This window comes from Peromyscus maniculatus, chromosome 7, assembly GCF_049852395.1.
Source record: "Peromyscus maniculatus bairdii isolate BWxNUB_F1_BW_parent chromosome 7, HU_Pman_BW_mat_3.1, whole genome shotgun sequence".
Classification (NCBI taxonomy): domain Eukaryota; kingdom Metazoa; phylum Chordata; class Mammalia; order Rodentia; family Cricetidae; genus Peromyscus; species Peromyscus maniculatus.
In genome coordinates, this window is record NC_134858.1 from 77,677,351 (window position 1) to 78,254,066 (window position 576,716).

A 576,716-nucleotide genomic window follows, 5' to 3' on the forward strand; every position below is an offset into this window, starting at 1 on the left:
GCTTCCACCATTTAGAGATATTTTCAAGTACTTAAATAGAAAACATCCTGTGTTAGAGAAAAATAATTAAAAGCATATTTTAAAATGAGACTTCATGTTGCGAATTGCTGAAATGCAGTCTACTTTTTTCATAGTTTAGATGTTGTGATTTTCTAACATCTTTTCTTGTCTATTCACTGTCCCCTCAAACTCATGTCTGTGTGCTGATAACCCAGCCTGAAGTTCAGTATATGGTGAGTGTTCAGCAAACATTCTGAATGTACTTTGAATATATTAAGGGATAAATGAACGTACTGGAGGTCAGACTAAGGACCTCAGTTATGCTAAACAAGCGCTTTACCGAGGAGCCACACCGCCAGCCTCTGCCTTTAGCATTCTTTTTGTGATTTATTTTATGCACTAAGTGTTTGCCTGCATAGATGTATGTGTGTACTGCATGCAGGGTGAGAGGAGCTGGAGTTACAGAAGCTGTAAGCCACACCACTTGGGCCTTAAGAACTGAACTTGGGTCCTCTGAACTGCTAAGCTATCTCTTCAGCGCCTATTTTTAACATTCTTAACATTATCAATTATGTACAGAGTGGCATTGCAAACCTCAGCTTCTTACAAGGTAAGTGAAGGCAAAGGAGTTTTTGCTGTTTGTTTTTCTTAATCTATGCACTTTTTTTGTTACTTTTTTGGCAATAAAATCTAGTTTTACAAACAAAAAGAGTGAGAAGTTTGCTGTTCTTGTCAACATGTGGGAAATAGGTTCTGAGTCTTTTTTGGAAGTGCATGTGGATGTACAAAATAGTTCCTTGGGCTGCTAACCACTAAAGATGACTGGAACTGGAACTGTCATAGGGAAAGTAAACATACAAGTAAAATATATGAAATTTACCTATCCTGGAGGTTTTTGGTTTTTTTTAACCCTTTGTAGTGTTTGCTTAGAGGAAGAGGTCATATGCTCTGTGTGGGTTATTCTGTATCAGTGTTCCTGGCTAAAGACCTTAAGTCCCAGAAACAGGAATGGACAAGTAACATCTCTGAATTTATGTCATAACAGCTTCATTATACTGGCTGTTTTATTTTGTTTCCCCTTAAGCATCTCCGAGGTCTGCTGTTAAACTGTTTTTGGCTCACACAAAGCGCCCCAATTGTGAAGCGCCTCCTCTAATTTAGGAGAGTGAGCTTCGTAAAGTACACCTTCTTCTCAGATGTTATGAGATTAATTATTTATGGGTTATAAAATTCACAATGAAAGGTGTGCTTAAAGGCAAGGCATGTTTTTGAAGAACTCTGCGATGCTAATATAATGCTCTCTATAAAATAACTGATTCTATCCAGTGTTAAAACTAGGCCAAGGCAACTTTTGTATTCAAGCATAGCCCAGAAGCTATCGCTGTCCTTACTGATAGGTCAAGTAAAATAAATAGAAACGAAGACAACAGTCTGTTTATTGGTATAATGGCACAACCCACACACCGTCCTGCAGTGTCAAGGTGAAGACCTACTGTCTACTTAACTGGAAAGGGACCGCGGAAAGCTTTGGTGTCTAAAGGCTGCTTTGTTGTTGTTTTGGTTTTTTGTTTTTTGTTTTTTAAATCAGATATTCCTTTATGGCAGGGTGGGATCGGACCACTTCTCCAGTCCTTGAATCTTGAAGTATACATATCAATAAGACAACCACAGGCTTTCAATCCTGGCAAGACCTTATATTCTGGCCCTCTCTCATCCAAGCAGAAACCATAAGTCTTGCAAAATCGACATCTTGGTTTCCAGAACACTCAGGAAAATTGTCCTTAAGCTCAGGAGGACTGTGCCCTGGACCCGTGCACTCTTAACACCTTTCCTCTGATCACACTCAGATTTAAAAAAAAACAAAAACAAAAACCAAAAACCTCCCCTTAGATACTGGGCGAGGAGTCGCTCTCTCGCCCAGTGAGTGCCATCGAGGCCTGGGCTCTTTCTGGGTGCAAGTTCATCCCCTGCTGCAGCAGCAGGCCCCGGGGGCATGGCTGGCATCCAGGACGGTGGGGTTAGGGGAGGACAGTGGACCGCGCGGGGGAAGCCAGGCCCGCCCCTGCTCACCCGTCGGGGCCCCGGGTGGCCCGCTCGCCCGCTCGCCCGCCTGCCAGCCCCGCCGGCGCCCCGCCCCCGCCCCCTCGCACGGCGGCTCGGCCGATGCCGCCGCCGTGACTCAGCGCTTCTCGCGGGCCGCCCGGCCGCGGCGGCGGCGGCGGCGGCGGCGGCTTAGGCGCGGGCTCCTCCCGCCTCGCCACCCCCTCTCGCCACCCCCGCCCGCCCGCCCCCGGCCGCGGGGCCTTCCCTCGCGCGGCCGCCGCCCGCCGCACTCACTCCGCGCCCGCCCCGCCACCGTGCCCACGGCCATGGAGCCCCGAACCCCCCGCCGCCGCCACACCCACCAGCGCGGCTACCTGCTGACGCGGGACCCGCATCTCAACAAGGTGAGCCCGCCGCCCCGCCGGAGAGTCCGTCGTCCTCCCCCCCCCCCGGGCCGGTGCCCCCCATCGCCCGCCCCTGGGCCGCGGGGACCCGCGTCCCACCGAGGGGACGTCCCCGGAGGCCACGGCGGAGCCGGCGCCCGCGCCCCTCAGCATCCAGTCCGGGGGCCACCGGGCAAGATGGAACTTGTGCCCGCCCGCCCGCTCGCCCGCCCGCCCGCCCGGGACTTTTCTTTGTCTGCCCGTCTCCCGAGAACCAGGAGCCTACCCCGGGGAGGGACGTGTGGACCGGTGCGGGAACCGAGCGGTGCCCGTGAGGGTGGCAGGCAGGCAAGAGGGCGGGCGGGCGGCCAGGGCAGCCGCGACGACGTGCCCTCCTTGTCCAGGTGACAGGACCTGGCAGTGACCGGAGGCTGCTCTGGATGGAGACAAGTGACACCCTACTGGTCCCTACTGAACAGAGATGGGCTCTGAGCGCCTGGGATCCCCACCGAGGATGTTGGGGGTCCAGGGCCTCTTGGGTTTCTGGGGCCACACGGTTAAGAGCCTAAGGATGCATGGGTGGGTGGCTGCTGTTGCACCTTGCATGCATGCCTTGGTGGGAAAAATTTACAGGAGCCTGTAGTAAAGCCATTTATTGTATTTATTATTTTCTTTCTGAATTTTAGCTTTGGGGAAGTTATTTTTTTTTTAACCTGTCCTCTTATTTATTTTTTTTTAATTGAAAGGAAATGCAGTGTATGCCCTAATCGGAGTTCATTTTTTCACAAGCTGTGACATATCTCCTCCCACCCTATCCCCAAGATCTCCCCTAAATCCTGAAGATCCTGTAGAAACAATCATTTTGCTTTTGTAAATAACTAGGTCTTATTTTACAGCGTGGTTTTAGATTGGGGTCCCCCCCCCCTGTGTTTCTAACATTTCCTATTTATTCAGTACATGGAACATGACATGAGTGTCAGCATGGATGCCTGTTTAGTCGTTTGGGTTATCACTTTAGTGAACCCCCTTTTTCATTAAGAAATGGATCTCATCATTCCCCTCCAGTTGTGTGGTTGATGACTTGTTGATCATTATTATTAACTTAAAGATGTCTGATTATTTCATACATTATAGCCAGTTTGAGTTTCCTTTTTTTTATGGTGACTTTTGCAAATCTTTGATTATTTACTATGTATAGTTAAATAGTATAAAAATTTTAAAGTTTTTCTACTTATTTTTCCCTCAAAATAAGTTTAATTGCCAGTTGAATTTTTCTTCTCTTCCTTTATTATTCTGTAGGTCCTGGTCTCTTTTCACTAGAACAAAGGTAAACTTCGGTGTGACAAAACCATTTGCTAGTTTCACGTGTTACCTGCCTGCCCTAATTTGTGATGAAATTATGGGCTGCCTTGACAAGATCACATGAGTAGTATAACCTGTTTGATTTTCTTAAGTCAAGGTTCAAATGTTTGTTAAGAGTGGGTAGACAGGTCAGACCATCCCTTAGCAAAGGTGTACTTCATTCTGTTTGGAATCTCCCGTCCTGTAACAGCTGGCACCAACTTTAGGATAGATAACACCGTCACAGAGATCTTGCACTAAAGGCAGAAACGTGTAGTATTAATATGTTTACACATTTTTTCTGTATTGTATGAAATTGGATTAAAAATCTGGGTCATCCTGGGGCAATCAATAAAGTGAATTTTACTTATTCAGCCTTAGGACCAGTACTGTGCCTCATGGAAGTAACATCATTGAAAGCAGGGCTTTTCCTCATCTGCCATACACTCAAGACTCCTCTGTCTTCATTAGCAGGATAGGATTTTTAATTTAATTCAGTTTTTATTTTTTTATTTTGAGATGATTTGACTCCAAAGGGATGCCAATCTTAACTCTCTAAATATCTCCTCATAGCCTGGCTTGGCCTGTCACCTGGTTGTAGAAAGACTCCTTTAACCACATTAAAGAAGAATTGTATGACCTTCCCTTTGGGTGACTAAGGCACACTTTGTTAGCACTATTTCCTTACATATGGGTATGGATGACAACTTCTCGTAGGGCTGGGGAAATGGCTCAGTGGTTAAGAGTGCTTGCTGTTCTTGCAGGGGACCTGAGTTCAGTTCCCAGAACCCCATCAGGTACTTACCACTAGAGGCAGACAAACACACACACACACACACACACACACACACACACACACACACACACACACACACCATCGCCATTAGTTAGCATTTTATTCACTTGCCCCTTCTGTTATTCAAGTATTTATGCTGTTATTTCCTGTTATGTTAAAGTACAATTATCGTTTCGCTATGTATCCCAGATTCGTCTAATTAACTCCCAAACTTAGCCTTTAGCTTAAAATATATTTGATGATTTTCTTCTTTCCATTTTTGTTGTGTAATTCATAGAATTAAAATAATATTAATTGACTCAGTAATCATTTCCCTAGGGACGCCTTTCCTAATTATCTCATTCCCACTGTCATTATTTAATGCTTACACTTATGCACTCAGTTTTCCCACATTATTTTGTATTTATTACTTTGTCATTATTTATTTAGTGAAAGTCTGATTGTGTACTTTGTCTGGTCTGGATAGAATTTACTATGCAGACTAGGTTGACCTTGAAGTCATCGAGATCTGCCTGCCTCTGCCTCCTAAGTGCTCAGATTAAAGGCATCAGCCACCACCCCATCAATTGCAGGTAGCTTCCAAAGTTAGTTCTGGCATTATCCTAAGACAATATACTCACACATGTAGCTGTCTAATTAATTAATATCTAAGTAATGCACATTTACACTGAAGTCCAAAGTTCATTTGAGTCTGTTATTGTATTATAGAAGACAGTCAGAAATGTTAGAATTTGGCTTAAACTTTACAATCTGTGAAATTGTAACTACTTGTGGGTAATCGAGTTAAAAATTGGTGAAATCAAAATTAATAGTTAGACATGAAGTGAAAAAAAAAAAACAATCAGAGAGACAAGATCTTCAGAATTCTAAACCTTATTCAAACATGTATCACTTCAGACTGTTTTCATCATAGCTGTTTGGGAAGTACATCAGCCTCAAACTAAGGGGATTTGCTGTCTTTATGAACAACTCTCTCTCTCTCTCTCTCTCTCTCTCTCTCTCTCTCTCTCTCTCACACACACACACACACACACACACACACACACACATATACACATATACACACACACTTTTTTTGAGGCAGGATCTCTCGTGGTATATCCCAGGCTGGCCTTGAACTCAAAGCAATCCTCCTGCCTCAGCCTTTTGAGTGCTACAGTTGCAGGTGTGAACCGTCATACCCTGCAGCCTGAACTATTTTAAGATGCTTATCCATGCCTATCACACACACACACACACACACACACACACACACACACACACACACACACATATATATATATATATATGTCTAATTTAAAATTTATTATTTCCAGGAATTTATGTTTTCCAGGATTGCTTCTGATTTAGATGGCTTGTGTTTCTATGTTTTCAGAAATTTTATGTGGCTAATAATCATGTTTTATAAACTGCTGTACAAAAATTAAAATTGCATGTACAATAAAATAATTCTTCTTATTTCTCACTTTGTTTATGCAGTGGTTGGAAAACACTAATTAATAACTTTGTTAAATGTAATTGTTCCTACGAGTCTCCAAATGCTACCCCTTTTAGATGTTTTAGGCATTTTGTTCCAGTTGTAGCTAGTGATGATTTCTCATAAAAATACAATTTGGACTGCATTATTAACTCTGAAATTTAAAAGGTGAATTTCTGAGAAATGCTTCATTGCTGTTTGCTTCCCAGCTTATCAAGACCTACTTTGGTGTGTTATAAGGAAAAGAGAGAGAGAAACACATCTTATGATTAGGAGCAGAAAGCACTGTGGTTTAAGACAAATGGTAATTGTTTTCAATATTAGAGAGACTATAAGAGGTCACCATTTTTCCTGAGGCTGTGGAGGTGGACTTGTAATACATCTAAGTCAACCACCCACCCTCCTGTTTGCGGACACCCGGAACCTTTGCCTTTGAAGACAGAAGACAGCTTATCTTTAGTCCTCAGCAGGCTCAGCTCTCCTTTTCCATTGTTTTAATATTTATAATTGTATTTTAGTCTATTTAAAAGTCTTATGATCATACTCTTTGCATAGTCATTTTCTTTTATCAGTTCTGAAATAATGAATGCTCTTTTATAGTCTACGTAACATTAAGATTTTATAACTCATTTGGAATGTGCCACTATTACTGTCTTGTGGGTCTCATTACATTTCTCTGTTACCACTGTATTTGTATTATTCCATCAGTTCACATCTTTATATATGATGCAGAAGATAAAATGTTACATCCTTTTAAACTCCCATACATATTTTGAAGATTTTAGGAGGGAGAGGAGACTGATACAGTTTCCAGATATTTACAGCTTCTGTTTTTTTGATTGCTGATGCCCCAAATTGTCCTCAGGAGATAGAGCTGTAAATTTTCTCAGGTCCCACCTGGCCCCACAGTCCCTCAGCTACTTATAAAATAATCATTCAGAGGCTTAATATTAATTATCAACTGTATGGTCTTTGGCAGGCCTCTTGCTATTTCTTATAGTTTAACTCAACCCATAACTATTCATCTATGTATCGCCATGCGTCCCACGGCTTTACCTGCGTCCCATTACATGTTGCTCCTAGGATGGCAGCCTGGTATCTTCCTCACTCCATCTTTCTCTTTCCTGTTTCTCTCCTTGGATTTCCTGCCTGCCTCTAAGCTGCCTTGTCATAGGCCAAAGCGGCTTATTTATTAACCAATGGGAACAACATATATTCACAGTGTACAAAAAGACATCCCCCAGCACTTCCCCTCTGCTATCTAATTAAAAAGGAAGGTTTTAGCTTTAATATAGTAAAATTATATATAACAAACAGTTATCAAGCAAGAATTACAGTTACAATATCTAGTCTATTTGTATTTGGCAAAATTAAAGAAAATATTTTGTCATTATCCTATATTTGTGAGTCTAAAGTTTCTTATTTATCTTTTATCAAAACCAAGGAAATTATAATTATAACTATCTAGACTTCAACTACCTCAAAGACCCCAGAAGGATATAATATTACCTAAGTAAACAGGAAGAGCGGAAGAGCATTGTAAGCAACTTCTAAAAAGCTGGAATGACAGAGACAGCTGGCTGCCTGGATAGTCACCCAAAGTTCCTCTGCAATGTTGGGGCATCCATCTTCAGCCTATAGACCTAGAGTTTCTCTGTTGCTTCTCCTTGTGTCCTGCAGAATGTCTGGCAGTCTCCTCTGCAAAGCAGGAACCTGAAGGACCACCTTGCCTTGTTTTGGCAAAATTTACTGGTCATTTTTTCCATAGGTCTTGCATGCTCAGTCGATACAACATTTTGTCAAGCAGTCCAGGCAAGAACAGTTTTTTTTTTTGCCCAAATGGTTAACTTTTCCCATAAGGAAAGCAAACTCCATATGGATTTTCTTCAATGCCCATCATATTCTTTGAAATAAATTGGGATTAATCCACAGAGTCTATTTAATGATCAAAGGAATTTATTTGGGGGTAAACTCACAACCACAGGAGATTTATCATAGGGCCCAGGAAAGCTGAGCTCTGTCCCACACTGAATGGCTTGGTCCAAGATTTCATCATCCAGAACCATGAGGTAGCCAAGAAGAGGGCCAGTGTACATGTATCCCAGGCCTTAAGGGTCCCTGGTGGTGATGCCCCAGAGGCCAGTAACTCAAGGTCATAGGCAGCTGTACCAGCTACAGCTGCCTCACCAGGGCGGTGCTTCAGGGCATGGCTCAGACAGCTACCCACTACCAGGGGACATTTTCCTTCCATCTCAAGATTTTTTTTTTTTTTTTTTGGACTAGGTCTGCAGGAGACCAGCTATCTTGGTTTTCCTTTCTTTGGGGATGTCCTTATTTCACTTTGATTTCGAAGCATATTTTCACTGGGTATGGAATTATCTGTTACCAGTTCTCTTCCTCAGTATTTACAAGCATTGTCCCCTTCCTCCTGGTCTACCCTGACTCTGATGAGAAAGCTGTAGTTGCTGTGTAATTATGTGTATGTATATCACTTTTCTTTGGATGTCTTAATGGTGGTGCTTGTTTTTTCATTTTCAAAATCTTGAATATAAATGCTTTTGCAATTAGAATTTGTGTTACTGTTCTTAGCTTTGTTAAACTTCGTGATTGTGTAACCTTACATCTTTTTGCAACATTTTTTATAAATTTTGGAATATTTTTCAAGTCTTTTTTCCTTTCTCCTCTTTTTGGTGTGTATATCTGTGTGCACTTGCACACACGCGGATGTGGAGAGGCCAGACAGCTATGGTGGATGTCTTCTTCATCGGCTCTTCATTTTGTTCTCTGAGTAGAGTCGATCTTTGAGCCTGGAGATCACTGGCTAGTTAGGCTGATCAGTGAACTCCAGGGATGCCTGCCTCTACCTCCCCAGAGTGAGGATTAAAGAATCCTGACACCATACCTGGCTTTTGCTTGAGTGCTGGGGTTGTGAAATGAGTCTCTTTGACTTACATGACAAGCACTGTTGTCAGCTGAGCCAACTCCAGCATTCTCTCCTTTTTAGACTGATGATGTAAATGCTAAATGCAGAATAAAAGGCCTGCTAGTGTTTTATTTCATAATTTTGTCAGGTTGGTTCATTTGGAATGATCCATCACGAGCATCCCTGACTTTCCCTCTCTATTTCATTTCCGTTCTTGAACCCATCCAGTGAAAATTTTCAGTTATTGTGTTATTCAGTTCTAGTACTTGTTTTTAATCATTTGTAGTGGCTGATCTTGGTTGTCAATTTGACACACCTGAGAGAGCCTCAGGTGGGGGAATTGCCTCCATCAGGCTGGGGAATGTCTGTGGGACATCATAGAGGCCCTGTCCCTGGATAGGAGGGTCTGGGATCTAGAAGGTAACTGATAAGCCCAGGAAGCAAACCCATAAACAGTGTTCCTGAATGGATTCTTCTTCAGTTCCTGCCCCAGGCTCTTACCTTGAGTTCCTGCCTTGGCCATTGGATGGAAGATTAAGATAAAATTGTCCTTCCCAAGTTGCTTATGGTCATGGTACTTTATCCCAGCAGCAAAATGTGACTGACACGGGAACCATAAGCATGAATTCGATGTAACTTGTTGGAAAATATTAGCTGAGAGTGACAGTTAACTTTTTGTATCACAGGGGTGCCCATACATTTGGTCAGTCAGTGTTCTTAGTAGTGCCTTAGAGGGTGTTTCTGGATGAGATTAGCCTTTGAATTGAGTAAAGCAGATTCTTCTTTCTGGCGTGGGTGAGCCTCATTTAATCAGTTGAAGGCCTGACTAGAATAAAAACACCAAGTAGGGAGGTTCTCCTCCTGCCTGTTTTGGAGCTGGGACATCAGGTGGTTTTTGTTTTTTTCTTTTCCCATAAACTCACAACCAAAAGATTACTACTTCAGGATCTTGCACTTAGGGCTTTTCAGGCCTGATATCACAGCACTGACTCCCCTGGGTCTACAGCTTGCTAGAGGTAGCACTGTGGCTTTTCTGACCCCACAGTCGAGTGAGTCAATTATAGTTCTCTTATAATTAATAAATCTCTTATATATGTGTCTATACAAATGTGTATATGCATTGCATTTCTGAGGAATTCTGACCAATGCAGCAAGCTCCACAAGCTCAATAAAGTAGCAAACTTAAGTCAGAAAACATCTCTACACATGTCAGGGGTGGCCTGGTAGAGGAAGCTGCCCATGAAATTTCTGGGTTTATGTCAGAGGTACATGGGCCTTAAAATCTGAAGCATAGTTCTCTTTAGCAGTTCTTGGCATGTTTTATGCCAAAGGCCCCTTTACAGTTTGTTGAAGTGCATATACCTTAAAACCACCATTTAAACACTGTACGTGATACTACCAACAACACTGATTATATGGAATGTATTAAAAATGTGTGATATAAGATATGTTGGACCCATTGGACCAAGACAGTATCTTAAGATGCTGACACTTGTGTGCAGCTTAAAGTAAGTCTTTATTTGCTTGTTTTTAGATACTTTACTGTTTGGAGGTGTCGGTGTGTATGACTAGGCCTGGCTCAAGATTTTATTTGTGTGTGTGTGTGTGTGTGTGTGTGTGTGTGTGTGTGTGTGTGTGTGTGCGCGCGTGCGCGCGCGTGTATATGGAGGCCAGAGGACAACTTCAGGTGTTGTCCCTCAGGAGCCATCCACCTCTTTTTGAGACACAGCCTCTCATTGATCTGGAACTTGCTGGTTAGGCTAGACTTTACCTTAAAAGATTTATGCAAAATTTTTTTTCTTTTTTTGAGATCAAGTCTGTGTAGTTCAGACTGGCTTTGAACATTTTTCATTTTTTTTTTTTTTTTTTTTTTTGGTTTTCCGAGACAGGGTTTCTCTTGTGTAGCTTTGCGCCTTTCCTGGATCTCACTTGGTAGCCCAGGCTGGCCTCGAACTCACAGAGATCCGCCTGGCTCTGCCTCCCGAGTGCTGGGATTAAAGGCGTGCGCCACCACCGCCCGGCCCCATTTTTCATTTTTATTTATTTTTTTAAGGCAGAATATCACTATGTGTCCCTACTTGGACTAAACAGAACTCACTGTGTAGACCAGGCTGACCTTGAAGTCACAGAGATCCACCTTCCTCTGCCTGGAAAGTCACACACTGCCACACCTGGGTCTGCCCTTGAACTCCACTCTACTCTGTGGAGTGCTGGAATTATAGGTACATGTCACCGTGCCTGGGCTCTAAATCCTTAATCAGTACCCCCAAAAATTAAAAAATGAGGCAGGGGAGGTGTTGAACCAAGTGCCCACTGTACAAGTCTGAAATGGTAAGTTTGATCCCAGCACCCATGTGACATGGTGAGCAGAGTGGGGCGTGTCTAAGCCCAGGACTGGTTCAAGTGGAGACAGGAGATCTCTGGAGCTCATTGGCCAGGCAGCCTAGCTGACTTGATGAGTTCCAGGTTCACTGAGAGACCCTGTCTCAGTAAGGCAGAGAGCAACTAACATAGTTGGTGTGGGCCTCTGTTCATCATGCACATGCCTATACACACACACACACACACACACACACACACACACACACACACACACCAACGTAGAGACACGAGAAATAAAATGGTGTACCACTAGGAAGATATAAAAAATACTATGTTTTAATTATAAAAACAGGTTATTTAAGGTGGGCGAGAGGGGGAGAACAGGGGATTCTGTGGCTATTATGTTGAACTGAATGGTGTTGTAAAATAATAATAATAATAATAATAATAATAAAAAAACCAAAAAAAAAAAAAACAGGTTATTTAAATAATAATTTTGGGCACTCTAAAAACTGTGCAGAAAAGAATGCCTCTCTTTTTGTAGATGTAAAATATGTATATAACTACATTGACAAATTCAAAATATGACAAAAATTCAAGCTCAATTTAACCTTTTTAAAAAATGTATACTTGTATTGAGACAGAGTCTTGTTATGTAGCTTCAGCAAGCCTTGGCCTTACAATCAGCTTCCCTCATGCTGAAATTACAGGCACACAGCTAGCTTCAGCTTTATTTATTTGATTTAGAATAATATAAGTTTCCCTCTTATATATGTATGGCAATAAAATTTTCCAAAATTCTAAAATATTTTAAATACAAAGAAATATTTTTAAAGATTAATTTGTCAAATTATTTGCAGTAACATTAAATCATTTATATAGATTTAACTTATTTAAAGTTTAAACAATAGACTATGAAAAAGGACATCTCATTTAGACAAAAATGATACTTTAAAATTGGAATGTGAAATACATCAATAATGTGCTTTTAGTCCTTTTTACTATGTTTGACAACATAAACAAACTTTTAGTCCATTTTACTGTATTTCTTCATTTTAACTAAGAAGATTATCTGCCGAATTGACGAGAGCCTAAGGGAATTTGGTATAGTGAACATTTTGTGCATTCTTTTGGTGACTAGTTCTATTGGTTCTTGTCAGTGTCCAGTGCTATGCAATCAGCACCAAAACATTCTCTGTCTCTCCATGTGGGCCCTGCTTTTCCAGAGCGTCCTGTGAATAGAGTCTGGTTTCTTTCACTTGACCTGATGCATCTGAGGTTAATTTGCACTCATGTGTCAGCAGCTGTCTCCCTTGTAGCAATGAGTGTGTAGCGAGTACTCGAGTGAACAGAAACACTCTACCTGTCTTCGTGAGTGTGTGATGGACACGCAGGGTGTGGCGGCATCTTGTCCTCGTGAGTGTGTGAGGAGTACTGTGGGGTATGGAGGCACCTCCTGGTCTTCTCTGTTGAGCGCTTGAAATACTGTTAGGTTATCAGTTCCTTTGTGATCGTTGCCTTTCACTTGCTTTTGTGGTTTGTAATATTTCTTCTCCGTGAAAGTAAAAATAGTGTCTAGTTACAGAAAATAGTTGAGTTAATTCTCAATTTGTGGATTACCCATTAAGTGTCAAGTAGTATTCTGGACACTAGATAAACAAACATAACCATTTCTGCCCTCTTATTTCAGTTGTCTTAAACATATCAATAAGTCTGTTGTCACAGTTAGCATCTGGTGTAGGTTATCTGGCTCAAGATGTCTAGTGAGTTACAATTTTTTGCAATTGCTTGGTTTAGTTTTAGTTATAATTCTGAGACAAGTGAATCCAAACCACACGAGTTTCTCTGGGAACATTAAAGATGGTCATTGAAGAGAATAAAATGTGTTTGTTTTCTGATAAGTTTCTGCTGAATCCACGAATCCCTCCCGCAGTTCCCGAGTGGTTGGTTTGCATATAGACTTCTAACACAAGCCCCTCGTGCTGGCAATCCACTTCTGACTTCTGCATGAGAGCTTTGTTTTCTCAGGAAGCTAGGTGGAGTTCAGAAGTAGAGTAGTCGAGTTGTTTGGTGTGCTGCCCTTTGCAGTGGAACAGAGTGCCCTTCTGCTGTCCAGAAGTCGAGTGCAAGAGTCTTAGGGTGTAAGGAAAAAAAGAACAAGGAAGGGGTGAAACTCAGATTGGATTTAGAATGTGAGGGACCTCTGGGGGGCCCGCATTGCAGGTGTCTGGAAACCCGATCTGTGTATGGACCTTTAACCCTCTCAACTCCATGACAAGTCTGACAGAAGTCAAATGCAAGTCAGACCCTGGATGTGCACTCCGAAGCCGTCAGTTTTGTGCAGGCCATGCAGGGTGACATGAATAGACAACTTCTTTGAAACACCTTACTGCCAGGTTTTGGACAGGGCTGACTTGTTTATCAGTTTCTATAAAATTGTCTAAAACGATGTCTCTAGTAATATGGTAAATAAAAGCTATGGTTAAATAAAATCGTGTATTATCCTAAGAGTTTCAGGGATTCTAAGATTTAAGTTTTCTTAGTCACTGATTTTTTTCCCCCCACCTCTTAAAGGGCCATGAAATGATATGAAATCAATAATGGGACCCTTTTTTTCCCCTTTTAAACTTGGCTCATTTCCCCAGATTTCTAAGCCCTAATTATTAGTTTTTTAAAAAGATGAGTTGGTGCTTTAGTGTGTCTGCGAATATTTGGCGAACAGTGTAGGAGTCTGCAGTTACTAAACATCAAAGACTGTGGAGAGACTTCCAGATGGCATTCCCATTCACGTGGGGTAAGGGACACTGCATAGAGGTCTGTTCGATCAGACCAGACGGGGGGAAACAGGTAAAAGGCCTGGCTGTCTGAGTGAAGACGGCGAAGTGCCACTGTTACTTGGACGAAGGAGCGTATGTTAGAGCTTCTGACCATAAGCTGTGTCCTCAGAAGACCGTATTTGGTTGGTATTTTTGCAGGCACGTGGTCACAGTGTATAACATCTAGTGCTCCACTGTTTCTCTATAACATTTGTATTCATTTGAGATTTTTTTTTGCCTAACATTTTTTTCGTTTCTTTTCCTCCCTCCCTTTCTTCTTCCCTCCCTCCCTCCCTCCCTCCCTCCCTCCCTCCCTCCCTCCCTCCCTCCCTCCTCTCCCTCCCTCCTTTCTTCCTTCCCTTCCTCTCTTTCTTTCATTTTCAAGTTTGAAAGAGTCCAAGTTTCTCTTCTACTTCACACACACACACACACACACACACACACACACACACACACATGAATATACACAATTGAAAATCTATTGAATTATCTCTTCCGTCTTATAGATGATTCTTGCACTAATGTCCCTTTTTGACTGCTTTAAGTTTAAAAATAATTTTACCAGAATGAATATTCTAATCAGTTTTCTAAATAGCATTTTATAGTTGTAAAAAAACGTTAGTGTTTCTAAAATTAAATATGTAAAATGTCTGTTTTGTGTATGCAATAAACTGAGGTCTTGCTATGGCAGGATTCAAGAGTCATTATTCCTCATTGTATGAACATCCAGGGACAGGGGAATGGCTGCAGAGCCGTTCATGTCTTTAGTGAATGCGTTCCTGTCCATCTGGACTGTCAAGAAACAGTAGCATCACAAGGTACAAACCTTACTTAGTTTTTGGGGCTATAATGGTAAAATGCCATGGACTGGGTTTTTAAAATACAAGGTATGTGCTTTTGCATTTCTGAAGGCTGCTGGGAAGCCCCACGTCAACACACTGTAGTCAGTATCTGGTGGGGAATCCAATTCCTGCTTCATAGACAGCCATCTTCTGTCCTCACATGGCAGAAGGACCATACAGGCTCTCTGAGGTTTCTTTTATTCTAGTCTAATGGTTGGCTGTCATACTGTTCATAAGGGCAGACAGCCAACCATCCATCATGCCATGTCAACACTTAATAATGGGCCCAAAGAAACAGCAGCCCAGTCTTGGAATAGAAGCTTCTTAGGATTCAGTATCTCCATCAGGAATCTTCTAGAGAGGATTCCTCATCCTTGTCTACCAGGGCATTCTCGTTATTGATGACTGCTGGGCCTCTTTGCTTTGACTTCCTGTAGTGTAGTCCAACAAATCTTTTAGGTCCATTCTGTATCGACTCCTTAGTTCTATTTTATTTGCTTAGTCTTGAGTTCTTTTACAATTACTATTGCTTTATAAGCCTATGTTTATGTAAACAGATCATTTAACATGAGAATAATAGCAGAGGTGATGAGTCTAGAAACGCTTTAGAGAGGATCAAGCACTTGGGGTCAGTCTTGAAAGGAGAAGCAGGTAAAAAGGACTTCCTCTTTTTTTTTTTTTTTGAGGGGGGGTTTGTTTGTTTGCTTGTTTTGTTTTTTTAAATATCAGTTTCTCTTTGTAATAGTCCTGGCTGTGCTGGAACACTTTCTGTAGACCAGGCTGGCCTTGAACTCACAGAGATCTGCCTGCCCTTGCCGCCTGAGTGCTGGGATTAAAGGCCTATGCCACCACTGCCCAGCCAGAAGGACATTTTCTAAAAGTTAGAACGTAATTACACAAATTACCCCCTTCTCATCCTTCCCTTGTTCCCTCTCAGAATTATGACCTTTTTAAAAATTGTGTGTGTGTGTGTCTGTCTGTCTCTCCTCTACTCTATACCCCTGCTTAAATATATAAATACAACCTGCTCAGTCCATTTAGCGTTACTTGTATCTGTATGATTTCAGGGCTGACCATTTGGTATTGGATAACCAGTTAGGGGTCTCATCCCTGGGGAAGAGTATTTCTCTTCCTCTCAACATTCCTTGGGTGCCTATAGTTCTTTGTTTATGGGTGGAGCCTTGTGAGATTTCCCCTTCTACATTAGCGTATCTGTTGGTGGTATACTTCTTCACTTCTTGTTTAGGCAGGCATAGGGCAGTTGAGGTATCATGAATGAAACTTCCTTGTCATTTTAAGAGACAAAAATCTCACAGCCGATTTCCTGGTCCCCTGGCTCTTACCATCTTTCCTCCCTGTTTCCCATGGTTCTCTGGACCTTAGGTGCAGGAGTTGGATTATACACGTGTCCGTTGGGCCTGGGCACTCTGTAATCACTTGTTCCCTGCATTTTGACTGGTTTCTGTAAAGGTCTCCTTCTGTTACAGAGCAGAGTGTCTGACAGATGGTAAGAAGTACACTTATCTGTGGGTAGAAGGACAAACATTAAGAATGCAATTAGAAAGTTCTGTGTTTTAGCAGAGTGGCAGTTACAGGTTCTAGAAGATCCATGACCTTACTAGCCCTGGTAGTTGTCTTGATTTCTAGTGTCAGGAGTGATCTCCCTTCAGTCAAGTGAGGCTTACATCCAGTTCCAGAGCTGTTGGTTACTGACAAGGTATGTGAGCCACTTCTGCACCCTTAGCGATAACTTGCCATGATGGTGTCACTGTTGTGATTTGTAAGTGTTACAGCTGGGTAGGACTGTTGGTTGCTCCCTCTCTTGGAAGCTTGCATGGTGTCTTCCAATACGATAAAAGCTAGTCCTCAGGTAGGAGGCTTTCAAGTCAGATCAAGCTTGAGTCCACTAGGTTTTATGTCCGAAGTGTGTGGTGTCAAGAAGAACATTCTTGATAAAGATGCCTGCATGAAGAATAAAATGTGCTGCATTTGGGCTTGGGAAGAAATGAGTGTGACCAGGACTGCATAAGGACAGTAGGAGATAACCTGAGAATGGAGGCTTGGAACAGCTCCCTGGGCATCCTGCAGTTTATTTCCTGACCTAGTTCACAGTTGGAAGCACGACAGGTGTCAGCTGACCCAATTCTCGTCACATTTAAAATAGGGAACTGTTCATTTCTATATTTTCTGACGTTAATGATTGTATCTTTCATTTTTTGTGTACACATGTATATGCTGTATATATCGTATGTGCATGTGTGTAGGTGGATTTATGTGCACATGTGTGTACATGCAAATGTGGAGGCTAGAGATAGACCAGGTATCTTTCTCGATCACTTTCAACCTTATTTTTTGACATGGGGTCGCTCACTGACATTGGAGCTCACTGATTGGCTAGCCAGCCGGAGGTCCACATGTCTCCCCTCCCCCAGTGCCAGGGTTCCAGACACGTGGGCCTCGCAGCTCATTTCCTCGTGTTTGCACAGCAGACACTTCACTGGCTGAGCTCTGTCTCTCAGGCCTCTCATGTTTGTGCTTTTCGGCAGTTTCTTCCTGGCCGTTCTCTGCTCCCACCTTCGCATCTGTAGCTAAGGAAGCAGATGGGTGGTGCACGGTTGGCTGGCTGTGCTCCAGCAGCTAGACCCTGCCCTCCAGAGTCCGTGTGTGTATGCACTATTTGTCTTGTCCTCTGCAAATCATCGTTTCCCTTTTCTTCCTAGGACTTGGCGTTTACTCTGGAGGAGAGACAACAGCTAAACATTCATGGGTTGCTGCCGCCTTCCTTCGTCAGTCAGGAGATCCAGGTCCTTAGAGTAGTTAAGAATTTCGAGCGTCTGAATTCTGACTTTGACAGGTAACACATTTATGAACATATTTCTCTTAGGAAACACTCTTCCCTGTTGCTTTTTTTGTAAAAGAAAGTTGAGCTATTTACATGATTTGGAATGGATAGTTAACTTTAGGAGAATTTGTTCACAAATGCAGTGATTTTTTTTTTTAAGCATTTACTATCTTTAGGAACATTTGAGTGAAATATTTTTATAATCTATTCTCAGTTTACCTTTCTCAAGATATTTTTCTATGAGAAATGATATCTGCCCATTCTTATTTAATATATTATCTATTTATATGTAAACATGAATATTCTTAACAAAAGAAGGAAGAAATGTCCAAGAAAATTTCTGCCCTCATTTCTAAAATTGATCATTGGTGGTTACTGGTGTTTATAACTGCCTTCTTCTGGGAGAGTGACGAAGATTTTCAGTCCTGAACAATCTGGGCCTTGGTAGTGCTTCCTAGCTTGGCATGAGTTTCTGTCTACAGTACAGCAGGACAGTATCTGATGGCAGGAAGGGGCGGCCATCTTATCAAGTACGTTTTCTTTGAAGGAAATGCTCACGGGAACTATGTTAGTCCCTTCTGAGGACAGTTTTCCCAGTGACCTGCCTTCTGCTAATGTCACCTCTTGAATTCCCCAGCGCTGTTCTGGTTGGCACATTGGAGACTGAGCTTTCTGCACACAATCACACACTTAAGTGATCTCTAAACCACACCAGAGATCAGTGTGCATAGGGCCTTGCTATGTTAGTGAACACAGATTTTCAGGACTTTTCAGTTGTACGAAGCAGTTTGAATTTTATTGAAGTTATTGGTAATGCAAAAAGGGTTATATTCATAGAGAGATAACTAGACAAGAAATGCCTTTACACAGAGAAAGGCCACTAAAAGCTGGGTGTGGTGGTGCATTTGTTTAATCCCAGCATTCAGGAGGCAGAGGCAGGTGGAACTCTGTAAGTTCTGTGTCAGCCTGGTCTATATAGTGAGTTCTAGGCCCCCCAGGACTGCATAATGAGACTGTCTAAAGAAAGAAAGGAAGGGAAGAGAAGGAAGCAAAGAAGGGCTGTTAGTTTGCTTAAGTTAGTGGTTAAACTATATTGTGATATTTTCATCTCTTTAATTATAAAATAGAGACTACCTCTGTCCATGTACTGAGCAAAATTATGTTATTTCACAATAGTAGTAATGTTTAAATGGTAGCAACCCAATTTGGGTTTCCTCATTCTTTGAGATGTTGAGGTTTTTTTGTATGTATACATTTGTGTCTGTGTGCACCTGTGTGTGTGTGTGCATGCACATGCTTGAACTTGTAAAAGTTAGGAGTTGATGATGAATATTTTTCTCTCTAGTATTCCACCTTATTTTTTGAGACAGTATGTCTCACTGAACCCAGAGCACACCGATTGACTAACCTGGCTGGCTAGTGAGATCTGGGGATCTTTGTGTCTGCAACCCCAGCACCAGGTTATAGATATTGGACCACTGAACCCAGGTTTTGCTCTGATGTCAGAGATCCAAACTCAGGTCCTCCTGTTTGCACCTCAGATACTTCCCCACCCAGCCATCTCCCCAGCCCCTTGAAGGATATTTCTGAAAACGGTCGCTATTGTTTTTTAAACACAGGGTCTCACTGTGTAACTCAAGCTGTCCTCATACTTGGTCCTGCCTGAGTTGCCCAAGTATTAGGATTAGAGGTGCATGCCACCATGCCTGGCTTGATTATGTGTGGGAATGTTATTTTAAGATGTGTTACTTTTGTTTATGTTGCATTTGTTTTACTCTATGAAGCTGTGTTACTTTGCCTGTCTAGAACACCTGATGGTCTAATAAAGAACTGAATAGCCAATAGCAAGGCAGGAGAAAGGACAGGCAGGGCTGGCAGGCAGAGAGAATATATATATATGAGAAAAAAGAAGTAGCCAGAGAAGGAGGAGGACTCCAGGGGCCAGCCATCCAGCTGCACAGCAAGCCATGGAATAAGAATAAGATTTACAAAAGTAAGAGAATGGGAAAAGCCCAGAGGCAAAAGATAGATGGGATGATTTAAGTTAAAGAAAGCTAGCTACAAACAAGCCAAGCTAAGTCCAGGCATTTATAATTAAGAATAAGCCTCTGTGTGATTTATTTGGGAGCTGGGTGGCGGGCCCCCCAAAAGAGTAAAAAAAAAAATTATGCGTGTTTTCTATTTGACTAAAGATGTACTTTATACTTGCTTGTAATTAGAATTCTAATAGCCATATTTACTATTGGATTTTGACTGTTGTATGTAGATCTAATTGTGTCCAATTTCCACAGGTATCTTCTGTTGATGGATCTGCAAGATAGAAATGAGAAGCTCTTTTATAGTGTGCTGATGTCTGATATTGAAAAATTCATGCCTATCGTTTATACCCCCACTGTGGGTCTCGCATGCCAGCAATACAGTTTGGCATTTCGGAAGCCAAGGTATGTAAACTTTTATTTTGGATACAAATTTGTATTTTATCTTTTTGTAATTTTTTTATTTTGTAATTGACATGAGTTGTATTAGTTTATCATGCAGAAAATGGAGAAATCAGGAAATGGCTAAATGGAGCGAATTCATGTTTACATTATAAATTCTATTTGGCAATTATTCAAGCTAACTAAAATATATATTATCAGTGATTTTTGACAAGAACACTGAAACCAGTCTCCTAGAAAATTCAAGAATATAACATCTTGGAGAATGGAGAGCTGGCTCAGTGGGGAATGGCTCATACTGCCGTTGTAAAGGACCTGGGTTTGAGTTCAGTTCCCAGCACCCACACTGGGCAGCTCACAGCTGTCCCTTACTTCAGTTCTTGGGATTCAACACTCTCTTCTGGCTTCTTTGGGCAAGGCAACTGCATTTATGTTCATATATACACTCATGCTTAAATCTTAAGTATTTAAGTAGTGAAAAAATACGTTTTCACTGGTACACAGCAGGTCTCTAAGCAGGTCTCCTTATCTAATTGAAATTCTGCATTATTGGACAAGCCTCTCCTAATCTTGCACCAAATCTTGTAGCCCATGTGTAGCGGGAATCTTAGAGAGTCTTATTAATAAAATCAAACCTGAGCCAGGTATTGGGGTGAATGCTGGTAGATCAGATGCAGAACAAGCCACAGCTATCTCACCTTGCCAATTCCTTAGCTGGTCTTGTTTCCTCAGACTGGAGGCCTCTGAGTCCTCATCCAGAATGGGTCTCAGCTGAATTGCTGCTCAAAAGCCTGAAAGCTTAACCAGCCAAATGCTTAACCAGGTCAAATGCTTCTAGTTTCTGGTCCTCACGCCTTATATACCTTTCTGCTTTCTACCACCACTCCCTGGGATTAAAGGCTCACTTCTGAGATTAAAGGCGTGAGTCACCATGCTTGGCTCTATCCTTGAACACATGGATTTCTGCCTCTGGAATGTTAGGATTAGGGGCAGGTGCTACCACTGCCTATCCTTTATGTATAATATTGTGGCTGTTCTGTCTCTGACCCCAGATAAGTTTATTAGCATGCACAATATTTGGGGAAATACAATACCACACCCATGGTAAGCTAAATCAACAGCCACCCTTTTATGAAAAGAATGGCTGTTGATTTAGCTTATGTAGTATGTAGGTCACCAACTTCTGTTCCCTTTTTTTGGAGTTCCATTGGCTGAGCTCTAACAAGCGTGTCAGTTAGAATGGCACGTGAAAAAAAAAAAAAAAGACTTACCTTTCTATGTTTGGCTGTTTCATGTAACACATTGTCCTCCACATAAAAACCTAGGGTTTTTACAGTGACGGGGTACCTTCCTTCTTTAAGGCCAAATGGTGTCCTGTTGTGTGTGTATCTTCATTCATTCATTTATTACAGACATTGAGTTTGATTCTGTATCTTGTGTATTCTGAATCTGTTTGACAGACTTACAGTGATACCTATTTGACAGAGTGATGTCATTTTTCTTTGGATCCATAATTAGTAGTGAGATTGGTAGAAGTTTTGTTTTAAAATTTGAGACACCTTCACACTGTTTTCTGTACTGGCTGTATTAATTTCCCTTGCTTCCATCATTGGGTAATTTTCTTTTCATTCATACCCCAGACAGAATGTCTCTCATCATTTCAAGGATATCCATTTTCACACATGTCAAATGATAGTTGACTGTGGGTTTAATTTGCATTTCATCGATGATTAGTAATGTTGAATACATATTCATACACTTCTTGTCATTTATCTGCCTTAGATAATTTTTTAGAGATTCATTTGTTCTATTTTATATGTATATGTTTTGCCTGTATGTGGCATATGCATCACACGCATGCCTGATGCCCTGGGAATTTGAGGAGGGCATAGGCTTCTTTTGCTTCCACTTTCTGGGATTGCAGGTGTATGCCACCACACCTGGTTTATGGGGTGCTAATCAGAGCTGTGTGTTTGCTAGGCAAGCGCTCTGCCAGATAAGCTGTGTCCCCAGCTTCCCAGATCAATTCTTATATTAATAATTTTATTCCTAAGGATTGCTAAGGGAAAACGCTGCAATATGCATTTATGGGTTTCATGAGGAATTTTTTTCTCTTTGGCATGGATACTTTGTGTTGGATTTCAGGATGTCATGGATAATCATTTTTCAGAATGTTGTTGGGGTTGATTAAGCCGTCTTATTTCCATATGCCCATAGCACTTCAATTCCTATAGAATTCTGCATATTTGGTGTTTCTGTCTGCTTATCACAGCACACTTAATTGTGGCTAACCTTTACGCAGATGGCAGAGACAGCTCTCTGTGTCTCTGAGCTCCCTGTGGTACCTGAATTACTTACTAATGTATCTTATGAAACGTTTCAGAAAGCATCACACAAATTAATAATACAAGTGTATAAAGCAGACTTAAAAAGTTTCTTTGGAAGTATTCCTACTTACTATATATTTTAAACTTAAAAATGTTAGATATTGATTTTATATGTATGAGTGTTTTGATGGCATGCACATAAGTGCACCACATGCATGCCAGGTGCCTGTGGAGGTCAGAGAGAGCATCAGAGCCTCTGGAAAGAGAGTTACAGATGGCTGTGAGAAGTCCTGTGGGTGCTAGGAACCAAAGTGGGTCCTCTGCACGAGCAGCCAGTGCTCTTAAGCACCGTGCCCGAGCCATCTCTTCAGTCCCTGCCTCCTGTATTTTCAAAATCCATTCCCCCCAAAAACTCAGTCGTTTTTAGTACTTTTTAGCTACATCTCATTATACTATATTTTTGATAACCATGTTCTTACCTTTGATATTTTTAATGTTCTGTCAAGGTTATTTTGATCCCTTTTGCTAATACCCTAATATTTGTTTAGTCATAACCAGGTTATAAGGTTCTAGAGAGGGAAATGTTTTTTGAGACAGGGGCTCGCTGTATATCCCAGTCCAGCCTTTGTTTCCATGTGTAGATGAAGGTACTGTCAAATTCACAATGCTCCTGCCTCCAGCTGTGGAGCTGGGGTTCTAGGCATGCACCACCACACTGGGCCCGAAAGATCATTATTACAAGTTATTCTTGCAGTCCTGCTGAGTAGGTCTAGTTCCTGGCTGGCTCGTTTAATGTGCCCTTTGTGCTATCTCATTGAAACAGTAACTTAGGACTATCCTGTTCATGTGCTCTTAGAGAAAATGTTAAGTAATGATGATCCATCATTCCTTAATATGTTTATGCATATTATTTTAACAGATGGATCCTTGTAAATAATTGATCCTGAAGGAAGTGCAGCTCTAACAAATCAATCTATGAGAACAAAGAATTTTGACTGGGTGTAGACAGCCTGAATGCATGCCTTTTCCACTGCTCATCTTTAGGTGGCGAATCATTGATCTGATTTTGGCAAACAGGTGGAGCTAATACAGATTATTGAAAACAGTTTAAAAAGCACAACAAGCATTTCCCAAGATGAGCAGACTAGTACTGCTGGGTCACCAAAAGTCAGGGTGGAAACAATGGTCAGTGCTCAAATTAGGTGGAGAAACTGCAATCAAATAGAATTCTTGGCTTCGTAGTTCCTTAGAATAATACCTATTTTGTGAGTTTTGGAAGGGTAGGAGTTGGGCATAATACAAACGATATAGCTGGAATAATCTTCAACACAGCGCAGCGGCTCCTCAGCGGTGGTTATTGTCAACAATATTATAACAACTCCCAAGAGTTTGTGGGTTTTTGGGTTTTTTTGATTTTTCGAGACAGGGTTTCTCTGTGTAGCTTTGCGCCTTTTTCCTGGAACTCACTCTGTAGACCAGGCTGGCCTCAAACTCACAGAGATCTGCCTGGCTCTGCCTCCCAAGTGCTGGAATTAAAGGTGTGTGCCACCACTGTCAAGCTACTCCCAGGATTTTTGATGTCTAAATCGATGGAGGGTATTATTCACCAGCTTTATAATAGTAGCATATGTTTGCAAAAGAGAAAGAAGTTTCAAGGGTCTTTTGGACAGATCCAAATAGACAGATCTAGAAGTCAGTTAAATGTATGGACTGGGAACTTAGTAGATGCTATATTCAAAGATTCTAATGTTTTTATTATAATTTGTCTTTATTTCTGAGAATTTCACATGTGTATATAATGAAATATAATCAGCTTCTTGAACTTTCTTACTCCTTCCATCTCCCTCCAAATTTCATGACCCTCCAACTTTTGATAATCCAGTTAATGCTGTCCAGTTGTACACGGGTGTGACATTGTACCTAGGGAGATATGAATCAATGTCTACTCACCCCAGATAGGGAACTCATGACACACTGAAGTTCAGATGCCACCAGAGTCCAACTTCCTGGACCAGTGAATTGGATTGGGATTACTTACAGGAACAGGAATGACTCAAAGGTGCCTGCATCACCAAACCAACCGAGCATGGGTGACAAAGCATGGAAGCTGGAAACCTGTGGTGTAGGCAGCTTAGCAGGTCGGGGAGTATCCTTTCCAGGTAGTTTAGTTTGTCTCTGCTTCTTCCAGGCAGCTTGGCTTGGCTGAGCAAGTCTCTCAGCAGTCCTTACTGCTTACCTATGCTTGGGCAGGGAGTGCCCTAGTGAATCTGGTCAGTTTGGGGGACTTCCTGAAGCCATTGTGTTTGTTCACTTACTGTAGGATGGAATGTTTCAACTCCCTTAGCACGTCTTGTTTCATCTCCCCAGTTAACATCCAGTGTCTTAAGAAACTTCTTTCCAGAATGGGAGGTTTAATTCTCAGGAAGCAGGTACATGACACTCCTCCAGTAGCTGTCAACTGCTGATAGCTTCCAAGGAAGGGATGGGTGTTCTCTGGAACGCCTCCTCAATCTATTGCTTTCCTTTTTTTTTAATAGAATTTTGACTGTAAAGCTTCTAATGTTTTAGTTTGAACATTATATATACTACACAGATTATATCTGTTTTAATTTTGACAATGATAAAGAGTATCAAGGCTGATTGTTGAAGAGATTCAGTTAGTAAGATTTCTAAGTTTTGCTTTATTTTTGCCTAGAAAAATCTTTTTTTTTTCTTTTCAGTACTGAAGGTTGAACCCAGGGTCTTGCATATGCTAAACAAAGTGCCCTTCCACCTTCACCTCCCCCTGGAAAATTCCTGTGGGGAAGTGTCGCAGGTGTTGAGACGGTCTGTGTAGCTCTGGCTATCCCAGAACTCTGTAGAATAAGCTAGCCTGGAACTTAGAGAAATCCATCTGCCTCTACCTCCAGAGTGCTGTGATTAAAGACATGTGACAACATGCCTGGCCTTCTGGAAAGTTCTTAAATGTATTTAAGGAACTCTTTTTTTTTTTTTTTTTTTGGTTTTTCAAGACAGGGTTTCTCTATGTAGCTTTGCGCCTTTCCTGGAACTCACTTGGTAGCCCAGGCTGGCCTCGAACTCACAGAGATCCGCCTGCCTCTGCCTCCCAAGTGCTGGGATTAAAGGCGTGCGCCACCAACGCCCGGCTATTTAAGGAACTCTTAAGATGAACCACAGTGAAATATCAAAATGCCCTTTGCTACTTTTAATGTTTATATACCTGTTTCCTTCAGGATCCCCAAATGTCTTGGAGTAGTCATTAATTAATAATAACTGCACTTTCTTAATTTGATATGAGGAAGTATATCTGGTAGATACAGACACCACTATGACCTGAGTTTGAAACAGAGATATTTACATTTATGAATCTAAAGGTTGTTTCCTTAAGTGAAAATACACTCTGAATGTCCAGAATCTCAAGAAAAGAGTGTCAGCTTTAATTAAAACTTGATTTGTGAAATAGCAGTAAGAAAAGAAGCTAAAGCCAGTGGTGGCACACACCTTTAATCCCAGTGCTTGGGAGGCTGAGGCAGGGGGATCTCTGAATTTGAGGACAGCCTGGGCTACAGAGTGAGATCCAGGATAACCAGGGCTACACAAAGAAACCCTGCCTTGGAAAAAAACAAAAACAAAAAACGTCCCTGTAGTTGGTTCTAGCTGACTCTTGGTCCCTGAAAGGCAAGCCTAAGCCTAAAGCTTGCAGCCTGGTTGAAGGTAGGTGAGCAAGAACTGCATTCAATGCCCTAGATCTGGAATGCCAGTGCCCTGCACTGTGGCAGGCGTTTTTTTACTTCGGTTTTTATTTTGTTTGTTTGTTTCTATTTAGAGGGCTGTTTAAGTGCTCTGCTGTAAGGCAGAGATTCTTAAAGGAGCCGGGTTTTTGTTTGTTTGTTTGTTTTAGCTTTCTCATGCTCTACCTAGGTGGATAGTCTAGCTTCACATAGTATGTAGTTGGGTTTTTTTGTTTGTTTGTTTGGTTGGTTGGTTTTTCTTTTTTTTACTCCTTACTCTTTGGGGGCCTGCCACCGAGCTCCCAAATAAATACACAGAGACTCAGTCTTAGTTATGAACACCTGGCCTTAGCTTGGCTTATTTCTAGCCAGCATTTCTTAATTTAAATTATCCTGTCTACCTTTGCCTCTAGGCTTTTACCTTTCTCTATTCTAGAAACCTTTCTTTTCTTCCTACTCCATGGCTGGCTGGGTGGCTGGGTAACTGGGTGGCTGGCCCCTGGTGCCCTCTTCTCCTTCTTCTTTTCTCCCTCCTCCCCCTTCTTCTTTATTTATTTACATATTTATTCTCTCTGCCTGGCAGCCCCACCTGTTTCTGTCTCCTGCCTAGCTACTGACCACTCAGCTCTTTATTAGACCAATCAGGTATTTTAGACAGGCACAGTAACACAGCTTCACAGAGTTAAACAAATGCAACATAAAAGAATGCAACACATCTTTGCATCATTAAACAAATATTCCATATCATAAATATTCATCTTCAACTAATATTCCAAAACACACCCCTGAGGCTAACATTTCTTCAAACAAATAATGCTTCTGTTCCATAGTGGATTAACTGTATTAACCATGAAATGAATAGTTAATTGAGTAGGAATTTTCATATTGTTTAAATGATGTACCATATAGGTGTATGATACTAATTTTACTTAAGTTAGAACTTTTTAGTATCTCATTAGCTGATTATAAATAAAGTAAAGTAAACACGTATTGTTTATGGAAAGGTACATATGGTTTCCTGGCCGATTTGAATAATTTGCCAGCTACATGCCCAATCTTTGAAATAACTCCTTGATATTGTCCTAGTCAAATCAGATGCTGTAACAAACTGTAAATGGAGTAACCTGTTTATAAGAGAGGCTTATTTTTCCTACTCCTGGAGTCTGGGGAGCCTGAGCTCAGGGTCAGCGGTTGAGTTCTGGAAAGGGCTGTTTTCTGGGCTGTGGATCACGATCTGGTTGCTTATTATGTCTTCATGCCATAAAGCACTCTGAGAACCTTTTCATATAGACACCTACAGGTACTAATGCTGGTCCTATGGGCTCCATGACCCGATCACATCTGAAAGCTCTGCCTCTTCATGCCATAACGTTGGGATTGAGATGTAAGCAGTTACATTTAGCGAGTGCATGGACCTCAGTGTCTTGCAGCCATTTTAGTTTAACACCATTCTACTTATTACTGAGACATCAAAATGCAAGCCTCCAGGCAATCCAGTGCCCAAAGGTCCTGGGGTGCCTGTCAGAGGCAGGTGGAGCTGGCTTTTAGAAATTGGGCCAGGTGGGTATTGGGGGGGGGATCATTCTGGATTCAGACACTGCTGGCTAGCAGAGCTGCCCAGGTGAGCTCAGGCTGAGCTTATTTGATTTGGTTTTCTTGTGTTAGTCCACACTAGAATTGTCAGACACAAGCTGGCTGTGGTGGCGCACACCTTTAATCCCAGCACTCAGGAGACAGAGGCAGCCGATCTCTGAGTTTGAATTCAGCCTGGTCTACACAGTGAGTTATAGGACAGTAAGAATTGTAACACGAATCTTAAATGGTCTTATTAATAAAAACAAACCTGGAGCCAGGTATCAGGGTGAATGCTGAAAGATGAGAGAAGCAGAACAAGCCACATCTAACCTCACCTCACTAATTCCTCAGCTGATCTTGTTTCCTCAAACTGGAAGCCTCTGAGTCCTCATCCAAATGGGTCTCAGCTGAACTGCTGCTAAAAGCCTAAAAGCTTAACAAGAACTTGGTTCCTGGTCCTCATGCCTTATATCCCTTTCTGCTTTCTGCCATCACTTCCTGGGATTAAAGGTGTGAGTCACTATGCCTGGCTGTTTCCAGTGTGGCTTTGAACTCACAGAGATCTGGATGGATTTCTGTCTCCGGAATGCTAGGATTAAAGGTGTGTGTGCCACCATTTTCTGGCCTCTGTGTCTGTCTAGTGACTGCTCTGTTCTCTGACCCCATATAAGTTTATTAGGGTGCACAATACTTTGGGGGACACCATACCACCACAAAGAATGACATAGTGAGGGCCTGTCTCAAAAAAAATTAGACATATTAAGGTGACTTTTTAGAACCAGGAAGTATAATAACTTTACACCTCACACTTAGTCTGTAAACTTTAGAAATTCTTTTAAACACCAAATCACTGATTATATTTTTAATGCTTTCAGAAGAGTGAGTTATTGCTAGATGTTAATAAACTTTTGCCATTCACTTGTAGTAATACCTTGGAGTTTTATTTCTACAGGTTCTACAGTTTAGTGCTCTCATTCGTTTGTTTCATCGCCTTTAAAATAAGCTCAGAATTGGCACTGATGGTGTTTTAAGGTTTTAAGAAAGAGAGCATCACAGTGGATGTTCTTTAAAGCTATGAAACAAATGAGAATGTCTGAGCTTGGTTGTTCCTAACTGTCACTTCGGTGGATTTGGGGACAATTACTTAGAAAAAGCTGATTGTTATTGACACTGGAGATGGAGGTGGTGATGATCTCTGGAATTATAAGTTCAAATTATTCTTTTCCTAAGTAGGACAAATGCTGCATTTATGAAAATGTACCTGTGATTTGTACTAAATAGGAGTGAGGTTGAGTCTTCTGTATCATAAGTACCAGGAATTCAGTGTGTGCCCATAGGAGTTTAGAATTCCAAAGTATTTTCTTTCTTAAGCATTGCCTTAATTAGGAAAAATGTGGAGAATGGAAAAAATGTAGACATGATTCAAGCATCAGTTCTTTACATCAAGATCTAAGGGTCGGCCAAATTTATGCATAGACATATAAATCTCTCTGGCAAGGCAGTGAAACTTATCTTCTACTGTAAAAGCCTTTAGAAATATAGAGTAACAGCTCATTGAGCCCCTACCCATCTAGAGACTTCACATGTGGAAAACTTGAGTGGAAATACACGTTTCAGATCCAAAAATAATTTTTCTACAGCCTGTGTGGTACTTCCAGGTGTTTGGGTTTCAGTTTACATTTGACATATGGAGAACTCAGAAATAGTTTGCCAGGTTTTGTCTCAGGTGGTACGCATGAAAATATACACATTTAGTTACTTTCCCATTTACAGGAATGCATGTATTTTAAATGAGAATTATAAACCTTAGTCTTCATTACTAAAAGTAAAAAATGAAAAGAAATATTTATTCTTAGATCATTTTATAGCACATTCTCATGCCTGGAATACTACATTTATTGGATAACTATGTTTGATGGGTCTCTGGCAGATTGGGCTGTGTCCAGAGAAGTCACTCCAGCAGGAACAGTTTTTGAAACTGCTCGTCTGAGAGTGAACTGGCCGATAGAGAGATGCAAGCCTACAGGGCCTAAGTGAAGTCCTACTCCTGCCTTTTGTGTAGAAGACAGCAAGCACACTTTTCATAGGAGGGCCGTAGAATGGAGAACTGCAGTTGCTGGATGGAAGTTCCCGCAGAGATCCAGTACTTTCCAGAGCTTTTCTAACTGACATTGGAATAGCCTTCCTTCACTTTCAAAACTGGAAATAGTTTGAGTGGTTTGGGTAATCTTTGGTGGTACCTGCTCTAAATGAGATTCTAGAAGTGGGTTTATTATGAACCATTTGAATTCTAAGGTCACTTTGGTTTTTGTTTGTTTGTTTTATGTTGAGTTTATTTTCATGCTCTAAGGTTTTGTTTCTTCAGTTTCTTCTGAATGCCCTGTTCTTCTGTGCTGCCTACTCTTCTGGCTTAGGCAGTTTGTGTTCCTGCTCAATGACAATCATGTCAATGTGGCAGGGAGCTCATGGGTGGGTTAATCCACCCAGAGCTCTGGAAGTTCAGTGTGCACTTTGTGTGACTTGGTCACCTGGAGATGGGCAGTGACTGGAGAATTTACATCTGGACCCTTAAGCTCAGCATTGCTCTCTGCATGTGCCAACAGTGCAGCTTTCTGTTTTGTCTAGCCTCAGTGTCTAGCCTGGGCACACACAGTGACTCCTCCACTGTACACCTGTATAGCACACATGGCTTCATTGAAGTGACATTTTTTTGTTGTTGTTGTTTTGTTTTCGAGACAGGGTTTCTCTATAGCTTTGTGCCTTTCCTGGAACTCACTTGGTAGCCCAGGCTGGCCTCGAACTCACAGAGATCCGCCTGGCTCTGCCTCCCAAGTGCTGGGATTAAAGGCGTACGCCGCCACCGCCGCCGCCGCCGCCGCCACCACCACCACCTGGCTCTGAAGTCACATCTTTCAGACAGCTTGTCAGCTTGTTAAATGTGCATACCTTGGTGGCCTGGGCATTTTCACAGATGTTCTTAAAGTGAATGCAAAGGTTGCACCTCTTGATGATTTCGTGGGGTTTTTCTGTGTCAAAAGAGTGAGGAACTGTTCTCACAGATCACCTCAGGCCATTTTCAGGAAGAGAGCGGGTCACTTTTGGTTTAAAATTCTGTGCATGTTTTAAAATGTAGCTTACAAATCAGTACTTTGAGGGATTTGGAACCTCTTGTAAAGTAACCTAACCCATCAGTTTAGATAACTGAAGGAGTTCAGTTGTAACTTTCATTGCAGATTTGAGATTTATCAGAATAAATCTATTTATTTAGTATACTTTCAAACACAAGGAATTCATAAGTATTTAATGACCTGACTCATTAAAATCCTCACTGTATCCCCTAACAGCATGCGACTACAACAAGCATGTGACTTTATTTAGTTGTGTCCTGACTCCAATGCTTGAATGACTAAAGCCGGATGTTGGTATTTTCTCACTTGGTATACATAAATTGTACTCTGGATCTGAGGTTTGTGTGCTCTTTCAGGCTCTTTGTTCTTAGCATGCTTTCCTCTTGTTATGTGTTCTCCCTAATGGTAGTTGTCCAGCTGCAGAAGCAGCAGGGAGCACCTTCCCAGACAGTGCTACTCCATCCACATGGCCCTGTACCAGAGTCAGCAGCGGGAAGGACAGAGCAGGGTCTGCACTTGCTGTAACCATCTTGGCCAACTTCCTGCTTGCTGCCCATCTCTGCTTCTCGAGATCTAGATGCTGTGTGGCAAAATAATCTATATTTAATATTGTCAGAGAGATTGTCCATCTTCCAAAATATGACTGTGAATGTTCAGAATCAATAGCATAAAGTGAACTTAATTTTAGCTCAGTACTGTTTTATTCTGTATTTCATTAATATTTTATATTCGAGCCTGGCAGCAGTGGTGCACACCTTTAATCCCAGCATTCGGAAGGCAGAGCCAGGCAGATCTCTGTGAGTTCGAGGCCAGCCTTGTCTACAGAGCAAGATCCAGAACAGGCACCAAAACTACATGGAGAAACCCTGTCTTAAAAATATATATATATATATATATATATATATATATATATATATATATATATATATTCGTATTAGTAAAGTTTGTAAGATCATTGACAAGATTCCAAATTATATAGTTATCTATTTAATTTATAAGTTCCTGAATGTTCTATCTTTTTAACTAAAGAAGTTCTCCTTTTAACAGTGTAACTCACAGTCTTAAATATGATTGGCAGATGAATAAATGGTGTGTACAATAATTTGAAATGCACCATATTTTATATATTTAAAAATAATGTGGCTATGTGAATTAAAACATTTGCACTGTAAAATGAAGTAATTTGTTTTAAAATGTCAAAGATACATATACACACACACAAATTCAAAAGAAGTTTTTTTAATTACTTAAGTTAATTAAGTTAATTTTTTAAATAACTCCTTTATTCAAAGAAGTTAATCTTACTGACATTTGCCAAATGTATGTGTGTGTATGATGAGGTCATTCTTACCATAGGATTCTGTGCAGTTGCTTAGACCATGGGAGCTATGCTGGAGTTCATCAGAACAGTCTATTTATAGTTAATTAGGTGGGCACATACCCTATTTCTAAAATGAGTATGAAGAAGGAATGTAAAATCATTTTATATATACTTTGAGTCAATATTTATTTGAAAATAATATTTATGTAGAAATAGTGATATTATTTTTTTTTATTTTTTTTATTTGTATTATAAATTGAAAACAATCATTCCTATGAAAGTATCACCAAGGTGTTAAGGGCTAGAGTTGAGAGAGAGAGAGAGACAGAGACAGAGAGAGACAGAGAGACAGAATATGATTAAGTGAGAATGAACATTGAGACTAGAAGGAAAGACTTCCTTAGGAAACTGGTCCTGTGAGGCAGTGGCTGAGCCAGAGCTCCTGGTCCAGGCTGAAAAGCCAGGAAAGGGCAGGTCCTACAGCAGTGTGAAGCCTGAAATCATCCTGTGGCAGAAGTTTCTCCTCCTCAAGGGCAGTAGTTCTTTTCCAGCAGGACTTTAACCCCCTTTAAATGACCCAATATTTTGGGGAGTAATTTAAAACCTACATGGGAAATGTGAATCTTACTTAAAAATGACTGTCATAGCTGATAGTGCACACTTTAATCCAGCAGATGGATCTCTGTGAGTTCAAGGCCAGTCTGGTCTACATAATGAGTTCTAAGATAGCCAGGTTTATGTAGAGAGACCCTGTCTCAAAAACAAACAAACAAACAAACAAACAAACAAACAAACAAACGGCCTCTGTACAAACATCTAGAATGGTGCTAACCAAGTTGACACATGAAATTAGCTATTATATGCTCCCCAAACAATGTTGAACCTCTGCTTTTGGACAGTGTTCTACCTTGGGTCTGAGTTCTTCAGAGAAGCTTTTGGAAATTTCCTTAACTACCAGTTTTCAAAAGTTAAAACCATGCATGTGTTAATAAACCTTATTCTGTGAAATACAGTGTTTATTATAGTTGCCTCCCCAAAGAGAGTAATTCTAGTAGGCATTTCACGAGAGTGTCGCTCTACTATGACTTCTTTAATTTTTTACATTTATTTATTGTGTGGCGTGTGTGTGTGTGTGTGTGTGTGTGTGTATGTGTGTGTGTGTGTGTGTGTTTGGAGCATGCACATGCACACATGTGCCACTGTGTGTATGGGCACCAGAGGACGACATGGATGAGTTGGTTCTCTCCTTTCACACGTGGATCTGGGGATGGAACTCAGGTTGTCAGCCCGCAATGAGAACCTTTGCCCACTGTGCCGTTTCCCCAGCCCTGATTCAGGGTCTAACATTTCTAACTTTTAATGACAGTAATTTGATATTCAAACCCAGTTTAATGAATTGTGATAGAACCTTATCTATCACTCAGTTCCTGCAGAAGTTCTTACTGTTTCTTCCCAGCTCCTCCACTACTTCAGAAACTTTTTGTGGGTCCTGGGTTCATTATTTCTTCTCTCCTTTCCTGTACCAGAAATTCTATGAGCCTTCACATTAGGCACTTTACTAAGCATTAAGTACATAAAGATATTTTACATATAATACAAGAATTTACACATAATACTCGTGAGAACAAGGATGCACACGAGTGCAGGGTGTGTTACAAAGGCAGTGAACGGGACCGTGACAGCAACAAGGGGATTCCCTTGTATGATGTAGCTAGGGCTGTGTCTCTGAGGCGGTATTTGAGTTTATGCATGCAGCATAAGGTGATAGTTTGTAAAATACGAAAGCAAACAAGAGGGTCTGAGGCTGAGCAAATTGTATCATCAGGAGTTCTAGTATGGGACAGGGTGGCATGGTGAGAAATGAGGCAAAGGCCGGTTGTCGTATACTTTCTTTGTAGTTCTGTCCATTCGAAGCTACTGAGCTACTGGAAAGGGGACGATAGCCCCTGATTTCAGATGATTACTCTGCCTCCCAGATGGACAGAAGGCTGGGGTAGACTAGAAAGACCAGTGAGGTTTGCAGAGCTGACTCCCTTTCATCATGGCCTAATCACTTTGAATGGACTTAATCCGCTTAGGCTCTGGAGTAAGGAAATCGGGCAAGACTACAAACTGGCACAGTTGCCAACATTGGCATTTTGTTGACAGTCGTTAGTTCTATTGTAGTGGCCGATAAGTAGGTAAGATGACCGGATGTATGGCACTAGTGTGTTATACTCTGAGTGCATCACTGCAGGTAAGAGGCTGTGCTGGACTGAAGAAGTTGGAGCTTGCAGGCTTAGTACAGCTCATTGGGTTTGCAACTCAAGTCCCTCCCCTTGTGGTCTTGTCCTTTCTGCACCACACACACCATCCCGAGCCAACCCTTCCTCCCCACCCTCCCCACCAAGGGAGAGTCCGCTAGTCCATGTGTTATCCTGACACTAAATCTTTTTCACTTCATTTCTGTGCACCTATTTTTAAATTCAAATATTATTAATATGGGTGTGGAACACTGTAGCCGTCTTCTGAACCTTCTGCTGTGTTTTTGGCTCCAGCTGTGTTTTTGGCTCACAAAATCCTGTGGTTATAAGAATGTAAATACTGTAGCCTTATCCTCTGCATCTCACATATTCCTCTCCATGTCCCTTATGAATTAAGTGGCTCAACATTTTATTTCCATGAGCTGAATCTAATATATGTCCCATGCCCATAAAATATATTTCTTTCTTAATCCATACAACTATGTCTGTGATCCACTCCACCTACTAAAATGTCAGGGCAGTGTTCTGCAGGTTTTTATTCAGGGTCATGGTTTCTGTTCTGTACATTCTCTTACTGACTTGTAACCTGAGAACTTCCAAGTCAGCGTCTCTGCGCCATCCCTTCCTATGATTCCTGCTCACATTTCCGGCTGCTAAGTAGCTCCTCTTTCATGGCACACAGTGACCTACAGCTACCCACCCCAACCCAACATCCCTAAGCTGAGCAACTCAGAGGTCCTAATTGTCTTCGTGGTCCCCTCAACACCGGAAGCCGTCCTATCTCCCCACCCTTTTCTGTTCTGTATCTTGTCAAGTTTGTCTCTTGTCTGTGGCATCAGTCTCATCACCCCTGTCACCAGTCTTTTAAATTAGGCCCTTTTCATTTCTTCTCTGACTCACTGCATCTTCATCCTATCAAAGTGCGTAATTTCCTCCAAAAGGAATAGCTACCTGTTATTCCCTCGACTGAAATTACTGAATGACCGACTCTCTATGCCCCACGACAAAAAGCCAAGCTCCTTAGTGTGACTTTGAAGGGTTTCTGTCATCTGGACCCCTCGGCCTACCTTTCTGTTGTTGTTATGATCCCCCACCCCCATTCTCCACACCAAGATGAGCGCCACCCCAAACAACCTGGGGACTTCCCGGTCTGCATAACATGACCTGTGGTAGCTGGATGTTTTTTGTTGTTGTTGCTGTTGTTTGTTTTCTCTTGTCAATCTGTGTGTTGACCTTTCTGTCTCGGTGGTAGTTGCTCATCCTTCCCCTGTGCCCTTGAGTGCACCGGAACTAGCACTGCCTTCATGTAGTGGGTAGAACATGAGGAAATATTACCAAATGCTGTGTGCTTTAGACCTGAAGAGACGTGGCTTGAGACCCTGCTGTGCTTCTTATTAGCTCAGTGATCTTGGGTTTCTTATACCACAGATCCCTGGTCTTCAGTTTCCTCTCCTGTAAAATGAGTGTTGTTACTGTTTACATAAAAGAATCCTCTTGAAGCTGCCTTTCCATGGGAGGTGTGTTACAGAACTTAGAAAATTATTTACCTGAAGTTCAGATAAACCTACAGTTGCCAAATATCAAATCTTTTTTCTTTTCTTTTCTTTTTTTTTTCTTTTGGGTTTTTCCAGACAGGGTTTCTTTGTGTAGTTTTGTGCCTTTCCTGGATCTCACTCTGTAGTCCAGGCTGGCCTCGAACTCACAGAGATCCACCTGGCTCTGCCTCCCAGTGCTGGGATTAAAGGCGTGTGCCACCACCGCCCGGCCAAATCTTATAACTAAACAGAATTTACTTTTCTAAGTATTGAATCTTAGTTTAGCACTGTGACAATAGCAGTTATAACTGGAGCATAATTACTTGTGATGATAAAATATAGTTAGTAAAATGTAAGAAAATAGGAGCATCATGAACTGTCAGCTAGAATTAAATTGTATTTTTAGGACCAGAAGGCATTTAAAAACTATTCAAATACAAATTATATTTTATAAACTTCATTATTGGGCTGGAGGGATGGCTCAGCCACACAAGCCTGACATTTTGGACCCCAGAACTCATGTAAAGGCCACACTCTATACAGAGAGCACTAGTGTACACACAGAGAGCACTAGTGTATACAGAAGCACTAGTGTACACACAGAGCACCAGTGTATACAGAGAGCACTAGTGTATACAGAGAGCACTAGTGTACACACAGAGCACCAGTGTATACAGAGAGCACTAGTGTATCCAGAGAGCACTAGTGTATAGAGAGAGCACTAGTGTACACTTGTAGCACTAGTGTATGGAATCTGAGTGCACCCCCACGGGGAGATGGCAGGCTGAGGCAGAAGAATTACCAGAAGTTCCTGTGTCCTAGCCTGGCTTAAGCATCGGGAAAAACACTTTATCTTGAGCAAGGTGGAAAGCTGAGGACCCACTCCTGAAGGTCCCCTGACCTCTACATGTACGCTGTGTGCTGGCAGCTCCCCCAACAGTGAGCGTGCACATGGGTGTGTATACACACATACAATGCCCCCACACACACTCTTACCTCTCTATCTCCCTCCCCCCCACAGACTCACACACACTCACACACTCACACACTTATCTCTCTTTCCTTCCCCCTGCCTCTCTCGCACACTCTTACCCCCTCCCCTTCCTCCCTTCCTCCTCCCTCCCTCACTCTACACACTCTTACCTCTCTCCCCCCACTCCCTGTTCCCCTCATATACACACTCCCTTACTTCTCTCTCTCCCTCCCCCTAACTCCCTTACCTCTCTCCCCCTCCCCCCACTCCCTTACCTCTCTCTCCCTCCCCCCCACTCCCTTACCTCTCTCCCCTCCCCTCACTCTCACCTCTCTCCGTCTCCCTCCTTCTAGTCCCCTTCTCACACGCATAGTCATTATAGAAAACATTCCCAAGATACTAGTAAAGCCGTAGGTGTTTTTAGAGAGGAAAGGTAGTATGAAGTATGCACTTAGTACTTCCAAGATAATACAGTTGCTGCTGCCATGTTGAGGGCAGCTAGAGACACTACCCAGACTCAGACTCATGTAGGAGACGTAACCCACTTTCAAAATTGTTACATTCTCTGTTTGACAATTTCACACACACACAGTACATTCTGATTGTCACCTCACACTCTCTCATCTCCCTCTCACCCTTTTACACCCCCCACTCCAAATCCTTTCCCATATTAACATAACATGTCTTTTGGTTTTGTTCTGTGACCACTGAGTTTAACCAGGTTCATCTCTGTGAGGTGGGTTTGGAGTTATCTGTATGGTGGACTCCTCAGAGGTCTATTCTCACTTCGACTGTACTTAAAACAAAAACAAAAGACTGCTGATGGATTCCTAGTGACAGTATGGATTTGAACTTTTGAAGGAGTAACCTGACTCTGAGCAAGGATGGTTAGTTGGTTTATGGAGTGGGATTAGAGTGGCCAGTCAACAATAGCAATGACCCTCAGAAATCCTTTGGAAAAGTAGCCTCACCGCAGAAGGCTATCAAGTCTGTTCATGTAATTCATGTTTAATATATTGCTGGGCTCCTTACCTCCTTTTTTCTACAGATGAAATTTATTTTCTCTAAAAAGGAAAATACAGAAACAAAAAAACAAACAAAATGCAACTAAAACCAAACCAAGGCTTTTCCATTTGGGTTAATAAAGGCCTGTCTCCATAATTATGGATTTCTGTCATGTCTCCATTATGTACATAGACTTCCGTCAGTTGTCTAAAACACTAGAAAGGGAAGCGAGACTTACTGACGGGATGGTTTGATCATTTAGTGTTGGGCTTAGATCAGCTATCTGAGGAACACAGTCACAAAGCAAAGACCAGCAGAAGGAAAATTTTAAAGAAAGGTCCAGAGGTAACACTGTTGGTTTACGTCCTTCTAGAATGTGAAAGGACCCTGAAAACAAAGCTTCAGCTCTGAAGCACTTGCTCTCTGAGGATTCTGTTTGTCTTAGGAATGAGAATGTAAGTGCAGAGTAAACGTAGGCAGCTTATAGCAGGGCATATGACTAATGAAAGTTGCTGCATTTGTTTTCGAGATTCCCTGAAGATTTGGAACTTAAAGCCGCCGGCCAGTGTGGCTAGGTTTCATGGGAACATTGGGCAAATCCTAAGAGTAATAAGTAAAGAGCTCTAGCTCAAATGTAACCAAATTCTACTGTGGCCTTTTCTCCCTGTCCTTTCTTATCTGGAGAGCCTTTGGTTTTTTTGCATACGAGTCAGTGGCAATACTGTGATGGAAACCGCCTCACTTCTATCATTGAGTGTCTCTGTGACTTCCTGTCTTGTTCCCAGTTCAGAGTTTATATTGGCCGTCCATAGGACTCGCATTCCACAGCCATCAAGTAACTGAAAGATTGTTGTTTTATTTTTGCATTGCCAACAAATGTTAGATAGGATGTATGTACTTTCCCTTGAAAGTGAGAGTTACTTTTTTTTTTCTCTATTTCCTTATTACTTGCAATTTTTGGAAGGAAACCTAAGCTATCAGCCTCATGGTGGGACTAAGTAATTATGCTATTTTGGTAGATTTGGGGACTCAAACAGGAAGTGAAGAGTGGGTGATTTACAAGTAGTCGGTGCTTATACAATTGTTTTTTGTGTAGGTGTCTACCATATGTAGCTATTTCTCGATTTTTTTTCTTGTCTCATTTTTAGCTACTGCCTGATAGCTGTGGGTATTTTTAATTTTTTTTAACCATACTGTCATACTTGAGAATTTTCAGTGTGTGTTTTTAATGGACCTGTTTTTATGTGTATTAGGTGTTTTGTCTGCATGTATGTAAGTGTACTGTGTACATACGGTGGAGATCAGGAGTATCAGATCTAGAACTGCAGTTATAGACAGTTGTGAGCCACTAGGTGGGTGCTGGGAACTGACCCTCTGCAAGAGCAGCAAGTGCTCTGATCCCCAAAGCCATCTCTCCAGCCCCATATTTCAGTGTGCCTTACTAGATACTGCTAGGGCCTTGGCCACTGCCAGTTGTACTGGAAAGGAGTTCCGAGGCATCACAGTGTTAGTTACCCAGTGGACTGAATGCAAAGTGAGTACTGACTGTTTTTCTTCTGCAGAGTTCAAACTCTATTGTGCCTTTCCTCTCACCATACAGAGTGTAAGAACAGACCTAGAACCAGCTGGAGAAGACATGGATATGTTAGTTGCTTCCTTAATTACAGTGTTACAGGAAGGCACAAACACACCTTCCTCAATTTATCCATTCTAACAACTAGCAGGTTTTCCAAATGCAAGCCTAAGTTACTTATATTTTATCTAAGTTTTTTTTCTTGAATGATACTTTAAGAATAATGGTTCTATCTATCCATGCTTACTTAATGCTGTATCAGTAAAGAAGCATTCTGACTGCTAGTCAGTCTGGCTGCAAGATTCTCACCACCACTACAAAAAAAATTTAAAAAAAAAAAGGAATAATGGTTCTAGCTAGTCCTGGTCTTGTAGGATATTAGAGCAAGGCAGATTTCCTATTGCCTCCATTACCTATTTCCAAACATCAGTTCTCTTTTAAAATAAGTAGCATCTTGATAATGCGAGTGTTTCCTTTGTTGCTTTGAGTTGTTTTCTTTTGTTTCGTTTAAGATGAGGTCTTGCATGTCACCCTGACTGTACTCAAACTCATGGTAATCATCCTACCTCTCAAGTGCCGAGATTAGAGATATGTACCACTGTACCTGGACAAAAGTGATTTTTAAGAAAATGGTTTGTTATTCTATAGGTGCTTTTGTTTCTTTTCTATTCCTGTGAAGAGACACCAAGACCAAGGCAGCTGATAAAAGCAAGTATTTAATTGGAGGGTTGCTTACAGTGTAAGAGGGTCAGTCCATCATCATGGTGGGAAACATGGCAACAGGCAGGTAGTCATGGTGCTGGAGTAGTAGCTGAGAGCATATATCTGATCCACAAGTTCTCGGAGGCAGAGGAAGAGACTAGGCCTGGCTTTTGAAACCTCAAGGCCTGCCTCAGTAACACGCCTTTCCAGCCTTGTCTCCTTTATTCTCTCCATTATCCAATTTCTTTTCTTTTCTTTTTGTAAGAAACACAAAATGACTGACTTGTAGAGTTTTGTAGTCTGGTTGGAGAACGTGCTAGGAAGTGAACATTTTTGTGAGAGTGTGTTAGGTACTATAGCAGAGAAACAGCGGGTTTCTATGGAATTGCACTGGTATTCTAAACTCAGCTTGAGAATGTGAGTCAGAAAATGTTTGCAAGAGCAGCTGACACTTGCACTGCCTGTGATGAGCGACTGGGAGCTGGTCTGGCCGTCAGGAGGAACTGGAGGTCCTGGAAGGCTGCCCACATGGATCCTTGAAAAATCACCAAAAGTTGGAAAGTATGTGGTTCTCAGGCTGAATCTGTTGATCGAATGCCAAGAGCAAGGATGAGACCCGAACTGGGAGATAAAGCCAGAGGCGAAGCATCTGAAGTAGCAGAAGCTCAGATAAAGTGAGCTGTGAAAGAGAGTCCAAGGGCTGGAGCAAAGCAAGGATTCCCGAGGCCTTAGCTTTTCATCAGCGGGAAAGAAGCGTGAGGCATTTGAGGGTGAGCAGGACCAAAGGAGACCGAGGAAGACTGTGGGTAGCAAGGGGGATGGCATCAGGCTAATGGGACTGGAGGACAGAGACATGGACACTTGCTAGTACTATAATAAAATAATAGGCTCAGCTTGAAGGACATTTGCCAGGGCTAGGACGGTAAAGTCCCTGTTTCTGTTTGAACTAAGTGCATGCTGTATGCTAATCTAATGAAATGATAGAGAAGGGAGGGGCAGAGATAAACAGTGGCTTCTGTGGGGGGGTCCAAGAGCCACTGGAGGCGCTTGAAGAAGGCAGGTGGAGTTGTGAGACTTTGGGGATAGTAGAGACCAGAGGTGTAGGTAAAATACATGGGTGAGTATTTTTGTGAAACAAAGCTGTGCAGGACAGGAAAAGAGTGAACGGATGGCTTGATATGAATTTTGAGGTTTTCAGAAAGGGTATAATGGAAAGAGAAATAGAAAGAGTTAAGGATTGATGGCAGAGAGCCATGAACTCAAGAACAGTCTGAGCAATACAGATAGCGATACCTCATCTCAACAACATTCTCCACCCTAAAAAATGGACCTAGAAGCCAAATTGAATACTCCCACTAGACACGTCTGGGAACATTTCGGCATTGAATGTATTATATTTATAACAAGTTCAACCCTACTGAATAAATACTAAACAGTGAGCCCATATGGACAAGAATAAATTACTAATTGAATAAAGAAAAAGCAAATTTATAATTTCAAAGAGTTAGTTCACTAAATGCATGTTATTTACCAAAAGAAAAAGGAGTGATTCTGGGGTAAAACAACCCAAATAATTTCACATTAATCAAGTGATCAGAATGAGTATTCTTGGTAATGACAAATTGAGAATGGTGCCACTGATCATAAAAAGCCACACGTTTCTATGATGGTCTCTGAAGATGTGTGAATTCAGAATCTAGTCACAGTGTAGCATCACACAATCTCAGGACAGGGCACATGTTATAAGAGCACACTTGTGATGATGGACTGAGCCAGACAAGGAGATCCACACTCAGGTCTGGGACTGTCTTCCCCAGGCTCCAAGGAGAAAACACAGGCCGGCCCGGTGCCTTGTGGTGCCAAGCAGTCAGACACTATCATGGTGAGCAAAAGTATGGTGTGGTATGGGAGAGAGGAAGAGAGAGACAGAAAGGTTCATGTCCTGTGGACAGAGGCATATCTGAGGAGGGGAAAGCAGGAGCGGGCTGGGGTGGGTGATTTGATTGCCACCCGGGGCCATGTGATGTCTGGGCCCAAGCTGCTGTCGGGGCCATGTCTGGGTTCATGGCCCTGATGCAGCTGTGGTCTGTGTTGATATCCATGGCTCCTGATACCACCTGAGGCTGAGAGGATAGGGCTGTACAGAGTTGGCTGCCCCTCATTGGCTGCAACACTTGGGAGAGCAGGTTGTACATCTCACCTGGGCAGCACAATAGAGCTGGCCCTGAGGGGGTGAGAATGGGAAAGCTGTTGTGCCCCTCTATTCTGCCATGTAGTGACATGGGTGAGGAAAAGATGTTGTCCTCTCCTCGTCCCTCATCACCTATGGCAGGTGGGGGACCTGAGCCACACTCACCTGCTGCAGCACTCAGGAAAGTGGGCCCTGCTCCCCTCCTGGGCAGCACAGTAGAGCTGACCCTATTGACTGGGGTGCGGGTGAACTGCCCGGAGAATATAAGTGTGGGAGATCTGGCTCTGCTCCTCATCTGCCTTACGGTGGCATGGGCAGCAGAGAGATGCCTTCCCCCACCCTCCTTGCTGCCTGTGGCAGGTAGGGAAGCAGGCCCTGAGGTCATAAGAGTGGGAGAGCCGTCCCTGACCCTCACCAGCTGTAGTACTCAGAAGAGTGGACCCTGCACCTTGCCGGGCAATGCAGTAGAGCTGACCCTCATGGTGTAGATGTGGGAGATCCAACCCTGAGGGTGTGAAAGCAGCAGAACCAGCCCCGCCCCTTGCTCACTGCTGCAAGGGGTAAACTAGTCAGGGCAATGCTGGAGAGCTCACCCTGGAGGATGGAGGAGAGCTGGTCGGCTGACCATCACTATAACCACCCAGGCCCAGAACCAGGGTTATGAGTTGGCCCATCCTAACATCTACCACATCTGTGATCTGCTGGAGCATGTAAAGGGGCCAGTCCTGCAGATCCAAAGCTGCAGAATCTCCAGGACATGGGGCAACAACAGAGTATCCAAGAGAAGTTCCAGTGAAGGCCCGTCATTGATAGTGTAGCAGAAACCAGAGGCCTCAGACTAATGAGTCTTTGTAATAAACATTTGCAAGTAAAGATGTATGGATAAAAGGGCTTATCCTTGATTCTTTGTAGTATACTTTAAATTATCCATGACTCACTGTGTCATACTACAGCTTCCATAACGAGATTTTTCCTTTTTTTCCCCCTATTTCCTTTTTTATTCTTTTTTTCCTCTTAAATTTTATTTTATTTTATTTGGGTTTCGGGGGAGGTTGCAAAGGCAGATATGAAGAGATGGGGAAACAAATGGGATGGAGATGCATGATGTGAAAGACACAAAGAATAAAATAAAAAGAGAGTTAAAAAAACCACTTTTGTAGGGTTGCAGAGATGGTTTAGCAGTTAAAAATGAGTACTACTCTTCCTGAGGACCCAAGTTTGGTTCATTACCCACTCAGGAGGCTCACAGCTGCTTGGAATTCCAGCTCCAGGGGGATCCAGCACCTCTGGCCTCCATAGGCACCATACTCATATGGACATATTTACCCTCAGACATGCACATGCACGTAATTAAAAACTCACTTGGAACTTGGAAAGATTAAGACTAGGAAAGTGAAGCAAAAACTAAGGAAGGGCCCAGGTGGAGACAAAAGAGACACAGATGTTACACTGGATTTTGAAGTGGGCTCTTTTCATTTTTGGGATAGTTAGTGAAATGCTGATATCTGAAGACCAAGTGGCAGTGATCAATCAGTACTGATTTTCTAAATGTGGTTTTGAAGAATGTTTTCTTTGTTGGAAACACATTAACTAATTGGTAGTGATGAAGCACTATTTTGGTGTGGTTCAGGAAAAAAAAAAATGATTCTTTGTAGTATACTTTAAATTCTCGAAACATTTACTTTGAGATAGGATTGTATTGGTCATACCTTCTCAATGTTTTCCTCTTGATGTCATCTTTTTTAAAAGGTGGTTTTGAGACAGGGTCTCATGTTGTGGCTTTTGCTATGTAGCCCAGGCTCCCCTTGAACTCATGACAAGCTGTCTGTCTGGTTGTCGTTGTGTGTCACCATGCCCAGTTTTCCTTTGAATTTTCTCTAGCTTCAGTTGTGTTGGCTAGGCTGCCTATAAGACCACTATATTCATGAAGACTCCTCTTAATCACCCCAGTCTTTTCCTGTGTGGTGCTAATTTTTAATGCTTTTTCCTTGGCCTTCTCTTCTTTGTCATTCAATCATTTCTTCTAGTACTTTCAACTCTAGACTTTTGGCTTTGCATCTTTATCCTGTTGTATCTCTTTGATTTTTATAGGCCTACATTTTATCCAAACTTAGCTTTCTTAAGTATGAATGATCCTCAATGATTTAGCCCTGCTAAATCCATCTTAAGTTTAAAGTGATAAGTGAAAAAATGCGTTCATGGCAAGGAGGATGTGGCTCGGTGATAGAATGCTTACTAGCGCATACGAGGCCCTGGGGCCAACTCCAGCATTCAGAAAGAGGAAGATGCATTTAGTGAACCTAACCTTTGGGCGTCCTTGCTTAGCCACACAGCGCACAGTAGCATATTGCTTGGGAAACTGTGGCTGACTGGGAGCAATGGCTGTACAGCTGCCCAGCTCATCAGAGAGTTGTTCCATCATATGTCACTAGTCCAGGGATCAGGCAGAGGTCCGGTTTAGAGTGGGGTGCGTGATGAGTGTGTACTGCCTCCCCAAAACGGTAACAAACCACTGCAGATCTAGACAGTCTGTACTGCTCTCTCCATCAACCGAGGGCCTGTTGTATGTCTCAACCTTGGTTAACTCTCAAGGCTTACTAGTGTTTGTTCACATTTTGTGGAAGTGGAGTATAACTTTATTATTTATAGAAATAACAATGCAAGAAGGTATTATAATAGAAAATTGGAGAATCGTTGCCTCCTCCATTGGCTCAGGAACAGGCTTATAAACTTGTTTCCAGAAGAAAATGTAAGTCTTGTTAAAATAGAAAGTTGCGTGTTATGAAGTGAATTCCAGTTTGGTATGCAGTTCCATGGGGATATCAGCCAACAACATGGAGAATATTATCTTGTCTTCCAAATGTGTTGAGCGTAGAATATGTAGTGTTAGAGGTTATGAAAAATTATCTTCATTTTAAAATTGCCTAAGTTCTGACATGAACTAGTTACCGGACTCTGAGTATCTTCAGTTGGCCTGTTTAGCTTCGAACAGAACTCTGATTTTTAACAGATTGGTCAGTAAGAATAGAGATAGCAAGAGTTTAAGGCTGGGATGTAGCTCAGGCATAGGGAGTTAGCATAGCATTCATAAGGCTCTGGTTTAATTCCCAGAAAAAGTTTCCCATTTCAATTGTATTCATTTTAAAATGTAGATAAACATATTTCTTATCTAAACTTTCATCATATAACTTCTCTCCCTCTCTTCTCTCCCCGCCCCCCCTCCCCGTAGGATTAATGTTTCATATTCAAATTGTATGCCAGGCAGTATGAGTTACTGATGTGCAGAAATCCTTTTGGATATCTCAGATTTCTAATCATGGGAACATTCCAGGAAGGATTACAAATAACTCCTAAAATGCTTGGCTTTGGTGGGACATTACAGACTTTTGGCTTACTGAGCTCCTTCCTAGAGGAAGCATTTTTGCTGTGAATGAATCTCTCTGCATAGTGCAATAGATCATGGGGAGCCAAATGGCTCTTCCATAGTGGTTGAATACAGATCTGTGCATAATAAATCTTGATATTTAATTGGTGTTAATTTTAATATCATTCTTTTTCTTTGTTTTAAATGATTCTGTTTCAGGAGAACATTATTATTTGAAAAATCTTGGCCAGCAGACAGTCTCCAAAGAAATATAATTTAATGGTATATTGCCAAGAACATCTTATACAATTTAATACAAATTTCTTACTTAGGCCCAAATAGCTCATTTTATTTTCCCAGTTCTTTATTGATACCCTTTCTGCTGATTGCATTGGGTCAGTCAGATCTAAAAATGCATGTAGCTTATTAGGAGCTTCTTACCATTTAGGGACACAGCAACTTCACATGAGACAGTAAGAAAACCAGGAAAGGATATAATTTGGTATAAACTTAACTTTTTTATTCTTTGAAAATTTCATGCACATGTATAGTATATTTTAATTAATATTTTTAGCCAATCATGTTATAATTTTTGGTTACTTAGTAAATCAGTCTAATATATGTCTGAATTTGTTTTATGATTTCTGTGATTAAAAAAATGGTTGTAGGGTGTGGGGGAAATAACTCTGTTAGTAAAATGTTAGCTGTGTAAGCACTAAGGCCTGAGTTTGAGCCTTAGTACCCAGATAGGCCAGACATGGTGGCATGTGCCTGTGGTCCTAGTAATGCTGGGGTATCCGTGTCCACTGGCCAGCCAAACTACCCTATTTTGTAGGCTGGTAAGAGAGCCTGTCTTAAAAAAAAAAAGTGGTTAGTATGTAAGGCAAGGTGCCTGAGGTTGTCTTCTGGCTTCCATACGCACACCACACCTAAATATTTGTTTACCTGTACCTGCATGTCCATGTACGCATCTGCACCCACATGTATGTACATGTGCGCACGCACACACACACACATAACCTTTATAAATTAATTCAAAAGTAAACAGTACCATAAAAGCCAAGAGGACAGTTGCATTTAGGGGGAAAGTGTGTGTGTGTGTGTGTGTGTGTGTGTGAGAAAACAGATGACTTCTAGATAGCTGGCAAGATTCTCAATGTGTAAATAGACGTATGTAGGACGATGCTTTCCTTGGTCATTAAGTTGTACTTGTGTATGGTTCTCTGTTTTGAGTTATTCTAATTATAATTCTAAAGCAAAAACATTTAAATGACAACAAAGCATCTCCCCATTTTAGTATTTTAATGTGTGAAGCTGTTGAAGCTACTTGTTAAACTTTCACAGGAAGTTCAGTGAGGTGGATGTTTTTAAGGCTCCAGTTGGGTTGAGAGAGCAGAGGTACAAACAGCAAAGAGATGGTCAGGTGAGCACTACAGGGACAAGCGTGCAGCCTTAGTCACTTCAGCCTCTGGTGCATCTTCTCATCCTCACGTCGTGGGGAGAAGTGAGTGGAGCGCACTGTGTCCTTTTGTCATTTTGCCAGACTCTTCCATGTTCTGAGTTTAGTTAAAGACTAACTGGATTTGTGAGTGGTACAGAAACTTCTAAGTTCTCTTTTTCTGTTTTAATTATATGTTTGTCCATGTGTCTGTGTCTGAGAATGTGCACATGAGTGCAGGTGCTTTCAGAGGCCAGAAGAGGGCACAATATCCCCTTGGAGCTGGAGTTACAGGCAGTTGTGAGTTGCCTGACATGGGTGCTGGGAACTGAATGTGGGTCCCCTGCGTGAATAGTACATGCTCTAACTACTGAGCCATCTCTCCATACTAAAATGGTGTTTTTATTAGTGTGTTGTATGTATATTTTTGTTTGGGTGTGTGCACACTTATACGTGTGCACACGTCTGCACGTGCTTCCTCAGCCCAGAGGTCCACTTTGGCAATCTTCCTTAATTAAAGAAGAGTCTTTCATTGAGTCTAAAGCTCACCGATTTGGCTAGGGTGACTAGCCAATGAGCTTCAAGGATCCATCTGTTTCTACCCCCCTGCCCTGGTCCTTCAGTGCCATGTCCAGCTTTGTGCGGTGTTCGAGATCAAGCCCAGGGCTTCATGCATGACAAACAGGAACTCTGCCAATCGAGCTACGTCCCCAGCCTCCTACTTAGAGGATTTCTGCCATTATTTAAGGAAATGCTTTCTCAGTAATGTAATAAAAATGGAGGTATAGTTATAGATTGAAGTTTTTACTAATGTTCATGGTCATTTGACAGTTTTGAAGTAAATTAAAACTTTTTTTTTTCATTCCAGAGGCCTCTTTATCAGTATCCATGACAAAGGGCATATTGCTTCAGTTCTTAATGCATGGCCAGAAGATGTTGTCAAGGTAAGTTATTGGTGACTGCACTGAGGTAGTTTGCTCTCTTTCCTGTCCCATGACACATGTCATAGTCACGTTCTCATTGCTGTGAGCATCATTATCAGTGACTATCACCAACTAATCCTCTGGTTTTTCTGCAGTATTTAATTTTATTATAAAGCTATTAAGATACTGTTTTCCTGTCATTTCTAATTTCTTAGTGTTTTATTCTTTATAAAGTCATTATATGTATATAAACATATACATATACATGTGTTGAACATGTAGGGCATATTTTTTTAAAGCAAACTTCTTTATTGTATTTTTTGTGTTTAATGATCTAACAAGTTCAAGGTAGGTATAAGAAATCTATTAAATCAATCCTTTTATCCTTATGACCTTAAGAGGCTGTGAGTTAATTAAATTTAAAGTAATAATTTTTGAGGGTGTATATGTGCGTGTGGATGTGTGTATGCATGTGTGTGTGCGTGCATGTGTATGTGCGTGTGTGCGTGTGTGTGTGTGTGCGCGCGCACGTGTGTGTGTGTGTGTGTGTGTGTGTGTGTGTGTGTGTGTGTGTGTGATGTAAGTGTGGGTGCATTCATTCCATAACCTTGGTTATGGGATCTGAACTCTGGTCAGGCTTCTGTGGCCAGTGCTTACCAGCAGAGTCATTTCCCTGGCTTGATATTTACCATGACCAGAAATTTGGAGAGGATTTTAAGAATTAACAAGGTGGTTCACAAAATAGTTCTGGAGCGGAGTTCTAATCAGTGCTTTGTCATCGTACCAGCCAGGCTGTAGATAGTCGCCCTGCTTCCTGCTCTTCATCAGCACTAGCTGATCTCTGTGGTTGACTTTGTTAATAGTCTACCTTTATCCATGGACCCTCAAAGCCCTGTGTCCCTTTAAAAGCTTAGTATAGTGTTTGGCACAAGACACTAAAAAAGTCAGTGCTTGATTGGGATAGCATACCGAAGAGTAAGATATGATCTCTACCGTGGAGTTGAACACATGTAAGAGAGGCGGTTCTTAGATACAATGTAAAGTGCATGGTAGGATAGATGCTCTTTCTCAAGATATTTGATCACAGATTTTTTTTGCCCTGTTAGGACTCTTGAATGTTGAAATATTTCCAGTAAGGCATAAACTAACCTAAGATATAAATATCTCAAAATTTAAAAAAGATTTTCAATATATGATTATAATTATAACTTTGTAGATATATGCCTTCATAATTAGGTAATGGTATAGATGGGAGAGGAGCCTAGGGAATAAAAGTTAAGTATAACAACAGCAAAATGCTTTTAAAAAACATTTAAATCTTCATATTTAAAACATACTTCATTTAACATAGATGTTCCATCAAGTAAATGACAGTGTATACTATTTAAAACCTCCTTTTCAAAAAATTGAAACTGTTGAAAATTATACAGTTTTAGTGCTTTTAATGACCTGGAAAGCATTACTTGGATTATAGATAGTTTATATGATAAAATTACTATCTTTATAGAATACCCCACTAAAACACTTCTAAGTATAGGCAGGCCAGCTGGGTTCCCCCTGTTGAGAACTTCATTCATGAGCATTTGTATCATCAGCTGTGCATACAAGTCCCTCCGCCTAACACTATGACAGCACATTAAATAAAACAAGGTCTGTTAAATACACACCAGAATTATTTGGGCACTGAGAAATGGCCGTAAACTTAAAAAGGTTACAGTGCTCAATAATAGCATATGTATTACTGTAAATTAGAACTGCATTGAACTAATGGTGTGTGATTACGTTCTCTGTAAGAGCATGAATATATTGACCAATTGCATTTAGGGGAAATTGTGACTCCTTGCAATTTCACAGGGAAAAGTTTTTGAAGATGGAGTGTATGGAATATGCAAAAGAAATTTCACCTCTCCTTTAATGTATTTACTTTAACACAATTTTCCAATAGGTGTATTTTACAGTACACAAAAAAATTAAAGCAGCAGGTCTCAACAGTACATTTTAAAGCCCATCTGACCTTACAGTGTTGTAGAAAGAGCTCAGTGCTGAGGGCAGATCCAGGTTCTGGTTCCTTGGGACTGCCTAGGGGGCTCATCTATGCAAGGTAGTTTACTTTTCTGATTTTCCATTTCATGATCTATAAAGTAGGAGAAGGGGAAGGAGCATGATCTAGGCCCCCATTAAAACACTATGACTTTCTGAGGATAGGAATGGTAGCTACTTTTTTTTTTTAGAATTTGAAATATAAGTGCCGTAGTAAGTTCTTTCTTTATATATCATGATTTCACTTTATATACCCGTGGATATGTCTAGATTACTACTATTTATTAGCTGTTTACTGAGTCCTAAATGTTCTATCAGATGCTGGGATTACAGTAGTGAGCAAACAGAGCCACTCTGAAAAGCACATGTGTTAGTTTATTTTTAAACTAAGAAAGAGGGGCTGGATTGAGGCTCAGCAGTTATAAGCACTGGCTGCTCTTCTTGACCCCAGGCTGATTCCTAGCGCCCACCAAATCCAGTCCAAGGGAACCCAGTGCCCTTTTCTGCCCTCTGTGGGCATCAAGCATGTCTGATACACAGGCATACAAGCAGGCAAAACACCCAAACACATACAATAAGTGAATTCAAAATAAAATAAGAAATAGAAGCTTAAGTTCATTGCTATTCCATGGATAGTTTGAGTGAAGAATTTTAAATTTTCTAATAAATTACATTTAACTTATATTGTGGCCATGAATCATAGAATGAAGGCATTGGATGCATAAATTTTAATGATATTAAATTCTGTAAAGTAAGTCCTCCACATGAGTAACATATATGGTTCATTAATCTAAGTAAGTAGAAATAAGCTAAGCAGAATTCATCAGTTCTAGGAAAGGTCACCAGGTAATTAGTGTAGCAGACTGGACTGTGCTGCTCCGGGGATAACAGTACGGTGTCAGGTACTTCTGGGAGTAAGAGGTCAGAGCCTCTTGGAGCAGAGGTATGGCTTCCCCATCTACCTGGCACTTCTGCAATGCCTCATTATGGACGCCCCTGTCATTGCAGTGAGGGGCACTGGCTAGCCTGACAGGCGCCCTGTGTGTTTGGTTTGCATGTGAGCTCTAACTTCCCATCTTCCCTCTCGATTGAAGAGTAAGTATTTGGGTTGTTTGAATTTCTATCTCACACCTTCTCTTCTTTTTACAGTAATATAATTAATCATACATGTAACTATATAATGCTCAACACATATAGATCAAACCTGCTTCTTCTCTCCATTCTTCCCTAATGACTATGATTACATACAGTTTTTGTATATTTGATTTAGATTTGCTTGTAGCTCAGTGTCTCATTGCAGGGCATTCATTACCTTCAGGACTAGAGATCAGGAAAGAAGATGAACTTTTCATCTTTTTCTTTCTTCTAGGCTATCGTGGTGACTGATGGAGAACGTATTCTTGGCTTGGGAGACCTTGGTTGTAATGGGATGGGCATCCCTGTGGGTAAACTGGCCCTGTACACAGCGTGTGGAGGGGTGAATCCACAGCAGTGTTTACCTGTCATTTTGGATGTGGGAACAGAAAATGAGGTAAATGTTGAGTATATAAAGCAGCTAGCTGTTTTAAAAAGTGGTGCCAAATTCTGCATTTTGAGATTGTATTGTATTTCATGAACTTCATAAAATTCACTCATTTTTTCTAGGTTACCCCACTCCCCTAGACTCTGCCCCCAATTTTATAAGGAAATTACTTTCCTCATCTCTATATGGTTTATTTGCCTTAGAGGTCTCAAATTCTTTGATAAGTATTGATGCCATTATTATTTGAAGCACACGAATTACTCTAAGATACCATAATTTCTTTCTAATTATTATCTTTACATTGTACAGGAAATAATTCCATAAGTCTTATTAAATTGAATCAGCTTGCAACCTTACTATTCTGAAAGTCTGTATTGAATCTGTGGTAGATGATTTGGAGTTCAACTTTTCTTACTTCCACATTAATATTTTAGAAGAATTCCATCAGTAATTTAAACATCTCTTACATTTCTTATCATGTACAAGTAAAATCATATTTGGCTCCTATGCATGAATGCTTATTTAACCTTTATCCAAGGAAATATTTTGATTTAAAATGTGGCTTCTATTTTCTTTTTCAGTACTAATAGAAATGACTTAGTTATTAAAGCTAACCTGTTTTAACATAAAATTCTGTGTATGAATTAATATTAAGATTTCATTTTAATTTTTGTATATTTTAAAACAAGCTGAGATGGTATAAGGAAGTCAGTAAAACCTACAAGATCTATGGTGTATCTTGAAAATTCTAGGAGTTATTGAAGAGGAATGGAAACTATGAAATAAGTATATAATAATTTAAACAGTTTTAAACCTGGGCTTTTATTTATTTTTATTCATTTGTATGAATATTTTGTTTGCACGAATGTGTTTGCACCACATACATGCCTGACGTCCATGATGTTAGAAGTAGGTGTCAGATCCCCTGGAACTGGAGTTAGAGATGGTTGTGAGCCATGTGGGTTCTGGGAACTGACCCAGGTCCTCTGCAAGAACAGCCAGTGCTCTTAGACAAAGGACTGCTCTTAACCTCCAGTCTCCACCTGGACCTTTTTGCAAGGCTCTCCATATCATGTGGACATAGAGAAACTTGATCCCTGGGATCTACAATAGAGAGTCTTGCATTGATAGATTGCACAAGTTCTCAGAAACAAATGATTCATGAAAGTGGGTCTTAGAATTGTCAAGTTGACTGGTTGCCTTGGATTTTTCATATTATCTGTTCTTATCACATTATATTGGAGAAATTTGCCTGCTATTTATTTTTCAATATTTACTTCCATATATGTCCTTCAGTGTTAAAAGTAGTGTTGTTGTATTCTTATTTTTTTTGCATGAGTATATGGGTGTGATGTGCATGTGTGTATCTGGTTTTTGTGTGTGTGAGCATCTGTGTGTAGGTGCCCATGTGTGTGTGTGTGAGCATATGTGTGTAGGTGCCCGTGCATGTGTGTGTGAGATGTGTGTAGCCACCCATGTGTGTGTTGGAGGGATCATATGTGTGTAGGTGCCCGTGTGTGTGTGGATGTGGAAATCAGAGGTTAATTGGGTGGCTAGTCACAAAAAGGTTTTCACAATAACATTATTCTTGTTGCTTCCTTTTGTGACAGCCTATAAACTAGAATAATATTCAATTCCTTCCTTTTTCTCCTGTTTTGTTTCGGTGAGAATACAAAGTAATAGGGTCCATCACCGTGTCCTCATACGTGTCTGACATTGTAACTTGCTCGCACTTGTCCCCCCACCACTGTCCTCCCACATCCCCCTCCTCCCCTGGCTGGTTCCTTTTTAAATTGCATTTTGTATATATTAATTTTTGACATTCAAATCTCTAAAAATGTACTCCTTTTTCAAGTATATCTTAATTTTCTTAATTAAATTTTTATGATAAAAAGAACAAACTATTTCTGACAAGTACTTTATTATAATTGAAGAATTACATAGCATTCTAATTTATTTCAAAAACTGTCATTTTCATACATCTTAAGATCAACTATTATAATTATTTTTCTCTTTTTTTGCATTTATTTGTGTGTGTCTCTGTGTGTGTACATGTCTGTGTGCGTGTCTGTGTGCGTGTCTGTGTGTGTGTCTGTGTGCGTGTCTGTGTGTGTGTGTGTGTGTGTATGTGTGTGTGTGTGTGCACGTGTCTGTGTGCGTATATAAGACAGAGTGGACAGACTGTGGGAGTTTGCTCTTTCCTTCTACTCTGTGAGTTCTGGAATTGAACCCAGGACATCTGGCTTAGTGGAAAATGCCCTTGCCCACGGAGCAGCCTCAATTACACTTCTTTATGTTATGTATTTCAATTATCAGTGTGGGAAAGAATAGGAGAAAAGCGAAGGGATGCATTTTTCCTCAACTGTTTTTCTTTCTCTTTTTTTTTCTAAATCTCATATTAGAGGCTAAATATATTCCAGACTTGGAGAAAGTATTTTAATATTGGCAGCCATTAGTAGTACATTGGCAGTTTAACCTCGGCTGCCCACAAGCCTGCCAGTGGGTTGTTTAAAGAGTTTTTATGCCTTAAGGAACAGCTGAGCTTTACAACAGTCCTGGGTTTCAGGCTCTTTATTTTACATTTATGTCATTTAACATGTTAGCTTCCAGTGAGCAAAAACCTTAACTACTTGTTAAGCAGTACATTGCGGGTAAGATGTATTGGTCAAACCAAGGGGATTTCACAATGAGAAAGAGTGCTATTAATAATTATACCAGGATAACAGGCGTGCACTTGGCTGTGGTTTCTATTGGCTTTAAGTAAACCCTACTTCAGAAGATTCAAATAATTGAACCATCTTAATATCACCACACCTGAAAGAATGTATTTGTCTATAACAAAGTGTTTCCAAACCCAGTGGCTTAAGATCATTACTGTTTTATTAATGCTTATGACCCTGTGAACTTTAGTTTGGTCTGGATGGATAGGAAAATTTAGATGGCTAGGACAAGTGTGCTTTTTCTCCATCTAAATTCTCACTCATAAATTATTTACATTTTGCATACACAATATGAGGATTTCCATCTCACTCTATCAGGCTTTCATCTCAGTAACAGGGATGGATCTGAAGTTAGGGTCTTCTCATCCAGATCAGTTCTAGGTGAGGCTTGGGGTTGGCTTCTTAACTGTGGCTCTTTTCATGTGTTCTCACACCAGACTGACAGTGATGAGTCAGGGACAGAATAATGGCCAGCATTGCTGATAAAAGCTGGAAAATAGGAGTCCTATGGTTCTAGAAGGTCCACAGCCAGTAAAACCCCCTGGACATCAAGCCCCCTTTGTAGGGCCCAGTTTTGTCTCCTCAGAGTGAGTTTCTGTAGCTCACTGTTTTCAGGTTTTTGCTTTTGCCCTCCTGTGAGTTCTTATTCTGCCCTCTGAAATATCCTTTCCTTTTCCTAAGAAAACCATTTAACACCATTTAGAGGTTTTCAAAATCAGTGCTTTATAGTTTCCAGTGTTCAAGTCTTACACATCTGTTGATAAATATTTCTCTGTGAATTTTGTGGTTTGGATTACTGTTGTAAAATAGAGTTATAATTTGTTTTTCAACTGTCCACTACAAATATGATAAGATACATTTATTTCTGCATATTGTTCTTATATCCTATGACTATATTAAGTTAATATACATTTTGGATTTGATGATTACTGCTATTTTCTATTTTCATAATTATATGTATACAAATACAGAGTGCTAGTTCTTCCCTTTCCAGTCTGCATGCTTGTCTTTTTCTTACCTTATTGTAATGGCTAGCATCTCTAGTGTAATGATGAAGAAAAGTCATAAGGACAGATTGAAGCATGATCCTAATTAGTCTTAACTATAAAAACCTGGAGTCAGATATTAGGGTGAAAGCTGAAAGATCAGAGAGGCAGAGCAGCCAGCCACTAGAGACTTCTTACCTCCACAAATTATCAGACCATATGGGGGCAAGATCCTGTCTCCACCTGCCTTAAACTCCTGTCTCCTCCTTCCTAGTGCTGGGATCAAAAGCTTGAGCCTCTCAAATGCTTCAATCAAAGTCATGAGCCTCCCAGGTGCTGGGATTCAAGGTGTGATCCACCACTGCCTGGCTCTGTTTCTTTTTTAGACGGGCTCAATCTCATGTAGTCCAGGATGGCCTTGAACTTCTGATCTTCCTGTTTCCTTCTTCCAAGTGCTAGGATTAGAGGTATGTGCCACCACTGCCTGGCCTCTGTGGTTAACTAGTGACTAGCTCTACCCCCTGATTTCCAGGCAAGCTTTATTTGTCAGAACACAAAATATTATACAACAGATACTTTTGCATTGCTCTGAATCTGAAAATAATTAGCTATGTTTTTCATAGATATTCTTAATTTACTAAGAGTTTTTGCTACTAATGGGCATGTTTTATGCTATCTATATTATATCTCAGTTTAACAATTGACTTGAAATGTTAAGGATTGCTTATGACAATACTTGAACAGAATAATGCTGTCTCGGGTCCTTCAGTTTAAAAACAACTTAGTCAAGGCTAAAAATATTCTCTCTTCAGTAAGTCAGTAGTCCTATAACAAGTGTTATAGGACTCAAAATGCTTGAAGATTTCAGTTTTTGGAAATGGAAATAAATCTATGAAGAGAAAGAGAATTGTTATCTTTCCATCCATAAAGCTGTTGTAAATCTTTAAAACTTACAATTATTTCTGTGTGTGATAAATTTCACCTATAAAAGCTGAATGGAACTTTTTAAATAAGCACCACTGGCATGTTTTAATTACTTTTCTTTTCCCCAGACTAACCCAGAATGTTTTAACATTTAGTAATTATCTTTCTTGTTTTGGATATGGACAGTATGGGCTCTGTGAAGCATTAAGTAGGTAGTGACGGTGGGCTAATTATGAATCAGTTTGCCGAGATTTAATTTTTGTTTCTACTTCTTATAGAGATGACAAAACAGGCTAAAGAAAAGTCAGTGACTTTCTCATTGCTAATTCTTTTGATGGCAACTGTTTTCTTCACACTAGGAGTTACTTAAAGATCCGTTGTACATTGGGCTGCGGCAGAGGAGAGTGAGAGGTTCTGAATATGACAAGTTTTTGGATGAATTCATGGAGGCAGTTTCTTCCAAGTATGTATAATCTTTATTTTATCTGTATTTGAGTTGAATTTCCAAAGTCTGAAACCAAACTGCATAACTATTAAAATCTCCCAAGTTTGATTGAGTGTGGTTTAATAAATAGATTTGATATGAATGAAAGAAAACTACCTCCCCCACCTCCCGGCCCCATAACGTTTCCTGGCTAAGAGGTAGCATCATGTATCTGTCCTCCAAAGCTATCTCTGTTTATAGCTGTGAAGGAGCCTTGTCTTTAGACGTATTCTTTGTTGCTATGGAAATACACGATGGTCTCCGGGTGTACTACACTGAACTCACACATCACTTCTGAAATGCATGCTGATGGGAAGTAGGGATCTGGCCAATGACAGTAAATACAAGAAGGAAACCTTTCCCCTTTTTACATTTTTGGCAGTCTACTTCTTTCTGGCTGCTGGTAAAATCTGCTCTTCATTCATGTTTGTGGCTGATATTGGACCCTTTTGTGGTAGGAGAAGGAAGAGGTGGGACTGAGTGTGAGCTATCCAACCCCAGAGCCTGTAATGGAGGGAGAACCAGGCCATCCATCATATTTATGCATCTCTGCTTAAATCTACAGGATTTGATTAAATATACTACTGTATTTTCACCTAATGTAGTATATAATGTAGCATTTGATTGCAAGCCTATGGAACTCTAAGACTTTCAGACTTTTTCCTTGAGAAAGAGATTCTGCGATAATTTTACTAATATCTTCAGGAATTTTTCATGCCAGCCAACAGTCATTCATTTTGTTAGTGTGCATCCATAAAACCATTATTGTTTAAAAATACATATGTACTTGGTGATTTGTTTGTAAATAACTTTATCACTGGGATCCCATGTGACTAGAGTTGTCCTTTTGTTTCTTGTAATTTAAAGTTGTAACCAACAGAAGAAAACACTTTTTCATCAGCCTGCACAGTATTAAATACATTGAATTGTTCGTTATGGCATTCAATGCAGAGTATACTTTCAAGTTGGTATGGAGTACTTTTAAAAGTTTGATGGTTTGTTACTTTCCTACTTCGACATTAAGCTATGTTTATGCATAGAAATAGTTGAGAAACTTTAAGATCAAAAATATGTAATACCATTCATTTCTACTTAATATTCACATGTAATTTTAAATGTTTTATCCTAAAATCTTACATAAGGTTGTGATTATCAACTTTCTAAATAACAGCATAATCCAGAGATTGTTTAGGTAGTGCCATGAAGTCACTAAAGAAAGGAAATGAAACTTGCAACATATTTGCCTCACCCTCAGTTTGTGAAATTAAAATCTACCTAAAGAAGATAAGTTCATTATATTTCCAGGGAACTTATTGCACAAGTTGTAAGCTCTTAAATGTTGATGCATAGAGGAAGACTGTGTGGGAACAATGGAAAGCTTTCTGGAGAAACTGGCATAGGAACCAAGTTGCAATGATCTTTTTCAGTGCAGGATCAGATTTAAAAAAACCTTACATTTTTAATATTAAAATGGGGGATTACAGGGCTGGAAAGATGGCTCAGTGGTTAAGAGCACTGGCTGCTCTTCCAGAGGATCTGAGTTCAATTCCCAGTAGCCATATGGTGACTCACAACTGTCTGTAACTCCAGTTCCAGGGGGATCTGACACCCTTACACAGTCATATACACAGGCGAAACACTAATGCACATAAAATAAAATCATTAAAAAATTATTTAAGATATATGGAAAGAAAATGGGGATTAATAGGCTCAACACTAATTTTTAATGCAGAAAACATCTATAGTCAGGCATGCTTGCTCATCAGTATAATCCTAGGAATTTGGAAACTGAAGCAGGAGGATTGCTTTGAGTTCCAGTTCATCCTACACTATATAATGAGACTGCTCAAAGCAAAAATGGGGAAAAGGATAATATATCTGGAGGAAGTTGGGAGGTGTACTTCTGAGCCCTTCCCAGAGAAAAGTAACAGAGACTTAAAAAATATCACTTTGATATTATCCCTTCACAAGCTGTCTAGAAGTGAAACCAAGCATTATCCAATTAGGGCAACGAAGATAAGTTCAATTTACAAGGAAACATAACGGAAATTCACAGTTGGGGTGTAACTGTTGCAGCTGGAGTTACAGGACCCCAGACTTCGATGGGATGTATTGAGTGCTTTTGGGACCAATGCCTGTAGGAGGGAGAAGGAAGAACAGACATGAAGTAAGGGAGAAGCTTTGCTGCAGCGCAGACCCCACACACCTGGGGTCCAGCATTTGGGGCCACCCTGTGTGCTGCTGAGATTGCTAGCAGCCACTAGTTTTGCTGTGTCCCCAGCACCAAAACCATTCTGGCTTCTTAACTTACTATGTTAGCAGTCATGGGTGGGTAGAGTGGAATCAAATCATCTTTGTTTGCTCTGTGGGAGCTCTTGCCATATAGGTCAAGGACTTGTAGATAGTGTGACACACTTATGAAGCATGAAATCAGAACATCTCAGTTGAGAAATCCTTCACAGGATAGACTTATGGTCTCATTCCAGCTTTTCTGAGTGCCTGGTTGGGGCTCCATTTATTACTGACCTTCATATTGCTTCTGAGAAGGGAAGGGAGTGGGAGCGTCTCCAGATATCACTGTAGACTCTGGCCAAAGTCCTCAAGGCGTCTCTGCACTTTCCCCCAGTGGAGCTACCTGAGTAAGCATCCTAGATCCCTCTGAAGAACTGGGGTATGACTGCCGTGTATTCTTGCCAAAGTATTGCGAAGTCTTGCCTTCTGGAAACTAGGCCTCTTCTGCCCATGACTTCTGGGTAAAAGATTAGCTCAAGTTTGGAAATTGCACAAGCAATTGCAACTTTATTGTGTTAACGGCCTTCAGTTGTGTAGCTGTTTGCCTTTGATTCTTTTGATGGCAAGCACTGAGTGGCAGACTCTGGGAAAGCTGTTCCGTTGGCTCTCATAACTGCATCATTCTCACGTCCACACTGTTGTTGCCCCCTGAATCACAGCTGCACCCATCGGGCTTCTTCCTGGAGTGCTATCATCCTTCTCACTGCTTATCAGTAAGCCTAGTTATATACCAGCTTTGTTTTCTGTCCATTCTGGCCTCCTGAGGGCCAGGAAGAAACTTTTCAGTAATTTGGAGACTTCTCATCAGCAAATTCCATGTGGCTTTGGTACTTGGTATTTTTTTTTGTCATTGTTATAGAACATAGTCATCAGTTTTGTGTGTGTGTGTGTGTGTGTGTGTGTAGTTTGTACATTCCAGAATGTCTTTCTCTGAACCTAAATCCCCGCTTCTGCCATCCATGGCAATTTTTCTGGCATCTCAGCCTCATTCAGTATGAGCCATTGGTTTGGGTAGGCATCTAGAAGTCATCTTAGTAGTCACTTTGTGTCATCTCTAGGAATTCTTGCCAGCTGTTAAATTCTGCATCTCAGGAAACTGTCTGAAAAATCACTACCTAACATTAGGGTTCAGTATCTGATAAAATACCCCCAGAATTAAACTCAATTGCAGTCTTCCTGGCTAATACAAGCTATCTAAATCTGTTCCTCTGGAATACAGTTGCTCTCTTCCTTTCTGAGTCCCGGCATGCCCTGCATGGTGTCTGATGTGATATGATGCTCTTACAGGCCTGAGAGGGTTCTGGGGGAGATTCAGGAATTGATGGGGGTTAGAGGGGTGCATACTGTCTCCTGGAGGGAAAGCCTCTGTCTTCAAATGACAATGAGGAGAAAGAAGAAGACTGCTCTTGTGAGGTCATAAAATGGTGTTGACTCTGAGAGTCAAGATTTGGGGAGATCAAGCCTCCCCATGCAGTAAGAGCCCATTCACTCTACTAAGACTCAGGGGTAGCAGATTTGCCTGTGTGGGAATCTTGGATGCTCACTGCTGGCTAAGCACCCTGTTCTTGTCATCAGGGTCTTCTCCTAAGGAACCACAGGATCTGAAAGTCTCTTTGTCTTTGGCCCTCATGTTGACAGTTACTTGCCCTCAAGTCTTGTGTTTTTTCCTATTATCCTTTGAGTGTGATTTCTCAGAAACTCTTAAGTAACATTCCAGTTAACATTCTCTTGTCCTGATATACTGAGCAGGTCACCTCAGGAGAGCATTTTAACAGTTGGACTGCCACCTTGTGCTGTGGATTATTTATTACCGGTGACAGGATCCTTATGGCCATCAAAGGCTGACATAGGTCAGAGGACCCATCTTCTCACCTGCTTTTCCAGACCAGTCCTGGTACCAGATGTCATAGACTAGGTTACCTGGGAGGCATATTCTGAAATGAAACTCAGTGTTTAAGGATTTTGCAAGAAGTGCCTTTGAGGTTAACTCCCGGGGAAGGAAGACAAAGGGCATGGCTTTGAGCAGGAGAGGCTGAGTGGTTCTGCAGGTACAGCAGCCTCCGCTCCCTGCCCACAGAGAGTGGCACTGGCTGCGTTGCTGCTCTGTGGCTGCACTGGCCTAGCCTGTGTGCTTCTGTGTCAGTGAGTAATTGGGTGTAGGTCATCCTGGGAAAGAACAGGCCGTGCTTGGTCATGAAGTGGCTCTCTGTGGCTAAGGTGATCCCTGGCATCACAGTGGGTAATCTGGGTACCATTTCGTGTGTCTAGTACAGTGACTGAATCAAGAAGTGTTAAGTGGCCTCAGTATTAACTAAAACCTTTAGTAGTGTAGTCCATAGTATTCCTTAGTACTTTCTACTTGTGGCTGGAGAGATGGCTCAGTGGTTAAGAGCACAGGCTGCTTTTCCAGAGGACCGGGATTCAATCCCCAGCACCCACAGGGCAGCTCACAACTATCTGTAACTCCAGTTCCAGGGGATCCTACAGCCTCACACAGACATACATGCAGACAAAAATACCAATGCACATGAAATAAAAATAAATAGTTTAAAAAATTTGTCTGTTCAACAGTTTTATTTCCTGACCTTAGTAATTCCATGCCTGAGATTATAAATAAAAAAACTTACTCAGAATATAGATAAAGACTTTAATCTCTAGACTGTTCACTGAGCATCTTTGTGACAGAAGTTCTTCACTTTCCTCTGTGATTTCATACCCTCCTCACCTCTTACCAAGCGCTCTTTTGGACTTTTCTTGGCTTTTTCCTTTTCTTTCTCCTGAAACCTTAATATAAACTGTTTGTCTCTGCTTCTTGGTGATCTCATTTAATCAGAGATCTTTTTGTTTGTCACTCTTAAAGTCTGGATTTCTAGCTTGGACATCTCTCAGTTCTAGAATGTGTAGTGAGCCTCCTTACTGACATTCCTGCTTGCATCTGTAGTGGAGCAAGCATATATAACGAGTCTGATTTTGGACACCTGCTCTTGCACCACCCAGAAGCCAGCTTCTGCCTCACCCTTTCCATCTCACTACATGACAGCCATTCTTCCTCTTCCTCAGAATAAGAATTCCACTCCATACAAAGCCTGTCTGCAAAGCTTTTGCAACTTCAGCATATCCAGGATTTAACCATGTTTTCATTGCCTGTTACTTCGCCTCTCTTCTTGGGATTATTGTGGTTTCCTAACTGGTTTCCCCACCTCTCCACTTGTTGCTCTCCAGAGGCCAAGGTGGGTCTATGTTGAGTAATTTCTTTGCTCAGAACTTGGCAAGCCTTACCATTGCCTTCAGGATGAGAAGGGGCTTTGTACTAACGCAAAAGATCCTGTGCCACCTGGCTTCCTGGTGCCTTCCTGCCGTTGTTATGTTTTCCCTTGCCTTTGTTAATACGGCCTGCTCTTCTCTTTAGCTGAAGTGAGGTCAAGGAGTGTTGTGTCATCTGCTTGGAATTCTACCATCATCTGTGTCTCTGCCTGGTTTCCCACTAGGCTAACTGTTCCACCTTTGAAATTTGCAGAGATTAAATGAGATCATCAGTGAAGCTTGCTTTGACCAATTTGCTTAAAATGTTACTCTTAACTCATTTTTTTCATTCTCTGCACCAATCAATGCTAGATTTGTTTATATACAATCTCTTGTGTTCAGTGTAGATCCATACACCATGAAAACAGAGCACCTCCTCTTCCCTTCACGGCCACACCCATAGTTTCTTAGATGTCACCTGGTGTGCCGTAAGTACTCAGTTTGTGAGATAGATGATAGAATTTGATGTATTTCATATATATAACTTAAAATAGAGGTATGAATAGAGAAATTCTGACATGTTAAAAAAAAGCCTTTTCATGTGACTTAACTTTAAGAAATAGTAAAGTGCTCTCCTACATATTATATTTAGTACACACTGCTAGTATAGTGTACACACTGCTAAGGTTATATTAAAATTAACACAATATGAGGCTGTCTGTGGTTGAGTTTGTCTTGTGACTGTACTACTTATCATGTCTCTCTTTTCCCAGAATAGTTAGAAAAGTAGTGACAGCTTCTATGGCGTTCTCTATATGGGAATTTTTCTGAAGATTGTTAATTAAATGAGTAAAAATAATCCTCAGCTCTCAACCACCTACTTCCTGGATTATGTGGGATTATGATGTTCAGCTACTAAATTTTAAAAATAATAATTAAAAAAGAACTGTTCACCAAGGATTGTTTTTTAAAAAGTTGTCCTCTAAGTGTTTAAAATTAAAAGTCACTGGGAAGCATTGGGAATGACTACAAAGACACTTAGAATATTTAGAAAACTTTCTGCACTCTTGGCTGCCTCGTGGGTTTCATTTAATTTGTTGTATAACGTTTAGGAGAAATAATCTTTGTCTGAAGCCATGCTACCTGCACCTGCTGCAAGGTATGATGATGGAGCTGTTATAGGCTGTCACTTTCTTTGTTGGGTCACCGTTGAACTAAAGCCTTTACTGTGTACATAAAGCATAGCAGATACTGCAGAGCATCTACTAAGTTGCCCACAATTCTTAAAGATCACATACCGGGTTTCAGAGAAACAAAGTACATAGCCCTCGAGTTAGCATGAACATTTCTACCAAATGTATTTTTAATTATTGTTGTTAATACCCTCTTTTTTTCTAAATTCTCCATTTGTAAACCTACGTGTTCCTCATCCTCACACAGGACTGTTGCAGTGTGTGAATGTGTGCTTGTGTGCTCAGACATGCAATGTATAGGTCTGACTCTTAGAACAGGAATGTTAGAAATGCAATTTTTTTCAGCTTCTAGAGCCCATGTCTCAAGACATGTGAGAGGAGATACCTGGGCTTCTAAATCAGTGCTTAGGTCCATCTACTACATTTGTAGTCTAAGGAAATTATTTGCCTTCCTTGAAGCTTGGTTTCTTGCCCCATAAATTTTAGGAAAATAGTATGCAGGAAAATTGTGGTGGTTGAGATAGCAGTACAGATACAGTTACCTTTATTAAGTGCTGGAAATAGCAACTGTGATTTTTAATTCTTAGGAAGGATGGCCGAAAACTTTAGTTTAATATGGATGGAACATTCGATACTTGAAATGATCTAAACCATGATAGTGATAAAATCACTCTGGTTGTTATGCTCTGTGGCCACTCCATCACTCACTCCATGGAAAGATGAGGGTACAGTGATGAGGGAAGAGGGATTGGAACTCAACATTTCTGTGTTCCAACTTGGGCTGCAGCGGAAGCACTAACACTGCATAGCTTTTGATACTCTGAGAAGCAGTGCCACAGCCTTTGACGCATTAGTGAGTCAGTTGAAAGTGTTCGTTTCCGCATTGTATAGTTGGACTTAGAATAATTCTCATTCGGCATGTTAAACTGTTTTTCGTATAAATGTCAGCTTTCCCTTGCTGCTTGACGTTTTTCACTGAGCGCAGGAGTCAAGTTTGGCAGAACACCTGACCCAGGAGGGAGAACTTCGTAAGCTTTGCCTTGCATTCCTTTGTTGTTGTTTTAGTAACATATTTTTGTTTTTATATCCCAATCATAATTTCCCCTTCCTCCTCTCTTCCCTCCTATTCCCATCCTCATTTCCCCTTCCAGGCTCCTCCTTCTTCCACTGGCAATGTTCATTCTATTTCCCCTTCACAGTGAGATTCATGTACCTGCCTCTCCCTGCTTCTGACCCGCACCCCCACCCTACCCCCGGCTCAGCCCTCCTTGTTACGTAGCTTCTCTGGGTCTGTGGGTTGTAGCATAGTTCTCCTTTACTTGATGGCTAATAATTCACTTATAAGTGAATATACACGTTTGTCATTCTGGGTCTGGGTTACCTCACTAAGGATGATCTTTTCTAGTTCCATCCATTTGCCTGCAAATTTCATGACGTTACTGTTTTTAACAGCTGGGTAATGCTCCACTGTGTATATGTACCACATTTTCTTTATCCATTCTTTTGTTGAGGAACATCTAGGTTGTTTCCGGGTTCTGGCTATTATGAATAAAGCTGCACTGCACATAGTTGTGCAAGTGTCCTCATGGCACCATGGAGGATCCTTTGGGTAAATGCTCAGGAGTGGTACAGCTGGGTCTTGAGGTAGATCGATTTTCAGTTTTCTGAGAATCTGCCCACAGTGATTTTCAGAGGCTGTACAAGTTTTCACTCCCACTAGCAATGCAGACGTGTTCCCCTTACTCCACGTCCTCTCCAGCATGAGCTGTCCTCAGTGTTTTTAATCTTAGCCCTTCTGACGGGTATAGCATAGAATTCCAAAGTTCTTTGGATTTGCAGTTCCCTGGTGGCTGAGATGCTGAACGTTTCTGTAAGTGGCTCTTAGTTAGCCATTGGAGTTTCCTCTGTTGGCAGTTCTCTGTCTAGAACAGTACCCCATTTTTAATTGATTGATTTGTTTGTTTTTTAGTGTCATGTTTCTTGAGTTCTTTATATACCTTGGATATTAGCCATCTGTCAGATGTGGGTTTGGTGAAGATCTTTTCTTCTCTGGGCTGTCACTCTATCCTTTTGACAGTGTCCTTTGCCTTACATAAGCTTTTCAGTTTCAGGTTCAGTTTGTTAATTGTTGATCTTTTTATTAATTAAATTTTTTTCATTTATTTTATATCCCAACTGCAGTTTCCCTCCCTTCTCTCCTCCTGTTCTCTCTCCTCTGCCATTTCCCCTGGGTGCCCCCATCTGCTCCTCCTCTGTTTCTGATCAGTAAGGAGCAGGCTTCTCATGGGTGTCAACACAGTATGACATATCAGGTTGAGGAAGGACTAAGCTCCTCCCCTTGTATTAAGACTGGGAGAGGCAACCCAGTATGGGGAACAGGTTCCCAAGAGCTAGCTCAAGCATTAGGGACAGGCCCTCATCCCACTGCTAGGAGTCAGTCCCACAAATAGACCAAGCTATACAACTTTCACACACACCTAGAGGGCCTAGGTGGGTCCTATGCAGGCTCCCTTAGCTGTTGTCCAGAGTCTGTGAGTTCCTATGAGCCAAGGTTAGTTGTCTCTGTGGGTTCTCTTGTGATGACCTGACCCCCCTGGCTTGTAAAATCTTTCCTGCCTCCCTTCAACAGGATTCCCAGAGCTTGGCGCAGTGCTTGACTGTAGATCTCTGCTTTTGTTTCCATCAGTTACTAGATGAAGGCTCTGTGATGACAATTAGGGTAGTCACCAATCTGATTACAGGAGAAGGCCAGTTCAGGCACCATCTCCACTATTGCTAGGAGATGACTGGAGTCATCTTTGTGGGTTCCTGGGAGTTTACCTGGCACCAGGCTTCTCCCTAAATGCCTAAAATGTCCCTCCCCCCACATCAAGACATCTCTTTCATTACTCTCCCCCTCTGTCCCGCCCCCAGTTTACCCAGGAGATTCTCTTCTTTTCCCCTTCCCAGGGAAATCCATGTTGATCTTAGTGCCTGTGAGATTGGTATTCTGTTCAGGAAGTTGTCTCCTGTGCCAATGTGTTCAAGGCACAGGAGACAAGGCATTCGCCACCATCTCTTATATCCGGTTCAGTGTATCTGGTTTCATGTTGAAGTCTTTGATCCACTTGGACTTGAGTTTTGTGCATGGTGATAGATACGGATCTATTTGTATTCTTCTACATGCCAACACCCAGTTTGACCAGCACCATTTGTTAAAGATGCTTTCTTTTTTTCCATTGTATAATTTTGGCTTCTTTGTACATCTCATACTATTTCCTTTGTATGTTTTATTTTTCTGTACATTATAGATTACCCATATTATGTCAATAATTTACTTTTTATATCACACATAAATATAACAAAAATCCTGTAAAGGATTTTTTGCCTGTTTTATTACCATTGTATCATTTTTGTTGAATATATTTGGTTTATCTGTGGTGTATAGTCAACTATGGTTAAAGCTTTGAAACCCCCAAACAAGTCTAGGTAAACTATGGGAAAGAAAGGCAAGAAAGTTAATTGGGGTAAAGAGAAATAAATAACATAAATTCATTTTCTCTCATGTTTTAGCCTACCAATTATAACTTTCCTTAAGAAAATGTTCTGTGGCTGCCCCAGGAGTTGGCAATAAATAGCGAATTTACACAAAGCTATTTTAGACTACTTCCAAATAACACAGAATGGCTCTGTAGGCAGTCCAGGTGTCCTGTAACTTCATTCCTAATTCTTCCCAACTGTTCCTTATCCAATTATTTCTCTTATTCACAACATACATTGCTGTTATTTTGAACAAACTTCATGATTTGGCCAACTGAAGAAAAGAAAAAGATTTTATTTTACCTTTACTTACCCCCTTTCCAGTTCTCTTCCTTTTTTTATATCAGTGGTTCTCAGCCTTCCTAATGCTGTGACCCCTTATTACAGTTCCTCATGTTGTGCTGACCCCCAACCATAAAATTAGTTTGTTGCTACTTGTTTAATTTAACTTTGCTACTGTTATGAATCGTAATGTAAGTATCTTATATGTGACCCCTGTGAATGGGTTGTTTGACCCCCTGCCTCCATGGCCCACAGGTTGAGAACCACTGCTTTATAGTTTCACTATCTTAAATCTTCTACTTATTTGTTTTCCTTCTTCTTAAACGCTCTTAACATTTCAGTAAATTTCATCAAGTTTTCTGTGTCTAAGATAGTTTGTATTTATGCTGTGCTTTTGAAAGATAATTGCATTAACTATTATTGTTGAATAGTGGATGTTTTCTCTTATCACTTAAATATCTTTATTCTCTTGCTTACATGATTTCAGAAAAGAGGTCCAATGTAACCTCGGTCCTTCTTCCTGTGTGGGAAGATGGGGTTCCTCTACAGCTTCTTTCAAGATTTGTTCTTTGTCTTTAATCTTCTGCAGCTTGACTTTAGTATGGCTACCTAAGAGTTTAAAAGCTGTGTCCTGATTTTTCTATATTTCCTGCACTTGTTGGATCTGTGGATTGGTGCTTGTCATTAATTTCATAAGATTCCCAGCGTTGTTGCTTCAGATACTCTGTTCCTTTTTTCTTTTCTGTCTTCCCATGTGCAAACACCCCACCTCTGTGATTGCCCCACAGTTCTTGACTATTCTCCTCTTTTATTTCTTGCCTTTTCTCTTCGTGTTCCACTTTCCGGAGCATCTACTGGCAGGTTTTCAGGCTTACTTATTCTTTCCTCTGCTGTGTCTGGTCTACTGATGAGCCCATCAAAGGCAATTTTCAGCACTATGACTTTGATTTCCAGAATTTCCTTTTGAATCTTAGAGTTTCAGTGTCTGCTGATGTTACCCATATGTTCCTGCATGGTGTTGAGTTTTTCAAATTGAGCTCTTCATAACTGAGTCATAATCATTTTAAGTTCACGGTCTGATTGTTTCAAAATTGCTGAACATCTAGATGTAGTTCTTTTGTTTTGCTTTGTCTCGTGTGACTGTATGTCTCGTATCTTTTTTTTTTTGTGATTTGTTGAAAGCTGGACATGGGGTTTGGGGTGTCAGGAGTTGCAGTACATCTGATCTTGAGTGGACAGTTTTGCCTATCTGGCTTGGTTAGGTTATGTACTGTCCCCCAGTACCCTTCTTTTTGTCTCACTTACTGTCTGCTTTTGGGTTTTCCTTGAGATTTCTTGTATAGAGTTTGAGACTTGCAGGCCATTGAGCTATTATTTCCTAGTATCCTGGAGCCCTGTTGAGATGCTGAGCATGGCCAGTGTAGTTTAGCTCTCCCTATATCAGGTCTTGGTCTTTTAGTAGACTTAAGCTGGGTACTTCCTTGCCCATGTTATGAGCTAGAGGAAGCTACAGTTGAATATTTCTCTCCCCCGAGGTTGCTTAGGTTTTGATAAAGTCTCAGTAAATAGTCTTGGATGAGTAGAAGTCTCCCCAGGGGAGTCCTTATGGAAACAATGTTCTAGCATTTTCAGCATGGATACTTCCCACTTCCTCTCCTGGAGGTGCCAGGGGATCTTCACAGTAAACATCTAATTCATGGAAGTGTGGCTGAAGGCACATCCACTGGTGACATTTAACTCTCTGCTGCAGTTCAGTAGGAGTCAGAAGTGCTCCCACCATTTGGCCCCTGCAATGGGGCTCTGCTCCTAACTTCCTGTGTGCTTACCTTTCCTTCCGGTTTAGACAGTGCGGTGGGCCATGAGCTAGGGAAGAGCTAGCTGTTAATCCTGAGTGTTTGGGGTTTTCTGTATGACAGGCAATGACTTTCAAGGATTTTGCCTGTCAGAACTGGCAACCCTGGCCCTAGATTCAGGAGTCTGGAATTCATGAAGATTGAGAAGTCTGCTGGTGTCCTGAGTTAAATTCGAAATCTTATATTTGTTCCAAGCTTTAGTTTCATCATCCAAACTATGCCTTGTTGTGGTGTTGTGTCGTGTCAGACCATGTGATACTCGACGATTCTGCCGTAACCCAGATATGCCTATGGTTGTCACGGCCTATGACTACCCTCATACCCCTCCACGAGCGGAAGACTTAAAATGGACACGTGGGTACTGCTTTTCTGGGGTCACTTCTTTAATCGTGCAATTATTAGTTAGTTCTGATTAAGCAGGAGGCTGAAGCCAGGATGGCTAGGGAGATTCAGGAGACAGAAAGTTCTTTGTAGTATACAAAACAATTGTAGTTCAGGGTCAGTATTATACAGAGTGCCTTAATGTAACCAAATATGAACATAAAAGCATAAATAGTGTTACAGAAAGGTTAGTATAATATATATGTAGGTGGCTTGGCTTATTTTACTTATTTGGTTAAATTTTCTTAAAAATTATCTCTTAAGTAACAAGTGTGGCGTATTTTCTTGTGAATGAATGTTCTCTTATACAGTCATCTCATTGGATATCAGTTTTAGCCTCACAGGAGGAAGAAGCTAGATTCTGGAAAGGTGGCAGTGAAGATGAAGTTAATTTCCTTATTAGAGGATCAACAGCCCCACCGCCACTCCACCTCCACATAGCAGTGCATCAGGCAAGCTAAGGATTGAAGTTTCCATTGGCTCAGTGAGGTGGCTCATTTGGTAACAGCCCTTGCCACCAAACCTGATGACCTGACGGTGATCCCCAGGACCCACACAGTAGAAACAGAAAACCAACCCACAGGTGCCATGACAGATGCCCTCTCCTTTAAATAAATAAATCTAAGAAGTGTAAAGTAAGTCTCCATTGTAACTAGGTATGTCATTATAAAAAATTGAATTCTTGATTCCGAGAGGTTCACAGACATTTACCAAGTAACTGAAAAGGTACTGGGCACACATATTAGACTGTGGGAAAAGGCACAACAGAGGAAGGAGCTACCAGGAGCAGCCTAGATGGTACCATATGCCTTTCACATGATGACACATGACCTGAATAGGTTCATGTCATCTGATTTGAAGGGTCTTTTCCAAGTGGCTTACTTATATGGCACTATAAAAATCATTAATCTAGATTTTTATTAGGATAATTTCATGTCAAGAGTCCAAGGGAAAAAAAGCCAGCTTTTTCCATTTCAGAAATAATGCCTCATAAGGTGGTGGTGGCCTACGCCTTTAATTCCAGTACTCAGGAGGCAGAGGCAGGTAGGTCTCTGTGAGTTCGAGGCCAGCCTGGTCTACAAATCGAGTTCCAGGACAGCCATGACTATTACACAGAGAAACCCTGTCTCGAAAAACAAACAAACAAACAACCACCTCCAAAACAAACACCCCACCCCACCCCCCGCAAATAAACCATCAGGCTTGGCATGTTTCCTCACTCTTTATCTTCTTGGCTTTACAGAAGACACTGACTGTATTTTGTGTGTCCATAAAAGGGATGCTTTGAAGCTCTCACTTTAGAGGCTAACTTATACTTAATATCTGGCCTTTGTTCTGAGGAGCTATTCATTGCTTTTATAGAATTGGCTTATGTATAGAGATTACTTTTATAAGTATATGTATACAAAGACAACATGAATTGATTTTCTGTAAGCATGTAAAAATGATGTGCACATACACCCGAGATGCCATCTTCTACGACAGGACATTGGTGCGGTTTCAGATGAAGGCTTGTCTTGCGTTCATTGTTTGAATGTGGGCCTTGGACACAGAGGGAGTGGCTTGGTGCATTGCCACTCTTGTCACCTCTACAAATGCAAGTGCAAGCACAGCTTCTGTCCTTCGCAGTACCATGGGGCACTGGAAAGCATAATGCCTGTCTCCTCAGCCTCAGTGCCAATAACCGTGTTTCGTTTTCTGTTTCAGATAGTTTCTTAAGAGTCTGCCGTGTGTAAAGTTTAAAGGCACAATAGATTATATTTATATCAAACTAAAACATATATAAATTGTTTTCTAAATACTTGTAAGTGATCCCATTTCAAAGTTAATAACTGTAAAATCAAAATTCAAAATAGCATATTGTATTTCAGAAAAAAATACTATCGTCTGTTAGGATCCCATGGCAAGGCTAATGCTGTTCTTTGCCTGTTATTTTGAAGTAAATGTTTATAGATTTTCTTATTTATTTGGTAGTTTTATCAAGGGTATCACATATTTTGGATCTTTTAGTGTGTCAAGTTGACTTACTGATGTCCATGTTTTTATATACGTTTAACCTTCTCCATTCTCTAGATTGTCTTTGCATTGCTTGATATGTGGAGAATATGGAATGTTTCATATTTTGACATGTGACCTGGATCATGATGAATGCTCTTTCATTGCCAAGTTCCTTCTTAAGGTGGGGCTTGAAAGTATAAATCTTCCCCTTCTTCCTGGGCCACAGAGTCCACAGAATGGCACTGCTATCCGCTCAAGTAACCAACACAGTTGTTGTGAGGGAAGAGTGAGATTCTAGGCTTCGAATATGCTGCTGACTGCGGCGCTGCTGACCTGCAGGAGACACAGTGCAGCCCCATGCAACTAGGCTGTCCCAGAGTTTCCCTCCCTTTCTGTTGGGGGGGGGCTGTCTCCAGGACAAGGCAGACTGGTTCACTTACTATGCTGTCTTCTGGCTTCAGTAAAATAGATAGATGGATAGATAGATAGATAGATAGATGAATAGATAAATAAATAAAGATCAAAGATGACAAGAACAATAATTACCCATTTCTGAATTTCGTGAAGCACTGTGGCATTACTGTGTAATAAGTCTAGCATTGATAAAAGAGCTGTAGCTATAAAGAGAATTCTGAGGTGAGACTGTCTCCAAGTCAGGGCCATTCCTTCTTGAGATCTTATTTTGTATTAAGATTAAGAAGCCCTTTGTTGGAATTGTAGTTGGCTTCCAGGTTCCATTCCCTTTATTTTAAACTCCTGAACAATTTAGAACTTAGGCTCTGTTTTAACAGTTGCCTAGTTGGGGTCTTGTCAGCTCTTTTGGGGCTTGAAAGATACTTTCTAAAGAAGAATGAGACCTTGCACATATTATTCTTCCCCTTCTCATGTTTAGATTAGCATGTGAAAAGTTCTGAGGGGAGAATTGTGTTTCTTTTTGCTTAGAGTTTCAAATATCATTTGGTCAGTATTGCTTGTGTTTGCAGAATCCTCCTTAATGTATGGTAGCATGCAGTACCTTCTGGGGACCCACTTCCTCAGGTATTTCTAATCATTGAATGATAGAGAGATCACTTTGACCAGGGAACAATAATAGAATAGAATTTGCCTTTCATAAATGTCAAGCTTTTGCTTATTTCTAAGAGCTCTTAGGGAAAAGAGATCTTGAGATACACAGATCATTTATTTAATCACAAGGCTGGGGCTGCTGTGTTCCAGCCTGTTCTCTAGTTGACAGCTCCGAGAAGGAATGAAGGACAGTGGTCAGGACGCATCGTAAGTAAAAGCAGATGAGCCCACTTGAGGAATGTGTTCTAAAATAGGCGGTTTCTGTGCTCTGAGCTGATGTGTGGTGGCAGCTCGCTGGACTTGGACTTGGAAGACAGGACGGGGTTCAAGTTTTTTCTCTTCCCACCACTTGTTGCAGACTGAATTTTTTTTTTTTTCCGAGACAGTGTTTCTCTGTGTAGTTTTGGTGCCTGTCCTGGATCTCACTCTGTAGACCAGGCTGGCCTTCAACTCACAGAGATCTGTCTGGCTCTGCCTGGGATTAAAGGCGTGTGCCTCCACTGCCTGGTGCACAGATTGAAATCTTTATGTGTGCTAAACTACATGAGGCATTTCCCTAAAGCCTCCAGAGAACTTTCTCAAGTGTTACAGTGAAGATTCTTTAACATATGTATAGAATTCTATGTATAGACTTATAAACAAAGCCCCAAGAAAACACAGACCATAGAGACACAACATTTTACAGTACATGCTGATTAGCAACTGAAAAGTAATCACACTGGAACAGTTTATTATCACTGAGTATTGTATTTGGTATCTTACCTTTTCTAGAAGGAAATGGCCGGTAAACATGACAGGTCACTCAATCACGGTTTCAAATATTATCGCACTTAATCACAACTCGCGTGATAAATAACAGGATCACACTGGTCAAGCAATAACTAATATTTATGTGTCATAGGTGTTTGAATCTCTCAAGCCTGTGGTGCAGTACTAATAGTTTCGCTTTAGAGATGAAATTGAAGGATAGGGAAATTGACTCACTCCCATTGTTGTCAAGCTGAAGAGCTGGGATACCAACCAAAGCACTTCCAACAGCAGAGTTTAAACTGCAACAGAGCCGCTGGTGATCTCAATGTATGTTTTCATCAAACCTGCTGAGAGTATCCCTTAAGAGATACACTCGTGGTAACTGCTGTGAAACAAACAGCAAGTATGGGTTGACTAGGGAAGGCCTTCCACACATTTGGGGAAGAGAACTGGGCAGGGGAAGGCCTCGGATATGTATATTTGCGGTAAGATTTCAGTCAGCAGAGCAGAGATTTGTTGACCAAAAAGATTCTTCTTAGATGAGTTCCACAATGGGTAGGAATGACTGGCTCTGTTTCCACTGCTGAGCGTAGCAACTGCCTGAAGGCTCCTCAGGCAGGTGGCTGGGGCTGGAATACTACAGTGGATCTTACATGCAGCATGACATGAGAAATGGAGGCAACGAGGGTCAATTCAAGGTCATTCTTGCTGTGTAATGAGTTTGAGATCAAAACACATAGCACCCTGTCTCAAACCAAACCAAACACAGGGATACTTTTTGCTAGAAACAAGGGTCTGATACTCTCCACCTAAGTTACCTGATGAAGGGCACACTGAAGGGCACATCTACAGGGCTGCCCAGCGTCTTACTGCCGCATCACAGACAGCGCATACCATTCATATCCACCAGACTGCCAGGACAGTGAAGGCAGACAGTGGCAGATGCTGAGGATGCCAAAGCCAGTTGTACACAGTGCCTTGAGGAAGATTTGTCCATGAATCACTGCGGGACTGTGGTGAGGTTACCAGCACAGCACAGGGAACCTCCTCTGTAAGGAGACATGATGAACAGACATTGCGCAGCAGCTTTGTTTATAGAATGAAAAGCTGGAAACAGTCTAAATTGAAATGAACAGGCAACTGGAGTGAATATGTTGTCCCATATTTGCAGCATGTGATATTAGAGCACAAAGGTGGTGCTTCATGTATTCCCTTGGATACATCTAAGACTCAGGATTGAGGAAAACAGTTCAAAAAGACACCATCTCACTGCTCATCCCAAGCTCTTAATAATAAATAGCACCATAAGAATTAGAGTCAGCCAGGTAGTAATGGTGCATGCCTTTAATCCTAGCACTCAGGAGACAGAGTCAAGTCAAACAGATCTCTGAGTTTGAGGCCAGCCTGGTCCACAGAGTGAGTTCCAGGACAGCCAGGACTACACAGAGAAACCCTGTCTCAAAAAAACAAAATAAAATAAAACAAAACAAAACAAAAGACCCCAACTAAGGCTGGAGAGATGGCTCAGCAGTTAAGAGCACTGGCTGCTCTTCCAGAGGACCCGGGTTCAATTCCCAGCAACCACATGGCAGCTCACAACTGTCTAACTCCAGTTCCAGGGGGATCTGACACCTTCACACCAATGTACATCAAGTGAAAGTTAAATAAATTAAAAAAAAAAACTAAACTAAAAAAAGAATTAGATGTCATTCAATATCCATCATATTTGTGTAAATTACCCATATATAGAGAGCTTAAAAGCAATGCTATCCTGCTTTGGGATATAGAATAGCCTGCATATATGAGCTGCTGGGTGATAAGGTGCAAGAGATAGCTCTGGCCTTGCTTGTTCTTAACATCTTCATCTCTAGACCAATGATAGCACGCTTCTTCAGACACCCCCTCATGGCTAGATCATGAACTGCACCATCATCTGGCTGCTCTTGCTCTGAAACAACTCTGAACTCATACATCCTAACCTCTCATACAGTTTGTTTTGCTCCCATATCTCTATGGTTGCTTAAAACAACATATTCAAAGCTGAGTTCATGAACTTTCATACCATGCCTCCTTTTCTACCTGAGGCTTTGCGCTTTGTGCATGCGTGTGTGCATGCGTGCATGCGTGTGTGCATGTGCAGGCACTTACGCATGTGTGCAAGGTGCATGTGGAGACTAGAGTCCAGCCTCAGGAATCACTTCTCACGAGCCATCTACCTTGTGTCTGAGGCAGGGTGTCCTGGTGGTTGGGTCTCACTAATTAGACCTAACTGCTGACATGGAAGCCCCAGGCAGCCACCACCCGTGTTTGTGACCCCAGTGCAGGGATTACAAACACATGCCATCAACCCGGAGTTTTTAAAGGAGGTTGTGAGGATCAACCTTGGGTTGTCAGGCCTGTATAGCAAGCTCTCTACCAACTGAGCTCTCTTCCCATCAGGCTCCCTTTCTCTTTACATACCTGCTTCCTGTCTCTTCACATTCCTGCTTTCATCTCTTTACATACCTGTTTCCTGTCTTTGTATTCCTGCTTCCTGTCTCTTTACATACCTGCTTCCTGTCTTCACATTCCTGTTTCCTGTCTTTTGCTTTTACCTATTACACTGTGGGCTGGAAATTTGGAATTTGTTCTTGATTTCTTCTTCCTCATTGTCTACTTCTTTTCACCCCATGTTGTCCATTTTGTCTTCTGTATTTCTCTCTGTCACATTCTCATTTCCAGATGGAAGCTTGGAATTTTGCAACCACCTCCTGAGTGAACTCCCTGCATCTACTCTTGCCTCCTCCAATCCACATATTCCCTCATTATGATGCCCTAGTGTAGACACTAATTGATTGTGTCACATTTCTGCTTTCCTTCTTCCTTTGGGGACCAAGTGTGAACTTTAACACAGATTAAAGCCTCAACAAAATCCAGTCCTGTTTACCTCTCTATTCTTAAATCTTGCTTTGTTTCCTTCCAAATCCTATGCTTTTAGTCCTCTTTAATTGACTTCACTTTCTAGACTGTGCTGTAGATTTAGTTAATTCTAACATTGAACATGTTTGCTCTGCTCTGGAATTCTTCTCCCTTTCTTACCAAACCCCCCTTCTCAGTCATTTGCCCCGCTCTGTGCCGGGGTGCCCCATTTCACATGGAAACTCTCTATCACTGTGTGCTCTAAGAGGGGAAGCTGTTTAGGGGGCAACTGACAAGTAAGGAAAGGAAGGAGGGTTTCTTTGGGGGAATAACAGGAGCTAGTTCGATGAGGTCTCATTGCACCTAGGGCCTGCACTCGGTTGAGATTTAATGTAACACACTTTCAGTGGGGAAGGAAAACATTTCATTCCATTCCATTTCCGAATCCTTGAGAGGAGCTACATTGATGAGTAGAAGTGGGTGCAAGAAGTACTGAATGGCTAACTCAATTTAGTCTTTATAATGTAATAGTCACAGAGAAAAATCAAGCGATACCAGTATAATATAGTTGAAAGAATGCTAAGGAAAGTGGCAGGAATACCTACTTGTGAAACAATACCGATACAAGGGAGCTGGAAATAGAAGCATTTCATAGTGTATTTGCTAGGAAGTGAACAGGGCTCTGTTCTTACATACTAGGGTGTATTGGATGTGAAGGGTACATAGTCAGAATTTGAGTAAGATTACCTGTGCTAGCGCTCAAGGTTACTCATGATCTGAAACTTAACTTTATTACATCTTGCTTATTTATTTCTTATTTGGGGAGGGGCGCACATGTGTCACAGCGTATATGTAGAGGTCAGTGGACAACTTGCAAGTATCAGTTCTTTTCATGCCAGTTCTAGGGATTGAACTCAGGTCATCGGGCTTAGTGGCAAGTGTCTTTATCTGCTGAGCCATGCCATTGGACCTGTTATAATATGAAATAAAACAAGCATTGTTCATCTTCTGAAGTTCTTCAACATGATGTTATTAGCATCTCCTAGTACAGACTCTGGGACTCCCTGATTTATTCTTCTTTCACTTCTTGAGTCCTCACCAGAGTCAAACCTAAGTCTCCACTACTTAAAGCTGTTACTGGTCTCTGTGTGCCACTGAGTGTGATTTGATTTGGAGTTTTGTGGTGCTGGTGATTAAACCCAGGACCCTGTGCATGCTAAGGAAACTCTCTGCACTGAGCTTCTCAGCCCCACCAGTGCTTTTAATCTAAACCTCTTTTAAGATTGTTTGATTGTATGCTTTGTCCTCCTAAGAAGTTTGTTTCCCAGTTAGCATGTTAAGGGCAAAATTGCTGCTAAATTCATTAAGTATCTTCAAACCTCAATTCATTATCAAAATGAATCATTTGGAATAAATCCTCCCTGAGCGATTCATTCATTATGAAGTACTGTAGGTCTTGGACACTGTGTGGTGGCATGCACATAACACATCCTAAAACATGATTTTTACCCCACCTCTCAGGAAAATCCAAGCATGCATGGTCAAGTTGGTTACATGAACTCTTAATATATTTTTTTTTTGAAGGTTCACCAAAGTCATTTAATCTGTCAGTTTCTCATTCATTTTTATGTCTTAATAATATTCTATTGTATGAATAAGCCACATTTTATTTCTCTCCAGTATTTGATAGCTATTTCAGTTGTTTTAACTTTTTTACTATTAGCAACACACTGCTGTAAACCTTCATGTACATGTTTCATAGGTGCACATTTTCAGTAGTTTGAGGATATATTCCTAAGGGTAGAATTGTTGAGTAACAGGAACTCTTAATATTTTAAGAACAAAGAAAGACTACTGTTTTCACCAATATTTGTCCATGTACACCTAGTCACAGGGTACAAGGTGTGTTGAATGCACACAAGTGGCACCTTGCTGGTGTGATGATAGAGTTTTGACACCCAGGGTCAGAGGTGTGGTGAGATGTGGCTCAGTGTCAGAGTGCTTGCTTAGCACATGAGTGTTGTTGGTTGTTTTATCACTCTTTACTCTTTTGGGGGCCTTCCACCCAACTCTCACATAAATCACTCACAGAGGCTTATTCTTAATTGTGAATGTCTGGCCTTAGCTTGGCTTGTTGCTAGCCAGGTTTCCTTAACTTTAAATTATCTTGTCAAGCTTTTGCCTTTGGGCTTTTATCTTTTTCTATTCCTGTATACCTTTCTTTGTTTCTTAGTCCGTGGCTTGCTGTGTAGCTGGGAGGCTGGCCCCTGGTGACCTTGTCCTTCCTTTTCTTCCAGATTTCTCCTTCTGTTAATTCTCTCTGCCTGCCAGTCCTTCCTATTCTTTCTCCTCCCTCACAATTGGACATTCAGCTCTTTATTAGACCATGAGGTGTTTTAGACAGGCACAGTAACACAGCTTCACAGAGTTAAACAAATGCAACATAAACAAAAGTAACACACTTTAAAATAATACTCTACAACACATGAGTCCCATGACCTGCGGTCAGCCCATACCTTACCACTCCGAGCAGTATGAGATCACTAAATGCTCAGTCCTTAGTCATGAAGAACTCCAGTGTCTTCATCTGTAAAATGCATAATGACAGTGCCTTCCTTGCTGAATTGCTGAGAGAATTAAATTAGACAGCCCCTCTGAAATGTGGACCATACTGTCTGGCGCTTAGTCAGTTCTGGCCACAGCCATTAGTCACTGCAGTAAGGTGGTTTCCAGACTCAACACAGCCACAGAGAACGCAAGCTCCAGAACGTTTACATGTCAGTTTTAGAGTATTTTTGTTAGCTTTTAAAACTATTTATACCTGCCATTTCATGCCAAATCTTGATTGTAAAATAGTAGATTCTTTTCACAGTTATATAGAGGTGAACGAGCTAACTCTTGAGGGTTCTGTCACTTCTGGTTTCATAGTGACAAGGCTGCTTTAAGCTAGAACAAAGTATCCCTTCCATGACTTTCTTTTTATTACATGGTACAAGATGCATGTATCACAAGATGAATTCAGAAAACCTCTTTTTAACTTTCTAGGAGTGAAATCAGAGCTAACTACCAGTCAGGAAAAGTCACAAAATTAAAACGGGTGTGTAACATCTTCCAGAGGATGATTCTAAAACAGGCACATGAAAATGATAAGGTGTCCTGTGTACCGATTTACTACCTAGGACCATTCCCAGATTGCACCGTGGAAACATTGTAGATTTATAGCTTCATACACTGTGTCCTGAACACTGAAGGCAAACCACACTGGAGAGACTTCATTTCAACCACAGAGAAATTGTAACAAGCCCCAGACCACCAAACCAAGTAACTAGTAGATCCGGGAATAGACTTGAGAAGGCTCTGATACCTCCTCACAGACCACAGGCTGCTTCTTCTGAACATAATGACAGAGCATCTGCTGCTGTTCGTCCCCCAGAATATGACGCACCAGGAGCAAGCCGTAGGAGGGCATTGCCCAAATGACACACAGTTTTTGGTTTCTGAAGGCTCCTTAGAAACCAGAGAATTAGAAAGTAGCCATCACAAACATCAGTGACTGCTGGCTGATATTTGTGTTTGGAGTACTTAGTTGCTACCACAGAGTTGACTTCTCTGCTGACATTCTCAAAAGTGACAATTTATAACTATGGAAATGCTTCTTTTCGGTTCTTTACAACGCTTTCTGATTTTATGGAGAGCTTCCTCGGAACCTGAAGAATGGCCCCGTATGTACATGTACAGTTGTTTTCCCTGTGTCTCATCCCCGCGCTCCCAATCTCCTCTCAACCCTGCTCCTCTTTCTACCCTCAGTAGATCCGACAGCACCGAAACCGTTGCTCTAAGAGCTTGACTGCTGTGAGGATCCAGTCCGCCAGCCTCACGGCCTCGGGCTGCGGGGACTTCTGTCACCACTGTGCCGTCCGACAAAATGTGCTTGTATTTATCTACATCTCACCGTTTTCTTAAGCTGTAAAATGACTTTATTACTTGGATTATTTTCTTTGGAAAAACAGTCTCTGAAGTTCCTTCAGTAGCTTCGTCTACGCTGTCTTGACTTAGCCTTCTTCCTGAAGAGTGATTTTCAAACTGTCCTGTGCAGGATGGAGGTGATTTTCTCTTAGTCTTTGAGGACGTTATCTCACATTTAGTAGTTACTTGTTGCTGGTCATTGAACTGAACACATATTTATCATTTCAGACAACCCCCACTACAAATCTGTGAAAGACGTGGCCAATATTTGTGTCTTTCTTTTTCTTTCTTAAAATTTTTTAATTTTTAATTTTTGTGTGTGTGTGTGTGTGTGTGTGTGTGTGTCTTTCTTGATAGGAAAATATAGGCACAAAAAAGTTGAAGATACATAGTATGCAAGGATGCCAGTTCAACGTGGGAGCTCTGACTCTATAGTCTATGGCCCAGAATTTACCATTGTAGCAGCCAAATTCAAAAAAGAACAAAGGGGCCACCAGCCATATTCAGTATTAAAGTTATTTGAGAACAAAATTGATACCCGCGAGGAGGCATTGTTCATGGATACACACAGCAGCAGACTGTTACTGTTCAGGTGTCATTGTTCTACTGTGTCACCCTGTGGGCCTATGTCCACATGTGGAAGATGACAGTAACAGTGGCAGCCCGTGCTGTGCTTGTGAAGAATAACTGCGTGTCTTCCATGCTATCAAGGGGCAGAACATTGGCTGTCGGTAGCAGCAGTATAGAGAAACAGAAACAGAAGCCAGCTCTCCTCTGTATCAAACATGGTGCAGGGGTGAAGGAACAGGATGGAGTACGAAATAAATGGTGTTAGTGTAACTGAGGAAAGAGTGTAGAAAATAGGGATTAAAAATGTATGGCCTAGTAGTAAAAGTAGTATCAGATTTTAAAGTTAGCCATTTCCTAAATCCACAATGGTATTAGAAGAAAGTGTGGATTATAAATAAATGCACGTGTGAGGGCTGTCATAGGCATGCTATCCAAAAGTGAGTCCATACGAAAAAACATCAAGTAATCTGATTCTGTAAACACCTGAAATTTCTGTAGAAAAATCAACAGAAACACTATTCTAGTTTCATTTTTGTTGCTGTGATTCCGTTATCAGAGGAGTCAAGGCAGGAATTGAAGGCAGGTCTACTTGCTATTCCACACAGCATCATCTCTGACAAGGGAACTCATTTCACAGCCAAAGAAGTAGGGAAGGAACCGTTGAGGATGCTGGTTGCTGGCTCCCAGAGAAACATCCTCAGCCAGCTTTCATACACAGTTCATATCAGCTGGCTAGAGCTACAGCTGCCCACAGTGAGCTGTGCTGTCCTACATCATTAACCGTCAAGACAATCCCCCACAGACATGTCCACAGGCCACTAATCCAGGCAATTCCTCAATTGAGATTCTTCTCTCAGATGGTCTTACACCATATCTAGTTGACAGTCAAAGCTGTCTAGGACAAACACCATCTAAGGGCTTAATGGCACAGTGTAGGAGATTGGGAAAGCCATCTGCAGTGTCTATAATAGAAGACACTGTTCTTAAAATATAGAAACTTCTTATTAGGATAACAAATGAAGAGACAACAATAAAAATGAACCAAAGAACAGTTTCCCAGAAAGAATTAAAATGACCAAGAAGATATGAAAAGAAACAGAAAACAATGTTAAGTTTCATTAGTAATTGAAAATGAGACAGAACCCACCAGTCTCCTACCACAGCAGCCATTGAAGAACAACAGACAGGTCTTTGTGCCATCCCATGACCAGGGTCTTCACAAGGCCACAGGTGACCAAGACCCGGCCAGTACAGCCACTGTAGTGGACATCTCACCAAACATGTTAATTAGGATGCAATGAGATCTGAGCGGTGAGGTATGATGGGGACCTACTCAAGATCTCCAAAGCAGTCTTGAGTTCATCAGTACATGGGTGAGCACATACATCCTCTCAGGGGTCAAGAGGAGCCCAGTGGTGTCCTGCCTGCCTTGAGGACAGTCAGTCTCAGAAAGGTCCCTTCCCTCCTCTGTACATGACAAAAACTTTACAGAGAAAGGGAGGGAGGAAAGATTGATTTAGTCCCAATTTCACCTGTGAATGTTACAGTGTTTTTTAAGAGGTAGACCATTAAGGACAAATATATGATATAGTATATGAGTAAATGTAATGGATGAAAACAATGGAATGATGGACTTGTAGTCATGGTGGTAGGGAGAGATAAATCAAGACAGAGCTCCGACACTGTGGTGTTGGAGAGTTTGCAACTATCCTCATTGTGGAAGAAGTGGGAAATGAGGACAAAGTTCAGTACTCTGTAGTGAGAAATTTGTCACTGCCGATGAAAGAAGTCACAGCGTTATGGAGTATGGTCCAGAAAGAATAGGCATCAAGAAGAAAGCTATTTCTTAGCAAGGTGTGGAGACTGGTAAGGGGTTGAGCACTTGTAGACAGGTGTGGTGAAGCTGTCTTATCTGAATGTTTGTGTCCGCCAAAATCCATACACTAGAACTAAACCTCAGCGTGGAACTCTGAAGAGGAGGGCCTTTTGAGGGCCAGCCATCATGACGGATTGGTGCCCATGTGAAACAGGCTAAAGGAAGGGAATGTGCTTGCCGCCTCTGCCATGCAAGTGTACAACAAGGAGATGCTCTCCGTTAGGAGACAGTCCTTCCCTGACAGTGTCTGCAGCCTCCTTAACCCTGGGCTCGAGCCTCCAGAACTGTGAGCTCTATGTTTACATGTGATGCAGGGCAAAGAATTTTTCTTTAATAGCACTAAGAACGAGACCTTTGGGTTTGTGTTAATGTCCACACAAACATGAAAACAAATACTCAGGACTTCTCTGATCCTGGCCAAGCCTTATAGCTCGATTTATCTGCTGTCTTGCTAGAGTACGGTGGTATTCAGGGTCAGAAGAAGCAAAGGCATGAGGGAGTCCAGAGGGTTATCCCATAGACTGTTGTGATAACTGCTTTTGGCATGCCTGAATGGAGGGGACCATCTGAGTTAGTGGGTTCAGGAGGACCAGGAGGAGGTTAGGCCTCACACACGCTGCACTGCAGCCCATTAGTGAGTGTGACATTTTCCCAACAGGGTTGTTTTCTTTTCACCTTTCTTTTATTTTCCTTCTACTTTCCCTTGTTTTATAAACTCTGCATCTCAGCTTTGAAAATAATAGTCAATTAAAGCTTCATTTATGTGTCAGTTGGCTTCTAAGTCTAGCTAGAAGCACTGTTTTCTTAATAAGTATAATCCTTTGTTTATACATAGCTTTTATATTACATTTTGCATACCTTTCATTTAACTCAGAAGATTTTGTTTCTACTGAGTTTTAAATTCCTTGAGGCTATGGATCATGTTTTGGACTGACTTTTTGTCATCTGGTATGATTCCACAGTACCAACCCACTCCCTTTTTTGTGGTAAGTGTGATGTCAGTCCTTGCTGATAATGTGTTATACATTTGTGCTAAGAATGTAGATAGGGCTTTTAAAAGACATTGGTGTGCCTTTTCTATGGGCTAGATTTAAATGTCTACTTAAAATGTTATTTCATTAACTTCTAAAATGCATGTTTTTGCCTCATAGATATGGCATGAATTGCCTTATTCAGTTTGAAGATTTTGCCAATCTGAATGCATTTCGTCTCCTGAACAAGTATCGAAACAAGTATTGCACATTTAACGATGATATTCAAGGTAATCACATTTCACTATGTATGGATCAAGAATAACAACTGGTAGTCTCCAGTCAGACAAGAGAGAGATGCAATGACCTGTGTGAGCAAAGGTAGGAAGGGACACAGAGGAAGATGTCTAGAAAGATCATGTCATAAAGTGATTTGGACATGCAAGACACACAGAGCTCGGTGTAGATGTAACTAACCGTCTTATTAAATAAGAAACACAGAAACAGTGTAAAAGAGAAAGCCGAGAGGTCAGAGCTCAGAGCTAAAATCTCACCCTTCCGCCTGCGGTGTCCCAGCTTCCCGAAAAGACCTATTTCCTGTCTGTTCGTCTATTTATAGTATTTTGTTCTGCCTTCTCATTGATTGTAAACCCAAACACGTGACTGCCTCGTCACTGTCTGAATGTACAGCCCCCTAGAGATCTATGGGATTAAAGGCGTGTGCCACCACTGCCACACTCTTGCTATGGCTCTAATAGCTCTGACCCCCGGGCAACTTTATTTATTAACATACATTCAAAATCACATTTCAGTACAATTAGATTACCACCACAGCTCGGCATGCAGCTCCAGGGTGTTTGTCCCCCCCCCCCCATCCACATCAGAAAAGGAGGAACAAGGTCAAAACCTGCATCCACACTTCAGGTGACTACTCTAAAAACACCGAGAATAAACTGAAGGACCGACGTCGCAGGTGGTGAGAACATTATCACAGGGATCCAACGGGACAAGTGTGTGCAGTGAAGCATTATGAGAAGGAGAGAAACTGAGCTGAGAAGGCACATGGTAGGGATGCGATAGGGGACAGACAATACACTGTCATTCACATCAGAAACTTCCGTAGTTTCACAACTTTGGGAGGTCAGTAACTTTCAAAATTAATTTGCTATTCTGACAGTTTTGTAATCTCTGGAGAGCTGTCACAGGTGGTGAGAAAATTCATGCTTTAACTCTCATCTGCACTAAACAGTTTCTACTGTGAGCTATAAATTCTTTATAATAAAACAACAGATTAAAGCCTAAACAGTATCATTGTATTATTTTAATGAAATTATAGAATTATGTACCTATGCATATATAAAAGGTACATATACAGAAATCCAACGAAATAAACAGATGAAAAATAATATCTGAAATTAATTCACAGCTTCTTATTCAGATCCCGTAGATATTAGGTACCTGTTTAAAAAAAAAACAAACAGGATTTTTGTTGGATGATGGTAGTCATAATTTCTGGTTCTCTTTCACATTTGAGAAAGCATCCTAAAATGTACTATATTATATATACATGAGCTCCCAGAAGTCTGATAAAATCTCCAGCTATTATGACTTAATAAAGAACGAAATTTGTGAAAATAGACTGCATGTTATTTGAGGATATAAATACCTATATTCTTTAGCCATGGTCTCTAAGCCTCACTCCTGTAAGTACTGTCTGTTTTTTGGACAAGGTCTCGCTCTGTACAGATGGACCTCAAACTCACAGCATCCTGTTGGCTGAGATCACACGAGCCACCTGCCAGGCATATGAATAGTGTGCTGCCTTCTCGTTGATATTTCAGGCACATGCTTGGCTGTGGCCCTTTGTCTAAGCTGTGTGTGGTTCTCTATTCAAGCTCCTGTTTTCTGTCCCTCGCTGTCCTCCCCCCTCACCATCTAGGCCTTCTAGGAAAGTCTTGGAACCTGTTTCATTATGACTAACCGAAAGGACAGACAGGTCGAGGGTGTTCCTTAGTTCTAGCACCTCGAGGACCCTGACGGTTTCCCTCCCACTGCTGTGCATGTTTGTCAGTTTCGTCCTGATGTCTCTGTAGCACTCAGACTGTCGCTGCCTTTCTGGGGCTGCTCTTGTCTGCTGCCCCATCACGCACCTGCGGACTTCTTCCTCCTGCTTTACTGCTCACTCTCCCCTCTGCTAGCCCGTGACAGAGCACTTCAGGCCTTTCCTTTTGCTTAGTACTATTCTCTTAACTCATACTCCATTTTCTGACATTCAGCTCGAAGGGTTATTTCTGCATTTAGGATTTCTTTGAACTCCAGGGCGGTATGTTCGTCTGTTTATTAACAGCTCATCTTGGATATCTCAGAGTTACCTCATTCTGAAACCATTCCAGAGCAAACCCATTTCCTCCCCAACTCGGCCTTCTTTCCCTCTGGTCTCCTTCTCAGGGAATTTCAGCCAAGTGCTTCCCGTCACTAAGGCCCCTGATGTCAGACCATACAGAATGGAGTCTTCCAGTGATTGGTTGTTGCTGATGTTTTCTAAGAACCTCATCCTTGTGCACTCGCTTCCTTGTCGTGCATAGTTCCTAGATAGTCACTTTACAGACAGCTGCAGGTTTCTTGGAATAGAGTAGTTAGAGGATTTCAGAAGCAAGTCCAGAATTTCCAGGTACTAAGAAGTGTACATGTGAGCTATAGAAAGGAAGTCTGGTTTTAATGTGTCGCAGCCCTGACTCTAGGGTACCCTGTGTAATGGCAGAGTGGCTTTAATGCACACACATACTGCACTTTGCAGTGCAGGCTGATATCTGAAAGTCGCTCATCAGTTCATTTTGAGGTAGTCTCTAGCAGCCTCCAGTGAACAGTTGAACAAGCCTTTTAAGGGCTGGGGGGATGTATATCAGTGGTGGACACTTGGCTAGCATGTACAATGCCCTGGGTCTATCTCCAGCACTTCAAAATCAACAGAACAAACCCATGTCTTCTTCTCCTATAGTGTGTTATACCTTTGCATTTTGTGGTTCTCCAGAAATATGTATAAGGATGCTAAGACCAGCACTACATGATTGAGAACCATTAGACAGAATTAATGGGAATCAGAGTTCAGTTTAAAAAGGTTAAAATTACCAAACAAAACAGGAATTTGAGTGACAATTTCTGTCTATCAGGACCAGCACTTAAGGTTAGGGCCTGGGGCACATCAGAAGTAAAGCCTAGAAATTAATGCAGGAGTCAAGTCAAGGCCAGAGAAGTGTGTGAGGCATGCTGAAGATGCTGGAGAACACTCCAGGCTTGCCAGCGTGGAGGCAGTAAACTCAATGGCTTTCCACCCTAGCTGCCTGTACACACAATGCTTGCTTATTTTCTCACAGGGATTTCAGAATACTACTACCCTTAGGAAGGAAAACAGGGTTGAGAAACATTCATCTAATTCCTTAGTAGAGAAAGCCTACAGAAAGCCTTCCGTTTGACTAGAGATGGGCAAACCACCCTGAGCATTTCTCCAGAGTCGAGTCCCTGTGACGACGGGGCTTCTCCTCAGTTTTCCCTTGTCTCTTTTGAACCCTGTGCTTTTCCCGTTATGCCCATGGATGTTGTCAATGAAAACAATTATGCAACTGTTTCAGCCCTGCAATGCAGATAAGTGCTTTTGCATCCTGTCCTTGAAGGGACTTTTTTTTTTTTTTTTTTTTTTTTTTTTTTTTTTGAAACAGATGTGTTATTTAAAGATACTGTTTTATGAAAAGTATTTGATTTAAGGAAAACATAACTAACTATACTAGTAATTTAAAATAATCTTAAATGACATCGGGTTTGCTTTCAAGTCATTTTATGCTTTAGGCCATCTCCTCCAGGGAGTTTCCTGTCCTGTCTTTGTAGCTGTTCTCTGACTCTGCTGAGATTCTGGTCTGTTGCTGTCTGCTGGCATTTGCTTGCTGTTAGTATCCCTGGAGTTAGGAAGATTGCATGTGTGTGGTCCTCCATGTCAAGTAAATAGATGCCACTTAGTTGTTCTCGGTATAGCATTATTCCCTGCCCGCCACCACTGTGCCTGGTGCTTTCTAGTCCTACCTCTGTTTGTTTGTTTTTAAATCTTCGTTTCTGTTGCTTTAGTGCAGTTTGTAGGGAAGAGGAATACTAGTTGTGAGCACGTTCTGCCGTTTTCCACAGGGAACCATCCCTGCCTTCCCGTCCTGCGCATGCTCTGCTGCTCTGTGTGCCCTTGCAGCAAGGCTGTGGGCATCTCCCATGCCCTGCGCTGCTGCTGCTGCTGCATGCTCTGACCTTGAGCTCGGCCTGTGTCAACCCACCGTCCTCCTCAATACTTCTAGTGGCGTCTGTTCTATTAATAGCGCATGAGGATTATAGTTATTTCATTACAAATTGGCCTTGTTAATTATATAATGTAATTTTTAGTTTTAATTAGATTTAACAAATTACTGTGCCAGTGTAAAGATCTGATTTTATTGTTGTTTTTGAGACAGGCTGGCCTTGAACTTTACATCATCCAGCTATAAACTGAGATTAGCCAGCAGTTGAGGTCATTCTTTGGTAAAAGATCAGAGAGAGTTACAGCCACAGCAAAACTTCTGTGAATATTAAAGACATAGTACTTGCAAATTTATGCTGGGATAGAGTAGCTCTTGTCCACAGTATTTGGTAGCAGGAGCATTTTGAATTTCGTATTTTTTCCTGATTTTAGAATGTGTGTGTGCATAGATATAATGAGACATTTTGAGGCTGGGATCCAAATCCAAACACAAGCTTCCTTTGTGTCCAGGGTGTACCATGTACATGTAAGTCACAGTGACATCATACAGCATTTCAGCACTTGCACTTTAGCTACAACTCCTAAGATCAGGTGCGAGACATCCGCTGTCATGTCAGGGCTCAAAACACTCAGAGCCTGGGGGCTGGAGAGATGGCTCAGTCAGAAACATTTACTGCTCTTACATAGGACCAGAGTTCAAATCCCAGCACCCACACTGGACACTGCAGCACCATCTTCTGGCTGCTGTAGGCACCTGTACTCAGCTGTACACACATACACATGCACATTCATACAGTTAAAAAATCATTTTAAAAAATTTGAGAGTCTGAAAGAATGGGAATTTCCTACTAGAGACACACAACCTGTAGAACTTTGTAAAAATTTAAAAGAAAGCCCGTCTCTTTAGTATTGTGTTAACAGTATTAGGTCCTCTTTACAGCAGCAGTCCAAGAACAGGCCTTCCCTCTGTCTGATTTAAGTTTAATATAAGATTTAAAACAATTATGGATTTATTTTACAAACATGTTTGTATAAAATTTTAATTTCCTGCACTTGCTTTTCTACAAAGAAATTTAAAGTAGCTGCAAACTGTGTACAAGTATCGTGTTCACGGGTTGAAGAGACGGCTCAGTGGTTAAGAGCCCTGACTGCTCTTCCAGAGGCCCTGAGTTCAACTCCCAGTACCCACATGTTGACTCACAACCATCTATGGTGGGATCTGATGCCCTCTTCTGGAATAAAGACATACATGCAGATGGAACACTCATATACATAAAAAATGAAAAAAAAATCTTAAAAAGAAAATAGTCATTTTCACATTAAATTTTTGGTAGTTCTAAACTATGTTTCTGATCTTACCAACTGATGCTATGACAAAAAGACTAGACATTCCATTATGTCACTAGGAAATGCCATGGAATATGAATATATATATATATTTTAATGACTTAGTATCCAGTACAGTGAGAGGAGACTCATCCTGCCTGTTTATCCATGTCTGCAGTAAAGCATTTTGAATTTTATTAGAATGAACTGGCATCATCACAGGACAAGGGCACATTTTAATTAGACAACAAAACCTCATCTGTCTGTCTCCAAGTGTCCAGTTCCATGAAAAACAAAATAAAAACCAGAATAACACCAAGTAGTGATGCTGGTAATGTTCCAACATTGACTTTCCAGCTGGTTAAATCTTGTGACAATTAGTAGATATCTTGGAATTATATGATCCCAGAGTTGGGAGTGAACTTAGAATTCCTCACATCTAACTTTGGACTGATTTTCATCAGAAGAACCCAAGAAAAGCTAATTTGTGATGCTGCTTGTGAGTAATTACTTAATATGGTAACTGGATGTCTATTCCTCCCTCATTTCATCTGTTAACAGTTCTCATGAGCGTGTCTTGGTGTACAAGGCAGACATCGTGGCATATTTCCTATATAAATCAGCTGTATTTTGTACAGGATTTCTTTTGTTGTGGTTTTGGGGGGTTTAACTCAGGCCTTCTGTGCACTAGACAAACGTTCTGCCCTGAGTCACATCGTCAGCTCTTTAGACTCCACTTTACACTACGTACAAAACAATGGTTTGCGCAGTGTATGCCTTGCCACAGCTCATAAACACTGCAGTGGTCTTATTTGCATCTTGTCAGATCTAGATTTGACCAAGTAAAGGTATTCAAACTTTGTCTAGACTTTGCTGCTCACCTGAGCGATACTGAAAAAGTAGAATGTTATCTTGAAGGTGTAAAATGTTCATGAAGCTGGAAGGCATTGCAAGAAACTGCAGTTCTGTCTCAGGAGTGAACCATGAAGAGATTGAGCTGTGTAGTCATGTTTAGAGCCAGAGTGCTAGTGCCTGCTCTGGGCTGTGGTGAAGTCTGTGATTAGACTGGTGCCACCTCGTAGCTGTGGTGGAATGAGAACGACCTCACCCTACTTCACATGCATTCAGTTAGACCTAGGGGTCTCATGGGAATTATAGGTAGAAAGACAAAGATTGCAATGAAACCAGATTTCAATCGCTATTAGTGGACAATTTTCAAATTTAAACATTAAATTCTAAATATATCTGAAACACCATTGCCACTTCCCCATTAGAGCAAGCATTTACTGTGTACCTCCTTTGTGTGAGGAACCAACAATGGATTTCAAAGCCTTGAGAACATTTAGGTGGGAAAAATGCTCTTCTGTGTCATACAATAATACCATTTTACAAATGAGTAAAACAGATCACAAAGTTATTTCTCTAAATTCTTCTAGCTAGTAAGCAGGGTGAACTGAAATCCACATCATATCCAAACTCTAGCAAGGCATGGTGCTATATTCCTGTAATCCCAATATTTAGGAGGCTGAAGCAGGATGATTGCAAGTTTGAGGCTATCCTGGGCACATGCAGAGTTTAAGTCCTGCCAGGGCTACATGAGACCCTACCTTAAAAATTTAAAAACAAAAATGGGAACCAAACAGAACCCAGGCCCATGCTGTTACCCACCATCAAAGCAAGTCCCAGGGTCCCCTTTTGGGGGAGATTTCAAAGATTTAAGCTACTGTCTTAAAATACTAATGTCCCTAGCCTATTAATCTTGCCTCATAGGCCGGCGTGGAGACAGACACACGGTTCTCTTTCTGTCTCTGTTAACCTGTCAGTCATGTGGTGATTTAGAGTTGGGGATAAAAGCTTAGACGCCAGCAGGATCCATCTGAGGATTGCTCAAGGATATTTATCACTTGTTTTAGGAACAGCGTCCGTTGCGGTTGCGGGTCTCCTTGCAGCTCTTCGAATAACCAAGAACAAGCTCTCTGATCAGACAGTGCTGTTCCAGGGAGCTGGAGAGGTACCTAACTGTGTAGTGCTTACTGCGTCTCGCTAACGTGTGGCTAGCTTTAGCTCAGTGCTTAAGGTCCTGAGTGCTCTCGTAGTGGTCTAGTACAGCTGTAGACGGAAGATTCTACAGGTTTTAAGGCATCTTGCATCATTATAGGAGATTTGGGAAGTGTAAATCATTTTAACAGTTTAAATTTGTGAAGTTATCAAATATTACCCTAGAGTTTGTTATGCATGTTTAAGGCTTGATACAGAATCAAGTCACCAATGTGTGTTGCATATGGCAACCTCAATGAATTGAAGTTAGTATACTTATCGTCCACTGTCATAGTCATAAGTATTCCCAGCCCCACACACAGTCCAACCTGTACATACATAACTGTAATTGTTTTTAACAAAATAATTTTATATTAAAGATACATAGTACATCAAAAATATTCAACATTATAACCAAGACATTTGAAATCATTGGAAAAAATTGTGTAAGACCAAATTACATAGTTTATTGAAATCATTGCCAGTACTCATTTAAGAGAAAAAAGTTAATTCACCTCCCAAACAGAATAAAAATGTTAATTTTCTTATGAGAAAAATTTCAAATCTCTCAGAATTCAAAAATGAGAAAATACAATGGCTAGATAGTCATTTTGAGAAAAAAAATTAAACTTAATATGACTATAAAGAAAACAAGTTGTTACATGGGTGGAAATGTGTACATGATGTGTTTTCATTTTGCTTATTTTGAAATTAAACATATGAGCTAGAGCTAAAGTGAGTACATGAAACATTCCTTTCAAACTGAAATTACAATCCAACATACCTAACAGCCCCGACATGTTAGCTCTATTCTGGTAAGCCCCTCTGTAGTTCCACAAGTTTCTGGTGAATGACACAGGTCAATTCTTGATTCTCAACGGGAAAAACAATATTCCTGGTTGGATGACTTGTGGACCCTGGTTTGTTCCTGAAAAGGTGAGGTCTGTGGCATGTCACAGATTATCACAGACTTCATCAAATTCCAAATAAGATGGTTTCGTTAATATTGGGAGAGATTTCGCAGTGCTCTCTTTGAGTAAATTAAGAGAGTGAATAAACACTGGGCAACACATATTTCCTTTCGGTTTTATGCTGTCAAGATCTTGTCAAATGAGCTCGCTTCTGTATTCAAGCTCAGTTGGAGGATGTCTTCCTGACAGTAAGCCATATGGTCCAGTGAGCCAGGCTGGCAGTCGATTGTGTTAAATGTAGTGTTTTCGTGTTGTGTCGGTCCTGGTTGTGTAACTAGAGTCAGATATACCGACAATCAGGGTGTCACTGGCATGTCTGTGCTGACGAGCCAGCTGTTCGCAGTGGTTGTGTATGGAGTAAATAGCGGTCATTTTGCACACCCAAATGTGACGAAACTGCTGAGCTCCTCATTCGAATCAGTGACTAAAGCTCTGAAACTCAGTGGCAGAGTGTTTTAAAATTCCTTACTAATGGACAAAATGATAAGTTTGTTACCCTCAAGAAGACTGTGGGACAAGTGTAGAAATCTTTATTTTTATACTTTCTTTTCAGGCTGCCCTGGGGATCGCTCACCTGATTGTTATGGCCATGGAGAAAGAAGGTTTATCAAAGGAGAAAGCCAAAAAAAAGATATGGCTGGTTGACTCAAAAGGATTAATCGTTAAGGTAAGAAAGGACCACTTCGTGTGCCTGTCCTAGTGACCATTTGAAAGCTGGCTCATTGTTCTCGGTGCCCCTTTAAGAAGCTGTTCTGAAAGGTTAGCATTTATGGGTGAGGGAGGTCAGTCGTCGAAGTACTGACCACCATTCAAGCACAAGAACTTGAGATCAGTCCCCAAAACCGACATTTCAAAGAGCCAAGCACAGTGGCACAAGCGTGTAATCCAGTGTGAGGAAGCCCAGACAGGTGGGTCCCTGGAGCTTGTGGGCCAGCTCATATAACCTACTGGGTAAGTTCTAGGTCAGTGAGGGAGCCTGTCTGGGGTAAAGAAGTGGGAGATGGCAGGTAAACAGCTGTGCGTGGAGTTACATACATGTGCACCTATACACCCAAGACTGTATGTACACACACACACACACACGCACACGCACACGCACACGCACACACACAGACGATCATGCCATTCAGATGTACTGATCTGCTCCTTAATGAAGAGGAGAACTGTCTCGGGAATGGCTTCCATTGTGAGTGAACCCTCACAACTCTGGATCATCAGTCTTCTAGAATTAGCTCAGTTTTCCACTGAGGCAGCTGGATGCAGGCACAGATGACACCTCTGCTCACACTTTGGGAAGAGCTCTGTCGCACACAGCCGGTTAGGAAAGAAGGAGGGAGTGAGAGAACCACCCACATATCTGCTGCCTTGCCGCAGTTCTTGAAGTTGAAGGGATCGTGAGGAGAAGGACTTAGGAGATGGGCTGTCGGAATGAGCCCCGGTTTTTCCTTTACAGTGACAGAGGCCTCCTTTGTGCGGTTATTGTGAAAACCTAGTAGTGACAGCTATGGGACCTGGCTGCTCATGACTTCTGTCACCGGGGCATCACTCTTAAACTTGTATAAAATACACACAAACCTCCTTTTGTGAAGAATGATCAGTGATAAGCTGTGTCTTCTGCAGCATGGCATGGAAATGATCTGAATGTAACTTTTAGGAAGGTCCACCTACATGTATCCAGAGCTTTTGGAAGTTGATATTGCCGAGCCAATTGTCTCCATTCTTGGAAATCTGTCCTAGAATTAGTATGTTTATATTGTTTTAGGTGTGAGGGTATTACTAAGACAGTATTTGCAATACGTTAATTGTAATGGTGATCTGTTACATTCCAAAACATAATAGTCATATAGATTGTGGAAAAGCTGCAAGTATGATAAATACATTTCAAACTGTTTTCAAAGAGCAGTAAATGACTTGTTAAATGAATCAGTGGGAAAAAAAGAAAACGCATGTTTTATATAGTACTTGATTTAAGTATATGATGTCTGAAAGGTACAGAAGACAAACATCAACTGTATTTAACTTTATAAGGTTATTATTACAGTTGTTAGAATGCTGGAGTCCAACCCCAGGGCTTTGCACATCCTAGGCAAATGCTACACCACTGAACTATAGCCCTTGTTCCTAGAACTTAGTTCGTTGGATCTTTTTGTATATTCCAAGTTCTTAGCAATTATAATTCTTTTTTTTTTTTTTTTTTTTTTTTTTTTTTTTTTTTTTTTTTTTTTGGTTTTTCGAGACAGGGTTTCTCTGTGTAGCTTTGCGCCTTTCCTGGGACTCACTTGATAGCCCAGGCTGGCCTCGAACTCACAGAGATCCGCCTGGCTCTGCCTCCCGAGTGCTGGGATTAAAGGCGTGCGCCACCACCGCCCGGCTAGCAATTATAATTCTTAAAAGCTAGAAAAAATGTTTAAAATGGTCATACATTGACAATTTTTGCCTTAAAAGGAGAGAAAGTCTATGTATAGCTATTAATTTAAAAGTGTTGAATGTTGCTTTCTTTTTTGAGATAGGGTTTCACTCTGTAGCCCTGGATGACCTGAACCTCACTCTGTAGACCAGGCTAGCCCCAAACTCACAAAGATCTGCCTGCCTCTGCCCCCTGAGTGCTGGGATTAAAAGTGTGTACCACCACCACCTGGCAACCAGCAAGTATAGCCTTGACGTAAAGACTTGTTGCTTTCAAGAATCAGAGTGACTGTAAACAACCGTGCGCTGTGGTCACATCACATTTATTGTAGTCAGGAAATACTGTTCGCCGAATGAAATTTTCCATTCATCAGGCATTGTTCTGGATTCCAGTAAGTGTACAATAAGGCCCTTGATTTCAGGATGCTCACAGCATGAGGGAGAAAAATCAAATTACCAGTTACAGAACAATAGGAGTGCTGTTAGAGAAGTGTTGTCACGGCATCGTTGTACATAGGGGACACTTGTCACTGCTGTGGAGAAGAGGGAAGGAAGACTGAGGCTCCCCAAAGCATGGGCGTCTCTAAGGCTAGATGGAAAAGAAAGAGTCCGGAGTTACTGTGGAGTCTCCACGGAGATCTGAAATCCCAGTAAATGAAACTACAGGGGAAGCATGGTGACAGGTCCTGGAGAGCCCTGACGGAAGGGTCTTCACAGTCACGTATGGAGCTAGTCCACACCTGGGACCAGATGAGGGGCGGATGAGGGGCTCTGGTGGAAGACCGGGCATGTGCTAAGAACATGCTCTGCTGTAAGAGACTGAGTGTAGAGTGGAAGGGAACACAGGGCAGGTGACAGGTGACACAGGGCACGTGAGTGCTGAGAGAGGAAGCAGGAAGGCTTTCCTTTTCAGTCGTCCTGACGGCATTGTGGGGGTGGTTTGAAAGAAGGTACAGTGAGAAAAAGAAACAATTATCAGAGGTTTGAGAGAGGGGGGATATATGTCTAAGAGGAATTTCGTCTGCGTACTGAGAGCTTCAGAAATGTGAAGGAGGAATAGGGTAGCTGGACTCCCAAGACATCTAGGTGTAAAAAGAACTAGGAGAAGGCAGGTGGAAGGGGAAAGAGTGAGATGCGTTGACACAAAGCAAGCTCAGGATGCCTGTGGAGTCTACGGGGGGAAATGTCCCTTCAGTGGCTGGAGACCCAGGACTGACATTAGGGTAAGATCTGAGCTGGAGAGAGGAATGAGGGACCCTTTACACACATGCTAGATGCCACATAAAACAACTCCATAAATCATCTTGTCCCAGGAATGTATGACATTCAAGAACCCACCTAGAGGGAATCCATGACTCTAGTTTCTTGTCACTTTACGATGTGAACCCACACAAGCATGCATAGCTGGTAGCATAGTTTTAACACAGGTCTGCAGAGCGGAGACTCTAGGTCCCATGGATCACAGTATTCGGAATGACTGTAGTTGTTGGCTAGACCCAGCTGGCAACTTTGATTGCATGTCCTTTACCTGCCAAAATTAAGAGCTACATACATTGTGCTTGCTAAGATGAAATTAGGTCTTAAAAGGCTTTGTACACTTAATAGCCTGTACACTAAGACATACTAAGTTTCAGTTAATCAATGCTTCATGCCATTAAACAGCTTAAAATACTGTATTGATTTTTATTGTGAAACTAATAAATTGTAGACAAGCTAGAAAATTAGCTTAGTTCTGCTTTCAAATTTACACAATTCTTTTGTGTGCTGGTTTTCATCTTTAGTTATCCTTACATATCTTCTGAGAGTCAATAATAATTTTGCTCATAATATATTAAAGAATCATAAAATTTAAAGTAGAACATTTTCTTGGCAAAACTCCTTCACACTTTAAAGACTTAAAAAAACCCAAAGCTAAAGACTAAGGCATGGCGACTTGTATTTGGAGGGTTACCGTAATTCGACTAAATAGTTTTTATTGTAGGATGTTTTCTATTTACACTTTTTATGTCCTGGCTGTAGCCCTTCCTACCATTTGCCTATAGCCACATGTCCAGTAGGAGTTTTGCTATAGATTGTCAGTAATATAATATAATATATAATATAATATAATATAATATAATATAATATAATATAACATATACATCAGTACTAGTATAGTTGGGATCAGTTATTTGGTTACTGATGATACCCTATGTAGTATTTTATAGCAAGAAATAATTGATATCAATTTAGTCACCTAAGTTAATACATTTTAGTATAAATAAGCCAATACTTGCTAAAAATGCATCTAAAAGTCTTCTCAGATAACCAGAGAGAACAGTGTGAGAGACAGGATTGCCAGCTGAGTCATCTCTCACAGTGACGCCTGCCAAGTGTTGCCAGAGAGGACAGGAAGCCACATCTTAGACGGGGCCATACTCGGCCTCTTGCTTAAGTGGCCTTTGCTAATAAGCCAATTCAGTGCTTAGAGAGAGTATGGTAAGAACTTACATTCGTGTACCAGAGGCTGGTCAAAAGATGATTTTTACCTCAGTTTTATTTTCTTCTGTTCCAAGTAGTTTTCTTCTTTTTTTTCCCCCCCTTTGGTTTACAGTTAACTACTTAGATCCAGTGGAAAGAGATAGTGAAAAAAGGCATGCTATGTGCTATAATGACAGTTGGGATAATATTTTCTTTATGAAAAGAAATGTCTAAGGCTTGAAACTCTAGGCTGTGTGATGTTCTCTTTTCCTCTGTTGCTTTGTGAAAATCTGAGAGTGATGGTGTACCACTTCAACAATGGTTAACATTTTATAACTGCTCTGATCGAGAGCAAACATCTACCTGCATGCCAGGCGGTGGTAGCACACACTTTTAATCCCAGCACTTGTGAGGCAGAGGCAGGTGGATCTCTGTGAGTTTGAAGCCAGTCTACTTTACAGATTGAGTTCTAGGCCAGCCAGGACTGCACAGAGAAACCCTGTCTTGAAACCCCACGCCACTTCCAATCTCTCTGCTGTGAGATATAGTAGCTTGGAAACAAGTACCCAGTTTGATTACTTTCTTCCTTTCCAATTCAAATAGAAGATGGCCTGTGCATTTGTAGGTATTCAGAAGAACAGCAGTCTTTGATTATATGCATGGTTTTTTTAAACAGGAAATAATGAGTATTGAACTTCATTTCCTGCTATCTTAAATCTTAGGTGCCTTTGAAAAAGCATGTTCAGTGTTGTTGCGTCTTCTTGTATTAAGAAGCAACACAAAATAAGAAGGGAACAAAGATTAAAGAGGCTACCTAACAAAGAAATGTCTAGCTATCCCTAATCTGTGTGGCACAGAGACGGAAGGAAGAAAGGGAGAGAGGAGGGACACAGGAATCGGGGAGGAAAGGAAGGCGGCAGGCTACCAAATTTGGGGTTTCTGGGTAAACAGATGCCCACAGTTTGCTAAGAGAAGGCAAAGAGCAAGGGTTCCTGGTAGCGGAGAACGTGATTGTGGTAAGAAAAGTAGGGCACGAGGCCATGTGTGCATGTGTGCGTGTGTGAAAGGTTAGCATGTGAAAGCACATGGCAACAGGGTCAAAGACTGGAAACCCCTCCCACCAAATGTGACATGTAATAGCATGTACAGAAAAATGCCCACATATGTGTATATGTATGTATGTATGTTTGTATATATGTACATGTATACACACACACACACACACACACACACACACACACACACACACACACAGTGCCTAGCTCTCCAGCCCAATTCCTTGCTGGGAAGTGCCATCTTTCCTAATCAACTGTCTTATTTCTACCATGTCTGTGTGTCCTTAATCCAATTCCTTGTACACAGAACCTGGAAAGCCCATATGGGCCCCTCCAGACTCCACTCTCTGCCTAAAGCAAAGGAAAAAAGGAAAAAGAGACTATTTCCATCTACAGCTTAAGTGACTAGCACAGGAGTATGTCCAAATTAGTTTGCTTTTGGGGGTGGGGTGATGAGCCACAACTTTAGAAGAATAAAAGTAGACAGTAACAGGCACCAGCTACAGCATCAGCAGATGTAGCCAAGGCTGCCCCATTCCGGTCGTTTCTTCCTAAGCGTGGAGAATACTTGGCAGACTATTTTTCTGTCTCTTGGTTCTGCTTGTGTCCTGCAGCGCCCTTCAGCAATGCTAATGTACTGTTCCATGGTTCCTGGCTGTCTTTCAGTGTTCACTCAGCATTTGTAAGTCACACCAGGAAAAAAATCTGTGGGGACTGGGCTGTGGGAGATTTATGCTTCTTACTAGTTGGAGTGTATTCTGCCAAGTTTGGGCTTCCATGGCCAAGACCTGCCAGTGGTTACTGTGATTAATAAAGCAAGATGTCTGCAATAAAACACACACCTTTCCATTTTCATGGAGATAAGTGACAAATTTATTTAAAACTATATGCTGGAGGAGCTTGGGGGATGTTCAGCACAGTGTTTATGACTCTTTAGGATTTGCTTCACATTCTTGGGAATTTAGAAGGTCTAGGTACATACATGTTTTTCATTAATCTCGGGTTGTTTTCTCCACAGTATTATCAGAAATCTGTGATTACAGTTATGTGTTCATTTCTCCTTGTCAGATGCGTCATTTATAGTTGTCTGAAACCATATGCCTTTAAAAAGCGTATCTGTAGGGTTGTAATAGATGGCTTAAAACAGTTATTCCCCAAACCGGTTAGTCATTTCTCATCACCTAGGGGGAACCTGAGGCAGGATAGAAGACACGGGAAATCGGGAAATCGTGGGGACAGAGGGAGAGAAGTCCCTCCCCCAGGCATCCAGCTGAGGCCTCTCCCAGTGGAGAAGCAAGAATGTTAGCACAGTGAATGGCTGCTCATGGCCTTGTCCCAACTGTAAACTAGTTTTCTAGGAATCTTACAAAAACCAGAAACCCTTTTTATGGGAAAAAGACATGTACTAAACACCATATTCAACCCAAGCACCTGCCGATTTTACCTTATCAGATTATCATTCTGTCCAAGGCAACTGTAACCACTCCAGAATCTCATTATCAAAGGAGAGAGAAGATGAGAAATGAGAGCCACCAAAAGGGTATAAATGCTTAATGGTAGTACAATTGTGACTGTACTGTAAGGAGCCATACTGACACTTGGGTGTCTGATTTCTCTTGGAGAAGCCCACATCATGTGTTTTTTCTCCAAGCCCCTCTCTTTCTTCCAACACTCATGCTTAAGCTCATAAAATATCTTCACTAACATCTCCAACTACGGGCCAGTGAGATAGCTCAGCAGATAAGGCCACTTGCAATACAAGCCTGGTGACCCCAGTTCAATCCCCAGAATGCGTGTAACAGTAGAAGGAGAGAACCAATTCTCACAAGTTGTTCTTTGGCTTCCACAAATATAATGTAGCTAGCACACACATTACTCCCCCACTAATAATAATAATAATAATAATACCCCATTGTGATAGCTGGAGCTCATTGGAATCTGTTTCCTCTATTAGAGAAGGTAGTGCAGCTAGACAGGTTCCCTCAACTGTCGAGTCAGCTTGAAGAGCAAATCCCTGGCCTGCAGGCTCACTTGGAGCTTTGGGGAACAGTTTTCATGATGCAGCTTTGTATTAGGGAAGGCTGCTCTCTCTGCTGCCATGGCCAGGAGTCTGTTTCACTGCAAACAGGAGAGCTGGCCATACCGTGGTTGCTGCCTGTTCCTCAGCACCCGCCTGTTGCTTGTCGCCCAGGCTCTAAAGCCTGCTGCGTCCACCTAGGCCAGATTAATATGACCACACGTTTCCAGAAGAGCCGTGTGACTGCCACTGCGTTATCCTCATTCCTCATTTTCTTTCCGTGTATAGTGAGAGTGCATCCATTTAGTGACTGCTGAGTTTAATGCAGAAACTGAACAGACTCTGAGAGCTGAGGAAAGTGGTGGACACAGCTTAGTGTTTGACCTTGAACATGGAGGAGGTTATGCTAGAAGCAGTGTGGAGCCCTCCAGCACTTGGCTTCTAGGGCCTTGAGAGCATAGGCTGGGATCTCACTTCTACAGTTGCAGCTGTATGCGTTTCTATGGAGAGTAGTAAGCCAAAATTGTATCGTGTTTTGTTTAGAATGCTTGCAGCTGAAAGTTACTGTTCCCAGGAAATATGCCTTTCCAAGCCAGAATTTATCTGGTATCTCTACTGGAAATTTCACTATGTAAGACTCAAACTAACCATGAATTTTAGCTCAGACTGCTTCCAGAAATTGTTCAGAAATAGTTTAGATATTAAAAACTGTAACTGTTAATGATTCCAAAAATTTTTCCATGACCAGAATTTCTTTTTTCTTTCTAATAAGGCAAGATGATATTTGCCAACTACCAATAAGGGAACTGAGTGGGCAGAGAGATTGCAAAAGCATTCATTTTCTTAAACCATTTCCAGGAGAGGCGCCATTAACTCCTAAAGTCATTAGGACTAATGTCGGGTTAAAACAGGCACATACAGCCAGTACTGAAACTGCTCTGGTGGTGGCCCAGTCTGTGTTGTCACATCTTGAGGACACACAAGCAGTGGTTTCTTTTCATTCATCAAAGTGGACAGCACTGTTGATGTTTGGCCCGTGGCTCTACACTTCCTTCAGGTTGGGCCCACATCTGCCCCTTACTGCTCCGTGTGGGTGGGTCCAGCGGCAGACTCCAAGCAATGTCAGTGGTACAAGGGGACAGGTGGATAGATGTATCAATCAGTTCTGAAGACTGACACAGGAACTGTCATCCCAGCCCACATTTTAGTAACCAGGGCAAGCCATATGTTCCAGTCCAAAAACCCAGGCAAGGGAGAAACAGAAACCCCCAACTTGGTGTTTCCATTTAGGATCTTCCAACACTCAGATGTGGAATGGTACTCACACAACCACTCTGTTTCCCACTGTTCGATGTTTGATGTTGCATTTGTTATAAGGTAGACTTTGTGCTCAGATTCTGAGCGTATTTAATGCAGGCTGGGATAAGCTCTGCTGTTGCAGTTAGGTTTAATAGGTGCCTTTTTTAAACTGGGGGTGGGTTCGTTGAACAGCCCCCCCCCCATGGTGAGCATGGTGAGCAGAAAGCATCTGTGCAGTCTGCTTTTGGTGGATGGACCTGCAGAGCTCCTTAGCAGAGAGCACACACGCAGGACGGAAGGACAGAGAACAGTTGGATTTTTTTATCTCTAACTCATTTGTGAGAAATTCTTTGATATGCCAAAAGCCTATTTTCTTCCTGTTTATAACTAAAACCTTATGATTAGGCCCACTCATTCTTTCCATGCAAAGTGCTGCCTAGTGTTTGTTATGGATCTATGCAAATGAAGTAAATTCCCTGCCTGTGATGTTAACAGGTCAGCATGAGAGCACTCAATAAGATTGCCCCTTAGGACCCCAGATTATGTAAGAACTGTGAAATTTTCAGTATTATCATAGTTTTTAAGTTATTAAAAGGCAATTAATATCTTGCTGCAAACACAAAAGAAACTAGTCTGTGTATATACTTGCTATTAATCAGTTTAAAATTAATTTATGGGGGCTGGAGGTAGAATGCAACAGTGTTGCTAAAATTTTCTTGCTTTATTGTAAGGGAAAGCAGTCTGTTCATGAGAGGAATAAAGATTTGGAATCACTTGACAGTTACAGTTTTTAGTATCTAAACCATTTCCTCACATGTGTGAAGGTAGGACTCAGACTCCAATACCAAAGAAGTTTCTGTCAAATGAGTTCTCTGAGATTTAGGATTAATCACAAAACACAAGTGAACAATTTGGTATTTCCTGATTAAAGTAGAACTCAGAATAGTTTTTCAGGTAAACATGACTAATGAGATTATGGGCCGAGATACCCAGCTTACTATTGCTAGTATCCTCTACTGCCTGCGTGTGGAATGGAAGCTTGGGATTTGATCGTAATGAATGAAGGGGCTTGTTTTCATGGTGTCTCAGATGTAGTGTATGCTGATGCATGGAGCAGAAAGAATGGGGAAAACTTCATGTAATACAGCAGTGACCAATGGTGCACTCTCTCTTTTGGAAGCCACCCAATCCAATGTCACATCTATAATGCAAAGCTGTGGTACACAAATAGCAATTTGTAGCAGACTAGGATAAAATGTTTCAAAATTATAAGGGGCTGGAAATATGTTCCTTTCCCTTTAACAGAAGTTTTGTTGTTGTTGTTGTTGTTTTATCATAGCTGATAGTGGTCCAAGTGCTTCCCGTGTTCCCATCATTTCTTTAACCCCCAGTGACCTGCTGAGACACAAGTTCCTGCTTTACTTGTTTACAGAGAAGGAAACAAATAGAAAGGGTTCACATGTTTTAGATTTTCCAGGATTCTGTATATTGTTTTTAAAAGCAAATAAATCTGGGCCGAAGAGATGATTCACTGGGTAAAGTGGTTCCCACACAGTCATGAGGATCTGAGTTCAAACCCCAAAACCCACATAAAGTACATGGCTGTAAATCCAGCAACTGATAGGATAATGTGGCAAGTGGAGACAGGAGATATCCTGGGAACTTGCAGCTCAGTTAATGGGGTACACAATGATGAAGAAGGACTCTGTCTCCAACAAGATAGAAGGTGAAGACCAGCAGCCAAGATTGTATCTGACCTCCCCATGTGCTCTGTGCCTGAACTCATACACATGACCTGGTGTGCACGCGTGTGCGCACACACACTTTAAAGCAAGGAGATTGGACCAACTTCAGGCCTGACCATTAGCATTCAGTCTGGCATCCAGCATTTGGAGAGCTATCCAGGGCAGTTCTGTGCTGTAGTGCAAAGGCAGTCCCAGTTACAAATGCCTGTTGTAAGTTGTAGTCACTTACAATCTCTGAACCTGTGTCCTCGTGTGTAAAATAACAGTGACTATACTTGGCCTGTGTCTCAAAGCTCTTCTTTGATTTGTTTTGCTCACTACTGTGTCACCATTGTCTGGAACACTGTCTGCCATGGAAATATTTGTCGATGGGACAAGTGAAGTACTAGAGTGACCTATAGAGAGCCTCAAGAGTAGATGCCATGGGTAGGACACCAGATGCTAAGCAGGAGTGCTAGCAGTGTGGAATATTTGATGTGCCTCTGACCCAAGCACTTGCAATACTTTTACTTCTCATTTGCATTACTTAGGGACGTGCTTCTCTCACAGAAGAGAAAGAGGTATTTGCCCATGAACATGAAGAAATGAAGAACCTAGAAGCCATTGTTCAAAAGATAAAACCAACTGCCCTAATAGGTAAATTTTTTTTCTTCCTTTTCCTTTAATTTGGCCTGTTTAGCACTATTTTGCTTTTTAAAAATTCTAACCTTTGGAATCCAGAAAGAAAATGGACTCACTCAGGTAGCGGGGTCTTCACAGGTACTGAGATGTAATTCAGTTCTGCTTTTCTAGTATTCCTGATTTGAACTGAAGTGTGGCCTTTGTGCAGTCAGCCCTTTTCCAGGCTTCACTACTCCAGGTAGACAGTCCTTCTTGAACGTGCTGGAAACCCACCCCCAGAGCACTAGTCTGTGCCTAGAGATGGATTTCAGTTGTCATCAATGTGAAGGGAATGTGGAGGGAGAAAGGAAAGGAAAGGCCACCTGACATCCAGTGGGTAGAGGTCAGTAGTGTTGGCAAAATGTCCTGTGGTGCACAGGGCAGCCTTGCATGAGGAACCATGCCCGCAATATAATAGTTATGCCGAGAGGAACCATGCCCACAATAGTCAGTCAGTCACGCTGAGATCGGGAGCTCTGAATGAGATCCCTAGAAGGCAGCTTGCACCCCACCTATCATTACAATCTTCCTCAGGTACTCCAACACTGTGTGTGCACAGTGCAGTGTGGCGTGTGCAGCTGGGCATGCTGTGTATCCCTACCATCCCATCCCAGCTTTGGGAAGTGGACACAGGAAGACAGGACAGGAGCTCAGCCTGAGCTCTATGAGACCTGCTTTGAAATCCATAGACAAAGTGCTTAGTATGTTCAAATTCTGTGCTTAAAATCTCCAAAGAAGTTGTAATAGTTTGTTCCTAGTCCCATGTCTGTCTGTCTACTTTCAACCATAGTCTGTTCTTAGAAGTGCGTTTGCAGTAGTTGATAATACTGCGGGTGATGATCGGGAATCAAAGAACTTTATCAAGCTTTCAGTGTGTCTTACACAGTGCATTCTTCAGCTTACTCCTTTTCACCTTCATTAGCTGCTTTATTCTGCCTTCAGCAAGTGGTTATTTCAGTTTCACAATAGAATGAGATGATTATTACCGTTGCCTATAAAGACACAATTACCACAGTCTACTCAAAATTGCTTAAAGAGAATGTATTAGATTAATACATTCATGGTTTAATTTCCTGATACAAATGCTTGGAACCAGAGTTCCTAATGATGGACTAGGAACTCTGTATTGTGAGTCTGTTGTCATACCTGTGACTTATAAAGGCACTTGTTGGTTTAACCCTGAAGACGATTGGCCTTGAGCAACACTGTTTCATCTCTAGACTTCAGTGTGAACATTCTGTACTTTGTTGCTGCCCTATCTCATTGTCTGGGGGCCTGCGCCTCTTGGATGAACTAACCAAGGACAGTCCTACTCCCCCATTTCTTTTCCTTTTTAGGAGTCGCTGCAATTGGTGGTGCTTTCACAGAACAAATTCTCAAAGATATGGCTGCCTTCAACGAACGGCCCATCATTTTTGCTTTGAGTAACCCAACCAGCAAAGCAGAGTGCTCTGCGGAGCAGTGCTACAGAATGACCAAGGTGAGCAGTCGGGTGGTGGGCAGTTCCAGGAAGCCTAGGATGCCCGAGGGGCTGATCACACCTCCTGGACGTCACACTTACTCCATCCGAACCGGAAGATGCATGGACACACCCAAGGTGTGACTGCCTCCTCTCCCTCAGTGTGAATCACTCTTCTCAGCGTCAGTAAATAAATCAACTGTGTATGTGTGTGTGATAACTTTCCTTGAGTGATTTGCAAAGTAAGACTTAACTATAAAAAGGAAAGGGAAAGGACTTAGCTTGGATGGCCTGAAGCTCTCTTTAACTAGCTGTTTCTGAGCATCGAAGCATACAAGATGAAACCACAGTTTAGTTTTTGCTTAGCTAAATTTTGGGTTTGGATTTTGATGCCATGGGTGGAGGATCTGGGCAGCTATGCTGATACCCAGCCAGGCTGGCATGGAATCCTCAGGGCTCAATACTTCACTGTTTTAAAAATAAAAAGTTAATTTTATATTGTGTTTGTACTACCATATATTTGACTGATAGGTTGGCCACATGCCTTTTACTCTCTTCAAAGACCTGAGACTATCATTATAACAAAAATGAAGTTAGTTTTATGCATCTGAATCCTTTATTTACGTATAATAGAGAAGGTAAACACAACACAAAGGGCTGGTAGTGTACAAGCCAGAGCTTGCCGGCTCGACTTTGTGAGCACTGTGTCGAGAGCTCATCACTGCAGCGAACATGTTTTTAACAAGGAGCCACTCCGCTTTCTCTCTCTTATCGGGATGGCATCAGTATCCTGAGTAATCTGAATCTTCATTTCATGGACAGATCGAGTTTTCTTTGCATTCTTCAGTAGCTTTGAATCCTCAAGGGAAGAAAAGAACCTTTTGCACAGAATTGTAGTGTAGTGCCTTGCACATAGGAGGCCCCTCATAAGTAGGTGTGTAATGAATTATTTTGTCTTTGTGTGTCACACCAGTCCTTGTTAGTGTAGAGGCTCCTGCCATACACATGCATGTTAGTTCAGTCTTATAGTTCTGTTTGAAACTCTCAGTGTGTCAGAGCTAGATGAGCTCAGCGCTTTCTTAAGATCTTGCCTAATGCTCTGTATTGTAAAACATTGACAGTTACCTTGAGGCTGCACATTAAGTTCTAACCTCACATACCATTTCCAGTGCTCTAGAGACCGGTTGATTTTATCTTCAGAAGTCTAGTTAGAAGCCTCTGTAATGTGGTTGTTGGGCCTGTGGTTGGACAGGCCCACACTGCAGAGAACAGAGTGGTAGCCTTAGGGAATGGTGTGCTTTGCCCACTCAGGACAGATTACTACAGAGGACAGTGACAAGCACCCCCTCCTGACCCATCGGCAGCACCGGGGCCCACCAGGAGTTAAGCGCCAACCACCCTTAGACTGCCGCCTGCGGACGGCTCTGTCACGGCACCGCGGTTCTCAGGTGCTCAGCTCGCTCGTCCTCAGGACCGTGTGTCTGTCTGTCTGTGTTGCAGGGTCGCGCCATCTTCGCCAGCGGCAGTCCTTTTGATCCAGTCACGCTTCCAGAGGGACGGACTCTCTTTCCTGGCCAAGGCAACAACTCCTACGTGTTCCCTGGAGTCGCTCTTGGGGTGGTGGCCTGTGGGCTGAGACACATCACTGACAAGGTCTTCCTCACCACTGCCGAGGTACGGTGAAGCTGGTGGGTGCTGAGGCAGCATTTGCTCCGCTCAATGTTCTATGTACGTATCGTCACAGCTGTCTACAAGGGTGAAGAACTCTTAGTAGAGAATTTGGAGTTGGGGAGCAGGTTCATGTGAGTCGCTAGTGAGATTTCTCTCAGTAGTTGTTAGGTTTTGTTCATAGAAAGGGCCTTTTATTGCCCATAGATACTGATGGACTCTAGGACGTCAGTGAAACAAGCGTCTTTCCCAAATGGTGACAAGTACCATTTCTCCACAGTGAGCCTTCCTGAGGACTGGCATTTTAAAGTCCACATAGTGTAGTGGAAGTGGCTGTCATCAATGTTCCAGGACAGGAAATAGAAGCCACACTAGTGTTTAAGCAGAAATGAAATTACAACAGGGCATTATGTGTTCATATGATCAGGAAAAGGGCTGCTGAGATGGTTCCATGGGTACAGATGCTTGCTGCCAATGCTGAGAGCCTGAATTCAGTGTTCAGGACTTACATGGTAAGAAGAACCAGCTCTTGCAGCTTGGATTCACTTCCACATGTGTGTTGTGGCATGCACTGCCTCCCCCCCCCCCTAATGAGGATATTTTTAGGAAACTACTGACAGGAGATGTTGGTTCTCTCCTGGGATTTCAGGAAAGACCCCAGGCTGTCACAGAGCCCAGGGAATCGAGTACAGTTGAGAACTGACTTTATCCAACTGCAGGCTGACGAGGTAGCCATAGTTTCACAGACACTGGCAGAGAACACGGAGCCCCAGCTCAGAGACAGAGAGCTTTATCATCCGGGTGAGAAGATCCTGTGAGTCTTGTGCTGCCGTCAGCTTCCTCAGCATCCCAGCCTCAGCGGGATGGTGACAGTGGGTGGCCGTATATGTGTAAGCCATGAAGGGCTTATCCTGCTGTAACTGGGTTTCGGATTTGGTCAGAATACAACTCATGAGTGAGAAACTTGTCGATTTCTCTCAAATTAAACATTGTATAACACGATAGCTGAGCTGAACCACATGAAACCTGACTGGTTTAAAGCACGTACCCAGCAAGCATGCTGCTCTCTGCACTGTGAAGGAACCCCAAGGACGGGGGGGGGGGAGGGGGGCGGGGAAAGGGGGGGATCCAGAGTCACCGTGTGATCAAAGAGCACATCTACCTCCCTCCAGGACAGATGCCTAGCAGCTGGAGCATTTCTTCTTCAGGCTTTCTGCAGCGTTAAAAGTATGACAGCTGATGTGTCTGGATGGTTTCTTTTTAATTCAAAAGTATTGTTAAATTCAAATAGATGTCTAATTGCTAAGAGCATTTTAAGGTTTTACATAAAGAAAAATAATCACCCTTTCTTTTAGGACAAAACAAGTGTGAGCTCGAGTCGCCTTAGCTGTTTCCTTCCTTTAGCTCTAGCACCCTCTAGTGGCAATGTCAAGTAAATCCTTTTTATTTCTCATTCACTAATAATGATCACTGCTAAAGGCTCATGCTTTAATCCCAAGTGGATCTCTGTGAGTTCAACAAGAGTCGGGTCTGCATAGCAAGTTTCAGGCCAGCCAGAGTTACGTGGTGACACCCTGAGCCCTGCATTCCAAATTTTTTTTCGGGGGGGGGGGGGAGAGAAAAAAAGTTAATTGGGTGTGGTGGCTCACTTGGGAGGCCTAGGTGTAAGATTTCGAGCTTCAGGTCAGACTTGGCTACACAGAGAGCTCCATGTCAGCCTGCACTATATATGAAACACCAAACCCAAACAGAGGAAGAGAACACAGGGCTGTGCACAGCTGAGCTCTCCTCACTGCAAGGTTTCTCTCAGCTGCATCGTGGGCCTCCGGAATTCACACTTCACACGACACTCCCCTGCTTGTTTTCCTTGTCTCTTCATCTCTCTTTTAATTAAGACTCTGTGTGTGTGCGTGTGTGCACATGCACTCACCCACACGTGCTCACACATGCCCACACCCATACGATTTAGGGTGTTTTCTACCTAGTTGTGTAAGACAGGTCTCTCACTGAACCTGGGGCTTGTGATTTGGGTGGGCTGGCTGACCAGCATGTCTCCCCGTCTCTCCCTCCTGAGCACTGGGGGGATCCTAAGTGTATGCTGCAGAGCCTTGCCCTCCATCCTGCAGGTGCTGAGATCTACCTCAGGTCCTCCGCGTATGAGCGTCTGCACACTGGGCCATCTCCCAGCCCCAAGGCAATCCTTATTTAAACACGCTGACACTGTTCTCCTCCTGCTTGGTGTTTGCTCTTGAGAATTTTGGATTTTAAAACATCATGTGACCTCTGAGACTAAAGAGGTCACTCCCCTTCAGCTGTTCTTCAGAATGCCAGTAACAGCGAGCGCAGTGCTGGCACGGAGCAGAAGCATCACATGCACACTGTTGAGTGCAGCAGCACCAGCCACAGCGTGGCGGCGGGAAGAACAGATGTGGTGCTGTGGATGCTCACCGCCAGAGGGCCTAGAAGGCTGTCTGGATTGTCTGGTTCAGCTAGCCAGCTAACTGAAGTAACAGCTGGACTTGCTTTATTTGACAAGCCCAGGTCGAATCACCTTTAGTATTATAGCAAAACCAAAAATAAAACCAAAAACCAAAACCAAACCAAAAAACAACTGGTTTGAGGGTTTTGGAGAGATGGCTTGGTGGTTGAGAGCACTGGCCGCTCTTGCAGAGGGCCTGGGTTCAATTTCCAGCCCACGTGGTACCTCACAACCATCTGTAACTCCAGTTCTGACATCTTCTGTCTTCTAAGGACACCAGGCATGGACACATGTGGTGCATAGACATGCATGTGGGTAAAACACCCATATATAAAATATAAAATAATAACAATTTAAATACTAGTTTGGTCACATATGAAGCCAGAAATCTCATGGATTGGACTAAATATGAAAGATTATTTCTGGACACGTAAAAAAATTGTTTTATGTGTGAGTAGTGTATGTATATGTACTTACGCAGGTGTGAGTACATGTGTGAGCTGTGCTCCGACTCTCAGGATTGGGCAAGCAACATTTTACTAACTAAGTCATCTCTCCAGTCTCTGTTCCTGATCTTCTTTTTGAGTATAAAGAGATTTTTAACTCTTGTAGTGCTGGTAACCAACAGTGTGGCTCAATTCGGCATCTGCAGCTTGTATAGTATGCAGCAATACGTCAGTAGTGTTTGTAATGACATGTATTTGACTTGGGTGGGCAGGAGCCTCTTGCTCGCTTCAAATATTTGAAAATTCCACTGTAACATATGGTGATATTTTATTTGTACTGAAATGTGATTTTATTTATATGTTAATAAATAAAGTTGCCTGGGGGTCAGGCTAATAGCAAGCCGTAGCAGAAGCCGGGCGGTGGTTGCGCACACCTTTAATCCCAGCACTTGGTAGGCAGAGCTAGGCAGATCTCTGTGTGTTCAAGGATACATCCAGCATTGGAGACACATGCCTTTAATCTCAATACCAACCATAGAAGACCTGGAGGTCTGTACAGACAGGCAGTGTCGAGGCAGTCATGTGGTTGGGTTTACAACCAATGAGAAGGCAGAACAGAAAGTCTATATAAAGACAGACACATAGGAAGTAGCGTACTTTCTGAGGACAGCAGCGGCAGTGAAGGGTAAGGTTTTTAGCTCCTAGCTATCGCTCTGGCCTCTTGGCTTTCATCTCTGCATTGGTTCTGTGTTTCTTATTTAACAAGACGGTTACATCTACAGTAACATAACAGAGCTAAGTTCTATCCAAGACTTTCATCTTGGAAATGAATGTAGAGTTAACATAACACAGAGTTGTATCACTGTGCACAACACAGGGCCCGGCAGTTGTACTTTTCACATGGTGTGTCAAGTGTTGTCACTAGTGTGGGTGAGCCACACCTCACCTCTGCTTCTGTCTCCTGTGTAGGATAGCACCTATGTCCGTAGTAATTTAGATTATTTTTTTTAAAGATTTTTTTTTTCATTTTCTGTGTTTGAGTGTTTTCCTTGCATGTATGTAAGTATGCTGTGTATGTGCTGTGTGCTCATGAACCAGAAGAGGGTGTCAGATCCCCTGAACTGGAATCACAGACTGTTGTGAGCTTCCATGTGGGTGTTAGGGATCGAACCCGGCCCTCTAAAAGAGCAGCCAGAGCGTTTCATCACTGAGCCATCTCTGTAGTCTGAAGCAGGTTTTCTGCTTCTTTGCTGTTCGTTTGTTTGGTTTCTTGTTGTTTCTGAGGCAGGGCTACTGGCTGGCCCGTAACTCACTATGCAGACCAGGCTGGCTTCAAACCCACAGATTGCCTGCCTCTGACTCCTGAGTGCTGGGTAAAGGTGTGTGCCAGCACACCCAGCTTGATTCTTATTTCGTCTGTAGATTGGGAGTTACCTTACTTTCCTCACTAGTCCTTAAATCCGTAAACGAGGAAAACTACACATCCCTTGAGCTGTCCCTCAAGTGGGAGTGGCTGGTTCTTCCCCCTGCTCTGTTTGTGGGAAATGGTGCACCCACTTGGGTGGTAGGACATTTACTGCCTCTGTGTTTAAAGTTTGGGACCCTGGTCACCATCTCTGGGGTGAGGGGAAACTTGGGTTTACTACTATGTAACAAAAGCAAGAAATTAATTAGTTAAATGAGTTTATTATATAATCAGAGTTAATATTCTCTAAGTCTAGGTGTTTTAGACACTATGACCGTGACCAAGGCAAAAAAAAAAAAAAAACAACATTCAATTGGGAGCTTGCTTACAGTTTCAGAGGGCTAGTCTATTTATCTTCATGGTGGGGAGCATGGAGGTACTCAGGTAGGCATGTGCTGGAAACATAGCTGAGAGCTACTTCCTGATCTGCGGGCAGGCAGGCGGGCAGGCGGGCAGGCGGGCAGGCGGGCAGGCGGGCAGGCGGTGGTGGTGGTGTGGAACTGGGCCTGGTGGCATGGGCTTTTGAAATCTCAAAGCCCATTTCCAGTGACATACCTCCTCCCACTCCTCCAATAGGTCCACTTCCTAATCTCCAGACAATTCTTTAGCTGGGGACCAAATGTGGAACTATTTGAGCCTATGGGGGTCATCCTTACTCAGACCATCACACTAGCTTATTATTTTTTTATATGACAATGTTGCACTAATCCAATAGTAGCTGTGCTGTTGATTACTGCTTCTCCCCATCCTGGCTCTGTCTAGTTGTTGGTGGTCACAAGTTCTTAGCCACCCACAGTGCCAGTGTATTCCATTCCTCTTTTCTCTGCAGAGGCTCTCCACCCCCCAAGTTCGGGGAGGGTTGTCTCAGCATCCACTTCACATGTGTGTGTGTGTGGGGGGGTCTCCATGCTATCTGCAGCACCTGCCCTGTGCATATGACTCCTCATTTCTTCTCAGTCCCTCAGTCAAGTCCGCCTCACTGGCCTCACCTTGAGCCTATCACTGTGGCTTGATTAGCTCGTATTTCTCCTGCAGCCAGGCTGTGACCTCTCGTATCTCCTTTGGTTCTGTGAGTTACCTCCCTGCCCTAGAGACTTCTGTAGGTGGACCCACGCCTGTGCGCAGTCTATTGGCGTGCTGATGGAACCCAAACATATCTTTGAAATAACTGCATCAAGCAGAGACAGGTGGATCTCCATGAGTTCAAGATCAGCCTGGTCTACCTCTCTAGTTGCAGACCAGCCAGAGCCACACAGTGAGGCCCCCATCTCAAAGAGAGTGTCTGCTCAGTCACTGGGATTATAGGATGAAGGTTTCCCAATCCCAGAGTCAGAAGCATAGGGGTTAAGACACATCCAGATTTGTCGCTGATTCCTGTTTTTCCCAAGTTTATAATAGTAATCTGGATAAGTAATGAAAAGTATGTGAAAATAAAGAATAGGTAAGATCCTGACAAAGCTGGGCATGTAGCTCAGTGGTAGAGTATTTGCCTAGTATGCACAAAGCCCTGGGTTTGACCCAGAGAGACAGAGACTGACTGACTGACTCTGACTGACTATTGATTGCTCAAAATGTTGCCAGTGAAGGTTTTCTGTGTCAGCTCTGCCCCAGCGTTTCTGTTGAAGGCCCAGCTATGAGCTGACCTAGACCCGCCTTGTGCAGTGACTTAACTGTCTGGAGCTAGGGGGGGCTTAGGGGGAGAAACGGGGTGGTTGGTCAGGTGAGCTGACAACCAAGGGTCTGGGTAAACTCGAGTCCTTTCTTAGCTCACTGCTGTCCTCCCTCATGAGTTTGGAGTGAGGAGTAAGAGCAGGTCTGCCTTGGCTGGCTGCCCTCCCTGTTTTCAGGGTCCCTTCCATGACTTCTTCATCCCCCTTTTCTTTGCCCCTCTTCCATTGGTTTATGGTTTAGTGTGAAGGAACTGAACCAAAAGGGCACCTGGGTTCTGTCCTCTCACTCCTGGTGTGATCTCAGCAGTTGCCCTGGCTTAGCTTTTCTGTTGATGAAGGGGCATTAGTCCGTCATTGTCATGTGGGAGTTTCCATAGGCGGCCATTCCCTTAGTTGTCTCCTTATTTCCCACACCGAATCACGCATGTGCTGTATAAACATTTCTGTCCCTTTCTCGTTTAAAGGTCATATCTCAGCAGGTGTCTGATAAACACCTAGAAGAGGGCCGGCTCTATCCTCCTTTGAATACAATTCGAGATGTTTCCTTGAAAATCGCAGTGAAGGTAAAAACCATGTAGCCTCATTATTTTTTCCATCCTTCCCTCGCTAAATATGTATTGTTACCATTTTCCATGCTTGCTTGGCGTGTATGTTCATTTTCTAGGACTTGAGGAACTGAGACTTGGTGACGGAGCACTGAGGGAGCTAGCTGCGTTTTATCCTCAGAGATTGGGGGAAACATGGAGGCTGCTTGTAGATTTCTCCATCCGTTTAGTCGGGCTTCTCCCAATTCACCTTATTGCAGTTGTTCTATAGAGCTGTTTATATAGTTCCCCCAGACTGACTAGAGTGACGTTTACACCGGGAACCTCCTGCTACATTCCTGTCTGTGATTAGTAGGTCTCCACTTTACTAATGCTGCGACCCTTTAATACAGTTCCTCATGATGTCGTGACCCCAACCATAAAATGATTTTTGTTGCTACGTCATAACTGTAATTTTGCTACTGTTATGAATTGTAATATAAATATCAGAGTTTTCTGATGGTATCCCTTCAAACCTCAAAGGGGTCGCAACCCACATGTTGAGAACCACTGGCTTAGAACATCTTGAAAGACTGAAGACCCAGGTGATAGTGTCAGAGGCAAGTTATTAGTCCTGTAGATAAAAGAATTCAAACTCTGAATTAAAAGGGAACTTAAGGGCAGCTTCATTGGGGTTTGAGGAAAAGACAACTGGACCAAGCTGGGGGTCCCAGTGGCTGCTGGGAGGCGGGGGCAGGATGAGAGAGCAGAGTATGTCTTCTAAGGGAGGGTCAAGAAAGCAGGCAAGCTCAGCAATGGGCGCTGGTGAACAATTACATGGTATGTGTGTGTACTGGAGGTGTACTCAGAGAGGAGGGAGAAAGAGAGGCGGGGGGGGGGGAGAGAGAGAGAGAGAGAGAGAGAGAGAGAGAGAGAGAGAGAAGAGTGGGGGCGAGCCCAGAGTGTCAGGCCAAAGGAAAAGGTTCCACTTCCCAGTCAGATCTCAGCGTAGGCAGCCTGGCAGGGGATCCGTAAGCAGCTGCAGTGGGGGAGGGGCTCCTGGGGTAAGTCCTGATTCCTTGCCTCACTAAGGGATCATTAGCCTCACGTCTAACAGGTCTTCACTCAGGTGTGTTGTGTTTCTTTTCACCTTCTGGCTTCATGATGTTCTTTGTTCTTTCAGATTTAGTGTTTTGGGGTTCAGGAATGAATCAAGTCTTGAAAACTCAAAGCCTGCTTAATGACACATCTCCTCTAACAATGCCATTCTTCTTAATCCTTCCCAAACAGTTCTGTAGATGAATTGCTAAGTGGTCTTATTAAATAAAAAAACCCGGAGCCAGATATTGGGGTTAAAACCTGAGAGATCAGAGGAATAGGAACAGCCACAAACCAACCTCACCTTACCGATCCTCAGCTTCCAAAAGAGACCTACTTTCTGTATACCCACACCTATATGCCTTTCTGTTCTGCTATATCATTTGCTCTCTCCATCCAGCTACATCACTTCCTCTTCCTGTGCAGCTCTGTCACTTCCTGTCTGTCTGTACAGACCTCCATACCTCCATGGTTAACTAGTGTTGGAGTTTAAGGCATGTGCCACCATGCCTGGCTCTGTTCCCAGTGTGGCCTTGAACTCACAGAGATCCAGACAGATCCCTGCCCCAAGTGACAGGAACCTTTGGGGACCACTCTCCTTCACACCACCACACATGGTTTTTCACCTAAGGAGGGTGATTCTGGTATTTTTCCTCTTCCTTACCAGGGCAGTAGGAGGTGGGGCTTAAAGCTGGTCATGAAGGTAGTGTCCATCTCCAATAACCTCCAAGCTGCTAATGTCTTATTAGCTACCTAACAGGAAAAACAGTGAGGACAAAGAACTCAAGAGCAGCTATGGGGATGATGAGCAACAGGAGGACTTGGCCAAGAGCGAGCGAGCGAGCGAGCTATCTATCTGTCTGTCTGTCTATCTATCTATCTATCTATCTATCATCTATCCATCCATCATCCATCCATCCATCCATCCATCCATCCATCCATCCATCCATCCATCTATCTTGTGTGGAGGCTGCACACCCAAGGTCAAGATGTCAGGAAGTTTGGCTTCTTCTCAGGTCTGTGTCTCTGACTTGGTGGCCGCCTTCTTGCTGTGTTTTCTCTGTATATGCTCATCTTTGGTGTTTTTGCTGTCCAGTTTTCTTTCTTTTAAGAACAGAAGTGAAGTGGACTAGGGACATCCCGAAAGCCACATTTTAGCTTCTGAAGTACTGCTGGTGAGGACACCAGCATGTAAGCTTATATGTGGGGGACACAAACTTGTCCCCTAGCCGTTTTCTTGAAACTGGGGTTAGTTGGCATTTTTAGCCTCTGGCCACTAGGGGTCGGTAGCAACTGCACAGTTTCAACAGTCAAAAGGTAGCCAGACATTAAGTCTTATGTATACCAAACATCAGTGGTTTACACTATTCCAAATTTATATAAATAGCACTGTTTAAGATTCACATGTTGTTATTTATCTTATTGATTGAAGGTATATTCTACAAAATCAGTACTTCAAAAAACTTCAACTAATAGTGTGTGAGTGTCTGTCTTTCAGGGAAAAACAGCCTCATATTTTGTTCTGGTCGGTATCAGTTTTTAGTTTCCATTATTTATGTACTGTACAGCATGTTATCATTTTAGGTTTATTTTGATAATTTAAATGAAGAGAAAGTGAGAAAGCCGGGGCAGGAGAGGGAATAAAGAGGCCTTGGATCCCGAATCTGTACTTAGAACACGGTGCAGTCTTCTACACAGAAACTGAGAACTCGGGGTGAAGAGCCGCTTTCAGGAAGGAAGCTGCCATACGGGGATGCAGGTTTGAGGTCCCCCGTGTATCCAGAGGTCTACTTCTGTCGTGGAGATGGAGAAGACAGAAACATAGAGTGACTAGACAGAAAGATCTAGTTGTCATCTATGTGTGGGGAGTGGAGCAGTTGGTGTGGTTGCACTTGCTGAGAGAGTAGTGTGCAGAGGGAAGGGAGGCAGAAGATCTTTCTTACTGCGACCAGACGACGGAAGCGAGCTCCCCAGAGACGCGGGCGTTCAGTCCAAGTTAACCAGCAGCAAGGCCCGTCAAGACTGCCTGAGAAAAATGACTCTGGCCACACTTTAGTCTCTACTACTGAGACTCTCCCTGGATGCCAGCGTCGTCCCCCCCTGCTATATCTGATTTATAGTTGCATTTTCATTTTTCATCTGCTGTGTTTTGTATGTGGCTTTTACTCTAGTACAAACTATACATTAATTTTTAAAATGGATAAAAACTTGATTTGTGTTTTATATCGCCTTCTCATTATTAAAATAATGACTTGCCTCCCTTGTTTCTAGATTGTGACAGATGCGTACAGAGAAAGGACGGCCACTGTTTATCCTGAACCCCAAAACAAAGAAGAATTTGTCTGCTCCCAGATGTACAGCACTAATTATGACCAGATCCTACCTGATTGCTATTCTTGGCCTGAAGAAGTCCAGAAAGTCCAGACCAAAGTTAGTCAGTAAACACAACAGCTAGACTTTTTAACCTTACCAGTAAGATCTCGAAGTTCTCATGATTTCTAAGGGATGGAATCTTTTATGATGATTCATAGTGTGCTTAGAATAAGGTGATTTTAGTTTAACAATCAAACCCATGGAAGTATATTAATATAAATTAGGATAAACTTCACACTGGACAGGTTTGTTTCACTTACTCTGGTTATTTATGTTTTCTGTTTTAATTATTCTCTTTATAAATTCTGTTTAAAAACTGTTGTACCTGCTGCTGAGAAACTCATCACTGATAATGTAGGAAGCTAAAGGAAGACCCAAACTAGTAATAAATTAATATAGTGTAACTTGATCACGTTAATGCCTACAGTTCTTTCTTGATCATTTTGTTAAAATCTTTAAAAAGTGAAGATAAACACACACTTAGGTATAGCTGAACTTTTACTAAACAGAAGCACTGCTTGGCTGCCTGGAGACAATCCTTCTCAGGCCTTGTGTTCCAGGCCTCGGTTCGCCTTGTTCCTTTTGCACAACTGAACTCTTGAACGCCTCTCCGAAAGCTCACTGCTGTTTACAAAACCTTGTGCAGCCTTAGATCTTAATCCTCCTTTGTCATTGTTCCAGCCCGGAGAGCAGAGCTCTCTTGCTTCGGTTCTGAGTCCCAGACTCTCCACAGAAGCTCTTTTCCTCAGCCCTGACCAAACCTTTTCCCAGCTCCTGGCCCCGCTGAGAGACTGGGAGGTTTGGTTAGCACAGCCGGGCAGTGAGAAGGCTTCGAGGAGAGTCCTTGCGAAGGGACCCCCTGAGGAGCCCACCTCCACCACAAGGGTGTCAGAAGCAAGACCATGGTTCCCAGACAAGCTAGGGGCCCCTGAGAGTCACTTGCCCTAATGTCCCTGTGGTTAGCTCAGGTGACCGACAACTCATAGCGTGAGTGACCACATCTCCCATGCCTAGCTTTCCATCGGATACTAAAATGTATTGATTTCAGAACCATTCTATGGGAAGGAATAACCATTTCCCCAGGCTGTATTAATTTACTGGACAAGTTGGTGATGCAATGGATAGAAACAACTTTAAATTCCTAAGCTTGGGTTCGAAAACATTCTGTATTTCTAGAGACACTTCTGCTTTTGAAGTAATGCTTTAAAGCATGGATGGTGTTTAAGCAGGGCTTCTCTATAAAGTGACCCCCTTGAAGGTGAAGACCACAGATTCTGTCAGGTGTGAGTTAAGAGTGGAGACTTCAAATGGCAACTTTGGTTAAGAGTTTCCTTTGTGTAGTTATTGGGAAAGATTCAGAATTCCTATCTATTTCTTGTCTGTTTCCATGTTGTCAAATAGTTTTAACTGAATGTATTTACCTATGCAAAACATTTATTAAAGCATAGAAAATATGAATAACATTGTAAATAATTGTCATTTTTATTAAGATATTGCTGCCATTTACAATGATAATGCTGGGTTTTAGGAAATAATATGAAAAATTATTAAGATTTTGGTTTGTTTTTTTTTTTTTTTTTTTGAGACAGGATTTTTCTGTGTGTAAACCTGGCTGTCCTGAAACTCACTCTGTAGACCAGGCTGTCCTATCATTCACAGAGATTCATCTTCCTCTGCCTCCCAAGTACTGGGATTAAAGGTGTGTGCCAACACCGCCCGGCTGGCTTATGCATTTTAAAAAGAAGATTTAGTTTTTATTTTATTTGTGTATGTGTGTGTGTGTGTGCGCGCGTGTGTGTGTGTGCATGTGCTTTGGCCCTTGTTTTCTCTGATGTCCACAGAGGCTAGAAGAGGGTATCAGATCCCTTGAAGCTAGAGTTACAGGTGGTTGTGACACCTCCCCCTCCATGTGGGGCCGGGAACTGAACTGGCGTCCTCTGGAAGAGCAGCAAATACTTGTAACCTCTGATCCATGTCTAGAACGCTGAGGTAATACGAAGTTTTAAAATGCTCTAGTAATTGCTTATTCCTGTATGACCTTCATTTACTATGAAGTGAGCACATGAGCTGGGTGCTGTAAGTGACTTCTCCCTGTTCCTAGGGACAATGGTGAAGCAGGTGTTAGTCAGTCACATGTCAAGCATTTCAGTGTCATCTCATCCATGCTACCCTGTGGTTTCCTCATGAGGTTGACAGTTGAAGTCACTTGTCAAGCCCACAGAACTCTAAGCAATGGAGGCGGGGTCTGCTGAGTCCTCGTTTGCCTGTCCTTGTGTTCTCTCTCCTACTCTCTCTCCTAGTCTACTGCAGTCTAGACAGAACTGCCGCAAGTGTATGCCTCAGTTTCCTAGCAGCTTCATAAAGAATGGGAATTCATGTTAACATTATTCTATTAAACCAATACATCTAAACATTAGTTCAAAGTATAATTAATATGAAAATTATTGAGGTCTTTGGTTGGGTTGATACCAGATGTTTCCAAGGCAGTACTTCCCACGTGACCTTGATCAGTCAGTTCCCACAGCCCCAGGCTGACCTTTACTCAGGAACCTCCTTCTGGCTGCGTCAGCCGCCCAGCCTGAGACTAGACTCTTCTTTGGGGTGCCTTAGTTCAGAGTTATCCTGTGTGGGTGAGGCTGTGCTGATTGTAAGGCTCACACTGTAAACGTGGTCTGCTACCTTCCACTTCCTGCTCTCAGGAGAGAGCCATTTCATTTTATAGTGCTGCCGTCTTTATCTTGTGGCTTCCAGAGTCACCGAAAGGACAAGAAAACATGGAGATTAATGCGGGGACTTCTCCTGCATTGTGCTGGCTGGCACTCAGCCGCATGGCTGCAGCATAGAAGCATGCTGTCTCTTTTTTTGGCCCAGGGCTGCAAAAGGAAACAGATAAGATGGACATGTAGCCTTGACTTTGCCACAAACCCAGTTTTTGTTTGTGTTTCTAAGGAAGTGAGTAAATGCATTCTAGTATATGCAGGGAAAAGGCCACTTCAGTCACACGCAAGACAAACTCTGCTTTTAAAGCAGTGCCTGGACTAGCTGAAGTTGTACCCCAACCCCGACCCAGTGTGAATCCTATGTAAATTTCACAACCTCCCACCCCAACTCCGTAAGAAATGACGTGAAGTACTCATGTTAAGAAGAAAAATACTCCATTCTCTTTGGAAACAAATGTTCAGTGTACAACTACAAAGAAAAATTATACAGAGAAAAGCATAAAGGTATGATCCTGAATGAGAAGGGAAGACTTGGCATAGTTTGATGGATCTGCCTTATGTTTTATCACACAAGGCTTTGAAAATAACTGTTATAATAATGTGATTAAAATTCAGGAGAAAAACAAGAACAGGTTTCATCTAAACACAGTATAAAGAATTAAATGGCTCAGGGCAGACAAAATGCTAGTGTGAATGGAGAAGGTGGTTACGGAGTCCCACCCTAGTGGAGGACCCCGTTGGCACTGGAAGATCCTGGGAGAGGGAGAGAGTTTTCTTCAATGGTGTGACCCTGGGAGGTGGGCCACTCTCCAGAGCGGGCTCCACACCCAGGAGTCTTTGGGCAGCACCAGTGGGACTCAGGAGGTCTGGATGGGTAGGGAGGTGGTGGTGAGTGTAGGAGGGGTTGAGGGAGGGGAGTGAACATGAAAAAGCTATTTTGTATGAAATCCTTAAGAAAGAAATGAAAGTATCATTTAAAAAAGAAATACATCTAAGAATTCATTGGAGGCTTCACATCATCTAGTAGAAGAAAGATCAATAACCTGAAAGGGTGGCCATTAGGAATTGCCCAAATGGGCGCTGGGGTTGTAACTCGATGGTAGAGCACTAGTCTTGTCTGTACAAGGTCCTGGCTGCAGTCCCCTGCCAATACTGCCAGGACAAACAAACACAAAAGCCAAAAAACAAGCCCCAAATGACTTCACGTCAGCATTTTGCAGCAGTTAGTGGGGGACAGGTGCAAATAGTTACCAATACAAGCTGGCCCAGGGCAGTGAGGCCAGCTTGGCCTGTAGGAAGTTTTGCAGGCCCTGAATTGATGTTTGAAAGTTAACACATACACCACATGGCTGCTCCCTGAGAAAATGGCTGCGTCGGGAGTCATTTCCAGCTGAGCACAGCCCAGCATAAGACCATAACTACGGGAAACCCACAGGAATGCCTTGACATGGACAGTAGCAGTGGACCCCAGAAGTGTCACACACAGAGAGGAAAGTTTCTTTTGTTAGTCTACTTTAATCACTGTGACAAAATTTGGAAGCAAATCCAAGGGGAAATAATTATTTGGTTTACGGTTTTAAGGGGAGTCAGCCCAGGGCCAATGGGCTGCTTTCCTCACTGTGGTGAGAGAAAACCCTGTGATTGCGGAGTATCGGTGAGAAGGGGGAGACTGCTCATCCCCTGCAGGTCAGAAAGCAGACAGAGGGAAGGTTTGAGGACAAGATATGTTCTTCGAAGGTGTCATGTCCCAGTTATCAGCAATCTGAGTTCAAGGATAGCCTGAGCCGCATAATGAGTTCCTATCTCAAAAACAGTCAAAGGGACACATCCCCAATTAACCACTTCATTAACAGCCCAGTCAATACAGATTAATACATGGATTGGTCCTCTGATGAAATCTAGCATTCTTATGATCCAATCACCTGTCAATATTGCCACCAGCTTACAACTAAGCCTTTAGCACCAGGACCTTTAGGGTGGGATGGGTAGGTAGGTGGGGTCAGGGACATAAACACAAGATGAACCAGGTAGCACTGTTATAAATATGTTTCCAGAATATTTTTTCAGGCTTGCATTTACTAGGACAGTGTGCTGCAGACATGCAGTGACTAGGCCAGCGGCTCTTAGTACGGGCGCTGGGGTCTCTGACATCACTGGGTTCTGTTGAACAGTACTGACGTACCTGCCCTCTGATTATTTTTCCAACAAGAAGTTAGTTTTTAAATTACTTTGTTAGACCTATTTTATTGTTAAATTTTGTGTATGTGTATGTGTGTAGGTATGTGCATGTGAGTACAGATGCCTGCTGAAGCCAGAGAGAGTTTGGGATCCCCAGGAGCTGCAGTTATATGCAGTTGTAAACCATCTAACGTGTGGGTGCTGGGAACCAAACTTGGGTCCTCTGGAAGAGTAATATATACTCCCGATCACTGAGCCTACCCTCTAATCGCCTTAAATTATTTTGAAACACAAAATTGTATGTGTTCTATCATTTAGGAATGGAAATCTTTGTATTCCATAACAATAGTCCCACATTGGATCTCTGATCCATAATAAATACAAGGTACCAAGAGATCTGCAGAGATAGATTCCAGCTCCCCCTCCCTCGCCCCCACCCGAGACAGGGTTTCTCTGTGTTAATAGTGTTGGCTTTCCTGGAACTTGCTTTATAGACCAGGCTGGCCTCAAACTCACAGAGGTCATCTTACCTCTGTCTCCCTAGTGCCAGGATTCAAGGTATTCACCACCACACCAGGCTTAGATTTCAGCTTTTAACAGTTTTAAAGGAAACACGGATATTATCCTTAGATCTTCATTCAGCACAATCATTGGCATATGAAGGAGGCAGACCGGTCTCTCAGAATGACAGTATGTTTTTGAACATTTAGCTAATCAGTAGATGGCCATTAATTTAGCCAGTGTGTCTGCCCCTTACTGTAGTAGGAGAGAACAGCTGGTCAGTTTGCCTTATCTCAGTAAGCAGTACAGATCGTCTACTTCAGGGCCACATTAACCCTGACTGTATCAGGACACCATTCCGTGCTGGGCCTTTACCATCTCACCATTGGACAGCAGTGGTCCCATACATGACGATGATGTGCTGACGGGACCTCAAATACCGGAATCATTAGTATGATTCTCTGGATGCCTGGTATAAGATACAGCATTGCCAGAGTGGGAAAAATAGATCCCCTGAAAACACAACGATCTGGTACACTCGGGGACAGTAAGGATGTCTACTTCATAGTGAAGGACAATTGTGTACTTTGTTCCTCTGTCTAGAAAAGAGGGCCCTTGGTGTTTGGTGGACTCTTTTGACAGCATTTGGCCATGTAGCTCAGGCTGGCCTCAAATCTGAATCCTTCCGTCTTGGCCTGTGTCTTCCATATGCTGGGATTATAGACCTGTACCACCATATTTGGCTATTTGATGAACTTGAGAAAAATTTGTGCACATTGCTTAAATATGGATTGATCCAGATGCCTCCAGCTTTAACTGGGCGTGACAGAGGGGGGGTCTCTTAGGTGACAGTTTGCTGCAGTGAAGTGAGTTCTTCCACATGGGCCTAACGAAGGTGAGGTAATAGCTTTGGTTTCTGTGACAGATCGGGATTCTGCATAAAACCTGGGTTTGGGAGCCAAACGATGCCCCTGCAGGATGTAACTATTCTTTAGATTTACTAATAAGGCACTTACAGTAAGAGCAAATGAAAAAAAAATCCAAAGTGCTCCTTGAATTCCTCGACGAGGCATCCTAAGAGCACCTCTGAGTTTTGTGAGCAGAATAGCGGCACATACATAGTTAGATGAGACCTTCCTCTCACAGGTAACATGCTTGTCATCATGGTCTGTCAGCTGAGGTGCCCCCCGCCACTCCCCCAAGTGTCTTCAGCTCTTAGGTGAAGATTTAATATATCAATAAAGAATGAAAGGCAAAAACACTTCAGGAAATGCTTAACTCAGTAAACTTCAGAGATCTTAATTGTTAGGAACAACCACTCTTCCCAGATAGTCATTTAAAGGTTTAAATTAGAGTGTCATTAGTAGCCAAGTCTGCCTTCATAAGCAAAGGAAGATGATCAGCAGCACAGAGGAGGTGCTGAGAAGCTGGACATTTAGGGGGCCAGAGATGGTTCTGGTGTCAGGAACTCAAGAGGGCCTTTGCCCAGGGCTGGCTGATTCCAGTTACTTCCTCTGAACCCTACAGAAGGGGCTGTTCCCCAAAGCCATGTGTCCATGAGGGAGGGTGGTTTGTGTTCCCATTGGGCTGGGCAAACACAACAACAATGTGCTGAGTGAGTGTTGAATGAGATCCTATGGATGTATATGTATGTATATTCGAATGTGCAAACAGACATTTTGATATAAAATCTGAACCTCTAATGACTGTCTGTGGTAACATATACCTAAAAGTCCTGTTCAGTGCTAATACTGGGCATGTTAAAGCAGAGTACTGAAAAAATTCTTAGAAGTAACTCCAGAGGTAGTTATGAGTTCATAGACTTGAATGTATTCTGCTCATGGAATTATATAATAATCTAGTTTTGTTCTATATTTTACTCCTTAAGGTATTTATATTTCAGAAGCCATTTTTGCTAACTTAACCATAGGAAAAATCCTCTATGGGTCAACTGTATAGCACATAGTCTCATTTCAAAGGACAAAGGGTTAACGGATTTAAATAGGGCCTAATAATTGTGAATGTTGGTTTAATGATGGTTAGTTTAGGGGATATGTATGAAGGTGATTCCTATGCCATATTGTTTTCAGTCTTGGCAAACATGGAGAGCTTGTTTGGTGGTGTTAAGTCCTGCTTCTTCTCCTTATATGTAGGTAAGATGTGAGGCCGCAGCTTGGGTTCCATTGGCATAAAAAAAGGATTGAAACATGAGTTGGGGAGCTAAGGTCTTTCCATCACCGAGAGCTTTCACAGACTGACTTGTGCCTTGAGAACACTCCCACTGAGCGAGCTACAATGGAGCCAGTTGTACAGCCTCATGGGCACAGGGGAGCCTGAGGAGGCCGTGGAGTGCTCTCCCTAGCCCAAGGGCATGTGCTTCCATCCCAGACAGGCAGCAGGCATGAAGATACTGGTTCATCATTTTTTATTTTATGTATATGAGTGTTTGCCCCATGTGTATGACTGGTATCCTTAGAGGTCAAAGAGGGCACCAGATCCCCTGGAACTGGAGTTACAGACAGCAGTGAGTAGGAATTGAACCCAGGTCCTCTGGAAGAGCAGCCAGTGCTCTTGGTCACTGAGCCATCTCTCCAGCCCCTTGTTAGGGGGTTAAAACAAATTGAGCTCTTTGTGAAAAGGGCTGGTGGAACTTTAGACTTAGCACTGAAAGTACAGTTTGACTTTTCCCCAAAGGTGGTGGGGTACCCTCCTCAGTGATCCTCAGCTTTCTCTTGCTATGTTTCAGAGTGCATACTTGTGCCCGGGCAGAGGTTGGAAACCCCCAGGGAATGTTTTCTAGCTAAGAACTGTGGGGTAGAAAAAAGCCACACGCTTTCTGTGAATAGGACTAAGAATGTTTCTACCATTGCCAGTGGTATTTTTAACCCAATGGTAGGGGAATAAGAGCTGTTACCTTCATTGTTTAAGAAAGACTTTTAATGTGTTTATCTGTGTACGCGCATATGAAGGTGGGCAACTCCTGAGACTTTACAGTGATCACTGTTGCTGTTAGAATCTAGTTTTACTAAAACTCTTCAGATAGGGGTTTTAAAGTAAGAAATGTACCAAACAAGTGCTCTTTATTCTCAGTTTATCTGTGATTTAGAATTCATTTCCAGTGATGAGCTGGTGGGCCATCTATGCGCTGGTGTTATGAAACTGAGATATGCCTCTCATATTTGTGAATCTATATCTGCAGTCTGGTTTTTGACATTGTGGGGCTTGGGACTTCACTTATTCATTTATTTGTGTGTGTGGGTATGGGTTTTCCTGCATGTGTCTATGCACCACATGTGAGGCCAGTGCCCGAGGCGGCCAGAGGAGGGTGTGGGATCCACTGGAACTGGAGTTACAGATGACAGTGAGCCGCTCTGTGTGTGTGTGTGTCCTCTGGAAGAGCGGCCAGGGCTCTTACCTTCTAAGTCTGGCTTTGGACATGTTGAGCCAAGTTTCTCTGGTTAAATATACTGTTTTATTAATTTATAATGAAATGATAACCAAGTGTGACCTTACATAGCAACCTGGAAACATCACAGTTAGACTGATAGGAAGTTAAAAGGCCTGTTTGCTTCATTAGCAGTCAGAAAATTCTAGACCAGGTTTTCAAATCCAGAATTCTATATAGTCGTTGGCCTTTTTATTTTGGTTTTATTAACATAAATACTTAGTATAATTACAAGCATAGATATTTTAATAGAGTCCTAGGACTCTGAACTTTTGCTTTCAATACCAAATAGTATCTGAAAAACATGCTCACTTTTGTGTTTTCGGAGAAACTCTAGGAACTGGCCCAGGTTCATGTGATAGTCATTCCTCAGTCCGTAGTCACCGTGGGCCTCGAGGAGCAACTCTTCGAAGGAATGGAAGAGGCGCAAGTCTTCACCGCTGCCTTCCGTCTCCACGCTCTCGGCGTGCTTGCAGGAAATGTGTTTCCAGTTGGGGTATCTGATTGTGTGCCAGAATTCCTCACAGTGATCCTTGAAGCCCTCCACACAGATTATACCAGGCTTTCCTGTCATGCAAAATCCAGTCACATCTAACCTCTTCCCCACTTCCAAAATCTTTTTCCTGAGGTCCTGCTGATATATGTGGTGGCTGTAGATCCACATTCTGAGGAATGTGTTCTTGACGGGCTTTGCCTGTGTGGACGGCTCCTCCGACAGCTTTCTGTTGAGGAAGTAGGACGCGCTGTTGTCCTGCAGCCACTGGATTGCTGCGCACACACACAGCTCACCCGGGTCAAAAGTCCCCAGATAAGCAGTGAGACCTTGGTTGAGAAGAAGCTGCTGTTGTCTGTCAAGCTCAGGTGACCGCCCAAACAGCTGCAAAGCCACGTACGGGTAGCTGTGAGGCATGGTAACTTGCAAATCAATTGTCACCTTAAAATAAAAAAAAAACCACACATTTAAATGACCACAAAACCACACGAGCCAGTTTATCATGGCAACTGTATGAGTATGATAGGAACAGTCATGTAGACTATCAAGTGCCAGCTGCAGACCAATCACTGCTGACCTACGTGTGCCTGGTGGGTGACCCGTGCTGGATAAGGGAGGGACGAAGTCAGACACGATTTCTGCCTTAGAATAGAGCCTAGTGAAGGAGACACACATTAAACAGTGACCACACATAGGAAGAGTTTAATTTTGAGAAGCAGCATTTACCATGGGAGAAGTTCAGGGTTCCACTGAAGTGTGTAATCAGTGAGATAAAAATCAAGTCTGGGGAAGCAGTCCAGCTGCTCTGAAGGAATGGTAATTGAAGGATGAGTCGGCGAGAGTGAGAGCCAACATTAGTTCTCAAGTGCCCCGTCCACATGGTGCCTACACTATGCTTTGCTAATATTCCTAGGAGCAAAGGGAACTGAAGATGGGAGTCCGTTTATAGTTAACATTATATTTTGTATTTGTAGTTACTATCCACAGTCAGTGCCATGGAAACAAAATCCTAAGCATTCATTGACTTCAGGGAAGCCCCTCTGTAGCAGGCAGCTTTCAGGTTTGTGAAAACCATGGTGTATGTAGAAGGCGCATTCTAACAGTTGGGTCGGTAAGAAACTGGATGAGAGGATGGAATAACAACGATAAGACTGCAAGGTATTTCCACTGAAATCAGTCGGCACGTCTGTTAAAAGGGGATGTGCGTTTATGTAAAAGTCAGGATAGTTAAGAGAACTTAAGGAGCATCTCGTGTTTGGAACCTTTTCCTTCCCAACAAGTAATGGGATATGTATTTGGGATTGTCTATTTGTCTCCTGGATAGGAAGCTTATGCACTGGGTTTTTCTGTTAAAAACTGGGCACTTGGGGGGTGGAGATGGCTCAGCCGTCCAGAGCACTGGCTGCTCTTCTAGAGGGCACAGGTTCGATTCCAAGTACTCACAAGGTGTCTCACAAATTTCTGTACCTCCAGGTCTGCCCTCCTCTGGCCTCTGAAGGCACTGCATGCACAAGGTTCACAGGCGTACAAAACACTCATACACATTAAAATACAAAAAAAGTGGGTACCCAGAAACACTTAGAACAAATAAAAGCACCCACCTTGGGCTCCTCAATTTGGAGCGTGATCACAAATTCGATGTTGTGTGGGAGCGCCTCCCTAGTGCCTTCCAGGTACCGCTTTATGTTAGTTAGGGCGTTTACGTCTTCAAGTTTTACTTCTCCTTGGTTAGGAAACATAGAAAACAGCATTTCCATCTCCAGCAGCTGAAGCTGAAGGCTTTCTTTTACCGACGCTGACATGTCTCCAAATCAACCTGCTTGGAAACCTGGAAAGGCCCATAAACAGTGGGTTTGTTAATGACATCTGGTGTCCAGGAAATTTTCCCAAGGTCCCTTTTCTAGGAGGCATTTCCACCGTTTGCTGAGAGCTAGGGGCACACACACACAGACACTTAAACTGTTTAGATTTATCTCCTGAGCCCCAAATCTAGTATGCACAACATTCTTTTAAAATGCTCCGTCAAAAACCTAGATTTCCTAGTCTCTCTTCCGCACCCTGACCGGCCGGCCATTCAGGAGTCTGAGCTTTCAACAAGTGTTTGGGAGACACGTTCCGCGGCAGGCAGGTGGTTGCAAACACCTGTACCTCCCCGGCCAGGCCAGCCTCAATCCCGAGAAAAGCAGGGGCCGGCCCTGGAATCCCACTCGGATCTCAGGCCTGCACAGAGCTGGAGGCGGCGAGGAGGGATGCCTGCGGAACGGAGAGGAGGGCTCTGGGTCGCCCCTGCCGCCAGCCGCCAGCCCTCCTCCGCAGACCCCTTGGAGGACAGCCTCCCCGGACTGCAGTGGCGTGCTGCATCTCGCGCAGGTGCATAAGGCCGCCTCGGCCTAGCCAGGGAGCTGGGGGAGGGGTCTGTCACTTAATAAAATGACGCCTAGGGTCGAGGGGGGTGAGGACCCACGGGGATGGTGCTGCCCTCGCCTTCCAGAGGCTGGGCTGGGAGGTGACCTCGGTGGTCGGAGGGACATCAGTGCGCCCCCCCTCTGGGGACCCCGGCCTCCCGAGGTCCAGGCTGGGAGGCGCAGCTGCCCACCCCGGGTGCTAACCCTCGGCCCGCCTGGGCCGCCGCGGCCTCACCCTTCCAGCTCATTCAAAGCCAAGCAGCCCCCGACCCCGCTTCGAACCGCAGCCGCAGTTCCGCGGGCGCGAGCAGCGCGCGGACGGCCAGGGGCGGGGCTTGGCGCATGGGGCGGGGCCAGAACATCCTATCCGCTGCGATTGGCTGCGGCGGGGGCCGGGAACAGGGGCGGGGACATCTTGGCCGAGGGGCGGGGCGTCGGGCCGGAAGCCAGGCTGGGCCACGTCTTCAAGCTTTGAGTGAGCTCGTTTGGTACGCACTGCACGGTGGCTGGCTGCTCTGCTGTGGAGAGGACGTTCCAGCTCCAGAACTAGGTGAGCGGGTTTGTAGGCTGTGGGGCCGTTGTGGGTGGGGGATCCTCGGCAGCCGTGGCTGGGCATGGCCGCCAGACACACCTACCCACCGCTCAGTGCGGCCCAGGTCCTTGCAGACCTCACACTGGAGTGCGGGGGAAGCCGCGGGTAATCGGGAGCTGGGAGCAGAATATACCACCGGAGGAAAGGAAGAAGCGGGCTACGCTGTTTCACTTTTGAAGAGAGAAAGCTGTTGGGACTTTTAATAAGCATTCCCATACCCATTGAAATTAGTTCTAGAACTCCCGACGCATTAAAGGGTGGAAGCGTGCTGTTATATGACTGTTATTTTCCTTTCAGACAGTTTGGGATCTCATAGGAGTGGTTGACACCCTTATGAATAATCGTGATACATTTCCTACTGGTCAGTTTTTACAAAAATATATTCGTCGTTATAAACAAAAGTTTACTTTGGAGCGAACTAAGTTATCTTGGGAATAACCGATTTTTACAAATTGGACAAAAGCAAACATTTTCCTGAATTGAATCAAGGAAGGACAATAAAACAAGGAGGTGTGGCTGTTAGCTGAAGGACAGCTGCTTCTCTCTGGGCTAGCTAGGATAGAATTGACCCAGGAAGTTCACAACCTATGGCTCTGCAAGGACCTTGCTGGCTGAGGCAGAAAATCTCGAATTGAATTAATTGGAGGTGCCCCAGAGTACTAGGGGGATTAGGGTTCACGAAGGCAGCGTTATGCAGATGTGAGTAGGTTTAGACATGAATTTAGAAAACTACTGTCTTCTTGTCTTTGTGAATAAATTGGAGTCTTCTGTGAGATGCCCTAGCTGATCTGGGAGGTCTTAGACAGGAGGAAATGACTGTGATTTGCTTTTCCTTTGGGACTTACTGTTTCTCTCTAGTGAATGAGTCCCATGCATTTCCCAGGTATTTGGTGGTACTCAGCTTTTAGTGGATCTGACCTTCAGCTCAGTCTTTCACTGGCCTCACCCCAGACTTTATTAACTAGGGCCTACACCTAAGTTGACCCCTTTGTAAGATAAGATGATCTTTGATCTTCTAGGAGTCTCTGAATAGAGATGTGAGGTCATTATTTAAGGAAAGTTCATCCTGGAGGCCAAGTGGGAAAGAAGTGGACCAGCTGGTTTCTGTCTTGACTCTGCTCTGGAGTACACAGTTTAGGCAGGAGCCTCTAGTTAATTCTAACTCTGGGAGTTCCTCTCTCCCTCCCTCCCTCTCTCTCTGTCTTTCTCCCTCTCCCCCTCTTCCCCCCCCCCTCTCTCTTTCTCTCGAGACAGGGTTTCCCTATGAAACAGTCCTGGCTGTCCTGGAACTCAAGCTGTAGACCTGCTTGCCTCTGCCTCCAGAGTGCTGGGATTAAAGGCATAGGCCACCACTGCTGGACTACCTTTTTCTCTTCTTTGTTCCCTTCTCCCACCCCCCCTCCCCCCACACCCATGATTCTTTGGAGAGGGTCCCAGTGAAATAAATGTGTTATGTTGAGGTGGCAGTTTGGAAGCAAATGGTCCTTGAAAGCTTTTTCTTTCTATTTCTTACTTTTGCAGACATGGATCTGGAGGCTGTTTCTAAACGCTCAGCATTCCATGCCAAGCCCCAGGGGCTCATTCTCCAGTATGGGACTGCTGGATTTCGGACAAACGCCCAACATCTCGATCATATCATGTTTCGAATGGGATTACTAGCCGTCCTGAGGTCAAAGCAGACAAGAGCCACCATTGGAGTCATGGTTACGGCCTCACACAATCCCGAGGTAACAAGTTGGTGCCCTTATTTACAAGGCTAATCTCTAGTGTCTGAGCACTTTGAGCCGAAGTCCACATTCCAATGCTGGGAGCGTGCCTCCTTATTTGTGTGCTCCTTGTTTGGAACAACTCTTGGAACAGCCGTCCAGCTGAGCTGGGTGTGGAGGGAATGAAATGAGGCTGTGTTTTGGTGAGTGTCCAGATTAGAGAAATAACAGACCATCCTTCCCAGTTTGGATGGAGACATTATCAGTATTGATCGTGTCACAAGGAACAGAAGAGGTAATGCAAGGGAAACAGCGGCCGGTGCCTGGCATTGGTGCCAGTGGTACCCAGGGCAGCTGCTCAGCCATCAGTCGGAGGAGTGAAGTAAAGGTTCTTCCTCCAGTCACCTCCATTGTGTGCTCCCCTTAAGGCTTGTTTCTCTTTTAGGAAGACAACGGCGTGAAATTGATTGATCCGTTGGGGGAAATGTTGGCCCCTTCCTGGGAGGAGCATGCTACCTGTCTGGCCAGTGCTGAGGAGCAGGAGATGCCTAGAGTGCTTGCCGCCATCATGGAGAAAGAAGCTGTGGATCCGCAGCAGGCTGCCTTCGTAGTTATTGGTAGAGACACCAGGTGAGGATCAGAGTTGCCTGTGCAAGGGCAGATAACTGTGAGGGATCGTACCTGTTTTCATGCCCAAGGCCAGTGGGCAGGAGTAAGAGAGGCTTAGTCCACACCCCGCTGACTTTTGGCCTTTTTAAGTGGCACATGGTGACTAAGTCTGGGTTTGGAGTCACCCCCTGTAGCATGAATCTTAAAAGTTCTTATTAATAAAATCAAACCCGAGGCCAGTTATTGGGGTGAATACTGGAAGGTCAGAGAGACAGAACAAGCCACAGCTATCTCACCTTGCCAGTTCCTCAGCTGGTCCTGTTTCCTCAGACTGGAAGCCTCTGAGTCCTCATCCAGAATGAATCTCAGCTGAACTGTGTTGCTCCAAAGCCTGAAAGCTTAACCAGCCAAATGCTTAACCAGCCAAAATCTTCTAGTTTCTGGTCCTCACGCCTTATATATCTTTCTGCTTTCTACCATCACTCCCTGGGATTAAAGGCTGGCTTTCTGGGATTAAAGGCGTATGTCACCATGCTTGGCTATTTCCAATGTGGCCTTGAACTCACAGAGATCCAGAGGGATTTCTGTCTCTGGAATGCTAGGATCAAAGGCGTGTGCTATCACTGCCTAACTAGTGGCTTGTCTGTTCTCTGACCCCAGGTAAGTTTATTAAGGTACACAATATTTTGGGGAACACAATACCACCACAACCCCCATTTTAGCTTTTATATAATCTGAGCAGGTTTCACAGTCTTTGGCAGCTTCCATCTCAGGGCTGATGATAAAACAGCATTTTTGTGAGAGTTACATGAAATAATAGGTACAAAATCAATGTTTCCTTGCATGTTTGCAGCATTTATTTATTGTGACACTTTGTAGGTTATTTGCCCCATGCAGAGTCAGAGCACATAATTTTTTAACAAACTATACTTAGAGATTTGGTTTCTAATTTGTTACTGGTTCAGATGTTCTGTCATTTCTTCATTCTGGAATTTACTGGAAACAGCATTTTATAGTCTATGTGTTTGTCCTGTTCAGCAGCTTTCGCCTCTACAAAAGCCTCCTTTTCTGCAGTGTTGGGTTAAATGTGTACTTTGAAACAGTAGTTGTTGTAGACTATTATTTTAACCGGGCAAAGATGTGTTACATTTGTTTATGCTGCAGAATATTACTTTAACTGAGTGAGGATGTGTTACTTTTGTTTATGCTGCATTTGTTTCTCTTTGCCTGCCTAAGGCAGCTGATTGGTTTAATGAAGAGCCGAGCGACCAATAGCTAGGCAGAGAAAGGATAGGCAGGGCTGTCAGAGAGAATAAATAGGAGGAGGAATCTAGGCTGGGAAGAGAAGGAAGGAACGAGAAAAAGAAGGAGAAGGAGAGGAGGAGGAGAGAAGGAGGACCACCCCTGGGGGAAGAAGCCAGACCTAGAGAAGCAGTCAAAGTAAGATATATAGAAGGAAGGTAAACAGCCCCGAGGCAAGGGTAGATAAAGGAGAAACAGGTTAAGTTAAAAGGGCTAGTCAGAAAAGAGCTAAGCTGAGGTCCAGCATTCATAACTATTGATAAGTCTCTGTGTCATGATCTGGGAGTTGGTTGGTGGCTCCCTAAAGAAAAAGCCTGGTACAAGTGGTCATTTTCTCTTTTATGCAAGTTCCGGCTTCATCTAAGTCTTCGTTCTAAGATACACCCTCTCATTCTCTGGAGAGCTTGGGCTTTGTTTTTACCCTGTGCCGTGTTACTAGGTTTTGCAAAAACTACTTACTCATAGGCAGCAGAAATAGCTAATTGATTTATGCCCTCAAGTCAGTTACTATCCCATTGCTGTGTTTGGCGCTTACCTGTGGTTATGTGATGGTTCACTTACTTCTCAGATAGATGGGTAATTGGTTCTGATTTTATAAAAGGAAAACTAGGATCTGTGCTCTCAGTAATTTCAGACCCCCCTCTCCCACACCACTGTGTGCGTTCAGTATTGATTGTGGCTGTTATTAACTAAGGTACATACTGCTGTAGTCAAACTAGGAAATGTTTTAGCTCTAAGTTAGGGTATCTTTTATAACTTTAAAAATATTATTGCTTGTGTGTGTGTGTGTGTGTGTGTGTGTGTGTGTGTGTGTGTGTGTGTGTTTGAGAAGGTTGGGGGGTATCTGATCTCCTTGAGCTGGAGTTACAGGCAGTTGTGAGCTGCCTGTGTTGGGAATTGAACTCAGGTCCTCTGCAAGAACAATATACACTTTTAACTACTTTATATCCCTTCCCACTTTTGCCTTTTCTTTCTTTTTTTTTTTTTTTCAGTACAGGATATTGAACCCAGGGCTTTGTGTATATTAGGAAAACACACTTGTACTGAGCTACAGTCCTAGTTCCCTTTTTAATTCTGATATAGTCGCACACATTTACCCAGGCTGGCCTTGAACTCACTCTGTGCAGGCATTGAATCTAGTGATCCTCCTGCCTCAGCTTCTCAAGTGGGTGGGAGGAATTAGCAAACCTGGCTCTTTGTATCTAGTTTGTAAATTTAAAAGCCCAGATTTTCTAAGAAGTCACCTGTGCAAAGGATCCTGGGAAAATGATTGTAATTTATCCTGTGTTTTTTTTTTTTGCCAAGAGTTGATAGCTTTCAGGTTCATTGAACGTGTTATTTTGAAATTGTAGGCACGCACTCCTCCATTTGCTTTCCCGTTCACTAACTCTCCTTTCTTTCTTTTCTCTCACAGGCCCAGTAGTGAGAAACTTTCACAGTCTGTAATAGACGGTGTGACTGTTTTAGGAGGTCAACTTCATGGTATGTTGTTTCAAGTTAATCTTCAAGAAATTGTTATTTAAATTTAAAAAGTAACACATAAAATTGGAAAATAACAAACAATAAAAGTTAAAAAATTGGGCTGGAGAAATGGCTTAGAGGTTAAGAGCACCGACTGCTCTTCCAGAGGTCCTGAGTTCAATTCCCAGCAACCACATGGTGGTTCACAACCATCTGTAATAAGGTCTGGTGCCCTCTTCTGGTCATACATGCTGTATACATAATAAATAAATAAATCTTAAAAAACAAAACAAAACAAAAAACAACAAAAAAAAACCAGCCCAAACCAGTTATTTAAAAAAAAAAGTTAAAAAATTAATTTCTAGATAAACTTTTAAAATATTGCAGGTTTTTAAAATATTGCAGCTTTTTCAGGCAAGGCATCTGAGTTTACCCATGGGGCAGAGCCTATTAAATCTTTTCTGCTTGTGACCCCATTTGCCTGATAAATTTTCCACAGCACCTGTTATACAGGTATCTAAAATCACAAGTCCAGTGTTTGCTGATCATAAATCATAAAGAAATTTATTATAAAATAATTCTTATTTATACATACAGTTTTACCATTTTTAAAGGATGAAAGCAAATTTACATACTAATTAGATGGGTATGCTTATTTTTTGACACAGAGTTCAATCTTGGCTGAGTATTTGACACTGTATGACATGGGTCACTGCCAACATTTTCCAGACTTTATAAGTGTTTTTATTATATAACTGTCAGCGCTGAGAATGCTGCTTGGCCTTAATGCATAGCAGGCATATATTTAGGCCCGGTTCCGAAATGGTTGTAACTCGTGGTCTGATTGGAGATGTGATTGCTCTCTGATTGCTCACCTGGCTGTCCTTAGCCTGCTCCAGGTGGGTCTCTTGATGTTTGTTCAGGGTGCTGTCTCCTCTGCTCACCTGAATTCAGATTGCTGGACCCTCTGGCTAGATCGAGATCCTGCAGTGTTGGGTTAAGCTGCAGAGAGCCCGAGGCTTTTGTGGTGCAGTGTGTATTGCAATCGTGTATTGACAATCTTTTTGATTTTGTGCGTGCGTGTGTCTGTGCACACACATGCAAGTGTGTATGCTTGTGTGCAAGTCTGTGGGCGTGTGTGGAGGCCAGAAGTCAGTGCTGGGTGTCTTCCTTGATCCCTACCTTATGTGCTGAGGTAGGAAGTCCTACTTGAACCCAGAGCTCACTGTTTCAGCCAGTCCTTTCTCAGGCCTTTAGCTAAGGGCGGTGTGGCTAGTCTTGCTAGCCAGCTTGTCCTGGGGAACCCTCTTCACTTCCTGAGTGCTGTTTTCTCGTTTGTCGTGAGTGTTTTCTTTGGGTATACTTTAAATTCATGCATGAGAGGGAAGAGACCTGCAGCAGACTAGGGCTTGAGGTGGGCCCCCACACCTGCCCAGCAGTTGTCTGGGTGTCTCTCTGGGTGCTGGGGGTCCTGCTCTAGCCCTCCTGCTGGCTACCTGTGCTTCTGAGCCCCTTGACAGTCATGGTCTGTGACCGAAACACAGGAACTTGGTTGGATTCAGTGCTTCTCACCATAGGTTATGCCCTCACAGCTCTCCGATCTCAGACAGTTCTCTTTACCCTTCTGCTTGCTCAGACACGTTCGTTCCTTCTTGGTCGTCTCTGCTGCTTGTTTTCGGTCCCTTTTGCTAAGGGCTCCTCAGCCGGTCCTCTCTTTGATCTACATCATGACTGAATGGTTGTCTCTCCGGCCTCCTTCGTTCATGCATGCATTCACTCATCAAACATTTCTGGTTATCTGCTCTGTGGTGTCTGTTTCATGCGTGTCCTAGTTCCCAGTGAGATACCCACATTCTATCATGATGTGCACGTAGATAATGTGGATGCCCATCCCAGTCAGCGGTGCTTCATACAAGCAAGCAGCCATCTGTGCCATTGACGTGATGTGCAGTGATGGGAACTGTCTTTCACCAAGTTGGTTCCCTGGCCCCACTACTGGGCCTGTTCTTACCCAGTGTACAAATTCACTTCAAGCCTTGACCCAGTTTGCCTTCACATCGCCAGACCCATCTTTCTATCATCCCTCCCAGAGTGGTTGATCTTTCTCTAATCGGGTCTGTTTCTAAATGAATCACTTCTAGTTTATTAAATATAAAAAATTTGAGTGTTTTTTTTTTTTTTTTAAATACCTTGCTTATCTCCCTTCAGCTGTTTTAATGGAATTGCCACTTAGGGTGGGCAGTAAGACTAGGGAGATAAGCAGGGGCCAAATAACTTCAAAAATGAGGATTTGGATTGTGTCCCATGTGCAATGGGGCCCAATTAAGGGATTTTATGCACAAGTATAATGGACCATTTTTACTTTAAGCCACCACTTTTTTTTTTTTTTTTTTTTTTCTTTTCGAGACAGGGTTTCTCTGTGTAGCTTTGCGCCTTTCCTGGGACTCACTTAGTAGCCCAGGCTGGCCTCGAACTCACAGAGATCCCCTGGCTTTGCCTCCCAAGTGCTGGGATTAAAGGCGTGTGCCACCACCGCCCAGCCAAGCCACCACTTCTTAAAGAGAAGGGAGTTGGGGGAAAAAGAGATCAGGGCGTGTGCAGTGGGCTTTGTGTAGGAGTGTTTAAAGACACCGGCAGTGGAAAATCCTGGAGCTTTTCTTGAATTCAAAGGATTTGGGGACTTGGTTAAGGTTAGTGCTATGAAAAATAACTTTTAGGTTTCAGAGAGGGGATGGGACGGTGCTTTTCTTTGAGTGTGTGTAACAGTTACATAGTGTGCCCATTAGTCTTTGTCACCTGAGAAGAGGGAAGGAACTTCACTGGAGAACTACCTCCATCAGATTGGCCCATGGCCATGTCTGCAGGGCATTTTCTTGACTGCTGATCAGTATGGGAGAGGCCCAGCCCATTGTGGGCTACCATTCTAGTGCAGGTAGGCCTGGGCTGTGTAAAAAAGGCAGCTGAGAAAGCCATGGAGAGCAGTCTGGAGCAAGCAGCATTCCTCCATGGTCTCTGCTTCAGTTCCTGCCTGGAGCTCCTGCCCTGGCCTCCCTCCCTGGCGCATCCTTTTCTCCCCAAGTTGCTTTGGTCATGGTGTTTGTTATAGCAACAGAAAGCAAAGGAGTACACTCAGTATTTGGTAATTTCAGTATTGCTCTCAAAATCCTTGTTTTCCCCTTTAGCATGTCTTTTAGAATAATTTATTTTATTTTGGACCATTTCCATTTAATTAATGTAGGTGATTATCCACATTTTTCCACGCCTCCTCTCAAATCCTTTCACCGGAGCGACTGGCCTCTGGAGGCGTTCTGTTGTGTGGCTGACGACCCAGGACCTTTACAAGTTCCTATGCCTCCTTGCAAACTCTTCCTTTGAGTTTTCATCTAACTCAGTAGTTCTCAACCTTTGGGAAGCACGTATCAGATATCCTGCATATCAGATATTTACATTACAATTCATAACAGTGGCAAAATTAGTTATGACGTAGCAGCGAAATAATTTTATGGTTGGGGGTCACCATAACACAAGGGAACTATATTAAAGGGCTGCAGCGTTAAGAAGGTTGAGAACCATTGGTCTAGCTCATGCCTGGCGTTCATTTCTCTTGCTTCTTGCTCCTGCTGTTCCGTGTCCAGCTGTGTCTGAAAGGAAGCTGTTTCCTTGGGAAGTTACTGGTGGCACATTTATTAAGATGCCTGACAAACATACTCTTTTGGCAAAGTTTCGTGTTCTCCCAGGCCCCTTGGCCACTGCCTGATCGAGTCTGCTTTAGTTTGTTAGTGACGGGGGTCTTTCGGATTCTGTGCTGATGCACAGTGGGACAGCAGTGCCAGACAGGGCATTGTGTGTCTCCATACGTTGTGCTGGTGGAGACAGCCCCCGAGGGCTTCCTGCAGGTCTCCTCACTGCTCAGACACTGCAGGGAGGGCAGACTCGGGGCGACCCAGCCCTGATGCACCCTTAGAACGTGAGTGAGGCTTCAACATTGTGAAGGGCTGTTCTTCCCCTGGGTCCCTCATCTTAGCCCAGTGTAGACTTGTTTTCCTGCTTAAAGCCCCAGGTCTACTTCTGCTTAGAGCGATGTCTTCAAGGATGCTTTCAGCCCTGCTCCTGGGAGTCACATAGACGTAGGTTTGATGATTCCTCTCAAGTGATGAGGAATTCCTTTCAAAGAGAGTGTCCCCTCTTCCCCTCTCCCTTGTCTATTTATTTATGTGTTTATTTTTTATTTCAAGACTCAAACTCAAAGATCCACCAGGTGCTGGGATTAAAGGTGTGTGTTGCCACACTGGGCTGAGATTTTTCTCTTGTTCTATAATTTTGGTGGTTTTCAGGATGGTTCATTTGAATTTTATCTGTAACCTGTTTTAAATCATTAACCTTTTGCTATTATTAGTAGTTTACAGTTCTTTTAGAATTATGCAACATGTCCTTATAATGATACTGTTATGGCACTGGGGTTGTTCAGAGATATACCAGACTGACCATGAATAAATTTTAAGCAAAGAAGAGGCTTTATTCAGATGCTGGCACCAGATCTGTGCCTGAGACTCAGGACTTCTAAGGTGTAGCACCCAGTTACATTAGTCAGGGGCTTATAAAGGCAACACTCAGAAGGCTGTACACTTCACACCTCCAAACATCCTGATGCACTTCCTGCCCAAGTGTAATCAGGTATGCAGCCTGTCTATATGCAGTCAGGGCAAGCAGACTTGTTTACACATGTAGTTTGTTGTCATACATGTACAACATTTTCCTAAAAATTGTTCAAGACTGGGACCTGGAGAAATGGCTCAGAGGTCCTGAGTTCAATTCCTAGCAACCACATGGTAGCTTACAACCATCTATAATGAGATCTGGTTCCCTCTTCTGGTGTGCAGGCATGCATGCAGGCAGAACACTGTATAATAAATAAATAAATAAATAAATAAATAAATAAATAAATAAATAATAAAGAATTGTTCAAGACCAGGCATGCATACAGGCAGAACACTGTATAATAAATAAATAAATAAATAAATAAATAAATAAATAAATAAATAAATAAATAAATAAATAAATAAATAATAAAGAATTGTTCAAGACCAGGCAATTACAAGAACATCCCCCAGCACTCTGGGAAGTTAGTCTATCCTTGGGAAAGTGGAGCTTACAGGTTAGAGGCATTTTTGTTTTATAGATCGCTTAAGAACAGTAATTAAAACTTAAAATATAATGTTAGCCATCATAAATGCCAGTGGATGTTTGTGCATTTGGATATTTTGAAAGTTTTATGTTCATATTTTCTGAGATTCTGGGATAAGTCACCAAACTAGACCACCCATGGGTAGAAACAAAGATTTATTGGTGATTAAACTGCCAAGGCTCTCTCTCTGGGTGTTTGTGGGGGGAGGGCAGAAAGAGGAGCAAAATGTGGAAAAACAAGCAGATTTATGTCACAGTCAGCAGGGTGGGGACCTGAGCTGGTACTGAGGCAGAGACAGATGGATCTCTGTGAATTGGAGGCCAGCCTGATCTACAAAGTGAGTTCCAGGACAGCCAGGGCTGTTATACAGAGAAAACCTGTCTCCAAGAAACAAAACCAACCAAGTAGTCTTTCTGTTTATCAGGTCAGAGTCCTTCTGTTCAGGACAATGTCACCAGTACTGCTATCTTTTTTCTGGGGGGAGTGGCCGGTTTGGATCTAACACTCTTAAGGCATGAATTCATGTGAGCTTCTTTTGTTAATAAGTGAGCTGAACTGACTTTTGTGTTTGTTTGGCAGACTATGGCCTGTTGACCACACCTCAGCTACACTACATGGTGTATTGTCGGAATTCCGGAGACCGGTATGGAAAGGCCACCATAGAAGGCTACTGTCAGAAACTCTCCAAGGCTTTTGTAGACCTTACCAAACAGGTGAGACGTTTTTCCATTGTGATTAGAACTTCAACAGGTGAATATAGTAATACAGTCAACAACCTAACTGCCATAGCTCACCACTGGCCTCCTTCTTTTCTCCAAATGTGACTTGGCTCCAGTTTCTCCCAGGCTCTGTTCTGTGTGTGATGGTGAGTATATAATGGCAAGGTGCATTCTGGGAAACCTCATGATGTCTTTGCTTGTGGTTATCAGTAGTCACTGGGATGACTTTGATTATAATGTAGATGCTACGGGCTTGAGAAGGTACTGCTAGGAGGGAATGTCTTTTAGGTAGACTCCATTGTTTAATCTGGAGACCTATGCAGGGCGTGATTCACCTGATCGTGCTTGTTCTCAAAGAATTCAGATTTTGATGTGGGGACTGGTGAAAGACTGATAATGATAAAACAAACAAAAAATCCCCAAGCCCGCAATGTGCCTGGTGATAATACATGCCTTGCAGAGAATGCTCGTGTTAGTCAGACACCCGTGTGCTCATCTGCACATTTAGATGACTGTCAGGAAGCGAGGCCTGGTACTTTAATGGGCCATGCTCTGTCGGGGCTCAGTTCTGATGCAGCTGCCTCTCTGTGGCTTGTTCATCCCATGGCCCCACTGCTGTGTTGCTCAGGTTGACTTTGCTGGTTTGTAATTCCTCTGACGGTGTGCAGGTTTTCTGTGTTAAATTGGACATGTACATGGAAATAAGAGGACCTTTTCATGTATACATGCATGCATGCGTACATGCATGCATGCATGCTTGGTGATCCACTCTGGTGACTTGTTTTCCTTCCCTGTCTTTTTCCTTTGAAGGTTTCCTGCAGTGGAGATGAAAACAGATCGGTTAAGGTCGACTGCGCCAACGGCATCGGGGCCTTGAAGCTGAAAGAAATGGAGCACTACTTCTCCCAGGGGCTGTTGGTTCAGCTGTTTAACGATGGGACTGAAGGGCGTCTCAATCACCTGTGTGGTGCTGACTTCGTGAAAAGTCACCAGAAACCCCCACAGGGTGGGTACGTCCCAGCAGCAGCGGCTACCTACGCTGCCTCCGAGGGAACAGCCACACCACGCGTCCTGGCTCTGCCACCTTTGGGTCCTTAGAAATCTTCCCACTCCTAAGTGCCATTCAAAACCTGGTCAGGTCCCGCTGAAAGCTCAGACAGACAGGAAACAGCCCATTAGCACGACAGCTCTCAGAATTGAGATCCTGTCGGAGTTGAAGTGTCTCGTCAGCACACAGGTGGCCCCGCTCCTTTCTCGTTCAGTCTGTCGAGGGAGGGTGGGATGCCCTTAGGTTGGAAATTCCTTGTCCTGTTAGGTTGCCAGGCTTTGCTGGTGGCTCAGCACACCGGTGGTGAGCACACTGAGAATCGCTGTTCCAAAGGCAGCGGTCGTCAGCAGCTCCGTCTTCATGGTGTCTGCACTAGACTGGCTGGAAAGGGAATGGAAGGCTGCCTTTAAAGCATCAGTGTATTTATTCACTGTTCCCCACGTGGGAAGATTAGGGAGGAGCCTGGTCAGGTTTTAATGTGTTATACCCAGATCACAACCCCAAAGAGACCACCGAAGACCGAGGTGTCCAGAATGTAACAGCAAGGTTTATTCTGTAGATACAAGTCTAGACAGGGAACTCATTCCTACACCCAATACAGTGAGGCAGGGAGGAGTTCCTCTTTCTTTGTGAGGCTAGCTATTTAAAGGTAAAAACTGCAAGCCCTTCAGGGTGGTTGGGGGGCGGGGTTGGGGGTTTGGCACGGGTGCAACTCGGATTGGTTTATTTTTATCTCTGTTCTCTTTTAATTGGGTGAGGGTATGTAACCTTTGAATTTACTAGTTGGGGGTTACAATTATCACTTTGGGGGCAGTCCAGGACAAGTCCCAGGCTTTGTCCTTGAACTGCCATGGGGGCTGGCTGGCCTAGCACATACTGACTGTGGGGGCTGGCTCAGTGGTCCAGACTCTGTCCTTGAGCCGCCATGGGGGCTAAGTTGGTGAGGGGTCCCAGACAGTAAACATCTGGCTGAACTTTGAGCAGTCAGAGTATGTGCAGAAAGGGGGCTACTGCAAGGACTATGTCTTTTGTTCATGGCCCTCTCAGAGACTGCTTGCTCAGTCTCAGGAAACTGGAATTGAGGCCTGATCTCTGAGAGAAGACTAAGCAGCCTGTTATGGCATCTGCTTGGTCCTTTCAAATGGTATAGTAAAGAGGTATTCTAGGTGCTCTCTTACAGACCCTAGGATGCTGTCTGCTAACCTTGCCTGGCTTGCAGATGTATTGTTTGGACTGCTGAGTGTTTGCCTGTGCTCAGTTGCATTTTATTTCACCGTTGAATAATTCTGATTTCTCTATCAAAATCATCAAATCTCCATCTCCTCACATTACAAATCAGCTGCCCCCACTCCACAGCTGTCTTGCATTTGCCTCGCTTGTTTGGACTGCTCTGCCGCACTGTAGTAAGCCTTTATAGTTTTAACTTACCCAGCCTTTTCACTGTAGCACTTGTTTTGGTATTACTTTACCTGTCCTTCGGGTCTAGACCTCCATCTGTCTGTCTGCCTGTCTGATTGCTGCATTGGCTGCCTCTGTGTTCTAAAGAGACCCAACCCCCCACTCCTCCAGGCTGTTTTTTTTTTTTTTTTTTTTTTTTTGACCTACAGGCAGCAAGGCTAACAGTCTGGCTTTGTCTGCTGCCATCCTTGTTAAGGGACAGCAAGGTTCTGTAATAAATCTGATGTAACAGTTGCTGAAGTTTCAATGACTTTATGGAAATTCTCATTGAGTTCTTGAAAGTTATAATTCTGTGCTCTTGATTACATTTCTTATTACTGTTAGTATAAGTAGATAAAATACTTATATTAGAATTAAAGCACATATCTACTGCTGATTTTTATTTTTAATATATAAAGGATAGCATGGTACTTTTAGAAATCTTACATTTAGAAATCTCTTAAGTTTTAAAAAATTATATGGGAAACTTGCCTAGCCAAACCAACTGGTTAATAAAATTTTATTTTAGTATAATAGCACATTTCAGCATGAATAGATTTTGAGGGCCTTTTTTTTTTTTAGTTTGCTTTGCAAGAATTTAACCTGCAAGGAAAGTACCAGCAGCTGGGAGTGTGGTACACACCTTTAACCCCAGCCCTCAGAGGAAGGTGACTCTTAAATTGGAGGCCAGCCTGGACTACATAGTGAGAGCCTGTCTTCAAAAAGAGCACCAGGAGACACTAGTGTTTAAAACTGGAGACATTGGTTTGTATTTGGGAAGAATCTTTTAAAATATCTCTTGAAAAATTTATAGTGGATGTGCTGTACTGTAGCATATAATGCTAATTTTGATCTGCTATATTGAAAAAATAATTGTGTGTGTGTCAGAGAAAAATCTAATATTTTGTATAGTGAGTTTTATTCCTATTTCTTAGTCTAAAATGCACTTTAAATCCTCCTGTGTGCTAGGAATGGAAATGAAGTCCAATGAAAGATGCTGCTCTTTTGATGGAGATGCAGACAGAATTGTGTATTACTACTGTGATGCAGATGGTCACTTTCATCTCATAGACGGAGACAAGATAGCAACATTAATTAGCAGTTTCCTTAAAGAGCTACTGTTGGAGGTAAGGTGGGGCTGGGGAGCAACCAGCCTTACTAGGGAGCACTTCCACATCAGAGTCTTTTGAGTGTTTCAGCGCTACGGTGTATGTGGAGTTCCTGATATTTGTGGCCCGAAACAAAACTAAGTGGAAGTTGCAGCCATTTCAGCATAGGGACTTTGGTCTTAGTAAAGATGGTATTCTAGATAACTGTGTATGCTGCTTTTCTTTATACTGGTTTGACTTTATCTGCAGCTTCGTGCAGTTTTGGTTTCTTTAAAATTGATGGTGCATGCATTACTGAGAATTCCATCATTACTGCAAAGCATCCAATTCTAAGAACAAATAATACCTGAGATAATTATTACTGTGATTATGATAAGTTTAGTAATTGATTTTTTTCCTCTTTTGGAAAATCCCTGAATCTAGTATATAGTTGGAAATTGCAATAATCTGGAAAAGGTTTATTAATAATTTGTAGAGATCACACATTGTCTTAAAGAGGGTTTACTATAAAACTGTACTTGCAAGTATTTTAGACCTTTTTCTTTGTAGTGTATGCTTTCTTTTAGAATACCATTTATTGCTTAAAGCAAGCTAGGACAAAACTGGCTGATTCTGCTTGCCTTTATGACTCTCACTTGTGTCAAAGGCTCCTGTGCATTTGATGGTGAGTTCAGTGTGTCATTGTTTCCTTCTAGATTGGAGAAAGTCTGAATATTGGTGTCGTACAGACTGCATATGCAAATGGAAGTTCCACAAGATACCTTGAAGAAGTTATGAAGGTATCACATTGTCTTCAGTTTTGGGTCATTTCTGAATAGCGTGGTAAGATAATTCTGTGAGGAAAATAATGTTACTACAAAGTGAACAGGGAACAAAGCTGAGCCAATGTCCAGGTGATGGTGACTAGGATCAGAAGTCTCACATGTCCCTGGTGTAAAAGGGAGGGAGGCTTTCACCTTGGAGCATATAAAAACCTGAATTCTGTCATCTTATAATGAATGCAAATCTTTTTAAAGGCTAATTGAGCCACATTTGCAATCATGACTACTTAGGGGCCTGAAGATGCCTCTTTCAAACAGGAACCATAAGGTAATATTGCACCTGTATCTTTTCATTGATGTGATCAAAGACCTGGAAAACAACTTGGGCAAGGAAGGGCTTATTTTGCCTCAGTGTGAAGGCATACAGCATATTGTGGGAAAGGTATCGGAGGAGTGTGAGGCACTTGGACACACTGGGTCATTCCGGAAGTAAGGATAGAAAAGTAGGTCTGACCGACTTCTTTCAGCTAAGCCCCTCACCTCTAGGCACACTTGAGAGATGGCCAAGAATAGTATCTGGTTGTGCTTTGGTGAGCCTGGCATTAGGTAGCGAGAGAATCTTTACTAGTAATCATCTGTTGTGTTGGGAGTATGTATGAAATGGAATGTGTTTGCTTGGCTCTTGGAGTAGGTGAGTGAGGTTATTTCCTGTCCTTGCTGTGCTCTCTTTAGCACACTACCTGTGATGTGTTCATCATGATCTGGCTTCACAGACTTAATACACACCAGAAACTGTTACTTGTCAACCCATTTTTCCTTTGGTTAAGTATTTTGGCCTTTGCCATCCTATGGTTAAGTCCAATAAATGCTGCCCTTACGGGATGTTTCTCTTGTAGTTTTGTTTCTGTCAGTGTTTCCTAAATCTGTTAGACCCACCTTTGATAGACTGGTGGTCTATCTGCTGCTGGTCTAGTTAGGGTTATTTATTACTATATGTGATCAGTCTTGAAAGTCTAACTGCCTTTCTGTTATTGTTACGTTCATTTTTCAAGACAGGGTTTCTCTGTGTAGCCCTGGCTGTCTTGGAACCACTCTACAGAACAGCTGTCCTGTCTCTCCAGTGCTAGGATTAAAGGTGTGTGCCACCACACCCATCCCTAATTGGCCTTTCTTAACTTTCTAAGCCAATAGTTAGCAAGAAATAGTCAGGGGACTCGATCTAGCATGTCACTCTTTATAAGAGTTCTATTGGAATATCGAGCATCCTGCACATTTGTTTAGGTGAAGTCTGTGGCTGCCTCCAAATACTACAGAATGATTGTGGGAGACTATATAGCCTGCATAGTGTATATTTTCCTATAAAGAAGGATTGGCCTTAATTGAAAAAGCATGCAGACCTTTGTCCTCCATTCTCCATACTGCAGCTCAGGCAACCCTCTGAAGGCAGAGAATGCCACCTACTTGCAGTCATTCCTTGTGTGGGTGTTTTAAGCCTTTATTGTCTTTCGCACCAGAGGGAGGTCCCCGATTTTGTTCCTTGTTTTATTTCTGGAATAGCAGATATCTAACTCTTGACACTCTATTGATTAACTGTTGCTGTTTTTCTTTAATGTGTTGTAGGTGCCTGTTTATTGCACCAAAACTGGTGTCAAACATTTGCATCACAAGGCCCAAGAGTTTGACATTGGAGTTTATTTTGAAGCAAATGGGCATGGCACAGTAAGTTAATAATAGATTTCTGTTGTAGTTTGTTCAGTGACTAGGTAGTAGGAAATGATATGATCAACATATACCTTTAGATACTATCAAATGTCTATTTTAAAGACTCTAGTGATCCTCTGTGAAGAAGTGTACCAATTTGTTCTTTAAATGGGCTGAGGAGAGTTTAGTTGGGTAACCAGGCATGAGGTCTTGAGTTTGATCAGTACTGGGGAGGCAGAGACAGGTGCATCCCTGGGGATCACTGACCAACCAACCGAGCCTAATTAGTGAGCCCTTCAAATGCAAGACTTTGTCTCACAAGACAAGGTGGACAGCACTTGAGGAATACCCGAGGAGTCAATCCTGGCCTCAACATGTGTGCATACACACCCCCCCCAGAAAACCCCAATAAATTATTTTAAATGTACTGTTCATTTTCTTAAAATATTCCACTTCTTACAGAGATTAGTTCAGTAGCTATAATAAAGTGTTATTGGGTTTAATGTATATACAAGCATAGTTTTTTTTTTTTTTGGTTTTGGTGGTGTTTGTTTCATGGTTTCCTTAGAAGGACTATTGTGGAAAAAAGTCATACATACTTCACCATAAAAGTCACTATTTTAAAGGGTATAACTTTTTTTTTAAGATTTTTTTTTTTTAAGTTCAGATATGGTGGTATTTTATTTGTACTGAAATGTGATTTTCATTGTATGTTAATAAATAAAGTTGCCCGGGGGTCAGAGCTGTTAGAGCCATAGCAAGAGTGTGGTGGTGGCGGCGGCGGTGGCGGCGGCGGCGGCGGCGACGGCGGCGCACGCCTTTAATCCCAGCACTTGGTAGAAGAGCTAGGTAGATCTCTATGTGTTCAGGGATACAGCCAGCATTGGAGACATACGCCTTTAAGACCTGGAGGGCGGTATTTACAGGCAGTGACTAGGCAGTCATGTGTTTGGGTTTATAACCAATGACAAGGCAGAACAGAAAGACTATTTAAAGACAGACACACAGGAAGTAGCTCTCTCTTTTGGGGAAGCTAGGAGCACTGCAGGAGATAATATTTTAGCTCTGAGCTCTGACCTCTTGGCTTTCTCTTTTACGTTGGTTCTGTGTTTTTTATTTTAATAAGACAGTTGGTTACATCTACATTCAGATTTTGTTTAAAAATGTCTTTGTACATCACCTCATTTCATGAATGGATTCGAGGTAGATATGAGCATATTTGAATGTAGTTTAAATCATTCTCTTCACTAATTTCAATTTGGCTTTTGGAAGAGCCATGAATATAAGGAGAAGGAGAATATGTTTCTACAAAATGCAACTAAAATATAACTTCAGTGATCTAAGCTTTTAAGGTGAAGTCCATTGTTGTGGAATATTCCTTAATACTATGTGAAGATGTGTCACTGTGATTGGTTCAATAAAAAGCTAAATGGTCAATAGCCAGTCAAGGGAACATAGGCAGGGTGACCAGACTAAGAATGCTGGGGAGAGGAAGGACGGAGTCAGAGGAGTCACCAGCCAGATGCAGAGGAAGCAAGATGAGAATGCCCTACCTGAGACAAGGTACCAAGCCATGTGGCTAAACATGGATAAGAATTATAGGTTAATTTAAATGTAAGAGCTAGTTAGTAATAAGCCTGAGCTACCAGCTGAGCATTTGTAATTTATATTAAGCCTCTGAATCAATTATTTGGGAAGTGGCTGCTGGGTATTTAGGAGTTGGTGAGACAGAAACCTCCACTTACAGTCCATAAGGTCTGTGTTGAATCTGCTCAACTTTACTTATAGAAAAAAAATGGTATGTCTGTTCAGTAAAAATTTACAAAAACCAGGTGACCACCTTGTATCTTATTTTGCCAAGATGTGCCCATTTCCTCAAGTGATTGAGCACTGTGTGCTAACGTCAATACTGGCCTCTTTAGGGCTATAAAAGGATGGGTAGGTACTTCGAAACAAAGGAATGTATATGGTAAAAGTATCTGACGCTATCTGTCATACTAGTGAGTGCAATGAATTTTCTGATGTTGCCTATCACATCCTTTAACAGTACCTACTGCACAGAGTTAAAAAACTGAGCTGGAGAACAGTGAGCTCATATGTATTTAGTTTTTGTCAAACTGCTATTTTTTTTACTATTTTTATAATCCACAAACTTTTTCCTTAGTAATACTTTGTGCTGTGATTTGATCTTAACATTAATGGCAGACATCAAGCTACCATCATTTTTCTATTCAGTTTCTCCGGATTCTAGGACTGAAAGGTGATCTGGAGTTTGTGACTGACTTCATATGCTTCTGCTGCAGGCACTGTTCAGTGAAGCAGTTGAAGTGAAGATAAAGAGACTAGCACAAGAAGCAGAAGATGAGAAAGGAAAAGCTGCCAAGATGCTTGCAAGCATCATCGACTTGTTCAACCAGGTTAGGACTGGTGAGGTGGAGGCCCTGAGTTACCCTAACATCGGTCACAACATGGAACAAAGAATTACATAAAAAGTGGAGACGTCCTGGCTTGGTGGCTTGCTTCTAACAGTGGTGCCCACAGTGGAGACTTGCACTAGAAATGGAACATTTTTTATATGCTTCCTTCCTTCATATTTTATCAGGAAAATGTTGAAGTGTTCAAGTATGCTAACTTTTCAAAGGCAGTGTTGGGAAAATACTGTAACATTTACATGTTTGAGCAAGGTACGTGTGAGTCCTACAGTGGAAGGTGCAGTACAGCTATGGAAGAGCAACAACCAAGTCAGGAAAGGCAGGGGATCCAAGTGTCTGATGTGGATCAGACATTTTATTCACCTTTCTTTATAATCACAGCAGTAATGCAGGAGACAAGGTTATAATTTCCATTTTACAAATGAAATGCAAGCTTAGAGTTTGGCTCTAACTTCAAGTGTATCTCGAACCAAAGCTTATTTTCTTTACTAGTATCACCATATCTAAGAGGAGATCTAGTGAAAGAATTTGAGTTATAGGATGTCAGGGCCAAGTCTTTATTCAGTCTAGATGTTTCTCCTGAATTGGTTTAATCAACTTGGGATACAGGTCATTGTTATCTTCCATGGTTATGTGCACCTCCTTAGTGTTCATGTTATGTATTCACTCTCTGGTTAATGATGCATGGGCAGGGCAGCTTGATTTTCTGAGATGGACAGCATTCATGTGGGACTTCTGTAAGGGTAGCTTATATGCTGTTTCCTTCCCCAATCTTGCAGGCAGCTGGAGATGCTATCTCTGACATGCTGGTGATTGAGGCTATCCTGGCTCTGAAGGGTCTGACTGTGCAGCAGTGGGATGCTATTTATGTTGATCTTCCTAACAGACAACTCAAAGTTAAGGTGAAGAGAGCATGAAACCACCTTTCAGAATGTAGCTGGTTCTTCTAAGTGTTCCCTGAGTGGGTTTTATTTCAGTCTGTATGTACACTCTACTTAGAAGGCCTTATGCTAACTGCTTTACTCACACTTTAAAAAAATAACATTCTGTACTTCCACTTTTATGACAAAGGATGGTATTGTATGAATATGCACCATTTAAAAAATATGAACAACAAAACGACAAAAATTATGTAACTAGCTTAAACAGGATTCTGCTTTCCTGCTCATTTTTCACAGCTCAGCCCATATTATTTTGAAGCAAAACCGAGACTGATAATTTTATTAACTGAAAATGTTGCTTCAGAATTCTTTTAGTTCACATAATACTTAAATTTTTTCATTCTTTTTTTGAGACGTAAGCCTCACAGTTTTTACCCGCCTGGCGAGTCCCCTAATGACAGACCACAGTGCTTTCCAGAGCTAGATGTAAACCGTAGTCTCTGGACTCACAGGGAGAGAATTCTCCAAAAGCATTTCACATGAATGACTATTTGATTTGTATCAGTCCACACATTCTCCAGTAGAATTCGTTGAAAGTTAATTAGGAATTTAAAGCCAGAGTTCGCAGAAATGGCTGCAAGTATCTGGATTTGCTCTTGGCATATTTACAAGACTCTTACCTCAGCTCTCTCATATAATAGCTTGCCACAATTTGATCAGTAACTACTGGGGTCAGACAATAGTTATTGACCATTGTTTTATTGGGAGCTCTGTGACAATGTGTGGAAATGTTCTGTTTGGCTAAAGGTAAATTTTTGTATACCGAAGAATTTTTTTTAATTAGTATAAATGTTAAAAATGTTACATGGCTTTAGCTAAATAAAACAGGAAATGTAATTGCAGTTTCTCCTCACTACTCTGCTGCTTCACTGATGCACACCATTACTCTGTGGGCGGGACTATTTTGAACAGAGAGTCCAACATGATAACAGATAGGAAATGTCTGTGCTCAGGTTGCAGACAGGAGAGTTATTAACACCACTGATGCTGAAAGACAAGCAGTCACTCCTCCAGGACTCCAAGAAGCAATCAATGACCTGGTGAAGAAGTACAAGCTTGCCCGAGCTTTTGTCCGACCCTCTGGAACGGAAGACATTGTCCGAGTATATGCAGAAGCAGACTCACAAGTAAGCTGGGACCAGGGGAGGAGAAATCACTGTTTAGTTGTGTTTGGAATCTCACTTTGACATTAAGATTGAATGCACTGGGAGGTATATAGTTAAAGAGTTTCACACCCCCTTTAATTTGTTCCCAAATAGTTCTTTATTGTGGATTTTTTTTTTTAAAGATTTATTTATTTATTATGTATACAATGTTCTGCCTGCGTGTACACCTGCAGGCCAGAAGAGGGCACCAGATGTCATTATGGATGGTTGTGAGCCACCACGTGGTTGCTGGGAATTGAACTCAGGACCTCAGAAAGAACAGCCACTGCTCTTATCCTCTGAGCCATCTCTCCAGCCCAATATTGTGGATTCTTAAGGGTGTGATGTTCTGGCTGTGCAGGAGTATCTAATAAATCCTTTGACACATGCTGATTTTAATGTATTATAGATTATTTTCCCTTTAAAACTGCAGTCCCATAAGTGAGTTTGTGGAATCAGCCACTTTTACTATTTCCAAAGCAACTGGTAATGCTTGCTTTTCTTTCTAGACTTTTGAATTGCTTTTAAAGTTTTTCTTTAAATGACATTCTTATTCTACCTATATTTTCTGCAGTTTTATCATTTGCCCTTTATACATATTGTGGTTGAATGGGGACCCTGGAAACATCACCAGTTACTTTTTTACTTGAGAATGGGTATCTCTGATGGAAATCCTAAGAATTACTTATTCTCAGCAGTTGTAACCTTAAAGGGGCTTGGTTACTTACTTGATTTTGGAAAAATTTTATAAACTGAATTGAAAACTTACCTTATTTAGAAGAATCCAACTCACTACTTATGGGCTTTGGAACTTATTACTGACAGATAAAGAAGGTTATTTGACTACCTCTGAAACAATCAGAAGCATCCGCCCCTAGACTAGCCAGGATGAATGGCAGGTGCTGTCTCTCACCTAATCTCTTATTGTGATTTGCAGGAAAGTGCAGATAGGCTTGCATATGAAGTGAGTTTGGTGGTGTTTCAGCTGGCTGGAGGCATTGGAGAAAGGCCACAACCATCTTTCTGAAGATAACTTTTATATTGTTGAAAAATGGACTTTTATGCAACTATTGACAATACTGTCAGTACTAAGGCATTTGTAATCCTAACATTACAAAAGCACTCTAATGGAATTAGATCTGTTTTTTTTAAAAATACTACCAGGAAAAACAAAACAAAACTGTTTAGAGGCTGGTAAATCTTAAGACTTGTTAATGAAGCTCATCTCTGATTTTAATCTATATTAAGTTCTAATAGTTTGAGTGTCATTAATTTTACAGTGTATGTAGGGCATTGGGAAATTAAATTTTATTACTTATTAACTCCTTGCAATGCCTTGTGATTACTTACCTAAAGCAAGATGTTTTGCAGCATTGACCTACCTGATTCAGATGGGGAAGAGTGGAGACTTTATATAAACCAATTTTCCATGGCAGACTTGTTTGTGTAGCAGCATCAGAACTGGCAGGCGGCCCATCTTTCTTTGCATTGACAGAGGCCTGTGCTGTACCTACTTAGGATGTATGGTCCAGGTTTCAGCTACTCTTGAGTGCTCAGGGAAGGGATGTGAAGGGACAGCTCCATCTAATACATGAAGGCTTTGACAGCAAAGTGACCATTCTGATACGAGGATGTTGTTTGCCACAGAAAGGAGGAAAAAACCCAATTTAAATTAAATGAGACTTGAAACCATCAGGGGAAAACAAAAAACATGGTGTATATTTTGCAGGTTTAAGACAACCCAAGCCAGTGAAACCATGGACTGTATATGCATATATAGACCTCTCGTAGGCACCATCATCAGTATGAGCCAACTATATTTAAACTTGATTCAGGCCACATTCAGACATAAGCTCTTATTTACAAATATTTAAATTAAATACAACCTGAAGAGTGTTTTGTTACATATATATATAAAAGGAAAAGAAACTATACAACTCAGAGAGCCGTGTGTTTTAAATAATTACATTTCCATTGAGACTCTGGGGAATCACTGGTGGTGGTCAAGTTTTTATGACTCCTTCCAGAAAATCCTTTTCTATCATCTCTTCGATTTTTTGCCTGGCTTTACTGGAAAATGCTTTATGGTTCTCCAGTTTCATGTCCTTGTTTGGAAAGGAGTTGGAGTAGAGGACAGGGCTCCCAGAGTGTCCCCCACACCGGCTTGTGACTTTGCTGTTGAAGACTTGGCTGAGGACGTTGAAGAAGGGCAGAAGCTGCTCCATGCTGCGCATGGTGCAGAGAGTGAGTAGCAAGTGCCCCGGTTCCCAGCCCAGTGTCCTCCCCGAGCTGTCTTCCTCTGGATTCTTCTGCAGAAACAAAAAGGGAGTTGTTACTACCAGGTGAAGTCTGTTCGGCTGAAAGGGATAGAAACGCCAGCATCAAGTCTGACTTGATGAAAACCACTGCTGCTGAAGCCTTTTCTTGCCATTAGCTAGTTTCCTATCACTTCACTACCCTTTTGTAGTAGTTTGCAACTCGATTGCAAGGTAGTCACCTTTTTTTAATTTAAATGGTCTGTATGTAACAAAAGCTGAGGAGTTCCCGATTCAGAGCTTTTCATACACTTTCTGCTGATAAATTAATCAATTTATGGCCCAAATTTGCCATAGGTGGTTATTGAGAGCTGCTGGTAGCAAAAGACCATGGAAGTATACAGCAGGTGACAACTAGAGTTCAGGTCAACCTATCAGAACCAAGAGTTTTGTTGGAGGAAACCATCACGCAAAGCGTTATGGAATTACTGCCTTTTGTATGAATTGGCTGTTTCTTGTTGTAAACTTCTTATTCAATAACAGCTATGATATCTCCCCATTTACCGTGCATCTCCATGCTAGTTGTACATGTAATCTCATGACTGCAACTCACTCTATGGGCACACGTAATCGTGGATAGTCTAGAAGATGGTTTCTTATTTAACTGTACAATTTTTATGAATGGAAACATACTAAAATATGCTTCATACTAGGTCAATTGTTCATGTGGACTGTAGACACTTAGAGGTCTCGTTCTCCATCCTTAGCCACTCACAAGGTAAATATTGGCCAGACAAAGTGTCCTCATAGGACTCTCACAGAGCAGAATTGCAGGTGCCTGGCCTTGTTGGATCAAAACAGAAGAATTACAATGAACTGGAAGTGACAGTGCAGGTGTCTGGCCTTGGTGTATCTTAGTGCTTCAAGAGATCAACAGCACCTATGTTGCCCTAAGCTTCCTCCACCATCACCTCCCAACTCTGACTCAAAAACAATTAACACTTTGTTTTTATTTCTACACCAGTTTTTAATGCAAGATTGTAGGCTCAGTAGTCTAATTATGTATAGGTCCTGAGATTCAGGTGATTAACAGAAAAAGGCTGTTAACTAACCATGTCTGGATATTATTAATCACATTAAATAGTACATGTATTCTTTACCTTTTCCTTAAATCTCTCATTGGTTTAGTTTCTTCCTTTGTAGCTATCCCTTTAAGAGACAGCGAGAACTTTTTACAACCTACAGCTATTGTCAGTCACCAATTAGCTGACCAAGTCTTTGCCAAGTGTGACACTTATCAGAATACTTGTCCCTGAGAGTTTGTAGTTTTTGCTAACAAGTTGTTAATGGAGATATATATATATTTATATATGCTTGGAGGAACAAAGATGAGAACAAGATGAGAAGAACTAGGTAGAAGAGCACAAGGGACAGAGAGGAGCTAAGTATGAGTACAGAAAAGAAGCTGTGTAGATAGAATTGATTTAAAAGAATAGAGTGAATGGACTAAAGAACTCAGTGTGCTTAGATTCTTTCAGTATCACTAAGTTTAGATCCTCAGCTGGTTGTTAGGTTCTTCCACAGACCCTGGGAGAAAACAAATAGGGGCTGGACCTCATTTGTTTTTGATAGGTGGTTACAGGGTTCCAAAGTGAAGAATTCCACAGAGAAACGAGGGGTTGGACTAGACACAGGAGGGAAGCTGGACCCTGGAGAGAGGATCCGGGCTAGTCCACTTCTGCCTTTCACTTACTATGCTGCACCTGTGCAAGACACACAGCGTTCTTGCTGATGATATGGCAAACTTTTCTTCTGCAGCCAGAAAGTCAACTGAGAATGTATGTAAAAACTGTTCACTAAATACCAACACCCAATAATTTCTATATATTAAGATACAGAGCTACTTTAAGTTGGATGGGGCAACACATGCTTATAATCTTAGCAACCTGGGAAGACTGAGTTCAAGATATAAAATCCTGTCTCAAAAGCTGCAATAAATGATAGTGGTTTCTTGGCTACTTCATGAACTCAACAGCTACAAGTAGTCTACCCACAGAAAGGGCTGAGTGAACTGAAGGCGTTAGCACTTGCAAAATCACATATATTACAGCACAAAGAGAAAAAAGTGAAAATAGGAAAACAGGAAGGACAATTAAGTGGGTCATTCACAAATTGTGTTCTCTCTTCTAAGTTTGAATGTTACTAAGAAAGTGACTTTGGTATTTTGTTGCTTCCTAATGTGATCCCAAGGACATTTATTTATTATGTTAGGGATAAAATTCTAGGCCTTGGGATGTTAAAAGCATTTTGCTACCAAGCTACACCATCAGCCCTATTTGCTTTGAAACCTGAAAGAAAACAGATATGTTACAGTAGAAAATGCAATGTGAGCCGGGCGTGGTGGCGCACGCCTTTAATCCCAGCACTCGGGAGGCAGAGCCAGGCGGATCTCTGTGAGTTCGAGGCCAGCCTGGGCTACCAAGTGAGCTCCAGGAAAGGCGCAAAGCTACACAGAGAAACCTTGTCTCGAAAAAAAAAACCAAAAAAAAAAAAAAAACCAAAAAAAAAAAAAAAAAAGAAAAAAAAAAGAAAATGCAATGTGTAAGAAATAGCTGTCATCTAGTTTATTAGCAATGATTTAGCATCTAATCTGGATTAAAGGATCAACAGGGACTTTCATATCACTAAATGTCATCACACAGTTCCTGGCTTACCATATAGCCTCTAGTCCCCTAAAAAATCAAACAGCAATTAAATGTCAAGCAAAGGGTGGATAAAGACAAATTTATCCTCAAGGGAAGTAAATGTTGCTTATACCCTCTATACCTCATTTTGGAATATAAGAGAATCATGGTATAGTTATTTTTTTATATCTCTATTGAGATTTTCCTTAAAAGAAGGATCCCCTGTGCCCTGGCCCCAAGCTCTTAACCAAGAAAAGCACACACGTTTCAGCATTTTTTTTTTCTGTTCTCAGGTACCTGTCCTCAATACTAAATAACCAAACATCTCCAGACCAACTTTTTTCTTTTGACTTCACAAGTCTACACATGGAGTGCAGCTTCCTTCCTGTTTACCTCTCTTGTAGCTTTTGCTGCCATATCACAAGCATCAATAGCCACCCTCACCTGATGCTTGGCCATCTCCATTCCCTCCAAAATCTTAAAGTCCTCCTCGTCCTGTGGAAGGAAAGAGAACTCATAGCCTTTGTTCCAGTTAAAAAATGTGTTTGGCCATGAAGGCCTTGTTTAAAGCATCTGGATGGGAAGACACTTTCCAGTGCAAAGAGCTGTCTTATCTGTGGGTCCATTTCTGGGCAAAGGGTGATTTCTCATTACTAATGATATGTGGATGGCCAAGGGCATGGGCCTAGAGTCCCATAAATGTTCACTGCATTCAGATTCATGATTTCCCCCAACATTCTGTGATAGAAAAGTGAAAGTTCTGTTCTTAAATCCTGGTTCAGACTTTGGTCCACAACTTTGTCCTTTTATTTTATTTATCCTAAAGAAGCAAGTTCCTCATATCCTGCAAGTAAAGCTTCTAATCACTTTCTTCCCTTTTGCTGTGTAGATAATCAAATACAATTTCATTGCTGGAAGACAAAATAGGTGAGCACATGCAGACTGGTCTCACAGTCCACCCGATCAACCTCCAGACTATATGTACTGGAAGATTCTGAAGCAAAACGATGACAGATATGATTAACAAAGTCCCAATGATGAACAAGCTATTTCATTACCTTTCTGCTTCAGGGCAGAGACTGGCAGGTTAGCCTGATGCTTAGTTAGAAAGGACGCAGGCCATGCTCTAAACCATAGCATTTATCTTCCTACACCTTGTTAATGGGACAGGTTTCTGGTAATTCTCATTTTCTCCTTGATTTCCACCACATATATGGTTTTAAAAATGTTTTTGAACATTTGTATATTTTTGAGTCCCTTCATTACCTTTCTGATAGTCACACTTTAGTAGACTTAATTCCCAGCAGTGGTTTTAAACCTGCAGGGAGTGGGGTGGATATACAAAATCGAGACCTGGCATAACAAGAGCCATAGAAAGGAAATAATATTAAAGGTTAAATACTGTTGTGGAAAAATCTTGATTCAGTTAAGAGTGGTGCTGTGTCAGGTCATGGGACGTATCTCTAGGTTATAATGTAGAAAAGTAAAAAATACCCGCTTAGCCATATTTCAGCATGTATACTTTATGTTACATGGACAAAGAATGGTTCTGTGCTTGTGAATCCCCTTATTCTGACTGCAGTCTATCTAGCTAATTCGGTTTTGATGAGACAGTCCTGTCAAGTTTATTAGAATATAAAATGTGTGAACTTTTCATTCTGATTGTCCTTTTGAGACCAGCCTGACAGATGGGTTCTCTACCCCTTTAGTGCTGGGCTCTCCATCAGCTCACACCTCATTTCCTCATGCCAACTCAACTACCCTGGACACAGTCAGCTCTCAGCTTTGTCACAGGAACTTTCAGGACTTCTTTCAAGCACTGGTTCCAGTGTCTTCACACATTTTGAAAAGAAGAAATTCATAAGTAATGCTTGAAAGATTTCCTCTACTAAAAATGAACATGATAAACAGATGTTGCTTAAAAACAAAAGATGTTTTTAAAAGTTCATCAATCTTTAAAACTAAGAACTTATTTTCCAAATATTTCAATTTGATAACGCCCTTGGTTTTCCAAGAAACACTTGGTAGATGACTCAAGAATGCACTTAATATAGCACAGTTCAAGAATATACAATAAAACACAGACTATACAATAACATAGTAAGAACCCTCCTAAACTCTAGTACCTTTGCCCTTTTCCGAAGAAGTTTTGCAAGTCGAACTACATACGGCTTAAATTCTCGCTGATGTATGCCCTGCCTTCTGACCTCCAAGCCTGAGTCATCTGAAGCTTCAGGTATAAAGGCCCATCGGTACCTACCAGAAGGAAGGACACTGGTATTAGTAAGACAAACCCTGTGCCATTGAAGATAAGCCATGTAATTTAGTACAAAGAACATGGCCCCAACACATGCAAACTCAAGTGACAGCTAAGTCAAAGCTGGAAGCATTTCATTTATGTAGTTTGTGTTATCAGTAAAAGTAGAATCCAGCATTTCAAGTTGGCTAACCCCTTTAATTCCAGCATTTGGAAGGCAGAAGCAGGTGGATCTCTGAGTTAGAGGCCAGCCTGGTGTACAGAGTGAGTTCCTGGGCTATACAGAGAAACCCTGTCTCAAAAAACCAGAAGAAAAAAAAATTATCACCATTTCAGAGCCATAAGATACTAGGACAGCTTGCAAAGTGCTCAGAACTGTTTTATTCCTGAGCAAACTTAGTGTTAAAAAATGTTTTCTCTTTACCTAATAGACAAAGTTTTTTTCAGCAGTAACTGCCTCAATCCTGCAATCCTCCCACCTCAGCCTCCTGCTAACTGGTAGGCAGAAAGCTCAAAAGAAAACTGCTTTTGTATAGTTGTTTGTATGTTAACAAAGTCTAACTTGATTATTGCAACATTTAAAGAATACCAAAAGGACGACTTTCCATCATAGGAACCATCAATGTAGCTAGACTCTTGTCCTGTATCCTATAGAGTTCATGCATAGAAAAGTGCGTGTTCACATACTCAACCCTCTCCCTTTAAAAAAAGAAACAATAACTACCAAAATCACATAAGGACTGTGGATGCAACAGCTTAGGGGTAGAGTGCTTGCCTAGCATAAAGAACCTGGACTCCATCCCCAGCACTAAGACAGCCCCACCAAAAATAAAAGCAGGCACAACTGCTGTTTAAACAGTCTTGGAGCTTTTCACATTTTTGACTTGTTAAAAAATGATGCTTGCTTTCTTGAGTGTACACTACACAGCCAAAATAAACATCCTAAATACAAGCCTAATGTCACTTAATCCATTAAAAGCTTCAGTGGCGTCATATTATTCTAGGTCACATCTCTACTCTTTATTTACAGTGCTTTACATAGTTGAGTCCCTTTCTAGCCTCTTCTCTCAACACCTCAGACAGGTCAGCTCCGGTTCTGCCATTGTCATAGTGAGCCTCTCTAATACCAAACTGCCTCCATTCTAAATTCCTTTCTGGGCCTGCTCTGAACCTCAAAGCTGGCAGCAGTCTCTGCTGTATGGCATAGAGAAATTCCTACAAGTGCTATCGTAACAGTCTTCAAGTGCTGGGCTCTGTCCCCTCCAGCCAACATGTAGCTTCTGGGTCTGCACCCCACTGCTCTGCATCCAGGGGGTACACTGGTTTGAGTGAGTAGTCTGGGGACATAGCCACAGCAATCACTTAGTGCTAGTAACTGTGTTGCCCCGCTCCTTCCAGTGTAGTACAGTTTTAGCCAAAGTTATGAATACTTCAACCTACACAAAGAACTTTAGTGTTGGACGTTCGTGACCAAAGCAAACGTATTTCCGAAAATATCCACTTACTATTCTTGCTTTTACTTACATCTGAAACTGAGGAAGATTTTCAGAGGGCAATGCGAGAGCCAAATCCAAAAACTTGCAAGCAGAGAGATAGAGGTTTAACCACCTCTGGCTGTTATAGGACGTGGAGAAGCCATTACCTCCGGTATAGGTTGTCTCCAGACCAGCGGCAGACGGCCCTGATGTCCTGCAAGCAGACAATGCAGTCAGCAGCAGGGCCTTTGGCTCCCAGGGCTCCCGGAAAGACTAAAGCACCAGCTTGTCTCTCCCACAGCCACACTGACGAACAGTGATTACAACAATCACAACCGGATCGCTTTGTCTACTTCCTTAGAGTGGATTGCGAGTGCACTGTACCACTCCCACCCTTTTCTGCTTTCACTTTCTGTGTGTGAGTGTTTGCCTGCATGTATGTATAGACACCATATGCATTTTTGGTGTTTGCCCGAGTCAAAAGAGGGCATTGGATTCCCTGGAACTGGAGTTACAGATGGTTGCAAGCTGCCATGTAGGTGCTGGGAACTGAACCCTGGTCTTCTATAAAAGCAGCAAGAGTTCTTAACTGCTCACTCATCTTTCCAGCTCCCACACCTAGACTTTTTACTTGTGTTCTGGGATAAACCTCACACTCTCATACTCAACATGGTAAGCATTACATACTGAGCTAGCTACCAAGATGAAGACATGATTCCTAAAGGAAAGTTGTAATTTATAAAATTGAGCAATAATTCTTATAGAATTAAAAATGTATTATTCATTTTAGTAAACTACTTTTAAAAAGAATAAAACTATTATATACTTGCTGGGAACATTCTGTAAGATTTAGATAAATTGATTACCTTGGTTACAGGTTACCTGCCATACTGGTTTTGTTATTTATTCCAAGTTTCAGGAACTAGATCTGAACTACCAAAACTAATATGTAGTTGAAACAATAGTGAATTGTATTAAGTGGAATCTTTGTGGAGAGGCTGAAGGCCATGAATGCTGATAATTTAGTCTGTCATGCCTCTTGACTAAATAAAATTATATTCAAACATAAATAATGGGACTATTCATTTTTAAAAGATTTTTTATTTTGTAAGTATGGGAATTTTGCCTGAATTTCTTCTACCTGTGCACCATGTGTCACAGCCCTTGGAACTGGAGGTACAGACAGTTGTGAGCTGCCGTGTGAGTGATGGGAATTGAACCCAGGTCCTTTGAAAGAGTTGCCAGTGCTCTTCACCAATGACTCATCTCCCTAGCCCCAAATATTGGAAATGTTTAGATAAAGGTTTAGATAGTATCGTATCTGAACTCTCCTGAGTAACCTGACGTGTCCTGAGGAACATTCGGAAACAGAAGCACACATACCGTGAAATGTCTTCATCAGCAGTGAGTTCCTGCTCCATCAGTAAGAACACCTGCACCTGGAGAGCACAAAGGAAATGCTCACTTTCAAGTAGACAAATGTTATTTTCAACATTCTCTTTGGTGGAAGTGGGGCTTGGGAGGGTTTACTTAGGAAGTCTTCACCACAGTCTTGGAAGCAGGTTTAACTGGGATGACCACTATGCCGGAAGAGTGATACACCAGTGCCTAATACTCCAGTTCAACTGTGTCTCACTAGAGGTCTCCCTGTGGGGGCAGGACACTGGACCTGTTGGCTATGACAAAGCCAACAACGTGTCAAAGAGACGGAGCATTAAACCAGATGAGATAAATAGGGGCTCAAAGGCAGCTGGCTATTGGCACTGTACAATTTTAGGCTTAAGCTACTTAACAGCAAAAGCTACTTTTACTATTTTCAACTTTAAAAATTGCCATGAACTGGTAAAATTGAGTTTAGTCCTTAATATTAGTTTTCACCTAAAAAACATGGAGAAATTAATCACACTGTTTTACAGTTTATATTTGTAACTTTATAAATTAAAATTAACTCACAAGTTCTGTGATCATAGTAGGCCAGAGAGAGGTAAGGTGTTGTGGAGACATTCTTAAAAGTAATACTCTGAAAAACAGGAACACTTGAGAGTGAAGAGTCGGCACCTGGGGCAAACGGAGACTCTCAACCAATCTCTCTGAAAGAAAAGCAGTATATTTTCAATGCCCAAGTAACTCCAATCATAAAACTTAATATCTTGTCTAGAAGGAAAAAATTCTGTTGTAGACTGCTGCACTTTTAAGAAGGTGGTTAAGAAGTGACATGGAATGTATATAAAAATCGAGTTTTTTCTTATTAGTTAGAAGTGGTAGATTCTATCATATAGCAACTAAAAGTTTCAAACTTTCTATGGACAGGATAAGAAAGTAGTACTGGTCCATGAACTACATTTTGAGTCAAGATTAATGTAGACATGAAGGAGCCAGGCATGGAATCCCAGCACTTGGGAGGTGGATGCAGCAAGATCATGAGTTGGAAAAATAAATCCAGTGTCAAACCAACCCACTCAGCAAACAACCAACTCAAGGACTCACAAAAGAGTGTAACTGTTCTGTATTTGAAATTAGGTATACAAGGCTAAGGGACAGAATTGCTTTCATGTGAGCTCTTGAGGTTAGAGGCTGCACAGCACTCCCAGAGTTGGGCAGCCAATAGTTTGGTTATAGGTAAAGCCTGGAAAGGTAAATATTTTTATTAAAACAGACACTTATTAGTAGTTGTATTAAGAATATTTCCTTTGAAAAGTGTTTCTGCCAAAACTTGTCCATGAACTTACAGAATGCCTTGTCTACTGTCTTGGTTTTCTATACAGCATTACTTCTGACCAGTGAGCTCATGGCGCAGTCAAAGGAGGTGGTGGGCGCACCTTCATGGATTGGGAGAATGGTAGAATGACCATTTGAAGATTTAGTTACAGTGCCAACTGGGAGACAGTAGGCTGGAGAATGGGGCAGGTTTCTCCTAATATATGTTCTGAATCAGTGTCCAACACATGCTACTGTTTTCTACATAGCCAGGATTCATGAGTCAAGGGTAGAAATGGAAATACTGAGAATCATGCCTTGTCACTCACTAGCAAAACTTTTGATTTCTCCTCCCACCCCTGATCTTATGCTGTTGGCCCAGAAGTATTGCTTCCTAATGGAGAAGTGCTTCTAAATGGAGGTACAACCATTGCACTGAACAGAATACTAAGACTTCCTCATGGTTACTTTTTCATGCCGCTGAGTCAACAGACTAAGAAAGGAGTTATATTTGTAGCAGGAATGACTGATCTAGACTATTAAAGAGAATTTGGACTGCTTCTCCAAAATCGAGGTAAGGAAGGACATTTCTGGACTGCAAGTGATCCAACAGGGTATCTCAGAATCTTACCTGGCCCTACTATTAAAGTCAATGGGAAACTATAACAACCCAATCTAGGCAGAATGATAAATATGCCAGACTGAAGCTGTGGGTAGAGAACCAAGGCCTGATGAGGTGCTTGCAGGGAGTGGAAAAATATTGATTAAATAGAAGGTAGTTGTAAATACTAGTTATGGCTACGTGATTAGTTTTAGAAAGATCGTAATAGTTATGGGTGTTTTTCCTATTTTGTTAAGAATGTTTATGCATGTACACACACACACACACAACAGAGAAAGAGAGAGAAAGAGAGAGAGAGAGAGCAAGATTTTTCCCGTCTTCTACTCTGTAATATAACATTGATTGAGTCACTATTTAAGAGCTGTAAAAAACTCTGTATTATCATTTTAAGTTCTGCGATGTTAAAAGATCAAACATCGCTCAAGAGATTTACCCACTTACACTATGGAAAGAATCTAGGTGTTTTCAGTTGTTTGTGTAAGAGTTATATTAGGAGAAATCATGACTTTGTAGTTCATATTATTTGGAAATTTAAGCATGTCAGGAGATGTGTTGGGTGTTGACAAGAGATGGACTGATGATGGTTATTTCTGACTGTCAACTTGAATGGAGTAAAGGATGCCTAGAGCTGTGTATCTGTGAATGTGTAAAATAAATTATATGATCATGTGCTGTTTGCATTTGTTGAAAATGGATACTGAGGGCAAGGAGGGCTTGCTTCCCAGACTCCAGCATGTATATTTCAAGTTTCCTCCAAAATTTCCCTGTCCTGGGGCAACTATACAACACAGAGAAAAGAGAATAGCAGATAGCAAAGGGGTTTAAATAACGATGTGCCCGTGGGCAGAGCTAGAAGGTAGACTATTTCCAATACAAGTTACTGTTGTTTACCCCATTGTATAAAATGCCTGTGTTAGGAATGAGAAACTGGAAGCTCAGCCATGAAAAGTTAGTTCTTGGTCTCAAATTTTTCAATTGGAAACTGCAGCATGGCTTCCCTAGTCATTTCTGAAGGATGCTGCAGTTTCCTGATTTGATGATGTTACTGTTGCTTGTTCACCCTGTTGGGCTATCCAATGGCTCTGCTTGATGTTGCAAAGGTCCAATTTTATGATGTTTTGCTGTCTTTGTCTGCTGTGTTTATCTATAGCTTGCTATTTGCTTACTTTTCTTCACTGGATACTTACTAAACTCACTCATTTGAAAATCAAAGTACAGCAGCTACTGTAGATCATTCTCCAGAAAGAACAGAGTGGACTACCCAGAAAGGATGACAAGTGGGTCAATGACTAGACTAGGAGGGAGAGATCTGTTCTCAATGTTCTGTTGTTTTTCCCACAGTGAAAAAGCAGTGTGTGTTGTGCCTGCCTGCCTTCCTTTCTTTTTCTTTCATCATGTACATCTACTACTGCTGTTGCAATTTTCTAACATTACATTCTGGCTTCTTTGGTCTTTCAGTGAGGACTCAATACCAGGGCACTCTCCAGGGAACCTGGAGACCTACAATTATATTGTAATTGTGGAGGCATCCATCTTTTTAGAGCAGCTATTGTGTTCTCTGCTTCTCCAGTATGCAGATGACCATTGTTGGACTACTCAGCTCCTACTGTGTAAACCAATCTAATACAGTCCTCTTCTAGAGAACCTTGTCTATTATAGCCCCAACACAGTTCCAAATAAGACATACAAATGTTACTGCAAGCCACAAATTCCTTGCTCTCCTTTATTTCGTCCTCTGTGAAGGATGTATTTCCTGACCTGTTTGTTGTCCACAACTAAAACATAGTAATATACTTGCTTAGAGTGAAATAGTGACTACCTGACTCTGCATATGAATTCCTCTGATATTTTAACCAAACCATAAATCATAGATAATGTTTACTTTAAGTCTTTCATATTCAGTGTTGATTTCTTTTACACAACGAAGCTAAAACATTTGTTATGTAATACTGTCCATCAACCCACACTTGTGGTTTATCTCAACCCAAATTAAAATTTAGCAAAGATATTTTCTAAGATACAACAACAGAACAGCAAAACGAATAAAACCACTAAAACCAGAATAAATGCACCCCCAAGTCCCTGTAATTCCAAAGAGAGAAGATAAAATGCTTTAATTCCTTACCTTGTATATCTGGAAGATATTTCTGGTACTGGTCAATCTCACTGCTAAAAATAGCAAAGGCCAATCTTTTGAGAAGCATGGCTCTCTGTTCTAGCTCCACATCCCGATTTGCAAAAAGATTGAGAGAACTGCTCTGGGCCACAGCTACTCGAGCTAGAAAAGGAGAGGAAGTGGAAGGCCATCTAGCCATCTGAAAATGACATTCCTTATTTAAAAGGAGTGACTACCTCATGTCATACACACTGAGAGGAATACAGCAGAGGACCTGCACCTTTCTCTGGTGCAGAAAAGCTGGCAGACAGTTTGGGCATACACGTGCCTGAAGGTCAAATGGCAGGATTTGGATGTGGACAGACAAGAACCCTTAGAACTGCGGGTTTTAGAAGGGAAATGTCCAATAACACCATTCTATAAATCCTATCTGCTTAAATATTTCATTAAATCTGTGGTATTACTTTAAAAATAATTTGTGGAGAAACCTAGCTTGGTCTGATTTCCTGTTCTTCACATTAGCTCCTGCTCCGGACTTTCTCGGCTACATCCATAATGTCTTGCTGGTTATGACATAAACTCACCAAGTGTGCTCCCACCCCAAGACCTTTGCAATTTTTGTTCCTTATGCAAGGAATTCCATTTCTAGGAAGGGTTGGCTCCCTCAGTTTCACATCAAATATGATGTGAATAAAAATAAAATAAAAAACAATAAATAAATTCTGTTGTTATTTAAAATTTGTCATATAGTGCCCTATTTTATTTCCTTTACAATCTCATTTCCTAATTTAAAAAAAAATTATAAATGTTAGCATTTATATACCTGGTCCACTGTCATCTTCCAATAAATATTTGATGAATACATAAATTTGAAACTTAAAACAGCTTGAAGAAAATGAGAGAAGAGGTAGCATGGCACCCTTTCTCCAGATAAGAAACTAGTTGGGATACACAACTGTATAAAAACTTGCAGACTCAGAATTCCAGCGATTACAGTTCAGTTTAGTACCACTCTTTTTTTCTCTCCTTTCCCCTTTTCCCCATTCTCTGTCCTGGAGATCTACAGCCACAGAGATTAAAAGTAGATTGTTCCAGAGGTTAGATCCAATTGCCTACCTTCTTCTTTCTCCCCTGCTTTCATCTCAGTCTTTTTATCTAGTCAGTAGTTATCTAGTGCCTATTATATGCTGGTACCTAGGCTGTGTGATGGGAAAGTGAAGGGTAATTTACTTACCACCAAGTTATCCTTGGTAATATTTTTATTGTTAGCACATACTCATTGTATAAGATGAGAGATCTCCCCAGGCACCCCACACACTTCTATCACATGCTTCACTCTTACTCATGCTGCATTCATTACTCGCTCTAATCCCCACAAATTCATCACTTCTCTTCTTTTCCTACATAGCCTCATTTTACTTCTGTATCTTGGGTTTTGTTTGTTGTCTGTTATCCGAGTCTTGCTATATACATATATGCTAGGCTAGTTTGGAACTTGTGATCTTCCTGTCTTTGTCTCCTAGGGGCTGGGGATATAGGTGTCCATTCCCACACTGTCCCTTGTCTCTTGTAACTTTTGTTTTTTAATCTGTATTTTTCATATAAGGGGAAACATGGGATGTTTGTCTATTATATTCCCATAGGATACTATGTTTAACTTGACAAAGAGCTAATTCAGTAGTTTTCAAAAGAGAATAGTACATGCTAATAATGAATCATGCACAAGAAAAATACTGCCCGGGCTGTCACAATACTCACTCATCAAATCTCTGAATGTTGTCTTATCATGTGTCATCAGGTTGTCCATAATTGCTCTCCAGCTGAAAGACACAGGATTATCATATGTCATTGAGATTTTACTCTTATTAAGGCCTTCTACCTTTGCTAGACAGTGGCTGATGCCAGCAAACTATGATGAGTGAAAGTGAGAAGAGGAATACTTACTGATTAACACAGGAAGCATCCATCTGAAAGAAACTGGGATCCATGAAAAGGTCAAAGGCTTCTTTTTTCCAGGCTCTCCGTGTATACTGATACCCACTAAGACTGCTGAGCAGTTGGACACAGGCTCGGTAACTAGCGGCATTATGTGCACTAGACAGAAAACACACATTAAAGCACATTATGCTTCATGTTGAATTTGTATTTTCACATTTACCTCAGATACTAAAATGGAAACATGAGACAGAAGGAACCATAAGAAAAATGAGATGCAAATAAAAATTTAGCCTTTATAAATGAGTCAAGGTAAGAATAACATCATTTTGTAGTTGAGGCCACAAACAGCAATAAGGGTACAGACTTTGTAGCTAAGTGTGACTTAGCTGAAATCTACTGGAATCATATGGTACCTGTGATTTCGGAGGTAGGGTACAACATAATGCATAATGTTTACAAGTAAAGGGATAACACGCTCTTTTTCATCACTGTAGAAAACCATATCCAGAAGATGAGCCAACACCTACAAAACAGAGAGGAAACAAATTCATCTATATGCTGAAACTGGGGTCAGAGGTGGGTATTGATTTTCAACTTGGAAGAAAACCAAAACTACTTAAAATGAAGAAAATTTACACTGAGATAGAGAGGTATAAAAACAGTCCAGGGCCCTTCTATGTGACAGTGAGTGAAAACTGAACCTGCAAGTCAAACCTCCGTATTCTCTTCCCCAGACTTAAACAGAAGCTTAAGAAAACCCCAAAGCTAATCAGGCTGGGCTCCTCAAGTCCTAGTTGAGTCAATCAACAGCCATACAGTGTCAGCCATGTTTTCTAACCTCTGTAAAGACCAGCATCCACATCTATAAGGGGCAAAAAGTGACCTGTATGGTCATAGAATGGGTTTGTTTGCTGTATATGCTTTATACCTAACCACGGCCACCCTTCCACACCATAATCAGATACAAAGCATTTTTATTTCTTAAAATATATACTTTGAAAAATGGGGGTTGGGAGATAAGATATACTTTATTCTGAGCCAAATCTGAATAACCAAGGACCAGAAATATGGATCCTGGATGTCCTGAATTACATGTTATTATGGGCATTTTCATGAATTTTTATAGTTATATCACAAAAAGCCATAAATCAAAGGCAATTATCACATACGTTAGTGGTGGTGGTGGGGAAATAGGTAGGCAGGTTACATACACAGTGGAAAACTCTAGAATTCTGAGATGTCATCTGAAGATATTTTGAGCTTTGGGTTTGGTGGATGCTAGAGGTGTGTTCAGTGTAATACATTCCAAGAAGTTTTATGTGACAGTTACAAGGATGTTAGGACAGACACATAGGTGGGAAATGAGTGGTTACTAAATGGTCTAAAGATAGCCCAAAATAATATGGTTCTGGAGCTGCAACATTTCTACTCTTCATAATGAGAAGTTCGAATCATTCCAGCTGCCCTGTAGCGTCCTCAATGTGTGTCCACCATGCCAAAACTCAGTTCACAGTTCATTTTTCACTCTGACAATTTTTGAACCTCTATCCCTATTGAATTCCTTTTTCTCTTTTTAAATTTAGTATATATTACATGTAGGAAATAATGGGTTTCATTACGGCACTTCCACACATGCATACAATGTACTTTGATTATATTTACCCCATTACCTTTATCCTGTTCCTCCCTTTCCTTTTCCACATTCTTTTAATTTATTGTTATGTTTTTTAACCCTAAAATCCCATGAGACAAAACATATGGCATCTGTCTTTCTAAGAATGGCTTAGTAGACTCAACACAATAATCTCTAGTGCCATCCATTTTTAAAGACAAATGACATTATTTCCATTCTTCATTTCTGAAAAAAACTCCTTGTGTATCTATACAACATTTTCTTTATCCATTCATCCACTTTATGGGCACTTAGGCTAATTCTATAGTTTGGCTGTTGTGAATGTGTGGCAATAATTGTCATGAGGGTACTCAGTAGTGACTTTCTGTTGTATATGCCTAGATGTGGTATACAGAAATCATATGATATGGAATTTACCTGAAGAACTTCCAGCTAACACAGATACTTGCACAACTGACAGTAGCAAAGTTATGGAACCAACCTAGGTGTCTAACACAAAGGAACAACAACAAAAAAAAGAAAATGTGGCCTCTATGTACAACAGACTGTTTTTCAGCTTTTAAAAAGCAATGAAGTTATGCCATTCCAGGAAAACAGATGCAATTAGAGATAATCATATTAAGCATTTAAGCCACTATTAGGAAGACAAATTATATCTGTAGTCCTTGACTTTATATAAATACATAAAATCATGACTGTATGACAAGGAAGTAGAAGCAACTCCCCTGCCTCGCAAGCAAAACCAAAGTGCTGTGAAAGGGGAAGGTGGGAAGAGGGGAGAGTGGAGGAAACAGTCTCACAGCACAATACGGACTCATCTGAAATGTTCTTAGATAACACAGTACCATGTACAATGGAAAATCTAAACACTGCGTTAAAAACACAAATACCACAAACTTAGGCATAAACTTAACCAAAGGTATCAAGGACCTCTACAACAAAAACTCTGAGCATTAAATGAGACATTAGAAAATGGAAAGACCACTTGTGCTCATGGATTGGCAGAGTTAATACTGTAAAAATGGTCACAATATTCAAAGTAATCTACAGATTAGATGCAATCTCTATCAAACTATCAAGATCATTCTTCACAAAAACAAACAAACAAAAATCATAGATTCAAAGTAAAACAGAAGATTCAGAATTCTGAGCAGAAAGAGTGATATTGAAGATATCAGAACACTTGACTTCAAACAGAAGTACAGAGCCATGGTAACAAAACAGTATGATAATGGTGCAGGAACAGACAGGCCAATGGAATAGAAAACTGATTAACAAGTCCAGATGTCTAGAGCAGTCTGATTCTTGAAAAAGGTGCCAAAAGTGAAAACAGGGACATGCTTTTTTTTTTTTTTTCCTGACCTCTAATTCACAGAGATCTGCCTGCCTCTGCCTCCCGAGTGCTGGGATTAAAGGCATTAGCATCACCACTGCCTGGCAAGGGCCATGCTTTTTAACAGGTAGAACTGGGGAAATTCCATACCCAAACATAGGTTTCACAGAAGACTGAAACCAGATCAATTCAAAATGGAAAGGCCTCAGTGTTAAAGCTGAAATGCTAAATGGCTGAAAGAAAACAGAGAAGAAACATCAAGAACTAGACATAGTAACTGCTTTCTAAATAGGACTTCAATAGCTTAGCAAATAACTGGGATAATTGACAAATAGGATTCTGTAGCAAATTAAAAGCTTCTGCACAGCAAAAGAAACAATTACCAAAGGGGCAGCATACAGAAAGGTCTGTGAAAACTACTGGTAGGCAAATGAACTGGAGACTTTTCAAATGAATACATACAAGTGACCTATAAACACATGATAAAATGCCTAGCACACCTAGCCATTAGAAGAATGCAAATCCGGCTGGGCATGGTGGTAAATGCATTTCATCTCAGCCCTCCAGAGGCAGTGGCAGGTAGATCTCTAAGTTCAAGGCCAACCTGGTCTACCTAGTGAATTAGACCCCGTCTCAAAAAACAAAAACAAACAAAAAACAAACCAGAAACAAAACCCAAAATTAAAAAAAGGAAAAATATGTAAATCAAAAGTACCCAGAGATTCCACTTTATGACAGTCATGAATGACTACTATCGAGAAATCAAAGACCAAATGTCTGCAAGGATGCAGGGTGTGATGTGATAGACATTTAATAGAACACAAACCCTTTTATGAAATGGTCAGAACATAAACTAGTCCACTGTTATGGAAACTGGTATGGAGTCCTCAAAACATTCAAACTATCTGGGACAGGAGAGCAGTATCTTAAGGTCACTATATAAAATGGTCCAGCTCAAAGCCCTGTGTCTGGAGCTGGAGAGAAGGCTCAATGGGTCCAGTTCTTGCTGTACAAGCACGAGGGCCTCAGTTTGGATTGTCAGCACCGTCACACAAGGTGGGACTGGCAGAATGTATCTATAACCCCAATATCGGCAAGGCAGAGACAGATGGATCCCCAAAGCTCTCTGGCCACCATGCTCCAGTTTCAGGGAAGAGAAGAGACTGTTTGAAACAAAAGGTGGAGAGTGACAGTGGAGACACCTGACACAAACCTCTGGCTTCAACATGCAAAGATGTATGTGCAAGTATGCATACATGTGTTGTTGTTTGGTTTTTACTCCTTAGGGGGGCCCTCCAACCAGCTCCCAAATAAGTCACACATGGGGGCTTATTATTACTTATAAATGCCTGGCCTTAGTTTGGCTTCTTTCTTGCCGGCTTTTCTTCACTTAAATTAGCCCATCTACCTTTTGCCTCTGGGCTTTTCCTTTTCTTACTCCTGTAACCTTACTTTCACTCTTACTCTGTGGCTTGCTGTGAAGCTGGTTGGCTGGCCCCTAGAGTCTTCCTCTTCCTCTGGCTACTTCTTTTTTATCTTCCTCTCCTCCCAGATTTCTCCTTCTATATATTCTCTCTGCCTACCAGCCCCACCTGTTTCTTTCTCCTGCCTTGCTATTGGCTGTTCAGCTCTTTATTAGACCATCAGGAATTCTAGACAGGCACAGTAGCACAGCTTCACAGAGTTAAACAAATGTAACATAAACAAAAGCAACACACCTTAAAATAATATTCTACAACACACAGGTGCACACACATACATGAACATATACACATGCATTACTCCGACACTGTCCTATACTTGGTAATTATATAAACCAGTGATTTCTAGAAGCACAAAATGATTTTTGAAATTACAAACTTCTCTATGAGAATGTCTTTCTTCTTTCTTTTTCGAAACAGGGTTTCTCTGTGTTACCCTGGTTGTCCTGGAACTCACTCTGTAGATGAGAGAATTTCTTACTGATATATACTATTCAAATGTTCACTTAAGTGTGCAGGTAAAAACACTTGATAATGTTTACCTCAGAAAGCAATGTCAGTGCATGGACACTATATACAGAGGGAGTTATGTTTGAGGTTTCCATTGCAGGTGATAGCATATCTAAATAAGAAAAGAGACAGGTAAAGATAATGATTAGTATTTTCTGACTAATAAAAGCTAATAACAAAAAAAAAGAATGAGCTTTTATATTTTTATATATTTTATAGGGCTAAATAAAACACTGCTTAGCAAATATATGCCAAGAGAGTAAGAGTAAAGGAAAGCAGTACCTTCAACATCAGATTCCAAATTGGTTCCATCTACCATTATTTTGGGAGAAGGCTTGACTTCAAGGTTCCGTCGGAGCCATGTTGTCTGTTCTAGAGAGGAACCAGCAATTGCACCAATAGCATCCACTACTTTGTGTGTCACATCCTAGAGAAACAAGGAAGAACCATGTTTGTGCACACAAACACAAATGAGTTATGGGCTTTTGAAGTATTTTATTCTCTGACAATAGATTTTATATAATACATATTCTTCACCCATCCCTCACTGTGTCCAGAAATGATCTTGTGTATGGAGTTTAGGCTGGCCTCAATCAAATTCAATGTATATTGTAGATACTGGCCTTAGAATCCTGATTCTTCCACCTCTATCACATGAGCCAACACCTGATACTATTTTTATATATCGACAATCTTGACTTTTATAGAATAGTTAGAAGGAACATCATAGATTATCTTATATGACTCCTGATTTTAACTTTTAATTTATGTAGCAACCTTGAATTCAGAAAGCCTTACCTGAAGGTCTCTTTGGTCTTTTTTATTTTCCAAACTAGGATTTTTCATAATAAACTCATTCAGAACCCTATAAGAGCCATTTTTAAAAAGAAAAAAGTTATCAGTCCAAAGCAAATGAAAGTGATGCCATGTAATCATGCCTTGTAGTATATATTTTCCAATCCTTAACGTTTACGTATGAAACGATACAATGATGCTAAGAGCAGCATTATTTGTAAGAACCCTCAACTGGAAGGTGTGGTGATATATATTGTGTACCCTAATAAAATCTGCCTGAAGATCGAGAACAGAACAAGCCACTACATTAAACACAGAAGCCAGGCAGTGGTGGCACACACCTTTAATCCTAGCACTTGGGAGGCAGAGATCCGTCTGGATCTCTGCGAGTTCAAAGTCACCCTGGACTACATGAGATTGACTCAGTCTAGGAGAGAAACAGAGCCAGGCAGTGGGAGCACACACCTTTAATTCCAGCACTTGAGATCTCATGCTTTTGCTTGGGAAGCACACATGCCTTTAATCCCAGCACTAGGAAGAAAATGGTATCACTGGGTAGAGAAAGGTATATAAGGCGTGAGGGGACAGGAACTAAAGCCTGTTTGTCTACAGGAAAGCTTTTCAGGCTGAGGAGCCTTAGAGGTAAGAGGTGGCTTGTTCCTTTGTCTCTCTGATCTTTCAGCATTCACCACAATGACAGGCTCCGTTTTTCTTTTCTTTCTTTCCTTTTTTTTTTTTTTTTTTTTTTAATAAAAAGACCATTTATCAATTAGTGTTACAGGAAGGGGTCCAGATGTCTTGCAACAACAGCAGGACAATCTGTGGCTAAGATACTAAACAGTAATGATAATGAATCGTACTTGCTATTTCCTGTTGTTCAGCTCCCATCCCAGTATCTCTTGAATCTGGTGCTATAAATGACTCTCCCCTCATGTCTGGAATGTTTAGTGAATCACTATCGACTTCAATGACATGTATTAAATGCTAGGCACTGTTCTAAGAATTTAATAAATATTAACCTTTTAATCCTCTTAACAAGTGTATGAGATAAGCACCATCACTGTTTCCATTTTACCAAGGAAAGGTTAAATGATCTACCCCCCCAAAGGTCGCCTATTTAAGTAAAGGAGCTAAGAGCTGAGCACAGGTAGGGTACAACGTCTGAGCCTGTTTACTCAACATCCTTATGCATTTCTTAGCATTAAATGTCATCTTCTAAATACACTTCCTTCTACCTCTTTTTCATTTCTCTTACTTTTCTTGTGATCAAGTATCTTTGAAAAAAAAAATCCCCTTCCTTCTCCACTCCATCTACACTTGCAACTGTTCTATGCTTACTTCTTGTTACTAAATCTCAATGCTCCTCTAATCTCCAACCCCTTCTCTTACCATTCCTCAACACTACAACTTCTTCCAAAAGGTACTACCTCTCTCTTAACCTTTTCTGTGTGTGCATTTGCACGCCCAGATGTGTTTTCCATGATGAGCATGTAGAGTTCATGTGGAGGACAAGCTTAGCTGTAGGTTCTTATCCTCTACCATGCTTGGAGCATTGTTCACTGTGTAGACCACACTAGCTGGCCGCTGAGCTTCAGGAAGTCTCTTCTCTGCCTCCATCTCACTGTAGCAGCACAGGGATTAGAAACACACTCAACTGCACTGGACTTCATGTAGGTTCTGTGGATCCGAACTCAGATTCTCTTGCTTTCACTGCAAGTGCTCTCTTCTCTGAGTCAACTCCTTCCTCAGCATCTTAACCTTCCTTTACAGATGCCACACAAACTACACCTGGCTTTTTATATTTTCGGAGAACTCCCTTTCTAGCTCCTTTTCCTTCTACTTCCTGTTTTCTAAATGCCAACATCACAGTCACTCACACCTTCTCACCTCCCACTGAAATAAATTCCTCGCCCTGATCATAAGGAGCACCATCCTGTCCTTACAATCTGCACTCATGCCAATCTCTCAATTACCAATATTAGCCAATGAAATTCAAGTTTCTTCTCAAGCAGCTCCCATCTCCTGTTACCCACCCTAATTTCTTATTATTTCTCTGCCTGTGATACACCATCACCAAACCAGACAATGTAGCTTGTCTCAGTATATCCTTTTCTTCACTGTCTTTAATCAAGGCTTTTACTCTTACCATTGTGATTCACTTAACAGATTTTTGTTGTAGAACTGTTATGCATTCCCAAACCTGACACTACTCAGGGTGATGCTTACTGTTAGTGAGGCAAGGGTGACTGGCATTTACCAAATAATAAAACAATCTGTATCTATTAGCTTAGATCTAGAAATGCCAAGACACAAAAAGAAAGACTTTTACAAGACTATGTGCATGATTCAGTGCTCCCCTCTCTTCTGTGAAGTTCCTTTTAGCATGGTGCACACTCGCCTGTATTTTCCCCACAGTGCTTCCCTACTGATCCCAAATGATGACTGGTTCTAATATTTGTGTATTAAGTGTTCTACATCTTGTATATGTCTAAACACACTGTATTTCTTCCTATCTCCTCCCACTTACAGACCTTATATGTCTGGATCTGCACCTCAAGATGCTTGTGAACAGATAGACAGATGACATGCCACACTAAACATGTTCTTCAGCCATCAGGATAGTGAGGTCTATGCCTTTATTAAAATTATATGTATGCATGTGTATGTATGTACACATATGTATACATATGTATTTGTGTGCATGCTGCTGGAGACCGAACTCAGGTTACTTTGCATAATAAACATTTGCTCTTCTACTGAGCTACATTTCTAACCCTTCAAAATCATACACTCTTAAGAGAGATTACTTACCCAAGTATAAGAAACTGCCCTGGGGCTGGAAGACTCAGTTGTATAGAATCTTTCAGAAGGACCAATAGTGATGTCCAACTGTCCACTAAATTGGGCACTGGGATTCTGAAAGATAAACCCATTTGACAACAACCACAGTAAACTTTAATTTTCTCATGTTTTCTTACAATTCTTAACACATGTTCTAAATTATCTGAAGCATTTAAACTTTTATAGACTATTAAAGAACAGAATTTCTAAAATCCTTTACTTTCTACTAAGAAAAGGAAGCACATTTAAAATACTTGATGTGATTTCTTAATTTGCAACAGAGATCTCTTATCACATATACTCTCAGAAACAAAATATAACTGCATTAATTCTTTTAAACTCTAGTCCAGCTGCACTGCACACCAGTGTTCCAACAGATAGAGAAATGAGCATGACCTCTGCTTCAGTCCAATCTTTACCTCACCTGCACCTAAACAGAGACTTTATGCAGTTCTTGCTCTCAGTCACCATCCATGTAAATACACCAAAACCCCAACTTATCAATGTTAGGCACAAATTAATGCAGTTGCTCCATTAGGGAAGATTAAGATTCAGGTTCTTAAGGAAGAATTGTATTAGAATACTGCCTCTGTTCAGGGTCAGCTAATAGCAAAAGTGAACACCAAACATGAAGATATTTTCAACTATTTATTTACTTATTTATTCATATATTTATTCATTCATTTATTTATAAATAGTCTCTGGCTCTTCTGAGTCCTGAAATTCAATATGTAGACTAGATTGGCCTCAAGCTCATAGAGTTCTGCCTGCTTCTGCCTCTAAGTGCTGGGATTAAAGTCATGCAACACCATGTCCAGACCCATTTTTTTTTTCTTTTTCAAAAAGACAATCAAAGTGGATTGCTATACATTCACCTCTATCAATCAAAATGGTAATCAGTTTAGAGGCAGCGAACATAATTTCAAGAGAAAGTTGTCTATGGTGATATTTTATTTGTGCTGAAATGTGATTTTATTTGTATGTTAATAAATAAAGTTGCCTGGGGGTCAGAGCTAATAGCAAGCCATTTAGCAGAAGTCTGGCAGTGGTAGCACACACCCTTAATCCGATCACAAGGCAGGCAAAGTCTCTGTGTGTTCAAGGATACAGCCAGCATAGAGACACACACCTTTAATCCCAGTACCAACCACAGAGACCTGGAGGTCTGTATAGACAGGTAGTGACGAGGAAGTCATATGGTTGGGTTTAGAACCAAGGAGAACAGAAAGGCAATAAAAAGACAGGTCACACAGGAGAAGGTCTCTCTCTCAGGGGAAGGATGGCAGCGACTGGTAAGCTAAAGGCTATTCACTAGTGCTCTGACTTCTTGGGCTTTTAACTCTTTATTTGGCTCTGTGTTTCTTATTTAATAAGACTGTTTAGAATTTCATCTACAGGCTGTCAGTTTCCTGCAGTTCACTATTTAATATCCATGTGTTATGCACATCTTCGGAGTGTGGGGTCTGCCCTCCTCCCTCAGTAGCCTGCCCATGAGTCCCATTAACAGCCACAACATTTTTGCTGTACAGCTTCTTCCTTTCCCTTCAGAGGAAACAACAGTAACAAGAGCAAACGCACTACTTTTGGAAAGAACTCCAGTGCTTTTCTTTATAGCTTCATAAGCTTTACAGGTGGTAACTGAGTATGGAAAGGTCTACATCAGCATCTTACCTCTGTATATAAGCATAGAAAAACTGAAGCATGCAGACTTCCAGAGAAAGATGTTTCTATAAACAAAAGAAATTAGTTTTACCGTGAAGCAAAATGATGACTATGCTTTTCCATTGTTGCAAATACTGACTTGTCCTATTGGTTTTTAATAAAAAAATAAAATAAAATACTGGTTTGTCATTTAAAAAATCATGCAGTTCCCCGTTCTTAGTAAAGAAAATTTATAATACAAGAGCTATTGAAAATACAGAAAATAGACAAACTGACATGGCTATTAAAATGACTCATAGATTATCAATTTCTGAGATGTGGGAAGAAAGTTGAAGAGGTTTATATTATCAAAATAATTCGTCCAGTCATTTTTAAATGGTCATTCATTCCAAAACCATCACAGCTATATCAGTTTTAATCAGCTTAGTTGGTGCCATCAAAATTAGGTTGAGAATTTTAGATTAGATATGTATATAAGCCTATTTTAGTGCACTGTTAAATCAGCATAGTTAGATTAAGATTAATTCCTTTTAAAACTTTTTAAAACAACTAACATCTTTTAAAAAAGATTTATGTTTTAAATTTTTAGCTTATGTATATGTGTGAGTGCCTAAGTGTATGTATGTTCACCACATGCATGCAGGTGCCTCTGGAGACCAAAAGTGGACATTGTATCCCCTGAAGTTTGAGTTAGAGGTGGTTGTGAGCTGCCATGTATGTTCTGGGAACCTAACTCAAGGTCCTCTACAAGAGTAACAAGTGTTCTTAACCACTGAGCCACTTCTCCAGTCTAAAATTAGTTAAGTCTTAATCACCTAAAATATAATCATTAAAGATAGCTTTGTATTTCTGTATGAAATTCTTAATAAAGAAAAATTAATATTAAAAAGATAGTGTTGAATAAATTCTAAAACCTACTGTACCTGCCTTTGAAAGTCAGTAAAAGCAAAAAGTAAATCAAAAGGAATTGATGCTCACTGACATTTGCCAATGTACTTTTTGTTTTGTTCCGACTGTCTCCTCAAACAGTTCCTTTTCACCACACAAAGAAAAGTGCGGCACTAACACACTTAGTAAGGTGTTGTGGAATACTATTTTAAGATGTGTTACATTTGTTTATGCTGTGGAACATTTGTTTAATGATGTAAAGATGTGTTGCATTCTTTATGTTGCAATTATTTTAATTCTGTGATGCTGTGCTACTCTGTCTGTCTAAAAAATGTGATTGGTTTAATAAAGAGCTGAACGGCCAATAGCTGGACAGGAAAAAGGATAGGTGGGGCTGTCAGGCAGAGAGAGAGAATAAACAGAAGGAGAAATCAGGATGAAGCAAAAGAGAGCAAGAAGCAAGGGAACAAGGAGAGGAGGACTCCGGCGGCCAGCCGCACAACTAGCCATGGAGTAAGAGTGAAAGTAAGATCACAGAAGTAAGAAAAGGAAAAAGACCAGAGGCAAAAGGTAGATGGGATAATTTATGTTAAGAAAAGCTGGTTAAGGCTGAGTGGCAGTGGCGCATGCCTTTAATCCCAGTACTTGGGAGGCAGAGCTAGGCAGATCTCTGTGAGGTCAAGGCCAGCCTGGTCTACAGAGCAAGATCCAGGACAGGCACCAAAACTACAAAGAGAAACCCTGTCTCAAAAAACCAGAAGAAAAAAAAAAAAAAAAAGAAAAGAAAAGCTGGTTAAAAATATGGCAAGCTAAGGCCAGGCACTCATAAATAAGAATAAGCCTCCATGTATTTATTTGGGAGCTGGGTGGCAGGTCTCCCAAAGAAGTAAAGAGTAAAACAACCAACTACAGTAAAAAGCAGCACTGGTCTGGAGAGGTTTAATTTCTGTATTCTTGGCCCTCATGTGTATGAAGCCCATTATCTACCTCAAATGACTACACAGAATCAAGCTTTCACATGCAAACTAAAAATCTCAAGAAAGATGCTCCAGAGGTGCTTTCTGAATAGGTAACTATTGAAATAGTTTATAAGGGAACTGGGGATATATCTCAGTGTCAGAGCATTTGGCTAACTTGCATGAGGCCCTGAGTCTGATCCCTTAGCACCACAACAAAGGTAGTAAAATCACTCACTATTGACAAACATACCTTTTCTTTGGACAATTCAAGAAGAACAAAAGAATCAAATATTTTCAAATATATGTAATAATCCCTAAAGATATGATTATATTGTTTGGCATGGTTCAAAGTCTCATGTTTATGGTTGGTAAATCTACAAAATTAAGAACTTGTAGCACTGCTTGGATAAATCAGAAAAAGCAGAGCCGTTCCTCACTTCCTATACATAGACCTGTTCCCAGCTAGAGACTAGCAATGTGAGTGGAGAGATGGTCACATCTACTTCCTGTGGTGCTCTCAGAGAACGAAGGCTGCAGTGAGGTTTAGATACCATGGCACTGATATATCAGATAATGACAGCTGACACTGGATGTCAGGGAACCCAGGATAAGCAGTGATGTAAAATTTGTTATAGAAACACTTTTTTGTCAAAATGCCATATTTGTGTTAATTTTGTATAAACTACCCTTGTGATCAGAGTGTTCTTACCTGAATGTGCCCACTGGACTGTGTATGCTTACTTGTGTGTCAGCCTATGTGTGGGGGAGCATGTGTCATGTGCCTGCCTATTGGGCTGTACACCAAAAAATATAAGTACGCTGCATTTGTCTACTGCTCATCACATTTTCTTTACCCTCCCAGCATCCTGATGCCTCCCTTCCCTGGCTCTGGAGCAAGGACCTCACAATCACAAAGTATAATTTTATATAGGGTCAAGAAATGATGTCTGGAACAGTGATTATGGCAAAATTTTGGGAGTTTACAGAATTGAAACTCACTGGAAAAGAAGCCTCAAGGAAGCTGTAAAACCTAGAAAGTATATTTTAGGCTGAGGCTCCTGTGTTTTTCTAATGGACAGAAAATCCTTACCAGGAATCTAGTCCCACAGTTCCTGATGTACATATGGAGACAAAAACAGTTAACTGTTCACCACTGGCTGCGGGAATGATTAGACTAGCAAGGAACTCGAAGTTTTTTATAAGAGTGCTGTGCAATAACCATAATGAAATTACAAAAAAATTCTTACTCATCAGCTCCATTTCTGAAACTGAATTCTAAACAAAAGCAAAGCTTTCTTACCTTGTCCTTGGCTATGGCTGGAGGCTGCTTTAAAACTTCTTTCACAGTCTGGATAACAGTTTCTGCTCTCATGACACTGATGGAGCGAACCAGTTCTACTAGTAAAAGCTGTTCTTCACTGGCTGCAGGAATCACCTGGAGAACACATCACACAGTCAAGTATTTATGCAGGGGTGTATATATAAATATATAATTTATATAAATATATAAATCTTTTAAGGGAAGTCACAGAAGGACTATTTTATGGACTTTCTTAATATAAAGATGTCCCTTGACTACTTGTAATTAAATTTAATTTTTAAAATTAATACATGAATCTTACCTCATAAAAACAAAAATCAGGTTTAGCAGGATGACACAATGCATAAAGGTAGTTGCCATCAAGCTGACCACAGGAGTTCAATCCCCAGGATTCACAATAGTGGAAAGAGTTAATTCTTGTAGCTTGTCCTCTGACCATGCACATGTGTACCATGGCATGTGCACATCCACACACAAATAAATAAATCCAAACCAAATAGAACAAGTTGTTGTTTGTTTGTTTTTGCTCTTTACTCTTTTGGGGGGACTCACCACTCAGCTCAAATAAATCACACACAGAGGCTTATTCTTAATTATAAATGTCCATCCTTAGCCTGGCTTGTTGCTAGCCAGCTTTACTTAAATTATTCCATCTAGCTTTTGCCTTTGGGCTTTTACCTTTCTCTATTCTGTAAACTTTATTATTTCTTACTCCGTGGCTTGCTGTGTAGCTGGCCCCTAATGTCCTTTTCCTTCTCTTGATCTTAGATCTCTCCCCAGGCTTCTCCTATTTATTCTCTCTGCCTGCAGCCCCTCCTATACTTTCTTCTGCCTTGCTATTGGCCATTCAGCACTTTATTAAACCATTAGGTGTTCTAGACAGGCACAGTAACACAGCTTCACAGAGTTAAACAAGTACAACATAAGCAAAAGTAACACACCTTAAAATAATGTCCCCCAAAAAGTCTTATAACAAAACAAAACAATATATCAGGACCTGCTCTATTTACCATGGACCTTAAAGGAGCCAGCTCCATTCTGCTAGTTACTTTCTATTATCCTGGAGTGCTATTTTTTGCTCTTTCATGCTTTTTCTTTTTCCAGATTCAATATTAAAAATGAAACCTCAGTCAGAAGACAAAGATTTAACTGTTTTAGAGAGTTTTCCTTATCCTTTAGAGTAATTATCAGATCTCACTTACATCAGTACCCAGGTTCAAAAGAATACTCAAGACTATGACAATGATTATGCTATGGATGTTTCCTTCTTGTACTATGTTGATTCCCCCCAGAGGTACTACAAAGCTGTTTTGGTATGGTTCATTTTTTTTTTTTTTGGTTTTTCGAGACAGGGCTTCTCTGTGTAGCTTTGCGCCTTTCCTGGATCTCGCTCTGTAGACCAGGCTGGCCTCGAACTCACAGAGATTTGCCTGTCTCTGCCTCCCAAGTGCTGGGATTAAAGGCATGCACCACCACTGCCCAGCCGGCATGGTTCATTTTTTTTTTTTAATCAAAACTTCATTTGTGAGGTTGTCTGCTGGCTTCCACATGCACAGACATGTAACATACTTGTGCAAACACAGGTGTGCACGTACACACGAGAGCACACACACACACACACACACACACACACACACACACACACACACACAAAAAAAAAAAAAAAATCATCCCTAAAAGCTCTGACAATGGGCTGGAGAGATAGCTCAGCGGCAAGGAACACTGACAGTTCTTCTAGGACCGAGGTTCAATTCCCAGCACCCACATGGGGGCTCACAGCTGTCAGTAACAACAGTTCCACATGACTGGACACCCTTACACAGGCAAAGCACCAATGCACGTAAAAATAAATAAATTAAAAGAAACAAAAAGCTCTGACAATGATGAATTTCCTATAATCACATATAATCCTCTCAGTTTTTCCCCCTGCTTAAGACACTCTTGCTAGGGTGTCTCTTGGCTCTGCCTGGGCCTGAAACTCTAGGGTTGTTATCCAAGGCTGAAGTGATGTCTCCTCGTCAGCTTGAATAAACAGTGAACCTTGCATACTAGTGGCACAGCACATGGCTGAAAAAGCCTCTAGTAAGAGTTTGGCTGGCTATGGAATTGTGTGTTCAGACTAATTTTACATAAAAGTTTCCAGTGTTGTTCCCCTGCTTTTAAGATTCTAGCATCTTCTCTTTACCCCCAATGTTTCTGAAAGGCCATACTGAATTTTATGTAGGTATCTTTTAAGTGATGAGCATGGCCTGTAGATGTAACCAACTGTCTTATTAAATAAGAAACACAGAACCAATGCAAAGAAGAAAGCCAAGAAGTCAGTGCTAAGAGCTAAAACCTTACCCTTCCTCCTGCGGTGGTCCTACCTCTCCAAAAGAGAGCTACTTCCTGTGTTAAAGTCTTCATATAGACTTTCTGTTCTGCCTTCTCATTGGTTGTAAACCCAACCACATGACTGCCTCATCACTGCCTGTCTGTATAGACCTCCAGGTCTTCTATGGTTGATATTGAGATTAAAGGCGTGTGTATCCAATGCTGACTGTATCCCTGAACACACAGAGACTTACCTAGCTCTTCCTATCAAGTGCTGGGATTACAAGCGTACACCACCACTGCCCGGCTTTCCTATGGCTTGCTAATAGCTCTGACCCCCGGGCAACTTTGTTTATTAACATACAAATAACATTTTAGTACAAAATAAAATATCACCATAATGGCCTGAAAATTTATTTCTTTCATTGTTAAGGAATTTCTTGTACTATTTCTATAATATTTTTCTCCTCCTATGATTTTGTTCTTTATTTCTGCAAGAAGATATTAAGTATCCAGTATCATGCCCTAACTTACTCCTCTTTTCCACTATATTCCTTATCTTTAAGCTTACATTCCATTTCAGGTATTTACTTCTTTGTTTTTGTTACAGAACTAAAATACAATGTTTCTTTTTCTTACTTCAGGAATGTCAATACATATGTAATGTGTAATGTGAAAGAAACCACAAGTCAAAGACTTGTAGGTGCACCAATCATGTATTTTGTATGAGAGAAAATGATTTCATAGCATTACTAGTCTAATATACTATGATTTATTTCCAATATAAAACACCTTTTCTAGATTTCAAACTCACAAAGTAAACAAAATTTTCACTCATACAATCCAGTCAAAACCAACATAGAAATTACATTTAGAGACAGTTAACAACTTAAAAGACATCAGATAATGAAAAACAATAACAGATGAAAACTCTCTCCAATCTTTGCTTTGTACCCCAAGTCACTAGATTAAAAAGTACACATTATAATTGCTACCTGAAATATAGTGACAAATTTGATAATATAGCTGATTTCTGTCTCACTAACACCTTTTTTTTTTTCATTGCTGAGGTTGAACTTATGGCCTTGTGCATGCAAGACCAGTGCTCCAGCACTAAGCTAGTTTTCTAGTCCTAAAATACAGTCTTTCACACTCTATACCAAGTTTTAATAAAACTTTAGGCAATAAGTCATTATCAAGAGCTGTAGATAAGCTTTTATTTTTCCAATGTAACCCATGGAGAATTTAAAAATCAGTACATACAAAATGAAATAAATAAGCATGGCTTTACCAAGTAAAAAGAGTATCACATGTTTAATTATGAATATCATACCTTGGTCCGGGAAGGGGTTTTATTTTGTCTTCTTTCATTCCATACAAATGCAATGGCAGCCATGAAATGAACACCATGATTCATTGAAATGGGTCCCAATAATTCCAGGATTTGTTGTCTTAAGTTCTAAAACAAGTTAAGCATTTCACAAGTAAAATAAAACACATGAACATTAATAACTAGATGAAACATTTAATTCAGCAATAGTAGAGAAACCTTGAAACATGTTAATAGCTGTCACTGGACATGGTAGTGCATACTCAGCATTCTACAGTCTGAGGCAGAAGGATCAGTTCAAAGCAAGCCTGGGCTATTTATATAATAAGACCCTGCCTCAAAACAGGAGTTACAATCATGAATATTTTAATTTTACAAGGAAACAAAACTTAAAAGAAAAACAAAACAAAACAAATTAGTTGTCCATTAAATTGACAACTTATTACCATGATTAGATACTAGAAAAATACAGTATGAACCTAAGTTTTACCTAGTTTGAAAATTTTATCCCCTACTTTAGTTACCACTTAGGGGCTTCCTTGCCATTGATGCTGCAATACCCACTGTGCATAACTTTACTTTAGAAGGTATTTCTAAATTAGTTTATTAAGTCTAAGACTATGAAACTTTGAGAAAGTACTTTACTATGTAACACAGGCTGTCCTCAGACATTCCAGGTAGCTCAAGTGTGCTTCAAACATAGATTCTCTTACTGTGAGTCTAGAATTACTGGCATATGCCACTATATCAGTCTTGACTATAAAATTTTGGATTCTTTGAACACATTGCTGAACTATTTTCTTGGAAGGGGGGGCAGTGGGTAGTAAGATGTCAGTTTAAAATGTATTAAAAGAGGGAGAAATTATAACATGTAAGAATAAACTTCAAAAACATCAAATGAAAGATGCCAGACACAGAAAACCAATTATGTATTAACTCACTTCTTTGTAATGTCCAGAAAAATCAAACACATGTGGAGAGAAAACGGAGTGACGTTGATTATGGTTTGGGGATGGAAAAGTGAGCAAGCGCAAGCACACACAGAACTGTTCTGTAATAAAAGACATAACTGAAAACTGAACTGTGAAAGTTTCACAACTTTATAGATTTGCCTAAAGAACCTACTTGTTTGCATCCCTTAAAATGGTTAACACAGCTATTTACTACTCAGTGTGCATGGGGTGTCACATCCACTACCTAAGTTCGTCACACGTTCTGAAGAGAGTCCTCCAATAGATACATGTGCTCTACTCATGAAGTGTACATCTCACCTTTGTGGCTCCCAGATTGATTGTAGTAACTGATGCAGATGCAGCAACCGTCATCTTTTCTGAAGCATCAGCCTGGTGCAGTATGCTCCAGAGCAGAGTTACAGAGGACATAATCATGTGAAGGATTGAGAGGATTCCACTGCGAGCTTCAAACAAGTGTTTCTGGTCTACATTGACCAAAAGCTATGAAGCAGAGAAAAACAGTTACTTACTAAGTGTGGCTGGTCTTTAAGAAGACTGCAAATGTCTATGAAGTCTTACTTGATGATACTGGGTAGTCGGATCCAACAAGCAATAATGGATAATGGCTGTGATCCCTTCCAAAAGAGTAAGTATCATATCTGGTGGAATAACTGATGCTATCCACAAAGGCCTGAAAACAATATATGAAACAGAGGGTCTGTGAAAGCATACTTTATAATTTGCCACTAGTAAATGCCCAGTATATGCCAGATACACAGCAGGCACTCAACAAACATGAATAACAGTAAAAGAATATAGTAGGGGCTTATTATTTCCTCTCTGTAAGTGAGCTGATCTAACTGCACCAGAGTTCTTTTTGGCTAAACAACAATATATAAAGTAAACAAATATAGCCACTATGAACCTCCCCCACCGGAGAATGCCAGGCACATCAGCTGAGGTTTTCCTAGAGGAAAACCAGATACCAGTCTACTAAACATTTGCCTAACTATTCACAGATCAATTTTGAATATGGCTGAGACACAGTTTACCACCATACCTGGGAAACTTATAACAAAATTAGAGGGGGAAAAATACTTTAAAACATAAATTAACTTCAGCTACAAATTAACTTGTGTTTAGGTAATATACTGGATAAGGACTGGGGAAAAATGTTTTTTGCCAGTTGAGCAAAAAGAACATCTAATTCAATTTGATCCTTGAAAGAAAAAGTTTCTCTTCATCTCTATTCTAGATCTCTTTTATTGATACTCAATAAAATACTAGAGCTGAACTTCCTTATTTTTAAAAATGGCATACTATTTACAACATACTCACAACCACTACTTCATTTCCTACTAGTTGGTTTTTGGTTTTGTCTCTTTGTGGTGGTGCTAGGGATCAAACTGCGGGTCTTATACAGCTTAATACCCACTCTCCCAGAGCTATACCCTATATGCCACTCAAATTGCGACATCTAAGGAGACATGACAGATGTATGAAAACTGTCACTAACGACAAAGCTAAAATCAATCATTACCTACTGTCAGATAATCCTGTTTCGTATTTGTACTGCTGAATTAGATTGTCCAAGTTCCTGCACAGCTGCAGTGTCACAGAAACCACAACTCTCTGCAGAACTTTTCCCATGTAAGGCAGAGTAGATGTGATCAAGCCAATCCACTGTGGATGCATCTTACATGCACAGTGCTGATGCAAAGCTCTGATCACTGCACAGAGGAACATGCCTTGACACGTGATTGGCTGAGCGTGCAAATACTGAAGAGAAGTCATAGGCTGATGGGGACTGATGTGTTCCAGATCAGACACAACAAAATCAAAACCTGCTTCATTCTCTTCAGGAATAGTCATCACCCGGTGTTCTAGAACAATTAGCCTCTGAAGTACCCTAAGAAGCTGTGACTGGAGTGTGCTGCCATTGTCTAACTCATCCTCTGAGAAATTGATGAGGCTGTCTTCTGAGAAGCCTTCTTCCACGGCAACCATGTTCTTACCTGCTATTTTTTCACTGTGCCATTTCTGTACACTGAAGATAGATGACAGCAAACAATGAAGAATTACCTTCTGAACTTTGCACTTAGACAGCATATCAGAGATAAAACTAGGGAAACCCTTTGCAGAGCTTTCTATTACTTTTGCTAGCTCTGTAAAGAGGAGAGTCAAGATTTCTATACTCATCATTTGCATGTTTCGATTGCCTATTAGGTCTTGGGTAGTGACCTTGACATGAGTTGGGTAATGGCTACGCATATAGTATAAGCAGAGAGAAATAAGAATTTCAATGTACATGGAACTCCGGAAGTTATGATTTGAATCTACTGGAATGTGACTATAGAAGTCTTTGCCCATCACAGAGATTCGGTGTCTGGCCAATAGATTCTGAAGTAGTGACAGCTGAGGAGTGTAAGCATTATTTACACTTGTCGTTGAAATGGCATTTACAAAAGCAACGGGGTTAGTTTTCAAGATGGATTTGATGGCAGAAAAAGCATACAGAGTCCTCGATGAATCATACAACTGCAGATACAGGAGCACATGTTGGTAGAGAGGATGGATGTTGAAATTGGGAGATTTCCGTGATCCTGGAGAACCCATGTCACTCTCAATTTCAGAAATTTCACCCTCACCACAGCTATACCAGTTCTCTAAGTCCAGGCCATCACTGAAGAATACATTTGTTTGTTTCATTTTCTCACCTGCAGCTTTTTTTTTGTCCTCATCCTTTTTTCTGGCAAGCTTTACCTTGGGTTTTGCACCTGGTTGTTTACCTGATTCTTTAACAATTGTTTCTTTCTCTGACACTTTTTCTGATAATTTTTCTTTGAAGCTAAATTGAATACTACTGTGACTCCTTTGTCTAGATTTGGTTTCTGTGGAAACAGAAGAATCATTGAGAGTCTGCGCTGTTCCTGAAATGCAAGGTGAGGAGCTATTTCTGGAGATCCCATTGGCCAAGCACTCACAGCCTTCCTCTACAGACACAGAGAGAAACTGAGGGCTGTCATCACTCAGCAGAGCATGCTGACTGTGTTGAGGGGCTTGATCTTCACTTTTAGTAGCCTCTATACCTGCATCTAAATCACTACTCTTCGGCAGCAGAGATTCTATTTCTAACTCAGATGTAACTGATGCAGATTCTGCTTCCAGGCCACTCACAACTTTACATATCAGGTCAAAGACCACTTGCTGAACGTCATCATCTGGGGAGCTTGCCTTTGCCATGAGAGAATCCTCATGAGCATTCACATTTTCAGGATCAACTTCATAACTAAAGTTGTCTCCGGCAGAAGACTGAGAACACCCAGAGTCAGAGCTCTGAAGTATTTCCATCTGCTGATCTGGGAGGTCAAAGTCAGATACAACCATTGGAATCGTCTCACTGCTGGTGCTGAGGAGAGAAAGTCTGTCACTCAATGGATTAACAGTGAGGCTGAAGTTCTCTATTTCATCCATAGTCAGAGGCTTTTCACCGTTTCCTTTTGATGCAATGAGGTGTACTTGGTTTACTGGCAAATGACATAAACAGTAAAGGAGGAAAAACAGAAAAGAGATTAAGATAACTAAAATACAGAAAGTAGATCAAATTAAAAAACTGTCATTATTTTCATCAACTACTTATATCTTTAAAATTACAGTCTACTATTATCTTAGAACTTTTAAATAAGATGACCATGTAGATGACTATTAGAATTTGTAACTTAATGACAAAAGCACACTTAACAGACAGAACATAATATTTTACCTTTTTCTCTAAAATAAGACATTCTTTAAAATTACAGCTTAAAATTACTTTTTCCTCCTCATATGATACTTCCCTTTATTTTTACTGGTCTAAAAATTTATATATAATATATAGTTTAAAGCATCAATAACTTCCTTGGTTTTAGTGCAAATTCAACAAATATTTATGAACTATCTAGCATGTGTCAGATTGGAAACCAAGAGGAGCTTAAAATGAGTAGGGGACCACAAACACATTTCTTCATTGCACACCATGTAAGGCAGAACTATGTTACATTTCAGAAAAGGTATTTGAAGCTTTGAGTTTTGGTACTGTATGCATAGTAAAGCAAAATGCTACCAAAGTCCTGGTACCTCAGGTGAAGTCTGAGACTGATCCCAGAGGAGAATTCAGCAATAGAGATTGGCCAGCAGAGTGCTACCACCTGAGTGTTTTGGCAATAAGCAGGGTAGTGCAAGTTCTTAGAATACCCACAGGAAGCAGTATAAAAGCTAAACAGAGGACCTAGGACTTGGTCTGCCACACTAGAAATGGAATAGAAGCATGATCGTTTGGAGCTTCACCATTTACCATCTGTGGGACTGAAAGTCACAGCCTTCTGAACATCAACAGAATGACTGGTAAAATAAGCTGACCCCATAAGGAGATTTGTCTATAAAAGATGAGGAAAATGACTTACGACTTATCACACATAAAGTGTGTGTTACAGGTCTCCCCATGAAATATCTACTGAGCATTTACAGGATCTGAATTGCTTCATAAATTCTAAAGTATTTCATAAAATATTGAGTGTCTCTGACCACAGCTGTGGCCGATTCCTCTAATGAGAAATCAACTTATTATCAAGATCTAAGAACTCAAAGATAGTTACTGATAAAGCATATTTTGACCAATCTAGATGGACTCTAAGAAGAAGAAGGGAAAAAATAATGGAAACCCCCCCCACACACAATTCTCTTGTCAATCACTGTGTGGTCACATCTTACTTATACTGAATAACTTAAGTCTAATTAGAGGGATACTTTGTGACCTTTACCATTGTTGCAGGTAAAATTTTGCATGAAATGCTTGTCATTTTCCTCTCCTGGATAATAGGAGGTCTTACTCCAGTAACGTTCTGCTTGCACACGCTGCACTGAAACCCTCTGAGTTTTTGGATGAAGCAGGAGCAGTAATAATGGTTCCAGCACTCTTGCAATGTCATGTCTTTGTAGCACCTGGTTCAGCCAGGCTTGTCCCACAGAGCTAGTAGAACCATCAAGACTATTAAGGCTATCTAACATGATGAACAGTGACCTAAAATAAACACCAGCAATTAAAACAAAGAAAAAAAAACACATTTAATTATGAATTTTTCTGAAGTTAACATTTTTAGTATTTTTTCTAGTTAAGAAAACATTTCTCTTTTTATATATTTATATTTAAAAATATTACAAGTGTATATTGCTTTTACAAGACAAGTTTTACTTAGTCTTGTTTAGTAACATATTTCACTGATATCATCATGCACTAAAGTTTCTGCAATTTAATGCTATTTTCATGATGGTGAGGGCCACTCTGCTCTCAATTCTCTTCAGGAGTCAAAAGAATGCACTTAATTCAAGTAATGACATTCCATAAAAGGTCTGGGCCATAGTTTGAAATCAGAAAACCCAAGATCCAAATCCCTTGTAGAGTCTTGGGTGAGCAAGTTAACTTTAGTGGACCTCAAGTACATTCGCCATCAGATTAGGGCAGGTGGTTGCCAAATTAGAAACTTATCTGTAAGGCAATTGGCTCAAGGCCTAGTTCATTATATAGGTTGACCAGATGGTTCAATAGAAAATCCTTTAAAAGTTGTGCTGCTGGCTGAAAAGTACTGGTTAATCCAAAGTTGGGTTGTAATCACAATTAGATTTATGGCCACTTCTATAAGACCTGAAGATAAGGTATCTTCTGATACCTTATGAATGTACCCTGGAATCAAGGCAAATCTAGTATCTGAAGCATGAGTAACTCTATTTGCTTTTAGGTCTATATGTGCACCAGCATCTCTGGAGACCAATATTCTCAAATCCACTGGAGGGGTTTGGCAGTGCTTTCAGTTAAGGAAGAGGATTGAGAATGACTGACTGACTAGTCTTTCAACAGTGTGACTATAGATTCGGGAAGGCTGGGTGCACTCTGTACTCCTGTCATCATACAATGGTGCTTGGCACATAACAGGGGTTTGATGATCAGTGGTCCAATGTAAGAAAGGAAGGGCACTTGGTTCTCTAGAGATTACAAATAAAAATCTGCTGGCTAGGTGACACAACCAAGGAATTTAAAATAACTTAGATTTTCTAAAGAACTAGTAAATTCCCATCTCCTGTTCTAGCCAAGCTTGAAAGAGAATTCAAGAAGAGACAACAAATAAGACATCCAATTATAAAATATGAATATGAAATGTAACCAACCTGTCAAAGGAACGTGCAAAAGATGACTTATTTATGTGGAGATCCCTTGTTAGATGCCAAAGTACTGCAAACTTTGCATGTGCTTCCATCCTTATTTTCTGAGAAAAGTGGGAAATTCAATTATTTTCTTCTCAACTGAAGATATTAAGTGATTTCAATAAAATCAGTATAACTGTTTACAAGTACCATGTTTAATGGCCACAGTACTCAAGTACACACTGCAATAAACTTTTAGTACATTTCTAACTTGGAAGTAGAACCAAACAAAATATTTGCATATAGACAAAAATATTTAACCTAAAGGGTCATCTTACCTGTGCTGGTTAGTTTTTATTGTAACTTGATACAGCCCTGAGTTATCAGGGAAGAGAGAACCTCAAATAAGGCACTGCCTACATCAGACTGGCTTAAGGACACATCTAAGAGACACTATCTTGATAGCTAATTGATCTTGGAGGGTCCAGCCCCATTGTGGAAGCATCCCTTGGCAGGTTGTTGTGGGCTACAGAAAAAAACTAGCTAAAGGTGGGTGTAGTGGCACACACCTGTAATCCCAGCACTCTGGAGGCAGAAGCTGGTGGATTTCTGTGAGTTCCAGGCCAGTCAGGGCTATAGAGAGAGAACCTATCTCAAAAAAAGAAAGAAGAAAGGAAGATGCAAGCATGTAAGCAAGTCAGCTAGTTAGCTAAGCATGTGCCTGTGAGTAGCCAGAGAGCAAGCTATAGCAATGTTCGTCCATAGTTTCTTGTTCATGGTTCTGACTTCTCTCAATGATAGTGGGATCTGGAAGTATAAGGCAAATAAATAAACCCTTTCCTCTCCTAAGCTGCTCTTCATCATTATGTTTTATTACAGCAACAGAAATCAAACTAGAACATCACCTTAACTCAAAAATTACTTTAGACTTTCATCAATGTGATTACTGTATAAAGGAACACAGACAGCTAAAAACATGCATGCCATTACATCATGCATATGCAAGGCATTTCTCTCTCTTTTAAGTATAAACATTTAGTTTAAAAATTATATTTTTCTCCCACAAAAATAATTATATTCAATGAATTTCTAAAAAAAACCATGTATTTTAAATTCAGTGAAAATATGGTGTCAGTTTTACACTTGTTCTCTGATATTTATATAACCCTTCAAGCAAAGTTCCAACAAATAATACTTATTGTTAAAAAAAATCTACATGGGGTAGGTTAGAAGAGTGCTTGCTTTATCTATGGGCTTAATACATGGTTTTCCTATGATGCTTGTATTTATACATCAACCAATAGAAATATATAAAAATCAATCACTACTGTTTGAACTTTTTCCTGGGTGTGTATCTTTACTCAGAACTTATAACAAGTATTTTAAAAAGATATTGTTGTATGTTAAAAATAACAGGTATACCATTTATTCTAGATTTATACATAATGTAAAATAGAAAATAAAACACAAGATTTGATTTAAAATTTGATTTCTGAACAATTTTGAAAGAATATGATGAGCCACAAATTAGAATTTAAAATTTTTTTAAGAAAACAAACACTATTACTTTCATTTACCATTATGTTCTTTATTACTGATTATTCAGATGTCAGGTATAACAATTTTCCTAGAGAGGTTCCTTAATTTATCTTTTGGCATTATGAGCTTGAGTGTGTGCATGTGTGTGCATGTATGTGTGTGTAAGTGTGCACACGTGCAGGATGAAAAGGACTTACCTTATCTTTATGGGTTAACTGCTGACTTATAACATCCTCACAGATGCTAGAAGAAGGAACCAAATTATGTAACTGATAAAACAGTTCCACACTCTTCTGATGGTGCTGAGGTGTCCCATCTCCCAGCTGGTCCCATAATGTCAAGGCTACATGCTACAGAAAAAGATGTGAAAGTGACTGCATTATACAATGTTTATAAAAGCCAAACTTTTATAAAGTTGCTGCTCACTTTCTGGCTAACTGAACATTAGAATCTTTTAAAATACATTAAACAATTTTCTTTTAGACTTATTTCACATGGGTGAGTGTTTTGCTTGCATGTATGTAAGTGCACCACATGTGTGCCTGGTGCCCATAAAAGTGAGAAGTGGTTGTTGCATCCCTTGGAACTGGAGTTACAGTTTTGAACACCATTCAGTGCTAGGAATTGAACTTGGGTTCACTCCAAGAGCAACAAGTGCTCTTAACCACTGAGCCAACTCTCCAGGCTGATGCTTGTTTAATATTTCTTTTACAATCAGCAATGTAACAGGCAGTTTCTGCATGGCTTACATAAGAACTCTTGATTACTTTACTGATATTTAATAAAGTAGCACCAGAATACATTGATACATTCTCACATGAAATTTAGAAATGTGTATTACAGACTAACACTCTTATCTAATGCCTCATGCATGCTAGGCAAGCGTGCTATCACTCAGCACATCCCAAGCCCATGGAGTTTTATGAAGTCAGATTTGAGCTATATGTGCTATCATATACCAGTCTTTGATCTAGGCCATTGGTAAGAAGGCAAGTCTTCAGGGTTTACCGTGATAGTATAGAACCTACTCAACTCTATCAAGAGGAAGTGTCAGGTGGGGGCAATTACTTGAAATGGAGTCTAAAAACTCCCAAATGTAAAAGAATCCCCCTGTAGGAGGCACTGAACTCAAAGCCACTCCATGTTCTCTGTGAAGGAATCACCTATACCACTATGTAAATCAGACTGTGCCTGAAGGACCTCATACACCAAAGGTAATCAAACAACATGAAGTCAGAACAACCTGTCACGGAGTTTTAGAAAAACAGGGGTCTACTCTAAAAAAAAAAAAAAAGTATCACATCCACTTACTACAGAAATATCTATTGTATAAATGGGCTTTCTTCTTGGTTAGTTGAAACTCTTTCCTCCCTTACTTCAGTGCCCCAAGTCAAGCATCATACATACATTCTTAGCCATATATAACCTGGGTTTCTTGGAATTTACCTTGAAAAATTCAGTCTTCTCAGCTATGTACCTCAGATTGCCCTGTGTGAGGGGAGGTCTGATAACTACAGCTACTCTTCCTTGGTTTGGACTTAAGGGCTGAGCAGGCTCCATGCTGTTGATACTTTCCCCAGTGACCATGGCAACAGACTGAGTCAGTCCCACCAGGTCCATGACTAGAGACACAGCAACACTCTGAACACTGAAATCACTTGCTTGGCTACAAGCACTCATCAGAGTCTGGAGCCATTGTGGAGGGTGTGCATGTTCACAGTCTGAAACACAAGAGCATGAAACAGTTACTTAGCTTTAAGTTAATTTCAAAATGACAAACAATGCCACTTCAGGCCTTCATCTTTAAACCATGGTTTCTCAAATAGTCTTTAGAACTTTGAAAAATAAGGCACTAATAAGAATTTCATAAACTTTTAAAAATATATACTTTCATGTCCCATTTAATATAATCTATTTTCCTATCCTTAGAAGCACTTTATCAACAAATATTATCTAATGCCTACTGTCCTACAGAAACACACATGATGTCATAAGAGAAAAAAGTAGTGAAATTAATGTTACTCCAGGACTTTCACTTTTAAAATGTGAAAGCCATGCAAATCACATAATCTCTTATCAACAACTTCCCCATAATGACTGGATTTCATTCAGGCTGGAGAGATGGCTCAGAGAAAAGGCACTTGCCACCAAGCCTGATAACTTGAGTGCAATCCCTAGAACCTACATGGTGGAAGGAAACCAACTCCCAAGGGGTTGCTCACTCACACACAGGCATGCACAGTGCATAAAATACTGAAAGGTAAATGGCAGAAACAACCTCACCAGTGTCAAGTTTTTCAGAATGTAACTCTGAGGTATGGTTTCCCTCTGCAATGTAGACTGGAAAACTTGAGCACTCTAAGAAGAGCTGACAGGCAGCAAGGAAGGCAGAAAGGTATTCTTTTGAAGTTTTTGGTGTATGTATGCTTCTTTCTTTTGCATCCCCTTGGGAATCCCTGTCCCATTTTGAAGTTTCTCTTTGCAGTCGACGGAGATCTCCCTGGTGGTCTGCAGCCAAAGGCTGAGAAAGGGAGTCACTGTGAATGATGTAGAGGTTGATGAGTCTGGAGAGGAACTGCTGGACATACTCCACGCAGCACTGCATTGTAGTCTTTTGTGCTGCCTTCCCACTCCGGGCTGCTGGTCCCTGAGTGAAGGTGGAAGGCGGCTGGATGACAGTTTCTTCAGATCCCACTGTGGATGCTGTCTCTGTCTCCGAAGACGTGCTGCCAATGGGGATGGGAGCTGTCCCCTGTCCATTGAGCTCTCTGTCAAGATCATCAGTTCGGTCTGCTTGATACTGTATAAACTCAGTGAAGCCACTTTCTGATGATCGACTACTTGGTGGGTTTTCTCCATCTTCAAATACTTCAGTAGGATTTTCCATAGAAACTGAAGATACCTGATGATTTTAAACAAAGTGAAAGGCTGAGTAGGAACATAGATGCTAGGGACTAGAAAGGGTGGTCTTTTCACAAAAAGTTGTAAACTACTTACAGATAGCTTAATTTTACACTGGAATCAAAGCAGTTCCCACATTGACTAATATGTTGCTTACTATAATCAACAGTAAACAGTAACAGGGTTCCAATAAATACACGAAGATAAACTCATTCACCAAGTACTTATCATTCATTGTGTCATAAAATAAGGTTGGCTTTATTTAATGACTTGATTTTTCAGATAAGGTCTTGTCATGTACCCAGGCTCAATTCTAACTCAAATTCTCTTGCCTCAACCTCTTAAGTGTCAGGAGTAGAGGCATGTGCCACCACACTTGTTAGGTTTCTGAAGTTAAAAAAAAAACCACATGCATGTACAAATCTTTAGAATCTGTTTCCTTGTTTCAAATAAATATTTCACCTTTTTCATGAAACAACCTTTCTTAATGTCTAAACAATGTAAAGAATGAGAAATACAAGATTAAAAATCTTGCATTTTAAGTATTAAAAATAAAATCTAATAGAAGATGTGTCTGGGACCACATGAATGTGACTCTCTTGAAGTATGAAAGTACCATCATATACCCTTACACCCACGTTCCTTCAGTGGAGAGTTACTCAGCTCATATCTCCTTCAGATTATGGACTAGGTGGTAGGACCTGAGGGAACAGTTTAGAATCAATGGTAATACAGACAAATGACCATTTCTGGAGTAGGGATAGAATCAAGTATTGTCTGGTTTTGTTTAAAAAATAAAAAGTTGTGCATTCCATGAATGTGTTCAATGACTGTGACAGAGGATAAGAATAGTTTGTACTTTCTCTTAGCCTTCCCTTTCCAACTTGCCTTCTACCCACATCAATATGGCGGCTAAAGGTGTGAGCTCTAAGTCAGCTAGATATGTGCCATGAACTTGATAGTTGCCAAACCTCAGGTTCCTAATTTGTACACAGCAGTGACCCTGTATCCACTGTGTGTGTGTGTGTGTGTGTGTGTGTGTGTGTGTGTGTGTGTCTGTGAGTGTGTAACCCAAGTGGATGCCTGAAACTATGGTTAGTACTAAAAACTTAATAACTGACATTTTCCTGTACATACAGACCAGTGGTTTTCAACATGTGGGTCATGACTCCCACAGGAGTTGCACATCAGATATCCTGCATATCAGATATTTATATTATGATCCATAACAGTAGCAACATTAGTTATGAAGTGGCAACAAAATAATTTTATGGTTGGGAGTTACCACAACATAAAGAACTATTTTAAAGGACTGCAGCATTAGGAAAGTTGAGAACCACTGATATAGACCAACAGACCGATGATAAAGCATCACAGGAAGAGATTAACAACAGTAATCATACAGAGCAAGTCTAGTAGAATAAGACTAACATGAATGTGGACTCTCCCAAAATATCTTATTATAGCACAATCATTTTTCTTAAGATGATGTAACAGTATGATGAGAAGTGAGATGAATGATACAGGCACTTTATTAACAGAGCTATTTCATAAGGGTTGCTTGAAGAAGCACACAGACAATACATCTGATAACTAAAAAAGGGGGTTGTATAGATATCAGATTACCTATGCCAGATAAAGGGATGCTTCACATGCTCAAGAGGACAGTGCATGATTCCATCATGCTACAAACAACAGTAGCACACAATTTAGAACTTGTAAATTATTACCAGAATTTTCCATGTAACACATTAGGTCCACCATTGACTACTCACTGGCAACTGAAATTACGGAAATGGGAAAGTTCATAAGAAGGACTACTGTAACAAAAATTTCTACATTTTACAGTTAGTTTAAGTATTAAATAATAGTATATACAGGGAACCTGGCACAGTGCCTAGTGCTCGGCAAGCACACGATGTTAGTGTTCACTCATTATCCCTACCTATCTTATCACTAGTGTCTTTTAAATTTTGTTCTAAATATACTGCTCCATTTTCACATGTCTTGTTACCCGACTGAACACTACCTCTCACCTGCACTACTGCAGGTCTCCCCACATCCACTTTTGTTTCTCAGATCCATACTCCACTCTGTGCCAGAGTAAGTTTCTAAAACATGTATCCTATTTTGGCACTGGCCTTTCCCCCTTCTTTGTCTTCCCATTGCTCCCAAGACAAAGAATAAAAGCCTTAGTATAGCAAACAAGGCTCTGTTAACCTGGCCCCTGCCTCTCTTATAATTGCATCAACAAGTGCATAGAGTTCCTTTCTGTCTTAGGGCCTTTGCTAGTGTTTCTTCCTGTCACGAGCTTTCTTTTTTAACACTTTACCCCAACAATTCCTCTAGGGTTACACTTCAAGAAAGCAGTCCCTGACCTACATCCTACACTCCTACTTCCAATTTGATCCTACACTAATCATTCTATATACATTAATTTAACTGTAATTAAAAGTGTAATCACTAGTTTAATTCATCTCTTAGCTTGAAGGAAAGAAAGGGTTGAGAAGTGCAGAGACTGTACAGTTAGTTCCTAAAAGCTATTGAATGAATCAAGTAATTTCTCTATTTCAAAGACAGAAAACTGAAGTGCAACCTGGGCATGGTGGCACACGCCTCAGGTGGATCTCTGTGAGTTCAAGGCCAGCCTGGTCTACTAAGTGAGTTCCAGGACAGCCAAGGCTGTTACACAGAGAAACCCTGTCTTGAAAAACAAAAAACAACATAAACAAAACTGAATTTCGGGGAGATTAAAATAAACATGCCCAAGGTTGCAGTAGAAAAGTTAAGTAGTCAACACAGGAGTTTTGGAGAGGGTGATTTTTCAATTCTGTGGGATTTTTTTGTTGTTGTTGTTTTGTTTTTTTAAAACATGATTATAGTTTTACTAGGTTCAGCACTACTCTTCATATTATAGTGTTAAAGTCTACAGTGGCTAGAAGATTGAACTTATTTTTCTCTTTGAAAGGTTATTCACCATCTAAAATGATGTACTTTATACAAAATAAGCCTTATTTCAATAAAAATCTATCATTAGCTTATTCCTATTTATTTTTTATTAATACAAAGTATGATACCAAGGTAATTGACTTTAATCTATAAATCCAATTAAGCTTGCATACATAATATTTATTGGTTTAGACTATATTATGTAGCTATATAGTTATTTTAGATGTCCAATACAATGATATTATAAAAGATACTAAGTGCCATGAGGTCAAACTAGGCTCACAATTGTTAAAAGATGCTGCCCTTCACATACATATCAAAAATATAGCCCCAGCTTGAAAATATTATCAACTTCCATATATCTAAGATTAAAATATTGTACTTCAGGAAAAAATAGGACAAACATATATGGTTAGAAGCATGAAAGGGGAAGGAAGGATGAATGGAAAGATAGATGGATATGGGAGTCATATTCAATGTTAACAAGTCATTATAATTTAGACTGTATTATGCTGGATTAACTTGAACACAGTCTCATTTACCTTACCAATGATAATCAATAAAGGCCTTCAGATAAACATGTAAATTTTCACATATTAAATATGTTACTGAAAAAATGGTTAAGGTGTGTGTCTTCTCCAACTCCCAAAAGTCTCATTCAGCTGCAATATCAGTTAAATGCTTTTTAGTTTTATTTCTAAGAAAAATCTCAGAGCACAATGTAAGGACAGTCCAATGAAAGAACTTTCCCACTCATGGTAGAAACAAAATATATTATACATACATGACAAGCAGGTTGGAAAGGACTAAAGAAATGGTTCCAGTTTATGTAGAATAACCCTAAATATATTTAAAATGAGTTAATTTAATTTCATTATGAAGGATATAGAATGAGAAAAATGTTTCCGGATTAACAGCTGGCAGGAAAGGTTGTACATACCACCCTCAAATTCTATGTTTCAGGGAGGAAAAGTAGATTATTCAAAGAAAAGGGGCAATTATACAACCACAGGATTATAGACAACAAACCTGATTCTCCAGGAACTTTCAAATACTTACATTAACATAGTACCAATGTGACTGTTTCACATAATTAACATGTAATTCAACTGAACATCTTCATTCATACTTCACTAGATTGATTTTTTTTTTCATTTATTTACTGTGTATATGTGTTTGTGTGGGTGTGTATATGGACATCAGAGCACAATCCTTGGGAGTCAGTTCTTCCTTTTTACACGTGGGATCTGAGGACTGAACTCAGGTCATCAGGCTGAAGAGCAAATGCCTTTACTCAATGAGTCATTTTACTGGCCCTTACTAGATATTTTAATGTAAGTCTGAAAGGAATTAAATCACTGATTTTTCTATAAGGATTTCGCTGGTATTAAAGTATGTTATTGGTATGACATTAAAATTATATATTACATGTTTAGATATTATAGATATGTGTCTGTATAAAAACAAAGGTTTTACTTTTACTCAGTTTCACGAAGAAAATATTGAGTATATAGGTGCTTGAAAATAAAAAAAATGATGATAGATTTCAGGAAAATCATGCTAAAACTTTGGTGTAGTAATAGAATAAATAAAATTTATATATAGGCTTGTTACCCACATAATAGGAAATGCCTTTTGTGTTTATCTGATACTTACCATGTAGCTAATGTGACTGGGGCATTCAATTTTTTAAATTAAAATAAAAAAGGATAACAAAGCTATTATCAAACTAAGCATGTTTGTAACAACTTGGATATGACTGTAAATTTTCATATATAAATTTTACAAACCAATATGTATCAAGAATTCCTGCTAAAAATTAGATAGTTGTATAAAGATGCACTCTAAAAATAAAATGTTCAGTATATTTTGAAGACAGTACAAAAAAATAAAGGATCAAATTCATTTTCATGACATCAATTTTGTATATATTACATACTGAAATGATAATGTATTTGTTATACTTGGCTAAGTAAAACAATGTCATCTGTTTCTTTTTAATGTGACAACAGAACATTTTGAATTTCTAAAGTCAGGTGTCTTATGTATTTTACTTCTACCATAAAGTACTGACATAGACAATCAAACTATAAAGTGACCAAAGTTAACAAGATTCTATTGCCAAAGCACTTTGACCTCAGAAAGATAGTGAAATGATTTAACTCAACAAATGTTCTGCACTGAAAACCTTAACTGATCTGGTACCAAGATCCCAGCGAACATTACCTTTTTGTCTTCCCATTCCTTGACTGTGCTCTTCTGCCCACTTGGAAACTGTACCACACCTCCAGTGCCAGCAGATAACAGTGGGGGCTGAACCTTGCTAAGGATCTTTGAGCAGAGCCTTAGAGAATCTGTGAGCTCAGACAAGCGTAACGTCTGGAGATGGCTTGTCAAGGCAGAAATCATCCTTAGCAGTAACTGGGGCAGGTGTTCTGTCTGGATTTCAATATAAGTTTCCTGAAAATAAAAGAAAGTTGAAAAACAGTGATGTATAATATGAAAGTCATAGCTATTTTAGTTTAATCCACACATTTTTGCTCATGTTTCATAGGTATCATGCTCCTAGCAGTTCATAGGCATTTTAATACTAACGACTCCTAAAATCTGCATGAAATGTCTGTGGTTGGATCAGTGGGTAAAGTGCTTGCTATGCAAGCATGGAGACCTGAGTTCGGATCCCTAGCACCCACATTAAAGCCGGGTGAGGTGGTGCATATCTGTAACCCCAGTGCTAGGGGACAGAGAGACAGGCAGGTTCCTGAGGGCCAGTAGTCAACCAGTCTAGTCTAATTGGCAAGCTCCAGGGACCCCATCAAGAAGTAAGGTGGAGAGTGATTCAGGAAGACACCCAATGTCAACTTCTGGCCTCCACAGGCACAGATATCACCCACAGGACAAATACATTGTCACAAACCCCCCACCCCCATAATCTCAATCCAAGTACTTTAAACATTATATAACTAAATACCCCAGTTTTACGAGCTTTATTAATGAGATTCTAACAGAAGTGAATAAAATCAGTTAAAATAAAAACAGGCTGAATGCCATACCTGACACAGCACCCTCATACTTCTAGTAGGCTTCAAATGAGAAAGCAAAGAGTTGAGGAGAGAAAACACAAGGGAAAACATTTCCAATAGTCTTCATGTAATAGAAAGCATGGTTAACAAATATAAATGCAGCATCAGAATTCCACCCACTAAACATAAGATTTTACAACATGCAATCAGGAAGTAGATTCCATGTATTCTATATATACATGCCAAGAAGACAAAAATGTTTGGAAAATGTTATGGAAAAAAGGTATGCCAAAGGAAAAACCTTTAGTTTTAAAGATGGAACTTATCAGAAGATGACATTTAAATTATACATGAAATATAGAAACTATGCTCTTAAGATTCCTTGCTTTTCTTTTTATCAAGATAGTCTTACCAAAGAGACAATATCCAACAAAAAATCCACCAGTAAGCAGAAATTGGTCAGCTGTAACTCAGATGAGTCACTACTGTCTCCAGGCCCAACCTGAAGTCTGGCATGCAGTGTTCTCCTAGGAGGGAAAAAAGTTGACTTTATCAAACACACTCACATAATATGAAGACACGTGACTACATCACTGAATAAGGCCCAAGTCAAGACCGGGACACATAGTGATGCTCATTCCTGTTGCCCCAGAACACTAACTACCACACTGCGTTCATGAAAAATTCTCCAAGTGAGGTCGGTCCCTGGGAGTCCTGCCCCGTGACTCTAAGTGTTCTGGATAGAACACATTTGCTGAGGTTTGGACTGCTTTCACCACGCTATGTCTCATAGTAGAAATGAATGTTTTTTAATTGATTTCTAAACTAAGACACTTGGTTCACAATGTATTCGCTGTGTTGCTGTTATACTAGCTTATGTTCCTCATATCTGGAATGCAACTCTCTGTCAAGGTCTGAGATCAAATACGTTTTAGAGGAAGTCTTTTTTGATCTAAGACAAGACACAAGAAACACTGATATTACCAATATTAATTCTATTTGATCAAAAATTGCCCTATACTCTCAAGATATAATTATATAGTACTTGATCATCAAGAAACATAAACAGGTAGAGAAATAAATAAAACCAATGGAAAGTATGGGGATAGCAGATTCTGATGTGGGATTTGAGAGAGTCAAGGCTACTGTAAGTTAAGTGACCCCTCTATAGGACCATTCCAGAAGAACACAGGAAGTAGGATATGTTAAGAATAGCACAGAGAAGGCTCAGCAGCACAAAAGGTGGTAAATGTTTAAGAAACATTTCAGGTTAGTGTAAGAAGCATGGATGTGTGTTGGGAATTTAGAATATTTAGCACAGACGGGTGAGTATATGTGTAGAAAACAAAGTATAGTAAGATGAGGAAAAGATACTCATAATTTCTTTCCATCCTTACACCTTAACCTATGAGGCATTTTCAATTTCTAATTTATTTCTGGGGCAAACATGTGCACATCTTACTTGTCCCACTCTAGAGTCCCTGAGGTCAGGGACTATGTAATATGTCTAGCACAATGTTTTTCAATTGGGTGCTCAACATCTGCCAACCGGACAAGCAAGTAAACCCCCAAGTCATGAAAGGAGTCTTCATACACTTTTACGTTTTTAAATGCTTCTAGACTCAAGATTGGACATGCCTCCTTTTTGACTCTATGGTAATTAGAGTGTGGAGTCCAGATAGAGATGTCCCTCTGCTTCACTAGCACTCTAGGGATTTCAGATGGTGTTTCAGGCTTTCTATCCTAAAGTATGATGTATTTACTATTGCTCATCAATTGCCATATGGGATGCTTCTAAGTCTCTGAAAACAAAGTGGTCCTATTAATAAATGGGATGCAGACTGCTATCTTCTCTGCAGTCAAGCATAGTGTGGCTGCTGCAGGCCAGACACATGAATACTTGATCTATGTTGGTGAGTGGATACTCACCTCTAAGTTCCTTTCCAATTCTAAGATTATATGACCAAAAATTTTTATATGCTGGATTGACAAGGTAAATTTAGATTATGGGTAAATAATGAACAGTTTCAGTAGGAGTAAAACATATAAAAGAACATTTTAAAAGCTAAAAGTTCGTTTTGAATGTTATTACACCATAACAAATGAAGCAGTTAACCTACCGACAACATTCTTCAAACCAGCGTGCAATGTAATCCCACATATAATAAGGTTCAAAGGAATTAAAGAGGAGATTCGCAGTTTTAATCAGCTCAGCTGTTTTCTTGTTTTCCCTTAATTTACTGAAAAAGAAAAGAAATCAAACAACTAAAAATACTGATACTTCTTTCAAAACGGAGTGCAGTGTTACTAAGGTAGTCCACACTGCTCCACTCTGCTAGAATACTGTCTAGAAGGAGGAAGACTGCAATAGTGACATACTCTATCCCACTCTTGAAGCCAAGTGCCTTTCTTTACCCAGAGTCATCTCATCAGCCCAACTATTCACCTTGATTTCCCAAACCGATATGATTAGAACCAATCAAGAAATCAAGTGGTGATTGTTGTCATTTCAAGTACCTGCCTGAACAATGAGTGCAATTAATTATGATACTATATACTATGAAAGTGACAATTTTATTTATCATAATATAAACTTTAGAGTAAGATTACTAGCCACTACTAACAATCACATTGTAGGAATTCATATACTAAGATCTATTAGGCCATCTTTATGTCATACTTAATTTTTAGTAATTTACCTGCTTAACTGAGCATGGTCCTTGCTGAAGGGTGGTTCCATCTGAAGATCCAATTCTGCTTTGCATTGAGAATACAATGTTCTAAATACCTCAATTAGAACATCTTCTAAAATGACAGGTCCTAAAATTAATATACAACAAATTATATGCAGTGATGACTAGGGCTAGCAAATCATGATGACCTGAAGAATGGTCCAATTAAAGCTTGCTCTGAAAACAGCACTTTATGAAGAGATTTTTTTTTTTCTCCCCAGAAGCTAAACTTTTGAACCGTGGTCCAATAAAAAGTAATGGGATAAATGTCTATTTCAAGAACAGAGTCACATTAATAGAAGCGACAAAATCAGGAAAATTCGCTTGGTTAAGTCTGTTACCTTGGACAGGCTCTTCAGGTTTTGAGTCTTAGTTTCCTCATCCCAAATGAGGAGAATATCACCAGCCTTACAGGACAGTTTTAAAGATTTAGAGAAACATCTACAAGGTACACCATGCAGCTCTTAGAACAACTGTCCAGCAGATGTTGCCACATCAATACCATTACTAAATAACTCAAACTCAAAAGGGATAAATTTGACTGCTTCACAGTTACTACAATTCTTAAAAAAATCCTCTCAGCTTCATCACCATCACAGAATACTTCAAAATGATCCTGTTGAAGTTCTTGACACAACTTACTACTTTCATATTTATAAATTTCACTTTTGAAAGTTGGCTAATTATAGCATGTGCCAAAAATACCTGAATTACAAAATTTACATACTTTATAAGATTAAGATAATTGCTTTTTTTAGTTTGTGTTAAGTATTACAGTTAATTTTCTAGTAGATCTGACATAGAATAAACACACAATGAAAAAAACTACAGAAAGCAACAGCAACAAGAAGACTATGAAGCAAAGATATAACTCATATTTTTGTTCCATTCCTCAAATTCTATTTTAGTTATGTCAGATCAAAAATATTTCCATTTCAGTGAATAATGATTAAAAGGAGTTTCGATGACATCTTTAAAAACAAAATGACTTTGCTGCCTAACACAGTATAAGGCATAAGTCTGATGCTAACATAAAGGCCAGCTACATACACACCTTTAACTTCAGCTAAGAAACTGTTAAGAATGTGTACTTAAAAGCATATAGTGGTACATTAAACCAAAGCTAGCGGAGTACAAAACAAAGACTGTCTATTGCATAGTAAATAAAATAATGTACCACTGCTTTCCTTTGTCTTTCTGTTACACTTTTGATTTATTTATAACATATGTTGTGCCATTTTGATTTTTCTTTTGTTTGGTTAGTTGAATAAATTTTCGACACTCAGAACATTTGAGATGATAGTAAAAAAAGTGACAGTATTTGATCCAGTCCCATCACAGCTGTGTTATACCTGAACATTTTAGATGTTTATCAAAGGTCTTTTATGGGGAAGAAAGTAAAATGTGTAAAACAATAGATGTGTGACGTTTATGAGTAATGCTAGCTCTGATGAAACTTTTAAACTTAGTTGACAATGTTTTGTGTCAACTGAAAAAGCATGACTTTTGGAATCTCTGAGCGCCTTGGTTCTCAGTATTATCACTCTATTGAATTTTTTCTTATTCATGTATGCAGTTTTTAGGACTTTTTTCCTGACAATATTATGTAATTTTTTAGTGTGGGTAGATGGGAATGTCGCTGACATGTATTTTTTGTCTCTTCTTTATTATTTTAGTAGTTTCATGCTACGTATGTACCATAACCAACCTGCCTATGAGAAACATGTAAGATAATGTACAGCCACTGTTACAAGTTTACAAGGTATTTTTCTATCTTGTTTTATATGTATGTTATATAACATTCAAAAGAATTTTTTTCTTGATTGAGAAAAGGATATAAAATGCAAAATCCACAATTTTTTGTTTTGTTTTGTTTTTCAAGATAGGGTTTCTCTGTGTAGTTTTGGTGCCTGTCCTGGATCTTGCTCTGTAGACCAGGATGGCCTCGAACTCACAGAGATCCACCTGGCTCTGCTTCCTGAGTGCTGGGATTAAAGGCGTGTGCCACTGCTGCCTGGCTAAAATCCACAATTTCCATAACTGAAAATTGCCAATTGTTTTGCAGTAGTTTATTATATTGGGTGTCTTGTCTTTCTTGAACTTTTAGTTAGCTGATGAATTAATACATTAGATACTTCTGGGTTTCAGTTTGGATTTTACATAGCTTGCATTTTTAAGTTTTTGGTTCTTTGCTGTTTCTATTAACCCATAGCATTATTTTAATAAATGTTATAATACAAAACTAAGAAATAATAAAAAAAAAGCATACAGTAATTTCCCCAATGTCTTCATCTTACTTTTATCATGAAATACAAAAAACGCATGTCATCTTATGCTTTGGAACAGTAGCATATATTACCTAGCTCAGGTTTGTCCAATAAACTGATTAAAATCCGAAAAGGTTTTAGATCCTGCATGAGTGTGCTTTCTTCTCCAAATCCATTCACTTGTAAGATTCCCACCATGGCCTTTAAAAGAGGAAAGCATACTAATGATTTAGTAGTATCTTTAATAGAAAAAATATTTTTAACTATATCCATGAAATGTAGATTCACATCCCCTGTGCTATTCTGATTGATGTCTTCTTTCTTTGCCAGGAAGAAAGATGCCAGACTCATCTATCTAGAGAAAGCAACATACTTAAATTATAAGTATTAGTTTGTTGTTTATTTTTGAGACAAGGCCTCACTATAAAGATTGGTTGACAACAAACCCACCGCCCTCCTGCTTCAGTTCTTTGAGTGCTGGGGCTATAAGTGCATACCATCAATCTAGAACATAAATTTTCATCAAAAAAGCAGAGTCAAGAGAAGTATACTGAGAATTTGAGTATTGGCCCTCTAGATGAAGATGTTTGTTTAGGACATGTATTTCATCTATGCCATCTTATTACTGAGGGGTATAGTATGTAATTAATTTCTTAGTTATTTAAAATTCAGTGTATAATTTTCTTCATTTAAAAATGCTTCAAGCTGGGCTTATGGTACACACCTATAATCTTAGCACTTCAGAAACTGAAGCAGGCAGATCTTGAGTTCAAGACCAACTGAGCTGCACAGCTATATCCCCTCTCAAAATCAAATAAGTAAATAAAGAAAAATACTTGAGCAAGAATTTGTTTTCTTAATACATTTTCTTAGAACATTTTGAGGTATCTTAAATAAATATAATAGGAAATAAATAGATAATTTTAATGTTTCTATGTGCGTGGCAGTCTTATCACATCTAGCCTGCAAAAGACCAATCCACCCAAGGTTTTACAGGAAACATGAGTCTTGGGCACTTTCTGTGCTTTCACATGGCAGACAGGTGAAAAGCTGTCCTCTTGTGGGAGTTCAGCTATGATCACCATTTTGCTGTAGCTATATGCCTATTACAGTCATTCTTTGGAAGTTTTTGAGTGTTGTCTTGACTTCTTCAATTATGAATTCAATTAAAACAGTCTTAAGCTTTTTCAACAGGGGGTAAGCAAAGAATAATGAAAACAGCCATTACCTGGACTAATAATTCTTTTGAAAAGGTTGTAAAATAGTAAGTGGCATGTTCTTCAGGATTACTGTGTCTTGTGCTCCTGGGTCCTATGATAGCACCGTTGTTATCAAAACCTCCATGGGAATAAATCACAAAAGTAATTAAAATGGAAGCCTTAAAACTGTTGTTCACTAAATGCTAAAATATCTCAAAAAACGACACTAAACACTTACCCAATTAGTAGCCCATTCAGTGTCAGCAAGAGAGACCATTTTAGATAGTTTAATAAAGGGAAACCAATTCAGTAGATGAGTCTAATAGTATCCTTCCAGAATTATCTTATTTTACCCCAAACCTTACAGTGAAATAATTAAGGATTTACAATATCTAAGGTAAGTTATCAAATGTCCTTCACTCTAGTAAGAGGTTGTGAGGACAGGCAAAACAGTCATACAAAGGTTGAAGAAGACATGTATATAATGCTCTATGGCCTAAACACAGTGTCTCACACTGATGTCATCTGTGAGACAGTGGTAATTATTACTTATGGTTCCTTGATGACTTGAAAGTGTTTGGAATTTTGTTATTATTTTGTCTATTCACTTATTCTTTTTAATATACTAACATTAAGTATAATCATAGCAATTTATAACAGGAAAGACATCTTGTTAAAGTGAATATGACTTTAAGGATTCAATTAGCCCCTTCAGTTAAGAGACTTCTGAAATTGGCTCAAAAATGTCATCATTAATAGTCCTCCAACCTGGGATTGATTGATTTTTAGTGTGTGTATGTGTGTGTATGCTATATGAGTGCATGTGCCAGGAAAGGGCACTGGATCCCCTGGAGCTGGAGTTACAGGTGGTTCTGAGCCACCTGATGCAGGTGCTGGCAAGTAAGCCCTGGTCCTTTAGAAGAGCAGCAGATGTTCTTAACTACAGAGCCATCTTTCTGGCATGGTTTTTATTTTTTATTGTTCATTTACACATAAATATTTAGTTCTTCATACAATTTGAGAATACTTATGCATGGCAGTCTTATTTCTTTTATCAATTATAAGCATATTCATTAAATACCTACCAAGAAGCCATGCATAAAGTCTTCGGTTCAGGGACATATCCCTCCTTAGTACTACATGAAGGGCTGCTGACAAGATCCTGATCATATCTGGTCGGGTGGCCTGAAAAAGGAATGTAGTTATACTTAACAGAAGTATGCTACTGTTTTTACTCTTTAAAAAAAAGGAATGCCATGAAGTTGGCTTAGAATATTAGAGTGTGTCAAGTGTTTTTATATAACATTGCTTCATCTAACCTTTCAAATACAGGAGCTATAATTTCTAATTCACATGTGAGGAAACAGGAAACAGGAAGAAAGGTACCATGACTCAGTTTCTTTTTGGGTAGTCTCACAGAGCTTACAAGTCTGTTCTCAAACTCCCTTAGCAGCAAAGGATGGTCCTGAACTTCCACTCTGACTTTCTGTTCTTCCTTCCTGTCTCTACCTCCCAAGTCAATGTGTGTCACTATGCTCAGCTGCCCAACTACCACTTTAGTTTTATAGCTGGAACTATAACTCACTTACTCTAGCATCACATTTAAAGCTCGCTTTAGCTCTCCATCAAGAGGAAAATCTGACACAAGGATTATAAAGAGGACAAACAGTAGGAAGCCACAGCTGTTAGTTGTTCAAGAACATCAATGCACTTTAAAGTGTTCGGGAAGCCTTTAGCATCAATTCAGTCCTATTTTTGTTTTTTAGTTCTATTTGTAGTATCTTCAACATGGAAAACACCCACAAATAAACAAAATCAAATCCAAAATTGTTCTAACAAATAGCTTTAACGTTTTTCCTTCAGATTTTTCCCCTCTAGCTTTAATTTGATGTTTAAAAATGACTGATGATCCTATTTCAATCAAAAGAGGTAAAGTTAAAAGAAAAGATGGGCGATAGCTAATAAATTTGTTGTTAACATTAAGGATACATTGGGGGATTCAGTGGGTTAAAGTTCACGTCATGCAAACCTGAAGACCTGAGCTCCAGCCTAGGATTCTGAGGTGGAAGGAAAGAACTGACTCCTAACAGTTGTTCTGTATGTGCAACTGAAGCACACATAAGACAAACATCAATTTTAAAAGAACATCACTAGGTAATCACTGAAATAAAGAATCTTGGAATCTTAAAATCCCATCCCGGAAACTGACCAATTGAAAACTACTCTGTAAAAAAGCACCTGGCAGCTATCAATTGCCAGTAGCTCCGTAACTAGGGCTGGTACTCTGTGCCCACCTCCCCGTCCATGCTGGAGCTGTGAGCTATTCCGTTTCTGGGAAAGAGGAGTCAGTTTTCTTTAAAGGAATGGCGTGGAAGGTCAACCCTGCTTCAGTGCAAGGCTACACACTTAGGAGTACATGTGTCGCACAAACTGGACTGAATGTGCTCAGTAAAAACACAAAAGACACAATGATGGTGCGTGGCGAGGGAGGGGTAGATCTGGGAGGAGTTGGAGGCATGAATATGATCAAAAATATTTTCTAAAATTCTCAAAGAACTAATAAAAAAATTAAAAACAACAAAAAGCACCTGGGCCTCTTAAGGCCTGAAAGCACAATCAAAAATAAGATGTTTGGGTAGTACTGCAGAGCTGACCTTTCCTTAATCACAGTGAACCCTCTCTATACAATTTTCCTGACATAGAAAGGGAGTCATCCCCAGAATTAGCAATAGCTGAGATGCTACACAGGTCATCCACAGGTGACAAATTATGCCTATTCTTTACAGATAGTGCCAGCAAACTAGAAAACTTGTCAAGTGTGGTCCCTGGGTGCTCTTCCTGGAGTCCTACAGGGTGAAAACCAGCTACATAACATACACAAAGCAAACACCGTAGCCATATCTCAATGGATTTGCTCTTTCTTCTGCTGTGTTGTCATTTCCCCACTCGGGAAGAAGCAAGCTAAACAAGGTGGCACATCCCTATGAAAGGCAGTTGAGTCGAGGCATCCGCTGTACTTACAGTCTTTGCATTTTTGCTGCCATGTTCTTGGAGGAAAATAGAAAGAACAGCAAAAAGGTTAAGCAGTTAATGGTATAGCTCAGTGGTAGATGAGTTTGCAGGAGACCCTGGGTTCAATTCCAGTACACAGAAGGAAAGGAAAGAAGGAAAACTAGCCAGTTCACAGTTCTTTTAAAAGAATGTTATTGAAACCTGAGCTTGTCACTTTTCAGTTTATGACTTTTTTTTTTTATTTTTTTTTATTTTTTTATTTTTTCGAGACAGGGTTTCTCTGTGTAGCTTTGCGCCTTTCCTGGAGCTCACTTGGTAGCCCAGGCTGGCCTCGAACTCACAGAGATCCACCTGGCTCTGCCTCCCGAGTGCTGGGATTAAAGGCGTGCGCCACCAACGCCTGGCTCAAGTTTATGACTTTTTACTGTGTATATACTGAAAATTGTATATGTAGGATGGTTGTCTTAGTTCCAATTTAGAACTGAAAAGCTTAAAAAAAAAAAAAACCAGAATATCATTTTTGCCAAACTATAGTCTTTCTTTATAACATGTTGAGTTATATCTAATATAAAATATGATCTTTTAGATTTTGACATTTAGTAGTCATTCCTCAAGCAAAGTGATATTGTCACTTAAATGGAAACAATATTCATATAGGTAATAATATTGGCAATTCCAAAAGGAAATTAAATTGTGGAAGACTTTGTATGCTGAAGTTATACTGCTTCCAGACACTGAGCTAAAAACCTTTTCAATACCTATTTTTTTAAAGCTTCATATATATGAACTGTATTTTACATCATTTCTACCTTTCTCTCTTCCCTCCAAGTCCCACCTCATCCTTCTACAACTCATAGCTTCTTTACCTTTAGCTGTTATAAATGAATAAATATATAAGTACACTTTCTGAGTTAGTGTTACATGTATGTATGCTTTGAGCGCTGACTATTCAGTACTGGAAAACCAACTGGTGGCTCATTCCTGGGAAAAACTGATTCTCCCTCTCTCAACAGTCATTAATTGCCGGTAGCTCTTCATCTAGTGGCAGGGTCTTGTGAGATTCCCACCATTTACGTAGGCATGTCAACTGGAGTTATTACTGTTCAGGTCTTGTTTAGGCAAGCATGTTGTTGGAGTTTCATGGGTACAGCTTCCCTGCCATATTTAGAAGACACAATCTAGAAACAGATGTCCTGATTCTCAAGCTCTTATAATCCTTCCATTGCCTCTTTCATGACGTTCCATGGGCCTTAGATGTAGGGGTTATATTATATCTGTATCAGTTAGGGCCAGGTACCCATGATCAGTTTGTTCTTTGTATTTTGACCAGTTGTGAGCTACACTTCAGGGTACCACTTATGCACATCCTGAAGGCTGAAGATGTTGCAGGCACATTAGATTCCAGTGACTCACCAAGCTTTACCCATGTCCAGATGTGGGTTCTGGGTTAGGACAGACTGGATCTGGCATAGGATGAACACCTGGGGTAAAGCCCAGAGGTTGGATGTTCCATGGGTGGGTTGAAGTCAGGCAGGCTGACCAGACTGGACTGGTATACAAGATGTGCAGTCTGGATTAAGCCTTGGGGTTGGGAACAGTGCAGGGATGATGGATCAGACTGGGCCTCAACAAAGGATGGGCAACTAGGACTAAGCCTGGAGGGTTCAGTTCCTAATTTTTTTTTACTAACAAAGTGCTATTGTTTAGGGCTGCTGAGATGGCTCAACAGGTAAAGGTGGCCACTGCCAACGCTGATAACATGAGCTCAATCCTCAGATTCTACATGAGCTCAATCTTCAGATTCTACATGAATGTTGACGAAGAAAACTGAATTCTGCAAATTGTCCTCAGACCTTCTCATCAGTGCTATGGGCTCTCTCTCTCTCTCTCTCTCTCTGTCTCTGTCTCTGTCTCTGTCTCTCTCTCTCTCTCTCTCTCTCTCTCACACACACACACACACACACACACACATCATAATAAGACCAGAAACACCTGCCTTCGGGCTCCTGTTCCACTTTGGGGGACTTCAGGAGGTGGAGTCGAGCAGGTGGAGGTGGGAGAGTGGCAGCTGGACTTTGAATGCACAGCTGCTGCAGCAAGCTCCTGCTGCCATGGACTCAGCTCCTTTTGCTGCCACCCCTTTCCTGTTACAATGACTGAAATCTCTGTGAAAGAGTAAGCTAAAATAATCCTTTCCTCCTTTAAGATGTTTCACGTCAGATAAGTGATGAGAAAAAGTTATATATCTAAGTAGTAATAGCAACATATGTGATTGTTTAGTTTAAAATGGTGGCAGTGGGTCTATATATGGAAAATCTGCCCAACTCAGTATACCAACATTTTCTTGTTGTGGATATCGCTCTATATAAATAAAACACTGATGGCCAGTGACCAGACAGGAAGTATAGGCGGGACAAGGAGAGAGGAGAATTGGGGAAACAGGAAGAAGGAGGGGAGTCACGGCCAGCCACCGCCAGGACAAGCAACATGTAAAGACACCAGTAAGCCACAAGCCGCGTGGCAAGGTATAGATTTATAGAAATGGGTTAATTTAAGATATAAGAACAGTTAGCAAGAAGCCTGCCATGGCCATACAGTTTATAAGTAATATAAGTGTCTGAGTGATTATTTTATACGTGGATTGTGGGACTGCGGGGCTTGGTGGAACCTGGAGAGAAGCCCCCCCAGCAACATTTTCTAAATAACCAAACTTGATGATGCAAAATCACACGAGGAAAAAGCTTCAATAGAAGCACCAACTGGACTAGCAGACTATAACAGAACAGAATACTAAAGGTTGGTTTATGTTTACATATTGCAATGAGCTGTTCAACAGTAGATCTAACTTTGGGACAGTATCAAAGAGTGTATATTTAGTAACAGAAAATATTAAAGATTCCTTGAATTTCCAACTGCATATCAATGTGAGAGGGTTTTTTTTTTTTTATACACACCAACTAAAAGTAGCAGGTATGGGCTTTCAGTTTTGTGTTTTTAGGTCAGTTATTAAAGAGATTGAGAAAAAGTATGAAACTCTGCTTCTCACTTTTATAAATGTTATTCATGCTGGTAAGATAACTCAACATTTTCAAATAAATCAGTAGACTTTTAAAAATTATATGACAAAATGGATAGCACTAACTTATATCAAAAAAAAAATGTTGAGATCCTCAATTTTTTAAGCATGCAATAGCATCCTGCAAGCAAAAGTTTGAGAACTCCCATGCTATCTCCTTACTAGCAGACACATAGAGGATAGGCACTGTCCCACAATCTTGGAAGCACCAATGTCTCACCATCTTACCTGAGGAGAAAACTCAACTAGGAAAGAACGGAAGAAATGGTAAAGGCTATAAAAACTTCAGTTTCAGGAGGAATGTTTCAGAAATCTATTGTACCATGGTAACCATAGTTAAAATGTGTTGTACTGAAAGTTAAGAAAGTATTCTCACTGGAGAAAATAAGTATGTGAAGTAATATATGAGTTAGCTTAATTCAGCCATGCCAAAATGTTTCTCTCTCCTTCTCTCTATACATACATTTGAAAGCATCAAGTAAAAATAAAAACCCACAATTTTTGTCAACTACTAGTAAATAAAAAGTCCACATAGTTCGATGTTACAGATTGAACTCAGGGCCTGATGCATTTACCACTGAGCTATTCCCCAGATAAGAAGCCATTTTGTTTCCTTTTTCTTTTTAGACACAAAGTCTATTGAATTAGCTTCCTCAATGCCGTAACTACAGACATGTGCCACCAACACCAAATGCATGGCTAAGAAGCCATTCTTAAATATTACTGACATCAACACATATTTTGCAATATGTAAAAGATCACTATAATCTGAACTAACATTTAATAGTAGATACTCAGGTCAGCTTTACCTGAAATAAGTTAAAGAAGTCTACCAGTCCACCCACAGCATAACAGCAATCATGTTTTTGAGGTAGATAGTGAAGGCTCTGTTAAGTTACAATTAAAATCAATACTTGCGAAGAACGTATTACATACAAATCATGAAAAAGGTCAAGTGGGGAGTAAAGCTGACTACAGCAGCCTCGGAGCCTTATCTAACATGGCACAGCAATGGAGGATTAGAACTGCAACAGCAGCAGAGAGGTGGGCACCAAAAGACTACTTAACACAACACTGCTTTCCTGAAATAGCATCGGAGGGCAGGTAGAATTTTGACTGGCAGGACTAGAGAGAAAGCAGAGTAGGAAAGTATGGGGACGGTTTAGTTTTAATCACTGATCTAGTGATATTACAAATTACAAATCAATTTAAGCCTAAAACTTAATTCCTGGATGCTGTGGAGGAACCTCACAGTGGAGGGATTCTTAATATGGAACATTTCAACAGGAAGAAAGATCAAAATCAAAGGTCACTGATGCTCTTCCTATGTGTACATATTTAGGCTGTTACCCACATTTCTTTGTCTCATTTTCTGTTTTCTTTTATAAGACTTTGAAAAAGTTCCTATGTTATGGTCCATTTGGCCACCCCTAAGCTACAGCTTTGGCAAGCTCAGTCTACACTCAATTTTCCCAATAGGGAAAAATGTGAAAATCCAGAAGACAGAAAAAAGGCCAATGGTTAAAAGTGAGAGTCTCAAAATAGAAACTAGAAGTAGTTTATATCTCAACTACTGATAATTTACTCAATGAACTATTAAAACTTCAATTATTATTTATTCAAATTAAATGAAGTAATAAGTGAGTAAAGTAGTTAACAAAACTCAGCCAGTTATAACGAGAAACTGCTGAGCTTTCTCTGAACTAGCAGCCATTATGAAAACACCAAAGTCCATCCTATTTTAGAAATAAAATTTCTTTTATTTTTTTGAGACAGGATTTCATTATGTAGCTCTGACTGTCCTGGAATTCATTATGTAAACCAGGCTTTCATGGAACTCACAGAGATTCACCTGCCCCTTCCTCCTGAGTGCTGAGATTAAAGGCATGTGCTACTATACCTGGTATAAATTTAATTTTCAAAGCAGAAAATCTCTGCATCTTACTACTTACGCATTTGGTTCCACCATTCTGAATGCATATGTTCTGGTGTTTCAAGTCTCATTTTTCATTCAAGTTTAGTATTTTAAAAGACTGACATCATTTTGTTTAAATTAAGGATATTGATTAAATTAAATTTCAGTAATGAAACTCTTTATTTAGGATTTGTTAAGTCATTTGCTTGTATCTGTAGTGAAATCTGTAGCGAATGGCCCAGGCACTAAATATTTGGTTCTCAAACATTGGCTAACTCCCCTAATGTTCTGGTATGTATGGTGGAGTCACCAAAGCAAGATAAGATAACAACAGACTGAAGGCCTTGGCCTCAAGACTGCTTATTTAGTGTTAGCAATGAGTACTTCCTGCTTTTTAAAATTTAGAAAATTTTTGAAATGTATAAAATAATCTGCTTCAGTTACTATATTCTTATTAAACAGTTTAGTATTTTTCTTTAAAGTACTCACAATTTCTACTTCATTGAGAAAGAATTTGTTTTGTATATACTTATGAAGAATACAGTACCTTTAAAATGACTACACATCACAGATCTATGATTCTCAAAGAATGTCTTTGTTGACAACAGTAGCATTAAAGTTTTACCTGACTCATATGGAATGGAAAACAGAAGAGGATGAGGTCCAGTGTGCTTCTCTGTACAAGTACACTTGAGTCTTGCACTGAAGTACTTACTGCTTCTACCTGAAATAAGAAAGCTTTTAGCATGCTTGGAAATGGTTGCCACAGTTACTTTTCATTTATCTAAGAAAGAGAAAATATATCTGTGCTAATCAGAGAGCGCTACAACATACAAATGTTAATGTCAGTTTCAATGACTTTTTACCTAGTATCCCATTACACATCTGCATAGCATGTTTGTGCAAATGTTGCACAGCAGCTTTATCATGCTTGTCCCAAGTGGGACACAAGTCAAATGTTCACTGACTGATGAAGGAGTAATCACACTGCAGTACTATCAACAAGAGAATATGGAGCAACATAAGCAACAAACAAAAAACACACAGAAGATGAATTAATCTCAACTGTGTTAAAAATTGTGAATAAATTACACTCACAGGCCATAAGTAGTATGACTCAACTTACATAAACAGTCTGGATGGGGTGAAACTAAAACCAGAAAACAGACCAACATTTTCAAGGATCTGAAAACAGAAAAGGGGTGGATACAAAGGGTCTAGCGCTTTTGGGGATGATACAATTTTCTTAGTCTTTATAGCAGTGGTTAGGAGACTGTATGTATGAGTAATTTTAGTGAATGCAAGTAATACTTGACTAAATCGAATTATGGTAGTTTGAATGTAACTGGCCGCCATAATCTCATAGGGAGTGGTTCTATTTGGAGGTATGGCTTTGTTGGAGTGGATATGGCCTTGTTGGAGGCTTTGAGGTTTCCTATGCTCAGGATACTGCCCAGGGTCTCAGTTGACTTCCTGCTCCCTGCAAGATGTAGGACTCTCAGCTACTCCTCCAGCACTATGTTTGGCTGCATGTCACCATGCTCTATGCCATGATGATAAAGGATTGAACCTCTGAAACTGTAAGTGAGACCCCTAAATTAAATGTCTTCGTTATAAGAGTTGCTGTGTTGTTGTGCTGTGGTGGTCCATGCCTTTAATCCCAGCACTTGGGAGACAGAGGCAGGTGGATCTCTGTGAATTCAAGACCAGCCTGGTTTACAGAATGAGTTTCAGGAAAGTTAGGGCTACACAGAGAAACCCTGTCTTGAAAAACAAACAAAAGAGTTGCTATGGTCATGGTGTCTCTTTACACCAATAGAAACACTAAAGAAACACTAGACACTAAATAAAGTTGTACATTGAATATCAGTCATATCATTACATGGGAAATAAGATTAATCAAAAAACATTTAAGAACTTTTGAAAATAAATCCTCCCCCCATTTTAAGACTACAACATCCTATAAAGATTTCCTTCTGTTACCAATCTTGGAAAGTAAGAATGTCAGCACACAGTCAGTATGCATTCTCTTTTTCACAGTTTGCTTTGGTTTACATCCTCTTTCTCAAACTTTATGTAGAATTCAGCTACATCATTTTGTCTAAAATTCATCTTTCTTATAAAGAAAAGTAAGACTGAAAGTTCACTTTGGGATATTATAATAAATGTAGCTATGGTAACAATGATCTATTAGTAAGCAAGATGGGAATAATAAAAATCATGAATTTGCTTGGATAAAAGGCATAAGTAATATCCCTTACATGAAAAATTTATCTTTTAAAACATCAACAAATATTCAGTATTTTGGCTGTTAGTTTTCTTTGATGAAAAATGTTGAGCTCCATGAAAACAAGCATGTTGCCTATGGCATGATCCTCAGAACAGTCTGTAATGCCTGGCTCTAGAGAAACACTTGTGACTTGACAACCTACCATGAGCTCGATGTCACTGCCAATTATATACAGTTGATCTTCCATTGAAAGCTTCCTGTTCAGATGGGCCAGAACATATGTGATTCCGGGCAAGCGCACAGCGGGGCTGGTGAGCAGACTGCCCCAGAGGGCACTGTAGAATGCTGACTGCTCTACCGCAGCAGCAACCTTTTCTAGCAGTGTGTTTGTTCTGGGGTACACAACAGAAGGATGTAAGAATGAGACATTCAGTGTCAGATAAAAGAAATCATTAATTATTCTCTTCCAAAACAAATGACAGCATCCACAGCACAGTCATGTGCTCCCCTCTGGAAACAAGTGAGCTACTCTGGAAGAACACACTTCGTAAGTCAGAGGAGGGGGTGCAAGTCATGATTCCACTGTGTATTAGCTGGATAAAGCTAATCATTTCAATTCAGTCTCCATCTGTAAGATGCAGAGAACAGCACTGCAGCACCTGTCTACTTCAACAGGTTGTTAACTTACTATAAGCAATAACGCCACATATATAAAATTAGTTAATCAATCTTGGCATACCTATGCTGACTTCCTACAAAACCTAAAAAGACATTTCCTAATGCCTCTTTCTTTTTGCAAATACAATATAGTGTTCACAATAATATAAGTGAATTAGACATATGACAAAAATTAAACCAAGGACATTAGTAATTGACTTGCTTTAAACAAAATAATTCAATATATAGAAGTCTATTACATTATAGTAGTCAGATGACTCTGGTTGGTGATTTAATAGTAACATTAATCTCTGGCTTCAATGTATCTATGCATTAAAATAACACACATTTATAAACCCTTTTATAGTACTCATGTGGAATACTTAGCAAAACATAAATCATAGGACACTATAATCAGAAAGAGGATTAATCTCTTTTTTAAATTTTAATTTAGTAGAGTTAAATGGCACCGATTCTGTACTTCCCTTAAGAGAATAATTTAAAACTTACTTCTAAACTAAATGAACTACTTTCACTTTATACTTCAAGAAATATATAACCTATAGAAAGAAAAGCAGACTTCCATCCTGGAAGCCACATGAAGGTAGGAGAGAGCCAACTGCACAACTGTCCCCTGACCTCCGCATGCACCAGGCACACAGACATATGATAATAATGACAGCAGAGAGAATTCTTAAAAGCAAAAGAAGCTATTAAGTTTTGACCATATTTTCTTTTCTTTTCAATGTAGCCTATAAGGAATATACAGTATTTTCAGGATTAGATTCTTACGGTATTGTTGAAATACACTAGAGCAGTCAGTGTACTTGATTAAATTATTTACGTTTCGACCATGACATCTACTCACAACCTAAACTTAGGATTTCCTATTTTTGTCACCTAAACTCAGTTTCTTTCTTTCTCACTTTTTCTGGTAACGACACAAGGGCATCATGCACTGTCTGTAGCTATTAGCTCTTAAAAACAATAGGCTCGCTGGACGGTGGTGGCATAGCGCACACACCTTTAATCCCAGCACTTGGAGGCAGACGTAGGTGGATCTCTGAGTTTGAGGCCAGCCTGGTCTACAGAGTGAGTTCCAGGACAACTAAGGCTACACAGAGAAACCCTGTCTCAAAAAACCAAAAACCAAACCAACCAAATAAAAAGAAAACAAACCCAAAAACAATAAGCTCCAAAACAGAACGGATCCTTTTCTTTAAGGTAAGTATGGAGTATCACGGCAAGAGCCAGTGAGAAGCAGTGTACTGGTGCTAGGCTATTTTCTCCCGTTAGCAGTTTAAACAAGGCTGGTATAGGGCCACACTTCATACTCTTCATTATTTGTTAATCTACTTGTTGTATCATTATTTTAAATATGGGTCATAATTTTTGAGTGACTTACATGTGCAAAGCACTGGACTGGTTTCATTACTACAGTAACACAGAGACAGGTATTATGCTTCATTTACAGATGAGGAAATGGAACACAATAAGAAAATATTAAAAAGTGTTCCTAAGCTCAAATGAGATACTTTATAACAATTTTTATTGCTATTGAGATCTTATTTTATATGTATGACGGTTTCACCCGAATGTGTATCTGTGTACCATTATGCCTGCCTAGTGCCTGTGAAAGCTAGAAAATGATGCCAAATCTCCTGAAACGAGTTTCAGATAAATGTGAACCTCCAAGTAGGTGTTGGAACTTGAACCTAGGTTCTGGAAGAGCAGCAAGTGCTCTTAAACCCTGAGCCATCTCTCTAGCTCCAATAATTTTTTTCTTAATTTTTATTTTTTATGTGTGTATGCTTTGCCAGCATAGATGCACACTATATGAATGCTTGGTACCCAGGGAGTCCAGAAGAGAGCATCAGAGTCTATAGAACAGGAGTTATAGATAGTTTCCTGCTAGGAATCCAACCCAAGCCCTGTGCAAGAGTAGCCAGTGCTCTCAACTGCTGAGCCATCTTTCCAGGCCCGCTATTGAAATCTTAATGTGTTATGTTGATGCATCAATAAAAATTAATTTTGTGATGCTATAACACAGCTGAGGAGGGTTGCTGACTAATCCATGATTTGTAGTATCAAGGTGGACCAAATATAGTGTTACCTCTCATAATACTCTGATCCTTCTTCTAAGCCAGGAAGAATACCAGTCAGCAATCCCTGAAGGCCAGGTTTCAGAGTTTTTCCCAAAGGCAGGTAATATATCTCATACAAGCTGAGCAGTGCTGGTTTCACAGACATAGCAGCATTGGCAAGTAGAGGAAATAACCCAGAACTGTCAAAAAGTAAAAGATGTAAATTAGCACCAACATTAATTCATATGCAATTACACTATATCTTTTATTTTTGATGAAACACACTACAGCAAATAATTAGAATAGTCTATTAATGAATTCTACATCAATTAAACTAAACGAGTTCTCTCACTTATGAGTTTCATACACATAAACCCTGCAGCTTTCTCCCTGTTTCAGTCTTTATCTTCTACATCCCCAAACAAGTATTCTCATTTTTCCAGAACCTTGCCCTTTCTCCTCTGCAACTAGCATTTTAAAATATGGCATCCTTGTTATTGACTGGCCAAAAGTCTCTGAGTGATGTTTCCCCCACTATAAAAAATGTCTTCTCCAAGCACCAGTGCTTGGTGGTACACACCTTTAATCCCTGCACTCAGGAAGCAGAGGCAGGTGGATCTCTGTGAGTTCAAGGCTAGCCTGGTCTACAGAGTGAGTTCCAGGACAGACAGTGCCATGTAAAGAGATTCCGTCTTTAAAAAAAAAACCTCCTCTAACCATTACTGGCCATGTTCTCTTCAGGTTTCCCTTCTAGATAATCCTTCTAGATAATCACTTCTAGTAAATTCTTCCTCTATCTGTGTAAATACCTAGCAGAGACTGCCGTATCTTTATCACCTTGTCTTTTTTCTTTCCCTCTCTTCCCTCCTCCCGCGCCCTCCTCCACCCATCACCTCACCCCTTATTCCCTTCTCTGAAAGGTAAGGCCTCCCATGGGGAGTCAGCAAAACCTGGTACATTCAGTTGAGGCAGGTCCAAGCCCCTCCCCCTGCATCAAGGCCCACAAGTAATGGGCTCCAAAAAGGCCAGCTCATTCACCAGGGATGGATCGTGATCCTACTGCCAGGGGGCCCCTTAAGCAGACTAAGCTAATATCTGGCGCCCAACGTGGGGCACGAACCCACGACCCTGAGATTAAGAGTCTCATGCTCTACCGACTGAGCTAGCCGGGCTGATATTGGAGAAATTATTTTGGCCACTCCACGTAGTTAAAAGGATATTTATTTAATGGCGTAACTCACAAATTAAGTAATGGGTAGGTCGCAGGGTCTGGGGAAGGTGTAATGCAGTCTAGCGGTGTTCTCCGGAGCTCTGCACAGTCAATCTGCACCGGTCAGCGTTCCGGCACCGAGAGAGCGCCCAGAGCGAGCGCTGGCCCATCCAGCTCTCGGGTCCCCAGGTGCCTCCCCTCGCCCCGCCTCGTAGGCGTGACAGTTGCCAGAGTCTCAATGGGGGTTGGAACTTCCAGAACCAAGCTGGAATGGCTACCCACTACACCCTACCCTTTATTGCCCCCCCCCTCGCAGTTTACTCATTGAGATCTCATCTGTTTCTTCTTCCCAGGGCGATCTATGCATCCCTTGTTAGCTAGCTTCTCCGGAGCTGTGGGTTGCATCTGGATATCCTTTGCTTTACATCTAGTATCTACTTATGAGTTAGTACATAACATACTTGTCTTTCTGAGTCTGGGTTACCTCACTGAGGATGATATTTTCTAGTTCTATCCATTTGCCTGCAAATTTCATGATGTCATTGTTTTTTACTGCTGAGTAGTACTCTCATTGTGTATATGTACCACATTTTCTTTATCCATTCTTTAGTTGGGGGGCAACTAGTTGTTTCCAGGTTCTGGCTATTACAAATAACAGTGCTATGAACATAGTTGAACATGTGTCCTTGTGGTATGATTGAACAATCCTTGGGTATATGCCCAAGAATGGTATAGGTGGGTCTTGAGGTAGATTGATTCCCAATTTTCTGAGAAACTGCTATATTGATTTCCAAAGTGGCTGTAAGACTTTGCACTCCCACCAACAGTAGAGGAGTGTTCACCTTGCTCTACATTCTCTCCAACATAAACTGTCATCAGTGTTTTTGATCTTAGCCATTCTGACAGGTGTTAAGATGGTATCTCAGAGCTGTTTCGATTTGCATTTCCCTGATGACTAAGGATGTTGAGCAATTTCTTAAAAGTCTTTTGGCTTTTTGAGATTTTTCTGTTGAGAATTCTGTTTAGCTCTGTAGCTCATTTTTTAATTGGGTTGTTCAGTATTTTGATGTCTAGTTTCGTGAATTCTTTATATATTTTGGAGATCAACCCTCTGTCAGATGTGGGGTTGGTGAAGATCTGTAGTGGGTAGCTGTTCCAGCTTTGACCTTGAAACACTGCCCCTAGAGTGACAGCAGGTAACTGCCATGCCTGCCTATGACCTGTCCCTGGGGGGTGGCTGAGTAGGAGCCCCTTAAGACTTGAGGTGCGCACATGTTTGGTCCTTCTGGATACCTTGTGGTCCTGGAAGCTGGATGGGACACAAAGCCAAAGTTCTCTGCTGGATGGTACCTCATCTCTCCCAGATCCTGTAACCAACCTTACTATTGGCTGTAAGTTATCCCAGAAATAAACTTCTTTTGATTACCAGATAAATTACGTGTAATTGCCTCGTTAATTACAGTAATAGTTAATTACTGTAATAAAGATCTTTTCCCATTCTGTATGCTGTCATTTTGTTTTATTTACTGTGTCCTTTGCCTTACAGAAGCTTCTCAGTTTCAAGAGGTCCCATTTAACTTATTGTTGCTCTCAGTGTCTGTGCTACTGGTATTATATTAAGAAGTGGTCTCCTATGCCAATGCGCTCAAGGTTACTTCCTACTTTCTCTTCTGTCAGGTTCAGTGTAACTGGATTTATGTTGAGATCTTTGATCCACTTGGACTTGAGTTTTGTGCAGGGTGATAGATATCGATCTATTTGCATTCTTCTACATGTTGACATCCATTGTGCCAGCACCATTTGGTGAAGATGCTTTCTTTTTTCCATTGACAGTTTTGGCTTCTTTGTCAAAAATTAGGTGTTCATAGGTGTGCAGATCAATTGTTAGGGTCTTCAATTCGATTCCATGGGTCCACATGTTGGTTTTTATGTGTTTATTACTATTGCTCTGTAGTAGGGTTTGAGGTCAGGGATGGTCATCACCTTGTCTTGACAGGTAGAATTCAAAACTGTCCTGAAGCCACTACTTTCAGTCGAAACCACTCATGGACTTCCTGCTGCCAACACGGTTTGAACAGTTTTCAGATCTGGTTACCGCACATGCTGTACAGTCCGTGTGCACTCACCCTCTTCATTCCTGTACTGCCGACTCAGCCGTTCTGAAGCGCTCCCTGCTGGTTCCTTTGAGAACCTTCCATGCTTTCTATAGGGTCCCGGTCTTTGTCCATCACAAAGACACAATACCTACTCTCTTACTTATATCCTTACATACACTGGAGGGTCCTTAAACATTCAGCTCTCAGTTTATGTCAGTTCCTCAATGAAACTTATCTGCTAATTAGACTAGGATAGCACCCTTATTTGATTTTCATAACTCACTAGAGTATTTATTACTAGATCTGAACTATTTGTGAGTATCAGGAATAAGAGATCAGAACTGCCAGTATTTCTGTATTTAAGTCCCTTGCATCATGCTCTGCACTCAGGTAATGATTTGAAGATAAATAAAGACTCTCAATTACTCCTAGTTTTACATGGGAAGTAGAAGTCATATTCAACTGACCAGTTTTCTGCCTGCAATTTTAGGAACAGTGTGTCCTGAAGATACAGTCATACTCTGTCTTTGTGCAATTGCCTTCTATGTGCCTGGGGTTGTATCCTGCCTTTGTTATGGGCTAGCCTCACTGACAACTCTATCTCCTCAATTTCTGTCTTTCTCTGCTGACATCTTTGCTTCTAACCCAAAGTACTCAAATACTCCTCCATGACTCTAAGAAAGATAAACAGACCGCAACAATCAAAACTCAAAATCCCAACTTTAACTAGCTCTTAGCTTGAAGCCATCATTCTGTATCAATGTTTAAGAGTATGGAGTGAACATACTTGATTATCGTGTTATAACCAAATATATGTGTGTATATATTCCTTCCTTCCTTCCTTCCTTCCTTCCTTCCTTCCTTCCTTCCTTCCTTCCTTCCTTCCTTCCTTCCTTCCTCCCTCTGTCCCTCCTTCCCTATCTATCTATCTATCTATCTATCTATCTATCTATCTATCTATCTATCTACCTACTTACCTACCTACCTACTACACACATACATATATGACCTCCATTTTATATTTTACCATCTCCCCCATACTCAACAACTGTGATCCTTCTACATGTGATATGATGTAAATTTTGTGATATATAAACTATGGCTATCATTTATAGTTTCTAGTTCTCACTTTCACAGTCCTTATTACTTACTAAGTAACTACAGCAAAAGAGTACCTTTTTAAAAAAACAGAAAATAAAATAGAAAAAATTTGGTCTTCTTTCTCTAGTGTAAAGCAATGAAGATGAAGGACAGTCTTGTTTTGTTATGGCATTTTAGGATTCAGAAATCAGTTTCTCTTTTTTATCCCAAAGCTAGTCATAAAAACTAGACTTTCTTTTTACAAAGGTAGATCACAGAAACGAAGGTGGTCAGACAGACCCTGCTGGCTTCCCTATTCAGTGTGTCAGCAATTAGCACTAGAGCACACTATTTTTTGTCTAATCATTTATCTATAGGGTTGTTCATGCTTTAATCTTGCCTGTGTAATTAAGTATCCATACAAACCTCAAAGGATAGAGGGTTCATAGTTTCTGAACAGTGACTATGTAGAGGCATGCAGGAAGGTAATCAGAAACTCATCCACATCCTGGGAGACTGTGTACCTTAGCTCCAAATAAGGAAGGGAAACTCCTGTGCTAAGGACCTTTATTTTGCTGTGTATCTCTGTCCTTTAAAATACCTTTCATGATAATCAATGAATATGTTTCTCTGAAGTCTATGAGTTACTCTAGCAAATTAACTGAACCTAAAGAGGGAGTTTTATAGATGACAACTTGCAAATAGTTGGTTACAAGCTCTGGAGGCCTGGACTTGTTCCTGGTGTTAGAATAGGAAGCAGTCTCATTGGGTCCTCAACCTATGAGATCTAGGAAGACAGTGTAAGAACTAAGCTGGACTAGAGGATGCTCAGTTGAAGTCCTCTGAAGAGCTTGTTTGCTTGCCAAAGAAGAAGAATCCCCACACAATTAAGAATCACACAGATGATCTATGTTGTGAATTGGATAATCTTTGTTTGTTTGTTTTTAACCTGGTAAATGAAATCTTAGAAGCCTTATGACATCATTTGTTTAATGTATTTTAAAAGGATCATTCTAATTCTGTGTGAAGAACCGAGTATAAGAAGCTAAGGACAGCCGGGCGGTGGTGGCGCACGCCTTTAATCCCAGCACTCGGGAGGCAGAGCCAGGTGGATCTCTGTGAGTTCGAGGCCAGCCTGGATTACCAAGTGAGTCCCAGGAAAGGCGCAAAGCTACACAGAGAAACCCTGTCTCGAAAAACCAAAAAAAAAAAAAAAAAAAAAAGAAGCTAAGGACAGAGGCTGTGTCAGTAGGCCAGTGACAAAGCCCAGGATAAAGATGATGCTCACTTGGACTGGCAACTGCCAGTGAGGTAGACAGATGCATTGAAAACACATCAGAGTAATATGCACACTGTTCTAAGTACTTTCTGCATATGAATTCTCAATTATACTAACAATCCTATGAGACTAGAGGTATCATTTCCATTTTTGTACATGAAAGCACAAAGAGGTTAAAAAAAGAAAAGTGGCCCAAGAGCATAGAATTAGTTTTGACACTCTCACTCTTAACCATTCTGAGACAGAACTTCCAGGGAGACTGCACAGAAGGTAGGAGAATATGGGCAGGGTTAACAAACAGTGCAACTCACATTTTACACTTATGAAAAGGGAATGACGCTCCATACAGACCTTCAGTACAATGCAGGAAGGGCAAGTGAAGGAAGGGTAGATTTATTTTTAAACAGGTAATTGTTTAAAAGGCTTTTAAAGATACACACACATGTGATGACTAAGCCTGGAGTTTAAAGCTAGGGCCAGCACTTGAGACATCAATTTGGGGTCACTACATAAAAAACCATGGCTATGAGGCATGGGAGGAAGTAGGAACACAAAGCAGCAGATGAGCAACAAGAAAGGACTGTGTGATGAGAGACACATGAATCTACTTCATTAGAGTATATATCTCATGTCATCTCATTACACACCTCAAATACACATGGTAAGATAAAGTTGATAAACATGGGTGTGGATATGCTTGCTCAACAAGAATATATAAAGTGAGAACATAAGAAGGCCTGTTTGAACCAAGGAAGCCCTAAGAAATGGCAGATACTGAATTAGGGTAGAAAAGGAAAGGGTGATAAACAACAGTGAAAAAAATAAAAGAAAATGCCATTTCACAGAAGCCAAAGGAAAAGATGGTAAAAGGATGGTTAATAATGTTAAAGCTACTGAGAAATTAAGGTATTTTATTTTCCCCAGACTAGCTTCCAACTTAAAAAAAAAACAAAAAAAAACAGAATACCTTATTAGTGTCAACAATTTTGAATGACAACTTTTATGAATAATATCTAAGAATAAAAATAACTTGAAAAATACTTTATTTTTTATTTTCTAAATCACTAAAGTCAAATATTTAACCTTTATATAAAAAACAATTTTTTTTCAAAATTTCAATTTTATTGTAGAAAGGCTGAATAGTTTAGCCATGTATACATACATATATTTGGAGACAGGGTCTTACTATGTAGACTTGGCTGGTCTGGAACTTGCTATGTAGACCAGACTGGCCTTGAACTCATAGAGATCTGCCTGGCTCTGCCTCCCAAGTGCTGAGATTAAAAGCATGTATCACTACGCTTATCTAGAAATATACTTTTATACTGCACATAATTAATAAAATTACTCTTACCTATATAAAAAAAGATCTTTGGCAAGTCGCTTAGGTCCAATGATTTTGAAGATGATTTCATATGTTTCAAGTGCTTTCCGATGAACTCCACCTGGCAATGCTGGATGCAGACATTGAGCTAGGCGTTTGCCTATGGTCAGTTTTTTGGGTACTACCTGGTACTTGGCATTATTTTGTAAAACCTTGAATAAAATAATTTTAGAGCAAATGAGAAAAATGTCTCATTTTATTTCTATATTCTTATAAAAACTATCACAGAAAGTTTTTGAAAGTTTTATTTATCCGTACACATTTGGAGTTAAAATTAGACAAAATTAAAAAGAATTGCATTGTTAAAACACACCAATGGTAAGTTAACATTTTTTATTAAGGTATCTTATGTGATTTTTAATGAAAGAACATTTTGTACAAAATGTAAAGAATAAAGGCACAGATTTTTTGCAGAGCTTCTCTATCTGTCATGAGACAGAAAATCATAGTTGCCTATCCCTGCCTTCCCGCCCAGCCCTGGGGGGAGGAGGTATGGAATGAAAGAAAGTGACTGTTAAAGGCAATATAGTAGAAAAGTCAGCACTACAGTTGCCAGTCATTAACTTTATACTGAAATATGTTTTGACTACATAAACAAATCTTTCTCTCTCTGCATGTGTGTCTCTGTGTGTCTACATGTGCACATAAAGGTATGCCTATAAAAATCCCTGGGTTGTCCTACCATGTTTTACCTTAGTTGCATCTATAATCTTAGTATCTTACTTTTTTTATTTAGATACGGTATTTATTTTCACAAATACTGATTAATGAATAAGAAGCTAATTATGTTCTTAGTCTACATACTCATAATTCAATGAATTGCTTTTAAAAATAGTTCCCAAGCAACCTTTAAAATGGAACTTGGAGCAGTTTTTCAACAAAGAACCTAACTTCCTGTAAGCGAAGTCATACTATGGAATAATTTCTATGAATGTCATAATGTGCAACACAGAAACTTGCATGTCCCCATTACAATGTAAACCCTGAGCACAGTGAAAATGAAAGCTTTTTTTCTTGTACTATCTGGATGATGATCTGTAGAATAAAACATCTTGCAATCTATTGTCCTTGCTATGCATATTAAGATTTTTTCCCTAATAACTGTATGTGAAGCTGTTTGATGTTAAAATAGTTATTGTAAAATTCTTTTCCTATCCAGCCTCTTTCAATATTTAGAAACATCCCTAATCACTAAGAACAATAATCATTTAAAATTATGTGTGTGAAGTAAGAAAAGTTTGACTGAAATTACAAAACAAAACTGGGTCAAAACAGAAAGCTGAGCGTTGGTCAGTGGCCCTTCTACTGTGGCTTGCCTAAAACCAGACCTATGGAAGAAGGCTCATTCCAAGTCAAGTTCCAAGGCCTAGGGACTATATTTAAAACTGCCTTTGTAAAAAGTGCTGACTTGTAACTAGGCTTGCTTAGGCATAAAGTGATTCTTGCTGCTGCACTCATACCATTTGGAAAGGATACTGCAGTTATTACTTTCCATTGACAGCTTTTCATTCTGGTGCCAGAACTCCAGTTTTATCTGATGTTCAATTACAGAATACTTACCCTCACAGTAATATACATGCTTCATAGTCTCGTGCTATTACAGGTACCAATAATGATAATAACTATCTTTTAAGTGCTGTTGTTTTTTTGAACGAGAACTGCTAAAGTGTTAGTAATATGTCTGACTACACAAACATGAACTCATGAAGTAAAATGCCATTTATATAGCTGAAGTTTGGTTTCACTTTATATTCTTTACTTCAAGATTTAGATAAAACTTGTGTAAAGAAGTATAAACAGAGATCTGAGTTTTACTCCTTTTACTAAATAGATGAAACAAGCATACCTTGTTGAGTTTTCCAAGTGCTGATATCAAATCTGCCCATTCACTGGAGTATTCAAAATTCTTCAGTGCTTTGTCAATTGCAGCTACATAGTTTCTGTATTTGGAGTCACTCAATAACTCCAGCTCTTCTGTGTTCATCCTCCCACCGGGTCCCGCTAGAGACCAGTTCCAAAGTCATGCAAAATCATTCCCTATAAGAGATTCCAGGGAAACCAAGGTTACAAAGTAAAGTATAGAAGTGTGTTCACCGAGTCTCATTATAAAACAAATGACTAATTTTACAGTTTCTTTAACAGAAGCACTCAAAATTCTAGGCAGCTAGTGTACAAGGTGATAAATAATATTCAAAGTGGAAAACTGGGATCATTTAGGAATATAAAAAGAAAACTTATGATTATTTCTGCCACATTTATTGATGAAATATTTCTGATATACATCCTCTTCTATTTTGATAGCAAAATCTAGTAAAATTGGTTATACTGGGTACATCAAGGACATAGGAGACAAAAAAAAAAAGAAAAAGAAAAAGAAAAAACAAAGGAGAAAAATCTCTATTTTGAAGATACATTGTATTAACTAATAATGGGCATCTAGTATGAGGGACCATCAGCTATTTGCAATCAAACTGACTTTGGGTATAAAGGACAAAAATATATAGTAGTTTAAATGCAGCCACAAATTCCTTGTTATTCCTTTTTAAGAGTAAGTATATATAGTCTCCAGTCCCTCAGTTTAGGCTCAATTTTAGTGAAAACAATAAGGCCGAAGAGATAATGGCAGAAGCCAATAGGTCACAAAAGCACTTCAGCTTCTAAAGCCTCTTAGGTAACTTAGATATGGGGCAAGGCAGCTGTCATATTATGAAGAAACCTCAAGCAGCTATCTGGAGTTGAATCGAGAATGAAGAACTGAGGCTTTGTGTCACAGCAATAATAGTGAGTCATTTTGAATAGATCATCAGCTAAGTCTAGATTTGAGTGTGTACCCAAATGACACTTAGAATAACACTATAAGAGATTCCCAAATCAGTAATACACATAGCTAAGACTCTCAAATTCATTCAGACATGAGCAACAGAACATTTTCTCCCATTGGGAATGGGTTTGAAAAATTTTTAATAACACAATAATTAATTGAATAACAAGAATTTAATTGAGGTGAATATGAGTTCTCTTCCATTTTTTACATTTTCCCCTTAACTTCTCTCCACATCTTTCCCTACCAGCTGGATTCCTGCCTCTAGGAAGTTCTAAGAATAGTCTCCAGAGGCTGCCAAAACAGTTTGATGAAGAATAATCTTTTCAATAATCTTCTTTTAAAGATAACACATACACACTCATAAAACTGAATTTTGAAGCAGGTTCTTTTAGACCTCCAGCCCCCAAATCATGACACAGAGACTTATTAATTATGAAAGCTTTCATTAGCTAGGCTTGTCATACTAGCTCTTAAAACTTAAATTAACCCATTTATTTTAATCTGCATTCTGTCACATGGCATGTTACTTCATCTTTCTATACTGTTTATGCTGCTTTCTCTGAGTCTAGCTGGCGACCCTGCCTTTCTTCATCTGCGTCCTCTCTGTCCTCAGAAGTCCCACCTAACCTCTTCCTGCCTAGCTGATGGCCATTCAGCTCTTTATTAATCTAATCACAGTGACACATCTTCATACAGTGCAAAGGAATATTCCACAACAGAATGACTCCTTCCTCAAACTTGTACAAAAATTAACTTAAAAAGGTTACAGATTTAAATGTGACGTGTAGAATTATAGGAAAACATAGGAGTAAATCTGCATGACAAAAGGTAAGCAATCTTCTAGGAAATAACATGAAAAAGCAACCAAAGGAAAATGTCCCACTCTATCAATATTTAAAATTTTTTGTTGCAAGAGATACCATTTTTTTGTTGCAAGAGAATGAAGAGAGCAGGAGAATGCTTATTTTCAGTTTATCTGAACATGTACTTGAACTGGTATATAAAAAACTCCCCTCACTAAAAGAACACAAAGTCTTAAAATGGACAAAATATCTGAAGAGACATATCCAAAAGAAAATATGCACATGTATAATATAAAACTGTAATAATGAGACTCACTGAATTTCATAATAATAATGAATTTCATCCAAAGTGGTGTGCTAGCTAAAAGTAGAAATAAGTGAAATGTAATGCAAGCTGTTTTATTGTCAAACTATGGTTTCTATACCCTCTCAGTACTGATAGAGCCTGGGCCTCCCTGTAACATTCTAACACTGAGATGCATCCTCAGTCTTTTTTAAGTTTTATACTGAGACAGGGCCTTGCTATGTTGCCCAGAATGGCCTCAAACTTGTGACCCTCTTGCTTCATTCTGCCAAGCAGCTGAGATTACAGGCATGTTCCATTTAACATCTTTAAAAACTTAACGATAAGCATACACAAACCAATATGCTTTAGACAAAAAAAAAAAAAAAAAAGAAGAAGCAAGACATATGAAAACAAAGCTATAACTTTGGATAATAAAATCTCTAAAACCTGAAGGATATTCATGGAATGAACACAACTAAAACACTTCAAGTTTTGTTTCCCAAGTATTAGATTTCCTAAAGACACACGTACATAACATAATAAATTCTAATAAGTAAATCTAAAAATGTCCAATATTAGCAGTAAAGTGAGTAAATAAAGCACATGAATAAGTTTTGCTGATAGGGACAATTTCTTTCCTTGGCAAGATTCCCAGCTCAAGTTAGAGCACATTCATTTTGAAGATACACAATCAATATTCAGTGTATGTAGGAGGTTAACCTGAGAAGCAATTTAGTAGCAACTCCTATTCATGAAAATAGGGATCATTTATCAATAAGCAGAGGGACAATATAATTTTTAAACAATACCTCAATAGACATGTTCTTCAGACAAAATTTAATGTGTTATTAAATAAGCTAATAATTAATAACCAGCTAAATTTGTGGAGCTTGTAACTAACACATTTGCCTCACTGTAAGGTTGAGTCAAGTTAAAAAACAATCTAGGGTCTGGGGAGATGGCTCAGTTGGTAAAGTGCTTGCCTTGCAAGAATGAGGACCCGAGATTCCCAGAACCCATGCCAAAAAGCCAGGCAATGGGCTATAGTGATGGCTCAGTGAAGAAAGTGCTTGCTATGTAACAAAAGAGTTTGGAGCCTCAGGATTTATGTAAAAAGTGGTCATGGTGGAGTGTGCCTATGACCCCAGTACTGGGTAAGGGTGGTCACATGCTAGCCAGCTATTCTAGCTGAAACTTCAAGCACTAGGTTCAAAGAGAGCCCCTGTCTCAAAAATATAAGAGAAGCAATTGAGCAAGACATTTCACTGTCAACCTGACCTCTACACAACCATACATACCCATATGCTACTCGCACACCAACACATAATTTTAAAATTTAAAAAGCCTGGTATGGCATTATGTGTTTTTAATTCCAGCACTGAGAAAGTGGAGAGAGATGAATTCTTGGGGCTCACTGATCAGCTTGTCTTGACTAGTTGGCAGGTTCTAGGCTACTGAAGGTCTCTGTCTCAACAACAACAAACCAAAACAAAAAATAAATAATATAATTTTTAAAAAGGACAGTGCTGAGAAATAATACCTTACCTGAAACAAAACCAAAACCAAAGCCATTAGTAACCATTTTCAGTCCCAGGCTCTGACTACCTTTTAAAATTTTTCAATTTTGGATTTATTTATTTATTGGGGTGTTTGTGGAGTCTATCTTTCCATATTAAAATATCTGTAAATATTTTACAGTTTTGCTTATAAAGTGTCAACAAAATAATGTTTTCATAAGAATTTGCCTCTAGAGTTCTCATACGATTGCTTTTAAAATGAGTGAAAATGTGTATCATGAACCATATGATGGTATGAATTTTTAAATCATATTTAATATATTCTAACATTTCTCAATTCAACCATAAATATACACAAAGCAGCGTGCTTTGGATAAAAATGTGGCATACTAAAACAGAGCCATGACTCTGAATAACTAATAATATATTTATAAACTGATAGAGGAGACGTTCATGGACTAAAGGTTGGAAGAATGAAAGGCTGGAAAGATAGCGGCACAGCAGTTAAGAGAGCACTCTCTGCCCTTGCAGAGGACCTGAGTTCAGTTGCCAACACCTGTATCAGGCTGCTCACAGCTGTCTCTAACTCCAGAAGATCTGACACAATCTGACCTACACTGGTACCTACGGGCACATGCACACACATAAATAAAAAAGAATCTTAAAGAAAATCCAGATGTGTTTTATTTAGTGCAGGTTGGGGGAATACATGTATGTGTAGATGCTCATATATGTGTGTGCATGTGGAGGCCAGAGAATAACCTTGGGACCCCATTCTGTGTAGGCCAGGATGCTTTCTCACTCACAGCAACTCTCCTGCCTTAGCCTCTTTCATATTGGAATTATAGATATGAATGAGCCACTAGGTCCAGTTTCCTCAGTAAGCTAACTGCAAAATTAATCATATATCAGAACACAAAAAGTATGCCACTTTTCAATTTTTTAACATAAAAAGTAATACAAATTCTAGTTCTCAGTAATTTTTCTCCATATTTTATGGTAAGATAGCTTAAGTCAATATCTTTCATGCTATCTGCAGTTAAGGACTAGGTTTCCCCCCCAATTTACCATCTAGGGATACAATCATGCAGTTGGTTGTTGTAACATAGTTAAATTGTCATAAAGATTTTGAAGTGTTTACTTCATCATATTCTATTAAGAGAGTATGTTCCCACAAAGCACAACACCATGTGCAAATGTAACACTTCCCATATTGTGTCAAGAAAACCTATGGCAAGCCTCTTCCTAAGGAAGGTTGTGGTACACAGAAGCAAAACAAAATGCTACACCAAATATTCAGTACAAGAGTCAGGCATGGTAGACAAGCCATTAATCCTAGTAGGTGGATCTTTGAGTTCAAGGCCAGCCCAATCTATATAATGAGTTCTAGGCCAGCCAAGGCTACCCAGGGAGCAAGACCCTGTCAAAGAACCAAACAAATTAAACAACCCCAAAAGTACTTTATAAAAGGACATTTTATAGAAATACAGAGCATAAAAGGCAATAAAAATTGAGCCTCAGCAGTAGGATCAGAATATATCCCTGGTACATGAGTTGGCTTTCTGAAGCGTATGGTGGGACACCTTACACAGCCTTGAGGCAGGGGGAAGGGCTTGGACCTGCCTCTACTGAATGTACCAGGCTCTGCTGACCAACCCCCATGGGAGGCCTTACCTTCTTGTAGGAGGGAATGGGGGTGAGTTGGGAGAGGGAAGGTTGGAGGGGTGGGAGGAGGGAAGAGGGGGATCTGTGATTGGTATGTAAAAGAATAAATAAATAAATAAATAATATATTTTAAATTTGAAAAAAAAAAATAGAGCCTCAGAACATGAGATTAGTCAAGACATCCTGAGTACAAAATTTAGATAAGGTTCTTACCAGATGAATGACTTGAACCAATCACTTTGTTTTCTCAAGTCTGAATTTCTTCATCTATGAAAGAGAGACAAGACCTAGTTCAAAGCTTGTCAAAACTAAATATGTAATATATTTAAGCTATTAGAATACTTGCGACAGAAAATGCTAAAAGTAATCTAGTTTTTGCTTTCACCACTCCCTATTCAATCAACACAAATACTAGGAAATATACCCATGATGGGTGAATACATAAAAATTAAGCATTGGTTGTGACTCTGAATTGTTGGCAACAAAGTATAAAGCTCACTATCCTATCATGAATGATTTTGTGAACACAAATTAAAATGTAGCTCTTTTTAAAATGTGCTTGTTTATGACTTTATTAGCTTGAACATATTTATATAGTCAAGCTCTATGAGTTTCTTAACAATGAATTCAAGCAATGACCCGATGGAAACATTAAGGAAAGAAAATGCATCTGTATTTATTCACTTATTTCCTTCCTTCCTTCCTTTTTTTTATTTTCTGGAGAGGGGTGGCGGTCCTGGGATCTGAACACAGAGTCTTTTTCATGCTAACATGCACTCCACCACCAAGTTATACCATCAGTCCTTTATGGACTGCTTTTCATTTCAATATTAACTTTTCCAATGTCAACATCCACTAATTGATATGGTATAAGGACAATTTTAACAGTATTTATATTATATTAATGATTTTAAGTACCTTGAAATGATTAAAAAGTATATAGGAGGATGTGTTTCGGCTATTTGTAAATATAACATAATCATACAGGAGAAGCTTAAGTCAGTGCAGTTTTAGTATGGGTAGGACTGAGGCTCTGGAAACTGCTCCCTTGGGGAGAATGGACAATGGCTGAACTTAACACATCTATTTGATGATCTGAGTGATGGGTACATCCATACTTAGAATCAAGACCACTATCAAGATCCTCACCACAACTAAGATACAGAACATTTTCATCCATCTTAAACTGACCACCATATGACCACTTCTATCTCTTCCAAAAATAACTCTTAAAAAATCCCAATCTTCCCATGAAACCATTAGGAAACAAATTACTTCATATAAGTTGGTACTATGTTCCCATCACAATTCATGTTGAAATTCAATTCCTAATAGTAACTATTAAGAGGTGCAATCATTAGGTCATTAAGTCATTGGGGCTATTTCTTCATTCATGATTAATGCACAATTAATGAGTAAAATTATCAAGAGGTTTCCTGGTTTATTCCAAGACTGAGTCTGTTATAAGAACCAGTTTGGCTGGCTTTCATGATTTCCTCAACCCATGTGAATACAGCCTCAGGACTGTACCATGAGTTCCCACCAGCATGAAAGACCTCACCAGATATGATGCCTTAACCCTGGGCCTCCAAAGGCCACCAAGATTCATGCACTGAACAAAATTTTCTTCCATAAATTATTTAGTATACAGCATTCTGTTATAGCATCAGGCATGAGACCCTTGAAATAACTAAAAAAAAAAAAAAAATCTGATTTTTTTTTTCTTAAAGTGAAACAAGCAAATCATAATGGCATTTGAAATCTTTCAGGAGTCACTGAACAGTTTTTTGATTTGATCATTTGAAAATTTAGCTAGTTCTTTCAGACTGTCAACTCAGACAAATTGGACCGGAACTGCTATAAACCATGATTAGTGTGGTATTAGTTCTTTCAAAAAAATTAAAAAGGAAGCAACATAGCTGTCTATAAAAAAATTAAATAAAAGCCAAAGATTCTCTGGGTAAATTAGGCCCTGTGAAAACAGGTATTACAGATTTATTTATACTTTATGGTATAAAAAGAGAAAATTTAATGGATTAAATTCTGCATAAGAGCACCTACATTTTTTAAAGTTTCATTTAAATGGTCATAAATAGTAAGTAGAACTCCTAAACAGTCATCCAAAGATGTTCTGCTCAGTTTAATGCTGGCTGCACTCTTTCTTTGCACTCTTCTTTGCAAAGGAAGAAACAGGAAGGCTGAAGAGAAATATCCTCTACTTACTTGCTTCTTTTAGAGATTTATTACTGACTATGTGCATGCATATCTCTCTGTGTGGCATATATATGTGGTCTTCTGGAGGCCAGAGGTAGTGTCAGATCTCCTAGTGTTGCACATACTAGCAGCTTGTGAGCCACCTGCGAGACTGCTAGGAACCAACTCGGGCCCTCTATTTGTAAGAGCAGCAAATACTCTTGACAACTCAGCTATCTCTCCGGCCCAATTACGCCTTTCTACTAATATACCTGAGGGCTGTTGTATCACAGTGCCAAGTATATAAATGAATTCTGACAAACACCAAGTCCTGGTTGGCCATGAAAGGAAAAACAAAAGTTATATATTAATTACATGTTCTTACCAAATGATTTTGGCTAAATGAAGATTTATCATTCAGTAATTGCTATCATCTGGAAATTTAATGTAATAATTAGTATATTTATTTCACTTTGGTTAAAAGTTCTGAGTTCCAATACTGATGTGACAGTAAATAATCTTTAATTATTCAGTTAACAAACTCATAAAACTAGGCACTCCCGAGAATTGGAAGTTGATAGAAGAAAACAATTTTAAAGATTTTTAATAATCAAGAGAGTGATAGAAAGCCAAACATACTAGGAATTCACAAATATAGGCTATGCCTTATATCCTTAGTATATGATTCAACCATTCATATGTTTACTGTGATCTCAAACTCCAGACAAATGTATGTCTTCCAGTCTCAATCATCTTACAAAGATAAGACCTTTCCAGATGCAGCAGAAGTAGCAGCATCTGAGACAACCTTACGGTGCATTTACTAACTGCTAGGTACTGTTTGTTTATGTGCTTTGTGTATTCATTTCATCTTGACACAGATACTATTAGCATTCTCATTTACAGATAGGAAACCGAAGCATAAAAATATAGGTCAGGGCTGGGTGGTGGTGGCGCACACCTTTAATCCCAGCACTTGGGAGACAGAGCCAGGCGGATCTCTGTGAGTTCGAGGCCAGCCTGGACTACCAAGTGAGTTCCAGGAAAAGGCGCAAAGCTACACAGAGAAACCCTGTCTCAAAAAACATATATATATACATATATATATATATATATGTATATATATGGAGAGGGGGGGGTCAGGAAATAGCAAAGTTGGATATTTAAACTCAACCAGTTTGGCTAACCCACTATTCACTCTCATGAAACTTTTCCTTCTCCTAAACACCTTCCTCAGAGTTCACAACAGAAGAGCCTCCCTTACTCCTACCAAGGACTTCAACCCTGCTTCTGCTCATCTGCTTTTTTAAATGCATGAGCCGGAATAATGCTGGAGAAAAATCATCTAGCATAGTTGGCTGGCTGTATCACTATCCTAACCTAGTGATTTTCCTTGGTAAATTTCTCATCTTGGCACAACTAGTTTATATTTTCTCTTTGCCAAAATTCTTAACAATATCTTCTCTCTTCCGTACCAAAGATCTACCTCAAATATAATGAAGAGAGTGGAGTATGGTAGCAGAGGCTTGTGGTGTCAGCTACTCAGGAGGCTGAGGCAGAGGACAGCTTAAATCTAGAAAACTGGGCAGGAAAGCAAGACCACATATCCAAAAAATAAACAAATAAAAATCAAAACAAGATGTAATTAATTAAAAAGAAGAAGAAGAAACATGAGAAATGCTTCTAGTTCCTCTCCATCAAGCCTATACCAGTGTTGTCCTACACCCATATGCTCCGCTTTCCCTGTTAGGAAAAGACTTTTCCACTAAAGGTCCACCTCTTTGCTGTGGTCTAGATTTCATTTTCTGTATGCTCAGAGTCCTTATTATTTCACTCCCCTTCAATACCAGCTTCTATACAGAACCATTCTCTATCCATCTCTAAGTATGAAGTCAAAATTCATTACTTTCCTGGACTTCCACAGGTCCTCTGGCTGACAATCAGTTTCTCTGTTTTCTCTTCCAGCAAAAGTTTATGAAAGGTTTTCCTACACTCAATATTTCATTTCCTTATCCTCAGTTTACAATTTAGCCAGCTCAAATATGTCCTATGACACAGTCCTTCCTGGAAACAAACCATATGTCAGCAGGTCAACAGCCACCTGTCTAGCCATTCATCTTATTCTCAGTAATAAACACTTGGTTTTTGGCTTCCGGAACTCTACTCAGGGTGTGTTCCTATGTCTTAGCCACCCATTTCTGTCTAGGTTGGCTTCTGTCTTTTATTCATTCTTCACTGTGGAAGTTCTTCAAGACTCATTCTATAATCCTCATTCCTCCAGGTTATTTCTTCTAGTCCCATAGCTTTAAGCAGATCTACACTGATACACCCTCAGTGTACAGCTATCACTCTCCTCTTCTATTATGGCTAACCAGTTAGAGATGACGACTGAACCCACTTGTATTCCCAAGTCTCTGATTCATCTTCCACAGAGAAGCCAGGGATCACTTAAAAACATGTTGTTTCTTTGCTGAAAATCTGCCAATGGTTTCTCTGACGTTAGAATAATATCCTATGTTCATCAAAATACCTTATTTTGTACTGGAGGCATTTTGTATTTGCTACCCCTCTGAAAAAACTTCTGCTCCTCCAGTTATAGAAAATATCAGAAAAACCTGATTAGTATAGGCCACCTGCCCCAAGGCTCATACTCTTCATTGTACCTAAAACAGCACATTATTCCTTAGCCAATACTTCTTATAATCTGAAATTGTCCTGTTTGCTTTTCCTGTCTATCACATCTTGAAAGAGGTTGGGAACTTTGACTAGTTCATTTCTGCATCAGTTCTGTAAGTGGCCTAGAGTAGGCCCTCAAATATTTAGAATAAATAATCCACTGAAGCCAATACAGTCTGCAAAGCATTTTTTTCTCTTGGGTAAAAACTCTGTTAAAAACAACACAACAAAAAGGCAGGAGAACAACCACCATGTTCCACTTCTTTACTTAGCTCAGCTAGACCATTCCCTAAATACAGACTACATTTGTGTGGTCACAAGTAGTCTAAAAAAACCTCCCGTAGGAACATCCATAAAATGTGGTGTACCTAATTACTTAAAAGCTTATTATAATCAACTTTATTGTGCATAATTGTGTAAAAATGGAGTAAGAAAATAATGTTTTATATTCTCAGCGATCAAATATATTAAAATTAATCAGATACAGATCTAGTTGGAGGAAACATTAAAATCTTACTGTACTTTAGTATATTTCTATTTGTAAATGATACATGACTGTAAATGCTTTTCTTGACTTCTATGAAATTAATTTTTCACTTCTACATATAAGCAAGTATGTACTACTTTGTCTTTCATGTAATATTCTTTAGGTTTATATTGGAGCAAATGAAGGAATTTCACTTTCATGGTTAAGTAATATTCAAGTGTGTAAATAGATCTCATTTTTTAAAATCTATTCTTCTGTTGATGTACACCTAGGTTGATTCCATATTTAGCCAGTATGAATAATGCCTCAATAAATATTCAAGTGCAGGGACTTCTTCAACATAGTGATTTCCTTTTCTTTGGATACAGTCCCAGGAGTGGGGTTACTAAATCAGATGATGGATATACTTTCAGTTTCCTCAGGAATCTCAATACTGTTTTTATAATGGGTATATCAGTTCACATTTCCAGTGTGATGATTAATCTTGCCAATTTCATTGGATCTAGAATCAACTAAAAGGTAAGTCTCTGTGTTGGTCTGTGAGAATACTTCCAAGAAGGATTAACTGTGGGGAGAAGACCTTCCATCAGAGTGGGTGGCACCTTCTAATGATAGTCCAGATACAGAGGTTCAAGGAAAAAGCAATGTTACTTGCCTGCCCCTTCTTCCACTTCTTGCTACTAAGTGTACCTATCCCATTGTTATTATCGATGCCATCAGAACCCATCCGATGTGGATTGAAGTGAAGTATTTCTCCAGGAATCTCTAGGCTTTCAGTGTTAGGTTGGCACTGCTCAGGGGGCACCAGCATTATGGACTGAGCAGCTACCAGTTTCTCAACCTCTCTTGCATGCAGACAGCCACTATTGGACTGTGTAAGCAATGTAATAAATCACCCTTTATAATATATATCAATATTATCTGTTCTGTTCATCCAGAGCAACAGTTCTCAACTTGTGGGTTGTAACACCTTTGGCAAATCTCTCTCCCAAAATATTTACATTATGATTCATAGCAGTAGGAAAATTACAGTTATGAAGCAGCAACAAAAATGACTTTATGGTTAGGGTCACCACAACATGAGGAACTGTATTACAGGATCACAGCATTAGGAAGGCTGAGAATCTGAGAATCACTGTTCTAGAGAACCCTGGCCAATACATCTAATACCTACTTCTCTTTTGTGTGTGTGTGTGTGTGTGTGTGTGTGTGTGTGTGTGTGTGTGTGTGTGTGTGTATGGCGGGGGAGTTGAGACAGGGTTTCTCTGTGTAACAGCCCTGGCTGTCCAGGAACTCACTTTGTAGACCAGGCTGGCCTCGAAATCAGAGGCTGGCCTGCTTCTGCCTCCCAAGTACTGGGACTAAAGGTGTGTGCCACCACCACTCAGCTCTATTTCTCATATTTTTACATCCTTGCCAGCACTTCTGTTCCATGTCTTAAATGGCTACTCTGATTTAGGTGAGATGATGTTATCCTGTGGTTTTAATTTGCATCTTCTTGATTATTATTAGTAATGTTGAATATTTTTCAAATGTTTATTAATAATTTGCATATCTTACATTGATAAATGTATATTTTTAAGGCTGGAGAGATGGTTCAGTTAATAAAATGTTTGCCTTGCAAGTACGAGAATCTGATGCTGATCTTCAGAATCCATATAGTTGGCATGTTTATATTCTAACTACTAGGAAGAGAAGAAGATGCTGGCCAATCTGACTAGCCTAGTTGCAGAGTTTCTGATCAGTGAGAAACTCTGACTCAAAACAAACACAAAACAAAAAAAGGATGTACAATGCCTGAGGAATGACCACTGATGTCCTCTGGCCTCCATATGGACAAGTACACTTGCACTCATAACCAAATACTATAGATCTTTTTTAGATAATGCAACAATTTCTTTTCCTGTATGTTTACCTTTTTAAAAAAAGGAAAATGAAATTATGCTTTCCTTTTTAATCATTCTTCCTAAAACTCTGATTTAAGAATAAAGACCATCAGCACTTGGGAGGCAGAGCCAGGTGGATCTCTGTGAGTTTGAAGCCAGCCTGATCTACAGAGCGAGATCCAGGACAGACATAACTATACAGAGAAACCTTGTCTCCAAAAAACCAAAAACAAAAACAAAACAAAAAAAAAACCAAAAAACCAAAAACAAACAAATAAACAAAAAAGGAACTGAGGGACAGGGACCATAAGTCAACTCCAAATAACATAAATACCTCACTGTTTGTCTTGCTTATTATTAGTTTCCACCCTCCCCCCACCCCATCCCCCAGAGCTTGACACAAGGTAGGGTCATTTAGGAAAAAGGATCCTCAAGGAGAAGATGTCTGCCACCAGACTGGCCTGTGAGCAAGCCTGTAAGGCAATTTCTTAATTAATGATTGATACAGGAAGATCAAGTCCATTCTAGGTAGAGACACCTTGGGTAGGTGGTCCTGAATTGTATAAGAAAATCAGGCTGAGCAAGCCATGAGGGGCAAGTCAGTAAGCAGCTTTCTTCCATTTCAGCTCCTTTAGGTTCCTGCCTTGAGTTCCTGCCCTGAATTCTCTCAGTGATGGGAATATGACCAGAGAGCTATAAGATGAAATAAACCCTTTCCTTTCAAAGTTGATTTTGGTCATGGTATTTGATCACAGCAATAGAAACTCAACTAAGCCACTGTTCAATACTGATAGTGCTTCCAGTAAACAAGTTTATTAGGCAAAATGATTATAAATTAGGATAGGGAAGGGGTTTGGTTTGTGATTTTTATAAAACATTAATTCTAATTCTCTAAGTGGCATGGTGGCAGAGGAACTATGTTCAGTATACATAAAATGACAATCTACTGGTTGGCCAGGCATGGTGGTGCATGCCTTTAATCCCAGCACTAAGTAGGCAGAGGCAGGCATTCACCTCTGTGAGTTCGAGGCCAGTCTGATCTACAGCAATTGTTCCAGGACAACCAGGACTACAAAGAGACTTTGTTTCAAAAACAAAACAAAATAAACAAAAAGACAATCTAATATGCTGAGAAAATAATCCTGAAGTGAAATTACATTCCCCAGTGGAATGAAATCCTCTAGTGATGCAGCAAGTTGGGCTGTGAATCTAAACCAGAGTGATAGGTATGGCTGTTCCCAAACCTAAGTGTATGTCCAGGGCACATGTGTGGGCTCCTGCTGGGATGCAGGATGCACACTAATACACATCAAATGGATGGTTTTTAAAACTAAAAGGCTTAAAAAATGTTGGCAAGAATATATGTAATTCACCAGAGGGTTCATTATGAGATGACAAAATATTTTAGAAAAGAAATATTTTAAGGAAGTTTCCACATTTTGGGGAATTCTGTGAACAACACTGATAGCTTAATTGCATTGTCTAGTTTAAGTCATATATCTTTGTATTAACCACACTTGTACAAACTAGTAACGTGTATTACTTACAACTGGAACCCAAACGATTCCAGCTTTGGGATGTGGCATGCTTTTTAAAAACATGTATTTCATCTAGGCAGTGGGGGTGCACACCTTTAATCCCAGCACTTAGAAGCCAGAGGCAAGCAGACTTCTGTAAGTTTGAGGCCAACCTGGTCTACAGTGCAAATTCCAGGTCAGTCAGAGCTACATAGACAAACTGTCTCAAAACACCCCCTCATATGTATGTGTGTGTGTGTGTGTGTGTGTGTGTGTGTGTGTGTGTGTGTGTGTGTGTATGTGTATGTGTATGTATGTATGTATGTATACACACATGTGTATATATACATGCATTTCAGACAGCATCTTCAACAAATGGTGCTGGTCACACTGTATGTAAAAGACTGAAAATAGATCCATATCCATCACCCTACACAAAACTCAGCTCCAAATAGATCAAGGACTTCAACACAAGACCAGATATACTGAATGTGATAGAAAGGGAATTAGGGAGTAGGCTTGAACTCAAAAGCACAGGAAAAGTTCTAAACAGAACACCTACAGCACAGGTATTAAGATCAGACTTAATAAATGGAACCTCTGTACAGCAGAGGGCATCATTTGACGTAAACAGCAGCCTACAGAATAGGGGAGTAGGGAACGTTAATCAATTATATATGATAGAGGGTTGGTATCTAGGATATAGAAAAATAAATAAATAAATAAAAACAACAACAAAAAACCTGAACATCAAGAAAATAACTCAATTTTTAAAATGGGGTATAGAACAAACAGAGTTCTCTAAAGATGAAATACAAATGACTGAGAAACATTTAAAGAAATGTTCAACATGCTTAGTCATCAGGAAAATGCAAATCAAAAAACTACTTTGAGATTTTATCTTGCCCCAGTCAGAATGGCAAGATCAATAAAACAGGCTACAGCACATGCTGGGGAGGATGTTGGGAAATGGGAACACTTATTCATTGCTGATGGGAGTGCAACTGTGGAAATCAGTATAGAGGTTGCTCAAAAGCTTAAACTTAATCTACCACAAGATCCAGCTATCTCACTCTCAAGCATATATTCAAAGGACACTACTTTTTACTACAGAGATACTTCTTCATCCATGGTCATTGCTGTTGCATTCTTATTAGTCAGAAATTGGAAAGAGCTTAGATGTCCATCCATCAACTGATAGATAATGAAAATGTGGTACATTTACACAATAGAATTTAATGAAATTTGAAGGTAAATGGATAGAGCTAAAAATAAACATTGTAAAGTAAGCTAGATGTGTTTTCTCTTATATGTATGTTGTGGAATATTATTTTAAGATATGTTACATTTGTTTATGCTGTGAAACATTTGTTTAATGATGCAAAAATGTGTTGCACTCTTGTATGTTGCATTTATTTAACTCTGTGAGGCTGTGTTATTTTGCTTGTCTATCACACCTGATTGGTATAATAAAGAGCTGAATGGCCAATAGTTAGGCAGGAGAGGGATAGGCAGGGCTGCCAGGCAGAGAGAATAAACAGAAGAAATCTGGGAAGAAGATTGAGGAGCAAGAAAAGGAGAAGGAGAGGAGGACATCAGGGGCCAGCCACCCAGCTACACTACCAGCAACAGCGAAAGAAAGAAAGAAAGAAAGAAAGAAAGAAAGGAAGGAAGGAAGGAAGGAAGGAAGGAAGGAAGGAAGGAAGGAAGGAAAGAAGGAAGGAAAGGCATATAAAATAGAAAAAGATAAAAGCCCAGAGGCAAAAGGTAGATGGGATAATTTAAGAAAAGTTGGCTAGAAACAAGCCAAGCTAAGACCAGGCATTCATAAGAAAGAATAAGTCTCCATGTGATTATTTGGGAGCTGGGAGGCAGGTCAGTGTAAGAGCCAAAGAGTTAAAAATAACCAACATATGTGGATGTTAGTTTTTAAGCTTTAGGTATGTATGTTTCAATCAGAATAATCACAGAGGTTAGGTAGCTGGTAAAGGACCAGAGAGGGGAAGGGAGCTCTTCTGACAAAGTGAAAATAGAACATAGTGTTGTAAAGAGATAAAGGGGAAACTAGGAGGGCAAATTAACCAGAGAAGGGGATAGGAGGGCAGGGTCAAAAAGGGAATATGGGGAGGGGCAACTAACACTAAAGGCTTTTTAAAAAGCTATATAGAATAGAGCCTAAATATATACACATGTCAAAGGAATTTAAATGAAGTCACTATATAATGGGAGAGACAATGCTGAAACTAGATATCTTATGCCACAAAGTAAAAACCTTACATCTTGTTGAGTCACTGGCCAAGAAGGTCTACAGATCCCTAACCATCACAGGCTATTGTCAAGATTATTGGTTACTCTATAGAACCCGATAGTAAGACCCTCTGGTGTCCTACTAGAAGATTCACCTTTACTGACTAGCATTCGTGGTACTGGAAGGTACTTTACATACCACCAGAGGAGACAAAGTAATCATCATTATCACCCAACTCCAAACCCTGTGATGAACAAAAACAATCTGCCTGCAAGATAAACTGGCAATAGTGGCCAAATGGTATGGGAGTAACCAACCACTTTTTGATTGGATATAAGGCTTACTCCATGAGATAGAACCCATACCAGACACTGTTAAAATGTCTGTAAACCTGAAACTAGATAGGTCGTGAGCCCTAGAGGAAAACCTACTACTATTATACTGCTAAAGGAACATAACAATTTAATTCCTAACAACGTATTGTTATATATCAGTGCTTTGCTGGGCCCTGATCAGAGAGAGAAGCTTCTTCTTGGAGAACATGGAAATTAATACAGAGACCCACAACTGGACAATGTGCAGAGTGAGACTTTGGAGTACTCAGTCATAAATGGGACATCTGTCTCATACTGCTCACCTCTTGGCTCAGGGATCTACATGGAAAATGAAGAAGAAAGATTAAAGAGCCAGAAGTAGTGGATGACTCCAAAGAAACAACATTTTCCAGATACAACAAGGCTAATGCACATATGAACTCATAGAGACTGTGACAACATCACAAGTTCAAACAAGCAAAAATCCCAGCATGACAAAGGGGAGGTAGACACAAAATTCCATCCCTAACTAAGAACTTTTTGCAATTGGTACCTGATAAGAAAAGGAAAATCAGTTTTCTCCAATGGAGTGTCACTGGTTATGTCAACCACACTCTGGGGCAGGCCCAATGCCCAGTAGTTGTCCAACACAAAAAGAATTACCCCCCTCCTTTTTTTTTTTTTGTTGCTTTTTGTTTTTTTTTGTTTTTGAGACAGACAGACAGACAGACAGACTGACTGGGAGAGCAAGCCTGAGTGTGAAAAAGTGCTAGCAAGCACAAAAGTGCATGATGAGCATATGAACATGAAGTTGGGTGGATAAGGAGGTGGTAAGAATTGGTAGAGTTGGGAAGGAGATAGAATCTGATCAAAATATATTGTATGAAAATAATTTCAATAGAAGAAAAAAATCCCATTTTTCTTACAGTTACCATTTGCTTGTATTAAAATGTCTTATTTTCTTGTACGTAGGAAGAAATGACAAGATACTCTGAGAATATTAGAATAGTACATTCATAAAAATCAAATTATCTACATGGACCAAATTCAATGACTGTGCATGTAAATGACTGGATACAATATTACACAAGAATGCACTGGCATATTAGTGGAGTAACTGCCCATACAGAGGTAAAATAAAATCCACATTGCACATAGCATATGTCTCTATACATCATCCACTCAAAGGAATGGAGAATATGTGGGGAAATGTCTTGCACCAGTTCTGTGAAGCAAGCAGAACTGTTAATAGCACCACTACCTCCTCCCCAGCTGTACAAGCAGGCGTTTTGGTGATCAGAAAGATCAACTTTAGGAAGTTTTAATAATGTGCACAAACGTGCCTCTCTTTCAGAATGAATATCTACCCATCATCCTGAATGTTTTACATTTAAATTACAGCAGATTCCTGTTTTCATTACATTATGTACTCCAAGAGCCAATTACTTTTACAAGTAAAAAGCAGAGAACATTACTGCTCCCTCAGGAAGTTCAGAAAGGTAAGTCTGATAAAGCACCTGAAGCATTATTAGTTTTCTTACCATGTAAGAAATGTAACTGTGACATTTAATTCTTGGGAAGTGAAACACAAGTTCACAGCCTTGACTACAAGTCCTTTTTAGTAATGGGACCCATATATTTAATCCTATCATTTGTACTTATCTCCCTGCAAGCAAGATCTCAGCTACTGTCCACTGTTTAAGACTTCCTCTCTTTCCCTTGTTTCCTTTTTTGGGCTATGTCTTCTGCTTCTTTTTGTCACCTGAAGGTTTACTATCAGGATTACTTCAAGCCTCTGAATGATACATTATGAGTCATTTCCTGACTTGGCTCATTTGTTAATCACTACCTTTTCAATATTAGAAACATGGTTTAAATTATACTATAGTATTTTAGATGAACATATGCTTTGTTTTCTAAAGGCTTGTCATCTTTTAAAATTGTAAAGCAACCTAAAATTTACCATCTCATTAACTGAGTGCGTATTTCAGTAGTAATAAATAAGCACATGCAATTGTAGACTCTTCTATGACTCTCATCTTGCAAGCCTCCCTCTGTCTACTAAACAATCTCCACTTCCTCTCCCTGCCCCACCTCTGGCAACCACCATTCTGGTTTCTGTTTATATGGGTCTGACTACTACAGCTACTTCCCATTAGCAAAACCATACAGCATTTGTCTTTTCACTACACTAGGCCAAGTTTATTTAGCATAATGTCTTCAACATTTATTCACACTGTAGCATCTGTCAGACTATCCTTTTCAAGGCTGAATAATATTCTCTTATAGGGAATATTGTATTGTTTTACCAATTTGTAAATGCATATTTAGGCTATTTTCACCTCTCAGCTACCCCAAATGGTAGTGCTATAAACATGCAAGCATCTCTTTTAGACTCTACTTTGAATTTATATTTACTACGTATTCAAAAAGCGGGATTCCTAGACTACAGAGTTAATTTTATCTTCATCTGTGTGGTGTGTGTGTGTGTGTGTGTGTGTGTGTGTGTGTGTGTGTGTGTGTAGGTGCACATATACATATGTGTATATATGAAGGTTAGAGGCTGACAGGCTTCCTCAACTGCTCTCCCCCTTATTCATTGAGATAGAGTCTCTCAACTGAACCCACCTATGTGGGCTAGTCTAGCTGGCCAGCCTGCTCTGTGGGAACCCCTCTCTACCTTCCAAGTAGAATCGCAGGCAGCCCACCAGGCCCATCCAGCGTTTAGTGGATGCTGGAGAACCAAACTGCAGTGCTTGTGTTGTGTGGCAAGTGCTTTATCTCCCCACCGTGTTTTAACGCTTTGAGGAACTATCATATTTTTTTCCAGTGTGGTCATCTACTGCACACAAGGATTCTATTTTTTCTATAGATGCACTAATCTTACTTTCTGGGTAATGTTTTATTTTGGAACTAGCCACCCTAAGGGGTGTGAGCAGTATTTCACTGCAGCTTTCATTTGCATTGTAACATTGAGCTTCTTTTCATGTTTCTTGGCCATTGAGATCTTTGGAGAAATGTCTTTTCATATCTTTTAATTGGGATGTGTGTAGTTCAGTTCTTTATGTACTCTGGATTCGTATTTTCTCCTGCCCCATGGGCTGCTTTCTCACTCTGCTCTGTCTTGATTGCCTGTGCTTTTAATGTGTTATCTGAGACTCAATGCCATACAAAATGGAGCTTTTCTCCTATGCTTTTTTTCTAGGACAAGTCTTTATAGTTTCATGTTTTACATTTAGGTCTTTAGTTGTTGACAGTTTTTCCAACACCATTTGTTGAAGAGATTACCCTTTACATGCTGGGCAATCCTGGCACTTTCATGAAATAATATTTGACTATACATACTGAGATTTATATTATGCCTTTCCACTTTATTCCAAGGTCTCTATGTACGATCTTTTGATGACTGTGGCCAGTTTTGTATTTCTTCTGTCTGAAATATTAAATCCCAACTCAGTCTTCAGGTCTCAGATGTTATGTAGTTTGAGAAGTCTTGACCATCCCACCCTCTCTCATTTCATTTCCCCAACCCTCAACTTCATTTATATATTATTCTTCTATCATAGCGCTCACCTTGTTTTCCTGTAATTGACTTGTGACTCCCAGGGTCACAATCTCAATGACAAAAGGGGCTCATCTGTAATTTTAGCTTTGACATCCGCTCCTAGCAAATGCTTTACAACAGTGCATAATCAATAAACATCAATATTGGATCACAGTGTGTGTGTGCTTTTTTTTTTTAAGCATGCTCAGCTGGTAAAAAGAATGAATAAACTCTATGTATTGATTTAGAAAATGCTTCCAAGATATATAAACTAAAAAAAAAAAAAGTCAAGATGCAGAAGTGCTTATAAAGTTATAACTTATATAAGGTATATAATATATCAATTTGTGTGTCTATGATACCTCTCAAAAATAAAGTAGATTATCTTCTGGGGATAGATGGAAATCAGGTAAATGAAGGATGGGAAAAAGAGTTTTCATTATATACTTCAAAATTATATGAAATTTTCCTTATTATGACAATGATTAAAAAATTTAAAACAGAATGACTATATAATGTCCCTAAAGAACATCAAATAGAGGCTGAAGATATAGTTCAGGGCCTAGCACATATAAGGCCCTGGGTCTGATCACTGTGTTGTGTTCCTAAGAGAGACAGATGGGGGAGGTGAATATAAACAAAGTAACAGCAATGTAGGATTTCCTTCCTCTTTCATCTCATAACAAAAAAAAATCACAACTAATAAGATCTAGATCTTAAATGCTTCTTGAGAACTCAGTTACATCCCTGGCCAGGGCTAGAAAATGGAAGTTCCTACCTTGATGTTTCTTGGATTACTCATTCTGGAACTACTATCTTTGTCATAAGGATAATCAGGCAACCCTGCAGAGCAGTGGTTCTCAACCTGTGGGTCGCCTAAGACCATCAGAAAACATTGATATTTACGTTACAATTCATAACAGTAGCAAAGTTACAGTTAGAAGTAGCAATGAAAATAATTTTATGGCTGGGGGTCAGCACAGCATGAGAGTGTATTAAAGGGCTGAAGCATTAGGAAGGTTGAGAACCAGTGCTGTAGAGACTCACTTAGAGAGGAACTTTCCCCAACAGGCAGGAAAAAAAAAATGCTAGTCATATGAGTAAGCAAGCCACCTTAAAAGTGGATCCACCACCTAAATTAAACCTTCAGATGTTTGCAGCTGTGGCCAACAAGCAACTGTAATATCACAAGGGGTGGAGGTGAGGGTAGTATTTCATAGCCAAGCTCCTCTATCCTTTTTGAAAAACAAAAACAAAAAAGCAAAACCAAAACACTGAATTGTGACAGGTAGTGTTTGAAGTCAGTACAGTGCGAGATGATTTGGATAACGGTTAAACTTCACTGGCAGCTTGCTGGATTTAGAATCAACTCTAAAATACACTTCAAGCCTTGTCTGGGATTTTACAAAAAGAGTCCACTGAAGGGAGAGAAAGAACCACTATGCCAGTGACATCACCTCATGGAGTGAGGTCCTCGACTGAAAAAAGGAAAAGTGGAGGAAAGCAGGTGAGCATGCTAGTCATCTGTGCGTCCCAACTGTGGACACAGTGGGAGCAGCCGCCTCACTCTCCTGTGTCTTCCTTCCCCACGATGGACTGCACCCTTAAGCCCTAAGCCAACTCCGACCTTTCCTCCTTTAATTTGCCTCTGGTCAGGCATTGGTCGCAGCAGCAAGAAAAAAGGAACCAATACATTTTTCATGCAGCAATACCCAACTGGGTGAGTTTATTCACAATAGTTTTCTTCTTTTGTAAAGGTATAAATTCTACCAATGTAACCCAGTCCCACCACTGGAAGCCTTGCCTGGCTACAAAAGATAATCAGTTTAGACTCAGTATTCTTAATTACCAAGAGTCCTCACTGGGTAAGTTCTTACTTTAACACACATTGTTTTTCAGAGAAGATACATGTTCCTGGCTTTGTTGCACCCTGTATGCATGATAAAACAGTATGATGAAAGCAAATGATGGTAAGATGTTTTGTTTCCTAGTAAATTCCATGAAACAGAGACTGACAAATCTAATATGAATCCCCAGAAATTCAGTGACTTCTAAGCTTCAGTATTCTGTAATACATAAAACATGCATGATCAATGAAATGAGAAAAAGGGGTACAAATTCTCTACTTTGAAAGACATAGTATAAATAGTAGTTATCAGATCACATTAAATTAACTGCAGCAAGTTACAGAATTAGGTAGGCCTGAAGAAGGCATGTGGAGGACTCTGATACACTAAAGTAATTATGATGCTGGAGTCCACATTCAGACTGAAAGTTGAGTTTCCAATCAATGATGCCATTATACACAATAAGGAAGTCACTGAAATATGAATGCCCAAATGACAAAGAGTAGCTTTAAAACACGTACTATATTTTGATGTTTTCTTAGGAGGAAGGTACTCTTCAGGAAAAATATAAGTTCCATATGGTAAGATATGTGTAAAAGTGTTTGGAAAAGCCACTGTGTCGGTTCTGTCTTTTGAAAAAGAGCACAATTAGTGGTCTGGGATGGTATTTGTGGCATACAAATATTCTAGAAAATTTGTCTAGAAATCTAATGAAAGAAGCATATTGAAAAAGTTTTAGACCACTGATATCTTATGGTCCCTTATCCTAATATTACAGAGCACAGCCAAAAGCAACTAAAAATATAGGCTACTCACCTGCTCAATTCAAAGAACTAAGATTGCTGTGTACTTGATTGTCAGCTGTCACTCAATGACAGTTCATCTGTGGCACCTATACTGCTGTTTTGTGTTCTAGTAGACAAACAATGTAGAGACAACTTTTCAGGGGTCCAATCTTTCTTATGACACAGATTAAACAGCTTTTTCTAAATTCCAGTCTGAGGCTACATCCCCAAACCCCAGCCTAACAGCAATTTAACCACTAGCTGAGTAACAAATCACTGTGTACACTGAGAACTGCATCACCACAAGGACTTTTGTTTGTTTTGAAAATAGGAAACCCAATCTAACTAACTGGTCTATATACCCAAGCTCTTTGCTGTTGAAGACAAAATAAAAGAAAACTTCAGGCTGAAAATCTAGATACATGCCTATAAATTCTCACAGCCACCTGAAACACAAAAATGTCCACACAAAAGAACAGATAATCTATTTTCATGCCAGTTTCTATGAATATCCTTCCAAAAGACAGGAGTATTTCTCATTACACCAGAGGAAGGAGCTTTCAGTAGCATGGAAATAGGAAAAAACTGGCTATAAAAACGTGAAGTGACAAGATGGGGTGGAGCAGGAATGAGCTGCACTTTAGGTGCATTACTTTACTCTGGCAGGCTCCTTCTCTAGGAAGTTCCCTCTGAAAGTGCACATAAAAAGTGATTTTAAAAAGGTGCATATTTTATCCTTCTATATCACTTGGTTAACAGAAGGGCCCTGCTTCTAGGATTTAAATTTTTTTTCCTTTAGAATAAAAGGTTTACCTTAAAGATAACTTATCCTACTAAAATTGCAGTTCTAGCTTTTTATTACAAATGTGATATAGTACCATTAAGACTATTTTGAAAATACAGGCACTTATCTGGTTCAGTAATGATCATATTAAGTTTTCATCTTTGAACTGTATTTTTAACATATGTTCACACATTTTGAATTTTCAATGAAGCTATTCCCCAAGTTTTGAACAGATAAGACAGCAAAAGAAAGTCAAAATACTGCTTACGTAAATATTTATGGAACTTTGAGCCACCAACCACCAAATAGATGACTTCATGGACTTTTCAGACTGGGGAGGATAACAGTGAATTAAGGTGAGGAAGGTAGTCCCTGTTCATTCTCTTCCAATTCCTCTGACTACACTAAGTCTTAGTTTGGTGCTAGGATGGTATCAAGAACAGCACTCAATTCTGGCTACTCTCCCTTCTAAACAAAGAACGTTCACGCTCAAGGCTTAGAGTAGTCAGGAAGCGTGCGTTTCTAGCTAGAAGCTTCCAACAACACTGTTTTTTTTTTTTTTTTTTTTTTTTTTTATTTTTACCCATGTCTGCCTTCTGTTTATGGCAAGTGCTATCTACTGTTAACTAAAGGGTATTTCAAGTGTCTTTTAAAAAATAATCACATTGCCGGGCGGTGGTGGCGCACGCCTTTAATCCCAGCACTCGGGAGGCAGAGCCAGGTGGATCTCTGTGAGTTCGAGGCCAGCCTGGGCTACCAAGTGAGCTCCAGGAAAGGCGCAAAGCTACGCAGAGAAACCCTGTCTCGAAAAACCAAAAAAAAAAAAAAAAAAAAAAAATCACATTGATGTACAGAAGTATTATATAGGAAACGTATATATGGTCAGATTTTTGATGAGGAAGACATTTAATAAATACTACATTAAATTATCTCTTTGATCAAGACACGGTTATTTGTGATGTGCATGTCATCCTCTATTTAGCCATCATGAAGGATGGAGGATTTTTTTTTTAAGTCCAGGCAAGTCAGAGGAGGAAATAATTGAAAATTAGATCACCAAAAGAGGATTCACAGACAAAGTGGTATTTGAGGACTTGAAGGATATAATTCAGAGAAGCAAAATGGAAGAGAACTCTAAACAAGGGAAATGCTGAGCAATACATGTCTGACTTGATTTTGATGTTGGATACATGGGTTAAAACACAGTAAAATGTACCATTAAATAGATGTATATTACTATATAAAATTTTTTCCACAAGAAATTTGATTCTATCTTTGACTTTAAAGTCACTGAAGTTTAAGGTTTAGTTGGCATTAAAAAGAGGTAAATAATGTCAATAGAAAAGAGAAATCACAGTTTAGAAACATGGGAATCAAAAGTATTTTCCTACAATAAACCATCAATAAAAACTGTGAGCTACTAAACAAAAACATTAGCTTTACTCATCTACTAGTTTTATTTCAGAGGCCAAACGTACCTTATTTAAAGTTTACCTATTAAAATTAAATATTCTAAGCTGGGCACGGTGGTGCACACCTTTAATTCTAGCCCTCTGGAGGCAGAGGCAGGTGGATCTCTGAGTTCAAGTCCACCTTGGACTACAGAGGGAATCCCAGGACAGCCAGGAGTACACAGAGAAACCCTGTCTCAAAAAACAAACAAACAAAGTTAAATATTCTATACCCCCCCCAAACTAAAGTGTGTATTAATAGCATTTGCCCCAAGTAATAAAGAAGACAGAATATAGGCACGGTTGACTATTAGTGACATCTCCCAAAAGGCCAGGTCCCAAGCTATTGTTGCTATTTGCAGGGGGTAAGGGGAAGTGAAGTCAGGAAGTAGGTTGGTGGTGGGGTGGGGTATGGCAGGGATGGGTTGAATCTTGCCAAGCCCCCTCTTTCTTGTCCACCATGAGGTAAATAGCCTCTGCCAGGCCATTCCACCTGACCAGAGGCCCAGAAGCAACAGAGTTAAGGACAGGGAGAGCAACTTCGATCTAAAAGTCTTTTCTCTTGGGTTGTCACGTGTTTTCTAACAGTGACAAAATGTTCAACATAATAATACTTCACAGAATTTAGCAAAAGGATGTAATTTTCAACATTTAGATGCTGTTTCCCAACAGCTCAGAAATAATAGTCTCAGAATTTTTTTGTTTGCTTTTAGCTCTTTTTGATTACCTGAGATTTTAAAATCATGTAGTTATTAAGCACTGAATACATTTTAGTGTATTTCCTATTTCATTGTTTTGAGAAAGCCTAACTAGAAGGGGAAATCATAGCGAAAATAAAACCATTATAAACAAGTCTTCACTTGAAACTTTAAAGAGCCATTCTACATACATTCAATAATAACCACAAAAAATCAACCTAAAACATGAATTGTGGTTGAAAAAAGAAGCATCACGAGACTGGGAAAAAGATATTCCACTGTTATAAAATGAAAGTATTGGAACACAGAGGATGTATGTATCTGTAATATTGATTTTTTTTACTAAGGAAGTTACAGTTTCTTTTGTTATACAAGTGAAGTATAGATTGTCATGCGCCAGATACCTCAGACCGCAACAATGGACCATTGCGTGTGGTAAGCTCGGAAGCAAGCAGGCATACCTCAAGTACAGTAATTCTGAAATTAGTAGTGTGTGCTACTTTACTCTAGAAGATTTTAACACTGCCTGGAATGGAACCCAGGGCCTCACGCATGCTTGGTAAGCATTCTACCACAAGCCTGCATTAGAAAATGGGCTCTTTGGTTAGCTAAATCTGGGAATGCTATTTACACCTTCCTTTGAAAATCATATGCATGCAAGCATAGCAGTAACATTCTCTTTTTTTTCTTTTTGGTTTTTGAGACAGGGTTTCTCTGTGTTGCTTTGTGCCTTTCCTGGAACTCGATCTGGAGACCAGGCTGGCCTCGAACTCACAGAGATCCGCCTGCCTCTGCCTCCTGAGCGCTGGGATTAAAGGTGTGGGCCACCACCGCCCAGCGCAGTAACATTCTTGAGCTGCTTTAATAAGCAGATCAAGGTCAAATTTGGGGCTGGGGGTGTGGCTCAGCAGTAGTGTTGGCCCTGTTTTGGAAATACCCTGAGTTTGATCTCCAACACTGAAAACAAAAGTTAAGCTTGACTGAGTCTAGTGTGTTCCCACATCATGTGAGAACACTGTTTAGGGGAAGTAAACTATTGCTTTAGTACAGTGCTGAAGGGAAATATCAATTTGGAAAACCATGGTCTTTTCAAATTCCCTTTAACTGAGGCTGAGCATATGCAGGGCCCTAGGTCTGACTCCTTCCCAGCACCCCAAGAAAAAACCTTTACAACGGGTTGGGAGTGCAGGCTTGTGGTAGTATCTTACAAAGCATGCATGAGGCCCTGGTTTCCAACCCCAGTACCACTAAAACAAAACGTTAACAAAAACTGACACCAGAACACACACAGTAACTGAGGACTAGAGAGATCACACCTGTTGGCAGCAAAAGGCAGAACCTTGAACTTTAGCTCCCTATCCTCAGGCCACAGTTGTTTCTACTGTAAATTATAAAATAGAACTCAAACAGTTAAACGATTAATTTACCTTTAACATTTGGGTCACAGTGTCACCTTTTCTGATTTGTGTTTATTTCACTGTTTTTAACTCTTTCTCAAAAATTGGGGCCCCCAAAGGAGGTACACCTGGAGATTTGCTCTTCCTTTAGTAATTCTGAGGAATGACCAAGTTTAACTAAAAGTAACTATTAGAAAAAAGGCGTTCAGATTACCTGGGCTATAATTTACCTATAACTTCCGTCAGCTCAATGAAATCAAAGAGGTTGACAATCAGGTGAGTCACACAGCACACAATGCCAGCCTATGTTATTCATTAAAGGTCATATTACCACGAACAAATACAACTAACCTTAAAACGGCAAGAACTTCACACCTACATAGAGAGCCTGTACCACCAAAATGAGTTTTGTCTCCATAGTTCAGAGCCATTACATGAGGGAGATCCCTGTATTTTTCTAAAAAAAAAAAAAACCCAAAGAATGTGTGCTTTGACTCCAACCTCTAAACCTCAACTCTACAGGACTCCCGAGCTAAGGTAGGAACACACACACACACACATCATTTCCGTGGCCAGGAGAAAGTACAGTAGCGTGCCACTCCCGCCCCCTCAGGGGAAGGAGGGGAGAGCACCAGGTAAGTCTGGTCACAGTGCAACTTTCCAAGCCTCGGGAATCAAAGGTGAGGGCTGTTAACAACTTCCGTGTGCGAGCCCGACTTCCTCTTGGTGAACTTGGCCGTGCTCCCTCACCCTCTGCCCGGGCACCCCGGCGGGCCTCGGCGTCGCCCCCATCGGAAAGGGACCCACCGGACTGGCGAGGCCACGCCGTGGCTGGGAGCCTCCAACAAAAGACGCCCGGGCGCCCGCGCCCCGGTGACACCTCCCCTTAGCCCCGCACCGGTGCTGCCCGCCGAGGTCGCGGACGGCTCTCGGGGTCCCCCACCGCCGCCCTTCCCCGGGCCGGTCCGGTCCGGGCCCCGCTTCCCCTCCGGCGGCGGGCACAGGTGGGGGCCGCCCGGGTGGCGACACCCCGACGCCGCCCCCAGCGCAGGCCGGCCCCGGGGACGCCCTCCCGAACCACGCCGCCCCGCATCTCGCCGCGCGACCGCGCCCGGGGGGGCGGGGGACGCTGTTACCTGCCGCGGGCTCTGCCGCTCCCCGCCGGCGCCGCTCTCCTGGCAACCGCGGCAGCCGCACGAAGGCCGCCAGCCCAGGGCCTGGTGACAGCTACCAGCGTGCACCGCGCGCGCCCACGCCGGCGTCGACGTCGGCGGCCTCGAGCCCGCCCCCCGCCCCTCCCTCCCGCCGCCGGCCGCTGCCCGCCGGCCCGCGCTAGCTGGCGCCACAGCGCCCTCAGGCGGCCGATCGTGGGAGGCGGCGGCGGCGGCGAGAAAGGCGGGAGCAGGTGTTTTTTCAAGAGAACCTGGGGCGGATGGAGAAGGGGGCCGGGGGGATTGAAGACAGCTTCGAAGTCTCATTTTAAGTACGATCCAGAGGATCCGTCAAGATACTTTCTACGCGTTAATTTCAGGCTCAGAGTCTGTGTGGGATTGGGAGGCAGTTTAGGACTGTTTGGTGTCTAGACTTCTTTTCAAATTTACAGTTACTCCAAAGAGTTTTTGTCTGGACCGCAGCATTAGGAAAATTGAAAGCGTTTACAAATATTTTTCGCGTGTACAAGTGTTAAACCACTTGTGATGAGCATACCGTTCTGAGAATGCTGTGTTATTTCGCTATGTGTCAATATTTAAGCATTGTACATTCCTTAGTGTGAAACGTGGAAGGTGACAATTGTCCTTCAAATAACTGTGTTCACACCGAATAGTAGTTTTTTTTTCTTTTTTAGTACCTTTGTTTTTCCGAAGATTATTTACTTATATTTTATGCGTAAGTATGCCTGCAGATATGTATGTGCACGTCTGGAGCCCAAAATGGGTCCGATGCCCTGGAGCTGGAGTTTTAAGAAGTGATGAGCAGATGGATGTGAGTGCTGGAAACCTAACTTCTCAGTCCTCTGGAAGAGCAGCAAGTGCTCTTAACTGATGAGCCAACCGTCTCGCCCCCAGCTTTTATTCTTTAAACTATTATTGCCAACCATGACTTCACATTGTTTGGATGAAATAGGAATTGGTGCAACAATATAATAAACGTTAAAGCACCTTAAAGGCTGACTAGAAAACTTCTCTGACGTTACTGTTCTTCAGTATACTAAAGACTGTTTTGTTTTGAGGCAGGGTCTTGCCACAGAGCCCTGGATGGCCCTGCACTCACTATATAGCCAAAACTGCCCTTGAACTTGCAGCAATTCTCCTGCCTCAGCCTCCTTAAGGCTGGGATTACAGGTAAGCACCAGAATGCGGCTTAAAGAACTTATTTAGAAATGCTTCAGGTTTGTTTGATGTTGGGTAATTATGATTATGAAATTATGAGATGGAACAACAATAAATGGGATTTCTGTCCTGGCTAGTTTTATGTCAGCTTGACACAAGGTAGAGTCATCTGTAAGAAAGGAACCTGGATTGAGACAATGCCTCCATAAGATCCTGCTATAAGATGTTTTCTTAATTAGTGATTGATGGGGGAGGGCCCAGCTCCTGGAGGGTGGTGCTCTCCCTGGGCTGGTAGTGGTCCTGGGTTCTATAAGAAAGCAGGCTGAGCAAAGCCCTGGGAGCAAGCCAGTGAGCAGCATCCTCCCATGGCTTCTGCATCAGCTCCTGCCTCCAGGATCCTGCCCTGTTTGAGTTCCTGTTCTGAGTTCCTTCAGCGAAAAGTGCTATGGAAGTGTGAGCGGAATAAACCCTTTCCTCCCCAGGTTTCTTTGGTCATGTTGTTTCATGACAGCAATGGTAACCTTAAGACAACCTTTATACAACCCTAAGTGACCTTGACACAAGCTATCATGAAGTAACAGCCTTTCGTTTTTAAAGAAGTCCTATTGAAATTCTGTGGCCTGATATATTTATTTGTTTATACCACACCATATACTTTACTGTGTCAAACGTTCAAGATGTATCTTGTAGTAGCAATGAAATTATGACTTCCCTGAGTCTTTTATTTTTGCAATATCGTGGGTGTGTACATCAGCAATTACTCATTTTCTTTTTGCCTCTCAAGAGTTGTATGATTAGACCCTTTAATCCAAGATACTAGACGCCGTCCACTGTCTTTTCATGGCTTCCATTTTTGCGGCTCTTTCAGTCTTGAAGCTATCGTGTCTACAGCGAATGCAGCGCCCCATCAATCTTTGACATTTTGGTTGCATTGGTAGGAAGCTAATAAACAGTCCTAGTTCCAGAAAAGGGGATTCAGATAAGATGGGCTTTGGACCTGGGGAAAGCACCCACCTCTACTGTCTCTGCTCTGTTATCTTCCTCATCCCTACTACCCAAGCCATCCAGAGGAGCCTCCTTCTCCCCAAGTCTGAGCTTCCTGTTCATTTCAGGGATGGAACCGCTCCGATCCAGCCCATCCCTCATCTTTACAGTGGAGACCGGCTCCGCTCTTTGCGCCTCCCTGTCCTACAAGAAGGAGCGGGTTTCGGGGAAGGTGCACTCCAGGGTCGGGAGCCTGCGCAGTGCGTCCTCTGCCCGGAAGGAGGCGCTGTAGCCGACAGTCGCCGACCTCCGGATCCCGCCCGGCCGCCGCTGGGAGCCGCCTGCGACACGTGCTCCCTCCCACTCTGCTAACTGCGGGCTCGGTCTCGCGTGGGGGCCTGCGTGAGCCATGGCGGTGGCTGCGGCGAAAACGCGCCTGTTCCTGGAAGTGCGGAGACGGCTGCAGAGCGCGCTGCTAATCCTGAGGTAAGGGCGGAGGCGCCGGTGCGCGGGACCCAGGCGCTGGTGCACGTGCGCGGCCCAGGAGCGCGGGTGCGCGGGACCGAGGGGGCGGGGGCGAGCGCGTGGGCCCGTAGGCGCGTGCCCGAGACAGTGTGCGCATGCGTGGGACGGGCGGGTTGGTGGACCTAATCTTTGTGTTTGCCTGGCAAGCACTTTAGCCACTGACCCATCTCCCCTCTCCATCTGCAAACTTGTGATTTCATATTTGCCACACAAAACAGAAATTTGGCGGGAAAATGCACTTTGTTTTTTGTTTTTTCAAGCAGTCAGGGTTTCTCTGTGTATCATCGGAGCCTGTCCTGGAGTGCTCTCTGTAGACCAGGCTGGCCTCGAACTCACAGAGATCCTCCTGGCTCTGCCTCCTGAGTGCTGGGATTAAAGGCGTGCCCCACCATAGCCCAGCTGAAAATTCACTTTTGTTGCTTTTGGTCAGTAATTTTAATGGTTTGTGATCTCTTCATAGGTTTTGCCTATTTACTTTGTGACAAGTGTTTCGAATAGACTTAGACCTGAAAATGTATTATAGAGCAGCGCAGCTGTATTATTATTATTATTATTTTATTATTTTAGCGTTTCCTCTCTTCTGAAATCTGCCAGGTAGATAGAGTGGCATTTTGGATATGGCCTGAGAACTGAGCATGAATCCTAGCTTCCTCACAAGGGTAGATTATGTTACCTGAATTTCCTCAGTTTTAAAATTGAGATTAAGTCTAGGCTCGGTGCAAATCATTTGCCTAGAGTGTACAGGTCCTGACTCCCTAGTATGAGGGTGAAGGGTGGAGAGATAGATAAAGGAGTGGGGTCATAATTTCAAACAAATATCTGCAATTTCTGTCCACCTTGTTTGGAAATTAAGAGAGCAAACATTACCAAATACAGCTCCTTATCCCCCCATACAAACAAAGCAAAACTCTGTAAGTGTTATGCCCAGATCGTACGAACCCCCCAAAAGACCACCACAGAGACTGAGTCCCGCATGTAAAAGCAAAGAGCCTTTATTCAAGCTCCGGGGCTTGGTCCCTCTGTCTGTCTGACTCAGTGGTGAGCAGAGAGCCCCGAGCTCAGGTGGCGTGGGGTTTTTAATCATAGCAGAGGTTAGGGTGAGGGGGTTTCCAGGGTTCAGGACCCTGATTGGCTGACAATTGTCTAAGGATATCTTGGTAAGAAGGGGAAATGGGTGTGTACTAGGCTCAAGGACATCTGGCCACCTTATCTAATGTTTGGGATGTTAGGTATTTCCTCATCCTAGGGTAGATCCCAGGGTGGTGTCAGCTTAAGGCTTTTCCCGGATCTGGGTGTCGCCTGCTAGTAGTAGTCCTATCACAGAAACTGTGTCTAGGTCCCTAAGCTTGTCATGGCAGCTGTGTGGTCAAGCTATTTTGGGGCCCCTCCACAGTAAGCAAGGTGATGAACCATTCTACTTTGCCAGACAGCTTGTTTGTCTCTCTGGTATTTTGACTGTGGACCTGTAATACCAATCACTTCCCTTACCCTAGTAATAACCATGGTCTTGTTTCATTCAACCATTCCACACCATGTCACTGTTTTTTGAACTGTGTTGACATGTGTGTTAGTCAGGGTTGTCTAGAGTGACAATTTATTGATTGAATCTCTGTATACAGAGAAAGGGGATTTATTAGAAGGACAGGCCGCAGTCCCGCTAATCCAGCAGTGGCTGCCTATGAATGGAAAGTCCAAGAATCTAGTAGTTGCTCAGTCCATGAATGAAGCTGGATGTCTCAGCTGGTTTGCAGTATACTTTGGAATCCCAAAGAAGTAGGCTCTAATTCCAGTGAAGGGATGAACTTGCCAGTCAGAGTGAGGGCAAGCAGGCAAAAAGAGTTTCCTTCTTTGTGTCCTAATATAGGCTTCCAGCAGAATGTGTGGCCCAGGTTAGAGGTGGCTTATCCCAGCTCAGAAGATATGGATAATAAAGGCATGTCTTCCTACCTCAAAGGTCTGGATTAGAAGTGAATCTTCCTACTTCACATTAAGCAAAAATCACTCACAAGTGTGCACTCCATTTTGGTGTTTTAGTTAATTCCAGATGTGGACAAGTTGACATAGTTTTCTTTTTTTTAAAGATTTTATCATTTATGTATATGAGTGCTTTATCTGCATGTACAACTTTATGCCAGAAGAGGGCATCAGATCCCACCAGAGATGGTTGTGAAGCCACCATGTGGTTGCTGGGACTTGAACTCAGAACCTCTGGAAGAGCAGGCAGTGCTCTTAACCACTGAGCCATCTCTCCAGCCCCTAGTTTTTGTTTCTATCTGCTTTCCCCAACATTTTTTTGGGTGGGTGGGTGGGTGGGGTTCAGTGGCTGGTATAAATTACTATGTAAACTAGATTGGCCTTGAACTCACAGAGATCTGCCTGCCTTTGTGTCCACAGCACTGGGAACCTTTAACAGGGCTTTGAGATTCATGGTTCCTCTATGTTATTGCTTATATTAGTATTCCTTTCCTGTTTCTTATTGAGTAATTTTCCATTGTTTGAGTATTCCGCAAACCACTTGCTCATTCTTCTATTGCTGGATGTTTTGTTTATTTGCAGAAAGCGTTTATTATGAGTCAGCTGCATTAGATTTGCTTTGTAAGATTTGTGTGTATAGGGGGCTGGGTATTTGAACTAGGCAAGGGCTCTTGCCCCTGAGCCACACCCCCAGCCTTGTTTAATGTCTTTTTATGACATGTATACCCTTGGATGAATACCTAAGGGTGAAAATACTGACACATAGGATAGATGTGTTCATTGCTTTGTGAGAAACTGTCAAACAGTTCTTGGATGTGGTCAGTCTCTATGGTTTGAGCCATCCTAATGGGATGAGGAGATATTTTATGGTGGTTTTAATTTCCATGGTGACTTAAAATGTTGAGAACTTTTTCATCTGCTTTTTGATAATTCAAGTGTGTTATTTTGTAAAGTATATTATGGTCTCTAGCTAATAAAAACAAATAAATGTCTAGCTTATAAAAACAGGTGAGTCTTGTTGCTAAGTTGAAACAATATAGAGCCATTATAAGAACGTGTGAATGTCTTCCCGCATCTGTGGCAGACATTTTCACTTTCCTAATGCAGGTTGGGTATGCCTTATTGGAAAAGGTCTGGGTGAGCCTGAGGTGATTTTGGGCTTTTCTAGAGTTTGTAGTGTTTGCATAGACTTGTTCAGCATCCCTAATCTGGAAATCCAAAGTGGTATGTGTTAGGGTCCTGTACATGCGCAGCTCAGGGTCCTGCATCTTACATCATCACCGGGCGCTGGCGAATACATCCCCGCCTTAAAGAGCTGGACATGGACCCCCATCCTCTCTCTGTCCTCTGCTCTCTCTCTGCTCTGCTCCCCGCTTCCCTCCTCCACCAGGCCTGGCTCCTCCCTCCTATCCCCTACTTCTTTCTAATAAAGCTCTTTGTAACTCCGGTAGTTGTGGCCGTGGCCGTGACTTTTCCAAGGGTAGCCAGCGCCACAACCAGCGCTGTTTATCATAACCGTCAGTATGGATCTGAATCATTTTCATTCCAGGGCATTTTGTCCTTTTGGTTTAGGGATGCTCAGTATGTTTGTCTTTTGATAAGCTGAAATTTAAATCTTAACAAAATCCAGTTTCTCAAGTTTTTTTTTTTTTTCTTTTTTTGAGACAAGGTTTCCCTGTGTAGCTTTGCACCTTTCCTGGAACTCACTTGGTAGCCCAGGCTGGCCTCCAACTCACAGAGATCCGCCTGGATTAAAGGCGTGCGCCACAACCGCCCAGCTTGTTTTTTTAAACAACCTTTTCTAATGTCTTCAACCTTTGCCTACTTCAACCTTGTGATTACTTACCCCCTCCTCAGGTTTCTTATATCCTTGTGTTTATTTAGAAATGGGTCTAGACCTTGAACTCCTGGGCTTAAAGGAACCATCTGCTTGCCTCAGGCTCCCAGGTCTCTGGAAGCCTAAGCATGGCTGACCCTGGGCTCTGCTTTTCTGCATTTGTTTTCTAGCAGCGCTACCACTTTGGGTTTGCTTCTATCTCTGGCATATTGGATTAATCTTCATGTTCACAGTAAAGTAGGAGTCAAAGTTTATTTTATTTTATTTTTTAAATTAGCTGAGTGTAATGCTACACACCTTTATTCTTTTATAGACATTGGTGTTTTGCCTGCATGTATGTCTGTGTGAGGGTGTCAGATCTTGGAGTTACAGACAGTTGTTGTTGTTAGCTGCCATGTGGTTGCTGGGAATTGAACTCAGGACCTCTGGAAGAGCAGCCAGTGCTCTTAACCACAGAGCCATCTTTCCAGCCCTTATTTTTACGTATGGATATCCAGTTGTTCCATGACCTTTAATTACCACCACAATTTTTCTCATTGGATAGCTCATCATCTGTAAGAGAAATCAGTTCACTACACTGTTTGTGTGAGCATCCCTTTCTGCCTGTATACTTGAAATCTTTGTCTTTACAAGTGATTTTGTTTTTCAAGTAGCATACAGTTGAGTGTTTTTGTCAAGTGAATTTTTTTTTCACAACCTTTGTGTATTCACTAGAATTTTTAGTACTTTTATTTCTTCATATGGTTGAGTTTGGCTCCTCATCTTTTTTTTTTTTTAACTTTTCTATTAGTGTTTTAAAGTTAGTAGTACAAAGTTTTTTTTTTTAAATAAGATCTTTATTGACAAATAATTCACATAGTATACAATTTGCCTATTTGCACAGTTTGATAGACTTTAGTCCCGCATCCTCATAGGCCTATGGCATCATCACCACTCTCTACTTTAGAGCATCGCTGTCCTCAATTTCATACACACATATAATGTATGGTGATTACATTTCGCCTTATTTTCTTTTTTTTTTTTTTTTTTTTTTTTTGGTTTTTTCCAGACAGGGTTTCTCTGTGTAGCTTTGCGCCTTTCCTGGAGCTCACTTGGTAGCCCAGGCTGGCCTCGAACTCACATAGATCCGCCTGCCTCTGCCTCCCAAGTGCTGGGATTAAAGGCGTGCGCCACCACGCCCGGCTCTCGCCTTATTTTCTTAAATGAACATAATATTTGCAATTGTAACCATTTTTAAGTTCACAATTCAGTGGCATTAATTACATTCAAGATATTAATTACATTCATAATCTTCATTAATTATACTCATGATATTTATTACATTTGTGGTATTCATTGATTACATTCTCAGTATTCATTCAATAGCTATATTTATGATATTCATTAATTACATTAATTGTATTGATTTTTTTTTTTTACATCCATGATATTATGTCCTGATACTCCATTTGTGGGGCTCTTCCAAGGTGATGGGTTTTGTCATGGCTTTTGTACATACGCTGTTTCCGTTGCCCCTTTGCTCCACCCGCATCCTTACCAGCTGGCCCCTCCCTCCCCTGGTTGTTCTCTTCTGCTCCATGGCAAAGGTGTTCTGTTACTTTATTTTCCCCTCTCATTTCTCTGCTTCCTTAAACCTCATTTCTCATTCTCACTGTCCCGTTTATCATTGTATGACCTATGTCTACACACACACACACACACACACACATATAAATATCTAGAATCCACAGCTGTGTGTGCTGGCACACACCTTTAATCCCAGCACTCAGGAGAAAGAGGCAGGCAGATCTCTGAGTTTGAAGCCAGCCTAATCTGCAGAGCGAGTTCCAGGACAGCTAGTGCTACCCAGAGAAACCCTATTTCGATAAAACCAAAAAAGAAAAAACCTGGAGGGTGGGATCTAGGATCCACATATGAGAGAAAACATGGTATTTGACTGAGTTTGAATTAGTAAAATAAGCCCCAGTTCCATCTATTTTCCTAAAAGTTCCATGACTTCACTTTTCTTTCTGGCAGAAGAAAATTTCATTGTGTATGGAGCACTTTTACATTGTCCATTCCTCCTGGCTGGGTCCAATTCCTTACCGTTGTGAATAGTGCAGCAATAGACATGGATGTGCACGTAGCTCTGTGATAGGACTTAAGAGTCCTTCAGATACATATCCATGTAGTTCAGTCATGTGGTCATTTTCATTTTAGTTTTGAGAAAGTTCCATACTGATTTCTACAGTGGCTATACCAGTTTACATACTGGCTCATAGTGGCTATGGATGAATGAGCAGTGATCAGGAAATTAAAAACAAACAAACAAATAAACAAACACCTTAAAATAAAATACTGAATAGAGGGGAATACCTGGAAAAATACAACAGACAAAGGTGAGGGGTGGAGAATAAGTCTCTTATTCAATGTAACATTTGCTGAACAAACTGAATGGAGTGAGGTACGGAATAGGAGATGCCAAGTGGAAGAAAGCATGAAGGAGTGGTGCCATTGTGGTTTGGATATGAAGTGCCAAGTATTTAATAAACCGATCTCTGGTAACAAAATAAATGAAAGGTCTTGATTTGCAGCGTTTGATAATTTCTGCGATGTAAATATTTTCACCATGATGACATTTAGTCTGCAATATTTGCAGATTTTCTGTTACTTATATATCACTGAATCTTACACAACATTGTAAGGATGCTAGCTGTTCTTCAGTGAGATGTGCAGTCCTGGGATAGCTTTAAGGCGGGTGTGACTCTTAACAATAGTAAGAATGCCTCAAGAACAATGGCCAATGCCACCAAAATTAGATTTCAGCAGAGGACACTTGACTTCCTTTGTTTCCCTGTTGACTTTGCTGCATAGTATGGTGTAGGCTCATCTCATTTTTTATTTTTTTTATTTTTTTTATTTTTTGCTTTCTACCCGAGTCCTGATGTAGTTCCCCCTAAGGAACCCTATTACTTTGCTTTTTTAAACAATTAAAAAATATTTACTGGTTGGGTGGGGCAGTGCATGCCTGTAATCCCAACAGTTGAGATTTGGAGGCCAGAGGATCAGGAATTCTGTGCCATCCATTACTTAGTTTGAGGCTGGATTGGGATACATGAGACCTTGCCTTAAAAAGTGTGTGTGTGTGTGTGTGTGTGTGTGTGTGTGTGTGTGTGTGTGTGTATTGTGTTTGTGTGCATGCATTTCTGTAGCTGGAAAGTTTCTCTCCAGGTCCCACCAAGCCCCTGCAGTCCCATAGCCCACTTATGAAATAATCACTCTGAAGCTTATATTAATTAAAACTGCTCGGCCATTAGTTCAGGCTTACTACTGACTTTTACACTTAAACTCAGCCCATTTCTGTTAATCTATATGTCACCACATTTTTCCATGGCTTCACCTGTATGCCATCACATGCTGCTCACTGGACGGCAGGCTGGCATTTTCTGACTCAGCCTTCCTCTTCCCAGAATTCTCCTTGTCTGCTTATCCCACCTATACTTCAACCTGGCTACTGGCCAATCAGCGTTTTATTAAACCAGTGTACAAAAGCATTATCCCACAGCATTTCTATTTTTCTGTTTAATTAAAAAGGAAAGTTTTAACTTTAACATAGTAAAATTATATATAACAAAACAGTTATGAAGCAAGAATTACAGTTACAATATCTATTCTATTTATATTTGGCAAATTTAAAGAAAATATTTTATTAATCCTATATTTGTGAGTCCAAGGTTTTATATCTACCTTATCTCTTATCATAACCAAGGAAAACCATAATTATAACTATCTAGTCTTTAACTACATCAAACACCTCAGAAGGATATAATATTACCTAAGTAAACAGGAAGAGCATTGTAAGCAACTTCCAAAAATCTAGAATGACAGAGACAACTGGCTGCCTGGATAGTCACCTAAAGTTCTTTTGCAACGTCGGGACATCCATTTTTAGCCTACAGGCCTAGAGTCTCTCAGTTGCTTTTATGTGTCCTGTAGAATGTCTGGCAGTCTTCTCTTCGAAGCAGGAACCTACCTGAAGGACCATCTCATCTTGTAAAGTTCAGTGGTCACCTTCCTATGGGTCCTGCATGTCCAGTTTATATAACATACTGTCAATCAGTTGACACAAGGGCACTTTTTTGCCCAGTGGCTAACTTTTGCCACAAAGAAAGCAATATTATTTCCTTCTTTGGTCTCTGAGGGAGTTGGAGATTAGATAGTTGTAGTTACAGTTTTCCTTGTTAAGAAATTTTATAAAAGAAACTCAATAAGGAAGTCTAAAGTGTATATATTTCAAAGACATTATAAGATAGTTTTCTCTTGGTAATACAAGGTAGGATAGAAAGTGAATTAGGTACATTTTGGACTCATCAAAATTGGATAGATAATGGAATATTTTCTCTGAATTTGTCAATACAAATGGACTAGACATTGTTGATGTATTTATTACTTGAATATATTGTATATAGTTATTGTACTTATGGTATATAGTTTTTCTTATATTATAACTTTAAATTTTTTAAAAAATTTTTATTAGAAAAAAAAAGGAGAAATGGGGTGATATTTTATTTGTGCTGAAATGTGATATTTTATTTGTATGTTAATAAATGAAGTTTGCTTGGAGATCAGAGGAAATAGCAAGCCATTTTAAGTAAACACAAGTCAGGCAGTGGTAGCACACAACCCTAATCTCATCACTTGGCAGGCAGAATCTCTGTGTGTTCAAGGCCATACTAGGGAACAGAGCCAAGCATGGTGACACATGCCTTTAACCCCAATACCAACCATAGAGACCTGGAGGTCTGTACAGACAGGCAGTGACAAGGAAGTGAGGTACCTGGGCTAAGAGCCAATGAGAGGGCAGAAGAGCAAGGCAATAAAAGTCTGGGTAGACAGGAAATTGTGGCACTTTGGAAGCTGTGGTGTGGTCAGGTAAGGTTAGTTGGTGGCTATTCCTATTTCCCTGATCTCTAAGGCTTTCACCCCTATATTTGGCCCCATGTTTTGTATTTAATAAGACCGCTTAGAAATTTGTCTGCACATGTCTCTCTCTCTTTCTGTGTGTGTGTGTGTGTGTGTGTGTGTGTGTGTGTACAAATACATAGTGGGAGTCTAGTCTAAGGCCTTGCACATACCTCTAAATTAAATCCCCAGGAGTGGTGTTCATTACTATTGGAATGTCATTACATAGATGTGTAACTAGAGTTTTCCTGCCTTGCCCACAGTCAGGACAAATCTCTGTCACCCGCCAGTCCCACAGCCGCTCAGACCCAACCAAGTAAACACAGAGACTTATATTGCTTACAAACTGTATGGCCGTGGCAGGCTTCTTGCTAACTGTTCTTATAGCTTAAATTAATCCATTTCCATAAATCTATACCTTGCCACGTGGCTTGTGGCTTACCGGAGTCTTCACATGCTGCTTTTCCTGGCAGGCGGCTAGCAGTGACTCCTTCTGCCTTCCTGTTCTTTTATTTCTCCTCTCTGTTAGTCCCGCCTATACTTCCTGCCTAGCCACGGCCAATCAGTGTTTTATTTATTGACCAATCAGAGCAACACATTTGCCATACAGACCATCCCCCAGCACAGCCAAGTGCAGACCATCTCAGATACCTGCACTCAGGCCCGTGGTCCTAATCATCCTCTATGTGGACCTGCTGGGTAAAGCCATGAGGATCCCAAGAACGGGCTCCCACAGGACATACAGAACATCCCACAGTATAGATGACATGTTGTTGACTTATTTATGCATGTAAATACATTCACATCTATTTATATCGCTGTATCTATTTATGTACATCCTAAACCATGAATTTATAGAGGTGTCCCTAGTTCTAGTCCATTACCACAGGGTGCTTTCTAGCTTTCTCCCTTTTCCCCCCCATGTAACTGTGTTCTTGCACAGTACAAATCGGGCTTTCATTAGCTCATGATGTTTATCTCCCTGGTCAGTCTTCTGTGCTCCAGGATACTGCTGGATCTTTTACTGTTACCTCTTTCCCCCTCTACCTGCTGTAACCCTCTTATAGCCCAAACGCTTGTGTCCTCGTGAAATCTATGGGGTTTAAATTCAAAACCCGCAGAGAAGTGATGTTAGGAGGCCAGACTCTGGGAGAGGTCATTGGATTTCTGTGAGGCCATGAGGATGTAACCACTAGGATGAGGGTAATACAGGAAGAGAAAGAGAGACCCCCCCAGAGCTGCCTTCCGACATATTATCTTCTAGAGGCCATGTGGTTTATGGTACTGCCAGTCTCCAGATCTGCACCTTCAGCATCCTCAGGATGAACACCAATACCGAAGACTTGCATCTGTGTTGAATGTGTAAGCTTTCCTCCCTTGCTGTGATGATCTCCCAACAATACAGTTTGAGAACTGTTGACATACACGTGGTTTAAAATTACTGAGGTAGCATAAAGATACATGCTCAGCTATGTTCATAGCAGCACTATTTGTAATAGCCAGAACCTGGAAACAACCTAGATGCCCGTCAACGGAAGAATGGATGAAAAAAATGTGGTACATATACACAATGGAGTACTACTTAGCAGAGAAAAACAATGAAAGCATGAAATTTGCAGGCAAATGGATGGAACTATAAAAAAATCATCCTGAGTGAGGTAACCCAAACCCAGAAAGACAGTCATGGTTTGTACTCACTCATAAGTGGGTTCTAGATATAAAATAAAGAACAATCAGACCACAACCCATAGAACCATGAAGGCTATATATGTAGCATGGAGGTCCCTAGGATGACTGTGGCTTATAATAAATTTCGGTTTTACTCAATTATTGAAAAAAAAAATAGCCAAGTGAATGGAAACACATGAACTATGAACCAAAGGCTGAGGGGCCCCCAGCTGGATCAGGCCCTCTGAATAGATGAGACAGTTGTTTGGCTTGATCAGTTTGGGAGGCAACTAGGCAGTGGGACCAAGTCCTGTGCTCATTGCATGCATTGGCTGCTTGAAACTTGGAGCTTATGCAGGGACACTTGGCTCAGTCTGGGAGGAAGGGACTGGACCTGCCTGGACTGAGTCTACCAGGTTGATCGCAGTCCTCGGGGGAGGATTTGCACTGGAGGAGGTGGGAATGGGGGGTGGGCTGGGGGTAAGGGAAGGGAGTGGGAGGGGGGAGAATAGGGGAATCCGTGGCTGATATGTAGAACTGAATGGTATTGTAAAAAATAAATAAATAAATAAAATTTAAAAAATTACTGAGGTAGCAAAGTAGACACCAAACTATACACCTAATTGTGGCCTCTTTTGGCGCAGCCTGTGGGCCAAGAGTTGTGTTTTTCTTTTGTTTGGAGTTTGTTGTTGTTTGAGACAGTCTCACTGTAGATCCTAGGCTGGTGGAGAACTCGGGAAATATGTATTCTCTGACTTTTTGCAGAAAGCTGGCTGGCGTCAGTGTTTCCCTGTGGACATCTTGCATAGCAGTTAACAATACTGTGATTTCCTGACTTTAATGCTGTCCCAGAAACAAGAGTTAAAAACATGACCCAGGACCTCCACAGAGTGACAGTCTTGCCTGTTCTAACCCACAGTCTTGTCTGGTCTAACCTCATCTGGCTTGTTTCCCAGGATTCTATTTTCCGGGGACAGGGATTTTAGGGTCTCTCTGGGAGAGAAGCAGAGAAATTCTGGGCTAAGCTTTTGCTTCTTTCATGCAGTGTGAAACACCTGAAATTTCTCTCATCAGAGGAAAATTATTAACTTGGGTTTTATTTTGCACTATCAGTGAGCCCGATGAAGGAGGGATGCACCTGGACGTTTCCATAACGCCCACCTCACTCTTGATGCGAACCCCTGATGGCTGCACCGAGACCCAGCTTCCAGCAGAGGTCAGGCTTGCGCCTTCCTCGTGCGGCGGGCTGAAATATATCACCGGAGATGGGTTGCATCTGCGTCTGCAGGCCCACACTGACTCCAGCCCACGTGAGTAGGAGCTGCACCCCGATGGACGTTGACATTCATTAAGTCAGTCACTTGGAAGGGCTGGAGATGAAGACGTTTCAGGGTCTTGATCCACTCTGCCAGTTACCAGCTTAACTTTTCCGAACCTTCACTTCTTTATATGCTTAAGAATATGCTTTAATTCTTTGAGCATTTTTAGTCTCGTGGCAGATTTGAGAAGAAGGTACAGATATTTCCCCCAAATCACCCAGTTTATTTCTTTAATCATAAATGTCTGGCCCTCAGACATGAGGATAAAATAATAAAACCGTTGTCCCAAACCTGGTTGGTTTTAATGTAGTCATTCAGCCGACAGGATAGCTCAAACTAGGTGTGAGCCGTTTGATGTGGGTGCTGGGGACACAGACACCAACCAGCCGCCAAGGCCTCTCCGATTGTGGAGGGTATATGCTAATGGGTGGGAACATCGGATGCTGACCACGTAATTAAAGTGCATAGAGCAAAGTGCTGTGGTAGAGAAGGAAGAGGCATACCGTTGGGGAGTAATGAGTTTAGTGAAGGCTCCCCGAGGGTGAGCTGATTTGACCAGAGAACTGAGCAGTGGAAATTACCCCATCCGTGCAGAGACCATTCTAGATGGACTAATACATGTAGAGGACCCAAAGTTGCATGTGAGGAATCATATGGTGTTGTCACTGGAGTGGTTGTAATTGCAGTGTTTGTGATTGTATACAAACTCAGAAATGTATATTGATACAGCTAGATGTTAAAAACAACAACAAAAACCCTTTTCTTTTTGTAAGATCTCATCTTTTTTTTTTTTAATGCTGGCTCATTGTATCTCACACAATGTAATGAGTGCTGTAGATGAGGAAAATGCTGTAAAAGGGGAAGCCAGCATTGGAGGAAACCGAGCTGATGCTTTGTATCAGAGAAAGACCTTCATTCTTAATTCTTTCTATTACACCCTAAGGCCGCATTGCTGAGCCGTCTGTCTGTAATAAGCCCTTCATCAGAACGTTGTGGAGCCCTGAGGTGGGGACAATAGGATTGTCCTAAGAAGCCTGTAAGAGATGGAAAGCCATCCTCTGATTTTAGAAAGGCAAGAGAAGGTAGAGGGAACGTCACTTATTCTTTTCCCCAAGAGGAATTTTGCTGATGTTCCGAATCAGTGAATGTTTGAAATATGCAGAATCAGTTTTTAGAAACAAGGGACAGGGAAAAGAGATGTCCTGCTTAAGTGGCATCCAATAAACACCAAGAGTGACATTGAATCCCGGAAAGCAGGGTGAGGCCACCAGGAGTAGAACGTAGACCAACTGCCTCCCTGACTGTCCCCACATTCTGGGATGAAGGTGCCAGTGAGGGTCTTTGATGACATCACTTCCCTGTTAGCAACAGTAGGCACAGCAGGAACTTCCTGTGGAGTTTGGAAGCTGGTAGAAGGCAAGCATGGGAGCCACCATGTTTTCTAGGACTCTGATGGTAAAGACAGAAGAATGGGGACATCTAGGGACATAATGTTTGAGTGTGCTGCCCACTCATATTCTGTAACGGAAATATTTTTAACATTTTCAGTTAATGAGCAACATTTAATACTGACTGCGGACAAAATAAATCCACTACTGTGTGTTGGTTTTTGTATTGTTTATGTTTGTTGGACTGTTTCTTTATGTTTTTGAAACATTTTGCTCCAATACCTGAAAAGGGAAACTTTCAAAGCCTGTGCTATGGTGCATGCAAGGCTCTGTAAAGCGGATTCTTCCGTTTTTTAATTGCTTTAGCGCTTTCTGCATAATAGGTGAGGAATAAATATTTGCCGCATGAATGATTGTCAGGTAGGAGCATGCTGAGGCGCACTGAAATCTAAGTACTGTAGGAAGCAACTTTTGAAATTTTTAGCATTCAGTTGTGTCTCAAGGTTTTAAAGAGCTAGTTGCCTTCTCAGCTTGTAGGGAGTAGTCACGACACACACCACCCTGGCACACTGTTTTGAAGTTGCTGTGGGTGAAGTGGTGACCCTCAGTGCACAGCATATGGTCTGCCATTAACCTTTCCCAGTGGCAGTGAGCATCTGGGATTCCATCCTTGACTTAATGGCCAGCAGAGAGCAGTGTTCCACTGAAAACTGATTTGTTCTGAAGAGGATGTTGGAGGGTTTACCTAGGTCTTCTTTATAGATGCTCAGCATTGAAGAATAATACTGTTTATTTAACCTTCATGCAGGAGGGATTTGTAGAGACACTTAGAGATTAAACCGCAGAATTTTTTAATTGCAAGGACTTAAACTTTCTGGCATCTTATAAAGCATTTTAAAGTACATAAAAGGTAACACCAAGCAGATTCTATTGCTTGCTTATAATAACTATGACCTCATTTCTTCAATTAGGTTTTTTATAGACAAATAATGCAGTGCTTTTTTTTTAATAAAAATTTCCTTCATTTACAAATGAAACATCAGAATGAGAGGTATAAGCCATCCAGTGCAACTGGATGGGAAATCTAGACTTTCCCCACAGCTCTCAGTATCTCCCCCTCCCTCCCATCCCCATCTCCCACAGTTCCATCCGACACTGGATTTTGCTCTTGGATAAAGAAACTCTTAGGAGATTTGCATTCCTGGGACCTGCTTCACAAAGACCAGCCTGGATGTCCATTTTGCTTGCTCGTACTGTTTAATGCATAGGGGTGGACCTAAAACTTAACCACAAAAACAAAAACCAGATCGAACTGAAATTTTAGCTATCCATCTCCACTCATTGTTAATACAGAACTGATTATATTTATAGACTAGAGAAGAAATCCACCAGTATGTTGTATGGTAATCTAGGGCAATGGCTGGCTCAGGAATGCTAAGCAAAAGCTGTTGTTTTGGGAAACACTTCACAATGTTTGCCTCTGGTTGAGTCATCGGATAGTGCTAATTAAGCCTATACTTCTGAGTAAATCATAAACAGTGTGTATTGGTGGTAATTTATTGTGCTAGGAAGCCCTTTAAACATGATACAATATGTTTGTTCCAAACCTCTAAGACTTCCTGTTTTGTTGATTTCCTTTAGAATTGATTTCAGTGTTTAATCAAAGCTTGCAAGCCCAAGAATGTTGCACGTTTTATTGCCAGTCCTGTGGTGAAGTCACGATAAAGGACAGGTAAGGAATGTATTGAGCACTGATTAGAACTGTGCCTGGTGATGGTTTCTGGAAGCGGTTACCAAGGGAACAGTGGGGGCCTTAAGATGAGAACCAGCTAAGTTTCTCTTTGAACAAAGTGAACGCTGACTCTCACCATGATCCTGGAAGGGAACATAGTGTGGTCTGAGGGAGGAAGCTGGTCTTGGTGGAAGGGCCTGGAGCAGTCACTGAGCAGAGCGCCATGGAGTCATCTCTTATGGGACTCTTTTCTTCTGATGGTGTGTGAGGGTTTCCACAGGAAGTGAATTTTCTACCTGCAGGAGCTGTGCAGCGGGATTGATTTGAGCTAGTTCAGTCAGGGCCTTTCTAAAACCCATTTCCTAGTTCCCTGCTTATTAAGATGGAGCATACAGAGCACAAATTAACCTTTTCTCGGTGATTAGGTTAATCTTGTAACCTGCTCTGGTGATGTGCTGTAATTACTCTATGGAGAAGGGGAGGACTTTGCTATTTCCTTAGCATTCCCAAGTTGGCTCCTACTTCTTCTTTTTTTAAAAACTGTTTTCTCTTTCTCAAGTCAGCTTTCTCGTTTCTTGGGCATAAATGCTTCCTCTGAATCTTCAGCTTCCAGTGACTCATGTCGAAGACAGATGAAACCATTATTACTGTTAGCAGTATTTAAAGGAAGAATTCTTTGCTGGATTCTTGGCTGGATTTTCTAAGTTAGGTGCCTGAGACAAGCAAATGTTGCTGCCTTTCTGAAGCCTGCTCCTCTTTCAACATCCTTAACTCCATAATACGAACCTCTACCTAGCAGATTTCTTCCTGCTCCCCATACATAGTCACCAGGCACGGTGGCCATTGTCTCTTTCCTCTGCTCACTGTCTCCTTCCCTAATGACACTCTGTCTACAGCCTGCTATCTGATCAGCCTCCTTCTCATTTTGCCCTATGCAGATGCACTGCCCCACCACTGAGGAGGGGTTCTAAAGCCCAGGTGTTCGTTCTCGATGGGGAGCTGTGATCCTTTGCACACCACAGCAGTTCCCCTGTACTCCCTCCAGTTTCAGCTCCTCCTTTAGTCCCCCCCAACCCCCTCGCCAAGCTCATAAGTATCACAAGGGTCTGTCTGGTCATGAGCTTGTGTTCCATAGCCTTGGTTACTTCTCTTCACCCTGAGGCCTCCTGAAAGCTACTCCCTATCCTGAAAGCTACTCCCTTTCCTGAATGCTCCCCTACCCCTCCATTACTCCCTGGTTCGCCCCAACTTAAGCTTCAGAACTCAGCTGACCCGACATCCACTTCTTTGCGGCCTTGTCTCCCTCCTGAGTTGCATTAGGTGTTCGCTGAGGTTCATTTGCCTGTCTTCCTTCATACACTGTGGGCTTGAGGACTGGGGATCGCCGCACTGACCTCCATGCCCTTTATTCCTCTCTCTTGATTGTACAATATAGAGAGGTAGCCAGCAATGGCGAGACGGAGTTTCCATCCACCACTCAACTAGCTCAGTGATCGTAGATAAGTAATTTAATCACTCACTTTGACAATGTCAATGTAGCTAACACCAGGCCTTACCTCACAGTGCTGTTGATAGGATTCGATGATTCAAGTGTTTCTAGCAGAGCCTGGTATGGGGTAAGCCTTCTTGCATTAGTAGCTACTGCAGTAACCATTGTTATTACCAGCATCCCCAGTGTCAGGCATGGTGCCTAGAGGAAAAGTTCTTAGTAAGTTTTTGCTGGGTTGAATGTAGTAAAACTTGGTGTGTTTATTTTGGCTTCCCACCAGCCTTTCTTGCTTGCCTCCTGATCTTGGCAGTGTTCCAAGTAGATGAGCTGGCACAAATGCACACCCTCAGGGTTTGGGGAGGTTACAAACAGAGCTTCTTTTGAGTGATTGGCCTGAGTGAAAAAATGAAGGGGTCTTACCTCTACAGAGACGAAGTTGCTATGAATCTGCCCTTGGTGACAGACCCACTTCTGAAAGAGCCAAGAGATCTCTATGTTTTGGCCTTCTCTCAGTCTGTTTCAGGCTTTGGTTTAATTCTCAGATGAAGTTTCTGAACCATCTCCTCCCATGCCACATGCAGTGATCCGGAAGTTCCAGCAGGGACGGTTACATTCTTGGTGCTCATTACAGAAGGGAAACGCTGTTGCTTTACTTCTTGGTGTTTGTGCTTCATGGGAAAAGATGCTGATGGGAGAGGGACTCACTATGGTGCCTGTCTCTCTATCCAGGACTCTAGTCTTCTGTTTTGTGTCAGTCCTGTCTGTGATTCTAAAATTGAGAACTGGAAGGGTGTGGGGCTAATGGTGAAAGACAGCCTTTTTTTCCTTTTCTTTTCTTTTCTTCTTTTTTTTTTTTTTTTTTTGCTATTAGGAGGCTTGGCATTCCGTTCCTCTCTGGAGAATAGAACATGGGTGTGAACTTCTGCTTTCTCACTGAGAGGACAGAGGACCTTCTCTGTACCACCTGAACTTCTTCTAGTAAAGCCTTCTAATAACACATGCTTTCCAAACTCACCAAGAGAGCTAAGCACTGTAGCATATATAACAGAGTAAATGCTCAGCAAGCTTTATAATTGGTTTTATTGATTTCTTCTCCCCTTTTCAGATTGTTTTTATTAGTAAGCTAGCAAATGACCTAGTTTAATGTCTCAAACGTTGTGGGCTGAGGACTGTGCCTGACATAGTCTGCAGGTTTCAGAATGAGAAGATGGACGCCGGCCTGCTCCCCATCTTCCACAGCACACCTACGTACCACGCCTGCGTGCATGTCTTGAGCAACACAGGCGGTAACTTGCTCAAGGTTTGCGTTCATCTCCATCTTAGACAACACGCCCCACGATTCTGGATGGGCTTCCCCCTAGTGTCTGCTCACGGATCTCACAATTTACTGTTGAAACCAATCCTCGAACTCTGCACTTTCCCCTTTGGTGACATGTTCTTGTAGTTGGTAAGGACCACTTTGGTGCTTCTTGAAAAGAAAACAAGGCCAGAGATGTTTCAAGAGAGCTGATGTGTGTTCTCATCAATATCAACGAATTATAAACAGCATTCTCAGGAAGATATCTAGGATTATTGACCCCTTTCTTTTACATTTTTCTTTTATTATTTTTATAATGTAAGTCTGTGTGTGGGTGTGCATGCAGTTGCCTATAGAATCCAGAAGAGGCCGTCAGATTCCCTGGATCTGGAGTTACAGGTGGTTGTAAGGCACCCTATGTGGGTGCTGGGAGCTGAGCCCAGGACCTCTGTGAGGGTGGTATGCTCTTAATCTTTGAACCATCTCTCAAGCCTTTTTATATGGGAATAAGTTACATTAGTTTGGGGGCATTATTTTTCTATCTGTAAAATGAAGTTAGGTTAGCGAAACCCATGAAAGCTTCATCAGCATGAAACTCCTGATCATTGAAACTCAAGAGCTTGTGCTCTGGGCTTCTGTAACTCCTGAGTATCTGGATAGTTCAAGGCTAAAGCATGTTCTGTTCTTTCTTTCTGAATGAGAAAGATTCTTGTCAAGGAAAGCCCAGAAATAACATATAAAGACATCGACTCAGAAAGACTCGTTAATGGCTTTTCATTCTCAGCACCAGAACATCTGAGCTCTGCGATTTATTATCTCCTTTCTCTTAATTTAGGGCTGCAAATTCTTAGCCAGTTTGTTTTGGTTGCATATTAATTAGCAACATCTTGTTTCATTACAAGACAGTTTTCCAATTTATAATTATTTTAGTTCAAGTTTTCCTACAAAATTGGTCTGACTATGTGCAGTTTTTGACTATGTTCTTGTTGAGACCAAACAGGTCATCCTACATTTTCCTTTTTTGTAAGTAGTCTAATAAACAGCCAGAGGTCATTGTGTTTAGATTTTGATATGCCCTCTAGAAATCGATTTGTGTCGGACAAGAAGGACATTAGTGGCCACATGGATTTTCTGCACACACCTCAGTTTTCAGACTGCCCATGGCATTGTCCTGAGGTCTGTCACCTACACTGGCAATGCTCGGTGTCAGTCCCAAGCTCTTGGGGGACCCTGAAAACTCTAGGAGAACAGCAGGATGGGCTTTGTGGAAACAGATGTCGCAGTGTCCAACTGCTTGAGGGAGCCACTTGACAGGCCAGCTCTAATTGTAGCTGAAAATAGATTCTCTTGTGAATATCAGCACTTGTTTATAAAAGGAGCAAATAGATTAAAAAAGTACAGAGTCAGGCCTTGGGTACATGATAGTGGTACATGTACAAAGCATGTCCAGTCTCTGTCATCCTGCTCCTCTCCCCTAAATCAGGATGTCTTGTATACTGGCCTGTTGGCAATATTGCATAAATTTAGGAATACGATTATATATTACAGATTAATAATGGTATGTACAGACAAATATTAGAATGTAAAGCTAGTTTTATAGTGCTGGTGGCCTGCCAGTTGGATAATGTTACCTGAATTTACTTAAATTCTGGTTGCTATACTTTGAGCTTTAAGTACTTGATATTTTTTCTTAAGATCTTTAATGTTCAGTTGGTTATAATCAAATCTGTAAAAAGTTGTATGGTATTGCCTGAATAATTGTCATTGATTAGAAGCTGACTTCAAAGTTCCACATATGTTTAAATATCAAAACTTCATCAATACCTTTTATTAAATTACATGTTACATGTCATTATTTTCCAAAAGTTTATGCTTCAAATGCATCAAAAGTAAGTAGCAAACTTGAATTTATTGTAAACATGTACTGAATTTATTGTAAACATGTACTGAATTTACTGTAAACATGTACTGTTCCTGGCAGAATCTTTAATCTAGAAGAAAGCCCAAGTTCCTACTTCCCTTTCTCTCTAAACAGCAGATTTTTAGCTCAATTGTCTTGAGTTAAAAACTAAAGGTTTCTGTGTTATTTGAACATGTTCTTGGAAAGTAGAGGATATCAAAATACACTTTTCAGTGTTTATTTCGGAAGATGTGTTTTCACTAGAGCTGTGATTAAAATACATCTTTTGGTCGTAAAGTTTTCATGCCCCCCCCCAATAAATCAGAAAATTTTCTTTCTGCTGTAAAAACCCTTTAATTTTTGCTGTGAGTTGTGAATTACGCACTTCTTTCTGCTGCTTTCTGTAGATGGTTCAAGGATCCATTGCAGCCTTCAGTCACTGTGATGTGGGGTCAAGTGAACGTTGAACTCTGCTGTTTTGTGTTAATAATGTGCATCGGTTCTCCCAGGTCTTTGTGCACACTTTCATGTCTTTGATCGTGCATCGTTCTCTGCCGTTCTGTCTCTTTTCATTGCACTGAGGTTCTGTACTGGTCCTGTAGGCACAGTGTCAGGAAGCAGAGAATCTTGATAGAGAAGATCCACGAACCTATGGATGCCTAAATTCTTGCTTCCACTTCCCTCCTTAAAACACTGTGATGCTTCTACCTATTTTTAGTCCTAAAGTCTCCATGCATGTAACTCCCTACGGGAGGTTTGGTCATTTCCCTGCTCAGCCTTTACTGCTGCCCTGTATTGCCAGGGAGGTGAATGTATACCAAGGGAAAAAGTGCTGCTAGAGCCAGGAAGACCTGGATAAAGACCCTTGCTTCATCTTCACCTCTAATTCTGTGGACTTGTGAAGGTTCTTTCACACTCTAAGCCCCATTTTCCTCCTGTGTGACAGGAGCATTGTTGTTTTTATCTCACAAAGTGTCCTGAGCATTACATATGGTAAGGTGTATGCGGTGCCACCAGGGGTCTTATTAATTGCTTCTACCCGTGCAGTCTCACAAGATTACTGTAGGACACATTTGTTGCTGGCCAGGCAACACCAAGAATGCCTCTCTGACCCAAGTCCAGCAATTACAAAGAAGGAGGAAGGGTGATGGGGAGGCTGTGGTCAGGATGTAAAATAAATAAGTTAATTAATAATAATTAAAAGAAAGAATTCCTCCCTGCCTGGGCTTTGCTGCAGTCCATGCAAGTGATAGTTGATATTCTCACTGGGGGACCCTGGTCTCCCCGTGTGAGACAGTTCCAGGTACAGAGCACGAGATCTACATCAGGCAGGTGCAGTTGCTACTTCAGCTGAGAAGCTTCCCCTGCCCTGAGTGACAGTGTCTCCTCACAGTTCTTTGGTTTTGGCTCTTAGGGTTTTACCGAGGTGACTGCATGCAGGGAAGGTCAAAGCATACTTCCTTACCAAATGTGTGCAGCTCATTCATAGATCTTCCTAGTAAGATGCAATTTAGGAATCACGGATCATTTCTACTGTAAGCAGTGTTGCCTAGCAATGTATGTGATGCCTGGGATCTTACCTGGTTTCCAGGGTAACGAAGCTAGGTGGTTATTCCAAAGGTCAGACACAGCAGCAAGGGGACGGGTTTGTTAATCCTTACACCTCAGTGTGCAGCAGATCCAGCCAGGAGCCTCACGTGTGAGTCTTCCCGAAACTTACTGCTTCACCCCTCCAAGAAATCCTTCAGAAGTGTGTCAGACAGTGGGGATTCGGTGCAGAGATAAAGAGATGCAGTGCCTGCCTTTATGCTGTTTCTTCCAGTGCCCTAAATTCCTTTCACTGCCGGAGGAACTCCTGTTTTCTTATCTTTCAAAGGCCAGCTCAGAAGTTACCTATTCTCTAGAGCTGATAAACAGAATACGTCCTTAGTACTCTCTGTCTGTCCACCCTGTATGCATGGTCTGGTTGGGGAGTACTCTGAACCCCTAAAAAATAAAATGTAGACGTGGTGTTTACGTGGGAATGTATGCTTGAGAAGGGGGCTGACTCTTTCATCACATTTTCATTGGGATCTGTACTGTCACCCTCCACCGAGGGGTTAGAGCCTCATTACTCTATTATGAGCTTTTTTTATGCATACTTTTGCTTACTATGTGTAGTCTATACTTCCTACTAGAATACCTTAGAGAGAGAGAGAGAGAGAGAGAGAGAGAGAGAGAGAGAGAGAGAGAGATTGTGCACATGGGCTTGGGTGCCATATATTAGGCCAACATATTGCCCCAGCTCATAGCAAGCTCTCAGAAATGGTGGCTGAAAGAATCCTCTGCCAGTACCCTCCTATCTCAGCAGTCAGAATGATGCTAGTGGTGCCCTGTTTGACTCAGCGCTTCTATTCCTAGCTCTCTCCTGTAGAGCTAGAAATTAAATGGCTACCCTCTTCCAATCTCATAGTTGATTGGGAGAATCTAAGAAAAATGGCTAACACGGTAGGGGAATCATTCAATAATAATTAAAAAAATCTGTTTAATGGAAATGACACAATCGTGTCTTAAATGTTTTAATTTAACTCCAATCTTCTAAATACATACGATTTTATTTGTATTTTACTAGTAAGAGACACAGTAGATGTCACCTCAGGGAAAAGATCCATGTTAGCATCACCAGGAGTAAGCTAAGCTGATGTAGAGTGCTGTGACATGATATAATGAGAAGGGTCCCTCTTCTCTGGAATGCTTTCCCCAGCCGGTGGACCAGACTAATCTCGAGACAGCATCAGAGAAGCTCCGAATAAGAGGTGTGTTATAGACTGCTGAGAAATACACACTTAGGAACTGCCACAGACCACAGGAGACCTAGATTACATGATGACTAAAGGCAGTATGTGCCATGTATTGTTGTTCCCAGGAACTAAAATGACAAAAACAAAAACAAACCAAAAGGACTTTGAAGAAAAAGACTGGTGAAATCCAGATAAAGCCTGAGGCTTTGACAAACCAACTGTGGATACCCAAGATGTTAATTGGAGAAAATGGAAGAACTGCATATGGAAACTATCCATGGATTGTATATGGTCTCTGCAATGCTTTTGTAAATCAAAAATTTTTCAAAAATAGTTTATTAAAATAGAGAAGTGGGGGAAATCACAGAAGAAAGTGTTATTTACTTAATATAGACAAACCAAATTAAAACAGAAAATAACTCTTATTTATAACAATCACTAGTAAAAGAATATATTTTTGTAAATTAGTAAGAATATGTTGTTATCATCTTAAAAAGTAGTTATTGATCACCAGCCCCAGAAGAAATATAGTGACCAACAAATGTAAAAATCAGTCCTATCTCACGAGTAATTTAAGAGTTGCTAATTAAAGCAGCATTAAATATGCCTTAACCCGTTCCTTGGTTGAAGTTAGAAAAAAGACAATGTTTAATTAAGAAGAGGTTAATTCTATGTGGGAAGAATCTCACCTACTTACAAGATGTTTTCCCCCAAGAAATGATCAGATTTCTATATAAATCTTCCAACAGGAATATTCATCTCAGGGTTATTGATTAAGAACTCGAAACTAAATACCCAGCAGTGAGGGAGTGAACCAGAAAGTTTTGACATCCCACAGACTGTTGTGGAGTCACTGGGAATCAGAACCTGAGTAAAGAAATGGAAACCAAGTTCTGTCTGTCTTCTCAGGGCGAGGCCTTGCATGCATGTCCATGCATGCATGCATGCAGTGTCTGTGTCTTCTCAGGGCACAGGCCTCCTATGCATGCATGCATGCATGCAGTGTCTTTCTGTGTCTTCTTAGGGCACAGGCCTCCCATATGTGCATGCATGCAGTGTCTGTCTTCTCAGGGCATATACCTCCCATGCATGCATGCATGCATGCAGTGTCTTTCTGTGTCTTTTTAGGGCACAGGCCTCCCATGTGTGCATGCATGCAGTGTCTGTCTTCTCAGGGCACACATCTCCCATGCATGCATGCAGTGTCTGTGTCTTCTCAGGGCACAGGCCTCCCATGTGTGCGCACTGTGTCCAGGGAAAGGATGGCAATGAAAACTGTCATGTTAGAGTAGCTGATTTGTGGACAGTGAGCAAAGGGAGACTTCTGCCTTCTTTATGCCGCTTTGCAGTTTGTAAAATGTTGTCTATATATTACTTTCATAATACGAGCATATATTACTTTCATAATTGGGGGTAAATTGACACTGCAGGCATGTGGCTAATGAGCTTCTTTCTTCTTTCATGCTGATTTAATTAAAAAAAAACATTGCATTTTGTACATTGAAAAAAAGTACTGTTTTCCTCTTTCCTCTAGGAAGCTCCTCAGGGTGCTCCCACTGCCTAGTGAGAACTGGAGCGCTCTGGTTGGAGAATGGTGCTGTCACCCTGACCCCTTTGCTAACAAGCCTCTCCATCCACGAGAAAATGACTGTTTTATTGGGGACTCTTTCTTCTTAGTGAATTTGAGAAGTGATTTGGAGCAGGTAAGAGTTGATACCAATTTCTCTGCTTTTAACTCAAGGTTTGTTGAAGAGATTGTTCTAAAAGCCCAAATTCATTTTTTTTTTAACTGCTTCTGTTCTCCAGCTCTTTGGATAGAGGAAAGGCCTTAAATTCAAGCAGCCACTAGGGTCTGGAGGAACAGGAGACCTACTCATGCATGGATTTGGGAGTGCTACCATTTTGCACACATTGCTTTCAGGGCACATTCTGGAAGCTGTGCATTTTAATCTCAAAAGTGTTAGTGAAAGTGCAGGAGTGTTAGCCCAGGATATCCACATTGCAATTAGACCCAGGTATCTTACTGAGTTTGCCTACAATCGAGACTTTCACTGATGTTGGAAAAGCAGATGCCATCCAAAAAAAAAAAAAGGGAAAAGGAGCCCTGGAGTAGGGTTGAGCTGAGCTATGAGCTCGCATTGGTGCTCAGCAGTATGGGGCCACATGCTCTCTCTGTGTAGCTTGCTTCCAAGAGAAGGCAGCTTCCTCTCACCACACACACACACACACACACACACACACACACACACACACACACACAAAAAAATCTAAGTTTTTACTTCTCTTTGAGAGGAAATCAACAGGCAAGTGTTGGTATGGTCCTTGTAAGGAGTTTCCCCTGAGATGTCCAGTCCATAGAGATACAGTTGAAAACGTCCTTTGCTGGGCGGCCTTTATTTCAATAGTGACTGTTTCTGGCGGGAACGGAAGCATTCCATTTTAAATTTCAGTTAGAACTCGTTAAGCTTTTGTAATAAAAGCTGAAGTGTGTGGTGGCTGGGCAGCGGGAGGCCACAAGCTAGCTTTGAGAACCATGTGGAAAATGAAGGGAAGGTGTCAGACGCCCAGTTAGGTCTCAGTTCTAGATACTTGGTGCTTCATCTCACCGTAGGAAGAATCCCTTCTTCTGACATGTGAAGCACTTAAGCATTCTGTGTTTTTATTAGATGAAGGACGAGAAGTTAATATAGGTTAATGTTCCTAGGGTTAAATTCATATTTTCATCTGAATTTAGATACTTTGTGTCATGTTTTTCATTTTTATAATCATGCCACCTACCTACCAAGTATTGAAGGTGTGAGTAGGAAAACAACGGAGAAAGATTAAAGAAGAAAAACCGAGTTTCCCCTTTTTATAAACTGTGCCAAAATATATTCTCCACTTGTAGAGCCGGCACTTATATTAGGCCCTTTTAAAGAATTCATTGTTCTACTAAATGGTAGTCCTGTACTTTGTATATTAAAGGAAGATTCTTGTATTTAGACATTCCAGTTTCCACCGTTAGGGAGACTATGGGAAGTGGCTGCCATGAGAAGCTCCTGTTGACAAGATTGTTTTCAAGTTGGTCTGGATAGGAGTTTCACTTTAATTGCATATTGTAGCAGTTGAAAGAGTGTGCCTGTGACCAAAATAGTAACATAAATTTGGAGCGACTGCTTAAACACTGCTCTCAAGGCTCCGGTGGGAACAAGGCTGCTCTGTGCTATTGAAAACCTATTCCTCATATCACCAGGTCTAGCCATCTAGCAGGGTTTGGAAATGTCACACGGTGGCACAGCATCCTAATGGTATCTCTTGGGAAACATTTTTTTTGTGTGTGTGTATATGTGTGAATGCGAGACAATATCAAGGGTCCTTAGAAACTGAAACAACATAGAGAGTGAAATCCCGACCAGGAGGCTAATCCAGCTCGCTGAGCAGTACTGCCATCTCTCAGATATATTGATTTAATTAGTCCCCAACAATGTCTGTCTTTGAGGTTTGCCCCGTAGAGTTCCCACAGTGTTCGGCAGCTTCATTACGCTACTTGTTTTATTATTTTCTTGAAGCTTAGCTAGAGAAAAATGCCTTGCAAAGCGGAGCTTCTCTTTAAACAGAATTAACATGCTAGAGTATTTTAATTAAAAAGATCGGAGTTTGAAAACAGCACAAACATAGAGCCTCACGAGCTTTCATGCCTCCGTGCCTTCTTGGGATTTATAGTATTGTATTTGGGCCTCATTAATGCAGCAATATGTGCTTTCTATTTTCAAAAGTGCTCTGCTGGAGACAGTGTTATGATTCACTTGTCATCTCTGATGTGATTTTTTTGGGCATCCCAACATACTGAATATTTTACATCTTATAATAGGATAATAAAGATAGACCACAATCTTCCGTAAGAGTCATAATATGATTCAAAATTTAGGAAACATAAGCTGGGCATTGGAGTTATTGTGCCTGTTGTCCTAGCTACATCTGCAGAGATGTATTTAGTAGCATGTCTGAGTTCAAGAGTTCAAGTCCAGCCTGAGTGACATAACAAGAGCTCATCTTGCAATAACAAAACTTAGAAAGTACAGTCATACTTTGTTTTATTTTTCTAAAAGAAGCAAAATTGAATTTAGCGTGATTACTGCTGGAAAGGTATGACTGAGATCAACTTTGTTTTTTATTTTTTGGGGTACTGAGTTAATAATTTATGGGTTTGAGGAATTTCTTTTGTGAAATTCATAACATCTACACAATACATTGATCATCTTAATTACCATGCGTGCTTCATCTGCCCCCTTTTTATCTTGTTAAAATGATTAAAAACAAATTATAGATTTGTGTTGCTTCATCCCTATGTGCTTCCGTTTGTGTGTAGGTCGAAAAATAAGGATTAAAAAAGAAACTACAACTGCTGTTATCACACCTAATAAAATCAGGCCATATACAAGTTATATTAATTTTCTTCCAAGTATTGTTAGTAGGTTTATTTGGATCAAAATCCACATGTTTGGTTGAGATGATCTGCTTTTTATTGATCAGTTTTTTTCAGATGCTGATTGTCCATATCTTATAAGGTTATATGTGGTGATATTTTATTTGTACTGAAATGTTATTTTAATTTTATGTTAATAAATAAAGTTGCCCTGGGGTCAGAGCTATTAGAGCCATAGTGAGAGCGTGGTGGTTAGAAGAGCTAGGTAGATTTCTGTGTGTTCAGGGATACAGCCAGTATTGGAGACATACGCCTTTAAGACCTGGAGGGCGGTACTTACAGGCAGTGATGAGGCAGTCATGTGGTTGGGTTTACAACTAATGAGAAGGCAGAACAGAAAGATTATTTAAACAGGGACACAGGAAGTACCTCCCTCTCTCGGGGAAGCTAGGAGCACTGCAGGAGGTAAGATTTTATCTCTGAGCTCTGACCTCTCGGCTTTTCTCTTTTACCTTGGCTCTGTGTTTCTTATTTTAATAATACGATTGGTTACATCTACAGTTATAATCTTATTTTTAAAGACAAACAAAACGATGCTTCTCCTATGTTATTGAAAGATGAAATTGTGGTTAGAGAAATGACTCAGTAGTTAGGAACACTTTTTGCAGATGACCCAAGTTTCGATCCCAGCACCCAAGCCAGGCAGCTTACAACAGTCTGTAACTCCTGCTCCAGGGGATTTAACACCATCTTCTGGCCTCCCTGGGCACCTGCATATATGTGGTGTGTGTGTGTGTGTGTGTGTGTGTGTGTGAGAAAGAGAGAGAGAGAGAGAGAGAGAGAGAGAGAGAGAGAGAGAGAGAGAGAGAGAGAGAGAGAGAGAGAGAGCTTACAACAGTCTAACTCCTGCTCCAGGGGATTCAACACCATCTTCTGGCCTCCCTGGGCACCTACATATATGTGGGGGGGGTGTGTGTGTGTGCAAAGTGGCAAAGGCAAAGTGGCATGGTCTTGGAGAACAATTATAAATGAAATGTGTAAGGGATGTAAGAGAAACTTGACACCCCCCACACACACACACACACACACACACACACACACACACACACACACACACACCAAAAGCACCATTTTCTGGTCTGAGTAAAAACAAAATCCTTTCAGCTTTGCTGTTCCAGTGAAACCCTTCATTTCAAAATCAGCTTACACAAAATGGCATCCTTTCAAAAACAGCTTTAATACCAATTTGAGGCTGGATGGTTGTTTTTACTATTAGCCTAACCTGGAGATATAGGCCTTCATGACTTCTTTGCAATCTCTCTCTCTCTCTCTCTCTCTCTCTCTCTCTCTCTCTCTCTCTCTCTCTCTCTCTCTCTCTCCTCCCTGGGCATGAACACTTTGGTACTTCCCTTGGTTTGGGGTTCTGTTGCTTCAGATGGGATTGACTTTGTCCAGTCACCTACTGTCTTGAGGCTCTGCACCTGTGGTCTGTGTTGTGCCGGCTTTAAGGATGTTAACAGCTGGACATGGCACCACCAGTGGGCCTTGCTTAGGGACCGTGCCTGGTTAGTGCCAGAGCCAAAGTGAGCAGGCTTGAAGATCTCATATTTGGTAGTTTCCTCAACTGAGACTTGTAGAGAAAGATCAGGGGAGCTGTGTAAGTCCCAAAGCTAGAGGAAAATGGGATAGGTTTTCGAGTTATTGAAGTGTGAAGACACTCATTTCAGAAGTCCCTGTGAAGAAACAGCCTCTGGGTACTTGTGGGTTTCTACTAATAGTGAATTCAAAGGTGGGTTAAGGGTTGAGTCTTAAAGACACCACTAGGAGTTGTACAGGTGCTTTTGACTAGCCTTCAACAAAGGTAAGCCATGTATTTTTTATTGTTACATTTTTCTTCATTTTGATTTTATGTGTATGGGTGTTTGCCTGTACATATGTCTGTTTAGACAGTGTGTGCAGGGCACTGTATAGGCCAGAAGAAGGCATCAGATTTCCTGGAACGGGAGTTTTAGATGTTTCTTAGCCACCCTGTCAGTGCTGAGCACTAAAGCCAGGTCTTTTGGAATAGGAGCCAGTGCTCTGAATCACTGAGACATCTTTCCAGCCCCGAGACATATGTTTGTTTTTTTAACTTCTTCATGTAACTCGCTTTGCCTTCAGAACCTAATTGGTCCTGATCAAGTATATACCACATCTATTTGATAATGGATTGCAGCTATGCACAGCTTACTTTATGACTTGGTGGCCAAATAATCCTCTGCTCATGATAGGCAGCTCAGGTCACATGGTAACTTGTTGGCACATTGTCAAATGTTCTGTTTACACTAAGGCCCAAGAGCAGGCCAAAAAGAGCTGTCTCTCGAAGGGAGAACAGTTGTCTGTAGATGATGGTAGAGCCTTTCTCCAAAGTCCCGTAGATCTGTTCTTTGATTCATCTACTGGGGCCTGCCAAAGGCTCCAAACAGCGTCCTTGTCTGCCACTGCCACTTCAAGTACCACTGGGTCTGCTGGATCACCACATGGCAGAAGAGCCTGCTGGACGTGTTGAAAGTCCTTCTCCTGTCAACTTTTGAGTCATTTCGTATGTGGGCCAGAGTAACATACCAAGTCAGGAACGTGCTGTCTCCAGAATCTAAATGGGCCCACTAAGCCTTTCTTGGTAGTGGGAAGATTTAGGTGCAATAACTTACCTCTTATCTTTGAAGGAATATTTCTGCATGTTCCACACAACTGGACTTCTAGAAATTTCACTAAGGTCACTGAATTTGTACCCATGGTGGCCAGAGGTGGGCATTGGTTTCCCTGAGATGGAAATTACAGATGGTTGTACACTGCTGTGTGGATGCTGGGAATCAAACTGAGGCCATCTGTAAGAACAACCAGTGCTCTTAACCACTGAGCCATCTCTCCAGCCCTCCTCCTATTTTTAAATTAAATATCATTATATTTTAAGTCAAGGTCTCACTGTGTTGCCCAAGGTAGTCTGGAATTTGCTGTGTAGCCCAGGCACACCATGAACTTGTAATCCTCCTGCCTCAGCTTCGTAAGTGTTACAGTTATTGGTTATAACACCATACCCAGCGTCCTTTGCCCACTTTTTTTATAACAACTACATTGTGGTATGTATGTGCATGAAGAACATTATGTAGCTTTAATGAGGAATGGCTGTGGGTCTCAAAAAGAACATTGTTTAATGAATATGTGAATGCCAGCATTTAAGCAATATCCTACTGTACTTGGAGTTTTGAAGTCTGAGCATGTTTCGGGAATTTGTTTCACTACCCATCTCTCCAGTTACAGTGCATATCTTAAATGGAAAAAAATAGAATTACATGAACAAGTTGGGTATTTTTAACTTCTGAGTTATGGGTGGCTAGGATTTATAGGTTGCTTTTACATAAATTGCACTGGCCTCAGAGTTGTCATATGAGTTAAAGCTCCAGTCCTTCTGTATTCTGTGCCCTCTTGAGTTAGGGTGAGCCACCGACCATTGTCCTTGCCACCCACTGTCCGCTTGTTCTTCAGAAGTATGACAGGTTTCTTGTTCAGATGATTTGGCAATGTTTGGATTATCAAGAAGTGGCTAGGATTATAAAAGTCAATCTGTGTATTATTCTGTCTTTGGACAGGAGGAAAATGATCTCTGTGCATGTGAATTATGCATACAAGCTAAATGTATTCCTAGTATTTACTTGAGGGCAGAGTAGAATGTAAAGTTCAATGTATACCCTGGGGATTATGTTAAAATTATATATTCCTTTTGAGAAAAGTTGAATGACATTTAAATGACATTTTTTCTCTTCTACAGGAACCAAAAGCAAATACCAAAGTCATTTGTAAGCGTTGCAAGGTAATGTTGGGAGAGACCATATCATCAGGTAGGAATTTCATAATGCATGGCTGAAATGGCTGCCCTCTTACTTAAAAACCCAACAGATTTTATAGTCTGTATGTAGGAAAGAGGGATAATTAATTAATTTGATAGACTGCATGTTTAAAAGACTAGAAACCACCTAATGTTTCACCCAATAGGCCAATGAGTCTATACTTTCCGACCTTGCAAGTGCTAGTTAGCACTGAGAAGGCCTGGGTTGTCTTCAGTGTTTCATGTCCTCTTTGTAAAGCATCAGTGTAGAGTTTGTACTTAGGTCCAACTTAAGGAAGGTTGGAGCCTTTTCCTTAACATTATTCTTCTGACTAAAGAGTTAATACCCGGAGATGCTTTTCTTTGCCACTATCTGCCTTGGGGCCCTATTTTGGCATTGGAAGTAGAAGGGGCCTTGTTGAAATACTAGGAAACACATTCTGGGTTTTGTACTTTGTTCCTTATTCTTCCTTTATTTTTATTTTTCATAAAGATTTTTTAAATTTTATTTGATGTGCATGAGTATTTTGCCTGCATGCATGCATGTGTACCACATGAGTGCCCAGTGCCTGCGGAAGTCAAAGAAGCCATCTGATTCCCTTGAGCTGGAGCTTCATATGGTTGTGAGTCATAGTGTGGGTGCTGGGAACTGAACCTGGGTTATCTGCAAGACCAACAAGTACTCTTAACTACTGAGCCATCTCTCCAGCCTTTCTCTCTCTTTTATAACTTAAAAAATATCATTTGTGTGTGCATGTGCATGAAGGAATGTGGAGGTCAGAGGACAGCATTGGGGAGTTGGTTCTCTCAGCCCACCTTTGCACAGTTTCTAGGGGTCAAAACCAGGTTGCCTAACTTGCACAGAAGTGCCCTCACCCACTGAACCGTGGCTTCGTGTCTTACTCTTTTTCTCAGTGGTATTACACTCGTGCAAACTCTGTTTTACTGCTTTAAAATATAATAATGAAAACGTTGGTAATTAAAATGGTGTTTAAAGATACAGTTTAAAATGTCGAGAGAGCAATAACATGCTGTGTTTTCATGGGTAATGAATCATCACTTTTAATATGATTAATTAGGAGATTTAATTTAAGCTATGCACTTAAGGGAAGGCAGATAGTGGTTTTTGTATGTTTGTTTGTTTTAATCATTGGAATCTTATTAGTAGTTTCTTTTTCTGAGTAAGCAGAAAGGAAGCATGCACTGTAAAGATACCAGTGAAGGTATTATTCCTCTCCACCTCCTTCCCTGAGCTTGAAAACAACCCCTTTATGTAACATCTAAAAAAAATTAAGGCTTTCAAAGAGATGTTTCCTTGATGATGTGTGAGAACTACACTTATCTGTGGGTATAAGGACAAACATTTAGAATGTGTTTAGGGGTTATGCTAGTTTAATACATGGCAGTTGTAAATTCTTTTCCAGTAACCATGACTTCACTAGCCCTGGGTAGTTGGCTAAGTTCCAGTACTAGACATGGTAGACATGATGAGTGGGTCCTACGTCCAATTAGAGAGCTGTTGGCTACCACCAAGGTACTGTGCCTTTAGGGTTATCATCAGGCTGGTGGTGGTTCATAGGTGTCATACTGGGTAGGACTATTTTCCTCCTTTGGGAACTTGCATGTCACAGAGGAAGGCAATTTTTGTAAAACATTCTGCTGGCTTTCCATATTTGAACAGAACCTTTCCCCAAATAGTTATGGGGGTTAAGATAAGCAATTGCAGTAAATACTCTTTAAGAAGCTGGAATGAGCAATGTAAAACTGAATAAGGGGCTGACAAGATGTTCTTCAGTGGGCAACCCAAGTCTGATAACCTGGGTTCAACTTCCTGAATACACATGGCGTAGGACAGAATGAAAACGCACGTATTGTCCTCTGACCTTCACACACCTGTGCACATGTGTGCACACATAGACACACAAATAAACGTAAAACTTTTTAAAGACAAATGTAGAACTTTTTTTTAAGAAACTGAGCAGAGTTAGGGACTACATTATAGACATACAGTGGCCCTGTTCCACAGTGTAAGTTCAAGCCAGTTAATTGACTATTATATAGATAAACCAAGATCAAAACAAAAATCCATAGTTGATGCAGTATAGTACATGCAGTGTCTTGCACTGGTCCAAAAATTATTAGATCTTCAAAGCAGAAAAGAGTGATTTATACTCAAGAAAAGTAAGGATTTACAAACAGATGCTGAATAGGTGCATAGATTAGGAAGCCAATCTATTGAAATAACTATAATAAATACACAAAAGAATTAAAAGAAAAAAATCTTTGAATAATTGCAAATATCAAACTCCACAGAAAGAACAAATAGGTAGATTTAGCATTGAAAACTATAATATCTGAAAAGAAAAAACACTAAATAATCCAAACCACAGATTTAAGAAAATAGAAGATTTTTTTTTAAAGTACTAAATTTTAGATTGATAAAAATTGCCAATCCAAAGGAAACAGGGGAGAAATAACAGAAACAAATCAGCAGACTTGCTGGCTTATGGTACACTTATGGTCAAGTGTTTCAACACACATGTAAATGCAGTCTCAGAACGGAGAAAAAGAAGAGGTAAGAAAACAAATTTGAAAAAGCCAGTTGAAGTCTGAGAGAAATTTGGTGGATGACAATAATTTTTACGAGAAGACTTTAAGTGAACTCCAGGTGGTATAAAGCTGCTGAAAGGCACCCAGGTGGGAGGGATCAAAGAGCAGAGGAAAGCCAAACACACACAGGGACTTCATAACACAGCTAAGGAGAGTGTCTCAGAAAATGGTGACCTCCAGTTGTGACATCCAAGTAGACACACAAAGTGCTGTCAAGATTACCCATCACCCAACAGTACTGCGTCCAGCAAAAGGTATTCTTCAAAATTAAAGAGAAAGTAGAGCTGTTTCTAGGTAAATACATAGAAATAAAGTATTATAAGCAGACCTGCTCTTATAATATAACAGAAAATCCCAGTAGGAGTTCTTCAGGCTGAAGTGCAAGATGCCAGGACAGGGTCTGGAAACACACAGGAAGGAATAAAGAGTATAGAAAATGAGAAATATATGGAGAATTACCACATAAGCAAACTCAGCACAAAATTCCAGGCACACCTACCCTGCAAGGTGCCAGTTCTCCGTAATGTTTGCTTTGGAAGGTACAGACAGAAATGAAGACTATGCAGAGCAGAGAACACTGTCAACACAAAAAGCTGAGCGTCTGGGGGCTGTACCCTCCCAGCAAGGTGAGCAAAGGCATGCTGGAATGACCATAGACGTCAGTGCCAGCCACTGTGGGAACTTCCGCTGTTTAACTCAGTATAGTCTGCCTGGGACCAGAAACGCCTCTAGATGCTGTCAAAGTCAGACATCTTTCCTCCCCTTTGGAAGAAAACCTTTCATTCGAAAACAAATTCTTAAATTTTCAAATATGATCCTGGTTGTTCAATCAACGCTAACTAGGAACATATGTTAACTAGACCCCCATCCTCAACACCATCAGGGTTTTCCATGACCAAAATACCCGAGAAGAACTTAAAGGAACAGAATTTATTTTGCCTCTATGGTTTTAGACATCTTAGTCCTTGTCTCTGCTGAGTCTGGGTCTGTAGAGAGGCAGAGCATCATCATAGTGGGTTTGTGTGGTAGAGGCTGCTCAGCTCAAAGCCAATAGGGGGGCTTGGAGTTGGAATAAGACACAGACACACACCCGCCTCCCACCCCCCCCCCCCCCAGGACTACCCTGCAAAACTACTTCCTCTAGCTAGGCCCACCTCCTAGACTCTCTATAACTTCTCAAAATAGTGCCAACAGTTGGACCTCTGGCCTTAAACAGTGAGCCTATAGGGACATTTCGTAATCATCACAACTTTAACAGGAGCTGTCACAGAGAGCTTAGCAGTAGGAACAGACTTCTTATTGGAATTTTACTATCGTATATAAACTGTAAAACATGCTTGGTATATTTAACAGTGTAAAAGACAGATGTGAAGATGGCTGGACACAAAATGAATGTAACAGTAGGTGTGTTTGGAAAAGCTCCGTGATAGAATCTCTACAACTGTACTGCTTTGTAGTTGAAGCTAGCAGTTCAGAGAGCTGTTGATAGCAGTCTAGATACAAGTTAAATCAAGAATTAATGAGCAGAAGAAAGATGAGAAGAATCTTTAACCCTGAACACTGAAGCAAAAAGGTAGTGTGTAAAGTAAAGACGGGGATGTAGAATGAGGCAGTCCACTGTGTGTTTAATTATACGTCTTTGTGAAAAGAGGAAAAGGATGCATCTTAGGCTGTTTTTGAACAAAGAGTTGCTGAGGATTCTAAGAAATGATGAAGTGCAATCTACAGATTCAAGAGGCACAATGAATTCCAATTTGGTGAGGCCCAAGTAAGATAAATAAAAAGAAATCTGTATCTTGGTGCATCAAAGTAATGGCTGCAGAATGAAAAGCAAAGAAAAAAAATCTTAAAAGCAACCAAGGGAAAAAAAATGACAGATCACCTTCAAAGAAGCAGCGGTAATGGAAATTTGAAGAGAGGCGATGGCATTGTCAGTGGGCACAAAGAAATAACTGTTAACCCCGGGACTTTGTAGCAACTGAAAGTCCCCTCAACAAAGAAACAAACAGAGCAGGGTAATGTACCGCTAGCTGTTTCCTATTACGAGAAATTCCACCTGTACCCAGATAGAAGAGAGTGACCCCAGAAAGCTCAGAAAAGATTGATGGAGCGGGTGGTTGGATGCGGGTGACAGCAAAGGAGTACCCGCTGCATGAAGCCAGTGTAGGGACTCTGAACTTAGTAATTACCACCAGCTGGGACCTAGCGGGTCACTGTGTGACATTAAATGTTCAGTTCTACGTGGGATAATAGGACTTCAAAATAGTAAGGCGAAATAGACAGAAATGAAAGAAAACGTATGTTCATGTTTTTAGATACATAATAATGTATAATAATCATTTCATGCTTTTTATTATATTTTTTTACCTTTTTCTGTGTCTTACATCAAGCAATTGAAATTTTAAAAAAATCTGCTTTTTGATATTATAAATTAAAGACAACATTATCTTTAAGAAAACTCCATTTTAAATGACTTCTGGTTTTATTTTGATCTGCTTGAAATTTAAAATATGCATGAAATTCTATTGCCTAAATAACAATTTTCTTCAGCTTTTACAGATTTTAAATTGTCTTCAGTGTCTTTGTATTTTCATCTTTGTAGTCTGGTACATATTTTACCAGTTTTCTTTAAGATAAACTGGTCAGTACTTGGTTATGATGTTAAACTATACATACATACAGTTTTAAGGCTTTTGCCAGGAGACCCCTTAGCAGTCTATCATTTGCAGATCTGGTAGTGATATGTGAAGAAACCTGTCTATTTCTTGTAAGCATTCACCCTACTACATTTGCCCTCTAAAAATAAATTTTCATTTTGTTCTGCCTTTCCTTTGTTACTGATGAGATTAAACTTTTAAATGGATTTTTAAACAATCCAAGATGGTTATATTTATATTAATGTTCATCAAATGTCTATTGTTTGTATAATTAACAAAATAAACAGGAAGTCAGATTTGGTGAGGACTATGCGTGGATCCAGTCAGTGAGATTCCAGGTAGATAATGATGTCACGGTTCCAGCTCTATGCTTTGGGGCACCTAACTAACCAGCCTTCTTCAGTCACTCTGTGATTTGTAGCTAGTCCACAGAACTGAAGAAACAAAGGTCTTGATTTGGGGCTAAGAATGTTGAATAGTCAGACAAAATAATTTGGAGGTCATACTTTAGGGCCAGCATGTCTGTGATATCAGTGTATTGGAAAGATTTTTAATTTTCTTCTTCTTTGTTTCCAGAAACAACTAAATTTTACATGACAGAGATAATTATCCAGCCATCCGAGAGAAGTTTTCCTAACATACCAAGGTACAAATACCAAATCAAGTTATTGTATAATTTGAAATATGGGAAAGGACAGGCACAGTGGACTGAGGATGCAGCTCTTCATAGCTCTGTTTGGAAAGGGATTTTTCTTTTTAAGGTCCCTGTGAATGGCTATTAGATGAACCAAGCCATACATATACACAACTTGAAGACCTGTTTCTTGCTTATGTGGTGCTATAGACAGATGTGTTTATATAAATATAATTGGAGAAGGCTTTTTTTCTTATCTTGTATTCTAAATATCCAGGGTTGTAGGCTTTATAATATTAGTTCTGGTTTTAATGTTGACTTTTAAAACTGGAAACAGAGATCAGTTTCACAGGCACCTACTTTTTTTTTTTTTTTTTTTTTTTTTTTTTTTTTTTTTTTTGGTTTTTCGAGACAGGGTTTCTCTGTGTAGCTTTGCGCCTTTCCTGGAGCTCACTTGGTAGCCCAGGCTGGCCTCGAACTCACAGAGATCCGCCTGGCTCTGCCTCCCGAGTGCTGGGATTAAAGGCGTGCGCCACCACCGCCCGGCCAGGCACCTACTTTTTAAGAAGGTTACCTAGCCTTTAAATATATTGGTGTTTTCTTTTAATCTTTTTGTTCGCAAGCAAAAGTCACCTATAGTATATTGTGCTTGTTAGTTTTTGCCAACTTGACACACACACTAGAGACACCTAGGAAAAGGGAGCATCATTTGAAGAATTGCCTCTGTCAGATTAGCCTGTGGGCATGTCTGTGGACCATTTTCTTGACTAATGATTGGTGTGGGAGGGCCCAGCTCACTGGGCAGTTCCCCCCCCCCCCCACCTGGGCAGATGGCCATAGATACTATAAGGAAGCAGGTTGAGCAGGTCATGGGAAACAGGCCAGTAAGCCGCATTTCTCCATGGCCTCTGCTTCAGTTCCTGACTTGAGTTCCTGCCATGGCTTCCCTTAATGTTTGTACTGGTTATGTTTATGTCAACTTAACACAAGCTGTAATCATCAGAGAGGAGGGTGCTTTGATTGAGAAAATGCCTCTATAATGCTGACTGTAGGCAAGCATGTAGGGCATTTTCTTTTTTAGTGATTGATGGAGGAAGACCCAGCCTATTGTGTGGGGGTGGTGCCTTCCCTGAGCTGGTGGTGGTCCTGGGTTCTAAGAAATCAGGCTGACCTAGGTCCTCTGAACGTTTGTTACAGTTGTGCAGCTTGGTCTTCTTGTGGGACTCCTAATAATGGGAGCAGGGGCTCTCTGACTCTCTTACCTGTTTTCGGGACCCTTTCCTTCTACTGGGTTACCTCGCCCATCCTTAGTAGGAGAGGAGGTGTCTTTCTGCAATTTGATACACCATGGCTGGTGGATACACATGGGAAGCCTGCCTGTTTCTGAAGAGAAAAAAGAAGTAGATGGGGGAAGGAAAAGGGGAGGTTGGGGGAAGGGACTGGGAGGAGAGGAGGGGGGGAGGGGAAAGTGTGATCAGGCTGGGGGGGATAATTAATTAATTAATTTTTTAAAAAAGCAAGAAAAAGAAATCAGGCTGAGCAAGCCACGGAAAGCAAGTCAGTAAGTAAGCAGCACCCTCCATGGCTTTTGCATCAGCTCCTGCCTCCCTCCAGGTTCCTGCCCTGTTTGAGTTCCTGTCCTGATGTCTTTGATGTTGAACAGGGATGTGGGAGTGTTCACCAAATAAACCCTTTCCTCCAAGTTGCTTTGGGCCTGGTGCTTTCTCAGCGCCATAGGAACCCTAAGTAGAACAATGATGGACCCTGAAGTGGAAGCTGAATAAACCCTTTCCTCACTCAGGTTGTTTTCTGGTCGTGGTGTTTATCACAGCAACAGAAGGCAAATTAGCACATCTGTGTTAATTGTTGATATTCAAAAGTTCTGGTATCCTGAATATAAACCTGAATTTTATCCTCTTTCATGTGCCTTGACTCTATGCCTTAGAACTGTCCCTTAAGGCAGTTTAAAGGGAAAAGATTGTCACTGATACCGCCTTTGGGAGGAAATTCCTCACCTTCTTAGTTATTCACTGCCTGCTGTGCTATATGAGTTGTTGGTGGTTTTGAATTCCGCATATGGTACATATGAGTGACTTGTCTTGTTGCCTTGACAAAGTAACTAACAAAAACAACTTAGGAAGAGGTTACTTCGGCTCTTGGTTCAAGAGCCCAGTGATTTATGGCAGAGAAGTAATGGTGGCAAGACCTTGAGGCAGCTGGGGACACTGCTCAGGAAGCAGAGAGTGACAGATGCTTATGCTCGGCTTGCTTTCACCTTCTCATTCAGTCCAGGACCTTGGAGCATGGAACCGTGCCATCCAAAGTGAAGATGGGTCTTTCCATTTTAATTATTCCAGTAGCTAGTGGATAATCCCTGGTAGACATGGCCAGAGGTTTGTCTCCTAGGTGATTTTACATCTTTGTCAAGTTGTTGGTCAATAGGAACAGTTATGTTTGGGATGGAAAATATGTTAATGACAGCAAGATGAATTTTAAGAAGAATGGAACAAACGCAAATACATCCTAATATTCCAAAGTGCACGTTAGTACAGACTTTATAAAGAAATGGATGGTGGCCAGAAAAGCCCGGCACATGATGTTTAGCCCGGCCTTTAGGTGCCTGTGAATCCTTCTAACTTTGTCTTGTTAGTAAGAATTATGAGAGGCACATGGTGACACTTGCGTTCTGTTCCAACAGGTCTCAGTTTGTTCAGAGTGTTATTGCCCAGTGCCTGGTGGAACTCTCTTCTGCTAGAAGCACTTTTAGATTCACAATTCAAGGTCAGGATGGCAAAGTGTACATCTTGGTAAGGAAATCTTTCATCCACATTTTATGGCCTTGTAATCTAGGGTCTCAGAAATGTTTTAGCTTCCATCATTCTATTTTCTTACCTCTCAAGTCTAGAAACTAGATGATGACCATAAATTGAACTTTTAATATCAGTTAATCCATAAATCAAGCTTACTTCGTTTAATAACACATGACTGGGTACCTCTGTAGCCTGGGTTCTGAGGATGCAGACAGACAGAAGGAAAACCCAGTTTTTGTCCTTTAGAAGCTCATACCCCAAAATGATGCTTTTTACTCTTGGTAATGGCTCTTCTGGACAGTGCCACATCACTCTGTATCATTCTCCTCTCGTTGTCACTTTTAGCATTAAAACGTGGTACTCTGGTTTATTGCCACTGACAGCTTGGTATTTGAGAAATAGTAACAAGTTTGGAGAAGAAGCTGGCATTGGTGGATCTGTAACCTCCATGTGCTGCCGTTGGGGCCAACATCATCCTGCCTCTGTTTAGAGTGATACTGTGCACAAGTAAATTTTGCCTCTTTGTTTGGAAACCCAAACAGACTAGACCATACTCTTTTCTGCATCTGCTTTCTTCAACTAGTTAACGGTGCATGGCCATTCTTAATTGATGGTTCAGTGGTACAATTCTTGCCTGCCACTCGGAAGGCCTGGCTAGCTCAGGCAGTAGAGCATGAGACTCTTAATCTCAGGGTCTAGGGGGTTGTGCCCCACGTTGGGTGCCAGATAATAGGATACTAGGATAATGGAATTAATCCATGAGTCTATTTAGTGAGCAAAGGAATTTATTTGGGGGTTAACTCACAACCACAGGAGATTTATCATAGGGTCTGGGAAAGTTGAGCTATGTCCCATGCTGATCTGCCTGGTCCAAGATCTCTGCATCCAGAACCATAAGGTAGCAAAGAGAGAGAGCTGAGTATGGGCATCTCAGGTCTTAAAGGTAACCCCCAACAGCAGCCATGCCCCAGGGGCATATACCTCAAGGTTATAGGCAGGTGTAACAGCTGCCGGCTACCTAGGGGCGGTGCTTCAGGGCATGGTTCAAACAGCCACTCATTACATCCCTATACAGAGTGCTTCTTATTTGGAAAGGACTTTTCTGGATGTTTGAGGTCTTTAGGAATGTCTTTAGGAAAATCACAGAGTAATATGTGATAGCATTGTTCTAGTTTCAAATTAGTGTTAGTTTTTTTTGTTGTTTTTTTTTTTTTTTTTTTTTTTTTTTGTATTGCATGCGTGTGTGAGTGCACTTATGTTTGGAGATCAGGGGTCTATGTATGGTGTCTTCCTTTTTTTTTTTTTTTGAGATGATTTGTCACCAAGCCTGAGGCTCAGCCAATTCAACTGACATGTCCAGTGAGCCCCAGGGATCCACCTGTCTGCCCACTAGTACAGAGATTACAGCCACATGCTGCCCGTCCCTGGTTTTCACGTAGGCTCTGGAGATTGAACTTGGGGCCTCATTCTTGCATATCAAGCACTTGATCACATGAACCATGTTCCTCATCCTGGTTTCCTTGTATTGAAAGATTTTCTAGTTGAATATCATCTCTTAATTTTCTTAACATTGAAATTTTGTTTTTCTTCCTTTGCTATAATACATTTAAAAAAATATATCTGGACAATGGGAAGAACCGAAAGTGCTGTTTCCCCTGCCCTGTCTACTCCCCAAGCCGAGTTATGTCATGCTTTCCAGAGGCAATCATAGCAGCTTGATATGTATGCATATATAAAACTTGCATTTTCTACCCATATACAACTATTTCTGGGAATTCTCACAGATACTTGAGTTTTTAATGAAAAGCGAAACAGTGTTACATTATTAGCTTTTCAGCTTCATGTAACAATGATGGATTGTTTCTTGTTGGTAGCAATGTGGGTTGAAGTCTATTCTTTAATGCCTGGAATTCTACTGTATGGCCACTAAAGCCAAAGCACAAGAAAACAGTCATTACGTGTGCATTTGTTACTTCTTTAGGAGTGGACCCTCTCACTAAATTCAGCATTAGAAAATGCTTATTTTAAGACCAGATAACTATCACCCTACATAAAAGCTGGATGAATTCATCTCTTCTGTTGTGCCCCACACATCCTGTTGATTAGTCCGGTCTACCCATTCACAGCTGCTGACTATGGAAAGCCTGTGGCTTTCAGTTGCCCCTTCTGTGGAGACTTGCCCTTTATGACAGGCTTTACCTCATCCAGGAAGTTCTGCGACTGTTGGTACTTTGCTCTATTTCTGAAGTGTAGTGGAAACACATAAATTTACTTACCTCCCTGTTAGTTACCTGGACATTTTTATTGTTCATCTCATGCCTACATTCTCTTTCTATTCTTTGCCTGTCATCTCTTACATTGTTGGACCCCTCACTGATGTCTGGGAGCTCCAAATATTTCAGATTAATTATAGCATTGTCATTTATATAGTAAATGTCTTTCCCTAATCAGTTTTTTAAAAACTTGATATGGCTGCTGTCCATGCTCCACTGTTTATATATAAAATACCAAAGAAACAAACAAAAAACCCACCTACCCTACACACACACACACACATACACACACACATATATATAATTATGTTTCCCTGTTACTGTCTGTGGGTTTTTGTAGTGGTGATATACAACATAGAGATAGCAATATTCTCCTCTGTGGACTTCTCTTCCCATACTTTAGCTCTGGATTTTAAACTCAGACAGTTTGGTGATCGAACCTCTGAGAAGTTCCGGGTGTGTCAAGAAGTTTCCACTGTTGGAAGATACATCGGAAGCTGACTCCGGCTCTGCCTGGAATGCCATCAAAGTCCTCTACCAGCCCTGCATCAAAAGCAGGAATGAAGAGTGAGTTGCGCTTTTGTTTTTTTTTTTCTCTCCCACGTTGCATTTCAGCTGTGAGTGCCATGTTGGCACTAAGAAATCAATGAGTTAAGTGCTCCTTGATGCTGCTAGGAGTCGCAGTGCTAAATATTATGCTTTGCACGTAGACAGAGTTGGTACAAGTAATTCCTACCAATGCGCGAGAACTTGCTTTTCCTGAAAATAATTAGCCTTTTTTGTTTGTTTGTTTGTTTGTTTTTTATGATCTCAGCTGTCTGTGCGTATGGCCACTGTGCTAAGGCAAGCTTCAACAACTGTGAGCACTTCCTAAAGCTCTTTGCAGGCTTTCAGGGTACGGCAGCATGTGAGAAATACCCACCTTTGGGTGTGCCTTTGTAACGTGGAAGCAGACAAGAAACAAAGCAACAAAAACAGTAAAAAGACTTCTATGTGCCCGGTGCACATCTGAGTCCACCTGAGCATCCAGCTCACCTAAGGCTAAAACAGCTTTGCGAAGTAGGTGCTTTCTTGACCCAAGTGTTAAAGAGCAGACTTCTAGGCCGATGAAGTACAGAAGAGTGGAGGCGAGTGAGGGAAACGGTACTTAGGAGGTTACAATTCTGTGCTGAAAAGCAAGAGGTTCTTCAGTGAACGCGGTGGTAAGAGGAAACCCGGAGGAAGTGAAGCCATAGGGCATGTCTGGTGAGCAACAGAGCAGGAGACGTCAAGTCTTTCAGTTGGACAGTTAGAAGTTTATACTCGTTCTCTGCTCTCTAATGAGTTTGATAAAATGTGTGGTAGGGACAGAAAGATCCCAGTGGTTTTTTCTGGGTAGTAAATAAGACAGTTTTTAAAATTAGCGCTATTTTTTTTTAAATTATGCAAGCAGCGCAAGCCATAAAAGATTCAAATAAACTGAAAATTTGAATATGTATAAATCATGAAATTCATGTTCCTCTCCATGAGTAAAGTGTGTTGCGTATTCAGTTCTTGTTTGTATTCATTTTGCGTGGGCATAATTTGGATGATAGACATATGTCTTTTCACACTTAACGTGACTAAAACCCTTTCATTGGAGGGTCTTCGATGTCAGTGCACAATAGCAGATAAACAGATAAATGGTGAATAATTTAACCACTTTTTTTCATGCTTAGATATTTGCATTCTTGCTTTTTGCTGTTATAATTAATGTAGAACTAAATACTGTTGCATAGCTGTTTTCTAATTATGTGTACTTTGTTTTAATAAGAGGGGTTTACAGAGGTGTAACTGTTGACTTGAGAGGTATGTACATTACAAATTTTTGATGGATAATCTCAAATTGTTTTGTAGAATGACACTGCATACTTGTGCTGTGACCTGGAGTTTCTTCCTTTGCTCATTTCCCTAGTTTTATCAAGACTAACATTTAGATTTTTGCCCACATGATGCCATCTAAACAACAAAGGTTCAGTTGATTATCCTTATGTATTATTTAGTAATGTTCAAAAGCAAGAACGTGCTTCTGTGTTTTCTACATTGAGCCTTCGAAGTGGCTAATAGATGGTCAACTTTTAAACTGCCTATTGGTTATATTCTCTGTTGATGTGTGCCTGTACCATTATATATTTAGATTTATATAGCCACTTATTAAAAATCCCTTTTATTTGTATTTTTTTGAAACATAGTCTTGAGAAAGATGTTTTAAATCTCAAGTAGTATAATTATAGAAATCATTTTTTTGTGGTTTTAATGTCAAGTTTTTCATTTTATAATTTGAAGTTATGTAACTAAATGCATGTTTGTGGCATGGCCATTTACCTTGTTGCATACTTCATGAATAGGAGAGTTGTTTCTTTCCCGTTGATGCTAATTTTGTTTCTAGTTGGTCCCGTGTCGATACTGCTATATTTTATTGCATTTCATTATTTTCACCTGCCCTGCGTCATTTTATCTTAAGTGTGTGTTTCATTAATTTATACTCTGTAAGTGGCATGTAGCTGTATGTTTTAAACTTCCAATGAGAGTGACTGTATCTTTGTTTTTATTTTAATGTTTGTTTGTTTGTTTGTTTGCTGTGAATGAGGGTGAGTGCATTGGTGCCATGATGGGGCAGCATTTGGGGGACTGTTTTTTTGTTTTGTTTTTTTTCTCTTTGTTTTGAGGCAAGCTCTCCCTTGTTTCTGTTGCTATGCTGGCCAGGCAGCTCCTGGATGATTCTCTTCTCTCCACTTCCCATCCAACTAAAGGAATGCTGGGATTGCAGATTGGACCACTATCTCCATTTGTTTTCACATGTGTTCCCAGGACCAAACTTGGGTCCTCCGGCTTGTGAAGCAAGCACTTTTTCCCACTGAGTTGTCTCCTTAGTGTAGTTCTCCCTGTTTCAGTGGTGGGTTTAATTTCATTTCTTCTTTTTTTATTATCAGCTTGATACGGTACAAATTCTTATCCTAATAGTGAACTGTTTCACTGAGGCTTGCCCAGTGATTGAGTAGAACCAAAACTTATTATAAGCCACAGTCATCCTAGGGTCCCCCCTGCTATGTAGCCTCCCTGGATCTGTGGGTTGCAGTCTGATTGTTCTTTGCTTTATATCTAGTATCCATTTATGAGTGAGTACATACCATGTTTGTCCTTCTGGGTTTGGGTTACCCACTCAGGATGATATTTTCTAGTTCCATCCATTTGCCTGCAAATTTCATGCTGTCATTGTTTTTCTCTGCTGAGTAGTACTCCATTGTGTATATGTACCACATTTTTTTAATCCATTCTTCAGTTGACGGGCATCTAGGTTGTTTCCAGGTTCTGGCAGAGCAAAGGGAACACTCCTCCACTGTTGGTGGGAGTGCAAACTTGTACAACCACTGTGGAAATCAGTATGGTGGTTTTTCAGAAAATTGGGAATCGAGCTACCTCAAGACCCAGCCATACCACTCACTGTTGGGCATATACCCAAGGAATGCTTGATCACACCACAAAGATACATGCTCAACTATGTTCATAGCAGCTTTATTTGTAATTTCATTTTTTTATTGTGATTATTCATATACTTGGACGTAGTCCCCTATCTTTTGGTTAGTGGCTTTCTCTGTGTCATTACTGTCTTCTGATGATTATTTGAGAGTAAAAAAAAAAAAAAAATACCAATTTCAAGATGGTTTTCATGGTTAGCCTAAAATTTTTAATGCACATATTTAAGCGAATTTCCTTTTCCTACTAATATCTTAACTTAAGTAGCATTTGTGCTCCTAGTGAAACGGAGTTTTGTGGCTCTCCTCTTATTTCCTTCTTTGCTATTCCCTTGGCTGTGTTGGAAACTGCTGTAATTCTGATGATTATGACCGCGTTTCTTTACCTATCCAGCCAAAGTCTGCCCCCTTAGTTTGCCTCTTAGGCATTAGATCCATTAACATATCCATATATATATAGCTGTGAATTCTATAGAAATTAGAATGTTTTTGCTGCTTTATAAACGTTCATAAATCTTATTGTACTCTGCATTTTCATAACTTGTCTTTTTTGTTCAGTATTCCTTGGTTTTTTTTTTTTACTTGATAAGGTACATTCTTTTTGTTTGCTTTTCTTTTTTTAATTTTTAAAATTTGTTTTTATTCATGTGTGTAGTGTTTGCATGTAGGTGTACCATGTGTTTCCCTGTGCCCAAGGAGGCCAGAAGAAATGGTCAGGTTGATTGGAACTGGAGTTAAAGATGTTTCTGGGAAGTCTTGTGGGTGCTAGTCACAGATGCTAGGTCTTCAGCAGGAAGAGCAGGTGCTCTTAACCACTGAGCCATCTCTCCATCTCCTGGTGTTTTGCTTTTGTTCTTTGAGACAGGATCACAGTCTGGTACCATTGCTGGCCTGGAACTCCCAGGATAGTCCAGACTGGCCTTCAATTCTTGATGGCCTTCCTGCCTCACAGAGTATTAGGGAAATAGGTATGATAAATTGACAGTTTGATAAATTATACTTTCTAGCCATTCTTCCATATTTGTACTCTATCTACTCAATTCTTTAATATTTGAAAGTATCTTATACCTGTTCTGTCTCTCTGAAACAATGAAACATCTTTTTTAAAAAGTTTAGTGTATGTGTGTATGCACGCCACAACATGTGAGTGGAGATCAGGACAACCTATGGGAGTCAGTTCTCTCCCTTTATATGTCCTGGGGATTAAACTCTGGTCCTCAGGCTTAGTAGCAAGTACTCACTGGGATATCCCACCAGCCCTGAAAATTCGGTAAGATATTCTCTTTGGTTGTCCAAGATTTCATATAGATGTATTGGAATGGGCAGTTGTACAAAAAAAATTGTCATGCCATGCATCTTCTTAAGGATATGATACCCTCTTGAGACTAATCATTATTCTCAAACCTTCCTATTTTCTCAATTCACTTTTTTCCCCTATATTAACTCCTTTTTTTTTTCTCCCAGAAGAGAGTTTGAGTTCAGTGCCCTTTTTTCATGGCTTTTCTCTTCCCATATGTTTGAGGGTTTGACTAAAACCTCCTGTACTAGGATGGGCACTCTGGTAGTTAGGACTGCCTCTGTCCTGCTCACCTTGCTTAGGAAAGAGCTCAAAGCAGTGTCTTTGTACAGTGATAGGGGATATTTCTTCGTTTGGTAATTGAAGTTCCTCTGCTAGTGACTGTAGATTCTTGGTACCATAGCCTGCCTTCATGGACCAGAGAGAGAATTAAGAAGGATAGGCCAGTAAAGATGCAAGATGTCCCACCCACTTTGCTGTTTTTGTTTTGTTTTGTTTGTGTTTTGGACAGGGTCTTCTGTAACCAAGGCTGACTGGAAGCTCACATTTGTGGTGATATACTGTGTACCCTAATAAACTTGCATGAGGATCAGAGGACAGAGCCAGCCACTAAATTAGACATAGAGGTCAGACAGTGGTGGCATACACCTTTAACCCTCTCACTTGGATCTCTGTCAGTTCAAGGCCATACTGGGCTACATGAGAGAAACAGAGCCAGGCAGTGGTGACAGCAAGTAATATGGCAGGACACAGAAAGGTATATAAGGCTCGAGGAAACAGGAACTTGCTCTCTTTAGACTGAGGATTTCGTAAAGGTAAGAACTAGTGGCTGGCTGTTCTACTTCTCTGATCTTTCAGCTTTCACCCCAATATCTGGCTCTGGGTTTTTTTTATTAAAAGACCATATAAGATTTGAACAACACACATTCTTGCCTATAATTCCTGTATGCTGAGAATAGAATATACACTGTGGTGATAATTTGAACAAATAAAATTTGCCTGAAGACCAGAGGACAGAACAAGCTACTAGATTAAACATAGAGGCAAGGCAGTGGTGGCACATACCTTTAATCCTAGCACTAGGGAGGCAGAGGAAGAGATCCGTGTGGATCTCTGTGAGTTCAAGGCCACACTGGGCTACACGAAATTAATCCAGTTAGAAGAGAAACAGAGCCAGGCAGTAGTGGCACACACCTTTAATTCTAGCACTTGGGATCATACTCCTTTAATCCCAGCACTAGGAAAGTTGAAACAGGAAATGATATGGCTGGGCAGAGAAAGGAATATAAGGCTGGAGGAGACAGGAACTCGGGCTCTATCAGGCTGAGGAGTTGATGAGGTAAGAGGTGGTGGCTGTGGCTTGCTCTGCTTCTCTGATCTTTCAGCTTTCACCCTGATATCTGGCTCCAGGTTTTTATTAAGACTAATTAGGATTTGTGCAACAATGCACCACCACACCCAACTCATTTTTCTTTTGGTAACTTTTGAATATTAAAAAAATGATTCAGTTACACTGATAAGCTATGTATTCATTATATGAAGGATCTTTAAACTTCCTTGTTGTCCTTGTGGGACATTACAAGAATTTAGTAAACCTGCCCTCTTATTTTGACTCATTCTTTGTTTTAAATTTTTGTATGCATGTGTGTGGAAATCAGAGGGTGTCTGTTCTCACCACACCACCCCCTTGTTTTGAGGCAGGGTCTCTGGTTGTTTTTCCTTGCATGTGCTGGACCGCCTGGCCAGTGAGCTTCTGGTAGTCTCTTGATTCCTCCTCTCATCTTGCAGTAAGAGCACTAAGATTGTAGATGAACACTACCATGCCCATTGTTTTCTGCATTTGGGGGTCTGAGTTCAGGTCCGCACACTTGTACCCGCGGAGCCACTCCTGAGCCCCATTTCAGCCGTTCTTAACAAATACGTGCAGCATGGAAATTCACTGACTGTAGTCAGTTGTGTTTTACTGTGTTTGAGGAGAAAAGGAAAAACTGCTTCCAGATAATTTGGGGGACAGTTCATGTCTAATAATTTTTCTTCTGCTTTTCTTCCTCCTCTTTGACCCTGAAGGAGACAGGGGTCTTGTAAGTTGGGTAGCATGCTCTGAGTGATTTCCTTTTCTGTCTTTTAAGCACATTAGTGTCTTCCTTTGGGGGGCACAACTGAGCAAACTGTACACTTGCTGGCATATTCTTGGCACATGGGTGGTGCCTTAACTATTTTAGTCCCATTGGCTAGAGTTTTTTTCTAGTGAAAGTGTGGATGGCCAGATGGTAGTCTAAAAGAGGAAAACAGCAAATGTAACTATGGTTTTATTTCCTTGAGCACTCACAAAAAGAAAAAAAAACCTGGCATGTAATATTTTTAGAATGTTCGTTCTTTCTAGCAACATCGCTCATCATTTTGAAGAATGTTTTTTCATGCCTTCTCTCCTTGCTTCAACCAACATTTTCATATGTGAATGAGCACCATTTTTTTTGTTTATTTATTTGGTTTTATTTTTTTTTTCTTACCGGCCTATGTTTTGTAGTGGCAAAATAATGTATTTCATGCTTTGTGTCATTTAGTTTGCATATCAGAGCTTAGATTCTATGTACTAACTTTTTAACTTTGAACATAACTTCTATAGTTTGATTCTGTCATTTTGTCACACTACCCACAGCTTCATATTCACTAGACTGGGGGTAACTTTGCCCACTGTGGACATTGGCAATGGTTGGAGGCATTTTTTGGTTGTTACAACTTTTGTGATATCAAGAACAGCCTATAACAAAGAATTTTCTGGTTCCAAAGATGAGAACCTGCTTGGAAACATCTCTTGAAATCAGGCTACTTCTGCCCTTTTTTGTGTGTTTAATAGCCCACAGTTTTTCTGAAAGTGTATTTAGATCAGCAAATAAAATCAATTCTACCATGACGTAAATCAAACTCTTTGTAATATCACAGGCTGACTTTGTTAAACAGAGTGAATGGTGAATCATAACCAAATTTTTGTTGTTATACTTCTTCTGTTCTGTAAGGGAAATGGTCCTTATAGTAACATGTCCAGAAGTGTGATTGCAGGCTTTTTTTGTTTTTCTGCTTTTGAGTGGCCTCTATACTGTTCCCCAGGGCAATTCTAGCAGTTTACAGATCCACGGTGTACAAGGACTCCCCTACCTGTTTGGGCTTTTTTTTTTTTTTTTTTAATTTTTTTTTTTAAATTTTATTTTACAATACTATTCAGTTCTACATAACAGCCACAGATTCCCTTGTTTTCTCCCTTCCTGCCCCCCTCCCCTTCCCCCCAGCCCCCCCCCTCATTCCCACCTCTTTCAGTCTTGGCATCTAGGCAGTGGTACCAGGTCCTGGGCTCGTTGTGTGAGTTAGCTGTTTGGGCTTTTTTATTTGTTTCTCTGTTGATTTTCTTTATTTCTCTCCTTTTGGTTTAGCTGTTTTTATTTGGGTGTGAATGTGGCTTTAAGGAGGTGGGGGTTGCCTTGAAATGAGCCAACCTAAAGGGTATGAGGAGAGATCTTATTGCAGTCTTGATGAGCATGGTCTGATGATCAGTGATTGTCCAAGTCTCACTGCTGCTACTCTGATAAAACCATGGCTAAAAGCAACCTGGGAAGAAAGGATGTATGTCAGCTTACAGGTAATAGTCTGTCATCCAGGAAAGCTGAAGACAGGAACCTAGAGACAGGAACTAAAGCAGAGATCATGGAGAAACACTGCTTACTGGATTGCTCAGCCTGCTTTCTTACACAACCCAAGACCAGGGTTGGTACTACCCATAATAAGCTGGTTCCTTCCACATCAATCATTAATCAAGAAAATGCCCCCATATATTTGCCCACTGGCCAATCTGGTGGAGGCACTTTTGCAATAGAGGATCTGCCTTACCAGGTGACTCTAGTTGGTTTCGAGTTGACAAAACAAGGCCAGCATAGGGACACTGAGCATCAAGTCATATGCTTTGGTCATGTGTACGCCAACTTCAGAGAAGTACCTGTTCAGTTCCCTGTTGTAGTTTTTCACTGGGTTGTTAGGTATTTTAGTTGAGTTGAAGCTGTGCTCTGTAAGTTCTGGTTATTAGTCTATTCTTAGGTATATGACTTACATTTTTTCCCCCTCCTATTCTTTAGCAGTCTATTCATTCTGTTGATTAGGTCTTCTGATGAACAAAAATACTTAAATTTGCCCAAGTCCCATTCGTCTGTTTTACCTTCAATGCTGATGCCTGTGCTGGTATGTCCTGTGAGCGAAATCACACCTAACTCTGCTTGTTTTCATTCTATGCACTGAGATGGTGAAGGCCAGCATTGACTCAAAGACTGTGGAGATATGCTAGGTGGTTTGGGCTCAGTTTAGAGGGATGTACTCTTTTGAGTGATAGGAAAGATAGAGCAAGTAATGTTAATTTACAACAATTCGATAGTCAGCAGGATATCCAAAGGCCTATTATTCAATAATTGTATAGCCCCATAAACCATTTAGTGTTAGCTGTATGAATATGATGCTGTAGATGCCGCACGTCCTAAAGAGTGCTGTATCAAACCGTCTGCAGGAAGGGTCTACTAATACTCTCGTGTAGAAACTATAAGGGGACATTGCTAGGACATTCTAGGAGATGTTGACTTTGAAGAGTAGAGGGGACTCAAACTTCAGGTGTGAACACCTACCTCTTACATTTCACATAGGAGGAAACTGGGGACCAGAAATAAGTTCAGTTTGTCACTGAAAGCCAAGATTAGGGCTAAAAACTGAATATTTCTTCCTTATGCCACATCTTCTCACCATGAAATTTTGGGAGATGTGAAAATGGGCTCTAAGTGTATATTTTATTTGAGGAAAGCTCTTGTAATTTCGAAGGTTGATGTCAGCATTCCCCCCCCCCCAAATGTGCCCCTTGTTGTCCTCTACCCAGTGCATACTTATAGATGGGATGTGTTACAGAAACTCTGGGTTATATGTTTATATTTAATGTTTCAGATCAGAACTTAATGATAACAAATATAGATTTTATTTTTTATTTTTTGGAAGTCCAGTGTCTTCACATTTTAGAACAGGAAACCACCAAATGGAAATTACCAGATCAGTGAAGTGGGTCCAGCACCTATTAGAAAATACAAAGGCTTCCTTAGAATCATTTCCGTACATTTGTCTGCTATTCATGAATTTTTACCCAAACTTTCCCAGATAGAGGCAATTCCTTATCATTAAACATATCCATCACATATTTCATTTGTGATTAGGAAAATCCCTTTTTAGACTGTGTATGTGCAATAGCCTAAACTACAGCTTGTTTCACTTGGAGTTCCTACATGATCCAGGAATAATTTGAAACCACTAAGGAACAGACCAGAAATAAGACTGGCATATAATAGAAGTGGGTGTTGCCTCTAGTGATTCTCACTTTCTTATGAAAGACACATTGTGGGAAAAGTCCAGTCATAATGTGTGGGTGAGAAAGGAAGGAGGGGCAGTGTGTATATGATGCCATTCATTTACTGCTTCCTACCCACCCACCAAGGACAAATGCAGAGAGCAGAGTGTTGGGTTCACTGGGGTCAAAATTTTGTTGTCTCATTGCAGGGTATGGTGTTACTAATGAATGTCAGGAATTGGAAAGGGATTGATGCTTCTAATCACTTACTGAAACTTAGCTGGGGCTTAGGAGAAGGCTTTTAATTAGATGTCTGCAGTTTCTCAATTATTATTTTTGAAAACACCACAGATTGTTGATGGGAAATAATCTCTTTTGAAAATACACTAAATTCCAGTCCCTTGATGGAATTTTAGCAGTTACACAAATGTGTGCTTTCAGTTAAATTTTGTTTCCATTTTCTGTGAGTTTTGAAATCCTGTTTGGTAAAGAGGTGAGCTGGCCACACTTGTTGCCACGGCTATAAAGAAATGGGTACAGAATCCGTAGGGTCGGCCAAAGTTTTTCTGTGACTTTGTCATGAGAAACATGGTTTGTTCCTGGCTGGTGATGATTTCATCTTGGACATTCGGGTTGAAAAGTTGAACTGTAGCTTCTATTGTCCATAGCATTTGGATTTTTTTTTTTTCCATCCAAACTACTGCAAGAACCCTCCAAGTGTGGGCACCTCCATTGAAACCCCAATAAGTTGGGCATTTCATTTTTGGCGTTCCCCTTATCATTCCTGCTTGGTACTGTGATGGTCCCTGTGTAAGTAAGTGCTCCTTTCAGGGACCAAGGTGGAACTTCAGGCCCAAAACCTCTTGTATTACTGCCTCTGAGGGGCAGGCTCTGTATCTCTGACATAACCCCAGCCAGAACCTGACCTGCTGGAGAAGCATTGGCTGGCTGCTACAATCCAACCAGTCATCTCTAGTTCCTCAGGCAACCTTCTTGAGGAATAATGTCCACTTCCATTGCCACTGCTTGTCCCTCTGTGTAAGTAACCACAGTAAACAGGTTGTGTGGTTTCCTGACCGCTGAATGTATTCGTGCTAATGCGTGCCCCAGGGGTAGATATGGAAATAGCTCATGTTTTCTATTCCTTTTTCTTTGTCAACCTAAAGACTGCATGCCATAATATTCCTTCAGTGTGTGTCTGTGTGTCTGTCTGTGGGGGGAGGCAGTAGATGCTGTCAGGTGTCTTCCTAATTTTACTCTACCTTACATGTGCTGATAGTTTTATGTCAACTTGACACACAAACTAGAGGTATCTGAATGGAGGGAACCTCACTGAGGAAAGGCCTCCATAAGATTCGGCTATAAGGCATTTTCTTATTAGTTATGGATGGGAGAGAGCCCAGCCCATTGTGGGTGGTTCCATCTCTGGGCTGGTGGTCCTGGGTTCTGTAAGAAAGCAGACTGAGCAAGCCATAGGGAGCAGGTTAGTAAGCAGCACCCCTCCATGGAGTCTGCATCAGCTTCTGTCTCCAGGATTCTTCCCTGTTTGAGTTCCTGTCCTGACTTCCTTCAGTGATGAACAGTGCTGTGAGAGTGTAAACTGAATAAACCCTTTCCTCCTCAACTTGTTTTTTGGTCATGGTGTTTTGTTGCAGCAATAGGAACCCTAACTAAGACACTGTTTTGAGATAAGGTCTCTCACTGAACCTGGAGCTCACCCATTGCCTAGATGGCTGCCAGCAAGCCTTAGGTTTCTCCCTGTCTCTCCCCTCCTTCCTCACTTCCAGGGCTGAGATTGAAAATGTGTCGGACCTCATCATCTCATGACTATGTACATGGGTGTTGGGGATGTGAACTCAGGTCCTCAGGCTTGTGTAAAGGCACTTGACCAACTGAGCTGTCTCCTTACCCAGCTACACTATAATATTCTTTTGCAGTTTTTTTCACCCAGCATTATGTCTTCTCAATACATGCAAATGTGTTTTTTAAAACTGCTGTGTAGTATTCTATAATGTAGATATTTTATGATTTAGATATCTAAATTTTTCCTTGGATATTAACTGTTCATCAGTAAAAACCCTCTTTTCATACCTCTGCAAGGCTTTCTTTAAAGTGACTGGAGGGGCTGGAGAGATAGCTCGATGGTCTAGAGCACTGTCTGCACTTCTAGAAGATTGAGTTCAATTCTAGCATCCAGATGGTGGCTTCCAGCCATCTATAACTCTAGTTCCGGGAGGTTTGATGCCCTCTCCTGGCCTCCATGGGCACTAGGCATGCACATGGTGCACAGACATACATCGAGGCAAAAACCCATCCACATAAAAAGTGAAGGAGACTGAAAGAAGTGGAGCGGCTGCCCCTGGGGCATGTTGACGTAACACATTTTTAAGTGATCTTTTTGTGTGAAGCACTTTGGATTTACGGAAGAGTTACTATGATAGTACAGATTGTTCTGTGAACCCCTCACCCAACTTCAGTTCTCATCTTCTGTTACCATGGCACCTTCCTCAGTACCAGTGCGGTCGTGTTGGGGCATTGCAATTCATTGATTCCACACCGTGTTTGGATTTCACCAAATCTCCTCCAGTGAAGTGAAGACTCATGCACTTTTGTTTTATGTCAACTACTCCTTTTTGAAACTATATAATCTGATAGTCTTCTGTTACTCTTTTTCTTCCTCATTTATTTTTGTCCCTCCAATTACTCTACCTTTGGCCATTGTTTTAGACTGGCTTCCATGTCCTTTTGATGTATCTCATACTTGTAATTTTGAACATCTCTTTATAAGAATTAGTCATTGAGGAAACCTGGGTCCTGTTGGTGGGAGATTGGAAGTAATGAGAGTTCCAATAATAAGTTGTCCTGTTCTTCCGGGGGCTGCTGCCCTTCACACTTCCATCCCCTCACCTGTTCCAGTGAGTCGTATTAGTAAGCTTACTAATTATAGCCACTCTGGTAAAATTGCATTTTGTAAGGTGATTCTTTCTGAGCATCTTCGTTTATGTTTATTATACCTTTGAGTCTCTCCTGTGAACATCCTGTTTATATTCCTTTGCTCACTTAAGCTGGTGTCTGTGTGTGTGAAAGAGAAAGTGTTATAGATTGTGGTTATTAACCCTTTACCTGGTTCTGAATGTTAACTCTTTATACCCTATAATTCACTTTTAAACTTTGACATTTTTTGACACACAATTTTAAATTCTAGTCTTGTTATAATTAAAATTGTAGCCAAAAGCTTCTGTCATGCGTCCTATGTAATATCTTTGTAGTAAGTCTACTTATGCTTGATCCTTGCCATTTACTCAATGGCCTGGTTCAGAGACCAGTGGACACGTATTAAGCAAAATCATTGTTCTTAGTCCTTAGAATTCAGTCCTGTTCACATTTCTTCCGGGAAGTGATTGCCTCTGCCTTCTGGCCCCTTCCCTTTCTTCTTTTCAAGTCTTTCTTTTTTCATGCCCTCTCTACTTTTTCCCATCTTGTTGTCTCTGCTGCAAATCCCACTGACTTCTCAGATTCTATGTGCCCAAGGTAGAGGGAACTCATTAACACTCCCAGTGAGATATGTTTCTTGGTCTTTGTATCTCTATCAGTGGTTTCTTGAATTCTCTTTATTACCTGGGCTCAAAACTTCAAGTTAGCCTTTAATTGTTTTCCACTTCTCTCTGTCTAATGAGTTGTACATCCTGTCTATTCTGCCTGTATAGTTTCCTTCACACCTGCTCTTTCTCCACAGTTGCATCAGCCATATCACGTATTTGTCACTCTTATATATATATATGTGTGTGTGTGTGTGTGTGTGTGTGTGTGTATTTATGTGTGTGTATATGTATATGTATATATATATTAGTGTGTGTGTGTGTGTGTGTGTGTGTGTGTGTGTGTGTGTAGGTGTGCACATGTCATGATCTATGAAGGTTGGAGAATGATTTGAGGGAGTTGATTCTCTCCTCCACGATGTGGTCTTGAGGATCAAACTCAGACAGCAAGTACCTTAACCCAGTGAACTCTCTGGTTGGCCCTAAGTACATATACTTAAAATTATTATATATTGATGATATGAAATGATGGGCTTCATGATGACAATTTTTGTACTTTATTATGCTCTGCATGGAATTTATTTGTATCCCTCAAGCCTGTCGGAACTCTCGTCTAGGCTACATCTGCAGCCAGCCTTAGTCCCCGCACCAAGAAAGTCATGTCAATACTTTCCCCTTTGCCCACCTCCAGTCCTTATCTCATTGAATTAGCATTTGAGGTCTTCTGCAGAGGTTTTCCCCTATGTCTTTCATAGACTCTGTCTCCTCCAATCAGAATGGAATACTGCAATTCTGAGATGCTCTGTAGAGGTCATATGGGATTTGCTAAGAGTCTGTAGTTACTCATGTGACTCTTACTTTCTTTTTCAAACAGCATCTATAATAATTTTGTGGTATTTCTATAAGGGATTCATTTAGAACTTGCTACTTTGGGCTGTGAGTATTCTTACATGGGTAAGGTCTTCATTAGCAGACCTATAAAAATATTTATAGTGGTCCATGTCTAATAAACTGTTCCTTACACTTTTGGCAGTTATATAAAAATAAATGCATAGGAAGTTATTTTAGATCATGTGGAGTGTTCTTTTTTTAAACTCTTATTTCTTTAGCACCTGCTATTTCCATAATTTTTCTCCTTTTAGACGCATAAAATAATGATACCTTTGCTGGCAGAGTGACTTAACCTTTCTAATTTTATCACAGCGATTGTTTCTAGATCAATAAGGCCACAGGGCACAGCTGACAGTTACTCAGATATAGTGGAATTTTCTGAATAGAAGTGTCTTTGAGTTCAAGTTAAGTTTTCTATGGACAGGGTAGGTTTCTACTCATACTTTTGTATTTAATTTTTAAGATTTAATTTTAATCACATATGTGAGTGTCTGTGTATGGGTGCGTGCATATGAGTGTAGGTGCCTGCAGAGGCCAGAAGAGGGCATCACATTCCCTGGAGCTGAAGTTACAGATAGTTGTGAAATACCCTGCATGAGTGCTAGGACCTGACTTTGGTTCCTGGACAAGAATGGTATGTGCTCAACCACTGAGCCATCTCTCCAGCACCCCGACCCTCTTCTTGCATAAGCCCATTAAGGATAAATATTGTATTTTTTAATTGCCTAATAGTAATTTTCATAGATCAAGCTTTTAATATGCATAAGATTTGTGCTGAGCTTTTTAATAAGTTATATTATTGAATCTTGATAACATCTCGGGGGAGAAAGTGCCATATGGATTTGAATGTTACTGCCTACTGAGGCACAGCTGAGCTATGGTGGACTTAAGAATTAAGAACAGGTCTGTTGAAAAATCCTTGATTCTGCCAGCCACATATCCTTTATTTTTAGATTTGGTTTTCTTTTTTATTTTGAGACAGGATCTTGCTCTGTAGCTCAGGCTGCCTTCAAACTCCTGATTCTCCTGCCTCAGTTTCCCAGGTGACAGGCTAGGTGAGTGCTACCATGCCACCATGCCACTATGCCCAGCCCCATATCTGTCCTTTGTTAGTATTTGCAGACTGTCCTGAAATCACTGACTGACTGGGAAGCAGAATAATGGTGGAAATGTGTAGTATGAATCTTAAAAGATCTTATTAATAAAATCAAACCTGAAGCCAGGTATTGGGGTGAAAGCTGAAAGATCAGAGAAGCAGAACAAGCCACAGCTTCCTCACCTCACCAATTCCTCAGCTGAACCTGTTTCCTCAGACTGGAAGCCTCTGAGTCCTCATTCAGAATGGATCTCAGCTGAACTGCTGCTCAAAAGCCTAAAAGCTTAATAGGCTCTAGTTCCTGGTTTTCACGCCTTATATGCCTTTCTGCTTCCTGCCATCACTTCCTGGGATTAAAGGCATGTGTCACCATACCTGGCTGTTTCCAGTGTGGCTTTGAACTCACAGAGATTCAGACGGATCTCTGCCTTCGGAATACTAGGATTAAAGGTGTGTATGTGCTACTATTTTCTGGCCTCTATATCTAGTGCCTGTTCTGTTCTCTGACCCCAGATAAGTTTATTAGGGTGCATAATATTTTGGTGAACACAATATCACCACAGAAATGAATGTATATTCACAGCTGCTTTTGACCGTAGAAATGAATGTATATTCACAGCTGCTTTTGACCATAGAAATGAATGTATATTCTCAGCTGCTTTTGCTGTCTACAGACTGATAGCATCAGCGTGCCTGCTCACCTACTCCTTTTAGCTGCATAACAAAACCTTGCCTGGGCTGTTGGTTTTGAGTCTCATTTCAGCATCTCCTTTCTTCCCTCTGTTACCTGTTAGTTGCAAACAGCAGTACTAATTGGCTACCCACAAACCTGTCTTGGTTTCTTGAGCCGAGGTCTGTTAAAGCCGTGGTCCTCTGGACAGCTTGAAATCATCCTGACGTCTTTCTCACCCGCCCCCCCCCACCTCCCCACCCCCCATCCCCTACCCCCGCCTCACCCTCTGGCCTTCTTTGCAGATGTTTATCTTTCTTCCAACATCATTGAATTTCCTTTTCTTTTTCTTGATTTGCTTTCCCTGGGCTTCTTTGGACCCAAGTTTTTTTTGGTTTTTCGAGACAGGGTTTCTCTGTGCAGTTTTGCGCCTTTCCTGGAACTCACTTGGTAGACCAGGCTGGCCTCGAACTCACAAGAGATCCGCCTGCCTCTGCCTCCTGAGTGCTGGGATTAAAGGCGTGCGCCACCACCGCCCGGCTGGACCCAAGTTTTAATAACTACTCATGTTTCTACCTCACCCCTTTCCAATCATTTCTTAGTCTCTGTATAATTATTTTATCCTTGTCTTAATTTACCAGGTACCTTTAATGTCTTTGATAAAATGATTTAAAAACTACTGCAATAACATAAAGCATTTTAGTGGCGGGGTCAGGGGAGAGCTTAATTAGAAATGTCCTGTTCTTAGCAGAATTCTTAACCAAACTGCTCTTCAGGTGGTTATAAATATATTTAAATTATACGTTTATTTTACCTATAACTCAGTAGGTATGTTCTAAAGGAGCACAATGAAACCAGAACATTGCTGTCCTGAGTAGGAAAGATTGCCACAGGGCTTCATACTGTTGATGTAGACATAGGGTTCTTAACTTTAAGAATGCTGTCTGCACAGAGATGGTAGTACTTCGGCCTGTAAGGCTGTTGTGGGAATGATTCTCCCACTGGTGGTTGGAGGTGATGGTTAGGGCATTTGATATTGAGCTGACCTGAAGCATCTGGGACACTGAGAAATGACAGAAAACCATAGTATTTTGCAGTCTGGGGAGTGTTATGGAGATAGCCTGAAATGTGGTCCCTGGTTTTCAGTATGTGTAACTGCTATCTAGCTATCTACCATCAGACCAAGTGACAACCTCCATGCCAGGCTTTAATTCCCTTTGGTGTCAAATTTACTTTCTTAAGTAATTAACAGTTAATTCCATTGTGGGATATTTATAGGCATTTTAAAGAGTTTTATCCCAAGTTCTTTGCTTTTGTTTGATTTGACTTAGAGGCTGAATTTTCTCTTGGTGTGAATAGTTAATGAAGTAGCGCTTAGCCTCAGATTCGGTTCAGTGGAGAACTCACCCGGAGTCCCTATGTGTGCAGTTTGCTGGTTAGAGTTGGAAGGTAAAAATACAAATAAGACGGCACTATTTCTGGAGCCTATTATCTTATCTTGGGAACAGATACATATTGCATTCCATGCTAGACAAGCAAGGTGCCTTCTTGTTCATTTGAATTAGGAAAAACCTGACAGAGATGGCAGCACTTGATGAGAGACCTGTGGGGTGAGAGACTGTGGAGCAGGAAGTTAAAGGGTGAGCAGCTTTGCAAAGGTAGAATGGTGGAGGAATTTCAGGATATATTTCCCAAAATGCATTTCAGATCATGTCAATAATTCTGTGTGTGGGAGAAAAGAAGAAGATGTTATAGCCAAATAATACTAGGTGAGATTGTAAAATGTTGTTTCATGTGCAGTCATTGATTTATATTATTATGATTTTGCTGTGCAATAGATTGTGCCTTCGTTGACTTGTATATAGATATGCATACTGCTTCAGTTGTCTTGATATTCTGAAATTCAATATGAACTGGTGTGAGGGATGTGTAGTATGTAGAGCTTATGGATCTTGTGTGATCATGGAATTATTTTTCACATACATACACACATCCTATCCTATTCATTTGTTTATTTATGCATTTTACTAGTTCATAGTCTGCTGGGTATGCCCAGGTGAATTCAAGTGCTGCTCTCATAGATCATGAAGTCTGGCAAAAGGGCTGATCTGTATAGAGTTACATAAACCGTCATTTACCTGGTGGCTTTATGCAAAAGAACCCAATTACAGAGACAGTGCTTGTCAGGGATATAGGCAGAAGCAATCTCTGGAGTGGTTTATAACATTGAGTATGAGGTAGCATCACTGTTCAGCTTCTTGTGTTGAACTCTGCCCAGCGTGCTGGGTTGTAAATAGGAAAGAGACTGTCCATGTGAAACTGCAGCTGTTAGATCCACTTTCCAAGTGCACACACACAGTCAAGTGGTATTCACCATAATAGCACCACGTCCTAGAGGGAAGCCAAGGATGAAGTGGGAATTATCCATCTCACACCTCTCCTCTGCCTCTAGCTTACAATTTGATTTGAAAATTCAGTTTACCTATTTTGTTTCTTTTTTCCCCCCTAAAATACATCTTTCCAAGAATTGACTGACTTATGCTCCCACCTCTTTATCTGGGAGTTATGCCTTTATATATCCTTTATATAAGGTGGGCATTGTGGAAGATATTGTAAATTCTCTGCATGCTTATACACCGGGCAGTTGAAACAAAGGAAAATACTAAGTTGACTTACAGCTGTTCCTTTGCGTGTAGACCTTCCTTTTCCATTGATGTTTTATGTACTTCTTTCTGTGACACTGGTCGGTGCTAATGTGACTTGTACCTGTTACTCTCTGCAGCTCTGTTGATTGTTCCTGACGGCTCTGCCTCCTGAGGCTCAGTGCCTGGCAGGTTTATATATATGCAGATCCAGAATGAAAAACCTTAAGGGGAAATCCTAAAACGTGGGAATTTAGGAAATGCTCTGGAGAGAACAGAGTTTTTTTCAGTTCATTTTTGGAAGGCAGATTTTTAACTGGTTCAGGTTCATTATCCTTATTTTGTTCTTTTTTAATTTTTAAAAATTAGTCAATCCCCTTCTCACACGGAGATCCTCAAAGATACCCCCGCAAAAGACTGCTGGCAATGGTCGAGAGACGGCAGGAACTGACCTACTCTGGTGATGGGATGGCCAGACACTCTGATAGTTGTGCCATAAACCCCATCCAAGGACTGAGGAATCTGGATACAGACATCCACGGCTGGGCCCCTGGTGGAGCACTGGGAGTCTAATTAGTGAGAAAGAAGAGGGTTTATATAAGTGAGAATTGTTGAAGCCAAGGTTGGATAAAGCACAGGGACAAATAACCAAATGAATGGAAGCACAGGATCTATGAACCAAAGGCTGAGGGGCCCCCAACTGGATCAGGCCCCCTGAATGGGTGAGACAGTCATTTGGTTTGATCTGTTTGGGAGGCAGCTGTGCGTTGGTGCCGGGTCCTGGGATCATTGCATGAGTTAGCTGTTTGAATCCTGGGACTTACGCAGGGACACTTGGCTCGGTCTGGGAGTGGGGGGAATGGACCTGCCTGGACTGAGTCTGCCAGGTCGATCCCGGTCCTCGGGGGAGACCTTGATCTGGAGGAGGTGGGAATGGGGGGTGGGCTGGGGGGAGGGGGAGGGGGACGAGAAGGGGAGAACAGGGGAATCTGTGGCTATTATGTTGAACTGAATGATGTTGTAAAATAAAAAAAAAAAATTAGTCAATCCCTCTTTCAGTAAAATGTATCCTTTTTCCATCCTTTATATAAGGTCTTCCTTAGCCAAAATTTGTGGGAAGAGGCTCTTAAAGTGGAGAAGCATGGCTCAGGACTCGTTATCCATTCTTCATTTTATAGTTGAATTCATTTGTAGAAGTTAACTAGCTGAAGATTCTATGTAGATGCTTCCAAAAATTATTTGCTGTCAGATTTGCAAAATTGTTATGAAGCACCACTTGATTTTTTCCCTCAATTTGTGTATTAATGTGTCAGTGAAATAAGTATTGGTGCTGGGATCAATAGGGAGACTCCAAGCAGATTAGGAATAATCCCTGGGGCCAGCCTGATGGCTGAGATGGTAAAGATACCTGCCACCAAGCTTGACCACTTGATGGAAAGAAAGAATGAAGTCCGCCGGGCGGTGGTGGCGCATGCCTTTAATCCCAGCACTCGGGAGGCAGAGCCAGGCGGATCTCTGTGAGTTCAAGGCCAGTCTGGGCTATCAAGTGAATTCCAGAAAAGGCGCAAAGCTACGCAGAGAAACCCTGTCTCGAAAAACCAAAAAAAAAAAAAAGAAAAAGAAAAAGAATGAAATCCCACCAGTTGTCCCCTGATTGCCACACATAGACTGTGGCCATATGAACACAGTTATACATATCACACACAAATTACAAATAAATAAATATTGTTTAAAAAATTAAAAAATCATAATCCTATCTTCTTGTCATCATTCAATTCCTGGTGGGGGGGCGTGGAGATAGTTTTAAAATATGTTCACATGTTCTCTGGTATTGCTTCTTTGAAGAGATGGAACTTAATTCCTTTTGCTCTTGAGTGTGAGAGGACCTAGAGCCTTCTCACAGAACAAAGCCATGTGCGGTGACTTCTGAGAATAGTCACCTATAAAGTCACAGTGGGTCCCTTGTATTGTGTATTACTCTATAGGTATCCACCAGACAGCATGAAGACAATCCGGCCACAAGGGACCCTGTGAGGAGCAGAGGTTTCCAATGATGGCTAGGGGAATTCACTTCCATCTTGGAAGTAGACCTCTAGATGCATTTAGCCTCTGAAGACATCTTGACTGTAATCTAAGAAGAGATTTAAAAGCAGGCTTGCCCAGCTAAATTTCCGGATTCCTGCCCCACAGCAACTGCCGGCTGTTTGCCGTGGTAAGCTGTTTGCAGCTGCAGGGTACGTGCAATACAGTAACAGATAATGAATTCAAAAGACGTGGCAGAGACTTGGAGTCCTTTGACATATTGCCCTCATCTTTAGCAAATTTCAGGGTAGCAGTGAACCTTTTAAAATTGAATAGAAAATGATGAATGTGTGTATTTTTTTTTGACAACTATTCATAGCGCTACTAGTTTTGAAAAGAAGCCCTTAAAATCCAAAAGGCTACAGATTCCACAGTATGTATTTTATCCAGAAGACATAGTGAATTAGAATTCACTGGGGGAGATAGCTCTTCTAAGTAACTGACACACATGTATTGAAGAGTGGAATCAACTTGGGCTTTGTAAAAACAAAAACAGAACTTAAATAGACATGCAGGACAATGTGTGCCCAGTTGGTTTAGATCAGGATAAGCAAACTATAGATAGCTGAACAAATCCAGGACCTCGCTGTACCTTTGTAGTATTACTGAAGCACAGGCATGCCCATCTACACATATATCATTGTTGCTGGGTCCTCAGGATTCCCTCTGGGAAAGGCGTGAGAAGGCGCAGCATCAATGGTACAGATACCAGGAGTCACGTAGAAGGCAAACAGCAGACTTGTTTATTCAGCAATGGGGAGAGCCTTATATACCCTCCTCCCAGCACCCAGGCTGTGTCCAGATCTGGTAACATTGTGTTGTCGCCCCTCATTGGCTAGACACAATCAGGACCTCTGACAGCGCCTGTTGCTAGACCCTCGGGCAGACTCCAGGTTGGCTCATCTCTCCACCTCCTGGGCCTTATCTTCCTACATACCATTTGGCTATTTTGCTCTCCAACAGAGCAAACTGAGTAGGCTTGAGTATTTGTGACATATATCCCACAAAGAGTGAAATATTCAGCCTGACCCTTTATGGAAAAGTTTGCCAACCTTTACTTTGAAATATTGAGGCAAGGCAGACATGCTTGTGGCTTAACATCAGTAGCTAAATTCACCTTTCTAGCTGATGGGTAAATTGTGCTTCCTGCCATGTAGCTGTCTTTCAGCTCAATAGTACACAAACATTCCTTTCCCACACTCCATAGGACTAATCATCCTGGTCTAAGGAACTGGCTACCCAGATAGCCTTCCAGAGGGATGAGATCTGTGCAGCTGAGGGTAGGGTTAATGATGGTGGATCAGAGGTGAACACCCTGGAGCCTTGAACTGCTGACTGTGGTTCTTCAGCCATACAGGGTGTAAGTAGGAGAGGGCTGCTGGTATTAGTTGCAACAAAACAATTCTTGCTTCTTCTGTATTCATCTGGACTTGATATTTTTCCTTTCTGCTTGATGAATCTTGTAAACTTTATCTATAAATGATGCCTACATTGTTTTGAAATAAGATACTTGAGGGCTGGATTCTAGACTGTTTTCCTTTCTAATTCCATCTTTGTATAATATAGGAACCCCCTGTTTCAAAGAGTTACTAGTTGATCCTTACAAGTGAATGAAGTCGCTTAGTGTTGAGCTTAATTCTGGTTCTTCAGGTCTGACTCCATTTTTTGTTTCCAGTAAATCAGGTAATAGGCAGTAGGGCCCTGTATTTTGAGTCCTCATGCACAAAATGTTTATATTTTAATAACTAAGATATTCTCAAGCTTTAATAACATTTAGCAATAGGATAGGGTCGAAAGTCATGTCAGTGTTTTATAGAGCAATGTGCAGCTGTTTCTACTGACTGGGCATCCTGTGCTCTGCCTCAGACCTAAGGTCCTATATAGAGCTCACATGAGCTCTTGCTAATGTCCTCAGCATGCGGGAGCAATGACCAATCTTGCCTCTCTATTCAAAGCTCCTTGTTCAAGATTTCTATCTCAGCCAGGCATAGTGGCACATGCTTTTAATCCCAGCACTTCTGGGAGTCAGAGGTAGACAGGTCTCTGTGAGTTCAAGACCAGTCTGGTGTACAGAGTGAGTTTCAGGACAACCAGGGATACATAGTGAGACCCTGTCTCAAAAACAAAAAGGAAAAAACAAACAACAACAATAAACAAAACAACAGCAACCACAAAGAGTTCTGTCTTTATAGCTGTTGTGTTAGTGAGTGAATGTTCATTTCCTTCCATTTATTCTTTGCTGAGAGGCACTTTGGTCTTTGAGGGCTTTGGCTAATTTCCTAAGAATTCAAAATTCATAATGTCATCAGTTGACTTTTGTTGTACTGTTTTGAATTCACAGGAGTATTAGAAAATGATGCAACCAACATCTATTTTCTTACTTCCCACCTTTCGGTAAAGTCTGTGCTGTTTCCTTATTTGTAGATAGGTATAAATTTTAAAGTCAAGGATCATTACAGTTGGGTTTACTCTGAATTCACTACCTTCTGTTCCCCAGAAAAAAGAAGGTATCTGGAATCTGGTATTCATTGTTACCGTGTATATTTTTATAAGGAAGAAGATACACTGTTGACAGCTGGGTGGACTTTTCCTAAATTAGAACACGTACAATTTTACTAAACATAGATCTTAAAATTATACACTTTTAATGTGCATGTTTTTAAATGTGGTATAAATTGTATCATGCTACTTTTTATAATTTATTTTTCTCACTTAACATTATATCTTAAAACATTGTCAATGCTGATACATGAGTCCATTACTTGAATTACTATAAATTCTTTCTGGGTCAGGATGGACTACAGCTTGGTTATCATCCTTCCAGTGCACACTTACCTTGTTTCAGTCTGCATTACACATACTACATTAGGAAACACCCCTGTTCATATCTCTTTTGATGTGCATAACCCAGTCACTCAATACACCTGCAGTTTTATGTTGTAATTCCAAATAGCTTTCTAACATTGTAAAGATTTTCATTCTTCACATATGGTCACAATGTTTTAATATTGCCAGTTTGATATTTTACTTCCATAAATAGTATTTTCTTAATTGCTAGTATGATTGGGAATTGATTTTAATTTTTTTTTTAAAAAAACTTACATGCATGTCATAAGACTACTGTTGGCAAAATCTATACTGGGAAACTACTGTTAAAAACAAAACTCTTTTAAAATTAATTTTAAAATTGCATTTATTTATTATTTATTTGGAAGTAGGTGCATGTGTAGCATAGTATGCATTTGGAGGTCACAAGACAGTATGTACAGGACTTAGTTCTCTTATTCTATCATGTGGGTTTGGGGGATGGAACTCATGTCATCAGTCTTGGTGGCAAACATCTTTACCCTCTCAGCCATCTCACTGTTCCCAAACTTATTTTAGCATGGGAAGTAAAACAAAGATAGAGAGAACCTACAGAGTAAAATAAACATAAACATGAATTTGCCAACTTGTTGTAATATGTAAACTTTATTGTATACTCAATTTAAATGAACTAAAGTTAAAATAGTTAAGAGCATGTGTGTTTTATGAGACTAAATAATTTTTGTTAGACTGAATAATTATTGTTTGCTTTTAGGTATAGTAATTGTTCTAGATTGTTTTCCATTGCTTTTATAAATATCAGCACCAAAACCAACTTAATGAAGGAAGTGTTTCATCTCACAGCTTGTAGGCCATCATTGAGAGAACCCAAGGCAAGATTTCAAGCAGGAACTTGAATCAAAAACCATGGAGGAATGCTGCTTACTGTCTTGTTCTTTGCTTCTGTTCAGCTAGCTTCCCTAAATAGCCCAGGCCCACCTACCAAGGAGTGGCTTTGCCTATAATAGGTGTCTTAGTTAGGGTTTCAATTGCTGTGAAGAAACACCATGGTTACAGCACCTTTTATAAAGGAAAACATTTAATTAGGGACTGGCTTATAGTTTCAGAGTTAGTCCATTATCATCATGGCAGGAAACATGGTGCCATGCTGGCAGGCATGGTGCTGGAGCAAGAGCTGAGAGTTCTACATCTTGGCCTACAGGCAACAGGAAATGAACTGTGACACTGGGCATAGCTTGAGCATAGGAGACTTCAAGGCCTACCCCCACAGTGACACAATTCCTCCAACAAGGCCACACTGCCTAATAGTGCCACTACCTTTTGAGGCCGTTTTCTTTCAAACTACCAGTGTATGGTAGTCTCTTCTCCATCAATAAGCAATGAAGAAAATGCTCCACAAACATACCCATAGGGCAGTCTGATGTTGGCAGCTCCTCAACTGAGAGTTCCTCATGTTCTATATGTTTCAAGTTAACAACCAATAGCCATCACAGTTGTACTATGGATATGACACATTGAAATGTTTCTTTTTTAAAAAAGAACAAGAATATAGTTCAGTGTTTACACATTGCTACTTTGTGCAAGGTAATAGATATGGATCTATTTGCATCTTCTACATGCCGTCATCTAGTTTGATCAGCACCATTTGTAGAAGATGCTTTCTTTTTTCCATTGTATGTTTTTGGCTTCTTTGTTGTGGTTTCTCAGATAACTAGCAATCAATCTACCGAAAGACCCAGCTGTACCAGACTTGGGCATATACTCAAAGGATGCTTAATCATACCACAAGGACACTTGCTCAACTATGTTCATACCAGCTTCATTGGTAATAGCCAGAACCTGGAAATAACCTAGATGCCCCTCAACCAAGGAATGGATAAAGAAAATGTGGTACATTTATACAATGGAGTATTCCTCAGCTGTTAGAAACAAGGACACCAGGAAATTTGAAGGCAAATAGATGGAACTAGAAAAAAAAATCTTCCTGAGTGAGATAACCCAGACCAAGAAAGACAAACATGGTATGGGTGCGTACTCATAAGTGGATATTAGCTGTAAAGTAAAGGATAACTATGCTACAGTCCACAGACCCAGAGAAGCTAGGTAACAAGGAAGGTTCATGGGGGGATGCCCAGATCTCCCTGGGAAGGGGAAATAGAAGAGATTTTGTTAGTGGACTGAGGGCTGGTGAGGATGGGAACATGAGCAATCAGGTGTGTGTCGGGGGAACAGCGAGGAAGAGTAGTCAAGACTCTACTGGAAAGGAGATGGATTTCAGGGTCTGGCAAAAAACTAAGGCAAGGGAACCTCTCAGCTAAGATGCCTAGCAATAGAGGATATGTAGCCTGAACTGGCCATCTCTTTTGACCAGATTGGTGCCTAGCCCAATTGTCATTAGAGAGGCGTCATCCTATAACAGATGGAAACAGATGCAGACCCACAAGCAAACTTTAGGTGGAGTTCGGGGAATCTGTAGAAGAGGGGGAGGAAGGATTGTAGGAGGCAGAAGGGTCAAGGACACCACAAGGAAACCCACAGAATCAACTAACCTGGGCTCATAGGGGCTCCCAGAGACTGAACCAACAGTCAGGGAGCCTGCATGGTGCTGACCTAGGGACTCTGCATATACATTACAGTTGTGTGGCTTAGTCCTCTTGTGGGACTCCTAATAGTGGGAACAGGGGCTGTCTCCAACTCTTTTACTGGCTTTTGAGACCTTATTCCTCGTACTGGGTCACCTTGCCCAGCTTTAATAAGTGGGGAGGTGCTTAGTCTTACCACAACTTAATATGCTATGTTTTGTTGATACTCACGGGAGACCTGCCCTTTCCAAAATAGAAATGGAGGAGGAGGAGTGTATTGGGGGCTGGTAACTGAGGGGTGTTGGACGGAGGGGTTGGGAGGAAAGGAGGGAGGGGAAACTGCTACTGGGTTGTAAAATAAATAAATTTATTAAAAACAAAATCAACAAGGAGAGAGAATTGGCTAGCTCCTGGATTCTGTGTTGGAGAAAATAAGAATGGGTAGTGTAGAGGGCAGGGTGTTAATGTCGGATAGTTTCTAAAGGGCCCAGGGTTTGAAGATCACACTATTCTCTGTATAAAGAACTTCCTCACAGAGGTAAAGATCAGGTAGCCACATGTTGGGAGTACTGCCAAGAGGACAGAATGCCAGCTTCTACTCTGAGGTTCTGTCCTTGAGATCTTATACATTTCCACTGTGAGCTAGAGAGTAGCAGTTAGTGGCTCAAAGTTCCAGTTCTGCTCCTGGTGTGATGGAGCCGTAATCACAGAAGTTGATCTACATGCTGTTTTTAATTAATTAGTTTTTTTTTTTTAATGGGATTTCTCTGTTTAGTCCTTGTGGTCCTGGAACTCACGCTGTAGACCAGGCTGGCCAGAACTCAGAGATCTCCCTGCCTCTGCCTCCTGTGTGCTGGGATTAAAGGTGTATGCCACCACCGCTAGCTAGGCTTAAGCTGTTTTTTTAAATAACTCATTTAGTACTTAGTAATTACTAAGTATATTGTGAAGTATGCTAGGAGCTGAGACAGTTTTAAAATGCTATCTCTAGAGCCAGGTGTGGTGGCACACACCTTTAATCTCAGCACTCAAGACAGAGGCAGGTGGATCTCTGTGAGTTCAAGGCCAGCCTGGTCTACAGAGCCAGTTCCAGGACAGCCAGGACTATACAGAGAAACCCTATCTCGGAGAAAAAAAGAAAAGGAAAAAGCTATCTCTAGCCTTTGGTTGTTTGAACATAAGATTCTGTTCTGTTTGTATCCATCATCTCACCTTTAAATATATAGTGTCAGTCTAGATCTTCCCATAGCTAGTAAGAGAAGTGATAAAGTGCTGATGTCACCTAGTACCTATGTTCATTTTATTCTCCCTGATTTAATTTCCAATTTGGGGGGAACTTTCCTGTGTAGAATTTAATTCTCCAGGGTAGAGTCAAAACGTGTTGAAATGACCTCCTAGATAAAAGAAAGGGGAAATGAATCAGCTGGTACAAAGTACATTTTGTATCCTAGGCTCTGAGGATAGAATGTGATTAGGTGATTGGTGTATCAGAACCTTAATACTATTTAAACATCCCAGTGGGTGCGTTGTGTGTACTTTGTGTATTTAAAATTGAGATTTTTGTTTGAACAGTGGCTTTCTCTGGGTGTACTTCATGGTGATTTATCATAATAGACTGCTTTAAATCATTTGAAATCGCAAGACATATGAATTTTAACAATAACTTCCCCAAGGCTAGAGAAGACAGCAGGAGCACAAACTGCTAGGTAGACAGTTTTTTTTTTTTTCAAATTCATATGCAAGTGTAAAACTTTTACGAGGCTGTTTTAATAAGGCCCTTTGGGACTTAGGGTTATTTATCTGAGCTCTTATTAAAAATGAAAACTTTTCTATGTTTAGCCCCATAAAGGAAAACTGATCCTAACAGTATTGTGAGCTGGAAGAATGCAGCGGTCTACAGGCTGACTGCAGGAGAAATCTGGGAGACTTGGGCTAGTGTCTTCGGTGCCAACTTGTGATAATAGGAAAGTGACAGCGAGCCTGCATTTCAAAGTCTGCTTTAATTAACAAACTTGAGCTCTACTGTCTTTGTAATTAGAGTTTGGCATGAGTTATTAAAGGACTTCCAGCCCTGGGTCAGAGCCCTGTTTCCAAGGCTCTCTGGGTACCTCTGTCAGAGTCCACACACCCTGGGACTGCGTCCTCGTCTAGAGGTCTGTGAGCTCCTCTTATTTATAATCTCCAGGTTGAGACATGGGGCACGGGCGAGAGGCTGTTTCTAAGATTAATAGGCAGGATCTCTGTGCCTGATGTAGCAGAAGGGCTGGGGCTACTGAAGGAAGAATTTTGCGATCTTGAAACCCATTCTGAGAGTTGGTGTGGTTGTTCGGGTTTGATGAGTCTGGGTCTTGCAGTCAATCTATTTTTAGACAGACCTGGGAGCTAAGGTTTTAAATTATCTGTAGCTCAGTAGAGTTGTAGAGAGCGGAGACCTTTGAGAGGAGAGGGCACGTTACAAAGTCCAGATCAAGATCTATTGCAGACTCGAAGAGCTTTATCTGGGTCAGTTTAGCTTGGTTATGTCCAGTCAGTTGGCAGAGGTGAGAAGTCAGATGGATAAATAGAAAGATTGGATATAGTGAGCTATGTGTGTGGCTTAGTGGACAGTGCATACTTAGTACACACAGGAGCCCGATATGTGCACTTGTACACACACACACACACACACACACACACACCCTCCTAAGGTTTCTAGGTTGCTGGTAAGGATAGATAATTTGATAACAAGTACAGAGTTTGGAAGGATGTGTATCATGATCTAAAATGGAAGGTATATGCCACAGAGCATTTTGAGCTGGTTCTTAAACATCTGTCTTAGTTAGGTTTACTATTGCTGTGATAAAATACCATGACCAAGGCAACTTGGGGAGGAAAGGGTTTATTTGACTTACACTTCCAGATCAACATTCATCATAGAAGGAAGTCAGGACAGGAACTCAAACAGGACAGGAACCTGGAGGCAGGAGTTGAGGCAGAGGCCATGGTGGGATGATGCTTACTGGCTTTCTCTCCAGGATTTTCTCAGCTTGCTTTCTTATAGAACCCAGGACCACCAGCCCAGGTATGGCACCACCCACAATTGGCTGGGCTTTCCCTCATCAATCACTGAGAAGATGCCCTGCAGGCTTGCCTGCGGCCTAATCTTATGGAGGCATTTTCTTAGTTGAGGTTTGCTGCTTTCAGATGACTTTAGCTTGTGTCCAGTTGACATAAAACGATCCAGCATAATTTACCATTATTGTCAACTTGAAACACAAACACATAGCTATTAAGCCACAGCCTTTCCTTTCTCATTCATCTCCAAGATCTCACATTAAAAACTTAAATGACTTTAAAAGTCTCATAGACTTTCCAAATTCAAATGCATTAAAAGTTGTCTCTTCAAAAATATCCAGTCTCTTTTAAAACCCAAATTCTCTGTAAAATTCCCAAAATTTCTCCACCCCCCCCCCTTTAAAGTTTAAATTCTCTCAACTGTGGGCTCCTGTGAAATCAAATATAAATTAAGTACCTCCTTATAATCAGATCAAAGCAAAACCAAACTCCTAACGTTGTAAATAACACAATGTCCAATGTCTGGGATCCACTCACAATCTTCTGGGCTCCTCCACGGGACTTGGGTCGTTTCTCTGGTTCTACCCGCTGCAGCATGCACAGCCTGTCCCCTAAGTTCTGGCATGTTCCAGTCCACTGCTGCTGCTGTTCTTGGTAGTCATCCTGTTGTACTATCATTTCCAAAATGCTGGGTCTTAGGCTGCAGCTGGGCTGCACCTTCACCAATAGCCTCTCCCAGGCTCTCTTCATGGTGTCAGGCCTCCACTTCTCTCCATGACCCCTTCAAATCCTGAGCCTTCAATTGCTGCTGAGGCCGCATCTTCACCAATGGCCTCCCACAATGCAAAGCCTCAGATGCTCTCCGTGATCCCTTCATGCCTTCAAAATCAGTACTACCGGGTGACTCTTACACCACCAAGTTGGGATGCCAGCATGAGGTACAATACTGGCCGCCTCTGGAACACAGTTTCTGTGTGCTAATGACTCTCAGAAAACACTTCCCAGAAGATTTCACCTCAATGGTACTGTTCTTTTCTTAATCACTGCTAATTTCTCAGCTCCAGCTAACCACCATCAGTTGTTCCAGCAAAATGATTTTACTTGAGTGGTTCTGGTCTCTTGTTAATCACAGCTCAGTCTTCAGCTCCAGCTGACCAGACACCTCTGATTCTTCACACAAATGGCCCAATAGAGCCTTTGCTTCCCTCTGAAACTTCACAGGCCAGACCTCCATCGCCGGCACTGTTCTCAGCGTTCTTCTCTTCAAAGCTCTGACAGAACAGCCCCCTGCGCTCTCAACACTAATGGCTCTTCCAGCCCAAAGTTCCAAAGTCCTTCTGCAATCCTCCCCCAAACCTGGTCAAATCTGTCACAGCAACACTCTACTCCTGGTACCAGCTTCTCTTAGGGTTACTTTTGCTCTTGTTAGACATCATGACCAAAGCAACTTGGAGGAAGGGGTTTATTTGGCTTCCACTTCCGTATCACTATTCGACATCAAAGAAATCAGGACAGAAACTCAAACAGGATGAACCTGGAGGCAGGAGCTGAGGCAGAGGCCATGGAGGGATGATGCTTACTGGCTTCTCCTGATTTGCTCAGCCTTCTTTCTTATAGAACCCAGGACCACCACTCAGGTATATCACCATCCACGATTGGCTGGGTCCTCCCCCATCAATCACTAATTGAGAAAATTCCCTCCAGGCTTGCCTTCAGCCTGATCTTGTGCAGGCATTTTCTCAATTGAGGTTCCCTCCTCTCAGATGATTTTAGCTTGTGTCAAGTTGATATAAAACTATCCAGCACATTACCTCAAGAGTTACACTCAGATGTCATTGGAAGTTATGTCTCACTTAATAGAGTCCTGGACTGTTTGTGCAGATTGAAAATGCTTTTGAGATGGTGGGAGGGGGAATAAAATATAAGTAGCCAGATGGGGGGAGTGGAGAGCTCCAGGCGGCTGTGGTGGCTGAGCATCCAAAGGACACAAAGGACAGATTCCAAGAGAGGTGATGGTGGCAGAAATGTTGGCTGAAGGTCACACAGGGAGAGGCAGTGCAAGTATGAAAATTTAAACAGGTTGGAAAATGTCAACTTGAGCTTGGGTTTTAGAACTGCTATTCTGAAAGGGTCTTCTAGCAGTTGCAGCTCAGAGGGAGCTGGTTGTACACTTGATTTTAACTCTTCAAGTTGAGCAGCTGTTCTAGCAGTTGAGTTGCTAGGCGCTGTCAGGAATAGAATATTTTAATTTTGGAGAAACCCAACTGTTAAAACAGCTGTTGACTCTGTAAGTCCTAGGCTGGCTGTGATTAGGTTGCAAGACCTATTAGGATCATCGCTCCAGGCAGACTGGCCATTCTTATGATTTGATTTGAAACAATGACTTACGTGGTGGAATTCTGGCTGGACACTTGAAGGCTCTCCAAAGAAGCCATATGCACTACTTTCTTTCAGCAAAGGCAAATGGCTTTCGTTTTTTACTGTGTTCATGGTTAATGGAAATTTCAGAAATACTATACCTCATGTGTTTTAGGGTGTGAGTGTTTTTTTTTTTTCCTTAGCATTTACAAGAAATATCTTCCTAGTTCTATGGACATGTCTTTATTTTCCCCTTCATAATAGATAGCATACCTGCTCAAGTCACCTCCAGTAATCACTTGTTTGTATTGTTTATTGTCTCCTTTCTGTTGTCTGAGAAGAATTTTATGAATGTAGCAACCATCAAATTTGTTCATTCACATCTGGATAAACTTCAGTGTTGCCAATGATGAAAAGAAAGGCCTGGAATTTTCAATTCAGGTCATTAAGTACTTTTTTCCATGGAGTAAACTACATCCTAAGTTAGTTTCAGGTAAATCATCTTAATTAGAAATTGGATGACCTGAAAAATTGGAAGATGACTCAGCAGATAAAGGCGCTTGCCAACCAAGCCTCAGGACCCGAGATCAATCCCCAGAACCACAATGTAGAAGGAGATAGAAAAATAAATATGTAAAAAAAAAACCAAAAAACAAAAAACTGACTGACAGGATGGTTCAGTAGGTGGGGTGCCTGCTGCCCACCTGAGAGTCCTATGGTCCCAGTCTCCACAGACATTCCCTGCTAACATATTGGTCCTTTTCCTTGAATGTTTCTCCTTATATACATAGACATAGTGACATTGTTAGACAATTTAATTTTAAGTTTACATGAATTAATATTGGCAGCATGTCCTGTTCTTTATTTTGCTTTTAATTGGGGAGGAGAGGTTTGGAAACTGAGCCTAGAGCCTTGTCCATACTGAAGAATGATTTTTTTTAATACTAAAATATCGTAACTATTTTCCACATCAGATTGGTCTTGAGTCTAGGAACTTTGTACTTTAAAGTAGTGGCTTATTTTTACTCATTTCTTAAATTCTTGTACATAATGGAGATGTAGATAAGGGGAATGTGCTTGCATTCTACATAAGAGATAAACTTGGGTATCAAAAGTGTAGATTAGATCATCTCAGTGGAAAAATAAGCTTATTTTATTTATTTACTAAAGTATATATAAAGTATATATGTATATAATATATATGTGTGTATGTTTTGAATGTTTTTATCAAAAACTGAACAATTGGAATTACAGTGTGTTCTTCTAAACCCAACTGAAGCTATTTTATTGTGACTGTCAGAATCATTGTTTTGTTGTTGTTTGAATTTTTTTTAATATGTTAGAAAAAAATCTTCAGTGTTTTCTTGCTTTAACACTCATAAATAATTTTTTATTACAGGATGAGTAGATTTGTAGGAAGGCAGTGTTTTCATGGTTAGTAGGTTATATTAATATCGCTGATAGAAAAAAGAACAAGTTAGCTTTCCTAATGTTGATAATGCTGGGTGTTTAGTTCCTTCACTTTCTTGCAGGAACTTTAAATCCTTTCCAGAATGCTGACTTTGGAGTAGCCCGTAGTTAACACACCCACACAGCTACACTCTCCTGTACTCTTCAGGGATAATCATAATTTTAAGTTTCTTTTTCATGCCTTCGAACCAACTTTTGAGAACAGTCTCTTAAAATAAATGCAATGTAGAATAGGGAGAGTCAGTTAGAGAGAGCTAGGTTCCTGGGTGTGGTAGAAAAAAACAACAGCAATTGTCCTTGAAGATTACAATGAATGAAATGAAATTAGTTTCTGAAAGCCCCCATTTAACAATATTTGGTTCTTAGTCCATACAGTTTTTGGAGCATATTGACCAGTCCTGTACAGAGGTCTCTTTAAGTTTTAGGTGATGAGTAAATCATACTTGTAAAGTTCAGGAGACTTTCTTGGTTGCCTTGGCAAATCTTACTCTTTGTTTTCATTTTATTTAGGTAATTTAGTTATATGCAAGTCAGATTCTTAAGGAGGAATTGATTCGCAATTGGTAGACATGTTTTCTCTATCCTAGATGACTTGGAAGTTGGTTCCAACTTGACTTATCCAAAATTGTCCCGCTTTCAGGTTTTTTGTTTGGTTTTGTTTTTTTGTCATAAAGAGGAAGTCCTCCTTCTCTTCCTTCTTCTCTGTCTCTGTCTCTCTGTCTGTGTGTGTGTGTGTGTGTGTGTGTGTGTGTGTGTGTGTGTGTGTGTGTGTGTGTGTGTGTGACTGTGTGGCTGTGTGTGTGTTTCTGTTTGTGGCTCTGTATGGCTATTTGGTTATGTGTCCCTGTATAGCTAGCTCTAACTGGTCTGGAACTCAGTAAGATCAACTTCCCTTTGCCTCCTGGTTACTGGGATTCAAGGCATGTGCCACCACATTAAAGAATAAATTCTTTAAAGGACATAGTAAGCTATTTTTTGTATATATATATATATATATATATATATATATATATATATATATATATATATATATGGAGAGAGAGAGTTTTACATTTTTTGCATTCATGTGAATGATTCATGTTTGGATTTCAAAAATAGACATGCCCTACTGAAGCACATTATTTGGTTTTTAACTCTGAAATTGAAGAGCTCTGCAATGTACACAGTGGAGGAAGAATACCAAACTCCATTTTCATGAACATTTAAATTTGGGGATTATGTACTGCCTTTAAATGTGTGGATTCAAACCAGGCCGCCTCCACACATAGCTCCCGTTGCTTCCCTGTGATTATTTTTAAATGTGAACTTAAAGCCAGCACTACCACAGTTCCATTGACACATGGCTTCTCAAAAAGGTCTGAAGTGCTAAACTTGCTAAACCAAGGGCTCTTGCCCAGGAGTCATGATCTTGGCACTTGGGCTGTCATCCCTCTTCAGGAACAAACAGTGTGTTGGTGTCCGTTACTGTAACAAAACACCTGAGATAATCAGCTTAAAAAGAGGAATGGGATGGGATATTTGGGCCTTTGGCTTCAGAAGTTTGGGTCCATAATCAGCCAATTTTCTGTCTGGGGACTTGGAGTAAAGCTGAATGGCTGGATAAGAATGCCTGGCAGAGGCAGCTGCTTACCTGTGGCAGCTGGGAAGTGAAGAGAGGGACATGGTCTTGTTATTTCCTTCTAGAGCATGCCCCATGTGACCAACTTCTTCCTATGATACCCTACCCCTTCCCCAATCAACTTAGGGACTGAAGAGCTAGCCTTTAACAGATGAGACTTTCAGGGACCTCTCAGATCCAGTGGACAGCATTCTTTAGTCACTAGAATTTGTCTTCCAATTCAGAAAAAGCCACTTGGGGTCTAAGATTATGCAAGTCAGTGACTAGTAACTGTAGTCCCAAGATTAACCAGGATTAATTCATTTCAGCTGAATTATGCCATTACCAACTCCCCTCTTGTAGAGGAAGGTTAGTTACAGTTCTATAATGCAGCATCTTGGGGTGGATCTAAGGTCATCCTTAGAATTGCACAGTGGGATATGCCTAGTGGTATTTGCTCCACCCATGACCTTGGGCTCTATGGCCCAAAGGAGGCAGTGCTTCTTGCCCCCCATGTGACCTCTTAAAAGGAAAGGGAGAGGGGCCAAGAAGCCCCTTCTCGCAGGTTCCTGTTTCCGGGCGTGAGCAGACCGCTAGGTAGATTTGCTCCCCATCAGAACAGAGGACGACTTCCGCCATTTACTCGGTTCTGTATTCATGAGTGTATTTCCTCAATTTATACCCTAATAAATTCCCTAATACTCCTTAAGCAGACTCCATGGATTTATTGATTTATGCCTGCATATGACTCAACACAATTTTGAAATAAGTTAAAACAAACAAACAAATCCTAATATGCATGAAGTCCTGAGTTCAAACTCCAGCATGAATGGTAGAAGTAGGGGCAGCAAATGTATCAGAAGAAATTTAAATTCTCGAATTGGGCACGTGTAAACCAAATAGATATTGTAACATACTGTTTTCCATCAAACCTTAAAAATTCAGTCTGCTAGTTCATTGTTCATTATCAAGAGATAAGCACTCTTGGGGATTGTTGTAGCAATGTGAATTGGTGTAGACTTTGCTGCAAATATCTGTTAATTCTGACAGGACATTTGCCCTTCCACCCGATAATTCCTCTCCTGAAACGCTGATGATTAGAGTCTGGTTCATACATATCAGGGTACCCAAATGTAAAGAGATACAAGCCAAACACAGGCATTACTGTAGCATTGTTCATTGCAGGGAGACAAGAAGAAACAATGTCCAAGATGTAATCTGGAGGCCTGCAGCATGGGCCCCTTGGTAGCATTTGTTATAGTCCCACAGTAGTTGACCTGCAGACAGCGGGAGGCCATTGGGTAATGGTAGTCAGTGATGGTGAGGGAAGGAGGAAGAAGTACGAGTAGCTGGAGAAAGGGAGAATGCATTCAAATTCTTAAAAATTTCACAACATATTTCTCAAACAGGACACAAAAAAAGGTGCTAAACTTAAAGTAAAAAAAAAAAAGATGATATAGTGTGGTGATATATTATGTACCCTAATAAAATTTGCCTGGAGATCAGAGAACAGAACAAGCCACTAGATTACACATAGAGGCCAAACAGTGGTGGCACACACCTTTAATCTTAGCACTCAGGAAGCAGAGATCTGTCTGGGTCTCTGTGAGTTCAAAGCCACCCTGGACTAGATGAGATTGACTCAGTATAGGAGAGAAACAGAGCCAGGCAGTGGTGGCACACACCTTTAATCCCAATATTTGGGAATCACAAGTCTTTAATCCCAGCACTTGAGATCTCATGCCTTTGCTTGGGAAGCACACAAGCCTTTAATCCCAGAAAGTGATGGCTGGGCAGAGAAAGGCATATAAGGCATGAGGAGACAGGAACTAGAGGGTTTTTCAGGCTGAGGAGTTGGTAAGAGGTGGTGGCTGTGGCTTGTTCCTTTGTCTCTCTGATCTTTCAGCATTTACCCCCATATTTGGCACTGGGTTTTTATTATAAGACCTATTAAAGCTAAGAAAATTTAAGCACATGCCTATCATGTGATTCAGCATTTGCATTTTAAGACTTATCCTAGAGAAACTGCGAAGCCCCAGAAGGCTTTGTGCTGTATGAATCCATTGATAGGATGTCCTTGAAATAACAAAATCACAAAGCTGAAGAACAGACTAGTGGTTGGTAGCCGGTGGGGACAGGGAGGAAAGGTGGTGGCTGCCTCTAAAAGACCCACGAGATCCCCAGGTCCTGGAAGTGAAGCTGTCAGTGTGGACGCATGAATCTGTACAGGTGGTGAAACTTTGTGCAGCTACACACACACACACACACACACACACACACACGGGGGGGGGGGGGGGGGGCTAAAACCACCACTATCTTATCTTTTAATGAAGAGAGAGAGGGGAGGGGGGAATTGCTTGTCATAGCTGTTGGGCTGGACTGTCAATATTGATATATTCTAGTTTCATAGATTCTTACCACTAAGAGGAAATGAATCAAAGATAGAATTTCTATTTTTTTTTTGATGTGTATGTGTAAGTGCACTTCAGTATACATGCATGTGGAAGCCGGAGGACAACCTTGGGTGTCACCCACAGCATGCTGTCCAACTCTTGAGACAGGGTCACTCGCTGACCTGGAGCTCACCAATTAGGCTAGTCTTCCCGGCCAGTAAGCCTCGGGGATCCTCCTGTCTCTGCCTCCTGACCCCTGGACTTAGAAGCCACCGCACCACGTCTGACTTCTTATGTCTGGTAGTTCAGCTTGGATTTCTGTGCTTGCAGGGAAAGTTATTTACGGATGGCCATTCCTCTGACCTCTTATCTCTCTCTCATCTCTTTCAACAGCATTGTGGATCTACAGTTGTGTCAGAATAATGGTAGGGTGAAATTACAGTCTTTAAATGAGGAAATTAATAGGGAGAGATTATCATCTTTAAATGAGGGGGAAAAATAAAGGAAGGCCAAAAGATTAGAAATGTCAGCGTGACAGGATGAATGCTTTGGAGGCTGCTTTCCTGGTGGAGACAGGGAATGGTGGTAAAAATAATGAAGACAAATAAACACTTCAAGATCGCTTTGTGGGCCAACAACGTGGCTCAGTGGGTAAATGCTTACTGCTACACTTGACAACCTGAGCTTGAATCCCAGAATCTTTGTGCTACAAAGAGAAGACCAACTCCTCCAAGTTGTCCTCTGAGCTCCACACATGCACTGAGACCTGGGAGTGACCACACACAGCAAACATGTACACATGCATAAAAAAGTGTAAGTAAAATTTAAAGAATATTTTGTGAGTAAAGCAATATGGTGTAGAGCCGATGTGTCTCATAGTCATCTGTCTGAAAGCAAACATTACTCAGGATAAATTGTAGTAGAGACTTTAATGTGCTTTTGTTTCTGTTGGAGTTATTCTTGTGAGTGCCTTGCTCTATGATTATGTATGTCAGTGCATCCAGTGCACATCCATCTCAAAAAAAAAAAAAAAAAAAAAAGGATTAGGTAGGTTTGTCGGTATTCCTAAAGCTAATTTAATGTTGTTTTCCAGACCTCCCTTTTAACCTGAAGTATAATTTACACAGCATAAGATTGCCTCTTTAGCCGGGCGGTGGTGGCATACGCCTTTAATCCCAGCACTCGGGAGGCAGACCAGCCTGGGCTACCAAGTGAGTTCCAGGAAAGGCGCAAAGCTACACAGAGAAACCCTGTCTCGAAAAAAACAAAAAAAAAAAACAAAAAAAAACAAAAAACAAAAAACAAAAAAAAGATTGCCTCTTTAAAGGTACAATTCAGTGGGTTTTGGTATATTCTTGAAGTTGTAAAACCACCACTATCTTATCTTTTAATGAAGTCACTGCCCATGGCATTCTCTTCCTTTGATCTGCAAACCTCTAATCTCCTTTTGTCTTTATGCACTTACCCCATCGGAACCTCTCATACAGATGCAATCATCCAGTGTATGGTGCACAAATTAAGAGTGACAAGATTTGTTATCAATACAGTTGCAGTGTATTTGCTTAGTCTGAACTCAAACTGTAGATATAGTAACAAATCAATTGAAGAAATTTAAACACCGGTTACAGATTGAGTAATGGTGAATTCTTTTTTTTTCTAAATAGAATAATTATATAGTGGGTATTTTTTCAAAAAAGGATTATTATGTTGTCTGGGATTCCCTCCAAAATAATTCAGGACATAAGGTAGTGTGTAGGGATGTTGATGAAACCAGTTTAGTTCTGAAAGAATCATGGTGTAATGTACATTATGTTGGTGAATTTTCAGGCGGGTCCTTGTCCCGTTTATTTCAGATATCCTCCAGGACTCCCTGTCTAAGGCATTCTGGCCCCCAACTCTGTAAGAAGGAAGGGGAAAACAGTGAGCGGCTAGGGGTTTTAAAAGCATTGTCAGGTAAGCTTTCCACCTGAGGTGACTGTGCTTACCCCAAACTAGAAAAATGCCTGCAGTGGGAGAGAAAAGGTGGAGGCACACTCGTCCATGAGAGGATGGAGAGAGGATGGAGAGACACTGCCTAGGACCCTGTGGAGTCAGGTTCTGCTGGGTGGTTGGGCACACCCATGCTGGTGGTGTCATTTAGCTGCTGTTATTTGTTCTTTCACTCTGGGGAGGACACTCTGCTCCCCCGGGCCACTCTCAGTTGGGAACTCTAGCTGTTCCGCTGTGGATTTCCGCTGGTGTTTGTTAGTCCCTGCTCTGATGACGTTACCTTTTGTTTGCTCTCTCCGTGGAGCTGCTCCACTCCATGTTTTAAGCACCCAATTTGATGCTGTTTTGCTGTCTCTTTTCTACTCACAATATCTTCTCTTACTTTTGGCTTTCTGCATAAGTAATAAATGGGCTCCTTCAAAACCAAAAGTACAGCTATTGTAGGTTATTTTCTAGACTGTTCAGGACAGAGGGTTTGAAGTTGCTTGTTGGAAATGCTCCCGAACCCTGGCTGCCTCATAGTGGGTTAATCATGGGAAAAATGAATTTTACAAAAGACAAGTTTGTAAAGACAGGAAGGCTTATGTCCAATTCACCTGTCCAAAGGTAGGGCCTGGGGATCTTTATGAGATGAGGCATTGAGAAAGGTGATTGGAGATTAGGAGAGCTCCATTGGTTTGCACATGTGCAAATGAGCTTTCCTGTGGTGACTGATGCCTGGCAGAGATGCCCTTGATGCCTGTAAAGTCACTGGTTTTTAAAATTTACCGAAAACCAGACATTAGGAGCAGATGGAGTGGGTTGGTCTGCAGGGCTTGCTCAGGGTTTTCCTTAGTTTCATGTGCGTGAGCTTGCTAGACTTGTCCCTTACTTTTTTTGTTTAATAATAAATCATATTTAAAATGTATTAGGTACATGTATTCACATAGTCTGTGTAGCACAAATTTTAAAGGGTCTTATTAATAAGAACAAACCCAAGGCCAATTATTGGGGTGACTGCTGGAAGATCAGAGAAGCAGAACAAGCCACAGCTACCTCACCTTGCCAATTCCTCAGCTGATCCTGTTTCCTCAGACTGGAAGTTTCTGAGTCCTCATCCAGATGGATCTCAGCTTAACTGCTGCTGGAAAGCCTAAAAGCTTAACCAGCCAAAAGCTTCTAGTTTCTGGTCTTCACGCCTTATATACCTTTCTGCTTTCTGCCATCACTTCCTGGGATTAAAGGCTCTTGTTGCCATGCCTGGCTGTTTCCAATGTGGCCTTGAACTCACAGAGATCCAGGTGGATCTCTGCCTCTGGAATGCTAGGATTAAAGTGTGAGTGACACCATTTTCTGGCCTCTATGTCTGTCTAGTGGCTGTTCTGTTCTCTGACCCAGATAAATTTATTAGGGTGCACGATATACTGGGGAACACAATATCACCACAAGTCTGTTTTTATGAGTTAGTTCTCTCTCTGTCTCTGTCTCCCTATCTGTCTCTCTCTCTCTCTGTTTCTCCCTTTTCCCGTCTCCCTCATCATAGCCTCACGTAGCCCTGGCTGGCCTCGAACTCTCTATATAGCCAAGGATGACTTTGAACTTCTATCTCCCCTTCCTCTACCTTCCAAGTGCTAGATTACAGATATGCAGCACCTTCATCTGGGGATGGAATCCAGGACAGTGGACATGCGTGGTATAGTATAATTAAGTGAGTGTAGTGGTTAACATGACGAATCAGAAACAGCAGCAGTCCATTTGGTTATTTTACTGTTACATCTGTGAGAGCCCTTCCTAAAGTCTGTTTGTACAACTTGCATGTCAAATAGGTTTATATTCATGATTCTATAGCTCAGTTGTGTTCCCTTACCTGGTTTCTTAACGTTGCAAGATTAAATCAGTGGACTTATCATCATTACAGTTTTTTTAGTTGAGTTTCTGACACCTACAAGCATGAAAAACATTATATTTAGAGACCTTTTGTACACTGTTATCTTTGGTTCTAGCATTAAAAAGGCCATACCTACTAAAGTGCAAGAGATAAAAGATCTAAGTTAGTACCTTTCATCTTGGTTCTCTCATACTATTATCATCTTTTCGTCTCATACATTTTAAAGATATTGTAATTTTTAGTATTGTGCTCCTATGTCATCTCTGCCATTCCAATGTACATTGCACTGAATGACTTCCATGTTTTCACTTTCTATTTTTCTGGGTTGTTTTCTTTATAGATTGGCTTGTTCATTCTCAATATCACCATTTTTGTTAGATGTGAAAGCGTGACATTTTCTCCCCTTCTTGTTGTCTCAAAAGAGACAGGCCATATAGTTAAGTCTCTGGGGAGTTTTCCTGATGCAAAGGTTCAGAAAAGTGAACCGTGTGTCCTTGGCTTTCCTTTCAGTCTCTCAGACTCTGGTCACCCAAGTGACAGTTCTGGTCTCTTAGGAAAGCTTTTCCTTCCCAGTGCTTAAAAGTCACAAAAATAACTTTCGACTGATGTTTGGTTCCTTGTTCCCTTTGAAGTATCTTTCCTGTTGATTCCTAGTGGAGAATGGCTGATTGCCATCTAATAGTTATGATGCTTTGCAGGAAATGCCAGGAGTAAAGCAGATTCTGCCCTGTGTTTCACAGCAGGCTTTGATCATCTTCCTTATCAGATGTTATTACCAACGTTTGAGTCATGGGTGGATAGCTACAAGTGACATCTCAGCTTTGTCAACATGTGTCTTAAAATCCATGTCATAACTAGTGATTGTTTGAATGTAAACTGAATTTTAAGTGTGTCCCGACATTTCCTCCTCCTTTTTGCCTCTGTCCTGTCTCTTCTCCTCTCCTCCACCCCCATCCTGCTTTCTTAATTGAAAAAAGACTGTGGATATTATCTAGAGATTTAGAGGACAGATACCCAGAGCTCTTATTCTCCTAAACAACTACTTTTATTTTTCATGTAACACTGTCTTTGCCTATGTATTAATGTGATTAATATAATATTTGGAGTGATTAAAATTAAAGGCAGTTTGTAAATGTTAACATTCACAGATAATGTGCTGTAGGACTAGTTGTTGGGTCCAGTTGAGTATGAGAAACCTGATCCATCTTAAGTCTGGCTGCTTTGTCTAATTGCACAAAAAGTTTATTCAAATTGCTTAAAGGGAGGGGTTAAGGATACCTGAAAGTTAGTGCATGTTGACCTTGGGGATGGAATCTTTTGGGATGGAAGCAACTAAATAGTACCTAGTATACTTGCTATGGTAGAGCACAGAGTGTGGAGGTTGGCTGGGAAGGGTCATGCTTGTGTTTCTTTCCCATCGTTTCCTGATTCTGGGGTCAGGACAACAGGCCTTCCCTTAATGGGCTTTAGTAAGGAAAACTGCAAAATCATAGGATGTCTTAAGAGCTGGATTAAAACCATGCAAATGTTTGTAATCACAGAGACATGGATCACTAGGTTTCCTTGTAACTCTTGCCACTATCAGTATAAGAATGGCCTTCCATAGAAACCACGATGCTGTAACATATTACATGAGGAATTGCTGTAACACAGTACATGAGTCAAGTACTAACCTCATTTAGTTTTCTAAGTGTAACTTACTACAGTGTGCTTAGTCAGGATGACATGCTGGGGAATGACAGGGCAGTGCTAAAGCTCTTCATTTTTGTTTGAATGCCCTTTTTGATGGTTCACAACACAGCCAGTTAGAATGTTGAAACCTTTTCTTAACATTGAAACATGCCTTTGTCTATATCAGTATTGACAGCAACATCATGAAAGTAACTTGTTTCTGGACAAAATAAAAAATTGTGAAGGAGAACAAAATGACAAAGTTATTTCCCTCTAAGGAAAATAGCCATTGATGTGTTATACTGTTTCCTAATCTTTTTTACCTGATATATAGATATTCTCATTTAATATGAATATTTTCTTGTGTGTGTCCTATTACCTTTTTAATTCAAATTTTGGAATACTTTATTAATAAAGTAATATCTTGAGAAAGATAAAAATAACTTCTTATAAAAGAGTGAAAATATTCTGAGTGCCATACATTATAAGCTAAAAACTTGATGTATAGAGAGACAGGCATCAGCACATCCAGTTGCCAAGGCTCTGCTTCTTTCTGCATGGAGAGGATGACAGTCTACACGCCATCCTCAGGCACCCATGTCGAGTGATGGGGACATCATATTCTTTGGATTCAAGCCAAGCTGACTACTCTGGTCCCACCAGTTTCACTCACCATTGGCGCTGGTTACAATCATATAACCTTTCCGACTGCTGGAATGAACAGTGCCTACCACTCAGGGCTCCCCTAGGAAATGAGACAACAAATACAGTCAGTGTGCCTGGCCCATTTTCTGGATATGTTAGGCACAGGATAAATGATGGAAGAAACCTCAGATCTGTGCTTATAAAATTTAAGCACACATTGTAGAGAATATCTTACAACCATAATAAATCCAGACGACTCTTAAAATATTTATTTGTATATTTATTGTTTTCCCTTCTACTTGAAAAAATATTACTGCCAAAAAGGGAATGGAAAATGATGAGAAAGAGGTCCTGCCTTGAATGTGCTCTCCTACCAAGTACAGCAGACTCCAGCAATGCTCACTTCAGCCAAGAAACCCTTCCTGAGGCCCATGACCAGCCTGGGATAGATGTTAGGTCTCACTGGAGAGCTCCAAGTGACATTCACATTCTAAGGATGTATCATGTGGTGTTTAATGAGATGTAGGTTTGAAACAAATATTTTTACTGTACACTTAAAAATATCAGGATGTAAATAGCTTCAGTGAGTCCATTTGGGGGTGGTAGGTTTGAAAGTATAAATTCTGAGTGCTTAAATTGTTTTGAGTGCTTAAATTGCTTTTAGACATACAGTTGTGGGGGGGTGCATTTTTGTTCTGTCTTAAAAGGCAGTGATACTGAATGTGGGAGTGGGAATGTAGTGAGGGCTTTGTTAGTGTGCACAGGTCCTAGGTTTGATCCCCAGAACCAAAAAAGCAAAACTGAGGGTGTGTGTAAAATAAGCAGCTTTGAGGCAGCTTTTTAATCTTTATTTTCAAATAAGACTGCAAAGTAAAAAGAATCCATTCATATCTAATTCTAATCCTGGAGGATACGAAATGGTAACACAGTCTAAATAAGCACACTGGCAGGGCAGTGGTGAGTGCTATAGTAGATATGCATGTGTTATTGGGCGAGAACAAACAGGGTCTCTCCAAGGAAATGATATTGTGCACGTCTTTTAGGAGGAGTTCCAGTCCACTGGAAGGAATACCTACTATCCAGACCTAAAAGCTGCCTCTGCTGGTCAGAGTATATAGTTCAGTGCAGCATAGGACAGGAAGTCAACTGTGTGGCTTGGGGAAGCTATGAAGAGAAGGGTGGAAAGTGAGCCTGGAGCCACTGGATGAGAACTAAGTTCCACTTTTTGAAAAGATAGCATCATTATTTCTGCTTAGAGAAATATCGGGAATGTAATATGAGCAAAAGCAGAAAGACTAGCAGACCAGTTGATATAAAATACCAATCTCTGAAACACAGAGAATCCATTCAAACGCATCCTTGCTGAAGCCGGGTCTTCTAAGGAAAGTGAGTGCAGCCTGTTCTAGTCTGTCCAGCTGGCAGAGTAGACTCTGCCACCCACAGCAGAAATGGATGAGCAGAACAAATGCTTGGGGATAGCGTTAAATCCTCAGCATGACTCAGCTCCACAATGTTGAAGTTCGTCGTCATGTCTCCACCACCAGTGCTCCCCTAGCTGCCACCAGTTGCCACTGATTTGTGTAAAGCTAGATTTGCAGAGGTTAAGGTTCACAAAAATGCCAAAGAATGCATATGTTTGTAAAGTACATGTATGCATATTACATATTTTATATGTGGTTCTCTTTAAAACTTAGAATGGTGGCCAGGTGCTGTGGTGGGCATCACACTGGGAATCCTCAAGTAAGCAGAAGCAAAAGTTTAGACTTAGGTTGTCACTGCACTGTTTTCTCAGCACCGTCTCCTGGATTTTCTCATTAAACGGGGAGTTTGAAAGCCAGGATTCCAGACGCAGCCTTACCACGCTCTCCACATCTGCCTCATCTCAGACAGTGCCTCTTTCCTTGTCTAGTGTCCAGGCTCAGTTTCCTGCTCTCTCGCATGAAAGAGTTTTCAAATGGGCTCCACAGATCGCACAAAGCCTCTTCAAGGGCCCCTCTGAAGGATGAAGGGCAGCATCCCGCCCGTTCAAGCTCTTCAAACGGCACCTTTGCTTTTATTTGCCTGACAGCTGGCCTGTAGCAAGACTTTGGAACAAAAAGATCCTAACTCTTTAAACGTTTGAAAGTCAGTCACCGACCCAGACATTTCCTAAGGTCCTCTCCACTCAGAATGTCTCCACATCTATAAAATGGAGGTGACAGCTCTTGCTTAGGTGGCTGAAGGGTCATGAAGGCATTCTGTGTGAATGGAACACGTGAAACATGGGAGACATTTAATGTGTTAGCCGTTACTGCCCCCACCACGCCCAGCAGGTTTCACTCAAATAAGCCTGCATGTCCCATGACTATTATACTTTGAATGTTAAGTGATTACCTGACAGATGAGTAACCTGTCTCCTTTATGCCAGCAACAGCATAAAAATGTCTTGGACATTTACCTTGTGAATATAAAAGTTCATTCTGTATTGTTTTGGTGTGTGTGTGTGTGTGTGTGTGTGTGTGTGTGTGTGTGTGTGTGTGTGTACATGCCACAGCACACACTGGAGATCACAGGATGATCTGTAAGAGTCAGTTCTTTTTTTTTCACCATGTGAGTCCTGGGGATCTTTCCCAAGTCCTCAGGCTTGGCAGTAACCACCTTTATCCACCATGCCCTACCTTGTGAATTTTCTTCCTATTTTTATTTCTACCTTTTATATATTCTACACACACACACACACACACACACACACACACACACACACACACACACACACACACACACGAGTTTTCCTCTATGTCGTATTTTTTTTTTAAGTACTTTTGACCATGCATTTATGTTTCAGGCTTGCCAGCACATGGGAAAGTGACATCAGCGTCCACCCTTTAACTCTGCCCTCTGCCACCTGCCTGGAGCTGCTGTTGATCCTGTCCAGGAGCAACGCTTCACTGCCTCTGTCCCTCCGCCAAATGAATTCCTTCCAGGTAAGGAAGAGCTCCTTAACTAAGATGTTTTTCAAGATCCTGTCATTCACAGGAGATCAACCATAAAGAGCCACAGTTTCAAATGACGATAATAAGTAGCACAATGCATGTACTGCAATGTTCTCTTCAGTAAGTGAACACATGCAGCCTCGGAATTCAGGGACTCTCGAGCTTTGGCAGAACCCATAACTCTCTAACTCCAGGTCTTACCCTTACCTCGGAAGGCTTCTTTAAGAGTCCTGCGCTTGACAACCATAGTGCCGACAGGTGTTGTCCTTCCCTGTTTACCCCTCCTTGCTAAAAACTGTTAGATTCCCTTCCTAAAGCTGGCCCCCAAGGTCTTATTTGTCCACTGACTCATTCCTGAGACAAAACACCAAGATCCAACAATCAAAACTCATTATTTGACTAATGTGTCCAATCAGGATTTACCAACTCACTCTAACACAGATTCCCTCCTGTTCCTCCTTGAAAACCCACCCCTGCAAAAACACCTGCTTGCTCCTGCTGCTGTTGCTGCTGCTTGCTCAGCCCCCACCCTCTTTGCCCCTCCAGGAGATAAATGTGACATCTGGGTGTGTCCTGTACCAACTCCTCGGGGGGCCAACCTCCCTTACCACCTCCATCTTCCCTTCCTCAAGAGAAATGGCAGGAAGATCTGGCCAAGAGGCCTGTGAATGCCACTTCCTTTCTCCCGACTTTGATTTAGAACAAAAACATCAAGTCATTTTTAGTGGCATTGCTCTAAGCTTAAAGTCAGATGCTGACCGAGTGTTCCATAGGGATGGAGAACCCATGTTCTCAGCACCGTTCTCTCTCCTGAGCCTCCCCCCCAGCCCTTCTCCCCCCCCCCCCCTCCCCTTATATAATTCCCTGCTGCTCATGTAGACTGAACAACAGGAATACTCCTTCCTCGGCAGCCAGCAAATTGTCGCATGAGGTGGCCAAGGAGAATTAGGTAATGACTTATGTTGTGACCTAAAGCTACCGAGTAAAACTGAGTATATCTCTCTGGCTTTTGACGATAGAAAAAGTACTCTTAAGCCCTGGTGGGAGAGGCACACAGTGCCAAGAAGTGAGTGAGGGTAGAGTTGGCGGTTCTTGTGAAGGGGGATCACTGATGGTCCTAGGACAGTGTCAAGATCCATAAATGTGACAGTGCTCCTTGGTTACATGGCAAAACAGGACGTGGAAAAGAATCAGGAAATGGGTCAAAACCAGCTGTTCTGGTGTGATTTTTTTTTTTTTTTTTTTTTTTGGTTTTTTCGAGACAGGGTTTCTCTGTGTAGCTTTGCGCCTTTCCTGGAACTCACTTGGTAGCCCAGGCTGGCCTCGAACTCACAAAGATCCGCCTGCCTCTGCCTCCCGAGTGCTGGGATTAAAGGCGTGCGCCACCACCGCCCGGCCTCTGGTGTGATTTAATCCATGTTCTCTTGGGACTCTCTTCTATCAGTCATCTCTGTGATTTGCTTTCTTTGTCTGAACCTTGGGTGCTGACAAAATGTTAGACTCTGGCTTCTGCGTGCCTGTGTTTCTGATGTTAGCTGACCTCAGTCCTAGACTCCCAGAGGGGCTTTAAAGCATACCCTCTCCTGCAGGAGGGAAACTGAGCCAGAAGGCCTCAGGCCTGCTGAAGACCAGACTAAAGCTGTCCTCCCCCAACCCCCGACTTGACTAGGTGCTGGCTGAGGGGCTGTGAGTGGCATGACTCTAGACAGAGGTGGGGTGTATCTACCAGGGTGTCCAAACACACTCTTTCATTTTGCAGTACTATAAAAACTTTTATTTGTATCCCACATTGACCCAGAAGTGATTTAAAATTCTGTAATCAGTCCGTGTAATGAATGATACAAACATTTATATATGAGCACATCCTTTTATGGAGAGAGGTATAAGAAACTTGGTAGCCATGATTTCAGGGGAGGAGCATTCATACTTTATTCTCTTTTTCTCTCTTATGTACCGTTTGAGGTGTTTACATCAGGTGAGGGTCCCCACTTGTGGATTTTATGGCATATTGGGGCCGGGGGATAAGACAGTCTTTTGTGTATGATGTAAACTGAGAATAACCTGAGTTATTAAGGACCTTAGAAGTACTGGAGTCATCTAAACAGAAGATGAGAGAGGAAACGGGTACTTTCTCTACTTTCACCCTTTAAGGAGGACATCTCAGCATCCTGTAAAGACAGATGCAGGGAAGGGCATCCTGCCACCAGTGGCATTAGTATGCTCTCAGTATCCCCCAGAGTTGTCAGATCCTCAGTGGCCGGGTCCCTGCCGTGGCCACGCTACTTCTGGTTCCTCTCCTTTGCAGAGTGACCGTCACAGAACAAGACAAATGTGGCAGCATCTTACGGGCAGTGTCTCCCCAAGTCTCATCCCCGTCCTTACCCCAGGAAGGATGGATGATGTATTCTTACCAGGGGCATTCTGGGAATGGCTCTTTTCAGCAGGCCTTCACTCCACATGAAGCATCAGAGGAAACAGAGACGTCTCCGGCGGTGCTGGAGAGAAATGTTCTCCATTTCATCTGTGTAACACCTACATAGTCGTTTCTGATAACAGAGAAGAGCCACCAGTTCTGCCTGCATTTGAGACTGGTTTTAATTGGAAATCCACTTTCCCACACATCCTCTCTAAGAGCTGTTTTAGCAGGAGCTGTAAAGTAGAGCGGCACTGGTTATGACGCCTCTCCTTACCTTCCAGTTCTCTTACCTCCCGGGCTGAGGTAGTGACGGTGAGCTGAGCTGAATTCTCTCTCCTCTTTCGGTGGAAATGTCACAGTTCCAGCTTCGCCTCTGCTCTGTGACAGCCCTTTGCTCTCCCCAGCGTGATTATCTGCAAACAGAAGGCACTGAGAACCACTGTACTTTAGTTATCATGGAGGACCCAAGAAGAGGATGGGCGTAACCACTCCCTACTTAGAATTCTCTCATGGCTTCCTGTTGATAAAAAGGGACACAGGCTGTTACAACAAGCTGGTTCTGGCCACAGCATCAGTGTACTGGTTGTTTTTTTTTTCTGCTATTAGGAGAGTACTCTTTGCCAGGTCTTTTAGCATGGCTAGTTCTCTCTGGCTTTCTCTGGTCTCAGCTCATGTGCCCCCTCCCACAAGAGCTTAACCTGACTCCCTCCATGAGTTCCCTTCTCCTCATCACCATTATTTTTTAACCACGCTGCCCTGTGAAATGATTGTGTTCATTTGACTTCTTCCTCTACTAAAATGTGTGCTGAGTGAGAGCAGGGGGGGTTATGGTGTGAATTTAAAACAGCCTTAGAGGCTCACGACTTTAACATTAGGTGTCTAGCTTGTGATGCTGTTTTGGAGCCTCTTTTTTTTTTCTTTTCGAGACAGGGTTTCTCTGTGTAGCTTTGCACCTGTCCTGGATCTCGCTCTGTAGACCAGGCTGGCCTGGAACTCACAAAGATCCGCCTGGCTCTGCCTCCCAAGTACTGGGGTTAAAGGCGTGTGCCACCACCCACTGCCTGGCTGTTTTAGAGCCTTTTGAGAGAAACTAGCTTAGCAACAGTGGGCCTTTGAAGGCTATGCCTGCCCCTGGTTGTAGCTTGCATTCTCTACTTCCTATCTGCTGAGCTGTGAACAGCTTGCTACTACACTCTCCCGCTGACCTGAGCCCAGCCATGCCTTCCCTACTATGATGGACTGAGTCTTCTCACTGTGAGCCAAGGTAAATCTTCCTTATGATTGTCATTTCTATTGGGTATTTTGTCATAGTGATGAGGCAAGTCATTAAAACAAGGGGAATATGTATTTTGTTCAATTTTGTATCAGCAAAACATAGAGCCTGGATGTACAAAGCAGTTAAAAAATACTGGATGGGTGGATGGATGCACAAGTAACATGCAAGTTGTCATGGGCATAGGATATTCTACAAATCAAGAAGACCGGTCTAGAGGGAAGCAGAGCATGAGTAGTATATATCCAAGGTAGAAACAGCATTCTATTCTCTGCTTGCTTAGAACTGGACTCAGCATTAGATTCAAGTTTGAGGTTTGTCAACCAGGCTGAGTACCGGATGGACATCTGCATTGAAATTGCAGCCTAGAGCTTTGTTCAAATGAGGAAAACATGAAGAGTTTCAGTCTGCAGAAGGAGCTGGTTAGGGGCCAGTTGTGGTGGGCACACCTTTAATCCCAAGCAAGGCAGAGGCAGGCAGATCTCTGTGAGTTCGAGGCCAGCCTAATCTACAAAGCTAGTTCCAGGACAGCCAGGACTATTACACAGAGAAAACTTGTCTCAAAAAAACAAACAGACAAAAAGGATAGAGTCTCTCATTGACTTGGAGCTCAACAAATAGGCTGAATGGCAAGTGAGCACCAGAGGTTCTCTGTGTGCTGCCTCCCAGGTCTGAAAGTACAAGCACACACCACCATGCCCAGCTTTTACATGTGGGTTCTGGAGATCACACTCGGATCCTCAGGATTATGTGGCAATCACTTTACCAACCGAACTATACCCCCAAACAAGAGGGGTTTTTCCTATCCTTGCATTCCATTGGGAAATAGATTCTACAAGATATTATTAGGTCTTATAAATTTAATTTGACATCAGTCATGTAATACTAGTATATCTAGGTGCTGTTTCAATGGTTTGCCTTCATTAGGTCATTTCAGTTTCAAAGCAGCACTGTTTGGAGGGCATATTGTTATTCCTGCTTCATAAGGCAGAAGCTGAGCCAGAGAGATGACCTTGACCGGCCCACTGAGGTAGTAATAGAGGCACACAAAGTGCCAAGCCTTGCTCTGCAACTCTCCACTCTTAACCACTAGATAATGTTCCCTCTGGTAAGGTTTAGTTATACACGTATGTTTTTAAACAAAAAGATTGTTTAAGACCTTTCATGTGCTTCAGTGTGACCTGGTTAGTTGAGGATTTTAAGAAATATTATATCCCCTAGGCACTTGGCATCAGGGATCCTTTTTTCTAGAGTCATTTGTGTGCTGTCTTGAAAGGTTTTGATGGCTGTGGCAGAGTAGCCTCTGCACATTTTTACAGGCTTGTGCTCATTTGTGCGGTTGCAATTACTGATTGTCATGAAGATGCCATTTATTCCATTAGTGACTGTGCAGTTTTCTTTCTGGTCAAGACCACCTTAGTCAAAGTGGTACCCAGGAAAGAGACCTGCATTTGGTGTTCCTCGGTACATACCAAGACTAACCAAAGGCCCAGAAGGTTCCCAAGGAACTCTGAAATCCTTCCTGTCACCTGCTCCCATTTTTATCTTAGTTGGGTTTCATCTGCCTTAAACACAGTGTATCATAGTCTTACCTGCAAAAGTTGGGATAAAAGATTGAGCCACCTGGCCAAACTCTGCCTCCCTCCTGACTTATGCCTTAACTCCTCTGAGAATGCTCAGGAGGGCTCTTCTCTGGCACCTATGCTTGGTTAAGAGATACAGCCGTGGCCCCTGATCTGAGGAAGCCGCCTTTATTCTTTCCTGCACCTAACTCCATCTCTATCCAGCTGCCTTGGGCTGCTCTTGACCATGCAGACCATGTGGAAGGAGTTTCCAAGGGTCATAGGGCCCCGTAACTGAAGCTAATTGTTCTTCCCCAAGTGGGTTGCTGCCTTTTTGTAATTAAGAACGTTTGCACAAGTATTAGCCTTTGAAAAAATCTTTACAACTCTTACTTTAAAAGTAAAGAAAAAATCTGTGGGCAAATATATGTATGTGGTTTACACACACACACACACACACACACACACACACACACACACACACATTGACATTCAGAGATAGTATTGAACCTAGACCTTTTGTCTATTATTTATTCCATCTTATGATAGTTGCATCAGAGAAACAATTGCCAAACAGTCCTGGATGTTGTACATGTGGTATTTTCTATCTGGTAACAACACATTCTTCTTTCTTAATATCCTTCTGAGACTCACAACCCTCTAACACCAGAGCAGGGTGGTGAGGGACATCCATCCTCAAGTACTCTGTGTCCTAGTGAATGTTTCCCTGTGTCAAATTTGTTTTATGTGTATGCTGTGTAGTTTACTAATATGGGGAAACTATGTAGACATGAAGAAACAAAAGGCTTTTTCTCATATCCCTGGATGATTAATTAAGGTTGGTCAAGGATATTTCCTTACCTCAGTGAAGGTGATGCAGTTGAAGCATTTTAAGATGAGATCAGGCATGTCCAGGCATGACCATCTAATCTGCAGCTGAAGTATTTTGATTTGAGGACACAACCCCCCAAGCTATTATAGAATAGAAGACTTCGTGCAGGTGAGTTTTAAAGTTAAGAGTCTGCTGACATTTAAAGTCCATCATTTTCATAATGGAAAAACCACATTTTCACCACAGTTACTCAGAAATTAATCCTTTTACAATAATCCTCACACCCAGCTACCTTTTTGCCCCATTAATATTTATACAAAGAATCATCTAAATTGGTTTCATTAGTTTGCCTGTATTGCTGTCAATGGCTAAAAAGGCAAGGTGGTGAGCAGTGAAGTTTAAGCTTAAGAACTTAAACAATAAATAAAAAAAAAAAAATTAAAAAAAAAAAAAAGAGTACCCTAGTGCTATGTAGGCAGAAGCCTGGAGATTTTGCAGATAAACAGTAGCAGTGGGCTAAAGAGGAAGCGAAGTTTTAATCTCCACACCCTTTTTCCTGTCTACTTTCATACGTTGTGTTCCACAGATGGCCTCATTCATTGTTACTTGCCTTACTCGATTGTGGGTAAATTTTAGCCATTATTGTTGTGTACTGTGAGTGTGTGAGTGTCTGTGGGTGTTGGAGGGGAGGGCTCTGTGTAGGGTCTGTGCACACGTGCGTATGGAGCCAAGGGAGAACATCAGTTGTCCTGCGATATCACTCCCGTCTTACTCCCTTGAGGCAGGGTCTCTCACCGAACCTGGAGCTGGGCTGGCAGCCAGCAAGCCCCAGCCGTCCTCTGGGATCACTGCTTCGCCATAACGCTGGGGTTCTAGGCACAGGCACACTCAACATTTGACAAGATGCTGAGGATTTGAAGCTATGTTTTTCTGCTTGTGCGGCATTCACTCTTACACACTGAGCCATCTCCCCAGCCTGCCATTATTATTTGTAAAGTGCCATTTTCCTCTGATTATAAAGCGGTCATTTTTTTTCATAATAGAAAAAAGGGAAAACACAGAAAAAAAAAACTCAAGAAAATTAAAACTACTAGAGAAAAAAGTGATGCCATTTTATTCTTCTTTACGTTTTCAATGTATTCTCACACAGAAATTTACATTTATTATATAAATTAGCCTTATTGAAGATGCTGAGCTCAGTGTCATTTTTCAGCACTTTCCTCTGCTTATTTCTGGCATGAAGGTGATCTTCTGGGAGACTGTTTAAAGGACCGTGGAAAGGTGAGAGTGCAGAGAGCAACCCCCTCCCCGCCTCTACCACGGGCTGCTGTGGGTGAGGTCAGGAGGCAGGCAGACCTGGACCGAGAAAGATGGGCACTCGCCCACATTATCGCTGAGGTCCAGACCCATGTGTGCATGCGGGCCTGAGAGAGGAGTCTGGCCCCTCGGGTCTCCAGATGCGCTCACCTTCATTCTTCCCTAAGCTTTCGCCCTCCAAGTCAGAGATAATCAGGACTTGGTGCTCCTTAACACATCGACAGAATTTTCTCTTCTTTCTTTTTATTATTTCTTTCCCCCCCCCCCGAGATTATGATATAATTTCATCTTTTCTCCCTTCTGTTTTCTGAAGTCTTTCTCCTCACAATACATTTCTGAGTAATGATTTCAGCAGTTTGAGTGTGAAAAGATTTGATATCGTCCTTCTTTCTGCCCTATCAAGTTTTCTGCACTGTGGGGAAATGAACAGGTGTTGAGCTAAATACAGCGCTCTTCTCTGAACTGTCCCTTCCTCTGCCTCCTTTCTAGGGGACGGTTTTGTACTCCAGTGTGCAAGGCTAAGCAGAAGGCCTGAGGAGTAGGTGGGCACTCAGCTTATGCAGTTGACCGTCGCTCCGCAGCTGGCTGCCTTTCCTCTCAGATGCTCCCACATCTCCCATTCCTTAAAACATCTCTACCTCTAATCAGCAGCCCGGGTTGCAGAGAAAGCTGGAGTGCCGTGGCCTTGTATAGCCTCGATGGGTAGATCTGGTGGAATTGGGGGTGCTCTGCCTGCCGACTGAGGGAAGCAAGAAGTAGACAGAGCTCACTGAGTTCATACACATGACTCCTGCTTGTTGTCTTGTTTGTTTGGGGAATGTGTGTGATTCATGCACTGAGTGCGTGCGTGTGTGTGTGTGTGTGTGTGTGTGTGTGTGTGTGTGTGTGTGTGTACACGCGCCTATGCAGAGACCAGGGAAGAACAAGGAATATCATCTCTGTTGTCCTTTGTCATGCTCTCTTAAGACAGAGTCTCTTGTTGAGCCTGAAGCTTACCATTTCAGCTAGGCTGGCTAGCCAGGGAGCTTCCAGATCCACCTTTCTCAGTCCCCCAGTGCTGGGGTTATCTGCATGTGGAGCTATACCCCACTGTTTTCATGGTGCTGGGAATTTGAATTCAGGCCCTCATGCTTGCACAGCAGGTGCTCTTACTGAGTCTTCTCCCCAGCCCCTACTGGATTATTTTAATAAGTTGGTTCTCAAAGTAATACATACTCAGGATTAAAGGTATGATTTCTCCCCATTAGCAAACAGTGCTAATTTTCACTTTTAGCTTAAAAATATCTAGTCATCTGTTGTCTACCGCACTTAAGTCTACCTGGTCCTCACGGTACGGTGAGAAGTGGAGGCCTGAAAATGAAGTGGGATGGGTTCCAAGCACCGTTGTTTCCTGGGGGCATTCGTTATGTATCTTAACAGCAGTCCCTGTGACATGGGAATGGGGAAGATTAGAGAGAGAATGGGCGATGGTGTGATTGCAGATAGCATTGTTTCCTGTATGTTACCATACTTGGGAAGCTTACTTGGCTTTCAGGTTTCTGAGTGGAAGCTGAGAGATGGACTCAGTAACGGGAGTGGACTAGGCCTAGTCTTCTGCACTCCAGCTAGTATCCAACGTGTTTCTCCTAAACCAAGTTACAGGAAACACTTACATGGTGCTAGAATCTGCCCTGCTAAAATAGGAAGTGAGAGGAGGGAAATTCATTATGTTGACAAACACCTTGTCACTAGGTCACAGGGCTTAATTGTTTTTCTGCTCATTTCTTATTAGCCTGTACCTCACACAGTCTCTGACTGTGGAATCTTCGTCGAAGGTTATAGTTTTCCTTCAGGGTTTGTCTTTAACTCTTTCTCCTTCCGCTCTCAAGTGTGCTCTAGGATGCAGGAGCTCCTTACTCGAACGCACCTTTCCACTCTCTGTGACCACCCAGCAGACCCACCATCTTGCCTCTGGGCTTGCCCTCTCTCTTGGGGATGTGCGGCCTGTGTCCCCTTCTCTCGTCCCAGCAAAGCTGAGCTGGCCAGCAGGCCCTTGCACCAGTGGAGGACTCCCAAGGTGTAGTTGTGGCTCTGCCACCCACTGACTTGTGGCAGGGTTCCAATCAGGTGACCTGTGGGTCCCTGTTTCGTTGTCTGTGGAGGGAAGAGGTAAAGTCTATTTTTAAGTTCCCTTTCAAAGGAGGCACGTGGAGTCATTTTGTCTGTTCTCAGCTGTTTCTGAGTTGTTCACCGCAGCTGCATTCTGTGACTCTCCTTTTTATAAAGGGACGAGGTCTTATTTCTTCTGAACACCTTGGAAGTGTTTAAAGTACAGATAAAACAAGATCGCATAGTTGTTCTGTGTGTGTATGTGTGTTTGTGTGCAGGGTTCCAGCACACACTTTCAAAGAACAGAACTGGCACCATAAGACCCATTCCCCCAGATGATGAGGTAAGGGTATTGTCCCCCGTGATTTTTCTAGGCTGTGAGACTCAAGGTACACAGTGAAGTGGAAGCAGCAAAGAACCCTTCTCAAATGGACGGCCTATTAGAGCAAAGCAGAGGGAGCCCTGGATCTCTCTCCTTCTTAATGTCCGTTTTCTCTTCGGCTTCATCCATATGGGGTTTCATGGTTTTCTTTTGACTCCAGATCCCAGTCCACACTGAAACATACACATGACTTACGAATTTCCTAGTAGTTTTTGTGTTTTATTTATTTCTAAGTGTTGTTACTCTAAAGCAGTTTTCTTCATGTGAGTCTCTTCCCCTGGTTGGAGCTACTACCAGAGGCCTCACTCTGCCCCTAAGCCTGGGCTGGCCATGCTCACCAAGGGCTTCCTGGGGATGGACCTTTCTTCCTAGGAAAGGATGCTGGTGACATATTGCTGCCTTTAGAAACAACACAGTCTCAACATTGAACTGACTGAGCTCACTTTGCTCATGGAAGGAGCTGCTATGTATTCTCAGGAGCTTCTCTGGCTAGAGGGGGAAACAGCCTGGGAAGGACGCCAGCCTTGAAGGGGATGATTGATGGGAAGGTGAACCTGTTCTAAGCCTCAGTTGAGAACCTCCCGTGAGCCCTCCTGGTGATGACTAATTGCTTCAGCAAAGCCAGCAGATTTAGAAAATGCTCTGAGGCCCGAGGCTGCAGGGTTTGTGAGTGACCATGTTGTCCTCTTGCCCCTCGCCCCAACAGACATCCTCCAAGCCCAGTGGGGGAAGAAGCACTGGAGGGGAGATGGGAGCTGGCCTGGGTTCTGGTCTTGGAGGTGTCGCTGCCTTGTCTGTGTCCCCTTGCTCTTGTTCTTCTAGCTCAAAACGCCATTGGTTCTGAATTCCAGGTGTTCTATCCATGACAGAGTTGTGACTGCCATAGGCTTTGCCTGATCTCGAGATCACCTGTTCCTTTGGAGGTTCCATGTCTGGAGCGACCGTCACAGAGGAGTGATGCTGTCTGAGCAGCAGGGAAGTTATCTCTGCAGCATCATCCAGGGGCTTCATGCCGTTAGCACCGCAGTTAGCTGTCCACGGTTCAAGCCAGTGTGGCAGGCAGATCTGTGGGAGGCAAGGGCTGTCACCATACAGTCAGAAGCTGTGACCACAGAGTGCAGATTAAAATGCTGCTGAGAAGGTCCTTTCAGGAGCTTGGGCCTTTTTTTTTTTTCCTTAATCACTCTGGAGTTAAAAGCATTTCTTATGAAAAAAAAAAAAATTACATTTGTCCAGTCCTAGTGTTTCTGGCTCTTTGCTGTTAGTAAATGATTCCATTTCCTTCTCATTTGACAAACTTGAAAGCCATTTGTGAAGGCAGTAAACACTTGGGACACTGTCTTTCTGAAGCATCAGCAACTTCTTATGGAGTCCTCAAATACAGTAAGGATTGTAGCAAAAATCAGAGCATAGAAAACAGAAGATGTGATTATTGGGATTATCTGATCACAATTTCTGTGATTAGCAAAATAGTTAGAATTTTGGTGGCCACTGTTGGGAAGTATGAGGTAGTATGTATGTGGTTTGGGTTATTAAATTTTACTCTTCTTTCTCTTCTTAAACGTTGGTTGGAAAAGTTTTTTTTTTCCTGTTTAAAAACTATGCTAGAATGGAAGTGATAGCTTGCAGCTTTCTTACACATAAAATGCAAACTTTTCTAGCAAAGATGGACTTGTTCAGCATCTTTACATACTTCACCAGGACAAGACCTTACAGTTTTTCAGTTGCCCAGAAGGCACAGTCTGTGTTCTTGCTCCACAGCTCCCATTCCTGCCATCAATTGATGTTGTCTCTTTCTCTCGAAGGCACACTCATTAATTTTAAATATTTTGATATATACCTCATATAGACCAGTCATCTGGCATCCTGATTTTGTTTTGTTTAGGTTTTATTTGCATCCCATATCATTTGAAGTTCATTTACTGACAGTCTGTGAATGATAAACTATAGATCTTTGTAGGTCATAAATGTCTTCGCCTTGTTCAGCTCCGAATGATGACTTCCTGGGGTGTAGGTCCTGTACCCTCTTCATGTTAAGACCTATCACAAGTTGCCTTCTGCCATCTAATTTTTTGATAAGACAGCTGCTGTAAGACGACTTGCTGTTCCTCTGATGACAAATTATCTGTCTATTCCTGCTGGCCTCTAGGATGTCATCTGCTGCTTGGAGTACTATAATTTGAGTGATGTCTAAGTGTGGATTTCTGTTCCTTAGTTCTCTAAGTCTGAGTTCCTTGGAAGACTTCGGTCTTTAAATCAATTCTGAAAAATGCCAGTGATTGCATCTTCCCATGATCAGCTTCCTCTCATTTTCTTGGTGCGTTCAATTACCATATAGTAGTCTTTTCAAATTATTCTTCTTGTTTATTGTTTTGTGTGCATATGATTTGTAATTTACATGCACACACACATAGTTATTTCTCTTGACAACTTCCTCAGTACTAGATAATACAGTTCACTCATTGTTTTTCAACCCCACTATTAAGTGTTGTCTCAATTCATTCCCAACATACTATACTTTAGTGACTTTTCAGAGGACATTAAATATGTTTGCTTTAAAATATTTCTAGCTTGCTCTGTTTTTATAAATTTTTGCCTGGTTAATTAGCCTTCTTCTCAATGATTTGGGGGCTAACTTAGGATTGAATTTCTCCACATGTTTTGGAATTTGGGGTTGCAGGCTCACCTCATTTTGTTTGCTCCCCCGCTCCGCCCCTGCTATCAGCGTGGCCCAGATTTATAGCTGCTTTGTAACCCACCCCTCCAGCCTTTCTTCCAGCAAAAAGTCCATAATGGTACATGCCTGTGGTGATGCTTGGGTTCCTGTGGATCATTCATTGACTTACCAGGCATATTAGTAAGAAGCTTGATTCTGTGTCTTTCCAGTTCTCTGGGTATAGGGGTCTCTTATGAGTCATAATCCCCAGGAGCTGTCAGCAGCAGTTTCTGGCGCTCTTAGAAGAGAATCGTTTTTGGGCCTGTCGTTTTTACATGTCCCAGAGTCTATCCTTGACACAGCCCCACCGACAGGCCCATGTCTTCATCTCTGCCCTACTCCGCCACTCACTTCCTGTCTAGTCCATGGCAATACTTAGCGTTTTAAATGTAACTGTGACTTGGAATTCTCTCATGTTCCATTTCATCTGTCATCACCTTGTATTTGAAGAATTCAAGGCTGTAACCTTAGTGTCATCTTTGTGTCTGTATGAGTCAACCTTGACTTTCATGCATATGTAACAGCCGCCCTCCCTGTCTGTGTGAGTGCTTAGAGAATAGTAAAGGTAATGTGTAGCCACGTCTAAGGTACTCTACCATAACTTGGTCTTCAGTCCGATATGACTTGGACATATCTTCAGGGTAGATATGTCCAAGATGATGGGTGGATGGTAGAGAAATGAGGTGACATGGCTTATGATACAAGTAATTTTTGCTGGTGGGTCCAGTCACGAATTACATAGTGCTCTCTAGAGGTATGTGGGTTGTGGCTCTGTTTTTACTTGACTTTTAGAGCTTCCTCCCCATTTGCTAGGTATTCTGTTTTTCCTTCAGTTTTTTTTTTTTTTAACCTAGTGATGCCACATGAAACCTAACTTTCTACTTTGCACACATCAAGTACTATGTCAAATCTACCTAAACTAAGCTTACTCTGGTACAAAGGCTTTTGGTCAGGTGGCTATCACTATCATTCATGCTGCTAAAGCCCTAGACCAGTGGCTGTCAATGTGGGAGGTGTCACATATCAGATATCCTGCATACCTTAGGATTCAAAGAGTAGCAAAATTACCATTATGAAGTAGCAATGAAATAATCTTATGGTTGGAGGACGACACAACATGAGGAACTGTATTAAAGGGTCACAGTGTCAGGACCGTTGAGAACACTGACCCAGACAGCTGCACTAGAAGACGCTGCTTCTGTCAGTGTAGTGAACCGTTCTGTGTCCTTCAACTCACAAGCAAAACTTACCAAAAACTAAGCTTCCTTGGGTGGCAAGAATCAAAGCATTGCAGCTAAATTTGAAGGGGACACGCAATGAAAGGTTCCCCTCCTTGTGTGATCACATTGGCAGTGACAGTCACCTGGAGCCCTTTTTTGCTTCTTTAATGGGCTGTTTTGTATGTTTTTTTTAAAAACTGAACATTCATGTTTCTCTCCACCTACTTCCTCTGTGACACCCTAGAGTCTAAAAGTGTCACATGCATGCTTGATGGTGGCAGGTATGCTGCAGTCAGCCCCCACCTGAAATCGACAAGAGCCAACAACTGTGAAGAGCCGGCATCTGACCGCACCTCAGCAGTTAATGTCCAAACTACAAACGCCCAAGAAATTCCACCACATAATTCCTCACCCTTCTGTGCCAGCTCCACATCCAGGCTTTATGGAGAGCAAAGGCTGACCAAGACAACTGTGGCAGTTAAAAAAAAAAAAAAAAAAAAAAGCCAGGCTGCTGAGGTGCCTGAGGAGGATCCAGACAGACCAGGAAGCTCAAATCTTGTCCCATGTTTTAATTTTCCCAAGGAAAATTTCTAAGCAGATGAGAAGTCAGGAATCCAAGGAAGGAATTTTAAAATCACATCATTTAGGGAGCTAGAGAGGTACAGCATTTAAAGAAGCAGGCACCGGTTAGACAGTTTAAAATAGTAGTTCTCAACCTGTGGGTCGCAACCCCTTTGGGGGTTCAATGACCCTTTCACTGAGGTTGCCTAAGACCATTGGAAAACACAGATATTTACATTATGATTCATAACAGTAGCAGAATTAAAGTTATGAAGTAGCAACAAAAATAAATTTTATGGTTGGGGGGTCACCACAACGAGAGGAACTGTATTAAAGGGTTGCAGCATTAGGAAGGTTGAGAACCACTGGTTTAAAAGGATAGGCATCATTGAGAGAGACAGTCTTCCAAAACCTTAACTTCCCTTGAAACTACTCTGTGTGATAGTGTAATGGTGGATGCATGTTATACATTTTTTTAAACCCACAGTATGTACAGTATTGAGAATGAATGTTGATATAAAATGTGGACTTTTAGCTGGGTGGTAGTGGCGCACGCCTTTAATCCCAGCACTCGGGAGGCAGAGCCAGGCGGATCTCTGTGAGTTCGAGGCCAGCCTGGTCTACCAAGTGAGTTCCAGGAAAGGCGCAAAGCTACACAGAGAAACCCTGTCTCAAAAAAACCAAAAAAAAAAAAAAAAAAAAAAAAAAAGTGGACTTTGGGTAATGGCCATGTCAGTGACGACCCACTAATTGAAATAAACATACTTCTCTGGTGGAATGTGCCATAATGGGAGAGATTATAGATGTGAAGGTGCAGGGATTACGTAGGAAAGGAATACTAAAAGTCAGTGAGGGACCAGCCTGCCATGTGAAACACAGAGAAGTCATACCATCCTGATATAAAATAAGACAAAATTAACTCACATGCATTAAACACTACAAAGAAGGGAGCGGAGCATCCTTTAACGGTAAAAGCCACAGTTTACCAAGAAGATTTAAAAAAAAAGAAACCTCAGGACTTAGATATTTTACAAATTATCTTTTGGAACAACTGGGCCAAAGGTGACATACAAATTGAAGTAGAGAGTTGTCTGGGTGTTTTAAATGGTGACAGTGGGTGTTTTGTGAGAGGCTTTTTTTAATTTAGCTTGTTTTCAAGTTTCATCCATGTTATCAATATTTTATTCCTTTATTGCTGAATAAATATTCCCTTGTATGGATGTACCACACTTTATTTATGCAGCAATTGCTTGTTGGACATATGCTTGTTCTGTACTAAACAATGCTGCAATGATAAATCATGTAGACAAAATCTTGTGAGACAAAAAATAATTGGCTCCCTATATGACAGAATACATGATAAGCTCCAAAAAGGGTTGAAGATGAAAACTGGTACTGGAAAAGGCTGAAATTTAAATAATCTATAGTTTACTAAGTGATATTGTACCCATATTAATTTCCTAATTTTGCTAATTGTCTTGCAAGATGTTAGTATTTATGGATGTTAGTTTTAAGGGAAGGTGAGCAAGGAGCATGTGAACACATACCACTACTTTCCCAACTCTCCTCTAAGTCTAAAAGTAATTCATAATCAAGGTATTTATTTTATTTCTATTAATCTGTGTGAGTTTTCGCCCAAATCTATGTTTTTGAACTATGTGCATTAGAACTAGAGGGCATTAGATCCCCTGGGACTAGAGTTACAGATGTTTGTGAGCCATTGTGTGGGTGCTGGGAATCCCAGGGAATCCCAGGTTCTCTGGAAGAGCAACCAGTGCTCTTAATTGTTGATCATCTCTTCAGACCCCAGGATAAAGTTTTAAAACATAGGTACTTCTTGACCTGTGATGGTGTTACATGCCAACCAACCATTGTACCATAACATTTTTCTAAGTTAAAAAAAATGAATTTAATGCTCCTAACCTTCTTAGCAACATAGCACATAATGGGATATCAGCTGATTCCTATCACCTTGTGAACTTGGCAGGGAGCTGCAGCCTCCCAGCCACACAAAAGTGTTATAACACATATCACTAGCCTGACAGACGTTTTCCCTGAATGAGTATTGCTTTTGCACCATCTTAAAAACAGAAGATCCATAGTATATCCATCATACATTGAGGGTCATCTCTATTAGTTAGCACACCAATGAAAATGTCCCACAGAAGGTAGGGGACCAGACCAAGGCTGACTCTCAGAGATCTAAGGAAGGGGACGTGTTCCCTATAACTAGGGAGGAGAGGTAGCAGGGGACAGCTAGGTTCCACTTGAGAATTATGGCCAGGAGGTAGTATCAGGGGTATAAATCCAGAAGTCATCACACTGGTTGTTTTTCTCTTGAATACTCTAATACACATCATTAGCATCTCCATCTAGAGGTTAAAGCAGAAAGTGTGTGTGTGTGTGTGTGTGTGTGTGTGTGTGTGTGTGTGTGTGTGATTTTTGATTATGAATAAAATTTCACAGCCTTGAAGTTGTGGTATGAATGCATCTAAGAGGTGGAGGGTAAGTGGAAATGCAGAGGAAGTAAGCATTAGTTGTTTTAACATTAAAGTTCCGAGTAGAAGTAGTGGTAGCAAGAAGCTGGAATCTTAGGAAAAACAAAGTATCCGTCTTGGCAACCGTGCCTTAATTATGAAGAAAGCTTAGCAAAAATGAGAATTTTTTTTTCAAGAGGCAGTTAAGTGACCCTTTCCTGTCACAAATCTTAATTCCATGTTGGGACAGAATCTGATAGGTCAGGATTAATGTCCATCAGGTGTGGGTACAGCCCAAGGTCACGCAAGACAAATATGGCAACTGAAGTCCTACTTCTATGATATAGGAAAAGCCCTTAGTCCTTAAGAAAAAGTGCATCAGCTTGTGGGCGAGACAGCAGCTTATGTTTACCTAAGGAAAGCCTGGTTTTTTCTCTTACTTGGTTGTACCATTTCTTCATCCTTGGGTTTTTGTCATAAAATTAAGCAAGAACCATAGTTGGCATATACAGTGGCTTGAATGTCTGCCCCCCATGAGTTGGAAACTTCATCTCCAATTAAAGTGAAGAAGAGTGGAACCTTTAATAGGTGGTGAGGTAATGAGTATTAATTCCAATACTCATAAGAATGGGTTCCTAATAAAAAGATGAGTTAGGTTCCTTTCCTTTCTTTCCTGCTGCATGATATCTTTGGCTGTATGAGGTCATATTAGCACCCTACATCTTGAATTACTCAATTTCATGAACTAAAATAAAGTAAATAAATAAATAATGTTTTATAGATTATACATTTTCAATTATTCTAAAAATACAGCAAAATTTTATTATTTTGATTACTATATTTTTTCTACTGGATTATATCTCAAATAATGTGAAATTGTGACTAAATGAGGTATTTATAATCACATGTAAAGTTGGGAGTTGAGTTAGTTATGTGAGCCTTTGTTATAACAGTGTTTCCCTAGGATAGTCAAATTCATGTTACATCACCCAGCCTATGTCATGCTTCTCTCAAGAACATAATTTACTATATATACAAGGACTGCTGCTATCTGCATTCCCATGGACATCTTTATCCAGCACTTTGTCAGATGGGAAATTGCCTTATGCATAATCGGAAGTAATTGAAATAATTGGAAGTATAATGAGAAACAGCATTTAGATGCTCCCTTGTGCTTTTTCTCCTCTGTAAAATAAAATGATCATTAAAGGATTTTTACATGAATCTTGTTTTATAAATGTGCAAGAGACCACTCGGCATCATATGAATTTTGTGCCACATGTTACTAGGCTGAGAAAAGAAAAACTACAACATTCAAAGTAAGGTTTCCAGGGAATATATATTATGGAAGGTAGTGTCCTGAGGACAGATATCAAAAGATCCCTTTAGGTTTCTCAATACATCCATTAAATTTTCTATGATGGAGTGGCAATTTGTAACATAAAGCTGATTAGAAAAATCAAAATATAGTTGAAACATAGTTTTAAAAATTCCTATTATTGTGTGTTCTGCTTTTTTTACACATGTAACATTATTAATATTCTCATATGTTGCAGAGAGATTTGTTAGCTTGTCTTATTTTTAATGAATGATAAATATCAGCTTTGAAGTAGTCATTCAGTTTTGGCATCTGACCAAATTTTCCATTCTTATTCTCCTTTCTAAAAGCAGACTTTATTTTGGTGGCAGTTTTAGGCTCATAAGGAAACAGAGAAGCAGAGAAAGAGCTTTGTTATATACCTCTAGCTCCCACCCATCATAGCATCCCCCATCAGAGTGGTGCTTGTGTTACAAGTTTTTGACTTAGTGATAGTGGCCTAGATCCATAATTCCATTTGGGTTCAGTTGCTGTTGCATTTTCTATGAGTTTAAATAGAATGGCATATACACTGTATTATAGTATAATTTTTAGTCGTTTTACTGCTCTACAAATAGTTCTGTGTTCTATCTATTTGTCTATTACTCCCCCACCCCAACACCAGCTCCTAGAAATTGCTAATTTTTCCCCTACTTCCAGTCTTTCCTTTCTCCTTTTCCAGAATGTCATCTGTTTTTGTTTGTGGTTATCATCATTGTCTATGTAGACAATCAGAGGCAACAAATAAACAGTTACAGCAGGGTTGCAAGATACAAGATTAATATACAAAAGCTAATTGCTTTCCTTTCTACCAGCAATGAACAGTGGGAGTTGAAATTAAAAGCACAGTATCATTTACATTGGCAAATGGAATTTTCAAGTATCCCAACTGGAATACATAGGTATAAATATAGCAAAATATGTTCACAGTCTATTTGAAGAGACCATAAAACTCAAATTTAAAACCCTAAAAAAGAGAGAGAGGGAGATTGATCCCCTGTTTTGTAAGATTTCATGTTGCCCCAAATGATCTAGAGTCAGTGCAATGTCAGCTAAAATCCCAGAAAATAATTTTGTTGCTATCTGTAGAAGTCTGATTCTGATGTGACAGAGAAGCGGAAGACCCAGAGTAGCCCGGGCAGTACAGAAGGCAGCAAAGTCAAGGACTAATACTGCCCTACTTCAAAATGCACTACACAGCAACAGTAGTCCAAACACTGTACATAGCACCGAGCCTAGAGGCCGGCCTCTGTCAGTAGGGTTAATTGATCTTGGACAGGGAACATAGGCACCGCAGTGACGTCAAAAAGTTAATATCGACAAAATCCCACTGCCCTTCACAGTATTCGTTCAGACTGTCACAGACATGAATGTAAAACACAAAACTTTTAAACTTCTAGAACCATATCAGTAGATCTCTGACTAAAGTTTGACAATGACTGTCAGATACAATGTCCGACACATGATCTATGAAAGAAAGAATTCACAACCTGGATTTTATTAAAGTTAAATTGTTTTTATTCTCTGTAAAAGACACTATAAAGATTGAAGAGAAAAGCCAGAGTAGGAAAAAATATTTGCAAAGTACACGTCCGATGATGGACTCATACAAAATATGCTAAGACTGAAATTTGCAGGAAAATGAATGGACCTGGAAAGTATAGAATTAAGCAAGGTTACCCAAAGTCAGAAAGACAGAACCTTCATGATCTCCCTCCTATGTGGATTTTAGCCTGTAATGTATGCATATATAAATATATATGTAATATGTAACATATTTATATGTGTAATATATAAGATATTATATATATATATATATATATATATATATATATATATATATATAGGGTAAATGTGGGTAAAGCTTCAAAACTAGACAGGAGACCAAGAAATAGTAGAAATGGGTGGTAAGGAAGGATAGCAGATGGACAAAAATAACACAGGGGACGTGAAAGTGGAAAAGAGAATGGGAGGAACAATTACAAGGGGAATAGGAAAGAAGAGGGAGGAAAAACTATTGAAACACCTTCCTTGAAAATGCCATAATGATATCTAATACCTTGCACACTAATTTAGCATTTTTAAAATGAAATTCTTACAACCCAACAGTATAGAAACATCCCAGTTAAGCATGAGCCAAATACCTTGACAGACATCACACCAAAGAAGGTATGTAGCTTGCACATAGGCATAAAAGATGTTCCACATGACATGTTGTCAGGAAAATGCAAAGTAAAGCAATAGGAAAGTACTGCTGTACACCTTTGAGAGTGGCCACAACCTAACAAATACCAACAATTAGATCATGAGCTTTCACAACAGTAAAACATACAGAAATATGAATGCATATTATTAGGTAAAACATGACAGTCTGGAAACACTATTGTCTGATTCCAACAATATTGTGATATTTGTAGCAACCTTGATTCTACTCAATTTACATTCACATGTGGAGGTCACACTTCGGAACAGGAAAGGCTGAGGAGACATGAGTAATCAAGCTTGATTTCCTTCTCTAGGAGATAGTTTGAAAACATCATCATTAGACTTCTTTTACCCACCACTGGAGATGAGTTGGTGCTTATTATGAAACGTTTGATTCTAGAGCTGGAAATAATATGAATTCCATATTGACAGGTATTTCCTGTGGCCGATTTCCCCATCTGTAAAAAAATTTAGTCTCTAGTTAATAAGGGCAAAGTAAAGGACCAATCAATGAACTATTGAATTTTTTTTTTCTAAACTTCCAGGTTATTTATTGTTGTTCCTCTTTAGAAGCTAAATGTGAGGAATCTATTATCACTGTTCACGTTGGTCAGAGTTCTAAACAACAGAATTTCTCACTTGTTTGAGGAGAAGCAAAAGTTATTAAAGGATCTTGGGGTGCTAAGCATGAGCCAGGAATAGGACCCAGTAGTCCATCAGTGTTGGAGGCAAATATCACTGTATTATGTGTACAATTCACTGTGCTGCATTTTACCTTCTCTAGTGTCCACAGATAAGATGAATCTTCCATGATTCCTCCTCAAATTAGTGATGTCTGAGGCTAAAATTCTGAACTAGGTTCCAGTTGGTAGAGCTTCCTTACAGGATGCTGGCCTTTGTAGAAGGTTGGAGAAACACACCTTCTCATTGCTGAGTTTGGAAAGTAGTATCTATAAGGAAGGGGATTCTTCAGACATTTCAAGGATGGAGTTGAAAAGGTGCTGGGCAGGCTGAAGATGTGACAACACTCCAGGGATGTTTTTATCGCTGAATATTGGTTCATAAAGACAAAGATATTTCCAAATTAAAAGGAAGGTGACTTTGCTTTATTATTCTTTCTTCAAATCATCTATTTAAAGAAGATTTTGCTCACAGACATATCAACATTTGCTTTTATCATTGAGATTTTTATCTTTCTTCTCTTAAATGTGCATCCAGAGAGACAGGCAGATATGCATACAGAGGTGGGTGCCTAGAACCTTTTTCCACAGACAACTTAAGTAAATTAAACTGTGGGGGTGGGAGGATGACTCATTTTCTCTTTTCCAACCCATGCTGACTTTTATCCTGTGCTACTGCTCCTTGACCCAACCTGCTTTTCTACCTTCAAATATTGAAATTAGTTTCTTCTCTCTAGATGGAATTCTGCCATATTTTCCTGTCTGGCCTTTTTCTTTAGGAATCATTCTGCTCTTTCTGATATTTTTAGTCATCATTCTCTTACGTCATCCAAAAGTCATGCCTCTCATCTGGATCTGTGTAGAAAATTAACATAGTATCATCATAACATGGCTATTAAAAAAATAGGGACCCTTTAAAAAATAGTATTTCTTTTTTAATTGTTAAAACAGTATCTAGTGATTATTGGAAACTTAAAAGGTAAACAGTCCACAAGCAATTTGTTGTTTCTAGTGTTGTCTCTCTCATGCATACTTGCCAGTGAGAGGTGAGGCAGTTATCTGTACAGAATTGGAGTCCTAGTGAATAAATATAGTGTTGAAGTTTGCTTTCTCCATTTATGCCATAAGTAGTTTTTCATGCCATTACATAGCTAGTATTTACTTCATGTTTACCATGATAATCATTCTCTGAAATACTTGGTGTGTTTATAAATCCCGTTAATCTTTTCAAAAGATCCTAATATAGACACTGTTAGTATCAATGCTTGGCAAATGAGGAAATGAATCATAGCATTATTTCAAAGTTGCCAATGTTCTCAAAGATAGCAACTGGTAGAGCTGGGACATGATCCGGGATCCAGCTCTGGGGTATGTGTATGTGAGTTTCCTTAATTCTCATGATAATTCATAAAGAGTTTGGCAAATACAGACCCTCAGCAGCAGCCGGCACGGGTTAAACTATTGTGTGCTCAGCCATTGTGATGCCATGAAGCTAACCTTGCCATGTGCTATAATATAATTGGCTCCTCTCTCTAAAGATGTGGTAAGGCATAGCCCCACCAGCCAGGAGACAGCATGAGAGCCCCAAACAGGAAACTCTAAGAGTCAGTAACATCTGAGCTGAGGGAAAGATCTTATTAGTCGACATCCTCTGTTTTGCAAACACTGCTAATGATAATTCTGCCACTTGACAGATGCCGTTCACATGGCTATAGGGACAAGTATCATGAATTTTTGTCAGCCCATTTTGGTGTGATACAGAACTTCTGGAGGCCAGCATTACAACAGGACCATGTTTTGAGAATAGCTCTCTTTGAGAATTAGGTAAGACAAGTTTTTACCTTACTGCTGTTAACAACATGAACAAGATAGATCTATAGAGGCACATGCATCTCAGCCAAGCTAAGTAAACCTGTGACACTTTCTAAGTGGGCTCATTAAGATGTATAGGTACAGTGAACAATAAAGAAGAGGCTCTGTACCTGAGGAACATTACTGGAAGGCCATCAAGGATTTTTTAATAGACTTTTTAGTTAGATTCCATCCAATCAAGGATAATGCTTACTTTGTATGCACAGAATTCCAATGTTCTGCTTTAAATTGGAGAGTTGAACTACAAAATACTGTTCAGCTGATGAATGAAAATATTTGAAAGAAAACAAATGATAATTTAAAACTGGACAGCAAAGTGAGATGAATATTCTTTTCTCCAAGTTTGTGCAGAGTCAGTGAGTTTTAAGATAAAGTTAATATCCTGATTGGCATGGACTAAAAGATATGATATATTAGAAATAGCATGTAATAAATTACCAAGTGACTTTACAGTGTGCATAATTGGGTTAAAAAGGCCAAAAGAAAAGTGTTCTGAATTTGCCATATAAACTGTGAACAAATTAAGTTACGTTGTAATTGCCTGTATGTACATGTGCATATGTATGAACAAATACATATACCATCCTCACACAAAATGATATTATGTAGTTGTAATTAACTTTTAGAACAAAAAATACATTGTACTGTAGCAATGGGATTTTGTTTAGTTGTAAACAAACATGAAATTTGCATGGAAATAAATTGATATGCAACCTACGATATTAAGCAAAGTGGCCCAAACTCAGGAAGACAAAACCCAGGTGTTCTCTCTCATTTGCAGATTCTGTCTTGTTAATGCATGCGTTTATACAGATAAATGAGCATCCACTTGTGGAAAACTGAAAGAAATAGAAAGAGGTCCAAGAGAGGGTAAAAATAAGTGATGAGAAAGATGGGGGTGGCAAAGGGACTAGAGTACATGGATGTGGAAACAAGACCGTGCAAGGGTTCATCATGTTCTTCCATCTCCTTCCCAGAACCTTTATCTCTGTTCCTTTTGATGTTAGCCATTCTTACTGGAGTGAGGTGATAGCTCCTTATGGTTTAGATTTGCATTCCTGATGATGCCTGATGTTGAACTTCTTCTCTTACTCAGCATTTGTTTGGCTGTTGTTTGTTTCTGTCTTTTGTGAAATGTCTATTTTGATCTAATGCCCACCTTAAACTCGAATTGTTTTGTTGGTAAGTTTGAGGAGCTCATTATATATTCTGGATATCAGCCCCTTGTTTTGCATGTTCATTGCCAATGTTTTCTTCTATCCTGTGGGTTATCTTCGAACTCTGGTGGGTGTTTCCTTTGCTGGGCAGAGCTTTTAGTTTTAAGGGATCCCATTTTGTAGCATGAATCTTAAAACTTCTTATTAATAAAACAAACTCAGGGCCAGCTGTTGGGGTGAACGCTGAAAGATCAGAGCAACAGAACAAGCCACAGCCACCTCACCTCGCCAGTTCCTCAGCTGATCCTGTTTCCTCAGACTGGAAGCCTCTGAGTCTTCATCCAAAATGAAACTCAGCTGAACTACTGCTCAAAAGCCTAAAAGCTTAACCAGGCCTAGTTCCTGGTTTTCACACCTTATATATCTTTCTGCTTTCTGCCATCACTTTCTGGGATTAAAGGCATGAGTCACCATGCCTGACTGTTTCCAGTGTGGCCTTGAACTCACAGCGATCCGGATTAAAGGCGTGTGTGCCACCATTTTCTGGCCTCTGTATCTAGTGGCTGTTCTGTTTTCTAACCCCAGATAAGTTTATTAGGTTGCACAATATTTTGGAGAACACAATATCACCACACCATTTGTCTATTTATACTTTTGTTTCCTGTGTTTTCAGATTTTTGCTCAAAAATTCCTTGTCCGTCCCAGTGTCCTGAAGCACTCAAACTTTAAGTCTTGCATTTAAATGTTTAACACACTTTTGGGTTGGTCTTTGCTTGTTTATTTTTGTTAAATTTGATCTTTAATTGTTAGAAGTAGGGATCTAGGTTCTTTCTTTTGCATGTAGATATTCAGTTTCTCTAACACTTGTTAAAAAGAGTGTCCTCTCTACAGTTCTTATTCTTTGCACCTGGCTATAGATGTGTGCATTTAGTTGTTGGCTTTGTATGGTATTTCTTTGGCCTGTGTGTCTATTTCCATGCTAATACTGTACTGTTTCATTTATAACAGCTTTGTAGTATGCTTCAAATTCAGGTAGTGGAATACCTCTTATTCAATCATTTTGTTCTTTGGCTATCAGGTTTTTTGGTGGTTCTGTATTGATTTTAGAACTGGATTTTCAAGTTCTATGCTAAATGCCATTGACATTTTGATAGGGATTTCTTTGGACTATTTTAGATAGATAGGCAATCCATGAACAAGGGATTTTTTTTCCCTTTGGTTTCTCTCAGCAATGTTATTTTTCATTGTATATTTATTTCGCCTCTTTTATTAAATTTATTCCTAGATATTTTACTTTTTGTAGCTGTTGTGATTGAGATGACTTTTTTGATTTCTATTTTAGGTAATTTACTATTAACATATAGCAATGCTATTGAGGGTTTGGTTTTTGTTGTTGTTGTTGTTGTTGTTGTTTTGCATGTTTACTTTGTCTCCTGAAATTTTAATTCAATTATTAGCTCTAGTAGTAGTGTCTGATAGAGTTTTGAGGTATTTCTTTATAGAAATCATCTTGTTTGCAAACAGTGACAACTTGATATCTTCCTTGCCAGTGTGCCTGCCTTTTGTTTCTTTCAGTTTCTTAAATTGTTCTTGCTCATACTTACAGCTGTGCATTGGATGGAAGTGATAAAGGAGAGCAGCTTGGTCTTTTTCCAGACCTAGAGGAAACAACTTTCTGCTTTTCTACATTCAATATGATGTTAGCTGTTGACTTACTATAAATATTTTTTATAATGTTGGTGTGTATGTGCCTGATTTGTTCAGCAATCTTATTAAAAAGAGATGTCCACCTTTATTGAGTGCATCGCTGCAGCAGTTGAGATGGCCATGGCTGCAATGTTTTTGTCCTTCATTCTGTTGGTACAGTATGTCATGTTTATTGGTTTACGTATATTGAACCATCCTTGTATCTCTGAGGTGAGTCCTATTCAATCATGCTGAATAATATTTTACTGTGCTTTTAGATTTTGCTGGTATTTTTGTTGAGAATTTTTGAATTTTTGAATGTGTGTTCTTCGAAAATATTGGCCTTTATTGTTCCTTTTTGTTGAACCCTTACCTAGTTTTAGTACTAGGGCAATGGCAATGCTGGCCTCAAATGATGTATTCAAAAGAATCCTTTTCTTTTTCTTTTCTTTCTTTTTTTTTTCAACTTAAGTAGTGTTTGTATTACATCTTTAAATGAGTGCAAGAATTGATCAATGGAGCCCTCTAGGCCTGGGATTTCTTTAATAAAAATAATTGGTTCAAGAAAATTTTAAATTTCCTGTTTTTATTTATTTATTTATTCTTTATAAGCTGTAATCTTCACATGCCCATATAACCTCCAAAGTTTTTCTTGAATTAATTTCTAGTCTTATAGTGTGGTCAGGAAAGGTATTTAATAGGATGTCAGTTTTTTAAAGTCTCCTGAGATTTGTGTTGTAGCCCATCATAGTATCCAGCCTAGAGAATATTCCAGGTGCTGAATGAGAAAGTTGTGTGTTCAGCAGTTGTGGGGTGGAAGATTCCATAGAAGCGTGTTAGATGCAGTTGGTCTAGAGTGCAGCTCCACTCTGCTTGTTTGGATGATCTGTCTGTTGCTGAGAATGGGGTGTTACAACTCCACCTGCTATGGAATTGGAGTCTGTCCTTTTAGATTTGTTAGTACTTACCTTATATTTGGGCACTCTGATATTGAATGCATGTATATTTAGAATTAGTATTTTTGTCTTCTACATTGACCCCTTCATTAAATGACCTTCTTCGTGTCCTTACTACATGTAAAGAGCATTGTACCCGATACTCTATGGCTCTCCCTATTTCTTTGACCTTCATTTACATGAGATAGCTTAGTCATTTCTTTGCTTTCAGTCTGTATGTACCTGAGAGTGAGTTTCTTATGAGCAACATATAATTGTGTCTTATTTTTTAATTCAGCCTGTTATTTCATGTCTTTGAATTGGAGAATTTAATTCAGTTGCAGTCAAGGAAGTTATTAGAAAGCCAAGCCTTATCATATCCCTTATGTATCCTGTTTTCTAGTATCTAGTTTTGCTATGGCTCTTTGCTTTCCTAACAATCTTTCTTAATGGTTGAGTGAATCATTTTAATGGTATGTTTTGATTCTTTGCCCATTATTTTTCATTTACCATCTTTTGATTATGGCAAACTATTTTGAAATGATACCAATTTAACATGATCATAAGGATAAGAACAAGAACAGCAACAAAGAACAAGAAAAAGTCCACCAAGAAAACTCTCCTGTGTATCTCTTCCTACCCCATGTTGAATTTTTGCAGCCTATGTTGTGTCTTTCATTGTTGTTTATCACTTAACGCTTCATGTGGTTATTGTTTTTAGTCATTTTGACTTTTATTCATGATAGAGGTATGAATGGTTTGTACATCACACTTACAATATCAAGGCATTCAGAATTGGCTTATATAATTACCAATATGTTCTATAACTTGCTTTTTTTTTTCTTTCTGTTTCTTACTCATCAGTATCTTTCTTTCAACTTGGAGAAGTTCCTTTAGCATTCTTTGCACAACCAGTCTGATGGAGATATAGAATCTCATTTTTGGCCAGGAAAGCCTTTATTCCTCCTTCATTTTTTAAAAGTAATGGAATGTGTCTCAGTATGGTGTGTGTGTGTGTGTGTGTGTGTGTGTGTGTGTGTGTGTGTGTGTGTGTATGTCTGTGTGTGTGTGTGACAATTATAATTAAAGAAGAGGTCTTAAATTTAAGAGGGAGCAGTAATATGGGAGGAATTGGAGAAGGAGGAAGAGGGATGGTAGTAATATCCTACCATACATGAAATTCTCAAGAAAGCAGGAATGTTTTTAAATTGAAAAATGTTTTTTAAAAGAATAGGATACACTGTAGCTGGAGAGCTTTTGGTGAAATTATTAAGGCCATTCCAAGCAGTTAAAAGGAAGATTTATTTAGTGGGTCACTTACAAATGAAGGGATAGGTAGGTGGTGGGTTCTGGAAAAGATGCAGCGCAGTATGGCAGTGTTTTCTGGAGAACTCTCCTTTTTCTGTCTACCTCTAGTGTCCAGGTCCAGGAAACAAGAGAACATGGTGCATCCCTATCTCAGGTCTTCAGGGTCCTCTCTTGGCCCCGCCTTGTAGGCGTGACAGTTACAGAAGCCTCAATGGGGGTTGGAACCTGGAATGGCTACCCACTACCATACACTGGAGAGTTTTTTTAGGGGTTTATTTTTTTCTTCTTTTGCTTCTGGTCTCTTACTTCAAACTAGTTATAATCCAAAAGATTATCGTACTTGTGCAGTGTTGTTGGTTGGCAGGTTCCTCCAGCTGTACTGGGGGAAACAAAATCTCCTGGCACTCCCTTTTGCTTGTCAGGTTTCCACTGAGAAGCCTGTTGTCGGTGTGTGGAGCCATGGCTGTGTTGTTTCCTTTATTCACAACCAGCCTTGAGCATCTTCTCTTCAGTTTTCTCCCCGTGAGCCCTGCTTGTGAGAGAGCTTAGGATAGATGTAGGTGCGTTAAATTGCACTGGTGACGTTTTCCCTTCACTACCAGGTATTTGTATTCTTCCCCAGGTGGGTGGGGTGGCGAAGTCTGTGATTACTTCTGTGAATTGTCTTCTACCCCTGTACCATTCTCAAGTCGGTCTCGAAGCCAAATACCCACTTAGTGCTCTAGCACCGCCTTGGTCCCTCCAGGGTTTCTCAGTCCCTGCCATGAACTTTTCTTTCCAGCAATGTCTTCTCAAGCAGCCTGACTCTGGGTACCTCTCCTGTCTGTGTGCTGCTATTCTGCTATTTATCTTTTTATTATTACTATTATTTAATGCTTTCTGTTTTTAATTCTACTGTGTTTTTTTTTTTTTTTGGCTCAAGAATTTGTCTTTTTAATCGCTTCCATCTTGTCTCTATTAGAGTTTTCAAAACATTCCTGTTTTCTTCAAGCTCGTTGGGTTTCCTTAAAATACCTGTTTTGAATAGTTATCTCACACATCAGCCACTGCCTTGTCAGTTTCGGTCACCTTCTTTGCAGAACTGGGTGAGGTCAGAGTTTCCTGAAAACTCTTGATGTTTCTTGGTATGCCTTATTGGGCATTGAAGGATCATGTATTTAGGTCTTCTGAACCAAGCTTGCTGTCTTTGTGCCCATCTTTCTGTAAAGTCCTAGTAGGCTACATGTTTTTATGATGCTGCCATCATTCATCCTGTTCTGCACCACCCAGCATCCTGGTTAGTATCTGCTGAAGTTTGATGTTGGTGTATAGCAACAGTTTCTGTGCTATTATGCAACCCAACCTTTGTCCATATTATTCTGTTGATGTCTGTTCAGAAAGAAAAGAGGATGTCTAGAGAGAGTAATTTGTCCCAACAAGCCTCTTCAGGGTAGGCACACAGGCCTCATAAGCAGCTACTGAAATTCTGTGTGGCTCTTGATAAAAGTCACCACAGATGGACCAGCCCTAGGCTCCTGTCATACCTATTCCCATCAGAGCTGTCAGAATATGTTACCTGCTGACACACTGTTCACCCACGGTGTTACAGCATGGCATGACAATGAAGTCCACCCTTTATTGGACTTCCTTTTGCTGTTGTAGACTCATAGCTCAAGAGCCTACAACTGGCCAAGGGTACTATGCTAGCAGAAACAGCTGATCAACTATTTCATTAGCCTTGTGTTGGAGCTGTTCTAGAGGCTCTGTCCCTATGGTGATATTTTATTTGTACTGACATGGGATTTTATTTGTATGTTAATAAATAAAGTTGCCTGGGGGTCAGAGCTAATAGTAAGCCATTGCAGAAGCTGGGCGGTGGTGGTGCACGCCTTTAATCCCAGCACTTGGTAGGCAGAACTAGGTAGATCTCTGTGTGTTCAAGGATACAGCCAGCATGGAGACACACGCCTTTAATCTCAATACCAACCATAGAAGACCTGGAGGTCTGTACAGACAGGCAGTGACTAGGAGGTCCTGTGGTTGGGTTTACAACCAGTGAGAAGGCAGAACAGAAACTCTATAAAAAAAAAGACAGACACCGGAAGTAGGTCTCTTGCGGAGAGGTAGGACAGCAGCGGCAGGAAGGGTATGGTTTTTAATCTCAGCTCTTAGAATCGGCTCTGTGTTTCTTATTGAATAAGACAGTTGGTTACATCTACAGTGTCCCCAAACAGACTTTGCAGGGATGGGAGCCGATGGGATCTGCCAAGTGTTGGGCTTCATGAGCCCACAGAGTATTCAAGGCCAACGTTTCTTGTTTATCACCCAGCAAAAATGGGGTCTGATACCACACTACCCTCTCTGAGGTTGGGGCAGTACTGGTAAAGGCAGATCTGGGCTGATCCTAAACTATGCCATCTGGGCCTTACAACCACAAGGACCTGAGTAGCCTGGGCTGGGTACACTGGAGCCCACTGCATAGCTTGTGGTTGTGCTGGCTGATACAAGTGTCTGTGAGTCTGTCCTCTTGGGGTTGGAGTCTGTGCCTAGTGCTGGGGTGGTTATAAAACTCCATCAGGGTGTGCTGGCCTGGTCATAGCTGTGCTTCCGAAGGCTGAGGTTGGGTTGTGGAGACAGTTTCTTGGCAAAGAAGTCTGTTTGTAAATTTCAGTCTCACTTACATGAGTCTTACAGTCACCAGGGTTCTGTACTATCTTGGAAAAGAGGAAAGTATTCCCCAGATACAAGAAGAGTGTGCCAAAATGCTTGTCTGTCCTACAGGTCCACAGGAATCTGTCTAGTGCCAGAACTGGCTTAGAAGTTGTCTGTGAGTTCTAGCATGTGACCAGGACCTTTGTCTTTCTACTAGGGACTTAGTTTCACTGCAGCATGGGAGCTGTGCTCTGAGACAAACATTTCACTGGTTTTCTGTCCTGCTCTCAATTAGAATTGGAGTTCTAATCCTACCATGCAGGCTAAAGATAGAGGACGTCCTCAACTACTTACCCAAAACAATTCTGGCAGCTTGGTACTGCCCCATGGCCGATGGAGGCCTGTTTGATGGGGCTCTGGGGTTTTGCCCAACTTTGGGTTTCACCATGGCAGACCTAATAGTACTGAGTTTCATGGCTAAAGGCAGGAATTAATTCTTTCACCTTTCTGCAATGGGAGATGTCTCTTAGTTCTGAGCTGCTCACTGTGTGGAGAGAAGTGTGGCAGTCAAATGATCGCCCTGCCTTTTTCGAATGCCTCTTTTGTTTTGTTGTATCACCAGAAGGCTCTTTGATTTTTCTCATTGTCCTTATTTGACATGTTAAACTAGATGTACCCTTGCAGAGAGGGGCTGAGGAATCTTCTTACTCGACCACCATATTCCTCCACCCTCTCCCTTCTGTGAAGGTTTCAGATGACTCACACTTTCTGCAGTTTTCATAATTTGTATTTCTAGGAACTTGTCCATTTCATCGACATCTTGAGATTTTTTTTTTTTTTTTTTTTTTTGGTTTTTCGAGACAGGGTTTCTCTGTGTAGCTTTGTGCCTTTCCTGGAACTCGCTTTGGAGACCAGGCTGGCCTCGAACTCACAGAGATCCGCCTGCCTCTGCCTCCCGAGTGCTGGGATTAAAGGCGTGCACCACTACCGCCCGGCCATCTTGAGAATTTTTATCAACTGTTTAGACTATATCTTCTGTACTTGCTGTTGCTGTTATCTGGTTTTAATTGCTCAGCTTTGTTTAGCTCTATTCAATATCCTATTTGCTTATCCATGATATTTCTGAGATCAATCTTTATTAATGTATTTCCTTTAAGAAATATGGAGCAATGGAAGGATCAATGGCTAAGCGGTTAAGAGCACCAGCTGCTCTTCCAGAAGTCCCTGAGTTCAATTCCCAGCAACCACATGTTGGCTCATAATCATTGGTAATAAGATCTGGTGCCCTCTTCTGGCACACAGGGATACAGGCAGGCAGAACACTATATACATAATAAATCAATAAATCAATAAATAAATTAATAAATAAATAAATAAAAGAAATAATGGTTGGACCACCTTTCAAGTCTTCCTGTATATTCTGAATGTCTCTTGTTCCTTTGGCATACTTTTGCTTCTTTAATTCTTTAAACATATCTATTATATAATCACCCATAGTGAAATTATCTCCAGTCTTGCAAGCTTGGTTCTGTAAGCTGTTTCTGTTCACTTCCTCATGGATTGGGTGATTTTTATGACGATGGGCCCATGGTCTTTTAGAACTTGTTAGGAGTTCTTTGAGGCCTGGACTGAAAGTATGTTCCTGCAGAGAGGATATTTGTGAAGAACTATAAATAGTGGAAATTGAGACAATGAACTTACTCAAGTGACTTATAATTAGGCTGTCATCGTGGTGTTGTCTGTCTGACTCCTTCCCTCCATGTTAGACTGAGTCAGTACAACATCAAGATAGACAAGGAGCTTCACCTACTATCTGCCTTTATAGGGCATATGTTTCCTTCAGCTTATCTTTTATGAGGGAGTGGCTAGGAAGGAGGCAAGATCTTAAGGATGGCTTAAGGATGGCTGATGCACCTATTCTGCAGGGCCCCAGGCTTCCTCTTACCTAGTTTTTCACGAATAAAAGCATAAGCTATTGTGTAGACCTTCAAAGTGGATAAAGCTTTAGGAGGAAATGATTTCTTCAGCCCTGGCTATCTAAGAGACTTAGTTAAAATTGTGTGTGTGTGTGTGTGTGTGTGTGTGTGTGTGTGTGTGTGTGTACCTGTGTGTGTGAGACAGAGAGATTTTTAGTCTTCTATACGAGATTTATTCTGACGTATTTATTCAGCGCTACCATATTAGAAGAAATAGGAATTAGAATTTTCTATTCTTAAAAAAAAAAAGAAATTGAGCTTTAAATATATTGTAATGTTCCGAATTTACAGTTATCAGTCAACCTTTGTATTTTGGGTCACAGTCAAAGACTGGGACGTGAGTGGGAAAGAGCCAGCAGCTACTGTTTTGGATGAATTTTTGAGAGCCTGTGCGTGAGGCTGTGCTTCATGGTCTTATTTAGCCCACCATCACTATTCCGAGCGAGATTCTGTCATCCCTGTAGTGAATACGAGGCCACTGAAGCTTGAGAACGGTTCAGGAGACTTACTCAAGGCTACATAATGACTAGTCATTCATAATGCTGACCTTGGGTCATCCAGGAAAAAGCCATGCTTGATGTAATCTGTTTATGCTTTAGTGTATTGCCACCTCACAAGGCAGCAAAAATGTACAATCTATCTTACATTTCTACTTAAATTGTGTTGTAGATCAGTGTGGTATTACCATATTAAAAAGATAAGTATGTCTATGGAACACTGAAGGCAATTTACCTTAGGCATATGGTGTTTTACCTCCACTAAGAAAAATTACTTTTAGAAAACCTCCCAAGGATTTTTTTTTTATATCAAGTTTCAAAATATATCTGTCAGCCTAGATGAGAAGGTAAACCTTAACCAAGGACTTTAAAAGCTGAATTGGTAAATCAGGGATTCCCCTGTGCTCCATAATGTACCCCCAAACAGCCTACTGGATGGTATTTGGTCAAAGTGTTACTAGATACTTTTCTCCACAAAAATAGTATTTTTATTTTATAAAAAGTTTTTATGTAGGTTTCCTAGTTAAATTTTAACATTAAAATCAGATTCTGGAATAGTGCCATTCTCTGGGCAGTCATTTAACATAGCTGTGCCCGGAGTGCCTGGGTGTTAGTTAATACTCAGGAGCCTTCTTTTCTCCGTGACATTGTGCCCTGCTTAGCAGATTGGAATAGACATTCAAACTGTAAGGACTGAGAGTTTTTCTTTAGTAAGTTTTCATTTGCATAAAGTAACCAGTGCAGTGTGCCCAGAAAAGCTTGGAAGATGCACTTACCAGAAGCCGGAAAGAAGAGGATTTCCCAATAGTAGTAACTGAGACCTGTTTAATTATCTAAGCCACTGGGAGCCTATTCTGGAAATTGCATTGGTTTTTTTCCTTTAATTTTCAACTTCTCTTTAAATCTAGTGAACTTGGGTGTGTTTCTGAGTACACGACACCAACATTTTCTCGCTTGTAAAGTGGTTTTAAAAGCATTTACCTTTATGGTAAGTCACACATATAAATAGTATAAAAAGTTTAGATTGGTGAAGGATTCAGTTGATACTGGAATCTGAAGCACAAATTTTTCTCATTACTTATTCAATGAGCATTTGTCCTTTAGGGGGGAAAAACACAAAACTTGAACATGAATGTGAAGTTTCTCCTAAAATGGAAAAGTAAAAGTTAATTTATTTCCTTCATATAGTTGCTCTGTTTCCATTGGCTTTACCTGCCTGCCTGCCTACCTCCCTTCCTGCTCTGTTTCCATTGGTTTTGCCTGCCTGCCTGCCTGCCTCCCTTCCTGCTCTGTGTCCATTGGTTTTGCCTGCCTGCCTGCCTGCCTCCCTTCCTGCTCTTCCCAGTTGTGCTTTGGAATCTCAAGAACGAGTGGAATTTCATTACCTTTGAGAAATTTATTTGTGTGTTGGGAGTAATAATTGGGGACATTTTCCCATTTTGAGCTGTTCTTTTGCCCACATCCTTTAGAAAAAGGATGAGGCAGGGCTCTTGACAGAACCTTAGCCTTGGCCAGTTCTCTAAGTGACCCCATGCATCTCCTCACCACGGCCAGCGCTAGTCTTCAGAGTACACGGATAACAACCAACTTTTAACATCAGTGACTTGTGGAATGCTGTAAGTGCAAGAGGCTGAGGAGACAAAATGAAAGGCCTCTTCCTATATTAGGAGGCACAGTTGTACCTCAGTGGCTGTGGAACACTTGTTCCAAGAACCTCTCTATACCAGATTCCAAGGATACTCAAACCCCTTGTTTGAAATTACATGCTAATTTGCATATAGCTGTGTTAATACACAGCTCTCCTTAGTTGGTTGCCATTTGTAGATGTGAAAGTCCCTTTAACTGACTTTAAGTTGCAGATGATGCTTAGTACCTGACTTTTTAGAGAGAGAAAGTGTGTGTGAGTGTGTGTGTGTGTGTTCAGAGAAAGTGTGTGTGTGTGGTGTTCAGGTAACATACATGCCACAGTGCATATGTGGAGGTCAAAGGATAACCTATAGGAATCCATTCTCTCTTCCACCAAGTAGGACCTGGGGATTGAACTCAGGTCATCAACAACTACTTTCGCCCACTGGGCCATCTCTCTAGCCCTGTATTTGTTTTTCTGATCTAAAAGTTCCACTTGAAATATATGTTAGATTTTTGTCTATGATGATTTTCTTTCCAAAGATACAAATCTGACAAAGGTTTAGTGGTCTAGTTACAAGGAAATCATTATAGATAAATAGCATGTTAACAATACTCAGAATATTTTGGGCTTTGGCCCTGCTATGAAATGAGAACATATAAATATAGTAATTCTTAAGAAGCCTGTTGACAAGGAGACACCATTTGTTGATAGACAGTGGAGAGGTAGAACTGAGCCATTTATTGGTCCCCACCCTTACCATCAAGCAAGGTTCTGTCATCTCTCAGAAATATACTTAGTGAGCACCTAAGCAAGTGGGCAACATCAGACCTCACTTACATATAAAATGACTGTGGGATAGTCATTTTTCAGTATAGCTTTTATTTGTGAAGTCCTGAGTGTATACTCCAGTTGTGTGCCAGCTCACACAGGCCCACACTGGGATCTGAAGCTTATAACTGAATCTGTAAGAGGGATGGCTTGCACACTCCTGCTGGCCGCTGCTAATGTTATGCCTATCCTCTGTGATCTCTTGTAATCTACTTTGGCCATATCATAGCTCAAAGTTAATGCAACACAAACAACATTATTTAGCTTGTGTCTTAGGGGCATGAAGCTCTAATTTGGGGTGAAAATGACCCAGTATATTGCTTTCAAAGCTTTATTGCTTTTTGCTAGTTCTCATTTTTCCCCACCCCAAGTTATTGAACATTCTCTAAAACTTCGAACTTCTTGCTTCTAAAAATATGCCCTCAACTCTTTATTGTCAGGAAAAAAAAAAAAATAGAGAGGAGAACATTTCCCAAGTTATAAGGGAGGGGGAGAAAATGTGGGCATTACACTCGGGGTTTCGCACAACATAGCCACACTGAGGCCTTTGGGATGAAGGTCATCCTGCAAGAAGCTAGAGGGACTGAAAAAGTCATTTGATAAACTGGGGGAGAGCAAGAGTGGATGCAGCTTCTCTCTTTTTTCCCCCCTGACTTTTCTCAGTTCTCAGTACCCATTTTCTTGCCACCACAGGTATTCACTATGATGCTGGACACTAAGAGGTAGCAGCTAGCCTAGATTGCTAAGCAGGAGGTCACAGAAGAGTCGGAAGAGTAATGCAGTCGGGAGAAAGGGCTTTTGACAGAGCATCGTTATCTTTTTTTAAGCTAGGCAGATTCCCTTTCTCACCAGTCTTGAGTTGTCTGTGGTTCTTTAACCAAGGGCGGGGCCCCTGGGAGGTCTTCCCCTTCCGTGTTAGCATGTCTCCGGAAGTTACTGTTACTGCTCAACTCTTGTTTGGGCAGCTGTGTCACGGAGGTATCATGGGTAGAGCTTCCCTGTCATTTTTAGAGATTCAATCTCACAGCAGGCTTCCTGGTCCTCTGGCCCTTTCAATCTTTCTGCACCCTCTTCCTCAGCATTCCCTGAGCCTTAGGTGAAGGAGGTCAATGTGCAATCATGTACACACAACATGAGCACAGGTGGTTTGGTTCTCAAGCTACGTCGGTCCCACCGTAGCGCATGCCCACTGGTATCCACTTGGCAGCTGGTAAAAACTACCCATGGGCTTTGCCTGGTCCCAAACTGTCTGCCTTTATGAACTAGCCTTCAGGTGGACTTACTACAGTCATCCATCCTCATTTTCTGCAGCTAGGTACAAATTTGTGAGATTGTTTTTGGAGTTAGTGATATGCCTAGAACAGAGAATAACTACTCATGTTGTATAAGGATTTAAAACAAAACAAAACAAGGAAGCGCCTGGTTTGTGTTTGGTGCCACATTTGATTTTCTTTAATTCATCACTTTACCTGGCACCCTGGAGGAACCTAGTGAACATATTGAGTGAATGACTGCCTTCATACGCCCATCAAAGCAAAGCAGTTCATTCTGCAGCGAGTAAATGAATTCATTCAGCAGTAATGAAGACAAGAAGCAAAACTGCCCCGTTCTACACCATGTGACCGTATTGTCTACATCTCAGGAACAACGTATCTCATGACTTTGCACATAACTCTGAAATGCTTAATAGGATTTTCTATGTTCCATTTCATGAATCCCTTTGTGTACTTAAGTAGAGTATTGATTATATCGCTTCTACTGGAAAAACAGCTAATTTCACGGTGTTGTGATTTTACCTGCTATTGTCCAACCATGGTGGTTGTGCATTTTTGTTGTTGTTGTTGTTTTGTTTTTGTTTTCCAAGACAGGGTTTCTCTGTGTAGCCTTGGTTGTCGTGGAACTCGCTCTGTAGACCGGGCCAGCCTCAAACTCACAGAGATCTGCCTGCTTCTGCCTTCCAAGTGCTGGGATTAAAGGTGTGCACCGCCAGCACCGGGCTGAAAAACATGGTTTTGTGGGTTACTTATTGTACAACTGTCCTTCTGTGCTAAAGGGGGAAAGCGAAAGGATAAGTGTGGAAGGAAGAAGCATAGAGTAACTGAGCTCCAAGTTCATTAATGACACAGAGTAAAAATGGATAGTGACCGCAAAGGAAGCCACGTTCTGTGGAGAATGAAATGGGGTTGCTCTTAGCAAGAAGAATGTAAGAAAAATTAAATAGGGGAGACCTTTTCGGTACACTTGGTGGGAAGGAGGAAGGACTGTACCTCATCACTCAGTCAGAGTCAAAGAATGGGCTGTAGCCTTTACCAAACTTCAGAGCAAATGTCTTGATTTAGAGACAAGCCTGGGTTCTTGGAAGCATTTTTCTTGGCCCCAAGAAGAACATGAAGTGTCAATCATCTGTGGATCCAAGTGCCTGGCCTAGGGTGCATTGGTTTTGCATTGAGCTGCTGGTTGTGTATTGAGCCTTTCTGATCCATGACTATGGAAGCTTCAGGCAGGGTGGGCTTCGGCCCCTTGGATGGCGTTTCTGGAGATTATACAGTTAGTGGGAAAGGCACGATTCCCTCTCCTGATTATCGTGTTCTTTTACACACCTATAGCCTCACTGGGGAAGCCATTTGTCCTTCAGAGACAGTCGCTCTAGTGAGAAGCATGTGACTCAGTTAATTTTGCAAGATCTGACCATGTTGAAAGGGTCTCAGTAGAAGTGCAGTGTCCTCCCCGTGTGGGCCATGTGCTAAGCCGAAGGTTGCTGTGGGATACCTTTAGCCAACCTTTAGGCAGACTCCTAGTGAGGGCTCTGATGTGGTAATGGGTCTTATTTTCATGTCATTAGAAACCAAACAACAAAAACCATTTGCTGTTTGAAATATGAGAGCCTTTTCTTATTCAATTTAAAAGCAGTGTCTTGGTAACTGCCTTTTTATTCTGTCCCCAAACATATGATTCTGGTCCCTTATCACATAGGAGGATGCTGAGAGAATCCAAAATGGACCCATGATCATATTCTGCTTAAGGTAACGAGTGCAAAGACTATCATTAAATCCATTCCTGTCCACTCTGGGGTGGGTCTAGGGACTTTTTTTTTTCTCCAAATGTTCTTGCTGTGACCTACTTCTGCAAATAAGAAAAATGATTTTTCCATCTTTGTGTGACGTTAAGGCTACAGTGACCCGTTCCCATGTGTCTGGGCATAGAGGGCCTCACGAGGATAAGCATTAATTATTTTCAGGCTGCTGATGCATCACCTCTGTGGTATCCATATTTGTCTTCCCAGAATGCATCATCACTCTTGAATTATAGGTGCTCTTGTGGGATTGGATCTTCTGAGTTGCTAGACTGGGATGACACGTTATACATGGAAAGTAACCACTTGAAAAATTAGTGAGCCAAGTGTCAAGACCAAAACTAGCCAACCGTGTTCAGAACTACACTTGAAATAGTGTTCACACTACCAGTGTTACTACCAACCTGATTCCATGTTTTAAATCACTTGCTAATGGAAGGTGTCTTTAAATATATATTTTCAGCATGAAAATTATCACTTAATTTGTGTGTGTGTGAGAGGGAGAGAGAGAGACAGAGAGAGAGAGACACAGAGAGAGAGAGAGCATGTGTTACAGGGGGTACATTCACCTGTACGTTAACATGTTGGGGCCACAAGTGAACTTAGCTTGTCTTCTTCTATAGTTCTCCACATTGATTTTTGAGACAGGGTTTCTCACTGAACCTGATGCTCACCAGATGTCTGAGCTAGCTGGCCAGAGAGTCCCTATGATCCACCTATATCCACCCTCCCCCAGTGCTGGGGCTAGAGGCATACATCACCATGCCTGACTTTTTATGTGGGTGCTGGGTATCTAGACTCAGGTCTGAATTTGCTTGTCATGCTTGAAGAGCCTTGGGTTTACTCTCTAAGCCACCTCCCCAGGCTCTGACTCTGAGTCTCTGACTCTGAAGATGTCAATATAGCAGGTATCTGTTGTATAATGTAGGAAGTCACCACAGACTCCCCATGTCCTCTATGACAGCTGCTCTGGAACTAGGAAAAAGTCAGAGCTGTTCCCTTGACCTCTGGAGGCCAAAGCTCTGCAATGTTCTAAAGATCAGATTGAAAACATGAATGTATTCAAATCCTATGGTGGAAAATAGTAAAGCTCCCAATTCTTTGAAACAACAAACAAAACAACAACAACAACAACAACAAAACCTCTGCCCTACAAAAAGAACTTAATTTGTTTGACACCACTGCAGGAAAATAGCAAACCTGGCTTCCTTTAGGTAATTATTCATTCCAGGCACCAGATATGTGCTGAAAACCTGCTGTGTGAAAGACCTTGTGGGGGTGATGTGAAAACTGAGATAAGGCATTACTGTCCTGTGCTCACATTTGCCTGGGTTTGGGGTGCTGGGTAGGTAAGAAGACGAGAATGGGCTTCACTGGGTAACAAGTGAACCAGTGACATCATTTACTGTTGGAAGTCCTCACACAGCTTGGCAGAGGCATTTCTAGTTCTCTTCTCTATGTCCAGGATAGCACTGCTGGACATAAGTGAAGGCTTTGACACACAAGGGTGGGGGGCACTGAAGTGTGCCCCTGCCCTGAGCCTTTCCTTCAGTCCTGTTCCAAACAGCAGCCCTGGGGAACTGGCAGCCGAGGTGTGTGATCGGTGGGGACATAAAGCTGGGATGTTTGAAGGTGTTGAGGACAGGCACCAGAGTGTGAGGCCTCCTTCCTTCCCCATCTCCCGCCCACCACTTCTGAAAGTCAGTAGACTTGGGAGGTGGGGAAGGATCACATCCAATTTCACTCTCCTCCCGAGCAGCAGATGTGCCCACAGGAACAACCGCACAGTGTGAGGTTGTCAGGCTTCCAAAAGAATTTAGCTAATGGGCCTCATTGCTCATGGAGCTCGAATCCTGGAGAATCGAGATGAAGGTTGCAGACAAGTAGGGAACCCGAGGTCTCAGAGGCTGGGTTGAGGCTTTCACGGGCAGTTTTTCTAACTTGGGAGTTCTTGTCTGTCCCACTCGTAATATTAAGCAGCTACTCTTGTATAAAGGGAAAGAAAGCAGGTCAGAATGCTGCGTGACCATTACTTAGTTTAAACTTGAGGACCAAGTTCTTGGTTAGGTAGGAGGCCAAAACCTTGAAGTCACTGCAGTGTCTCTTCCAGAGGCGGTTCTGAATAATGGCTCCCTTGAATGGCTTAGGTGCACAGATAATGGGAAAAGCTGACTCAAGGCTGCCTTCAGGCTCAGCAGAGAATGTATTCTGGGTATCACTGTGAGCATTAGGAAAGGCTTGAAAATTGCTAGCAGAAGTTTTGGCTAATGTTATACAGTGCAGATTCCCCCTAGGAGAAAAATGTTTATGAAATTCAACTTGAGTAGCCCAAACTGCAGGTTACTTGTCTTCTACAGGCATTAGAGCAGGAGTGCCTGTACCCTAACTACTCCATGGCATTATAGTCTCTGACCACTTTTAACTTTGCACCCCCAAATATCTCATAGATTCAGAGAGAACCACTGACATCATTTACTGTTGGAAGTCCCCACACAGCTCCGTGCCTGATGCTCCCTGTGGTTGCCTCAATAGTGCAGAGAGATAGGCCCAGGAAAACTGTGGCACTCCAGGGCACAGGAACAAAGGCAGAAACTTTCCGGGAAACTGAGGCTGGCTTATCTGCAGCCTGTGCGTATCCTACTCCATCCCCACACTGATGAATTACCACAGAGCAATCTTGGTGCACTACTGTTTAAACGCTTCCTCCAAGGCCAACATTGAATTCTTTGGCAGGTTTGCAGTAGGTTAATCCAGGCATCAATTTTGTAAGTGGAGGGAAAGAAAGGTGAATGAAGAATAGGAAAGGAGAGTTATGCGGGGACTCACATCCTTCTTGTCCCCAGTATTTTTAGTTTCAGTGACAGCTGAGCATAATTTGGAGGCATAATGTGTTTACTTTTCCTTCAGCCATGTTTTGGTGCAAGGAGAAGCATTGGATTGTGGGGTTTCCCCCTCCCTTCATCCCTGTTTTTTTTTTTTTTTTTCAATAATTGACAGTAAAATATATTAATCTGTGGCTGGGGATATGTGCCGCTCAGTTCATAGAATATTTGTTTGACATGCATGAAACAGAGTCCTATCCAATACTACATAAAACCAGGAGTGGTATACACTCACAGTCCCAGCAAGATGAGGCAGGAGGATCAGAAGCTACATGAGACCCTATCAGGGGGAAAAAAAAAAAAAAGGTACAAATGAGTAAGTTTTGACAATTACCAAGTACTTTGATTCATGACACTAGTTTTTTCTTTTACTATTGACATTTTAGAGTGGAAAAGGTTTTCTTTCTTCAGGGTGGGGGGAGCATTGTTGTTGTTGTTAAGAACTTCCCTGTTTCTCCCTGGCTTTTGGCAGTTGACTTTTGTCTTCTGTTTGGGACTGTTTTGTAGAAAGCTATTATAAATATCTTTCTTGTGGATGTGTTTGCATTTCTGTTGGGTAAATGTCTAGAAACGAGAGTGCTAGGTTACATGGCAGATGCATATTTAACTTGCCACAGGGTCTGCAGTGTGGGAGCACTGTGTTGTTTGTATTATGACCGGTAAAGCCATTACCCATGCAAGCCTGTGGGGTTCCCACATCATCACCCGTGAAGCCATTGTCCATGCCCACTTGCTATATCATAACTCTTGATGCCATTATCCATCCAGTCCTGTGGTGTTGCTGTACCATCACCCACGAAGCCATTATCCAAGCAGTCCTGTAGGGTTATCACATCATCGCCCATGAAGCTATTGTTTGTGCCTACTGGTAGGGTCGTCACATTATCACCCATGATGCCATTATCCATGCAGTCCTGTGGGGTTGCTGCATCATCACCTTATATGTGCCAGCTGTGAGGTTGCTGGTCTTTTTAACTTTTTTGATTCTGAATACCTGGGTTGTGGTTTTCATTTTCAATTCCAGCCCAGAGACTCTGACCTCTTATTAGGTGCTCTTTGGTCATTGATGTCTCTTGCTTTGTGAGGCGCCTGTTTAAGTGTGTTATGATTGGTTTGTAGGATCCCTGGTGCCCACCACCACCAGTATGCCATGAGTGAGTTTCACTGGAGACTCGAAACTGAGAACCCTTCTACCGTCTGCATAAATTTGATCCATATCACAGAGACATGAAATGTGCCTTTGTGTTTTCTGATGCTTTATTTTCTTCCCTCTAGCCAGCATACTGTGGCTGAAAGGATTTTCCTTTGGTGTGGCTAGGAATGCCTGTCATTAGCAGTTTCAGAACTCCTTCAGTTTTCTTTGCAGGCCTGTGCTTTTTCTAGTGTTAACCAGCAATGCTACAGGAGCCCGTCCTACACGGGATGCTTGATCATTTCCACCCCAGGGAATTTTCTCCAGAGACTTTTGAACACACTCACTTCTTCCTCCTGCCTCCATCTTTTTCTTTACTTTTTTTTTTTTTTTAAATTAAGTGTTCTATGCAGAAATACTACTTTTTTGCATTCTGGTTTCCTGATCATGGAACTTAGTATTTCCTTTTAATTGCAGTGTTAAGAGCAGGGATTCAGGTGCTTTGCTTTTAGATTCTATCAAGGAAATAATTTGGTTTGCAAAGGGGCTGTTTGCTAGCGCAGCAGGCAAGATGTAGCTCTGGGAGTCTGGGACCTGCTTCCTGAACAGGACACAAGAACAATGGAAGCTATGTGTTTTCTTACTGTGCCTTGAAACAGGAACACAGTAGCTCATCCCCAGAAGGAGAGGGGCACTGGTCCATGGGAAGACATGTGTCCAAAGTGCCTTAGAGGCAGTAGTAACACAGCCTCCAGGGAAGCCACTGAGTGCCACCTCTCTAAGATGGAACACAGCCCCTCTAGAACAGGGCCATTCCACTGTGGGCTGGAATGCACATGACACTGAATTACATCCTACCAAACAACAAAAATCACAGCCATGGAATCTTCATGAACTACTAGAATGTTGTCCATCCGACCTGGAGTTTGAGTTGCAGCAGTTTTCACTTCAAAGAGGGAACAGTTTGAGCTCTGATGAGCATAACTGCTGGGGATTAAAGTGTTTTACACGCATAAATTCCTAATGACACTAAAAATAAAAACAAAACAGACACCACATTCCAGTCAATGGAAAACTCTACAAAACAAAAGCCTTGTTTAAAATAGAAATCACAAAGGATAAAAAAAATGGTGGGGGTGGAGGGGGCAAAGGAACTCAGGATTTAAAAGAAACTCAAAACACATGGGAATTCATTGTTATACTTGGACCAAATGTGGAATCTGTTTTGGATAAATATCAATTGGTAAAATACTTGTATAGGTGGCTCAGAGACCTGGGTCACTAACTGGATATTTGATGATAGTGAATAATTATTAATAGTTGAGGTGTGACTGCTGCATTGTGGTTTTATTTTTATGAGATATATTGATTATACACAGCTAAATAACATTTGAATAACAGGAATGGGATTTGTCCCAAAACTGATTTGTGACAGGGTTTCAAGTAAAACAAGGATGACCATGAGTTGACAGGTTTGTTGTGTTTGTTTTGGAGTGGGAGTAAGCAGGTTGATTGAGCCCAGAGCTTTGCAGATGCTAGGCAAGTACAGCTAATCTGCCTCCCCAGTTGAGTTAGCCATTTACAAACCCATGTTAATTACACTGTTCTCTTTATTATAGACTGAGTTAATGTTGGAATTTTTCATAACTTAAAAGCAGAAAACAGGCTATTTAAGTGCCCTGCTGATTCTGCTGGGGTGGGTGAATCTGAGTCAGGAGTTGTACCTGCTGGTTGGCTTACAGGTATGTCAGGGGAAAAACCACCGACCTGACCCTCCCAAAATTGATTATTAATATCACATTAATGTTATGAACATAGGACCCTTGAGGAAAGGAAGGTGATTGTACACATTTATTTAATAGTGGGTGTTGGTGGTCCAAAGATCACCCCCGAGGAATGCTACTAACAATATTTCCCAAAGAAAATATTTTAAAAAGGAACTATAATTTGCTTCAATGGAATGTTTTACCTATAAATTAGTGGGAAAATAGAGAAGAACATGTAACCAACATGATTATAGGCTTCACTGTTTATTGTTGTTTTGGTGCTGGAGGCTGTGTATGGTAGAGAAGCACTCCGCTATGTCCCCTGCCCTCTTCCTACTTTTTAATTTTGAGACAATCTCACTAAGCTGGCCTTGAATTCACCCCACAAATTAGGCTAAGCCTTATCCTTGTGATCTTCCTTCCTCATCCTCTCAAGTAACTAGAATTACAAGCCTGTATCACCAGGGCTGGTGGCTCTGCCTTTAAATATACCAAACAGAACAGTTTTGGAGGCAAAGCAGCCTCAATGGAACACTTGTTTATGTTCGGCCTTTTAGCAATTTTGATGTGTTGACAAAGCCTAAACTTGAGTTTCCAAATGTGCTCCCCAGGACAGTGAGTTCTTCCTCATGTCCTCATCACTTGGCCAGGCTATAGTCCTTATTCACATAAGGGAAAGGCATTGGTTTCTGGGAACTTCTTCGGTCCTGAGGCCATCTTCCCTAGCCTGCCACCGAGGACCTTAGCTATTTAATACTACATTTACAGCTCTCTGGGCATGAGTTTCCGGCCCTGCTGGTGCAGGTTAAGGAGGGCTTTTGGTGAAATCAGCTTTCCTAGACAGGACTGTGGGAAGAAAGTGTGTTGGGGAACCACTCAATATAGGACGTAATTCTTGACTAACCAACCAGAAGAGGGAAGCTCCAGTTCCGGGTGAAGAAGCCTAAAAGGCTGGGTCGTCTCACTCTGTTGTCCCTGGAAGATAATAGATTCTTTGTCCTGAGCCAGGTGGCCTGTCAGCTGTCCATGAGCCAGCTTTGGGGGGTTGCATCATGCTCTGCAGTTCCTCTGCCTATCATGAGGACAGCTCACAGAATTTGCATCTCTTGGGAAGGTGGCAACATACAGGACCCCTGGTGAGCTAGAATCAAGCAGTCTAGTCTATGGTCATTAACTGACTGAGAAGGATCCTGGTATTCTCCAGAAAAATGTGGTTGAGCATTGGTCATTTCTAAGCATTTGGTGCTACATAAGCTAGAGGCCATGTACTAATGATTGAATCATGATAAGTCACATAGATGTCCCTCCATTCCCACTATCTTACATAATATCCAATGAATAATCATCCAGACTCTTCTTTCTAGTTAATCTTATGGCACAAGTTCGATATAATTTCAAAAGGCCTAATCATTGTAAATTCAACCAATTGTTTCATTCATTAAATATCCTTGGTTTAACAATCCCAGACTCTGCTGAATTTCTCATGAGTGGGTTATGCCAATAATGAAGATGTGTTGATCTGAATCCCTTATCCAGCAGTCCTGCCTACTGCACACCTTCAGAAGCCCTGCACAGTCTAGTCAGCGGCTTCAGGACTCAAACTTATTTTGTAAGCAGAAGGTAATATTTTGCACTCGGCCAGCTACAAGCCTACATTTGTAAATGCTATACATGTGTGGTTTCTTCCTTCAGACAGAATATATGCAATTTCAGTACATGTCACCAATAGATGTACTGTTACTCAAGTAGTGTGGGGAAAAAAAAGGAAGGTTCTGGTTAAGCCTTCAATGTTTTATATGTACAACCAGTCTTTGTACATCTTCCTTTAAGAATAATTAAGAAAATAAAAACACGAATTCAGGAATGAAAAGCAGACAGGGGAAAAAAAGGTGCCTCACTAGTGATATGAAAAATAAATGTTTAAGCATAATAAAGTTTGTGATGAATATAAACACTTCTACTCACTGGGGGCCTAGTGCATGGGGGTCTGCTGGGCCATTTGGATCTTTTCTCAGTCATCACTAGTCATTGGTGGACGGGCCTGCAGGGAGCCCATCTCAGCCTTCCCTGGGTCCAGAGCCTGGATCTTTCTGCTCCTTCACAGCCTAATGCTGGGTAGGAAGCAATGCCTTGTACTGATCACTTTTCTCTTCTCTCAGTTTCATGTACCTTACCTCTGGTTCTCCAATCCTTCCAGTGCAAATATAATTAACCTTTGTGCACCCCCCCCATCTGACACCCCCACTTCTGAAGAGCTTAGATGGCAGGTGTAATCTTTCTCTTCTGAACACTAAGTCTTTGGGGACCATGTGCACCTTTCTTGACCTCATGATGCTTGCTGAGCAGTTCTATATGGAAGAGTCCCCTTAGCTTTCCTTGAGCTTGAGTTAGAAGTCCGGAGCTCTTGGTGACATGTCACATAGTACCCTTGTCAGTGGGATCTCCTCGGCCAGAGACTTTGTCCTTGTTTCTTCTTACATCACTGAAGCCATTCTTTAATTTTAAAATTTACAGGTTAATAAGAACTTTATAATCCCTATTTATTTCTAGTGAGTTTAAATAATAAACATAAGAAAGAAAACAGTGTTTACTTCAATATGTTATGATTTGAATGAGAATGGCCCCCATAGGCACCTATATTTAAAGGGTAATATTTTAACTGATAGAACTGGTTGGGAAGGATTAGAAAATTGTTTCACTGGAGGTGGACTTTGAGGTTTTAAAAGTCCACTGGAAGCCTAGTCCCCTCCACCCCAACCCACCCCCCACCTCTAGCCTGTGGATCAGGATATAAGCTCTCAGCTACTGCTCCATCACCATGGCTCTTTGCCACTGTGCCCCCTGCCATGATGGCCATGATGGCCTCTGAAACTGTAAGCAGGCCCCTAATTAAGTGCTTTCTTTTATTAGTTACCTTGCTCATAGTGTCTCTTCCCAGCCATAAAAAGTAACTAAGACAATGGATGTTTTAACATACTTACTTTCTCTTTTAAAAGATTTGCTTATGGGGCTTGTTATGCCCAGATCATGGGGACCCCCAAAAGACCACCAGGGAGACCGAATCTCATATGTAAAAGCAGAGAGTCTTTATTTCAAGCTTGGAGCTTGGTCTCTATGTCTGTCTGATGCAGCAGTGAGAGCAGAGAGCCCCGAGCGCAGGTAGCAGAGGTTGGGGTGAGGGGATTTCTAGGGTTTAGGACCCTGATTGGCTGACATTTATAGGGGGTATCTTGGTAAAAGGAGGAAATAGATCTGTGCTAGGCTCAGGAACATCTGGCAATCTTATCTAATCTTAATGGTTGGAATGTTTGGGATGTCAGGTACTTCCCCTTAGATGTAGGCCCTCCCTGGGTGGTGTCAGCTTATGGATTTTCCTGGATCCAGGTGTTGCCTACCAGTAAACCTGTCACAGAAGCTGTGTCTGGGCCCATAAGCCTGTGTGGCAGCTGTGTGGTCAAGCTGTTTTGGACCCCCACACAGGGCTTATATTTTTATTTTAATTGTTTTGAAAATTTTATACATGAGTATATTGATTTATATCATTCCTACTTCTCTCTTTCCCCACTCCAGTTCCTTCTGTGTTTCCATCACCACCACCCCAAATTCATGACCTTTTTTCCTGTAAGTGTTTTTGTTGCATGAGTGTGTGTGTATGTGTGTATTAATAATTCAGTTAATGTTGCTTTAATGTATGTATATTTAGGACTGAGAAGCCTCCAGGGGGCTTGTCCCTGAAGAAAACTGACTCTCCCTCACTTAGCCAGCCATTGCTGACCTTTATCTCTTCATCTAGGATGGTGTCTTGTGAAATTTTCTACCAGCCATGTTGGATTGTCAACTAGTATGGTCTTGTGTAAGCAACCACATTGTTGGACGTTCCTGAGTGCAGCATCCCTGTTATGTCTAGAAGACAGTATCCTGTAGCAAGCATCCTGGTCTTCTGACTCTTGCAATCTTTGTGTCCCTTCTTCCATGATGTTCTCTGACCCTTAGGTGTCAGGGTTACATTGTAATGTTCCAGTTGGGGCCAGGTGCCCCACAGTCATTTATTATCTGGATTCTGCCCAGACCTCTGTAATAGTTCATCTATTAGAGAGTGTACACATTGGAAATGTATTATATTTTTAAAAGAATATTTGATTTGCAACCTCAACCTTTTTGATTAGTAGCCTCAACCTACAGGGCTTTGGATTGATTGACCTAACTAGGGTAACAGGAATGAAGAAAAACACACAGAGAAAAACTGGGATTGAGAGCCATGCACTCTGGTGGAGGTGTTCCAGCAGCCCAGAAACTCAGCCATACAGTTGAATGAAGAGACAGGTTAGCTAATTTGGGTCTTTGTAGGGGAGCAGTCTCAGGCTGCAGTCACCTTGTAGAAGAAAGCTGTGGTTCGTACTTTCTGCACACCCTATCAACAACCATACTAGGACCAGGAAAGCCTTGCCATCCCCTGGATTAAGGCCTTGGGGTCACGGACATGTCCATGATCATATCATGAATGTTTATACATATCGGGGGACACTCGCTCCCCATAGTTGGCTAAAGAAAATAAGCATCTGGTTACAATTTGATCCCTCTCTTGACAGTCCTTAACTAATTTCTTATTATTCCAAGTTATAGTCATTTTTACAGAACTGACTAAAGTATGCCAGCACCACCCTGCTCTCCAAACTTAGAGAAAATGGTTCCATCTGAGATTCCAGCCATCTTCTCACTGTCTTCTTGGCACTCATCATATAACAGGGCTTTCTCCACTAATTAAAAAGCCATTTTTCTTTACAAGTGGGGCTTTGATTTGCCACTCAAACTCTGCTTTCTCCTCTATAATTAATCCAAAGAAGGAATCAACTTTCTTCTTAACTAGATAAGGAGTCTGCCTCATTCCAGCTATTAAATCTGGCTTAAATTGGAATATTATACACGCTTTCTTTAAGTAAAGTTACCATAGCAATTATCTCTTACTATAATTAAAAGGGAAAGAGCTTTTATGATGAAATGAATACTAGGCTCAGAGACAAAACCTTGATCACACACCAGCCTTGTTACCAACTCACAACCATGAGTAAAAGCTACTTAACTTCTCTGAATCTCAGACCTCCATGTATAATTTGGGCAAAATTAAATTGGATACTTAATTCAAGTGTATTTTGTATGGATTTATGAGACTATGCCTGGCACTTAATTCCTTCAATGAAAAAAAAATTAACATTTTCTAAAGGGCTTATATAAACTGTTTTTAAAAGTATCCATGTGCTACCTAGGTGGCTCAGCAGGTAACAATGCTTGCTGTGCACACCCGCTAACCTAAGTTCAGTGCCCAGAACCGTGGTATAAGGAGGAAACTGGCTCTCAAAAGTTGGCCTCTGACCTCCACACACGTTCTGTGGCACTAGTGAGCTAGTGTTGTACCCATTTAGTGAAACCTCGAGAGACCACCAGGGATCCGGTTTCTGATGCAAGCACATAAGGGTCCTTTTATTGTCAGGTTCAACCTGGACCACCTCACAGAAGATGGAAGGAAATGTGCTGCGGCCACGAGCCCAGGTGTAGAGAGTTTTTATAGGGGAAAAAAACCACAAGCCAGGAATTACATACTTGGGATTGGGTAGAAGGAATATGGGGCAAAGTGATTTTTTGAAACTATTGGTCTAGACTTTTGGCTCAAAGCCACATTTGAAACCATTGGGTTGTACTTTTAGCAGGGAACCACAACTTGCTCAGCAGGATTATCTGGACTATTTAGCAGGATTATCTAGATATTTTCAAAGGTCATAAACTGCAGACAGAATGTCTGCAGGAGCAAACTGCCCTGTATCTGTTCTAGTTATGCACATTCCTGAGGTCCTTCCTGGAACTGGGGACAGCAGGTGGTCTAAGATGGTGGCCCTACCCTTAGATGGGGTCTGCATTGCCTTCACACTAGCCTTCACTCACTCTCATGCACATATGCACCAATCACAACATGGTGGTAAAAAATAAAATTAGAAAAAAACTAAAAATCCCGTTGAGAAGTCAAGGATAAGGACTTGAACTCACAGTTAACTGAAGAGAAAACTAAAGGTTAAAAAAAAAAAATTGGTAGATTCTCTGAGTTCACAGCAACTCAATAAACTCAAACAAAACCATTGAGACATCATTGCCCTTTTACTAAATTAGCACTAATTAAAAAAGAGTTAACGAGTTAACGCAGTGTTGGTTGGTATAGCTCATTGGCAAAAATGCATCAAACTATATAGTAATTTCCATACTTTTTTGTCTAGCAGTCCAGTTTCTGGGACTCTGTCCCTAAGGAATTTATTCCAAAGTATGGGAAAACAAATCTATAAACATGACAATAATTACTTCAGTATAACTTTTGACTTAGAAATTTGGAAGCAATTCATAGTGGCTTAAATAAATTATGGTAAATTGTACAGCTGTTAAAATAAGAGTGAAGACTTACTGAGTTGCATATGAGAAATATTGTATAAAATATCGTATATGAAAAGATTTAAAATGTCTTTGGGGACTAGAGAGATGACTCAGCAGTTAAGAGCTTGCTGCTCTTCAGGAGACTGAGCTTGGTTCCCAGCACCCACATTGGGTTATTCACAACTACATGTAACTTGAGCTCCAGGGTACCTGAAACCCTCTTCTACCTTCTGCTGGCATGTGCACTCATGTGTACAAATGTGTACACACACAAACAATATTCATACATACACACACATACATGCATATGTACATACATATATGAAACTTTTTTAAAATGCCCTTTTAAACTATATTTGAAAATGGGCCAAAATTATAATTATATTAGGGTATTATGGTATATGTTTCTTTCCCATTTCCCTAGACATTTTTTGTAAGGGAATATTACTTTCAAGATTAAAATTAAAGTTTTAATTTAAGTCTGTATAGTCTGACCAAAAACAAACAAACAAACAAACATTGAGAAGCTTATTCTGTTCCTACAGAATCTGCTGGGGCATTTTGGTTTCTAGAACATGATAAAAACGAGGCAGAAAGAAGAAGTGTGTACCTGGTGGACTAGTCACAGCACAGACTTCATCACTACCTGGCATGTGAGATAGCACTGTGTAATTTAAACATTGATTCCAGGCTACTCACCCAACCCTGTTGATTATCATAGCATTGCCGCCTGTATTTCAAAATTAACCTGCTAGATTGCTAGGGTCATTACACAGAGGAAATGGGATCTCATTGATATATTGACACAAGCATCAGTGTAAGGCTTTGAAAAATGCATCCTAGGGTTACAGGCAGAGACACTGGATTAAAGGAAGCTAGATAAAAACAATTTGCTAAATACTATGGGATTTGTTTAGTTGGAATCCCTATTGAGGTAATTTTGTATATCTGTGTGTAGTTGTAAAGAATGGTTTAGAAAGACTGCAGTACACTTTGCTCCTTTGCTCCCAGTGATAACATGTTATAAAACTATTATGTAGCCCAATCAAGATATTGACATGAATATAACCCCTCTGATGGTACTCAGGTACTCAATGTTGTCATTTGTGTGGGTGTTCATGTATATAGTATTATCTATACATGTTATCACCAGTGTGTGTTCATGTATCTTTTGTACAGTCAAGACACTGACAGGTCCATCACTGTAAGGATCCATCTTGTTATTATATAATCATACCCATTCTTCACTCTCCAACATCCCTCACCCCTGGCAATTATGAGTCTGTCTTTCCTTTAAAATGCTATCTGTTTTATAATGTTACATGAATATAGCTATAGTATATAACCTTTTGAGGTTAGGTTTTTAAACTTAGCACAATTCCCAGGAGAATTGTGTGTGTTAGTGATTTGTGGATTTTTTGTTGCTGATTATTAAAATACCATGGAATCACTGTACTACTGTTGAAACATTTACCTATTTTTGTTTCTATTTTTGACAATTAATATTGTGCAAGATTTTCCGTGCACATAAGTTTCTGTTCCAAGACTGTAGTCGGTGGATAGTATAATCCTTACATGTTGACCTGTTGTTTTGCTGTTGTTGTTTAAAGATGGTGTGGTGGTTTGAATAGGAATGGCCCTGAGGGAATAGCACTATTAGGAGGTGTGGCCTTGTTGGAGTAGGTGTGTCATTGTGGGGGTGGGCCTTGAGGTCTCATATGCTCAAGCTACTCTCAGTACGGTACACAGTCTCTCCCTGCTAGCTGCAGATCAAGATGTAGGAATCTCAGCTCCTTCTCTAGCACCATGCCTGCCTGCATGCTGCTGTGCTTCCTGCCATGATGATAATGGACTAAAACTTCTGAACTGTAAGCCAGCCCCAATTAAATGTCTTCCTTTATAAGAGTTGGCATGGTTGTGGTGTCTCTTCTCAGCAATAGAAGCCCTAACTAAGACAGATGGGGGTCTTCTACAGCCTAGCTTGGCTTAGAACTTGCTGTATAAGCCTGGCTGGTTTTGAACTTGCCATCCTCCTGAGTGCTGGGATTAAATAAATGCTGGTGTCACCATGCCCAGCTCATATTTAGTTTTGAAAGAAATTGTTTTGGAGAATAGCTGTACAATTTCACATCTGACCTAGCAAAATATGACAAGTTTGGTTTCCTTCCCAGTTTCTGGTGGGACTTTTGTGACTTTATTTTGAAGTCACATTTGTGGTAGTTTTCTTCACTGGAACTAGCCAAAGAATTTTGCTAAAGAGATTCTTGTGAAGAGAATAGATCTAGTGAAACACAGATACACATCCGTATGCACACCACACACACTCCCATGCACAGGGACAGGGGATAGAGAGATCAGGGTATGTGTACCAGACGCAGCTGCCTCCTTCCCACCTCCACCAAAACTTCACTCATTTAATTCTTAATTTGCTTTATGTGGGAAAGCTGTGGGACTCTTCAGTTTTCAGCAGCTCACATAAAGGGCTTGGCTCTCCACTAGTCAACACTAGACCCAATCTCCTTTATCATTGTCACCTTTTACAAAATCAGCTCCAAATAGGCCAGTGACCTAAATAGAAGTTCTTAAATTCTGAAGGTGTTAGGAGAAAACACAGGGACATGCTTTAAGACATCAGCACAAGCAGAGATTTTTCTGGGTAAGGCTCCCAAAGCACAGGAAACAAAAATGGACAAACAGGGTTATATCAATGTAGAAAGGTTCTACAAAATAAAACAGCAGAGGAAAGAGACCACCTAAAGAATGGGAGAAGATAGCTGCCACTGTTCATCCAACAGTTATTGTACAGAATATGAAAAAAACAAAAACAAAAAAAGCCCAACTAATTAAAAAAAAAACTAAGTAATCCAGTTCATAAATATTGGCAAATGGGGGGTGGGGCAATGAGGTGTGGTGGTATTGTGTTCCCCAAAATATTGTGCACGCTAATAAACTTATCTGGGGTCAGAGAACAAAACAGCCACAATATTAAACATAGAGGATAGGCAGTGGTAGCACATGCCTTAAATCCTAGCATTCCAGAGGCAGAGAGCTACCTGGATCTCTGTGTGTTCAAGGATACAGCCAGGCATGGTGACTCATGCCTTTCATCCCAGGAAGTGATCGCAGAAAGAAGAAAGATATATAAGGCGTGAGGACCAGAAACTAGAAGCTTTTAGCTGGTTAAGCTTTTAGGCTTTTGAGCAGCAAGCAGTTCAGCTGAGATCCATTTGGATGAGAACTCAGAGGCTTCCAGTCTGAGGAAACTGGATCAGCTGAGGAATTGGCAAGGTGAGGTGGCGGTGGCTTATTCTGCTTCTCTGATCTTCCAGTATTCACCCCAATACCTGGCTCTGGGTTTGATTTTATTAATAAGACCTTTTAAGATTCCTGCTACAATGCGGTGATTCACTAGGTAAAGGTAAAGACAATTGCCACCAAGCCTGAAGACTTGAGTTGTATCCCTGGACCTCACATGATAGAAGGAGAGAACTGACTCCCACAAGGATGCTGTGGCTTGCACGTGTGTGCATACACACATCCATACACACAAATAAATGTGAAACCGTTTTTAAACTATAAAAAAAAAACAAAACAAAATAAGCAAATGACCTAAAACCTTTTCAGAAGACGAAGATACCAACATCGTTATCTCTAGTGTTGGAGAAAACAGAGGAAAAGAAAGGCTTGTACACTGTCAGTGGGACTGTGTACTACTACAGCCATATGGAAAACAGGATGGAGGTGTTACAAAAGCTAAACCAGAACTACCATGTAATACAGACAACATCCTGGTTCTTGGTGGGTAGACAAAGGAAATTAAGTGATCAAAAAGGCAATAGCTGGGATGGAGTCAGACTAGCTGCCCAAAGACAGATGACTGGATGAAGCAGGCATGATGCACACACATAGCACGGTATTATTCATTCATGAAGAACAATGAAATCCTGCCAAATGGGTGGAGCTGGGCTCCGCAAGCTGACTGAAATAAAAACAAGGGCAGACAAATACTGCTATTTCCTCTCGTGTGAAAGGAAAAGAAATTCAACCCACGAAAAGGTTGTGATTGTCAGGATTGGGAGTGCATGGAGAAAGGGATGGGGCCAGAACAAAGGGCATCCCAGTCTAGTACGCTGTAGATGTCTGTGGAAATACTGCACAGAGCCCTATTAAGATCTATAATAATGCGTGTTTCAGAACAAAACACTGGACTTAATCTGGTTCTTTCTACTTTAATTTGATTTTCCTCCCATTTTGTTTTTCTTCTAGAGGAAAAAGATGTTTTCTTTTAAAGAAGAATTTTTTTTTAATTGATCAATCTTGCTTGACGATTTCATACAGTTATAGAATGTATCTGACTATTCCCTCCCTGGCTCCGTCCCTCATTCCTGTTATTGACTCCCCCCCACCCCCACCATCATTGTTACCTGTGCTTTCTCAGGTTCGTGGTTGCTGGTTGTTTTGGACACTCATGCCAGAGTGCCTAGTTTGTGCTGGTCTAGTATGCACTTTGGTTTGTTAAAAAAGGAGAAAACCTGTGTTTTGGCTTTAATCAAGTCAGTTACCTTCCCCAGTATCACTTGCTTAGCTTTGTAAAAATCAGACTACACTAATGGCTGTCGAAGTAGAAGGTAGCCAGAGTCATCGGGAAGGCCCTATCGGAAAGCCACTTCCCCTGAGTGTCTGATCCAGTGGGCCTAGAGTAAGGCAGGGTAACTCTTCTTTAACAAGTTCTTGGGTGGTGAGGATGATGCTGATCCAGAGACAGCACCACAGAGGTGAAGATGATGCTGGTCCAGAGACAGCACCAGAGATGGGGATGATGCTGGTCCAGAGACAGCACCAGAGATGGAGATGATGCTGGTCCAGAGACAGCATCAGAGATGGGGATGATGCTGGTCCAGAGACAACATCAGAGATGGGGATGATGCTGGTCCAGAGACAGCATCCCAGAACCACAGTGCTCAGTACCACTCCACCCTAAATTCCCAGATTTTGTTTCTGGCAAAAGAAGTTATTCTTCTTTAAGTGATAAATATATAGTAATATATAATGTTACCATTAAAATTTATCATAAAGAATAGTACTAGCATGTGAAAACTGCCACAATACATCAGTTGGTTAAATATAAGCAACGTATTACTAAACAGTGTGTATAAAAATGATCAGATATATATGGTAAATAAATATCTGGAAAGAAAACCAAAACATTATCCAGTATCTCTGAGTAATAGAGCTACAAAAATTATAGTTCTCTTTTTTATGTGTACTTTTCTATATTTTCTAGTTGGAGCTATATTTCACATAATTAGAAATAAATTATTAAAGCAAATCACAGACGTAAAGCTGCTCGGGTATGACATAAAATTAACCAAGACAGTTTGGAAGTGTGACTATGACTTTGCTAGCCTTTTCCCTGAAGAGAATGACAGATCACCTGAGTCACCAATCCTGCCTGACAGAATTCTGCCCCGTACACCCAAACGGTGTTGACCTGAAGGCCTCTAATTATAACATCTCATTGCTGCTTACATATAACATTCATGGCGTTTTCTCAGTGTTAACTGGTGGAGTCCCCAACTGCATCCTCACTGGCCATTTCCTCCCCTGCCCTTGACAGTGGCTTAGAAATATTTTTCAGGAAGAGGTTTTTGCCTTGCTTGCATCTCTATTGGAATTACTGTTTCAGGCCAGATCAGAACTTAAAAACTATCCCTAAAGTCGATGATTCAGTGATTTCGCCTGATACAGAAAGCTCTTTAGTTGTCTGGTGTGAGGGTTGCACATCCTGACCCTGTCCTCAGCTCTCAGGCTTCTGAACCTCCAAAGAAAGAGGCCATGGCTTCCTTAATAGAGTATGTTTAAAACAAAACAAAACAAAACTGGTTTTGTTTTGTTTTGTACTAAAGCCACCTTTCTGGAGACAGCGGTAACTGTTTCAGTGAGCTGATACCACAGGAACTTCACTCCCAGCTACATGTGTTTGTTCAGGGGCTGGTACCAATGGGACAGGGTTTCCAAACACCCTGGTCCATAGCTTCTCTGGTGTCACCATGTGCTTGCTCCAGGATGCCCCTCACAGCTGTTCCAGAGAGAAGAGAAACTGGGACTTTTGAATGTCTGAATGATGGTGTATTTACTTAGGTAGCACTGTTTTATAGCTGGCATTTTTAGCACCCACCCACATGAATGTCATTATTTCCTAACAAATACAATTTGTGCTTGAGGCGGTAGATTTTTATGAAGTACTTTAAAGACTGTTCTCATGTAAATGTGTGCCCTGTGGGTTCGCTGTCCTTAGCAGAGAGACTGGGTTTGTTTTATGTAACTGGGGTTTCAGAACTGGCTGTTCACTCCAGCATCAGTAGCTCTGTCCAGCGATGGCAGTGCCTTCCATAATCTGCATGTTCTGAAAGAAGTGATGATACTACGTGTGTGCCCTGAACTTGCTGCTTTTATTGAAGGCTAGAACTCCGACAAGTGGCAGATGTGTCGGTCCAGATGTGTTGGTCCATGCTTTCTGTCCTATCTTTAGATGGAGTCCCTGGCTGCCCTTCTCCCAGTAGTAACTCAACTTCCCTATTTCCGTGGTGCATGAAAACCAACAAGTTTTTTGAGTTATATGCCAATCATCACAGTGTCAACCACGGCTTACAGGAAATCCCAGATGAAGGTTTATATTTATCCACAGATAGCATCTCACTCTGCCCCCACAGTTTGAAGGTCTCTGCCAAGTCTAGGTAGACCCTCTGGAGTGGAAGGCTGTGCTTGAGCTCCCATAGTCGAGTCAAATGCACCTGTAGCCTCGGCCTGTTGGTACAGCAGGGACTTCTTCTCCTCCGACTGTTTGCCGGAGTCCCGTCAGCAAGCCAAGCAGCATCTTTCGGTGGGAATCAGTGTGCACCAAACTCTTTGTCAGGCTAACTTTCACTGTCTCTTTTTTCCAGTACAAAATCCATCACTAGAATCATAATTACTTCCTTCGGGGAACTGCTTTAGAAGTCTATCTTCTTTTCATAACTCGGGTGGTGACTTTCCCTCAGTGGGTGTTTAGGCAGCCACCTTCAACATATCTGTCTTATTAGGTCAGGTCATTGCTTGGCTGGTCCCTACTCCTGTGTTAGCACCATGAGGGAATCCTTGCTTCTCATTGTGGTTGTTACTGGGACAAACAGTGGCATAAAACAGAGACTGAGTCAACAGGCAAATGGAGTCAGCCTACCAGCCCTGAGGGAGGGCTGTCTTATACTATATTCAACTCAAAAGCCAAGTGCATGTGCTGTCAAAGGTCTCCTGATAAACACTGAGCTAGGGAGTCAAGGGGATTTCTTCATCCCAGTGTTACTTTAAAATGCCAAACCTATTTGAAAAATGTTATAAAAAGCTAGATTTTTTAATTTCTTTTTGTATTCACAATTATCTTTTATTTTGTAAGTGGAGTTTGGGTCTTAGAAACTATAATATAAAGTATATTTTACCATACAAAGCATAAAATATGAAATTTTCTTGTATTACTATAAAACCAATCTATTTCATGTTAGCAGCTCCCCTTAAAAGGGAAATATATATATAGCTATGATTACTTATTGTAGAATCATTTTGAAAGCCTGCAGGTATGAGGGGCTGGAGAGATGATCCAGTTATTAAGAGCACTGGCTGGTTTTCCAGAGGACCCAGGTTCTATTCCCATCATGCCCATGGTAGCTCACAACTGTCTCTATTTCCAGTTTCAGGGCACTGGACATCCTCTTCTGACTTCTGTAGATACCAGGCATGTGTACAGATATATATGCAGGCAAAACCACTCATACACATAAAATTTAAAAAACGATAAAAAAAAATCAAAACCTGCAATTATGAAACTCAAATTTTTCAGTATTTAATAGTTTTATTGGGTTTGTTTAACATATCCCATAGTACTACATAGCTTTTAAAAAATGCAAATTGTATCTTGTGTGACCTGCTTTGACAACATATCTTTTTATTGATTGAAATCTCCATTAACAATACAGCTGTTAACTAAGATTAAAGGATGTTTTTAAATGTTTAACATGTCGCTCCTATGTAACTGAAGCATTATAGACTTAACTTGTGGTCCGCCACTCTACCAGTCTAGTTCTGTGTTTTGTCATTTAAGACCATTGTTTTTAGATGACTCGAAGCAGGGACTTTATCTTTAGATCTCCTAGCTCGCCTGCCTTCCAAGTGTCCATATTTGGGTACATGAACACAGAGTCATATCTTATGGCATGGAAAGAGTCCTCTCTTCCGATGTCTCAAGTCACTGTTTACATTTTTGTGACTGTATATTCCAGAAATGCAAGAGCCTGGAGGTGCGGATGTATTCATGTGGTCTGAAAGCATTGAAACGGGATTTTCTCAGCATCGTAAAAGCAAAAAGATTATCCTCTCTCAAAATAAATGGCAGTAATAGAAGCAGTTTATCCTGTCACAAATAAAAGCGAGAGAACGCAAAATTGGCTTTTGAAATAGTTAACTCAACTTCAATTTAAATAAAAGGCACCACAAAGCATCAGGTAATACCTGCTCCCCAAGTTTGAGTACATGTCTCCGTTATTGAGACTTAGGAAGTACATAATGTACTTGGTAGGGAAAGCTGACAAAACTAGAGATAAAAACTCACTAGGTCCAAATGTCACATTTTCCTTACTTGCTGGGGGGCTTCTCTGCATTATTGGTCAGTTGAGCCTCTAGGGTTCCTGTTCTCTAGGTTCACTATCACAAGCATAGGAAACCAACGCTGTCTTTTGATGTTCGAGGCATCGGTGGGATTGAAGGTCCCTGGGCCTCTAGCTTTTTTTTTCTCCTGTATCTGCAAGGTTGTAGTGAGAAGGGCGGGGGGTGTTTCAAATCAAAGTTTCTCCCCGAGACCACCATTGCCACTTGATAGGTTTGGGGCACTCAGCAAGTCGCTTCATTTTTCGGAGCTTGTTTCTTCTTTTGTAAACCGTGTTTCAAACGACGCTCTGCCTTAATCCTAGGGCTGTGCTCAGGGCAAAGAGAATCAAAACAAGCTCGCTACACTCTAAAATGCTTTACAGGTTTCAGGTAGGCCTTTTACAATTCCCATTTTGCAGGTGTGGAAAGATGGAAAGAGGTTAACTAACCTATTAAAGGTCACAGAACTAGTCAATGAGGGATTTGGTTTCACAAAACGACTCTGTAATTACAGTGTTTCTCAGCACCGCACTGTTGACATTTGGGGGCATTTGAGGGGGCTGCCCTGTGGTTTTTTTAGGACACTCAGCAACACTTCTACCTCCCCCTCTTAGATGTCAGTCACCACCCTCTCCCAGTTGTTGACAACCAAAACTGTCTCAGAGTCTAGTCAGATGTCTGACTGCAGAGCTAAATTTCCTAGGCACTGTCATGGCTGTTCATCCCTCTTTCACTCCATGCCACAGTCATTTGCAGAATTAGAAGAGTTAACTGATTTTGCCTTTAGAAGATGGTGTATTTTCTCTCCCAGCAGGCTGCATAGAAGCATAGTAACCACTGCCCTCAGTGGGCCCTGTGTCAGAAGCAACGACCTGTGGTCTCCCATCTCATCTAATTCTATACCCACTCCTTAATCCCTAATGGGACACACAGGAGTCTCTCTTGAACGCCCCTTCCCATGGCCACAGAGAGGGAAAAAAAACTCATGTGAATTTTTATAGCATACTATCTTTTAATAACCATTATATTTTTATTATTTATTCATAGTTTTTGAGGCAGGGCCTTACTATGTGGCTCAGGCTAGCTTACACACACTCTAGAGCCTGGCCTGCCCTAAAACACATTTCCCACCCTCACCCAGCCTATTATCTCATTTGATCATCACAGAAAGCCCTGGAGGTTTATACCAGTTGTAATTGTCCTGAGTTTAGATGTCGTTTGGGAACTGTAACCCTTCCTCCTTGTCTGTTCCCTCAACTTTGGTGCTCTCTCTCATTGCAAAACTTGATATAGGAGCTCAGCAGGAAGTTGATACGGAAACCCAGCAGGAGCTTTCTTTCTAGCACCATATGAAGAGCAAGGTCCTCTGAAGCACTCTCCATAAAGCCAATGCCTCCTGAACTGCAAGGCTCTGCCTTTTTCCTTTCCTTGTAGCAGGGATCATTAACTGCACGCCCCTTACACTGCAGCTGGGAAGACCCCAACTTCCCCCAAGCCATTGATACTTGCTGTGTGGAATGTTCTGTGTGTTAAATGTGTTGCTCTGATTGGTTAATAAATAAAACACTGATTGGCCAGTAGCCAGGCAGGAAGTATAGGTGGGACAAGGAGAGAGGAGAGTTCTGGGAAGTGTGGAAGGCTGAGTCAGGAGACCCTGCTGGCCGCCACCGTGAGTACCAACATATAAGATACTGGTAAGCCACGAGCCATGTGGCAAGGTATAGATTTATAGAAATGGGTTAATTTAAGATAGAAGAACTAGATAACAAGAAGCCTGCCACAGCCATACAGTTTATAAATAATATAAGTCTCTGTGTGTTTACTTGGTTGGGTCTGAGTGGTTGCAGGACTGGCGGGTGAGAGAGATTTGTCCTGACTGTGGGCCAAGCAGGACCAGGAAAACTCGAGCTACAGATACTTCTCTAAGAATGGGTGAGTTTACTCCCGTCTGGCCTAGCACAAGCTTCCCAAACCTTCCACTCTGGCCAGCATCCTCTCTGTGTTTGACTCTCTTCCTGATATTAGTACAGTTGCCAATTTTTATCACCTCTGAACTAAAACTCCATAAACATTTATGGTCTGTTATCATTGCTTGTTTCACCATTATTAGAACTATTGGGAAGTTCCAGGCATTTGTTCTGGGCCCTGTTGATAGCTTGAAAATATTTTAGCACATAAGCCTGTATGAATTAAGTTTTCATTTAAACAGTAGGTGAAGATGAGTTGCTACTGGCAAACACAACAAGTCTAATTGCATATGATTAAAAGTATCAGCATGACCTGAGGAGAAGATGATGTACTTACCCACAGTGTTAAGGACGGAGAATTGCCTGGCAATCATCTAGACTCTGAATTCTGCTAACAATATCAAAAAGAGTGGTTTGAACCAATGAGAACATGAACTAGATTACTTCGTGGATATATAACTTTACTGTCAATTAAAGCTCTATTTTTTTTCTTTAAAGTGGATGTAAGTCATTCTAATTACTTGATGGTTCATTTAAAAAAGATTGATTGGTTCTTGCTGTAAAATCCAATGTCTGCCTCACCTGAGTCATTTCTTTTGATTCTGGGAGATGGGTGTGTATCCTGTTGACCAGATTTGCCCCCTCAATCAGATTTGATGTGCAGCCTGTCATTCCATCATGTTCTCTTAGTTAAGTATTGTTTTTTTTTTTTGCCCCTCCCCCCCAGGTGGCCTTTTTGAAGATGTAGCTGTTGAAGCTGAGGCCTTCTGGTCTACCAGCAGACATCTCTCCAGCACAGAGCACAGCCAAGGCCAGGAGTCAGCTCTGTGAACATAGCCTGCCGAGGTGAACAAGAACTGGAGCTGTGTGGAATGAGGGCCTAGTGCTCAAGTTTCCAGTTTCCTCATTTGCATTTATTCTCTGAGAGCTGACTTTAGCTCTGTGCAAAGCCAAGGCCCGCAGGAAAGTTGTAGTAGCAGGTTGTCGGCAGGTTAAGTATAGAAGTTGCACCTCTACTTCCCACAGAGAGGAATATGCAAGTCTGTGCTGTGTCAGCACCACCTGGAAGCAGATTAGCTAATGGAAACCCATCTGTCCTGTGTGAACACAGCGAGGAACTGCACTGGGGAGCTGAATGTTAATGGCTGTAAATCCTGGGAAATAAACTTTTAAAGAGCTCCGGGTTTGTTTCAAACACATTTTTAAATAGTAAAATACAGAAGTTTTCCTATCTTAGTCAAAGAAGATGCTCGTTGGTGTTTGTTGAATGAAGGATTATCCAATTAAAGTTTTCCTGAGGGTGTGAAACCACACGGGTTCTTTTTGTTCCTTATTCCCTTCACCACACGCTATTACAAATTAATAAATGATCAATGCTGGCTTCTTAGGATAAAGTTTCTTCGATTCCTATGTGCCCAAACAAGAAAACATTGAGAATGATAAGAGCTGAGCCCAATCCTTCAGCACCCAGGCCAGCTCCTGATTTTATGGAGAAGACTTGAGACTCACCTCATATCACACAGCTTGACTCAAGAGCTGGGACTGGAGTTGTAGTTTGGGCCAGATTGGTTGATCTCCCCTGCCGAGGATCCATGAATGTTTTCCCTCCCGACTGCCATGTAGGAGGACATTCCCGGAGTCTGCAGCCATTCCTGCTGGGGATCTCACCTAGTGGTTGATCCTATCTTTCAGATCACCTAATAATACCTCTTGCTCTCAAGCACGTCTTCTGTCTGCTCATTCCCTAACATCCTTCATTGTAGGTTATCACTTGCCATCCTGATTTGGTTCCTCTTCCTTGGAGTTTAACCAGCAGAGCAGTGGGATTAGGAATGAGAGCAGAATTAGCTGTCCTGATTTTGTAGCCAGTGGACTGACATCTGCTGGATCCTGCAGTGTCACTTTATTAAGCACAGTTTGAAACCTTGGTATTCTTGGTGTTATGGCCAAGACTCCAGCCATAGAGAATTGGTTTTGGCTTCACTTAAGCTCCCAACACCATGCTGACTTTTCATGCTTTTAATTTCTGGCAGTAGAGAACAAGATTTCTTAACCTTAGTACTTTGTCCATTGGGCCTGGATGATTCTTTGCTGTGGGAGCATGCGCTCTGCGTACAGGTTCAGAAGCATTTCTGACCACTACCTACAAGGGCAGGTGATATATTCTCCTCTTCTCTTCCCAGCCCCACTGTCTAAACTGTGGGCACATGGTTGACAGAACTGACTGTTTTTAAGAACCATTGCTACAAGAGATGTGGCCTGAGAAACAAGACTTGGTGACTAGCTACATTTATGTATCACTATGGTGATATATTGTGTACCCTAATAAACTTGCCTGTGGATCAGAGGAGAGAGCCAGCCACTAGATTCGACATAGTGGCACACACCTTTAATCCCAGCACTTGAGATCTCATGGCTTTGCATGGGAAGCACACATGCCTTTAATTCCAGGAAGTAATATGGCAGGGCAGAGAAAGGTATATAAGGCATGAGGAAACAGGAACTCTCTCTCTTTAGGCTGAAGATTTTGTAGAGGTAAGATCTCGTGGCTGGCTCTGTCCTCTAATCCTCAGGCAAGTTTATTAGGGTACACAATATATCACCACATATCGCTGATCATATGAGTGCAAAATTCTGAGTCTTCTGCCATGTGGCCTAGACTAAGGGTCTCTGTGAGTGACTGTTAAGAGTTCAGCTTGTATTAAGCTAATGATGGCTACTGGAATAAATCAAATATACTGACATACATTTAACCTGTGCGGACAAGGAATTTCCCTCTGCAGTAGTTCTGCTCCACTGGAGAAAACAGAAGCCATGAGCATACAGATGCATGTTTATGTTTAAGCTACTCATCCTTCCAAAGATATGACTGAGAGATTGTAAGGTGACTTAGTTGGTAAAACATGGCATAAGCATGAGAACCTGAGTGTGATTCCCCAGCAAGAATGTGAAAACATGAGTGTGGAAGCATATGTCTATAATCCCAGCACTGGAGAGGCAGAGGCTGATCACTGGGATCTTGTGGATCACCAGACTTCATGCAGTCTAGCCTAATTGTCTAATTAGTCTAAGGCCCAAGTCCCAGTGAGAGACTCTTTCACACACACACACACAACAAACAAACAAACAAGATAACTCCTGGGAAACAATAACTGAAGCTAGTCAGTGGCCTACATTTACACTGGCATACACATGCACACATACATAAAAACATGCATAGCATCTGCTCAAAACACAAGTAGAATATTATTCTGACTTACTAACTTTGTCTTGCTAAGTTATTTGGAGTCCAGTGTAGGAAGAAGCCTCATTTTCCATTGGTGGTCTAAAGAAGAATCAAGTCAACTTCCTTTCTGGTAATTGACTGTGGTCTGGTGGGGGTGCAGGGGACAATGAATGTGAGAAACTGAGGAGACCACATCATGCCCAAAGAACAGGTAGTCTGTTACTGTGCTTTTAGTTTCATTGGCCATACAACTTAAACTCTCAAGTGTATTGGTCTCCACTCAACCATGGTTGGGAAAGGAGCATCCGCTGAGCTGGTGTTCAAAGTCGGCTGTTAATGTCTACTCAGTGCGAGGGTCTGAATCTCTAAGAGTCTTTAGGAACCAGATGGGAGGAAAGGGGAAATAGAACCTTTCTAAATGCAGTTATCTCTTTGTCTAAATAGAAGAGCCTTGCTCTGGGTATATATTACAATTGGCAGAGACAGTCACACACAGAAAGCTACCATTAAAAAGATTTAAATTCAGCTCACCCATGCTAGGAGGACTTGAAAGAATTGAAATGGGCTGTGTAGAGAACACTGACCCTAGGAACTTAGTCCATAATCATTTCCTGTGTCTTGTGACTATATATTTATAATTCCCAAATCTACTCAGCGGCATTCCTAGATAACAGAATCACAAAATTTTGGCACACCATTAAAAGGACAAGAAGCATGGTAAAACAGATTTCCAGTCCATGTTCTAATCTCTAAAAAGCTGCTGTAAATAAGTGATTCTGTGAACTTTTACTGACCACCTGTAAGTTTGACCAATTGATGCATGTTTTATTAGCTACTTCATGTCAAACATAGTTATGGATTATGCAGGTGAGACAATGGTTTTGGCCCCTACCGCTCCCTATCTCATGGAGGGAGCAGACAAGAAGCATGATATTGAATTATATTATTATTTTGTATTATGTGTATCATATACTACGTTATCATTTCAGAAAATAATAAAACCAAGCAAAGGAAGTAAGATGGGAGGTACTATTGTAGACAAGAAAATCTAAGTTGAGCCTAAATTAAGGTCTTTATAAATCTTAGGTTCCATATTTGATCAAAATACTTAAGTTTTCCCAGGGACTATAATCCCAGGACTCAGAAAGTTGAGACAGGAGCACCGTGAGTTTAAGGCTGTCAGCATGGGCCATGTAGTGAGACCCAGTCGCAAGGCAGCTCTATCAGGAGTGACTTTGAAGATGAAGATGAGTCATAAAATAGATAGAAAGCACACAGACTACAATTTTAATATCACTTTGCCAAAAAGTAGCTTGGCTAAATAAGGGTCCACTAATATTAGCAAAACTTGATTCTACTGATTCCACATAAAAGACCTGACTAGAACCAAACACAGACAGAATTGGCCCTAATTAATCGTGCTCAGTCCCACTATAGGGGCAGGTAAAGGTACTTCATTGTCACTTCTGTACATTGGGTCTTTGTGTGTGTGTGTGTGTGTGTGTGTGTGTGTGTGTGTGTGTGTGTATGTGTGTGTGTGTATGTGTGCATGCACACATTCTTAATGTAAGTCAAAACATTGGAATCTGCATTATGCTATAATTTAGGGATGTAGATTAACTGATATATCCTAATTTATAGTTAGAATCACCATTTATCTTACAAATCTGGGACAGAGGGAGTTTCCACTAATCAAAAATTCTATACACTTCAGAGTATGTAGTCAGGACCACTCAGTATGATTATATGCAACAATTTCTCCATTTTCACCCTGAGATGCTCAAGATGTCATCTTCCAGATCAGCCCATTAGTTCTTGATCTCAGGGGAAAGTAGGAGAGCCCCATGGAGATTAGCTATTATAAGTAAGTGCTCCAGTTTTAAGAATGACAGACACAAACCTGTTTGAAACATTTTAAAATTCATTGGATCTGCACTATTAATTTTTAAGGGGCTTAATTTTCATGTAGGAATAAAGTAAACCAGCTAGTTCTCAATATCATTCTAAATTAAGAAACCCACTTTTAAGGCCCAAATTTATTCTAGGGCCCCTATTTGCACAAGGTGCAAATTATATAAACAGAGTAGAGGGATTATAGCCCCACTGATTAGTTCTGCCTTCAGTGGACTTATCAATGACCTTCCCCTGCCCTTCTGGTCAGAACAGGAACTGCTCTTAGGATGATCCTGTTTCTTAATTTGCTTTCTATTGCTGTGATTAAACCAAGACCAAAAGAAAGTTGGGGAGGTGTGATGGTTTAAATAGGTATGGCCCCCTAGACTCATGTTTGAATGTTTGGCCCATAGGGAGTCCATAGGGAGTGGCACTATTAAGAAATGTGGCCTTGTTGGAGGAAGTGTGTTACTGAGGGGGCAGGCCTTGAGGTCTCATATGCTCAAGCTATACCCAGGGTGGTACACAGTTTCTTCCTGATGCCTACAGATCAAGATGTAGAACTCTCAGCTCTTTCTCCAGCACCATGTCTGCCTGCACATTGCCATGGTTCCTGCCATGGTGATAATGGATTAAATCTCTGAACTGTAAGTCAGCCCCAATTAAATGTTTTTCTTTATAAGAGTTGCCATAATAATGGTGTCTCTTCACCACAATAGAAACCCATACTAACACTTAACATAGCCCATAGTTAGGCCAAGACAGGAGCCGAAGCAGGGTCCATGGAGGAACACTGTTTACTGGCTTGTTCTCTATAGCTTGCTCAGCCTGCTTTCTTATACAGGCCAGGACAACCTGCCCAAGAATGGCACCACCCACAATAGCCTAGGTCCTCCCACATCAATTGTTAATCAAGAAAATGCCCTACAGACTTGCCAACAGGCCATCTAATGGAAACATTTTTCTGAATTGAGGTTTCTCATCGAGACAACCTTAGCTTGTGTCGAGTTGATCCAAAAAAATAAAAACCAGAACACCTTGTTTTATGTATTCAACTTTCCTTTCTACAGTACACAGTCTTATTAAGTTTACCATATAAATCTTTGCATATTTTAACATTTTTATGCATTAAACCTTTATTGCTTGTTTTGGAGGCAAAAATTGAGAATGCTTTTATTGTCATAATTTGTTCCTTCACATTATTAGGATTTGTTGCAAATTTCAATACATCTGCTAAAAATACTCAAATCATGAATTCCACCAGTGCATAATCTAAAACAATCACAGCAGTAGGTCACCCATTTAAAGGTTCTGGTGCAAACCTAAACTTAAGGAATATGGGCTTTTTACTGCAATGGAGAGGACAGTGTTACCTAAGCAGTAGAGGCACAAACCCTTTCCCTGACAGTCCCTTACCTATTACTTTCGTAAACAGACTAATCGGGCATTTGTACCAAACACTCTGTATCTCTAGTTGCCTCACCTCTTTGTTCTGGATAGTTTTTGTCAACTTGACACAGACCTAGACAATACCTGGAAAGGGGCAATCTCAATTGAGGAATTGCCTCCATCAGATTGGCCTGTGGACATGTCTGTAGGGTATTTTCTTGATTAATGATTGATATGGGCCCACCGTGAGTAGTATCACCCCTGGGCAGGCAGTGCTGGGTTGGATGAGAAAAGCAAGCCATGGGAAGCAAGCCAATAAGCAGCAGTCCTCTGTTGTCTTTGCTTCATTCGGTTACTGCCTCCAGATTCCTGCTTAAGCCTCTGCCTGGGTTTTTCTGGATGATGGACTGCAACCTGTAAGCCAAACAAACCTTTTCTCCTCAAGTTGCTTCTGGTAATGGTGTTTATCACAACCCCAGGGACCAAACTAGAGCATTTTCCTTGCTTTATCCCTTCCTTCAGTGCCCCTGGGCAAAGTGATGACCCTCATGGCACCCACTCACTCAGGATCTCTAAGTGATAACTCTGAGAACAGATCGTGTTTCCCAGTATGGAGGTCTACTGGGTTTATGCCTTCCATCTGAAGAACCAGTGGTTCCTCCCACCTGGTTTCCCCAGGGATGCCTAAGGAACAAAAGTAGAGGACCCAGAGCCAGAGCTGTGGCCAAGTAGACAGAAGCTGCACACAGGTCAGATACAGTCACGGGGCATCTGCTAGCATCAAGTGGAGGGGCTCCCTGGTCACAGTGGGACAACTAGACCCTTGGCCATCTTCCAGATGAAAGTATCCTGTAATGCACACTAAACATACATGCCCACAACCTCTTCTCTTCCTGTTAAGGTAGGGTTGCTGGTTCTCTGGTGCAGAAACCCCAATTTAGCTGAGGGTTCTCAAAATAGTTGCCACCTACCCTGACCATGCTAGGTCCATAGAGGCCACAGCAGACTTTCCTTGGCTGGGAAAGGAATAGTAGGGGGGGAAAGGCACAGTGCCCACAAAATTCTGAAGTCTGTTTGGTTCTTGTTAGAAACCTGTTAAGGGAACCAGTACATGGGAGAAAAGATCTCTGGGGCCTGTAGTTCTTTACACTTGCCTCTTTACTCTTTGCCCCTCCTGAGCAATGCCACTTTAGGAAAGTGATCACTCATTTATTCTCTTCCCCAGATGAAGGCTGGGGCATTAGTCACTGTGGTTTCCTCGCCTGAGACTTTTCCTCATGGAATAGTGACAAAAGTATCATAATTAATTAATCATTAATTGTATATTCCTTAACATTATCTATTGAACTCGGAAAGTATGCTTGAAAACCCACCATCTTTCTGCAAAGAAATTACTCAGTTACAGCTCCCCTTCTTCCCCCAGACATTCTGAATAATCAACTCTAGAAAGGACACTGTAAATGCTGTAAAATGTTAATGTGGTTAAATCTTACTGCCAATATTCTGAATTATTCTGATAATCTTTATTATTTTGTTAGAGACAGGATTTAGTGCTAGGTAGTCCAGGCTGGCCTGAAATTTGTGGTCCTTGCATATGAGCCTCCAAAGTACTGGGATTACATGGGTTCACCTCCACACCTAGCTATAAAGGTATTCAAGAGACAAGATGATAGTATAAAAGGGGACCGGAAATAAAATTCCAAAGTTTAATCCTCCCAATCTGAGAAGATGTCAAGAAGAAAAGAGTGCCTGGGCATAGACTGTCAAGGAGAAGATGTTGTCTAGTGTTGATTCAGAGAGAAAAATAGAGTGTGTTTTATAAACTTGCAAAGAATTCATCAGTGAATTTTAAATGTGAGTTGGAAATTCCTAGAGGAGTCTGTGAGGCACGTTTCCTGTGATAGTAGTTAACGGCAAATATAGATCTGGCTCCCGTGTGTGTGTGTGTGTGTGTGTGTGTGTGTGTGTGTGTGTGTGTGTGTGTGTGTGTGTTCCTTTGCTTATTCCCTTAATGCAAGGAATTCCTCTAAATAAACAAAGGCTGTCAGTGGTAGGACAGCTGGTAGGTAAGTTCTGTATGCACCTAATGGTGTTTCTGAAACCCATGGCATGGGGCCTTGCTCTGGGTGGGATTAAAGTTCGGAATGAAGGTGAGACAGCCCCTGAGAAGGAAACATTGCACAGCCTGGAGTGATGGGCTGAGCCCTGAGTGTGTACCCAGGTCACAGGGGTCCCAAGAGCTCCTTCCCTTTGAGCAGAACATGACACTCAGAGACACATGGTTGACTGGCTGAGGCCAGATTGCATGTGGGTCTTAAGAGCTGGTGATATCCAGAAGCACAGAAAGGCAGACACACTAAGGGAAAGCAATGTTTGAAATAGTAAGGAGGTCTAGTTGAAGGGGGGACTGAGATGGGGCAGAGAATGACAAGGTAGGAAGAGGCCTCATTAGACTGTGCCAAGAGAATGATAGAGAACAGCGTCTGCTGGCTTTTCGGGGAACAAATACAACATGAACAGGAAACACAATTTTCTTTTATGACTCCAGGAGCTCTGAGAGCTCTGGATTTGGGTATGGTGAGAAGGCTCCACGGTATAATGACATAGACCAAAATGTCACCTGGGTAATCTTTTAATATCTCCCCCCCTCTCTTTAATTCCCTCTCTCTCTCTCTCTCTCTCTCTCTCACACACACACACACACACACACACACACACACACACACACACACACACTCACACCCCAGAGGCTAGTGGTATCAAACAGATGTGCAGAGTGTTAGGACAGTGCCTGGTGTGCAATGTACAACATATTCCAGACACAGTAGTGCTCATTCTTAAACTTGCTCCTCCCTGCCAACCCCTCTTCCTCATAGCATATGGAATGTATTTGCTGAGATAAATTTATGCAGGAGAATAACCCAAAGAGACTCACTGGAGGCAGGGGAATTAATTTGGTAGCCAAGTATGAGGCAGATTGAGACGGGGGAAAATCAAGCCCAACACTGCAAAACAAGACCAAGGTTTGCTATCCCCCCAAATACTGCCAAAGAATGTCTTCTTCAAACGATTTCATCAGTATTTTCCCCATTCTACTGTTACTTGTTTTCAAAGGCCAGGACATTACAGTGAGATGTGTGAGTCTCTGCCTTCAGTATACTCTGCCCTGGCATGGCACAGACCAGCCCATTCTAAGTATTTTCAGATAGACCTTTTGACATTCGTTTTCCAACTCTTTTCTTGGGAACAGAAAAGTCTTTGCAAAAACCTTTAAATGTGGAAAGGGACCCAGCCCAGAAGCTTCCTAGATGGCATCATAGAGAGGAGGACCTCTTGCCTATACAGTTCAGCTTTCGTCCAAGATGCTTTCTAAAGGCATTGGTATGGCTGTTGCCTTCTTCAACATCACTGGTACTTACGAGAATGAGACAGTCTTCCATGGTGAACAAACATTATTCCTTTATTTATTTATTTATTTTTCATTTTCCCATTCATTTTTTTCCCATTCTCATGTTCAGACCTGTCCTAGGAGTCACAGAAGTATAAAATATGCATACTCCACCAGAAATATCACAGATGGGAAAACATATTTGAATTTATTATTAAACCTGAGATAAGTAAGGCCTTTCATCTTAGAGAACAATGCAGTAAATTCTTGAAATGATTTAAGTTAGTATTTGAGAAGTCTGTGTGTAGTATGAATCTTAGCTGGTCTTATTAATAAAATCAAACCTGAGCCAGGTATTGGCGTGAACACTGGAAGATCAGAGAGACAGAATAGGTCACAGCTAACCTCACCTGACCAACTTTTCAGCTGGTCTTGTTTACTCAGACTGGAAGCTTCTGTGTCCTCATCTCAATGGCTCTCAGCTGAACTGCTGCTCAAAAGCCTGAAGCTTAACCAGCTAAAAGCTTAACCAGCCAAATGCTTCTAGTTTCTCGTCTTCACGCCTTATATATCTTTCTGGTTTTGCCATCACTCCCTGGGATTAAAGGCTCGCTTTCTGGGATTAAAGGCGTGTGTCACCATGCCTGGCTGTTTCCAATGTGGCCTTGAACTCACAAAAATCCAGAGGATATTCTGCCTCTGGAATGCTAGGATTAAAGGTGTGAGTGCCACCATTTTCTAGCCTTTGTATCTAGTGGATGTTCCATCTCTGACCCCAGATAAGTTTATTAGGGTGCACAATATTTGGGGGAACACAATACCACCACATCTGTGGGGGTTTTTTTGTTGTTATTGTTTTTTGTTTGTTTGTTTGTTTGTTTTTGTCCCCACTGACATTGGGTGTAGAAAAATGAGGTCAAATGAGTAGGAATAAATGCAATGTCCTTCTGGTTCTTATTGCCACTATTGAAAATCTTATAGATTCCAGCAAAATTCTGTGATCCTGTCAGGGTGTTCTGTGCAAGGCCCAGGTAGATCCTCAGATAGCTAGCCTCTATATCAGGGGGCTGTCTATTGCCTCCTTCTTATTCTCCATGTCATCTGGTGTCAATGATCTCCATGGCTGAGTTGTCTACCACTGGGTGTCCTGTGTGAAGAGTGGTACCTCTCCCAGCTTTCATGCTGTGAGGGGTATAGAGGGGGGCAACCTTGGCTTGCACTTTGTGACTTGGATCCCAAAGCCCTGCGTGCACCTGTTGGGGGATATTCAATTACACTGTGAGCCCCAAGTTAGCATTTGAATTAATTAAATAATTAACCTTGGGTCAGGAGGCTGAGCTAGCAACTAGAAAGTAATCATAAAGCAGTTATATAGGATTACTAAGTTTGTGCCTCTGCTTATGGTAAAAGTTTATTCAATCTCTTGATTTTTGCAAATATATTCTATCTCAAGAAAACTGTGTTATCTATGTGTTAGGCACTTGCTATGGAACAAAACTCTCATGTAAAGCTTCAAACTAAGCATTGGAATCAATTTATACTGATCCTTGTATATTAGTTTGAGTGATGCAATTAAACAAAAATTGAAGTTTTTGATGCTGAAAGCTCCCTGAGGGTAGGTCCAAGATTGTATTCATCTTCTTAACCTAATATTCAGCATAATATTTGATACTAGAATAACTTTGATAAATACTGGCTTCATTAGTTACTATATTAGAGACAATAGTATTGAAAAACTAGAAAAATTGGGTCAATAAGTTATAATGGATTGACTTGATCCATTTTCACAGAATGTTTACATGTCTGTTAAAATGCTCTACATCCTTCGGGGTTATTCCCCATGGTGATTTCTCTAAGAAACATTCCTAGTGTAAAAATAGTTACTCCTTTATTTGAAAACATGTGTCTGGAAGATAAAATGATTAAATCGTTGGTTTTATAGGAATTAGGGAGAAGACATTTATTTATGAACACAAAATGCAAACGAACTTTCAAATTTGGTTAATTATGAGGTCTTAGAAGAGTCTAAGAACCAGGCTCACAAATCCATTCCTTGTCCTGGATCTTTGCTGACCTGCCTTGGGGACGTTATAGAAAGTATGTGGGGCTAGGCAGTGGTGGTGCATACCTTTAATTTCAGTACTTGGGAGGCTGAGTGAGGCAGGGGGATCTCTGTGAGTTTGGGGCCAGCCTGGTCTACAGAGTTAGTTCCAGGACATCCAGGTCTACATGGGAAAACCTTGCCTTAAAATGAAAAAAAAAAAAAAAAGAAAGAAAGAAAGAAAGAAAAACTTGTGAATTCCAGAGATGACAGACACAGCATCAGTTGTCTAGTTAGTAGAGCCCTCCTTCTCTTCTCTGATTGGCTGTCTTGCTCTTTTTGAAACTGATTTGTTGGGGGCAGAGCAAGTACTGGCTTTCATGTATGCCAAAAGAAACTCACACAAGGAACAACTTATATCTCTGTGTTCCCTCCCCTACCCCCAATAATAGGTGAAAGTTATAGTTTCAATACATTGGCATAGGGACCGTTCTAAAACAGAAGAGAGATAATGGGGGGAAAAGGTAGTCTCAGAGAATTACACAGAGCTACTGTTTCAGTTAACTTGAAACTTTTGTTAAAATCCTATTTTAAGACAGACTAGCCCTTCCGAACTCTCATCTTGATTTTTCCAGAGAACAATGTCTTTTCCAGGCTAACATCAGAGCTGTTCACAGTAGCCTGTCTGCAGCTTCCAGGGAAGTTACATTTGCCAAAACAAAGCGTGGGTGTCGGGGAGCGGGGAAGAGCTGGCTGGCAGCACTTTCCACCTGGAAAAATGATGCCAGGAGGAACTCTGAGTAGAGGTGCCAAGGAAAACACATTCAGTGTCCACAAAAACAAATCAGCAGCAAACATTACCTCTCATGTTTAAATTCCCCAAACTACCATTTTCTCCTTTTCATGTACTCATAAAGCCTGCATTTTGGAGTGGGGGTTTGCTACATGATCTCTGTTAAAAAAAAAAAAAAACCTACCAGGAAAGCCCTGTATGATCTGAACTAGACACATTTGTGTTATCACGGTGAGTGGGCAAATGCTTCCAATCTCTTGGTAATCCCATGTTCAAACCTTGCTTCTTTGAGGGGCGAGTAAGTAGGATTTCCAGACCTTATAAGGGTGAGTGGCGGTAATTAATTCCACGGATGGATGGGTCGGCCTGAAGGGTGAAGATACCTCTGTAAATAACTGGAGATCGGAATTTTCCAGGTGAGTTTGTGCATGACAAATGACCTTACTTAATAACAGGTGTTTACTTAGTTATTTTGAGAAACAGCTTTCAATAGAATATGCTCTTCCTGTCACCTTGTATTTTGCTTTACTTTCTACATTTATTTATTTATTGGGGAGAGGTGCATGCCACAGTGAAAGTGGAGGTCAGAGGACTACCTGCAGGGAATCTGTCCTTTTGTTCTACCAGTGGGGCCTAGGGTTCAAACTCAGGTTGTGAGACTGGGTGGCAAGTGCCTTTACCTTCTGAAGTATCTCACTAGCCCTGTAGCTCTCTTTTATAGATGAAGAGAATGAGGCTTCCCAAGGCAACAGAGCCAGAGAGCAGCAGAGCTAATCTGTGGCCGAGTTCGACATAAGGCCGTTTAGCCATGTGCTAGCTATAACCTTTTACATGTGACAGAAGAGGGCCTCATCAGAGGGAGAGAAGGCTAAGAAGTGACATACTTGGACATAGTGGAACCCTACCTGTTTCCTAAATGACTGGAGAGCTTCATATGGATATGTTGTCTTCTTTTTAAACATAACTGGCTGAAACACCAAGCTTATCACTACTCCCATCGTCCTGGACAGCACTCCCCTAGAAACCAGTATCCAGGTAACAGAATCACCGTGACATCCCCACTCACCCAGACAGGAGCCTCTGAGTGTGTTTTCTGCTCCCCAGCCTCCTCTGTGGGTCTTGTTCTGTCTTCTTTACCAAGCCTAGCGGCTGCAACTCAGCCACTTCTCACCCTTGTGTTTTAACTAGACAACTGCAACTACCAGCAAATGGGAGTATTTTTCCTCTATCTCCCGAGTGCATCCTGCAAATGTTGTTCCAGAGAGCGACATTCTCCATGCTAGGGATCTGACCGTGTATCAGTCTAATACAAACTTCATGGTTCCTTGTTATCTGCAAGATTCTGTTTGTTCTTCAGCCTGCTTTCAGGGGTCCTGTAATGGACTGGGTGTTTGTGCCTTTCCCATCATGGATATATTAAAACCCTACCCCTTTATGGGATGATGTCAGGGAGGCCATTAGGAGGCAATAAGACATAAAGTGGTAATCTGAGAAGTGGGGTTTGCTCCCTCATTAGAATAGCCCAGAGAGCTAGCATTCTCCCTCCCTCCCTCTCCCCGTCCCCCCTCCTCTATGAGGACACGTCAGAAGCCTATGACTCAGAAACTCGTTCTCCTGAGAACCCAACCCTCGGCCACTCTGACTTCAGTTGTTTGCAGCCACCTCCTCTGTGAAACTGTATACAGTACCCCTAGCTGTGGCAGTTCCCCCTTTACCTTTCCCACCACCATACTTCATCTACCTCCTATCTCCTCTAAGACTCCCCTAAGACCTTTGTAGCCTCTTCTTACCCTGTGATGAAGCATCACTGCTTGAAAGCCCCAGTCTGAACCCTGTCTCTCCATGAAGCCTTCCCTCTTCTCCCAGGTACAATTGCTTTCTCTCACAGGACTCTGCCTCACCCTTTCCTTCACATTCTGTAATTACATTTGCAGAGCTGTATCAGAAGCCTGTGGTTTAAGACTCTACCCCAACTTACCCACTCACTAGACCTGTATGAGGAAGAACACCATCTTAGTGATCACTACATTCCATTACTTAGTACTAAGTCCACTGAAATCATCTGAAATGAATATATAGCATTTGGTCCTGCTGCCTTTGACAATGGACTTGATGGTCCCAGTCTTTTCTCAACCAGATTATCCATGGCAATAGACCATACCTAGAGGGCTCAGGTGGTTGAGGGGCTGCGTGGAGAGTGGAGGCTTAGAAACATATCCAACCATTTTACCAAATGAAGTTCAATCTAGACTAATTGAAACAAAAGTTCGAAGAACAATTGAACTAGTCCTTGGCCTCCGTATATACTTGATAATGTAGCTCGTTTCGCATAAAGTATTAAGAACCAAAGTCATTGCCTTTTCTGGTATGTGCAGAACTGACATAAGCCAAAAGAAAACAAGAACAACACCAGAATGAAATTCATGTTTATTAGTTTATAGATATACTAATTATAAGTTGACTAATGATGCTATGATCTTTTACTGCACTGTCAAATGGTTAAATCAAGCTAGTCAATGTGGTAGCCATCACCTCAAATTTTAAACATTTTCCGTAAGAACATGATAATTGTGCTCTCTCAGCATGATTGAAATATACCATGTTCAGTCTTTAACTATTTTCACTGCACCACATAGTTTATCTCAATAAAAGATCAAGCTGAACATGTAGATTTGTGCCTATAGCCTTGCAGGAGGGAAGCTGAGACAGGAGGACACTGAGCTGGAAGACAAGGCCAACCTGAGCTGGGAAGCAAGGCTCGGTCTTCAAATAAGTTTTGATAGTGAAAGTATGCAAAGCTTCAAAAAGGGGAATAAGTTTAAAATTTTAGATCAATTTCATAGACACAAGCTACATCGCATACAGTTTTATAAAATCATAATGCACTAAACTCTACATAGGAATAAATGTGCCTTCCAATAAGCTACAGTTCAGTATGTAATTGCTTTGTAGGACTTTGCAGAAGGAGACCTACTGGAGTCTTTTGTGCTTGTTCTGAGAGGTCAACAGCAACACTTGCACAAGAAGTTGGTCTCAGTGACCCAACATAGAAGCTGTATGGCAAGAGGAGTGCCCAACCAGAGAATCATCTTCCCTTAACTCAGCATTCCATGTGTATTAAGATCATGCAAAATATATTTTTTCCATTATATTTAAGATAGAAGTAGTGTCTAGGCTCAATTATAAATAGATGTTTCTCCTGTTTGGAAAAATGTCCAAATATCTGAAGACATATGTGGTGATCTGAATGAGGGTGGCCCCCATAGGCTCATAGATTTGAATACTTGGTTACCAGGGAATGACACGTTTAAAAGGATTGAGAGTTATGGCCTTGTTGGAGGAAGTGTGTCACTAGGGGTGGACTTTGAGGTTTCAAAAAGCCCATTCCAAGCCCTCTTCCTGTTGCTTGTGGATCCTGATGTGGAACTTGCAGTTCTCCAGCACTTTGTCTGCCTACATGCCAGCATGTTTCTCATCATGATGATAATGGACTGAACCTCTGAAATTGTAAGTAAGCCACAACTAAATGCTTTCCTTTTATAAAGTTTGCTGTGGTCATGGTGTCTCTTCATAGCAATAGAACACTGACTGAGACAGAAGTTGGTATGAGGGAGCAGACTATTGCTGTGCCAGGCCTGAGCATACTGCTTGTTGGCAGAATGTGGACTTTGGATTAGGAAACCAGTTGAGCACTTTAAGTGGGTTTTTAATGGGCCATACTAGTTGGAACAATGAAGACAGCGGTGCTGAAAGAAATGTAGATTGTGGTGGCTACCTCAAGAAGTTTCAGAGGAGAATATTAGTAAATAGCCTAGAGACCATTCTTGGATATTTGTCAAAAATATGGCTGCTTTCTGCCCTTGTCCACAATATCTGCCTGAGGCTATATTGAAGAGTTTTTTTTTTTTTTTTTTTGGATTAATGATGCTGGCAGAAGAGATTTCAAAGCAGCTTGCTATTTTTTTTTTTTTTAAGATTTATTTATTTATTATGCATACAATGTTCTGCCTGCATGTGTCCCTGCAGGCCAGAAGAGGGCACCAGATCTCATTACAGATGGTTGTGAGCCACCATGTGGTTGCTGGGAATTGAACTCAGGACCTCTGGAAGAACAGTCAGTGCTCTTGACCTCTGAGCCATCTCTCCAGCCCAGCAGCTTGCTATTTTGTGTGACCTGTGGTTATTAGTGGTCAGTCTTATGCAGATCTATAATGAAAAGGAGCAAGGTGAACAAGGAAAAATACAAAGTGTACAATTTGTGGAGAAATGGAGCACCAGGGAGTGTAATGAAGCCAAGTGCTGTGCTCATGGAGGTAAAAAGTTTAAAGAAAAGCCTGATGCTAAAGGAAATAAAGGGGGTGATGACCTCAGTGCAAGACTCCACCCAGCTAAGCTTCCAACTTGTGAAAAGGAATTAAAGAAAAGCTTAAGCAGTGAAGGAAACCATCAATCACGGAAAGTTAATGCGGATGTCATTGGATGAGGGGGCTAAGTTCCAGCCTCAGCAAGTAGACGAATTTGGCAGCTTCAGCCACATGACTTTAGAGTCAAGGATATGAGAAAGGGGCTGTGGACTCTCCCTCCATGACTAAGGAAAACTGCTGAAGCCAGGTGTGTATCAGGGATGTCCCTGCATGGAGGCCCAGAGAGGCCATTGTGTAAAGCTGTGAAGCCCGGATTGCGTTGGAGACCCCAGGATGTTGGAGATGCCAGAGTAATGGGATATCTGCCCAGGAGAGATGCTAACAGGATGTGGAAATAGTCCACGAGAGAGGAGTATGTTGCAATCAACTGTAGATGTAACCAACGGTCTTATTCAATAAGAAACACAGAAACAATGTAAAAGAGAAAGCCAAGAGGTCAGAGCTCAGAGCTAAAATCTCACCCTTCCTCCTGCAGTGGTCCTCCGAAAGAGACCTATTTGCTGTGTGTAAGTCGTTTCATAGTATTTTGTTCTGCCTTCTCATTGGTTGTAAACCCAAACACGTGACTGCCTCGTCACTGTCTGTATGTACAGCCCTCTAGGTCTTAAAGGCGTATGTCTCCAATGCTGGCTGTATCCCTGAACACACAGAGATCTATGGGATTAAAGGTGTGTGCCACCACCGCCACACTCTGCCTATGGCTCTAATAGCTCTGCCCCCCGGGCAACTTTATTTATTAACATACAATCAAAATCACATTTCAGTACAATTAGAATACCACCACAATCAACAAAGCTAGAAGGAATTGGAGCTCTAAAGAGTGCTTTGACATCAGACATGGAGATTCAGAGTGTAGAGTTTGCCCAGCTGTCAAACTTTCAGTCTTGCTTTGGTCCAGTACTTCCTCACTATGCACCCTTTCTAACCCCTTGGGAATGGTAATACATATTTTGTGTCATTGTATGTTAGAAATGTGTGATTTGCTTTTTGCTTTTGATTTTTTACAGGGATTACAATTAAGAGATTGCTATCAGTCTCAGACGAGACTTTGTACTTTCAAACAGTGTTGAGACTGGTATAAATGATTGTTGTTGCTTACTTTTACTCTTTTTGAGGGGCCTGCCACCCAGCTCCCAAACAAATCACAGAGGCTTATTCATATTATAAATGCCCAGCCTTTGCTTGGCTTATTTCTAACCAGCTTACTTAACTTAAATTATCCCATCTACCTTTTGCCTCTGGGCTTTTCCCATTCTCTTACTTTTGTATATCTTACTCTGTGGCTTGCTGTGTAGCTTGGTGACTGGCCCCTGGAGTCCTCCTCCTTCTCTGGATGCCTCTTCTTTCTTCCTCCCAGATTTCTCCTTCTGTTTATCCTCTCTGCCTGCCAGTCCCGCCTATTTCTCTCTCCTGCCTCACTATTGGCCATTCAGCTCTTGATTGTTTTAGACATCATCAGGTTGTTTTAGACAGGCACAGTAACACAGCTTCACACAGTTAAACAAAACAAATGCAGCATAAACAAAAGCAACATACCTTAAAATAATATTCTACAACTGACGGTGGGGACTTTTGAAGTTGGGATTAATTAATTTTGTAGTATGATGTGGCTATAAGCCTAGGGCACCAGGGAGTAGAATGTGGTACTTTGAATGAGAATGGCCCCTATAGGCTCATATATTTGAATACTTGGTCTCCAGGGAATGGCTCTATTTAAAAGGATTAGGAAGTATGTTGGAGGAAGTGTGTTACTGGGATGGGCTTTGAGGTTTCAAAAAGCCCATTCCAAGCCCAGAGTCTCTCTCTTTCCTGCTGCCCATTAATCTTGATGCAGAACTCTCAATTACTTCTCCAGCACCTTGTCTACCTGCATGCTAGCATATTTCCCATCATGATGATAATGGACTAAACCTCTGAAATTGTAAGCAAGCCACAGTTAAATGCTTTCTTTTATAAGGGTTGCTGTGGTCATGGTGTCTCTTCATAGCACTAGAACACTGATGAAACCAATACTTCCAAGCCTTATGGGGATATAGGGAAGTTCTCTATTGGGAGTGTCATGCTATGCCTTTGGACAGGTATGTTTTTGTTCCCTGACTTCCCATAAATTCTAGGAGTAACCCTAAATGTTGTGAAAGTCCAAAGTAGTCCCATCAGTTTCTATAATGGCACCTGATGAGCAATATCACCCGCTGACCAAAGTCACTGGGTTTATGAAGAAATGAACACAAAGAAGGTAACTAAATCACCAAGGATGACTTCACTGCAAAGTAGCCAAATCAGAACTACAGGAATACTAGGTATAGTTCTGTGTATAGCCATTCATATGTTATATTTACACATCCACATTCACACATAGAATGACATTTTTGTGCTAGTTAGTATTTGACTCTGCTGAACTGCCTGAACATTGCTGTCACATTTTGATTAAAATTAGTCAGCTGTATTGTTTACCTCAGGTAAAATAAATGTGTACATATCAAGGAACTCATTGTAGAAAAAATATATTTGGGAGATAAAATGAAAGAAAGGTTTTATTAAATGGTCAAAGAAAGGAGAAGAGGGAGCTTTGATCACAAATCAGCTGTTCCATCCAAGGGGGCTGGGAGCCAGAGATATAGGATGAGAATCACAGTGGGATGAGCTAATAAAAGGGCAGAATATTAGTGCTTTCTGGAGATCTTCACAGTGTCATCTCTTTTCTCTCCTTTTCTTCTACATTTGTGGCCCAGGATTCAGACTCAGGTTGTAGGGCTTGGTGACAGGTAACTTTATCTTCTGCCTTAGTTACGGTTCCTATTGCTGTGAAGAGACACCACGACCATGGCAACTCTTATAAAGGAAGACAATTAATTGGGGCTGGCTTACAGTTCAGAGGCTTAGTCCATTATCACCATGGTGGGAAGCATGGCAGCATGCAGGCTGGTATGGTGCTGGAGAGGTAGCTGAGAGTTCTACATCTTGATCTGCAGGCAACAGTAAGTGAATACTCTATACTAGGTCTAGCTTAATCATAAATAACCCCAAAGCCCACCTCCACAGTGACACACTTCCTTCAATAAGGACACACCTACTTCAACAAGGCCACAGCCTCCCAATGGTGCCAATCCCTATGGGTCAAGCATCCAACCATACAGGGGCCATCCCTATTCAAACCATCACATCTTCTGAACTGGTAATTATAGTCATGGTAACTGATAGGTATCTACTGCCTTGAAAGGGAAGAGGAAAATCTAGGCCACATTAGCCCTGTATTATAGTTTTAAACAAAACAGTTTTTAGATGATCAACAGAGCCACAGGCAGGGCTGAGCAGACACGGATCCAGTGATGAAGGTGGTGAAGGAACAGACAAAACATAAAGACAGAGATGCCCTGAGTTCTATCTATTTTATCTGTCTTCAAGATATCTTCGGGCCCAGGTGGACAGTCACTATTTTCAGCAAAATTGGCCTTCAGGACTCTGAAAAGTAACCTAGGCAAACATTATTATAACACATGTCCAAGGTATTATCTACCACAAAACTAGTGGGAGACTAACAATGTGTCTATTATCCAGATGTGTGACCTCCAAAAATCAGTGATTTTTACAACTAAGAGCAACAAAAGCTTGGTTGTTTCCCTTTTGTAACAGCCCAGACACAAAGCAGGACTATTGCATTTCTAATCACCATAGCCTTTTCCGTTCCCAGCTGTAGGCCTAGATAGGTAATGAGACTACTTCTTTTCCAAAGCCAGCTACTTCCTGCTGAAAATGTTTGCACAGGTAGGAAAATCACTAAGACTACACTGACTTCTGACAGAGTTGCAGGTATGGAAGGACTGAGAACTCACTAAAAGCTGTAATGTCACAGTGTGTTTTATTACAGCAAAAGGGTGAGTATTAAAACCTGCCGAGGGCAGAGCTCCTGGAAGCAGAGTTCAGGATACAGGTGGAGCATCCACTGTCTTCTCAGAGAAAGTGCTAACTCCTCCCAGAAACAGAATGTTGCCAACCAGGGAAGCTCTGCCAAGCCAAGTGTCCAAGGGATTTCACAGGGCTTAGTCACTTAGACATGGATGACTTCTCTTCTGTAGCTGCTCCAGAGGTGAAATTGATACCACATAACTCAGAACCCTTACCTAATTCATATTATCAGGCCATTGGTGTGACATCCCTCCTTTTAGGTAAACAATGAGACTCTTATCTGGCAGCACCTTTCAAAGGCTTGGTGTCCTAGGGTTTTATTGCTATGAAGAGACACCATGACTATGGCAATTCTTATAAAGGAAAGCATTTAGTTGGGGCTGGTTTACAGTTCAGAGGTTTAGTCCACTGTCATCAAGGCAGGAAGCATGGAGATGTGCAGGTAGACATGGTGCTGGAAAAGAAACTGTAAGTTCTACATTTGAATTGGCAGGCAGCAGGAATAGAGAGGCATACTGGGCTTGGTTTGAGTATCCAAAAACTCCAAGTCCATCCCCAGTGAAATAGTTCCTCCAACATGACCACACCTACTCCAAAATGCCAGACCTCCTAATAGTGCCACTTTTGTTCAAACCACTACACTTAAAAAATAACTCCAGGAACCAAAGGTTAATTCTTATTCTGTGTGTGTCTCTGTCTATCTGTCTGTCTCTCTGTTTGGGTTTGTTTCTTCCTCACTAAAATAAGTCCCTTGAAATCAAATTAAATGTGTATTAAGTATTTGGCCTTGGACAAATTGCTAGTATCTGTGGAATGAGAATCACATTAACATTTATTTCTTCCTCTCTCTCTCTGTCTCTCTCTCTCTCTGTCTCTCTGTCTGTCTCTGTCTGTTTCTGTCTCTCTGTCTCTCTCTCTCTACATATATATATATATATATATATATATATATATATATATATATATAGTTTGATCTGCATCTTTTTGTTATAATTAGCCACACTGAGTATTACAGCTTTCAACAAGTTCTCTGTCCCTCCAGTAAATTACGAACCCACGGGTATCTTTAGGAAACTCAGACCTGCAACTGTGCCAGAAGTCATGATGGTGGTGGAGATTTTCTCACCGCTGCATCATTTTCAGTAGAAAGTGGCTGGTTTTCTAGTAAAACAAGGATGGAATTATATGACTTCACAGGAGTATCATGAAAAGTAATTTCTCAATACACATGAAATGTTATGTATACCTGATTGATAAAAGTGGATACTCCATGACAACTTACTTTAAGAAAGAAAAAATGTGCTAAAAAAGGATGACTCATGAGAAACAACTCAATGCAATGTTCTTCTGAGCAGTGGTGTATCTAATAAATATTGATTAAGCCATTCTTTTGAGCCTAGGGGGATAAGTCTGTTGGAGGAAGGACACTCTGGGAATCCTGGTCAGGCCACCACATTCTTCCAGCTCTGTTCCCTTCTGCATCTCTTCCCCTTCCAGTTGACTCCCCTTCCTTTCTGCTCAGTGAGCACGTGAACAGACACAGCCTCAGAGAAGAATACTTGCAACCGGAGAAAACCAAGTTCTTGCTGTTTTTCCAGTATGTAGACTAAATCAAGGTGTTGAGCCTTTTCAAGTGGTCAGTTTTCTGAGCATCATCATTTGGTAGAACCCATGTGTGTTTCACCAAATCCCACTGAAGGGTGGAACCTAAGAAGAGAATGATTCAGTGATGTCAGAAGACAAGTGACTGGCTCCATGCATGCCTCCTAGCTTGATTTTATTCTTAGAAGGGGACGACTTCTGTAGGCATTTAGCTGGAAGGGGAAGCCCACCAACTGTCTGATTTTGCAAAGTGCTACTGGCACACAGACACACACATTCTTTGAGAACTGTCTATTGTTGCTTTGGGGCTGTGACCACAGACCTAACCGTGTGACCCACAAAAGCCTGAGCCATTTAAACCCAAGTCCTTGGAGGAAATGTACTGACCCCACTTAAGAGCTTACCCTGCCTCCCCTCTGCTGTTCCTTGTACTCTCTCTGGTCTTCTGCTAGTTACTAGAACACATCAAGACTTTCTCACAGGAGCTTTGCTCTGCCTGAATTGTGCCACTTTTCTGGAACACCCTTCTCTCCAGAGCTGACCGCTTCCCATTATGTCCTAGTTGTTCCCCACCTGACGGGCTCCTTCACCCCAATTCTAGTTCCTTCTCACACATCAAGTTACTATTTTGCACAATGCCCACCATTTTCCTTCATAGCACATATATTACTTGGATATTCTTTTTACTTCTTTATCTACTCCCTAAGACCTCTTCCCCATGTCTCGTTTGTTATGTGAGCAAGGGACAAGGTCTATTTTATTTACCACTCTATCCCCAAAGCCTGGCACATAATAAGTGCTCAATAATTAATTGCTGAATAAATAAATGAACAAAGAAGTGGCAAATTTGCATGTATAATGACCTTCTTTTATTTTGCAATTTGGATGTTCTCCTTAACTGTAACGTTTTGCTTTGAGAGTGCTTGGTGTATTTTCTCCCCTTTGTTCCAAATTATCAAGGTCATGCTGCATTTAATTTTTTCTCTCTCTCCTGTGTGTTAATTTCTCTCCCAGCTTGATGCCATTTGCAAACTTAATGAATACTGTTTGGTTATTTATGGTGTTAGGAACAGAATGAAGAAGACATGTTGGCTGACTGCTCTGCTCCACGTGGGCCATTTCAGCAACAGGGGCATTGCATCTTCACAGAGCAAGCATCAGCTCATTCCTGAAGGAGGCCCAGAAATTGAGAATATTAATGAATCCCTTGTAAATGGCATCATGTTTGTTTCTGGGATATTTGTGTGTTGATGCCAGTATATATTTTGATTTCTAGAAAAGCATTCCTCATAAGCGGAAATTGATTACACTTATAAACTACTCTCTAATTACAAAACGATTTCTTTTAAAAAAAAACTGTCTGTAGTAAATGCCGCTTCAGAGGAAAATGAGCAGCGGCAGAGAAAATGAAAACTCTTATGAGTATGCCAATCACAGCCCCGATTAAACTGTGGCTCTGTTTGCTGCTGTGGCCGAACTGACTTGGAGGCTAGGCCACAGTACGCAGCTCCTTACCCACCACGACATCAGGCCAGGCCCTAGGCAACCCACAGCCACCTACCCCTCCTCAACACTATGCATGGGGAAGAGAATTTATAGAACACAGGTAGAACCCCAGGTCTCAGAATGTGGCTCCAGCAGCTTCAGCAGTGTTGGAAGCTAGCTACAAATGCAGACACCAGTATACACATGCTAATGTGGAAGGGAGAAACTCTTGGGCCTCAACCCTGGGCAATGAAGGAATAAATATTAAGAGTTGGAGAAAAATAATCTTTCCCAGGGAAGAGCACACCAGTTGGTTACCCAATGCCAAATGGTCAACCTTGAAAACATAAATATAAGTAACATCATGTGGACTGAGCCGGTTGTGAATGTGTGTGTGTGTGTGTGTGTGTGTGTGTGTGTGTGTATCTAATCTATGTCTTTATAGATATCTACAAATACATATTTATGTGTGTTGTGTGACAGAACTTTTCCTGTGAGATGCAATACAGTCTACTCACCCCTAATAGGGGCCCACGACAGACCAAAGAATGGATACCACTAAAGTCCAATTTGGTGAAGCAACAAGTTTTATTGGGGTTACTTATAGGAGTATGGGTGAAGGGTTACTTACAGGAGCAGGAATGACTCAAAGACAGCTGCATCACTAAAACCTATCCAAGCATGAGTCACAGCTCACAAAAGCAGGGGACCTGGAGCAGACTGCAGTCTTCAGGCCGGTCAAAGGGTTGGTTCAGTTGGTTAAAACCTCTTCCAGACAGCTCAACTGGTTTCAGCTTCTCTCAGGCAGCTTGTCTAGTATCAGCCTTCTTGGCAGCTTGTCTCGGCAGCTTTAGTGCTTACTCTGGAAGAGAGGGACCCAGTGAAACTGGTCGGTTTCAGGGACTTCCTGAAGCTACTTTGAGTTGCTTACCTTTCTGCTTATGGAGCTTTGCTGTAGGGCGGAATGATTCACTCTCAGAGGAAACTGCTACACAACAATGTAACAATAGTTAAAGACAGAGTCAGTAAATTTGAGAGCGAGTAAGAGGCAGGGTGCATGGGAGGGGTTGGTGGGGGCAAAAGGAAGAAGAAAATGATGCAATTATGTTATAATCTAAAAAAAAAAATACATATAATTTAAAAAGTACAGATTCACAAGTCCGGCCCTGCCCAATCAGGAGCTTCATAGGATTTGAGAGAAAAAACATTATTCATGAGTCTTGTCAAAGCAGTAAGATTTATTCTTGGGAAATTATCACAGAGGGTCTTTGCCATTGGGGAGGAAAGATTGGACTCAGCTCTAAATACAAGCACAAGTGGAAACTGAGAGCTGAGGAGTCAGGCAGATGTCAGAGAAATACCGGGAAGGAGATTTGGACTAAACAGATGGAGCAAGGCTCTTCGAAGGCAGGCTGGAGTGATGGGGTCATCTCCTATGGGACAGTGGAAGCCGAGGGCCCTGACCAGATATGAATGTGGAGGGGGATCAGAAACCAAGCGGGGAAGGCTTTGAACTGATCTGGCACATTTCTAACCACAACGATCAATGCGGAGATAAACACGGAAGCCTCAAAGTCAGGGCAGCTTTGAGAAATTCCAGGGGACCCGGACTGCAATTCTGTGAAGGACAGAATCTTTGTCAGGCAGAAAGGGATAGGAAGCATGTTTTAACAAACCCTGCAACAGGATCTGACTCAGCAGAACACTGGAGAAGGAGAAAATGGCCCCAGCTGGTGTTTTAACTCATCATGTAATGCACAGCTCACTTAGAGTCTAGAGCAAAGTTTTTCCAGTATTGCCCATTCTCCCCTGCTGCTAAGTGATTGCTACTGGGAAGATCCCCAGAGTCAACGCGTCTCTTGTGTGTAGATGAGAGCAACACCTGGGCCAGGATGCTCTTTTCTGCAGTCAGCACCACCACAGCATTGCTGCGACATTGACTTTTTCCCCTCCATCACAGTTGACCTTGGATGTCCCTTGTTAGTTCTGTACTGTGACTGCCTTACTTTGTGAGCTGAAAAGGAAGCACAATATTGACAGCTGAACAATATCAAATCCATGTGTGACTCTCAATCCAGAAATGTTCTATTATTCTGTAATAGGTAAGTAAAAAGTGCAAACTATAGAGGAATCCAAAATTCTATCAACAAAATTCTATTCTAAATTAGATGCCTCTAATGCACCTTGCACTCAGACAGACACTGTTAGCAAGTGCTTCCTTTCATACCATTCACCTCTGTAGTTTGTAGAGCTGGCTCTGACTTGAAAAGGCTGAAGGCTGTTTCAGCAGGAATGCAATCAGTGGATGTGTAATGAGGTAGGGATGGAATGAGATAAGGAATAAAAGACAAGAAGAGAAGCCAATAGGAAAGCCAGGAAGTTTTTAGTTCCTGAAACCTAGAATAGAACTTTGCTACCTTTACAAGTGTATGTAACTCTGTAATGAAGAGCTAATTCCATGACTGAAGGCTGCAGGCACAGCTTGGGCAGGGCTAAAACAGCCCTATTTATAGAGCTCAGAGGTTCTGCAAGCTGGGGAGCTTCCAGGGCTGGGCCCTAGCCTGAGAGGCTGTAACGAAACTGCCCAGACAGGGTACCAGACTCTGTCGGAGCGTAAAATAAAAAGAACAGCAACAACAACAAATCTCCCTATGAGAATGGCCACCATAGCTTGAGCTTTCCTACATGACATGGAGAACAGTTGCATGACCAAGGCAATAGAGCACAATTTTCCCAATGACTTTTTTTAAAGACCAGAGATGATATTTGAACTTATGGGTGCTAGTCTTAATAAAATCAGATCTCACAACTTTTACAGGGATTGTTCTTCAAAGATATATACGTATCTGAAAGTTTAGAGGTCAATGATATTTAAGATCCAGCCAGTACAGTGGCAAAGGGAGTTCAGAGAAATTCGAGAGTACATCATCAGAGGGAAGCATGCTATTTGCTCATCATGTGAAGAAGGAGAGGGACTGCCTACTTCAAACAAGACATCTGCCTCCATCTAATAGAAAGGGGGCACTGCAGCTCACCTAAGCATGAAGGTCTGTGGGAACTGTTGACCCTCTCTCCCCTGTACCTCTCACTCCCCTCCACTGTATGTAAGCACCATTCAGTGATGAGAGAGCTGCTGGGGAGAATGTCAGAGGTGGGGGAGACATTGATTCTTCTGTTAAAAAAGTTTTCATAAAGTCTAAGGGTGGAGAGGGAGGGAAGGAGAAAATGGGAGGACCACTTGAAGATGCGATGACATTCTATATGATGAACCCAGACAAGTTTGACTGTTAGGAGCTAGAATACTTATCTGGGTGGCAATGGTCTATGGCAGCTGGAATTTTGTTTTGTTATGTCTGTTTTAAAAATTAGGTTACGTGGTCCATGCTCTTGGAAGAAGCGATATTTGGTAGATACCCAAATGCGGCAGGTGTTTATTTTGTGCTATGCTGGGATAATTTGTCATGTGAAGTGGCCCTGAAATATAACAAAAATGGCCTTGATTAAACTTTGAAACCAAATATTTGTGACTTGAACAATTAGTAGAACGGCACCTGGTATTTTGCAGATGGCATTTCAAGAAAATGGATAGTCATGGGCTCACTGACATTTATTGAACCCTCTTACCCCATTGCAAACAGTAACCTAACCTCCCTCTGTTGATTGAAACACGAGGGCAGAAGGAGGGTAAATTGTCTGCCCTGAACTAGAGGCTCAGTGGCCTGGCTAGATGAGAACACAATGTACAGGGACATCTGACCTTTGAGGCATCGCCCAGCCTTCCTTCAAATGCCAATCCCTGTTTGCTGTGATTAATACTGGAGGAAATCTGTCACTTTAAGGATGTGATGTTGCTTTCACAAATACTATTTACCACATAATTTATTCATAGGTGATAGATTGTGCTCGGGTTGTAATTGGGAATGAAACTGTTGGATCTGACTGTGCTGGAGTAATCTATGCTCCATTCTTGTGTGGGATGAAGGGCTAAGCACAGGCACATTTGTTTGCAGAAGAGGCCACCTAATGTGGAAGTGGTAGCTAACTCTAAACTTCTAAAAATGAGAAGATTCGCCAGTCCTCTATTGTATGTCCTCTGGTATGGGAGGGGAGCTTGAGGACACAGGAAGAAGAGGCATAAAGCAGGCTGGCTTACAAAGAGAACTGATGTCTCATTTGTAATGGGGATGACATTATATTATGAGGATTGGAGAGAGGACCCAGCAGGCAGACTTTCTTCATGTATTAGAACATCACATCAAAGCCTTTACAGTAAAGACCTTTACTGATTTCTCCCATCCACCTATGGAGAAAACCCGTCTGCATTATCACCTCAATGGTAACTTCATCTTACTGTAATATAGAAAGGAATTTATTGGCTAAACAGCTCACGGGGGTATTCTGTCAGAACAATGAAGACCATCTGTGCTGGCTTCCTTCTTCCCTCTTTTGTTCTGGAAAATTGCACCTCTTCGTGTTCTCCAACTTGGAGGGAGAAAAGCAATTTTGTAAATGGTGCACTCAGATGCTCTGATGAAGTTATAGCTGATAAAAGTGCCAAGATGGAGATGCTGTGTTGAAAAATGGGGCACATCAAAGAAAACTGATTTGTGCTCATAAAACGCGGACAAGGTGGAATGAAGTGGTGTGTGCATGGGGGTGGTGCTCGCCACTTACACGTCTGTCCACAGCCTGAGGGGACTCTGGCTTGTCAGAAGTGCATGTGTCAACTGCTTGTGCAATGTCAAGCTACTCAGAAGGTTCAGTTTCTTTTAAACCTCAAGCGTTGACTCTTAGTTCCATTACATCTTCCTTGGTAAGATGAACTCTCATTTGAAATGACTTGGGCTTTTTTTTTTTTTCCTTGTGTCTCTTTGCCCGGGGGAGCTGGGTCTGAGCTGAGTCTTAAAGCTGTATGTGCTGTTGATTTAAAAGCAACTCGATAGAGATCTTTAATATAAAATTCTTATCACTTTTCCAGATAACACTACCTAGCAGGATCTGGGCCTGGCTTCTGTGCCCCTTTATCTCACCGTCTTCCCTGACAGGGACAGTGATTATCTCCCTAGTCAGCGAAGCAACTGCTTCTCTTGTTGGGGATTCTTCACGGATGTGACTCATAGGACCGGCATGCCCTTCTCCTCTTTCTGCCAAGGCATTTCCTTTTTTTTCAATGCAGCAATTGTAATCACTTCTCTAAGATTATCTAGCACAGCTTCCTAAATCATTAGCACCCAAGAATGCCTTTTCCAGTAGTCCTTTAAATAAGATACCTGCAAATCTTCCGACAATATAATGCCTAGCAATTTTAGATGGGCATTTTTTTTTGTAGATGGGTATCTTTTTAAACCTCTTTTACATGTGTGGGTGAGACCACAAAATATCTCTAGAGACAAAGTGAATACATAGCCAAATCTGTCGTTCTAGAAGCTATTGCCATTGAGTGTGATTTGGGGGAGGGGACGTGAACGTGGGCAGGTATACTGAGTAAGGATTTAGACGGACATCACATGATGAGGGGCAGATGACATGACTGGGGCCTGCATGAGGCAGGAATTAGACCTTCAACACATGTGTGAAGTTCAGACTCTTGCAAATTAACATTTAGTAAAAGAGCGGCTAGAGAGTGAACCTGCTCACCCACACAGGGTGAGATTTTCTTGCTAAGCCTGCTGCTGATGGCCAAATGCCTCTGTTAGAGAATTTCTAACACAGCAGGCTTGTCATCTCAAGGCTTTGCGGCTCAAATACATCATATCCAGTATACTACATGAACCCATACATGGAGAATCAGCATGAGACATGTTCACAGGCCAGCAAGATTCATGGGCATCTGAAACACACAGGTCTTTGCCAAAGAGATTTCCCACAGACTTAGATACTCTGAAGTTGAGATAACAACTTAAAGTTACATAATGTTCAAGAAAATCACTCATTCTAAACTAGGAGGATCAGAAACTGTAAACAAATATTTAGATCACGGTACTAAGAAATTCAGATGTTATATTCTGTATTAAACACTAAAAGGATATTATTAAAGACATACAATATCAAAAGACTGAGCAGAGCCTCTACCACTTAAAAATGTAAAGCTAGAAATAAAAGCACATTAAATAGGATATTATAATTAGCTGAAAAGTGAATTAGTGAACTGGAAGATAAATCTGATAAAATTACCTATAATGTGATACAGATAAAAGTTATAGATAATATAAGACATCAAATCATATAGAATAAACTGTATGTTGTAACATATATGTCTGATGTAATTTGCAAAATGAAGAAATGGTAGACTTACCCTTCTTCACATTTTTATTATTGTTTGATTTTTGAGATAAGTCCTTGCTATGTAACCTAAGTGGGACTTGAATTCATTATGTAGCTCAGTTTGACCTTACGTTTTCCACCTTCTTGCTTCAGTCTCTTAAGTGCTGGAATTACAGATGTGAATTACCACACCTGGCTAGAATATCCCTTAAAAGATGCATGCATCTTTATTTGCTCTTACTATCCATCCATTCATGAAAGATTCTTCCATCTCTTACGTCCACTGAAAAATTAGTCAATATATTCTTTTTGTTTTTTCATTGTATTATGTATGCACTGTGTACATAGATAAAGATTAATCTTGTGTGTAAACAGCTGTACTTAGAATGATCAGTAACTCTTAAAAGGGAGAAACTAGTGTTTGTTTATGATCTCAATCAAGATCCCAGCAAAGCTTCTAGAATATAAGGTATAAACAATAAAGTTAACTGTATGGAGGCTGAAAGAGAGGGCAAGGGCATTTTGTGTGGTTCAGTGTACTAGTTTCTGTATTAGTTACTTTTCTGTTGCTATGATACAACATCCTGACAAAGGTGACAAGGGAGAAGGGGCTTATTGGGGCTCCCAGTCTAAGGATACAGTCCACTGTGGAAGAGAAGTCGTGACAGAAGGAGCTTGAAGCAGCTGGTCACATTCTATCCACAGCCAGGAAGCAGGGAGTGATGAATCCTGAAGCTCAGCTCACTTTTTCCATTTTTTTTTCATTCTATGACCCCCAAACATTGGAATGGTGCTGCCCACAGTTAACAGTGGGATCTCCCACCTCTGTTAACCTAGTCTAGATAATCTCTCACATGTACTCATAAAAGCTTGTCTTCTATATGATTCTAGTTCAGCAGTTCTCAACCTGTGGGGCACAGCTCCTTTGGGGGATTGAATGACCCTTTTACCTAAGACCATTGGAAAGCATAGATCTTTACATTACAATTCACAATGGTAGCAACATTACAGTTAGGAAGTAGCGATGAAAATTGGTGGTCACCACCACATGAGGAACTGTATTAAAGGGTCACAGCATTAGGAAGGCTGAGAACCACTGCTCTAGATCCTGTCAAGTGGACAATAAATATTAGCCATTGAGGGTTCTTTCCTCTTTGTGGTGACAAAATACCTGATGGGAAGCAACTTAAGAAAGAACATCTTTTGTCTCATAGAGGACGCAGTCATCTCTGCAGGTCAGTCATGGTAGTAGGAACTTGAGGTCACTGTGCATCTGCAGTCAGGAAGCAGAGAGACGAACAATCATGTTCAACTCACTTTCTCCTTTCATTCAGTTGGGGAGCCCCAATTCACAGAGTGATGTTACCCACATTCAAGGTTTGTCTTCCTTGCTCAGTCAAAGCTTTTGGAAATAACTCCTATAGACATACTCAGAGATTTGTTTCCATGGTGATTTAAACCCTAGCCAATTGACAATAATAAATAACTGTCACACCTCCATCCTTGTCAGCTGGACCCCGAAATCCATCACTTTAAATGGTAACATTCTACTCTTGTCCCTCTGAAAGTCTCATTTCTTCTTATAATGCAAAGTCCATTTAGTCCATTTCTAAAACCTCCCCATTGTCTTCAATACAAGCCCAACACCATTCAAAAGTCCACAACCTTTCCTGGAACTCCAGGCATCTCTTAACTGTGAGCCCCTGTAAAATAAAAACAAGTTAATATTTTTAATATACAATGGTGCAGATTAGACAGATTGATTTGTGGTTCTCATTCATATTAGGTAAGTTTTGTGTTCCCAAATAAACAAATTCACACACACACACACACACACACACACACACACACCCTACAAAATGCAAAGATCTCACTAAGAACTGCATCTTAGAAGATGTTAGGTCTCCCACCTAATGACAGCCCTACAGCTGCCAGTATTCCTCTATTGCTCTGAAGATATTACAGCTTAAATTTTTTTTTTTTGTCTTAGAGGAAGTTTGCTCCTTGATCCAGGATATTGTCTGCTATGAAGTTCACTGGGCTCTAGCTTTGATCCCACTCACTCAGGAGAACATAGGTCTCATCTCCTAATTTGCCTCCATCTAATCTGACATTTTTTTTTTTATAAACTACCACATTTTGCTCTTTGGTTTATACTATTTTCATTAATGTGATAAGCTAGTGAGATGTCTCACAGAATATCCTGAGAACTAAATCATGGTACAGTTTGGGGCATCAGTGTAGCCTGAAGGAGGGTAACAAAGACATACTGTTCTTCCAGGGGAAGCTAATAGTGCTTGGGGGTTTTCTTTTTGTTGGTATTGAAACAATTCATTGGCTAAATAACCTGTTATCAGGTACTAGGAACTTTCCTAAGTTATTCAAAAGATTACATCTGGAATAGCATTTTTGTTGGAGTCATCAACAAACTTGAGATATGAAAATTCACTATTACTTACTAAGAATCATTGATGTGTGTTAGAATCCCAATCCTTCCATTTTCTAGCTTTGATGGGAACAGTAACCTGTACTTTTCCTAGGGTTACAGTGTTGTTCATGATTTACTTTTCTATATAAAGAGATACACAGGAGTTTCTTAGAGTCTTTTTAAAAATACAGCTCTTCCTCTATGAACTGGGAATCAAATGTGTTTTCCTGGATACGGGGACACATTCAAATATTGTTGCTAAAACCTGGGGAAATAAGCATGATACAGCCAGCTGTAAGAGACTCAGGTGAAAATTTTCTGAACTCTGGCTCTGGGTATAATATGGGTTAAATACATTCTTGTTGTGGTTTAGGAAATGGGATCTTCTCTTTGGAAAAAAGACCCTTCCTCAAACAGTATGTTTTTATTTTATTGAATTGACTTGCCTACATAAAAATAATGCATAGTATTGGGTTATCTTGTAATATTTCTGTATTTGTATATATTGTCCAAGTGTTAAAATTAGGTTAAACATATCCATCTTATCAACATTTATCATTTGTTTATGGTGAAGACTTTCAAAGTTTGATATAGTTGATATGCTTGAGAGGTTTAAATAAAGTATGAGAAATCTCTGGAGAGTCAAGAATAAAGAGCAAATGGAAAGAGAGAAAGAGAGGAAGAAAGAAAGAGAAAGAAAAGGAAGAAAGGAAAGACGAAAGGAAAGAAGAAAGGAAAGAAAGAAAAGCAGTGAGAATTTAAGCAAACAATGAATGATAAGTACACACAACAAAGGAGGACTTCCAGCAGAGGTGGACCAAAAGCCAAAGGAACGCAGAATCACCAGAGAGGGCAGTGTCGATGTCACCACAATCAGAGACGGGAGACCCTGCGGTAACCTGGAGAAGTAACATGTGCACACTGCAACTACCCGGTAAGGAGAAAGGAATAATAGATCTTATTAGGACTATCTGAAGGTTGAATTTAAGGGAAAAAAAAAGGGAAGATTATATTTTTAACTTAACTTTTATTTTTTGAAAATTTTTTTGAGATGGAGTGTCACTGTGTGATCCAAGCTGAATTCAAATTCTCAGTCCTCCTGTCTCAACCTCCTGAGTGCTAAGAACAGGAATGCATTACCACACACCCCCCTTCCCCAACAGAAAAGATTATTCTACAAAAAAGTCCTGGAGAGTGAACAACAAAAGTGAAAAGCTTGAAAATAGGTCTAGGCCTGGAGAGATGGATCAGTGGTTGACTGATCCACACTGGAAGGGCATGAGTTCAGATCCCACATAACAAACTGGGCCTCCACATGCACGAACAGCTGCATGTACCCACGCTTAGTTGTGCGTGTGTGTCTGTACACACATACACGGACACACGTGCATACAAATAAATCTTTTAAAAAAGATATGACATAAAGTTGATAGCGAAGAAAAAGTGGCAGAGGGTCAGGGGAAGGATTATAGGGGTATGGGGGGAGACTTGATCCAAACACATTACACATATGTATGAATGTTGAATAAAATATTAGAAAATAAACCTGCACCAACATTATTTACAAAAATACATTTATACTGTGAAAGAAATTAAAATCATGAGGAGAATTAAAATACTTGACAGCTAATATTATATGTGTTGGGAGGAATATTTAATGTCAAATTAAAGTGTTTCCAGACCCTTGTATCATCTGCTGACACTGTGCAGGTGTACATGGCAAAATTTGAAGACTAACTTCTTAAATAACAGAAATAAATAGTATACCTCCTCAAAGGAAGTATAAGTACCCAAAAGAGTGGATATTTACAGTTTGATTTTAGAATAAAATTGTTTATAGTACCTTTGAATTCAGCCAGTATGGAATCTTGGTCTATAATAGCTTTTGATATAGACCACCATCAATTAAAAAAAAATCATTGTTTTTTACAGCCAGAAATTATATATTGTTCTAATTCCTAACTAAAACTAGATTTCCATTTTTCTCTCTCCTCCAAAGTGATAACAATCCTATTCCTTCCCTCATAGTTCTTTTCACAAAATTATAATTATAAATTAAAACTAATTTCTATTCCTATGAACAGTGCCACTTGGCTTTATTAAATTTTGTTTAGTTGTCAGTATACTTATTTATTTTTAGCACAAAATAAATCAAAAGAGCAGTTATATTATGCATCTTAATACAATTAAACATAAAATTAAATTTTTATTGCAAATTCATCACTTACTGAGAGTTAGTACTGCTCTGTTTAATTAGTTTATGTACATAAATGTTGCGAGAGAAACAAGATTCAGCAGTAATTATCCTTCTGGCTTTTTAAAAATGCTGTTAATTCTGAGGACACTTTTCACACAGTAAGTATATGGGGGTGGAAGGCCATCCCTGGTGAAATGCCCTTTACTCCTTGGATGATGGTTTCCAAGTAGGGAGCCAGCTAATCTCTCTTTTTTAAAAATATAGTGAAATATAGGAACCATACACTTCCCATGGTAACAACTTTATAAAAGATTTATTTTATTTTTAAATTGTGTTTATATGAGTGTGCCTGTGGGTGGGTATGTGCATGTTGGTACATTGCCCAAGGAGGCCAAAGGTTTCAGATACCCCAGAGCTGGAGTCACAGGCAGTTGTGAGTCACCTGACATGGGTTCTGGCAATTAAACTTGGATCCTCTGGAAGGGCAGTCCATGCTTGTAACCACTGAGCCATCTCTCCAGCCCCCTCATCTTAGCTGTTTTTAAGTATACAGTTTAGTGGCATTGATAGGAATATGCATAACACAAACTTTCCACCGTAGCTATTTTAAGTGCACAGCTCAGTGCCGGTGGGGACGTTCATGCTATGCAACCATCACCATCATTCATCTCAAGAACTTTCCAACTCCCCAAACTGACACTGTGTATCAATTAAACTCTAATTCCTTCTTCCCCATCCCAGCCCCTAAAAACCACCATTGTGTTTTCTGTCTCTGTGATCTCACTACTCCAGACACCTTTCATAGTACAATCATATAATAATGACTACTTTGTGACTAGCTTACTCCACTTAGCATGATGTCTTCGAGAATAATATCATCTATGTTGTAGCATGGGTCAAGATTTCTTTCCTATTAAATATTAAATAGTGCATTGTGTATGTATATATATATATATATATATGTGTGTGTGTGTGTGTGTGTGTGTGTATGTGTGAATATATATATAGTGAATAATTTAACCTGTCTTTAATAGAATAAATTAGTCATTCAACTCCAAATTTCTGCTTCTTGTTTGATGCCCACCCAAGTGGGTTTCTTTTAGTCCCCATAGGGAAACTTGCAAAGTAGCAAGCAAGTATGATTCCTGTCATCTAAAAACAAGTTATTAAAAATTTCTCTTATATGTTTATGAATTATCAGTGGGGAGCAAAATCAAATGGTCGTGCCTTTAAGATGCCAGATTATAACACTAGTGGATAGTTGAGCAAAGTCCACCATCTCCCAAGTGATGGGAGAATTTCACATAGCTAAGAAGTCCTCTGGCTAGCAACACTTCGTTTTCTAAGGATCTTTTCTTGTTTCCAGGCCAGTCAGAACTACATATTAAAACAAATAAAATATACATTTATGAATTCATAGTTCTATAGGCCAAAAGTCTGGGAAGGTTTAGCCAGTTCCTATGTTTAAGGTCTCATGTGCTGTGGTCAGGGAGTAGGTGAGACTAACATTACCTGGAAGCTGTGTGAAATCATCCACTGGAAGAGTCTAATTCACTGCAGATGTAACACAGATTTGTCAGCAAGGGATCATTTGATGATCCTAGAGGCTACTTGCATTCCTTTCTTATGGCTCTCTCCATCTTTAAATTGGCAATGGTACATTGGATCCTAACTGTGATTTAAATGTACATATTTAACTTGTCTGCTATTGGTTGGGGAAAGTGCCCAGGCTAGCTGTGGAGGTTTGTGTGCTTCCTCTGCCAGATCAATTTCTACCTTAAGATCAATTATGCAATAAAACATAGAATCTTGGGAATGATGGCAAATCACATTCTTAGGTAGGGGGATTAGAGCAGAAAGTTACACCTACTGTATTTTATGAACTCAACCCCTTCAACCAATTCACACTCCTGTGTAATATGGACCTATTCAAGGTTCCCAAAGATATCAATGCCCTAACTTAAAGCTGAGGAATCTGCTAACGTGGCGGGTAGTGTGGGACCACTCCAGGTTTGTGAGCACAGGCGTAGGACAATTAGAGAACCATTCTTCTGGTCAGGGTTACTGAAGTTTCTTTCCACTTACAACCAAGACAGGTTTATGTGACACCAGATATACAGATGCACAAAGCTGGTATACTGATCAAACACTGATTGATAATAAATCATAAAGAAATATAGTTTAACACAATTCATTGGTATACATATAACTTTACTATTTATCAAAGACAAAAGCACACTTGCATACTGTGCTGGTCAGTTTTTGATACAAACTAGAGTCGCCTGGGAGGAAAGAAGCTCAGTTGAAGAACTACCTAATTAACTAATTAATTAAAATAAATTAATTTTAATTATTTTAACATTTTAATTACTTTTAATACTGAAAAATTGTTAGGTTTTTAATAACTTGTTTTTAGATGACAGGGCTTCGTTAGAACAACCCCCTGAGACTCCAGTCTTCAGGTTGGCCTGAGATCATGTCTATGGGGCATTTTCTTATTTGCTAATTGATGTAGGAGGCCCCGCCCATTGTGGGTGGTGCCAGTCCAGGCAGTTGGTTCCAGGTTGTATAAGAAAACAGACTGAGCACCGCATGAGGAGGAAGGCAGTAGGCAGCACCCCTCCATGGCCTCTGCTTCAGTGTCGGCCTCTGGCTTCCCTTGAAGATGGACTACAGATTTGCAAGTGTGGAAGTGTAAACCAATTAAAGCCTTTCTTCCCCCAAGTTGATTTGGACCCTGTTTTATCACAGTAACCGGCAGCAAACTGGATGTGTTTATCAACTATGGGATGTGTGTGGCTGAGGTAGGGAAAAATAACTAATGATTACTAATTAGTATGGGACCTATTTGGATATAATAAAAACATTTTAGTAGGTAACTGCAATCAAGGTAACTAGTTGTCCAAGTGTATAAATAAAAAAAATTGAATGGTACATTTTTTTTTAAAGTGAATGATAGCTAAACAATGCTTATTAAAATAAAAGAATGGGTAGAGTTGGTGACGTCAGCAGAACACACTCATCATCTGTTGCTCGGGTTTGGGGATGATGGTGATGATAAAAGAAGAAACAAGAACCACACCTCGCTTACCCTGGGACAGCACCAATGGTGAGGGAGGGGCGGAGTTACCCTGGGACAGCACCAGTGGTGAGGGAGGGGTGGAGTTACCCTGGGACAGCACCAATGGCGGGGGAGGGGTGGCAGCAGCTCATTACGCTCTGCTCTCACCCAGCTCAGAGAAAATGGTCAACATGATGTTGGGGGTGGAGATGTGAGTGGAAGGGAAAAGAACAGAAATGGAATGTCTAAAAGGCTCTAAGAGCCCTTCTTAAAATAATAGCTTTTACAGAGCTCTCCCTAACTACCTGTAACTAGTAGTCACTTTTGTATCACTGTGACCACCAGCACATGTCATCATTTCATAAATAGTATCCCAAGTCACCATTGTTCTTTACTGATCATCTGTTTACCAAATGCAAACGAATGATCATGGAGTATTTAGTACACGTATATATGTTTAATTTATAAAATTGGAGTCTATCTGAAAATGAGACGCCGTCAGTCACCTCAGTGGCAAGTAAACTTGCTGTCACTCTTGACTGTCACTCCAGGCAAGTTCCTCAGGGCTTCTTGTGTCTACTGTTCTGCTGTTCTCCATGACGGCTCTGTGTTCTGTGCTCTGACTTCTGCAGCATAGCGGGAGGACTGTCATTCTGGAGAGCTTGTTTCTACTACGTACTTTTCACTTCACATGACTTTTCTCATATGATTTGCACAGCTTCATTTGCCAAAGAAACTGTAGCAATGCCTTACAGTGTTCCCCTGATGTTTAAAATGAAGCCTGTCTGTCATTCACTCTGAGATAACTGTTTTCTTCACTCCTTTTTCCAAAAGGAAGTTACGGAGCTGGAGATGATGCTCAGTGGCAGAGCATATGCCGAGGGTGTCAGAGGCCCTGGATTCCATCTTCAGCACTCCAGCAAACAAAAGTACAAGCCATCAAGTGTGGCTTACTCTGTATGATCTGGGTTCCCATGAATGAGGGCCTCTGTGAAAGGCAGACATGAGCATGATTCTGGTATGCTTGCATCAATATGCCCAGGTCCAGGAACATTTCCTTACATGGTGTAAGGAGTTACCGTGGCCTGTCATCATCCAGCTTGAGTATTTCCTTCCGTGTTCATGGTAAGCTTTGTTCAAGTTAAAGCATGTGCATAACATAACACCTGACCAACCCTACAGTTTTCCATGTCCCTTGTGGCAAAGGAATGAGGTCCCTCCTCCGCAGTGTGAGCAGGAGCCCTCAGGCCACCTCCCTGTGTTGCTGTGGACAAAGTCTCTGCTGAAGCCAGGCCTGTCCTGCTTCTATATGTGAGTACTTTAAGTACTATTCTATAAGTACTATTCTGTCCAGTGCCCATGAGCTTTCTCTTCTCTTGGTGACCCTGGCCTACAAATCATGTGTTATGGTAGTGACATCCTGGAAGTACTGTTTCCAGGGAATAATTGAAATTTTTTTGTTATTAGCCCTGTAGTGGAAACAGATGTCATTTGCTTGACAAGGGCCAAACCTTATTTCTCTAAAGATTCTTCAGACCAACGGCTCCAGTTATCAGTCTAAAGTCTGGGATTTGTCATGTTAGATTGTGAGTTTGAGTTTTGGAAGGCAGGACACACAAACAGGATTCAATTATGGTCACCGTGTATCTTGAGCATTTACTGTACACATGTGTCCTTACTGCTGAAGTTCACAGGGATCACTTGAATGAAGTTGTGATTTTCAATGTAAGGTGATTCCTTCACCCCCACCCCACACTTGTTGGAAGGGAGTCTCTCTGTATAGCCCATGGAGTAGGGAGGCATTCTATACCTCTTTGAGGGCAAAGTATGGAAATGATCTGGTGTCCTTTTTGCATAGGAGATTTTCATGCATTCATCCAACTATTTATGTAAGCATATATTCATGGACATGTATTTTATCGTTTTGGCTACATCTAAAATCATTTTATATTTTCTTGCTCATTTTATCTTTTCTTGCTCACATTGTTCCAATTTGGTTTATGGTGGCTCTTCTATTCTTGCCCTTTGGCTTACCCTAATGAGTTTTTATCATTAAGATTTTTAGTTAACATATAAAGTAAAGGGTTTTATGCTGTGGGATGGTCTGTATGTCAAATCTGTTGCTCTGAGTTCCTCAGTTGTTGAGTTTTTGTTGTTTTGGGCTTGTTTTTGAGTACTAAATTTCTGGTTTTGATACAGCAAGAGGTTTTTGGGCTCATCTTCATGACTCTCATTCTAGAATCCACTACTTTGCTAAGGGATCTTGGTTTATCTGTTAGAGAATGGTATCAGAAAGGAATATCTGGGTGTTAGGTGTGTTTGTTAATATGGGTACCCATGCTTCTAGGCCCTGTCAGCAACACAGCAGGGAAATAAATATATTGTATATGCTAACATATATGTATATATAACGAATGGTTATGCTCATATTATATATTATATTTATGTAGGTAACCACATATATCTATTTTATGATCAATATGAGTTTGTATGGATATATTTGGAGCTTGCTCCTGATCATATCTAGCCTCTTCCCTTTCTTTGTCTGTAACTTCCCACTCGAACAGTGAGAATCCTGGCTCACATTGTCTGCCACCCACTTACACAGTGGTTAGTTCTAGTCTATGTGTATAGCAGAATCAGAACTGTTGGTCCCCACTCTCCAGGAAATAACATTAAGTAGAGCATAGTAGTTCTAGGAAGCATATTTTTATTGGGTTTTATTTTATATCCTCATTTTTGAATTTACCTGGTACTGTTAGCTCCATTCTTTTCACTGATGTTATTATATCCATTTGTAAAGTCATTGGATCCTATTCCCCCCAATGATCAAACGGCAGACTCCTACACTGGAGAGGAATTTTTATACAACAGGAAAACAGTGGTCTTGGAGGTGGCATAAATGGTTTTAAACAATACTGACTGTCTTCCTAACCCTTTATTCCCGAGTTTAAAAAAAATAAAATGAACTGGAACTGCTTCCTGGGGCCTGTTAAATTTAGAGAGCACAGTTTAAGAGGGGATAAGTGTTAGCTACAGTGAGCAGTGGAAAGAACTTTCTGTGAATATCTGCAGCAGAACTTGTTTACCAAGTTTCAGTGGAAAACTCTGGGAAGGGGAAAGCAATGAATCCTGAATCTTGGGGTGGGAAGAGGAAGCAGACAGTCATTCTGGTACATGGGTGGAGGCCACAAGTGATAAGGCTTGCTTCTGTTTTTGGCTATGGCTGGGAAAAAATAGCAGGCCTCAAGGCTTGAGCAGAACTCTGGAATAAAGTGCCCTTGTGCTGGTACAATTATGGGCTTGAAGTGAAGTTTATGGTTAGCATCCCTCTGTGGGAGGAAGCCTGTGTCAGGTTAAGTAGACGGCATTCTTGGCATGGTTCTAAAGAAAGGTGTAATAGAGGGGCTGAGGAAGTAGTCGGCGGTTAAGAGCGATACTGTTCTTGCAGAAAACCCAGGTTTAGTTCCCAAAACAGCTCAGTGCTGCCTATACCTCCAGCTCTAGGGGGATCCTATGCTTCTGGCCTCTGCAGCCACCTTCCCTTGTGCTCATGTCCACATGCAAACACATACACATAACTAAAAATAGAGTAATGAATGATGTAAGCGTAACTACAGGCTGGACACATTTATGAACAGTACCCATAAGCTCTTCATAAACACGTGCTTACCTAAAACACTCAATTTATTAATAAGAATTGTATTAGTTACCATTCTTGTGGCTATGACAAAGCACACAGAAAGAGAAACAAAGCACAAAGAAAGAGAAACTGTGGCTCACAGTTGGAGGGTACAGTCCATCATGGTGGAGAAGGCATGGTGCAGGAGCATGAGGTGGCTTTGTCACATTGCATCTGCAGGCAGGAAGCAGAGTGGTAATTCCTGGTGCTCAGCTTGCTTTATCACATACTCGGTCTGGTACCCCAGCCCATGGAATGATAGCTCTCATCTAGATTCACTCAACCTGATCACAGGTTGGAACCCCTGAAACCATGACCCAAAGCAGACCTTTCCTCCTTTGAAGTTGGTTATCTGGGGTGTTTGTTACCATGAGAGGGGGCTGACTAACACAATACAATTAACAACTCATAGATGACTTTGGCCACTTTCTCTGAAAGAAGGTGTCCCTACAAACCTCCTTCATCACTCTTTGGCATTTCGTCAAAATAGAAGCAATTCTCACGTTCCATGCCCTCCCTTAATGTTTGTTTTCTTTCCCCCTCTTCCAATGGCTCTGTTGATACAGGCAGAATGAGGCAGAAATGGCTAACCTCACCTCTATGTGGAAAGGTCTCTGTGCAACATAGGAGCAATTCACTATTTCCTATGACCTACTTCTTTGTTGTATGAAAATGGTAGTTAGTAAGTATTTTTTCTGGTGCTTAGCACAGTGGCCTGGGGCTCACTGTTGTTGTTTGAATATGATTTGTCCTGTTGAGAGCTAATTCCATCAGAGAACACACAGATACTCTTTAGCTGAATAAAAAGGCTATATTGCTGGCAGGTGGCTGCAAGAGAAACTTGCCCAAATCGTGCAAAGAATGGTAGTTCTTTGTCTTTTATGCACAAAATCCATATCCTGGTTGACACACTTCTGTTAGCAAGAACAGTTAGTGAGACTCGAACTACAGAAACCAAAAAGCAAGGTTAATACATTTAGGGACTTTACCAGATCCTAGAATTATGGACTGGGTCAGGGGTTGGAGCCTATGTGCTGGGTTCTAAGATCAGAATGGTGCCTCCAACATGTCATCGGTTGTGTGACATCTCTTCAACATCTTATGTTTATAGTACGAAAAGGATAGAAACTTAATCTGACTATGGTGTTCAAAGTGGGGTCTCCAGAAGTGATTAGATTTGATTAGATCTTTAGACTGGAGCTCTCAGAATTGAATACCAATGGCTAGAAGGAGGGGAGACTGCTGTGTGTGTGTGTGTGTGTGTGTGTGTGTGTGTGTGTGTGTGTGTTCCTGCCATGGTGTGATGAAACACCAAGAACAGGAAAGGCCCTGGGAAATGCTATTTTTCTGGTTTGACCTTGGACCTCCAATACCATAAGCCAAATTAAATCTCTTTCTTAATAAAGTATTTGCTATGTGTATTTTTTTATACTAATGAAAAGATGACTAATACACTCATTAAATGCTCCTCCAACATTAGGAAAGGGACCAATTTTACGTGTGTTTACCCTATAATATGGGAAAAGTTACATATGTGGAAGAACCTATGCACACAATGTAGGTTATATGTGATTAATTAATATTAATTCTCAACTTGACAAGATCTAGAATCATCTAGGAGACAAGTCTTTTGGTATGCTTGTGAGGAATTATCTAGATTAGGTCAGCCTCCATCAAACCTAGAGATAACAGAGATAAGAAGACACACCTTAACTGTGGGTGGCACCATTCCCTATGCTAAATAAAGAGGAGGAAGTAACTGAGCACTGGTGTTCATCTCTCCCTGCTTGTTGACTTTGGGTACCACGTGACCAGCTGCCTCAAGCTCCCACTGCCATGACTCCCCTCCATGGTGGACTGCACCTTTGAGCTGTGAGCTGAAATAAGCATTTCCTTCCTTAGATGACTTTTGTCAGGTATTCTGGGATGGCAATGGAAGAGTAAGGAAATATTATATCAAATATGTATGTTCTCTGAAGATTTATTTTAGATTATAACATGAAGTATAAACAAAACATAAAATAATTTTAGATGGATGAATATTTATAATTAGATTTAATTTTTTTTCTTATGAGACAGAGTCTGTTCTGTAGTTCTGGCTGTCTTGGAACTTGCTTTGTAGACCACGCTGAACTTGAACTCAGGGATCTGTCTGCCTCTGCCTCTGAGTGCTGGAATTAAAGGCATGCACCATGATGCCTGGCAAGATTTAAATATTTTTAAAACAAACAAACAAAAAATTAAGGCTTAGTGATGAAGAGTGTGTAGCTCTTGCAGAGGACCTGAATTCAGATCATAGCGCCCTCCTCAGGTAGCTCCAGGCTACCTGCAACTCCAGCTTCAGGGGCTCTGATACCTTTTGACCTCTGCAGGCACTGTAGTCATGTGCACAAATCTACATACAAACATATACATAAGCACATAATTAATGATAACAAATTATTTTTAAGATGTATTATTTTTTATTTGAGGATTTAATATGTGAGTATATATTTGCGTCATTTCCACTCTTTCATTTCTCTCCTGTCCTCCCAACCATCTCCTCTCAAATTCAGGTTCTCTTCATATGAAAATGGGACCTTTGGAGAGGGAACATGATTGTTTGTCTCACTCTTGCTCCCTTTGTGTGAAGGCACATGATTATATCTGTTTGCAAACCAGCAAAGGGGTCCTCATTAGATAATGGATTTATTTGCGCCCTGATCTTGAACTTGCCAACCTTTACAACTGTGGGAAATAAATGTCTGCTGTGCAAGCCAACCAGCCTCTGGCACTTCGTTACCGCTACACAAGTGGATTAAGATAATAAACATAAAGGGGCATTCGAAGTTGTCCAGAACCGAGGCTTGACTGAGTACAGTAACTACAATGCACAAGTTCTTCAATCACTGTTTGTGTCCAGTCAAAAGCATGGGGCTGAGGAATCTGGAAACTGCAGTAATCATATCTTGTCTTTAATTGTGACTTCCATTGAAATTCAAATATGAATGGGTTTATCCTATCTTAATAAGGATGGAGGATCTGGCTTTATAAAGATGGCTTCTGACTTCATAGAGAGGTCAAACAGATGTTGTAGGTGCAAGTAAGTTATGATTTCAGACAAAAGAGGTGTTACACACATGAATCTCTGTGGAGGGGATGAGGTCCTTGTATTTATAGATAAGCACTAGGGAAACCAGGAATGTTAATCATGTAGGGGCATCTCCTCAACAGAAATACCTGCATTCCACCCAGAAAGCTGGAGTGGATGCTGTTAATGACCTGGTGACCTTTACTATCTGTAGAGCTAGATGTCACCCAAACTCCCAGAATAATTATCCCAGACTCTCCCTCCCTAGACCTTTATTGTCAGCTTCCAGTTAATAGAACCCATCCTTAGGGGAGATGTCACATGTACTTTATAGCCTGCTGACTGCTATGCTATGTCAGTCAGAGACCACACTAGATCTTAGGCTTTTAAACTACAGAACCCATCTTCATGGTCAAATGTACTATGCAGAGGGGTTTCTATGTAGTCATGCTTTAAGCTTTATTGTGCATCTGGCATGGAAATATTGTTGCCTGGAAACCTTTTTATCCCAAATTCTACTGTGTTTAGATATGCTTACAATAAACTGCCTGGCATCAGACTCTGAAAGTTTGAATCAGGCTGGCTGGCTAAAACAAGTTTTCATTCTCACCTCTTCATGGATTCTTTTGCTGCTGACCATGAAGCCTGCAGGGACTCCCACAAATCTATTCCTCTCTAGCTGGAAATAATGTTATTTAACAGAGGCACATGCTATGAGATGGTCTGTATGTCAAATTACTCTGATTGGTCAATAAATAAAACACTGATTGGCCAGTGGCTAGGCAGGAAGTATAGGCGGGACTAACAGAGAGGAGAAAAGAAAAAACAGGAAGGCAGAAGGAATCACTGCCAGCTGCCGCCATGACAAGCAGCATGTGAAGATGCCCGTAAGCCACGAGCCACGTGGCAAGGTATAGATTTATGGAAATGGATTAATTTAAGCTATAAGAACAGTTAGCAAGAAGCCTGCCACGGCCATACAGTTTGTAAGCAATATAAGTCTCTGTGTTTACTTGGTTGGGTCTGAGTGGCTGTGGGACTGGCGGGTGACAGAGATTTGTCCTGACTGTGGGCAAGGCAGGAAAACTCTAGCTACACAGGCACTTTTCAGATCCAGGAAACAGGAACTTTACACTAATCTGTAGTTGGTGTAGAAAAGAGTGGGAGGGTTAGGACAGGCTAGTTCAGGACCACTGAGGCCAGCAGAAGAGAGGATTGATGTGCTACTGTGTGATTAATTGATGTCACAAACTACTTGCTAACCACAGATCTTGTAATTAGTCTTTGTCTGCTGACTCTGGCACAGAGTGTCTCTGAGTCCTCCTTATGCTCTTGCTGCTGATGGATCATCAGCATTCTTCAGTAGTCACGGTGATAGTGAGGAGTCAGGGAATGGTAGGAGAGGACTTTCGTTTGGTTTGAAGAACCTTTTGCAAACTGGAGTTCAAAGCTGGTCCACTATTTGCTGGTGCTTCCTCTGTCACACTGCTAAATGCTTATTTCTTGAGGAATAGCACAGAGACACTTCCATTTGACTATCCAATACCTGGTGCCATGTGGGTTACACTGGCTTTGAAGTGGGTCTCTCTAGGCTGATATGTCTTTCTTATTCAGAATCTGATCTCTTTGGGGGATTTGAGACAGTTTTGAGTATTCAGTTTTAACTGGCTGAGTATCTGTGCAGCTTACCCAGATTTAATACTTGAATGCATTCAGAGAATTATTAGTCCCAAGGGATGTTATGAGATGCTTGCTGTAAGTTTGTGAATCACTTGTTAAATGACATAAAAGCAGGCTCCTTTGGTGCAACATTTTTGGGGTCTTTAATATGCTAATGTGCACTGGGAATAAAGGAGATAGTATTGCATTTGATGTATCATAAGTTTCTTTAACTATTTCTTACAGATTATTTTATACTCATTTCTCATATAAATCTTAGGAATACTTTTCCAGAAAATACTGTTGCAAGGAGTACTGCCTATGACGTATTATTTTACAGAAATTACAATTCTATAACATAGCCTTGAGAATTTCTATCAACCCCTGGCAGAGCTGAGCTATTATTTCTAAGTGAAATTATTACTTCAAGTTCATTAATGAGTCTGTATTAGCCAAATTACCTCTCAGGGACAATGGGGACAGTCTGTCATCTCCCATTCTAAACTTCTAGTGTTACCTTTGAGAATTCACATCTAATCCACCACAAGAAAACAAATTCTTCCCAGTGGAAGGACTCAGATTGCTGTTTTTATAGTTTTCCTAGTTTCAATAAAAACAAATCACTAAAATAAAAGTGGCATTCAGGTCAAGTCTGCTAAGATTTAGAAATGGATTTTGTAATAATTTGGTATAATGGAATAGTAACTTTCCAAAGGATAATTATTTAATTCAGACATCTCTTCTGGGCAAATATAGGAGCAGCTCAGATGGGTGTTATCCTTGTTTGAGGAGGAGCTTTACAGAAAAGGTCTTTTGAATGTGAAGCTCGGATGGGGATAGGTGCATGCTTAAACTTTTTATCTTTAAAAGTATTTTTATTAATTCTTGGAAAATATATAATGTATTTTGATCATATTCACCCACCTGCCAACTCCTTCCAGATTCACCCTACCTCCCAGCCCACCCAACTTTGTGCTCGTATAGGCCTGTGAAGTAGCTGGGATTGTGAGTCTCTAGTGATTAGTAACCTCTTGCTCCCTTCTTCCCCCAGGTTCTTGTGACTGTAGACCAGTCATTTGCAAAATATACGAATAACGATAAAAAGAAAGGTCTAAAAAAAATCTAAAAATTAGCATATATTCTCCAGTAAGGAGAGAGAGAGATACGCATGTGAATGTGAAGGTACTTGTCTCTGTGTCTACGTATGGAGGCAAGTGTAGGACACTTGCTGTCTTCTGTCTTTCTTAGCCTTGTTCCCTTGAGAAAGGAACCTTTACTGAACCTGAAGCTCACCCTTTCAGCCATGCTGACTGGCCATTGAGCTCTTGGGATCCTCCCCTTGATGCTGGGGTTACAGGCATGTGTTGCCCGACCTAGCTTTTTCTATAGGTGCTGGGGATTCACTTAGGGCCTCATGTATGTAGCTGATGTACACTTGGGGGGGATGATGTTTGTGAACCAAGATTGTGACTCTTAAGATTGTTTTACCTTTAGCTATTTTTTTTTCAATGCAAGACTATGTTTCATCATCTGCTACATAGGGAAAATAATACCAATTTAATAAGAATTTTAACAACAGGAATTTGGAAAATTAATTCATGTTAATTAAAGTCCTTCTCTGTGCCATACACATGTTCTCACATATTATTCTGTTGACTCCATCCCTCTAATACCATCTCTCACCCTCTCCTCTCTTCTGTCTCCTCAGCTCTCCTTCCCTTCCCTATTAGGTTCTCTTCTACTTTCAAGTTATCATTTATTTCCTCCCTTCTCTCTCTTCTTCTTAGATTCTGCATATGATATAAATTGTGATTTTTTTCTTTCTGCATTTAGCTTATTTGACTTAACATGGTGATCTCAAGTTCTGTCCATTTTCATGCAAAGGTCATGATTTTGTTATTCGTTATGTGTTGCACATGAAGTCTTAATAAAAACCCAGAGCCAGATACCAGGGTGAAAATTGAAAGAGCAGAGAAGCAGAGTAAGCCACCTCCTAACTCATCAACTCCTCAACCTGCAAGAGCCTGAAAAGACCTGAGTTCCTGTCTCCTCCCACCTTATGTTCCTTTCTCAGCCCAAACAACTTTGCTAGTGCTGGAGTTAAAGGTGTGTGCCACCACTGCTTGGTTGTTTCTCTTTTAGACTGGATTAAGCTCTTGTAGCCCAGTGTGGCCTTAAACTGACAGAGATCCAGACAGATCTCTGCCTCTACCTCTGAGTGCTAGGGTTAAAGGCATGTGCCACCACTGCTTGACCTCTATGGCTAACTCTGTGGCTAGCTCTGTCCTCTGATCTTCAGACAAGCTTTTATTTCTTAGATTACAAGCAATATATCACCACATTTATGTCTAAATAAAACTCCATCACATCTATATATTGTACTAGTTAATCTAGTCACCTGCTGATGACACCAAGGCTCTTTTTACACCATGGTTATTGTGACAAGAACCACAGTAGATGGTTTTGTGGGTACCTCTGTGGCAAGCTGACTTGAATTCTTAGGTATATGGTCAGGAGTGGTAAAGTGAGGCTGCTGTGGATATTGCTCTGTGTAAATAAAATGCTGATTGGCCAGTAGCCAGGTAGGAAGTATAGGCGGGACAAGCAGAGAGGAGAATTCTGGGAAGTGGAAGGCTGAGGCAGAGAGACACTGATAGCTGCCATGAGAAGATGTTAAGATACTGGTAAGCAACTAGCCATGTGGCAACTTATTGACTAATAGAAATGGGTTAACTTAAGACATAAGAACAGCTAGCTAGAAGCCTGCCACAGCCATACAGTTTATAAGTAATGTAAGTCTCGGTGTGTTTACTTGGTTGGGTCTGAACAGCTGCGGGACTGGCAGGTGAGAGAGAATTGTCCTGACTGTGGGCCAGGCAGGAAAACTCTAGCTACACTAGGCCATATGGTGGTTAGATGTTTAGTTTATTAATAGGACTCCATACTGATTTCTGTAGTGGATGCACTAATCTACATTCCCACCAGCAGTGTATAATCATTCTTTTTCTGCCACAACCTCACTAGTATTAAAAACAAACAAACAAACAAAAATAGCCAATGGAATCCCACTCTAGTTTTGATTCTCACATGTCTGGTGGCTAAAGATTTTTAAGCATCTTTTTTTTTTTTTTTTTTTTTTTTTTATAGTTCTTGGCCATTTGTACTTTTGAAAATGTCCACTCAGATTGCTGCCTATTTCCTGGCTGTATTGTTTATTCTTTTATGGACTTCCTTTGCTCTTTAGATATTCTGAATGCTAATCCTCAACTAGCTAATCCTCAGTGCTTGTCTACCATGTTGTAGGCTGTATCTTCTCTTTGTTGATCATTCTTTTGCTGTGTTGAAGTCTTAATTTAGTAAATCCCAATGATTAATACTTGTTTTCACTTCTTGAGGTGTTAGACTCTGAGTCAGGAAACAGTCGCATGAGCCAATGTCATGAAGTGTTTCCCCTGTGTTTTTCTCTAGTAGTCTACAAGTTTCATGTCATAAATTAAGGTCTTTGATCCTCTCTGAGTTACACCTTTTTATAAGGTTAAAGGCAAGGATCTAGTTTCATTAAGCAATCCTATACACAAAACTAACACCAGAGGTATCACAATACCCGATTTCAAATTACACTGCAGAGTCGTAGTGACTGAGACAACATGTATTAACATAAAGACAGACACATGGACCACTGGAATAGAAGAAACTCATACATCTATACATCTATAGGCACAATTTTTACAGAAAGGTACCCCAAACAGTACCAGGTCCTTTGCAAGAGCAGCAAGTGCTCCTAACTATTGAGCCATCTCTCCAGCCACCTCTAAAATTTAAAAGTATATAGATGCTACAATGTTTAAGTCCCCAAATGAAGATTTGAGTTTGAAGAGAGGGCACAGTTCAACTTGTTAGGACAACCATCAAGACCAGGAGATTAAACTCAGTAAAGTATTGCTATCTAGTCTTCAGATCCCATCCCACACATGTCCTTATAATGTTTATAGAGAAATTATCCAGTCCGGAATTCTGGGCTGCCTTCACTATCATGTCTTTTTTGTTTCATTTCACTTTGAACAATCTCAAATTTTTTCCTTAACGTTTACATTATTGTTATTTTTGAAGTTTCAATCTATGTTTTATAGTATGTGTATGAATTTGGTTTTGCCTAATGGTTCCTCATGAATAATTGCAGATTATCTCTCTTTTTAAAAATATTTATTTTTATTTTATGTGTATGGGTGCTTTGTCTACATGTATGTCGGTGCACACTGTTCATGCCTGATGCCCATGGAGTCCAGAAGAGGACACTGGACCCTTGGGACAGGAATTATGGATGGGTGTGAGCTATCATGTTGGTCCTGGGCATCAAATTCATATCTTCTGGAAGAGCAGCCAGAACTCTTAAATACTGAGCCATTTCTCTAGCTCCAGACTGTATGTCTTTTACAGGAGCACCAGAGAAACAATTATGGCTTCTCTCATTGCATCCTATTAAACCCTACTAATTCCGATGTGTCTCCTACTGTTGATATTCATATTCATCATAATTTAGTATCGGTCAGGCTTTCCCACACTCTTACTCAATTGTCTTTAATTCACACATATTTTGTGAAGACAGTGTGAATCTAAAACAACTCTTCATTAGACTTGAAGTTTACTTGTGTCTTTGTGGCTGCTTCCTCAGGGTTTTCTAGGTCAATGCATTACAACCAGTTATTGCTATTATGTATTTTGATGATCCAGATGTTTCAACTGTGGCCAGAGAGAGGCCCCTCAAATTATTCCTGTGCTTTTGAAACACTTTCATTTATTCTGTGAGCATTTCCTGATTTCTTGCCACAGCAAGAGACTCCAGGGGAATCTCATGTTTACCCTGCTTCGTCCACTTTTCCAAGCAGCTTTGTTTCCCCTTAGGGGATAATGGCAATTATTTCTGATGTGGCCATTGCTGTCAGAGTAGCAATCTTAGTGGTTGGAGCTAGAGAATATATGTGTGCATGTTTATACAAGTTGATATGTATCCATGTTAGTACAATTATATGTATTTGTTTTTGAATGAAAATCACACACACACACACACACACACACACACACACACACACACACACACACACACACACACATACTAGTTTACACAAAGCACTCCAACTCCAATACCCCAGAGTTCTTTTCTGTTATCTCCATTTAAATTTTTGTAGTCCCCCTATTGAAAAGTTGGATGCACTGATAAGAGTGTGTTTAAATTTGTCTTCCTAAATGCCTCCAACTTCCCATCACAGTTGATACTCCCTTCCACCTGAGTCTCTGACATCCATCACTGTGTCCTTCCTCTGCATCTCCTCTTCGCACTCCTTGAATTCTGACATTAGCTCTGGACCACTTTGGCTCCTGTGACTTTCCTGGTCTGAACATCTACTTCACTCTGTCCCCCCTGGATGTTTTTACAGTTGAATTAGTGTGAGAGGGGAGGGAAATAAGAAGGAAAAGAGAATAAGACAATGGCTCTAGAGTTGCAGTGTTAAAAATTCAAGAGTGCCACAAGTTCCAGAAATTTTATTGTTTTGAACTCATTGAACATTTCTGGCTATTATGTTTTTTCTCTTATGTATTCACAATCATTGCTTGATTCTGAATCTGTCAAAGAAGATGAGAGGTACATATACCTGCTGGATAGTGCCAGTTACCTAGAAGGTATACAAGAGGAGGGGCCATAAGGCACTCTGTCTACATTGAAAAGTGCTCTGGTTCTCTTAAGGAAGCAAGAAATTTCCAGGTAATTGTAGCTCTTGCTCCTCATAAAAGAAGCTTCTTGCAACAGAGATCCACAACTGGCGAAAATGCAGGGGTCAAGTGACCATGGGGTTCCCAGCCCCTATAGGAACTTCTACAATGCAACTCCCGTCTCTACAATGCAACTCCCATTTCTACAATGCAACTCCCATTTCTACAATGCAACTCCCATTTCAAGGCTCAAAGAAAATCTCTACAGAAGGGGAGAAAAGATTTAACTAGAGGACCAGGGAAGCTGCACCAATAATTGCAACAATATGGTTTTCCTAAGGAAGACCTGCATAATGACAACACCAGTTGACATGCTAAGATGGACAGGGGAAATTTCACAGGAAAAAAATGTGTTTGTGTGTGTGTGTGTGTGTGTGTGTGTGTGTGTGTGTGTGTGTAACAATTAAATAAGAGGTTATGAATTTGAGAAGGAGTGTGGAGGAAGAGTTGTAGAAGTTAGAGAGAGGGATGGAAATGATATAGATACAGTACTCATATATGAAATGCTCAGAACATTTAATTGAAAACAAATTTCAATTTGAGCTACTTGTGGGTTCCTGGCGTATGCGTTCAACCTGCAGTATGGCAGGAATGAGGCTTCTGCAAGTGGCATATTAAGCTGCGTGGTGGATTTAGCCTTTGCTAGTACAAAACAAAAAAAGAGGTCCTGGGCTACATGCTGCTTAGATAAAAGCATAGATCCGAGATAGCTCCCAGAGCTGGTGGTAAACATACCACCGCCATGTTGGGAAGCTGAGGTGGGTGGAGCCAGCAGCCATAGCACCGTTTCAGTTTTACAAATGCTGCAGTTTAAAGCAATAGATTCACAATAAAAGAGATTCAGATGTAATAGTTTACAATGTGTGTAAAATATACGTAGGCTTGAAAGAGCCAAAAAAGGTGATATATACAGTTATATAAACAAATACATAGTTTTAAAAAATAAAGTCTTTAAAGAGACAGTAAAATTAATATAAAAATAAGCCACATAAAGAAGAATATTACACAGAGAATCTGGATTGTGTTGTCTTTGGGATTTTTAACTGCAGAAAAACATTTGATTGTAAAAGATGTTGAGTTAAACCAATATGTATATTTTAAAGATTCCTTGACTTTAAAATTTGGATATAAGGATGTGTTGCTTTGGAAAGGAGGCTCTGTTTTTGTTTCTACAGAAAGCCAGAGACTATGGATTTGTTCCAGATTAAGATACATCAGGTTTGACCAGCCAAGACCCCCTGAAAGGTCTCTGATGACACAATGGCCCAGATAATTCAACATCCAGATTGGATTCAAGGCAACTGGCTCAGACAATACAGCCTCATGGACTATTCTATAATCCTAAAATTTTCTTTGTGTCCCCATAAGATACAGTGCCTCCATTCAGCAGGAAGTAGTAAGAGAAGCTACGCCCAAATTCCCAAAGTATATGTAATTTTACTTTGTTAAGGTTAAAACCTTCCTTTTTGAAAAAAAAAAAAAAAAGGAGGGGCCAGTGCTGTGGGATGTTCTGTATGGCAAATGTGTTGCTCTGATTGGTCAATAAATAAAATACTGATTGGCCAGTGGCTAGGCAGGAAGTATTGGCGAGACTAACAGAGAGGAGAAAAAGAAAGAACAGGAAGGCAGAAGGAGTCACTGCCAGCCACCGCCAGGACAAGCAGAATGTGAAGATGCCGGTAAGCCACAAGCCATGTGGCAAGGTATAAATTTATGGAAATGGTTTAATTTAAGATATAAGAACAGTTAGCAAGAAGCCTGCCACGGCCATACAGTTTGTAAGCAATATAAGTCTCTGTGTTTACTTGGTTGGGTCTGAGTGGCTGTGGGACTGGCGGGTGACAGAGATTTGTCCTGACTGTGGGCCAGGCAGGAAAACTCTAGCTACAATCTTTAGTTCAAAAGACTAGTGTGTTGTGAATATAGACCTGTGTCCTTTCCCATTTTGTATTTGTAGGCTCATTTCTTTTATAACTACTGTATTCTATGTATTCTAGAAACTATTCAATGATGCAAAATTTATGACAGAGTCATCAGAAATCTTGGCTATTTGTTGTTTACAGTTCTTCAGACACATGGCCCTTTGCTTTCACATTTCTTTTTATTCATGAATACATGTGCATGCAACAGAGCTCATTACATGCTAATGCTAATTGACAGTTACACTGGGTCTTATTCTAATGTTCTTCACTGTACCAAGTTTTATTTTAAGGAGTTTGGTGGTTTGAAAGAAAATGGCCCCCAAAGAGAGTGGCACTAATGACCTTGTTGAACTAGGTAGGGCTTTGTTGGAGGAGGTGTGCCATTGTGGGGGTAGGCTTTGAGGTCACCTATGCTCAAGATACTTCCCAGTGCCTCAGACCACTTCCTGTTACCTGTAAGTCAAGATGTAAGAACTCTCAGCTCCTTCTCTAGCACCGTGTCTGCCTTGGTTTCTGCCATAATGATAATGGGCTAATCCTGTGAAACTGGCAGAGAGCCATCTCAACTAAATGTGTTCCTTTATAAGAGTTGCTGTGGTCTTGGTGTCTCTTCACAGCAGTAGAAACCTTAACTAAGACAAGGAGTATATTTTGAAAACAGTTTATCTAAATTGATTGTGCATGTGTGTATTTGTGTGTGTGTGTGTGTGTGTGTGTGTGTGTGTGTTTGTGTGTGTGTGCATTCACATGTGTATGCATGTGCATTGGGGACCAAACCAGGGTCTCATACATATTAGACCAGGCCTATGTTGCTAAGCCTCATCCCTCACTCTTAAGTCCATTAGTCTTAATTTAATGACATCCTCTCTAACTATCCAGTTACCATCACTATTAATTATTAGCTTCTATGAAAATTGTGATCTGGAAATACCAACACCAACCTTTGCTTGTACCTGCTCCCCTTAGAGTTTTTATGGGAGAACATACAGATAGAATACTGTATACAAAGAAAAGACCATCATCATTTATCTATTTAAAAAAAACCACAGAGATGAATATTAGTCCCAGGATTTACTCCTGTCAAAAGAAATGAATCTCGTTTATTTCCAAAAGGGCAAGTTAGATGAGAAATCCAATTAGTTTCCCCAATCCTGTCTTCTTGCCGCCTGTCACCTCATCAGAGGTGCTGTTGTGCCACCATGGCCTGGGTCTGACAGGGTCCACCAAGTGTGTGGCAGGCCTGGATAGCCAATTTTGAAATTAAAATATGAAATGAACCTGTATTTATAGCGTCATTTGAAATCATTTACCTAAAACATTCCATTCTTATATAACAGTTGAAAATACTTCATTTTATAGATAGGCCCTTTTCTGTTTATTTACCATGACTCACTGAGGACACATTCCTGGTGTTCTTGAATTCTCTTTATGTCATTAGCAGTTGGAGAATAACACCTGTAGCATGAATCTTAAAAGTTCTTATTAATAAAAACAAACCTGGAGAGTATTGGGGTGAATGCTGGAAGATCAGAGAAGCAGAACAAGCCACAGCCACCTCACCTCACCAATTCCTCAGCTGATCCTGTTTCCTCAGACTGGAAGCCTCCGAGTCTTCATCCAGAATGGATCTCAGCTGAACTGCTGCTCAAAAGCTTAACCTGCTCTAGTTTCTGGTCCTCGTGCCTTAAATACCCTTCTGCTTCCTGCCATCACTTCCTGGGATTAAAGGCGTGAGTCACCATGCCTGGCTGTTTTCAGTGTGGCCTTGAACTCACAGAGATCCAGGTGGATCTCTGCCTCTGGAATGCTAGGCGTGAGCTACCACTTTTTTCTGGCCTATATATCTAGTGGCTGTTCTGTTCTCTGACCCCAGATAAGTTTATTAGGATGCACAATATATCAATATATCACCACCAACACTGATGTGCTCCACTGCTGCTTTGGAAACTATGTGTTTTTGTTTGTTTGTTTGTTTGTTTGTTTGCTTCATTTCAATTTCACTCCCTTTGTGTTTTCCTTCCTTGTCCATCTTGAGTTTTTTTTTTTTTTTTTTTTTTTTGTTAGTTGGTAGATCAGAAACATCAGTGGTGGAAAATGTGACTGCCAGCCAGCAAGTCTGCCTTCACTTTCCAACTGATTGTTGTCCTTTCAAGTCATATCTTTGTCAGGGAGCTCAACAGGCATTTAAGCTTCATTACTTTAAGACATTTAACTCTGTAGCACAGTGAAGAAGATGAAACTCAGGAACTTCTTATTGGTAAAAGATATTTTAAAATAGTACACACCTTTTATAGTGTTGCTCTTAAGGACTTGTGGCAATTACCATTCAGATATGCATGTTTTTTAAAAACTATAAAATTGCATGTTTAGTTCATGTGGAGAGAGACTCAGTCCTTGGCAACTGGCCAGTGAGCAAAGGCTCTAGAATTTTTCAGGTCTAGAAAGGTGACCTTCTAAAATCTCCAAATTCCAGTAGTTGTAGACAGATTCCTCAGAATTTTCCACAATAAATGAGTCTATAGGAACTAATTTAAGAAGGTCAGCTACAAGGCAGCTAATGGCTGCCCTTTCAGAGGACCCAGGTAAAATTCCCAGCACCCACATGGCAGTTCACAACAGTCTGTAACTCAGTTGCGGGGGATCCAATACCCTCTTCTGGCCTCCTTGGTCACTACATGCACACAGGAAACCAACATACATACATACATGCAAAACACCCATACACATGAAATAAATAAAACAAATACAATTTTAAAAGTTATTTAAAGGTCACCTTTTAGATTAACTTTCCACTCCTGAAACTCTCTAGTTTTTGACTCAGGAATAATATTTCTCTTGATAAACTTCAAGGTGTATGATATAGCTTGGTTCTTTGCAATTATCTACAGAGATATTTCTAAAGGAACATTGAAAATACACACAGTTAAACTTAAAAGTCATTGGGAAGTTAATACCCAAATATATAAAGTATAATGAAGCAGCCACTCAAAACTCATTCCTCTTAACTCATGTCCTTTTTTTGTTTCATAGACCAGCTCTAGTGAGCAGGTGTTGGCAGGTGAATGTATATTTGCAGTTGGCAGTTATACACACATGATGCTTTGACAGGTTTACGAAGAGGCCTTGGCAGATGGCTCAGCTGGCAAAGTGCTTTCCACTCAAGCATGCCAACTGAGTTCTCTCTCCAGCACTTGGTCAACAGGCCAAGCATGGTGCTGGGTGCTTGGAATCCTCTGGCTGGGGAGGTAGAGGCAGGAGGACCCTTGGAACTCCTTAGCCAGCCTGTCCAGCTTAAGGGGCCAGTTCCGGGCCAGAGGAAGACACTACATTAAAAAACAAAACAAAACAAACAAACAAAAACAAAGCAACCAAACCAAACAAAAACAAAAACAGACACTAAGGTTGGTGGTACCTGAGGAACAACCCCCAAAGTTGAGTTCTTCTGGCCTCTGCATCCATTTACATAAACATACATGCACTCATATCCACACACACATGCATAAACACACACACACACACACACACACACACATACACTTTTACAAACAAAGCTATTATTTAGAGATTAAATTCTTTTGATAAGTTGACATTACTTTTATCATCTCTACATGGAAGACTGGATGATAACACTCAATTATGTTTCTACTTATTGATGCTAGATTCTCTCTCTCTCTCTCATCACACACACACACACACACACACACACACACACACACACACACACACACACACGGGGTGCGGGGAGAAAAGGAGAGTTTTCTTCATGTTAGTCAGTTTTCTATAACTATGACAAAATTCCTAAGAAACACAGCCTCAAGAGCTAGATTTTCTTTGGTTCATGGTTTCAGTTTGTCAGTCATCAGAGCTGCTTTGATGACTTCTGGGCCCACGATAAGGAAGGACACCATGGCATGGAGTGCACGGTGGAACAAAGCAGCTCGCTTAAGAGGACACGGGTATCAGGAAGAGGAAGCAAGGGGCAGAGGCATCCCATTCCCTCCAGTGACCTACTTCCTCCAACTAGGCCCTAATAGCATCAACCACTAAGGAAATACACAAGTTTTTGGGGCCACATTCCAGGTACAAACCAACCAGACTTTTATTTTGTGGTTCAGTGAGCATATCATTATCTACCGATAGAAAACAATGGGATATCAGTGAAACCCATCTCTCTGATTGAAAAAGGCAGGAAAAACTTCTTATATCACAGCATCCTTGAAATCTGCAGTGTAGTTTGACATGGTGATCTTGTCAAACAAACTCTTTGCTGGAAGTATAGCTCAGTAGTAGAGTATGTACAAAGTCCTGGGTTTGATCTCCGGCACCACAAAGCACTACAAACTCAAACCCCGAAGCCACACCAACCAACCAAGGAATCACCAACACTTTTCTGCATCACGACCACAAGAAGCTGAAGCTACATATATTAGTGCCATGTAGATTGGTGGGAGCAGCAAGGCGCTACAAGGCGCCGGTCTGTTTTCTACCTAGAAAATGCGATTGATGTTCTAATTGGATACCGCTCCATTATACAAATCGCATTGTGACATGGGATGCTAACGGCATGGTTTGTTCCTCCCTGAAATTTCTCTTGTGTTGTTGTGTCCCCCTTAGTTTCCTCATTCCATTAGTCCTGGGAGATTTGCACAGTGACTGCATATTCAATATGAGATACAAATTATTTAAAAGTGACTTTCTTTGATCGCTAAAGATGGAAATAAAAGAGTCTGTCTATCCCCAACAACCATCCCAGCATCTTTTCCTTTCAGCAAGAGCACAGCTGGTGGAGAAGAAAGCTCACATTTCTGCTGCTTTGGAGCCCAGAAAATGGTTCTGTCCCTCTCGGTTTGTATTTCTCTCCTCTGTACCAGGAGCTACCCAAAGCAGCAGGAATCGTGCTTGAAACAGAACGAATGCTTTCTGTTTCAAGTGGATGGTGGAGTATCCTCGAGGCAAAAGCAGCCCAGAAGAGCCCACTTCAGTCTGTAACAAGATTCTACATCGCCGCGGCATCACATCCTGCTAGCATCTGGGTTACCTTCGGAAACCCGGCCTGTTACCTAGAGATGGGAGAAGACTTGATTGACCCGTCCTTCTCCTCCAGCTAATAGAACTGTCAGCTCTCCTGTCACTCAGCCATCACCAGCCCTTGAGCAGAACAAAGACCTTGAAGGTAATACAGGAAATGGAGTATCTATCCCAAGGGCATAACCTACTCCAAAAACGAGGTGGCTTGTGAACAAAAATGCTCTACTTCAAGTGTTTGGATTCACAACAAAGGAGGTTGAACATGATATACACTTTTTACAAAGTGAGCATCGTTTTCGTTTTCACTTCAACAGGTGCATATTATTAAAATTACGATTGTTCTAAATGTAGTAATGTAAAGTTGAGCCTGACATGGTCAGGAGACATAACTCAGGAGGCCATCGTGTGTGTGTATGTGTGTGTGTGTGTGTGTGTGTGTGTGTGTGTGTGTACATGTGTGTGTCTGTGTGTGTGTATGTCTGTGTGTCTCTCTGTGTCTCTCTCTATGTGTAGATGTGTGTGGATAATAATGGTTAGATGTAAGAGGTGCTTTCTTAAAAGAAGATGAAAAGGCAGATTTCAGCTGTAATGATTAAATTGTATCCAACTTATTGAAGCGGACAGTATATTGAGGTTTTGATCTTGACTGACATTGTTCCCTTTTCTGGTATTAGAGTTGGAAAATGCTCTGGGAGAGGTTTTTTAAAGCTTTTTAAATGTCCATGTTTATTTTCCCAAATTCCTTTGCAGTTTTGTTTGGGTCATGTGCCCACATTCTGACAGTGAGCACTGAGGAGAGATAATAGAAGCATATCCTGACCCCTGAGAACATTTCATACCATTCTTCAGACCTCTCTTCCCTTGTCATTTGACCTGAGAAGCCACATGTTCCACACAGCATCACTATGAGGTCAGACCAACTTGGACTCTTGGATTTCTGCTTGTAAGAGTATTCCCTTGGAGAGTCACTATGAAGGCTATTCTTGGCTGTCAACTTGACTACATCTAGACTTAACTAAAATCCTGTGAAGGATTTTCTTTTCTTAATTAAATCATTTGAAGTGGAAAGCCCCACTTTTAATCTGGATCTCTTGAGGTGGGAAGATCCACCTTTAATCTGGGCCACACCTTCTCTTGACAGCCTATATAAAGGACATGGAAGAAGGACTCTTTCACTCTTTGCTTGCTTTACCTTCATTCTTGTTGGCAAGTCCATTTCTTCACTGGCATTAGAGCCTATTTCTTCTAGATTCTGGAGTATACTGAAGACCAATGGAGACATCCAGTCTCGTGGATTGAACACCTTCTGGGTTCTTGGACTTTCTGGTGGTAGATAGAGTGCAAATACAGATCAGTCCTAGAGCATTAGCCCACCTTGTGCAAGTCCATAAGCTGAACCCTTCAAGTGGGACCTCCTTATTTGGATTCTAGAGAGGAGAAGAACACCAAGGAAGTTAACTAAAAATAAGATCTTTTCTTTATGTAACCTACATTTTGCTTGTGTGTCTTCGGTTTAGGAAAGGTAAAGAGGACATGTGGCACAAGACTCTGTGTCATCTAAAGCTAAGGTATCACATCACAGCCTACTTTAGTCAAGGCAGGAGAAACTGATGACAGTCTGCTAGCAGAACAGGGACTATGTTACTGATGACAATGACATCTTTCTGCCTCTGTCTGGCCATCTTTTCTGAGGTTATGTACTTAGTGAGTGCTGTGGCTTGTCTCTGCAAGGTACCCCAAAGGCCTAGGTTGGGACCTAGGATGGGATCCCCAACCAGGCATTCTTGGAACATCTGGACCACTTTAATAAACCCCCTTTCTATATCTATATCTATATCTATATCTATATCTATATCTATATCTATATCTATATCTATATCTATATCTATATCTATATCTATATCTATATCTATATATCTATATCATCTCTATCTGTCTATCTATCTATCTATCTATCTATCTATCTATCTATCTATCTATCTATCTATTCATTCTATCAGTTATGTTTCTCTAGAACCCCGACTAATACAGCTACCCAACAAAGTTAGAACTGAACATCTAAGGTGTCAGGAATTACCTTCACAACTTATATTATTCCAGGAGCCCTTAAAGTGCCGGTCCAAGTTGGCAGAGACAACACCTCCTGGAACTGGTCAGAAATGCATATCTGAAGCTCACCTGCTCTTCCCTGAATCACTGAATCCTTCTGAAGGTGGGATGCAGCTCTCAGTTTTTCTTTTCAACAGTGCTTCTGGTGATTCTGGTACAGGGACTTCCTTGTAGACAGAATACATCTTGTGGCCATCTCAAAGTGATGCTACTCACTCTTGTGGCACTCACACGCTAGCCTCATGGCTGTTGAAGAAACCGGTATCCTCTTCACCTCTACCTCAGTACTCCTCTGCCCTCTGACAAGTCTGCTGCCTTCAATATGTCACGCCATTCAGCTCCTTCACCCTCTTTTTCCTGGTTAATGGCCCCTGGTCCCTTGCTCTTTGGATCACTTGGGCACCTGGATCAGAGTTTTACTTCCACTGGAAGTTTGGATTGTCTCTGTGCACCGTTATATTTGTGTAAGTCAAAGCAAAACCTTCTCTTTTGTAAGTTGATTATCTCAGGCAATTTGTTCCTAGGTAATATAAATCCCCCAGTTCTCACATACTACCATTACTTTATACTTTCTCTCTACTCACTCAAATCCAAGCCCCCATTCATTTTCTTCTAGACAACAATGGACTCTCAAATGGAACATTTTTTACATATATTTTAAAACTTCATTTGCAGTTTTTCAACAAGTCAAACATAACATATTGTCATCTTGAGATACAAATAATACACATGAGGGAAGATTGAGAAAATAACTTACATTTCTATTCTCCATGATAGAACAAGACTTATAAAAGCTACCAAATGCAACATTAACATAAGGATTAAGTCAGAAAAGTGAATGGTAGCATTTAAAAATCTCAGTCTAGAGCAAGGCCTAGTGGCTGAGGCTCAGAAATCTTACCTAATAGAGGAGGCCAAAGCAGGAGGATCGGGAGTTCAAGGTCAACCTAGACAATTTGGTAAGACTATCTTAAATAGAAAGAGTGCAAATACAACTCAGTCCTAGAGCATTAGCCCACCTCGTGCAAGTCCATAAGCCGAACCCTTCAAGTGGGACCTCCTTATTTGGATTCTAGAGAGGAGAAGAACACCAAGGAAGGTAACTAAAAATAAGATCTTTTCTTTATGTGACCTACATTTTGCTTGTGTGTCTTCGGTTTAGGAAAGGTAAAAAGGGCATGTGGCACAAGACTCTGTGTCATCTAAAGCTAAGGTATCACATCACAGCCTACTTTAATCAAGGCAGGAGAAACTGATGACAGTCTGCTAGCAGAACAGGGACTATGCTACTGATGACAATGACATCTTTCTGCCTCTGTCTGGCCATCCTTTCTGAGGTTATGTACTTAGTGAGTGCTGTGGCTTATCTCTGCAAGGTACCCCAAAGGCCTAGGTTGGGACCTAGGTTGGGATCCCCAACCAGGCATTCTTGGAAAGCAGAGGGACCTAGTAGGAGTTCTTAAGTCATCAGTGCAATGTCCTTTAAAGTGGACAGTGATCCCTTCTTTCCTTTTTCTCAGGGTTGGGCCACGAGGAAATGGCTTGGTTTCACCGCACTCTTCCTACCATAGTACACTGCCTGGAACCAAAGCTTCTAAAACCATGAGCCGAAAGAAAACTCTCTTCTCCTTTCTATAAGGTTTATTATTATTTTTATTTATGTGTATGTGTCTGCATGAGTTTATGTGTATCATATGTGTGCAGGTGCCCACAGAGTCCAGAGGGTATTGGTTTTCCTGGAACTGGAGTAACAGGTGGTTGTGAGTCTTTAATCCTCTGCAAGAACATAAGGGTCTTTAACCCCTGAGCCATCTTTCCATCCCCAAAGCTTTCTTCTTTTTAAGCTGATTATCTCAGATATTTTGTTACAGTAATGAAGCACTAATTTAGTGAGGTTTTTTTTTTTTTTTTGCTTTTAAATCAAGTATATCTATTATTAACTTGGCTTGCATACCTTGTTTTTAATGAATCTAACACAAAACATTGTTTCCATGAATATTTTAGATATTGTTAAATGTTACCAAGTTGTAGTGGGTAGCTGTTTCAGCTTTGTCCTGGAAGTACTACACCCATTGAGGCTTCCAGTAACTGTCACGCCTACGAGGTGGGGCCCAGACAGGAGCGCTTAAGATCTGAGATCTGGAAGTGCTGCCCCTCTTGATTCCTGGATCCTGGACACTGGAGGTAGACCAAGTAGAGTTCTCCAGAGAACACCACTGGACTGTGCTTCACCTTTCCCAGACCCTGTAACCTATACCCTCACTTGTAAGTTACCCCACAAAATAAACCTCCCTTTTAACTATGTGGAGCTGCCTTAATACTTCCACCAATACCAAGTTATAAATTACATTTGCAGTTTGGAATGCAGTATCAGTTAAAGTAAAGGTGGAGACTTCACAATGGAAAAGTGGAGAGTGGTGTCATACAGAATGGTGCACAGGAAACACGAGGGCTTCGTCACTTTATTGAAATAATTATTAAGTGGGAAAACCTAGAGCCAACTGTTTATGGAGACTTTGGCCTGACCAGACACTTGCAGCCATGAGGGAAGAGTGCTTGATGAAGGGAGAGACTACTGAACTTTGCTAAGAGAGTGACATGTGCAAGCCACTTGTCCCCATTCCCTTACCCCCACTATGGGGTGGCTATGAGGACAGTGGGTGATACAGTGGTACCCTTACACCAGGATGCACAGCAATGGCTTTATTCTCCAAAAACTGAGGTTGTGAATTTCAGCTGGTTTGGTGATCTCCTCAAAGACTGGCACCCATGTTTTGCTCTAGTGATTCTGGGGTGAAATTGCTCCCCTGAGAAAACCCCTATATTAGGAGGCTTATACTTTTCAAATTTTAATCTGACATTTAGAGAAAATTCTGTCAGGTCACAGGCTGACTAAGAGCAAACAAAGAAGAGGAATTTGAGTCACCGTACACCACAAGGAATACAGCCTTTGTAAATGGAAAACTGCAGTCCTGAATAAATGAGAACAAACAGAAAAACCTACCCTAAATTTCTAAAAAGTAACAATCTAGTCAGCATATTATATAACACTAAAAATATCCAGTTCGCAACCAGCAAACAAAACCAACCAAACAAACAAAAAAACCCCAAAACAATGACTAAAACAAACATAAAACCCAAACCAAACAACAACAGCAACAAACAACAACAACAACAAAAAACCCGAAAGCATACAAAGAACTAGGAAAATATGGCTCATTCACAGTATAAACATATTTGACAGAAATGAAGGAAGCCTAGACACGGAATTACTAGTCAAAGACAAGAATTCAGATGCTTTACAGAGAGAGCTAAAATAAAATAAAAAAAAATAAAAAAACAATTAAAAAAAAAACAATGGACGGAATGGAAGGAAATCAGAATACTATGTAGACGAACAGGGAATCTTAATAAAGAGAGAAAAGTTATAAAAAGAAATCAAATTGAGACTGCATGGCTGAAGCCTTGTGGCTGAAACCTTAATTCCACAGAGGGGCTCAGTGGGATAGCTGAGCAGCGGAAGCAACCTGGAAGGTCAGGGCAGTTGAATCAGACTGAGAAACAAAAGCGAAAAGAAAAAAGACAAATAAACAGCTGGAGGGTCCTGTGGGGCACCCCCAAACTCAGGAACATGTATCATGTGAGAATCAGAAGGAAAAGAGAAGCAGGGGTGGGAGGTGGGGGGTGGGAGAAAAAGAACTTTTGGAGAAATAGTGATTGAAAACTTTCCCAATTATGTGAAAAATATGAATCAACACATTCTAAAAGCTCCAACAAACTAAGCTCAGAGATATCAGTGCAGCTGCGTGATAAGAAAGTGGTAAAAATCCCCAAAGAGAGAATCTTGCAAGAGAAGCTACTCACCCAGTACAAACACATCCTGCCATGGCAAATAGGTAGATTCCAGTCAGAAACCATGGAAGCAGGAGGCAGCTGATGTTGAAAAACACCTGTCAACCAAAAATACTTCTGCAGAACTATTCTTCTTCTTTTTTAATTCTCTCATACAATACATCCCAACTGCAGCCTCTTCTTCCTCCACTCCCCCTAGTCCCACACTCCCCCCCTCCCCCCCAGATCCACTACTCCTCTATTTCCCTTCAGAAAATATTAGGCCTCCCAGGAAGATCAACTGAACACAGCATAATAAGATGCAGTATGACTAGGCACAAACTCTCATATCAAGACTGGACAAGGAAACTCAGTAGGAGGAAAAGGGTCTCAAGAGCAAACAAGAGAGTCAGAGACACCCACTCTCCCACTGTTAGGAGTTCCACAAACACCTCAAGCTAAACAACCACAGCATGTATGCAGAGGACCTAGCACAAACCCATGCAGGTTCGATGATGCCTGCTTCAGTCTCTGTGATCCCCTATGAGCCCTGCTTAGTTGATTCTGTAAGCCGTGTTCTGTCACAGTGTTCTTGACCCCTCTGACTCCTACAATCCCCTGTCTTCTGATGATCCTCCCCCTACCTTCTGCAGAGTTTCCCGAGCTCCGCCTAATGTTTAGCAGTGCATCTCTGTATCTACTCCTATCAGCTGTAGGATGAAGCCTCTCTGATGTTGGTTGGATTAAGCTCCAATCTTTTTTTTGACAGTCATGTTTGATTCTACTCTTGGTTTCTTGGCTATCCAGGCATGGGCTCCCTCTTGTGGCTTGGTCCTCAAGTTAGACCAGTCATTGGTTGGCCATTCTCATAAGCTCTGAGCTCCGCTCCCATTACCCCCAGGCAGGACAGGTATGGGTGGAAGGTTTTGTGGCTGGGTTGGTGTCCCAGTCCCACCACTAGGAGCCTTGCCTGGTTACAGAAGATGGCCAGTTCAGGCTCTGTGTCCTCCATTACTAGGAGTCCTCATTAGGGTCACCCTCATAGGTTCCAGAAAGTTTCCACTGCACAAGGTTTTCTCATATCCCCCTAAATATTCCCCTATTCCAGTCACCTTTCCTTGTACTCCATCATCCATCCATCCATCCATCCATCCATCCATCCATCCATCCATCCATCCATCCATCCATCCATCCATCCATCCAACCATCCATCCATCCATCCACCCATCCATCCCCAACCTGTTCCCCCCATCCCATTCCCATGTACTTTCCCTTCCCAGGGAGATCCATACTTCCCCAACTAGAGCCCTCCTTGTTACTTAGCCTCTCTGGGTCTGTAGACTACAAAACTATTCTTAAGATGTTCTAAGACATACTGCTTTATGAGATTGCTAGCAGCTGTCCAGTGATGTCAAATCTTTTATATGTATTAGGTGAGAAATCTCTGCCTAACAATGGGTTTTCCTTTCTGTTTGCTTCCAGGAGTTTTAGCTTTAACATTTAGGCCTATGGACCATCTCAAGTTAGTTTTTATACATAGTAAGACATAACATTTGAGACTTTCCTCTATATTTAAACTGAGCTGTTCTGACACCATTGGTTGAGGTGGCTATATTTTCTCGGTTGAGTTAACATTGTACTTTTTTTTTTTTTTTATTTTGTTGTTGTTGTTTTGTTTTTTGAGACAGAGTTTTCTTTGTATAGCTTTGGAGCCTTTCCTAGAACTCAGTCTGTAGCCTAGGCTGGCCTTGAACTCACAGAGATCTGCCTGCCGCTGCCTCCCAAGGGCTGGGATTAAGGCATGCGTCACCACCGCCCAACATTGTACTTTCATAGAAGATACTCATACATAGCTGTGTGAGTCTGCTTGTGGACTTTATATCCAGGTCTACTGATCTCCATACTACCTTACATCAGCACCATGCCATTTTAATTACTGTGGCTTTAGAGTCAGTCTTGAAATCATATAAGTGTAAAATCTCCAACTGCTCTAGGGTCTATATATTTCTGCACAAATTTAAGAACTGAGGCATCAGTTTCTATAAGGAAGTGAAAATTTTATCAGAGATTCATTGGATATAAGTTCAAATTAGAAGAATATATATATTCTAATGTAAAATGTATATGTTTGCCTACATATATATGTGTGTACACTGTATGTGTACCTGGTGCCTCAAAGGCCATCAAGTCATTGGATCCACTGGAACTGGAGTTGGGGAGGGTTGTGAACTGTTACTGGGTGCTGGGAATTGAACTGGGTCCTCTGTACAAGTATCAAATGCTGAGCCATCTCTCCAACCTTTGAATGAATATCTTGATGACAGAGTCTTCCAACCCAGGCACACATTCTCTCTCTACATCTATTTAGACTTTGTTCATTTCTCTCAAGAATTTTGTATAGTCTTAAGTGTCTACATAGAAAGACTGCATTTCACTGAATTCATTTCTAAGTATTTAATATTTTGGTGCTATATGGAACTGGATTTTAAAATATTATCAAAAGCTCATCTGAAAGTTGTTTAAAGTAGATTTATTTTGACTTTGTTTTCAGTGACCCTTTTGCATGTGTCTGTAGAAAAAATTTTATATACACATCTGTGAATCAAGACAATTTCACTTTTTCTTACCAATCTGCAGTTTTTTAAACTTTATGGGACTATGTGGGGCTTCTGTTCAATCAGTGGGACTATGGGGCTCTGCTTGTTTTTTTTTTTTTCCATTATACTTGAAAAGTGCCTTTAGCTTGGTAACAGTGTAGGGTTCTCCTCATTTATTTTCCCTTCGGGGCTGATAGCTCCACATCACCTAACAGCCAGCAGCTGAAATAGTTTCTTCTTCTCATTTGTCTGGATTTCTCGTTGTTATAATGGTAGGCCTGTTCTTATAATAGCTAATATGTCAAGGCCAGAGTGAAAATTCCATCCAAGGGACATTTTAAACACTCACTATAAGCCATACTACACCAGATTTCTAACAAGCATTAAAGGTTTAAAAAAAGGTACCAGCAGAAATTATTCTACAGAATTGTGACAATGTAGATTTTTGTTTGTTGTTTTTGAGACAGGATGATCTGCAACTTACTATATAGATGAGTCTGATCTCAAACTCCCAGGGATATGCCTGCCTCTGCCTCCCTGGGTGTAAGTATTAAAGGTGTGCATCATCATGCCCAGGCCCTCTATGGTTTTGAAGACTGATCTTAGTGCCTGTCATTAGAAGAATATTCATTCTTTGTAAATCTGTATAAGGAAGGCATTTGGTCTGATATCCTATCTTGAATCATGAACACTTCCTTAAGGAAACAGGGCCTAGCTCAAATCATTGCTCTTTTTTCTCTTATTAGAAAAGGTCAGAATGGTGCTTGCTTTGTTTTCTCTGATAGCTGCCTGGGAAATCATATTCTAATTATTTCCATTGATTTAATTATCTCCCTTCCTTGAATAAGTTTCCTCTGTCATTCATTTAATGATTGTGTCATACTTACTTATTCGGTGGGGAGCGCCTTCTGAGTAAGTGATGGAGATGTGTGTCTACTTTCCCTCTCAGCACTGGGACCCCGTCTGGCTTAGTCTATGTAGACCTTGTACATGACTAGGTGAGGTCATATGTATATCAGCGTTGTGTCTAGAAGGCCTTGTTTCCTTGGTGTCTTCCACCCCCATCAGTTATTAAAATCTTTCTGCCTCCTCTTCTGCAGGATTCCCTGAGCCTGTGTGTGTGTGTGTGTGTGTGTGTGTGTGTGTGTGTGTGTGTGTGTGTGTGTGTTGGGTGGATTTGATGGAGACATCCCATTTAGTACTAAGTGTTCCAAGGTCTTTCAGCCTCTGCCCATTGTACAGTTGTAGGTCTCTGTAATTGTTCCCATCTACTGCAGGAAGAAGCTTTTCTCTGATGGTGGCTGAGCAAGCAGAATGTCTCTAGAAGTCATTGCAATGTTCCTTTAGTGGAGCAGTTGTATTTGGTTTTCCCCTAGGCCCATTGCCTAGCTAGTCTCAGGTTCTTGGCCACACTAGCAGTGTTGGGCATGGGTTCTATCTCATGGAGTGAGCCTTAAATCCAGTCAGATAGTGGTTGGTGACTCCCACAACTTTTATGGCACTGTTGCATCAGTGTATCTTGCAGGCATGTCACCGTTGTAGTTTGAAAGATTTGTAGCTGGGTTGATGTTCATCTTTCTTCTCTGGTAGTCTGCAGAGTGTTTCACAGTAGCATGAACACTAGTCACTAGGGGGTGAAGACTCTAGGTAAGCACCATTTGACTTCTCTATATTCAATGAGCATGCAGGTGCTGTCTTCAGCAATAGAACCTTAACATCAGACTGTGGAGGGCAGCCAATAGCTTTAGCACGAGCCTGAACTGTTTGGAGGTTTCCATAGGGGCCCCCTTGTCTAACAACTCAATTAGAACTCCTTCCTGGCACTGGAGGTTTCATTTGACGAAATTCAATTTGGGTTTCTTCTATCCATGTGTATGTTTTAAGAAGCTTCTGTTGTCATAGGTTTCCACATGACCCCTCAAATGGCCCTCAATTTTAGCTGTCCCTCCCGTATTCCTTCCCTCTTCTTTCTCCCTCCCCATTTGATCCTCCCTTTCCAGGTTCCACCCCCACCCATTTATTCATAACTGTGTATTCTATTTCCTCTTCCTATAGAGAGCGCCGAAAGTAATTACAGGGGTGATATTAATTTCATGTGTTTAAATTGTTTTCATCTTGAACATATCATCTCTGGATCTTTGATTTATGTAGTGTCTAATACAAGTTAATATTTTGGATGATACCTGTTTTAAAAAATTGATTAATTATGTTACCTTAAATGACCATTGAATATGGGATACCTAATGAGATGTATCTTTTTTTCTAACAACAACAACAACAACAAAACCCTCTGCCCCTTTATCATGTAAGATTATAAATTTAAGAAATATTTAGAATGGAACTGTTAGATAGCATCATGATGAGCCAAGAAGGATAAGTTGGCTGGCACAGCTGAAGCATGGGGATTCTATGCACCCAACTCAGTCCTTAGGTACAAACTTAATGTACATGGAGCAGGAGGGCATGCTGATTTTCATGACAGAAGGCTCCTTCATCTGCATGGATTTAACACATTAGTGATTAACTCAGAGTCACCAATAATGCATCAATGTCACATGAAGGAAAGAAATCAAAGCACTCTCACTTGATGTCAGTCATTTAACCAGGATCAAGTCCAGAATTGTATTCTCTGACTCCCTCTCCATGTGTCTTCCATCCTTCTGTCTGTCTGTTGTATGAGTCTGAATCTGTGCCTGCCTGAAGGCTGTCTTGTGAATCTGTCCCTGAATGTCTGTCTGTCTGAGTCTGTCTGTGTGTGACTGTGTGTGTCTGTCCCTATAAAGGGCTTTGTGCTCTCTCATATAAATACACACACACACACACACACACACACACACACACACACACACACACACACACAAACACAAACACATACACACCATACTGAGCAGCACAGAAAGCATCACACAAAGAAGAAATAGAATACCTTACAGAATTTTACAATGGATTAAGTCACAGGCCACAACTGACCCTATAGCTGATTTGGATAATAAATACTACAAACATCATTGTTCATCAAGCAATATCTATGATGTGTTCAACATTTATGGTAGATCTCTTTCAACCTCTATTTTAGCTGTTTTTAGCAATGACACACTTGTACATAATTTAAGATTGTAGTTATGCATCAGTTTAGGTAGTCAAAGTTGATTCTATGGGAATCCAAGGCAAGTAAGGTTGATCATGACATTGCTCTCTTCAAAGCAGATTAAACAGTTTGTATACACACTAGGATAGCTATCTTAAGTCATAGGTGACCTCAAGGTGTATTATTACCTATGACTGTGGGGTCCAGCAAAAGTTCCAGTCTCTTAGAATGTAAGAGATATTTTTATAATATTACAATGCCATGTTTATAGACTCATTTTCTGATCTTCTGGCACTATATATTGTTTGCTTTTTGTAATCTGATAGAAGCAATTCAAAATTATAAAACCATTGTCATGTGTACAAGTACCTGTAACAATAAAGTGACATCTTCATTTATTTACCACTGGAGTGGTGAATGGAAAAATAACTCTATAAGGGTGGAAAAATGAGTTTGGACATAACCAAAGAGACTCATTACAACAAAATGGGAAATATGATTATAAATTATCTACCACCATGTGCCTATCTGTGTAGCACCAATAAATGAACCAGGAGAATTCATAGGATGGAGAATCCTACTGGATCTGCTTAACAAAACTGTGCTGTAAAAACTACGAAGGCCAATGTGAAGCACGAGCTTTCTGGCAGCTTTGGTCATCAGGTGGCCTAAGAGTCACTTTGGTAACTGGTGAATATTTCATTGCCAAGACTTCCCCGTTGTCGCTGGCTGGTGGGATGTTATCTAGATCTTCATAACTCTGAGAAATGCCACTAAATTCTGTTTGGCTCTAGCATTGATTGTGCATATGCTTCATTTTATGTCAGGGACTGAGAAAGATGAGTTCAGAAGCTAGGTGGGAAGATGTGATAGCCACATGGGAGCAAAAGATGATGAACGGTTTTCTAATTCAATAATGTGCATATTATATGTGCTCTGGGAACTCAGAGAGGAGCGATAGATATAGAGTTTGGAGGAAGGTTTAATGTGTAGCATAATTCTTGAGCTGTGTCTTGGAGAAAAGGTAGACTGTTGAGTTAGGAGGAGAGAAGTGGAAGAGAGATATTTTGGTAGAAAGCAGCTTGAATAAAATCACTATGATTAAGTGGAATAAATCAGAATTTCCAAGACATGAGAATAGTCATCTCATTGTAGTGAAGAACTCTCATTTATGATGAGTGAGAGGAAAAGATTTTGAAAATTTTTGTTAAGAATATGTCATTAGGAAATAATGAATAGACAAAGAGCTTCCTTCTCAATTTTGGGCTCTTAAGCATCTATGCTTTTTTGCTTTTGAATGTAATCTTCCTGTCCTCTCTGACGCTGATAATTCATCTTGCCCTAAAACTAGTCCAAACCTAATTATACTCTATGTGCATTTCTACTCACAATGCAATGTGCTGACATAAGCCTGTATAGTACATCTTCTTAGTATGGGCTCTTATGCAACCACTGTTTACAAAGATAACCACTGTGGAATGCAAAAGTTGTTTGCATTTAGCTGTTTCGTGGGTGTTACTAGAAAAAATATTTTTGAGTTATACCATCCCAATACCTGACACTCAGAAAACATGAAGGCCTCATGTGATGCTTACAGAACATACAAAAATGGTTTTGCACATTAAAGCTGTGCAATGTGCACTTTAAAAATAGCAAGTGAACAGATGAATAAATACTTCTTGACTTCTTTGCAAACATTGGTCCTTCTAGAAGGGGTGACATGCTGATGTCACTTCAAATCTCAAAATGAATCACCTCAAGTGATTTCACTTGTTCAATAAGTGAGAAGGTCACCTCCCTAGAATTTGTCCTGAGCTACTGCTGTGTTTCTGACCACACTTCGATGGTCGCCTGGAACGCTTACTAAATTACTTGCCCACCTTGGATGCAGACCAGGATTACTTTGTATGACCTCAAATTCTCTTTTGCTCAACTTCTGTGTTGGCATCACTTATGATGTGGCTTCTCTAGATGACTGACAATTCATGTTGCTTTGGATAGTAGGAGCTTTGAGTCAAACTCACAACCAACAGTGACTTATTTGTTGTTTGCTTGTCAATTTATTTTTTTGAGGGAGGCGAGGAGCCATGTCACTGAACAAAAAGAAAACAGGGCGAACCCATTTCTAAATAAGTGCACTTGATTAAATCATATTAAACAGGTAATGTGAAGGTAAGGACAATCAAAGAAAGATCACTGTAGGGATACCTGGAGAGGAGCAGTGGGGGTGGGATGGAGTGTCATGTTCTTGAGAAAAGGATCCCTCTGCTACCTTCCCATTTTCTTTCATCCACTTAATCCCACCAGAAACTCTCAAGATGCTCAGCAGAAAGGATTTGAATTCAGCAGTCACATTCTCTCCAATACAAAGAGTAACAGAACATAGCTGTATACATAGTCCAGGGGCACTGAGACCTGGATAAAAAATTAAGAACGACTTTCACACCATTGCTTGTGATATGCCATTTTGTTTGAATTGTGTTTTTTTTTTATTGAGAATTTTAAAATTCATTTTATGTACCAATCACAGGCTTTTTGGAGTCCACTACCTATGGTGGGACACCTCACACAGCCTTGAGGTAGGGGGAGGGGCTTGGATCTGCCTCTACCAAATTGATTAGGTTTTTAAAGTGCATTTCTTCCCACCCCTCCTTCCTTCCCTCCTCCCCTCTTCTTCTCCCCCTCTGTCCCTCCCTCCCTTACCCCCCCCCCCCGTGTGTGTGTGTGTGTGTGTGTGTGTGTGTGTGTGTGTGTGTGTGTGTAAGTGCCTCAAATCCTCTCTCAAGGGTGATATATGGGATCAAACATGTTCAGAGTGAACCCTGGTTACTTATTGCATGTTGTTGTTAGTCCAAACTTGATCAACACAGTGCAGGGAAAACACAGAAGCCTAAGGGGACTTGTCAAAGGATCTCTTTTAGTCCCTGCCCCCACCCTTTCAAATGTAGGTCAGCTCCAAAAGGTAACCTGGTGGGCAGATACAACAAAACTTATAGGATCTTGAAGTAGAAAGAACTCAACAGTGTTTATTACAGCTTTCTTTTCACCCCAAATTTCTTCCACGGAACACCGTTTCAGCAGTTCTAAGTCCTAGTTTCAAAAGGTGGACAAATCCTTTCTGTGATCAAATGATAGAACGTATCTAAAAATGAATAAATTTGCTGAGCAGTAGTAGTCATCAGATGTTTGACCATCATCACACACTGGCAGGAGGAAATGTCCACTTAGTGTGATCCTCCATGGGATAATAAAAGTTATTAATATTATAAAACTTGCTTATTGGACACATTTGTTTCCAATATCCTTCATGACCAAGTGGGAGTGCACAGAGCACACTTCTGCTGTGTGTGATTCATGAGGATCATCTTGAAACAGAAAGCGCTTGTGGAGATGAGTTCTGGCCAAGCCAAGCATGCTCACCCACCCCTAGAAAACCAGTTTTTCTCCCAAGCTGGAAGTGTGACTAACAAAAACAACTTGTTGATATTGAGACAAGAATATTTGGCTGATTAAAAAAAAAATCAGACTGGTCTTGTCACCTCCAGAAAAACAGCTGGCAGCATTTATTGGAATGATAAGGCTTGGATTTTCAAGGGAAAATTTGAATTTTGGAAATTTTTTATATGTCACTGTGAGCTTGATAGCTTTCCAATAACATGCAAAGATTTTTCTAATGAGATTGGTGGCAAAGTTAATGAATATATGGTGTTATTTTTTTTTATTTTTTATTTTTTGGTTTTTCGAGACAGGGTTTCTCTGTGTAGCTTTGCGCCTTTCCTGGATCTCGTTCTGTAGACCAGGCTGGCCTCAAACTCACAGAGATCCACCTGTCTCTGCCTCCCAAGTGCTGGGATTAAAGGCGTGCGCCACCACCGCCCAGCGTGGTGTTATTTTTTTTAATAACATGTAATGAAATACATCGGCTTCATAACTATGAAATATGTCCTTAGTATAACAAAAATATGGGAGGTAGAAAGATGGCTCAGTGGTTCAGTTCCCAGCACCTGTCGGGAGGCTCACAACCATCTGTAACTCCAATGCCCTCTAGCTCTTCTGGCCTCCACAGGCACTAGGCATGCACATACATACATGCAAGCAAACACTCATACACATAACAAAAATAAAGGGAAAAAGCCATTTAAAGGGCAAAAGAGACCAATGGACTTTAATGTTACAGAGGACAAAGTTAATTAATATTAATTATTCTCAGTCCATATTGCAGCTAAGCTTTCTTGAAGGAACTAGTGTTGAGTTTTGGTGTAACATCAAGTAAGAGTAACCCCAGCTTTCTGAGAAGAATATTCAAATACTGTTCCTTCCCCAGATATGGAACTTTCTTTACACACATTAACCAGTACCACTTATCACTGAACGCTGAAGTAGTGATGAGACTTTAGGTGTCATCCAGTAAGACAGATTCAAGAATTTCCTTGTTTTTTAACCACTGGAAGATGTACTTTTTCATTAATGTTTTTCAGAATATTTGCCTTTCATAAAATACATTATTTATGCTAACATGTAATGGATTTGTTGTGGGTTTTTAAAAAATAAATAATATAGAATTTTCTTTTATGACTTCTAGAGGAATAAACATCATGGGGACTAAGGTGATGACTCCTAGAAGCACTGGCCAAAGAAACATGAGTGATTGAGCTTGAATTCCCTAGAGCAACAGAATGCCAGCCAGACATCTGTAATACCAGCACTCCCATGGCTAGATGGAAAGTCTCATGCACACGGCCACTAACAAGAAGAGAGTATGTCTCAACCAAGGTAAAAAGCAAGGACTGACACCCATGTTGTCCTCTGAAAATCACATATGTGTCGTGATATGTGTGTGTCTACAAGTCGTACACATAGATGTGCACACACACATATTCATACATCGTACACACTGACAATCAAAAATAAAAAATTAGTAAACATTGAATAATAAACCACAGATAAACAGAAGTAAATTGAGTTATCAAAAACTGTTCAGAGAAACAACAACAGCAATAAAAATTTTCAGAATTTAAAGAGGTCTCATGACAAAAGAATTTGGGGAACTGCTGTCAAGAGACCTCTTGGGTCATATTTAAGTCTTGTCATTTATTCATTTGTGTGGAAATTAAAATTAGTACACATAGTATTTCTATTTTAACTTAAAAAAACCCCAAACATTAAAACAAAACAAAAACAAAAACCAACCAAACAAACAAAAACCTTAGCAATATTATACTGCCAATTGCAAATCATTTCTGGCCATTTCTAACTATTAGCATTTATGGCAAATAGAAATCCTGAAATATTAGCTGTTTTATTCCACCAAAAATACATTGTGTTTATATGTCAAATAAAAATTCCCTCCAACGCCTAATGGTATTACTCTTAGAATGGTGTCATTATACAGCTAGAAGCTGAGGTCTATAAGATTATAGGACAAACAGAAATTCAAAGGTAAGGAGCACATTCATTATGCTTCCCCAGGGGCCTCTTATCTGTGGCATTATGACATGTGACAAATGTCTTCCAAGAAGTGAGCAGATGAGTTTCCCTGTTATTTGCTGCTTATCCAGGGCTGCTTGGTGCAACAGGGAAACAAGCTGAATGCCTCTTTCTCACTCCAGAGCGCCTTCTCTCATGAAGGGAAGTGATTCTTTCCCCAGCTCTGCAATGACCAGCTTAGACAGCAGCAGAGATTAGTGGTGTCGCCATTGTGTGGAGAGTTTATAGAAACAAAGCATGGGAGATGGTGTGTCAATCACAGAATTTCCCACAAAGTGACCCCACATGAGCCCAAGCTGAAGAAGCATTGTCTATGTTGTCAAAGGTGCTCCTTTTTCTTACATGCAGATACCCCTTTTGGGTCTTCGGATGAAATCAATGCCACCCTTATATATTGTTATCTACCGGAGTCTTGCTGTTCCAGGTCTGCGTCACTGACCAGCTGCTGCATCAGCTCCTGATCATTTAGAAATGTAAACTCTTGGGTCCTATTTTAGATTTCTCAATCAGGATCTGCATTTAAAGAAAAGCCTTCCTTATGTGATCTGTATGCTCGCTCCTTTATGTTGGAAAGGTACTGATATTGATCGGTGATTGGGTGATTCCAACCATGCCTGCCCTTGAAATCACCTAGGCTGATTTAAAAACTCATGCTGGTGTGTGTGTGTGTGTGTGTGTGTGTGTGTGTGTGTGTATTCAGGTGTATATAGAGGCTAGAGATTAACCTCAGGGAGTTGTCCTCAGGCAGTGCCTACCTTGGTATGCTGGGTCTCTCAGTGTCCTGGGGCTGGTCAAGTATCCAGGCTGGTTAGTCAGTGATCTACCTGTCTTTGCCTCAGGGCAAAGTGAGTGCCACCAGGCCTGGATTTATTATTATTAGTTTTGGAGACAGGGTATCACTGTGCAGCTCTGGCTGACCTGGAACTGGGTATCTAGACCAGGCTAGGCTCAAACTCATAGAGATCTGCCTGCATCTGACTCCCAAGTACTGGGACTAAATTTTTTTCTCTATGGGTTCTCAGGATTGAACTCAATACTCAGTACTCAGGCACTTTATTGATTGATTTATCTTCCCAGGCCCTCAAAACTCTTGACACTTAAGCTACCTTGCAGAGCGCTTAGACCAGAATTTCTGGGGATAACAGCCTCCGCTGAAAAACAGAATGTTTCAATCTCTGCCATTTCTTATCACATTTGCCAGAGACTTACAATGGAAGCCAGTGGCAAACATCCAGCCTTTCAGTGGAGTGTTGCATTGTGTCCCAAGTGTGGATGTTGGTGAAACAAACACAAATAAAGGGAGATGGAAGGGCTACATGACCATCAGTGCACAGAGTTTAAAGACCTATGGTTTCTTGCAAAGAAATCTTTTTGTGCACGGGAATTCACTTCTCAATGAGTCTTGTCCTACTCTTGGGGCAGACATAGTATTAAGAATACATGGGTCATTGAAGGAGAATACAGCATGGCGTCCTTTATGAGAGGGGATATTTTACCCAGGAACACTGCTGGATCCTTGCTCTGTATGAAGCACAATGGCAGCCCTGGCTACTACTCAGTGGTTTAAACCTCAGATTTCAGGAGGCATCCCAACACATTGCTTGTTCATTGATACACTGAAGTGTCCCAGTCTCTCCCAAAGATTAACGTTCCTGAGATATCCTCTCAAAGTCTGTGCACTAGAGAAGTTGTTAGCTGGAGAGCTGCTGTGAGACTGAGCTAGTGCTGGGCTGAAAGTCTCCCTTGGAAGGGAAGATGTTCAGGTGACTTAGGGTTTCTCTGGAGGTGATAAAACAACAACTCGGGGAGGAAAGGATTCATTTCATCTGATAACTCTCGGGTCACACTCCATCACTGAGAGAAGGTGGGGCAGGAACTCAAGGCAGGAGCCTGGAGGCAGGAACTGAAGCAGAGGCCATGGAGGAGTGCTGCTTCCTGGCTTGTTCTTCATGGATTGTTCAGCCTACTTTCTTATAGCACTCAGGCCTCACTGTCCCAGGCATGACACTGTCCATAGTGGACTGGCTCCTCCCACATCAGTCATCAATCAAGAACATACCCAATAGACTCACCTATAGACCAGTCTCACGGAAGCATTTTCTCAGTTGAGAATCCCTCTTCCCAAATGACTCTAGCTGGTGCCAAGGTGATATTTAAATAAAGAACCTCGTAAGTACAGGGACATTTTAGAACTTATTGGAAATTCTGTTCTAATTTGGGCCAAAATTTATTTAATATTTTTGTTTTGTTTTTTAATAAAACTTAAGTCAGCAACTCAAGCAGTCATTTTTAAAATAAAATATTCCAACACACTAAAATCCAAAGATAGAATAACTTGATATTTACATGCTAAGGAATCATGACAGGAAAATACTGAAAGTATTTGTTTGTCATAATTAAACCATTCCTTCTGTTCTGTAAGAGCCAAAACCTGTGTGATATTAAAAACACTGCAATTCATAGAGTTTTACCCAAGATATTTTAGCAGCAGTTGTTTACTTTGTGTGGGGTGACGCCATACGCCCTGAAAAGTGCCCATGCTGTTTGCTCAGAGCCAAAGCTGCAGTGAAGGTCCATGATACAACACAGGCAAGCACCACCTCAAGTACCTGGGATTCCTTACATATTTGATTTTGTATTAATATTTGGAAACCTATTACTCTTACCATTTTTTTTTCACGACTCCACATTCAGTTATATGACCCCTTATGAGGTTGGGACCCATAGTTGAAGAAGCTGGGTTCTAGATTTTTTTCCGTGCTCATGTGGTCCTAAGAAAATAAGATCTCTGTACAAAGTCATGCACTGTATGCATTTGGTGGAAGTATTTTTATTGAAAGGATGATATAAATACCAAGAGACTGACACATCATAAATTCAAGTATTTTCATTAGTATAGTTTTTTTGTATTAAAATTTATGCTGCAAAAAATAGTGTTTTTGAATTAAAATGGCTGTCCTTTGAGCACGGGGAAAGGAAATCTATATTAAGCAAAACTGGAGGTTGGCCGAGTCTTCAGCTGAATCTGGTTTTATAGGCAGTCTTCTTAACTCAGGCAGTTACTGAAGATAAACACAGTCAAAGGGCAACAATTTGAAAATAGAAATGGATTTTCTGTATGCCTGCAAATATTCCAAAGATCTTCTTTCTTACCAAAGGAACTAGGGACTCAGTTATGGCCTTGCTGTCCCTCAGCAGCCAAGTGTGAGCTTTCAGCTTGTCTGGCTAGGTGTTGATTGTATCTGCCTTTGACTAAAGTGGGCTGGCGTAATTATGGGTGCTCAGCTTGTACTGGGAAACACTCGCTAATGAAATCCCCTCGGAGCTGCTCTCACAGAGTTAGAAGTATCAGTCAACAATCACAAGTTAGGCAGGCAGCCAAGAGCTCCAGGAAGGAGCTACCAGCATTCCTGTCTGCACTGTGAAGGGCTGACATCTGGCCTGGAGAGGACTTAAGAACCCTGTCTCGAAAAACCAAAATAAATAAATAAATAAGTAAGTAAATAAATAAATAAATAAATAAATAAATAAATAAATATATGACTATGTCATGTCAGTAAAGTCCTAGAACTGTGAGATGCATAAGTGTGACTTTTGAAAGCCTTGGACACTCAGGATGATTCTAGGTCCACTAGACTGAGATTGGAGGCCTCATACCAATCTCCAAATTTCCCAGTGATCTAAACTTGGAATTACTGGAAAGCTGCTGTCGATGGAATTGGCTGGGGTGAAATACTTGAAATACTTCAGCCAGTGCATGGGAAAAGCCCCTTCCTGTTCAGCAATTCCTGTTGAATGGTCAGACCCTTCATACTTCAATGCTTTAAGCAATCATTTGTGAACTTTCCTGAAACGCAGATTCAAGAGTCTTTAGTAGTTCCATGGTACAGCCTAGGAACCAGTACTTATGTGCTTTCTTTTTTCATGTGGATTTTGAGGTGGGCAGCCTGTGGGCTACAACCTGAGAAATGCTTTGTCACAGAATGCATTTCTCTATCGTGGGCATCTCTTTTACTTTAATGATGCTGTGTGTGACAAGTGAGCATCAGTAAGGGCTACATACCTCACCCTTGAGTAAAGAACACCAACTAGAAAACAGACCAATTCATGGACGTGTGTGTGTGTGTGTGTGTGTGTGTGTGTGTGTGTGTGTGTGTGTGTGTGTGTAGCAAATTTAGGGAAAATGCACCATCTTTTTGGATTTATTTAGTTATAAATTATGTATTGAATAGTACCTCTACCACCTTAAAAATTTAACAGCTGGGAGTCTTTCCAAAATACATCTGTGAATCTAACTCAGGCAAATGAACAAACAAACGAAAAAACCCCAAACCACCTTTACTTTTGTTGATGTAACAGATATCAAGGAAACAGGTTTTAGAGAACCAAAGACCAGTAGCCAGATGCAGGGAGCTGTGTGGATTTGAATCCATGCTAAGAGAGCAGGAGACACCTTGGAGTCATGTGATGATTCAGGGCAGGCCGAGTGATCAGTGCTCCCCTCCAATCTGTCATCTTTGTCCCACCACTGACACCCTGTTCGCAAGGTGACTCCCTTTCCATTTTTTTTTTTAAGCACAGGGAGCAAGTTGCTACTCCCTTATGTTTGTGTCAGCCTCACTGTTTCTGTTTGTCACAAATCATCCTGAAATGTTCATTATGGAAACTTAGTGTCTGGCTGGCACAGTCTCATATCATTATATAATTGTTTCGTTTTAGTCTATTATTTTCTCCTTGCTTGTCCCAATTTTGTGTGTTAGATACCCATAATCCATAGATTATTAAACTCTTTGGAATGGCAACATTCGATATTTAATTATTTGAACTTATATCACACACCCTAATTCCATTTCCTCTCTAATGAGAAACTTTTGGGAGTCCCCAGAAAATATTTATGCCAGTTTAGGCTTTGAAAAAAAATCTCAGTTTAAGATTTCATGGTGTAATTAAAAGAAAGAAGTACTCTATTTTTAAAATAAAAGAACATGGGCAACATTGCCTACTGGTTCACTAAAATAATGAGGCACAAAAAGAATATTGTATTTCTTAGATACTAGATTGTTGTCTACGATTAATGACTGTGTACATTTTCTCTAAATGTCTAGTGTGGAGCATAATGTTGGGCTCACAATTCTGATGAAATCATACCCTACTTAATTTTCTGATCAACTAAATCAACTTTACAGATCCTACTGATGACACTGAAGATACTGTGATAGTAGCTGGCCAGATGGAAAAAGGCGAGTGGCAAAGATACATCTTATGGAAGTGGATGCATCATAGTACTCTTCTTTGCTGGTTCAGGATGCTGGTACTCACCATTTCAAGCAGTGCTCCCTGAGAATGCTCATACCGTCATTCAGAATGGGGGAGCCAGGAAGGAAAAAAGAAACCTTTTTCGTCTTCTTCAGTTTATTAGCATACTTAAGTAATTCTTCCCAGGAGCCAGGAGCATCAAACTCCTCAGAACATCAAACTCCCCAGAGACTGTCCACAAATCTCATCTTCCAGGCCCACTCTTAGTAATTGTTGGTAGCTGTTTCCTGCCCCATTTGAAGATTTTGAAGATGCAGGCGAGAGTCTTTAAAACACGTGGATAATCTTTGTCCTGGACCAGCGAGAGGAGTATGATGGGACTCTGCTGGGTACTTCTTCTCCCAGGGAACCAATACAGGGAACATATATTAGGGGAAGGGGTTTATTTTAGTCTTACACAATAAACGCCAGGTAATCAACCATAGCTGTCTACATACTGCAGAGGTAAAACCACCTCTGCTTTCCCCTGGAACTGCTATGTGAGCCACTTCCGCTCTGGCGAGTCTCCCCTCCACCTACCAGTTAATACTTCCGGGAAATGTCCTCATAGACCTGCACAGAGGCATGCGTCTTAGTTGACTCCAGATCCAGTCAAGTTCACAATCAGCATCGTGATTCCCGATCAGCAACACTTTTAGCTCCTGGGTTCACCTAAGCACAAGCAGGGGACTTGGAACAGCAAAGCAGGCAAAGAAGAGAGACAGCAGAGTGGAACTAAAGGAGGGAGAGAGGTGAGGCTGTGAGCCGGATACAGTAGGAAAGTCTGCAGTGGGCAACCTGAGAGTCTGTCATCAGCAGGGGCCATCCGCTGCCTCATGCTGTGCTGAGCTGCCAGGGATCTCAGCTGCCACTCTGTGCAGCGGCTGCCACGTGCAGAAGAGAATTCTGTTGTAAATCTAGGAGTCATGAAAGTAATGGAATCGAAGCTGGAGAAGATCTAAGAATGTTGTGGGGTTCTTGGAGTACAGCCAAGCTTTTCATGGCTCTTGGTAGACTAAGCTTGGGGTACTCCAGTCCCGGAAACTCAAGGGCCACCAAAGCCACCCCAAGCAAGTGACTTCAGTTATTGTCTCAAGACTATGAAGAAATGAAGAGCAAGGGCAAGAAAGAGCAAAGAAGGGTTAGTTTTGCTTCATTTGGTCCTTAGAGGATTTCTTACAATGTATTTTGATCATATCCATCCCTCCCTACACTTCCCTCCCCCCATGCATCCCTCCTTCCCTACCCACCCAACTTGGTGTCCTCCTCTCCTTTTTTTAAAAAAAAATTTTTTCAGGAAAAGTTTTGATACAGGGAAAATTGAGGACCCTTTGGGGATATTAGACTCCTTTTTTTTTTTAATTTTTTTTTTTTCAGGAAAAGTTTTTGTTTTTTGTTTTTTTTTTGGTTTTTTTTTTTTTTTGGTTTTTCGAGACAGGGTTTCTCTGTGTAGCTTTGCGCCTTTCCTGGAGCTCACTTGGTAGCCCAGGCTGGCCTCGAACTCACAGAGGTCCGCCTGCCTCTGCCTCCCGAGTGCTGGGATTAAAGGCGTGCGCCACCACTGCCAGGCTAGGAAAAGTTTTGATACAGGAAAAATTGAGGACCCTTTGGGGATATTAGACTCATTAATAAAACAATTTAAGAACACAAATGGAAGCTCAAGAATAATTTTATTAGCATTTAGAAGAAAAACTGCATGGCAGGCAAGCTGTAAAACTGCAGCAGCTGCCTGGAGGTGAGATGGGAAAGGCCATGCCATGTCAGCTGGCATGGAGACATGTGGCTGGCAAGCAGTCACGTGGCTAGGAGGGAGGCAGCTTTAGATAAAGAGTAAAGATGCCCAAAATACTTCGGGGAAAGCTCAAAGTGTTAAGGAAAGCAGACTTAGTGTGGGGAGCCGTGCTGTGGGATGGTCTGTATGTCAATTTACTCTGATTGGTCAATAAATAAAACACTGATTGGCCAGTGGGTAGGCAGGAAGTATAGGCGGGACTAACAGAGAGGGGAAAAGAAAGAACAGGAAGGCAGAAAGAGTCACTGCCAGCAGCTGCCATGACAAGCAGCATGTGAAGATGCCCGTAAGCCATGAGCCACGTGGCAAGGTATAGATTTATAGAAATGGATTAATTTAAGCTATAAGAACAGTTAGCAAGAAGCCTGCCACGGCCATACAGTTTGTAAGCAATATAAGTCTCTGTGTTTACTTGGTTGGGTCTGAGCGGCTGTGGGACTGGCGGGTGACAGAGATTTGTCCTGACTGTGGGCCAGGCAGGAAAACTCTAGCTACAGAGCCGGGTCAACCTAAGACTTTCTCAGAGGCCCTGATGAAAGGACAAAGGGAGCTGTCGTTCTGTGTCCATGTCCAGGAGCGAACTTGGTAAGGCTGGTCTGACACTGGAGTGAGTGCTTCTGGGGACCCAACTCTTCCCCCTGGGTGGTTGTCAGTCCCAAGGCTGCTGTGTCTGAGGTATCCTATGTTCTCTTTGCCAACATTGGCTAACCTCTATGCTGACCTTGGTCATTCTGAGCCCCGACTCTGCTAATAGTATATAAGATGGTATACTTCTTAACATATTTGCTTGGCATAAGTCATTAGCTTATGCAAGACCTTCTGGTCCCAGCTATTGTTTTTGCTTTCTTTGTTTCTAGTCTTCTCTATTTCTTGTCCCTGATCCTACAAACTCAACACCTCACTGATGGGGACCCTTATTCCTGCTGAATCAGGTTGGCTGAGGGAAGAGAAGAAAAGGTAAATTTGTGAGCAGGCAGATGTATACCCTCAAATGGCTGTGACCAGTAAACTTCTGTTGTAGTGACAGGGATTCTGGGAAGGAACAGTATACTGTTTTATTAAAGGACTGATTTATTCTACCCATCTCTTCAGCATGGCTTAAGGTGAGCCCACCTTCCTGAATGTGGTCCTCAGCCAAAGTGATTAAACCAGCCCACCTAGAACTTTAGGTCTCCACTCAGACCATAGGTTCTATTCTTAGGATCAGGAGCATTGTTTAGAAAAGCGGTTTGATTGACAGTAGCAGACAAGCTCCTTGTAGCAGGGATGGGATGGAGGATGTCTCAGAAGTAAGTTGTCAATTAGGTTTATTTGTTTTCTAGAGCTGGGCTTATACTCTGAGGACAGGCCAATTTGGTCCTAAACACATGTAAATTAGGCATCAAGTTAGAGCAAATCTGGTTGGCCAATTTGAACGTATGTGGGAAATTCTAATTGGCTGCTGGGATAAGTGATCATGTCCAGGCTAAGGAAAGCCCCTTGTGGGAAAAAGACCTGCCCAAAAGTTCCAAGGGGAGGAAAGGGGGAAAAAAGAACAGAAGCTGTTGATTATCTGACATTGTGAGTCATGGCCTTCTGGACTTGAGTTTCTTAGTTCACGGATGGGTTAGAGTTGAATGTAAAACCTTGGTGTGCTCAGAGGTGATGGGATTCAGGGCATACAGACATTTCAGATTATCCTGGGCCTGGAAGCCCGAATAACAACCTACACAATGGGGCTGCCTCGTTTCTAACTCCTAAAGAACTTCGGGATTGAGACAGACTCTGCGGGAGTTGTCTCCAGACTCCAGCACCCTACCCCACTTCTTTGGCATGCGCGTTGCTATGGGGACCAGATAGAGGGGAGCAGAATACAAGCTTGTGGCTGTAAGCTTTCACAAGCTATTCATCTTTAATGTAGTCATCCCTGAAAGTCACTGGGACTTATTTAGAGATGAAGAGATGAATAAGATCTGTACCCCATCCTCCAGTGGGTCCCAATCAGGTGGGAATAAAAGATACATTGATAATGACACCTATTAAGAATGTGAGAAGACCGAGATGAATGTGTGAACAAAGGGCTGTTAATTCTGCCTAAGGAGACTGGGGAATTTCAACTCTGAAAAATATTTAATAATACTGTGCCATGGGAGATATTTACTTTGATAAATTGCCAGAAGATAAATACTTTTCTGTTGAAAGAAATTCTAATCCAGTATAGAACTGCAACCTAGAAACAGTATACTCACTGTATCTGTGGATCTATTAGGAAGAGTCAGTAATATTCAAGCTTAATTTTTCTATCAATAATGTATAAAAGACGAGCATTCACTTTAATGAAGCAAATCAAAAGTCATGGATAAATAAATGTGCTGTCCAGTAAATGACAAAAGGCTTTGCCCATAAAACTCCTTCGGAACCTTCACTGCCTGGGACAAGGCTCAATGGCAGAGCACTTGCCAACATACGCAAAAGGCCCCGGGTCCAATTTCAACCATCACAAAATAAAAGTTAAGCTGCTTAAAGTAAAAAGTTATTCAGGGAAACCCTAGGATGCTTGTGCATATGATCAGCCCTGCAGTGATTCCTAAGGAGAATAATCTCATTTGTATGAAGTCATCTAAACACTTGTGAACGTGTGAATGTTAGTTTTAGTGGGTGTCACTGTTCACTGGACAATCTGCCCTAGTCAGAGGCACAGGTAAAAGAACTCTTTTTTTCTTCCTCTCCAGATAGACTACTGCCCATTGTGAATTTTCATTATCCAGACTTTCAGTGGACAGCTCTGTCTTATATGCCCAGTTGTTGCTCTATTGATCTTCTCAGGGGGTTGACAGGAGTCTCATAGCTTAGGACTCCCGAGCCATTTAGAAGGAATGTTTAATTTCAGCACTGTTGCCTCCATTCTGGGGTCACACCACCACCGCTCTTTAAGAAGCTTAGACTAATTAAAGGGCAAGGTTCACAACACTAGTTTTTATTTCACCTGAAGGTTTTCTGTATGAAGTAATGGCCCAGAGGATCGAGGTGGATGGTTCAATATGGACTTTGGGTAATTTCAGCTTATACGGTGAAAAGCTGGAGTCGTCTTTGGGAAAGAAAGAGATCACTGTGCAGATAGAATTCACACTGGGATTTTTAGATGTGGCACTAAATGTAACTTGAAATAGGAGTTATTAGTTTGGCCAAAACCCATTTCAGATTTAATTGGGGGAGGGATATAGTCAAGAAAGTTATGTGGCTTAGCAATATAAACATTAGCCAGGGGTCCCAATGCCTTCAAGTCTGAGAATTTGAACCATTCAGGAACTGACAAAAAGAGATTTTTAAACTGTAGAGCAATTGGGGAACAACAGTTAGAGGATTTTTGTTTGTTTTTCTAAGTCTGTCAAAAATTTTTCTTAGCCGGGTGGTGGTGGCACACGCCTTTAATCCCAGCACTTGGGAGGCAGAGGCAGGCAGATCTCTGTGAGTTCGAGGCCAACCTGGGCTACCAAGTGAGTTCCAGGAAAGGCGCAAAGCTACACAGAGAAACCCTGTCTCGAAAAAAAAAAAAAAAAAAAAATTTTTCTTTTGGAATTACACTGTCAGGTCTGACTAATTTTTTCTCCCTCTTTCATTTATTTAATATTTATCAATTTTTATGTTTTAAAGCTTTCCCAAATTTGAGCAAATGTTGATGTTTCTCTTGAGAAGTGAATAGAGGAATACAAACGTTTATTCTCTTCTCTTTTGGTCTTTTTGAACTTTCAACAGGAAAGATTAGCTTTTTTTTTTTTTCCAGTCTGATGGAATGAATCTTCACTACAAGGCTATTGTATCAATAGTTGGTGTGCAGACTTCTGTGTGATTTCCTTTGAAGTGGAATAATGTCTCCCATGACATAGTCAAACACTGTTTTTGTGGGTTCAATATTAAGGTCATTAGTAGTTACAGTGCATCATAAAATTATTATATTATGATAAAGTTGATTTATCAATACATATTTATGGGTTATATATAAATTTAGATACAAAGCAAGTATTTTTTTTTTATAAAAATGATCACTTTTGACTTAAGGAAAGAACCCTAAGCCAGAAAAACACAGGCCAAATACAGCTTATAACCTCAAAGCCAGATTTCTTTCTATTGAAAAGATGCCTTTTAGTCATATAGGTGTAGTGAAAAGCAAATCTTTCCTTTACCATGTTCCCTAGCTGAGAAACTAATGAATTTTTTATGTACCTTCCAGAAGTAACATGTATAAATGTGTATATAAACATATATGGGTTCATTCCCCAACCCTCACTCTATATGCCCTCTCTCATTCAGTCCATCCCTTCTCCGAGGCTTTCTCCTTCTCTTTCTTTTTCCTTTCTGTATATCCACCCAGCCTTTATTTTCAGTGTGTTCACTGACATTCTTTCTTAATTCTTTCTGTTTTCATTTCATAGATAGAATTTAACCATTTTCCTACTAATGACTATTTTGGTTATCTGTAAATGTTCAATGTTTTATGTGTACTATGAGTCCCTTTGTGCAAATGTCACATGAGCTATGTGAATATATGTGTTCATAAAATAACAATTTGAAAACAGAGTTGCTAGGTGAGAGGGCAGTTATGAGAGATGCTGTTGAATAGTCCTCCACTTCCCCATAGCAGCGTGACTCTTATCCCAGCTAGGTGGGTGAGTGACATGGTTCTTTGATTTTTGCCAATATAAATGAAATAATATAACCTCGCATTTGATTTAATTTTAATTTTTAAAATTCTATTTATGTGTATGAGTCTCTCTCTCTCTCTCTCTCTCTCTCTCTCTCTCTCTCTCTCTCTCTCTCTGTGTGTGTGTGCGCGCGCATGCCATATGCATTCAGGTATCTACAGAGGACAGAGGAAGGCTCTGGATCCTCTGGAGCTAGAGTTACAGGTGGTTGTATGCCATCCAATGTAGTGTTAGGAATCAAAATTGTGATACCCCCCCCCCAACCCAGGAGAACAGCTAGCATTCTTCATTGTTGGGCTCTTCCTCCGCTATTGTTTTCTTAAGAGTGGAATTTCTTTTGTATGCAAAAGATCCACTTTTACACTTTCACTTTTCTCTTCTGCAAATTATCCAAAGGCATTTAAAACTGAGTTTATCTGTTTTACATAGAGTGAGATGGGATTATTTTAAGGTAAGAATATTATGTATTTGCAATATGTGTTGCAAATACACATAGGTTGCATGTGTTACTGTGTGTGTGTAATTTTGTTCATTTTGTACTTGCCTTTGTCGTGTGCTGGTTTTAACCATGTGGAAAATTTGTGGTTGTATGTTTTAAATCATCAGTCTTTGCTTTCATGACTTCTGGATTTTATGCTATCCTCAAAAAATCATTTTTAAAAATCTTCTGTCTAACTATCACCTCCCTCCCTCCCTCCCTCCCTCCCTTCTTTCCTTCCTAACTACTTAACTGTCTATAACTTTCTCCATCACCAGGTACTTCATGTTTAATTTCCTGGCTGTATCATTTTGGTCTATCTACAAGTGATGGTGGATTGACACTATTTTTTCTATTTGTTTTCTCTTTCTCTACAGCGACTAGGGTACTCCCTTTATAATATTCTAAATCATTTAACCAATCTGCCTTTTTCTGATTCACTGTCGTAGACCTGAGTAGTGTTTTAACCATTAAGATTTTATAATAAAATATGTAGTGGCATTAGTTCTAGATTTGCTCATCATTTTCACATTTCTGCATAATCTTACCTTTAAGTGGACTTCAGAGTCTATTTGCTAAGAAGTAAATTGGTGTTCTTATTGGGATTTTGTTAACTCAGTGAGTATTGACATCCTTGTAATAGTGACTCATCTTGTCTGAGAATGTGTTATTATTATGCCTTTTAACTTGTTCACATTCTTCTTCGATTTTTTTTTTGACGTGTTAACGCTCTCCTTAACTTCTTACACAGTTCTAGTTGGCTTTCATTGTTGTGTAGCATGATTATGGGATATCTTCTCCTGTTACATTGTCTACCATTTAGTTGTAAACTATGGTGCCATTAACTGCTCTGTTTGTACCTTGCTCCCTTATTTAATGCTCTTACTGTCTGTAGCTACATTGTAGCAATAGTAACTGTGAAATGACACAAGTATCACTTCTGTGGGAAATGGTTCTGGAGCATCCACACTGACCACTTTGTCAGTTACCTTTGGAACCATGGAATCTTGTTTAGGCAATATCTATTGGTTCCCAAATCACAGTTTTTACCCCAAATAGATGTTTAGTGTTTATTCTCATAAAACCTTGCTTATTATTAAATTATTTTTATAATACACTAACAGGTTTTCTTTCCTATTTTTTTAAAGATTTGTTTATTTTATGTGTATGAATGTTTTGTCTGCATGTATATGCATGCCCAGTGTCCTTGGTGGCCAGTAGGGCACTGGATCCCCTAGAACTGGAGTTATAGATGTTTGTAAGCTACCATGTGGGTGCTGGGAAGATTTTCATTGTAGATAGGAGGGAGAGAACTTACAGGAGATCTGGAAGAGTTCAGAGTAGAGAAAGTAATAGACTGAACATGGCCAGGAGATTGCACTTGGCCATGACAAGAGAGAGTAAGAGAGTGAGAAAGAAAGACAAAGAGGAGATCAAGAGTGGCATGTGCCTCCATATGTAGTTTTTCTGCTTCCATTTTCAGTTTATCCTTTTCTGTTTTGTATACAGTTTTTCTTGTTTGCTGATAAATTAGCTAGTTATTAATCTCTTTTCATTAGTCAAAAGAATCTTTGTATGTATTTATAAGATCTTCTATACATCAAACTTATTAATTGCCATTATATTATCTTTATTAATTTCCAATGGATTCCTTCTTTTGGTTTTATTAATTTGCATATAATATTTGAGGTTATATGTGTGTGCTCTTTTTCTTGTTTTTTTCTTCATTGAAATCGCTAGTTAAAAGTGAAACCACTGAACTAGACTACTCCAGGGGGAGAAAGAAAAGTTTATTAATACCAAACTGCCAAGGCTGTGTCTCAAGGGACACAGAGAAGAGCAAACCAATGGGAAAGAAGGCAGATTTTGTTTGATAGTCAACAGGATGGGGGGCTTTGAGCAGATGCACACTGTTAGGATTGAACTAGATGCCCTTGCCCAAAATAGTTGACCTTTGGGGTAGATTAAGGAAGGTCCCTGGTTAAACAAACAAACAAACAAACAAACAGCAAACAAACAAACAAAACAAACCCCAACACTTTAAGAGATTTTATTTTCTAGTAAACAGAAACCAATATTTAGCCTTATTTACCTAAGAGCAGTCCTGTTTACCTGGTCAAAGTCCTTCTGTTTAGGACAATGTCACCAGCACTGCCATTTTGGAGTGTTATTTGGACATTATACTATTAAAATGATTTTTTCTGATTAGGATTGTGCCAGCTACATTTTATTCACCATTATAGATTAACATAGTTGTGATTATTGTGTTCTAGAAATATGAAAAAATTTCCAGACTTTTGTAGTCTCTACTTCATAGTTCTGTAAGGCTTTACTTCTTTCCCTATGAATCCTCTATTTCTTAGCATTGTTATTTTCTTCTGTTTAAATTGATAAAAGTATCTGAGGTCTACTGCCTTGTTATTTTTGTGAATGTCTATGTACCTGTGAAATGAAAGTATAACCTAATTTTTAGACCAGAGAATGTGTATTTACTGATTAGATCTCTTTTGTTGTTGTTGTTTTTCTTTTATCCCCCACCCCCTCTGCTTCTGGTACAGGGTTGCATTTTATCACCGAGGCTGTCCTGAAATTCACTGTGCTTTTGAGACTGGCCTCAAACTCATGACAATGAGTTGTCATACCTGATTAGTATTTTTTGTCTTATTCCTTTACAAGTTACTCATAGTCAGAAGTTTTCCTGTGGCTGGCCGGTGACTGGGACAAATCTCTCCCACTCGTGTCCCCCAAGTAAGCACACAGAGGCTTATATTAATTATAACTGCTTGGCCATTAGCTCAGGCTTATTACTGACTAGCTCTTATACTTAATTTAACCCATACATAATTCTTATCTATGTTTAGCCACATGGCTTGGTACCTTTTCTCAGTTCTGCCTTGTCATCTTGCTTCCTCTGTGTCTGGCTGGTGACTCTTGACTCTGTCCTTCCTCTTCCTAGAATTCTCATCTCTTCACTCCACCTATACTTCCTGCCTGGCTACTGGCCAATCAGTGTTTTATTAAACCAGTGTACAAGGGCATTATCCCTCAGCAGTTACTTATATTTTTCAATATAATTTGTCCTGGACTAGGAGTTAACTGAAAGTCTCTTATTACTGATATTTCTGGATATTGTTTTTGGAATGCATAATTCTGTCTCTTAATGATGCTTCTCCTTGCTACATGCATGTTTGTGGTATTTCCTTCTTCATTGTAAGTTTTACAGTTTTCCCTTAAAAACCATGTTTCTTTGACTCATCTGGTGCTCTTTGTTCCTAAGCCCACTCTGCCAAAATTAAAATTGCAGTTCCCACTTTCTTTTTTTTTTAAATTTATTTTTGTTATAATTCTGTCTTTTCACTTTTCATTTTCTGAATTAAGTCACTTTGGGTTGAGTTCATCTTTGCTTTCATCTTTCAGTTGGTGTTGGACATTTCAATTTATTGCTATGATAATATGTTTGATTTTGATTCTATGTTAATTTATATTTTTAAAAGTTTGCCATTTTTGTCTGTTTTCATTTACTCTGGCTTTGTGTAGTTTTTGTGATATTAAGAAGTTACACTTCAGCTGGGCAGTGGTGGCATATGCCTTTAATCCTAGCACTTGGGAGTCAGAGGCAGGTGGATCTCTGTGAGTTCAAAGACAGCCTTATCAGAGGGGGTTCCAGGACAGCCAAGGCTTTATAGAAAAACCCCGTCTCAACATCAGCCCACCCCCCAAAGTTATACTTCTGTTTTATCTTTAAATCATAGTTCCATGTGGTATCGTCAATACTTATTAGTCTCCTAACATATTACAGCAAGGAATTTAGCACAGCTCATCTTCTTTCCCTTGCTTTATAAATCCACACTATTCAACAATACTAGCTTTGTTAGTATGTCTCTTCAGCTGAGTGTGTTTTAAATTCTATTTTGTCTCATTACTTCGAGAGAGCCTTCACTTTTTAGATGTGAAAGGCGAGCCAATGAGAGAACTCACTTTACTTCAATGGTTCTCAACCTGTAGGTCGCAACCCCTTTGGGGGTCACACAACCCTTTCACAGGGGTCACATCAGATATCCTGCCCATCAGATATTTGCATTACACTTCATAACAGTAGCAAAGTTACAATTATGAAGTATCAACAAAAATACTTTTATGGTTGGGGGTCACCACAACAGGAGGAACTATGTCAAAGGGTTTTAGCATTAGGAAAGTTGAGAACCACTGCTCTACTTATTCTGTTTATCAACTTGAAATGTCCTTTCTTAGTTTTATAATTAGATACAGTCACCGATTATCATCCAATTTGTTGCTCTCCTTTCTCATCTCTCTCTCTATTTTAATAATTTGGTATATATATTATGTACATGTTTTTCCTGCATGTCTATGTGTCACATGCATGCCTGCTGCCTGTGGGGTTCTGAAGAGGGCATCAAATTTCCTGGAACCATAGTTCTTTCCATGATGTTAATCAGTTTAATGGCTTTACCATAGTCCATGTGGAATCATCATTGTGGGATCCTGTAATCTTTTTGAAGATTCCAAAGTTGCTGTTAGGCGTGGTCATGGTTCCCTGCAGATTTTTTTTGTGTGTGTCTCCTTTGTGGTTTGGAGCAATCACAGTCTCATAAATGTCTGTCTCTTGGAACCATGAATGTTCTTCCCTAGAAGAGAATATCTTCACAGCAATTTCTCCCCACCATTTGTCTTGCCAAACTTTTTCAAACTGACCTTTGCTGATGCTTTCTTGTAACACGATGGTCCAGGCAATTCTTCTCTGAACAAGCAGCAGTAAACCCTTTGTCCCAGGTAGCAGCATCACTGCAGACACCAACATGATGAGAAGCAGCCAGCAACGTGGAGCAGCAGCCACTGCCTCCATGGTCCCACTGCCACTATTTGTGGCCAGGTCACAGGCAGAAACTTCTCCTTAGCAAGCCTCCTAGGCCGGCCTCAAACTTGGGATCCTTCTGCCTCTGCCTCCTTCAGTAAATCCTATGAGCATACTCCACCACAACCAGCCAAGTGTAGCTAGGGCCTGAGCTGGGGCCCACAAGGCCACAGGCAAGCAGCTTTTTCATGAATTCATACCATGAACATTGAGTGCCAGATATAGCATGAATCTTAAAAAGAGTCTTATTGGCTGGGTGGTGGTGGCGCAAGCCTTTAACACCAGCAAAAGCCAGGTGGATTTCTGTGAGTTCGAGGCCAGCCTGGGCTACCAAGTGAGTTGCAGAAAAGGCACAAAGCTACACAGAGAAACCCTGTCTTGAAAAAACAAGCAAAGAAACAAACAAACAAAAAAGAGTCTTATTAATAAAATCAAACCTGAGGCCAGTTATTGGGGTTAACACTGGATGATCAGAGAGACAGAACAAGCCACAGCTAACCTCACCTGGCCAACTTCTCAGCTGGTCCTGTTTCCTCAGACTGGAAGCCTCCGTGTCCTCATATCCATATGGCTCTCAGCTGAACTGTGCTGCTCCAAAGCCTAAAAGCTTAACCAGCCAAATGCTTAACCAGGCCAAATGCTTCTAGTTCCTTTTCCTCACGCCTTATATATCTTTCTGCTTTCTGCCATCACTCCCTGGGATTAAAGGCTCGCTTTCTGGGATTAAAGGTGTGAGTCACCATGTTTGGCTGTATCCTTGAACACATGGATTTCTGCCTAGCTCTGCCTCCCAAGTGCTGGGATTAAAGGCGTGTGCTACCACTGCCTATCCTCTATGTTTAATATTGTGGCTGTTGTGTCTCTGATCCCAGATAAGTTTATCAGGGTGCACAGTATTTCGGGGAACACAATACCACAGGCTTTCGTTGGCCACAGCTTGTCAGGCTGGGGTGGAGACACAGCTCAGTGTTTGCCTGCTTGCCCAGCATGCCCTACACCCTCGGTTAGACCCCCCAGCACCACATAAAGCAGGGCATGGTGTAGCTTACACTTGTAATAGCAGGATTCGGCAGGTAAAGGCATGAGGATCAGAAGTTCAAAATCATCCTTGGCTAAAAAAGAGTTGAGGCCAGGCTGCATTACATGAGACTGTATACAAACAAAACAAAACAAAACAAAAAAGTTGTCATACAGATTTTTTTTTCCAGAGATGGATCCTGGTAGATAATAATGCTCCCTGAACTTTTGCATATTTTTAACTGTTTAACTAAGCCTTTATAAAACTCAGAGACACAACTTGTCTATATAGACAGTCCTTGGCTCTAAATTCTTTCTTTGGAAATACTAGAGTATTGATTAACTAGGTTTTGGCACAGTCATGTGGAGAAATCCAAGGTCAGCATTATACCTTCCTTTACATATTTCATATTTTTGGCCTAGATTCTCCCAGATTTTGGGTTTGGGTTTGAAGTTAATAACTATTCAAAGATTATACCTCAGTTATGAGCATTGTAGACACATCCTTCCTGAGTTGACGAGTGTCCTTTTAACTCTAAAGAAAAAGTTCAGGAGGTGAGATAGGTGTTGTTTGTTATAAAACTACGTCGAGGGTGAATAATACTTTCCCCACACACCATGAATGCTTGGATTTTCATTAGCACACAGTTATTTTTTCACTTGTAATATCGATGTGAGCATTTATGATTAGCCTATCCAGTTTCACAAAGATGTAAATGTCACTTATGATGCTTATGTTTTGATAGGAACCATTCCAGCACTTCTTTGTTTTGTTTTGCCCAATCTTCAGAAAAAACTCTATGGGTAAGTACCGCTGTCCCATCTTGTAGAGGAAAGGATCAAATGTTATAGAAGATAACCAGCTAGTTCAGTTAGTAAAAGATGGAACCAGGATTTAAATCTAAGCTCCCTGACTCTACAGGCAAAGCCTGAAACCACATATCATCCACTTACCTGACTAAAGGGGCATCCTTTCAGAAACCTCTCTTGATGCCAATCTACCAACGCAGTCCTCTCATGGAAACTACATATTTTTTTTCTTTTTAAAGCTAAATTTGGATCTTTCTGTTAGCCAGTTGTTCTCAAAAGGAGGTGATTTTGTTCCTCAGGAAATATTTGGTAATGTCTGAAACAGTTTTGGTTACAGCTGGGGCTGTGTCTCTGATCTCTGTTCCAGCTAGGAAGAGAGGAGCGATGATGTTGAAACATCTCGTGATGTGAGGGCGGCCTCACAACAGATAACTGTTCAGCCCTGGAGTCTATGATGCCGCTACTGAGAAAATCTGCTTAGATGATAATTTTATTAAGGGAAGTCTTTACTTTCACCTTTATTACTGTCTATCATTGAATTCAGTGCTATAATAGAAAAAAATGCATATCGCCTTTGAGTAATATTTTAAACAAAAAGAACATTTAAGTTTATTTTCCAAGTTTCTCATGTTCTTTGGAATTTTATCACTTTGGTGCCCCAAAAGGGCAGGTAACCAGCCAAAATGTATTGATAATCTGACTTTTCAAATTTTTGCTTTTTTTTCCCCCGATCTAATTTTATACGAATAAACATTTCAGTAATAGTTACCTCATCATTTAATTAAAGGGAATCTAGCCTATTCATTAGGGAACTTCATCCTCGTTGCTGATGAAGAGATCTAACTTAATTATTTCCTGATTACTTAGTATAGTATTTATGAAAAATCAGTAAAAAATTGCTCATCTTTTTCTTTCAGGGTAGGGAAAGAGGGATTAGAATAATGGGATTGGACAGAATTATCTGTTTCTACTTAAAAGATCATTTTATTAATTAGTCTTTCTCTCCCCTGAGAACCAGATCAACACTCATTGGAACTTGCCCAAGACCCGTTTCCTTCACAGAAGGGTACCTTTCAATTCCACGCTACACGTTGGGGCAAATATGAGCAGTAGTAATCCAGGGCTGCCTAGTTTACACAAAAGGCCGCTGCCAAAATAATAATAATAATAATAATAATAATAATAATAATAATAATAATAATGATTTAAGAATGACTGGATCGGTGCTCCCTTTCCCATGGCTCACATGTACTAACAGCAAGCACTTGCAGAAGCTGCCTGTGGGGGGGTGGGGTGGGTCACAGTGTTGCACAGTATAGTTTAGAAATCAAATTAGTGATAAATGCAAAAGGGAAGTACCTGCCTTCTAGTTTCAGTATTTAAGAGTGTCTATTTGCGATTCCCTTACAACTGTATACTAGTTAATGCTGGTTAACTGTCTGGAAAGCTTAAAAACCTTTTCAGAGAAGTGGTTATTATGGGAGACTTTCATGAGACAACAGGATGGCTTTTTAAAACGCGATAAATCATCGTTATCTTAATGAGCTCTGTGTGTAATTGAAGGAAACAGATTTGAGAGGGATGGATTGTGCATTTTAGAACAAAAATAAGGCATGTAGGTAGGATGTTTTGAGTTTGAATTCCTCTGAGAGCTGGCAAATGCTCCTTATGGGCTCACCAGCTAAAGGTTCCCATTAACAGCTGTTCGGCTGTTAATTGTCTTTCTTCAACAAGTAGTTTTCATGGTGTCGGAGTTGTTTCTGGGTATCCTCCACCTAAATTCAAAGACATCATTGGAACAGCTGGAGGACAGTGTGACAGATAGCACAGTCCTTCCGGTGCTTGTCCTGGTGTAAGACTCTCCATGTCTTCTTAATTAGGATGCAAAGTAAAAGTGACAGAGCCACTGTGTGTGAACAGGCAGCAGCTGGCACCTCCAGGAGACTTAGGGGCAGACTTAGCAGCTGGGCTGTAGCACCATCATTCTTATGTGTGACAGGCGGGGCCTCTTAAAACTGGAGTCCTGCAAGTCCTGTTGCGAGTCAGATGTACATTTTGCACTTTCATGCGATGAGAATAAGGGGGGCTCTTGAGTTTCTTCCAGACCTCTAGCTTCTGAAAAAAAAAAAAAAATCTCAGAGTTGCATCATGGAAGCTGAGTTTCCTCAAGAGATAATGGGAAGAACTGAGATAGTTCTTGAGGTAACTTGAGGGGCTGGAAAGATGACTTGGTAGTTGAGTACTTGCTGCTTTTTGAGAGTACTTGAGTTTGGTTCCCAGCACCCATGTCAGGTAGTTCACAACCACCTGTAACTCCAGCTCCAGGGGCATCTAATGCCCTCTTCTGGCCTCTGCAAGTACCACTATGCATGCACGCACACACACACATACTAAAAATACATAAACCTTTGAAAAACAAAGCAGGTAACTTGAATATAGAGGAATAAAAACATCATCGAGTCAGTGTAGTGGTTCTTAGTGATGAATTTCATTGCATGTGTTAACTAATTTAAATTTTAAGAGGTGAAGGACAGAAAGGTAGATAAGACATGAGTTACAGGGCCAGAAGACTATCAACTTTAGAATAAGATCATACAGGTCTATGGTCTGGAAACGTCCATCCCTTTTGTTATTAGAAGGCTATAAATAGAAAATGAAAATGCTATCTTGTGCCATATCCACCGAACTTTAACACATGTAACTAAAGCGTAACTAATCTGCCTTGTCAGCTGGTGGAAGTTCAATGAACTGGGTTTGTGTAACTTAATAAAACCTTTAACTCACTCACTTCGTCTTCACAAGGCCAACTGAACAATCTGACCTTTGCTAGCTTTTAACTGACCACATTTTAAAATTAAAAATGACTTATTTAGAAATGAGAAGTTTCAATAGATAGAACATGGGTTTAGTTACCCTTCCATGGTTGTCACTTAATAGCTTCCTGGGTATGATTTGGGACAAGACTGCAATCCCTCTGTAGTTGACTTTATTCACTTGTATGATGGGACTAATAATGACTTCTACGATATGAGTCCCCAGCTCCCAGAATTGTACCAGGCTCATGATTAACTCACCATAATTGAAATAATTCGGTGATGATGACTGATGATGATATAATTGTATCAGTTACTTTTCCATTTGTGCAATAAAACACCATAGCCAAAGCAAATTATAAATCATTTAATTGGGCTTATGGCATCAGGGGGTTAGAGTCCATGATGGTGGAGCAAAGGCATGGTGACAGGAACAGATCATCTGCATCCCCTAGGCAGAGAGCACACTGGGAATGGCACGAGTCTTTGGTAACCTCAAATCCCACCCTAGTGACATACTTCCCTCAGGAAGGCCACACTTTCCAACCCTCACTAAACAGCCACCAACTGAGGACCGAATGTCTGAGACTTACGGAGGATATCTCACTCAAACCCCCACAATAATGTAGCCTGTTGTCTTACTGCCGGAAACAGAGTGAAACAAATTTAAAGTGGCATAGAAGCATATACCTTAGTCATTCAGAAAATACACTCTGAGTTCTTCCCTCTTAGAAGCCATTACATTTGTCTTATTTGTCAATGTTACAAATATTCAGAATTAGATCATGGTGACCTTGTGGGAGCTCACATAGCACTTCCTGTCTCAGATCTTACTTAACGTTCCAGAGCTGCATTCTAGGTATAAGAAGAGCACTCATCAGCCCTTTCTTGGCTTCTGGTGAAATGGCCAAGACGTGGAACTCAGGTTCATCAAGAATTCTAACACTGACAGAGACCATGCCCTGTCTTGAGCCTGTTCCTAAGCCTTTGCCGAGCTATCCCCTGGACGGACAGAGCTCAGGAGCTGCGGCTCTGCTTGCTTGGACCTTAGATGGCTGCTATCCATGCTTATCCACTCAACTGATGAGACCACGTTCAGCGTCAGAACTGAAGAGGGGCACAACAGTCTTCAGGGCCTGTAGACACACCCCACTAGATTGTAAACCACTTCACTCCAGGTCAGCCCTCATCTTGTCAGTGACTTGGGCCTCCATTTCTGCCCAATTTAAACTATCTGTATCCTCCCTATGTGTTCTTGATCCCATGAGAAAATCGTGCTCATCTTTCAATGTCTAGAATGAACCAAGCCAGGATTTTTCATTTCTTTCTTTATACCCTAGAGTGCTTAGCTCATCCCTGGCTGAAGACTTCATATTTTGGTGTAATTTGGTTGCTTATGTAAAGATATTTTGTTTCCCCAAGGCAGGAGTTGTCTACCTCATCTCTCTCTTAGTGTCTACCCCAGAGTAGCACAAATGATCTGGTTGATCAATGTTTGTGAAAGGGAGACTGATGGCACCTCAAAACTAGCATGTTATTGTAGTCCACACTAGGGAAATAGAAGTTGTTTATACTGGCTTTGAGCTGCCGTGGGGTTCAGAACCGAGTGCGGCACATGTGGTGTCCTGGGAATTTTCTGTACAGCACTCAGTCACTGCTCATCTGCCACTGGACTTCTGGCTTCTAAGTTGTCTAGATTCTTCTCTTTGCAGCAGTGAGTGTTTCAAAGCTGGTTGTGTTTCAAAGTCTACCCGTCTGTCATGTCAGGTGTAGAACAAAAGGGGACACGCTTTTGGTAAATTGATCATCTTAGAGGGACATAAATATTTCTTGGCCCTTTTATGCTAGATCTGTGTACTATTGGTCCTAGCCAATATTCAAACCCTGTCATCCTTTATAATTCTATTCAAAGTTATTATGTCTGTTTCCATAAGAGCCACATCTGCATATTTCCCCAGAAAGTGTTTTTATTACATTTATTTGTGTGTGTGCATGTGTGTGTGTATACACGACACTGTGTGTGTATGGAGGTCAGAGGGCAATTTCTCTACTTTTCTCTACTTTTACCACGTGGGTACCAGGGTCAAACTCAGGTTGCCAATCTTAGCATCAAGTGTCTTTACCCGCTGAGCAATCTCACTGGCTGCCTTCCCCCTGACAAGTGTTTTTGGTAAGGGTTTTGTGCTTCCATGCATGAGAGAATCTGGCTAGAGGAGAACACTGAACTGGGAATGGACAGACTTGAAATCAGGTTTTTGATCTTCAAGGCATGGTGTTGGTTGAGCAAGCTCCTTAATGTCTCAAAGTCTCCATTTCTGATCTGTAATAGGAGGAATAAAACCCATCCCAGGAAGCCCAGAGATGAAACAGGAAAAGCCTTTTTAGGTAATTTGGCCAGACCACAGCATCGCTCAGCAAACAACAAGCTGGAGTTTCTGCAGCTGCCATCCTTGTGGTTGCGTTCTTCTCTTCCTCAGCAGCACACACACAGTGTTTCCACCTAGGTTTTTTTTTTCTTTAAAATTTTTCTTGACCTTGTTGTGGATAGACTATGAAATGTCTCCCACAAGCTCACCTGTTCAAATACTTGTCCACCAGCTTCTGACTCTCTTGGGAGCGATCTTGGAACCTTTAGGATATGGTGTCTTATTGGAGGAGGTGGGTCCCTGGGGAGAGGACTCGGGGCTTTAAATCCTGGCCCCATTTCTTACTCTTGGCTTCCTGAGCACAGATGCAATGTGACCAGTCAGCCTCAGATTGCGGCCATGTTTTCCCCATCACTGATGGGTGGCATCCCACTGGAACTGTAAGCCCAAATAAGCCCATTCTGTCTTAAGTTGCCTTTGTCAGGGTATTTTACCACAGCAACAGGGGAATAAAACCCAGTGAAGACCCTAACCTCCCTCCATGACTACTGCTAATTGCCCACAAAAGATGAATGTTCCACTTACTCCAACGTCCAACACTGAAATAATTCACCATCTCACCCCCTCACAGTGACTCCAGGCCTCCTTCTTTATTGCTGTCCAGGGCTCCAGCTTCATGACAGACCACTCCTGAAGTTCTAGACTCTATCTATGTGAGGCTCTGAACAATTCTTTTGTCAGATTCACTGTGGGAGGCCAGCTCCCACCTTTTCCAGGGTTCCTATGAGGAGAGAAGGATAAGAAAACATTAGATAGAAAAACAGCAAAGAGGAGAAAGACAGAAACACAGGAAAGCTTCGGGAGGACCTGGGTCAATACCCAATCAATACCCAATGGCCTTTTCTGTTTATTCCAAAGGTTTTTTTTTTTTTTTTTTACAAAAGACCTTCCCCTTGCTAGATCACACCACACACCACACAGTCAAGTGTAGACCCTTCCAAACACCTGGTAACCATGCCCGTGGTCAAATCATCCCCTTATCCAGCCCTGCTGGGTAAAGCAAGCTCAGATTCTCAGACCCTGAGTAATTTGGGCATCCACAATTCATTTATCTCCCCTATTATCACTTAGTCCTAACAAATTATTTTCTTACATTTTAAATTGTTCCACCAGCACAAACATTGTTCTGCTTTTCCATAAATAAATAAATAAATCCATACCACTGCTGTGTCTTTCTCTTTAAAGAGTTATTTTTATCACTCCATTACATAAATCAAGAGTCATCAAAAACTCCACTATCTAATGATAAGATTATAACAGTTTTTGGTTTATCTTTAAATAATAATGCAATTATTTTCTTCTCCAGTCTATCATAAGGCAGTTAATATTTTCAGAGACTCAAATCTAAAAGAGATACAACATATATATATACATATATATATATATAAACAATTTTAAAATTGAGACCAATTATCTGATTTATTCAGGTAACTGTCAGAATCTGAGAGTTGCACTTCTTTCCTCTTACCAGCTTAGACGCTGGACTAGCATATGGGATGACAGAATTCTTTATTCCTCTGAGAACCTTTTATTTTTACTTCTTGGGTAGACTGTCATTACCTCAGCTCCAGAGCCAGGCTACATACAATTCAACTTTGGCCCGTAATTTCCTCTCTGCACTTGGTCTACTCTCTGCCAACCTCCTGTGTGGAGACAATGCTGATCGGGGTTGTCCTCCACTCACTGGCATGCAGTGTCTGGGCAGTCTCTTCTCTGGTGATGTCTGCAGTCATAATGCAGCCATCGTACTTTATTGTTGTGCAAGACTCTCTACTTCTCTTCTACTTCTTTGAACTATGGCTCTAGTTAGACAATTTGCTGAGCAGAGGTGAAAAGCCCTGATCCCAGTGTCCATTCTCTCTAGAATCTGTTGACATGCTATTCATTTTCAGTGTCTCCCTATATTAGCTAGGGCTCTCTACAGGAACAAAACTGAAGAAATATATCTATTAAAGGGGCATTTATTAAATTCGCCTCCAGGATGAGATCTAGGTAATCCACCAATGACTGTCTCATACTGGAGAGGCCAAGAATCTGGTAGTTGCTGAGGCGACAAGCTGGATGTCTCAACAGTCCCAGTTCAGTACTGAAAGCCTGGGGACTACTGGAGAGCTACTGGTCTGCATTGAAATCCCAAAGAAGTTGGTTCTAATATCAGCAAAGGAATGCCACCATGTCTGGATAAATGAATTTGACAGTGAGAGTGAGAACAAGCAGGAAAAGAAGCAAGGTTTCCTCCTTCTATGTTCTTTTATGTGAGCTACCACCAGAAAGCATGACCCAGTTTAGGGTGGGTCTTCCTGCTTCAAATAATCTTATCTAGAATATCCTTCTCAGAGTACCCTGGGGGGGGGGTTATGTTTTATTTGATCACAAATGCAGTCAGGATGACAACCAAGATTAGCCACCACACTTTCTAATTGGTCCCCTCTCAGCAATGGAGCTTCAATAATTCCAGTGCTTACAGAAAGTGTGGATAACCCAGTGACATCCTTTGCTTTGCTCCAGAAGGGCACTGCCAGGGCTTTGCATTTCTCCCGAGGCCCCACATCTGAGGGCAGCTTAGTTCCCAGTCACTGGGTAAGGGTGAGCAGAAGCAGTCTAGTGGATCCCTTATCTCCTCCCTCAGCTTGAGCAGGAGCCCTTACTTCTTATCATCTACTGAGCCTTGCCCTGTTTCTGATCCTAGAGCTGCTGCTATAGCTCAGCTGCAGGCTTTCAACCACAGCCAACAGACAAATACAGTTTCTAAACAACAGTGGCTTGCACGACTGTACCCCGTGTCTCCATTCTACAGGACTTAAGTACCCAGGAGCTGCTGGGTCAGTGCCCCCGAAAAACGCCCATCTTTCCTACTTCAGTTTGTTTAACCTGTAATCTCAGCCTTGAGAGGAAAACTGTGAGTTCAAGACCAGCCTGGGCTGCCAACTGAGATCCCGGGAAAGGAAGGAAGGAAAGGAAGGAGGGAGGAAGTGAGGGAAAAGAAGGTAGGAATGAAGGAAAAATTGCCGTGGGATCCCCACTACTTTTAGAGATCAGGTTTAAATTGTGCTGACGTTGCCAATAGGATCCTTCACTTGAAATAAGGGCATTACTGCTTGATTCAATTTGAATACCAAACCTGCTCCTTTTAGTAGTTTGCAGCTTCTGACTTAGAGGAGACCCAGGGTTGGGGCTTGCGGAAGGCTGGTGGATTCCTGTGGCTGAGTCCTGCTGTTCTCAGTCACCAGCGATGGCTCCCTTCTCTAGGCTGTGTTCCACTGGGCACCTTTCCCCTCACACCCACTCTGTTCTCCTTTACAGAGAAGTTTTATTTATTTCTGTGGGAGTTAAGCAAGTCTGGGTTTTCCTTTCTCATCTCCCGTTATTTTTATTGTTTCCTCTTCCTGGCTGGAGCAGGTTGGCTTTCTGCTAACTTCCTTTGGCAGGTCTGTAGCCCTTGCTCACTAGTAAGTGAAATTTTGTGAGAGGCCATGGGTTTTGACAGGGGAACCTGTGTTGGCCTCAACCAAGCAAGCTAATGGAATTTAGTCCCTGAGCTTTGGTTGGTTGAAGACAATCCTTTAGCCAGTTGATTGAGTATGCTGTAAACTAACTAGCTACACCAAGTGGTTGGTTAAGTAGGTTGTAGCCAGTTAAGTTGTCTTCTACGTCTGGCTTCTGTTTTTTTATAAGTACAGTCTGATCGCATTCCTGTTTGGAGTTCTCAGACCCTGTTCTGACTCTGGGAGATGCCTGATGCATGAATGGGTTTTTATGTTGTGCAAATAAGCTCTATTTAGTTTAATTTATCAAAATTTTAAAATGTTCTTCCAAATACAGTGTCCTGCTGTCTTTCCAGGTAGATAAAAACCATAGCTCACTTTTGTGTGGTGGTAGACATTTCCCAAAGTTCTTTGTTTTTGAAGCTTTCAAATGAACTCTATCACCTTTTTCTTTGTGATTCCCCAGATTTTCAGTCCCCTAGCCCCAACTGCTGTAGCTTTCACCTAGAGATCTTATTTTGTAAGTTTTCTGTTGTTTCAAGGTGCAGATTCAGTTGGAGAAATAAGTTCCTTGAAAACAATAGACATTGACTTTCTTGCTTAGAACCTTTAGTAAATAGATGTAAAGGAGGGAGGTCTTCATGATCGTTGAGGAGATAGAGACTGAGAATGTTCTGATACACTTGAGTGTTCAGGAGCGAGGGCTGGAGCTGGCTTCAGCGATCCTGGCCCGATACCTGCAGATGTTGAAGCAGTAGCTGCAGGGCCATGTCGCAGCCTTGGGCTATAAGTCATCAGTAACACTGATCTTTTCTCCCTTAAAAAGTTTGCTCTTTTGTACATTGTGGATTTTTTAAGGTATTTATACTGATTTAAAAATATTCCATTAAAATATTCACATTGATTATTTATATGTTTGATACTTCACGGGCACCCTCCATCCCAGGCTGATGCTTCAGCTTTGTTACCAAACATGGGAATCTTTTGCCCCTGTATTTATCTGTCTGTCAGAAAAAAAAAAAAAGAGTAGACCCATTGACACGGAGCAAGGGTCGTTAAACTGTCAGAACTACTTTTGGGGGCTGGTTAAAACAGATTCTCTGGCCCTACCCAGACTCAGCAGGTCTAGGAGGAGTCTGGAAATTTGGACTTCGAATGTATTGCTTCTATTGTTGGTCTATGGGCCAACCTTCAGGAATATGACAGGGGGATTCCTTTGCCTATGACTTCCTAGCACCCGTCAGTAGAAGTCACTTTTTGTTATCATCAAAGAGTATTTCATCATTGGGATCCACCACAGCTTGTTTATCTTTGCACCCACTGAAAAAGAAATCTTGCTTGCTGCCAAGCTTATGCAATTATGAATAAAGTTCCTTTACACATTTTTATGTTGCCATGAATTTTTAGCACTTTTCAATAAATACCAAGGGGCTTCAATATTTGTGTGTGTGTATGCATGTATACATGTCCATATTGTCTGCACATGTGTGCATGTTGTGCTGGCTAGTTTTATGTCAACTTTACAGTAGCTAGAATCTCCAGAGAGGAGGGAGCCTCAATTGAGAAAATGCCCTCGTAAGATCAGGCTGTACACAAGCCTGTGGGACATTTTCTTAATTGACGATTGATGGGGAGGGCCCAGACCATGGTGGGTGGTGCCATCCCAGGGCTGATATTCCTAGGTTCTATAAGAGAGCAGACTGAGCAAGCCATGAGGAGCAGGCCAAGTAAGCGGCACCCCTGCATGTCCTCTGCATCAGCTCTTGCCTCCAGGTTCTAGCCCTGTTTTGATTTCCTGTACTGACTTCCTTCAATGAAGGGCTATAAGCTTACCTATCCAGCAAGACTAGTTGTCTGGTGAGCTATGGGTATCCTCCTGTCCTGTCTCCACAGTGCTACCCTTCTCTCCAGGCTCTACAGTGCTGTTTTTCTGTTTATTTGTTTTTATTAAAATTTTAAATTTATTTTTCATATCAACCAGTTTCCCCTCCCTCTTCTCCTCCTGTTCCGTCCACCACCTCTGGCCTCCCTCCTCCCCCGTCCCAATCCATTACTCCTCTGTCTTCATTCAGAAAGGATAAAGCCTCCCATGGGAGTCAACAAAGCAAGGCAGATCAAGTTGAAGCAGGACCAAGCTCCTCCCCACTGCATCAAGAATGAGCGAGGCATCCCACCATAGATAATAGGTTCCAAAAAGCCAGCTCATGTGCCAGGGACAGGTCCTTGTCCCACTTCTAGGGGTCCCACAAACAGACCAAGCTACACACTTGTCACCCACATGCAGAGGGCCTAGGTTGGTCTCATGTGGCTCCTCAGTTGTCAGTCCAGAGTCTGTGAGGACCCAAGAGCTCAGGTCAGCTGTCTCTGTGGGTTTTCCCATTATGATCTTGACCCCCCTCCCTGCTCATATAATCTCTCTTCTCTCTCTTCAGCTGAACTCCAGGAGTTCAGCACAGTGCTTGGTTGTAGATCTCTGCATCTGCTTTCATCAGTTACTGGATGAAGGCTCTCTGATGACAGTTAGGGTAGTCAATCTGATTACAGGAGAAGGTGAGTTCAAACACCCTCTCCACTATTGCTAGGAGTCTTAGCAGGGGTCATTCTTGTGGATTACTGGGAGTTTCCCTGGCACCAGGATTCTCCCTAACCCCATGATGGCCCCCTCTATCAAGATAACTGTTATATCACACTCTCCTTTGTCCTGCCCCAACTTGACCATCATGATCCCTCATGTTTCCATCCCTCTATTCCCTTCCCTCTACACCACCCCCCACTCCCAGTTTACACAGGAGACTTCATCTATTTCCCCTTCATGGGGTGATCCATTTGTCCCCCTTAGGATCCTCCTTATTTCCTAGCTTCTCTGGGGCCGTGGATTGTTGCTTTACATCTAGTATCCACTTATGAATGAGTATATACCTTATTTGTCTTTCTGGGTCTGGGTTACCTTACTCAAGATGATGTTCAGAATTGAGACTTCATCCTGATGGATTTTTCCTGGGATGAATATGAAATGTTCTTCTCCATCTTGTCTGATTAATTTTAGTTTGAAGTCTATTTTGTTAGATATTAGGATAGCTACACCAGCTTGTTTCTTAGGTCCATTTGATTGGAAAAAAATTTCCCAGCCCTTTACTCTGAGGTAATACCTGTTTCTGAGGTTGAGGTGTGTTTCTTATATGCAGTAGATGGATGGATCCTGTTTTTGTATCCATTTTGTTAGCTTGCATCTTTTTATAGGTGAATTGAATCCATTGATATTAAGAGATATTGAAGATCAGTAATTATTAATTCCTGTTATTTTTTACTTTTGTTGATGTTGATTGTGTGTGTGTGTGTGTGTGTGTGTGTGTGTGTGTTTCCATTCTTTGAGATTTACTGGTGTGAAATTATCTTTGTGTTTTCGTAGGTGCAGCTAACTTCCTTGGGTTGAAGTTTTCCTTCTAGTACTTTCTGTAGGGCTGGGTTTATGAATAGGTATTGTTTAAATCTGGTGTTGTCATGGAATATCTTGTTTTCTCCATCTATAGTGATTGAAAGTTTTGCTGGGTATAGTAGTCTAGGCTGGCATCCATGGTCTCTTAGTGTCTGCAGAATATCTGTCCAGGACCTCTGAATTCAGAGTCTCCATTGAGAAGTCAGGTGTAATTCTGATAGGTCTGTCTTTATATGTTACTTGCCCTTTTTCCTTTGCAGCTTTCAATAGTCTTTCTTTATTCTGTATGTTTAGTGTTTTGATTATTGTGTGGCGAGGGGAATTTTTTTTTTTTTTTTTTTTTTTTTTTTGGTTCAGCCTATTTGGTGTTCTGTGAGCTTTCTGTACCTTCATAGGCATGTCCTTCTTTAGGTTGGGAAAGCTTTCTTCTATGATTTTGTTGAATATGTTTTCTGTGTCTTTGAACTAGAATTCTTCTCCTATCCCTATTATTCTTAGGTTTGATCTTTTCATGGTGTCCCAGATTTCCTGGATGTTTTGTGTTAAGATTTTTTTTGGATGTAACATTTTCTTTGACCTGTGAATCTAATTCCTCTATCATAACTTTAATGCCTGAGACTCTCTCTTCCATCTCTTGTAGTCTATTGGTGATGCTTACATCTGTAATTCCTGTTCACTTACCCAGATTTTCCATTTCTAGAATTTCCTCGATTTGTGTTTTCTTTATTTCATCTAGTTCAATTTTCAAATATTGAACTGTTTCCTTCACCTGTTTGATTTCTTTTTTCTTTAAGGGATTTAATTGATTTCTCCCAGGTTTTTGTTTGTCTTTTCCTCGATTTCTTTTAGGAAATTTTTCATTTCCTCTTTAAGGGCCTCTATCATCTTCATAAAGTTATTTTTAAGGTCATTTTCATCTGTTTCATCTGTGTTGGGATGTTCAAGTCTTGCTGTTGTAGAACCACTAGGTTCTGGTGGTGCCATATTGCTCTTTATGTTGTTGAATGTATTCTTACACTGCCATTTTCCCATCTGGGTTTGGGATAATTATAGGTACCAGTGTTAATTCTTGTTAAATCTTTGTTGGATGGGTTTTTTGTTATTTTGTTATCTGTTTCCTATATTGTCTTTTGGCCTGAATGGCTAAGGGTTCAGGTGATTGGCTGATTGGTCAGGTTGAGTAGGATTGTCTCAGCTGAGGTTTGTGGGGGTTTGGGTGCCTAGATCTAGCATATTGTCCAGAGTCCAGTTCTTCTTCTAGTGTGGGCTTTACTTATGCCTATGGGGTCTGTTCTTCCAACTGGTGTGAGTGGCACTTGTGTCTATAGGGTCTTCTGATGGTTGGAGAGAGCTGTTCACAGGGATGATGCTGGGGTAGGCAGGTTTGGGCTGAAGAGTGGGTCTGTTCTTCCAACTGGTGTAGGTGGTGCTTATGCCTCTAGAGGCTGCGGACTGGCTGCTGGAGGCTGCACCAGAGCAGTGGAATTCCAGCAGAGTTAGGGGCAGGGCCCTGCTGCCTTGTTGGGGTTGTTCTTCCAACTGGTATAGGTGGTGCTTGTGTCTCTAGGGGCTGTTGATGTTGCCGGGATGATTGGCCAGGGGGAAGATAATGGGTTCAGTGGGTTTGGGTGGTGGAGTGGGTCTTGTAGGTTACAGAGTCCAGTGGGTGGTGGCGGTGGTGGAGCTGCCTGCCTGCAGTACAGTACTGGGTACAGCACTGTTTTCAAGTGTCTCAGCAATCACTCCAACTTATGGATGATGAAATGGTGCGTCAGCATAAATCCCTCAAAGTAAGCCGCGTACTGCAGTGATCACAGCTGACTACTAGTTTTGAGTAAATCTGTTTAGTGTAAAGAGTTTAAAAAGAGGGTCTGGCAAATAGCAGCCGAAGGGTAGAGAGCTGCGGTATAAAGTGAGCCTTTCTGTCTCTGAAGTTAAAAACAAAATCAAGCTGGAGCTGAACTGGAAGCCCCTTCCGTGCATGTAGCATACATAGTGCTGGAAGGTGCTATGCGGGCTGCTCACAAAGAACGTGTGTCAGCAGTTCTCACACAGCCTTAAGCCCATATGAGGAACAAGGTTAGTTCATATTTGCCCAGCTGAATGTCCACTCAGTGATAACAGTCTGGGTCTTCGTTCATTTGATTCTTTTAATAGAATTTTATTTCCAGACATTCTGTCCAGTGCTGGAAGACAGGACAGTAAGAGGGGTCTCTGCCCCTCTCTCCAGCTCACATTTTAGAGGGAAAGCATGACTGTGAAAACATACAGCATAAACGAACAAACTATAGCCTAAGGGCTGTGAAAATGGTACAGCCTCTGGGGTGCTGGATAATTTGGGTCGCCAGTGACAACAAATATGTGAACATCATTAGACCTGTCTGTGATCACTTGCTGGAGTTACAGTGGAATTCCAAGCAATGAAAAGAAGCATCATGGAGAAAGCAGAACTCTGCTACAGGGTTCCACATCTGCAAGCAATCATAACTGTTTTGTGCCATTTTAAACTTCCATTGACTACAAGAGCCATGTGACTCCTAGTTATTCTGAAAAACAGTCTAATCACTTGATACAGAAATGAAAAGGTGCTAAAGAATCATGGCTTGGTGATGAGGGATTCTTATGGATCTCAAAGCTCTGAGAATGAGGAACTGTTGCATGCTCAATCATAAATGGACAATGTATGTCAACTGGGGGAGGAAGGCGGTGGTGCTCACAAGACTCATCCCTCCCAGAGTCTAGACAATGGCCCCTAAGGAAGGAAGAGACATTTTCTTCAGTGGTATAAATCTGGTAGGAATTCCGTGTTAATGTAAATAATCCCTCACTGAAATTCCTCTAAGAAATGCTAATAAAAGTCAATGGGTCACTAAAGCTAACACAAAAACAAAACATGGAAATAGAAAGGTGATTGGATGGGAAGGAGACATGGTTCAGTGGGAGTGAATGAGAAGACAAAGGAATGGGGAGTGAGTAGGATCAAAATATACACATATGAAAATATAATGAAACCCAATATACATTGTTAATATATAATAATTAAAGTTAAGATTTTCCAAACATAGAAAATAAAAAAATGAAACTATCTCTTCCATCACTGTTTGTGATTCCAATATTGATCAATTGATTCTATTGGTCTTTCTATATTACAGTAACATAATCATAATTCCTATATTTATATTTATATAATATTTAGCACAAACTTGATGATAGTTTGTATTAATTTCTCCAACTCAGAGACCTTTTCTAAGTCACAGTCTGTGCAAAAATCCTAATGCAATTTTATGCTGATGTCTGTTTATTTTGCTCTAGAAGTTATTTTCCAGTGAGTAGCCAATATTCAACATAGAACCAGACACATAATATATCTTGATGTATTTAGAGACAGTAAAAGTACCAAAGTCATAAGAAAAATGATACATAATGAAAAATAAGAGCTGTCTTTTCTCTGTACTCTTGGTTCCATTTCCCAAGGGGAGAATCAGTGTCACTTTCAATCACTTTCCTCTTGGTACTTTCTTTCCTTTGTAATCTAAATAAAATACAGGGTACCTGGTTTATAATGCAGTCTGAATGATCTCTTTGAATTCATAGTGTTAAAGGTGAAGAATTTAGAACTTAGTGCATGCAGCACCTCAACCTCAACCTCCTCAATTCCCTGCTTTAAAAAACGTCTTGGGGCTGGGTAATGGCTCAGCGGGCAAGAGACCTCGCTGCTCAAGTGTGTTGGGCAGGGTTCGCTAACGGACAGGACTATACCTATTCAAAGGGGGTTTATTAGACTAGCTTACAGGATGCAGTCTAGGTAGCCCAACAATGCCTGTCTCACGACGCAAAGAGGGAACCCAGAAGTTGTTCAGTTCCTGAAGCTGGATGTCTCCACAGTCCCCATCCGGTGTTGGAGTCCTTGGGGACTGCTGGAGGGCTGTTGGTTTTCAGTCTACAAATCTTGAATCTATGTCTGGAATCTTGAAGAAGTTGGATTTAATGTTGTAGGGTAGAGCCTCCTTCCTTCATGTCTTCTTATGTGGGCTGCCACCAGAAGGTGTGGTGTGGACTCAGAGTGGGGCTTCCTAACTTAAACACCATGATTTAGAAAAACACAGGTTTTAGTTGATCCCCAGATGGGTCAACTAGACAATCAAGATTAGCCATCACAGGAAGCAGGTATTCCAGAGTTCAAATGCCCAGCATCTGTGTAAAAAGCTGATCCTGGCTATACACAGGCCTGTAGTCCCAGCATGGTGGGAAAGTGGAGACAGAACTGCTGGAGTTTGCTGATTGCCCCCCTAGCTACAGGTTCAGTGACAGAGAGAGAAAGAGAGAGAGAGAGAGAGAGAGAGAGAGAGAGAGAGAGAGAGAGAGAGAGAGAGAGAGAAGAGAGAGGGAGAGAGAAGAGAGAGGGAGGGAGGGAGGGAGGGAGGGAGGGAGGGAGGGAGGAGAGAGAGAGAGAGAGAGAGAGAGAGAGAGAGGAAGAGAGAGCACTCTGGGCCCCTAACATCCTCCTCTGGTCCTCATGCATGCATGCATGCTCACCCACATGTGTGCACATACCACACAGAAAAAAAATGTTTTCTTGATCAAAGTTTAAAATTAATAACAATACAATCTTGAATTATAATTCAGCATTTCGGTATGTATCTATAGATGGGGTCTGTAATTTTAAGGCCAAATAAAAACATTTATAGCATTAAAATATTCTTTGTTGCCCAAATCAGATTTTCGTTCTGCTGAAATGAAGAACTCTAATACTGCTCTTGAGATCCAAGTGCTGGCAAAGAATTGCATCCTCGGTTTTCTTCTTTTAGGCAATGCTCGGTTGCCATGGTTCCTTATAACTCACGTCATATCCCTCTTCACATCCCTTTACTGCTTTTCTGAAAACATTTCAGGGAAATAATTTTCACATGAGATGCACACATGGAAACTTTCTGAATTCATACATAGGTAAAAATATCTCATTTCTTACAACATTGATCTTTAAGGCAGGTATGCAGTTCTGGGATGAGAATTCTGCTTCCTTGGCTGGAGTGGTGGAACTCTGTGTTCTGGTGTGCATTGCTGTTGGTGCACTGCGTCCAGTGTTCCCATTTCACTGTAGATAGATGTGAGTCTTCGGAAATGTATTTTTAGCACAGTTAGCATGAGTCCCGTCAAGTTGTGGTTGCTGTTCTCTTGTTAAAAAGTCAAACAGCTCTGTAAGGCTTATTAAATACTTTACTGTTGCTCTCCTCCCTCCCTCCCTCCATCCCCCCCCCCATTAGTATGTTAGGCATTACCTACTGGTCTTTTATCACTTCTCTAAGCAAATCTTTGTCCCTTCATTCAAATGATATATAAATTTGTCATTTTGGGTAAATCAACATATTTTGTGGTTAGTACTGCAAGCATTTTTGCTCACCCTAGAGTTTTCTTTTATTTAGTATAAAAATGTAGTCACCCTCATCATTAATTCATACCCAGACTTTCTGCCAATTGTTTGAATACACTGCTGATATCCTTAAACCTGGCAATTTTGTCTTTTGAGAGAATGCTCTGATCTTCTTCAATGAGGACCTGTTTCTTCCTAGTCCACTGCCAGGCTACCACCCTGGGGTCTCTGCTGTAGTTGGAGTTTCCTTCCCACCCACCAGTTCTCAAATAACTGAGACAGAGACTTAATATTAATTATAAATGCTTGGCCAATAGCTTAGACTTGTTACTAACTCTTACAACTTAAATTCACCCATTTATATTAATCTACATCCTGCCACATGGTGTTACCTCTCTTTCATTTTGCACCTCCTGTTTCCTCTGTGTCTGGCTGACTACTCCTCTGACTCCACCCTTCTTCTTCCCAGTGTCCTTAGTTTGGTTCTCCCACCTAACCTTATCCTGTCCAGCTATTAGCCAGTCAGCTTCTTTGTTAAACCAATCACAGAGACATATATTTAGAGTGTAAATGAATATTCCATACTCTGCTCACCACTGTTTGGGGAATTTGCTCATCATTTTGGTTGGGATCCTTATTCTAGAATTCCTTATGTTATTTATTTCACTGTCTCATTTTGGGGGATCACTCCCTTCAGTAGGTTTTTGAGAAAAGTTCTGAAAGGTGGGTTACACATATAAAAGTATCTTTATTCTATGCTCATAATTAATTGATAATTAACTGGATATGACATTAATTTTTATAGACTCTATCTCCCTCCAAAATTCCAGTTTTGTCATTCAAAGCCCTAATGTAGTTTGTATTTTATTAATTAATTTGTTTATTTATTCATTCATTCATATAACTAATCTGTTTCATCCTCTATGAAGCTTGATGCCTGTCTCTGTCTCTATGTTCCTAGATATATTTCAGCCATTACCTGTTATATTTCTAATTTGAAGAGATCTTTGTTTTGAACATTCCTTACTAAAGGCAGTCTATTACTTTAAGAACTAACATTGTTCTCATTTCTCTGAGAATATTAATGACATTATTTTTAAAGTTTTATTCACAGCAGACTGTTTTCCTTCCAATTTATTTATTTTTCTGTCTGAGGTTTTATGTCTCCTCTTAGATTCCCCTCAAATATTGCTTGATCCTTGGCTCTGTGCTCATTGGAGAGTGGGCCACTAACAAGCTGACAAGAAGCTCTGTGAACATGGTTGGGCCTTCACTGGTGGCCTCCTGGAAGGGAGATTGACTAGAAGGAAGGTTTTATTGGAGGATATCTAAAGTAGCTATCTTTTGATTTTTTTTTTTAATTTTGAGACAAGGTGTCTTAGGGTTTCTATTGCTGTGACACCATATGCTGAGACACCATAACCACAACAACTCTTATAAAGGAAAGCATTTAATTGGGGTGACTTATGGTTTCAGAGGTTTAGTCCATTATCATCATGTCAAGACATGGTGGCATGCAGGCAGACATAGCGCTGGAGAAGGAGCTGAGAGTTCTACATCTTGATCTGCAGGCAACAGGAAGTAAATTGTGACACTGGGTATAACTTGAGCATCGGAGACCTCAAAGCCCACCCCATAGTGACACATTTCCTCCAACAAGGCCATATTTGCTCCAACAAAGCCACACCTCCTAATAGTGCCATTCCCTATGAGCTTGGGGGGGGGCAATTACATTCAGACTACCACACAGGGTTTCACTATATAGCCCTAGATGTCCTGGAACTCACTATAAACCAGGTTGGCCTCAAACTCAAAGAAATACACCTGCCTCTTCTTCTTAAGTGCTGGGTTTAAAGGCATTTGTCACCAGGCCTAGCCAAGAAAGTTTTAAAAACATATTCTTGAGCCAGTGGGATGATGGAAGGTGAAGGCTTGCAACCAAACCTAATGTCTTGAGTCCTGGAATCCACACAGCGAACAAAGATAACTGATTTCCACAAGCTGTCCCTGACCACCAGACATGTGCAATGGCATGGACACACACACGTGTGCTGTGGGTTGTCTTTCTGTTCTCTGAGTATGTGTTGCTCCCATTGGTAAACAAACAAAGCTGTTTTGGCCTATGGCAAAGCAGAATAGAGTCAGGTGGGAAATCCAAGCAGAGATACGGGAAGAAGAGGGTGGAGTTGGGGAGATGCCAGCAAACCGTCCAAAAAGTAAGATGTGAAAATACTGGTAAGCCACTGGCCACATGGTGACACGTAGATTAATAGAAATGGGTTAGTTTAAGATGTGAGAACTAGCTAATAATGAGCCAGAGCCATAGACCAAACAGTTTGTAATTAACATTAAGCATATGATTGGTTATTCAGGCTGGAGAGATTCATCTGTCTACACCTGTCTTATCCCCAGCAATTTCCTGTGTTGAGATTATCTGGAATTTTAGCTCTGGATTACTATGAACATTTATTTATATGTGTGAGATTCTTTATAATATAGTATGTTATATCTTGTATGAAATGCCAAAAGCATTCCTGAGCAAAAGGAAGAATACTGGAGGGATTGTTTCAGATTTGAAAATGTAGAGCTGTAGTAATAAAAACAGTATGGTACCGGCACAAAAATAGTGGACCAGTTTAACAAAAGAGGAGGTCCAAACCTGAGTAGTTGTAGCTATAGCAATCTAATACTTGACACAGAAGCAAAAAATATACTGAAGAAAAGACAGCATCTTCAACAAATGTTGGGAAAACTGGATGTCCACATGTGGAAGAATAAAATTAGATCCATATCTATCACTCTGCAAAAAAATTGGATCCAAGTGAGTCAACTACCTCAATATGAAACCTTAAACACTAAAGTTGATAGAAGGAAAGAACTGGCAGTAACATACATGGTACAGGTTTAGGAAAGGACTTTCTGAGTAGGACTCCACTGACCAAGTAATTAAGGCCAACAATTCACCATGCACACATGCACATGTACATTCATTACACACTTATATCTTTGAGGAAGTTAAGTCACTTGGGTTGACAAGATCCCCACAAGTACTATAAACTAACAACAACAACCTCAAGAGAAAACCCCATATAACAGGCATGCAGGCATAATTAACCTCCTTTCAAATGATTGGTAATGGTAGTCCAAGTGACTCCCCAAACAATGTAGTTTCCATGTAGCCCTTGACTGCCTCTCAGAGGTTGAGGGTGGGCTTCTATTGCCAGGGAGCATCCACTTAGAACATAGGACTCAAATGACTGGAACTGAATCTGACCTGGAAGCCTCTCTTCTGTGGTCTAGTTTCCATGGTTCCAGAAAACACAATGCAAGCTGCCAAGGGAGGGAATCAATTGAACAGTTCTGCTCAGATGCAATACCTATAAACCATGGCATTACCGGCATGACAAGACATGCTAAGAGGTACAGTAAGTGACATTCACATGTCAGTAGCAACCAAGAGCTATCTAGTTGAATTTCAGGCCCACTCAACAGGAGAGAAATCGTGCCTGGTACTGGAAACCTAACCAGCTTCCTGGGGCTAGTGATGTCATGGGCTTTTGAAAAGAAGCTGCTACCGTCACTTTGCTAACCACATACTTCCTTACTGCATTCTAAATCTTATCCTTATACCCACAAATAAGAGTGGCTAGTACCCATCATGAGGGAGTCTTGTCTTTACAGCAAATGGAGACCATCACAGAAAAACACAACGGGACACAGTGAGATATCAGCAGATCATGAGTGATCACTCACAGAATGATAAGCTTCCTGCAAAACCAGCAGGCAGCACTGTAGAAGGCTTCTCTCCCTAGCATCCACACCTACCTCCAGCCCAGATTAAGTGACCTGGGGAAGAGGCCTTACAAGTCTTGTAACTTTCTGAGTCCCTGGGTCCTGTCAATTTCCCAAGCTTCCTGAGTCTTGTAAGTTTCCTTAGCTTCTGGAGTCTTACAAGTCTCCTCAGCTTCTTCAGGAAGGGAAGGCTTAACTCAGAAGAAGTAGGTACACAACAAAAAGGTGGCATATTGGAGTATAATTCCTCTTTCTTTATTCCGAATCAGATTATCTTTTCTCCATGAAGCATTTGAGACTTTTGTCAGTCTTCAGGAAAAGCTGGCCATTATAACTCTGGGAATTGCAAAGGACCATCTTGGCTCAGCTGTGCAACACTCAGGTTCACATTAATTACTTTGATGAGTGTTCCAGGTTCCATCTCTGCTTTTATGTTAGTTGACTTAGAACTTGGAGTTGCATTGGACAATATGGCTTTGAAGTGCTGTTTTCTTTTCTTTGTAGTTATTCATCTGGTCATATTTCTTCTTCTTTGTTCCTTTGTACTTTTTATGCTTCTACTGAATTTTTTTTTCTTATCAGGATTGCAATAGATAGTTTAATTTAAAACAAACTAGTGACTGTCCCACCATACGAGGAAGACACAGAAAAGGAGCAAAAGTGTTGATGCATATATTTGGTATTTAATTTTTAATCTTTCATATCTTAAAAAGGAGGCCATCCATTTGAGAGGATTGAGGGGAGGAGACTGGCAAGGGTTGGAGGGAGGATGGGCAGGGGAAAAGTGATATAATTATATTTTAATTAAAATGTTAATACTCCCACAAATCTCCAAACTGTCCAGTTCCAACTAAAGTCAACAAATAATCTATGATCACTGACAGGGAAACAGAATTCTGTCTGTGTGGTGCAGTAAATTACACTATTGTTTTTTTTTTTAAATCGTTTTAATTTGCTTGCATTTCAATGGCTTACAGTTTCCCCATTTTGTGACTAATCCCACAACAGCACAGATATCTGTGAAACACAGCCACCCATTCAGACCAGAATATTGGCACTTTCCAGTCTTCAGCCAGAAGGCTGAGCAGCAGGTTCTGTTTTTAAGTTAGCTTTCTCAGTGTCTCCTAGACCCACACATTCTGTTTCTCTCCAGTTCACGACTAGCAAAACATGATTCTTTCTGGAATTTTTTTTTCTTGCACCTCTCCAAGAGCAAACACAAAGTCTGGGATTAAATAAATCTCTTTAGTTTAAGCTTTCAGATGGAAAGGGCATAGATGAGCCGAGTAAAACAAACTCAGGCAGACATGACTTTATTAGATTAGAAACCACTCATTGATTTGCAAGGGACCATTTGAAAGAGAGCAAAGCAAGCTGCGCCCACAGAGAATATAGCCCACCGAGAGAAGAGCACAGCTCGGACATAATTAACACTTGCCTTTAAAAATAAGGTTTGCGTGCTGGAGGGGTTGCTCGGTCAGTCAAGTGTTTGCTGGGCAAGTGCAAGGAACAACGTTCAATATCCCCGGAATCTAGGGAAAATCTTGTAATGTCAGCACTGGAGCAATAGAGACAAATGGGTCACCAGGGCTTGGTGGCCAGATGCCCTGGCCTAATCAGAAAGCCCCAGGTCCCAGTGAGAGACTTTGTTTGAAAAACCAAGGTGTAGGGGTATACCAATACAGTGTAATGGGTAAAAGTGATGGCCACAAAGCCTCTCTTCTGAGTGTGATCCTAAGTGCTCATGTGATGGGGGAAGGAGGGGACTGAGTTGTGTTGTCTTCTGACTTCCACACAGTCACTTTACCTCACACATGTGCCTCTTGTACCCTTGTAAACAAATACAAAGCAACACAACCCTTCCAAAATGATATGTCTTGAGGAACAACATCCCGAGCTGACCTCTGGTTAAAACACACACATGCACATGAATATATGCACCCTTCCATGAAAACACACACACACACACACACACACACACACACACACACACACACACACACACACACAGAGAGAGAGAGAGAGAGAGAGAGAGAGAGAGAGAGAGAGAGAGAGAGAGAGAGAGAGTAGATTTCTCCTGGAAATTAATTTATGCATGTGTTATTTTACAGAAGAGTTTACATTGCAAAGTGCTGTGTAATTGCTTCTACTTAATAGTTATAATGGTTTCATTGTTACATGTGATGCTGTGGAAAGTGCTTGAGATGGCTGAGGATTGTATACACACCCCTTTGCCTGCTTCCCACTAGATAGAGGGTCCCTTTGCTTTCAGAAATACAATCATCTTATCTAACTTTGTGGAGTACATTTCTGCAAGCAAAGATACCACTGGCAGTCACTCTGAAGAGAAATACAAATAGCTACTGGAAAGCTATTATCTAGAGCCTTCAAACTATGGTTCTAGCCAGAAGTTTTGTACAAAAGGAGATGGTTTCCCATCTGTAATTACGAAGGTGTATATATAGCCCCCAAGTCAAAGCACAACACTTTCTTTATTCCTTCCGCTTGGGAGAATGAAGTAAACTCGACACCAGGGCAAGACCTTGTCTACAATGTCGTTATGCCCGCTCTGCCCAATTTAGAATCAGATGAGGTGTAGCTCTCTGCGTGGTCTGTGGGAAGATGTCTGAAATGAGGTGTGAACCATGAGACCGATTTAGACCTTCCGAGTTCTGTAGCCTTCTTCCTTTCTTCAGTTCAGAAGCACCTGGTGTGATTTCCACATATGCCCTCTGCACTGACACTAACAGTGGTCAGGGTGGCCAACAAGGGTGGCTAACACAGATTCTACTCTGAGCCTTAGTAACTGACCAAAACAAGACAGCATTAAAGATCCCAAGGATATGAGTGAGGTAAGCATGTGGGTCTCAGCTTGGTTGTGGCTTCTCAATAGTTAACGTCTGTGTTGGTATCTGATGCTGTTGAAAGAGCTGGCTGGATCAGCCATGGGGCCAGAGTAGGCTGTTCTTAACAGATTCCCCGTCCTGAAATGGGAAGGCTCATGTGATCCCTTCACGTTGGCTCTCCAAACACCCTAGGGATTTCTGGGAACTGTGTGTTGGCTTTGGAGGTGCATTGGGGGAAAGAAAGGAAGCCTCCTGAGGCTAGCACTCACCTCATTCTCAGTCCACACACCTTCACCATTGCACAAATGTAGCTTTTACTGTTCTTATAGAGGCTGTACTTTCAATGTAAAACTTCACCTTAGTAATGACTACTTTCCATAAAACAGAACAAAACAACCCTGATTGTGCTGGCTAGTTGTAGCAACTCAACCCGGGCTAGAGTCATTTGGGGAAAGGGAACCTTAACTGAGAAAATGCCCCCACCATATAAGCCTGTGGGCAAGTCTGTAGGGCATTTTCTTCATTCATCGTTGATATGGAAGGGTCCACCTCACTGTGGGCAGTGACATCCCTGGGCTGGTGATCGTGGTACTACAAGAATGCAGGCTGAACAAGGCATGAGAAACAAGGCACAAAGTAGTGTTCCTCCTTGGCCTCTGCTCTAGTTTCTGTCTCCAGGGTCCACCCTGGCTTTCCCTAGAGATGGATGTATAAGCTGTAAGGTGAAATAAACTCTTTGTCTCCCAAGTTGCCTTTGGTTATGGTGTTTTCTCACAGCAATAGAAACCTGAACACACTGTCATCATGTTTGAAAGCTGATACTTTCGAAACAACTGCAGATCTTTACTTTCTAGGAATGAGAACTTCTACAGGAGGGATCAATGTGATGATAGAAAGCTCACACTTTTCCAGACTGTGGCTCCAGAGATTTGGGATGGGCAACAGAGGACAAGAAAGTATGTATACTTACATTCAAGGGCTGGACATGTGTAGTTTCAGGTAGAGTGAGTATCAGGTGGATGGAGTTGGAGAAATGACTCAGTGATGGAGAGCACTAAGTGCACTTAAATCTCTTGCAGAGGGCCCACGTTTGATTTATCCAAGTCAGTGGCTCATAACTGCCTATAACTGCTCCAAGGCACCCAACACCCTATTCTGGTCTCCTCAGGGCACTGCACTCATGTGCAAACACACACATACTCGTAATTTTAAAAAAATCTTAAAAATTTCAGGTTTAGCCACCGTTATAGAACTCTAATGATATATCTAGACCAGTGGTTCTCAACTTTTCTAATGCTGCAACCCTTTAATACAGCATCTCATGCTGTGATGAACCCCCAACCATAATATTATTTTATTGCTACTTCATAACTGTTATAATTATTATTTTCCTACTGTTATGAATTAATGTAAATATCTGATATGTGGGATATCTGATATGTGACACCCCCAAAGGGTCATGACCTCCAAGTTGAGAACCACTGCTTTAGGCTATGGTTTGAGCCTTTTGTTTGATGGTGGTGGTGGGGATACAGGATCTCACTATGTGGCCCTGCCTGGCCTGTTCTCTCTGTGTAGAACAGGATGATCTTGAACTCACAGAGATCTGCCTGCCTCTGCCTCCCAAGTTCTGGAATTAAAGACTTGCACCACCACATACAACATATGCTGAACTTTTATGCATGCCACCCTACCTATTTCCCATAGCATTTTGTGATACATATGATTATCTCCAGTTTATAATCAAGAAACAGGGGCTCATGAGGATAAACGTTGTATGCAGAATACATAGCCTGTAAGTCATAGAGTCGAGATCCAAATGCAGCGGCTATATAGTTTTATGAGGATGTGATTTAGGTAGTAGACTCAAGGCTCTGAGAGTTTGTTTGTATATTATAAACTTCTAGACCATCAGATTGTTTGTGGTTAAAAGCCATATTATTAGAGGGAGGAAAAAATTACTCTGGATAAAGTGACCTAGTGACCCTATGCAGGTGACTTTGCATTTTCTGTGTCACAACAAGCTACTAAGCCAGGACACAGGACACCCAGCTTTAGGAGCTCATTGTGGAAGGGGGTGTTTTCTATAGCAGGAGTTTTCAACTTGTGTGTTATGGCCCCTTTGGGGTCACATATCAGATATCCACGTTACAATTCATAACAGTAGGAAAATTACAGTTATGAAGTAGCAATGAAATAACCTTATGGTTGGGGGTCACCACACTGTGAGGAACTGTATTAAAAGGTCAAAGCATCAGGAAGGTTGATAACCACTGCCCTAAAGTATCAAAGAAATTACGTAACTTTCCACCACCCAATAAATTCTCTACTTTTGGAATTTTTTCAAAGGAGTTCAAAATTAATGCAATTCATTTTAAGGGGCTATTGTAGCAACTGGTTTTAACCTGAGTGAAAAGGTCTACATAATATACAAGACAGGCCATGGTAAAAGGTGAATTTCATTTGTGTTTGTTTATAAGCAAACCAATAAAATTCTCTGGCTTCTCAAAATGATTACGTTTAACATCTCAGCAGTTTGTGTATTTTTTTTTCAGGTTCTAAAGTAACAGCTACCCAAACAAAACTAAAACAACAACAAACCCAAAAACAAACAAACAAACAAAAAACCCTTATACATCAAGTATATTGTTCCAAATTATGGTGCTTCCTCAGCACTATTTAGTATTACTGTGTTTTTTGTTTTTTGCCTAAAAAAAGTCTCCTTATTTTGTGTTTATAAAACATTCAGCACATGCTGGATGGCTTGTTAAATATAGGAGCTGCTGCAAATATTGCTGTGTAGAGATGAAAACACTGAATCAGCAGCCATGATTTGGCAAAGTTGGAGTCACATGGAAGCAGAACTTGTTTTCTCTCGTGATGAGGAACGGCCTCTGGAAGGCCCCCCGAAAGTCAGTGCAGATTTTCCCTTAGCTAACCTAGCAATGATTTTCTAAGATTAAATAATTTTATATTATTTAATATATATATAGATTTATACATCTGAGAATATGCATATAATAAATGTAAATGTATATATATATATATATATAAAGTAAATGTTATATGTTATTTAAGTGTTTAAAGATGTGAGCTAGCCACTGTCGCATGAGGAGAATCACATCAGTTCTTAGTGAGAGAGTCAAAAAGAAAGTGAGTCTTGTGGTAGAATTGGTCTCCGTGAGTAAGGAACACGTTTCTGGGGTTGTGTGAACATGATAGAAAGAGTAGCAGGCCAGAGGGTGGTGTGGGGACAGTGCTCAGGGAGGAAAGGAGGAGGGGGAGAGCAGCAGAGGAGGATCAGATGGAAGGGAAGGAGGTCTGCCCTGCAGCTCCTGTCTCTGCTGTCATATTCTCCACTCAAACCCAAGGGGGGGTCTTGGTGTAGAACATCTGGGTGTCGGTCATGCTCATGTATCAAGTGCCTGCAATCAGCTGGGTAAGTGTGCCTGTGCACAAGGATCTGATCTGCAGTGAGTTTTGATAGTTGCTTTTAGTGCAGTTGGCCTCCTTGGGAAGGATGCTCACCTCCTTCAGGGACCTGGATTTCACCCTGCTGTGCCCAACCTGTCAGGCTTATAATAAAGATGTCATCTACTTCCTCTGAGAACACGGAAGAATTAATAGAACATTTGGAGAGAGGAACTATCCGGGAGGCTCTTACTTGCACAAGAAATGTGTTCCCCAGAATTCACTGCAGACGGAGACAAAGGGTTCTTACCAGCTGTTTCCAGAAACTCCGTGCTTGGCACACTATCTCCCATCACAGTTGGGGTATGTTTTCTAATGCCTCCAGTTTTTACATGATGTTTGAAATTCCAGAATGATGTGGGTTAGCTTGAATTTGACCACTTGAACAAACCAGGGCTCTCTGGTCTCCTGTACCTTCGTGATTGCAGACTGCTACCTGAACGCTTTCACTGACTTGTGTCTCACTCCCAAGAAGTGGGTTCTTGAAAACTAATTTCTACTTCTGGAATGAGAAAAGAATTGCCTCTTTCCACTGAAGGCCAGAAGCACAGGAATAATGAAAACTTAACAAACAAAATAATTAGTCTTCAGCAGCCATAGAAGATGTAGATTGCTGATGTTGGGTGATCTTTCGGGGGAGATATGAACAAACATCTTATTACTGTACCTGGGCACTGACAGCGACCAAATCAATGATTGCATCCAAGTCTAGCTTAGTTGACCAATGAGAGTTATTGTTGTTGTTGTTGTTGGTTTTTTTTTTTTTTTTTTTTTTTGGTTACTTACAAGAACATGGGTGACCCAAAGGTGGTTCTATCACTGAAAAACACTACAAAGACAGGCATGAGGACTCAGGAAAGGTATATCTCTGGAGATCTCTGTGCAACCCTCAGGCAGTTCCACTGGAGAGTCCTCTGTCCAGAGAAACTGCCTAGTGCTTTTAGAAAGGTGGTGAGCTACTTTGTGAGTCCAGTAACTTCCAGAGCTGCCCGAGTCTGTAGGGCGTCCTTCCTCCCTCCAGGAGGGAATGTTTCAATTAGGAGGAAATAGTTGCAGAACAGCTGCATGTTACAGAGGCTAGGGAATTTCTGGGAATAACAAGCTACAATTGACATTTATATAGGACTGTGAAGTTTATAGTGTATTTTCACAAGTCCTTTATAGTTTCACCTTCAGAATTTAACACAGTTTTTAAAAAGTCATAGCTAACACGTATTAAGTCTTACTTGACATCTGGTAGGTACATTTAACTTATTTATACCATTTTTTCATTAATCCCCAAGACAAATTTCTACTTATTCCATTCTAGAGATGAAGAATTAGAACTTGAAAGGGCTGGATGACTCACTCAACCATCAGTAGATGGAAGCCCTTCTATTTCTTGACACCCACACAGCCTGCAAATGGCCCTGGCTGAATTCTGCCCAGGGAGCTAATGTACACCTCCATATCTGGATTGCCCTGGGAGAACTGAGGGGTGGGTGGTGGCCTTATTCCTCATCGCCAAGTGTTTTGTGAGCTTTCAGTTCTGTAGAGCAGGAGGTCAAGTAAGTTTTGAACTGCTTAGTTACACAAAGCTAATTATATGAGTGTTTGGTTTTTTTTTTTTTTTTTTCTTTAAAAAATGTTATGTCTCAAGAGCCTCGTGTCTCCCTAAACAAACTCTGGGGGATGCTGATCTGGGTTATTCCCCCTCAAAGAAGAAGGTTGGAATATGAGTTGCTTTTCTCTCCTAGGTCCTACCCTTCCCCTTTTCTTCCTTTCTTGGAAGATAGTTGGCATTACTAGGAGATAGTCTGTTGAAAAGTATGTCATATGAAAATAAGACAGACTGTTGGGAGGACAGCCACCCTCACCATGGCATCTCAGGAAGACCTAGGGCCTGACAGGGAGATGCCCTTGGGTTCAATCCAATCTTTTTCTCCCTACAAAACTGTATCCCTGGCTAAGAAACTGTCCCCTCCCTCCCAGACAGAGTTTCTCTGTGTAGCAGTCCTAGCTTTCCTAGAACTTGATTTGTAGACCAGGCTGGCCTTGAACTTACAGAGATCCACCAGCCTCTGCCTCCCAAATGCGCCACCAACTGGGATTAAAAGCGTGGACCATCCCAGTACGGCTCTCTGTTTCCATTTTTATGTCTACAGAACGGGACCACACATGCCTGCTTGATGGGGTGGTTGTATGGACTAGACTATCACAGAGCAGCCGGTCTGAAGTCGAGTACTAGGCAGATGACAGGCAATCACAACGACTCTGCTAAACTAGACACTGATCTTCGCTGCAGCCTTCGATCTGGTACATGGGAAGGGTTTAGTAAACATTTGCCTTGTTGGCTTCGAACAGTCCTTTATATTAACCATTGATCTGCTTGTTGATCTTTAACCCAAAAGTTAAAAAGCCATTCTGTATTTCTCCTGCAGCAGTAGTCCTTAGGGGAATCCCTTTGTTTGCCCATGGCACTCTGTAATTTTTAATAGATGCCAGAGGAACGAGAAAGAACCAGGATGCCTGACTCCACAGCATGGTCGCATAAAGACTCTGTCCGTTATCCTTTGCTCTCCTACATCTCATCAACACGGAGAGGATGCTAAAGGGCTCTAGGCCTAGAAATATCTCAAGGCAGAAGATTCCGTTCTCATTGCCCAGCCTTACCATCCCCTTCTACCGGAGGGAAACCCTATGCTCCAAGGTGTAGTGCTACCCTGGGACCACAGAAGAAGGTTTCCTCCCAGGAGGTGCTCTGCAATCTACAGTCCCCCCGCCCCCTCCCCCGGCCCGCTCTGCCCCCATACATCAGCAGATAAGGGGAAAGCATCTGAATTGTTAATGCTCCCCTCCTTACTTTTACCACGAGGACCCATGTTTTCTATACTTTGTTCTATGTAGGAACAGCTGCTTACTGTCAGAGTGGACTGCGTTTCCTGAAATGGTTTGAGGGCTCTCTTCCTCAGTGTAGCCTAGCCCATTTTCAAAACATGATGGAGAGGTGTGGGATGTGCTGGGAGAGGGCAGTCCTTCAGGGTTTCAGCTCTTGGAAGTTTTGCGGCCCCACTTTTCCCCACTCCAAGAACAGTGCCCTCTAGAGGAAGGTCTCCCACTCAGCCTCCTCTCCTGCCCGGCTAACTTCAGCAGGTCTCAGTAGCAGAGGATTCTGAAGCAGAAAGCAAATCACGACCTGGTATCTGAAACAGAGCCAGCGGCCCCGGGGAACAAAGCAGGTTTTCAGGGGACCCGAGAGCCCTCAAAGTGCACTCATTGGGAAGCCCGTAAATAAACTTACAAGAGTCGATGAATAAGCGGATCTCTAAGTGGTCAGCCGGGGGATTGGTTACCTTGGGGGTGCAGTGGAATTTTCTGTTTTGGGATTTTAACAGCGGGTTCCATTTTGATCTGTCTGGAGCTGTTCAGAGGGAGGGGCTGGCAGCGGGATTAGTTGACTCTTAATTATGGAAACTGCTCCAGAGGAGGTATGAGGGGAGCTGCGGATGATCTATAGATATATTTTTACCACAGGCGAGTTTTCCTTTGCTTAACTGTAGAGTATGGTTTGTTTGCTGAGATGACTCACGGTTCCTGGCTTTCAACGTGTTAAATGAGCCCCTTAATCAGTATCCAGCTCAGTGGAAGAGTTCCGGAAGATGAAGGGATAGACACAGAGCCAAAAAAGTTGCTCTAGCTCATCCTGTGGGCTAAAAACAACCTTAAAAAAGAACCTTGAGTTAGTGAAATTATAAACAGATTGTTTAGAAAAGAGTCACACATTTATGGTGAAGACGTAGAATGGTAAAACTAATGAATTCTAAGTCTCCAACTTCAAATCTTAACTCTTATCTGTTAGCTGTGTACTCCGAGCAAGCATCTCAAGCTCTCTGTACCTCAGTTCCTTCTAGAAGAAACACCCTTCTTCATCAGTATGGATACCGTAAGTGGGAATTCATTCGTGCGAACACAACACACTGAATGGCATGTGAGCAGCACTGAAGAAACCACAACAGTCTTGCCTGCTGTGTTTATCAAAATACCCACACGTGTGATTTCTCCTAGTGTTTGTGTGGCCAAATTCAATTTGAATATATGAAGAAGATGGGGGGAAATTTCATAGGAAATCCCCAGACTGAGTAAAAAATTCATTACCAATGATGGTGATGTGTCAAATTTATGTCATTAACGTAATTGGCAGTGTTGTGTTAAAAATACCGAACTCCTTCAGATGGCGTTTGGACGCTTGCTCATGCCCCACGCCTTCCCTTCTTGCCTTATGCGTTTCAGCCCATGGAGCTGTTGTTTTCCCCGGGAATCCCAGCCTTCTTCCTTCAGCTTCTTTGTTGTCCTCAGTTTCCCTCTCCTGCCATGTACTTCTCTGCTCATTGGAGTCTAACCCATCCTTCAAATCCTCTTCAGTTCCTGCCTCTTCCCACCTCTGTGCGGCCTTTGAGACCGCACTCTCAGGAACTGGTCTCTTCCCTCCACACTGGATATTTTATTTCCTTTCTTTCTGAAATTTTTGTTTTGTGTTATCTACTTGGGCACTTACCTGATTGTTTTTCTATCAGATCTAAACATCTTGAATGCCCCATAAAGCTTAGTGGACAGTCTTTTATCTCATGAGTCCCTGAAGTCATTTATTGAGACTGAAGTCAACCTTATAATGCTTCCTTTGAAAACTTCCACCCAGGACGTTGGGATTGAACACAACTGTTTCTGCTTCTGGTAGTAAGCTCTACATTTTACACAGGGGGTTGAATAACATTATGCTCTCTTACAGACAACTCTACATTTCCTCAGAAAGAACAGGAATATTTGCATGGGGCAGTGATTGCAATACTGTCTTGTGTTCTGATAATTATATCTTAACATTGACATTGATCATTGATACAATGAGAGGATGGTGCCTTGAGGGAGTAAAGGCCCTCTTCTAAATGAAGAACCATGAAAGCCGAGAGTGCACAGCCTGTGTGGAGAAGATTTTTTTGCCTTCAAATATTTGAAGAGTTGTCATGGTGATAGTGAGGGGTTAGACTCTGAAACGCTTCAGAGGACAAAGCTAGGACCAGTGGGTGGCAATTACCAGGGGGCAGATTTCAGCCCAATATTAGCAACTCTAATAACTGTGGCTATTCATCAGTGGAAAGAGCTGCCCTCCACAGTGGTAAGCGCCCCAGCAGGGAGCATAGACTAGATAATCTTCTGGCTGTGGGAGTATTGGGTGAGAGGTTGGGTTTCATGACCCCCAAGGACCCTTCCACCCCAAAGATTAATTGATTTTATGGAAATCTGTATTTGGGCAAAGGATAGTGGGATAAATACCCTGCTGGGTGTTACGGTTTGAATGCTTCTCGAGTTAGGGATGAAACAGTCAATGGTTTGCTGTGCTGTGATTCCCAAAAAGAAGGAGCTAAGGTTTCATTTAGAGGTTTTGTCAAATCTATTGTGTTTGCTTTTTCTTGTTTCATGGCTTAAAACTATCTGGGTTTTCTAACTCCCGTGGCAGACTACACTGTGTTCTCATAGGTTGTTTCCTGCAATTTCCATCTCTGTGTCTGTATTTCTAAGCTGTGCTTGATACAAAGGTTATTGTACGAGTTGTTTTTCTATGCTTTGATAATTAACGCAGTGGTGGACATGCTCAGCATGCTGGGGAGGAAGAGCTATTTGTCATCCTGTACAAACCTGAATTTCCTGAGTGACTTAACAGTTTCCAAACACTTTCTACGCACTCATGGATAATGGCATTGCTAGCTGGCTCTGTGATATAGATGTATTATATTAGTGGGTATTCATAAGCCAAAACACTACAGGGTGTGTTGACTGGAAGAATTTCTTCCTTTCCTCCTCCTGTCTCTTTTCTGTTATTGATAAAGACCATGTTTACATCTTCAAAGTGATCAATATTCTTCATTTCTTTAAACGATTTTATCATCTGATAGTTTCACACGTGTAGATAATGAATGTTAGTCATTTCTGTCCAATTACCGTCTCTCATTCCTTCTTGCCTGCAGCAAGTCTTTTACATTTCTTGTGTACTGTTTGGGTGCCGGTGGTTCCATCATCGGAGGCACTTAGACCTGGTGTTGGCTGAATCATCTTCTCAGAGACTCACCCATTCCTGCTCAGCCTTGCTGTTAGACAATCTGGACTAGATTCCTTCTAATTCAGCATACTATGGTTAATCAGAAGCATTTCCTAATTCTTATATAAAGGAAAACGATGTCCAACCTCTAGCCCCAATTCAGCCTTCTCTTTGGATTCCCTCTTGAGTTGATTTCAAACCAATAAGACTATTCTGGAAACCCGGGATGTCTTGGGGGCACTCGGAAGCCGGAACTGGTTTTAATTAAATTTAAACACAAAGTCAACAGTGCTCTGCTAGACGGATGCCGTATTTGCTCTCCACCTGCCTCACCTACAATGTCACAGCATAATTGTCTTCAGCACACATATTTTATACTTCTCTAATTAATCAGTGTTCTGATTTAATTAATGCAAAGGATCCAATAAAAATTGAGATAATTTAAGCTATGGGAAAATAATCTACTAACCAGATTTGTACTGGTAGGTTTGTAAGCTATTTCCTTACAATAGTTTTTGAATCTTTCAGCAAGAACAAGTAGACCCAAGCAGATTCCCTGTGATCTAACCTGGAGGCCAGGGCAGGGAAAGGACTCCTTCGGCTCATTACAACTCTGTTCCCTACCCTGCTTGGGAGTGCTTTTCTCTTTTCTCATTCACTAATGTCAGAATGGGGAAAAAAAGGAGATTTTTAAATGCTTTTCTTTCTTTTATCTTTGGCCCTAGCCAGCAGGCAAAAGTTGCTGGGGGGAAAAAAACGAAACCAAACCAAACCAAGCAAACAAACAAAAACCACAACAAACCAAACCAAAAGAAGAAAAATGGGCCTGCTTTTCTAGTTCTTTCTTAGGGGTAGGCATAATGAGGTAGCCCATCTCTTCTTTCTGTGCTCAGGATTCTAGCTATTCTTAGTATTTCATTTTGGGTGTGATTGGTTTCACATACCAATAGAGAGCAGAGAGAGAAAAAGAATTTCCCCAGGAGGTCTCCAAGTTATTAGGGTATTACTATAGAAACAGTCTGCTGGCTCTGACAGCCTCCCATATTTGTTTATATAGGAAGTTAATGATCTCTCTTAAAACATCCTGATTGCTCTCCCTCACCCCAGCTAGCAGAGCTGTTGTTTACTTTGAGTTTTGATGCCATGCTTACAGCTACTTACTCTACTAAATAACAATATTTTTATTAAATTAAAAATATTTTATCTTTGTATCATGTACCCTAGTTCCTGGCTTGAAGAGTGGCTGCAGCATCCTGTTTGGCTTCTGTAGGCTGCACTGAAATGGTCTTACTTGACCAGTGTTGAATGCTGTGACATGAACTTTTTCCAGGCTTCTTCAGCGAAGTGGAATTCTCCATTACCAGCATTCATCTGTGAGGTCAGGCTCTCTTCCATACAGTGGCAGCAGAGTTGGTTTGGGAAGAGAATGTGGTCATCTTCAAAATAAAATCCCCATGGCTTTAGAGTTCTTGGTTTCAATATTAAGCTCCAATTTATGGACTTGCTAAGTCACCCTTGCTTTCCAAGTGGCAAGCGAGTTTCATAACACCAAGAAAATGGAACTTCAAAACAGAGCAGAAATAAGAATTAGGACTTCTACAACCTGGTTTATAAAATCAAAGATGTTTTCTTATATAAAAAGCATGAGGGCATCATTCCTTACTGGCTTAAATATTATTCCCCTGTGACTTCTAGATTTTTCTTTTTCTTTTCTTTTTTAAAGCTTTCTGTATTTTTGGTAATGAAGTCATCTGCCCATCTCTGGGAGAGAATGCTTCTTGATGGAATTACAGGGGTGCCTCTATTGTCTTCTTCACAACAGCACACATACGGAGTATGCCGCACACTGCATTTGTGGTCAGTTATTGCCTTTCATTTATTAATGGTCAGCTTAACATTTCTGAAAGGGTTTTCCTCACCCCCACTTTTTAAAGCCACATCATCTGCTCTGCTATGATGAGAACATTCAGGTCTCATCAGTCCCATTTACCCTAAGACTATCTACTATGAGAAATTGTCACCAATTACCAGGTGTCATCTGTCAGCATCTGAATCACTTGGGGTGGGACAGAGGGTTTCCAGCAAGACAACAAGGCTGCCATGTGTAAGGTTTTTTATTCTTTTATGAGAAGAGCAGCCGCCTCAGGTGCTTTAGGGGAAAGCAACAACACTGGACCCATTGTGCATAGGGAACGGCTGAGAGAGTGTCAGGGATATGAGACAGGAGGGAAACTGAGGCAGATGATAGCGAGGAGGGTACGGTGTGTTCTGGCTGTGAACAAGCCAAAATAGAAAGGACAATGCCCGGGTAGAGACACAGAGCTTTCATCATCTGGACACCTTAGCTCTTACCTTACCCTGTGAATGGGGACCAGGTTTGTAAACAGAATGATGTGAGGTTTGTGTGCAGTGTTCCTGCTGGAATTTCTGTGTCCCCTCTCACCTGCTGGGTAGCCCTGTGTTCTGCCAGTTGACTCCCTATTCTTTGCTTCTAATTGTCAGACGCTCTACTTTTAAATTATGCTGCACCTTCATAACTACTTTTGTTTTCTTAATTTATTTGATCTCATTTGGATATGTTAGCTTACAATATTCAGTAATATTTATGTCTGTACGTATGTTAAACGTAAGTGAGTAAATTTTTCTGGTATGTGGTACTTGTCTCATTGTGTGACTTATTCTCTTTCTTTATCTTTTTCCTTGGGACTCCATCAAAATTTGCTTTTGTTACTTACTGGTGACAAAACTCTCTATGTTTTACTGTACTTTAGGAGTTCCCAAGCGAGCTAGGAGTTTGGTAGAGACCTAAGTCAAAGTCAGGTGTCTTCTGCTACCACTCCCTACCTACAATGGTTAATTTTCTTCTTGGTGGAGATTTTTGATCCATCTTCAGTTCCTAGTTTCCCAATAAACTCTACACCCATGATATAGGTTTCTTGTTGGATGTGCAGTAGGAGGGTTAAATTTGGAAAAATTCCAAATTGGATTATTAAGCTTACTTGTGAAAACTCATTATTCCCTGGTGACGAATTCATGTCTCTGAAGTCATCCTGGGCTGTCTAGCTGTGACTCCTCTGTTCTGGCAATCCTTGGCTTCTGTCAATTCTGTCACTCAAACTTTTACAGTTAATTTAAAAAATTTAAAAAGTGTTGCCTTACCCCTTGTACCATCCTAGTTTAGATGTTGTTGTTTTTTCCTTGACTCTTGGTCTCGACAGGCACTTGTCCACACTTAGTTGAATAAAATTTAACAAAAACCAAATTGTGTTAACTACTTTAGTCAGAAAATTTACAAATGCATTTTTATTTTTTAGGACAATTCTTTTTTTAAAATTCCCCTTTAAGTAAAAAGTTTCAACTGTTGCCCTGTTAAAGATATACATGTTCATATAGGACATATATATGTATAATATAGATACAGGTATAATAATTATGCTGATATAAGCAATGATACTAAGAGCTAAAAGTTCATTTAATCAAATATATGAGTCACTCATTTATTGAAGCACATTTGCTTAGCCATCACAATATATAAAAATAATCGAAAAAGGAGCAAATGGGAGGAAGATAAAGTAAATATTAGTATTATATATTCAGACAAGGTCTCATTGATATCACTAGCTGGCCTGGGATTGGCTTTGTACTAAGTTGGATGTGAACACCATTTTGATATTTTATTTTGTTTGGAAATGCTACAACTTTTAGTAGACTTCATTTACATCTGCAGACTTAGTTGTTGATTGCACTGCTTACAAGAATAGCAATGTGCTGTGTGTTACTGCAATTTGCTAGATTTCTGTAAGTTTTACTTTCATTTAATGGTATGTAATGTTATGTGCATGTTTCCCTCTGTTAGAATGTGATTAGAAGAGTTCAGAGCACATGATAGGGGCTCAACAAATACTTATCAAATGATTAAGACCTAATATATTCATGCATATTATTCCCTTAGAATGGCGATTGTTGCTAATAATGGCAGATATGCATTCTTTTTAAATAGTATAATCCATATTTTAAATCCTGGGAGATTCTCCATTTTTGTCAGATATGGCTAGACAGTTCCTAGTTTTACATTGTGATATGGCTGATAATTAGATAATTAATTCATGCTTTATGTTTGTGCCGAGGGCTGTGTCCTGTATAGGGTTGTTGCCTTGTAAGAATACTAAAACCCTGAGTGTGCTTTGTGAAGATGGAATTGGGCACTAAGACAAAGCAATGTAAACGATGAAACCCAACATATAAGAAAACATGACATGGGCTTTATGCTAACATACTGAAGCTCACGAAGTGAATGAGGGTGGCATCATCAATAAGAGCTAGGACCATCTTCCTCTTTCCTTACCCTAGCCCAGAGACTACCTCTCATGTCACACAGCAGTGACACATTCCTCTTACATAATGCCAATGAGGGTGTAAGTGCTAACTCTACTGCTTAACATTAATGAACATTGGGGTTTTTTTTGTATTAGAGAAATGATAATTAAATTAGAATTTGGATTCCACTTCTACCAGTGCCCAAGTAGCCTGTTAGAACAATCATCCTGCAAATATCTATAAACTTTGCATATAATGTAAGAACTGTTACCTTCAGAATATGAGAAGCTATTAGAATTGAAAAATGGGAACAGAACTGGTGTAATGCCTCATCTTCTTCCTACTTTTTAGCCTGAGGGATATTTCAACCTGATAGCCACAGAGGCACTTAAAGTACGGTCAGAAATAGAGTGTCGTTGATTTTCACTTTGAGTGAGGAATAGAGGAAGGAATGCCAAAAAAGCTGCGAGCTGAGGTATAGAGGCTCCCAAGCTTCAGGATACTAGCGTGTGAGTGCATGCCAAGCAGTCCAGTGAAGTAAGGGGACTAACTGCTATTTAGTCTGAGGTTCAAGTGAAGCTAAGTCAAAGCAGAATTCAATACTCCTTGAGGAATACAACAAGATATAGATGCTGTACAATGTACCACTTACAACATCCAAAGTCACAAGCCCAAATTTAGAAATGTGAAGAAAGAGGAAAATGTTTCCCATATTCTAGGGAGAAGACTGACCTACTCAGTGGAGATTGACCCAAAGAAGGAATTTTATGCACCTGTTCCGGTTATACTCAAATAGGCAAAAAGGAAAGTTAATTGTGCAATTGATGTGACGAGCATACAGTTTTCTCTGTACCTTTATAATTTCCTATAATATGATCTCAAAAGGCAGAAAAGTCCTTAATGATTACATTATGAACTCAAATGGTACCTCACTTGGAGGCCAGTGACTAAATGGTTACATGAGCACACAGAAGCAACTATGAAGACCTATGGCCTGTCTTTGGTACTTTACACCCCATGTTTCCTGCAGCATATTTTAGGCTCCAAGAGTAAAGTATCTCAACAAACATTCTAGCCTTGACCATGTCTGTGTATTTCATGGGGCTTATCTCCACAATGGTGTCCTGTGCTTGATTTCTGACAAATTTATTTTCTTTTTGAGACAAGATCCCATCTAGTACAGGCTGACCCCCTATGCACTGTGAGCTGAGGAGGAATGGCATGGAACTTCTGATCCTCATGCCTCTGCCTCCAGAGTGCTTGAGGTTACAGACACGAGTTATCATTCTTAGTTTTAGGCAGTGCTGAGGACTGAACATTGTGCATTCTGAGCAAGCCTTCTATCAACTGAACTACTTACTTCTCCAGTCCCTAGCAAACTTCTACTCAGCTTTACATCTCAGTTTTCATGCATATGGCCCCTTGTAAGCCTCTGGGGTCATTTCTCATTCAAACCTCACCAGAATGTCAGTCCCATATGATTGCACTCCACTGTGCTTCTCCCTTTATATGGAAAATTTATTCTAAGATCACCACTTTTATTTCAGGGGCTTTAACACCGAGCAATTCCCTGGTACGTATTACAGGCTTTACAGATGTTGATCGAACCCATGGAATGTTGATATATTTATATTTTATTTTGAGAAATAAAAAAATTATTTCGCTTCATGAGTATAGTAAGCGTGATGTTTGAATGAGAAATGTCTCCCATAGGCTTGTATATTTAAACACTTAATGGACCAGTCGGTAGTACTGTTTGGGAGAGATTAGAGTGTGGCCGTGTTGGAAGAGGTGTGTCACTGGGGGTGAGCTTCCAGGCTTCAAACTTGCCCCATTCCTAATGCCCCTCTCTGCCTCCTGCTTGTGGATGAAAATGGGAGCCCTCAGCTGCTCCTGTCACTGTGACTTCACTCGGCCATCTTGGACTCTGGCCCTCTGAAAGTGCAAGCCCCAAATTCAACACTTCCTTTTATAAATTGCCTTGGGCAGGGTGTTTTATCAAGCAATAGAGAAGGCACTAAGACACCTTGTAAGTAAATTTACTATATGAAAGCTTTAGCGACCTATTAAATTTTCACAAAACACATTGGGCTTGCCAATTTGTTTTTGTTTTTTTGATTTAATAAAGTTTTATTTTTCCAAATGTACAGCTGGTTGAACCTGTTCAAGCATCTTCACCAGCAGCTGGGGCATCTCCACCCTTTGTGTTTCTGGTGTAAATTACTTGGGCTCTGTGCTTTGAAACCAGCTTGATAAGTCCTTTACTAAGTAGCTCCTGAAGGGCTGCCCTGGCCAAAGAACTTCCGGAAAGTCGGCCAAAAAAGACAAGGACCCAGTAAATAAGTCTGGTGGCAAGGCCAAAAAGAAGAAGTGGTCCAAAGGCAAAGTTCGGGACAAGCTCAACAATCTGGTCCTGTTTGACAAAGCTACATACGACAAACTCTGTAAGGAGGTTCCCAACTACAAGCTCATCACTCCAGCTGTGGTCTCTGAGAGACTGAAGATTTGCGGGCTTGCCAATTTGTATCAGTATACTTTTACAAACAATAATCTTTCCACATCAACAGTTGTTCTTACTATTGGTGAAATTTTCTGAGAAATGCTTCAAAATTGTTTTAAACAACTCAAAGCCAAATAATTTAACAGGAAAAAATGTAGTAAATTGTTAAGCTTAAAACCTGTCTTGTCTTAAAACAAACAAACAAACAAAAATTCAGCAATATACTGCTACATTTTGGATCAGTCTATAATATTGCTGGGATTTGGTTTGCTACTTTGAAATATTTTTTTTTCTCCAATTTTCAATTTTGCTGGCAAGACAAAAGCTACAGTCATGAAAGGAAAACTGAATTTCTGATCTTGTTCTAGGAGCTAAGAGAAGCTCATGCGCCCCTGTTTGGCACTCTCCTCTCTTAAAGCTTTATTGGTAGTCCCGGTTTTTTTCACCGCTGAATCAGTCTTTTGAAGCACACTCCATTTTTCTATACACATGCAATACTTTGCCACTCTTTTCATTAGACCAACTTTTGGTTTATGGAAGTAAACTTGGACTATCATCATTGTGACACTTAGTTCTCCACCCCCAGATTATGCCATCACGCTAAAAATTCAAGGCTATAGGTGTCTATATTCTGACAGAACTTAGTCCAATAAATTAGTTGTGATATTGTAACGTTTCTTGTTTGAATAAACCGGGTTGTTTGGCACCGTCTTCGAATACGAAATGTGATATTTAGAACTACTTGTCCTGATACTATGTATTTGTAAAATGATTTTCGCTTGAAATTAGTCTTTATATTTTATTATTTTAAAAATGCTTCTAAAGTATTTTATTCCTCAGCATTAAGCAATTTTGGTTTAAATATAGTGTGTTAAACAAATTCCTTTAAATTTGGTAATAGAACTCTTTAAAAAAAGAATTCAGTAAAGTTTAAGGATTTGTAATCTGTTACCAATTTGGAGTTCAGGAAAAGAAAGCTATTTTAAGATATTTTGCAGAGAGAAGAGTATTTTTCAAGTGGATATGTCAAGTTAGTCCAGAATGGAAACATCAGCCACCAGGAAAATGTAGACATTCTATAGAACATATTGCTTTAGCAGAAATATGAGAAAATCGTATGTTAAAATGACCAGAGGTATCTAAAGTTTAACTCTTCCTTAAAATGGAGCTTAAACTATTTTACATGAATACATATATAGTATATGCATTTCTATTTCCTGTTTTTGTGGTAATGACCTGACAGCATCCTTGGGCTCTCCCACTTCTGTTCTGTCCTCTTTGCTTGTTTTCATGAACCACCCGGAAACCTGAGTGGTCCTTTTAAAAACGTAAGTTGAATCATTTAATTTACATGGCTTACAGTGATTCTCAACCATGTCTCTCAGTGAGGGGCATTCGGGGACCACTGAAGTTATATTCGCCTGGGTTTCACCCCAAACCAACTGAAATATAGTCTCTGGTTTGGAAACTGGAACACTTGTGTATTTTCAAAGTGCCCCTTGTGTTTCAGAGGCAAGAGCTTTCTCTGACCCCTTTACCTAACTCTATTCCCTCTTTTTTTTTTTTCCTGACTAGTCATATTGACTTCCTGGTGGTTGAAGCATACCAAAAGATGCTTCTGGTTTAGGACCTTTACATAGGCTCTTCCAACTAGCTACATGGCTTGTTCCTTCCCTCTGTTCAGATCCCCTTTTAAATGCCACCTGTTCAAAGGGAACTTCCCTGGCATTCTGTCTAAGACAGTGGACAGCTTCTATTTTGCTCTTTCTCCTTGCCATTTTTTTTTTAATTTGTAAGGAGGAAGTTTTCTCACTATGGTCGTAGCAGAAGAAATCATGGAAAACAAAACATGGGAAGTCAAAGCTGGTCACAGATAGTGAGTGAATGAGGACACATCACAAAAGACCTTCAGGCACCAATGGTGACCAGAAGAAAAAAAAATGGATCTTCAGCTCTGCAACTACAGGAAACTGGATTCCATTAAATGTGGTGAAATGAGAAGTCTTTTTTAGAACTAATGAACAAGAAGTTAGCACCTGTGGTGACAGATAATGCCATAATTTTGGCTTATTAAGGCTCTAGAAATCAACTATAGGCCAATGTTCCAGACTTCTGAGCTATGTAGCAATACACTAATAGATGGTGGTGTTTTAATGTGTTAGGCTTGCAATAATTTGTCACTTAGCAATAGAATGTCAATTTAAAATACAAGGTAGAGTTTATCTTTAGAATTTAATTAGGGTCTTTAAAATATGTTCTGTGTTTCTATTTAACTGTTTTAGGATGAAAAATACTATTGTAAACTATTGTGACACCTATTTTAACATCTGTGTCTGCTAGTCTGTCTACCATGTTAGTTCTGGGACAGTTTCATTTGCTAGTTTTTTTTTTTTTCAAAACTTCATTGTGAGTTGTATCCTTCTATTTCTTTTTGTGCTTTATCATTCTTGATTAATTACTAGACATAATAAATTTGATCCTGTTGGGTACTGGATTTAAACACACACACACACACATACACACACACACACACACACACACACACACACTACATGCATGCACATGAGTGCAAATACCTGTAAAAACTAGAAGAGGGTGTTTGACATCTTGGACATGGCATTGCCTGAGGTTGTGAGCCTCCCAATGTGGGTTCTGTGAATCAAACCCAGGTCCTATACAAGAACAGTATATGCTCTTAGTCACTGAACCAACCCTACAGTTCCAGGGACTAGGTAGTTTTGTCTTCTAAAACATTACTTATCTTTGTTCTTGGGGTACAGACCAAATTTGTATAAAGTTTCAGGTCTTGTCTTTAAGATTTGCTGTATGGGAGCAGATCCTTCCTGCTCACTGTCAAGCTCTTTGTAAATATTCCCCCAGTTCTGTGTGAGTAAAGAGGCCGTCTGGTTTTTCTGGCAGAGCAGGCAGTGTTCTTGGTCCTCAGTGTTAGATACGGTTTGTTTTTATTCTTTCATGTGATTCTTCTTCTGGAAGCTTTCTCATGTATGAGCTGAGTCATCCTCAGTTGAATACTGGAGATTTTTAGCTTTCACTTCATGGTACGGCTGGAGCTGCGGGTCTGTGTGGAGCTGTGGTGATGGTCTCTGTTCTGCAGGGTCTCGGGGTAAAAGTTATCGAGGGGAAAGGCCTGCTTTAAGAGATCCCAAGTGAGACCTAGAAGGTGATGAGTAAAATGGATTACTATGCTCAGAAAAGCTTGGTAATCTAGTACAGAAATAATACTACATAGCCAAACACAGGAAGACAGTGTGTATAACTAACAGAGATATCATCTACTGAGTTGTTGATGGCCATATATACAGGGTTATAACACTCTGCACAACATATGCACATAAACTACCAAATGTGGTGTGAAACTGTTTTAATAAGTGATGATATAGGCTGTTTATGGGCCTGGTGCTGGCCTGCAGGCATCTCAACAGGTTTGGCATGGACAAGGTCTATGGAGTCCAAGTGGAGATTACTGGAGATGAACACAATGTGGAAAGTATTGACTGTCCATCTGAGGCCTTTACTTGATGTTTGGATACAGACTTTGCCAGAACTACAACTGGAAATAAAATCTTGGCGTCCTGATGGGAGCTGTGGATGAAGGCTTGTGTAGCCCTCACCGTGCCAAACAGTTCCCAGGTTATCACTCTGGAATCACATGAAAGAATAAAAACAATGCAGAAGCACATCAGGAGTGCATTGTGGGTCAGAATATTGCAGGTCACCTGAGTCATCAATGGAAGAAGATGAAGATGCTTCATAAGAAACAATTCTCTCTGTATATGAATAACAGCAGCATAACTCAAGACATGGAGGAAGTGTATGAGAATGCTCAGGCTTCTGTAGGAGGGAATCCAGTCTGTGAGTAGAAACTAAGAAGAGGTAGAACTGTCCCCATATGTCCCTTGCTCGGAAGTACAGGGTAGCTCAAAAGAAGGCAGGTTTCTTGACAGCTCAGGAATGGGATGATGAGAGCAAAAGCAGTTTTCCATAAAGACTTTTTTTTCCATAAAGACAATCAATTTAGTGACCAATCCATAAAAACAAAATACCTTGAGATATTAGACTTCTTTGCCTAGGGAGCTCTTTCATACTCTTTGCTGCAAAGTCTTGTTTTTTCAATATCCCTGAGCCCTTAACTCTATCTCTTAGACTCAGGGAGTCTGCTACATCCTGTAGTATTCTGGACTGAGCCATAGTATGTGAGGTGGGATGCCACAGGACTCAGCCTGTTTTCTGTCCATCAAAGATCAATAGGCTTGACAACCACTTGTTTCATATATGTTCAGAAATCTGATTGTTTAGGGTTAGATCGTAAATCTATTCCCTATTTTTCCATCTTGTCTAGAGAGAAGTCTATGACTCATCTTTTGACATAAAATGGTGTGTTGAGAAATACTCACTGATCATACCTGGAAATTATATCTTGTTATCCTAGTATATTAGTGAGGCATAAATCTATGTGTGGAATGTACTGTATTATTTACAAACAGCTTCCAGCTTTATGTGTTTTGATGTCTAACTAGAAATATACAACTGTTTGAATCAGATAAAGATGGGAGAATTAAGAGACAACAGAGGATGGTCGTAGGCTGGCTATAAAGCATATGGCAAAAATAAGATGATGAGAAAAGAGGAGGGGATATGGAAGGACCAGCAGGGTTGAAGTGTGGAGGAAGAAGAGAGATAAAGATGGAGAGGCAGATATCATCCTAAGAGGACATCTTTTCTGTGATACTTTTTCTTGTAATAGAGAGGCATGACTTTTCTTCCTTAGCCTCACTCTTTTTGTGTGTGCCTTATTATTCACTTCCAAATACCTCTTTCCAATGTACATCTAAGAGCATGTGACTCTAAATAGAGGACATGATAAATAAAGGCTGTCATTCATTCCTTTAAATATAATTTCTGGATTATATTTAATAATATAGTATTATTAAATATATTAATATTTAATATAGCTTAGTTGTAGAGTGTATCTTAGTTGGTAGAGTGATAGCCTAGTGTTTATGAAGCTGTGGATCCAGTCTCTAGCACTGCATAAAATGGGTGCAGTGGTGCATGCTTGTAGAGGAATCAAAGGTAAGAGGATCAGAAGTTCAAGTTCATCTTCTGCAACATAGTTAATTATAGGACAACCTAAGCTGCATGAAATCCTGTCTTGAAAACAAAATACAATAATAAAACTCCTTTTATATATTCTAGTCAATGTGCTGAGGCACAACCAGAAACTTTAATAAGGCAGGAGTCATGCTTGTCTATGTCCCAAAGATAGTAGAGTCTAGTGAGAAAGTCTGATGTAAAAGAGTGTTGTATAACTTCCTAGACAGAGGTAAGGCAACAACTATTCACCGTAGATTGGGGTTGGACCATAGACTGAATAAATGATTCTACCTTAGATGAGCTTGGTGACTGGTTCAGTTTCATTTCTGTTGCTATGTGGTCGTCCATTATCCCAGAAGGGAAGCAGTGAGGCATATCCCACCCACAGTCAAGAGCAGAGAGAAAAACATTTGTGAACATTCTGTCTGTCTTCTTGCTCTTAGTTTTATCCTTATAGATTTCATGAGCCTTGTCTAAAGAACAGTGCTGCTTACAATGGAATGGGTTCTCTTATACTAATTAACAATCAAAACAATCCCCCACAGATAGACTCACAGGACACTCTGACCTACACACTTCCTCAATTGATCTTTCTTCTCAGGCAACTCTACGCTGTAGCAGTTAACATAAAAAACCAACTACCATGTGACTCAATGTGTTTACTAGGATTACTTACAGGAACATGGGTATCTCATAGGCATCACACAGAAAAGACATCCTAGCTTATGTAACAACTCAGGAAACTGTATCCCTGGACAACTTGCAGGCAACTCAGCTCCAACAATGGCATTAGTACTATTATATAACCTTGGAGAGGGGTCTTGTGGATCTTTCAGCTTTCTTAGTTTGCTGAGCCTGGTAGGTTGCATGATCTTCTCTCTTCCCTCCAGGAGGAAATGTTCCAATTCAGATGAAATGCTTACATGACAAGAGGATACTGAAGGGAGGATATGGAATGTCACCAACCCTGCCACTGGGAAAGGAGTGCTCAGGTGTAGCCTCTTTGAGATAAGAGTTGAGGGCAAAGAATGACTCAAGCCAAGGGATGGAAGAGAGGGGAAGGGAACGGTGTTCTAAGTGGACACAGTGACAAGTCTCCCATCGAGAGAATGGTTTCTCACAATGGCAGAACTCAAGGTGACTGGGTCACAGGTTTGGAGGCGTAAAGGAAACTTGTTAGGAAGCTGGTCGCTGTCTTGGCTGCCATGTTTGGGGTGTTGTTGTGAGTGGAGCTGAAGAATTAACACTCATGCTTAAGGCGTTGTGCTGGATAGTTTTATGTCAACTTGACACAAGCTAAGGTCATCAGAAAGGAGGAAAATGCCTCCCTAAGATTGGACGGTAGGCAAGCCAGTAGGGAATTTTATTAATTAGTGATTGATGCGGGATGGCCCAGCCCATTGTGTGTGGTGCCACCACAGGGCTGGTGGTCCTGGGTGCTACAATAAAGCAGGCTGAGCAAGCTATGGGGGGCAAGCCAGCAAGCAGCACTCATCCATGGCCTCTGCATCAGCTTCTGTCTCCAAGTTTCTACTCTGTTTGAGTTATTGTCCTGACTTCCTTTATTGATGAACAGTGATGTGGAAGCATAAGCCAAATAAACCCTTTCCTCCTCAAGTTGCTTTTCATCACAGTGTTCCATTGCAGCAACAGAAACCCTAACTAAGACAGGTACACTGGCCACATAGCCTTGGGGTTTATGAAGATGACTGTGGATGAGGGACAGGGTCCACCTTTCTTTCTAGGTTGTTTTTCCTGGTTAAATTCTAGCATCTCATATCCAGGGACATAGCACTTGGTTCATGGCAAAATGGGAATTTTCAAGGATTTTGAATGATGCTCTAACAGACTGCATGGATTCTAGAAAGTGTTTCTGTCAGAACGGATGTGTTGTCTGGGATGTTTGCAAATGAAGACTAGACAATCTGAAGCAATAGGAAGGTGGCCACATCTCAGTAGTTTTGTTTTTAGAAAAATACTTGCCTTTCTTTATGGGGCTCCAGGACAAATGTCCTTCACAGTGGGATAGCAGATGTCTTGAGTGCTGTTCCCTCATTGGGAGCATGTGTTAATCCAGGCGCAAAACCACAAAGATGAAATAGCAGCCTGTATATAACAATTGAGGGCATATAACAGGTACCCACATTTTGGCATTTAAAATGCAAACCAAATGATTTTTTAATTGTCCAAATAGGTATAGTTCAGTGAATAGACTAAATTACCTTCTTTGATCAACTGAACAGTCATAAATCATTTATTAAATAGTTTAAGTACCTCTTGCTTACAGAAAGTTGATATGTTTTAATTTGCATAACATCTCATAATAGTTCATTAAAAACAATGCTGTGCAAAAAGCAGTATATCATTTTAATTACTTGTAAACAAAACCATTTACTTCTTCCAGCCTTGTGTTTTATTCAAAACAATTTGACTATTAAATAACATTTTGTGTAGGAGAATTTCTGCATGTATTTTTGTATTAATTTTCTAAAGATAATGTGGAATAAAGGAACAAATAATTCTACATCTTCTCTCCATTGGTGATGTGGTCCTAATAACAACATAGAGATGATATTCATGTGGCAATAATGTATGTCTGGGCTCAAATCATCTCCCTGTAGGCTTAAGCTATTTCAGCAGGTAATCTAGATCTTCTGAACATTAGTTCACATTTCTGTGTTGTAGTTACTGTAACTTTCATGATTGTGTTGGCAACTAATTTAACACACTCATACTAGCATAAAAAATTCTCAATAACTGGTGACTTACTCATACTGGCTTTTGATGACTGAGTCCTCTGGCAGTTCTCCCAGATGGTTGGCTGATACTTTTTGATACCCCCATAAAATCTAAGAGTGTTCATTAGAGACAAATAAGAACCCTCAGGGCACCTGGCTAATCTTCTGAGAAGTCTCACCAACTCTCTGAAGCATCTTCATCCTTAGTGGACTACTATTCCTGGTCAGGGCTCCATATTTTCCTCCATCACCACCCTGGCCTCCGAATTTGTGCTTCCCAGGCTTCTAAGCACCCCTCCCAAGAGCCCATCCTCTGATCTTTTCTTGTTCCTAACAATGGCATCAACTTTGCAAAACCCAAAGCCTTATAGCATTTGATGAATCCTCTCACATGACAGCAAATCCTTTTCATTTCCCATTTCATTTCCACTCTCATTATCAAGGCATGTGAAATGAGTAGAGGGGATGCTGTGAGGCTGGAGGGAGCTATCTGGGGATAGTCAGCACAGTCTTCAAGGTGCCACACTTGGGGTCCATTTAATGCCATCGAAAGGTCTCCAGGGGAGAGAAGCCTTCCAAGATAGCCAGCTGCAGGATGAAGCTCCACGGACCCCATCTTCAGCAAGAAAAAGAACCTCCCTGATTTGTGTTGGGGACTTTCTGTCTCTGAGGAAAGTGGGGAGGGCCCTGTGCTCCCAAAATCACATCTTCACCAGTGAATAATTGCAGAATTTTAAAGCAGAGTCCCAATTTTTCAAAAACACAAATTAAAAACTGATTTACTGCTAGGTTGTTTTTCAGTCCTGACAGCAACTATACGTCATGATCTGTCAAACTCCTTTCCCCAGACGCGGAACATGTGTTGCTATGAATGAAAAGGGCAAAGCAAGTTCCTTTACCCTATTCTCTTCCAGAGTAAATCTCTTCTGGGCCCTGGGAAGAAGAATTATTTTGGCACCTACAAGGGCCTCCTTTAAGTCCTTTTGCATATGTGCAAAATGTTTGTAAGAGTCAGGAGTTCAAGTGACATTATTACCATTGATTAGCCTACATTAATTTAGTTTTCATGAACTGTTAGAGGGTGAGTGATGCTATTACTCATCCTTTGAGCCTGGGGACCATAGAAGATGAGTGATTGTCCCAGGTTATCTAGCCAGTAAGCATCAGTGATGGACTCACATCTGATGCTCTACCTCCAAAGCTCCCTGTCGTAGTGGCTTGACTACCCACCCCCAACTCCCATGAGCAAATCCACCTCCGGTTCATGACTGTACACTGTCACTGATTTGTTATCTCTCTTCATGGGTTCTCCACCCCTCTTGTTCCCTCTCATAACTTCAAGGTCCTTCCTCCTCATGTGGGCAAAGGTCCATGGCTGTGAGGAGAGGTCTTACAAGGTGAGATGAAGGAGAGAGAGTGGATTCATTAATTCAAAGAGAAAGAAAATAATGCCAGGGGATCAGGCTGACTCTTGGGTCCCACCTTCTAGAAAAGGACGTTACAGAGTCTTGGCAGAGTGTTATGCAACTACATGGGTAAACCGTCAGCACCATTCTCAGCCAGAGTCCAGGGACTAGGGCCATGGACCTTGCAAAAGACCCTGCTACATGGCTTCCTTTGTGAACCCTGCCAGACATGAAAAATGAATGCTGATTATTTTTAAACTTGTCCAAAAAATTAAAGAGGAAGGAGCACTAGGTTTTTCTAAGGTCCATATTACTCTGATACCAAAGCTAGATAAGAATACATTAGGAAAAGATAATTATAGGCCATCTCAATGGATGCAGCAGCATTATATGATAACATTTAATATATATGTAAATGTATACATGTGTGTATGTGTGTGTATAATAGAATGAAATTCAGACTTAAAACCTAGAAATTCACTGGTCACAGTAACTGCCTGTAATTCCTTGAAACCCCAGAGAAAGCAAGAATGAGAGAGAGGAGGATGGAGAGGAAGGGAGGGAGACAGTGAGAGAGAGAGAGAGGGAGACAGAGAGAGAGAGAGAAGGAGGGAGAGACAGAGGCAGAGACAGAGAAAGAGAGAGAGAGAGACTTTGATTTTTTTTCCTTTGCCAATCCCATTTGATTTCATTATATTCGAAGGGCTCTTGGGCTCTTCTTGAATGGAAAATCAAAATCTTGGGCAAAAACTATTATTTCCATGCATTAAAAATTTATTGGATTCCTGCCACATTACTGATGTGGCCATACATATAAGAAATTGACTATTTGATCAGGACACCTCGAGCCTCTTTATGGAGTGGAAAGGAACCAAAAAAGAAGACATACCATTTAGTCCAATCAGTGTCCACTCACAAGCCAACTCTGACTCGTAACAACCCAGGATGTTAGTCTCAATCTTAAACCCCTACCAAACGACAGCTTGTTAGACTCTTAAATCCATGCTATTTTTATTGCTGTTGAAAGATTTAATGTTCACCAGTTGTCACTGGGATCGAATATACAGTGGTCTGATTTGTGATGTGTGTGTGTGTGTGTGTGTGTGTGCGTGCACGTGCTACTGTATCAAACATACAACCCTGTCTTGAGATGCAGTGGCAGTGAGCATCTCTGGGTGCACACTGTAATGCCCACATGCTCTACACTTCAGTTCCTGAAGGCTCTCTAAAACCCTGGCTTTCACAAGGACCCAGGGAATAAATGCCCAAGGAACTCAAAAGAAACTTTGTGGAGTCTTTTCCTTTTGGGTGTTAACATGTAAAGGATGATGCAGGAGCCAGATCGTGTGTGAAAATTTTGTTTAGACACTCCTAGAGTGCCGGGTCCCACCCGACACTAGAGTTAAAATTCTATCACGATGTGACCGAGTGTTAGTTTATCTAAGGAGCCCTTACGGTATCCTCGTTAACTCATCATCTTCAGCAGTGGATGTGAGGTAGGAGCGTGTGTGAGTATAAGGAATGTCAAAGACTGGGTGAAACATGAGTACAAGTATTCCCCTCACTTCCTCCACACCTCGGTGGTACGGGAAGAGAGAGTTAAGCAGGGTCGAGGTACAGACCTTGGGAGGTGGTGAGCTGCTTGCCTTCACCTATTTCTACACTCTGGTTTTACAAAAAAGCACAATTGCATAGAGTGCTGATATAAATTCATTTGAGCATCAGAGGTGAAATTCTCCAAAGAAAGATTATCAACCTGCCTGTTTATTAAAAAACCAAGCAAGCTATGGCTGAACGTGCTTAAAATGTCCACAGCTCGGAGGAAACCATGCTGAACTGAACTACTGCTGCTTGAGGGACCACGTGGGCTTGGCTATTATTGTCAGATTGCTCCTTCAGCTGAGGGACACTGTTCTCTCCTCTGGCCTTCTGCTCCACTGGCTTGTGGCCATCCTCCATTCTCAAGGTTAAGCTATGAAGTAGAGTATTGTCAGAAGCCTGATGCTGTAAGATCCTTCTTTCCCCGTGGATCCTGAATAATGTCATCCAACAGTCTGAACCTCTTTTCATCTATAAAATAAACTTGGCCTTTGTATTCTCACCTATCTTCACATTACCCAGCCTCAGTTTCCTTATGCATTAATTAAATGGAGCAATCAGATTCCCAGGTTTTCTTCCAAAATCCGTGATAGGACTTTATGGGAAGAAGATCAAAACAGATCACGAATGAAATGACATTTTAAGCAGAAATGAGTTTCTGAAAAAGCCCTTGAGGAAGAACTATTTCCAACATGCTCAAAATGATTTTTTTTTCCAAGACAGGGTTTCTCTGTGTAGCTTTGTGCCTTTCCTGGAACTCACTTGATAGCCCAGGTTGGCCTCGAACTCACAGAGATCCGTCTGGCTCTGCTTCCCAAGTGCTGGGATTAAAGACGTGCGCCACCACCGCCCGGCTTCTCAAAATGATTTTTGATGAAAATATTTACACGGCCAGGCACCAGACTGAGCTCTCTGGGGATCCAATTGATGAGAGAGAGGAGGGATTCTGCAGGCGGGGGACGTGGAGATCATGATGGGAGGATGTGCAGAGATGACTGGCCACACTAGTGGAAGCCCATGAACTGTGGACTGGTGGCTGTGGAGCCCCCATGGGACTGGACTAGATCCTCTGGATATGGAAGACAGTTGTTTGGCTCGAACTGTTTGGGGGGCACCCAGGTAGGGGGATCAGGATCCGTCCCTGGTGCATGGGCAGGCTTTTGGGAATCTGGTGCCTGTGGTGCAATGGGAAGGGGCTTGGACCTGCCTAGGTTCAGTGTGCCAGGCTCTGCTGACTCCCCATGGGAGACCTTGATTTGGGAGATGTGGGGTGGCTTGGGAAAGAGGGCTGGGGGATGGGAGGAGGGAGGAGGTGGGATCTGTGGGTGGTATGTAGAGTGAGTAGAAAATTTCTAAATAAAGAAAAATGAAAAAAATTTTAAAAAAGAAAAATTGGTTTTGGAAAATTCTTTTTCCAACTCTACTTAATTTGATAATTTTGATAACTTCACTTAAACACTTATTTGTGTTTTTTTTTTTCTGTCCATCAACTACATACTTGCTTTGCCATGTGTTTGTCTCTGAACCTTTTTCTGTGACACTGTCCAGAAACCATTTGTAGATCATGAACACACAGTAACTTGCCTCTGGAAGAATCTGCTGTAGCAGTTATGTGTGTGTGTGTGTGTGTGTGTGTGTGTGTGTGTGTGTGTGTGTGTGTGTGTGTTTGTATAAACAGGAAGAATCCAAGCTCCTGGGTTACAAGATTTAAATCACAGACAAGGGATAGTGTTATGAGATAATCTTTTTGTATACTGTGAGGATGTGTTTTTGTCAAGGTGCTTCTGATTTTCTGATTGGTTTGATAAAGAGCTAAATGGCCAATAGATAGACAGGAGAGGATAGGAGGACTTCCAGGGAGAAAGAGGAAGAGAAGAAGGAATCTAGGTGTACAGATTTTGCCAGCAGACTCAGAGCAAGTTAGGACATGCAGTACTGAGGAAAGGTAAAAGCCACATAGATTAATAGAAGCGAGTTGATTTGAGTTATAAGACCTAGTTGGGGACAAGCCCAAGTTAAAGCCAAGCTTTCATAATTAATAAGAAGTCTCTGTGACAATATTTGGGGACTGGCAATCCAAAGACAGTCTGACAAGAAACCTTGCCACAGGATGGAAATTATATATCATGTGATTGTGAAGGAAGTTTTGTTCATTGAAAAGGTAAAGGAATCATTTTCGTGTAGTGCAAAACATGGTGTAGAAGATACAGGACAATGCAGAAGGGAGGAAGCTCCAACTTAAGGACATCTGATGACTCTGGGAAGATGAAGATAGACACAGTGTGGGAGGGAAAACATCACATCCGTAGAGCTCGGGGTCTGATCCCTGGAACCTGTGAACATGTTAACTTCCATGGCGAAAGGACTTTCTCAGATGTGACTAAGGTTATTTGGATAAGGACAGGCTAGCCAATGAGTCCTTAAAATCAGAGACCCTTTCCTAGACTAGACATGGCCAGTGGAAGGGATGGGATCACGGAGAAATAAATAGATTGATGTGATTCTTCTGGTTTTGAAGATGGAGGGAGATGTTAGCCAAGAATTGCTGGTAACTACTAGAAGATAGAAGATACAAGGAAACAGGTCCTTCCCCAAAGCTTCAGGAGAGGAATATAGCCTTACAGAGAACTTGATTCTTGACTCTACTTTGTGAGCAATGATTTTTCAGTTTTGTTGGTCATTATACAAATGAATGGTTTCATTATGTCATTTTCATCCATGCATTCTAATTGGCTGATATTCACTCATCACCATTCCTTGTCCCTCCTTCCTTCTCCTCTGGTCCCTGTCCTCTTCTGCTCTCATGGCATATACATTTCTTTTATTTTCAATGTAATCTTTTTATTTATTCTTTGAAATTTTATTTTGTTATTTAATTTTTTCCATGCAATATATTTTGATCATATTCTTTTCCTTCACCCAACTCCTTTCAGATTCTCACCACCTGCCTACCAACCCAATTTCATGTTTTTTATTTCTCTTTCTCTAGGAAAAAAAAATCAACCTCCCACCCCCCGGATAATACATAGAATAACAAACCCATCCACAAAGTCTCCACAAAATCATGGCGTGTGCTTGTGTTGGGCCTGCGCTGGAGTCTGGTTGATAGACCCAGTGTCACTCCACTGGAGAAAACTGATTTTCCATTTCCCAGCAGGTATCGGTTGCAGTATATAGTTTCTTGGTCGGGGGCGGGACTTGGTGTTCCCTTACCCTTTCCCGTGCTGAGATTTTGTCTGGTTTTAATGTATGCAGGACTTGTGTGTATTGTCACAGTCTCTGGGAACTCATATGCTCTGTCTGGAAGAAATTGTTTTCTTGGAGTCATCAACCACCTCTGGCTCTTACAATCTTTCTGTCTCTTTTTCTGCAAAGCTCCCTGGGCCTCGAGGGAAGGAGTTGCTAAAGACATTCTATTTAGGACCATGAGCTCCAGAATCTCTTAATCTCTGCACACCGTCCAGTAGTAGATCTCTTTGTTAATTATCATATACTGCAAGAAGAAACTTCTCTGGTTAAGTGATGCACAAACGGTCATTCTGATTGGGATAAAATGGAATCCAGTGTAGTCTTGATTTATATTTTCTTGGTGAGTAAGGAAGCTAAACATTTTTTTCATATATTTTTTAGTCATTCGTATTTATCTTTTGAGAAACAACTATTCAGTTTATTTGCCATATATGTGTATATATTTTCATATATATGTCATTAGATGAATAAATAAAGAAAATTGCACATAATGTAGTATTTTGAAATCAAGTGATGTGACTCCTCCAGTATTGTTCTTTCTGCTCAGGGTTGTTTTGACTATTTGGGGTTCTTTTATGTTTGCATATGAATTTTTGGATATTTCTCATTTCTGTGAAGAACATAATTTTGATGGGGGCATGCACTGAAACTGTAGCTATCTCTTGGTAATATAACTCTTTTTTACAAAATTGTGTCATTTCTTGATCACAGATCTTTCCACTTTGTCTAGTGTTATCCCCAATGTCTTCAGTGTCTTAATATTTTCACTGTAGAGATTTTCCACCTCCTTGGTTATGTTTCTTCTTCCCCCAATCCCCTTTTATTGACAATAATTCTTTTCTCATACAATATATCATGATTACAGTTTCTCCTCTATTCCTCCCGGTTCCTCTCCTCATCCCCTTCCCTCCTGATTCACTCCCTCTCTGTCTCTAGTCAGAAAAGAATAGGCTTCTAAGACAAGACAAACAAACGTGACAAAATAAAATGTAATAAGATTAAAAAAAAAAACCCACCACATTGAGGCTGGACAAGGCAAGTCAATAGAAAGAAAAAAGCCCTAAGAGCAGGGTCAAGAATCAGTGTATTGTTCATTCACTCAGAAGTCCCATAAACATGAATCTGAAAGTTATAATATGTACAGAGGAGCTGATGCACACTTGTGCAGGCCCTGTGCTTGGTGCTTCAATCTCTGTGAGTTTATGTGAGCTTTGCTTAGTTGATCCTGAGGGCCTTTTTCTCCTGGTGTCCTCCCTGGCTCTGACACTCTTTCTGCCTCCTCTTCTTCAGTGTTTCCTGAGCTCTGAGGGGAGGGATTTGATGGAGACATCTCATTTATACTATGTGTTTCAAGGATTCTTTCTTCATGTAATGTCTGACTGTGTGTCTCTGCATCTATTCCCATTTGCTGCAGGAAAAAGCTTTTCTGATAATGACTAAATAAGGTGCTGATCTATGAGTATGTATATAGCTGACTATCTTTAGGAGTCATTTTATTGATTCTCCTCCTCCTCCTCCTCCTCCTCCTCCTCCTCCTCCTCCTCCTCCTCCTCCTCCTCCTTCTACCAGTAGTGTTTGGTTTTATCTTATGTCTTTAGGCTATCTAGTTTCAGTTCATGGTCATGTAAGAAATATTGGGTATGGGTTCTGTCTCCTGGAGTGTCAAATCAGATACTGATTGGATGCTTGTACAAGTTCTGTGCCATTGAGCCAGGCAGTGGTGGAGCACACCTTTAATCCCAGTTCTCAGTAGGCAGAGGCAGGCAATCTCTGTGAGTTCGAGGCCAGCCTGGGCTACAGAGTGAGTTCTAGGCAAGGTTCCAATGCTACACAGAGAAACCCTGTCTCAAAAACAAACAAACAAACAAACAAACAAGTTCTGTACCACTGCTGCTCTAGCGTATTTTGCAGGCAGGACCGATTTTAAGTCAAATGTTTTGTGGTTGTGTTGGTGTTTACATTTCTTCTTTGGTAGCCTGCAAAGTACTTTCCCATACCAAAGTGTTAGACTCTAGAACACAAAGGTTAAGGCTCCATGTAGGCAGCAGCTTTACTTTTCTGTGTTCAAGGAATTGTGTGGGTGTTGTCCTTTGCAGTGGGGTCCCACTGTCAGTTTGTCAGGAGCAACCCATTGTCTTAGCAACAGCCTGCATTTTGCCTGGAAGTTTCCATGGGACTCCTTTGAACAACAATACAATTGAATGCAACCCAGCCCTGGTACTGGAAGCCTCATTTGGTGACAAGAGATGGATGGCCAGTTGAGATTCCATATTCCCCATTAGCAGGATCTAACTCCACATATAATAAAGGACTAAGCCAGACCCTGGTGGCACACGCCTTTAACCCCAGCACTCGGGAGGCAGAGGCAGGTGGATCTTTGTGAGTTCAAGGCCAGCCTGGTCTACAAAGCGAGTTCCAGGAAAGGCACAAAACTATACAGAGAAACCCTGTCTTGAAAAAGCAAAAAAAAAAAAAATAAATAATAATAATAATAAAGGACTAATATTCAAAATGTATAAAGAACTTAAAAAACTAGATATCAAAAAACCAAATAATTCAACTAAAACATTGTTTAGACTAAACAGAGAATTCTCAATAGAGGAAAATCAAATGTCTGAGAAACACTTAAAGAAATGTTCAACATCCTTAGCCATCAGAAAAATTCAAATTAAAACTATTTTGAGATTCCATCTTATACCTGTCAGAAAGGCTAATATCAATAGCACAAATGACAGCTCACGCTGGTGAGGATGTGGAATAAGGGGAACATTCATCCATTGCTGATGAGAATGAAAACTTACACAGCCACTATGGAAATCAAAATGGCAGGTCCTTAGAAAGTTGGGAATCGATCTACCTCAAGATCCAGCTATAGCACTCTTGGGCATACACCTAAAAGATGCTTTATCTTACCACTGTTCAGCTGTGTTTATTGCTACTCTATCCATAACGGCCCGAAACTGGAAACAACCCAGATGTCCCTGAATAGAAGAATAGATAAAGAAAATGTAGTACTTTTACACAATGGAGTACTACTCAGCTGTTAAATATATGACATCATGAAATTTGCAGTCAAACGGATGGAACTAGAAAAAAAAATCCTGAATGAGGTAACCCAGACCCAGAAAGGTAAATATGGTATGTATTCGTTTATATGTGGATATTAGCCATTAAATAAATGATAACCAATTTACAATTTGTAGACTCAGAGAAGTTAGGTACAGAGGGACTATTGTAGACACATTGGTCTCCTGGGAGGCGGAGGAAATAGAATGGATTTTATGGGTGGATTGGGGGCAGGAATGAGAGGGTCAGGTTGGAAGGGGCACGGGAGATAGGGTTGAGGGAGGGAATGAGGGGAGAGACAGCCAGCATTGAGGGGTATTCAAGGGATGATATGGGAACCCAGTGCAGTGGAAACTTGCTAAAACATACGAAGGTTAGGTTTATTCTCAAGCATTTAAATGTTCATTGCAAGTGGGGATTTTTGTGTTGGCTTTCTTCTCAGCACGTTTGTTACTGTGACATAGAAAGACTGCTGAGTTTTTGCGTGCTGCCTTTGTATCTGGCTGCTTTGATGAAAGTGCTTATCAGAGCAAGGGTTTTCTAGTGGAGTAGAAAAGACAGATTTGTCTCAATGGGCCCTGGCATTATACAGTGGGCCTTTCTGTTTCCTGTAGCTGTGTCCTTGGATTATACTGGGGACTTCTCCAAATCTCTTGATATTTTAGTGATCTCCTTGGCAGTGATTTTCCTTTGGCTTTTATGCAAGAAGTGGTTTATGCAAGTCATGCTGTTAGAGGGTTCTATTACAATTTTCTTATTCCAGGAAATTGTATAGTTTTCTGAAAGTATTGCCATGCTGGAGTCATATGACTGAGGTGTGCTACTCCAGGAATGCCTTCCCCAGGCTTCTTTTATTAGTTAAGTTTTAGTGTCTTCATGATGATTGTTGGAGTCAGTGATAAGCACTTGATAATGGTGCCGAGTCTCCACATTTGGATCCCCATTGGATCCTTTCTCTTACTGGATTTAATGTTAAATAAAACATTTTCCTTGTATGAACCACAAGAGGGAGGATAATTGGTGAATTGGTGATTCTTCTTCATTAAAGGCGCCCATTGTGTTTGTATTTGAATTCTCAGGTCTTAAGTTCAAGATTGATATTAAAATGTGGCTCTCAGAAGACACTCCACTCGCTAGTGTGGTGGAGGAAAGGGACACAGAACTGGGAGATAGAAATTCCTGGATACAAATTTGTCGTGTATCATTTGTGGGGAGTTGGGCATGCTATTTCCTTTCCGCAAGCTTTCTTCATCTGGAGGCAGGAGGTGATGGCTCTCTGAAGGATCACTCCAATAGTCTCTGAGGCTAGTGCACTCACTGCCTGGGCTCTTGTTAATCTGTTTTCATTCCCACTTCAGTTTCTACAGTTATTTCACACCAACTAAATTTAAGTTTCAGAATGGGGTTTCTTACCTAGACACTTGAAATTACATTTCAATGGCTATTGTTTAGCTTTTTCTTTTTGTTGCCAAGTAATAACATGTCGATTAATAATTAATATTTAAATTTCTCTGCTAGCAATCAGACCAATGAAAAATGCAGGATTCTGGGTGGGTGGGGGTTGGCTACTTTAACAAATCACAAAACAGTTTCATAGGAAAGAATTCAATCTACAAGATAGAAGATGTGGGCAGAAGTGTGATTAATGCCAGGATGGTGGGCAGGGTGTGGAAGCTTTTTATCATTGCATTTTTGGGGAAGACTCCCTCTTTACTCGGAGAACTTTATATCTGGGACATTTGGGATGCTACTCCTCTTTGGTATATAATATTAGATCAGTGGACAATTTAAATCTGAAGTCAAAATAAATTCATGATAACATTATACTGCTCTCCTTATATGCCTGTTGTATTTTTCAATACTGTAATTCAAATCTAGCATTTAATGGCTTTAATTTCTAAATACACTTACAAGTCATGGATAATATTCATCAACAAGTAATATATGTAATCTCTTAGTTGAGTTTCTGGCTTCTAAAATCTATACATTTCCTTACCAACTAGCTCTTTCTAAACTTCTATTAGATAATATCCTCATGCAAGATGGCATTCTTGAATCTACAAAAGTTTGTGTTTATCTCCCTTTCTTAACATTACCTTTTAGGAGGCATTCTTTTGATAACGTATTTCTCTTGGATCTGAAACCATGTCTTTGCTTTAAAAAAAAATTGCTTTGGCTAAACCATTCTGCTGCCTTAGATTTCTGTTTCAAATGTAGACAGTCCCCCTTTCTGTCACTTCAAAGCATTGGTCATACACTCAGGAACTGAAAGGGTAAATGGGGCTTGTATGAACAGAGAAGTAATAAGATCCATCAATGCCGGCCCACACAGCAGCTTAAAAGCATGATTAAACAGCATGCTGTCATGTGTCTTTTTCTTGAGAGTCCCAGTGACCTCCAAAAGTGAGCCTGTGTTATGTCTAGCCACTTTACCATTTACACAAAGAAGTACAAGTATGGGACATCCTTGCTGCACCATAATCATCTCTCCACACTGTGCTCTTCACGTCATACCTTCCTTGTTGAGTCTTTTCCACAGAGCAGTACAATGTGAGTCACAATTCCTTTTCAACCAGCTCATGGGCTGGGGGTGATGACCGCAAAGACATTCTGATCCTCACATTCCACACAAGACTAACCAGAACTCGCATTCAATTTGCTGTTGTTATTATTTTGGAATGAAAGTCTCACTAAGTAGCTCAGGCTGCACTTAAACTTACTGTGTAGTCCAGGCTATCCTTATATGTGTGGCAATCTTTTAGCCTCAGCTTAAGTATTGGGGGTTACAGGTGTATACTGCTATGCCTTATACTTGAGTATTTCCAGGTACTTGTGGTATATTACCAGGAGTCAAGTTCACTGATCTAAGAGGAAAATTCAATATTCATTCACTATTCCCTGAAAATAACTTCAAATATGACTTGCAAGACACCCTGTAGATTCTTTTATATCCTGCATGGTGAATTGTCTTAGGAATTCAATTTTTGTATAGAAATGACTCTAAACTTGTATTAATTGAAATTCCCTAAATATTAACAATTTCCTAAGGAAAGCTGCTATTTGTGTCAAGGAAACAGGAGTGGTGTTCATAGTTTTTATTTTAAAAAAATCAATTTTTTTTGGTGTCATGTATACTTGGTGAATTCACGTTCAGGTTCATGCCTTGGCCTGTTCATGCATGCAGGAAGAAACACCTGGTTAAAGAAGACCAGAGCTGTCTGTCACTCAGTTACGGCTGGTGGGCATGCTGGCAGTTTACTCACATTGCTCTGGAAGCTGTTGCATTCAGTCATGGGAGGTTCCAGCCAAAGCAGTAAATTAGGCCTATTAGGACCATTGAAGTGGGCTGTCTGTGTTGCTCACATCTCAGGCGCTTACATCTCCATTAGCTCGGCAGCCATGGCCTTGGCTGGTGCTTCAATTCCTGCTCATTTTGGGGCTTATCTTCTGCAGAGTTCTGCCATTTTTATCACTGCTCCCCCTAGACATGCTCATCTTGCTCCTTGGCCTCCCTGCCCTCCTCCTCCTCTGTTACGGATCCTCAAACTTGCCAAGCTTCTTGTCTGCACCCACTTGCTGACGTCTGGGCCCATGTCAACACTCATTTGTTTCGATGCTCCCTACTTGCCAGCCTGAGTTCTGTGTCTCTCTGTAGCTTCTCTATTCCCTCCCTTGACCTGTTCTGATTTCTGTTCACCTACATCTATTCAGGAGCAAAGTTAGGAATTTTACCCAATGATATGAAAAAAAGAAGTTTTCATTTCTCACAAGTGATTGTAATCAAGCTTTTGTTTGGGTTATTGCTACCAAGGCTTCTGGTATCTGCCTTGGCTTGCATGTTGGTTAAAGTACCCATTGACAGACGAGTCAATGGGTTTCTAATGTATAAAATTACATGTACCTTGAGCAGTAGGGAAAGCAAAGAGCAATCAGCACGCAAACTACAACTTACAATTACAAGTCATACTAATTACACTTGGGAGTGTTTGCTCCTCACATCTAGTAAGATACAGTAACTGACATAAATCTGAGGCTGACATCTCAGGTTGAGGAAAAGTTATATATGAAACATAAATCTTTGGAGAAGTGAGGGTTTTTTTTCTTTTTAATAAAAAGGTAAAATCAGGAAACACTTTTTCCAGCTAAATGGTATTTGCTGCCTCTATGAGCAACATTTTAACTATTGCTCCATTGTAGGGTTATATAAAATTTCAGAGTTGTAGATAAATTTGAAGAGTTATTTAGTTTAAAGCTCTGTCAGATGTTTTATTGAGAATTTTGTGTGCAGTCTGGTTCTGGGAGATGAAAAGATATACCAATGCAGCTAAAATAGTCATCCGAGATACTCAACTAGGTATTAGAATTGTGCTCTCAGGGATCTTTTGGAACAAGAGTAATGGCAAACAGTTGGGAGTGGTGTGAAGCCATGTGTTAGGCACGACACACATCTTTATAATGTGTGCATGCTTGTTTACAATTATCAAACAAAGTCTTCTACTCTGTAGATGCCTACTAATGCTATGGACTAAAGAAACCCAGGAACAATCTCAGGAATGCTATTGTTCAACATGGATATTAACATCAGTGTTAAAGAATTTAAAAATCTCAAACTCTGAATGAAAAAAAATATAGTGCAAATTGGTGGTAATCATAAAAACCTGGAGTCAGATATCAGAGTAAATGCTTAAAGATCAGAGAAGTAAAGAAGCAGCCACAGTTACCTCTTACTTCAGACTGAAAAGGGGCCGATCTCCTGTCTCTGTCCACCTTATATTCCTCTCTCAGCCCAGCCATATCACTTCCTGCCTCCTGTCTATACAAACATCCAGACCTCTATGGTTAGCTAATGGCTAGCTCCACCCTCTAATCTTCAGGCAAGCTTTATTTGTTAGAACACAAACAAAATATCACCACAGAAATTTATGTGTATAGGTATTTCACCTACATATATGTCTGTACCACATGCATGCCTGGTACCCTTCAAACCCATTGGATTTTTGGAACCAAAATTATTTATCTAATTTCTATCCTTCCTTCTCTCCAAACTCCAAGTCCTCCCATTTCCCCACTCCTTTCTTCTAAAGTTCATGATCTCTGTTTCTTTAATTATTATTGTTACATATATATGTATATTCATACACAACCTACTGAGTCCATTTAGTATTGCTCCTATGTACATGTATTTAGGACTGATCACATGAGACTGGATAATCTATCAGGGGGCTCATCTCTGGAGAAAACTGATTCTCCCTGTCTCAGCAGCCATTGATTATCTGTAGCTCTTCATCTAGGGGCGGGATCTTGTGAGACTTTGTCTACCTATGTTGGCATGTCAACTGGTCATCTCATTACATAGGTCTTTTGTAGTCGAGCGTATTGTTGGAGCTTCCCTGTCAAGTCTAGAAGATACTACCTCACAGCAGACATCCTTGTTCTCTGGCTCTTACAATCTTTCCTTCTCCTGTTCCATTTTCCCTGAGCTTCAGGTATAGCAGTTGTGTTGTAAACGACTCAGTTAGGATTGGGCATACCGCTATCAATTGTTTCTGCATTTTTGCCAGTTGTGTGTTTCTGTAAAAGCCTCCATCTGCTGCAAAAAGAAACATTTTTGATGAGGGGCAAGAGACATGCCTATCTGTGGGTGTAAGATTAAAAAAACAATCAAGCCAGGTGGTGGTGGCACATACCTTTAATCCTAGCACTTGGGAGGCAGAGGCAGGTAGACCTCAGAGTTCAAGGCCAGCTTGGTCTACAGAGTGAGTTTCAGGACAGTCAGGACTACACAGAGAAACCCTGTCTCCCCCTGAGGAGTCAGTCCAGTCTGGTAGACTCAGCCGAGGCAGTTCCAGTCCCCTCCTCCCTACACCAAGGCTGAACAAAGTATCCCAGCATAGGCCCCAGACTCCAAAAAGCCAGCCCATGCACCAAGGACAGGTTCCAGCTCCACTGCCTAGGGGCCTCCCAAACAGTTCAAGCTAATCAACTGTCCCACTTATCCAGAGGGCCCAGCCCAGTTCCATGGGGGCTCCTCAGCCATTGGTTCACAGTTCATGCATTTCCACTAGTTTGGCTACTTGTCCCTGTGCTTTTTACAATCATGGTCTTAATATCTCTCGCTCATACAATCCCTCCTCTCTCTTGCCGATTGGACTCCTGGAGCTCCACCTGGGGCTTGGCTGTGGATCTCTGCATCTGCTTCCATCTGACACTGGATGAGAATTCTATCATGACAGTTAGGGTGTTTGGCCATCTGATCACCAGAGTTGGTCAGTTCAGGCACTCTCTTGACCATTGCCAGTAGTCTACAGTGGAGGTATCTTTGTGGATTTCTGGGGACCTCTCTAGCACTTGGCTTCTTCCTATTCCCCTGGGGTCTACATTCATCATGGTATCTCACTTCCCGTTCTCCCACTCTGCTCCTGATCTAGCTGGTACCTCCTGCTCCCCTAAGCTCTCTTTTCCCCAACCCTTGCCCTCCATTACCTGCCCCACTCCCAGTTTGCTCATGTAGATCTCATCAATTTCTCTGTCTTTGGACAATCCCTGTATCTTTCTCAGGGTCCTCTTTACTAGGTAGCCTCCCTGGAGTTGTGAGTTGCAGTCTGGTTATCCTTTGCTTTACATCTAGTATCCACTTATGAGTGAGTACATACCATGTTTGTCTTTCTGAGTCTGGGTTAACTCACTCAGGATGATTTTAACTCTGTTTTTTTTTTTTAAATAGTAACAAGAAAATTAACTAAAAATATGGACCCTTATTAGGCACTTTGCACACACACACACACACACACACACACACACACACACACACAGAGAGAGAGAGAGAGAGAGAGAGAGAGAGAGAGAGAGAGAGAGAGAGAGACACAGACAGACAGACAGAAACAGAGACCGAGAAACAGAGAATGAAGGAGAGTCCTGTAGGGGTACAGTGAGAATTAGGCAGTCTGGATTCTCCAAATGGATTCATAATAGTGGAAAGAAACAGAAAGAATCTCTGTGTCCATTTTTCAGCTATTACAGAAAGGATAGTTTGACTTTTTGCTTTGTCATGATATTAAAACAGGCCAGCTTAGAGTAAAATAGTATAAATATTGTGGCTTTAAAAATCTTATTGCATTGTTAAAAGATTAAACTTTGAATAAGAAGTGATGATTCATATTTTATTCTCAGATTCTTGGAATTCTTAGTGAAGTTTTGATCTCATCTAGCAAAAAGTTTAAATGCCTATAGTTTATGTTGTTAAGTTGTTATTACTGCATATGAAATCAACATAGGGAAATATTTTCTAAATGCCTCTAAGTGAATGGTAGGCGGGACATTTAAAGATACCATTTCATTTTAGGTTGTTTTTAAAGTATTCATGGATTTCCATATTGATGTATACTAATACTGGTCCTCAGGTTGCATCCCTTCCACCAAGAGCCTGAGCATCATCTAGGCAGTGGTTTGAAATGAAGATTCTCAGCTCCTGTTCTAGAACCACTGAGTCAGAAACTCTTAGGTGGAACCTGGCCTGTATTCTAACAGGTCTTCCAGTTGATTCTGCTATACAATCATGTTTGAGAGATTCATAGGTGTGTCTGCCACTCATTCATTTATTGAAAAGTTGTTGAGGGTCTGGGAGATGGCTCAGTTGGTGAGGTACTGGTTGTACATCCTGGCTGAGGATGCCCAGCATCCACATACAGAACAGGCCTGGCAGTGTGTCCCTGTAATCCCAGAAGGGGGGAGAGGCAGAGGCAGGAACATTGCTGGAGCTTGCTGGAGAGCTAGTATAGTCTAATCATAAGTTCTAGGTTTAGTGAGCAATTCTGTCTAAAATAATAGTAAGGTAGTAGATGACCATGGAAGACCCTTGACAGCAACTTCTTGCCTTGATACATAATCACACATCTTCACACGTGGACACATTCACACACATATGCATGCACAAACATTTTTTGGTACCAAATGTATATCCCATATTCTTCTAAGTGAATAAATGAGAGGCTACGGAAGTGATAGGATAAGAGGCCGAAGTTGCATAGCTGAACGTCTTGTGACTGGATGCCACTGAACTGCTTTCTGTGTTAGAGATGCTTCCATCTAAGCAAGTGAGGTAGGCAGGTTCGGAAGGCTTTCCTAGCATCTGATAAAAGGATGAAAGGGTGGATAAGAGTTGAGTCAGAATACAGCCACAGAAAAAAGCACTGTTCCCTAGAGGCATCACTAGGAGCAAGCTTGTCCACTACACTAATATTAAAGAATGGGAAGCAGACAGACAGGAAGACTCAAGGCAATGGGCTTAGAAATTGGACATTGCACACACATACACACACACACACACACACACACACGCACACGCACACGCACACGCACACGCACACGCACACGCACACGCACGCGCATGTGTATTTATAAAATTCTTCCCATTACACAGCACAAAGCACAAGGCTAAGGTAGAAAATGTGCGGTGTTTTAAGAGGGCTTCAGATTTCAGTCAAATTAGATTGTTTCTATTTGTTTGTTTGTTGATCCATATCTCCCCCTTTCCTAATTGATGACTGACCTCTTCTGGCACCAAGCATCCCTGTTCTATTTCTACATGTCAAGATTCCATAAAGCTCATACTGTGCTGTAAAAAGCATGCCCTAGCCAATCCTTGGGTGTCCCACGGTAGTACAATGTCTCCTCTCTTCATTCTCTCTCTGTCTGATGTATATATAATGGGCCCCATATACACACTGACTAATGTGTAGAAGCAGCCATTGTTATCACATCAGCGGCCCATAAGTTCCATCTATCTCGTTCAATTTCGCTCAGTCACTAGTCAAATGGGGTCTTAACTTTGGTTAACTAAGGTTCACACTCCATACATGGATTGGTGCCCCCACAAGTGCTATCTATCTCCATGTAGGCATATAGATTGGAAGCACTGAGCGTTCATAGCCTAGAGCAGGCAGATACATCTGCAGAGGAAAATGTCCCCCAGGGACAAGGCCTCCAATTAGAAACAAATAGCAACAGATTAGAGATGCCATCGTCAATTCAGGGGCTCATAGACATCCAGCAGAAACTAAGGAAGCCCAGGGAGTCAGCTGAAGTTCCCTACTGAGCTTTCCCGGTGGCTGCACCTCCCATCTTCTCGTTCCCACCGAGGATGGGATAAACAATAGGCACTTCTGCTGGTGATGCATCTCCTCCTGGATGTTTTCAAGGGCACAGTGATCTTACTCTCGGCCTGTTTTGCTGTTCTCCTCTCTTTCTGTTGCAGAGTTAGGGAGCAACCCCTCCTCAGACAAGGGGCCTTGGAGGATACTTGATAGAAATATGCTGGGATGTGAAGTGGCAGGGCCAGTCTTGTCTCTAGAGCCGGTTTCTTTGTGAGCTCAAACAGCAGCTGGTAATTCCCCGATACAATGTACACTGTAGTCTCCCCACCATCTTCTTCAATGCTTCGCTCACCAGTTTGGCTGACCTTGACCTTAAAGCTTGTGCTAGGGTTCTCCCTTCCTCAAGACATGGATGTTGTGAGCAGGTATCTCCCCTGTACCCTTGAAAAGACCCCAGGGACTTCACAGGTTAGTGTCAGTTTGTCCTGCAGTGAGAAGTAGGGGACTGTGAGGCGTTACCAGCCTAAAGTAGCCGCACTCGGCTGTGGTGCAGACGGCCACGCTTCACTCCACAAGTTCCTGAAGGACAGTGACCGTCAAAGCTCTCCCACATTGTTTCCCCAGCCTTCCCGATTTCTGCATCCTTCCACTGTGAAAAGCTCTCTGGGTCAGAGCTGTTCAGGGCGGAGGGGTTTGGAGTCTCTTCTGGCTCGTCCCTGCTCTGTGTAATCCTCCTGCCCCAGCTTTCTTGTTCCCTGCTCTTTCCCATCCCATATCTGTCTGCTTGAGTCACAGTCCTCTGTGCTTGGCCAGTTGGTAGCTCAAAGCCCATATTTGAGATTGATGAGAAAGCGTCCTTCTCCTTTGAGTCTACAGCTCTTGCAATTGGGAGACAGGAGTTTCCATTTCTTCTTTGAGCCCTCTATATTAAAAACAAACCAAAAAAAAAAAAAAAAAAAAAAGCTTATAGTGTGCCTGTGGCAGATGCACCCTGTCCCTGGAAACAGGGAGAACCTCAGCCCAGCCCAGGGTGTGGAGACTTTTAGGACAGCACTTTGAGAATGAAAAATAGTGACATCAACATGCAAATGAAAAATATTATCCCTATGACACCTTTTTGTCTTACATGATGTCTTGCCTCTTAGGCCATTTGTATATCTTATTTTCACATACCTCTTCCATTTTTTCCCCCATCACCCCGATTGTCAATTTGACATAAAGATGGGACCATACTCCCATTCATCTCCATCTTCTCTTCAGGTTCATGACATGAACCTATGGACATGTTGGTTGTGTGGTGTTGTTGACTCTTTGTATTTTGTTTTGAGCTTCTCTATAAAGTAGCTATTTGTCTATTAATTGGAAAAAAAGCCCTCCTTTGTTTTTTTCCTTCCTTTTAAGTTATTCAGATCCTGGGTAGAAAATAAAACTATCTCAGGAATTTACCTCTTGTTCCCTGAAGCTTCAACTAGCTTTATTTATTGCAGCGATACTGAAAACCACCACCTGGAAACAGCTACTTTCACAGAGGACACACTCATTAGCTTCTGTTAATTAAAAGAGCATTCCAATATGATTCTCTCTGCTATTAACTTCCCCTGTGCATGCCTTCTCCCTTTTGGCTCTCTTGAATATGCATAAAATGCACATGTAGAGACCTGCAAGGGCTCCCCAAACACACTGGTGTCTGAAGACTAGTTTGGGAAATAATAGATATGGATGGCTTGCTGGGTGTCTACCTTGTCCATTGCATTTCCTGGAGTCTGGTCTCTGAAATCTGTTAAAGTAAGAGAGTATTAAGAACTCAGTACAAGATCCTAAAATAATTGTGGATATCAAAGAAAATATTTACAGTGTTGGTAGAACTATGCACTATTAGGTGTTGTACGGGCTTTTGTTTCATAAGTATAGCAGGCACTAAATTCTAGGCATTTTATTTCCCACTTATTTTCCTCTTGGTGTTCACAAGAAAACTTTGGCTTGAAATCACCACTTTATGCACAGATATTAGCTTCTCATGCCACAGTCTCCTTCCACACACTGGGCATCACATTCTACCTTCATTTCTCCTCAGACCTGATGGAGTTAGTATACACTGCCTAAAGCATCAAAGGGACTGCCAGAGAAAAAAGAAACAGCATTTGCTTCATGGTTTTCTGCTTCAGATTTTTGAACTTCAAGTGTATCAGGCATTTAGAGAGGGAAGGAAATCATTTAGTGAGAACTCATGCTGAGATGATGAAGAAATATAAATATGACAGGCTGTTTCCAATTAGAGGAGAATCAATTTCTATCTTCACTCATGAAAACAAATAGGAATCTTTCCTATGCTAATAGGAGGCTCTTTCAGTGATGAGATGGAAAATAAAAGCAATGATGCCTCTGCCCAATTATCCCCCTCAGAAGCCAGGACAAAACAAGGACACTTAACCACACTGAAGTTGCAGGTGTCCACTCTCTCTTTGACAGAGGCAGGAAACATCTGAAATCCAGACTGTAACATAAGACAGTGGAATGTAGGAAGGTCAAATGTCCCTCCATTTTGCATAGCAAAGATGGGTCCAACTGGAGGGTGTGTATGTGGAACACTAGGCTGTCAATCAGAAGTTCAGTGACCCTGCTGTCATGTTCTAGGAATTCTTAGAAGTCAGAATGCTAGTCACTACATGGCATGGATGATGGTCAAGAGGCAGAAGGAAGAGGACCATTTATTTAAAGAGCAACTGGACCCCCCAACTCCACTTTCCCTCTAGCAAGTTAAATGACTGTCTTTCTCTACCCTTTGGGAGTTGAAAGATGGTATCGCAGAATTGCTCAAATAGTCTTGAAGTTGTGGATACTGAGCACAAGAGGGCGATGATTTGGTTCTGGGTAGAAAAGGAGAAGGCGAGGAATGCTTAAGTGTTGTAGAATAGTATAAACTGAACATAGCAGCAGCCAGGGTCCTTCCCCAAGGAGATTGAAGGTGTCCTCGGAAACTCAGAACCTGATGACTATAGTTATAGAGTAGGGGTTCCCCCTCCCCCATACTGCACAAGGAGATCCAGCGGTGAGCCAGACCTACTGCTGGATCCAGTGTTTCTCTTCCTAAATCCAGATGTTGCCAATGTGGCAGTAGGGGGCGTGGGCCTTTGGGAGGTGGCTTCTTGTAGAAGAGTTGGTTTGGTTCTTTTCCACTCTTTCACAGCGATATAAAATAAAAATAGAATTTTGAAAATCAAAGTATTTCATTTCGTGTAATAAAATGTCTTAAAAATATAAGAAATTAGAAAAATCAAATATGTGAAGAAGCTATATTCTCGGACTACTGTTATCTACAAAGAAACTATTTGTCAGACTAGTTCATTAACAAAAGGTAAGCATACACTTCTAAAAACAGTAATTTTCTTATGTATTTACTTACTTATTTATTCTTCTCTCATATATCACATCCCAATGACAGTTTCCCTTCCTTCCTCTCCTCCCAGTCTCCCCCCTTCCTCCCCCAGATCCACTCCTCCTCTGTTTCCATTCAGAAAAGAGCAAGTCTCCCAGGGTTATCAACCGAACATGGAATAACAAGATTCAATAAGACTAGGCATAAACCCTCATATCAAGGCTGTATGAGGCAACCCAGTAGAGGAAAAGTCCCCAAAGCAGACAAAAGAGTCAGAGACAGCCCCACTCCCACTGTTAGGAGTCCCACAAGAAGACCAAGCTACACAACCATAACATAAGCACAGGACCTAGGTCAGACTCATGCAGGCTCCATGATTGTCGCTCCAGCCTCTGTGAGTCCCTATGAGCCCTGGTTAGTTGATTCTGTGGTCGGTGTTCTTGTGGTGTACTTGATTCTGCTGGTTCCTACAATCCTTCCTCCCCCTCTTCTTCAGAGTCCCCCAAGCTCTGCCTGATGTTTGACTGTGGGTCTATGCAATTGCTCCTGTCAGTTGTTTGCAGGAAGTTTCTCAAACAATTATTTTCTAAATATAAAAAACATAGGTTCCAGGGATTAAAATATGACTCAGATGGCACCTGTACTCATGTGCACACACACAGACACACATAATTAAAAATAACAAAATAAATACAAAAAACACTCTGTAAGTGCTAAGTAATATAAATAAGATCTTACAAAAACAGTTTGATTTAAATTTCTGAGCATACAATGTGGAAGGATATAAAGCATACCTTTTGAGGAGGTAGGATTGGTGGGATGTAAAGCAAGGGGCTTATTAATTTTTTCTTTATCTATATGTTTAATGTATGATCTGTTAAAAGAAATACACTGCACTCACACAAATAAAAATTAATTTTATAATGA

General features: G+C 41.0%; 5 protein-coding genes and 1 non-coding gene across 22 annotated transcripts; 3 read left to right on the forward strand and 3 right to left on the reverse strand.

Annotated features, from left to right (window-relative positions):
• The first annotated feature begins 2,287 nt into the window (after positions 1 to 2,287).
• Positions 2,288 to 117,625, forward strand: Me1 (malic enzyme 1). Its single transcript, XM_076576733.1, has 14 exons — positions 2,288 to 2,447; positions 17,664 to 17,797; positions 20,077 to 20,226; positions 48,198 to 48,273; positions 51,662 to 51,823; positions 56,804 to 56,907; positions 83,966 to 84,075; positions 91,298 to 91,395; positions 92,946 to 93,059; positions 103,905 to 104,010; positions 105,372 to 105,514; positions 106,994 to 107,167; positions 113,686 to 113,784; positions 117,115 to 117,625. The coding sequence occupies exons 1-14, from the start codon at positions 2,370 to 2,372 to the stop codon at positions 117,283 to 117,285; spliced, it is 1,719 nt and encodes a 572-aa protein (XP_076432848.1). The 5' UTR covers positions 2,288 to 2,369; the 3' UTR covers positions 117,286 to 117,625.
• An 8,622-nt stretch (positions 117,626 to 126,247) lies between these two features.
• On the reverse strand, positions 126,248 to 129,613 carry Rwdd2a (RWD domain containing 2A). Of its 2 annotated transcripts, none has more exons than XM_042281356.2 (3): positions 129,594 to 129,613; positions 128,155 to 128,381; positions 126,248 to 126,994 (listed from the first exon to the last, which is right to left on the reverse strand). In XM_042281356.2, exons 2-3 carry the CDS (start codon positions 128,353 to 128,355, stop codon positions 126,317 to 126,319), a joined length of 879 nt encoding a protein of 292 aa, XP_042137290.1. In that variant the 5' UTR covers positions 128,356 to 128,381; positions 129,594 to 129,613; the 3' UTR covers positions 126,248 to 126,316. The 2 variants fall into 2 exon arrangements, with proteins under 2 accessions (XP_042137290.1, XP_006983782.1); XM_006983720.4 differs by lacking the exon at positions 129,594 to 129,613 and adding an exon at positions 129,194 to 129,291.
• Pgm3 (phosphoglucomutase 3) lies at positions 129,334 to 152,428 on the forward strand. Of its 2 annotated transcripts, none has more exons than XM_006983722.4 (13): positions 129,334 to 129,508; positions 131,072 to 131,277; positions 131,702 to 131,886; positions 134,582 to 134,649; positions 140,393 to 140,526; positions 141,343 to 141,538; positions 143,987 to 144,144; positions 144,822 to 144,905; positions 146,508 to 146,606; positions 148,892 to 149,005; positions 149,800 to 149,922; positions 150,915 to 151,088; positions 152,044 to 152,428. In XM_006983722.4, exons 2-13 carry the CDS (start codon positions 131,074 to 131,076, stop codon positions 152,131 to 152,133), a joined length of 1,629 nt encoding a protein of 542 aa, XP_006983784.1. In that variant the 5' UTR covers positions 129,334 to 129,508; positions 131,072 to 131,073; the 3' UTR covers positions 152,134 to 152,428. The 2 variants fall into 2 exon arrangements, with proteins under 2 accessions (XP_006983784.1, XP_076432862.1); XM_076576747.1 differs by lacking the exon at positions 129,334 to 129,508 and adding an exon at positions 129,803 to 129,911.
• A 376-nt stretch (positions 152,429 to 152,804) lies between these two features.
• Dop1a (DOP1 leucine zipper like protein A) lies at positions 152,805 to 258,164 on the reverse strand. 15 transcript variants are annotated; one of them, XR_013052857.1, is made up of 40 exons: positions 258,038 to 258,137; positions 235,288 to 235,341; positions 229,826 to 230,016; positions 227,950 to 228,131; positions 220,960 to 221,130; positions 218,388 to 218,581; positions 216,585 to 216,679; positions 209,042 to 209,141; positions 207,986 to 208,095; positions 206,850 to 206,958; positions 204,458 to 204,578; positions 203,879 to 203,998; positions 202,171 to 202,285; positions 201,789 to 201,818; positions 200,962 to 201,195; positions 195,169 to 195,787; positions 194,332 to 194,606; positions 193,083 to 193,235; positions 191,371 to 191,468; positions 189,969 to 190,228; positions 186,710 to 188,696; positions 185,749 to 185,860; positions 185,488 to 185,670; positions 184,220 to 184,345; positions 180,553 to 180,687; positions 177,415 to 177,470; positions 175,714 to 175,818; positions 172,906 to 172,972; positions 172,390 to 172,534; positions 172,140 to 172,219; positions 167,564 to 167,673; positions 167,157 to 167,306; positions 166,971 to 167,032; positions 165,222 to 165,374; positions 161,731 to 161,867; positions 161,161 to 161,216; positions 159,945 to 159,991; positions 158,172 to 158,301; positions 156,490 to 156,540; positions 152,805 to 153,415 (listed from the first exon to the last, which is right to left on the reverse strand). XR_013052857.1 is itself a non-coding variant. In XM_076576737.1 (40 exons), exons 3-40 carry the CDS (start codon positions 229,961 to 229,963, stop codon positions 153,110 to 153,112), a joined length of 7,440 nt encoding a protein of 2,479 aa, XP_076432852.1. In that variant the 5' UTR covers positions 229,964 to 230,016; positions 235,288 to 235,341; positions 258,038 to 258,137; the 3' UTR covers positions 152,805 to 153,109. The 15 variants fall into 15 exon arrangements, 14 of the variants coding, with proteins under 14 accessions (XP_076432852.1, XP_076432849.1, XP_076432850.1 ...); XM_076576737.1 differs by having other exon boundaries at positions 159,827 to 159,991; positions 216,585 to 216,683; positions 218,392 to 218,581; XM_076576734.1 differs by having other exon boundaries at positions 159,827 to 159,991.
• Trnak-cuu (transfer RNA lysine (anticodon CUU)) lies at positions 222,030 to 222,102 on the reverse strand. The gene has a single exon. It is a non-coding gene; the product is annotated as a tRNA-Lys (tRNA).
• Positions 258,165 to 258,277: 113 nt separating the features above from the next.
• On the forward strand, positions 258,278 to 411,717 carry Ube3d (ubiquitin protein ligase E3D). Its single transcript, XM_006983724.4, has 11 exons — positions 258,278 to 259,243; positions 260,344 to 260,701; positions 272,274 to 272,470; positions 275,509 to 275,599; positions 284,600 to 284,768; positions 291,279 to 291,348; positions 297,179 to 297,248; positions 299,935 to 300,043; positions 302,723 to 302,886; positions 348,672 to 348,810; positions 411,063 to 411,717. The coding sequence occupies exons 2-11, from the start codon at positions 260,625 to 260,627 to the stop codon at positions 411,081 to 411,083; spliced, it is 1,107 nt and encodes a 368-aa protein (XP_006983786.1). The 5' UTR covers positions 258,278 to 259,243; positions 260,344 to 260,624; the 3' UTR covers positions 411,084 to 411,717.
• The last annotated feature ends 164,999 nt before the right edge of the window (positions 411,718 to 576,716 follow it).

Bases quoted from the DNA above. Each gene is read 5' to 3' on its own strand.
- Rwdd2a (XM_042281356.2), bottom strand. From the start codon at position 128,355: ATGTCAGCGTCGGTAAAAGAAAGCCTTCAGCTTCAGCTGCTGGAGATG. The intron at 126,995-128,154 runs GTGGGTGCTTTT...TTTTATTTTAAG, and splicing joins TCCAAATTGAGGAGCCCAAG to GTGACAATTGATTTGCAAGT.
- Me1 (XM_076576733.1), top strand. From the start codon at position 2,370: ATGGAGCCCCGAACCCCCCGCCGCCGCCACACCCACCAGCGCGGCTAC. The intron at 84,076-91,297 runs GTAATCACATTT...CACTTGTTTTAG, and splicing joins ATTTAACGATGATATTCAAG to GAACAGCGTCCGTTGCGGTT. The intron at 91,396-92,945 runs GTACCTAACTGT...CTTTCTTTTCAG, and splicing joins TGTTCCAGGGAGCTGGAGAG to GCTGCCCTGGGGATCGCTCA.
- Ube3d (XM_006983724.4), top strand. From the start codon at position 260,625: ATGGCGGTGGCTGCGGCGAAAACGCGCCTGTTCCTGGAAGTGCGGAGA. The intron at 291,349-297,178 runs GTAGGAATTTCA...CTTTGTTTCCAG, and splicing joins GGGAGAGACCATATCATCAG to AAACAACTAAATTTTACATG. The intron at 348,811-411,062 runs GTAAGGAAGAGC...CCTCCCCCCCAG, and splicing joins GCCAAATGAATTCCTTCCAG to GTGGCCTTTTTGAAGATGTA.
- Dop1a (XM_076576736.1), bottom strand. From the start codon at position 229,963: ATGAACACAGAAGAGCTGGAGTTATTGAGTGACTCCAAATACAGAAAC. The intron at 209,142-216,584 runs GTAAAACTTTAA...TTCCTTTTTCAG, and splicing joins TTCCATTCCATATGAGTCAG to GCCACCCGACCAGATATGAT. The intron at 184,346-185,487 runs GTGAGATGTACA...AACTTGTTTTAG, and splicing joins TCAATCTGGGAGCCACAAAG to AACTTAAGACAACAAATCCT.
- Pgm3 (XM_076576747.1), top strand. From the start codon at position 129,884: ATGAATAATCGTGATACATTTCCTACTG. The intron at 134,650-140,392 runs GTATGTTGTTTC...TTTGTTTGGCAG, and splicing joins TTTAGGAGGTCAACTTCATG to ACTATGGCCTGTTGACCACA. The intron at 149,006-149,799 runs GTTAGGACTGGT...CCAATCTTGCAG, and splicing joins TCATCGACTTGTTCAACCAG to GCAGCTGGAGATGCTATCTC.